The sequence below is a fragment of the Strix uralensis genome, chromosome Z (assembly GCF_047716275.1).
Source record: "Strix uralensis isolate ZFMK-TIS-50842 chromosome Z, bStrUra1, whole genome shotgun sequence".
NCBI classification, from domain to species: domain Eukaryota; kingdom Metazoa; phylum Chordata; class Aves; order Strigiformes; family Strigidae; genus Strix; species Strix uralensis.
Genome location: NC_134012.1, coordinates 102,408,547 through 102,985,262, shown reverse-complemented (window position 1 = coordinate 102,985,262; position 576,716 = coordinate 102,408,547). Strand labels below are relative to the sequence as shown.

The 576,716-nt window shown below is 45.3% G+C and overlaps 9 protein-coding genes and 4 long non-coding RNA genes across 52 annotated transcripts; 4 read left to right on the top strand and 9 right to left on the bottom strand.

Moving 5' to 3' along the window:
• Window positions 1–55,233: 55,233 nt before the first annotated feature.
• RAX (retina and anterior neural fold homeobox) lies at window positions 55,234–57,303 on the bottom strand. Of its 2 annotated transcripts, none has more exons than XM_074855684.1 (3): window positions 57,009–57,303; window positions 56,683–56,915; window positions 55,234–55,984 (listed from the first exon to the last, which is right to left on the bottom strand). In XM_074855684.1, the coding sequence occupies exons 1-3, from the start codon at window positions 57,274–57,276 to the stop codon at window positions 55,532–55,534; spliced, it is 954 nt and encodes a 317-aa protein (XP_074711785.1). In that variant the 5' UTR covers window positions 57,277–57,303; the 3' UTR covers window positions 55,234–55,531. The 2 variants fall into 2 exon arrangements, with proteins under 2 accessions (XP_074711785.1, XP_074711786.1); XM_074855685.1 differs by having other exon boundaries at window positions 56,695–56,915.
• Window positions 57,304–63,314: 6,011 nt separating this feature from the next.
• CPLX4 (complexin 4) lies at window positions 63,315–84,977 on the bottom strand. The gene is made up of 4 exons (XM_074857145.1): window positions 84,824–84,977; window positions 80,675–80,874; window positions 77,582–77,669; window positions 63,315–65,098 (listed from the first exon to the last, which is right to left on the bottom strand). Exons 1-4 carry the CDS (start codon window positions 84,908–84,910, stop codon window positions 64,871–64,873), a joined length of 603 nt encoding a protein of 200 aa, XP_074713246.1. The 5' UTR covers window positions 84,911–84,977; the 3' UTR covers window positions 63,315–64,870.
• Window positions 80,744–107,761, bottom strand: LMAN1 (lectin, mannose binding 1). Of its 4 annotated transcripts, none has more exons than XM_074857143.1 (14): window positions 107,490–107,761; window positions 105,924–106,078; window positions 105,727–105,834; window positions 102,479–102,540; window positions 101,656–101,755; window positions 97,653–97,776; window positions 97,222–97,280; window positions 96,484–96,616; window positions 94,645–94,838; window positions 94,453–94,523; window positions 90,562–90,715; window positions 89,699–89,820; window positions 88,041–88,109; window positions 80,744–80,874 (listed from the first exon to the last, which is right to left on the bottom strand). In XM_074857143.1, the coding sequence occupies exons 1-13, from the start codon at window positions 107,701–107,703 to the stop codon at window positions 88,073–88,075; spliced, it is 1,533 nt and encodes a 510-aa protein (XP_074713244.1). In that variant the 5' UTR covers window positions 107,704–107,761; the 3' UTR covers window positions 80,744–80,874; window positions 88,041–88,072. The 4 variants fall into 4 exon arrangements, with proteins under 4 accessions (XP_074713244.1, XP_074713245.1, XP_074713243.1 ...); XM_074857144.1 differs by lacking the exon at window positions 80,744–80,874 and adding an exon at window positions 85,106–85,716 and having other exon boundaries at window positions 88,058–88,109; XM_074857142.1 differs by lacking the exon at window positions 80,744–80,874 and adding an exon at window positions 85,106–85,716 and having other exon boundaries at window positions 107,490–107,760.
• LOC141938375 (uncharacterized) lies at window positions 107,148–137,695 on the top strand. 4 transcript variants are annotated; one of them, XR_012627245.1, is made up of 8 exons: window positions 107,981–108,354; window positions 108,430–108,591; window positions 110,277–110,423; window positions 112,716–113,581; window positions 124,809–124,879; window positions 125,396–125,486; window positions 134,185–134,229; window positions 134,320–137,695. It is a non-coding gene; the product is annotated as an uncharacterized LOC141938375 (long non-coding RNA). The 4 variants fall into 4 exon arrangements; XR_012627246.1 differs by lacking the exon at window positions 110,277–110,423; XR_012627247.1 differs by lacking the exons at window positions 107,981–108,354; window positions 110,277–110,423; window positions 112,716–113,581 and adding an exon at window positions 107,148–107,425.
• Window positions 136,079–140,919, bottom strand: GRP (gastrin releasing peptide). Its single transcript, XM_074857148.1, has 3 exons — window positions 140,772–140,919; window positions 139,529–139,779; window positions 136,079–136,300 (listed from the first exon to the last, which is right to left on the bottom strand). Exons 1-3 carry the CDS (start codon window positions 140,917–140,919, stop codon window positions 136,247–136,249), a joined length of 453 nt encoding a protein of 150 aa, XP_074713249.1. The 3' UTR covers window positions 136,079–136,246.
• An 11,167-nt stretch (window positions 140,920–152,086) lies between these two features.
• Window positions 152,087–158,165, bottom strand: SEC11C (SEC11 homolog C, signal peptidase complex subunit). 2 transcript variants are annotated; one of them, XM_074855534.1, is made up of 6 exons: window positions 157,932–158,165; window positions 156,554–156,663; window positions 155,614–155,763; window positions 153,356–153,475; window positions 152,715–152,772; window positions 152,087–152,287 (listed from the first exon to the last, which is right to left on the bottom strand). In XM_074855534.1, the coding sequence occupies exons 1-6, from the start codon at window positions 157,971–157,973 to the stop codon at window positions 152,234–152,236; spliced, it is 534 nt and encodes a 177-aa protein (XP_074711635.1). In that variant the 5' UTR covers window positions 157,974–158,165; the 3' UTR covers window positions 152,087–152,233. The 2 variants fall into 2 exon arrangements, with proteins under 2 accessions (XP_074711635.1, XP_074711636.1); XM_074855535.1 differs by lacking the exon at window positions 157,932–158,165 and adding an exon at window positions 157,567–157,728.
• Window positions 158,166–176,410: 18,245 nt separating this feature from the next.
• ZNF532 (zinc finger protein 532) lies at window positions 176,411–225,812 on the bottom strand. 11 transcript variants are annotated; one of them, XM_074855549.1, is made up of 11 exons: window positions 225,714–225,811; window positions 224,990–225,122; window positions 223,255–223,364; window positions 208,391–210,750; window positions 202,027–202,208; window positions 198,980–199,156; window positions 190,961–191,123; window positions 187,009–187,287; window positions 182,346–182,458; window positions 180,503–180,650; window positions 176,411–178,740 (listed from the first exon to the last, which is right to left on the bottom strand). In XM_074855549.1, the coding sequence occupies exons 4-11, from the start codon at window positions 210,728–210,730 to the stop codon at window positions 178,246–178,248; spliced, it is 3,897 nt and encodes a 1,298-aa protein (XP_074711650.1). In that variant the 5' UTR covers window positions 210,731–210,750; window positions 223,255–223,364; window positions 224,990–225,122; window positions 225,714–225,811; the 3' UTR covers window positions 176,411–178,245. The 11 variants fall into 11 exon arrangements, with proteins under 11 accessions (XP_074711650.1, XP_074711651.1, XP_074711655.1 ...); XM_074855550.1 differs by lacking the exon at window positions 225,714–225,811 and adding an exon at window positions 223,816–224,020 and having other exon boundaries at window positions 224,990–225,230; XM_074855554.1 differs by lacking the exons at window positions 223,255–223,364; window positions 225,714–225,811 and adding an exon at window positions 223,816–224,020 and having other exon boundaries at window positions 224,990–225,230.
• Window positions 225,813–248,282: 22,470 nt separating this feature from the next.
• MALT1 (MALT1 paracaspase) lies at window positions 248,283–282,019 on the bottom strand. Of its 7 annotated transcripts, none has more exons than XM_074856204.1 (17): window positions 281,833–282,019; window positions 280,082–280,248; window positions 274,710–274,831; window positions 273,435–273,585; window positions 269,790–269,968; window positions 269,107–269,203; window positions 268,347–268,379; window positions 266,611–266,637; window positions 265,447–265,482; window positions 263,469–263,672; window positions 258,676–258,853; window positions 257,251–257,325; window positions 256,054–256,181; window positions 254,916–255,065; window positions 253,318–253,475; window positions 252,301–252,426; window positions 248,283–251,541 (listed from the first exon to the last, which is right to left on the bottom strand). In XM_074856204.1, exons 1-17 carry the CDS (start codon window positions 281,991–281,993, stop codon window positions 251,077–251,079), a joined length of 2,457 nt encoding a protein of 818 aa, XP_074712305.1. In that variant the 5' UTR covers window positions 281,994–282,019; the 3' UTR covers window positions 248,283–251,076. The 7 variants fall into 7 exon arrangements, with proteins under 7 accessions (XP_074712305.1, XP_074712306.1, XP_074712307.1 ...); XM_074856205.1 differs by having other exon boundaries at window positions 265,447–265,479; XM_074856206.1 differs by having other exon boundaries at window positions 266,611–266,634.
• Window positions 282,020–284,459: 2,440 nt separating this feature from the next.
• ALPK2 (alpha kinase 2) lies at window positions 284,460–384,216 on the top strand. Of its 9 annotated transcripts, none has more exons than XM_074856993.1 (13): window positions 284,460–284,677; window positions 293,997–295,716; window positions 305,265–308,124; window positions 310,705–310,852; window positions 313,717–313,844; window positions 313,952–313,987; window positions 316,139–316,413; window positions 316,537–316,625; window positions 320,185–320,402; window positions 322,237–322,285; window positions 370,819–370,969; window positions 371,051–371,123; window positions 383,448–384,216. In XM_074856993.1, the coding sequence occupies exons 2-12, from the start codon at window positions 294,223–294,225 to the stop codon at window positions 371,078–371,080; spliced, it is 5,478 nt and encodes a 1,825-aa protein (XP_074713094.1). In that variant the 5' UTR covers window positions 284,460–284,677; window positions 293,997–294,222; the 3' UTR covers window positions 371,081–371,123; window positions 383,448–384,216. The 9 variants fall into 9 exon arrangements, 8 of the variants coding, with proteins under 8 accessions (XP_074713094.1, XP_074713095.1, XP_074713096.1 ...); XM_074856994.1 differs by having other exon boundaries at window positions 383,445–384,216; XM_074856995.1 differs by lacking the exon at window positions 383,448–384,216 and adding an exon at window positions 371,727–371,941 and having other exon boundaries at window positions 371,051–371,105.
• LOC141938328 (uncharacterized) lies at window positions 338,097–342,484 on the bottom strand. Its single transcript, XR_012627205.1, has 2 exons — window positions 342,307–342,484; window positions 338,097–338,330 (listed from the first exon to the last, which is right to left on the bottom strand). It is a non-coding gene; the product is annotated as an uncharacterized LOC141938328 (long non-coding RNA).
• Window positions 366,878–542,559, bottom strand: NEDD4L (NEDD4 like E3 ubiquitin protein ligase). Of its 7 annotated transcripts, none has more exons than XM_074857003.1 (31): window positions 542,378–542,559; window positions 503,363–503,436; window positions 466,663–466,744; window positions 460,969–461,007; window positions 458,202–458,255; window positions 418,377–418,427; window positions 415,997–416,058; window positions 415,791–415,893; window positions 414,747–414,913; window positions 413,630–413,762; window positions 412,347–412,523; window positions 408,399–408,473; window positions 406,380–406,439; window positions 400,251–400,382; window positions 399,653–399,772; window positions 397,039–397,236; window positions 395,655–395,732; window positions 393,612–393,666; window positions 388,990–389,048; window positions 386,542–386,607; window positions 384,957–385,186; window positions 383,178–383,299; window positions 382,361–382,431; window positions 380,301–380,396; window positions 376,829–376,902; window positions 374,360–374,420; window positions 373,893–373,952; window positions 373,252–373,359; window positions 372,535–372,631; window positions 371,958–372,030; window positions 366,878–370,692 (listed from the first exon to the last, which is right to left on the bottom strand). In XM_074857003.1, exons 1-31 carry the CDS (start codon window positions 542,423–542,425, stop codon window positions 370,590–370,592), a joined length of 2,928 nt encoding a protein of 975 aa, XP_074713104.1. In that variant the 5' UTR covers window positions 542,426–542,559; the 3' UTR covers window positions 366,878–370,589. The 7 variants fall into 7 exon arrangements, with proteins under 7 accessions (XP_074713104.1, XP_074713106.1, XP_074713099.1 ...); XM_074857005.1 differs by lacking the exon at window positions 542,378–542,559 and adding an exon at window positions 508,239–508,386; XM_074856998.1 differs by lacking the exons at window positions 503,363–503,436; window positions 542,378–542,559 and adding exons at window positions 453,559–454,784; window positions 457,971–458,095 and having other exon boundaries at window positions 466,663–466,740.
• On the top strand, window positions 445,077–447,237 carry LOC141938073 (uncharacterized). 2 transcript variants are annotated; one of them, XR_012627152.1, is made up of 3 exons: window positions 445,077–445,184; window positions 446,010–446,383; window positions 446,933–447,237. It is a non-coding gene; the product is annotated as an uncharacterized LOC141938073 (long non-coding RNA). The 2 variants fall into 2 exon arrangements; XR_012627151.1 differs by having other exon boundaries at window positions 446,885–447,237.
• LOC141938329 (uncharacterized) lies at window positions 542,344–546,646 on the top strand. Its single transcript, XR_012627206.1, has 2 exons — window positions 542,344–542,464; window positions 543,871–546,646. It is a non-coding gene; the product is annotated as an uncharacterized LOC141938329 (long non-coding RNA).
• Window positions 546,647–576,716: the final 30,070 nt, after the last annotated feature.

Here is a 576,716-nt window from a genome sequence, read left to right as displayed (position 1 = left end):
GGTGCTCCCCCAGGGCACATCCACAGCCCCGTGCCTCGGCACGAAAATCTCTGGAGAGCTGTCAGACTTAGTCTGAACGAGGCAGATCAACAGAACCTTCCATTCGCTGATGATCAACCCCACGGAGCACCCACCAGCTCTTGGCACCTCAAAGGCCTGACAAAACACAAAGGAATGCTGGGCCTTCACCTTGGCAGAAAAACAGGAATCCATGTAGGGGACTGGGAGAAAAGGAGAAGAGGAGAGGGACGGGGAGACAGGCAGGGGAATGGATAGAGGGATTTAGGGGGCCTGTGAGGAGTGTTTGGGGGCCAGTAGGAGCTTTTGAGGAAGGGGTTGGGAGAGTCTGGGGGCTGCTGGCAGCTTTTGGGCAGCAGCTGGGCAGCCTGGGGCAGACTTCAGGGGTATTTGGGACCTGCAAGACCACTGCAGATCCATTGCAAGAAGCAGGGAAAATGACAGTACAGCGAGGCCTGTGCTGGTCTGAGAGACGCCCTCTCAGACTGTCCCTTCAAACCACCCAACCACGCAACCCTGTGCCAGCATGACCACTGAGCCCTAAAAACCCTGACCAGTGCAAAATTACCTTCTCCTCTTCTTCAGGAGCGCTGTGGCCGGAGTAAAGCAGCAGGCACTCGGGATGGCCTTGAAGCCTGGGGCAACTTCCTCACGCCTATCGTAGCTCACAGCCCTGGATGTGACAGTTGTGACTCCAGAACTGCAGAACAGTTTGAGGTGGGAAGGGAACTCTTGCAGGTCATCTGGTCCAACCACGCCCTGGAACTAAAAAGTGGCAACAGCGAACAAAAGAGGGGACAATTTAAAAAGAGAGGGCATTAAGGAAGGAGAAGAACTCATTAAAAAGATATTGAAGGGAAAAAGAACATTTTAAAAGCAATAGGCATTGGTGAAACAAAGGAAAAAATTATGACACAGGGACAGCAAACTACAACGGAGATATAGAAAGAAAATTTTAAAAGTGACAGCACTAAGGAAACACAAAATAGGGACAGTGAACTAAAAGACGTAGAATGAAAATTTAAAAAGTGAGGGCACTAAGCGCAGTGATGGAAGATGAAAAAAGGAGGGAGAGGCAGGACAAAAGCGCAGAGAGAAATAAGAAAAGGGAGCAGTAGGACAAGAGAGAGAAAGTGAGAGAGGAAGGGGGAGCAGGACAGAAGAATAAAGGAGAGGAGAGGGAAGGGGGGGGGGCATGGGAAAGAGAGAGGTCCAGGAGAGGGGCAGGAAGGGACCGGGATGCACAAGACAGGTGACAGGGCCCCGAAGGCCTAGGACTCACCGCAGCTCTCACGCTCAGCACTGCCGGGAGAATTTGACAGGTCCGACACTTCTTTCTCCTTCCTTCCTCCTGCCCCTCTTCTTCTGAAACTCCCATCGCTTAGCTGTCCTCCCCCTAAAAGAATACGCGGGTGTCTCTCAGCTCTTACAAGACCAGGCTCTGACACACACAGCCTCGCTCGCTCGCGCGCTACGCGGCCATACCGCGCTTGGGGTGACGCATGCAGACCCTGGGTGCGCGCTGGCGGCCTGGCCCGCTGCGGGCTGTGAAGAGAGCTCCTTCCTCACCCAGAGGGGCAGGCTCGCTCACCCTGTGCCGTGAGCAGCGCAAGGCCAGGCACAGACACCCCACGCCAGCCCGAGGCGGGCGCAGTCAACGGCATCCCCAGGGCAGGGACGGGCCAGCACGGCCTCTGGAAGAGGGAAAGAGGCAGCACTGACCGGTATTGCCGTAGGTCACCCCGGCCGGAGCCCCACCTTCCACAGGGGCTTCTGCAGATGCCCCGAGGGCCAGCCTGCTGCCCTCACCACAGGGCTTGGCGGTGGCCTGGGGCTACGGGACAGGCGTCAGGGCAGGTGCTGCAGCTCGAGGCAGCTGCACCGGGCGAGCGGGGCCAGAGCCGGCTCAGGGGGAGCTCTGGCGAGTTGCGGAGGCGCCCGGCGACTGCCCCTCTTCCCCTCTACCAGCTCTCGGGGAACCGCCCGGGGCTGCCCCGGCCCGCCTCGCCTCCAGCGGAACGGGACCCTGTCGCAGCGGCGGGGTGAAGCTTCCTGTCCCGCCCCCGCCGGGCGGCCGGCGGGCAGCAGACCCCCCGCCCCGCCGCTGCCCTCGGTCCTCACCCGCCGCCAGCGATCTCGCCCCTCCAGCCGCCATATTGCAGCGGCAGCACCGGGCCGCCACCGCGCACGCGCTCCCGGGGCACGGGCACCCCGGTCCTCGGGGAGCCGCGGGCAGCCCGCGGGAAACCGCACGAACCCGCCACAAAACCGCCCCTCGCGCTGCGCCGCGGGGCCGCGCCGGTAGCGATGACTGTGCCGTGCCGCGCGCGCCCGGGAGCGACGCAGCTGCCGGGCAGCCGAGTGCGCGAAAACTGCAGCTCCCGGCGTGCCCCGGGGAGACAACATGGCCGACCGGAAGCCCCGGTCAGTGACTGCAGCGCCCGCCACGCGCCACAGGCGGCCGTGCCGCCCCCCCGACCCTGCGGGGCTTCTGCCGCCGGTCCCGCCGCACCGCGCCGCACCCACCGTCGCGGCTTTCCCCGGCAGCCGCCAGGCGACCGACCGCGCGGCCCCGCTCCCCTTCTCTCTGCTGCTCCCTCGGCTGCACCGGCTCCTCCTCCAGCACCGCCCCGGACAGGGAGGGGCCGCTGCCCGCAGCCTCACTGCCCGCCCCGGGGGCTCCTCCAGCCCGGCCCACGCTCCCCCGCCCCCGCGGTAACTATAGCGACCGGCACCGGCATTAACCGCGGCCGCGGGCAAGTGCAAAGCGCCCGGCAGCGATTCCCCCCGGGAGGCTCACCCTGCTGTACACACCGCGGGGCTCACACCGGGCTGCTCGGGGGTTCCGTCTCCAAAGCGGCACACGCGGAATTAAGCGACAAGTTCCAATCGCCAAGAACTGACGCTCAATACCGTCTAACGGAAGCGCTCATCAACTTCCCGAGACTTCCATCTCCAGCTCTGGTGTCCATCCTTAGCACAGGTCAAATTCGCTGTACAAACAGATCAATACGGCTCTTCCCCCCACAGCTGTAAGGACACAAACCAGAGATATTCCTTGTGTACAACCTGGATGAACCAAGGTTTCAGCAGCATTGCAGGTGCGATTCGTTAACTGCATCTTAAAGTGAATTCCCAAGGCCCCTCAGCACCAACGCCCCAGCCCAGGAGGTGTTTCCTTTACCCTTGTGTCAGGGACCCAGGGTTCCACTCCTCCCAGTTTCACAGCAGCGCTCGCGGTGAGCAACACTCGATGGGGTCCCTTCCGCTGTTCTTCACGGGGATCGTCCTTCCCCGTCCGTAGGCAGACATGATCTCTGGCACACAAAGAGTGTGCCGGGAAATCAAGGGCTACGGGTGCTCTTAAAAGGGCGTATTTGTGGATGGAACCCAACACCTTACCTGGTTCATACCCTTTCCCCTACGAGATGCAAGTGTTGGGGCCTCCCTGTCAGACTGACGTTAGAAGGTTTGCCGTGCAGACTTTCACACGGGCTTATCCTTCCTCTAGTTCTAGGAGTCACTCTAATCCTCAGCAGGGCAAGTGGCAAAGCTTCAACCCATTTTCCTTGGACTTCCTGGCATAATTTAGCAATTTGTCCGTTTAGTGTTTGATTCATTCTTTCTACCTGTCCACGGGATTGGGGCCCCCAGGGGGTGTGTCAGTTCCACCCCATCCCTAGTATTTTGCTCATATTCTTGACAACCTCAGCTATAAAATGCGGACCTCTGTCAGAGGACATGCCTAAAGGAACCCCAAACCCTGGAATAATTTCTTTTAGTAAACGCTTTGTTACCTCTTTTGCCTTGTTGGTTTGACATGGGAAAGCTTCGGGCCAACCAGAGAAGGCATCCACCAGTACCATCCGACCGCTGCTGCTGCTCCCACACGTGTTTCTTCACGGGTTTTAGTTGTTGACTTTTTCACGTTTTCAGGAGTCACTACGCATTGCCCGTGTGGGGTGGTCTACCACCCCCCACCGTGCTTTTGTGTTTTAGTAACTCAGCCAATTGATTTTCTTTCTCTTTAGACCTCGGGGGTTCTACTTGTATTTCCCTTGATGGAATTAGAACACCAGGAGCACTGAGCGCCACTGGTTTTGCAGCTTCATCTGCCCTCCAACTTCCTTGGATTACATCCGCATTTCCTCTCTGATGTGCTTTACAATGTATCGCGGTGACTCCTTCGGCTTCTGTACTGCTTCCAGCAAGTTTAAAATCCCTGCTCCGTGCTTTATAGGTGTGCCGCTAGCAGATCAAAGTCCTCATTCTTTCCAAATTGCGCCATGGGCACGAACAACCCCAAAAGCACATTTAGAGTCTGTATAGACACTGACTCTTTTTCCTTTGGCTAATTCCAAAGCCCTGGTTGAGGCAATTATTTCAGCCTTTTGTGCAGAGGTATTTGGAGGCGATGCTTTAGCTTCCCAGTCCTCAGTGAGTGTCACCACGGCACAACCAGCCTTTCTTATCCCCTTCACAACGCAACTGCTTCCGTCAGTACATACAGTCCCTCAGCTGGAGTTTGGAGGGGAGCATCTCTCGGGTCTGGTCTGCTGGCACACGCCTGTTCAATCACTTGTAAACAATCGCGGTTAGAGTCATTTTTCCTCTCTGTCGGCATTAAAGATGCAGGATTTAGTACCGTACTTTTTTCTAAGGTGATGTCGTCTTGCTCCAATAACAGGGCTTGATACTGTAACAAACGACTCGGCGCAAGCCAATAACGTCCTTTGTGTTCCCGTGCAGTCAGTACGGCATGAGGGACGTGCATTGTTGTCTTCTGCACCAGAGTTGATTTTCTGGCTTCTTGCATAACGAGAACAGCAGCTGGGACTGCCCGCAGACAGCCCGGCCATCCTGAACTCACCTGAGCTAATTGTTTAGAGAAATAAGTCACAGGTCTTTGCCAATCTCCGAAGAGCTGAGTTAGAACTCCCAACGCTACGTGACCCTTTTCATGAACAATGCAAAGAGTTTAGTCAGAGTGGGTAGTCCTAAAGCTGGAGCTTTCATTAAAGTCTGGTTAATACCATCAAAAACTTCCTGTGTTCTGGAGTCCATTCTAGTAGCTCCTCAGGACCCTTCGTTGCCTCATACAAGGTTTTGCTAAGAGGCCGAAATTCGGAATCCGCAGGCGACACTATCCGGCCATTCCTAAAAATCCTCTCAGCTCGCTTTTAGATTGAGGGGGCGGGGGGGGGCATTCTGCAAACGGCTTCTTTTCTGTCATTGCCCAGTTTTTGTGGGAAAATCTCAAACCCAGGACAGGTTACAGTCTGTCTGGTGACTTGTACTTCCCTTCTGACTCTCGGTACCCAGCCATTCCCAGAAAATTCAGGAGGCTGATGGTCTTTTCTTTACAAGTCTCAACAGTACCTGCCCCCAATAAGACATCACCAACACGCTGAAGAAGGGTTGCTTGATTCTCCTTACCTGGCCCCTGCTCCAGCTTCTTAGCCAGGGTTGATCCAAAAATGGTCGGGCTGTTTTTAAATCCTTGGGGTAACACCGTCCAGCAAAGTTGGGTTCTTTTTCCAGTCAACGGACCTTCCCATTCAAGAGCAAAAATCTGCTGACTGTTTTCTTCCAAAGGTATACAAAAGAAGACATCCTTTAAGTCTAAAACAGAAAAGTAGCCATTTGATTCTGTTATTGTTAACAACGGATATGGATTAGGAGCTGCCGGGTGGATGTCCACCACCAGTGATGGATTGCTTTTAAATCTTGAGCCAGTCTATATCCTGGATCATGCAGTTTTTTCACTAGAAGGATAGGGGTATTTTATTCAGACTGACACTCTCATAGAAGTCTATATTTAATAAAAATGATCACTATTGGCTCCAAGCCTCTCCTGGCTTCCATACTAATAGGATATTGTTTCTTTCTTACCGGCCAAACTCCTGGTTTTAATTCAGCTTTTACCGGTTCCACATTCTTTGCTTCTCCAGGTTTCTCAGATGCCCATACAAAGGGAGCAACTGCATTCTTCATTTCCTCAGGGACGTTCCCACATTCTTCTTCTTTATTGTTCAACTCTGTATGTAACAAACATATTTGCACCTGCCAAGCATTAGTTTTGGGAAAATGAACTTCTCTAAAACTTCACGCATTACTGCTCTTCCTCCAATTCCACATTTCAAAGGTTTCAAAAAAGGTCTGACCCCTGTCTTTCCCGTGACCCCAACAACAGACACATTACATTTACTTTGAGGCTCCTTACAAGTATTTGTGACTGAATATTTTGCTCCTGTCTCTACTAGAAAACCAGAAGTTTTATTCCCCAGCTTTACTGGAACCGGGGGTCAGCTGGGGAGTCCTCCTTCCCTGCCCCCCTCGGTCCCCATCACTCAGATTCGGTTCCCATCGTAAGCAACTCAGCTTCAGGAGGGGTTTCCGGGGCTGACCGGCTTTTATTTTTCAGACACTCATTTTTCCAGCGTCCTTGCTCCCTACAAAAGGCACACCGATTCATTCCTGGGGGTACTTGTCGCTGTAGAGTCGGACAAAGCGACACACACACACACTCACATGGGTGAACAAGCAGCTAGGTTTTTTATTACTAAAAGCATGCATTTTTATATATTTCAGGTACCAGAGTGTTACAGTATAACTGGTCAAAAAGTTGTTTTTAACATTCTTGTTGGATAACCTTTATCAGTTTCCTCCCTGCTTGCTTCATCCTGCTATGTAGTCAGCAGCTCCTTGAAAGCTATTTGCTTTAAGCAAAGCTTCCTTATCTCAGGGGTACACTGGAACCTTGTCAAGGTCAAACTCTTCTTCAATGAGGTTATCGGCAGACCAGCTGCCTTCCCCGACAGTACTGACTGTCTGATCGCATTTCCACGTCCTACTCCTCTACCTACTGCCCTACCTCTTCTTCCTTGCCCCCTGGGATATCCTCTACCTCAAGTTGAAATTTGGGCATTAGCAAGGGCGGCTGCCAAAACTGCAGCTTTCTGGTTTCTGTCCTTTAATTTGTCCTTCCCCATTACCTTTTTCTCTTCCACTTCTTGACCGCTATCAACTTGGTGTGCAATCTCCATTAGCTGAAAGAGAGTCGTTCCAGTAAGTCCATCCACCTTCTGTCACTTTTGCCTAATGTCTGAGGCTGATTGCCCTACAAACAAAGTAGCCAACACCACCGTGTCGCCCTCATTCTCTGGCTCCAAATTAGTCCCTTTGCTGGCCGCCTCGCATAGCCTTTTGCAGAAGGCTGAGGGGTCTTCTGATTTTCTTTGAATTACTTGAGTTAATTTGGCAAGGTTTGTTGGCCGAGTAATTCCATTTTTAATTCCACAGAACGTTAATTATCATCAGCTTTCCCTCATCTTTACTGGGGTCCCCATTAGGTTCCCGGGTGACCATAAAAGGTGCCCAACCATCCCTTGCATTTATCCTCCCATTCTCTGCCTCGGCTTTCGCTAATGCCCTTCTCTTTTCTTCCAGGGTTAACAAGCTATTCAATAAAATTTGCATGTCCAGCCAATCTGGATTGTGATTTTCAATAATCATTCTAAAAGAACAATACATTTTGTCTGGGTTTTCTCTACATGATCCAGCGGACTCCTTCCAGTTCATTACATCAGAAGTAGTAAAAGGTACCTTGACAAATACCAGTTTCCCCCTGTACTCACAGCCTGTCAAAGAGGAGCTAATAGTGGAGGGTTTCACTGTGTTCAGGTCCTCTCTGCTATAGGCCTAAAACTGTCACCTCCTCCACCATTATTTTCCCCACTCTCCGGAGCCACCAGCATTTGGACATCCTCCTCTTCATCACTCAATTTTAAACACCTTTTCCTAACGCCACCTGCAGAACAACAACGGGACTCTGTATCTATATCTTCCATCATCATCACGGCATTAGAATCAGAATCCAAAAGTTTACATTTCTTTCAAGTTTCATGATCGTTTCTCAAAGTAAAGAAGAAATCAACAGAAGGTACCTCACCTCATTTGTCGTCGACAAACAACATTAATTGCAAAATAGTATTGTATTTCAATGACCCCTTCTTGGGCCATTTTTCCCATCTCCCAACTTAGCCAGTGGCCACCATTTAGTGCAATGTTCAATTAGCCATTCCCCTGTTAATGGATCTCTTCCATATTGTCCCCAATAGTTTACAACACCCCCGAGAGGAGAACAAGGAGACATTTTAAATGGCTGAGCTCCCATATTTTTACCCAAAAAGCCCATTCTGACCCACCACTTCACGTATCCTCCAGTCGTCACTGTCAAATGTAGATGAATTTACCTATTTTACCAACAATCCCCCCTTAAGAGCACGCGCAACCTTAAATCAAACAGTATCTCTTTTACCGAGCGTGGCGGCGTCGCGTCGCGTCCCCACTCTGCTCGGGGAGAGCACTCACGGGGTCCCCGATCAGGAGGTCGCCGTGTGCTGGCAGCCAGAGAGCGGGGTCTCCCCGCCAAGAGTCAGCCAGTCGCTCCGGGCAGGGCGTTACAGCCGTCCCAGCTGGGTCGCCAAAAACCTGTTCTCCCAAAAGAGGATTCGTGCCCAGCGTGCAATGAACCCATCTGAACCCGCTCAGGAGACAGAGCGTATTTATTCAGGCCTGGCTGCTTGGGGGACTTTTCCACAAATCACGTACACCCACAGCAAGTTCTCATGCTTCTTTTACACACAAAAAACAGAGGTTGGTGCTTTTCCAAACACGCCCATCAGATATTGATTGCGAGTGATTAACATGCATTGATAAAATGGCTCACGTAATGCTTCTGCGAATACACGTGCTCAGGGAAAGGGTCTTAACCTGGGCAGAGGTTTCAGTCTTATAAGGAAGGCAGTTCCCTGTCAGGACACTCAAAAGTTGTTTCATTGTCAAGTTAATTAATTGATTCGTCCGTTTGCCAGGTTGTCAAATAACTCATCCTCAAAAGTGCAGACAGAAAAAGAAAAGGGAGCAGCAGGACGAGAAAAAGTGAGAGAGGAAGGGGGAGCAGGACAGAAGAATAGAAAGGAGAGGTAAAGGGAAGCAAACAAAAAAAAAAAAATCACAGAATGGGGAAAGAGAGGGGCAGGAAGGGACTGGGACAGATAAGGGGGGCGACAGGGTCCCGGGGGCCTGGGACTCACCGCAGCTCTCGGCACTGCCGGGAGAATTGGACAGGTCAGACGCTGCTTTCTCCTTCCTCCCTCCTGCCCCTCCTCTTCTTCTGAAACTCCACCGCCCGCTGTGCTCCGCCTGAAGGAATACATACGGGCACGAACGCGGCGGCGCCAGTCCGTGTGAGCGAGTTCCGGGCTGCAGTACCCGCGAGTGGCCACCGGGTGGCAGCAACGTGCAGGAACGCGGCGGGGCCAGGGCGGACGCAACGCCGGGGGCGGGGCCAGGGCGGACGCAACGCCGGGGGCGGGGCCAGGGCGGACGCAACGCCGGGGGCGGGGCCAGGGCGGACGCAACGCCGGGGGCGGGGCCAGGGCGGACGCAACGCCGGGGGCGGGGCCAGGGCGGACGCAACGCCGGGGGCGGGGCCAGGGCGGACGCAACGCCGGGGGCGGGGCCAGGGCGGACGCAACGCCGGGGGCGGGGCCAGGGCGGACGCAACGCCGGGGGCGGGGCCAGGGCGGACGCAACGCCGGGGGCGGGGCCAGGGCGGACGCAACGCCGGGGGCGGGGCCAGGGCGGACGCAACGCCGGGGGCGGGGCCAGGGCGGACGCAACGCCGGGGGCGGGGCCAGGGCGGACGCAACGCCGGGGGCGGGGCCAGGGCGGACGCAACGCCGGGGGCGGGGCCAGGGCGGACGCAACGCCGGGGGCGGGGCCAGGGCGGACGCAACGCCGGGGGCGGGGCCAGGGCGGACGCAACGCCGGGGGCGGGGCCAGGGCGGACGCAACGCCGGGGGCGGGGCCAGGGCGGACGCAACGCCGGGGGCGGGGCCAGGGCGGACGCAACGCCGGGGGCGGGGCCAGGGCGGACGCAACGCCGGGGGCGGGGCCAGGGCGGACGCAACGCCGGGGGCGGGGCCAGGGCGGACGCAACGCCGGGGGCGGGGCCAGGGCGGACGCAACGCCGGGGGCGGGGCCAGGGCGGACGCAACGCCGGGGGCGGGGCCAGGGCGGACGCAACGCCGGGGGCGGGGCCAGGGCGGACGCAACGCCGGGGGCGGGGCCAGGGCGGACGCAACGCCGGGGGCGGGGCCAGGGCGGACGCAACGCCGGGGGCGGGGCCAGGGCGGACGCAACGCCGGGGGCGGGGCCAGGGCGGACGCAACGCCGGGGGCGGGGCCAGGGCGGACGCAACGCCGGGGGCGGGGCCAGGGCGGACGCAACGCCGGGGGCGGGGCCAGGGCGGACGCAACGCCGGGGGCGGGGCCAGGGCGGACGCAACGCCGGGGGCGGGGCCAGGGCGGACGCAACGCCGGGGGCGGGGCCAGGGCGGACGCAACGCCGGGGGCGGGGCCAGGGCGGACGCAACGCCGGGGGCGGGGCCAGGGCGGACGCAACGCCGGGGGCGGGGCCAGGGCGGACGCAACGCCGGGGGCGGGGCCAGGGCGGACGCAACGCCGGGGGCGGGGCCAGGGCGGACGCAACGCCGGGGGCGGGGCCAGGGCGGACGCAACGCCGGGGGCGGGGCCAGGGCGGACGCAACGCCGGGGGCGGGGCCAGGGCGGACGCAACGCCGGGGGCGGGGCCAGGGCGGACGCAACGCCGGGGGCGGGGCCAGGGCGGACGCAACGCCGGGGGCGGGGCCAGGGCGGACGCAACGCCGGGGGCGGGGCCAGGGCGGACGCAACGCCGGGGGCGGGGCCAGGGCGGACGCAACGCCGGGGGCGGGGCCAGGGCGGACGCAACGCCGGGGGCGGGGCCAGGGCGGACGCAACGCCGGGGGCGGGGCCAGGGCGGACGCAACGCCGGGGGCGGGGCCAGGGCGGACGCAACGCCGGGGGCGGGGCCAGGGCGGACGCAACGCCGGGGGCGGGGCCAGGGCGGACGCAACGCCGGGGGCGGGGCCAGGGCGGACGCAACGCCGGGGGCGGGGCCAGGGCGGACGCAACGCCGGGGGCGGGGCCAGGGCGGACGCAACGCCGGGGGCGGGGCCAGGGCGGACGCAACGCCGGGGGCGGGGCCAGGGCGGACGCAACGCCGGGGGCGGGGCCAGGGCGGACGCAACGCCGGGGGCGGGGCCAGGGCGGACGCAACGCCGGGGGCGGGGCCAGGGCGGACGCAACGCCGGGGGCGGGGCCAGGGCGGACGCAACGCCGGGGGCGGGGCCAGGGCGGACGCAACGCCGGGGGCGGGGCCAGGGCGGACGCAACGCCGGGGGCGGGGCCAGGGCGGACGCAACGCCGGGGGCGGGGCCAGGGCGGACGCAACGCCGGGGGCGGGGCCAGGGCGGACGCAACGCCGGGGGCGGGGCCAGGGCGGACGCAACGCCGGGGGCGGGGCCAGGGCGGACGCAACGCCGGGGGCGGGGCCAGGGCGGACGCAACGCCGGGGGCGGGGCCAACCGCCGCTCACTGGGCCTGGGCGGATCCCGCCGGCCCCCCTGGAAGCGGCACCGAAACTCTCCCTGCAGCTGCGCTCCGGGGCCGTGTCTCAGCCAGGACCGGGCCGTGCTAAGCACCCGTGAGCGAGGCAGCTGCCTGGCAGCTGCCTGGCAGCCCCTGCAGCTCCTTGCAGGCGCTGGCACACACAGCATGGCCGCCTGCAGCCCAGCGCGGGCAAAGCGCCCATCCCAGCGTGCCCCAGGGAACCGACGGGGTGACCAGAGACCCCCCACACCAGGACTGCAGCTCCTGCTGGGTGGGGACAGGCAGCTTTCCCTACTGTCTGACCCTGCGGGGACACCATGGTTCACCCCTCCCAACCCCGCCAACGCACCGCGCAGCCCCGCCCCACGGTATCCCCGCCACCGGCTCTGGGCAGCCCCTGACACCGGCTCCAACACCGAGCAGTGTCGCCCCGCCGCTCCGTGCCACCCCGCAGGCACCACCATCCTCCCCACGAGCTCCTTCCCCAGGAGCTCCCAGTTGCTTGCACAGCTCCACTCACCTTCTCCCTCGGTGCAGCCACAGCCCAGCAACGCTCAGCCACTGCTCTGCTCCTCCCTGGGTTTACACCGACCCCTCCCAGGGCTTCCCCGCTTTCCACAGCAGCACCCGCCCCTCCACCTGGAGCAACCCCTTTACAGGGAGGGGCCATCAGCCTCATTGCCCACACCTGCGGCCCTCCAGCTCCAGCCCACAGCTGGAGGCCATCCCCTCACCCCCCCAAGAGAGATGGCGAAAGACAAAAAAGCTACAAAGAACAGGGCACAGAGGGAGGAAAAAGCAACAGCGATGGGGTGTCAGGACAGCAAACGACTGTCTTCTTCTGTCCGCACCGGGGGGGGGACCACGGGCACGGCCGTGCGCGGGCGCGGTACCCGCGCTGCAGTACCCGCGTGCGGCCACACGGTGGCAGCACAGAGCCGCTCCCCGGGCGGACAGGGCTCGCGTTCCCCGGCCCCGGCAGCGGACACTGCAGAGAGAATTTTCACCCCGGCGCAGCACAGCGGGTGCTGAAGGCAGGAGGGCACAGACGGAAAAGCTGCTTTGTGCCAGGGGGGCGGCCGCGATCACAGCGAACAGCACGGCCGAGCAGAGCCGGGGCCGGCGGCGGAGCTGCACAGCAGCGATGACACGCCGGGGACCCGCGGGCTCTGCGGGGCTGTTTGCACCTTTCCTCACCTCTGGGCTACCGCTGCTCTGCTCTCCTCCCTCGGCCTCCACACGAGGCTCCCTGGGCAGGGCCTGTCCCTTCGAGAGGAGACGCCGCACGAAGTTCCTCCCCAGCCTGCCCTCCAGCGCGCAGCGAGCCGTGCGGCAGGGAAAGCAGAGAGGCCCGTGGGGCTGGGAGATGTCCTCAGCAGGGACCGCAGAGCCCGGGAGGGTCCGTCTGTGCTCCGGGCAGCCGCGGAGCCCCGCGCTCCTTGCCACTCCCGCCAGCGAGCACTTTGCTGCCTGCAACACGCGATACTTGGTGGGCTGGAGGGGCTGTTCTGCCACTGGGTCAGGCGAGCAGCTCGGTGCCTTCGGCTGCCTGATTCACCTCCTTCAAACACGCACTTCAACCCTCGCCCCCGAGCAAGCAGCCGCCTGGAGCAGCGGCAGAACCGCTGCTGCCCAAAGGGGAGAGGAAGGACTTGGGCTAAAGCTCTCCAGGCTGCCTGTGTCCCACCCGCAGTCGATGGCCTCGGCAGCCCGGACACAGGGCAAAGCGACAGCCTAAGAAGGAACCCCAGGGTGTGGAGCAGCTACTGCAACAACCGTCCTTTCCCAGCCCAGCTGGGCAGAGGAAGGGGCAGGAGAAGGGCCGGCGGGTCCCTTCAGAGGCAGAACGGCTGCAGATTGTGCCGGGGCCGTTTCGCTCTTTCTCTGTGGCAGAGTTACGTCCCAGAGGTCGGCAGACGGGTCTGCGGGCACAGCGTGAGCGCTGCTGCTTACGGAGCAACAGGCACTAGAAAGCAGCAGTGAAGAACGAGGACGGCCCATCGGGATGGTGGCAATAACAAGGAGAGCCTGAAGCATCAGCCGGGCAGGGCTGGCAACTAACCCTGTGTCGTGGTTTGAGCCCAGCTGGACACTGAGCACCACACAACCGCTCACTCATGTTTTGCTGATCAGGGATATCAATTACACTCAGACACCAGAGTAAAAAGAGCAGGCGTATTTTACTAGAAATAACTAAATAATGTAACAGAATAATACAGAAAACATACAGTAAGAAAAGACAGAATAGTGCACTTAAACAAATAGGAAAATACAGGGTAATGCATCAAATCATTACTGCCTGAGAGAGAGAATAGTGATTAAGAAAGATCCATCACCACTTGCATACTTTACCATCATCCAGATCCGCAGTCGCTGGGGAGCCCCGGTTACAGCGAGGATTTGGAGAACCTTTCCCTGCAAGTGGGAAATCCTACGCGGTGCGTCCACCCATAGGTGAGGCTTCCAAAGTCGCTGTGAGCGGGCCCAGCCTTATATACTAGAGATCAGCAAGCCAGAATAGCTGACACCTTTGTTTTAAGCGGAAATATCTGGTTTTCATCTCACGTTAGGTTCCCCCCCAGAGCCTGGCCAGGGCTTAAGGGAGAAGCTAAGGGAGATTCCCTGCTTATCTAGTTGATTTATGAGCAAGGTCACAAGGCCAGACAACTGTTTCTGTGGCTCCATTATCTTGCTCACACATAAAGAAATATAAGGATACATTCAAGATAGACATGTTTTATGATGTTTAAGCTACATCTTCTATGCATATTTCACTAATGACTACATACAGAGTTAGCAGTTTCAGTTCAGGGCCTGTTGCTCAGGCTTCAGTACTCCCACCTTTTACATCAGGATAGGTGGTTTGTTATAACTTAGTATAATACCTATCAGCACAATGGTTATCAGTTATAAAATGTACAGGATTCATCTATAGGTCAACTCTGGCTTGGGCCTATTGTCCAAGCCTTAGCACTTCATTCGGTCCTTTGACCTATGGGTGAATCATGGCTCTCAAACCATCTCTATGGTTAGTGACATTAGTTTTCATTCATCAGTTGATGATGTTTTGTCAGGCATGTCCCGATCCAATATCAGGGAGGGTTCTTAAATGATCTTAGTAGTGATCTTAAGACACAAACGAGGTTAGATACCATGCAACCTTGTAAACTCTATTTCCTGTAACAAGCAATAATAGCGATAGGACAGAGGGAAGAAGAAAGAAAAAATCAGAATACCTAAGCAAGCAAACAGAAGAGATGCAGAAAAATCAGTTACCACCATGAATCCAGTGATGTCCTGTTGGTTCAGTCTCTCCTGAAATCTCATCTCTGAGCCCTGAGAGAGGAGTACGCAGTCTTTTTATTGTCCAAGTCCCCACAATTTCTCCAAAGAGTCCGCCCATTTCCACGGAGCTCATTGTCATACGTGCCGCTCCGTGTTCCTCCAGGTGCGCATGTCCAGGTGTTCACAGTGGTCGTGCTGGAGGGGGGGTGTCGGCCTGTGGTGTCTTCAGCTTCCGCACGCCTTCCTCACCCTGATTTCTTCTCCACCTGGCTCGTGCGCAAGCGCAGCTTGGCAGACACTGCCAAGGATGATGTTGTTCTGGCTTCAGGCAGATATAGTGGTTTCTTTGGGGACAATTCATCTCCTTCAGAGCGTACTCCTTCATGGCGACAGGATGTTGAGGCCAGGTAGTGGTAGTGGTGCAGCAGCAATGTCGAGGCAATACAGTCTCTCACACTGCCCCATGGCTTGACATTGCTGTCCTCGTGGTGGCACAAAGGATAGAGATATAAAGAGAGAGAGAAAGAAAGGACAGAAATAGCGTGCAACATGACAACTAACGATATTTCTGACTAACATATAACTAATAACATCTTTAACAGATATATAAATTTTCCATTAATAAACATGTAGCTAACAATATCTTTAACAAATACAAATATCTTCAGTTAACAAGCATATAGCTAACAACATCTCTAACAAACATGTCATGCTCAAAATTAACTAACTCTACAAAACCAAAACATTCTACAAACCGATTTTAAGGTTGCAAGGAATCAGTAGAAGAACACAACGGCAGTTTACATGATTGACATTCACAGGGACAAAAAAGTTGTATTATAAGAACAAATAAGAAAATGATTATCAAGGCTAAGGCTATAAAGTGAAGTGAAATTATTACTAACATATTATCCATTATTTTTCTATGGTTCTGGTAATATATCACTGAGTGTTTGTGGCTCTGGTAGCCCACGCAGTCTGTTGCCCTGGTCTGCCAAAGTTGGGGTCAGCATACGCAGCAGGAAAATGGCTTTCCACGCCCCTTTATCCTAAAGCGCATGTGTCATCTGGGCCTAGAAACTTCTATCCCAGATTTAAACAAAGGTAAATGAGCAATAACACTACAAATAACAAATAAAACAATATTAACACTGACAATGGTTAACAACATCCTAACCAAACATATAATAAAGGTAACAGTGACAATAACAATGTCAATTAACAATATTTTAACCAAACATATTTAACTAAAATGTGTCCCACGCTGCGTTTAATGGATGTACTCCTGGTCCTTGGGGACTGGGGGAAGAAGGTGGTTGTCTGCATGAACAAGTACAATTACAGGATGTTTTACATGGACACTTATAAGACCAACACATACATATAACAAGGGAAAATATTCTGGTTGTTGCTGTCAATTGTGGAGCTGAAGATGGTCTGGCTCGCTGGAGCTGGGGTCTGCCTTTGCAACAGGAAAATGGATTTCCATGCCCCCAGCCCAGAGTGCATGTGTGGTTTAGGTCTTGATACCTCCACCTCGCCTTCATGGGCCCAGTAATGACTTTTTAAAGCCCAGGCCCCATTAGCAAAGGGACCTTCCCCTGATTTGGTGTCTGTTGTTTGCTCATAATACTGGTAACAGAATGACTTAAACCCACAAATTCGTTTTCCTCCCATTCTTGGTTAATACTTAGGAAGCCGGTGCTTCCCCCAGAACCAAGGGAGAGGGGAACAGTCACCCAAAGCAATTTTTGCAATGATAGACAACACATCTTAGAAATATTAGTAAGACAATGAACATCAACACCGTATAAAAATTTAAATTCACGTAAGGATCCCCCATCGTGACTCAGGATATCTTTCTCCGGGGGGTTTACCTGCAAGAAAAAGGAAAGAAAAGCTTCTCGGTTCATTTTGAGAACCGGAAGTGGGTTATAATTAGAAAGATGGGATAATCCACCTTGTATTAATTTTGTGCCCCTTTCCATGAGCATCTTTGGCTTTCCAGGTGTACTTGTTTATTGGGGTATCCAATACCAATAGTACTGCTCCCACCATGGGGAGTTTGACTAAGACAGGTTGTCCTGGAAAATAAGATGGATTTCTGGTGTGGTCAGGGCCATGTGGGGCTGGCTTGATGCCCGCAATGCCACTGAATTCCCATAAACTTCACTGTCTCAGACGGTCCTTGGATTTTTGCCGAGTTAATTTCCCAACCCTTCTGTTTCATATGATCTACCACTAATTCAAGAACTTGTTGTATTTCCTCCTCATCATTTCCTTGAATCAAAATATCATCTATATAGTGGCTTAATTGTGTGTGAGGAGGCAGCTGTATTTTATCTAAGTGTTCAGCTACAATTCTATAACAGATAGTGGGGTTGTGCAACCATCCTTGTGAAAGCAAATGCTTTTCTGCAATTGGGATAGTAAAAAAAAAAAATAAAATAAAAAATGCACTAGTTAAATTTATTACAGCGTACCAAGTTCCTGGATGTTTCTGAACTTCTTCTATTAAAGTGACAGTGTCTGGCACAGCTGCTGCAAGCAGTGCAGTATGTTTGTTTACTTCTCTAAAATCCACTGTCATTCTCTAGGATCCATCACTTTTCTTGACAGGTCACACCGGACTGCCACCTCAAAACTTCTACATCTAATAAATTTCTAATTGTCTGTGATATCTCTTCATGTCCTCCCAGAATTCTATATTGCCTCATTGTAACTAACTTAGTTGCAGCCAGGATCTGCTCAGGAGGCATTTTTTTTTTTTTTTTTTTTTTTACTTTGCTGACCATAACAGGTCTGGTACTAATACAGGGTTTAACTCCAAATTGATACTGACTATCAGAAAGATTTAAAGTTAGTCTTTTTAGAATGTCTATATTGATTTTATATTCAGGAATGGGGACAATCATGACTGAATATAATAATTTTGGGAGGTTTCCTGTTTTCATTTCCATTTGTGTTTGTACAGTTTTAATTTATTTTTCTCCCAAACCTGTAATAATTACAGGTTGTCTTTTAGATTTCCTGGGATTCCCATATATTAAGGAGGCCTCTGCTCCAGCCTCAATTAGGGTATTTACAGTTTGTGGGGACTGGTTGTTCTAGATAAAAAACAAACAAACAACAACAAAAGAAAAAAAAAAAAAAAAAAAAAAACCCAAACCAAAACTTTAAGTTCTACATGGGGCCATCGGTCCTTCTGCACTCACTGCCCTGGAACTTGGCCATTAATTCATATGTGCTGATTATAATATTGATTCCCCTCCCTTGCCTCCTGCAAAGGGTACAAGTCAGAAAATGCTGCCCAATCCTCTTTCACCCCCGGAACCAGTGATCCACTCATGGGGGACCCTCCGTGGGCAGATGGAGGGTCCCGTTGAGGTTCGAGAAGGGGTGCCATAGGCTGAGTTGTCCCTGGATCCTTAGTTTTAGCACTCTGCACTCTCTTGCTAGGTTTATTCAGCCCTCTCTGTGTATATATTCGCCACGGCTCGTTAGTTGGAACACCATAAATTTTTTCATGAGACATGCTGTCTTTTAACAAAGCCGTAAACATTTCCGTACGAGAAATCCTGTTTTCACTGCCTTTAGGGCTGTCTTGAGTATCTCGATTTCCTGCACTCCCTCGGGGGCCCCACTCTTCAAGGTTACGTAACTGTTGCACTTTTTCTATTACTTTATCGAGGGGATCCCCCATTTCATTAATGCAAAGGGGCATAATTACATTTTTATATGCCAGTGGAACGGTTTGAATCACTCTGTTTCTCATAGTGACCAACAAAGGATGCCACATCATAAAGTCAGCGTCTCCTACAAAAATAGCTGCTTTCATCCCTTCCTCTTTCATTTGCTGTATACAATCTCGCAAAGTATACCACTGACGGTCAGATGCCAGCCAATCATTCTCTGTAGGATATTTGGTATTACATCCCAGAGCAGCCAGTGCTAACAAATTAATATCCTGAGTGTTGTTTTGAAATGCATCCTGCACAAAAGCATTTGAACTTAAAATCAAAAACCTTTTAGAATCTCCTGCGTTTAGGGTTACCCCTGCCACTCCCTCATCCTGCAAATGCACCATCCAAGAGAGCAAGGATTCCCCCGGTCTCTGCTTAAATCTTTCAATTATATCATTTACTTCATACTGTGTATGATCCTCTATCATATCCTTCCTCACAGCTTGACCACTATTAGGATCTCTACCAGGATCCCACTGCACACTCGCTTCTGCAATCACTGCATGAACTTTCTTACACTTTCTCCTTTTCCTATACTTATATTGTGCTACTCGCACGGCAGCTTTCTCTGCCACTGTCTGATAAGTATCCAGCTTATCAGCAAACAACTTATTCTGGCATTGCAACATCACTATTTGACTCTTCAAATCACATATCTGTCGCTCCATCTGGGAGCGCTCTAACAACAGCCTCTCTTTACTCTGGTGTTGTTTTCTACATGCAGTTAACAAAATCCACCCTCGTTTACTTGAATTTGTAGTTTCTTCTCCTTTTTCAATAGGTACCTTTTCATACAATTTAAAACATCCAATGGTCACTTTAAATAATGGCATTTTTGTCGGATCCCACTTCTGACACCAATTTATGTTTTGCTGATCAGGGATATCAATTACACTCAGACACCAGAGTAAAAAGAGCAGGCGTATTTTACTAGAAATAACTAAATAATGTAACAGAATAATACAGAAAACATACAGTAAGAAAAGACAGAATAGTGCACTTAAACAAATAGGAAAATACAGGGTAATGCATCAAATCATTACTGCCTGAGAGAGAGAATAGTGATTAAGAAAGATCCATCACCACTTGCATACTTTACCATCATCCAGATCCGCAGTCGCTGGGGAGCCCCGGTTACAGCGAGGATTTGGAGAACCTTTCCCTGCAAGTGGGAAATCCTACGCGGTGCGTCCACCCATAGGTGAGGCTTCCAAAGTCGCTGTGAGCGGGCCCAGCCTTATATACTAGAGATCAGCAAGCCAGAATAGCTGACACCTTTGTTTTAAGCGGAAATATCTGGTTTTCATCTCACGTTAGGTTCCCCCCCAGAGCCTGGCCAGGGCTTAAGGGAGAAGCTAAGGGAGATTCCCTGCTTATCTAGTTGATTTATGAGCAAGGTCACAAGGCCAGACAACTGTTTCTGTGGCTCCATTATCTTGCTCACACATAAAGAAATATAAGGATACATTCAAGATAGACATGTTTTATGATGTTTAAGCTACATCTTCTATGCATATTTCACTAATGACTACATACAGAGTTAGCAGTTTCAGTTCAGGGCCTGTTGCTCAGGCTTCAGTACTCCCACCTTTTACATCAGGATAGGTGGTTTGTTATAACTTAGTATAATACCTATCAGCACAATGGTTATCAGTTATAAAATGTACAGGATTCATCTATAGGTCAACTCTGGCTTGGGCCTATTGTCCAAGCCTTAGCACTTCAAGTCACACCCCCCACCAGCGGGACGGGGAGAGAACGGGAAGGGGAAAGTGAGAAAACTCGTGGGTTGAGATAGAAATAGTTTAATAAAAGAAAAAATCACCACCCACCCACCACACACCCACCTTGTGTAGGGGAGACAAACCTCATGTGGGGGGGAAACCTGGGGCGGACACGGCAGGGGGTCTGCGTGTGGGTAGAAGCGCGCGTGGGGGGACACGGGTGGGGATGACCCGCACCAGGGGGTCCACCCGGGATAACCCGCAGCAGATCACTCACCTGGGACAACCCCAAAGGATGATCCACTCCAGAGAACTGACCCACACCTCTTTTGCTGATTAGGGATATCAATTAAACTCAGACACCAGAGTGAAAAGAGCAGGCGTATTTTACTAGAAATAACTAAATAATGTAACAGAATAATACAGAAAACATACAGTAAGAAAAGACAGAATAGTGCACTCAAACAAATAGGAAAATACAGGGTAATGCATCAAATCATTACTACCTGAGAGAGAGGGAATAGCGATTAAGAAAGACCCATCACCACTCGCACCCGTTCCCACCATCCCCACCCACAGGCGCTGGGCAGCCCCGGTTACAGCGAGGATTTGCAGAGCCTGTCCCGGCGAGTGGGACGTCCTACGCGGTGCGTCCACCCGTAGGGGAGGCTTCCAAAGTCGCTGTGAGCGGGTCCAGCCTTATATACCCAAAAATCAGCAAGCCAGAATAGCTGGCACCTTTGATTTGAGCGGAAATATCTGGTTTCCATCTCACATTAGGTTCCCCCAGAGCCTGGCCAGGGCTCAGGGGAGAAGCTCAGGGAGTTTCCCTGCTTATCTAGTTGATTCCTGAGCAAGGTCACAAGGCCAGACAACTGTTTCTGTCGCCCTGTTATCTTGCTCACACACAAAGAAAGATGAGAATACATTAAAGATAGACATGTTTTATGATGTTTAAGATACACCTTCTATGCATATTTCACTAATGATTACATACTGAGTTAGCAGGTTTGGTTCAGGGCCTGTTGCTCAGGCTTCAATATTCCCACCTTTTACATCAGAATAGGTGATTCGCTATAACTCAGTGTAATAGCTATTAGCACAATGGTTATCAGCTATAAAATGTACAGGATTGATCTATAGGTCAACTCTGACTTGGGCCTACTGTCCAAGCCTTAGCACTTCAGCATCGGATAATCCACACCAGAGAACCCCCAGCAATGCCCCTCAAACAGCTGGCATCTCACCCCACATTTTCCCCAAATTGGGTCTCTGGGGTTTTTTTTGCTTTTCTGTAATACAAAAATTGAGGTTTTTTCTTCTCCAAAATATTCCATTTTGGGTTTTTTCAGCACTTCTCCACATCATCAAAATTGGTGATTTTTGGTTTTGTGTATGAAAACGGGGGGTTTTCTGCTCTCCAGCTGCACCAATCCAGGCAGGTTTGGCTTTCCCAGGAGCCCCAAATTGAATGGTTTTTTTCCCAAAAAACCTGGGTTTTTCTCCTCCCATTGCAGACCCAGAATCAGGGTGCTTGGGGTATTTTTGTGCCGTGGCAGCGACACAGGGCTGGCCCTGCTGTCAGGGGGTTAACGGCCACCAGGCAAACCTGGCCCAGGGGGACCTGTCGAGCCTCAGGAGATGCTGACAACACCACACCTGAAAAACAAAAACCCCAAATCCTATTCCGGCATCTTGAAAAACTGACATAGAAGAAAGTTCCATCAGAACAAGGGTCAGGACAGCAGTGGAGCTCGGGGAGGACTCTGTGTGAACAGGTCAGCTCCACGCACAACACACCCTGGCAAGGCCGGAGCGATTTCAACTCCTCAAATCACCAGCAAGGCCGATCGATACGATCCCGAGCACATCCTGCCCATAAAAGCAAACGCTCTTGCTGGTGTTGGAATGTCTCATCCCGTCCTTACAGCAGGGCTGCAGGGAGGGAACCCTGCGAGGCTGCAGGACGAGGTCGTACCGTCATCACCACCTACGGCTGAGGGATCTGCCGCGACCGCCGCGGCCCTTGTGCTGCCGCTGCTGCTGCCGCACATCCTGCTTGCTGGGTCAATAAAATCAGAAGTGTAAAACTTTAAAGACTAAAAAAATAAAGAATAAAGCTCAGTAAGTCACTCTATACTAAAAAGGCATGCATGTTCATACACATTCAATAAAAACACACTACAGAAGTATTTAATTTTCCTTTTGCGTTAATTGAACATGCGCAGCTGTGAATTGATGCCGTTCAATTTTCTATCTCCAAAACACACCGTTACAATTTGACTAGGGGGTGGGTTTTTTGGTGGTTACAGAACTAGGAGGGACCTCTGGCCAGCTGCACAGCCCAGGAGAGATGCTATTGAACTGCCAGGGAAACGCGCCATTGAAAGCGAGATAGAAATCAAGTAAATACTTCAGAGCCTCTGCCAAAACATCCAGGGAAAACACCTGTAACATTCAGTTCCCTCTCTTTTTAAACATCTAGAACAAATAGCTAACTGCTTCAGTACACCTAACAAACTGCATGCTATAGCTATTTGGCAGTTACCGCTTAAACAATAAAGTCAATTTGTCAACTACACAATTTTAACTTCTTTTTAAGAGTTTCATTTAGGATAAAAAAATCAGCAAGGCAGAAGATCCCTCCGATGGTTTTATCTGGGGGGGGAGGGGACCAAATGCTACCAAAAAGGACTGGCAGATTTACTAACGCTGTTGGCCGCGCTGAAGCATGCAGAGGAACATGTTTTTATGACATCTCAGCTGTTACAACTGAGAACCCAGACACCAGCGACGCCATCAACTTCAGGAAGCAGGAAGACATGCTGTGCTGGGGTTTTTGGAAGTAGAGTGACCTTTTTTTTTTTTTTTTTTTTTTTATAAGGAGAGTGAAAAGTCCTCTTGCTGACAACTACTGTCCAGCACATCATCTCTGGAGATCCGCTCTGATGGGAAGTTCATAAAATGCAACTTCTTTGAATGAGAAAGATTTCCATTTTGGAAGGTCTCTTTCCAGCTGAAGTGAAAACTACACACCATAGGTTAAGGAAAAAGGACATTACCGATGCAATAACTCACCAAGAACGCATCCGGACTCACTGTCGCTAGTTACAAGGCTGCTAACGCTTCTTGGGAAAGCCTGGAAAACACGTGGAAGTGGCGCTGACTTGTCCTGTTCCGTCCATGTCTCCTCTTTGACCTTGACTGCTTTTAGTACAGGTGCTAGGGTCTCAGTAAGGTTTTCAAGCGCTACTGCGAGATATTTTAAAAACTTATTTACTGAAAAAGCATCCAGCTTTTACCATGACAACAAAGTCTGTTTCTTCTGAACATCTGAACGCTGAGGAACAGGTTCTTTCCTCTTTTACTAAGAAATTATTTTCACAGTATTATTTACTAGTAAGCCCACAGAAACACAAGATTATGCTTTTGGGAAGAAAAAAATCAACAGAGGGAAGTCTTGCATAGGCGTAACATGCTCCAGAACAGACCTTACTTTTAGCATTTGTGTTAAAATGCTACATATAAAAAAAGATACAGAAGGAGCATTGGCACATTCTCAACGTTAACTTTAAAGTCCACACTACCAGTGCCTTGGGAAAAATGCAGACACATGTCCTAGACCTACCTTGTACTTGCAGACCGCTCTGGATTCCTTCCATCCCTCTTGTACTTTCATGGCACAAGAAAGGGTGACCACGGCGAAATGGTGGCAGTTGACATCCAGCTGACAGAGGAAAAAAACCTTTAGCATAAGGCTGGGTAGGAGTCTAAAGCTTCCTTTTTTGTGAAGGTTTGTGAAGACAGTACAACTGAGCAGAGGAAAAAAATATTTTGCATCATCTTTGGTACGGTTCTTGATTGAGGCCACTAGAGCTTTTGCAATTTTTAGACAACCGTGCATTTTTTTTGACTCACTGGCAGCTTTAGTTTCACTAGAACTCACCTTCCCAGATACCCGCAGGTGGCAGACACAGATATATCCACCTACCTGCTCTCAAGCCTTAGCCAAGACTTCCTCACCCTATACGCCCCAAGCTGAATATTTTTGTTAAAGACTGCAGCAACCCACCTGTCCCTGTGAACTGCCTCCCTGCAAAAAAGGGAATTATTTTTTCCATGCCCTTTCTCTAAACAGTCACGATCTTCTAAAACTGCAGCTGTGCCACCAAACCTGCTTAGGGCCCCTCCCAGCTTCCGACTGTCCTTAGATTTAACAGGCCCATGCTCTATACCATCTTCCGACAGCAGAAACACCTCACGCTCTCAGACCCGGAGCACAACCCCGCGGATGTCCGCACACACCTCACTGGTTTGATGAGGAGCCACCCAGCATCCCTGCGAGCACAGCTGCACGCGCCAGATTAATTTCACCTACACTGTGAGTTACTGATTGCAGTGAATGTCATTTCTGAAGCTTTAAACTGGAAACTCTACCTTGATACTTTGCCACAGTAGAAGTGATCTGTAACTAGAACTCTATGAAGATGCAGTATTGCAAAATGCAAACCCACAGCAGCAACAGCTTCAGAAACATTTAGACCAGGAACAAGGGAGAAAACAAAACATCTCACGCACAGGAAAGCAGCAGACAGTCTCTCCCAGGGGGAAAAAAATAAAATTGTGTTAGAGACTGAAAAAAATATGATTCATGAGGAGCGGTGGGGAAATTAACGGAAGCGAAGACCAACAGCAGCAACACGAAGTGAAATTTGGCTTTAATTCTGATCATGTACCCAAGCGACTTTCCAAGTCTGTACCTCAATCCTATGAATGACTAGTGCTGTTTTGGAAGGACAAACTTTTTTACGTAAAAGTCCTAGACTGAAGACTCCACTGAACAGAATGGGGATTGAGCCACACGGCAACATGCCAGCAACCACTCTAATTAAAAAAAAAAAAGTCACCTTTAAATATCAGTTTCCATCATGTTTCATTCATTACATTCCAGCTGGCACCTAGATGCTCACAAGCTCACTACAACGATGCCGTGTATTATTATCACAGATGCCAGTCCGTTCTCTCCCCTGAAAGGAAAACATTCGTAACTACCAAGGGACGAGTTCAGGAACAGTGCATGCTCCACTAACGGCAATTTTCCTTCAGCTTTTCTGCACTGGCAGCAAATTTTCCTTTTCTGTGGGTTTGATGTGGAGTATCTATCTGTAGTGCCCTTGAACTTGCCAATGTTTCTCCCTGCTCCCCCAGCCCCATACGTGTGATCACCTGAGCAGCGACTGCAATAATCCATCCAGGCTTTTCTTCACGTGACGCAGGAGGTGACACTGGGGAAAAAGGAGGCAAAAAATGAACCTGCTTGTCCCAGCCAGCCAGCGGTGAAAAGACAGGGGAGGACTCTGCCAGAGGAGCCGTGCGGGGCAGGGCTGGGCCGGGCGCCCGGGGAGCTCTGACCCCCTTTGCCAGGTACCGAGGAGACGCCGACACCTTGTGCTGCCGCCTCGCCCACGCCCCAGGAGAGCCGGGGGACCCCCACCTCCCTTCTGCCCTCGGGAACGGGACCGGCAGAGACCCTCCACGTGGGTTTGATCCCCGAGGGAAGAGGCCGGGCTCCCCGCTGGCAGCGGGACGACTCGGAGCTCCTTGCTGGGGACAGCCCTGCCTGCGCCTGGCCGCTCCTCAGCCGTGCCGGGGGGGGCCGTCGAGCCAAGGGGTGCTGCAGCTAGTTGACACCCCGGCTGAGTGCAGCTCCTGCTCCTCACAGCCACAGAGAATCGTGGCTCTGGCTAATGCCGGCTCCAGACAGCGGACACCCCGTCTCGTTCCGGCTCCTGCTGGCTACAGGTCTGGCTCGGTGACGCTTCAGCTCTGCTCTGAAACTCCGCTTGATTTCAGCTCTTTCTCCTCACAAGCTCCAGCTACCTACAACAACCTGGGCTTTGACAAGGCTGTAAATCAATCACTGTCAGAGCTTGAGTATTAGGAGTAAACATCCTCCTTGTACATTCTCTAAGTATTCATTACTTTGTATTATTAATCAGTTAATAACTCTTCTAAGCAGTGTACAAAGAAGAGCTGAACTCGAAGACGGCACGTAGGGTCTGAAAAGCGCATTTCTCCCCAGAGACCCCCTCAGACGCGGAGTTTGGCCTGGTGCACGCTGGCCTCCCAAGCTTCGGGGTCCCATGCCACCCTGATCCCCACCCCCTGCTTTCCCCCGCAGCCCCCAGGGCCCTCCCACACCCCTCCGCCTCTCACCTGCCTGCAAAACCGGCCAAACCGGCTTCTGCTTTTGGCCCCCAAACCAGCCGCATTACTGCCTGTTTCTGACCCCAAAAACCTGGCTACTGAGCCTCTTCTCAAGTCCCAAAAATGCACGACTTGACCTCTGTTTCTGAGCCCAAAGTCACACAACTCCGTCTGTTTCTGAGCCCCAAAACCAGCCACAGGACTCTGTTCTCAAGCCCCAGGAACACAAAACATTGTCTCCATTTCTGGCCCACAACACAGCTCACCCCGTCTGCTCTCTGGCCCCCTCCGCAGTCCCCACGGGCGATGCCGAAGGGTGGGGGGGAATGTAGCCACCCCACAGCCCTGCAGCCCCAGAGCCCGACCTGCGGCTTTGGGAAGCGCTTGGGAATTACAGAGGGCCCGGCCCCAGCTCTCTGCGGGGCAGCACCAGCACAGGCAGGGCACCGCTTCATTACTGCCAGTTCAGCTTTTCTTTCTCCAGCACCGTCAGCGCCGCATCCCAAACCTCCCAGGCTGAAGGACCCCCCTGGGGAGCCGTGCCCGGCCACGTCCCCTCCGAGCCCAGCGCAGCCCGGACCCTCTCCGGGGCCATTTTCCCACGGCCACGTTTCCCATTTTTCCCACGGGCTGACTCTCCCCTCGGTGCCCACTCACCCCCGTTTCCTGCACATTACAGCCCCCCGATGCGATCCCCAGGGGCAGAGGAGCCGCTTTCCCTGCCGAAGGAAACAAAGCTTTTCCTCTCGAGAGGCAGAAGTACCTTGGATCTTGTGTTCATCACCTTGGTGGATCAACATTGTCTCTTGTCTGGGTCAGGGCGGAGCCGTGGGAAGGGGCAGGTCACCCGCGAGGTGGGGAGGCGCAGGGCAGGGCCGGCGAGCTGCGGGGAAGGGGTGTCTGCGATAGAGGAGCGGAACCGGGGTCGGCTGCAGGCAGCCACGGTGCACCCCCGGTGCGCCCCCTCCCCCTTTTCATGGCTCCAGCCTCCCAGTCCACAGCTGTAGCTGCTCAGGAACAGGAACCATCATCAGCAGCCCCACCGGCAACAGCCAAGGCTACCAGGGGAGCAGAGTGGGCTCCAGCTCCCCAGAGCAGCTTGCCCAAGGAAAAGGGAGAAGCCCTGGGGTGCACAAAAAGGAAAAATGGTGAGTTTTAGGGGGAAAAGGACAAATTGACATCTATGGGGAGCAATGAAAACTGAAAAAACTCCGGAGGATGACAGCGCCAGTGGGTGACCGGGAGGCACGGCCAGCCAAAAGCAGAAGGCCCGGTGGAACTCACAATCCCTGTCTCCCAACACCACCCACACAAGCCCCAGCCCTCTGCCCCAGACACACCGCAGACACCTCAGGGTGCTGTAGGCAAGGTCAGGAGCAGCCCAGGGACCTCATGTAGCCCTGGGCGGGGGCCGACCACCTCCTGGGATAAGGGGAAATGCCACCAACAGCCCCGAGCATCCAGAAATCCACAGCAGCCCCGTGAACAGCGCGGGACGTCTCTGGGACCTCCCAGCGACCCAGAAAGGGTCTAAGAGACCTCGGGACCAGCTCCCGCTCGCTCACAAGCAATAGGTAGCCCCCCTCCCTTGGGTACTGTCCTCAGGCCCTTCTCACTGAAGGTGAAGGGACTGCAGGACCCACAGCCACCAGGGTTAAGAAGAAAGCGGCTCTTTGTTAATTAATGCACCTAACACCTGGGAGCGAGTCTTCCACCCGGCTCGGTGCCGGGATGCTCACCCTTCCCCAGCGACCCCTCCAGAGCCATTACCGGAGCAGGGTTCGTCAGTCTGGTGGGGAAGGGTCGGCTCCTGCTGCAGCCCTTGGTGCTGCCAGGCAGTGAGCGGCCGTGAGCCTCCCGCCCTGCTTCTTCCTTTGGGGACAGGATTCGGCTCTGGTCTTTGAGAGGAAGACGCCCGACCTCACCCGTTTGTTCCTCTGCCCTATCCCTCGACTAGGACTCTGCAGGAAACTTGCCCGGCTCTCAGGTCACTCGCCACCTCAGCGGTCCAACTCGGGGCATCGTGCCGGCCCAATATCAAACCCGAACCTCAGGTCAGAGCGCAGAGCCGAACGCCGGGCGCTCGGAAGGTTATTGTGGGGAGCCTAACCAGAAGACCATCGTACGATCCACGAGCCGGTGATCCATAAAGCAGTTAACCTGAGAAGCTGCAGGCCCGAGCCGGGCTACGCTGCATGCAAAGCTTCTCCTTCCAGCCTGGGTTGTGCTGTGCACATCCCTCGCTGACAAAATGAACTCGGCCGACCGTCACAAAGGAGCCCGCACGCAGCTCCCACTTTGCACTGCTGATCACAGCATCTGCACGTCTTCATCGTAAAGTGGAGCAGCAGGTCTTCCTGTGAACATCCTCTTGTCTGATGACAGAAATGATGAATAGAATTATTTTCTTCTAAGAAAATTCTGTAGAGCTCTAAAGACCAAGACGTCGGTGGAACCTCCCTACAGAGGGGATCTGCAGGGTACGCCATGCCTTCGCGGAAGGTCCCTCCGGTTCCGTGCAAATCAGAGTTCCCGGCGTCCAAAGGACACAGAACTATCCACACTAACCTCTTTTCCTTCTGCCACTCCGTTCAATCCATGGAATTTTAACCAATACCTCACGGAGTGTGAGCGCCTTTCTCTTTGGGATCAATAGCCCAAAGTTTATCAGCTCAGGATTTAGACCCATCTATTTAACAATAAGCCGTAAACCCTGAACTCCAGCTGAAAAACTGCACATCTCGGGAACCAAGACGGTCGCCGGGGCTTTACAACTTACGGCCGAGCTTAGATTTTAAAACCTATGCCCTGAGCAGTAAACATGTAAACAGTAAATCCTGACTGAGAAACACCCAGTCCCACAAAATTAACAGGTAAACCAGGACACCTCAGTGAGAAACCCTCAACAAGCAATTCTAAACAAAAAACTGCCCAAGAAAACCTCCAAACCCTCAGTTTTATGCAAGAAAAAACAAAGCACATGTGAGCAGGGCAACAGTAAAGAGAAGCCCAGAATTTCTGCCCACAGCTTAAAAACACTTCCCCTTCATTTGTGAATGCATTTGTGAATTTGTGAAAGCCCACCTCTGCTTCTTCACTGAGCACTGCCCTGGCCCTGCTCCCACAGAAGCAGCAGGCACACCATACCCATGGCACCTGTGTCTCCTCCAGACCATTCAGAAAGCAGCCTCTAAAACTCCAAGCCCTAGACAGACTAATGGCAAACAGACTAGAGCCAGGACAAGGAGAGAAGCAAGGTTTCACTCCACTTTCATAGGCTGCCTCACGCACACAAGTGGCTCAAGTCGCACAGACCCTGCAGGAAAGCCCCGGGACTCAACAGCGTGCCGGAGGGCCGAGGGAAGCGCAAGCTGCTGCTGCTGCAGAGAGGTGGGAGAGGAGCACAAGGAGGCTGATGCAAGGAAGAGACCTGTTTACATCAGGACAGATCCAACAGGCAATCGGCCTCTGTGCTGCTATCCCATTCACAAGTCAAGCCTCACCACGCGACAGCGCCGTCTGGGCACGGGCAGGCAAGAGGCACCGACAGCCTACGCGGAGGACGGCCTGCGCACCGATGGGGAGCGCAGACAGGAACAGCGACTCCCGACTACCCTGCCACGGGCACCTGTCCTCACACCCAAGCCCTTGGAGACTCCGATCTCTATCTTCCTGACCCCTTCCCCACGAGCACCGTCACTACCAACCGTACCCTGCCCGTAGCATCTCAGCCCGTTGGTGCTCCCCCAGGGCACATCCACAGCCCCGTGCCTCGGCACGAAAATCTCTGGAGAGCTGTCAGACTTAGTCTGAACGAGGCAGATCAACAGAACCTTCCATTCGCTGATGATCAACCCCACGGAGCACCCACCAGCTCTTGGCACCTCAAAGGCCTGACAAAACACAAAGGAATGCTGGGCCTTCACCTTGGCAGAAAAACAGGAATCCATGTAGGGGACTGGGAGAAAAGGAGAAGAGGAGAGGGACGGGGAGACAGGCAGGGGAATGGATAGAGGGATTTAGGGGGCCTGTGAGGAGTGTTTGGGGGCCAGTAGGAGCTTTTGAGGAAGGGGTTGGGAGAGTCTGGGGGCTGCTGGCAGCTTTTGGGCAGCAGCTGGGCAGCCTGGGGCAGACTTCAGGGGTATTTGGGACCTGCAAGACCACTGCAGATCCATTGCAAGAAGCAGGGAAAATGACAGTACAGCGAGGCCTGTGCTGGTCTGAGAGACGCCCTCTCAGACTGTCCCTTCAAACCACCCAACCACGCAACCCTGTGCCAGCATGACCACTGAGCCCTAAAAACCCTGACCAGTGCAAAATTACCTTCTCCTCTTCTTCAGGAGCGCTGTGGCCGGAGTAAAGCAGCAGGCACTCGGGATGGCCTTGAAGCCTGGGGCAACTTCCTCACGCCTATCGTAGCTCACAGCCCTGGATGTGACAGTTGTGACTCCAGAACTGCAGAACAGTTTGAGGTGGGAAGGGAACTCTTGCAGGTCATCTGGTCCAACCACGCCCTGGAACTAAAAAGTGGCAACAGCGAACAAAAGAGGGGACAATTTAAAAAGAGAGGGCATTAAGGAAGGAGAAGAACTCATTAAAAAGATATTGAAGGGAAAAAGAACATTTTAAAAGCAATAGGCATTGGTGAAACAAAGGAAAAAATTATGACACAGGGACAGCAAACTACAACGGAGATATAGAAAGAAAATTTTAAAAGTGACAGCACTAAGGAAACACAAAATAGGGACAGTGAACTAAAAGACGTAGAATGAAAATTTAAAAAGTGAGGGCACTAAGCGCAGTGATGGAAGATGAAAAAAGGAGGGAGAGGCAGGACAAAAGCGCAGAGAGAAATAAGAAAAGGGAGCAGTAGGACAAGAGAGAGAAAGTGAGAGAGGAAGGGGGAGCAGGACAGAAGAATAAAGGAGAGGAGAGGGAAGGGGGGGGGGCATGGGAAAGAGAGAGGTCCAGGAGAGGGGCAGGAAGGGACCGGGATGCACAAGACAGGTGACAGGGCCCCGAAGGCCTAGGACTCACCGCAGCTCTCACGCTCAGCACTGCCGGGAGAATTTGACAGGTCCGACACTTCTTTCTCCTTCCTTCCTCCTGCCCCTCTTCTTCTGAAACTCCCATCGCTTAGCTGTCCTCCCCCTAAAAGAATACGCGGGTGTCTCTCAGCTCTTACAAGACCAGGCTCTGACACACACAGCCTCGCTCGCTCGCGCGCTACGCGGCCATACCGCGCTTGGGGTGACGCATGCAGACCCTGGGTGCGCGCTGGCGGCCTGGCCCGCTGCGGGCTGTGAAGAGAGCTCCTTCCTCACCCAGAGGGGCAGGCTCGCTCACCCTGTGCCGTGAGCAGCGCAAGGCCAGGCACAGACACCCCACGCCAGCCCGAGGCGGGCGCAGTCAACGGCATCCCCAGGGCAGGGACGGGCCAGCACGGCCTCTGGAAGAGGGAAAGAGGCAGCACTGACCGGTATTGCCGTAGGTCACCCCGGCCGGAGCCCCACCTTCCACAGGGGCTTCTGCAGATGCCCCGAGGGCCAGCCTGCTGCCCTCACCACAGGGCTTGGCGGTGGCCTGGGGCTACGGGACAGGCGTCAGGGCAGGTGCTGCAGCTCGAGGCAGCTGCACCGGGCGAGCGGGGCCAGAGCCGGCTCAGGGGGAGCTCTGGCGAGTTGCGGAGGCGCCCGGCGACTGCCCCTCTTCCCCTCTACCAGCTCTCGGGGAACCGCCCGGGGCTGCCCCGGCCCGCCTCGCCTCCAGCGGAACGGGACCCTGTCGCAGCGGCGGGGTGAAGCTTCCTGTCCCGCCCCCGCCGGGCGGCCGGCGGGCAGCAGACCCCCCGCCCCGCCGCTGCCCTCGGTCCTCACCCGCCGCCAGCGATCTCGCCCCTCCAGCCGCCATATTGCAGCGGCAGCACCGGGCCGCCACCGCGCACGCGCTCCCGGGGCACGGGCACCCCGGTCCTCGGGGAGCCGCGGGCAGCCCGCGGGAAACCGCACGAACCCGCCACAAAACCGCCCCTCGCGCTGCGCCGCGGGGCCGCGCCGGTAGCGATGACTGTGCCGTGCCGCGCGCGCCCGGGAGCGACGCAGCTGCCGGGCAGCCGAGTGCGCGAAAACTGCAGCTCCCGGCGTGCCCCGGGGAGACAACATGGCCGACCGGAAGCCCCGGTCAGTGACTGCAGCGCCCGCCACGCGCCACAGGCGGCCGTGCCGCCCCCCCGACCCTGCGGGGCTTCTGCCGCCGGTCCCGCCGCACCGCGCCGCACCCACCGTCGCGGCTTTCCCCGGCAGCCGCCAGGCGACCGACCGCGCGGCCCCGCTCCCCTTCTCTCTGCTGCTCCCTCGGCTGCACCGGCTCCTCCTCCAGCACCGCCCCGGACAGGGAGGGGCCGCTGCCCGCAGCCTCACTGCCCGCCCCGGGGGCTCCTCCAGCCCGGCCCACGCTCCCCCGCCCCCGCGGTAACTATAGCGACCGGCACCGGCATTAACCGCGGCCGCGGGCAAGTGCAAAGCGCCCGGCAGCGATTCCCCCCGGGAGGCTCACCCTGCTGTACACACCGCGGGGCTCACACCGGGCTGCTCGGGGGTTCCGTCTCCAAAGCGGCACACGCGGAATTAAGCGACAAGTTCCAATCGCCAAGAACTGACGCTCAATACCGTCTAACGGAAGCGCTCATCAACTTCCCGAGACTTCCATCTCCAGCTCTGGTGTCCATCCTTAGCACAGGTCAAATTCGCTGTACAAACAGATCAATACGGCTCTTCCCCCCACAGCTGTAAGGACACAAACCAGAGATATTCCTTGTGTACAACCTGGATGAACCAAGGTTTCAGCAGCATTGCAGGTGCGATTCGTTAACTGCATCTTAAAGTGAATTCCCAAGGCCCCTCAGCACCAACGCCCCAGCCCAGGAGGTGTTTCCTTTACCCTTGTGTCAGGGACCCAGGGTTCCACTCCTCCCAGTTTCACAGCAGCGCTCGCGGTGAGCAACACTCGATGGGGTCCCTTCCGCTGTTCTTCACGGGGATCGTCCTTCCCCGTCCGTAGGCAGACATGATCTCTGGCACACAAAGAGTGTGCCGGGAAATCAAGGGCTACGGGTGCTCTTAAAAGGGCGTATTTGTGGATGGAACCCAACACCTTACCTGGTTCATACCCTTTCCCCTACGAGATGCAAGTGTTGGGGCCTCCCTGTCAGACTGACGTTAGAAGGTTTGCCGTGCAGACTTTCACACGGGCTTATCCTTCCTCTAGTTCTAGGAGTCACTCTAATCCTCAGCAGGGCAAGTGGCAAAGCTTCAACCCATTTTCCTTGGACTTCCTGGCATAATTTAGCAATTTGTCCGTTTAGTGTTTGATTCATTCTTTCTACCTGTCCACGGGATTGGGGCCCCCAGGGGGTGTGTCAGTTCCACCCCATCCCTAGTATTTTGCTCATATTCTTGACAACCTCAGCTATAAAATGCGGACCTCTGTCAGAGGACATGCCTAAAGGAACCCCAAACCCTGGAATAATTTCTTTTAGTAAACGCTTTGTTACCTCTTTTGCCTTGTTGGTTTGACATGGGAAAGCTTCGGGCCAACCAGAGAAGGCATCCACCAGTACCATCCGACCGCTGCTGCTGCTCCCACACGTGTTTCTTCACGGGTTTTAGTTGTTGACTTTTTCACGTTTTCAGGAGTCACTACGCATTGCCCGTGTGGGGTGGTCTACCACCCCCCACCGTGCTTTTGTGTTTTAGTAACTCAGCCAATTGATTTTCTTTCTCTTTAGACCTCGGGGGTTCTACTTGTATTTCCCTTGATGGAATTAGAACACCAGGAGCACTGAGCGCCACTGGTTTTGCAGCTTCATCTGCCCTCCAACTTCCTTGGATTACATCCGCATTTCCTCTCTGATGTGCTTTACAATGTATCGCGGTGACTCCTTCGGCTTCTGTACTGCTTCCAGCAAGTTTAAAATCCCTGCTCCGTGCTTTATAGGTGTGCCGCTAGCAGATCAAAGTCCTCATTCTTTCCAAATTGCGCCATGGGCACGAACAACCCCAAAAGCACATTTAGAGTCTGTATAGACACTGACTCTTTTTCCTTTGGCTAATTCCAAAGCCCTGGTTGAGGCAATTATTTCAGCCTTTTGTGCAGAGGTATTTGGAGGCGATGCTTTAGCTTCCCAGTCCTCAGTGAGTGTCACCACGGCACAACCAGCCTTTCTTATCCCCTTCACAACGCAACTGCTTCCGTCAGTACATACAGTCCCTCAGCTGGAGTTTGGAGGGGAGCATCTCTCGGGTCTGGTCTGCTGGCACACGCCTGTTCAATCACTTGTAAACAATCGCGGTTAGAGTCATTTTTCCTCTCTGTCGGCATTAAAGATGCAGGATTTAGTACCGTACTTTTTTCTAAGGTGATGTCGTCTTGCTCCAATAACAGGGCTTGATACTGTAACAAACGACTCGGCGCAAGCCAATAACGTCCTTTGTGTTCCCGTGCAGTCAGTACGGCATGAGGGACGTGCATTGTTGTCTTCTGCACCAGAGTTGATTTTCTGGCTTCTTGCATAACGAGAACAGCAGCTGGGACTGCCCGCAGACAGCCCGGCCATCCTGAACTCACCTGAGCTAATTGTTTAGAGAAATAAGTCACAGGTCTTTGCCAATCTCCGAAGAGCTGAGTTAGAACTCCCAACGCTACGTGACCCTTTTCATGAACAATGCAAAGAGTTTAGTCAGAGTGGGTAGTCCTAAAGCTGGAGCTTTCATTAAAGTCTGGTTAATACCATCAAAAACTTCCTGTGTTCTGGAGTCCATTCTAGTAGCTCCTCAGGACCCTTCGTTGCCTCATACAAGGTTTTGCTAAGAGGCCGAAATTCGGAATCCGCAGGCGACACTATCCGGCCATTCCTAAAAATCCTCTCAGCTCGCTTTTAGATTGAGGGGGCGGGGGGGGGCATTCTGCAAACGGCTTCTTTTCTGTCATTGCCCAGTTTTTGTGGGAAAATCTCAAACCCAGGACAGGTTACAGTCTGTCTGGTGACTTGTACTTCCCTTCTGACTCTCGGTACCCAGCCATTCCCAGAAAATTCAGGAGGCTGATGGTCTTTTCTTTACAAGTCTCAACAGTACCTGCCCCCAATAAGACATCACCAACACGCTGAAGAAGGGTTGCTTGATTCTCCTTACCTGGCCCCTGCTCCAGCTTCTTAGCCAGGGTTGATCCAAAAATGGTCGGGCTGTTTTTAAATCCTTGGGGTAACACCGTCCAGCAAAGTTGGGTTCTTTTTCCAGTCAACGGACCTTCCCATTCAAGAGCAAAAATCTGCTGACTGTTTTCTTCCAAAGGTATACAAAAGAAGACATCCTTTAAGTCTAAAACAGAAAAGTAGCCATTTGATTCTGTTATTGTTAACAACGGATATGGATTAGGAGCTGCCGGGTGGATGTCCACCACCAGTGATGGATTGCTTTTAAATCTTGAGCCAGTCTATATCCTGGATCATGCAGTTTTTTCACTAGAAGGATAGGGGTATTTTATTCAGACTGACACTCTCATAGAAGTCTATATTTAATAAAAATGATCACTATTGGCTCCAAGCCTCTCCTGGCTTCCATACTAATAGGATATTGTTTCTTTCTTACCGGCCAAACTCCTGGTTTTAATTCAGCTTTTACCGGTTCCACATTCTTTGCTTCTCCAGGTTTCTCAGATGCCCATACAAAGGGAGCAACTGCATTCTTCATTTCCTCAGGGACGTTCCCACATTCTTCTTCTTTATTGTTCAACTCTGTATGTAACAAACATATTTGCACCTGCCAAGCATTAGTTTTGGGAAAATGAACTTCTCTAAAACTTCACGCATTACTGCTCTTCCTCCAATTCCACATTTCAAAGGTTTCAAAAAAGGTCTGACCCCTGTCTTTCCCGTGACCCCAACAACAGACACATTACATTTACTTTGAGGCTCCTTACAAGTATTTGTGACTGAATATTTTGCTCCTGTCTCTACTAGAAAACCAGAAGTTTTATTCCCCAGCTTTACTGGAACCGGGGGTCAGCTGGGGAGTCCTCCTTCCCTGCCCCCCTCGGTCCCCATCACTCAGATTCGGTTCCCATCGTAAGCAACTCAGCTTCAGGAGGGGTTTCCGGGGCTGACCGGCTTTTATTTTTCAGACACTCATTTTTCCAGCGTCCTTGCTCCCTACAAAAGGCACACCGATTCATTCCTGGGGGTACTTGTCGCTGTAGAGTCGGACAAAGCGACACACACACACACTCACATGGGTGAACAAGCAGCTAGGTTTTTTATTACTAAAAGCATGCATTTTTATATATTTCAGGTACCAGAGTGTTACAGTATAACTGGTCAAAAAGTTGGTTTTAACATTCTTGTTGGATAACCTTTATCAGTTTCCTCCCTGCTTGCTTCATCCTGCTATGTAGTCAGCAGCTCCTTGAAAGCTATTTGCTTTAAGCAAAGCTTCCTTATCTCAGGGGTACACTGGAACCTTGTCAAGGTCAAACTCTTCTTCAATGAGGTTATCGGCAGACCAGCTGCCTTCCCCGACAGTACTGACTGTCTGATCGCATTTCCACGTCCTACTCCTCTACCTACTGCCCTACCTCTTCTTCCTTGCCCCCTGGGATATCCTCTACCTCAAGTTGAAATTTGGGCATTAGCAAGGGCGGCTGCCAAAACTGCAGCTTTCTGGTTTCTGTCCTTTAATTTGTCCTTCCCCATTACCTTTTTCTCTTCCACTTCTTGACCGCTATCAACTTGGTGTGCAATCTCCATTAGCTGAAAGAGAGTCGTTCCAGTAAGTCCATCCACCTTCTGTCACTTTTGCCTAATGTCTGAGGCTGATTGCCCTACAAACAAAGTAGCCAACACCACCGTGTCGCCCTCATTCTCTGGCTCCAAATTAGTCCCTTTGCTGGCCGCCTCGCATAGCCTTTTGCAGAAGGCTGAGGGGTCTTCTGATTTTCTTTGAATTACTTGAGTTAATTTGGCAAGGTTTGTTGGCCGAGTAATTCCATTTTTAATTCCACAGAACGTTAATTATCATCAGCTTTCCCTCATCTTTACTGGGGTCCCCATTAGGTTCCCGGGTGACCATAAAAGGTGCCCAACCATCCCTTGCATTTATCCTCCCATTCTCTGCCTCGGCTTTCGCTAATGCCCTTCTCTTTTCTTCCAGGGTTAACAAGCTATTCAATAAAATTTGCATGTCCAGCCAATCTGGATTGTGATTTTCAATAATCATTCTAAAAGAACAATACATTTTGTCTGGGTTTTCTCTACATGATCCAGCGGACTCCTTCCAGTTCATTACATCAGAAGTAGTAAAAGGTACCTTGACAAATACCAGTTTCCCCCTGTACTCACAGCCTGTCAAAGAGGAGCTAATAGTGGAGGGTTTCACTGTGTTCAGGTCCTCTCTGCTATAGGCCTAAAACTGTCACCTCCTCCACCATTATTTTCCCCACTCTCCGGAGCCACCAGCATTTGGACATCCTCCTCTTCATCACTCAATTTTAAACACCTTTTCCTAACGCCACCTGCAGAACAACAACGGGACTCTGTATCTATATCTTCCATCATCATCACGGCATTAGAATCAGAATCCAAAAGTTTACATTTCTTTCAAGTTTCATGATCGTTTCTCAAAGTAAAGAAGAAATCAACAGAAGGTACCTCACCTCATTTGTCGTCGACAAACAACATTAATTGCAAAATAGTATTGTATTTCAATGACCCCTTCTTGGGCCATTTTTCCCATCTCCCAACTTAGCCAGTGGCCACCATTTAGTGCAATGTTCAATTAGCCATTCCCCTGTTAATGGATCTCTTCCATATTGTCCCCAATAGTTTACAACACCCCCGAGAGGAGAACAAGGAGACATTTTAAATGGCTGAGCTCCCATATTTTTACCCAAAAAGCCCATTCTGACCCACCACTTCACGTATCCTCCAGTCGTCACTGTCAAATGTAGATGAATTTACCTATTTTACCAACAATCCCCCCTTAAGAGCACGCGCAACCTTAAATCAAACAGTATCTCTTTTACCGAGCGTGGCGGCGTCGCGTCGCGTCCCCACTCTGCTCGGGGAGAGCACTCACGGGGTCCCCGATCAGGAGGTCGCCGTGTGCTGGCAGCCAGAGAGCGGGGTCTCCCCGCCAAGAGTCAGCCAGTCGCTCCGGGCAGGGCGTTACAGCCGTCCCAGCTGGGTCGCCAAAAACCTGTTCTCCCAAAAGAGGATTCGTGCCCAGCGTGCAATGAACCCATCTGAACCCGCTCAGGAGACAGAGCGTATTTATTCAGGCCTGGCTGCTTGGGGGACTTTTCCACAAATCACGTACACCCACAGCAAGTTCTCATGCTTCTTTTACACACAAAAAACAGAGGTTGGTGCTTTTCCAAACACGCCCATCAGATATTGATTGCGAGTGATTAACATGCATTGATAAAATGGCTCACGTAATGCTTCTGCGAATACACGTGCTCAGGGAAAGGGTCTTAACCTGGGCAGAGGTTTCAGTCTTATAAGGAAGGCAGTTCCCTGTCAGGACACTCAAAAGTTGTTTCATTGTCAAGTTAATTAATTGATTCGTCCGTTTGCCAGGTTGTCAAATAACTCATCCTCAAAAGTGCAGACAGAAAAAGAAAAGGGAGCAGCAGGACGAGAAAAAGTGAGAGAGGAAGGGGGAGCAGGACAGAAGAATAGAAAGGAGAGGTAAAGGGAAGCAAACAAAAAAAAAAAAATCACAGAATGGGGAAAGAGAGGGGCAGGAAGGGACTGGGACAGATAAGGGGGGCGACAGGGTCCCGGGGGCCTGGGACTCACCGCAGCTCTCGGCACTGCCGGGAGAATTGGACAGGTCAGACGCTGCTTTCTCCTTCCTCCCTCCTGCCCCTCCTCTTCTTCTGAAACTCCACCGCCCGCTGTGCTCCGCCTGAAGGAATACATACGGGCACGAACGCGGCGGCGCCAGTCCGTGTGAGCGAGTTCCGGGCTGCAGTACCCGCGAGTGGCCACCGGGTGGCAGCAACGTGCAGGAACGCGGCGGGGCCAGGGCGGACGCAACGCCGGGGGCGGGGCCAGGGCGGACGCAACGCCGGGGGCGGGGCCAGGGCGGACGCAACGCCGGGGGCGGGGCCAGGGCGGACGCAACGCCGGGGGCGGGGCCAGGGCGGACGCAACGCCGGGGGCGGGGCCAGGGCGGACGCAACGCCGGGGGCGGGGCCAGGGCGGACGCAACGCCGGGGGCGGGGCCAGGGCGGACGCAACGCCGGGGGCGGGGCCAGGGCGGACGCAACGCCGGGGGCGGGGCCAGGGCGGACGCAACGCCGGGGGCGGGGCCAGGGCGGACGCAACGCCGGGGGCGGGGCCAGGGCGGACGCAACGCCGGGGGCGGGGCCAGGGCGGACGCAACGCCGGGGGCGGGGCCAGGGCGGACGCAACGCCGGGGGCGGGGCCAGGGCGGACGCAACGCCGGGGGCGGGGCCAGGGCGGACGCAACGCCGGGGGCGGGGCCAGGGCGGACGCAACGCCGGGGGCGGGGCCAGGGCGGACGCAACGCCGGGGGCGGGGCCAGGGCGGACGCAACGCCGGGGGCGGGGCCAGGGCGGACGCAACGCCGGGGGCGGGGCCAGGGCGGACGCAACGCCGGGGGCGGGGCCAGGGCGGACGCAACGCCGGGGGCGGGGCCAGGGCGGACGCAACGCCGGGGGCGGGGCCAGGGCGGACGCAACGCCGGGGGCGGGGCCAGGGCGGACGCAACGCCGGGGGCGGGGCCAGGGCGGACGCAACGCCGGGGGCGGGGCCAGGGCGGACGCAACGCCGGGGGCGGGGCCAGGGCGGACGCAACGCCGGGGGCGGGGCCAGGGCGGACGCAACGCCGGGGGCGGGGCCAGGGCGGACGCAACGCCGGGGGCGGGGCCAGGGCGGACGCAACGCCGGGGGCGGGGCCAGGGCGGACGCAACGCCGGGGGCGGGGCCAGGGCGGACGCAACGCCGGGGGCGGGGCCAGGGCGGACGCAACGCCGGGGGCGGGGCCAGGGCGGACGCAACGCCGGGGGCGGGGCCAGGGCGGACGCAACGCCGGGGGCGGGGCCAGGGCGGACGCAACGCCGGGGGCGGGGCCAGGGCGGACGCAACGCCGGGGGCGGGGCCAGGGCGGACGCAACGCCGGGGGCGGGGCCAGGGCGGACGCAACGCCGGGGGCGGGGCCAGGGCGGACGCAACGCCGGGGGCGGGGCCAGGGCGGACGCAACGCCGGGGGCGGGGCCAGGGCGGACGCAACGCCGGGGGCGGGGCCAGGGCGGACGCAACGCCGGGGGCGGGGCCAGGGCGGACGCAACGCCGGGGGCGGGGCCAGGGCGGACGCAACGCCGGGGGCGGGGCCAGGGCGGACGCAACGCCGGGGGCGGGGCCAGGGCGGACGCAACGCCGGGGGCGGGGCCAGGGCGGACGCAACGCCGGGGGCGGGGCCAGGGCGGACGCAACGCCGGGGGCGGGGCCAGGGCGGACGCAACGCCGGGGGCGGGGCCAGGGCGGACGCAACGCCGGGGGCGGGGCCAGGGCGGACGCAACGCCGGGGGCGGGGCCAGGGCGGACGCAACGCCGGGGGCGGGGCCAGGGCGGACGCAACGCCGGGGGCGGGGCCAGGGCGGACGCAACGCCGGGGGCGGGGCCAGGGCGGACGCAACGCCGGGGGCGGGGCCAGGGCGGACGCAACGCCGGGGGCGGGGCCAGGGCGGACGCAACGCCGGGGGCGGGGCCAGGGCGGACGCAACGCCGGGGGCGGGGCCAGGGCGGACGCAACGCCGGGGGCGGGGCCAGGGCGGACGCAACGCCGGGGGCGGGGCCAGGGCGGACGCAACGCCGGGGGCGGGGCCAGGGCGGACGCAACGCCGGGGGCGGGGCCAGGGCGGACGCAACGCCGGGGGCGGGGCCAGGGCGGACGCAACGCCGGGGGCGGGGCCAGGGCGGACGCAACGCCGGGGGCGGGGCCAGGGCGGACGCAACGCCGGGGGCGGGGCCAGGGCGGACGCAACGCCGGGGGCGGGGCCAGGGCGGACGCAACGCCGGGGGCGGGGCCAGGGCGGACGCAACGCCGGGGGCGGGGCCAGGGCGGACGCAACGCCGGGGGCGGGGCCAGGGCGGACGCAACGCCGGGGGCGGGGCCAGGGCGGACGCAACGCCGGGGGCGGGGCCAGGGCGGACGCAACGCCGGGGGCGGGGCCAGGGCGGACGCAACGCCGGGGGCGGGGCCAGGGCGGACGCAACGCCGGGGGCGGGGCCAGGGCGGACGCAACGCCGGGGGCGGGGCCAGGGCGGACGCAACGCCGGGGGCGGGGCCAGGGCGGACGCAACGCCGGGGGCGGGGCCAGGGCGGACGCAACGCCGGGGGCGGGGCCAGGGCGGACGCAACGCCGGGGGCGGGGCCAGGGCGGACGCAACGCCGGGGGCGGGGCCAGGGCGGACGCAACGCCGGGGGCGGGGCCAGGGCGGACGCAACGCCGGGGGCGGGGCCAGGGCGGACGCAACGCCGGGGGCGGGGCCAGGGCGGACGCAACGCCGGGGGCGGGGCCAGGGCGGACGCAACGCCGGGGGCGGGGCCAGGGCGGACGCAACGCCGGGGGCGGGGCCAGGGCGGACGCAACGCCGGGGGCGGGGCCAGGGCGGACGCAACGCCGGGGGCGGGGCCAGGGCGGACGCAACGCCGGGGGCGGGGCCAGGGCGGACGCAACGCCGGGGGCGGGGCCAGGGCGGACGCAACGCCGGGGGCGGGGCCAGGGCGGACGCAACGCCGGGGGCGGGGCCAGGGCGGACGCAACGCCGGGGGCGGGGCCAGGGCGGACGCAACGCCGGGGGCGGGGCCAGGGCGGACGCAACGCCGGGGGCGGGGCCAGGGCGGACGCAACGCCGGGGGCGGGGCCAGGGCGGACGCAACGCCGGGGGCGGGGCCAGGGCGGACGCAACGCCGGGGGCGGGGCCAGGGCGGACGCAACGCCGGGGGCGGGGCCAGGGCGGACGCAACGCCGGGGGCGGGGCCAGGGCGGACGCAACGCCGGGGGCGGGGCCAGGGCGGACGCAACGCCGGGGGCGGGGCCAGGGCGGACGCAACGCCGGGGGCGGGGCCAGGGCGGACGCAACGCCGGGGGCGGGGCCAGGGCGGACGCAACGCCGGGGGCGGGGCCAGGGCGGACGCAACGCCGGGGGCGGGGCCAGGGCGGACGCAACGCCGGGGGCGGGGCCAGGGCGGACGCAACGCCGGGGGCGGGGCCAGGGCGGACGCAACGCCGGGGGCGGGGCCAGGGCGGACGCAACGCCGGGGGCGGGGCCAGGGCGGACGCAACGCCGGGGGCGGGGCCAGGGCGGACGCAACGCCGGGGGCGGGGCCAGGGCGGACGCAACGCCGGGGGCGGGGCCAGGGCGGACGCAACGCCGGGGGCGGGGCCAGGGCGGACGCAACGCCGGGGGCGGGGCCAGGGCGGACGCAACGCCGGGGGCGGGGCCAGGGCGGACGCAACGCCGGGGGCGGGGCCAGGGCGGACGCAACGCCGGGGGCGGGGCCAGGGCGGACGCAACGCCGGGGGCGGGGCCAGGGCGGACGCAACGCCGGGGGCGGGGCCAGGGCGGACGCAACGCCGGGGGCGGGGCCAGGGCGGACGCAACGCCGGGGGCGGGGCCAGGGCGGACGCAACGCCGGGGGCGGGGCCAGGGCGGACGCAACGCCGGGGGCGGGGCCAGGGCGGACGCAACGCCGGGGGCGGGGCCAGGGCGGACGCAACGCCGGGGGCGGGGCCAGGGCGGACGCAACGCCGGGGGCGGGGCCAGGGCGGACGCAACGCCGGGGGCGGGGCCAGGGCGGACGCAACGCCGGGGGCGGGGCCAGGGCGGACGCAACGCCGGGGGCGGGGCCAGGGCGGACGCAACGCCGGGGGCGGGGCCAGGGCGGACGCAACGCCGGGGGCGGGGCCAGGGCGGACGCAACGCCGGGGGCGGGGCCAGGGCGGACGCAACGCCGGGGGCGGGGCCAGGGCGGACGCAACGCCGGGGGCGGGGCCAGGGCGGACGCAACGCCGGGGGCGGGGCCAGGGCGGACGCAACGCCGGGGGCGGGGCCAGGGCGGACGCAACGCCGGGGGCGGGGCCAGGGCGGACGCAACGCCGGGGGCGGGGCCAGGGCGGACGCAACGCCGGGGGCGGGGCCAGGGCGGACGCAACGCCGGGGGCGGGGCCAGGGCGGACGCAACGCCGGGGGCGGGGCCAGGGCGGACGCAACGCCGGGGGCGGGGCCAGGGCGGACGCAACGCCGGGGGCGGGGCCAGGGCGGACGCAACGCCGGGGGCGGGGCCAGGGCGGACGCAACGCCGGGGGCGGGGCCAGGGCGGACGCAACGCCGGGGGCGGGGCCAGGGCGGACGCAACGCCGGGGGCGGGGCCAGGGCGGACGCAACGCCGGGGGCGGGGCCAGGGCGGACGCAACGCCGGGGGCGGGGCCAGGGCGGACGCAACGCCGGGGGCGGGGCCAGGGCGGACGCAACGCCGGGGGCGGGGCCAGGGCGGACGCAACGCCGGGGGCGGGGCCAGGGCGGACGCAACGCCGGGGGCGGGGCCAGGGCGGACGCAACGCCGGGGGCGGGGCCAGGGCGGACGCAACGCCGGGGGCGGGGCCAGGGCGGACGCAACGCCGGGGGCGGGGCCAGGGCGGACGCAACGCCGGGGGCGGGGCCAGGGCGGACGCAACGCCGGGGGCGGGGCCAGGGCGGACGCAACGCCGGGGGCGGGGCCAGGGCGGACGCAACGCCGGGGGCGGGGCCAGGGCGGACGCAACGCCGGGGGCGGGGCCAGGGCGGACGCAACGCCGGGGGCGGGGCCAGGGCGGACGCAACGCCGGGGGCGGGGCCAGGGCGGACGCAACGCCGGGGGCGGGGCCAGGGCGGACGCAACGCCGGGGGCGGGGCCAGGGCGGACGCAACGCCGGGGGCGGGGCCAGGGCGGACGCAACGCCGGGGGCGGGGCCAGGGCGGACGCAACGCCGGGGGCGGGGCCAGGGCGGACGCAACGCCGGGGGCGGGGCCAGGGCGGACGCAACGCCGGGGGCGGGGCCAGGGCGGACGCAACGCCGGGGGCGGGGCCAGGGCGGACGCAACGCCGGGGGCGGGGCCAGGGCGGACGCAACGCCGGGGGCGGGGCCAGGGCGGACGCAACGCCGGGGGCGGGGCCAGGGCGGACGCAACGCCGGGGGCGGGGCCAGGGCGGACGCAACGCCGGGGGCGGGGCCAGGGCGGACGCAACGCCGGGGGCGGGGCCAGGGCGGACGCAACGCCGGGGGCGGGGCCAGGGCGGACGCAACGCCGGGGGCGGGGCCAGGGCGGACGCAACGCCGGGGGCGGGGCCAGGGCGGACGCAACGCCGGGGGCGGGGCCAGGGCGGACGCAACGCCGGGGGCGGGGCCAGGGCGGACGCAACGCCGGGGGCGGGGCCAGGGCGGACGCAACGCCGGGGGCGGGGCCAGGGCGGACGCAACGCCGGGGGCGGGGCCAGGGCGGACGCAACGCCGGGGGCGGGGCCAGGGCGGACGCAACGCCGGGGGCGGGGCCAGGGCGGACGCAACGCCGGGGGCGGGGCCAGGGCGGACGCAACGCCGGGGGCGGGGCCAGGGCGGACGCAACGCCGGGGGCGGGGCCAGGGCGGACGCAACGCCGGGGGCGGGGCCAGGGCGGACGCAACGCCGGGGGCGGGGCCAGGGCGGACGCAACGCCGGGGGCGGGGCCAGGGCGGACGCAACGCCGGGGGCGGGGCCAGGGCGGACGCAACGCCGGGGGCGGGGCCAGGGCGGACGCAACGCCGGGGGCGGGGCCAGGGCGGACGCAACGCCGGGGGCGGGGCCAGGGCGGACGCAACGCCGGGGGCGGGGCCAGGGCGGACGCAACGCCGGGGGCGGGGCCAGGGCGGACGCAACGCCGGGGGCGGGGCCAGGGCGGACGCAACGCCGGGGGCGGGGCCAGGGCGGACGCAACGCCGGGGGCGGGGCCAGGGCGGACGCAACGCCGGGGGCGGGGCCAGGGCGGACGCAACGCCGGGGGCGGGGCCAGGGCGGACGCAACGCCGGGGGCGGGGCCAGGGCGGACGCAACGCCGGGGGCGGGGCCAGGGCGGACGCAACGCCGGGGGCGGGGCCAGGGCGGACGCAACGCCGGGGGCGGGGCCAGGGCGGACGCAACGCCGGGGGCGGGGCCAGGGCGGACGCAACGCCGGGGGCGGGGCCAGGGCGGACGCAACGCCGGGGGCGGGGCCAGGGCGGACGCAACGCCGGGGGCGGGGCCAGGGCGGACGCAACGCCGGGGGCGGGGCCAGGGCGGACGCAACGCCGGGGGCGGGGCCAGGGCGGACGCAACGCCGGGGGCGGGGCCAGGGCGGACGCAACGCCGGGGGCGGGGCCAGGGCGGACGCAACGCCGGGGGCGGGGCCAGGGCGGACGCAACGCCGGGGGCGGGGCCAGGGCGGACGCAACGCCGGGGGCGGGGCCAGGGCGGACGCAACGCCGGGGGCGGGGCCAGGGCGGACGCAACGCCGGGGGCGGGGCCAGGGCGGACGCAACGCCGGGGGCGGGGCCAGGGCGGACGCAACGCCGGGGGCGGGGCCAGGGCGGACGCAACGCCGGGGGCGGGGCCAGGGCGGACGCAACGCCGGGGGCGGGGCCAGGGCGGACGCAACGCCGGGGGCGGGGCCAGGGCGGACGCAACGCCGGGGGCGGGGCCAGGGCGGACGCAACGCCGGGGGCGGGGCCAGGGCGGACGCAACGCCGGGGGCGGGGCCAGGGCGGACGCAACGCCGGGGGCGGGGCCAGGGCGGACGCAACGCCGGGGGCGGGGCCAGGGCGGACGCAACGCCGGGGGCGGGGCCAGGGCGGACGCAACGCCGGGGGCGGGGCCAGGGCGGACGCAACGCCGGGGGCGGGGCCAGGGCGGACGCAACGCCGGGGGCGGGGCCAGGGCGGACGCAACGCCGGGGGCGGGGCCAGGGCGGACGCAACGCCGGGGGCGGGGCCAGGGCGGACGCAACGCCGGGGGCGGGGCCAGGGCGGACGCAACGCCGGGGGCGGGGCCAGGGCGGACGCAACGCCGGGGGCGGGGCCAGGGCGGACGCAACGCCGGGGGCGGGGCCAGGGCGGACGCAACGCCGGGGGCGGGGCCAGGGCGGACGCAACGCCGGGGGCGGGGCCAACCGCCGCTCACTGGGCCAGGGCGGATCCCGCCGGCCCCCCTGGAAGCGGCACCGAAACTCTCCCTGCAGCTGCGCTCCGGGGCCGTGTCTCAGCCAGGACCGGGCCGTGCTAAGCACCCGTGAGCGAGGCAGCTGCCTGGCAGCTGCCTGGCAGCCCCTGCAGCTCCTTGCAGGCGCTGGCACACACAGCATGGCCGCCTGCAGCCCAGCGCGGGCAAAGCGCCCATCCCAGCGTGCCCCAGGGAACCGACGGGGTGACCAGAGACCCCCCACACCAGGACTGCAGCTCCTGCTGGGTGGGGACAGGCAGCTTTCCCTACTGTCTGACCCTGCGGGGACACCATGGTTCACCCCTCCCAACCCCGCCAACGCACCGCGCAGCCCCGCCCCACGGTATCCCCGCCACCGGCTCTGGGCAGCCCCTGACACCGGCTCCAACACCGAGCAGTGTCGCCCCGCCGCTCCGTGCCACCCCGCAGGCACCACCATCCTCCCCACGAGCTCCTTCCCCAGGAGCTCCCAGTTGCTTGCACAGCTCCACTCACCTTCTCCCTCGGTGCAGCCACAGCCCAGCAACGCTCAGCCACTGCTCTGCTCCTCCCTGGGTTTACACCGACCCCTCCCAGGGCTTCCCCGCTTTCAACAGCAGCACCCGCCCCTCCACCTGGAGCAACCCCTTTACAGGGAGGGGCCATCAGCCTCATTGCCCACACCTGCGGCCCTCCAGCTCCAGCCCACAGCTGGAGGCCATCCCCTCACCCCCCCAAGAGAGATGGCGAAAGACAAAAAAGCTACAAAGAACAGGGCACAGAGGGAGGAAAAAGCAACAGCGATGGGGTGTCAGGACAGCAAACGACTGTCTTCTTCTGTCCGCACCGGGGGGGGACCACGGGCACGGCCGTGCGCGGGCGCGGTACCCGCGCTGCAGTACCCGCGTGCGGCCACACGGTGGCAGCACAGAGCCGCTCCCCGGGCGGACAGGGCTCGCGTTCCCCGGCCCCGGCAGCGGACACTGCAGAGAGAATTTTCACCCCGGCGCAGCACAGCGGGTGCTGAAGGCAGGAGGGCACAGACGGAAAAGCTGCTTTGTGCCAGGGGGGCGGCCGCGATCACAGCGAACAGCACGGCCGAGCAGAGCCGGGGCCGGCGGCGGAGCTGCACAGCAGCGATGACACGCCGGGGACCCGCGGGCTCTGCGGGGCTGTTTGCACCTTTCCTCACCTCTGGGCTACCGCTGCTCTGCTCTCCTCCCTCGGCCTCCACACGAGGCTCCCTGGGCAGGGCCTGTCCCTTCGAGAGGAGACGCCGCACGAAGTTCCTCCCCAGCCTGCCCTCCAGCGCGCAGCGAGCCGTGCGGCAGGGAAAGCAGAGAGGCCCGTGGGGCTGGGAGATGTCCTCAGCAGGGACCGCAGAGCCCGGGAGGGTCCGTCTGTGCTCCGGGCAGCCGCGGAGCCCCGCGCTCCTTGCCACTCCCGCCAGCGAGCACTTTGCTGCCTGCAACACGCGATACTTGGTGGGCTGGAGGGGCTGTTCTGCCACTGGGTCAGGCGAGCAGCTCGGTGCCTTCGGCTGCCTGATTCACCTCCTTCAAACACGCACTTCAACCCTCGCCCCCGAGCAAGCAGCCGCCTGGAGCAGCGGCAGAACCGCTGCTGCCCAAAGGGGAGAGGAAGGACTTGGGCTAAAGCTCTCCAGGCTGCCTGTGTCCCACCCGCAGTCGATGGCCTCGGCAGCCCGGACACAGGGCAAAGCGACAGCCTAAGAAGGAACCCCAGGGTGTGGAGCAGCTACTGCAACAACCGTCCTTTCCCAGCCCAGCTGGGCAGAGGAAGGGGCAGGAGAAGGGCCGGCGGGTCCCTTCAGAGGCAGAACGGCTGCAGATTGTGCCGGGGCCGTTTCGCTCTTTCTCTGTGGCAGAGTTACGTCCCAGAGGTCGGCAGACGGGTCTGCGGGCACAGCGTGAGCGCTGCTGCTTACGGAGCAACAGGCACTAGAAAGCAGCAGTGAAGAACGAGGACGGCCCATCGGGATGGTGGCAATAACAAGGAGAGCCTGAAGCATCAGCCGGGCAGGGCTGGCAACTAACCCTGTGTCGTGGTTTGAGCCCAGCTGGACACTGAGCACCACACAACCGCTCACTCACACCCCCCACCAGCGGGACGGGGAGAGAACGGGAAGGGGAAAGTGAGAAAACTCGTGGGTTGAGATAGAAATAGTTTAATAAAAGAAAAAATCACCACCCACCCACCACACACCCACCTTGTGTAGGGGAGACAAACCTCATGTGGGGGGGAAACCTGGGGCGGACACGGCAGGGGGTCTGCGTGTGGGTAGAAGCGCGCGTGGGGGGACACGGGTGGGGATGACCCGCACCAGGGGGTCCACCCGGGATAACCCGCAGCAGATCACTCACCTGGGACAACCCCAAAGGATGATCCACTCCAGAGAACTGACCCACACCTCTTTTGCTGATTAGGGATATCAATTAAACTCAGACACCAGAGTGAAAAGAGCAGGCGTATTTTACTAGAAATAACTAAATAATGTAACAGAATAATACAGAAAACATACAGTAAGAAAAGACAGAATAGTGCACTCAAACAAATAGGAAAATACAGGGTAATGCATCAAATCATTACTACCTGAGAGAGAGGGAATAGCGATTAAGAAAGACCCATCACCACTCGCACCCGTTCCCACCATCCCCACCCACAGGCGCTGGGCAGCCCCGGTTACAGCGAGGATTTGCAGAGCCTGTCCCGGCGAGTGGGAAGTCCTACGTGGTGTGTCCACCCGTAGGGGAGGCTTCCCACGGGGAGCAGGGCCCCGCCGCCCCGGGAGCGAAGCCCGGCCCCAGCCAGGAGCAGCCGGAGGCGGAATGGACCTGTGCCTGCCCAGCCCCAAACCGCCCCGACGGCCCCGGGACAGCGCTTGGGCCAGGGCCGCTTCTGCCCCCCCAGCCCCAGGGGAACAGCGCCCAGAGCCCCCGCAGAGGCGCCGGCTACACGGCCCCGCACCCAGGACCCACCACGCCCGCGACCCCGCACCTGCCCCGCAGAGGCACTTGGGCAGTTGGCGTTAGCCTTTGCGTGGCCAGAGTCCCTGGAGTGACTATGTGCGCGTGTTGTATACCCAGGAAATAAAAAGAAGCCTGACCCAGAAGCCAAAGCACTGTCTGAAGACTCAGGAGACTTTGTGCAGACTCCAGGGGAGTGCTGAGCACAGGCAGCTACTGCTGTTGGCACCCTTGGCCTCCAGCGATCGGGGGCTCTCCTGCAGAGACAGTGTCATATGTGCCAGGCACTTGTGGATGGCTCACGCCACCCGAAGGGGTCTCAAATGGCACTAGAGGCATGAGGCAACTCAGTCTGAACTTGGGTGAGTCATGCTTCTCTGTGCCTCAGTTTCTCTGCATGTAAAATGGGATTCCCCTGGCCCACAGAGGCAGCATCAAATAAACTGGAGCAGCATGTTTATGACCGGTTCATGGTGAACTATGAAGCCATGAACTGTAGGTTTGCCTGCCGTACAAGCCGTCCTGGGTTTGTGTCACGCTGCAGCCAGTGGAGGCATTTGAACAAGAACAAGCTGCTGGTGAGCCAGGCTTCCCAAGGAGGCCTTTGTTTAAAAGCATTGCTTAAAACTAGCATCCCCTCATTGACAGAGGCCTGTCTTTTACTCCTGGCACCTGCCTCTTCACTGAGATGGAGTAGAAGGAGGCTTATATGACCTACCTGCGCTGGTCAGCAGCTGGAACACCATCCTCTTTGTTTACGCCAACACTCCCTTCTGTATCAGTGGCCAGAGCTTCAGTTCTTATCTCTTCTTGCCCCTACCCAAATTTCTGCTGCCTCCATTTAAACTCTCTCCCAAATGCCTTGCCTAGCTGACTTTAACCACATTTCTACACAGGACCAAACATTTCAGAGCTGATTCCACAGTTCTCAGTGGGGCAGAAATGTCATATGACGGAGGGATGACTGCCAAATGTCAGCCAATTTTCACATCATGCATTGGCAGAACACAGAGATGCTCAGAGAGAGGAGATGCAATATTCATTCTACCAGAAAAGCTGTTATCAGAGTGACCAGCGTCCTGCTCTAACCAGCTTTTTGTTCTGCTCTCTTCTGTTTGTTTTATTCCACCATTTTCTCCTATGATAGGATTTTGTAAATGGGTATGCCGTGGTTGACAAACTCCTGAAGGAAGCTGATAAAATCCCAAGGATGTAGCCAGGAGCTTTGAACAGATACTTGAGATTCTTCAGTAGTAAGTCACTAAATGTTCTTACTTGAAATCCCTCTCAGATGTGGCTGAGGCAGACGGAAAGAAGATCCTTCAACTCTCCATCTCGCCTGCAGACACTGACATGTCCTCAACAGAGGAAGGGAACAGTATTTCAACCCCAACAGCTCATAACAGAAATTTAAACTGTGACTGAGCTTTGTGCATTTTCACCTCACAGGGGCCGTGACCCATCAGGGCTGTGGAGCAGACACAACAGCCGGCCCACGGCTCAAGGGATGACAGCTTCTCCTGACCCCATCCAGCAGGGACTGAGGTCAGTCCTGGACAGAGAGCCAGTCTTGCTCCACTGGGAAGTGACTGAGCTGAGCTCCGTATCAAAACTCTCCTTGGCTTAAATAGGCCAGGTGTCTTCGCTAGTTTTCTTGAATACTGACAGGATTTTGAACAGGGGTGGGAAGGAAGAGAGATTAGAATACACTTTCTGCTGAGAAATGGTGCCATTAAGACTAAATTTCATGATGGCATTTTCCTCATAATTATTAATTCAGAGATCTTCAAAGCTCTTTATAGTAATTGTCTTCTGCATAGCTCCTGCTACTGACCTGTACAAAACTTTACACTTCTGCATGTTAAGCCTGGGATTTCCGGGCTGGGCAAAGACAGCCAGGCCTAATGGAAGGACTTCTCATGAAAAATAGTCTACCTCTCTGCATTTCACATCTTAATGAGAATCACCCAGGATTAACCTCATTTACCAGTGGAGACGTTGCTACAGACGAAGCAGATGCAGAGACAGTGATTTGATTTTACTTTTCCAGAACTTTGAAGCAAATGCAAAGTGGACAATTTAATGGTCTGCATAATATAAAGAAATGTATATCCATCCATCCATCCTCTCCCTGAGGAAAGACAGGAAGCTCAGACTGGTCATGCGGGATTTACCTGGGAATGACCTAGGCTTTCCACACAGCTAGAGTCCCAGCTCAGCCTGTTCACACAGTGAAATACAGCAGAGAAGGAAAGGGGAAAGCGCTCCTCAGCTTCTGACACCGGCTGCCCTCCCCAAGGCCTGTTCGACCACGGCGGAGTCCAGTTTGATTGGTAGCAGACACAGCTTGTCTTGCCCCCCATCCCCAGCAAGGTTTGCGTCGCCTCACTGGTCATTTGTCCTGTGTGGAGGTGCGGTACCCCCGGAAGCAGGGATCTGTGCCCACGGAACGGCAGCAAGGATTCATCTCCGGGTCACAATCCCTCCCAGGAGTCTCCTGGGGCAGCCCTTGCTGACACTGACTGCCCCAGATTCAGGACACTGAGCAAAGACCAAGTTACTCCCGGGAAAACTCTTAAGAAGTATTTACAGCTTCACTCGCCAAAGCCTACACACTTCCGTAAGTAGCTGCGACCACTGACAAACCCTGTCCTACAAGTCCACCTCTGCTGCAAGGTGGCATGCCACGGTTAGCATAACAACATTCCCTGCCTGCAGCTGTCTCATTGCAAAGCAGCAAATTTCTTAATATATTCACTGACAGTCTTCTACTGGTATTATTCTTCCTTAGAATGTCAGATGTTCCAAAGAAGTCAAATACAGACACTAAAAATACTGTCTTGCTAATACAGTTTAAGGAAAAGAAGAAATAGACCACTCGGAAAGGGCCAGGCTAATAGCCTTAGCAAAGTTAGAGTAAAGAAGTGGTTAAGGATCTAGATGATTTAATCCAGTTTTAAGAAAAGGTTTTACAGTGAGCAATTAGATGCTGTTTAAGGAATTAATCACTAATGGGTCATTAACTCTGACTGCTATTGTACAGTTAACAAGCCGAGGCAGGATTATTAGACTCAGCACCCAATTAAGAAGGAGAAGATATTTACAACAAAATGAACAAATGAGCTTTTAAAATGGAATGGGACAATTTGAAAGAAAGTGTAGGAACACAGAAAACTAGACAGGGTACAAGAAAGCTATGAGTTTGCATATATGCCTCTGTCCCTTTATTTGTTTGAAAAATATTTACCTGTCTGTGCCCACTTGTGCTTAGCTGGTTATTTATTTTTAGCAATAAACTCATAGCTTTCCTTGAAGGACATGACTGCACAGTTTATCCATTACAGGGTTCACATGTACAACGTATAACAAAAGACCTTAATACGTCAATAAAAGAACAATCACCATAGCGTGACACAATCTTTCATTTTTTGCTGGCAGGTGTTGGATCAGGAGCTTAATAAAAGTGAACAGGGGTCTTCAGCTGCTATTTCTGCTCCCCTGACATTGTGTTTTTACCTACTCTTAGCCTTCGACTACCTCAAGCATTGGTGCTGGTTACAGCACTGATCAAAACGTCAGGAGGCCCTTTCCAGTGGCTCTACAGGATACGGAAGGACTGGAGGCCACGGGGAGGGAGGGCTGTCGTGTCCAGCCGTGGAAGAGCACCGCTGAAATCCTGGGGCTTTGCTCGCTCGTCACGAGCAGTAAGCACAGGTAAGCGCTGTTGGACAACAGTTAGATGTGCTCACATGCAGGAGTGTTTTCAGCATCGCAGCCACAGCTGGACTGCAGCCAAGCAGTGACAAGTGGGATTGCTCCTGCCCCTGAGGAGGAAGAGTGTGCAGAGCCTGTGCAGCCATTTGTCAGCATGTGCCTGTTACTGACCCAGCCCAGGGTGTGCGGGCACCCCTCAAGCACATCGAGACACCCTTCCCCCGCAGCCACCAGAGGAGACGTGTCTTCCTGCAAGACCAGCATCCTTGGTGATGCAAAACTCACCTCTGAAAGTGCCGCTGGAGTAAGACCTCAGAACTGCAGAAACACAGGTTTTGTTCTCCCCCTCTGCCCCAGAAGTTTACTCAGGTCTCCTTACTAGAAGTTAGCAAAATACCTCTCCGGTCCCGACAGTGACAGCACTTTCTTCTCCTGCCAGCACAGCACTTCCTTGCAGAGTGCCAGGGAGGCTGGGCACCGCCACGGACGGACACACAGAGGCACGGACAGGTCCAGAGCCCAGCCGGAGGGTCTGGCTCGAGCAGGGCTACATCCCCCCCGAATTCAGCAGGGCCCAATCCCTGGGCCTCCCTGCACCCCACTGAACCAGCACAGCTCAGGAGAAGGAAGCCTGGGGGCCAGGCACAGCGTCTGCTCTGGTCCAGAGAGGCAGGTTGGATCTGCAGGGAGGCTGGGGAGAGAGGAAAAGGCATTTCAAAATAGAGGGATTCCTCTTATTATCTGTAAAAGAAGCTCTCCAGACAATAGATGGGGGCTGCTGTGGAGAACGCTGTTAAGGGATGTTTAGAAACTGCTGCCTAAGGTTAAAAAGCTCTCTGAAGAGAAGCTGAACAAAGCTGACATACTTGTTTCTGACAGGACTCTTAAAAGATACGCACAGATTGTGAAAATATAATTAGATGCCAGCCTTTGTCTGGCCACAACGAGTGGGAAATGGTGAAAGGAGAGGTCTCCCAGTCTGCATTGAATCATCCCTGGGACACAATGAGGGCGCTTGTGCATCCTTCTCTCTTCCCTAATGAGAAACGTTAATTGCCACAACCTCCAGAGTGTGTAGAGCACCCCGTGCCCAGTGGAGGAGAAGGGGTGTTTCATTACAGCTTCTCAGCCCCATTACAGGCAGTAACGGAGATAATGGAAAATAAAGATGCCGCAGTTTTAGTTTCGGCAGCTTGTGGATGGGCACTGGGTGGGCAGGGGAGCGAGGGCAGCCCAGCGCCGTGCCAGCATGCGGGGGCTGCACCGGGCAGGACGCAGGCAGCGGGACCCTGCTGACAGCTCCGGACACCCAGCCGGGCGTCTCTGTCCTGCCACGGGCAGCTGGGCTGGGGGGCACAGGGCCCTGCAGCACGACCGGTCCCCTCCTCTGCGGGGGCAGTGAGGGCTGGGGGGCTGGCACCCACCCTGGCGCGCTGGGGCAGGGGCGGGCAGATCCCAGCTGAACCCGGGGCTGCCCCAGAAGGCGGCTGTGGGAGCGCTGCGCCTGGCCCCCCCTGGCCGAGCGGGGGGCTCTGCATGCTCCCCACCTTGGGGCTGCAGCCCCCAGTGCTCACAGCCGGCTCGGGCAGAGTCCTCCTGCTGGAGGGGGGCCCACAGCCAGGCCCGTCCCAGCCCTGGGCGCGTCACAGTCCGGCCCGCGCAGCCCGTTGGGGTGCAGACGCCGTGCACAGCCTTCAGGCAAGCTGTGCCGTTTAACGGTGCAAAAGCAGAGAGCCCTCCCCAGGTAATGCAGGCCTCAGTTCTCAGCCACCTGACACAGCTCTTCGCCCTACTGCAGCTTTTATTGCAACTAAAGCGTCCAGCCAAGGAGGGAGAGCAAAAGAGATTTTTTTTTTCCTAAGCTATGATCAGACCCCTAATTCTGCAGGGCACGTAGAAAAGGGAATTAAAAGGACCACAGAATACAAAGCAAGCCAAGGTGTGGGGGAAAGGCTGGCGCAAGGGACAGCTCTCCCGTGCCTGGCCGTCCGGGGAGCCAGCGCAGGGCGAGGGCGTCCCTTGGGCGTCCCAGGATCAGTCTTCCCCGCGGGGGGGTTCCTCCCAGGTGCTGAAGAGGGAGTTCAGATCGTCTGCCAGGGTTTGCCGATGGACTGGATGTGCTCCTTGGCCTTCAGCCGCAAGGCGGCAATGCTGGTGTTGCGCGGGTCTGCCTCGTCCAAGGGGAACTTGTCCACAAAGGTGGCCCCGCACTGGTAAGGCGGCGGCGGCCCCATGGCCCCCAGGGGCTGCAGCGCGTGGGTCACGGCCGGAGAGTTCAGGAAGGGCGGTGGCGTGTAGCTGCCGGGCAGGCTCTGCGGCGAGGCCACGAAGCCGGGCAGGCTCTGCAGGGCTGTGCTGCTGGGCACCGGTGGGCTGAGCCAGGTCTCCAGGGGCAGGTTGCTGCTGAGAGGGCCCATGGGCGCTGCCTGCGGTGAGCGGTTGAAGGAGAGGATGGGTGAGTCCTGCAGCTTCATGGAGGTCACCTCCAGCTTCTCCTGCCGCCTCCACTTGGCCCGTCTGTTCTGAAACCACACCTGCAAGCACAGCCACGTGAGCCGGGCCACGGGACGGCACGGAAGGCAGAGGCTCTCCCCTGGGTGCAGCGGCACACACGAAGTGGAGCGAGGGAGACACGACATTGCAGTCGATGGCGTGCCGTGCCGAGCCGGGGCAGGAGCAGGTTCAGCGGCGCTTCCCCGCGGGCTCGGCCCCCCGCAGCCCCGCGCTCGGCGGGGAGCAGCACCGCAGACGCAGCGCAGCAAAAGCCCTGTGGCCGAGCTGGCCTGCCCTGACTGCCCACCCGCCCGGCCCGGCCACCCACTAGCCACCCGCTAGCCACCATGCTGGCGCACGGCGGCTTCGGCTGCCCCGGGCCGGGACACGCCAGACAAGGGGCAGTGGCCAGCGGCCAGCCTGAGCACAGGGGCCGCTCTGCGGCCACCAAAGGGAAGATGGCCCCGGGCTCTGTGGTGTCCCCGGGGCCGCTCAGCCACGCACCGGCCGGGGCCAGCGGTGCCGGGGCCGGGCTGGGCTCACGGGCCCGCGGGCGGGGGCAGCGGGGCCGTCCGCACACCGGGGTCAGGCTGCTCCGGCCACCGGGAGCGAGGGTCCAGGCCGGGCCGTGCCGGGAGCTCCCGGCGCCGGGAACGCAGGGCTGCGCCGGGCTGTGCGGGGGCTCCCGGCGCCGGGAGCGCGGCACCGGGCCGAGGCGGGCGCTGCCGTCGGGCGTTACCTGGACGCGGACCTCGGGGAGGTTGACCTTCATGGCGAGCTCCTCGCGGCTGTACACGTCGGGGTAGTGGGACTTCTCGAAGGCGCGCTCCAGCTCGTGGAGCTGGTAGGTGGTGAAGGTGGTGCGGTTCCGCCGGTGCTTCTTCTTGGGCTGCTCCTCCTCGTCCGACGGCTTCCCCTCGCCGCTGCTGCCGGCGGGCAGCTCGGGGCTGGCGCTGCCGGGGCAGAACGGCTCTGGAGGGGAAGGCAGGCGGGTCACCGGGAGGGCGATCCCCGAGGGCCCACCCGCCCGCTCGCCACCCGGCGCCTCTCGCCCGCCGCGCTCACCTTGGAAGCGCTCGGCGCGGCCCTGGGGCTCGGCCGGCGGCGGCTCTCCGGGCATCTTGGGGAGGCAGTGCCGGGGCCCCCGCCTGTCCCCCTCCTTGGCGCTGCCGTCGGGCGGGAAGGGGCCGAGCAGCCCGTCCTCTTTGGTGAACCCCAGGATGGCCTCGATACTGTGCAGCCTCGACGGGTTCCCCCCGGGGCTCCGCGCTGCCTGAGCCGACAGCGAGAACGCGCCCTCGGCCATGGCGAGCGGGGCGCCGGGGGGGTGCATGGGGGCCCCGGCACGGCGCTGCGCTCCCGGCCCCGGGGCGGGCAGCTCTGGCGCGGCGCGGCGCGGCCCGGCGGGCTGGGCTCCGCGGGGCGGGGGAGGAGTGCCGGGGGGCGGCGGGACAGAGGGAAGGCGAGGCCCCCGCGCCGCTCCGGCCCGGCGGGGGGGGGCGGGGGGGGGGGGGGGGGGGGGGGCAGGGCATCCCCGGGGCCCCGCGGCCGCCCCGCCCCGCCGGGCCCGGCCCCGGACGGACGGCGCCGGGCGATGCCATCCGGGGCCCTCGAGGCGGGGCGGGCCGGCCTCCCCCACCCCGGGGCGGGGGGGGCGCTGGCCCCGGGGCGGGCGACCTGCCGAGCCGCGCAGCCGGAGCCTCGGGCCGTCGGAAATCGCCGTGGGGCGGGCGGCTGCCGGAGCGCCGGGCTCGAGGGGACTGACCGGACCGGCGGGAGCCGCTCGGGAAGCGGGGGGGTCCCTGGGGGGGCTGGGGAGGGCCGGGAGCCCCGGAGGGGGGGGCCGGGGCGGAGGGCAGTGGGTGCCCGGTTCGGTCCCCTGCGCTGGGGGCTCTCGGGGCGACTTCCTCTCGCTTGACAGCCCCAGCCCGCATCTGTCCCAGGCGGTTCTGAAGCGCATCGGGTTCACGGGCAGCATCGCAAAAGAGGAGGTGGCCTTGCAAAAGGTGACGTGCAGGAGGACGCCGTGGCACCGTTCTGTGCCAGATGCATGGGGTAAAAAGTCGATGTTCTGGTCCCCTGTCCCGGCATCTGGCTGCCTTCAAAGCCGGGTTTACAGACCAGGTGAAAACGTGTGCGGGCTGTTGGCGAGAACAGGTGCTGGGGACGTGTGAAGGAGGTGGCTCTGCCTTCTGGCCTTCAGGAGTCAGGGACAGCACTAGGCAAGAGTTCTGAGGAAATTTTCCGATGTGTTGGTATAAGACAGTCCCTGTGAGAAGAGTTCTGTGACGCTGTCGTCCACGGCGTGCGTGGGGCCGCGAGGCCGGAGGGCAGGGCATGGTGGCGTGGGAGATCCACAAAACGCTTTGGGAAGTAAGGCAGAGAGCCAAATCCCACACCTTGCTTTGCACTTGGCCTGGGGAGGACATGGGCTCAGCACGGTACGAGCCAGGCAGTGGCACCACATCTCCTGCCTCCAGCACAGTCCTTTCTGCATCAGTATTTTTTCTGCTTTTCTCTTCCCGTCACTTGGTCAGTTTTTATGCTAGCACTCGCCGGGTGCTCTGAGACACCAGCCATCTTTTATCCCAGCTGGTTTCGGTGACAAACACAGTCACGTCCAGAGTGGGTTTCAGCCTGCAGTTAGCTTTGGTGATGCTTCTGTTTCAAGCCTGAGGAGAGTGTATGTGAATGAAAAACACCACTGCTGCTTCTTCTTCCAAATATATTAGCTAGTCTAACAAACGGTATGACCTGTCTCAACAAATCTTCATTTTTGTTTCTCCCCGCCCCGACAGGATGCATTTTGTGTAAATTTTTCCAGAGGAAAACAAAGATTGGCAGCGCTTGCCTCTGCCAGTGCCCACCCCTCTTTAAGGTTTACGGTCTGATGTCCCAAAGTTAATGCCTTTTAGAAGTGCTCAGCTTTTCCTGCTAGCTCCAGGTGAGGTTTGCCTTCACTGACTGCTTCTGGCGGGGGTGGGCTGCGGCCGAAAGAACTCAGCCATCCGTTGGCAAAGAGGGAAGAGGCCAACAGAAGAGACAAGAAAAGGTTAGTGTGGCTTTTGTGCACGATATGAAAAGCAAGTCAATACCATTGTAGGGGCATTGGAGGGTACTCAAAGCAATCAGCCAGGGTCCATTGTGTTCCTTTAATCTACATGTGTATTTCCCAAGAACTCTATTAGTGAAGATGAATGGACTGTGCAATGTCCCTAATTTCTTCTAATTTGGAGCTGGGGTTTTATGGCACTCACAACCAGCACAAAACATGCCTATCCCTCCAGAAGCCCTGGGCAAACTTGGGAATCATTTTTGCTTGTTGTAGCAAAAAAAGATATCAAGGTGAGAGGAAGGAGCAAAACCCATTTAGCCAGACTCTGGTCTGGCAGGAAGTGCCTCAAAGGGCACTGGGTCCTGGCACAGAGGCTGCTTTTAGGGCACCTGTCAAAATTGTCAAATACAGGGATAAGACTCAATTCTTTTTGCTGTTAATCACAGTGCTAATGTACGGCAAAAGATCTTCCACCCCCAGAGCAGGGTACGCATCCCACAGAGTACACAAGAGACCTTCGTTCTTGGCTCCTCTCTTCTCAGCAGTAGATTATTACAGGTGCATTTGCTGTATGGAACTGCATTTGTCCTGCAGCATCCTTCTCGCACAGGAGTGGACTTGACAAAAGAGGAATCAACTCCCTTGGTCACAGTCTGTAAAAACATGAAAAAACCCCACAAGCCTGTAGCAGAGCAGAGAGCAGCTCCAGATCTCTCTTGCCGTGCTTCAGGCACAGGCTGTGGTGCCCTGACACACACACACACGAGGCATCACGCTGCGCTGGCGAGGGAGGAAGTCTAACAGTTCCTCTGATAATCAGAAACTAACACGGAGAGTTTAGGATGGCAAAGAAAGGTAACAGTCTGAACATTTCCTTTTGGGTCTAATGGACTGGCTGTTAGCTAAATCCCCTGCTGCCACAGAGTCACCGGGGGTGTATGTCCTACTCGTATGAACGATACTGTGGTACATCACAGCTTCGCAAAGACCATTTACCTTTGGAAAGTTACAGGGGCAATCAGGATCAAATTTGAGAATATTCATTAGGGAATGAAAAAGGTGGGATTTGTTACTTGCCTTCCCAAAAGAAAGACCCCATTCCGTCGCTTTTTTTAGTTTTTTTCAATGTATTATTACAACCATTACTGCTGAAATTATGTTTGGAAGCTAACAAAAATTCTCAAGATGCACAACCTCTAGAGCACAGCTGCCTGCTCTGCCTCCTTCCCGAGCCTGCATAGCGAAGACTAAATGGGAATGGTTTTGATCCCACTGGTGCTGCAGAGACCTACGTATGGGACGTGCCTTCGCACCATGAAATCCACATCATAAAATGCCACAGATTCTTGCTTCCTTTCCTCCTGTCTTTTCTTTATGTCAAGCTGAAATAATTACTGCCTTGCAGAGCAGACATTTGAAGAAGTCACTCTGCAGGCGGGACATCGCTCTCCAGACCAGTGATGTGCAGCAGGGAGCCCCTCCCTGAAAGATAAACAGGACTTGTGAGGGCAGACAGCAAATCGACAAGGGGAGGGGGCAAGGAAAAGGGGGAGTGAAGAAAAGGGCGAAATATTCGCCCAGTGGGAACCTGCGTCCTGCTGCAGTTTGCAAACTCTGTATCATCCAACGGATTGTTAAAAGCTGAAAAAACTGGCTTTGCTTTTTTTCTCCCCAGAAGTTCCTAAGGGTGCAGTTTAAGAACCTTCTTGAAAGCACGCTGTGTGAGGAGGCTGCTGCCTCCTCCGTCACGGCATCACACATGCCTTGACAGTCACCTCCTGCTTTTTTTCTGGTGAGATTTCTTTTTCTGCCCCTGGGAGAGTCGGGTGTGTTTGTCCACCTCTTACCAGGCACCCCGTAGCCCGCAGGAACCCCGCAGAGCGCTGAGCCGGCCGCGCGCCCGAGCCCCCATGGACTGAGCTGCTGCCGGTGCTCAGCCCGGCCACGGGCTCTGCGTGAGCGGCGGCTGCTCCGGGAGCGGGACGGCCCTCGGCGGGGTGAGAGGCACGGGCCTGGGGCGAGGGCTCCGACACGGGGGCTCGCCGCGCTCAGCCACCCCTCCGGAGGGAAGGCGTGGACGTTCATGCTGTAGGGCTGCATTAATGCAATCCTTCTTTACTTGTTTTCCAATTAGCCTAATTGAATTCGGATTGCTTAAAAGCGGGCACTAGAGGCATTTATCTTGATGGGATGACAGCCGTGAGCTCCAGCGATCCTATTAACGATAAGAACCCAAATCCCAGGTGGGGTCCAGCCAGCGGTAGCTCCCATGTGACCTAACGCTTTAATCTGCTCCTCTGCTGTGCGGCGCACACACAGCACGCACACAGAGACACACACACAGACACAGACATGCACACCTACATGTACACACAACACGCACACACAGACGCACACACAGACATGCACACCTACATGTACACACAACACGCACACACAGACGCACACACAGACACACACAGACACACAGACACACACACAGACATGCACACACAACACACACACAGACGCACACACAGACATGCACACCTACATGTACACACAACACGCACACACAGACGCACATGCAGACACACACACCTACATGTATACACAACACGCACACACACACGCACACACACACCTACATGTACACACAACACGCACACACACACACAGACATGCACAAGTGGACCCTTGTACACGCGTGCCAGCACACACGCAGGTGCACACACACGCTGTGCCCTGGCCATCGTGACACCCCGCGTGGGGGCTCTCTGGGGGGTCTGTGGGAAGGGCGCTGGCCCCCCATGCGGCTGCGACCCATGGGCCCCACCGCTCCTGTGCACAGCCTGATGCCAGCCCCATGGCAGGGCCAGCCCTGGCCCCAGCGCCAGAGGGAAACTCAGGAGCTCAGAAAACAGCCCCTCCTGGGACGTGGCCCAGCTCTGCTGCTGCAGACAGAGGTTTTACGGCTCTGGCTCTAAGAGCGGAGCCCGAGGCAGCCGACTCCCCTCCCAGCAGCAGATGAGCACGGCTGCAGCCGCTGCCAGGGCTGGGGAGCATCTCGCACTGTGCATGGCAGGGCCCCCTCCCAGCCCCGCGTGCCTCTGCCAGCCCTGACATTTTTTTGGAATCGCATTAATCGCTTGTTTGGTGATTCTAACTGTACTTTCTTCTCTGACCCTTTAAACCATGAAAATGCTGATTCTATATGTGCTGACGAATTTAATTAGCTCCTTTAAACCACCAGCTGCTTTCAGTAAGATTTTCAGGATGTCCCAGGCACATTTTAATTCAAGGGTCAAAAGCCTTAGGCTTGTTTACTTTGGTATTTTATAGATAAGACAACTCAGTCTGTAAAGTAGCAGAACAGTATGGAGACACTTACCAGAGGGAAATGGATTGATCCTTACAAACCAAAGGCTGGTTGAGCTGAACTGGCGGCTATTTTAACTACTTTATGTAAAGGCCTCTTAAAAGAGCCCACTTGTCTTTCCGCATAGATAATTAAATTCTCTGGTGACATGCGAGAGAAGGAACCCAAGAGACAGAAATCGGATCAAAAGTCCTGGTGGTTTTAGGTGGAGTGTTTGAGATGGAGTGAGCACTGCCAGCTCCGGTGCTTGATGAACGCGCTGCAGAGAGCGATTCTCCGCTAGAGAAACGACCTGTTACGATACAGAGCCACTGACCCCGCTTGGAACAGACCAGGGCATCCTCTGGAAAAAGCAAGGAAGGTAAACTCGACAACTTCTGTGGGTTTTAAGAAAGAAGTGAGGAAGAAGAAAAGGTGTATTTTCTTGGGACTGACAGATAGGATGAACAGGTCCCGCTCTCTGAATGCGCCCAGGGAGTGACCAATGGAGGCAGTGAAGGTGTTTACAAGACCTGGTTTACGTTGCCAGGTACAAAGGCAGGCGTTTTTCCTGTACCTAGTACCAGGGACACCTGGCTGGCTGCTGCAACTCCCAGCGGATCCTCCCTGTTGGTGACGGGACCCTCCAGAAAGCTACTCCCTCCGATCACCCAGCTGCTCCCAGCAAGTCACGGTCAGTCACCGGGGTTGGCAGAGCCACCGCTGGAGGATGGAGGATGCAGCCCGGCCCAGGCAAAGGGGCTCAGTGGATTTCACATCTGGAGTGCATTGTAACTGTGCCTTTTGCACCTCACAGCCCAAGACCTGATGCCAGGATTAAGGAAGAAACAGTGAGAGGGAGGAGGGGAGCAGAGCAGAGCAAAAGAGTGAAAATACAGGAAAAGGAAGGAAGGAAGGACGGAAGGAAGGACGGAAGGACGGAAGGAAGGACGGAAGGAAGGACGGAAGGAAGGACAAACCATACTTAGTGCGTTTATTCATTTAAAATGAATATTTTTACTTGATTGGGTGGAATCAGAGAGAGAGAGAGAAAGAGACTTATAAACCTGTAGGAAGGTGCTACGTGTATTCATCTGCAAATTTTACTGACAGGGTAGCTTTTGGAGAACTTACCAAGTCCTTCATTTTACAGAGCATCTGAGCCCCTCGGGAGCAGCATTGTCTACACCATCCCTGTGCAAGGGCCGTACAGCTTTTGGGGGGTTATGGTGGTGATAACTGTTCTGGCTATGCAAGCGCAGAGACAGACTGATGCTTCTGTCTGCCCTAAGCACAGGGCTCTGCTCCCCGGGCCAGTGGCGATGACTGCTGTCGGCCCTTCATGGCTGCCCAGGCTGCATGGGGCTCCCGGGCCGGCAGCGCTGCGGGCCGCAGCAGCCATCCCTCGATCAGCCAGCTGCTGGGTGTGGGGCCGCGCTCCTCCCACCGTCAGCCATCAGCAGCTCCGCTTTTGGGGAGTGGGAGGCAACCAGGCCAGCACCTACTGAGGTCTTCCCCAGAAAAAAACTCTGAACAACAGCAAAGAAAACCTTGCTTGGTCCTGAATCTACAACCACTGAACCGGGCCCTGCCTGTCCCACAGACTCATCAGATTTAGCACTAGAGAAAGCCAAGAGTTTTCTCAGGGTTCAGGTGCCCTACCCTGGCATCATCTTCCAGGTGGGCCAGATTTACATATAGCCTTGTATGGAGGTAACTCCTGGAATCAATGTGGTGAGCTCATTTTAGCCTATGCAATTATCTGCTCATACCCCAAGCCTCAGAATTTGGCACACGTAGCAGCCAAGCAGAGGGACACTGCTGTCACTTGCCATTCGAGCTGCAAGATCGAGAAGCTGTGAAATTAAAGCAGCCTGGAGAAGTCTGCATTGCTGACGGACCATGGTTCGCTGAGAGCTGCCAAGACTTGGTTTTCTACAAGTTCCCACTCAGTTCTATATACGGTGACATTTTTGTCCCAAGCTGTAGACTTATATGCTTCACTTTTTGCCTTTTGCAGTATTTAATACAGAGATGGTCAAAACCATTTTTTAAAAAAGTTTTTGCAGAAAATGTCAACATTTGAGTACTGGGTTTGTTTCAAAAGGTTTGAAACAGACATGTTTTGATTAGAAATCTATGTCTTGATTTCTGAAAGCAGTTTTAAATAACCTATATGTTATGCATCAGAAGCACAATTTTGCTAAAAAATACATATTTAATAGCATACTGATCACTTTTTGAAAAAAAATGGAAAAAGGCACATTTTTTCTCCAATATTAGCTTTTTTGAAGTAATTTTTTTCCATGGGGAAAAATATTATGTTAAAAAGCAAGGACCAGTTCTAACTTCGCACTAAGCAGTCACAGCAGGTAAATTTTGACACCCCCCCTCGGGGTTTTAAAGTCTCTCTCTCTCACTTTTCTATATGTACATTTAATGCTATAGAGCTAAGTGCATTCCTCTGCGTGACCTCACTCTGCAGCCCCTGCGAGACAAGACTGAATTCCCAGCCCTTGGACAGTGGTGTCTCTTCTACATCACAGAACATTTCTGCTCAGCAGCCTGTTTGATTTCGGTGAAGGTGGCTTGTGCCTTTTCTTTGATCGCATCCATGTCCATATTCTGGATGTTCTGCAGCTGTGCCAGGATAGAGTCCTTGTCCTCTTCCTCCTCCTGGTCTTCTTCCACCATCTTCTGAAGGTCTTCTGGCAACCCCACATCATCTCCAGCCATCTGTATTTGATTCTCATCCAGTTCACTCTGATACAAAAAGCAGAAAATAAAAACAGTACATAAGAGTACATACTGCTGCTATTCCAGGATCTACCAATGAGTCTCTTTTTGTTCGTTTGTTTTAGGGAGAACCGAAAACATATGCACAGGTTTTTCAAAGTGAATCCAGCATACAAGTGCTGAGATTTTTCAGACAACGTCAATTACATTTCTTTGAAGAGTTTCAGCAGTGTCAGAACTGAAGCCCTCAGCGTCACTTGCCATTTTAGAAATCTTTGCTGTATGTGTTAACTGTGGTAACATGATGATACTGCAGGAAATCCACTACAAATTAGTTGTATCCAACAAATAATATGTGCTGCAATACACTGCCTAGACTGTCATCTGTTGTGCGATCTGGTCGATGAAGCAATAGCTTTAGAAAAACTGTGTGGGTACCGTTCCCCAAATCATTTGTTGGTGGGTAATTTTAGGTATCAGCACTAAACTTAAGCCTTCCTGAGGATGTATTAAACTTAGGGAAGAATTACTGGAAAAAAGGTCCCCATCTTCCCCAACCCACGCCTAAATTATATCTAGGTCTTTGGCTGGCCTCTGTGAGTCATGATGAGGAGCAGGGGCTGCCTGGCACATAACCAGAGCAGCGCTGCAGAGCTGGTAAGTGGGGTAATAGGAGGACTTAAACAACAAAAGAGAGGATGGAAGTTTGGTGTGAATCTGAGAAACCAGAAGGAGATGGGAGAAGGAACTGGTTAAGCAATTAAAAGGGTTGAGATGCAGTAAGTGCTGCACACACTTGCTTCCTGCCTGCCCGCTGAAATGCTCTAGCAGTGGGGCTATGTCAATTTTTCAAACAATGGCCATTTTGTTCACATTTTATGGTGGATTCTGATGGATCCAGAGCTCAGAAGAACAGGATATTTTGACACAGTTCACACATCAAAGATAAGCATTAATGCCTCATTACATCTTCAAAATGAAGCATGACAGCAGCAAAGGCCTGATATGAATAAGCAGCAATGCTGTCAGCAGGAGGTGTTTCTGCAAGTGAGAGGGGTCTTGGGTTTGCATGAATGAACGAATGCAAGAATGAATGGAGGGACATATATGAGCAATGTCTGTGTCATTTCAGGCCTTAGCAAGGACAGGCAGACGGGGATGCTTGACTGAATAGCCACTATTTACTGCTACATATAGCTGCACAGCTTTATGTTTGCAATAACTGTACTTCCCTTTAACCTGATTTCTCCCCATGATCATTACTACTATGTGGCTAAAATGGGCGAGGACGTCTCTTGACCCCTTTGGGTAAGGGTTGCTGCTCTCAGATCTGTGGGAGCTAGAAACAATATCCCAATTAGCCAAAGTGTTCTTTATTGATTGTGTAGCAGGAAAAGATGTGTTAAGCTTTTAATCAGCCAGTGCTAGCTAGTGGATGAGTTAGCTCTTTTGAAATTCTCCCAAGTAGCAGTAGATGATGATAAAAAAAGATACTGGGTTAATTACTGAGCAATAAAAGTACTAAGCAGACAATCCCACATGTTCTTTTCTTTAGAAGTATTTGTAAGTGAAGGCTTCATCACTGCACACTACTGTGTATGGTGTGGAGAGAGGCCCATACAGCGTACACAAAAGCCACTTTGGCCATGTGAACAATTGTTTGGCACATTCTTGCACCAAAGCCCCCTGTCCTACTGAAGTCTGAGATGTGATGCACACCACAGTTTGGGGGTTCAGAGAAGGACATATTCAGACATAGTCTAAAGCAGTACAATTCTGCCCAAGTCACCTGCCTCTACCCACTTGGCATTTAGCCTGCCTTTGAGCAGACCTAGTATGAGCTTCAGCAGGGCAGGGCTGCTCAACAACAAGCCAAGAAGCACATCAGATAGGTATGGCCTCTTATCTTCTAAAATTTGACAGATCTGATTCTGTTACTTTTATCTGAAATGGAAATGGAGGATTAAGTTTCTGATTTTACTTGTTGGGGTTTTTTTTAAAGTCTGGTGGAAATAAGGTAAAGCTTATTTTCTCACATGGAGAGACCAGAAGATTTTCCCACAGGATGTTCTTAAAGTCAGGCTAATGCTGCAAGTGTCCAAATATCCAGCAAGCCTGCAGGTCCAAGCACTCACTTCTGAAAGTCAAGACCAGAAGCGTGGTGCTGGAAACGCACGGTGTCTGTTGGCTTCAGACAGCAGCTCACAATCAGAGTGTGAGCAGGGTGTGCAGACCCCTTCTGTCCCAGCATGCGCACACATGGGACTGTTACTCACCCAAGGCCAGACATGGCTCGGACAACGAGAGCAGCACTACCCTGCATCAGAACACACCTGGGACCACAGAGAGCACCCAAGACAGGCAGATCTCATGGGCAGGACAGCTGGGGCCACGGGCTCGAACAAACACATACCGAAAGCCCCACTGGACCCTGGCAAACCTGCACTGCGCTGGACAGCCTCTCTCCTGATGACTTTCATCTCCACAGTTTCCAGGTCTCTGCAAGTGTTCAGCCACCCTTTTAGGATCTCTGAGAACACAGAAGCAACTGATTTACTATCCTAGTAAATTAAATATGCCTGGCACTAGTCTCCTGCCCCAAGGCCAGCTGGCCTGAAACAACCCACTGCGATGCTATTGAACTCTCTCACCCTACCAAACAGGGTGGTCCCATCTAACTGGCTCCTGGGAATGCCTGTCCTAACCCCCAGACTGGCCCTGGGAACTGCTTGGGAGAATGCCCAGGCCAAAACTGGGACAGGCACTACTCTGACAATTCAACAGCACAGGCAACAGAGTCCTAGTGCCCGGTAGTACTCTTTGACCCTGACGGTGCATCTGATGTAGTCAGTCAGATCCATTTGTTACAGGTGCAATATAATACAGAGTTCTTTACACATACATGATACACAGGTGTAAGCAGAAAACAGACAGTCTAAACATCTGTTTATATGAAGTCTGACTAAACAAAAGAGATCAAAGCTCACAGACTAATCCATAGGGGAGCCAAACTGTCTTCCAGCATCACTGCGTGATGTACTGCTTTCCTTATGTCTAACTTACCCTGTCATGAAATCTATCTATGCCTATGGGCAGAGATCCTTTGGTAGGTGAATCCAGCCCTGACGTGGTGATTGATCACCTATAACGCACCAGTTACATACAAAATCAGAGTTCACCATGCCTTGATCACCTATAACGCACCAGTTACATACAAAATCAAAGTTCACCATGCCTTGATCACCTATAACGCACCAGTTACATACAAAATCAAAGTTCACCATGCCTTGATCACCTATAACGCACCAGTTACATACAAAATCAAAGTTCACCATGCCTTGATCACCTATAACGCAGCAGTTACATACAAAATCAGAGTTCACCGTGCCTTGATCACCTATAACGCAGCAGTTACATACAAAATCAGAGTTCACCATGCCTTGATCACCTATAACACACCAGTTACACACAAAATCAGAGTTCATCATGCCTTGACCCAGGTGGGATTTGTGGTGAGCAACACGGCAGCCTCGTACTGACCTGTGCCACCCGACGGCTGCAGGTACCTCACAGGCAGGTTCAAGGAAGTTCGAGGTTGGAACCGCCAGCCTTCTCTCCTACAAACACAGTCTTGTGCCAGCCCTACACAGAGAGCACAGTCTGGAGCACAGGGAGGGTGTGTGGAGGCTGCATGACAGCCCAGCTCTCAGGGCCTTGCAGCACCGTCATGTCATTGCCCAAACTGGCCTCAGTGAGAACCCCCTTGCACCCGGGGCTCTGAAACCCCATTTTGGCTCATGCCAGGCCCCCATTAGGTCACAGCTGTGCCTGTGCCAAGCTGGTCCCCTGCTAAGCCTGGCTTGATGACTGGTTTCCCAGGATGGACCATGCTTTGCCTTCCTGGAGGATCCCTGGGCCATCCCTGGACCTGCCACCAGCCCCAGCTCCTCCCGCCTGCGGGACTGCGCCGGGGGCTGAGGGCTCTGCTTGTGCCGTGGTGCCCATCGCCCCGGCCTGCACCTTCTCAGGAAGCAATCCTGACATCCACACCATGATTCCATTTTTCCACATCCACACCATGATTCCATTTTTCCACAGTGGATCCACAGCTGTTTCACTCTGGCCTATCAAGAAAACATTTGGATCAGCAAAAGAGTTCTTCAAGCTTAGCAAGTACTTGTTTTCACATACTTACATAAAGCCTGTACACACTGAAGAGCTTCTCCCAAGACAAGTTTCTCTTTCTGCCTGGTCAATATGCATCCCCCGCAGCACAGCTAGAGCTTATGTAATGTTTTCACTGCATACAGTGAAAAATCCTTTAATTCTGGAACGGCACTATTCATTAAATCAAGTCTTAACAATATTGCCATCACAGCACAATAGAGCAAGAGCTGTTTGAGATTACATGACTACATGTCCCTTTCATGGCAAGAAGCGTTCCTTTTTAATGTCTTTAGCAGCACTTGTTATTGAAAAGACACCTGATTGCATCTGAATACTCCTTCCCTCTAAATATCAACGAACAAAAAACATCCTGCTATTCAGTAACTGAGAATCTTGTAGAGCAGACTAGGGGAAGGGATCCACCTGCTTGGAGCAGATGACACAGTCGTTTCCTGAGGTGCTATAAATTCTTGTATCACAACCCCCAACACTTGGACAGAAAAACGGCACTGATGTGACAATACCCTGAGAGAGAGCAGTGGCTTTAGAGGTGACACGGTGGACACACGTGCAGATCAGTGATGTGAAAGGGGTGGTGGGGCCCACGGGGGAGGCCGCCGTGCTGCAGCCTGTGTCTTTGGACAGGCTGGATGGGCCTGGGATCAGATGTTCCTCTCCTGCATCACAGGCACCATCACCTCAAGCCCCTGTGTTTAGACCTTGAAGTTAACTGGTTACTGGATCCCAGTTCAGGAAAAAGGCAGTAAGTGAATAAAAGAGTTTGGTGTGGGTTTTTTTAAATTAAAATATTTATGTATTTATATAATTTTTAAAGAATGTTTTGTATGAAGGTGATGAATTGAATACTCTGAAAGATGAAAAAGTTGTCCATGGATCAAATGTCTCATGGCTAAAAACATCTTTCTGATGACAAACCTAAGTTGACAATTGTGTTAATAGGATTAGGTTCATTAAGGGACTGCTTTCTCTTATAAATCTGGCTCAGATAACATGGAGCTTTAGATTTTGCACTGAAAAGGGGGCCCTGCTTAGTCTTGAATTTCATGCTTTCATTTACAATGTGTGCTAGTGATTGATACTGGTAATATTCCAGGTTTCTATCCCATACTAGACTACCTGAAAATACTTTCATTTTAAAAAATAATTAATGCATTATCACAGGTTTGAGAGCATTTTGCTGCCATGACGTTGTATCTTAGAGTTGAATTTTTTCGGAGACATAAAGTGCGCATGTAATAATTTCATTCTCTTCCCAATAAAACATATATCAGTCCTTTTCATAAGGGCTGATGAAAAGAAAACAGACCTTCAACCAAGAAATGCTACATAGGTAGACACAAATGCAGAAAAGCATATCCTGCAAAATTTAACTGCAACCACTGCAAATCAGCAAAGCTAAGGATATGCTTAACTTCTTTGCTAGCTTAGAGCTCCTGACCTACCTTGGAGGCAAGCCTTCTACCATTATTACTGAAATTTGGCCCCAAAGACCGCTTAGTGTATACCAAAGCTGAGATCCTGCTGGGGAGGGGGCAGATGGCCACTGCACGCTCTCGGGTGCTATGAGGTGTCAGCGTGCTCGTCGGGGTCAGCCAGGGGCGACCGTGGGGACCTGAACACCATCTCACAACTGGAGGAAGCACCACGGATTGCAGACTTACAGACTCAGAGAGAGACACCCAGCTCTACTGACTTTTAATTGACAGCTGGGCATATAAATGTCCTGAAGCCTTTGAAACTAGCCCTTCTTGTGATCTAAAGCTGGGGCCTGGCAGAATATGGGGCCTGGCAAATGCTGTTCAGTAGCTGGCTCAGCGTATGCCTCCGAAAGGAAAACAAAGACTAATGATATTTTACTACTCAGCTGCTAATTAAAATGCTGGTGTTTAGAGGTTTAGGCCTACAATCCAATCACCCACTTGAAATCTTGTACTTCATTTTTTGCATAATTAATCTTTCTGTAATTAAACTCATCCTCAGGATATGATCTTTCTCGTCACTATGCTGAACACCCTGAACAAAAGGTATATTGCAACTGATGAATACAGAAGAGCACAGTGGATAATCTGCCCTTCTGCGCCTACACACAACACTGGTCATGCACTAACCTATATCTGTTTTTCCAGGCATACTCCTTTCTCTTCCGGATGGATATTCTGTCCAGAGGAATCTGAAGACGTGGTGCATCTCTCTAGTCTTTCTGCTGTCAGGCTATAGCTGTGGGTGAGTGCCAGCAGCTCCCCAACACACCTACTGCAGGAACAACGTCAGCCTCACACACATGGAGCGGATCCTGGGCTTCCACCCAGCCCGGCGACCGCACGGACCTCGTGCTGCGCGCAGGCAACGCGCCCGGTCTGCCTGCTTCACCAGGGACTGCTACGGCAAGCTGAAAGAGCTCAGCACCTTCACTTCATCCCAGACAAGCAGGATGCATCACAGACGATCCGTGCTGCTTGCAGCTTGATAATGCCTGGAAACTAAATTAGACTACACAGTGCAGACACGGGTGTCGCTACAGAGCGACCTGCAGCCATAACAGCAACACCTCCAGGGAAAGAAAGAGAGATCAAAGGTCAAGTACAAGTCAGTGCGTGACCTTGATAACCGTCTGCAAAGGACGCAGGAGCTAATCATACTTCCACTTAAAGGGGTCATTTGAATGGGAAGCTACAGGTGTAGCAATACGCCTTCATTTTTGAAGATGCCAAACTGTGCCTTCAGATAATTTTAAAAGTCAGATGTCCTTACCAAGAGTTTGCTGAACTGAAATGAGTTGCTATACAGAATTGTATTCACTTCAAATTTGTTTATGAAAGCTTTGTTCAACATTGACACACTGGAAAGGCAGGCAGAAGTAGCTTAATTGAGGTTTCTCCACAGCATTTCTTCCCCCCAGTACCTGTCTCAAAACATTCTGCCGTACTTTTTTAAGACAGAACTTCTCTTTCTTGGAAAGTCAGTTAGCAACGTTTTGGTTGCAAAAACCTTGTTTTCAAAGTTAGAGAAAAATACAATTTTTATCCTGACTATGAATGAGGCCTACCTGACTGGTTAAATACAAATAGTATAATTTTATCTAAGTCACAAGATTGATTCACTTTTGAGCCAAATTGTAATTTGCCTTTAGGGTTCAAGCAAACGCTTGTTTTAAGAGTGGTGCAATTTTATGAACATGGCACTAGAGGGCCTCTGGCGGCTCAGGGTTAGAAACAGCATCAAACGAACACTGTAGAAAAAAATAGATGATTTACAATTTGTGTTTACATGATATAAGCACTTTCTAAGCCTAGGTAACTTTGTTAATTTTTAATCACTTGACTGCTGGGTCCTTCTGGCATTTCTGATGCTTTAGTGGGCAGAGATGGTTGCAAATGTTTAAGTATTTAATTGTGCTTGCCACAGAAAATGCATAAACACTCAATTCTATTGCTTGCAGGTTCTAAGATAGGTTTTTAAACTCCTCAGTCATATTTGCCTTCGATCCCAAGTCATGCCAGGTAATGGAATCTAACGAAACTGTGTTAGGGACTGTCAAGTAGTTTAACGACAGGGGTGATGGCACTCCAGCACTGAAGAGCATGCCCCAGCACAGACTCATTTAGGAGGTTAGATTTAGCACTAGATTCACAGGGCACTGAGGAAACTGCACAAAAAACCCTTCGCTGGCAAATGGTAGACCTTCTTAAAATGCACCCTCCACAAGGAACCCTTCACATCTGGCTCCTCCTGCCAAGCTGAAAGATTCTACTAGCCCAGGGCCAGAAGCACCACCAAAAGCCCCCAACAGGAAAGGGAACACGTGGAACCATGAAGCCCTCTGCTTGCAGACAGCCAAACATCATCATCATCCCCACAGACCTGGATGTAGACAGAAGTGATTGAATGAACCCCCCCTATTAATTTATTAATTTGAGGAAAAGGAAAAGTAATTACTGGAGGAGCTATCTCAAAAGGTTCAGTGCTGTGGGAGAAGGTAGCAGAGACGATGTATGTAGAGGTGGCTATAAAGTCAAAGATCAGTCCTTGAAGACAGTGGGAATATGTGATGGCTTTAAATAATCTGCTGGGAAAACCCAGCTTATTGGTGGACTCCTGAATTTGCTATCTGTGGACAAGACTCCAGAGAGATAGGTCAGGAAACCTCATAAATGTAATCTTGACCAACACTTGCACTCATCTTCTCAAATTCCTTCCAGATCAAGGATAAGAAAGGATGCAAATTATCTTTAATACCTTTGGACAGGTTAAATCCTTCCCACTCAGTTCAAGAAGGCAAGAACAAATCATTTGTGTGAGGAGGTCTAATATTGCTAGTTAGGTTTGATAGAAATTTTACACACAAAAACCTGTTTCTGTAGAAGAACATCAGTGTGATGTTTTACCACATCAAAATTTTGATATCAAAAATCTCCAACTATTTTAAAATAATACCTTTTTTTTCCTTCACAGTCACAATTGGAAATTTTGTTTCCAGGAAAGAACACCTTTACAAAGAGGAAGTTTGGGGGTTTTTTGTTTTTGGTTTTTTGTTTTGTGGGGTTTTTTGGTTTTGTTTTTGTTTTTTTTTTTTAACAGACTTGTTATAAACTTTTCATTGAAAATATTACAAATAGCTTGCCAAAAAAGTCCAAGAGAAAAAGTTGCTCCTTTTGAATCCCGCAAAATAGTACAATAAAAAGAAATGTTTGCAAAGCTCTTTTCCTCATCTTCAACTACCCCATTGGTAACTCTGGGCCATGGACTGGCTTTTATAGCACAACTTACTTCATCCAACTAGAACCAGTATTCAGATGAATGCTGAGCAGACAAAAACCTGCAGAAAGTTTTCAGGTAATGGATGGCCAGTGAAGAACACAGCCTAAATCAGCATAACAACATCCTCCAGATCACAGGGCCTATCCGTGCAGCTGTGCAACCCTGCATTTTTCTTCCTCACTTAAGGATAATGTAGGTGCTAGACGGTGTGACAGGTATTTCAGACACAGACAATCCCTTCACAACGCTTGTGCTTTTACAAAGCTAAAAATCACAAGACTTGACGGCTCCGGGGAAAACTTTTCCCTCAGTGTTTGAGTTGGGTCCTAACAAGGTAGGCACCTGCAGGCCTCAGTTGACTCTTGCTTCCCTGCTGTTTTCCCTGGTAATTTCTGTGACAGTAACCCTGGGCAATTATGAATGAAGTACACCAGGGCATTATTAATTTGTTAGCTGAGCATATTTCAAATGTGTTGAACTCCCTGTTGATAGTTAATTTCATTACTGCTGCTTAATTAATATAGACTAAAAAGTGGCATGGATAGTTCTCAACCTTGACTGGGGCCATCATCCCAGGATAGAAGGGTCTGGGAAATGCGAGCCATATACTGCTAGAATATTTTAATTACATGTATAATAATCAGACCTCTGTCTTCCTGGGCTCACACTCACAGGACCCTATAGACTCTAATTTCCTTGAAATCCCTTGGAGTCCAGCACCTGAATACCTGTGTAATTAGTTCTGTGCCACAGAGCAGGGACCCAGGCCTTTAGTTAAACATATCTCAGTTCATCCTGTTTGGAAGCTGGATGATACAAAAAAGGTCACCAAAACACAAAGTCCGTATCTTCATGTGACCGATGAACCAGCAAGCCCCAGGCTCTGCTGACTGCAGGAGATGGAATGAAAAACACAGAGAGCACAGATCAGACAGTTGTAACACTGTCTGCAGAGGGAAAAGCAACTGGACAACTCCAGATAACAGCCATTACTTCCAGGAGGCATTTGCTCAAACGACAAATTTTCAGCAAGTCAATGAAGTTGTATTTGACATGACTGTATCTGAAGGATATCTTAGTGAAGCTGGAAAAATAAATCTCTTTAGAAATCTTTTATAAGCAACGAAAGAGTGACCAGGATAAGAGCAGTTTAATAGCATACAAACCACCACTGGTCTAAGATTGGTTATTCCCAGGAGAACTCAACATGACCTTTTAACAACCTGTGAATGAGGAGCCTATGCAAACCTGAGTCTTCAAAGACTTTCCAGAAATAAGTTTTTTCACTGCCTATGTACAGACTCAAGTTCAGGGGTGGATACAACCCAGGTTCTAGCAGAGGGAAGGCTCTCACTGGTATCACAGGCCGTGGGAACACATGGTTTACTTGTCTGTGTCAGGGTGGAAGGAAGAAGCTCAAACTTTCCTCCTTTCCCAGTAAATCTACCAAGTCAACAACAGCCACTAGAAAGCCTGTGTCATGGTGCAAATAGTGCAGAGTAACACAGCATATTAGGCTAAACCAAAGAAACATGAGAGATCAGAACAGGAAGTCAATAAATGTTAGGCACATGCATAGTAGAATAATTCAGCTCAAGAAACAAAGATCCTGCTCTCTTCTCAGAAGGGCCTGAACCATATTTCACAATCTCTGGAACTATATGGATCTCTGGGAACTCTGTATAACTCTGCTTAAGACAGCATTGATTCTAGCAAAGACAGCCCTCCAACCTGCAGTTTCTTGCTCTCCAGGAGACTTTAGTGCCTCCCAGTGCATGTTTCATAGGTGTAGGGCTCTACAGCGCCTGGTGAACCAGGTCCAAAGTTGTAAGGCCACCAGATTCCCTGTCTGTTCACTCTCCCAACAGTAAGACTGAGATCACACTCTGATCTCTCCTGTTCTTTTGTCCCTCACCTGCAGCTTCCTGCACATCTTCCTGCATCTCTCCAGTTGAAGGCATCCAGGTTCAATGACCAGGGACCCTACCCAGAAATCCAGGGCCCTCCATGGCCACACTAAGTTCAGATTCAAGCTCCAGTTTGTGAGCACGGAATCAAAGACTGGGTTATTCTGACAATTCCAGCTACAGCGTTGGAAGACCCAGGGTCTTAGGGGTGGAATACATCTCACCTGACTTCAGCTGTCTGGTCTAAGGTAGCAACCTGGCCTCCCTCTGTGAGAGGCACACACTGCTGGAAGGTGACCCAACTTCACCTTAAACACTTATCTGAAAGTTTGGATAGATGAGGCTAGAAGTGCTGGTCTCTCTCCATCAATGACAGAGTCCTTAAACGACTTGCTTGGGCTAAGTACTAAATTTTTTAGCAGCTAAATTTAGATGAGATGGATTCTTTACCTTCCTCCATTTTAATTAATCACTCCACAACCATGTGTTGGAAAGCCATGGACAGACACAAAGCCTTTCAATTCCGTGGCCCAGAGCAGAATCTCAGATTTTAGGGACCCCCTAAATGCAAAGTAGTAAAAGCCCCAATACTAATTTGCACAAACAAGTCTTCAGTGACTTCTTCAAAATGAAAGGAAAATAATATTCAAGAGTTCACGGACCTTCCTTCACACCCTACCACAGTTTGTTTTCTTTAACAAGTTTTTTGGGAAATAATTTCTTCAACTTTTTGTTTTTAAAAAAACCCTAGAACTAATAATTTTCACCCTTATGATCAGTCATCCCTTCAGAGCATGCTAATAGATTTGAAAGGTTGGGCTGTCTGGTACAAGTCTTCTTTCTCTTCTCCCCATCATATAATTTTTGGCCATATATCTGCTAGCTGTTTTCAGTAGTTTTCCTTCATTTCCATTACAGAAGTCAGTTACTGATTTGTTGTTCCCTGTATATCTCTGGGAGCCTCTTTTTGAAAATGTGTTCATATTTCCCATCTTCTGATGTTAAATGACAGACTACATGCCTCAGTAAGTCTGGCAATTCCTAATTTTAAATCCTTTAGAATACTCGGGTAAATAGCCGCTGGCCCTGGTGTACTGCACACCATTTAACAACCTTGTCCGACAACACTAAGCTGAGAAAATTCCCCTGATTCACCCCCATAAAAGAGATTGTCACAGGGAAACCTACCTAGGGACCTTCACAGCGATCCTGCAGTCAAAATGGATGCAAAGATCCTGCTGCGGGCTAATCTTCCCTGATTCTGTTGCAGAACCCTTCTCAGGCTCTCGCTCCCTCAGCTCCCTTCAATTCCTTTCAATTAGCTTTATTTTTAACTGTTGCATGTTGCCAAGTTAAGAACGTACAATGTGAGACACAGTCAGACCAGATACTCAACTTGCCTAGTCACCTTTTCCAGATCTGACAGTGCAAAGAGGGACTGCAACAATCTTTCTGTTGGATTCATCTAGTGAACAGAGAAAAAAGGGTCTAAAAGGAGCAGTCACTAGGGAAAACCATGGTTCCAGTCTCCATTTCTGTACTGAGCTGCATGTGATGAAAATGAAGGCAATTTGCCATTTTCAGAATTTTGCACAGGTCGTCAATTTGCTTTAAAACTGGCCACTGAACTAGATGAGATCAAGAACTACAGGCTTACCTGAGGGAGTCTGTACTTTTCTCTCAGATGAACCCTCAGACAGGCTCGCTCTGCTTTTTTCTGTGCAAATGCTGCATCTCTTTCTATCCTGGAAATCAGAAAAGATGTTTCTTCAAGATACTAATAAAATATGGTCTTTTACACTGAGCCAGTTGCTCAGCTGCAAACAGCCACACGCAGGAGTTATTCCCAAAGTTATGTAACTTGTCCACAAAAGGAGCAATATTGATACATGGATGCTAAGGGGCCAGACTTCCTGCACCCCAAGCTTGTTCTCGGAACAGTTCCCTTGAGTCCTGTGAATAATGAAGGATAAGCCAACACTACTTGTCTGGAGTTTGTACCTGTACTAGTTGTTACTGCTCACTATAACAATGAACAATTCCAATAGGCAGAACAGAAGAGTTAGGCTTATTCTTTGCTTACTCTGCTGGGGCACTTACCGAGATGCGGCTGCCTGCCAATGCTCCTGTTCTACAACCACGACATTCTCACAGAATAACACCACACACACAAGGGCAGAACAGTCTTTCTGCGTCAGACCAGAAGTTTACCTATCCTAGAGTCCCACCTCCAACAGCAGACAGTAGTGGATTCTCAGAGAAAGAATTTAAGAGGAGGATAAGCATCCTGTATCAAAACTGCCCAGCTTCCAAAAAATCAGTGGTGTAGGGTACTGGAGCTGCAAATTGGCTCTACGTCCTTGTCTCTAATAGCCCTGGATGGCCTCTGTCACCTGTGAATTTTCCTGGTCTTTTCTGCATCCATTTATTGTTTCAGAACATCCTACAGCAATGAAATCCACAGATTCCCTGTGTGGAACAGTACTTCTTTTATCTGTGATCTCATAAAACACTTTAATTAGATTTAAGAACTGTTCAGCACAATTTTTAGTTAGACTATTTATGTATTTATTTGCAAAATGTGTCTCCTCAAAGATGTTTGGTAACATTTGATAACATTCACCTTCCCTGTCTTTTTTTTTTCCCTAGAAGCATTATCATGGAAATTCTATGGCAAAATTGATTTTGTTCCAGTATAGGTATTTTGTCATATAAAAGCTACTTGCAAGATGAAATGTTATTTTTCCTGTGCTTCCACAAATGAGTTTTTTTGTTTCTCTCTCAAAAAGTTTCACATTAAATGGAAGCCATCTTAAACTACTTTCAGTCATTGATGGGAAGACTGGAAAGAGATTTTTTTGAGCCCTTCTGGCATATTTTCCTTCTCTTTCTCCACCTCCCTCTTCTGTTGCCCACTCCTCCTCCAGAGGAGCCGTTAGCCGTAGCCGGTACGGGGCTGTGTTCCCACTACGCATCCCTTCAGATGTCCTGTGAGGCTGCGGGGCAGGAGGGGATTTTCTGCTCAGGCAGGTTTGAGCTTTTCACTTGTCCTGGCACCATGGGAAGACCTGGCAAAACTCCCTCAGCCAACCTCCCAGCATTGTCTGGGCCCTAGCGTCTGGCCTAATTTACACCTTTTTGTTCTGGAGGATCTAATTAATTCCCTGGAACATGGAGCTTTGGGGGAACAGGAAACAGGTGTAAGAGTAGTTGAACGACAGTCTAATGCCTGTGACATGCAGCACAAACTGGTGGTCAACTCTTGCTTAAACTCTTGTGGTGCTGGAAGAAGATTCTATGTGACCATGCTAGAGGTTGCCAGCACAAGCCACCTGTTTGTTCCTATTGCTGTTTCTCAGAAAAATGCATTTTTGTGTGTTTAGTCACCAAAAAAACCCCTCAAACCCGAGAAGAACCCAGAGCCAGGATGGTCACGCAAAGGCCAAACTCCACCTGAGTATGACTCCAGCAAGGCACTTCTCTGATCTGCACTCCCATACAGCTGAAAACTGGGTAAAATCCAGAGAGCCCTCAAACAGATGCTCTGCTTGTGACAAAAGGTTTCTGACACACGTTTACATAACCACACCGGTGTGCACTGTCCTATTTTTTTTCTCTTTGAAAGTACTTCAAACATTCCTACTATAGTTCCAAACTGTACTTTCAGAAGTACTCCTGCACCGATTCCTCAATACAGTTCAGCATTTAACAGACACATGCCACGCTTGAAAACATTACAGGAAAAATGCTTGGAAAAAGAATTATTTCTATTTCAGCAATCCTGTTTTGCTTCTCAGTCTTGAAGCATCTTCCCGCCAGCAGGTGGTTATTTCTCTTTTAAATATCCCTTGACAAAATGCATAGCAGAACATTCTGTATTTTATTGCAAACTAAGGGATACCTATTCAAGGTTTTATGATAGAAATGGCTGCCACTAAATACAGACCTGGATACCTCAAATTCTGTCAGTCATTAACCTTTCACCTATAATCATCTTACGAGAAGGATTTACACAACCATTATGTAATTGACCATTAGACGAACAGATGCATTTGAGATTTAAAAGTCAACCGTTTTATTTATAATTATGCATGATTTGAACTCCTATGTGTTAAGTCCTTTATTTTACTTGTTTTGATATTTAAACATAGCAAGTGGTAAAGATTATAATTAAAGACAAAATGAAATTGAAATTTAAATCAGAACTTTTCAGCTGAATACTATATTTTAGAAGAAATAACTGAAAATGCAACTACAAAAAATAACCATCTTAAAACTTTTCTCTAGATAAATGTCATCCAGTTTAACATGGCACTCATTACTTTTCCATGTCTGCCATAATAAATGTGGACAAAGAAAAGATCGTGTATTGAAAGCGTACTCCTCATGGACTTCTAGGAGAACAAATCATACACATTTTAGAATTAACTCCTGCACTACAAACAGCTTTGTACCTATGGAAAAATCTGACAGATAAAGTAACATCAGCTAGGAATGAATCCAGCATATCAAGGTGTGGAGATAGCAGGGAACTGTAGGAGAGAGGTGCAGGATGAGGGGGAGGAAGGGGGGAACATAATATTTTATCATTTCCAGTTGGGAACTTTTATTTCAGAAAGACTAGCAAAGATTTGTCTGCTTTAAAAAAAGGGAAGAGAGCTGAATGTTTGGCTTTGTCTTGGGTTATTTTTATCTGCACAGAGTTACCAAGAATCAGCCCTATACTGGTAATAAGGGAACAGGTACTCACTTCTCCTCAACCATTTGCTTTTGATATTCCTCATATTCCTCTCTGGTCATTCCTGCAGCTGCTGCTGGATCAGAAGGAGTGCTTTCTTCTTTGTTTTCTTCCCCTCCACCTCCAAGTCCCAAGTTCTTTACCTGGTTGCTCAACATACTTTTCATTAGAAAGGCCATCTTCTCAAGAAAAAAGGAGCTATAAGCAAGCAGCTACAAGAAAGCCAAAGCAAACCAAAAATGTTCTCAATACCAACAATTGTAAGCAAGAGAGTTTCTACAGTCACATCAGCTCTTCAAGGGCACAATGATAGTGAAACGTGAATGCCAAAACCAGTTTGTCAGCCATAATCTGGATTAAAGAGTGAACTCCTTAATATCTAGAGGCAGATGGTTCAGATTACTCAAAAAAAAAAATCATTAGACGCAGCTACCTACTGTTTGTATTAATACCTTAAGCTAATTGTGTACACACACACACAAATCAATTATGGTGTGCAACAGCATTTTGACTTCTTCCGTCTTGAAACTGTCACTTTCACAGAGATGGAACCATTCCCTGGAACACAACAGATCTGAATCAAAAACCTGGCTGACTAAATGACCACAGTAAAATTGTAAAATTTGGGCTACTGAGCAGAAAACCCTTTTGGATTTACACAACCAAATGAGATTTGAAAACTGGAATTCTTTATTAAGTGAAAAACCCAATCCTTTTTATCCATTTACATTTTATCACATTGGACAGAAAGTACACTGATTATTCTTCATCCACTTTTCATATGGTTAGTTTGTCTCACAGATGAATGGGGCATTATGGCAATCATTGCCTTTTTTTTTTTTTTCCAAGAAAGTAATCACAAAAAAAGCAAATCACATCTTCCTACTTTTCATTCCTTAGGGTATATTTCAACTCTTCCCCAGGCTTTCTCCATCTAGATCACCACTTTGACTGGTGCTGCACAGAATATACCTAGTGGTTTTAATCTTAACCGTCAGTAAAGGAGAAATGAATCTGACAGATTCTGTATGCTCTAATAGAGCCTTGATATCTTTTGTTTGAGGGTTGCTTGTGTAGGTTTTCATCTTTCAAACTTTTATTCATATCATTAGTCTCACCAGGTATACTCAGGTGAAGATTTGCAGGATCTGCTATCTAGATCACAGACTATTTTGGGAAAGAAAATCATCTGCTAGGTCTCAAAATTTCATGATTTTGGGTTTTAAGCATTTATCCTACTATGACTGACTGCATGCCTTAGTGAAACATTCTGTAATTCTGATTATCGAAATGGTTCTCCCAGCACTCTCATAATTTCACTGAGAGAGGGGAGGATTCCAGTTTGCCTAATGCCTTAATCTGTATTTGAGCCTTTCTAATTAAAGGAGACCTGTTACTATTAAAAAAAAAAAAAAAAAGGCAGGACGTTCTGTAATCCTGGATTATTAGTGATTAAACAAGAAACTTTAAATTTCTTTTTGAAAGAGAGTACCACTCAGAAGCATGAATTCCAAATCACAACAAAACCACTCCGATATACTACAAATACCTAGAAAGCATTTTTCTTAAATTAAAATTGATTTTTATAATCACTGTGCCCTTTCAGAACTATGCCAAAGTTGTAAGAATTTGTGGGAAGAATCAACTTTTTACATCTGACCAACTCTGACCTCGATTACCAAAACTGTATTTTACTTGCCCAAACGGCTAACAGAACTGAGATCACAGACACTGAATAGCTAATCCCGATTTAAGTAGAGAATGCTAAACTTGAGCATGCATTAGTCTTAAATTGAATGCATAAAATGAAATAAAGTTTGTTATCTGGCAAAATTTAAAACCTAAAAATCCAGCATTAAGTTTATACATAAGGTATCGCTGCTCCTACCTCAGGGAGTCACTTCAAAACGGGCCTGGCAATGTCAGTCTGACTTTGTTACGCCCAACAACTGCCCTGGCTCCGTTCGCTGCCTTCGAGGCATTCGAAGGGCAGAAGGGCTGACGGCATCCCCATTCCCCATCCTTCTGCATTTCAGAGAAGGCTGTGTTTGTTCAAAAGAGCTGACAACTCGCCAGCACTGCGGGCCAGCCGTGGCCGCGCGGGCAGGCTAACTCCAGCAGAACACAGCACACCTACGCCACTGCCCCACCACTGTGAGCTGTGCCAAATGCAAGTGCTGGCTGACTGTGCAAGGGTACTTTTATACCATTTTCCCCAGCCTGGAGACAAGCAGGGATGGTTCTAACCTGAAACCTTTTGCCTTCTGCTAAAACCAAGACCTCGCTCACTTTGCTGGTATTTGAGAAATCCTGCAAACAGGCCTAATCCTAGCATCTTTTTCAGGAGGAGAGTCTCTGGATGAGCACTCTGACTGCTGAGAAGTAGCGGCCACCCCATGAGCCAGAACAAGACCACAAGAGCCCCTCTCTTTTATGCAGCCAACTTTAAAAGGAAGAAATGAAAATAAAGTGCTATTTCTAGAAAATTGAGTTAAATACTACTTTAAGAGCATGGCCCTGAAAAGCCAATCCCTAGCTCCTAGACTACAGCTGGACTCACGTAAGGGACTTGCCCCCCACTGCTCAGAACGCAGTGGCTCTCAAGAGCAGGAGACACAAAGTCCTCAGTGAGGGGAGAAGGTGCTTCATCAGTTCAGGCATCTCTACAAACCACCTTCTGGCTAAAATAGATGCTTTTACAGAACTGACTGGAAGGAAAGAAAGCTGCAAACTGTCTTGAGAAGGGGTTCCTAAGAACCTGAGAGATCTTGCCCTCCAGGTCTTCAGAGAGGTCTCATGAACCTTCCTAACAGCAAAAGGCTCTCCAGTGTTAGATTCAAAATCAAAGACAACAAAAAGTGCTTTAAAAGATATTGGCCCTACTGGCACTGGAAACTGCTGAGAAACACAACAGAGAAGTGATGAAACTTTGGAAGACACTGCATAACTATCTAGCAAATTGCTCTCTTCATTGTGGGTTTAGATATCTATCACAAATCCCTGTACAGAAATAATGAATAAACAGTCAGACTGACAAGGAACCAATTGCTTACAGAGTACCTGAAGTATCGAGTTTTAAGCAGCTGCCTTGGCTGTCAACAAGGACCAGTACCTCCAGAATAATTCCCATTCCTGGCAGGTGCTTTCACTACTGCCTATATTGAAGTTACAAACCACTTACTGCTTTTTGTTGATTACAGGGATCACAAGCTTAATGAAAACATATGAACAGCTGCTAATTAAGTACTCATGTTGCCACTTCCTCTGCTTTAAAACAAGTCCTTTCCCTCTAGCTTAAGTAAAATCAAAACTAAACTAGTTCCTTTCTTATCTGATGGAGCTGGGCAATATGAAAAAAGCCCATGTTTCACACCCAAGGAATGCAGGCATCTCCAGCCCCACAACAGAATTCAGTCTTGCAACAGGTAAATCACAAAGAGCAAAATCTAGAAGCCTCATAGGGAGGCCCACACAGAAATGCCATAGACAGGCAAGCATCCCAACTCCCAGCCTTTTCCACATACTGTGTTCCCAAACACAGTCACAGCAGACAACTCCAACCATGTAATTCAGTAGTATCCAAGTGTTCTCTGAAAGGACCAAGACTCTCCCCCCACTTCATCCCTCTAAAAGGGGATGTCACCTTTTATGTAAGTTGGAACATCAGATCACTTGCAGAGAGAGAGAGAAATAAATATTCTAAGGTCTTCTCAGATTGAATAGATTCAATTAAAGATTCCTCTCCTCCACCTATTAGAGAAATTACTCCTGGCTGGGGGAAAATTATGGCCAGTGAAGGAATTCTTACTCTTCCTGTGGGAGGTTACCAGAGACAAACACAGTTTACTGAATAGAACAGTAAAAAAAAACAACCCCAAAACCAAGGAGACACAGACTGCCTTGTTTTGGGTAGGCATGTTGTTTCCCAACAAACAGGAGCAGAGCACCCAGCCTGGAGAATCTGAAGAAAGACCTTCAGAGATGTAAGCAATCTTCAACTCAGAAAAATGAGGTACTTTGTATACTCAAAGCAGCCAGCAAGCAACTTGATTTGCTGTTAAGAGACTTAGAAGTTGACATACTACTTCACATTTGACCCCAAATGTCTGATACTCAAGGCAAGTCTGATACTCTTAACACAAGCTTTTGAGCGAATCTTACTTTTAGGTTAGTCACTCCTGCATTAGACTGCAGCAGAGAGGAGATAATCCCTTCGCACAGAATGAACCAGGGCTGGATGCAGCACATCCTGCTAAGCAGGGGCAGCCATCTGTCCCAGCACAGGCCGAGCCTCGACCTCCGAGTGCCGTTAACTCTCCAGGGTCAGGCAGGACTGCACACGGATCTCAAAGTGTTCAAACTCTCTGAACAACAGAGGGCAAAGAATGCTTCAAATACACTTATTTGGATTTCATGCACATGCACCAAATTAAAAGAAAAAAGTTTACTAAAAATATGCATCTTTATTCAAACAAGGTTATCTCTGAACTCCAAGTGTCAATTTACATTAGTCAGAAACAAACATGAAAATGTCAGCTGTTTGAGTTTAAAAAAAACAGTAGACAGTCTTCAGTATTACAGGAATTGATGCACTGATAAATGTCAGATTTTCTTCACATAGGAAGTTAGGTAATTTACAAACCATATTGTGAATCTTACTTTTGAAGGATTCAGGTGTGACCATGTATTTGATATACTGACCAGTACGATGAGATTCTCTTGTCACTGCCAACTATTTGCTACTTATCATCCACACTCCAAATACAATTATTAAACTTGTTCTCCCCCGTATTGTCAAACTCAATTCCAAGGTATCTTCTCCTCCTAGTCCTGAAATCTTACTTAATAAGAATCAAACACAGTATCAGTGTTGAAAGAAACTTCTCGTAGCCAGCCATTACAGGAGGCTATATTGACTGACAAATATTTTTAAAGTCCAAATTTGTTGTTATCACCTCAAGAACAGACAGGATAAAATTTGAGCTGGGCAGCTGGGAGCTTTCCTTTGATCCATTGAGTGACGAGGCAATTATGGAAGTTCCAAGGAGAGATGACTGTGAAATGAAGCATGAAGTAAAGTTATCACTTTTCGGATGTTACGCTTTAGACCTTCTGCTCCCCAATACAAAAGTTTCCTAGTTGCACATGGGATGTGTCAGATCTATTAGCAGCATAAACACACAAGCTGAGCCTCACACCGAAGACATAATTGTAGGTTCAAGTTTTCCCCTAGACACCATCCCCAGCCTTCTCTTCTTTCTAAGACAAGACACAAAAGTATGGTCTGCTCCAGCTTTAAAACAAAGTTATGGTTGGGTAAATTCACAGTAACAAAATATACAGGCTTCCTCCAACTGCTACGCTAAGAGCTGTCCCTCATTATGCCAGATACATGCACCTACTTATCAAAACACAATTGCTAGCCTTTCTCCATAAAGGGTCTTGCAAACCCTGCCGTGAGAGAGGGAGTTCTGTTTAGGTGTCGCACTGATGAAGGCAGGCTTGCAATTGAAAGGAACGTCACTGTACATTTTCAGAACAATTCAAGAAAATATATTAAGTTTAGTTTGAAGGTCAGGGTTGTAATAGCTTAGACTCAAGGCACCTGTACGTATTTGCTGGTGTTGAAAGAACTGAATGGATAAATTCCTATGTGTTATTCTGGCTTATGTGAAAAGGTTTTTTTTCATTGATTTACCCTATTTATCTAGCAAGGTTAGCTTGAGGCAGTAGTTTCTCCAACTAGTACAGCAAAATCTTCTCAAATTTAGAAATGAATCTACAAAGCTATATCACTTACAGTATACTACATACTGTAGCTATGTAAATAGGTGTGTAGGCAGTGTAATTTTATTGGTACAGCACAGGCATCCACTTTTTGGACACTGTATTTTAAGTAACAAAATATATTGCATAGATTTATCATTTCTCCAAACTGACAGGCACAATACTGAAGTGTTCTTCATTACAGTGAATTTGGCAGCATGTGTTGCACTCCAAGGGAGTAGATTGTAGGAATGCATCAGTAGTACGCTAGATTCCAGATAATTTTGGCAGATTCAGACAAACAGATTAATAATTAAAAGTGAAATATCCTGATGCATTTGTGTATTTTATAGAATTTAAACAAAACAAACATAACTCCCTATTCTAACTCTACACACAACTCAAGGACAGAGTTACCACAGGTATGTAAACAAGGCAAAATGAATTCATTTCACATTCCTAATTTGGGCTGCTCTGTTTCTTTTCTGAAGCAAATGCTCACCTGATAAGCAGTATCAAAAACACATGTTCAGTCTCACACTTTTGATATTAAAGCAGGAATTGACATACAATACTGGTTCTACAATAGCTGCTGGATTAACAAACACGTCTGAAGCAACAGCTTGTAAGAAACAGGTTAACACTCAATACCTGTAGTTTAGAATACTTGCCATGTCAAGATTTAAATCAAAGCATCTGTATTTGATACATGAAAGACAAGACAGCTTTATAAAAGTAGAGACATATTCATATGCTAAACACATCCCTAATAAAATCAGATTAAGAGGTATAAAGCAATGATATCTTTGCTGAAAGAGTTCCACAAATCTCCAAACAAAATTACAGACTCGAAACTACAAAAAAGAAATCAGTCCCGTGATATACTTGAAAACTACTTTATCACGTTTTCTCTCACTGCCTAAAACCAAAACCCAAAATAAGGAGATAAGCCTTTATTTGCTGGTTCTGTACAGTTTGTTTTCTGTATCAGGTATCAACAGTCAGACTGTTAAAGGCCCGTCTTCATGTCCATATACTAAAAAGCGTTTGTATTTCGTGAAGTTAGAATTAACTAAATAATTATTAAACAGTTAAATCCAAGTGGTAAAGAAATGAAACATTTATAGTAAGTTTTTACCCTTCTCCCAAAATAGAGAAGAACAGTTGTTTGGGGTCTGTAACTGGGCTTTGTTTGTTGGGGATTTTGTGTGGGGGTGGGTTTTTTTGCTTGTTTTTTAAACTGGTATGTCAGGACACTTAGTGGCAAGCTTTCTGCACAAATCATCCATCTGCAATTCTCATTATGAACAACCACCAAACCTGGGTGTTTCAATTCCCTTCTCTGGAATATGAACAAAAGAGGAGGAATATGGCATTTGCCTTCCAGTATTTGAGAAAGTTAGCTGAGAACACAGACCTAGACAGGGGAAGACTGCAGACCCTATCTAGCATTTGCCTCACTGCTCCCCAGTCTGTTTTTAACTTTAACATTAACAGTTTAAATGAGAACTCATTTTCTTTAACAAAATTCAATAATTTACAATATTGAAGTATATCAAACACTAAAATTTCCCTCATTTACAGAAGTGTATCATTTTCTGTGCATACATACTGCTGTTATGTACGCACAAAAGGAACGGGTCATCAAAAGAACTTTTTGGCTGCTGCTTCTTGTTGACTCCTGAAAGAAAAAGCAGACAAGAATTCATTAAATACAGTATAAAGCTAGGTAACTGACTTAAATATTTCATTTAGTTGGGGATTAAGAGATTCCACTCCTTGTCAATAGAGTCTTAGGGAAATCAAATGTAAGTCATATCACAAAAACAAGATATAATTTTTTCTATTTACAGACACTGGTAGCATCACTGTAGTTCCAATTTTGCATCAGACACAGAAAGAAACAAAGCCTTCTAGACAGAAGCCAGAAACCGTGAAAGAACATATGAACTGATTTTTAAAATGCTTTAAAATTTTCTAAAGCTTCTCAGTACCTGATTGGCCTAAAGATCATCATAGAAAAGGAAACACATGCTACTAAGCAGTGAAAGAATTTACTTGAAATGGGATTTCCTTTTCCCTCGGGCACAGAACATATTTGTTTTCTTAGTGGATACAGATACTGTGGATCAACCACACACAGCTGCTAGAATTACAAGGGCACCAAAAAGAACTGGAGGGGACCAGCTCCTCATTTGTCTTGGAAGCCACCTTTCCAGTTGACGGCATAACATGACATACCTAAGAAACGCACTCTTCCACTTCGCAGAGAAGCGGACACAATAAAAGTTAGTGCTATCAGCAGCACTGGTCTTACATTAATACTAGTTACCCTTCCACAGAGGTAGCAAACAGCATTTTCCCTTTGAAGGGCAATGCTATTTTGGTCCCTACTCCTTATCCTGATTAGTGCGTGTGAGAAGCAGGAGGGAGGACTACCAAGGAAGTCAGTCCTTACTCTCAGTACATTTTCCTTTCCGCCAATGCAAATTTAATTTCAACATTATGACATTACAAGAAGGAGGAAGAGAACCGAGAAAACATCCCAATTAGTGGGGCTGGGGACAGGAGGGTGGCAGGAAGCCTGTACATTATCAGTATCCTATGTCGGAGAGTGATGAAGGGATACATATCGTAAAAAAAGATTGGATGAGTAGCTTGTAGGTACACACAGGAAAAAAAAAAAATCACATCAGATTTTGTTAAGATATTAATAAACCTTAGTTAGTCCAGCAAGGACCACAAGGATGGTGGTCAAGAGCTGAAGCACTTGGGTGGGAACTGGCCTTGTTCATCCTGGACAAAAGAATGCTTCAAGGCATCTAACAGCAGCTTTCTAATACCCACAGGATGTTATTGAGGAGACAGGGACAGTTTCTTCACAGAGACGCCCATTTTAAGACAGACACACAACAGTCAAATTGAAACAGGGCAGGTTCCCACTAAATGTACCGTGGGAGTGGGGGGAGAATAAAACAAACTTCATTATGATAATTAAGCATTTCCAATGGGGTCTATAACAGTGGTAAATTTTCCAGTCTTGGAGGATTTCAAGACATGACCGGTCTAAACACTAAGCACCCTGGTCTGAATTCACTGTCAACCCTGCTTTGAGCCAGAGGTTGAACTGGAAACCTCCCAAGGCCTCGTCCAATCTGAACGATTGCTTGTTTTAAAGAAGATTAACACAATCATACCATTGCAGTTGCATTTCCAGTCAGAAGTTCTAAAACCATTTGCCCTATTGTCTTTAAACATAAATATACTTACCTATACATGATATAACCAATGAATAACACTGTTTGCACTGCTACAAATATAAAGAAGTGCACTGTAGATAAGCACGATGGAAACGGTGGCAAGTCTGGACACTTTGATTTCTCACTAGATGGCTAAAAACCAAGAAAAACAGTATTTGAGAAGAGCAAACAAGACATGCCATCAAAAGACTGTTATATGTAAGAAACAAAACAAGGTCTTTGCAACATGACCTAAAAATCAGAACACAAGCAGAAAACAGACAGCAATGACACTACTCTGAAAAAATCATCATCTTAATCCCTGTCTCTTTCCCCTTTCACTTTTATGTTTCTTAGATAAACTGACTGATGTTAATTTGAGGGTTACAGGGGAAAGAATAAATCTTCCGGTAAATTAACCCAGAAATCAAGAACCTTCTCTGGGACTATAAATTAATTCAGCTTGATTGCTACCTAGCCTATAGTACGGTGCTCCTGAACGTGAACACAGACATCTTTCACACTTAGAGACCTTAAGCGGAGCCTGCCCGAGTTTCCTCTGATTAAAGGTCTCCCTTCTGTGCAGAAGCAATAATCTCCTCTGTATAGAGCTGTTAGGTAGAGGGACAAATACGAAAAAAAAAAGAACCCAGAAAACCTAATTGCTTGACCTTGTTTCAACAGGAAATTAGACTAAAAATCATGATCTTTGTTCAAAACTTCTCACCAAAACACAGATCATGCAGTTGGGTCAAGCCAGTGCAGTTTTAGCGAAGCAGCTTAATGAAGGATTAATTGCTCTGTAAATTGCATGCTGGCTCATCCTAGCTTTTCACTAACAGTCACATAAAGAAGTATTACAGTCATGCTTTACACTACCAGCACATAAGTTACCATATTTCGTTGTACTAAATGCTCAATGTCCCTCTTGACTACGTGAAGGTGCTCTTTGATGTCGTTGAAGTGCTGGGTTGTTTCATAGACTCCTGCAGCAGAGCCAGGATGTTGTGCTCCACTGATCAACCTCAGAGTATCAGCCATGGAATTTCTGAAACAAGACAAAGAACAAAACATCTTTCAGCACACAGCGGCTTTTCTATAAAAAGCAGTTATCCTGGACACCTTTTAGTCCATCATATTAGTTTGAAATACATAGTTGCCCCAAAAGGCAGAAAACATTTTTTCTAGCTTCCAATAATACCTATCAAGAAATAATTCCTTCAAACCACGATTTTTAATATTTAATTCTGCAGACAGTTTCAATTTGTACAGTGCACCATCTCCCAAAGTCATGCTGAAAACAAGATCTGGCAAATATTCTATTGCTAGACATCTGCTTTGCCTGACTAATGAAGTCTAAAACAAGTGTTTTATCAGAGGCTTTTGCCAAGGCTTTAGGATAAGCAGAGTTTAATGCAATCTTTGAAGAAAACCGAAAGCTGTTTGAAAAATAAATAAATAAGAGCAGTCATGTAAGAAATAAAAATAAAGCAGAGGCTTTAGGGATAAGAAAAGATTTAGATACATCCTTGTTTCATGATTATCATTTATACAAGAAACTCATTTCCCATATGCACTGTCATAATACTTAACATCATCTTCATGTGAATTAATTTTGCTTCTGTAGCAAATAAAATTAAATCCATAAAAAGTTGAGGTTCCATAACTAATTCTGTTTGAGGTAAACTAGTCAATGAGAGAAAAATACTTAATCTCTAATCAATATGTTTATATCATTTTCCCCTGCTGTGATGTCTCCTTCCAACTGCAAAGAGGATTATTCTACATCTAAAAAAAAATATTTATCATGTGAATGTTAATCTCTTCATTATTAACAGAATAAACAATCAAAATGTATGCATCTGGATTTCTTTTTAATTTACTTAAAACTTCACATTTTGTTCCGATGAGAGCTTACTTCGATGCCTTCCAGGTGCTGTCCTAACTCTTTGTACAGTGGTCAGCAATGTATCATAGAACGGCTGGGTTGGAAGGGACCTTTGGAGATCATCTGGTTCAACTCCCGGCTGTGGGCAGGGACACCTTTCACTACATCAGGTTGCCCAAAGCCCCGACCAACCTGGCCTTGAACACTTTCAATTTTAACTTCCACATAAGAAAAAACCAAAAACAAAACAAAAACCCTGGCTTGAATACTATTCCTTGAGTAAACTGGCAACAACAACATATAATCATATTTGTAAGTGTTATACAAAATTATATGACTGATTTTAAATGGCTCATATTCATTGTGAAAATGGCAAGTTAAGCATCGAAACTTAAATGTTTACAAATAATCGTCACAAAAATGTTGCCCATCTTTTAGCTTTGCATCATTTGCTCTTCATGCCATTAAAATTCAGAAAACACAGAACTGAAAATAATATTAAAAAAACAAGAGAAAAAACCAGTAACGTACGTATCAATTCAAAGGCACTATGACAACTCTCCAGACGTAAAAATTGCAAGCATAGATTTTTTTGCTGCATTAGCGTTACAGCAGCTTTCGCTCCATTGTAAGAACTATGCATCATGTTTAAACTACTTGAAGTAGCTACAAAGTCAAAGCCACACATTAATCTACACAATTATATCAAGTTGCAGACACACCACTTTAACAGAGACATATATACTTTTCTTCAAACTGAAGGCTATCAGATTTTCTTAAAAATACCACTTTGACACACAAATAAACTTAACATACTGGACTGCCAGTATCCTGCATACTTCCCACAGAACCCAAAAAAATTTCTTCTCACTTTCAGTAACAAAAAGACAATTCACCCTTTTGTGTCATCTTTGTAAAAGCTCAATCCCACTTCCAGCACACGTTAGAAGATCAATTACTTTCTACAGTTACATTTCCAGTGATTCCAGATAATGTACTGCACTTCAGGCCAGATGGAGTTAGCCATGATTTCTGCGAAATTCTCAACCCTTACCTCAATAAGCTCATTTTTAATATTGCAAAGTTACCAAAAGTAATTACCAAAAACCAGCTGTTTGCTTCTGTAAGCCACTGCGAACAAAACCAATCAAAGCAGCTCTCGCTTCTCTCATTCTACAGTTCTGGTTTGGAATTTATACACACAAAATGATGCAAAAACCCCCTCATCTCTCCTAACTTAAATTAGCAAATACATTACCCAGAAATTATTTTATATTTTTGTATTGTCATTGTATAGATTATTTCAAGTAAATTGATTAATGTTTACCTGTACTTTGAATTAGTGTTATAATAACCTATTTTAGAAGTAAGTTTTTCAGTGGAAGATGCTTTTCTTAAATAACCTATGCAAACCCTTGCCACCACCACAACCACTGTCTAACAAACGCTGACAGTAATTCTAGCTATCCACATCCATCATTGCTGGTCTTGCCCCACTATTTTCAGTGCTAGAACACAAGTGTGACACTCATTTTGTCCCTCCTAATTCTACCATCCCTACGTAATTAACAAAAATCTGCACACCCACCTTCCCCCAGACTTCCCCTGTTTGTTAAGCACAAAGTAACTTCCCTAAATAGACATGGTCTGTATCAAATTTAATTCACATTTACTTTTCCATGAACAATACCATGCTGATAGTTTCTATGAACATGCAAGATTCTTCTGTAAGCAGATGATTAAGAAATACATAAATCTTGACAAGAAAATTACTTAGACAGTAAGTCCTTTTCCTCTGGGATGACCAGCAATGCGGGCTGTTTATTTCTATCTATAAATAAAACATTTCTTTAATCTAAGAAAAATATTAAGATGATGTTACGCAAACTCATACCTAATAAGTAGTCACTGAAAGGGCAGACTGCCAATGTTAACAAGAAAATCTAATTTGCTTGCAAGGTATAAAGATTTGTCAAGAATATTAACATGAAAGCTTTCGTGGAAGAACAAGTGCAAAAATGGAAGCTTTCTAATCTTCATTCTACAAAAACCTGACCTACTTAGGTAAATCACAAGAGCTGCCCTTGAACTAACACAGGAAAAAACCCACAACTGTAGGAATGTTTTTTCTCCTTTTTTAAAATTGGTAACACTAACAGACTACTATGTAGCAATAATCAATATATGAGCTTTAGGCAGTCATAGCAAAATTAGGGAAAAAACCCAAAACCAAAAGATATGTCTAAATTGAAGGAGGAAGTGAACTCAAAAATAATCATTAGAAGAATAAGCAATACATCTCAACAACCCTTATTACATGCACAGACACTTTTAATTTGTACAGAACTACTCAGAATTACTTACGTGCCTTTACAGATGGTTTACACTAAACAAAACCTCAAATACAGCTCGTATACTATTATATATTTTATTCATACTACTATATAATAATAAACTCATATAATCATTATATCAGAAGTAGACTGAGCATACTGACAAGATACTCCAACACACCCTTTTTTGGGAGTGCACTAGCTATAAAATCGAAGGCATTTATGCTCATGTTGTTATGAATACTCCAAAAACAGAGCAACAAGTTTCCATGAGGTAGCAGGTTATCACATTAGCAGAAATTGATTGTTTTTAGAGGGACTGGACTTTCCAGTTGAAGTGGAATCTCATGATTAAAAAAAGGCAAATTAGGAGGCTTAGCCACCCTAGGGATGTGAACTTACTTTATTATAGAAATTAAATGTATGCAGAGAGTCATCACTAAGGAACTGACACAGAAATTTCAAGTTTGTCAATATTCTCCTACTGAAATAATAAACAGGATTTAAAAGGTGGAAAATAATATAGAAATCAAAACACAGCCTTAGTATTTAGAAAGCATTTACCTTATTTCATTTACTTGTCTAATGACTTCTTCTTGAGTTTTCACAACTGTCTCAATCTCTTGCTGGGAAAGCTGGCAGGGGAGAGGGTGAGTGGGGAAAAACAGATCAACATATCTTAGAAAAAGCACATCAATTACGCTGCTGAAATTAGGCTGAGCTACCAATCACAGTGGTTTGGGGTTTTTAATTTACCTGTCCTTGTTGACCTGGAAAACCAGCTCCTCTTTTAGCAATCTCATCTGTGACTGCGGAGACGTATCTCCTCTGCTCATCCAGAATCATGTCCAATTGCCTATTAAGCTGTTTGATTTCAAGGTGAATTCGATTCTGCCCCTCAAAAATTTGCCTCAGTTCACGATCACTTACAGTTTCAAAAAGATCATCCGCTGATAAGGAATAAAGCACAGGTAGTTCTTACATATATGCATTCCTCATAAGTTGCATTGTATCCTTTTTCTTGCACCCTTAAAACTTTCCACATGGATATACTTCCTTACCATAATTTGACATATCTGGTGTTTATTTATCGCCATTGCCATGGCAAAGGATACCCAAATGGGATCAGAACACTCAACAGAGATAACCACACATTCAAACCCAGAGTCCACCTTAAAAGTTCCTATTTCAATACTGGGGTAATGTGCAACATAAAATGGAAACAGGATGCTGTTATTCTGAGGAGGCAGATCTTTTTGCATAAGCTCATACTGTATTACCAAGTACCCTTTGGAAGAGATTTGCAAGTATTAAGTAACAGCTACTTTTTAGGAAAAGTAATCTTTAAAGAGCAGCCTGAAATAGAGAAGTGACTGCACATTTTGAGTGAGTTTCTCTGCAGCCTCAATGTCAGAAAGAAGAAAGTCCAAAAGACTGTGGCAAAAAGATTACTATTTTTTATCAATGGAAGTCGGGACAATATTTCAAAAACACAGATGAAGAAAAAATGGCACAGGACCTTTAGAACTGTCATAACTTATCACTGCACAAAAAAATATGGCAACCTGAAATTTCAGGTCTAGATGCCCAAAGTACATTCCTGTTATGTGTGTGGTCAAATATAACTTATTCAATCCACAAAACTAAGAAGTAACCACTTCCGTTATATATTCAAATAAGCAGATTATTTTCTGCCCAGCTCTAAAAAACAAAGAAACCTCCCACAACCCAACCCAAGCAAACAAACAAAACCCCCACCAATCAAAACCAAAGATTTTGGCTAAATACTCAAAAAAAGTGAGCGAGAGTCATTATTATAATTTTCCTAAATTAAATATCATTTAAAAAATCAGTGGAAAAATGCTGTTCAGTCTGAAATACCTTTAAACCAATGCTTGCTGAGAGCTGCAGACGTATGGTATCAATAGTGAAAAGGGCAATTCTCCCTTACCCAGCCAGTTTCTTATCAATAGCTTAAAATGCAAAATTTAAGGCCACAGTTTTTAAGAACATCAAGCTGGAAAGGTGGCTGTTAGCCAACCCAGACACCACCCCTGAATGCCAGCTAATGCTATGGCACTGAACCTGACAGAACTCAAGATGTGTCTAATACCAGGCAAGCATGAAAAAGCTTTTCCAAGTACACCCATGTTCCAGCACGTCCATGAGCCCATCTTTCATAACCATCCATAAAACAAGATGGGAAAAAAAGTTTGTTATGAATGTGCAGAAACAAACCAAGAAGATGACCTTTCATACACATTTTCAAATAACCAAAAAGGCCATGCTTCCTTAACCACCGCTTTACAGAGGGATGCGTGACCTCCTCTCCCTTCTACTGTTCCATACAGAGTCTCATCATTCCCATTATGTTTACGTTCGTTTGTTTTGTTCTCAGTCCAGGCATGACAAAAGGGACTTTATATTTCAGAAAACACTTTACAAACAAAAGACCAAAGATTCTTAAATAAAGTAAATAACATCAGTAAGAGCTTAGTAAGATCAGAGTATCAGATCCTCATTCTGAATATCCCAGAACGCAAATGTTTTCCTTGACAACTGGGAAAAAAAAAAAAACCCTCTCAAATAACTTGCCTGGCTGTCCTTGCACATCAGGATGGTCCTTTTGAAATTCTTCTTTCTTTTTATCCAATTCTTGTTGAAAGTGTTCAAACTCTTCTTGATACTTCTCTTTATCTTTTTGAGGAATTTCTGCATCTGGTATTGGCTTTAAAACATTATCAAAGAGGTGGGGGGAGAGATTTTTTCATGTTCTCCACCACTCCTATATAACTTTTTCTCCAGCAAGGCTGTTCAGATTTCAGATTTGAAGACATACCACAATTAGTGAAGCACATTAATATATGAAGTTGGAGTGAGAAACCACACATTCCTATGGAGACCCATAGCTTTTCCCCAATACATGCATACTTTCTGTGATTAAAAAGAAAGCAAGTTTTACAAGGATAGATGCTGTTTAGCAGTACAGAACTGTTCTAGAGATATAGGAAGTTGAAAGCAAGAACAGATTATTTGTCTACTTTCCAAACAAAGTGTACTACTTAGTTTGTTTTCTCTGCATGTTTTGATTTAACATCAGGATTTTTGTTGATTCAGTGTGCTTCAATTCTGGTCTTGAAAACATTAATTAAAGTATTACCAAAACATTACAGTATTAGTCTCATTTTTCTAAAACACATGACAGCACAGCTACATGCCAAAATCCTGAAACAGGGATGCCAAGAATGACTTCAGAGGAAATGCCATCATCTGGTGTTACACATAAAACATACACAGTAACATGTTTTACGAATTATGCATAAAGATGCTTACTACTTCCTTCCCAGGCTCTGTCAACTGGAAGGTCAGAAAAGACAGGACATCATGATCATCTGTATTCAACAAACAGAACAAAAAGCCACTGTTAATTGCTACTGCTACACATGACAAATCTTGGCACTTCCCAAGTCAGTCTTGCACTTGCAAAGGATCTTGAGGCAACAGTGTCCACACAAAGTCCTCTCAAGAGTTTATGCAGCGGGGAATGAGACCGTGCAACATCTCTGTTGGGGCAAACTGAAAGTCCTGCTCTAGCCAGGGAACACCTGAGCGTATCAGTAATTTGGGAATGGGAGAGGATTAATTACATCATCATGGTCAGAAATTGGTATAACGGATCAACACTAGCAGTAAAAAAAACCCCACCTCTCTTGCAAGCCCTGCAAGTCCCCACATCATTTGTCACAATTTTTAACATTTGCTACCTGCAAGTCCTCCTGTTGCTGCAGATATTCCAAAATATCCTTGTGATGGCAACACCATATCTTCCACTTTTGCACAAAATTCATAGTCTTCTTTATCCGGAGTAAAGCCATTGTTAATTAAAACCTGAAAGGATGAACACAATTTTTACCACATAAATCTATTTGTGTTAATTGCTTTGTCAGTTTACAGTAATGGTCACAAATACAACTTATCAGGTAATTCAGCAGCTGATAGTAGAAACCAAAACCTATTTATTTTCTGAAAGACATTTTTTTACGAAGAAAATGCATAAGCTTTCTATTTTAAAAAGGAAAAAAAGGCCTGGAACGACACTGACACACACGTACAAGGAACAGGACAGACTGGAAGCATTGGTCTGTTCCCAGAGCTATGATGCTACTGGCATCAGTGAGGCTTTGTGAAAGAAGTCCCACAGCTGGAGTGCTGGGATGGAGGACAGGAGAGGCAGCGCAGGCAAGGTGGCAGTGGAGAGGTGTGACTGTACGGCCCTTACAGTTAGAGGTGATGTGGTGGAGAGCCTCTGGGTGACGATTAGGGGGATGGAAAACAAAGCAGATGTTGCTGTGGGCATCCACGACTGATCACTCATCCAGGATGAGAGCACCTATGAGCTATTCTGTAAGCAATTAGGAGAAATCTCTGGATCAGCAGTCCTTGTCTCTATGGGAGATTTCAACCTCCCAGACATCAACTGGGAATGCCATACTGCTGTGACAAGCAAGTCTGGGAAATCCCTGAAGATGAATATAATTTCTCATCACAAGTACTCAGTGAGTCAACTAGGAAAGATGCCCCCCTAGACTTGTTTGTGAAGAGAGGCAGACTCATGGGAGGTGTGATGGTAGGTGGCTGCCTTGGCCACAGTGATCATGAGATGGTAGAGTTTAAAATATTCGGTGTAATGAGAAAAAAAAGTCAGCAGAGTTGCTACCCTGGATTTCAAGACAGCAAACTTTAAGATACCCAGAGAGCCAGTTAGCAGTGTCCCCTAAGAAACTGCTTTTGAGGGCTTGGGGTCCATGGAACCACTTTTTTTTTTTTTCTTTTTTTTCTTGTTAAGAACCATGCACAGGAGCAGGCAATCCCGCTGCATCAAAAGTCAGGCAAGTGGGGCAGGCAACCAGCTTGGCTGAACATGGAATCCTCTTGGAACTCAAGAGTAAAAAGAAATTGTATGATCTCTGGAAGCAAAGTCAGGCTTCGCAGGAAGATTACAGAGCCGTGGTTTGCATATGCAGGGAGAAGACACAAATGGCCAAAGCTCCACAAGGGTTGAAACTAGCCAGTGTTGTGTCAGACAACAAGAAAGGCTTTTTAAAGTATGTTAATAGCAAGAGGAGGTCCAAGGAAAACACTGGACCAATACTTGTTGAAGATGGCCACCTGACAAATAGGGATGAAGAAAAGATGGAGGCATTCAACTCTTTTTTTGCCTTAGTCTGTACTAATACTGATAGACCTTGGGCTGCCTGGTCCTCTGAGTTGGAGGACCATAGCTGGGGAAGCAGTGACTTTCCATTTGTGGACACAGAAACTGTAAGTGAGCAGCTGTATCAGCTGAATGTTTGTAAGTCCACAGAGCTGGATGGGATCCATCCCAGAGTACTGAAGGAGATGGCGGATGTTACAGCAGGAACCCTCTCAACCATCTACCAAAGGTCTTGGGAGTCTGGGGAGGTCCCCGCTGACTAGAAGCTAGCCATTGTTATTACAACTTACAAGGGCATGAGGAAAGATGTAGGAAACTACAGACCTGTTAGTCTAACCTCAGTGCCTGCAAAAATTATGGAGAAGATCATATTGAGTGCTATTGAAAGGCATCTAAGGAACAGTGCAATCATCAGGCACAGACAGGGCTCATGAAGGGAAAGGCCAGTCTAAGTAACCTGATATCCTACGACAAGATCATCCACCTAGTGTAGGAATGGAAGGTGGTGGATAGAGTTCTTCTGGATTTCAGTAAGGCTTTTGATACTGTCCCTCACAGAATCATTCTGGACAAGCCGTCCAGCTGCGAGATGAGCAGGTTCATGGTGCACTCGGTGAAGAACCGATGGACAGCAGGGCTCAACGTGCTGCAGTGAATGGGGCTACATCTGGCTGGCGACCCACCACCAGCGGTGCTCCTGAGGGCTCAACTCCAGGGCCAGGGCTGTTTGACATTTTTATCAATGATCTGGATGCAGGAGTTGAACGCACACTTCGTAAGTTTACTGAAGATACTGAACTGGGAAGTGCTGTTGACTCAAGGGACAAGAGGCCTTGCAGACAGATATAGATAGACTGGAGCATTGAGAAAGCATCAATGGCATGAAATTTAACAAGAACAAACGTTGGATTCTGCACCTGGGAGAGAGTGACACTGGGCACAAGTATATTTTAAAAAGGATGTTAAGGTACTTGAATGTGTACTGAAACGCAGAGAAAGGCAACAAATCTGGCGAGAGGGCTGGAAGGCATGTCCTGTTAGGAGTAGCTGAGGACTCTGGGTTTGTCTTGCTTGGAGAAAAGGAAGCTGAAGGGTGACCTTGTTGCTCTCCACAGCTTCCTGAGGAGGGCACGTGGAGAAGGAGGTGCTGAGCTCTCCTCCCTGGTATCCAGCGATAGGATGCATGGGAATAGTTCAAAGCTGTGCCTGGGTAGATTCAGACTGGACGAGAGGAAGCATTTCTTCACCCAGAGGTGGTCAAACCCTGGAACAGGCTTCCTGGAGAGGGGTCGCTGCCCCAGGCCTGTCGGTGTTTAAGAGGCAATTGGACAATGCCCTTAACAACAGGCTTTAACTTTTGGTCAGCCCCGGAGGGCTCAGGAGTTGGACCAGATGATTGTTTTAGGTCCCTTCCAAATTGAATTATTCTATTCTAAAACTGATCATGGCATAATAGCATCACCCCTGGTTCAAGAAACCCCTGACCAGTCTATCAAAAGTATACATCCCAATAACATTCTGGGTAACACAAATTTTTGGCCTGATCCCTTCCTGTTCTTAGGTTGATTCTAAGCTTAGAGAAATTCTCTCTTCCTCCACGGATGCATTTGCAGAACTGCTAAGGTTAGCAGCAACATCTGGGCCAAAGGAGTTCCTAGATAAGGCGTCAGGGATCGGGTACATTCAAGAAGAGAGAAGCCTTGGAGCCTGAAATTTGATTTTCGTTTAAGAGTAACATAGCTTTTACCATTACAACACAGTACAAGGTCCACCTTTTTAGGTGTATTCATGTTTACTTTTAGAGAAACTTTTACTACAAAATAACAGCTGTGTGTTTTATGGCTAATACCTATGAATAGCACCTTTTCAGAAGAAATCAGAAGCCAAGAAACACACACTTCATAGTTGCTGCAACCCAGCATCACAAGTATTTTTCTCTCCATATCTAGAAGGAATTCACAATCATCCGAATAGCATTTAAGTCTTGAAGACTCCCTTATACCAGGGATTTTCTATCTGCTTTAAAGCCCTACTATTTCTTGGAGGTGGGAAGCCTCAAGTAGCAAATTTAAATCTACTGTCAAAAAGCAAGCTTCAATTTTTTTAGTCACATTTCAAGAACCTCTTACAGTCGGCTACAAACCCCTCTGCAGCTCTCAGATCAGCTTGACAAATACCGTTCAAGTTAAGGAGCTGCTCAACCACTTGGAAGCTGAGGAACAGATGCTGGCTTTGGGACACCTCTACAGGCAAGTCAACAGCAACAGAAGGGTATGAGCACATGTGATGTCTTAGCATGACTGACTCCTCAGTAACATCAGAAAAACCAGCAATACTTGCCAAATTAGCTCAGAAAACTACAGATGCACTAATGTGGCTAAAAACTCGTCTAGCATTCGAACATACTGCACCTCTTTCCAACTTCTGCTACAGAGCTCAACATTTTCAAGAATACTGGAATTAACATATGGGGTCTTTGGGTTTTCACATAGTCACAACAATCTCACACTTAAAAAGCTGAGAAACATGAGTAATTATTTCAGAGTACTTACAGTCAGTGTTTTTTGATAGTACGTTATCTTTACTCGAACAGGATAGGGCTTGTTACGAAAGTCCCTCTGACAGGATGCCAATGCTTGCGTGGAACCATCACTATGCAAGAAGACAACTTGCATAAAACTATATCTTATGATTTATCAGCTAAGACAGAAAAGCATCAATGTATCACTAAGCAACATCATGGTAGTTTTTCAATATGCAAGTTTTTCAAAAGCTGTCCCACAACTGCACTGAGCTTCTCTGAAGTCTGGGATCAACAGTACTAGATGCTTTACACAGGACACAATATAGATAGAATGCAGTAATGGGGAGATCTGTTTGCTTCTAAGACATATTCCCACACCTGTGAACTGAGATGAAAATAAACTAGTAATAAACTAGTCTGGACTGCACCAACTAAGCTAGACACCTCTCTTCTCAGAGAATCCAAAATGTCAATTGTGCTGTTGACAATAAACAATCAGAAATCAAAATTAAACCAATTAATTTTAGTAACAGGCAATCAGCTTTCAGTTAGTCACTTCTGTCAGTTATTAGCTGTGTGTGGAAGATACCCATAAGCAATGAAATGTCTGTACCTCCATTTATCTGAGTTCACCCATCCCAAAGACATATGCCATTTAAATATCCATCAGTTACCAGTTTCTGTGCTGTTACTGCCAAAACAGTGTTTTAACAAATAGAAAAACTCAAATGTAAAGGAAACAAAAAAAGTTTCATATGAAAGAAACCTTTATAATGTTTCTTAAAGAGTTTCATGTAACACCTCATCATTTAAAAGCAAACATTCATCATTAACACTGAAAATAAACTTACTTCTGATGGTCATACAGAAGTTTTCCGTTGTTGCCTACAACAATCACTCCAGGATTGTTTTTCTAGAAAAAGAAATCACAAACAAATGGGATAGTTTAATTCAAAATGAAGCATAAGTAACATCACTGATAGCCCTTCTGTGATAAAGCGCCCGAAGTCACTACACTACAGATACACCACAGATGTTTTTATTCTTTCTGCACTTCAGGACTACATAACCAAAATGGCTGAGTAGCACTGTGTTATGCTGTGTGTTTTGCAACAGACTGCTACATTCTTTGCACAGTTAGGGGTGAAAAAACCACATAAATTAAGTTCCTGGATATACTACCAATTACCATAATTACCAATTAACATAACCAATTACTCGCAGATAGGAGAAATTTATACATAGTGAAGATACAGATCTTGAAACTAATACATGACTTAATACATCCATCTTTGGCCGCATAACACTGGGAAAAACATCCAGACGCTATGCTGCCAGCCTACTGACCTTGTCACAGTCATTGGAAAAACCTCAGGACCTATCTGTCAGAGACTAAACAAAGTCTGTTAAACACATCCCCAGTTATTTAAATTGCTAGAGGATGAGTACAAACTAAAATGATAATGGCAGAACAGATTTACAGTGCTATTCTGGTGCCTCCAGGAGTTTATGAAGTGAACTCCAGTTTTCACAACAGCACAAGTTACACCCTTCAACATTTCAATTCATCATCTCCTAAAGTGTACTGGTTTTGGCTAGGACAGAGTTAGGTTTCTTCACAGTATATTTTAGGGGGCTATGTTTTGGATTTATGATGAAAACAGTGTTGGTAACACAGTGACAGTTTTGGTCCACAAGGAGTTGTGAGGGGACAGCTGACCCCGACTGACCAAGGGATATCCCAGATCATATGGTGTCACACTCAGCAATAGCAGCTGGGAGGAGGGGAGGAAGGAGGGGGACATTCAGAGTGATGGCATTTGTCTTCCCAAGTTATCGTTATGAATGATGAAGCCCTGCTGTCCTGGAGACAGCTGAACACCTACCTGCCTGGCAATGGGAAGTAGTGTATTAATTCCTTGTTTTGTTTTACTTGAGCGTGCAGCTTTTGCTTTACCTATTAAACTGTCCTTATCTCAACCCACGATTTTTCTCATTTACCCTTCTGATTTTCTCCCCCATGCTATTACAGGGGAGGGAGGAAGCAGCTGTGTGGTGCTTAGCTGCCTACCAGGGTTAAACCATGACATAAAGGAATACACTGACCCGCTACACAGGTTGCCAGCTCTTAAGAAAAGAAAACAAGACTCATACTTCAAAAATTCAACAAATAATGTCCTTCTCAATTCACAGTGGTGGGGTAGGGCGGTCCTTTATCTTCAGAAAAACACTACAACCAAACTACGTTTCTTTTCCTTCATCACAGATTGTGACAACAGAATGGTAAACTGTTACAGAGGAATACACCAGTGTTTCTACTTCTCAGCAAGGGATTTGGTTAGCTAAATTGCTTCAACATCAGTATTACCTGCTCAGTACCACTGGAATACTTTCGTGTCACCTTCTTACTGCTTATTTCAGTTTAACAACAGTAATATTGAAATAGTTCAGAGCACACTTGCATATATTCTGCACAAAGTGTGTACAAACAGTTCCATTTCAAAGCATTCATGAATGCAAACCAAGTCTAATCTACTTTAGAGTACAGTAGATAGGTACTAATGGAAGTATTCAATGCTAACGGTGGATGGGCGGCCCAATTTCTGCTGGGGAACATGTCTGGACACAAGCACATACAAGAACTTCAAAAGTAGCAGAGAACCCAACATGCCAAGTAACTTCTGGTTTTTGCCTCCAAAGGTCACAGGAAAGATGTGCTATAAACTCTTGTGACATTTAGTGTGGTTCTTACAATTTCAGGTGTTCAGAGCTAGGAAACTGTATTTCTCTTTTTAAAAAGCTCTTGTCACTACTTCTACAGGGAAATAAAAATTCAACTCTAGTAGCGCCTAGAGCCTTAGAAGGAAGAGGAAAAAGGCTTTGCAGTTTTTAAACCAGCACCATACGCAGAGTGCTTTGAGTTGGCAGTACTAGATGGAGTCTACTTCTGGATGCCAACATACTAGGCTGAGGATCAGTTACAGCACCAACACACTGAAACAGCAACAAGAATTTCTCCATACTGGGACTGAAGAAAGTAACAGGTTGTCATTAAAAAAAGTCTTACAAACTCCAGTATTTTAAGACGTGTCAGACCAATACAGGCATGAGGAAGACTTTTGTTTTGACTAGAAGTGACACATCATCACTTTCTGAAAAAGGGTTTCACACCACACTGACTAAACTTATCATGATCAGCATCCCAGTGCTATCAAAGTTCTGGCAAACAGCGTTGTCCACATGCAATTTTTCGTAAATGGCATCTTCAGCCAGCTAAACTAACCAGTGTCCGTATTCATGCCAGAAGTCAGAAAAAAAAGGAAAAAAAAACCCTTAAAAATTGTTAGTAAGTTGAACAATACTCTAGTCTTGTCTTTGAAGATCAGAAACATAAATGTCACCTTCAGTCTTTCAATTTTTATATATGATTAAGTTTGCTGTAGATCAAAAGCCATCTGTAGGAAAAAAGCTTTTACACCCACAAAAATATATCTAAAACATCTAAAAGCAAGCCAAAGTAGTGCAGGAAAAGCCAAAAAAGCAAAGCCAACCTACTATGTATTGTTAAAGTTTCCCAGGATCATTCTGGACTGGAAAACTGGAAATTCAAAACAGCAACTGTCACCTCCATCTGCTACAGAATTTTTGCTGCTGAACTAAAGGCAGATTTGTTCCAAGAAAAAGAGCATCTCTGAAGACAGACATAGAAATTTGTGTTTCCAGAGTGTCATATTTTGGTACAACATGCCTCTTCCAAAGCACCCATCTTCAGACATATCAACATTTCAAACTGTGCATGGGCATTCCAAATTTCAGCTTGTATGTACGTCCACGGTATTCTCCCTCCAAACTTAACACTTGAACCAATGTTCAGTGGAGATTCATTACGTGTTATGCTTCAACTTTCAAGCTTAAAAAAAAAAAAGTGGGAGAAAGCAGTACAAATTCTATAAGGGAAACTTAACTATTTTAATTTATCCCTTTGAAGTGAAGGGGTAAGAGTAGGAAAATAACATTTTTTTTTTCCCGAAGTTATATGTACAAAACAGGCAGGAAATTAATTTATAATCTTTCCTAGAAGAGTTTGCTTCCAACTAACCTTTCCATCATTGTCAAAGGAATCAAAGAAAATTCCAACACCGTTCCATTTATCAGCTGCCCCGAAAACAGGACCTTCCAAGCCTTGCTCTTCTGTAAACCAGATTGCCTATTACAGAAAGTAAGTAAGAGTGGTAAGTCAAGATTCACTTTTTAAAGCATGTCTATTTGTTTTCAGTTAGATAAAATTCTTCATACCAATCCATCAGCTCCAATGCGGCCTCTTCCTGTAACTCGGAAGGTCACTTCGACTTCCCAATATTCAAATATTGACTTGTTTTTTGTCCACACTGACCCTCTTTGGCTTTTCAAAGATGTTGTTATACGAATCTGATCTGCACTTGGTATGGCATCTAGAAAGGAAAGGAACCAACACTGAATATATGAAAAAAGTATTGCAAGTGCTTAACTAGCCAATTAACAGATCTTCTAAACCCACAAAATTTTCTGGCCTACTCAACTAGAGAACAGTTTTCAAAATAAATTTTTAATGGAGTACTCAACCACTTGAGAGGGAGGAAAAAACCCCCAAACCCCCACGCTTTTACTTTCAACAACTCAATTACTACCGCTTTACACAAGACTTAATCCCCTTTCTTTTGGGACCACAATGTACAACTTAAATAGAACACTGGTCTTGCTGTTAAGATACGTATTAAATGATAATTTTTTTAAAAATCAGGATTGGCTTTTTGCTGTATCCCACATAACTTTTCACAAATCACAGATTTCTGTTCTGCTTTTTAAAAACAGATGTTTTAATCTTCTATTTAATAGTTTAAAAGGAGAGAGATTCATTCACTTATTGCTAAGTAACATTTATTTTTGTGATTATCTGCTTCAAAAGGCAGGAAAAAAGCTCATCTATAGACAGCTTCCTTCATGTCACGTGTAGCATAATGTCAAGAATCAAAAATTATCACTCACGAATTAACCAATATAAACTAAACACTGTCAAAAAAAAAAATCCCCACAGCAGAATTTACTACAGTGAAACTATACTAAGGTAGAACCTCATGTACAGTAAATATCAGTAAGGGGGGGGGCCTTACAGAAGACTATACACCTTTTTGAGTACAATCAAATCCTTAACCCATACTGCAGAGGATACATAAATTGCATAAACTACGCTCAATAAAGCCATATTTGCCAAGGTAAAATTTCCATTTCAAGCTTCTATATTATGAAATTCCCCAGGATTTCTAGCCATAGAGAGCACCGGCAGCCTGTCTCTGGCACACCACAGGCTCGAGGCCGACTTTCGCGCTGACCGAGTGACACATCATCACTCCACAAAGCGGGGTTTCGGACCTGAGCCACCTCCTCACAGCACGGAGCTACCACACCGTGAGAAAGGTCACAGGTAGCTCCGCACCGCACGTCGGAGGCGCCGGGGGGGCCGTGTTTCCATTTTACCTCTACCACAGGGTCTCCTCCGGGCCGCGGGAGCTACCTGGAAATCCGCAGGACACGGCCCCGCGGGCGCGGAGGACGCCGGGCCCTCCGGAGGGGGCGGGAGGCGCGGGGCCGAGTCCGGCTCCTCTCCCTCTCGGCTCCCACAAGGGCCTCGGTGGCCCCCCCGCCGCCTCGGCGGGCCCCGGAACCAGACGAGGCCGGGTGGTCCCGCCGGCCGCGGCCGCCTCCGCCGCGCCCCTCAGCCCCACGGCCGGCGGCCGCTCCCTCCCGCGCCTTTTCCTCGGGTAACGAGGGGGCAGGAAAATGGCGCGACCCGACCCCGCTCGCGCTCCGCCGCCCGGCACTTACTGCCCGTGTGCACCCAGAACGGCACCGTCCCATCCGCCTGCACCAGGTGCGGCCCCTTGAAGCTGTACTTGTACTCGAAGCGGCGGTGCGGCTGGGCGGCCGCCGCGCCCTCCGCCGCCGCCTGCCCAAGGGCCAGCGGCCAGCAGCCGGAGGCGAGCAGGACGCCGGTGAGGAGGGCCGCCGCCAGGCCGCCCCGCTGCGCGCGCGCCGCCATCTTGGCCCGTGCTGCGGGACGCCGGGCACAGCCAACAGGGCGCCGCCCGATTGGCCGAGCGCGGGGGCCGGGCAAAGGGCAGGGCGGCGGGGCTGGGCCGGGCCTAGGGCTGGGCCCGGGCCTGGGCTCGCCCCCAGCCCGTGGCCCAAGGGGGCGGTAGCACCCCCTCCCGCCCCGCCGGCGGGGGCCCCGGGCCGGAGGGGCGGGCCGGGGGGCGGTGGGAGGGGCCGCGTGTGGGTGGAGCGGGCCGGGCCGCGGCTCCGCCCCCTCCCGCGCGCCGCTCGGCGCTGTGGGGGCGCGCTGCGGGGCCCCGGGGTGGCGGGGCCCTGACACCGGGGGGGCCCGGGGGTCCCGCAGAGCCCGCGGCTGGGCCGCCGGGAGGCAGCGGGCCGGTGGCGGTTCCGGTAGCGGTTCCGAGCAGCCGCGGGTGCGCGGTGTGCCGCCGGGGCAGCGGCGCTGCCGAGGCCGTTCTCTGCCCCCTCAGGGGTGCCCGCCAGACCCCGCCGTGCCGCGGCTGTGGCGGCGCGCAGCGGGCCGGGGCCTTCCTCTCCGCTGGCAGCGGGGCCCGGCGACCCTCCGGCGGCCCTCGCGCTCCTCACTGCGGCCTCGTGCACGCTGCAGGCCAGTAACAGTCTGCAGAGTGTTTGAAGGGTAAATAACCTGTTCTTTTCCCTCAATATTATTTCCTGAGCAAAGATTCCACTTACACGGGCTCTGTCTGTTCAGTTTTAGAGTAGTCGAAGTCCTGCGCAAAATAACACCACCAACCTTCTTCCATGGAAGTCAGCAAAGGCAACGTTTGGTGACACCCTCGATTATGCGAGCTGACAGTGGTGAGAGTCGGTTAGTGATCCGGACACTGCTGCAGAGAGGGTCAGATTTATAAAGGTGAGAAATACAGATTTTTTTTGTCAGTGTGCAGCATCACAGAGCAGGGGCAGGTGTCAGCTTTGTATGACTGGAGCAGCAGTCCACTGACCAGAGTGTGCCCTTGTTAAATCCGTGACTGAACCAACAGAACTTACTTTTTCATTCTTAAATACTGTCTATCACTCTGTCTTACAGCTTCATTCCAGAAGAAAATAATTATCAGGAGTGTTTTTTTTCAGTTTCGTTCCACCTTTGTGTTTTGTTCTACCTTTTTCGTGTCCATTTGTTTCTGACATCCCTTCTGTTTCTCTTACCTAATCTGTGAGTATGAGCAATTTAAGAGTAAGTAGGTTCAGAGCCTGCTAAAGAGGAGGATGATCCTGAAGTCATTCAGGAGAGATTAAGTTCTTTTTTTTAAAATGGCACATATCTACTTCAGCATGGATGAAAATAAAACCTTACATATTCACTGGGAAAGGTACATTATCCTCCTCAGTTACACAAAGGATTAAGCAAATATATTGATCAGATGAGACGTGCAAGCAAAATATTTCTGAGATAAATTTTAGAAGAACTTATATAAGTATCTTGAGTATTCTTGGTAAGTTAATACTTGTTAATGTAGAGAAAGAAGTACTTGATGTTCATGTGTAGTGTCTTCCATCCAACTATATTCTAAACCTCTAAATAAGAATATATTTTGGCTTTTTAGAGTACATCTGTGGGAGATGTTAAGGGAATTGGGAGTCTCTTGGCAGCTAACTAGACACAGAAAACTCAGCTGTTTTTCTGTTCCTTAAAGATCTAGAAAATATTTTTTCAGGTAGAATTCTACAACAGTGGAGCAATATAGTATGCTGCAATTACTTCAGGAGGATAAAATGATGTAGGCATCAGAGATCCAAACAGAACAGCATGAAGCCCTATCCTGTCTACTTCATACATTTGGCAGTAATCTTGGAACTTATCATGCCAATAAAGTAACTGAACCACACCAAAAGAGACTAGAAAACCAAAAGCACTAGCCTTGAAACAAATCTCTCTCTTACGCACTCACCCACACATGTAAGCAGGTCTGAAATTCTGCCACGTAGAGGCACTAGCATAGAAGCAATACATGATTTACGAAAACAGACGCTGTACCGCGTAACTTTATGATGTTATAGTAAATTGTCTCAACTCATTAGTTGGTAAAATAGAACATTATGCAGTTACTTTTGCCTATATCACTCCTGCAATCATCTCGTCTGTCATTTGACTGGTTGTGCCCCTTTGTTTTATGTAATATTTCATGGTTGTTTCATAACTGTCACAGAGCTTACAGAACTCCAAAGTTGACAGCAGTCCACAGTGAAGGAGCAGGATTTCCTACATCCTCATACAGTGATTTCTTAATTACCTTAGTGTCAAAAAGGAGAACTCCACTCAGTTTGTATAACACTCTGTACTGAATGGCTCCTCTTCACCGCAGTAACTCTCAGTTCAGCTACTCGTTTCCCTCAGTTGAAGAAGAAAATGAAGTAATCAAACTGCATGAGCATATGTATATGTGCACATACAAACTCGCACATGTGTAAATATATATTTTAAACATACTTCAAAATACTTGATTTAAAAAGAGAGCAAATGACCAGTTTTCTTCATCTCTTCCCTTTGTGGCCCTTGCACTTACACGGATAAACTCTCGTCCCTCTTGGTGCCAGGGAGGTTTGGCCTGCACATGTGAACATGCGTGTAACTGTGTAACCATTCTGAGAAGCCCCGCAGCAGTGCAAACTGCATGAAGAGTCTTCATGAAAGCACATGTTGGTTGCAGCACCTGCTGTCAAGATCGCTGTGGTCTCACCGAGGTAACTCCATCTCAGAGGATGCAGTCTCTGCCAGAGGTACCTCTTGGCAGGCCAGTTCTGCAGGCGTGCGTTGCAGTTTGTACGATGGTCTGTTAACGTGGACCTGTTTATCATCGTACCGTCTGCAAAGGTACTGCACTCCCGATTTTTCTATAGAATGCACAATACCGTGCACAATTCATACCAGCACAAAGGGCTCCTACTAATGCATGAAAGCCATCTTTAGCAGCATAAATTATCAGTAAACTTACCAAAAGAGGTTTTTGCAGGTTAAAGTTGCACATACATGTGAAGCTGGGCCAGTGTAACCGTTAGCTGAGGTTAGTTGGGGTCTAATTTCTTGTGGTAGTCATGAGGTTCCCGCAATGAATGTGAAGGTCAGGCCCATGTTTCTGAACTGACCCTTCTCCAAAGGAAGAAGGAAGATGATTTCCTCGTTCCTAGTGTTATAGGGGGCTGGAAGGGAGGGGGCAGGTGAATGAACATCAATAATCCAGTTTTCCATCTCTGTAATTCCCCATACCTTGAATGTAGAGACTGAAGTAAGGGAAGGGTGGATATCTGAGGTTGATGTCTTGAAATGCTCCCTATGTTCTCAGGGAAATCAAAAGAGTTGGAAAAAAATATTCAAAATGCTTGGAAAGCCTCCTCCCACCCCCAAATGTCATAGGGCTCCCCAGTCCTGATAATAAGGTGTTTTTTTTCAGTGAAGATGAAATGTATGAAGTCTAACACTCTGAGGGAGGGAGAAAGGGTGTGTGCGTATTTGTGTGTGTGTGTGCTCACATGAAAACCTAGGTGGCTTTCAAGAATCTGGATGGCATCCAAAGATTTTATCATGGTTACAAGGCTGGATTGGCAATTGTGCATGAGGATTTTTAAAACCTCCTTTGAAAATGGAAACTCACTCCTTTAAAAGTCTTCTTTCCAGGCATGGAAAGCTGCCCTGCAATCCACTGTGACACACAGGAAAACATCCAGAGACTCCCAAATTATAGAAATTAGCAGCTGAGACAAGTTGTTTTGACTACATGAGCTCACTATAGGAAAGAAAAAATGTTTCCTATTTGTAAGAACTCTCTTGAATTCTGTCCTGAAGATTACACTTGAGTTCAAATACAGTAACAGGGAGGTGATGGTTCAGCAAAGAGAGAACAGAAAATGGCTTACTGGCCTGAAACCTATTTGGCTTAGCAGGGACTGACAGCTTTCTCTGTTTGAGAAGATATTTGCCACCCTCAGTCCAGTTACCAATGGATGGATGCTCACTCAGAAAAGCATATTCGTATTTGCTGGAAGTTTCAGCAGAAACACCAAAGAACACGTGAATATCTTCTTGCTTAGCTCTTGCTAATCTCTCACACATCTAGAATGCATCTTCATAGGATACTTCCTTGGGCAGGGATCCACTGGCAGGATGATACATTCTGTATAATCATAATGAATTAAATACTTTAACTGTCTCAGATCCTACCAAGCAATAGATGGTATTGTTCCTCTGTCATTATTCTTAGAAGAATGCCATCATATTTTCCAAAGGCCTCAGCAGGGAAGTCAAAGACCTTGTGGATATACAGTACCTATGAATCTGTCTCCAAGCCTCCAATGTGAGCATTTGGAAACACTAACAAGACCACGTTGGAAGGGGGCAGAGGAAAGAAAAGGGAGAAAACAAATGAGGCCACAGTGAAGTCTTTCTAAAAAGCATTGGGGGAACCGTTGCTTATCATGCTAATAAAATTCTGAGGTATCTTGTGTTGAATTTAGGAATTCTGAGCAGAAATGTGGGTGACAGTATCTGTGAAGTGTAAAATACAAATATGTCTTACACCAAATTCGCAGTACAACTGGTAGACTGCACTTACCTGACTAGTCTCTTCCCATCTTAATGGTTAGTCCGTGAGTTTTACGTATATCCATGAAGGCAAGCATTCGTATACAGACCCAAACTGGTGTATGTTCCACAATAGCTAGGGGCATGTGGAAACAGACTGTGGGCTTTGCATTGGCTGTGCTTAAATTTATGTGTAGTGAATTAAATGCTGTGTGGAAAGAAACTGTGACCAGCTAGGAGAAACCTGTAATTGCTAAACCGGACATTAGACTCCTGGTGAAAACGCTACATCGGTAATGATCTAGATGTTGACATCTCCAGAACAGAGAACCCAGGGATTCTTACCACAGACAGTAATGTTCAGAAGCATAAACTTTTGGAGGGCCTAAAGATGACAGCTGCTTGCTCCAGGACTGGTGTTTTTGCCAACCTCAAGCTGCCTTTCTCCTCCTTTTCAGTGACATCTGTATGGGAAAATGGATCTGCAAGGCCACAAGTGTGCTGCTGCTCAGTGGAGAGGCAGTATGCGTGTGAGATGGAAAAGAACCATTAAATCATGTTGTTCCAGTGAGCTCTGTGAAACTGAGGCATTCCAGTAGCTTACTGACACAGAGTGCTGCTCCCTGGAGACCTGCAAAAGAAAAGGTATTTCCGCAAGGCAATTGTGGCAAACAGCTGACCTGGCACATTCACCCAGATGCACAGCGTGAAGAGGAACCGCAAAGATAGGCACAGATAGACAGCACAGACAGCATTTGTCCGAAGGGTACATGTCTATTATCGTCAGATGGTGATTAAGGATCCTTCTCTGCTGGGGTTTTGCCTGCAGGACCGATGAGATTTCCTAGACAGGTTGCAAGCTTAACACAGACTATCTTAAAGGCAGCAAAGTAAACAGTACTGCATCCTCAGAGCAGCCTGAGATCCAGAGCATTTCCCAGAGCACATTGAGAGCTGAGAGATAAAGTACTGACACATCCATAGACTTATTTCCAGAAATATGACAGTGCCCCACATGTAAGGTAATAAGACAGTAATTATGGATTTAGATAACAGTATAAAACCAATGCAAAATTTACCTCATGTGTTCCGTCAAAAAAAGATGGAGGACATGCAAGCAACGTGTAAGTGCTGGTTTTGAACGAGTCGGTGCTGGTCTGCCAAGGTAGATGTATGCCCTGTCAACAGGGTACACAAGACAAGAGTGCCTCCCCTGGGAAAGTCGCCCTCAGAGCAGCTCTACAAACGAGATCGCGTGGCTAAGTCAAGCTTGGACTGAGGCAGAAGCGCTGAGGGCTGGGCCAGCCGCAGACAGTGAGGAGAGGTAAATGGCACTAGGGCACTAGTCCCATTTTTGGCTCTACTGAGGAGATACTTGAGCCTTGCCTGTGTTCTCCAACAGGGACACGAGGGGTTTTGGTTTTGGTTTTCTCTGACTCCATGCGATACCATTTTAGCCTTAGCACAGCTTTATAAAGCTGTTCACGTAAGCAAAAGACTCTCCTTTAAGTAATGGGCCACTGGAAACCATGGAGAGGAAAATCACTGGGCATTCTAGAGAGCATCACCTTTTCTTACAATTCCCATTTATCAAATCGGTGAAGGAAAGGTGTATTTTCAGAAATTGTAAGCAATATTTTGACAAACCAACCCGATTTCATCTCTACTCTGAGACATCTGGAAGGAATAATTTTTCTTTTTGACTGAAGAGTTTCTTAAAATGTGCCACAATTTTAAAGAGAAAATTAGTATTTTGACTCCTGTTACTATTTTCTTAATTTTCCCTCTTGCAGCCTTGAGGATTCTCCCTTCCTCCTCCTAGTCCAGAAATCTGTATATAAAGTATATTACTTAATTTCAATTACAATGTTAATTACAGAAGACAAGTGGTTACTGAATCTTGCACCATAATTAATCAACCTGATATTTACTTACTACATTGTTCATACTGGATTAAGCTGTAGCTGGACAAGCAGGGCAAGGAAAGTGAGTGACAGGAGCATTATCATGGCACACTGCCTCCCATTGGGAAAGTTCATCTTCCTTCTGAAAGAGACGCCTTCAGGGATCATGTAATTTGAATTCCCTGTGAATTTAGTGTCATCTTAGCTTGACCAGCTCTGGAAGAACATATTAACCTCCTCTTGTGATTTTCAGAAAACCATTCTAATTTAGCAAGTAATTAAGGGTCACATGTAGGATAAAGAGCTAGATAAGCTTGGATTACGCACAGGAAGCTTTGTTTCCAAGGCAACCGTAGCAGAGGGGGTGTTAATGCTGAGGTCAGTCAGTTAATGAACTGGGAATGGTTACTGGCTGCAAAATGTATTAGAACTGGGGAAATGAAACTAACAATTGCATTACCATTTAATGATTTGATGATAGAAAACAAATGCCTACAAAGCTAGTTATCGCTGAAAATACTGGAGACAAAGGTTACAGGCAGTGGCACCATTCTGCTAAGTGAGGTCACAAGAAGTCCAAAACAATGACGCTTGACAAACCTCATTCTTTTTTTAAGCTAAAATTACTTTAGTCATCATTCATGGATTTTATGGCTTCTCAGTGTGAAGCTGTCAATGTTTGCGTAAGCTGCCGTTGCTAACACGTGCACTCAGTGCTAGACGTTCGTTTCTTCCTGAGGTTAGTCCTGACAGAGGTTACTACCTGTGTAACACTATCAGGATGAAATCAGCCTGATGGATTTAGCACTCTGAAAAGCAAGACACTAGGCTTCCAGGAGCTCAGGATGTAACACAGTAGGCTCTGGGAAATAATCCTCGTGGAAGATTTGACAGAGCAAACACACAAACATCATGGACACGGCTAAAATGTCCAAGCAGCTCATACGTAGCAAACATAAGCAGATTTATTAAAACATGTTCATATTTTAAAAATTAAATCTTGCAGGGGGTTTGCTTTTGCTGCAAATCTCATAACCTTAATTTTGACGCTTTACAAACAGTGCGTAGGCTCGGTCTCCATCCACTCTCCCTGATAATCAGCAGGCTTTGACAAATAAAGGCTGTGCTCCCATAACTCCGTGACGACATGTTGCTGGCACCAGGAAGAGCTTCTTTGCTTTTCTTCCTGCTATGTTTAAAAACTCCCAGATGCACACCTCCAAACTGGGGCTCTACAATAGCAACTTTCAGAGCTAATCAAGGGAGGTGCAGCCCCCACCGACTCATCCAGAAGCCATACCTGATTTTTCAGGGACTTGAATTTATCTCTAAGATGTCTGACTAACCTGTAAGCCTGTGCAGCTTGCAGAGTTAGATGGAATTTTTTTATTTGTTTTCAATACTTACGACTAATCTGTCTCTGAAGGAAGCAATGACCCTATGTACAAACATGGCAGTAGACTCAGGGGAAGCAAGATATTTTTCACCTGGAGGTAATCAAAGCATTTCAAAACAGGATTTATGTGGAAAAAAACCATTGTATTGTCAAAACAGTATTTTTTTCAAGGTAATTTATTTCAGCTAGAGTTTGAATGATGGGAAGAATATTCTGACTTACTTCACTAGATGGCAAAACATCTTTTAGTGCTGTAACATTTCAAAATAGGATATTTTGACTTTTATGTCTTTCATTTTGATACAATATTATCCATATGTATAGGATTTTAATGTAATTTATTAACCAAAAGAACACTATAGAGATTCTGTATTTTTAGCTTTATAAAAACAAAGCAATTTTTTCTTTTCAATTTTAGAGTAATTTTCAGATTTCTGTCTTATTTAAAATGAATCCCCCTAATTTCAGAAATTTCTTTTCTCACCTGCTTTTATTCCTATGAAAATACACAAAGTTTCCAGTGGAAGAGGCTTTTTTAACAAGCAAATAAGTTAACATTCTCTCATGCAGGCATTGCATAATGTAAAAAAAAATTTGGGAATCCGATTATTGTGATATAAAGCAGCAGAACAGAAATATTATAGAGTACAAAGAGTAGGAATGACCCATTAGCTATTAAATGCTTTCTCAGTTCAGTTGTACCATACCTATCCCTTGTGATCTGTGAAAGAAAGAATTGCACAGGTGTTTTTCAAAGCTTTCTTTAAACCAGACATGCCTCTCTACTTTCTGCTACAACCAGATGACATCATGGGTTTTTTATGTACAGCTTTGGCATAAAAGCAGGCCATTTTGCATTAGACCACCTCTGCTTGCCCTGGGGGAATTTAGACCCTGTGCTCTCTCAAACATGCACAGTAGAACTTTCGACAGTGAAGTGAAGGTGAGCTGACAAGCTGTGATGACAGCTGTTTGGGACAGTTTGAGTCTGCAGTGAGTGTTACGTATACTGTTGCTCACAGAAAAGTGTGACCAAAGGATAGCACCGGAATGAGGGAAGATCTGGAAAACACTGTCAGGAAAGGCAGACTTCTTACATCAGCAGAGATCAGGTGGAAGAAAGGACAGCACAGCCATTCAAGCCTAAAACTTCTTGTTAAAACCCTCCAAAAAAACACTAACAACAAAAAACAGAAGGGAATTTACCTTCTGTGTCCACAGGCAGCTGGAAAAAAATGTAATGGCCTTAAATAATTAACGGGTTAAACAGCGGCAAGGAGAATTTATGCAAGATATTAGTGGACATTTTGCATTTGTTCCGACTGTCCCTGGAGAGAGTGCCGACAAGGCCAAAGCATCTCTGCACAAGCCATTTTAGGAGCAGCTTCTGTGCTGCCTGGTGCTGGGCAGGACAGATAATCTCTCAGAATTTCTTCTTTCCTTCCCACCTGCTTCCTGTGATAGCCGTTGCTCTGCTTTATTCTTCATATTTCACACTTCCAGGCTAAAGAACTCACAACAGTATTTAATTCCTCAAGTGTTTTTACCACTACAGTTAAAGGACTTGAGCAGTGTTGGAAGTAATAATTTGACTGCTTGTGAAAACACTGTACAGACCGGGACAAAGAACATAATTTTTCAGGTTATTTTGATTGCAAAGAATCAAAGGTAACTGTAAAAGTCTTAAGTAAATCAACAAAAAGTTCATCCAGAGCTTGGAAAACCCAACAGTCATGCTAGGTCCGTGGTTCCCCCAGTCTGGACTAACACCAGAGTTTCTAGAATGAAGTATCCTGTACAATGAGGCTGTTTTGTTTCAGGAAATATTCTGTGGCCCACCTCTGGGCTGTGAATCCTCTCCCACACATTGTTGTGGTGTGTGTTACTCTATTGCAGATGACTGCTGAGCAAGCCCAAGTAAAGCTTTCAGCTGTGCTAAAGATCGCTTGGAGGTTCTCTGCTATGAATTTATCTTGGTATGGAACAAATGAAAATAACCTGCCTGACTTAACAGAGCTTGGGCTGGAAAGTAATTTTGGTACCTGTCTTCTCTAAGTCATATTAGTGTACTGAGGCCGTCTTAGAATCTCAACACCACCAGAAAATTTAGGTATAAAGAAAACAGTTAGCTTAACCTGATTCAGTTCAGCATTTGATCTGGCAGATGTACCAGCCAAAATTTTACCAAGGGTAACAAATGAACCTTGGGATTAATTCAGACACTCCACAAATCAAGTGGTGGGAAATGCACAAACAGGTTATGGTGAAGCCTTGTAGCTTTCATGTAGGTATCAGTTATTATTCAGCAAGCTCTTGATTCTTAAATGATTGCAGCCTTCTTTTTTTCACTTTTCTTAAGGAAATACTGCTGATGCTGGCACTCCATAGTAAAGGAAGTAAATGCTTTTCACTGTGCAGACAGCTTTATGTTCATATTTGCTCCAGTTCCCAAAATAAGTATCAGATTAGTTAACCAAATGACATGAGTATGAAATAAAGGCAACGCACCTCCTTCTCAGCCACCAATTCGCGGATGCTGTCACAGATAAATTTTTTTCAGGAGACACAATTTGCTAATTATTATTCCCAGATCAAGTCTAAACCTTAGAAATAATGCATAGTCATCAATTAATGAAAGGCATTAGTCCTTTTACAGCGCACTTAGTTAAGAGGCTAGATTTCAAAAGGATGCATAAATTGGGTGTCTGAATCCACAAATATGAATAAATGAACTGCGGAGAGCTTAACATGTTTGGAAAATCAAATGACTTAGTCTAAATTTGGCCTGTAGAAGCCCCACAGTAGCAAGTACTATTTTGATAGTTTTAGCTTTCATAAATGTCCACTGGAAATTGGTGAGAATATCTCACCATGCAAGAATTCTTTTTGATCCCCAAGGGGCAAGCAGAGTGGGACAGCAGCTCATGGGATTCATCTCAGGGTACTGAAAGAGCTGTCCAATATCATCATGGGACCTCTCTCCATTGTTTTTCAATGGTCTTGGGACTCTGGAGAGGTCCCAGTCAACTGGAAGCTGGCAAATGTTGTCCCAGTTTTCAAGAAAGGAAAGAAGGAAAACCTTGGTAGTTACAGGCCTGTCAGTCTCACTTCAGTGCCTGGTAAAATTATGGAGAAGGTTATTCTGGAAGTTATGGAAAAACACTTGAAAGACAATGCAGTCATTGGTTGTAGCCAGCACAGGGTCACAAGGGGAAAGTCCTGCTTAACCAACTTAATTTCCTTTTATGACAAGGTCATCCATCTAGTTGACTAAGGGAAGCCAGTAGGTGTGTCGAGGGAGGTGATTGTCCCACTCTACACTGCACTGGTGCAGCCTCACCTCAAATACTGTGTGCAGTTTGGGGCACCTCAGTATAAGAAGGACATCAGACTAGCAGAGTGTGTCCAGAGGAGAGCGACCAAGATGGTGAAAGGTCTCGAGGGCCTTGAGATGAGAAGTGGCTGAGGTCACTTGGTTTGTTCAGCCTGGAGAGGAGAAGGCTGAGGGGTGCCCTCATCACAGCCTACAAGGGGGGCCACAGAGGGGGAGCTGCTGATCTCTCTCTGGTGCCAGCGATAGGATACAAGGGAATGGAATGAAGCTACGTCAAGGGATGTTCAGATTGGACATTGGGAAAAGGTTCTTCGCTGAGAGGGTGGTCACTGGAATAAGTTCCCCAGGGAAGTGGTCATGGCACCAAGCCTATCAGAGCTCAAGGAGCATCTGGATGATGCTCTTAGTCATATGGTTCTAGGTAGTCCTGCAAGGAGCAGGGAGTTGGACTCGATGATCCTCATGGGTCCCTTCCAACTTGAGATATTCTATGATTCATCCTCTGTCTCATACTTACCTCCTTTTATGCTTTACTCAGCTCTAGGGTTGCAGAGTGACAACATTCAGCCAGATCTTCCCTAATTTTATTGAGCATTTTAAAAACAGAACATCCTCACTTTCCTGTTCAGTGAGAGACCCCCTTCCTAGCACACCCTTCTGTGTCTCTGAATGGCTGTTTTTGAGTCAAACTTTATTAAAATGAACAATTGACCCATTCATGTTTACCTCAAGCAGGGATGAACTGAACGGATTTAAAAACATCTGAACCTCTTTGAACATTAGAAGTTGTCAAATTTAGAATCTTTTAAATCAAATGACCTGGAAGTGAACCATGAAAAACATGGAAGCATCCCTAGCTTTGAACTTTGGCTTCTCGAGTGCAGCCTGTGGGGGAACTGCTCATGTGATCCTCAGCACAGCGCAGCTTCAACTGCCCAGTTTTCTCGCTGCTACCTCTCTTCTGGCTAAGTGATGAATCCCTTTCACTTTTCAGATGTCTACCCCAGACTCTGAGCCTCGCCTCTGCTGCGCTTCTGTTCTCTCATTTGTTTTACCTCCACACCCTTTTTTTTGTTGTTTGCTTTCTCCCGGTATATTTATCTGCCTCCTGACAGTAGGCCCTCCCTCAGCTGCTGGACATGTTTTCAGATACTTCTCTAATGCAATACAAGTGCCAGTCTCAGTGGGGAGGACAATATAAGGAATGATCCTTAAAGCGTCAGCTGATGGGTGGAGAACCATCCAGATTGTTTTCAACACAAGCATGCACACTGCACACTTTTCCCCTTTGATTTCTACATGTGAGCAGGAAGGAGTTCCCAGTGACTTTGTTGCCTAAAGGCATAACTAGTCAGATGAAAGCCCCGTTCAATTTGGTTTTATCGAGAATAGATCTCTGAAATGGAAGAAATGTGCAGAATTCAGGGGAAAACAGACACTCACACACAGAGACACACTCACACCATCCTGGTCAACTGACTGGCCAGGTCCCAGGACCTAGGATGTCAGGGCTGCCACCACCAGAAAGCGCACAGCACAGCTGACTGGGCTGCCCCAGCCTCCCCTGTTACTGCACTGGGTCGCCACATGAGTCCCCACGAGAGGATTCGAGAGCCCCTTCCCAACTGGCCTTGGTCAGCCACACTGGTACACCCTGCCCCTGCTCAGGGCAGCCTGCTTGGACTCCAATTGCATTCAAAGCCCACATCTTCCATTTGCAGCTGATTCCCAGTGACCTTGGCTGTGTCTCCCTCATCTTTCTTCAGTCACATTGAAAGCTACAAATCTTGTTTCAGCCTAGATGGCAATTATTTCAGTGTGCGTTCACACAGTTCATATTTTTAGCATCCAGTATTACCTGAAGGATGGAGAGATTTCTTAGTTCTTTTGGCATTAAAAAAGAGGTCATGTGCCATTCCTAACATTGCACTTTGTTAGCTAGAATCATCTTAGTGAAGATAATGGTCCTTGCATCACAGGAGCCACTTCTCACCTTTCTCGTGAGATACTGCTTGCGTTTTCTGGAGTGCTGAGCTTGTGACTAGTGGTGCATGCAGTATCCCAGAGAATCAGATCCCTGAGCTGTCAAGTGCATTCCTCATGACTAGTATGCATGTTAGTTTCCAGTCATCACAAACCAAAGGCGTAGGCTCTAACAGCAGCGCCCTGCCTGATGCTGTGCTTTGGAAAAGGTAGTAGTGCACATGGGAGCACTTCATCTGCCTGAGATACAGCCCCAGTGGGCAGAGCCAGCAAGTACAAACAGCAGATAGAGCCTGCAAAGCGGGTGTCTTTTGCTTTGTGCACTTTACTCACAGTATGCCATTTCTTTTGCTCTCATCCATTTCAGGCAACCCAATTCATATGCCTTCCTTCAAAGCCAGTGAGTCTGGCTCACAGTATTACTGTTGCCATCAGTCCAGTAGCTTTTCCAGCTGCTCACTGTGCCTGTGGTGTCTGAGGCCACAGCACACTGCAGGCAGCTCGCAGGCCTGGCTCACTAACAGCCTCTGTCCTGCTCAACCTACACAGAGGAGGGGTTTGAAAGGACAGGAGTAAAAACCTGCCCACCCTTCCCTAGGAAGGATTCTTTCCAACGTTTGTGCCTCTTTGTTTCTTAAGAATAGGATCACCTTCACCTTCAGAAAATGAAGGTCATTCCTATTTGAATTGGTGCACAATTGGCCATGCTCATTAGGAAGGGAGGGGGCCTGGGAAGCATCTTTCCCCACAGCAGCAAGGCAAAAAGTAAACTGAGGAGGAAGTGGAAAGAGGGTATAACATGTTTAAGGATTACATCTTGGCATGCACAGCATGCAATTTCACAACTCATGTCACACTAGCTTGTGGTAAACCAGAAGCTATTAATCCCATGGGAAACAAAGGAAACCCGAGGGACTACCTCCTGCAAGCATTCTGTGAGAACACAGCAGGCCGCAGTGACGAGAGCACAGATCTCTGCGGGCACAGTCATACCTGCCTTGGAAAGCACATGAAGATTTTTCAAGTGCATGAATTGCAAAAGAAAAAAAGAATAAAAGATATTTGCTCAATTAGCCTTAAGGGATCCAACTTTTTTGTCAGCTCTGCATCTTTTGGGACTTCTTAAAGCAAGGAGCTTTGCTTTGTTGCCTATTTTATAGATGGATGGCTCTAGGAACACATGTTTAGAGGAATTAATTGTAACTTTGTTCACTAGGAAGTTTCTTTCTACCAGCCAGCAAGAAATCCCTCGTTTTCATGACAACCAAAAGAAAAGCAAGTGACCATGCATTAGAGTGAAAAGAATCCGGTTTAGAATGTGAATAGGGGTACAAATTACCAAGCATAAACACATACCCAAGTAACCGCTGTTTGCAAACTAATTAGTTTTTCTAACTGCATTACACACAGGCAAAAAAAGAAAAAAACAGAAGTGAGGAAAGGGGGGGCCCTGACTGCTTATCTCTCTTCAGCATAAATAGATCATCTGAGTTGTCTTAATAAAAGGTGCATTGTCTTCCTGAGATGACTGTAGGTTTTCTAGTTTCAGCTTCACTTTCCTCTTTTTGTCCAATATGAAACTGCTCAGCGGAGGACTTTTGAAGGATTTAGAGAATCACCTGGCGGTACTGAGCCCATGACAGAGAGGACAAACTTGTCATCATTGGGCAACCTCTCCCTGGAGTCCCAGAGGTATTACTTGTAAGAAATGCAGCCCTGCAGCTACTGAAAAACCATTCTGTGCCCACATGTCTGTGTAGACTATATATAAACATATTGAGAAAGGGCAGAAGACTGTGTTTAACATAGGCATTTGCAGTGTCCTTTTCAAAAAGCTTGCAGAATTATTTTTGTGTATTGCCAGGCAACATCAGCAATAGACCAGGTACTTTTTGTACTCTCCTTTAGGACTCAGAATACTTTAAGTAGCAGGGAACTTCAGAATTGGTCTAGAAATGCGGGAAGCAATATCAACCCACCTACAGAATATGCGTAAAATGCAGAGTACCTAATGGTACTCGAAACCTTTTTTTAGGAAATACATACAGGTATGGCAAAGCTGGATCCAGTTGTAATGGCAACAGGTTTAACACTATGTACCCTAATCACAGTACTTTGCATAAAGCTGGCAAAAAAAAAAAGGTAAAACCACACAAAGCATTTAAAAAAAAAATCTTTTTCTTTTCTTCATGGGGTTCAAATTATTGAGAGTATTCCTGTATCCGAGTTGTTATTGAAAACGTTGTCAAAGTTATTAATTACATACCCAAATTATATTAAGAATATTTTCAAAAGAAAAAAATTACCAGTTGCCCCTGTTCTCACAAAACTCAAATCCTCACAGCCACTCACCTAAGTTCAGTCATTTCCCTTCACATCTCTGTTTATGCCACCAGGAAGGCATGCCTACATATGTGTTCCTGTACACATTCGTATGGGGGGTTGGCTTAGGTTTGGTTGGGGTTTGGTTTTTCGAGGTTGGTTGGTTTTTTGGTTGGGTTTTTTTTTTTCCCTAAGCCCTCATTAACTCCACTCACGCTGTCTTACTCTGTTTGCCAGTGCTTAAGTAGTGCTTTTTTAAAAAAGCAACCAATTAGCACCTCATCAGCTTCAATTAGAGGAGACAAAAGCAGTGTAAAGATAACTCAATGAGAGGGGGTGGCACAACATCATGTAATCACTTAAGACAGCGGTGAGCATTCACTGTGCTGGCTGTGCCGGGCCTATTCACCTTTTTTTCTTCCCTCTGGATGCATTTAAGACCTTTTTTTTTTTTTCCCCCTTCTGCTGGGAAGCCGGGCCTCCCAGGAGTCTCAGAGTCTCTCATTCAGAGCTACCTGTTTACAGCTCACCGAACAGAAGGACCTAAACAATCCTATATTGTACGCCTAGTGCTTCCTTAAACTTAGGCCTCCACAATGGCATGTTTTCAGAAGCTGGGCAGAATAACTTAAAGGCTGGCTTTATACTCATTAAGTGTTCTGCTTGTACTGTCTTCTAATTACATGGCAGGGCAACAATGTATTTTTTTTTTCAATGGAGTTCTTTGGAGCAGTTAATTTGGTGCCTGTACTAAATGCCCCAAAACATTAATTAGTGTGGAAGGAACCCTAATTTCCTCAGCGGCTTTCCTCTCCATTTACTTCCCTTGTTTTCACATAGGCTTGGATGAGCCTCTATAATGAAATTACCTCATTAATGCCTTTATTCTTGCAGAGTAACTCATTCAAGATCTACCATTTAGTTTTAATTTAATGCTGTCAAAAGCAAAAGGTGCATTCATGTCTTTGATTAGTGCATTTTTTTCTCTCTAAAGAGTGGACAGATTTAAATTATTAAGATGGCAAGTAGTGAGTTATAATTGGATACAAGCAGCACTTCAGTGAATATTAAATGCTTTCAAAGCCTGGCCTATGTGGTCTGCTGACTATTAACTGTGTCCAATAAGTTATTTTGTGGGGTTTGAATTAACAGCACCTTAGCTACTGTGAAGCAAATTAAGTTTAATTTTGTTTATAAAAAACAGTGAAGTTGCGTTTATCAACATGACATTTAGTTGTAGCAGAGTTCAGTTTTCCCCATTATCCTATACTGACCTCATTGCTTGGTTAGTAACGCTAACACAGGGGCTCATCCTGTACTTCAGTCATGCAAAGTCTAGCTGGAGACTTGCCTACGTATGGCCAGTAGGATAAGGCCTTTTATTTCCAAGAACTACTGAGTTGTAAATATTGTCAAACAGAAACCACCTTAGCCACGTTTAACCGTACTGGTGATTTTCTTGCAGAGTACAGTGGCACAAAGTATGTCTGCTATTAATGGTGAAGGCACAGTTACAAGCTGGTTTGATACCTGCAACTGAGCAGGAAGGATTTAACATCTGATCCTTGATCTTTAATGCTCTCTCTTCTCCCTCCTTTCATTTACAACTCAGGTCACAAAATATCTGAGATGCATCGGAGAAACATGCAGGTCAGAAGACTTAAGCAACCTCTAGACTGCTTGGTATGTGTATATTATTGTTTATTGTGTGGCTGCAGTGCTACCAGAGGTCAAAAATCAGTCACATACATGGGGACAGGACTGCTGGAGGGTCTAGTGTAACCCTCAGCTCAAAGCAGGCGTAGTCACATCAGCTTGCTCACAGCCTTGCCCAGTTGTCCAGGGCCTTTAAGTTTTGAATGTCTCCAAGGATCGAGATCCGACGACCTCTCCGGGCTCCTGTTCCAGTGTGTAGCCACCTCCATAGTGGCGTTTTCCTTACATCATTATAAGGAAATTATTATGTTTTCAATGCAAGCATTAAATATCATATGACAATGTTTTTTCTCTCTAAAGAGTGGACAGATTTAACTTATAACTCTATTATAATCTATTACATATTATAAATATTTGATACACTCATTGCATATATTATACAATATAGAATTATATTAGTTATATTATTTAAATCATACACTATAATCGTATAAATTTATAAGAGTAAGCAGGTTACCTTTCTCTGGTTACCTTTCCCTACAGAGTACGTATATTCAGGTTTCGCCCTGCGTGGAGTGAGGATGTAGCTGGGATGGCTGTTGGTGGCTGAGGAAAGACAGAAGGGAAGTGACAGGTATGACCCTTGCACTGCCATGCAAGAATTTCCTTCTGCTGCCACCCTTTGCAGCACTTTGGGACCAGCTTGTTTGGCCTTTTGCTTCAGATGGTGCATCGACTACATCTGTACTCCAAACGAAACAGTGCCAGGACCTGCTTCTGCCCTGAGTCCGTGCAGTGCAGAATATCCCCATTACCTGGCTTCTAACTCCGGGTTTCCACTGGGTTTCACGTGAGGACTGTCTAGCCCTAAAACATGGAAGACGTGGGGTTTTTTTTGCATGTGTGCTTCTCCAGTTCTGTGTGCCTGAGACAGAGCAAGCACTGTAAGCTTAAAGAGTATGCATTGCTTTCTGTGCATTGTGGCCTTAGGGTGTATAACGTGGTTTGAAGCATAAAACCTGCAGAAGGCGGCTGCAAAAGGGTTCAGAGAACTGGTTTTGATACCGTCTCACCTGTCCTGTCCATTGTCAATGATCCTCCGCCTGTGCTATTGCTCTGTGGTGCACCAAAGCCCTCTCATAAATTGCTACTTATTGGGGCCAAAACTGCGCTAGCAGTTAGGCAGTGAGAGGGACTGGGGTTCAAAAGCTGAGCTAGCTGTCTGGCTTTGGCTTATTTTGCAGTGAGACCATGCCGTAAAGTCCTGTTCCTGTTCTAGGTCAGCTAAGAATATTGTGGGTGGCTTATGAAGAACTAGCTTAAGTCCAGTAATTCTGCAGATACTAAGTGTTTCTCTATGCCACATGAAGGCCCCTATCCAGGGAGTTTTTCAGTGTAATGTATATTGTCAAACCTGGGCTTCTCCTGACACCCATCAGCATTCTCCCCCAGCTCCCTATTAGTCCAGTGACTGAAACATATGATCAAGGAGTGATATAGCCAATGCAATTCTCTGCTCATCCCCAGGAAGCATGCGCCTTTCAAATCATCACACCATGTCTTTTCAGGAGAAAGGGGAAGGAATGGTTCTTGCTATCCACTTATTTCCCTCTGAAACATGACATTATGCAGAAGAAGTCAGAGAGCAGACAAGACCCTCAGTCTGGGAGCTAGAGCTGCGTTTGGTCTCTGCTCCAAGAACTGTCCCTGTATTTTATGCTTGTATGATTATTTAATAATACAGTGCTAGAAACAGAGACAAGGAACCAGGAATCCTCTCTCCAAGGTAGAGTGTCCTTGCTGCAGGATACCATGATCATAGGAGTCACCTAAAGAGCTCAGCCTCTGCTCCTTCTACACTGGGGAGTATCAGATATGGAGAGCAGCGAGGGAGCCTGTTCACCAAAAGAGCAAGCTGTACGTGGTGAGCTCAGGGGTAGAACTGAGTGGCTACAGATAGTGGCTCAGTGAAAAACTGGGCTTAGTCTGAGTGCTGATGGCAAGCCTTATTTGCCTCAGCCTGAAGACACTGCAGGACACGTAGATGTAACCTCTGATGAGTGCCTGCACCTATGCTCAGGAAGAAGGCTTAGGCAGATGGGAGGAAGCACTAAGTACAAGCAGCAAGAATGACAACCAAAAAACCACAAGGATCAACTGAAGTAACAGTTCAAACACATTTTTGTTCCTCAGTGAGTATGGAGTAAGAAGAAACAGGAGAATCTGGGTATATGGGACAGACATAAGGAGAGAAGCAAGGAGAAGGTGTAGGTAGGGTAAAAGGCCAGCAGAGCTCTTGGGCAGTGCGCTGGGCACAGGGGTCTCAGGGAAAGCTTGTGCTGCCGGAGAGAGGTGACAGCCAGCGGGGTCAGCCTGGCTCTGTCCTTGGTGGCCCAGAGCACCCTGTGGTGGCCCTCCCCACCTTGAGGGGACAGTGCAGGCAGAGCTCCACTGCCATGTTCAGCAGCAGTGACACACTCCTTGACAGCTGCTGCTTGCTCCCACCTTTGGGCATTAAACTGGTTGTGGGACTAGGCAATGAGTTAGGTTAAAAATGGCGGCCCCACCCACCCCTTTGTTGACAGGTTAATTTTAAGTTCCCTGTTGGAGTTCATTGCGCTGTCCTCCCCATCCATCTGCTGGCACTGCTGGGCAGGAGGAAGCAGAAAGAGCAGCAGAGATGAATGAGACAGGCTGAACGAACGTGTCAGCCATTGATGGAAATGCCAGTCTCTCCTTGAGTAGGGGACAGTTTAAAGCAACTTTAAGGAAGAACACACACCTGAGGAGCATGACTTTGCCATCCATTTATCAAGAAGGATTCTTAACAGAGGTGGTCAGTTGCAAACCAGAGAATTAACTACCCACTGATGAACGGTGACTGGTCAGAGCTCTTACACTGCAGCCTGAGTATTTGTTAAACGAGCTCATACAGATGAGACCGCAGTGCGAGAGTGCCCCCTTTTGCTCTCATGAGACTTTGAGATCTGTAAAGGGATCACACATAGAAGAAAGGCTTCACAGCATTGAAAGCTGACTTTCACAGTGGGAAAAGCAGCATTTAACAGGGGAGGCTGAGTTACAAAGCACTGATCCTGGAAGAACAGCGCAAGGATAATCAGGAGACCCATGCAACCATAGGGCAGAAGGGTAAGCGGGCAGAATCTCTTTCTGCATTACTCTGACCAGAAAAATGCCCGAAGTATATCAGCAGGCTCTAGGGTAATGCATCACTTGGGCATAGCAGAGTCCGAGATGAAAGATCTCTGTCACATCACATAAGAACACACGAAATAACCACCGGGTCTAAATGAAGCTAGGGACTGTGTCTGGTGGGACAACGGGCAGTGCTGCCTGTGGGAGCACACAGGCCTGGCCGCTCCCTACAGCCACATCCCCCCGTCTTCACCGTCCTCACCATCCTCCAGATTAAGGTGTCAGGGAGTGGAGAGGGCTGGCCGCTCCTTGGGGGAAGGCAGCAAGGAGCTGTAGGGAGTGAAGTGTAGGACAGTGGGGGTCTCATCACTGAGACATCCCATCACTGAGGTGGGTAATGGGAGTTAAATACAACACCAAATTTCTCTACAGTCCTCAGGAAAGAGGACAAAAATCAAACACTCAGAATGAATGAGTGATGTGTTTGTGTGCAGCCTGCGCTTCACTCTCGATCACAAGAATCATCTTACTTGGATACAATTACCTACCGCTTCTCTGCCTTCCACTTAGGCAATGCTCTTAAAGGCTTCAAAAGTCAGATCGAGTCCTACCCTGGCAGAACATTTCCCTCTGTCTGCTGGACCCCTGGACGTGATCTACGCTGCATACTGCATGTGGCCCCTGCACTGGTGAATTCCTTTGTATGACCTGGGGCTATGCAGAATACCTGGTCAAGTCTTTTACTCAGTTTGATCAAAAGATCCCTGACACAGCCAAGCATTTAGCTGAACAAGCATTTCACTATGAATAGCATAAATATTTGAATTCAAGTGTATGTCAACAGCAATCGATTGAAGCCTTCATAATGAAGGCCTGTGGGAACTAAGGGTGGATCAAAGAAGAAGGAAGAGATTCTTTGTAGGGCTCAGTTAGGGTATTAAGACAACACCGCTTCTTGTAAGCGGGTCAGTCATGTTCTGCACAGAACCAGCAGTGTGCAGACACTAGTATTCTGCTTAGCCCCTGCATCACAGTAACAGCAAGGTGGTTATGGTGAAAGCAGGCTGAAAATTCACACCACCTACTAAGAGGTGGTCACATAAAAGAATGTGGTCAGAACTGGTGGGCTGAGTGACTGCAGGAGAAGAAAGCTAGTGATTATTGCAATGCTTTGGTGGAAGGGGTTTCTGTTCCACTCAGGTCCGTGATTTATGTATTCGCATGTGAAATACAAGGGGGTTAATAGAAGCAGCAAGTAAAACCAGTCATTTGCCTAACAGACAGCAGCAGTGACGTTAGGGGAAACTAGTAAGCTATAGGGTGATAGTTCCTGTTTTGAAAATACTCGGTGCAGATTGTTTTTGAAGGTGTTCATCAGGGAGCCAGAGCAACATCAGTAAAGAAAAGAAAATGAGCATAGAAAAGGTACCTGATTAAGCTGTCACATGGGCTTATCACTTTGTGGTAAAAGAACTAAAAGGAACAAGGGATAAACAGTGTGAGAAAGGATCTTAACTGTAAAGTAAAAAAGGTAAATATATTTGTAGGAAGAGTACCTATCCCTCATGCATGCATAAGTTAAGCTTCAGTGATGGAAGAAGGCACATTTTTAACAAATTGTCTGCATAAATGTATCTGTCACTTAAGATGCCATTAGACAGCCGTCTGTTGGTGGTAGGAGATGAAGGTGTCCATTGCACTTCTGTTCCTGATACTGTTAGTTGAAACAATGACAGACACTGAAAAGGGCAAGATACAAGATCTACCTAACTGACAGCAGTTGCAGCCACCAAAGTTGTATTCAGCACTTTAACATGAGGGTGGCCCTCGTGCCCCAGAGCAGCGTGTTGAAGCAAGGCACAGTCATCTGTCCCTAACAGGGTGGTGGACCCCTCAGCCAAAGCTTATGGGCAAAGACCTCTCAGAAATAGCAAGTGCTTATCTATGCTTAGAAACTTAACCATGTTCACATATGTGTCCCTCAGTGACCAAGCCTGCCTTTCTGATCCCCAGCATTACTGACATTTTAGGACTGTAGCAAACACCCACAAGCATACATTTAAGTGGTTTAGCCAGTACAACAGCCTCAAATTTTCTCTCCTCCTCTGCTCATTTATCTTGGAAACACCACATGTAAGTCCCCACTTGTCTGCTTTCACCAGCACAACACTGGGTAAAAAGCCTCTGGGCAAAATGATAATCCCAGAGAGGCCAGTGCCTTTTGTGGCTTCAGGGCTGTGCCCAGCAGCACCAATCTCTAGCCTGGTTAAAGGCCTGGCAGTCCTTTCCACCCCTGGCTACAGGGTGGGGTGCAAATGGCAAACCTTCTGGGGGAGTCACAAACACATAGGTTAGTTCCCTGGTGTCAGTTGAACTGCTGCAGCTCCATGCCCCTGGGTCCAGCTAGTGATGGGGCTGGGCATCTGTTCCCAGGCACACACAAACACAACATACATATAAACATATATATATGTGCCAGCCACACAGATCAACATGGGCAGCAACATCCAGCACTCATCAAAATGTAAATGGCACTAACAGCCTCATCCTGTTCCTCTCTCTGGCTGATCAGGATGATGGCTCATTAGTAGGAAATATATCATAAGAAGGAGCTGAGTCCCTCCAGTAGCTGGGCAGACACTCATCCTGTCCTGTAGCTCAGCCCTGGCTCTCCAGGCTCCCCGCACTCACACACTGTCAGTCCGCCAGCAGCTGGCCTCAGTTTGCCCCGTGGCTGGTCTCTAGGTCTCAGGTCTCCCCAGCACCTGGGCACACGAGCCCCTGCGGCTCGCAGTCCCGCTCTGTGGCAACTGAGGCACAGACTCCCCACTGAAGTGCAGAAGGAGAGACGCTTTATTATTACAATGCTACATACTTATGCTCTCACATGCTCTTGCTACCTTAGCTCTTACTTCATGATAAGCAAGTCAGCAACTAGACAGTCATCAATCCTCTCTCCCAGAAACAGTTCCATACTTTCCCCATGTTGACTTATCTTTCTTCCAAGGCCTGCTTCTCCTGGCCGGTGCAGAGTTGGCACTTCTCCAAGCCACCACAGGACAGAACTCCTGTCTGGCTCACCAAGCAGAGGTTCCCCGAGCAGAACTCTCCACCTTATCAGTGCTTCCCTGAGCAGAGCTCTCCACCTTCACCCAGCTCCCCAGACAGAGCTCTCTGGCCAATGTCGATTTGGCTCTTAAATATTGAATCTCCCACAGCTGTGCAGGGCAGACAGGCCAATGCCGACTTGCCTCTTAATCATTTACCATTAACACATGATTTGACTCTTAACATATTGAATGTCCCACAGCTGCACAGAGCTGACACTCCCACACCGCTCCAGTGGCTGACACAGGTGCTGCTCTCACTGTGGATCTCTTGGGCAACAGCGCTCGGACACACAGGCTGTCCAGCAGCTGGCACTGGATTCTTGCTCTCCCTGCTTTCTTCCCACACAGAGACACAAACCCAGTGGACAAGTGTCTCGGTCCCTGTGATAGCCAGCTCCTTCAGGTCCCACACACATGTACCTGGCTCCCAAGCACTCGACCTACCCTGTCTGGCTTTGTATTTGTTAGTGACCACACACTGGCACACACACTCTCACTTGCTGCAGCTGTTGGCACAAGGTCCTTATGACCTGTGCTCTGACTCTGGTTGCTCTTTCAGGTCTCTCCAGTTGCTGGCACCACAGACACATGGGCCCCTGTGACCTGCAATATGACTTCAGCTGTGGGCACTCAAACCTACACACACAAAACCAGAGAACCTTTCATTCATGAAAATACCTAGAGGTGGAGTTTAATGAGAAGACAGGACAGCCTGTGCTGATCAGGTGCAGGGCATGGCCAGACAATCCTACTGACCAGCAACCTATTTGCATGCCACCAGCCCTTTTTATCCCCTTGTCCTATTTTCCCGTCCTTGATCTGCCCCAAACTGCTCTGACACCTCCCCACCTTTGTTTCTTCCAGTAAACATACCAGGGTACATCCTGTGCAGTCCCCAAATGCCTTTCCCTCACATCCATAGCAGGCCCCATATCCTTCGGCAGTACCCTTCCTCATTCTGCACAGTGACCCAGAAGCCTCTCACGGCTGCTCATTGTGGTGACATCGCACACCAGGGCTGGTGACTCTGGCAGGAGCCAGGGCAGGGGCTCTGTTTCTCTGACTGGGTCACTGGGCTCCTCACCTGCCATAGTGCCTCTGTGTGACTCTGCGTTTATGGAGACAAGCTTTTTATAACATAACCTAGCAGGGAACCACAGTTAAAGCTTTGGAAAAATGCTCTAAAACTAGAATTGTTCAGCGACCTTAGTAGTTCGATTCATTTGTGTGATAATCCTCTCAGAACCACCAACTTGAAGAGCGGCTGCTTGACCCATTTTGTTGGTTTCAGTCATGTTATTTTAAGGAAGAATGTACAGAAAGGGCCAAGTTTTGAGAGGGGAAAAACCTAAGTGCTACAAGTGACTGAAGTTGCTAAGGACTAAGCAATTTTTGGGTTAGGTATGCACAGATGAAGTTTTGGGTGGGAACAGAGCACAAACAATAGTAAAATACAAAAATGGAACCCAAGATTGCTCCCCATTCTGGGCCTGTGCACATGCTCCTGCTCTCGCAGGTGCAGCACTCTGGGGCTGTGGGGAGGCAGGCGCGCAAGCCTGACTGGAAGCAGGCTTTGGGTACAGGGTCCCTGGGTTGAGTTGGTGCAAGTTAGTGGGGAGAGAAGGCTGTGTGTTGGGCAGGGGTGGGGTGAGTGAGGCCGGAGCACGGCGAGGGCTGGTCTGGGCTGTCTGGGCTGGGGCAAGCATGGACCGAGGGGATAGTAAGGAAGATCTGAAGGAGTACAGGTTGTGAGCTCTTCATCCCCATCGAGGTCACTGCAGCCTCCTCTTCCAGGGTCCCCGAAGGGGCAACCATATACAGTACCCAAGATGCTGGTGAAGGGCTGGGGCCAGCGCAAGCGATGCCGGGAGAGGGCGTTTCCATAGAGTCTGGTGGTGGCTGAAGGCCACTTCTGATCAGCCACACTGAGCCCCATGGCATGCTGCACGGCCCCTTTGTTGTGCACCAGTTTGTATTTGGCTGTGCCCTGGAGCCTTCTGAACTCCTGAATTCATATTTTAGGTTCCTCCCAAGTCCTTCTGCGTGCCCTAAGGCCCCATGTTTGTCATACAGTATGCTACAATGCTTCCTCTTTAGCTTTCCTCCCATCCCAGAGTTTCACCAGTGCTTCTTTGGTGTGCCCTATGGTCATCCATTTTCCCTTCTGTGTGGCCGGGGGGTCCCTGGTGCATGGGGCCGGGGGGGGGTCCCTACCACCAGGGATATCCCAGGGAAGGTGACACGGAGGGGTCGGGGGGCCTGGGGCGCACAGCGACCAGCCCAGGAAGACCCACGCTAGGGCCAGGGAGGGGAGGGTGCGGTGCTGCAGTCGTGGGTGGCAGGAAGCTGGTGCACTGGCACCACGGGGCTGCCTGAGTGCTGGGGGTCCCTGTGGGGCAGCAGTGCCGGGGCAGCACCGGGGGGGAGGTCAGGGCCCTGCAAAAGGGCGACCCCAAGGAAAGTCCCGATGGGGGTCCCAATGGGGGTGGGGGTGTGTGTAGCTGGAGCCGTGCAGCTGCCTCGAGCTGTAGCACCTGCCCTCAAGCCTGTCCCGTAGCCCCAGGCCACCGCCAAGCCGTGTGGTGAGGGCAGCAGGCTGGCCCTCGGGGCGTCTGCAGAAGCCCCTGTGGAAGGTGGGGCTCTGGCCGGGGGTGACCTACGGCAATAACGGTCAGTGCTGCCTCTTTCCCTCTTCCAGAGGCCGTGCTGAGGCTGCGCTGGTCCATCCCTGCCCTGGGGATGCCGCTGACTGTGCCCGCCTCGGGCTGGCATGGGGTGTCTGTGCCTGGCCTTGCGCTGCTCATGGCACGGGGGCAAAAAGGGACAGGCAGAGCCCTTCTCGGCTGTGGACCGTGGACAGGAGCTGCCGCGGCTGGAGCTGGAGAGGGCAATATCTCAGCATGGGTCTTGTGCTTTGGTTCTTCCCGGGGCTGCACGTAGCCTCGGAGGGGAAGGCATGTGCCAGCGAGCAGCTGAGAGGGTGAAGTGACGGTCGTTCAGGTCGGCATCTAACAGAGAAGTGTTACACGGCAACTTCCGTCCAGCATTTGCCTCTTGGTTTTGCAGGTGCTGTGACTCCACCTTTGGGTTTGGAGGAGCAGTTAGTTGAAGGTGAGCTGGGGTGGTAGCGAGGAGGTTGGTGGGGCCGGTGACTTCTCGGAAGTGTGATGGTAATTTGTCTCTCGGTCTCTTTGGTACCAGAAGCCGCGATGGCTGTGACGTCCAGGCGTGAAATGAGCAGGTGAGCGGGACCTGCTGGAGCTTCTGCGGAGGGGCTGCAGGGAAGGTCAGCCCCGCGCCGGGCACTGCCGCCTGAGGGTATGCGGCGCTGGCTGAGCTGCTGCACACTTTGGGTGAGGTGGGCAATCTGCACGGCGCGGGACCTGAGAGCCTACCCTCCTCTCCGCCCCAGGAAGAGCTGCTTCTCCTGCTCTTCTGGGGATTCCTGCTTGTCTTTCTGAGCAGCTTCCTTCTGGGTGTCCTGGCAGAGCATTTAGGTACAGCTGTCCCCATCTGGCCTTGTGCTGAGCCAAAATCAAATCCCTTGATGGCAGAACCCAGACTGCACATGAGCTGTCTGACATGGCCTTTCCTCCGGGAGGGAAGAGGGCCTTGGAGGGAAGGGAGGGAGACTGGCACACCGCATGAGCAGGTGGATTTCTCCCAAGTGCTAAACCTAACTCCTGGCAAGGCTTTGCATTGTCTTTGGGCAAGGTGACAAACGGGGACAAAAAGAGAGAGACAAAATTGAAAAAGGTAAGCGTTTTTAAGTTATAAAAATCCCGGGACTGCAATTAAATACACTGGGTATTCCCTTTGACTGGCACAGGCTGGGATGTCCCCTGAGATAAATGAGATTTACCCAAATGAAGCATGCAGGTCGTCCCTAGCAGGCCAGTCGACACTGCAGAGCCTTTTTCCCCACAGTTTTGTCTGAGGACGTGCGGGGTTGGGTGCGAGGGCTGCAGAGCGCTCCTCGGGGCGTTAATTAGTCCCCCCGCGGTTCAGTGGGAGGGAACCAGCACCGATCCCCACGAGAGGCCGTGAAACGTGGAATCGGAGCTGCGTACCGGCGCGGGCGAGGGGTTAACGCGACACGACGTGCCGGTGCCGGGCCCGCTCGGCCCGACGGGCACCCAAGGGAGACGCGGGGTGAAGTTTGAACCCCGCCCCGCCCGGCCCCGCCCCTCGGCCCGCGCGCCCGTCCCTGGGCCGAGGGCGCCGCCTGCTGGCGCTGGGTCCGGCCCAGCCCCGCGGGGGTTTAAGCCGGGACGGAGGTTTATGGCCCCTGCGACGAGCCGGGTGTTCGACAGATGATTCGCGTTTGTGCGAAACCAGGCGTTTGACTGATTCATCTCTCCGCCCGCTCTGCGCCCCGGAGAATGGCCGAGGGCGGGAGGGGCCCCGAGGTCGCCTCGTCCAACGCCCTGCTCGCCCAGGAGCCTCCTCCACCTGCCCAGGACCGTCCCCAGGCTTCCGAATGTCTCCACGGATGGAGACTCCACCACCCCCCGGGCAGCCCGTGCCGGTGCTGGTCACCCTCGCAGTGACAACGCGCTCCCTGGTGTCCAGGGGCACCCGCCGGTCCTGCCGCGGGGTACCACTGGGGAGATGGGCTCCCCCTCGTCGGGCCGGGTCAGCTCCCCTCGCCTGGAAACAGGCACAGGCCAAGGGGCACTTCAAGAGCAGTCTTGGTGGAAAAGAAATCATTCTGTTGTTTCTTTGTTGCTAGCTGTGGCACAGTCAATTTCCATTTTATTAACTCAAAAGTATAAACTCAGCCTTTTTATTAGTACTATTTATTGCGAATGTTGAAATGTCATGTAGTTTCGAACTAAGAGATGAACTGATTAGATAGGTAAGTCATATAATTAATTGGAAGACCCTTCCGTGACAATTATATATATCAAAGCCATTCAAGTGAGAAAAATGCAACCTTGAAAATGAATGAAGTAGAGAGTTTAGTCATTGCTGAAACATACAAGAATATGTGTATTTAGATATTTTACACAAAGGAAATTTGTTTACAGAAAAGAGACCTTGCTGATTATCTGATACAATCAAGTGCTTGTGAAATATAGTCTCTTACGGAAAGTATTCCATTTCTTCGCTATTGAGAGGCCTTCCTTCAGCTCGGAGTGCTCTCTTTCATATTCACAACTTGAAGCAGATAGTCCATCATCTAATAAAAAGAGAAAATATTATTTATAGACCAGTCCTGAGAAAAATAATTCACTAAGTTAATAAGCCTAATACACATCTGCTCTGTGTATTCACCTAACACACACGTTCCTAATAATCTTTCCAAAACAGACCTAATTTGTCTTGGTTAGCATAATAACCAGCTGCCAAAGAATGAGGAAAGTCGTTCTCCCACATAATTCTGTCTGCCATCTCATTTATATAGTGTCTCATTAAGCGTTAAAAAGCCAAGTCATAGAAACAATTTGAAGCTTATTTTCCAACTTACTTTTACACTTAGGCCAACTTGCAGGAGAGATTTCCCTTCTGACCTTTAAATACTTTAACAGTAATTTATTCACAGAATAAAGAGCAGCCAAGATCTTCATTTGCCTGGTATTAACTGAAAACAGAAGAAAGTAACTCAGGTGCACCACCCTAAGCCTAATTCCCAGAACTATTATGCTCATCTCTTTGGCTTTTTTGACTATTTGTGCATTACAGCACTTTCTCTGCTCTAGATGAGTCTTTCAGACAGAATTTTTTTATTCTTGAGAAATGTACAGCACAGTCTGCGCATTAGTGGTGAACAGTGCACTGCATGAATTGGAGCTAATAAGCAAGACCCTGAATGGAGTTACCTGAAGTACACATCTGTATTTACTTCTGCAGCCTCCAGCTTTGGGGATTTCTGATCTTAAACTTAAAATTAAAATTTTAAATTAAATCAGCTAAATTTGAAAGAGTCCATGAAACAAATTCCTCCTAGTACCTATCCTCACAATGCAGCCTGTCTTCGCAACCCTGTGGGCACACAGAGACAGACTTTGCAAGTGCACGCTCAGCCTCGGAGAGTTGTAGCCCCCTCGCCGGCGATAGGGTCTTGGGACAGCTATTCCACCACCTGACAGTAGGGTTCACGATTTACCTTTTTTTGGTGACATTTCAGTACCCCAATCCAACAGCCCATTCCACAGTGAACAGTAACCCACTGTAAATACGGTGTCTGGTTCCTCCTAGAATTAGTTTCTGTTTCAAACTCAAACACAATATGGCTGGAAAAGTATTTAATGCCGAGTACAAACTTCTCATAGGCACTGCACTGTCATGGTCAGTTTACTCTACCCGGCCACCTTCCACCGGGGCAGGCAGCTCCATTCATCACTCCTGCACAGGGACACCTTCACGAGCTGTGACACAGTGGCACCTTAAACAAAGCTGTTGTCCACCCAAAGTTTGTGCAACGTGGAACCCCTCACATCCAGAAAAACCTACAGAATCAAAATTCAAAGGCCGTTTGTGCTCCTGTATCACTGCATACATGTATGACTGAATTTCATATGTATACCAGAATTCCACCTTTATAAATAAACCAGGCCTCCTTTACTAAAAATAATGATTCTCATTCTTTAAATGTTTAGGAAACTATTACAACCCTGAAAAAAGTAAAGCACATTCCTTTTGATCTTCAGGTTGTCTTCATCTGGAAGGCAGATCTCAAGAAGATACATAGCTTAACTTCCAGGTGCTGGGTTTTTACTTTCTGAAGCCAAAGGAAAAATAATACATCGTATCTTACCCAGACCGCATATAATCGGGTACTTGTGGCCAACAGTAGGAAAGCACAGGTTACGTACTACCTTCATGATTATGTTTTACTTCAAGATGGAGACAAAGTGACTGCTGAATGCTGGAAATCAAAGGTTCTATGGCAAAATGAGGTTCTGCAAGTTGTCCTATATTTTAGTCACATGAAAGACATGATTTTTTAACTAATCATTGGAGCAATCTGGATATTTAAGGCAATAATCTCATTATTCCACATATATGTTCAATGTCTGACCACAAAAATGTAGGTATTAATTTAGCATAAATGTATATACATATGGATATGATTCAACTTACCGGAGGCAACTTTCAGCCTTCATAAGTCTGATTTATTACCAGATACTTTTAGACACACTTTTAGACCTCTTTACATAGCATAATGGAATTTGTTCATCTGATCTGATTACAAAGCTGCACACTGCAGAGCTGAAGATGAAATAGTTTCTTTTTTAGATAGTATTAATCACACTTATTATAAGTATCATTGTCATAAAGCCATAGCCAGAAAGAAACCTAGGGACAGCATTCATACCAGTGGTGTAGGAGACTTAAATCACGGCTTAATTTAAGGGGTAAATTTTTACCCATATTCAAGTCAAAAACAAAGTACTCACTGACTTTGCACCAGAATTTCATGAGGGAGACTGGGCTGAAGTTAGCCCAGGAATATTAATTACATCATATTACCGTAGAATATGGGAAGGAAAAAATCTTCACATTAATGTCTTTAAGGGGGTGTATTAATCTTTTTATTCTATTTCAATGTCACCCAAAAGAATTCTGCAGCTACATCACCATTACTGTACCTGGAACATTACAAAGAAAGGGATTTTCTAGTGAATTCTGCAATTTACATTATGTCCTTTAGACCCTGATTACTTTCTGTAAAACCTGATTGATATCCTTCCAAGGGTATTTTGTAGGATTTTCCAAAAGAATTGGGGTGAACCTGTTCCAAAGTCTTGTGCTAATAACTACAAGGGAAGAGGAGGTGGGTCCCAGGCACACATTACAGCTTATCAGTAGCCACATACTCATTTTGCAAGACCCCGGATGACCACAGTAATGGCCAGCACCATCAGCCGGGGGACAAGACTTGCACGGGACAAAGACAAAGATGGGAGCAGAAGAACCTCTGGGCCCCAACTGCTCTCTCCACGGACGGGCAGCACCTCACAGCCAGACAGGTACGGGCAGCGGCACAGCAGCCAAGGGACACAGTTGGTGTCATGTGGCCTGATACACACCACCCTTCACCTGCCTCCTGCCCTCTACATCCACACCCGTTTTTCACACTGGCTTGGTTTTGCTGCGTTAATACAGAACTTGGTGCTGACGTGGTCATCTGAGCATGAAGAGCTAGAAACGAGAAGAATGAAACAACCGAGCAAACCTAACGGGAATACAGACTTAGTGCTTGCTGAGCTTATGCCCAGTAGCAAATTAATTCATAAAAAATACAATCTGTGGGTGGCAATCCATAATCAAGAGTCTTACTTTACTGAATGACCAGTGCACGAGATGCATTTCTGCTACTTTTCTGGACAATCCACAAGCTAGAGGAAGCTGTAAAACGCAATTTGAACATATGGAGTGCTTTTACAGGTTTTATCTTACTTACATCTTTCCAACTGCTATTGTCATCTGTCTCCCAGGTGTTCCTGGTGTACCAGGGAAGCCCGCCTTTTAAAAAGTGAGCACTTTTATTTTCATTCCCTTCCAGCAGCCGTAGCAAATATTTTGAGATTGCTTCCCACTGCAGATAGTCTTCCAGCTGCTTGATATTTTCAGGTAATGCCGAAAATGGTGTCTTGTTTTCTTCTTCATAAACATAGGGAAAATCTCCAGTGCTCTTTTTCCCCATTAAATGTCCTGTAACAACAATGACAGTAGCATGAACTTAACCAAAACAGGTATAGGTTTGATTGTTCAAACATCAGCTGAAGTTGTTACTGACTGTGTGGAGGGAAGGGAAGGGGTCAGATGATGTCAAAGTTGAAACACAACTGGGACTGGAGATTTTGTCACAGTGTCCCACACAATTACTGCCTCTGTCTCTCATGCTACGTTGTCAGAGAAAACGTTGCTGAGAGGGGGGCAGAGATGACCAAGCATTTTGCCTGGAGCTTGGGCGAGGGACCTGGTCAGATTTGCTGGAATAAGAAGCAGGTGGAGAAGCTGCAGGTTTTAGACTTCCCCTGCCTTGACACGGGATGCGGGAACCCGAGTTCCAGTGCCCTTCTGGGAGCTAAACTGGACGCACTTTTGACACTTCACTGTCACCGAAATGAAATCACAGTCGGCTTTTGGCTGCAAAGGAGGGAAGGGGAGAAGCCTCCTGCGGGCTGAGCGCCCCGGGCCCGGCGGGGGCCAGGGCTCCCCGAGGTGCGGCTGTGCCCTGGGGTGCCGGGGGCTGCTGGGTTCCCGCACCCCCGAGGGAAGGCAGGAGCACCATCAGCGAACAAACACGTCCAAGGTGGCGGAGAAAGCGGGGTTACCCCGCGCCCTCTGCCCCGCACAACCGCGGGGCGCAGCGGCGGAGGCCGGGGCTGGCCGGGACGCCGATGGCCTCCGCGGCAGAGCTGCTCCGCGCCCGCGGCTCCTCGGGGCAGCGCCGCCCGGTACCGGCGAGCGCCCGTCGGGGCGGGGGCGACGTTGCGGACAGCGCAGGCGGCCCGGGAAGCCCTCCCGGACGCCGGACTGTCGTGTGTGTCTCCCCCCATCCCGGCCGCGGCAGCCGAGCCGCTGTCCCCGGGGGCACGGGGAGCCGTCGGGGCGGCGCGGCGCCGGGCGGGGCGAGGCGCGGGCGGAGGGAGGGAGGGAGGGTCGGTCCGGGCGGGCTGCCGGGCGGAACGGAGACTTACCCACAGCCCAGTGGCTGCCGCGGGGGTAGATCTTGGTGAGCGCGGGGGAGCCGCCGGGCTGCAGCGGGGCCGCGCCGCCCTGAGCCGCCAGCAGCGCCAGCGCCAGCAGCGGCAGAGCGCCGGGCCGCCGCGGGCCGCCGCCGCCCATCGTGCCGGGGCCGGTGCCGCCGCCGCTGCCGGTGCCACCGACGGTGCCGCCGCCGCCGGTGTCGCCGAGCCGCCCTCCGCTGCGGGCCGGCTCCGGCTCCGGCTCCGTCTGGGCGAAGCGCTGCCGCCGCCGCCGCCGCCGCCCCCCATTTATACGACGCCGGGTCCGGGCGCGAGTGGAGCTCCCGCGCCTGACGCCTCCTCACGGGGCCGGGGCTGCGGCCGCCCCCGGCCCCCCGTGCCTCCGGCCTGCCTCCGGCGGGGGCGGGGGCCGCTGCCGGCAGCCCCGGCCCCCTCCCCCGCCCCCCCCCCCCCCCGCCCGCCTCCGCGCCCCGGCAAGGCTCCCGGCGGGGGGAGGCGAGCGGGTGCCGGCCGTGGGGCTCAGCCCCCGCCCCAGCCGCCGCCGCGGGAGCCCCTCGACGGGCTTCCCCGGGGGCCGCTGCCCCGCCGCTGCCCGCCCCGCTCGTCCCGTCCTGCCCCCCCCGCGCGGAGCCTGCGCGGGCCTATCCCGCCTTAACCCGTTTCTGTGCTGCCGCAGCCGGTCGGTCCCTGGGCGCTCCCTTTCGGCGAGGCCGGCCGGCGCTCCCTTGGGGTTATTTTCTCGGTTACATCCGAAAACCAGAAACTTCTGAGAAGTTTGTTTTCCCCTCCCTTCGGTGGGGCGGCCCGCGCGGCTGTGAGGGACCTCGGGACGGGGGGGTGGGATGCTGCTGGGGGTACCCGGCGTGACCCGCCAGCCCCGGGCAGGCACCGCCCGGGGGGTGATGGAACGGGACGGCCCCGTGCGGGAGCGGGGGGACACGGGGGGACACGGGGGGCTCCGGCAGAGGCAGAGGAGAGGCCGTGCGGGACGGTGTGTCCCTGGGTTCAGCTCCTCTGGGGGAGCGGGTTTCAGGCGGCCGTCACAGCCCGCCCCAGCTGCATCTCTGCTACAGGAACTATTCTTCTGAAGAACTTTCTGTGAAAAAGAATCTATCTTCTTTACCTGAAATTTTTCACGGAAGTGGTTTGCTGCTCTAGATTAAAATGATGAAACAGGTTAAAAATTTTTACAAGAGCTTATGGGGGGGGGAAAAAAGAAGCTCCAGCAGTTTTTAAGCAGGAGGAATGGCTGTAAAACGACCGAACTCAAAGGACCACATCACTTGAAACTCATTGAAATAGAAGATCTTGTGCAAAGAGTTTCTTTTAATTCCCAGTATCACATACATTTACTGTCACAGGTGACAGCAGTGTGACTCACAGATTTACAGGACTTTCTCCTTTGCTTGCACAGAGACCCTGTGAACTTTCCAGCACCTGGAACTGACCAACTCTCTGGTAGTAGTTAATGGATGAAAAGATTTCCATCCTGAAGAGGCAGTGCAGAGGAAAGGATGGATGAATCACTGAAGGAGACAACAGACGACGGTAAAGGCCATGAAGAAGTGAAAGGCTTAAATTCATGCTCAACCTCAGGCATGTAAGTAGTTTCACTGAAGTGAAGGTGGATGAGTAGCAGGGGGATATCGAGTCCTGACGCGCTGTTTGTCCCAGAGGAGAACAACAGAGACAGGGATGAAGTCATGTGGAACTGGCACAGTTTATGTGATGATTTTGCTGTCTAGAGAACTATGTCAGGAAGTGGGATATGCACTTAACAAAGCTGACTGTAAAGAACTTGCCAGATCCTTCAGCAAACCCTGCACGACTGGAACTGAACTATACTCCCTGGAAACTACCGTGGATGTGAATTAACATAATTACTGGGCAAACGATCGAGTAGAATCACTTTTGAAGTCAATTGTGTATCCTACTGTATGAGCTAAATTGTTCCCTTGTTTAGTCTTGGTTTAGTGCATCCTCTTTTACTGATTAATGTGATTCATTCTTTTATTTTGGTTATTAATTATGCATTCTTGTTTAATTTACAATAGTATTCTCATGCCTCAATCATGGGTGTTACTGTGCCGCCTGCAGTACAGCTACAGACCACATGTGCTCTGTGCTGACTGGCAGCAGATCACATACAATATTGCCATCCGTGGGAAATTCTAATTGTTCATCACAATTCAGGACAGGAAATTGAAAATTCAGGAAACTCTCCATTTTCAGAGAAAAAAAACCCAACAAAGCAAAATCTTTGGCTTTCCGAAGCCACAGCAGCTGTACTGAGAGGCCCCTGGCTGCCCTCGCCTCCCCAGGCTGGACCTACCCTTGTGCTGGGCCTCAGGCCTGGGCTGCGGCCACCTGCCCTCCCGGTGGCCTCCGGGACGGTGGTGCCCGAGCTCCGCACAGCGCCGCTCCCCGGCCCCTTGTTTCAGTCCCGGTAGCTCCAGAAGCCGCCGACATGGGTTCTGTCAGACCCGGCTCCACGGCGGCTGAGCAGGGGAAGCCGTCAGCAGGTCCCTGACATCACCGCGCTCGTCGGACTAACTCAGGATGCAGCTGTTCCCCAGTGCAACGTTCCGTACGGTGCTTTTGTTACTTTCAGCTGTTTCTGTTGGGTTTGCTCCTGCTGCTTTATGTGGGGCTTGTTGGGGGTTGACAACAAGGCAGTGCTGGAACCTTCTGGTCGGTAAGTTGTATACAGCTGCACCTAACACCTGTGCTGTTCGCAAGCTTCCCCTGGCAATGCCAAACATGAATTCTTACTCAGTTCCTTGTTGCCCAAGTCGTCCTCAGTCTCTTTCATCACAAACACTATGCAAACAAATAAACCTTTCTCATATTTTGTATATATACTCCATCCTCATGCATTTCGTGTGCTAAAGGCTGTGCCTTCACGTTAAATCTCATTTTGCACCGTCACGAGCTACATTAAGATCGTTCCTTACACACTCCCACTTTCATACCTTGTGTTAGGGACTTAGTGAAAGTTTGAATTAGTTTGCCCTTTAGGGGATTAAAGTTACAGTGGAAAGTACTGATTTAGAGAGTTGATCAAATCTGGGTTTGAATTTTCTTTTTATTTAGGATTAACTTTTTGAGTGGAGGGATATTTTTGCCAAGAAAAACACATTTTCAGGGTTTTGTCATAAAACACATACAAAAATCCATTTAACTCCTCCAAACAATCAAACTGGGTTATTTGAAGCGAACTGCCAACAAAAACTCAGTTTGAGGATTTTCCATTATTCTGGAAAAGAAAAACAATAATTTTCCCAAACTAAAGCAACACCACAGGCCTATTTATCTCTTTTAGCTTTACCTTTGCTTTTATATTGACAGCCTTTATGACAGCCCTCTTCTCTCTTCATTGAGTATGTTCAGTGGGAGTTTATTCTGTTTTCAAAAGAAACAGACCCTAGTAAGATCTTTAATCCCGTAATTTGCACATGTGCCTTGATTCATGCATATACAGAACTGACATCCACGGTCATGGACCTGAAATACTGAGCCCTCAGTGGGCTCCCAAACGTGTCTGGAGGAAGCGTTAGAGGCAGGCTTTATTTTTTCAAAGCAGCCTAGGCTGCACGACTTACGCTTTCCCCAAAATATATTGCATTATTTGTAATACGTGCTGGACACATCACAAGCTCTGCTTCACTTATTTGTAAGATACAGCTGGGGCTTTCTTCTGCCTGGTGAAATGCTTGCGTGGCTTTTGGGAACACAACGCCTATCAGCACATTCTTAGGACCTTCCTCACCCTCAGTTAATATGACTGGCAATCAGTTTTGCAACCAAAATTCATCACTGGGGTGAACTGACCCGCTCTTCCCCATCCTGCAGTGACAGAGCACGTGTGCAGCGGCCTGAAGAGAAGAATGTGATGCTGGACCGGTTGTACCCAAACTGCAGTGGAGACCCTGAGGGTTGGCAGGCAGCAAAGAAATCAGCATTTCTTATTCACTTGTTCATAAGGATAAAAAAGGTGATATGGATTGATTCTAATTCTTATCTAATTCTTATTTTTATTAACTTTCTCAGAAAAATGATAATTTGATATTATACAGAAATAATATACTGGACCCCCCACAACAGAAAAGGATCCAGGTACAATAAACACGTTATCAACTGTGAGTGACCGTGGAGACCTTTTTTTCTTAAAGAAGAAACCTGATAATGTAAATTTGCATTTGAACATCAAGAAACAGCTCTCTTCATTTTAAAATACCTATTTTTCATACATCCCATGGCAAAGTGAACTATTGTTGTGCTCCATGGCAGGAAAACATTAAGGGGTTTTAAATGCTATTACCACAATAACACTCCTTAATTTGCTTTCTTTACATTTTAGACAACTATGATTGTTCTATCAGCAAGGCAGATTTTATGGACATAAAAAGGGATAAAAGAAAAATGGTGTGCCTTTCATCGTTTTCTTTGTACTGATCCTGACGTTAGAGACAGCTATAATGTATGTACAGAGCAAACAGTGGTTTAAGCATATCACCAATGTAATAACAGGGCACGGTCACTGAGGAATACTTTGTAAATGTTGAAGATGCTGAACAGACTAATCTCCAGCACTTCAAACCTGTAGTCAGGGCAGGCATTCTGCAAATAGCCTGAAAATTGACTCTCTGCAGTAACAGTTCCCCGAAGAACTGAAGACATTTTTCAGAAAAGAGCTCCGTAACTTTACAGAGGCTGAACAATATGAAATAATGTAAATTTATTTAATAAGGCACAGTTTAAGGTATCTGATACTGTTTGTGCTGCATTTTAGGAAGTCCTAGACCTAGCCCGTTGAAGGAATTGCTTATTGCACATTTAGCGTATGTCAGTGTGCTGCATTAGCCATCACAATTTTTTTGTGATTTTTGTAGTGGAGGAGTTCAATATTTTGAGAATTCAAGTGGGAAGCATTTATGTTTCTGAATTCTCAGGAACTATTGCTGGCCAGACAGACAGTCCCAGCTGAGCCTTCCCAGAGAAGACAAAAGGATTCAAGCAACAGTGCTGCGCTTGTGGTCCCGGGGAGCACGGAGCGACGGGGATGCGAAGTGCAGGCACCGAGCCTGTGCCCTGCTGCCGGCACTGCAGGGCGGGGAGAGGTCACCTCAGAGAGCCGTGGACTCACAGAAAGGTTTGGGTGGGAAGGGACCTTCAAAGGTCCAGCCCCCCTGCAATGAGCAGGGACATCTCCAGCTAGATCTGGTTGCTCAAAGCCCCATCCAACCTGACCTTGAACCTTTACAGGAGTGGAGCATCTATGACTTCTCCAGGCAACCTGTTCCAGTGTCTCGCCACCTTCTTCATAAAATATTTCTTCCTCTAAACCTGCTCTCCTTCAGTTTAAAACCATTGACCCTTGTCCTGTCTCCACAGGCCCTGGTAAAAAAAAATCTCTCTAAATCTTTCTTATAAGCCCCCTTGAAATACTGAAAGGCCACAAGAAGTTCCCCCCAGAGCCTTCTCTTCTCCATCTGAACACCCCCATCTCCCTCACCCTTTCTCCACAGCAGAGCTGTTCCACCTCTCAGATCATTTTTGTGACTCTCCTCTGGACCCGCTCCAACAGGTCCACGTCTGCTTGCACTGGGGACCCCAGAGCCGGACACACGAGAGTGGAGCAGAGGGGGAGAATCCTCTCCCTGGAGCTGCTGGCCCCGCTGCTGCTGATGCAGCCCAGCCCACGCTGCAGACCGCTGGCCCACAGCGGTATCTCCAGCGCCCCGGTGCAGAATGTGCCTTGGGCTCGCTCAACCCATCAGACAACGTGCCCCAGGCTTGGGCCAGGGGTGTGAGCTCTTGGGGCTGCCAGGAGGGTTGGCACAGCTATGTGTGATACTTACACCTTCTCCCTTTCTTCTTCTCCAATTCTGAGCACTCACTGGAGGTGAGCTCTGTCCGGCTTTTGTGGGAGTGCAGCATGGCAGGGGCTGCTCCTCACCTGGGGTGAGAAGATCTGCCAATGTGTTAGTTTGCAACTAAATCTACAGAAAATAATCACCAAGGAAATTTGAAACTACAAGTTTTGTTTCCCAAATGTCAACTTTGCTGCTGATGCTGGATTTATAAACACCATGTGTTGGAGAAAAGAGAGCTGAGGAACTTGCATGACACAAGTCCAGAGAGCAAACAAACAGCAGGACAAGCGCAGGTGACAGAAAGGACAGGCATTAGCAAACCACAAAGCCCCAGACTCCCCCCACAAGAAGTGAAGCAGGAAAACAGGCCTGCACACGGCAGTGGGCAGAGAGGTCACTGTCCTTGAGGCAGGGAGGCACCGGGGCCAGCCCCAAGCCCCTGGGCCACCGTCAGTGCCCAGCACAGCCCCAGCCGAGCCGCAACCACGGGAAGGCAAGCCAAGGCTTCAGGCACCCCTGGGGCAGGGCCACACCGTGCCTCATTCCCAGAGAACAACAAAAACCACCTCCTCCTCCTCGTTAGCACCCCTGGACACAGGGGAAATGCAGCCCCCCTGCCCCCGGGGCTGGCAAAGGGCTGGCACACCAGCATCCCAGTGCCCAGGCCCTCTGCAGTCGGGTTTTTCACACACACCTCCGATTCCAGTTCTAGCAAAGGTGGGCATCAGCACTAGAAACCAATGTCCTCATGTGATCACCAAAGAAACAAAGCTTTGTCCGCAGCTGCTTTATTTGTAAAGCTCAAATCCAGAGATTCATATTTCAATCAGCTTCAACATTCAGGTGGTGATCATGCCCACGTCAGATTTCCATACACCTACATACACATACAGACTATATATAGCACATGTATATATAGTTTCTGCTGATAACATATTTACACACAAATGATAGAGAAGCAGAGTTGGTTCTCTATACAAAAGCAGCGTACTGGAGCATAAATGATGACAGAAGAGAGAGAATATACTTATTTAAGCCAAACTGTGTAGCAAAGAAACATACTAAATTTTTGCCATGTGGGTGGCTTACGTTTTGTTTCCCTTTGGCCCCCAAGATGTTCAAAGAAACACTGATAAAATCCAGGCACGCAGAGCAAAATGTCCTTTTCATCACTGTTGCCTGCTATCTTGATTAAACAGAGAGAGAAATTACTTGCCAAACAAGGCTTAACTGGAGTTACCTCTCCAGTTACTGCATGTACTCATCTTATCTCTACCAGCGCAGGCAGCTCCGCCGAACACCCGGCGGCCAGGGCTGACACCCCCAGCGAGCGGTGCTGGGGCTCCCCGCACCCCCCAGCCCGTGACCCCCCCAAACACCAGCGTGCCGAGGAGAGAGCAGTGGAGGAGACTGAACACGGGCAGTCCCCCACTCAGCCCCTTCCTGCGGGCACAAGCGTTGGCGCCGTCACGCCGAGGGTCCGTGCCGGTGGCCAGCCCTCGGTCACGGCTCCTGCACCCCACGACGACTGCGGCCCCCCCGGCACACGCTGCGGCCTGCGCCGCTCCGGGTGCACGGTGTGAAAAGGCAGCTGGCCCCAAGGGAAAAACAGACAGCTTCAACCAGTCTGAGCGGCTCCTACTCCTAACTGCTCAGGTAAAAATGTACTGCTTGTGCCTGATTTTCCTCAAAGAAAAAAAAAAAATAAAAATCACCCAGAGGCCTTGCTAGGATGGAGGCACTTGCTTTAAAATGCTCTTGTTTTTTCCAGTGACACAAGGCACAGTACTGCGCACCCGTAGCCAAGCTAGCTGTCCTTCCCAGGGGGTACCAATGTCTACGCAGCACGTGATCTGAGGTGAACCAGTTACCACAGCCTCAAGGATCTAGGGAGCACTCTGTCTCCAGTTAATAAGTCAGTAGATGCACCAATTATATCCTTGATCTGTCCTGACTTCAAAGGGAAGCTGCAGCCTAGAAGCAGAGCAGACAATTAAGAAGTTATAGTTGTAGAAAAGGGAAAGCACCTTGATGCATCAAATACGTAGGATCTTAACTCTCTTCTTTTTATTAGTCAGCCCCATCTGTAACCTGCCGAAACACACGCGCAAGCAGTTTGCCCCTTATCTCTGAAGAGTCTGTGTAAAATTCTGCTTGAAGCGCAAAGAGCAGCAATAGACATACATTTAATTTGGGACTGGCTTGTGCCCTTGCTGTAAATTATTTGAGAGGTGATAAACAGATGAATGGACTAGAACAGCGTAGTTCAGCTGGAAGGGACCTACAACAACCATCTGGTCCAACTCCTGAGCCCTCCGGGGCTGACCAAAAGTTAAAGCCTGTTGTTAAGGGCATTGTCCAATCACCTCTTAAACACCGACAGGCCTGGGGCAGCGACCCCCTCTCCAGGAAGCCTGTTCCAGGGTTTGACCACCTCTGGGTGAAGAAATGCTTCCTCTCGTCCAGTCTGAACCTCCCCAGCGCAGCTCTGAGCCCTTCCCAGGCGTCCTGTCCCTGGATCCCGGGGAGCAGAGCTCAGCACCCGCCTCTCCCTGTCCCCTCCCCAGGGAGCTGCAGAGAGCCCTGAGCTCAGCCTCAGCCCCTTCTCCCAGGCGAGACAAGCCCGGAGCCCTCAGCTGCTCCCCACACCAGATTTGTTCCCTTCACATTTGGACATTCACATCCTTAAATTTGAAACACAAAGGTACATGTGATAGTTGTGACAACCTAAGTCACTGTTCCCAAAGGCTAAACCCGTTCCTCCTCCTTTGCCTCCATCATTTCTGGTTTTTTTTTTTTCCTCACATGCTTTGCTGAGCCTGCCCAACCCACAAACCCAGCAGAGAACTAACTTCTCCCTGGGTTCACAAGTCACACTGGCTCCACCGAACACGAGAGCTTACACAAAAAGAGATACATGACCACCTTGTCTGCAGCAGGAGGATCATCTGGTCTCAGCAACCCAAGCTGATAGCTAAGCTCAGCCACAACATGTAGGGTCACCACCTTCAAGTTGCTTCACCAAGACTAGGAGGAAAATCGGGTAACATTCGGTTACAAAATCTATCAGCAAACTGCATTCTCTCCACTGCAAACTCCAGTAATATTTAGCAGACATTAAATCATTCAAGTATTGTACAGTGCAATTTAGAGCAGAAAGAAAACATTCTCCAGATACGCATTTCACCACCAAAGGTCATTTATCAGCCTAAGAACTAAAACATTCTGTGCTGTTATCTAGCAGAAGGGTTTATACCAGGTATTTAGATTCTGGGCAAAACTTTTGGCACTCCTTCCCTCCCTGACTTCTACTCTAAGGAAATTAATAAGCAGCACTAACTAGTTCATCAGAAATGGAAATTGTTGACTTAAATATCTCAGACAATTATGGGAATGAAATTCAAGAACAGAACCAAGAGCAACCCAATCCAGTTGTGGGTGAGTGGTCTCTAAGCATTCACAGGCAGCCGACCAAACCCTGAACAGAGCAGCCACCAGTCAGCAAACTCATGTATTTCTCCACAGAAAAGGTAGGCTCGCCAGTGATCAACAGAAGTACTATGAGACTTCTTTTAGAAATTATTATTAGATTCCTAAATCTGGAAAAAAAAAAAAGAAGTCTTACCCTACATAAGAATAGCTGTACCATATTTTAGTACCATGTTTTCAGCCCGTTTCTGGTCCTACTAGCTGAAAAAAACCTATTGTCTGTCACAAAGGAGAAGGCAGATTACTGATGTGGCTGGCCAAAGTCGCTCTGGTGGACGCAGTCAGCAGACTTCCACATGTCCAGCTAAAACCAGGAAGATAAACCAGGCCTGCGCTGACATCCCACATTTCACTAAATAGGCAACACTGACAACCGTATTTCGCTCCCCTGCGCGAGTCAATTCTGCAGGTTAAGATTTATCAAGAAGAGTTAAAACGAGACACAGGATATAATACCCAAGAAATACAACCTTTTTTTCTGAGCATGAACCCACATATTTAGATGTTATCCTTGCATCCTTTATTAACACATGTTTCCTCAACATAAGAATAAATTCTAATAATAATGGTCAAACTTGTCTTTTGGGTTATGCCCCAAACCCCCCTCTCAAAGTTAGAGCTGACTGATTGCATTGTGGTAGGTGGGCAGGAATAAATTCTGATTTGAGCAATACTGGAGGGGAAAAAAAAATATTAAAAACCAAAATCTTACTACACACACCGTCTCCAAAATTTTTTTAACTCTGATGGCACACTGACAGGAAGACTGCATTAAGGATACCTAAATTATTCTGACATGCCATTTGTTACACTCAATTTTATTTCTACACAATTTGACAGAAAATAAGTCAATTTTATAATTTTATAATCCAGTTTGTCAGGAAAACTGCTTAGTGGGACACAAAAGAAGTAATATGACTTGGAAAAATTCAGCAGTTGTCTGCCTTTCAGCGCTAGCTGTTACAACAGAAGAGGTGCCATTATTGGATAATAGTGTATTTTTGTAGTGGTAAGGGATTACTGAAGAAACAAAACTCCATAGGAAAAAAGCATCATGCTGTTCCTTATCAAAGCTACAAAACCAAAGCAAGCGAGGAAAACAAGTTCTGCTTTGTTGAAGGTACGACACTGACATTTGAAGCCAAGAAGAGAAAAATCCAGAATTTCATAAAAGACAGTTATCAGGTAAGTTTTAAAATGAAAAATCAATTTTATGTTTCACACTATTCAGGTATCATATGATAGAAGAGAACAACACATTCTCAAAACCAGAATATGAGTTACGTCTTACCCTTCTTTGTAGTATTATTTTTACTACTGTGCTATTCATTCAGTAATTTACAAGTGTAAATAAAGTCCCATAAAATCTTTTTGCTGGGTTTGTTTTATAGCTAGGAACATAAAGGCAGAACGGTTAACAGTCTGAATTCTAGAAACATACACAGTCCCTAAAAATCAGGCCTTCAGGTTTTTTGTCCCTACACCACAAAGGAGCAAGTTTCAAATTCAGGGAAAAAGCTCCAAGTTTCCATTTCTCTGTTCTTAAACAGAATGAAAGACCATTTCTTGTCTATTTTTGTCAGCCATATCTAGACAACTTTCTTTAGGTCTAAGTCTGACTAAAATCCTACAACTAACTACCTGTTCCAACTCATGTGTTGCATTCTTACAAATATGGATAAAACCAGTTTGTATGGTCATGAGAGGGCACTGGCAGACATCAGAAATAATCAAGCAAAAAACAAAGTAACACCACACAGGAAGAAGTGGGCTCAGATGCAGTATCAGTGAAGAAAAAACAACGCAGCATCTCAAGGAGTGCCGTAAGCTGCTTTAGCACATGACAGTCAGTGTCTTCCAAACAGGCAAAAGGCTAACTGAAAGCAGCATCCATTTGAGACAGTGAATACGCCATTACGTAACTAACCAACAGCCAAAAGCTTTACTCATTAATTGTACAGTTTATTTAGACGAGACAAAAGCTTACAGTTTTGTAACTGTATCCAGAAATGAAAACATCTGAAATATATTAGGTTTTTTCCCCCTGTATATTTAACTTTGCTCTTGGAAAAGTGACTTTTTTTTTTTTTAGGATTCACGTTTCAGCAGTACATATGCCCCCATTACTGCCAGAAGAGCATACTGCAAAAGAAAATAGAGAATAAAGACTGATTACAATTTCTCTTCACAGAAGCTCTGAAATTACAAATTGTTCAAAGTGTGCCCTCTCCAACATTACATCTTCTAGAGGAGTACACAATTACAGAGTTGCGTTCCTACAAAATTACAGGAATATTTTAATGTGATCATATTCATCATAAACAGGCATCACAACTGTATACACTTAACTTACAAAATTCCTATAAATTAAATGTTTCAAATTATTACAAATACTAAGTTCTACCGGAGAACAGACAAGCTAAAATAAACACGAAAGCAGCTCTTCTTACGTTAGGAACCAAACCACAGAAACAAAATTAACATGTATTCTTATATACAACATTCTTACTATCTTTACTTGCTATTTTACAGTTTTAAATTCAAGTATTCAAAATGTCTGTATACGTACCTTAAATTTTGGATAGTCATTCATTATTATCGTTACCATACCAACGTAAGGCAAAAATCTGGAATTGACAAAACAGATGAATGTAAAATTAACCCTCAAATATTACATGGAAATGTTTCAGTGTTACTCAGTCTTGAATATTTTCGTGTAAAACAATAATTTATGCCTGTCACTAACGCATATCTGAATGGGAAATATTTTTTTTTTCCTTAGATAAAAATTTAATCAAGTTATTTGAGAAAAATCTTATGAGATTTCATCTCAGCTGGGGAAGGGGACAAAGTCAAAAGCTCAAACCTTGCATAAAATTCCTGGGGAATGTGGAAATAATTTCCTAGTAATTTCTAGCAATTCAAAGGTTAAGTTGGTTATTTTTGTATTTACTGGTGTATTATTTATTAAATATGCCATTTTTAAAAAAAAAAAATAATTTTTACTCTCCACATCTGTGAGAGGACTACGAAAGCAACTTTTTCAGGTAAAGCAGGTTTTTTATTTACTATTTAAGAAATTTAAAAAATACGATACCAGATCTAGTTCATACCAACAAACTACAGTTCTGGTATTAAGTTCTGAACTGATTTAAGTTCTAAATTTTCTTTATTTAATTACAAAGAACATGGAAATGCTGCATTACTTACCCTCTTGCTCTTCCCACAACATCTTTCTTCTCTAACCAGTTCTGACCTTCTTTGTACAAGCCTCTGTCATCAACTTCATTATTATCACCTTTCGTCAGAAATTTGATGTTCCCATTTTCTCTAGAAGGCAACAAGGTGATCAACTAAACACCACTTAATTTAAAAACCTCAATTAACATCTACGAAGCACAATGAAGATGAAAAGTGCTACAAGATTAGATAACAATGTTTACTTCCAGTCCTGCTTATCTAACAAGCACCATTAAATCATTAACATTACAGACTTTACTGACAGAGTCAATAGATTTTAACAAAAAATGTTTTTTAAAACACTCCTAGATTGTCATTTGATGTAAGCAATTACACAGTGGGCATGAAAGGGATATCGTCCACCCAGAACAGGCACTAAACTTCCTCAACAAAAGCAGTATGTGCCTATCTGGGAAAAAACCATCCCAACCCTCTGCATTTTCAACAGAACAGAAATTTAACTCTGAAATACTGTATAATACTCCACTAAGAGGTCTTTTTTTCTTGTTTTTCCCCTTTTTTTACAACTTGTGAAATAAGATCCTGTGAAGTCATCACACAATTAGAGAATGAATTTAAATCACAAATTTCAGATGAGGTAGACCCTAAAAACCTTCCCTTAGGAAAGAAATTGGTATAATAATACAATGCTTCAGGCAATTTTCTTCTAAGTTCTATACACTTGCTTAACCCTTAGCAATCACATTTATGTCAAAACAAAGCTTTGTCCTTCTTTTGATGGAAATAAATAAAAACCCTCTAAAGTAGCTGCAAATCTGCATCAAACTCAGTATTTTGTCACTAACACTGCAAAACAGTTTGAGGTCACTCATTCGTTGTTAAATATAGGGAGTTCCAGGCAAAACCTTACTTATGTTTGGTATTTATTAATGTGGCAAATAAAAAACCAAACACATGTAACCAGTCTTGAAATAACATAATGCAGACAAAACATTATGTGGAGTTTTTAGGGGACTGTATGGAGAAATCCAGGCAGCAGCAGCACTTTGGCAAGCAGCACTGCCCGGCAGCCCGGCTGCTCCCCGGTGCCGGCCCCCAGGTCCTCGCCTCGCCCGGCCACTGAGCAGGCTCAGTCCTTTTTGGAGGGACAGAGGTTTAAAACCCTGAACACACCCAAATCATAACCTTTCCCTGCTGTTTCCAGTGAACAAAGTATCTCACTCTACCTTGTGAACATGGTATAATTTAGCCACTGCTGTTAGAAAACCTGCCACGTTTTGCTCCCTTTCCAGCGTTAGGCGTATGTGCAGGTGATACATGCAAGACTTCGGTTCAACACTACCATTTAAATAAAGTTATTAAATTTACAGTCTCCGAAATTATTTTTCTCAAGAAGCTGCTAATTACAAAGAATGATATCAAGAAAAGTTTTTATGAAGACAAATTAGGTGGTTTTTTTTAAAAAAAAGAGGTAATTCTTGGATATACATATTCGTTTCAAAAAAGCACTGCAAACCAGATATTACTCAGAAGATACACACATAACATTCATGGCCAGGACTTCCTGAGGTGCAAATATGTCAGTGCTTGCCACCTTCAGGTTAGCTTTTCATTGCACAGAATTAGAAACAGAATTGCCTCTCTTTTGTTTGAGAAGGAACTGTTTATCATACCAGGCATACACAATAAAGGTAAGAACAAGTAATCTACCTGTCGCTTTTCAGCATGAATTGTTGTTGGCATTGTGACTAACAGACACAGAAAGATTAAGAATCTCTTCTTTCATTCTGAGTCAAATCTCTTTTCTGGAAAACTTCAGTTAGCAAAGATCACATACTTGTCAGACTTCGTCTATAGTTCTGATTCTGAATCTTCACCTTCCTTCAGAGATTTGCTTTTAGAAGTAGCTATTTCTCATAACCAAAATCCCAATCTACAACAGTCAGTACAGGAGCGGACTCTGCTCCCATAACATATTGCTACTGCTGGCAAAAATAACGTGTGTAGCCTGTGTTACGGGACTCCTCTTTGGCACAGGTTTACCTACTTCAAACCCGAGCAACTCTGCTGAGGGATGGGAGTCAGGGTCTCAAGAAGTGTGCCACAGAACTGGGGACAAAAGCGGGGTCACATCCTAGAGATGAGTTTTATCTTACAGCATATCCTCACTTGCCTTTTTCATAGAATACTACCAAATTAAAATGTAATCGAAAGTCATGGTGAAGGAAACTATATTTAGAAACAAGGAAAATGCCAAGCTGCATTACTTTTCATGTATTTTGATTACTCTGTGAACTATTGGAATGTCTCTGCCTTCAACTTTAAAAACAACTATTTCACCAGCTCTGATTGGGTCATCGTGGAAATTTGTTAAGAACAACAGGTCTCCCCTGTGAAAAGCTGGTTCCATGCTGCCACTAGAAACAAAAAGAAAGAGAGAGTTTATTAGCATTATGGTAAATGAAAGAAAACCATGACAACAACATTTAATTCTTACCAATAAACTCACAATTTTAACCGAAATAAGTATCTTCGCCCATTCAGTTACACTACACAGACATTTAACACAACCCAAACCTCCCAAGTCCTGAGCTGAGCCAGCCTGTAGAACATTCCCTTACTGCCCCAGTGAAAGAAAAAAGGAAGCTGTATAGAAAAGGAACAGTATTGTAGCTATGGTAGAACAAAACGACCCATTCTGGTTAAGCAAACCAATCCATTAGTGACAAGCCAAAAAACGCTTCCCAGCACAACAGGAAATACTCATCTGCATAAAAAGACTTTAATTAACATGAGCAAGAGTTATGTTTACATCAGCAATTACTACTAGTGATCAGAAAATCCATGCCTTTTTTCAAAGCCCGCCATAGTATCTTTTGGTAACAACCTTTAAGGTAGGATTCCAGACCCCATAACTAGTAACACAAACAGAGAATTCCCATTAAAATACTGTTATTTACTGCATACATTCCTTGCAGACACACATTCAATTTCTGTAAGGCTGAATGTTCCATGAACTTCATGTATTTGGTCAGCACTCAGGGGCCTGCAGGACTGGCTCTTTATATACCAGAAGTAAGATACCACTGAGAGAAGCGACACACGTGTTTAATTCACTCACAAAAGGAGCTCTGCTATAATACAAATTTAAAATAAACATAGATATGGTAAAAAAAAAGAAATTAACAAACTTTAACACTGACTTACCTGAGCACCACAACAATTGGGCTTTCACTTCCAGTAATGACGATCAGCCCTTTCCATATCATAAGGGCAGAAGACACTATCATCGCAAAATTTAAGACTTGGTAATACAGCTATACGAAACAAGAAAATTGTTTTTAAAAGTTACTGTGTTGTATTTAGAAGCACAACATAGAATTTCAACCCCTACACACCACTGAATCCTGATCCGGGCATGTGGACTTCCATGCTAAAATCATATTCCAACAGAAGCCTCATGGAGCAGATTGCTGTCTCACAAACCCTAATGCAGCCTCAAGTTTTAACGCATCGTGTGCCTCAATCTTGGCTTATTACGCCTGGGCAATACTCCTACTTGTTGGTGCTAGAAGCTAGTGAACTCGCTAGCAAAGGCTTCTCAGGTATAGGAAGCTATATGGCAAATGATCAAGCCTATCTTGATCAGACGTCCCCGACACCTGCCTGAGCGCCTGAGTATTTAAAACACACGTAAGAAACACTGTAAGATCAGTAACACCACACTTCAAACAGTTATTTTTGTTTAAAAAGAGGAGCTGTGCAAGTAGAAGAGAGACGACATTTCCTGCTATTGTCAGACAGAAACTTCTTATGTAGAAAACCTTCTATTGATTTAACTAACTTTCTGCCCCAAATTCTACTGCTCTGCCAGCCCTTACAGCAGTACATACGCTTTCTTCACACTACTTCCTTTTTTTTTTTTTTTTTTCTTGAAAACATACGGACATACTCTGGTGGAAAACGACCCTGCCCATCTCTATTTATCATGGGACTCACTGACGTAAAATATGGAACCAGAAATTCCCAGACCATCATTCTAGTTTGAAAACACATATGCCAGGATTTTCACGTATATGGCCCACTTAACTGAGCACTGGTCAAGCTCCAAAGTGTGCCCTGCAGTCTTTTTTTTAGAAGTGATTGATAGATACTAAAACCCCCCCCCAAACTAAGGAATTTCACAGTCTGGAAATCGTAAGGTTTGTCACCAGCCTTACATTCTCCCAACCAGTTATTGGCATAATCACACAGTGAAGATGCAGACACCGATTTTGAACGACAAGAGTTGAAAAACGCCCACTCGCTCCTCGCGCTGCCCCTCCAGAGGCAGCCGGTTACCGACAGCACACGGTTTCTTCGCTTTCAACCCAAAACGTGAGGCCGGCCCAGGCGGCCTCCGCCTCCCGCCCCCCGGCTGCCTCTAGGCCCCGGGCCGCGCGGGGCAGGAGGGGAGCGCGGCGGCACCACCCGCTCCCGACGGGGCAGGGCCCGGCCGCTGGCGGACGCCCGGCTCTCCCCCGGGCGGCCCCCGCACCCCGGCCCCGGCCGCCACCGGGCGGCTCTGGCAACCCCCGGCCACTACCTGCCGCTTGTTCATGCGCCGCAGGTCCCCGAAGAGGTCCATGATGGCGCCGCCGGGAAGGGCCGCCCCAGCCGGCGGCGGGAAGCTACCGGCGCCCTCCCGGGCGGCTCCTGGGAGCGGCGGAAGAGGCTCACGGCCCGAACCTCAGCGCTAGCCGCAACTGCCGCCGGCCTGGGGAGCGGGGGCGCGGCAGAGGCTCTCCTCCCCGGGAGTTGTAGTCTCCCGCCTCCCGCCGCGCCGCCCACAGCCGCGCACCTCGGCGGTCACCCGGACTACAACTCCCGGCATGCACCGCGGCAAAGGGCCCTGAGGGCGAGGCCCCTCGCCTCCTGCCCCTGGGGGTGCCTGATTAATTTGCCGCCCGAGGGGGCGCTCGGTGGGCGCTGAGACCCCGCGATACGGCAGAACGAGCCGAACTGGTCCGCGGCGCGGCGGCACCGGCCTCCTGAGCCGCGTCCTTTGGGTCAGGCGGCAGCCGGGCAGCTCTCCCCGCGCGCGCGCTGCGTGTGCGCAGCTCATTGGCTGGTCGAGATCGGGCGGGAAGGGGCCGGGGCGGGGCCGCCGCGCTGAGGGCTGTGGCTGAGGGAGCGGCTTGGCCGCCGCGGCGGGGGTGAGCTCGTGGCTTCCCTGTCAGGGCCGGCTCACGTACCTGGGGTGGGATCTCCCTCAGAAGGCACCCAGAAAGCACCGGGAACGGCCTCTTGCCGCGCTAACGGTGGGAGGCATCAAGATCATCGTAATTGCAGCCCCTAACGTTCACCTCAGGATTTGTTCAGGGGCCGCTACACAGGCCTTGAAAAGAGAAAACCACAAAGTCCTAGAAAAAGTTATACTTTTATGTGACAGCAGCTCAGGCCTCGGTAAGATCCTTCATCTTCTCACCTAGTTATTCTTTCAGTGACACCAGTATTCCTTTACTTACTACACAGGAGTTCCTCTGAGTTTACAGTGTTTCAGGTTAGTTTTCTCCAATACCCTTTAAATACTCAAAAGTCTTATTGAAGTTGATTGTCTGTGTTAACCATACCCCAAAGGGTTGTGTGAGGAATTCTGACATACAAGGAGAGGCTGAGAGAGGTGAGGTTGTTCATCCTGGGGAAGAGAAGGCTCCAGCAGGATCTTACCAATGTATATAAATACCTGGTGGGACAGAGTGAACAAAGACTCATCTTGCTGGTACCCAGTGACAGGATGAGAGGCAATGGGCACAAATTGAAACACGGGAAATTCCATTTAAACATACAAAAAAAACTTATTTAGTGTGAGGGTGGTCCAACACTGGAACAGGTTGCTCAGAGAGTTTGTGGCGTCACCCTGGTGAGACTCAAAACGTGCCTGGACAGGGCCCTGGTTGTGGGGTGTGGGGAGAGCCCTCAGCAGCAGCACTGGAAAGGGTGCGTCAGGGCAGCTGTACCCTGCACTCCTGCGTCAGAAGGCCCAGATGGCCTTTGTCTACCTCAGCTTCGGCAGTATGCTGCAGCCGGAGCACGCTGCTTGGGATGGTTCTGTAGCTGGTGGTACACCTGGCTGCCTTGTGGGCTCAGCCCGAGTCATGCAGCTGTCCCTTCACACTGGAGGCTTCACCCCACAGCGTGGCTGATGTACATCCCTGGAGCCACAACAAAAGACCTTACACAATTTGTCATTATTCCTCCTCGAGCAGGTGTAGTATTCAGAAGTAATTACTAAGACAGACATGGAGAAGGAAAATACACAAGAGCAAACTCAAAGGTGGCTAAAAGATTTCTGAACTTTCTGTGTGTAATTAAGAGTCTAATTAAAAAGATGTGGAACAAAGGTATCTATTCTTTAAGAGTGAGATCTGCCCACTGAAATATTTGATAGATTTTTGCCCAGCAGAAGGTTTTCTGCAATGCCCCTGCGGTAGGTTTTCATACCATGCTACTTAGATTATTTTTTTAAAATAGAGGTTTTTCTCCTTTGTGTACAAATCTGCTTGCCAGGGTGGTTTGTTTTTTTTTTTTTTAAATGACAAAGATTAAAATGGTGATTGGGACAAAATATTCAGGAAGTAGAATCAATGTAAGGGAGACTAACAAATCACAGTCTCTTGTGGGTGACTGTAGTCCACAAAATCTGGAGCCACATCCTGGTTTTCGTGCATCTTCTATGACGTATTGCAGAGTTTACAGAGGTGTCCATAGATGACAGGGAAAAGGAACGATAAAGGTAATAGTTCAGTGAAGCTTTAGGAAAAATCCAAGTACCTGTCGGTTACCCTCTGCCCAGATACAAGTGTAAGCGTTGTAATTACAATAACAAGAGATCTTTGATTCTTCATTTGCTCCTCTGAGAGTAGCTAATTGATTCTTCATTTGCTCCTCTGAGAGTAGCTAATTGCTGATTCTCTTAAAAGAACTGTCTCACATGTTCTGTTTCAAATGAGTCTCGTCCTGATAAAAAAACTGTCAATTGCTTCTGCATTGTTGTTAGATGCTACTGTGATGATGATGATTTAGAACCGTATCTGCAAACCTTTTCAGTGCTAGCTAAATCCTGCTTTTCGGTGGCTGACTGCTCCCATAAATGCATTTCCCACATGTCTGATATTTATACAACTGGGAAATGATGATCACAAAACTACTGATTAAAATATGTAACACATAAGCTGCCCATTGTCTAATTACATTTCTCTCCCAGAAAATTGTGTCTTTCAAGTAAAAAAAGGCCAAATTCTCATTTACATCAGAAATAATCGTACCTGGAGTAAATCTAAAAACCTCACTTAATATACCACTAACTTACACTAGGGTAGCAGAACCGAGTTTAGACCAGTAACTCATAGACAATTATAAACAATCTGGCAATTAAATCTTTGTTAAATTTACTTTGCCATTGGAATGAAATCTTTATGTTATTTCTTGTGGTTATGGATGCTTTTCACTTTAGCTATTAAAAGATTTCATATTAATGCAGAGTATCATATTTGCCTTACCATAAAAAGAAATCACAACAAACCAGCTTTTGTTCTAAAATACTGTGTACCACACCCAAATTCCTAGTAAAGTAGAACAGATTTACTTTGCATTTATTTTTGTGTTTACATTTAACGGTAAATATTTGACACTTTTCTATATCCAGTTCTTCTAAGCAAGTTTATAACCTTGTGTGCAAATTTATTTTATGCTGGTTGTGTTGTTTGAAGTAGTTCGGGTTGGTTAGCAGTATCTCCTCCAATAAACTGTTTCAGAATGTTTTTCCTGGTTCAACAACTGAACAGTGCAGTACTGTGATGCGTGATTGTGACCTAGCTCTCCGTAAACGCACTCAGCAATGCTCAGATATTGCTACAACAGTATGAAAAATGTGCTGGACAGGTACAAGGGGGAATGGTGGGTGAGCCCTGGGCTGGCTGAGGCCTTGCTGTGTGCTCTTGTGGCTGCTGCAACCCAGAAGAGCTCACGGGACTTCTGAGGCTGTTGCAGGATTTCACTGATGCAAAGGAGACAGGAAGGCTTAGGATGCTATTGTGCTTCTCCATCTTCCTGCAAACATCCCTGCGTACAGTCTGGCTCTGGTTAAGAAGTCACGAAATGAATGGCTGAAAATAAATGGGTGAGTTTGCATCCTAGACTAGAGTGTCAACGCTGCAACACACAGAATGAAGGCAAGTGGCTGTGATAGGAGAATGATCCCTGAGTATTACTTGTAGGTAGTGCTTTAATTCCCAAAACATGCAGAAAATCATTCTTGCCTATTGTGAAGTAGGAATACATTCGTTCTGGAGCTGGAAGACAAGCCATTTAGCAGGGAAATGGCAGTATCTGAGAGAAAGTAAATGGCAAAGACTGGGCAGTGTTACAACAGGTCCTTGCAGTCATTCCTGATGGAGAGAATTAAAAGTGGAAGTTCAGATGATAAAAATCTGATTTTGTAACAAGTAGAGAGAGAAAGCGGAGCTAGTGTAAGGAGAATTTAGAAAAGCAAGAAGGCAGCTTTGTGTTGAGACCCAACAGGATTGTAGCTGCTTAGTTTTTTGTTCACAGAGATGCTACATTCTTTTGTCCAGGGCACAGACCCACACTTAATTCTGAGACCGTAGTATCTTTGCCTGTCAGTTTGCTATTGATCAGAGTTCCAAAGCTCAGAAAACACTTTTACTCACCCACTGTTCATGGTGAGTCAAGGGAAACATATTAAGCACATGCTTTCCTTCCTTTTCCACAGATGCTAGGTGGCTTTGTTATTTTACCATCTGAATGATTTAGATTATTAAAGGTTACATGTATTTTGAAATCTTCCCGTAGTCTGGATGTTTGACTTAAATATTTGTACAGTAGATCTTTTGGAGCTCTGCAGCTAGAAAAATATGCTAATTTTTTAGTACACAGAAGAATGTAGCTCTTGACATTCTGGCTGATTTGCCAGATCTTTGCAAACATCCAGGCATTAGTGCTACCTGTATATATAATATTTGGATTGCATCTCTTTGTTTTCAAAGAGATTGGTCATGGGCAAATAACTAGCACCTTGCACCTGAGCTGAAAAATGTAGGTTAATAGGGAAAGCCATAGAAGTCCATTTGCAGCCACTCAGAGTAAAGCACGGCAGAAATGCAGTAACTGACCTCCCCAGTGAGCAGGCTTTTTTTCCAAATACATTTGGAACTATTCTGCTTCCCATTCCTGTTGCTCAACAGGCTGTTAGAGCAGCCAGTAATGCACACTGTGCTGTCCAGAAGCAACAGGATGCCACTTACACCAACACCACACTCTCTTCTGCATTCTCTTGTCCTTGGAGCACTACGCTGCCCATACGAGGAGTTGCACCTGAGTGCAAGTAAGCGGGAAGCAGCCTCCTTTGCTCCGAAAGAAGTTTCTGCTGTATCTGCCAAGCAGCAGTGCTGAAAGGGAAAAGATGTGCCAGAGAAGGGAAGTATTTCAGAGGAAAGGGACTTGGGTGTTATAGATTAAAAGTAATTTAGTGGGAAATAACCACTTCTCAATTTTTAGTGATCAATAATAAATTTATTGGCAAGTGAGCAAAACAGCGCTGGGTGTGCCGGGAATCTCTGCTCTACCAGGACACACACCTGACCCGGCAGAACCGAGTCCCTTTATAGTGTAGGCTTCATCCATATTCATGATGGGCGTACCCTGAGGGGTCTGCAAAGTTGTAAACAAGTTTTCCCGGGCTTTTCTCAGGTTTTCGCGGGCTTTTCTCAGGTTTCGGCGGGCTTTTTTCAGGTTTCCGTCACAGAAGGGGGGATGACTCAGCACAAGTGTTTTTGTAGTGGCTTGAAGATGGGGGCCATTTTAGCTCCCTTCTAATAACTGATTTTAACAATAGAAACTATACACATATATCTTATTTCTTATTTACATAAGAGAATTACAAAACTTTTCGGCCACAACATAGTTTAGGTACAACGCAATTTGGTATTAACAGAACGTGGTTACAAGTATGAGCGGGTTAGAAGGGGGGGGGTGCTCGGCACAGAGCCCCCTCGAGACAGTTTACTGCCACCTGTCTCTGAGCAGAAACCTAAACGCTAATTTGGGGCCGCTCCGTGCCCCCTGCCCCAGCCCCAACCCCCCTGGGGCAGCTGGGTGCTCGGGACGGGCCCTCATGGCTGGGGAGGGGGCAGCTCTGCCCCCCCCCCCCCTCATGCTGGGCCAGGCTCCGCGACACTGCTCCAGGGCTCGGCTTGGGCACGCTGCTCAGGTCGGGCTGATGGCGCCCCAGGAACAAGCCCTCTCCCAGCTGGAGCCAGCAGCAGGAGTTCAGCTGCCCCCACCCCGAAGGCAACGGTGCCCCAGGGAGTTGGGGGGGTGGAGGTGGATGTCCTGACTACAACTTCTTTTTCCCTTTGAGATTTGAACAACAAATACCATATATGTTTTATTACATTGGGTATTCACTCAACACATCTCTTGGAACCCGTTGCTTTGGAAGCAACACTGGACCATGTGCACGCAGTAGATGACACTGTTCTTCACCTTCCTGCCACCCCCTGTTTGATTTTCTTTTGCCATGTCCATAAGCAGGATCATGACCCCAGTACCTCCTCCCATTACTTGTCCTTTGTTGCCAGAGGAACTATGCAGGACCAGGCGTCTCTGTCTTCAGATCGCATTACTCCACGTTTTCACCCAACGTTACACACCAGAGCAAAGCTGCAGGGGACTCCACACTAGACCCAGTGACTACTTCTCTTCAGTTTCTCAGAAAAATCAGTCTCTGAACTTTATACCATTCTCTGAGGCGCAGAGCTGAGCTGACAGTATGGGCTGGGATGCCCAGGTTACCCGGAGTGTAACCCTGACTCAGTTGCCTCCTTCCGCATGAAATCGTGTTTCTGACAAGCACAGGAACGCTAACAGCTCTCCCGAGCAGCCGGCAGGGAGTCTTACGTACCTCTTTCCTCCTTGTGTGGTTCACGTGTAGCTTCATTATCTTCAACACGTCAGCCTCATTCATTTTCACACGCATAATATCCACTGACGTGTTCTTCTGTGTGTGAAAAACAGTACAGGGGAATATGGCCCCAGGTACACACCTTTGCTTTTAAAAGTGATTTCTGAAGAAAGTTCAGTTGCTTCGGTTAGAGCACACAGTGAGTAGTCTCAGGCAATACTGCACATCTTGCCTTTGAAATCCCATTAAGGTTCCTTAAAATTGGGCCCCCAACAGGCAGGACTCTCAGAATGACCTGTCACCGTGGAAATGCAGGCCTTCATGTTTGGGGTTATTAATGGGCCTTTCTGGCTTAAGTCTCACTCTTCTGAGAGGCTTTTTTTTAAGCCACTGAAAAATTTAAGTGCAGAGTTTCCCTGGAGCTTGGTGAAGGCTCTGATTTATCTATTGTTTTCAGTGCATGCCCCCAAGGGGCATTCTTATTTTATCATTGTGTCTTGGTTTTGTATTACGTTCAAATTTATCTGCCCTTTATCTCAATAAAATTCCTTTCTTTGCTTTAAGGGTGTTAGGTGGACAGCAGGAGTTTTATAATTTAAACCATCTCAGCAAGGATTTCTTTGTTAATAGCCTTTGAGAACTCCTCTCCTCCCTCTTTTGGGGAGGGTTATGGAAAATGGCAACCCTCCCTGCAGAAGTGGCTCAGGAAGGGGCTGCCTACGGCTGCTCTGTCTGCAGCCCAGGAAGGGGTCTCCATGTTCTCGAAGCACCCTCAAAAGTGCTGTTTCCTCACCCAGAATCTGTTGAGAGCAGTGCAAATATCGAACGCCTTCTGGGGGTGATTCCCAGAGGGGTGTCTGGCGCCTGGCCTGAGGCTGAGATGGGTTTTGCCCTCAGCACGGTCGGACGGTGTTCCTGGTGCCCCCCTGACCCGCTGGCAGCAGCCCCTAACCTACAAGTATTTTCTGCAAGAGCAGGCCTGCCATTGTCCACAAGAAAGGGTTTTTTGTTTCATGTGGTCTCCAAACTTTTCTGATCACACACCCCTATCAGTAAAAATCTTTTGATCATGCACCCCCAATATCTGTATATTTATTTATAAATTACATAAATGTACTACTGTACTAATATATTATGTACATTATAAAACATACACAAAAAAAGATGATAAAGGTGAAATAAACATTATTTTTTAAAAAATATTTTATTTCATTTAATTTAATTTCATTTTTTAAATTTAATTTTTTATTTAATTTTATTTTTTAATGGTACAAGACATATTTTCTTCCTGCATCCCAGTGGGTGCGCACACCCCACTTTGGAGACTGCTGCTTGAGCGCATGCATGGCTTTTGTCTTGTGTGACTTCTCTCATTAATCTTACTGTCTGTTTTGGTAGCTGGCAAGGATCTATTCATAGGCAGTTTTCAGCGAGAATGTCACTTTGCATGGCTGTATTTCTAAATGTATGAGTCCACATTTTTAGTCTGCTCTGTAACCCAAAATCTGGATAGCTAATCAGATTACAGCTGAGTAGATTTGTTTCAGGTAATAGTTTATTTGTGAAAATAATTGCTTTTTCTGGGGGAAAAGGGGAAGGAGAGGGAGGGATCAAACTATCTGAACACTCAATTGAGTTTAGCAAATAATGTTCTCTTTTCCTTCCCCTTCCCCAAGGAACAGGAAAAAAAATCAGAAAAACTTGAAAAGATGTTTAGGCTTTTCCCAGTGAAAAAAAAGGTTAACTTTCAAAATTGCCCAACAATACACAAGGGGAAGGTAAAAACGTTTTTAACAAATTCTAACAAAAGGAAATATTTAATCCTTATCCAAGAACAATCTCTTGGTGAACTAAAAATGTGTGTAATATGTTAGGTTTGACTTTGTGCTCAGGGAGGGGAGAACACTGAGATGGCTTATGGGACTTTTTGTTTCTTTTTCCTATGAAAACTGGTACAGTTTTTGCATAAAACCAGCTTTGCTTGAATCTGAAATGCTCTTTGCATTTGTGAGTGGGGAGTGTCCATAAAGTTCAGCAGCCTCATCAGGAAGGTTTCACCCAGCCTTCCCTCCCAAAGATCTCAGCTCTAGTGACAGGCTTAATTGTCACTTAGGTGGTTCTCTGGCCTTGTCATGCTCTGTCTCAGCCCACAGGCACGGTCTCATGTGCATAATCAGGTTCTCAAAGCTGCATTACATCAACTGACAGTGCAGAAGCGATGCCCCAGCAGCAATACCGCTGTCTGCACCAGTAGCTGTCCTGCAGAACGCTTCTGCAAAATCTGCCTGTCCCTTCCACTGTCCCCGTGTCCCCAGCCGGACGCCCTCCCCGCCAGCGGCCGGCGGGCAGACAGAGGCACCGCATGGTGCCGGAGCTGTGGCTGCCAGAGCTCCAGTTCCGCCATCCTGTCCCCTCCCAGCACGGTATTTACAGGGGCCCCGATGCTGAGCCAAGAGTGGGTCTTCCAACAGCTGCAGGGCTCTGCGGTGCTCTCACGCGGTGCTCTTTGGGGCGGGAGGGGTGTTATAGGAGGCTGCTTGCTGATGGCCTTGGGCACTGTGTGCTTTTGCTGTGCGATGCAGTGCTTCTGTGTCGTGGCTGATGGGCTTATGGTCACAGCAAAACCGGATCCTGTTGACAATACCTGACACAGCTCTTCCTAAAGCTGCCTCATTTGTATCATTCAAGTTCATGACTTCTCTTTCTGTGGATCTGCCCTCCTTTGTAAGTGGGGAGCGACCCGTCTCCTCCTCTTAAGCCCTCTGAGCAGCCCCACAGCACCTGGGGTACGTACAGGACAACCCCACCGCTGTGCGGGAGCTGACCAGGAGGCACCGCTGCCGCCTCCTGCCTCTGCACTTCTGCTGCTGGCCTGGTGTTACCCCCGGGCTCTGGTGCTGGCCGTCTTTGGGGGTTACACCCCTTTACTGCTTCGTCTTGCCCTGCACGTGGTTGATGTTCTTCAGAAGGGCCAAGGGCAGCGACTGCCGGGATGGGACCCAAACGTCCCTGCCACCGGCCTGGCCTCCGTTTTGCCTCCCAGTGCCCACAGGCTGCTGCCAGGCAGCAGTCGGGGTGGGGGTGAGGCCAGGTATTTTGGGGACAGCAGTAGTTTTCAGCAGTATTCTGTGCCCCCCATCTTCCAGCGGCAGCAACTGTCATGCCAGTGCTCTCCTTCGTGCCCCTGCAGCTCCCACCTTTCCTGTGGCAGCTCACCTGCCCGGCGGCTCAGCCGGGAAGCAGTGCTGAGCTCTGCCTGTGCTGCTAGCCAGCCCACAGCCCCCCTGCCCTGTCCCCCCGGGCTGCAGCTCATGGTGAGGCATGACCATGTCTGCCCAAAGCACCCGCGCAGGTACAGCTCCAGGGGGTCCCTGCTGCTGCCTCTGACACGAGGAGGGACACTGAGAGCAGCACTGAATAACACACCAGTCATTTATTCGAGTGCAGGCTCAGATTACCACTTTTTATTAATCACAATAGTGATATCAATACCTGATGAATCTCCTGTGAAGCAGGAAAATGGATTGTCTTGGGGGTTTGTAGTAAGCATTACCAGTAAAGGTTAATGTTTCTTGGATGTTTTTGGCCATGCACACAGGCACTGATGTCGTTTGTGTAACAGGGATGTGGTGCGTGTCTGCTGTGAGGTGTTTGCTGCCGTCTCCCCCAGATCCCTGGGGTAACAGTAGGGGTGCAAGGAGACAGACCTGATCTGTGGTTAAATCAAGAGCTCTTCTACTGCTTTCTTGGCCTGTGGTCAGTTCACTTTTAGCACAACTGAACCTAACATGTTTAGAAAATGTCCTGACCTAAGTGAAACTGCTTCTGGAAGGGTCTGGGAGCTCTCATAAAGCCAGCTCCGTCAGCCTGAGATCAGGTGAGGTGAACACGGAAAGGCAGGGGTGAAGATGATAAGGGAGAGCAGGAACACCTTAAAAAATCTCTGTCTGCTTCCAGATTGAGGTATGACTGTTCCGAGAGCCACAGCTGGAGAGTTTAGAGGCTGACAGTAACTTCCCTTCTACAGAGGAAAGGTCATGTCTCTTCTGCATTTTACCAATACACTTTGATTCCTAAACAGTTCTGATTGTTTTTTTTTCTCAAACTTTATCTGCATCTCTTAATTTCTTGTCACCTCAGTGTCTTAACTGTTTATGGCTTTTCCATGATCCCTTCTCTCTTCTGTATTACCTGGGAAGATCAGCAGTGTTGCACCAGCAACTGAGCTGGCTGACAATGATACTCATTAACTATTTGCTATTTGCTTAACCTGCACTGAAGAACTGAGGCTAAAATGTTGCCTGTGAAAACAAAAAAGAAATTATATATGTGATGGCACTTGAAGGCCTCAATCATAGCACCATATAAGACAATCTGGCCCCCGATCACTGAGTTCAGTGGAGATGAATTTGGCCTCTGGCCACAGTCTGCTATTTGATGCTCATGCCTTGACTTTATGAGCATTTGGGAAGTGTTTGACATTACTTGAGCAGAGCACATAATGTGTGGGAAACGTCTCCGTGAGGTAAACTGTCCGGAGCAACGCTGGTGCTGCTTGATGAGGAGACGTTTCTCTGCGTATAAAGGGCTCTGCTCATTTTGCTAACAGCAACAGTATGTAAATGTAATGGCCAAGTGATATTCTGAGACAGTAACTCCTCCAATTACAGCCTGATTGCATTCATCAGGAACTGCTCTGCATTTTAACTGAGAAAGTGACAGTCACTTAAACCAGGAAATATTGTTGTACTTGACCTTCAATCTCAATCTGGCACGCAGAGCTATGGCAATGTTAGCCAAGTGGTGGAGGGACTCAGGGCGAGCAATACTTATAACGCAGTGCATCCATATCCCCACCATCATATTAGAGTCACTGAATACAAAATAGCAGAATTTGAGAATATGAAATAAATGAACTGGATAAAGGCTTCTGCCAAATCACATTAGGGGACATCTCTGTGAAGGATACAATGCTCAGATTATTTTGCTAATAGTCACATTACTGCTCCAAATACATTTTTTCCTTCAAAGTAGAAACCTGGGGGTCAGAGAAGAAAATTGTGGTGCCTCCTGTTCATTTTCCAGATGAATCTGGGTCATTTCCAGTGCCTTGCTTTACCAGGTCTTTTCAAAACACCCTACAGCAGTGGAGGAGAGCACGGTGCCTCAGCGCGTGGCTCTGCTCTCACCCCTGGCTGGCATCAGTCCTCCCGGCTGGTGTTTTCATGGAGGTGGGGGTCTCTGCACGTGTCAAGTTCTGCCAGGACTCAGCTGCCGACCCCAGTGACTGCATGGGCTGCAGCCACTGGCATCGAGGCAGCGCAGGGCTCAGGGACAGGGTGGGCATCGCCCGGTCCCTGCTGCGCTGTGCAGTGCCCAGGCACACCCGCAGGCTGTGGGGGCTGCTGCAAACAGTGTCCTCTGCCCGCCGAGCCACGGGCAGCCCGGGCGAAGCGCCAGCTGGGGCTCTGCAGGGTGGCGTTCTGCCCAGCAGTGATGGTGAGGGCTGCGCTCGGCCTGCGCTCGGCGTGTGCGCGGCTCACTGGAGGGCTTCCCGCGGCCTGGCATCTTCCGCAGTGCAGGGTGTCCCGTCGCGACAAGGTCACCCTGCCCTGTTGGCAGCCCACACAGTTCTCTCCTCACCGCTGAGCCGCATGGCAGGGTGTCTCACTGCGATGCCCTCAGACGGACTGTTTGGCCCCCAGGGAGGAAAGCTATCTTTTTTCCAGCTATGAAAGAAATAACATTAAAACCAGTTTTTGTACAGTCACTGTTGAGGAGAAAATACCATTTTTTTCCAAGGGAAGAAGTGCTTCTTCTTTCTTGCTCCTTCTGCATCCACCTCTGGCTACAGAGCCCAGTTTGTTTGCGAAGCCCAGGGATGTAGGTCGGGTACGCTTGTGTCTTCTGTGTTTGCCATGTTCTGTATTTATTTCTCTTTTCACTCCATTACCCACCCTTCATCCTTCCGGGAGCCTAGACAGATAACCTTTTAGTAATAATCTGAAATTCAAATACAAAGAATTGACTCCTGACCTGCCCTAATATTTGAGAAAGGTTTTAAAACAAAATAGGTTTTTCTGTGTCCCATTATTGGCCTGGCAGCTGCGTGTGCATGCTAGGTGTACTGAGAAAGGTAATATTAACAGAATGAAAAGGTCAGAGTTATATAAAAATCCCTTTAAAACTAAATAGGCCTGCCGTGATGAATCCCCCACAGATACACAGAGGTGAAGAACTGAGAACATTTGGGCCTTTGGCAGGTCAGGTTGTGCATCTGTAAATGTCCTCCAGAAATAAAAAAAACAGACAAGTCCAGAAGTACAGCGATTGTGGTCAGACAGATTCAACATCTGCTGTGCCTACTCCGCAAGAGGGCCAGCTGGCCAAGACAGGGCTAAATACCTCCCTCGGCAAGTCAGGACCAGCCCTACGAATACCAGGGGTACCACGGAGCCAAGTACTGTGGGCAGGGTGCAGGGGCAGGCGGTACGTAACCCATAAACAAAGAGGCAGATACACGTGGAGGTGTTCAAGGGGCTGCGCACTGGACAATACGTATGCATGCATTGAATTAGACATATTTCTAGCTGAGGTTAGTGGTACATCAAGGTGCATAGCCCCTGCCTGTACTGTTATCCTGTGGGGGCATGGAGTGCTAGACTGAAACAGTTGAGAACCCGTCCTGCACGGGACTGGTGAGGGTCTGGCATGGCTGTGGGGGGGGGAGAGAGGACAGACAGCCCAGGAGCGCAGGACAGGCACCTCCTTGCCGTTGGGTCGGGGCCATAGGGGCTGCAGAGGACCTCACAATGGGAAAATGACTTGCGGATCTCTGCTTGCAAGAAAAAGCTGCAGCTTGGGTAGGAAAGAATCTAAAGCCATCCTGCCCAGACCAGACCTGTCTAGTTTAAGCCCTGTCTCTAACACAGCCAAAACCACGAGATGCCTGGAAGAGGCTGTAAGGACAGGGAGCTCCCTAGCCAGAGGAGCGGTTTTTGTCTTTAAAGAGTCCTGAGTGGATCTTTCTTCCATGAATTTGTCTAATTACTTTTTGATTCATGTAAGCTTTTAGGATCTGTAACATCCCATTGCAGAGAGTTCCCCATTTAACTACATATTTAATGAAGAAGCACTTCTGAACCCTCTATTTCATTTGGATGCTCCCATTTCTCAACCCTGTTCCTCATTGCCGTGGCTTTAGTAACCTCTGGCATACCTGCTTGGGCCAGCCCTTACTCAGGCTGATGAGCCATACCCTGTTTTGACAGCACCCCTGCAGAAGTCCTTGTGGTATCTGTCCTTCCATGTGCCTATTCCGGGTCTGATCTGTCTTTGAGGTGCTGGTGGGGAATTCAAGCTGCATAAGCTACATTTCCTATTTGTTTTCATATTCCTGTCTTGCTAATCTGTTTGCTTTTTAAATCGCTACTATGTGTCAGACTGACAACTTCATAGCACTAGCAATTGTGACTCTAAGTCTTCTTCCTGATTAGTATGGCTGGTTTGGGGTCTGTCATTTGGTATGTAAACTCAGTCTCCTTTGATCACTTCTGAATCATGTTGCATTTTTCTGCATTGACTCTTCTCTGCCATTTTTTCACCTTTTTCAGTACTGCGATGTCCTTTTGCAGTGCTTTGCAGTCATTTTTCCTGCCTTGCATAGCTTAGTGTCATGAGCAACCTTGTGACTTGTGCCTCCCTTTTTCAGGCTGTTTATGAACAAGTACAGCCCTCAATCCAGACACCTCTGGCATTTATTCAAGACTGCCCTCCACAAACAAAAGTATCATCTCTTCAAGGTGTATGCAGACACAGCCCTTGTCACTGAGTGCTTTGCTTGCTTCTTGTATTCTTATGTCTAAATCAAGCCCTATTTCAGTTGAATGACAAAGCAGTGCCAGCAGCCCAACCAAACCTCCTTTGAGACCCTGTAGCTAAATTACACTTTGTGACACTGTATGTGTGAGGTTGAAAAGCAGGTTTCCACCTGCATGGAAGTCAAAGGCCTCTGACTTTAGACTAGTTACTAGACTAAATTAGTAGACTAGTTACCCCCCATATGGTAAGTGCTGCCAGACCCAATCCATCTCAAGATCGTGTTATCCCAGGTTCTTGCAGTGTGAACAGGGCAGACATCAGGTAATCTGGATTCTTGCACAGGTATTGATCTATCAAAATAAGAGATGAAGGAAGCCTTCCAAAATGTTTGTATTTCCTACAAATACATTTCTTAGCTTTGCTGAAACCTTTATATTCATCAATTTCTGTGGCAGAATAAGTTGCACTGTTTAACTGTGTGACAGAGTTAAAAAATAGGTCTTTTGTTAGTTTTGAATGTTCTGCTCCCTGTGGGACCTGGTTCCCCTTGTCACCTCGTGCTGAGTCCTCTGCCCCACCCACCACAGCTGTGCTTCAGCCTCTTACCGCCCTTTCCCCTGGGCTGCAGCCTTACCCATTGCTGTCTGCAGGCTGGTCCCTCTGGGCGCAGGCCCCGGGCAAGCTGGGCAACCAGAGAGAGAAACCCCCGCCCACCTGAATGTGCCATCCCCATTGCCTCTGCGCCATTCCACGGCACCGCGTGACGCAGAGGCCCAGCTAGAGCCACGGGGCCTGGGCGCTCCTCTCGGCAGCGGGCAGCCATCGCTGTGCCTCGCTCCCGCGGTCTGAATGCCCAGCGTCAGGCCCGGCAGGAGAGCTGCGCCGCGCTCGCCCCTCCGCCAAGCCCCACGGCCGCCGAGCCCCACAGCTGCTGCGCCAGCTTGCTGTCCTCACAGCAGAGCATTTTGCTTCCTGTGGGGTTGATTGCAGGGAACGAGGTGGCTCTGGATGACCTGCTGTCCCACTTCCCCTTTCTCATTGTTCCTTCCCACCGTTCTCACAGCCTTTCTCAAGCGCATTTTTGTTGCTGGTAAATTGAACGTTTTGGAAAGTGTCTTAGTATGGCCCCGTGCACAATGTGGAGGGCTGGCTCCATGCTGTCATTTTCTGTTACTTCCCCACTGATAAGCGAGTGCGTGTCCCCAGGAAGACGCATTCAAAACTTGCCCAAGTGGTTTGTGTTTTTGTTTTCCACGCGTACTACAGCCTCATTGCCTTGTTTCCGTGCTGTTTCCCAGAGACCCCACGTCTGCAGAGCCCTGCTGACAGGCGGCGTGACAGCCAGGCACTGCCCGCCTGCCCCGCCGCGCTGGCCCAACCGCGCACATGCCCCAGCATGGCACCTGGCCCCCGCCATGCCACAGCCAGCCCTCCCAACCCTCTTGGCAAAATGCCGTGAGCTCGCAGGTGCGTCCAAGCCTTGTCGTGCAGGGTCTGTGCTGACGGCTGTTTCTCTGGGACCGCACTGGGTGCCCACGCTCCAGGCAGCTGCATCTGACCAGGAGAGGTGGGACTGGCTGTGCTGCTGAGGAGCATGGCTCTGGTCACAGTCGCTCTTCCCCAACGGGTGGTTGCAGTCCTGATCAGGCAGTTTCTCTGTAGCTGGAGACTTGGGAAGAGGTCTCAGTGAGCTCCCTACCCTGCTGAAGAGCAGAAGGGATCGAATGGAAAGGCACACAACAGGAGAAGATGTCTATACATACACACACACATATATACCTGTCAGGCATTGCCTCCAGGGTCAGAAATCCCTGCCTTTGCACAGGGTGAATGCTACACATTAACCCCAGACCTGACACTAATGCTATGTTCCCTGAAGCCTTAATTAGTACTTCTGTTCTAATCTATGTGCAACATTATGTACCTCTGTGTTCAACCAAAAGAGTGGCTGAAAAACAGTGGAGGGTAAATGATCCCTTTCCGACCTCACAGAGAGGTTTTATGAGGTTTAATCCATTACTGTTAAATCCTCAGAGGAAGGAAGGTGTAGAAAGAGGGGTATTAATGTCATCAATGTAATTGACCATCAGTGTCACAACATTAATTAAAAGCAAACAATTCAAATGTCAGGTAAAAATATGTTTAAATATTTTCTTTATGGTTTACAAGAGGAGATAATTCCCCTAGTCATGCTGAGACTTTTGCCTTTTCACTGGTGTCTCACGTTGCTTTACAACGTGCTGTTCACTTCCCGGTCTCCAGGAAACCAGATTCCTGTTAGGAAGCCCTGACAGACTTGTAGCTCCACAGGCAGAGCGCCGATTGGGGGGTGCCCTGTCTTCCAGGGGTCCCCAGGCTGTTTGCAATGGCAAAGGAGGCTCAGTGCCTCCCTCGAGCGTGCTTGGGACTGGGAGGCTACGGCAGCGGTGGCCGCTGCATCGGCGATGGCCTCCCGGCTGGCCCAGCCCTGTTTGCTGCTTGGCTCTGACTGGTTTCCGTGGCAGAGCCTGGCAGCAGCTGGGGCTGGTGGTTTGGTTGCTGCAGAGGACCAGGTATGGCGAGGTGCCCTTGATGGGGGTCCTGCTGCATGCTCTGAAGGGGGTTTGCCTTCCTCTCGCTCCTGTCCTTCCTCCCATCCCCACATTTTGGGAGCCTCTCCAGAGAATTCCTAATTCAGGGCTTGCTCCCTGCTCCTGAGGGGAACACCCTGAACTCACAGCAAACCCACACCGAGCTGAACTTGCTTTAATTTGAACAGCAACTGTGAATGTCATGGCTCAGGCTGTGCCCCAGCAGAAGCCTTGGAAGCTTTTCAGGCTGCAGCTACTCCCTTTTCAGCCTGCACAGCCGAACAGCGGGATGGAAGAGGAGGGGAGGCTGCAGCTTCATTTCTTTTCATTCCCTTTACCGTGGCTCTCCAGCAGCATTCCTTGGGTTTCCAGTGTGCTGAAACCGTGCCCAGCTGCTTGCTGCTGCTTCTTTGGTATGCAAATGCACAGGAAACTTCTCTTACACTTTCCCTTCTCTGTGCTGTCCTCGTTGGCTATATTACACCATGCTGTCCCTTAAAATCCCTTCTGCTTGAAACACAAGCCTGCTGGCATTACTCCCTGCTCAGCCTCTCCTCCAGCAAACCAAAACCATCACTGACCCTGCTGGCAGCAGAGAGAGCGGGTGACTGGCCAGCCCCCGAATCAGTACAAAGTTAGTTCATTAATAAGGCACTACACTTCCAACATGCCTGTGTTGCATTTGAGGCCACCACTTGCTTTTGCTTTTCTGTCTGATAAGGACGCGTGTCCCCTGAGAGCTGGGTTTATGGGGAGATGAGGCCAGCACACTTAGGACCACGACAAACTTACACCGAGGCGTTGAGCAGCAAAGGAGCCACGATTTCTGAAAGGGTCAGCCAAATGAAATGTGAAACTGTCTTTTGCCCAAGATCAAGTAAAATAGCAATAAACAAACAGGTTGGTCATTACCAGGTAATCTCTGCTTGGAGGAGACCAGCTTCCATGCAGAAGAATCTCAAAAGGGAACCGGCGGAAGTACCACTCCTGGAATAATGCTTGGACACTGGAAAGCTCCCCTGGAAAGAGAAAAGTACCCAACAGGCCTTTTTTATTACTAGTACCTAGGAATCTTGAGTTACTCAGAAGATACAGAAGCCCCAGTATCTGGAGGAGCTGGAGGACTAGGCAAGAAATACTATGTGAGAGACATTGTAGTATTAATTGTCCCACTAAGTATCTTTTTTTTTCCACCCCAAGTCTGGTACTTGGAAAAAGCCAGAGTCCTCAGCAGAGCTCCTCCCTCCTTCACCCAGCTGAGTGCAGTTCTGTCTGCTAAAAGGAACCATTTACCTGGAGAAGTTACGCTGTCCTGCCGTACCCAAGCGTGCATAAGCTCCAACACAGAAATGTGTCTCGAGACCATGGGGCAGTTCAAGACCCACTATCCCTTAAACCTTTCAAGAGAGTTCCCCAATTAAAACTCAATAGAGCCTACTGCTGAGTAGCTGCGCTCCGCTCAAGCGAAAGGGACTCAGTGGAGTGCCGGGGGTGAAGGCAGTGTGGAGCCTGCACTGCACACGTCAGACCTGGGCAGTGGGCTGGGGCACCGAGGGCTTCACACCGTGCCCAACAGCTTTCAGATGACTTGTCAGTAACGTTTAGTGTTTTGCCTCTTGACAGCACCAACAACAACCTAAGTTACTGCTCTGCAGCATCCCTTGCAGGTGCAAGACAGTGAAAGGGGAAAATAAACAAAAGTATTAATAATGGCTGTGAAAATTTAACTTTTATTATCTGTTCACTGTATACAAAACACCATTCTGCATAGTGATAACTCATTTGTTGTACAGTTGACAGTGCACATCAACAAACAAGTGTTCAAGAGGTATACACTTAATGAAAGGGCAGTGATGGCCAGTGTACATTACGCACTAAGATCCTGCGACGCCAGCTGTATGTTTTAGGATGGAGAAGTACCTCATAACCACTCAGTAGGTGAGTAATATAAATGGGATAACAAGCATTTACCAACAAACCAAATTAAGAATGAGGATGGAGAGAGAAAGCTGAACTGATGTATCCGATACACAATTTCCAGAGTGATTAAGAAGTTTTACAGAGGTGGCTGAGAAGGATCCCTATTTTTTCAAACACTTCCATTTTTCAAACTTTTAAAATTTAATGATAAATAACAGAATCTCACAAATCTTTAGGGGCAAAATGCTCCACATTTATTTACATATGAAATGTGTTTAATACAGTTGTAATGGACATAGTGTATAGTAACATCTGACAGCAGCAAGACTTGTAAGGAACCAAACAATTAGTACTGTGTATCATGCACCTATCTATATATACACAATTTGTTTTAAAAAAAAGTACAAAATTTTTTTTAAGGGATACATACAAGGTATAAAATGCAAAACCAAACCAAAAATATAACTCTCACAGAGAACTATATATGAAAGGGACAGTATGGTACCTTTTTGTACTTTGTGAAAGCGTAACTAGTGATATTAGATACATGTTTGAAATGGCTGAACTAGCTTCGTACGGTCTGTGCTAAAGCTGAAAGCCCCCGTTATACGTACACAGGCTGGTGTGTTAGCTCCTCGACAGCTGGATGTAACACTGAGCACCAAGTACATTTGGCATTAGCATACAGAGCTGGGAAATACCAACCCCTGTAGCAAGGGTTAACTATTTTCTTTCAATAACCAGAAATTAAGGAAAATACATAATGCTGTGTACTCGCTTCTATATAATGTTTAATAAATTACATGACAAAAAACATCATCATTATAAACCTATTCCTCTAATTACATCTTATTTGTTAAATCCAGAGCAGCCCAGCCCTTTTGTAACAATTTGAGCTTTGATCACAAGCACCTGATGGCCTAAAAAAATCACTTCATGATACATAGAGTTGTGCAATTATACTTTTCAAAAGTACTTTATCATTCTAGGGGGTCTGCACCTGTTCTGGTGTTGCCACCTAAAACCAGCCCTGCATTTTACATATGCAGTGGTACTTTTTCTTCTTTTCTTTTTTTTTTTTTTTTTTTTAAATTTTGTATATATTTATAAAGAGAAAGTTTAAAAGCTTCCTTAGACATTTAGAAGCATGAGTTCTTAGAATTTAAAATCTCTTAAGCTTGCTTCCCCTCCCTACTCCCCTCCAAGCACTGCCTTCTGATGCACTTCCATTCACTAAACTCTCTTTCAGAAGCATTCAAATAAGAAACAGTTTAAGAGAACCCAAAGGAACTGCCCCAGCATTCAGAACTCTGTTTTAAAGCAACTTACTAGAAAAAAACAGAACAAAACAGAAAAACCCAAATTTTCCACTAGATACTGATACAAACACATAACAAAGAGTACAAAAGTTATTAGTTTAAATATATACAAACTCTTTTCAACTCAAATACTGCTTCAATGGTTTTGAGGGTATAGACAATGAGGTGAAGGGCACGCTTTTATGCAGAATATATTGCAACAGCCTGAACAGTACTGTTAACACTATTATACCTTGAACTTTCTGTAGCAAAAATGTCATTAGTATTCCAATGTGGAGAGAGATTTCTGCATCCCGAATAATCTGATCACTTTTCAGCTGAACTCATTCTTTTTGACTTAATGAAGGCCATGCCATGTGTTCTCATGTGAGTGTTTAAGGCCGCTTCAGTTTCAAAAGTCTTTGCACACACTTTGCATCTTCTGTCTGATGCCGTACTGTCAGAAGATTCATCCTCATGATTGGGTTTATTTTCTTGCTGATTATCCTCCCCAGACCCATTTTGTTTTGATACTGGCTGAGGCTCCTTCAGCTTATGTACAATGAAGAGGTGTCTGGAGAGCGACACGTGAGATGTGTAGCAGAGTCCACATTCCCTGCACTGGTACGAAGAGCCATCAGATTTATGCTGAGGAATATGTTCATGAAACTGGAGGAGATTTTCTGTTGTGAAGCCACAAACAGCACACTTGTGAACTTTAAAAACATTTATCTTTAGTTTCTTCAATGGCTGAGTGATTGCACCTCGTGGAGGCCGGAACTCCAGTACAGGTTCTTCCAATTTACGCTTTGGACTAGGAACCTAAAAAAAGCCAGAAATGGTACATCACGTGAGGTGAATACATGGTGCTTTTCATAACTATTGGTGACTTGCAAACTTCAAAAACCTTCCCTTGGTAGATTCCAGTACAACTTTGATAAATACAGTATTTGAAATAACACTAGCAAATATATATTGTACATGTTGGAAAACCAGGGGTTTTCTTTATTACAAATTGCACACAAAATCTGTCAGATCAGATAGAGCTACAGTATCTAATACACCGGATAAACTTGAATAAATATTTGCCAGTGTAACTGCATCCGAGTACACACACCAATGAGACCTCTGCTGCGTACAGGGTGTAGAGTATCAGTCGAGGAACTTTTCAAGTACTACCTTCTGGAACTCCATTTTAATTACTTAGTATTATTTCATGCCTGAAATTTGACTTGACAGATTATCTCCTGATCACTAGTAACCAAACTAACCTATTGCACATTTTTTAAAACTAATTAAACTGATCATTGTTTATATTCTCCTTGTCATTCTTCTGACATGAATATTCCTCAAGAATCCTCTGCATCCTATGTGGCTCAGATATGCTCCATGGTGTTTATGAGACAATGTACATAGCTGACATTTTCAACACTTAAATAAGCTAAACATATAAAGGACAACAGTACACTTTAAAAAACAGATGTCTCTGTCTCTGCTGTCAGCAGTGAAATTCTTTATCATATAGAGCCCCAAACATTTAAAAAATGCTGTTAATGTCTGCATGTAACAAGTCTTTGGACAGAGCTGTCACCTTATTTTTGCTTTCCTTCTAACACTCATCAATAGAAAAGTAGCATAGTTCAGCTGGAAGCGGCCTACAACAACCATCTGGTCCAACTCCTGAGCCCTCCGGGGCTGACCTAAAGTTAAAGCCTGTTGTTAAGGGCATTGTCCAATCACCTCTTAAACACCGACAGGCCTGGGGCAGCGACCCCCTCTCCAGGAAGCCTGTTCCAGGGTTTGACCACCTCTGGGTGAAGAAATGCTTCCTCTCGTCCAGTCTGAACCTCCCCAGCGCAGCTCTGAGCCCTTCCCAGGCGTCCTGTCCCTGGATCCCGGGGAGCAGAGCTCAGCACCCCCCTCTCCCCATCCCCTCCCCAGGGAGCTGCAGAGAGCCCTGAGCTCAGCCTCAGCCCCTTCTCCCAGGCGAGACAGGCCCGGAGCCCTCAGCCACTCCCCACAGCACCTGCCCTCCAGCCCCTCACCAGATTTGTTCCCTCCTCTGGACACACTCTAGGACCTTCACATCCTTTTTAAAATTGTGGGGCCCAGAACTGCACATAGTGCTCCAGGTGAAGCCACACCAATGCTGAACACAGTGGGAGATCCTCCTGCATTTTCATCATCAGATTGAAAGCAGTTTCACTGTAAAATTTGTATCGAATAAGCTCAAGGCTGGGTAGTTGAAAGAAGGTCACACTGCTTCTACGTAACCTGTAGCTTTTCTACAGCTATGAGAAGACTTGGTTGCAGAGGATTTGAAAGGTGCTTTTAAAGCAAATCACTAAGGAGTAAGTTATATTCTGCATCATTCAGTGATCAAACCAAACAGAAAGTCTTTCCAAAAACATGTTCTAGTTCAAGCATGACAGAATTTGTTGCAGGAAACTTTAAGACATTTTTTGGGCTCTACTTCACAGAAGATCAGACTTGTACAAAAATACCTGCGTCTATTTAAAGATCCTAAATGTATACCCACAAAAAATTCACTCTGAGTGACTGAATGAATCTTCTAAGTGATTACCTTCGTGTCTTCTTTCACTTCCCTTTCTTCCATATTGGTTGATTCAGTCATTTCTTTCACATCAGGGTCTTTAATGCCATGCATCAACTGAATATGTTTTTCCAACATCAACCGCTTGGTAAAAGTACGTCTTGAGTCTGGGCAGTGCCTACATAAACACAAAGCAGACGTGCACAGATTCAGGTGTCACACTTATCAAAAGTAGTACTCTGAGGAATACAAATAGGACTGGTAAATAAATCCAGACTAGAGTACAACCTATTGATGATAGCAACAACGCCTTTCCAACCATTATAAGAAAATGAGCATAATTACAAAATAAAACTAGAAATGTTTGAGCGATTTATATTCAGAGAAAACAAGAAGCTCTCTGAAGATAATATCCAAAATGGTACAAAGTGTGAGTCAGAATAAAACCTGGGAGCATCTGAGTTTTGTTTCTTAGACCTCCACTAACATCACCAAACTGTATATTCTATTAGACACTTTCCAAAGCTCTCCTTAATTTAAATTTCACAGGGAAAGCAATCACCTTCCACGCAGGATGAATGCTAGCTCCAGACAACACTTAATTCTGCATTCAAATCCAAATACTTTATCTCCTTGAACTAGTAATTCCTTCTCAGCTCTCTTTCCAAACCTCAAACTAACCAGCAGCACCACCTTGTCCTTCACAGTCTGCGCTCTGTTCTCCCGACAGAACCAGCTGCAGCACTGCTGAACCTCTCCTGTGCTTGTGGAAAGTGTCTTCCCCCTGAGCTCCGACCGTGTAACGTATCGTACAGGTGTCTGGGGAGGGATGGCCAAACAAGAACCGCAGGGGAGGAGTTCAACTGTAATACTCTCTGAGTCTTTCTCCTGAGGTTTTAATTTTTAAAATGCCGTTTCATTTAATTTTATTTAAAAAAAAGGAAAAAAGACAGTACTGTAGGCATTCTGAAACGAAAACAGAGAAATATGATAAGTTCTGCTCAAAGGGTGTGCAGAAAGAAACCTGGCATTTGCTACTTGTCATACCCCCAGAGAAATAGTGTCCAGGCTCACCAGCTCACCTAGGCTCAAGTACAAATTAAGGGTACACGAGGAACAATCTGATGTGTGGGTTGTGTCAGGCAACCAGGGCACAGGGAGCCGGGAGGTTATAAAGCACTTGTTGGAACGCCGTGCTGTGCCCAGCCGTCTCACGTGCCCACAGCAGGGCCCTCGTGCTTTCCGTAAGAAAGCCGAGATCACCCAGGGCAGGGCAGGATCTCAGCCAGAGAATGGCTGCTGCTGGCAGCTGCCTCTTCAGTACTGCCACCTCAGGTCCACAGCACACACACACATATGCATCTACCAGTGAAGAGATGCCACAGAAATGGTATTATGGATCCTCTCTGATTGACATGGCTTCTTCTTTTAAATAATGTATCGTCTCTCCAGCCTCTTAAACATCACGGAGGATTTTTAGACATTACACACTGTTTTCTGTAAGAGAAAGAATACTACAAATACTGACTTTTGTAGATTGGCACAGTGGGTTGTGTACATGAGACTCTATTTAAAACCAGGTTCACCTCTGTAAAACTATCAGCCACGCCAACTCTCAGCTCAGCTCAGTTCCGGATTTGCTTCCCAAAGCCCCCGAAAGCCAGCAGACTTTATGTCCGTGCATTCTCAGCAGCCTGCTGTGTTTCAGGCATGCAGGACAGCCCAAACAGTTTAGCCTGTCTATGTATCTAAATAACTGATTCATTTGAATGAACAGGACATTGGCTTTTATACAGTCTAGAAGATAAATTCAACTAACAAGGTTTTTTGTTGGTTTATATTCTGTTTCTAAATAAATAAAAGTAGAACTTACGAGCACGTATAAACCTTCCTAATGCCTTTGTGCTTGATACGATTGTGACGACATAAACTATGGGATGAACTGAAAGATTTGTCACATTGTCGACATGGATGTTTCTTCATTTGCTTTAAAAAAAGAAGAAAAAGACATTAGTTAAAAAAGCTCTGTAAAAATAATGCGTGTGTCAAACCTTTCGGTAACAGGAAAGAAACATCACTTACCATGTCTGGTACTCTACCTCCAAGTACACACCACTCCTACAGCAATGCTGCAGAAGTCAGAGGACCTGGGCCTCTTTCACAACAGTGTGGCCAGCATGAGTTACACACACATCTACCACCAGTTGTAAACTGGTGTCAGACTGTGGGTGAAGAGAATTTCTTCCTCCAGAGAAGCAAGGAAGATCAGTGAATTATTTCTGGATCAGTAAAGGCAGTACGGTGAGAGATTCGCTTTCACCATAAAGTAACCTCTCCCTTCCCTTCCCCAAACTGAGTCTGCAGTTGATCAGTCACCTGCCAGGAGGGGCGAAGGGCACCTAACAAGGGCCAAAGCCACAGACACCGACACCTAACGGTCAGAAAAGAGATGAAGAAACGAGAGGTGCGGCCCGATGCCAACCTGAGGGACATCTGTTTGGGGAATCCTGTGGGGTTTATATTACAGTTTAAGTGGACGGAGAAAGAAAAGGAAGGAAGCTGAGAAGGATGGAGTGGTCTCCATCTGTGTCACTCCAGCTGAACATGGCCACAGGAGCTGCAGTGTCTGAAGAAATATCTCCAGAACCAATGCACAATAACCCACATGGACATTTTAACATGACATAAGTCATTCTCTAGTGCCTAACATTAATCAACAATAATAATAAAAAGAATTCTCATTCCTAAATACTAAGAAGCTCAAGCTATACAGAAATGCTTAAGGAACTGAAGAACATCCTTCTTATGTTTGTGCTGAACTTCACGTTACATTCTCCCTAATGGCTACATTGTTCAGGAACAGCTACAGACGAGCCAGTGGGGATCTGCAGAGGTGATTTCATTACTGAAAATTATAATTTACTGCAAAGTTTGGAGTGAGTGGTGGAAGGTTTGTACACAGGAGAAAGCGATCTCTGGAACGGCTAAAGGAGTAAGAGCTGTTACAGTGAGATGCGACCTTTTGCTATCGAGACCAAAATCACATGGAGTGTGGGGGAAGGAAAGAAAAGCAGTTTTGAAAGGTCGTTCATGCAAATGTGAAGCAGCCCATTAGGAAACATGATATGGTAATTTTATTTGGGCTAGTCAACATTATGCTGTTAGAGATGCAATACTGTTCAACCTAGACTTCCTTTTCACGTTTAAAGGCCAATTAAAATAAAAGGAAATCAACATATTTTGCTCTTAAATTGTTAAAGGTGAAAACCTGACAGTGTGTACACACAGTATGTGCTCATTAATGCTAATGTACTAATCAATACATTTTGCAGTATGCTCATGACTGCAATGCTCTGGGAAGAATTTATAAAATAAACAAAATGCGAAGTTGTATTAGGGCTTCTGTGAAGAGCCAGCCCTGCCCCGTGCTGCACCACCACAGGCGCTCAGCCAAGGCAGCCCACGTGTCTCTGCCGAGGCCACTGCCCAGCGCAGCTGCAGCGAGCCCTTGGTCAGGGCAGCAGCAGCAGGACTGCGCTCAGCAGGGCCCTGTCCCTCCCGCGGCGCCGGGCGCTGCCTGCGGTGACCACCCCTGACACCACGCTCGCTCTACACTCCTTGGGAAGATTCTGGATAGAGACCTGGAGAGGATTTTGGATGCGTTAGTTTCTGTAATGGCAGCCAAAACCAACAGAACTAACACATTAGTTCTGTAATTAGGTGCAGCAGGACCTGCTATACAGCATCTCGTCTTTACAGGGAGAAAGAGGATGTTCAATTAGATGCACAGCACGTCGGAATTGGTAAAGCAATTCCTGCTTAGAAAACATCTGTCCTTTCACAGAAACACACCGGAGTCCTAGGAAGCTCCGCGCACGCCTACCCGGCCGAGTGCAGACATACGGGATCCAGTTTCCAGCCAGCAGTTGTACAGACTTGTTAGAACCACCCTTTAGGCTAGTAACATATAATTTTTTTTTTAAAACAGCACTTTTAAGGTCAGACAGAGTGTCACACCAAGGTGGCTACAAGTTTTCCTACCCTACAGCTGGCTTACCTTCAACCAGCTCAGGAAGAGGATACAGAAAATGTGAATCTGTCTGCCTGTGTAGACACTGCCCAGTAAGGTCTGGGAACTCCAGAATCTGTCCAGAGAGGATACACATGGCAGCACCTCTCCTATGAATACCTCTGAATAATCCAGCCTGGGATCAGCTAAGAAGGCTTACAGCTCCAGACTTTCACTCTGATCCTGCAAAAGCAGCAATTAGAAGTTTGAAACTAATTATCTTCAAATACCTTACATGACAATGGGCTTTGTGAATAGCTCATGAATTGCTTAATTAAAGCTTTTAACAAACATTCTGCATAGAACATTTTAGAGCATTTAACCCACACCTATCATTCTTCAGAAACACAGACTGTAAATTAACTCCATTATCTATTAGACCCAGATCACATGCTTGGTTATTTAATGCTCATTTCTAGTCTCTCTACAATAAGATGTATCCGTAAAAGTTCTGGTTTTGAGTATAGTCATTTTCATGGTAACAATTACTGAAAATTTCGAGAGATCTGGAAGGAACGTAGCAACTGGTCTTTATCACCCATTTCTGAAAGACATGGAGTTGTATCTCTATTCATTTAGGTATATATAGATGCGCCTCCTGTGTTATTCCAGGAACCACTTGGATAGGGATAAAAACCAGCACATAAATGTAAGCAGTGAACAGGTGTTTAGGCCAGTACTTGAGTGCAACAATTATCTAATATTTCATAACAAGGGCTGCTCTTGAGGTAACACTGCACGTTCTTATTAAAATCAGATCAAGATATATATTTAAAGCTAATATTGAGAAAGCATTATCAGTGTGTGATGAACCTTATTTGAGATGCCTGCTGCCCCTGCTGTGGATGTGATCAGACTGGGTACTGTTCTCTAGCTCACTCTGGAGTGACAGTTCCATAGGGAGGTTGCGTTGTTTTGCTTTAGGAATTGTATCAGCGTAAAATGCCTCTGGTCTTAAACTTATTTCTGTTTGCTGGTACAGCACTGATGAGTTAGTATTTGGGCTAACAGGCAAAACGGAGTGCACCAGCAGTTTACATGCTGCTGAAGAGACTGATTTTGACAGAAAATTAAGCTATGATTGCGTGAGTGTCACAGGATCAGAATCAAGCATTCAGGGCACAGGCTTGCCACAGTAACACATTTATGGAGTTTCCTTACATACGCTGCCTAGCAGAAGTGTCAGGCATACACCTGCTAGGCTTGAAGCTGAAGCAATTAACAGTTCCTTAGTGACTTCCATGGACAGAAATGCAAAAAGAGGCTTTTAAAGCAACTGGAGAAATCAAATGGAGACGGTGCGATTTCAGCTGCTTGTCTCCTTTGCATGCCCTCAAGCTGTAAAAGGAGAGCCAGGTAAAAGAAAATGTAGTTCTGTGAATCACAATCCTTTGGTGGGGTGTGTCTCATTCCAAGGGGGACTGGCAATGCAGCTACAGGACTCTGTATAGCAGGGAGGCTGAAAGAACGGAGTGGGAGTTATGGAAGACAAGGAGAAACATGGAAATAGTCTCCTGTCAGTCAGGCTCGGGTGCTATTTGCTTGAAGCTGTCATAAGAAAATTAGAGATGACACTCAGTAGTCTGGCATTTTCAGCTTTTCCATAAAATGTTTATAAACAGAATAAAATAATTTGCGCAACAGCTTTAGAGAAGCACGCGATCTGAATTCTCACACATAGACTTCTATGATTCTATGAAGGGACACAGAAACCTCTGGAAATGTGCTATCATTTATTATAGCCTATTAGCATCCTGAAAACTACAGATTTTCACTCAAGATGATTCTTCTCCACTTAGACAGAGGAAGCCTGTCACCCCTTCCAGCTGGCTCTCTCTGCAGGCAGCGCAGTGCTTCAGTTCAGTTCCCTGCCTCCCACTGAGGGAAGCTCCAGGCAGTTTCCAGGAGCACAGGGGCAGGGCAGGACCGGAGCGCGGGCGAGTGCTGCCGGAGCTCGCTGCGGCTTGTCTCACACACAGCGCTGAGGGTCCCGCTGAGCACCGCTTCACTGCGGAGCGACGCTCAGCCTCACGGGGCGTCTGCCTTGACCACGCGGTGCCCTTTGGCACTCGCTGCACCCACAGAACGAGACTCCTCCCTGAGCCTAACAGTTAATGAACTGGCAAGAGAGGGAACTGGGAAAGCACAAAGGAGGAACGAAGAACCTGGATCAGATTAGATGACTTGGACGAAATACTGGAACATCCCTCACTCTTTCCATCTTGAAGAAATTCTGGTACTGGATAAACAAGCCTACAATTAAGAGTGTGTGGACTTCCTCAGCAGAACTACATAGAGAATGACAAAAACTAAGCAGCCAAAGAGAGAAAGATGAAATACAAGAACAGAGGAGAATAACAATGGAACTTAAAGGAGTTATTTGCAAAAACACAACTGAATTTGGAAAAAAATTGCTTCACATTTCAGGTTTAAGTCACTTTTTTGTAACTGAATATTATTCATTTACCTTTCCGTGTTCTTTCCTCATGTGAGAGATGTAAACGTCTCTCTGAGTGAAGAGCCTATCACACTCCCAACACGTCCAGCCAGGATTAGCGACTTTTTTAGGCTCTGCTTTCTTTATGGGAGAAGGAGATTTCTTCTCCAACTTTTCTGTTCCGTTGACAGACTTTGCGTCCTCTTTGTTGTGACCAGCTGAGTTCTGAGTTGTGGGTTTAGTACTGAGAGGCAGATTTATCCCCAGGTTTGGTGGCCCCTCAACACTTTTCAAAGTTCCATGCATAGACTACAACAAAAGAGAAAAGAAGGTACAAAACTAACACAGACATATACAGCTGTATCGACAAAATGCAAAGACCTTCTGAACCAAGTCTTCATTTACTTCTTTGTCATACTATTATCAGACCACATTCTTAACTTAAAGAAACATGATTAAGTAAAGGCAAGGCCTAGCATAAAGAGAAACTGGCCAACAACACTAACGGACACCATCCATAGCTAAAGAGAAGTTTTCTTCAGTGTCTAGATAATTGCACAAAAAAAAAAGAAAAAAAGAGACTGTAGGTTAAGTTTAAATTGCTGTTTAATAGAGAGGAAAAAAGCGCTCAAGAAGTACATTACATTAAGTGTAATTTCTCACTTTACTTACCTATTAGTCGAGGATCCTCATTTCAAACTACATGATTAAATACGTCCCAGAAGGAAAGGTTTTTACTGACAAATTTTGACTTGGCACATTGGTAAACAAGACAAGAAAAGGCAACTCTGGAAGGATCAGGCAACTATATAGTTTAGGATATGTTACTATTTTATGCTGAGGCCAAGTTAAGCCCTGTCTCGCTCCAGGCTCAGGTCATGAGCACCCTAACCTAGGGGTGCAGTGCCAACAGCCCTCAGAATCCGAGGTGTGCAGGCTGATGGGGTCCCCCAGAGCAGGGGCAGCTGAGCTGTCTGATGAGCTGTTCTCAAGCACCCTGGAGCTCCCAGGCAGTGATCCTTCCTCACATTTATTTCTAGACTTTAAGTAAACAATCAGTAGGAAGGGAAGAACTCTTCCACCTCCCCCTTCCCCAGTTTCTGGAGCCAGTGTTGTACGCTGGTGCGAGACCTGAGCCTTCCAAGAAGACGACCAGTTCCGAAGTCCTGGGCGTCAGCTGCGTGTCTGAGTTTCACACATGAACACGGACACAGTAGGAGGCAGTCAGCCGGGTTGTGGGCCAACAGAGATGACTGCAGCCCAGACTGAACGTACCATTGCACATGGATCCACTGTCGAGGTCTCTCACATCTAAGACTTGCCCTTTACAATGACAGTGTCCTAATCATCTCATCTACTGACCTGTATTCTAACTCTCCTGCGCGTTATGTCCATCCCAATTGTAATTATTTGCCTGCAGGTAACCTCAGAAACAAAAAAACATTCAATACGTTCTTGATTCGGAGAATTTAAGAATACAAATCTGATACTCCAGTATAAGACTTCAGTATCAAGTTCTTTTGTAAATCATGTGGCTCTTGGGACTACCTGCTGGCTCTGCAGCAAATATCAACCTGATCAGTAGAACACGTTCTTCAAAAGAAGAGCCAGTAATTAAAAAACCTAAAATGTTATGAAATAGCAAAGCGCACAGGACCAACTGTCTGTCTCTAAGAATGAAGTTGTGTAGTAAAGGAGGTGGCTGCCTTTAGTATCCCATTAGTGCACCAGGACAAGGCGAAAGAAGCACAGGGTAGGGAGATGGAGGCTCCTACACTTTCAGGCAACTGAAGACTGACCTGGAAATTCTATCCTGGCTTAACTTGTCAGCATGTAAAATGTTAGTTCTCAACTTCCTAAATGTCCTTTAAATACAGTACTTGAAATTTAATTTCTTATTTGAAAATAAACACAAAGCACTGAAGCATAACATGGAGTCCCAGTGACCACAGCACGTATCACCAGCAGAACTGGGAGTGTTGCACCTCCAGTCCAGACCTTCACCCCTGTTAGAAATTCTCTTGTAGCGAGCCGTCACAGGAAAACGAGACATGCCTTTGCCAACAAGAAACATTCACATCTGCAGGAATTACTCTAGGTTATTTTTTGTAGCTTTGAATAACCTCCTCCTGAGCTCCCTTCTGTCCCTTTCTGTTCTGTTTTCATCCAGGTCTTCTCTGTCCTGATGGTTTATGTCTAGCCATACCAAACAATTACATTTTGTGCAGCTGGGCTGAGCTCTGCCCCTGTCTGGCACTCGCCCTCTCCCCTTCTGTTTTCATCTATACCTTGTTACTGTTTTTTTTCATTCTCCCTTAACTGAAGCCCAATTTATACTTTTCTGCTGCTGTCCCTACTACTATACACATGTCCTAAACGTAAAAGCACTAGTAGTTCTGATTAAAAGCAGCAATACTGTTACTGCACATGTATGTTCTAATCCTCTAATTTTATTCTCAAAATGATTTAATCATTTATAGTGAAACATGCTGAAAAAACCACTGGTTAAAGCATAAATACTGGCATGGAACACTATAAAGCCAAAAGAGATAAATAGTGCCCAAACAGTAAATAACTGAGAATAACTTTATAATGAGAGATGCTGAGCAACCCTGATTTATGTAAGAATAGCTTCTGGCGCTAACTACAGTTAGACCATGCTCCTAAAATAGTTGTCTTCAGGTCTTAAAGAAAAAGTTACATACAGATGTAACAATACTTTTACAATAATACCTGTGTACAAGAAAAACTAATTACATAGATAAGACATACACTGCAATATATGGAATTTGCCTATTTAGTTAAAAAAAAGCAGCAATATGGGTAGATCAAAGGATATAGAAAATAGGACTTTGCATTGCTGGGTGAGAAGACCATTAGGATATCTGACATAAATGTGAGACAATTCTTACAGTAAACATGAACCAGGTCAGAAACAAAGAAAATATCCAGTCCTTGTATTTCTGAATGTCTTAGGTCAGCCCTTCCCTATCTGCTCCTCAAGTTTAAGACTGGCTTTAAGACCAGCTGTGTTTTTCAAGACTTGTGACCTTGTTTTCAACACAACTTCAGAGGTTACTAATTCTGAGGTTACAAGTGCCACAGTTTAGACTAAAATGCAAAACAATGGTTTTAGCAGACAAGAAAGATGTCTGGTTTCCACTATTCTGTATACAAATTTGACTAAGTCTTATGTGTCACTGCAAGAGAAACCCACTGAATTAAGTGCTACCATTCTGGACTGTAAATAACTTCAACTGTTACCAGGCACCAGATGTTAACAAGGTACAAGAAATCCAGCACTGCTAACAGATTTGGTACATATAAAACAAGGTAACACTGTATATTTAAAATACACAGCTAACAAATTATAGCCAGAGGACTGCTGATTCTTAAAAACATGATTTGCAAGGATGACACTAAATCTTCTTCAATTACAGAACTTCAAGTTTTTTTTCAAAGCGTGCATGTGTTCATGTTTGTATGTAAACACACACACAAATAACCTCTACATCTATTCAAGAAACATACTGGTCCCTCCAGGTGAGTTCCGAACATCAAAGGTTTGATTTTATAACGTACTCAGCATTCTCAGACCTAACAACTGGAATAATACTTAGAATGCTGTAAATAAGGCTCAATACTTACTAGGATCGGACTAATTTACTTCACGATACCCATTGTTATTCTGATAAAATGACCTCTTGAATGCAGTGCACTGAGATATTCCTGGTATACCCAAATCAACATTCATAGAGAAAAACCGAGTTAGTGATTACACCACAGATACGCTGAAGACCATCAGAAATGCAACATTTTAACATTTGAGAACATCATTCACAGATTACTGTCTTGAAATTATTAACATCTCTCCTTTCAGCAGTCTTCTTGTTATTCTGTGCCTTTTTACAGTATTTTCTCACAGCATATATTGCATGACAAATGGTATCTATGAACGAAACAAGAGAAGATGCCTACACACCTTGATATGATCCATCATAAGCTGTTTCTGTGCATATAGAAGAGAACAGTCTGGACACTTGAAAACAGACACCTTCTGGTTTTCAATGTGCTGATCAAAGTGGCGATAGAGCAAAGGTTGTAGAGTAAACACAGTGTCACACATAGAGCATTTATATATTATTCTAAAAACAGAAGTACAATAAACAATGTCAGTCATGTTGATGATCTGTTTGCAAGAATCATGATGTTAACTTTTTTTCTCAGCAGAGATAAGATCTGACATGTTTAAGCAATCATTTCACACTGCCTGAAAAAAGTTAAATTCAAAACACCCTCCAATTTCGAAATATGGGAGCAGCAGAAAAAACAGAAAAAAAAATCATTAAAAAGTGCAAGCAAGAAGCCAGAGAACAACAGCATATGCCAGTTACATACATAACACCAACATCTGCTTAGGATACTCTGAAAGTTAAATGACTTTGGTCTCTGAACCCACATGGTAACTAAAGGACAATACACCTGTTCCAGGCTGTGAAAGCAGTACGGTTTAAGGGAGCGACTGAGTCAATCATAACTGGTAATATACTTCAAGATAAATTTACTTTTGGCCATGTATATGGCTTCGAATCTCCGGAATGCCAAGCCTAGGCTCTGTTACTGCTCGGAAGCTGAAACTTCACAGGATGGCATTTCCCAGTTTTGCAATGACAAGCCGTTAAGAATCTGTCTGTGGAAGCAGAGACGGCCCGAAAACCACAACTTCCTCTCTCAGAGCATCCACGACTTTTGAAATTAGCTACCTGCAGCTCCCACTCTGACAGAATTGTAACATTATGGTGCAGTAGCTGTGTGACTGGTGAAGCAATGCATCGATTCATATAATTTCAAAAGTGCTTTAGAAATAGATATACTAATTAACAAAGAACGAGATAAGTACCAGACACTAAAAGCACAGTCCCTGAAAATGAGTATGATAGGATTTTGTGATCCAGAATTTTGACTAAGAACATTATTAAGTAATCTGAAAATAGTTATATTTTTAGCAGATCCTTGTCAGCTGTCTGTCCAACAGACAAAAACCACAGGGAAACCAGAAACATAATCCTCTGGTCTAAATGCTGCAACAACTACTACGTGACAACAGTTTGAAGCTGGTTTCACTTTGCTGATGATTTTATAATGAAAACTATAGTTTAAATTGCATTCTAGGTAACTACTTACTTGATACTTTGCTGCTTGTTTTTGCTCTGTATGTGCGATTGTATTAAGAATGATTTCCCTGGCAACTAAAGGTGAGTAACAAGATCAGGCACTCAAACTGCAAGCCTGTAACGCACCTGTTTATAAATAGTAACTAGCTCTATTCTTTCAGAAACATCACACTTTTTCTCAACTTCGAAAATGAATGAAAAGAAATGACACATTAAATAAAAGTAACAAATAAATTCACCGTAGATCACCAGATGAGAGAGAACTCTAATCCATCAGCCATCAGCAGTGGTGGCACTTCAGACAAAGTTCAGCTAAACTAAAAGAAACCCAACCACAGGCACTTCCTCTGCGAAAGCAGCCTTCCTAATCCCATCAATTAGAGGTTGATCTCTGTCCTGCAGAAAGACTTTCCATTAACAAAACCCAAACCAACAAACCCTGCTTGCTAGAAGGCTGAATTTTCTCATTATTCACCTAAAAGTTCCAAGTCCTTTCAGCAACAGTACATTGTTCAAGAGCAATAAAGATCACTCTGCGCTGTGTTTTGTGGTGACGAGGACAGGGACGTTGCTTCAATGTCCAAGCCATTCAGTGAGTCCAAATAGTTGAAATAATGAAAAACAGTACATTCAATTAACATGCTAACTGTGAAAAATATTATTTTTGTGGTATATCAAGTAGTCCCAGTTTCTTACATATGCTAAGATGAATTTATTACTTACACAGCATCCTGAGGACCTACACTATTGTCCTGCTTTCTGTGGTGAACCCTCTGCACCGGCACACCCGACAGCTTCACCTGGTGAGGATGGAGCGTGGGGAAAGGGAAGTCCCTCCGCATCCTCTGACACTCCCCCCCCACTACTGTCCATAAAAGTTTCTTAAACATTATTCAAAACGAGTATCTTAGTTCATCATGTTATTACTGATCTACACTCCTTCAGAATCCTAACTTCTTGGGTAATTCCCATACGAGAGGTGTTCAAGAGATGCCAGAAACAGAAAATGCTTGATAATAATAGGTAAGAAAGAAATCCCAGGTTCCTAAAATGCAGTTTCGCCTCATGTACCTCAGATCAACATAAACCCATGGATCTCGCTCACAGTTTTAACGTGAGACAAGCCCGTGGCTGACCCCCGCCGCAGGTCAGCTGAACTGAGCACGGACAGGAACAAGGGAACGAGACCCTTCTGCAGGCCCACGCTCTGCGGGACGCGCTGCTGCAGCTGGGAGGGTGGGAAGAGCCAAAGGATTCCCCGTGCAGGGGATGATTTCCCCTGGCCGCAGCACGCAGGGCTGCCGAGCGCCTACGTACGCTCCATGTCTGGGTCCCATCTCAGCAGCGCAGCTAGAGACAACGTACAGCAGTGATTTATGTCAGCCCCCTTCACTCCACCCAAGGAAAAAACCAATTTCCTCAGAAAAGTACTTGCTGCAGTTCTGCAGCGAATCTGCTCGTAACACGGCAAGCTGGTATAACCACACACATTCCCTAATCCTGGGGCACCAAATATCCCTTCTGTCCCTTAGAACACTCACTGCCTTACATCTCCAGCAGCAGCTCTGCCCAGAAGCCAGGACGCATTAAGCCTGATGACTAACTAAGCAGGCAAACAAGCAGAGGCACAGGCCTAGAGCAGCCTGGTCCCTGGCAGGGTGATTCTCACCCCTCTGGGCTCTGCTCACAGACCACGGCCGCATCCAGGATCCCGCATTTTGGTGCCTGTTGCTGAGCAGCTGCCCCGATGGCTCGGTGTTAGAGATGTGAGTAAAGTCACATCATTCCAGGTTAGCAAGATGTAAACAAAGACCGGCGGAATTAAAAATAATTCTCTGATTATTTCATGATGTATACGTCTATTAGAACTGTATCTTGCAAATAAAATTAGACATGAGAAATTAGAAAACCTGCTTTATCATCTCTGGTGGAACTAGATAGCGATCTCATCTGGAATGATCTCAGGTCTGTACGATATACATTTATCATCACATGGTTACATAATGTAATCAAATAAACTATGATCTACTACATGCTTCAGATTCTTACTGTATCTAAAGTAAGGGACAGAAGGCCACAGAACCGCTGAGGCTGGAAGGGAGCTCTTGAGGTCACCTTGTCCAGCCCCTGCTCACGCAGGTTGCCCTCGCAGGCTGCCCAGACCATCTCCAGCCGGGTTCTGAACGGCTCCACAGCCTCTGGGCAGCCTGCTCCAGCGTCTGGCCGCCCTCGCAGGGAAGAAGTGACTCCTTGTGTTCAGGTGGAATTTCACATGTTTCAGTGTGTGCCCATTGCCTCTTGTCTTGTCTCTGGGCACCACTGAGCAGAGTCTGGCTGCCTCTCCTTTGTGCCTTCCCATCTGGTATTTATACACAACGACAAGGTCGCCCTGAGCTCCCTCCTCTCCAGGAGAACAGTCCCAGCTCCCTCAGCCTCTCTTCACACGAGAGACGCTCCAGTCCCCTCTTCATCTCAGGGTCCCTTTGCTGGACTTGTCCCTTCCCCAGCCCTAATGACCACGTTCCTGGGTACTGTGGCACTCGTGAGCACTGACAGGAGAAACTGAATCTGCTACAAAAATCCCTGACGTCCCTCTGAATTTATCACATACAAAAATTATATTTCTCTAAAAACACTAAGAGCTGAATATATATGTATTTTCTATGTAAGCTAAAAGACTTTACTCTGTTTTCACAGAAGCACAAGAACTATCTCATAGAGACCCAAACTTCAGGCAGGTCTCTGGGAAAGACTGTACTTGGTTAAATTCATACCAACATACCTAACAGTAGGAGCTGTGACTATACACCCTGCCAGGATTTCTTTCAGTCATATCAAAAGCATGATTTTCAATCCTCAACACATGCAGCTGAGCATGGTTTGTTTGATAACAGAAGTAGTCAGTATTTAACATGTAACAGCTGAAAACCCTGTCCCAAGCTTACAGGCAGTCAGGCTTAGTCAGGACGTGTTTACAACCACCTCAATTCGAGGAGACACTTGTGTAAGGGAGGCAGCTCCACTGCAGTCACGCCGCCCAGTGACTGCTCCTGCCCCCGGCACACACCAGGCACGGTGCACACACCTTCACTTTTCAAAAACCCGACTAACAAATTCACGTATTGTCTTAAAATAAATACAGATTATCTCACAGGAAAATATTTTCATATCACATAAAAGATGTTTAGCGTTTTGAAAGCTTCTGCACCTGAGTACGGTATTTCTCCTTCCTGTAATTTTTTTCTCTTAAAAAATGGCACTTGTGGGATAATATACTTTGTACCAATAGTACAGTATATATCAATAATCTGGCTTGATAAACAAGAATTTCTCCAATATCCAAACAGAGATCAGCCATGAAAAAAATCTTAGTGCCGCTCCTATGAAGTTACACTGTTTACTGAAAAAAAACCCCCATATAAGCTCTGGTTTCCCATAAAAACCATGTAGCATCCTAGGTACACTCCAGGAGAGAGCTTCACAAAGCCTAAAGACAAGACAGCCATCCATTTCCCTGTATTAAAATAATCCGATTTCATCCCACTGAGAACCACTGCACACAGACTTCATTTTTCATACACCAAACAGTTTGCTGTATCTGCTCTCAAACAACCATTTGTAATGTAATTGTACATGCCACGGTTCCAGTAACTGCCAGGGGCACAGAGTGAGCCCAGTTCCTGTAACCAGTAACGGGTCCCTCAGGACCAGCCTGCCCTCAGCCCATACAGGACCCTGCCACCGCCGCGTGCTGACACGCTGGGCCCCTCCTTCGGCTGCACCTCTGCGATGCCCAGAGGGACCCCGGACGGCAGCTCGACATCATCGGCCTCCCAGGGGAGGGCTGAAACTCATGTTCAGGGGTCAAGACACCTTTTACACACTCAAGGAAAACTCCAAGGCTTCACATGTCTGAACACAGAAGGCTATCATATCCTTCTTTTCATGTGTTTTAAATTTTTACTTCAGAAGAACAAAAATGTAACTGAGCTAGCGTAGCCATCTCTATAGTGTTATGCAACTACATTACATTCCTTTTTTTTGATAATGAACTTGATAGCTTTCCCAATGTACAGCAGTCACACGCAACAGAGATGCCAGGTAAAATGATACAGATAAACCAGCAGCAGTAAATTGGTCAAATGCGAATGTATTTCCTCAAACACAACAGCGCTTCTCAGCTGCACCCAGCGCTGGGCAGGCCACTCCTGGACCACTCTGTGGGGTTCTGCTCCCCACAACTGAAGACGTGGACAGACAGGAGAGGGCCCAAAGGAGGCCACGAAGGTGATCAGGGGGCTGGAGAACCTGCCCTACGGGAAAGGCTGAAGGAGTTGGGTCTCTTCTCCCTGGAGAAGGCTCGGGGAGCTCACCACAGCGCTCTGGTGCTCACAGGGCGGCTACAAAGGGGACGGAGGGTCCCTCCTCACAAGGAGCCAAGCGCTGAAGACAAGAGGCAACGGGTACAAGTTGTACCAGGAGAGGTTTCATCTTGATACAAGAAGGAAATTTTTTACAGTGAGAACAACCAGTCACTGGAACAACCTCCCCAGGGACATGGTGAGTCCCCGTCGCTGGGGGCTTTCAAGATGCCGTTGGACAGGGTGGGAGATAATCCCACCTTGGCTCCCTTTCCCACGAAAGGCTGGACCCGAAGATCTTTTGAGGTCCCGTCCAACCTGGGCGGGGCTGTGATTTTAACACAGATAAACCAGAATTTGAGTAATGTCACAAACATCTGATATCAACTTGACCAAGATATGTGAAATATCCTCAGAAACCAACTAACTTAAACAACAAAACCATTTCCAAAACCACTGCTGCTGAGTAGCAGAAATACACGTAGCTAATTCTGACAAAACCCACAGGTAATGATAGCTTGAAACAGACCTTATTAAATGGTGAAACAGCAGACAATGTGAGCATCTTGAGTGTTGGTGGCAACACCGTTCTACCTACAGATGCTTGCGAAATGGAAGCAAAGAACTCCAAACACTGCGAAGCCTGGGAAAATCCTACTAGTCGCTCTGCATGCATTTAAGACAGCATCTTGATCAAAGCTGGCAAATTTAAAGAAAACACCACTTCTTAAGAGGAGCACTGAACTATGGTTTCTATGATTTATTACAATACAACAGTACTTCACAAAATATTATTTTAGTCTTCTTATAATCAAAATAAATGAATAAAAGAATACAGTTATTAGCACATCTATATGGAAAGAAAACTAATGCAAAATACTAAATTCACGAAGCTGATCAGAAACAGTTCAGCAGATCCAAGCACAATTCAAGAAATCTGCACTTTTCATATGTGAAGTATCTTACACAAACGGTGATCTCAATCTTTTGATTTTCTCTAATGAAAATTATCGGAATCTGAAACAAGTTTTAGATTAAATGTTGGTATTTCAAAGCCTCTCACTGAAGATACCATCCTGAATTAAAACAAGGTATCATTTGTCACTGGGTGGAAATGTCTTAATTTGGTATCACACATAGTAAGTTTGTTGCCATTTTGCTTTAATGTAAGTTTAAACACCCTAAAGAATAAATCTCCTGTTAGTAAGTTAGAAGAAACAGTGATAAACCAAATTTGTCTGAAATCTGGTTATTACATTACATGGTATTTTGTTTCTCTCATCTACCTTCTATTTTCTTGAGTCTGCAAGTTGTTAAAAAGTCCTAGTGTTCTCTGTGCACTCCAGCGAAACCACACGGAGTTAAATACTTGAGTATTTACTCTCAGTTCTGCACTGGTACCAGCAGAGGAGGAAGGAGGCACAAGAAAAAGGTCTGCAACGAGAAGGCATCAGGCACCTGCAGCTCTCACTGGCTTCAGCGGAGGCCTGGAACGTTCAGTCCCGAAGCCAAGTTCCTAATCGCACCCTGTGTTTATGCACAACTTCCCCAGCCACAGAACGGAATCAGTTCTGCATTAATCCAGAAAAAAGAGATTACGTATCGGAAAAAAGCCTATAAACAGCTCTATGATGCATCTATTTTGATTTGGAGAGGCAAGGCTGGCACGTCTCACTTAATAACACACTGGAATTGCTCTGCTTGAGACACGACCAGCTTAGGGAAGCAAAAACCTAGCTCACCACTCCCAAAACCTACGGCTTTCATGAAGAAAAATCCAGCAGACAGAAAGAGGAGCACAGATCCTGCAGGAAGAACAGTGCCCGAGGAGCAAGCAGACGCCTGACCAGAACAGGGTACCACAGGCAGCTGTAGCCCACAACAATGGCCCAAGGTCAGCCCAGAGACAACTGCCACTTGTAAAACCAGCTCTCACAAGTACACACCCTGACCCCTGCCAACGGGTGACACCCAAAGAACCAACTTCCCAAATTCACCCAGGTGACCATCTGTGAGCATGTAACAGAAAAAAAAAAAAAAAAAAATTTCACATTTTCCCACCTTTTCAACCAGATGTTATGAAAATCACTGCATAAGCCCTGCTGAGTCTTTGCAGTTCTTTCTGGAATCACATTATCTTAATTCACATAAAAATGCAGATGAGCTAAGCAGATTAAAAAAGAACTAGCTGCCCGTCCCAATCACTCCTGTAATTACTGTATTACTCTCCTGTAGTGCGCAGTGTTTAAAGAACTGCTATTGCTGTGTTCATGGAAATTTAATCTTTGCCAAATCAACTGCCAGCTGAACTCATGGAAACATCGCATGAACTCCACAGGTCACCCCCAGGACGAGGAACTGCTGGTGGCACAGCACACGACTTTTCAGGTTACAAGCAGAGGACAGAATGCAATTTCACAAGTTATTAAAACGCAGGCAAGTGCAGTAGAAGATTATTTTGCTTACTTTGGTTCGCCTATCTTGATACCCGGGTGTTGTGTATAGGCATGGGAGTGTGTGCTGGGAGCAGATTTAAATGCCATGGGACAGATAGGACACTTGTAAAAGACTTCACAGTGACAACCTTGAATATGAGACTTGAGTGCCGCCACATCAGAGTATACAACATTGCAATGCACGCAGCTGCAAAAAGAGTGGAAAAGAGTCAGTTCAGCCTAGCCCAAAGCAGTACTGAACGAAATGGAATCAACACTGATTTTCAAGCAAGTGAGAGAGATAAACACATATATACAACGGAATAAAACTACGTTATTCTGTCAGTTTAAACAACCCAGTAAGAATCATAACAGAGATTTGCGCATCAGAAAGTAAGAAAAAAGAAATTTCCCAAATTTAATTTGAAAATCTAAGAGATACGAAGTCAGAACATGTTTTTATGGCATTACAACAAAACAGATAGGAGGGTCAACAGAGGAATGTTCTACTGATTGTAAAAAGAATGCTTAAGTCCTCTGCAACTTTGTAAAGAGATTTTACAAAATGCATTTTTATCACATGCAGTGGATTGTATAAGGTATGCCACAGCAATTTAGAACCTACCACCAAAATGGAAAACCAGTAAGGAAAACGTTGTCACCATTTCCCTTGTTTAGATTTAATGAAGACATACTGGTAACGAATTTTTGTGCACGTAATCAAATCAGCACTTGGATTTAAAAAAAAAAAAAAAAAAAAGAGTAATTTAAACTCAGAACAACTAAACCAAATCTCTACAATCAGATCAATTTATCAGATTGGAATTCTGAAAATATTTTTCAAAAACATACTTCTGCTGTGTCGAAAATTTGTGACCTTTCCGCATCTATTCTAAAATGAAATGATTAAAAAATGGAATATTAGTACATAAGAATTTCTAGACACAACAGTCCCTTTCAGTGCCATACACCTTCAGTACTAAATGCTACCAAGTCAGCCCAAGAACATACTGCAATAAGCAATCACAAAATAACCTGTCAAATGAACACATTTCTTATTGACCAGTATTTTGCAGTAAGTTTTACAATTTAAACACAGAAGGCCTCTACCTTTCCAAAATGTTAATTTCGGCTTCTTTCACGGTATTATTATTGTTGTCATATAAATGTCAAACCGTTTTTGATACTGTTTTAATGCCCTGATGATAGCAATAAAGCAGAAAATTACATTGCTTTCAAGAATCCTGTTTTCCTTTTAAAATTTATCACCTTTGAATTTTATGAGATGTCATCCTTTCTATTCTGAGCACTTAGTTTACATTCTTAATACTATTAATCAAGTTTGTATCTATCTAGTCTCTGCTTACCAAAGCATTTTCTAAAATAAATGGTCCTTGTCTTTTCTGGGTCTGGTATGATGTTCTCTGCTCATGCAGAGATCAACACTTGTTCATAGCGGTGCCAAGCAGGATCCCCTCATTATCAGATCTACTCCGACGGTGTCACCTCAAGAAAGCTGGGACACTTTTCTCGCCTGCCCATCCCATCCTGTCTGGACTCTGTTCCCCAGTGATGTGACAAACTAAATAATCCTCAGCATCCACCGTTGTATATTAAAACAGTTCTTAAGGAGCAAGCCTTCCTGTCTCAGACTGCTCTAACAGTTTTCCTGTTTCCAACTTGGAAGGATGTAGTTAAACTTAAGGTTGAAATTTTCAGCTGATTTAGTTCAGACAACTCGCCTAAACCGCTGAAATCAAACTGACCTCCCTCACAGAGGTCCTGTGGAAAGGCAAGACAGGTTATGCTGTTCCTCAAGCCAATGCACCACAGGGATAAGGAGATGCTGAGGGGCCTGAGATTAACTTTCCCAGACACTGCTTTTCTTTGCCCAGGTATTTTTGGTTGAGTCTCACCATATACAGAAATTCTGACTTAGTGTGACATGTTTATGATACATCTTGAAAAGTTTTTAGTTTAGATTCAGAGTGAAGGATTTATGAGTCTTCTGCTGTTGCTGGTGCAGGCCAGGAATCCCTGAAGATGATGCTGTGTCCAAACCCAAGCGACACAGACTAGAGGGGAGGGAAGTAGAGTGGAGGTAGCAGATGGAAGAAATGCAGGACGAGCCAGACTACTGCTTGGGAGAGAAGGATGAAAAAGAACCTAAAGAAACACAAACAGCTGGGAATTGTGTCAGGCTGTGGATTCAAGCTGAAAACAGACTGCCAGAGCAGCTGGCTTGATGCAGTACAAATGCTTTCCTCCCTTAGTGGAAGATTTCACAGCCATCCTCATAAATGAACTCGTGGCACCTAAGGGGGAAGAAGCTGCCTACCAGTAAGAGTTTAAATCACCCTTCTCCAGTCAGACAGGCTGAAGCAGAAATGTTTTAGGAGTGCTGAGCAAAGCTCAGCTGTATGGGTTGCTCTTCTGATCTCTTGCTGTGCTGCCTGCCATCCAGTGTGAGTAAAATTCTAAGACAAAACAATTTTCAAGCCTTTCAAAACTTAACATTTCCATGAAATACCTCTGATCCCCATTTTCTCAGTGAGTTGCCATTACAGGGAAACATAAGAATAAAAGGGAAGCTGAAGAGTAACAAAGAAGAACCAAAAGACCAGGCTGTTTGAATGGGAAAGGTAATTTTCAAGCGATGTAAAGCCGAGGAATCTTGACGTCCCACAGAAAAGAGAGCAACCAGAAAGGTGCGGTACGCCTCTCAGCATCTCAACAGTAAATTCTGGCAGTAAATACTGAAAACGACTGTTCTACCAGACAGAATTCAAAAGGTTTTTTTAGACCTTACAAACTGTGAAGTCCTGAGTCTGACATGTTATGGCTGGATGAGACTAGCTAATATTCTGATTTAATAACATACAAAAGTGGATGCCCAAAACAAAGCAGAATCCTAATGTGGTATTTATTCCAAAATTTGTAGTACTAATAGCATTGTTGCCATGACAACCTTAAACCCATGAAGCTGTATTCTACAAACAATGCTTATGAAAATGGAAAATTACTTTTAAAAGCATAAATTATACATAAATTGACAACAAAAGTAATCATTATACTGACCGAAAACCAACTCTTCGGGTATAATGCAGGCAGTTCTTAGTGACATGAGTCTGGAAGTGGACAGATCTGCAGATTGCTCCACATTCAGGACACGTGTATGGAGATTTATGCTGATGAATTCTCTGGTGTGATGCAAAACTGCACTGGTTAGGAAGCAGCATCTGGCAGATATTGCATGTCTTCTAAACGATAAACCAAAATAGATGAAACAAAAGGTTTGGTTCAGCTATACAAAACGTCTTGTGTCAAACACTGTAATATATCAAATAAAAGGTTAAATGTTATGACTGTGATGTGAACCAAAACGAGCAGGCAAGTACTAACTGCAGGCCCCGCTGACAAATCTTGTAGGACAGAGCTGGCAGATACTGGCAACCAGACATACTGGTGTTCTGGGCCATTCTGACACAACAAAGCTCTTCCATGTATCACTGACCATGGGAGATGCACGTTGGTTTGTATAAATTTTACTTAGGTGCCTCACAAGATTGCTTTGATAGTGCAAGGGGCCTAAGTACAGCTCAAGAATCAAACCTTATGGCTTTAATTCAGTGCACCACATAAAGTAGAAAAACCCAAACCCACCAAACACACTATCCTCACTTTCTTTGATCCTTGCTCCTGATAAATTCCTATGGTAATATCCATAATATCAATAAAATGGAATATTATCAGGCAGAAAGGGCACGGATAATTTCAATATATTTCTGAGGCTAGAACAGAACACCTGCATTGTATCAACATATTGTGCACCTGAGTAAAAACTAGGGATATGTAAAATATTTACAGAGCTTTTCTTTGCAGGGCAATCTTTCCACATGCAGGGGTAACTTACTAAACTATATGCCAAATCAGAAACACTGACATTCTTTGGGTGCTTTGTGCCATTTTTGAGATGACACAACCCAGCTGTAAACAGGCTTCACTTTTGCTCACAGTTGCTTTCCATCACTGGAGGGCACAAAGAGCCAAACCTGCAAAAGCAGTTACAGTCATACATCTCTAAAAACCTCCGAGCAGACAGCTCCAGTACGGAGCTGTGCGTGTTCAACTTTCATCATGGGAGCTGCTTCACCCACTTCAACAGAAACACTCATGGGCGCAAAGTCAAGCACAAATACAAGTCTTTGCAGAACAGGACTTTAACTCAACTTCTTAAGACTTTGCTTTGTAAGGCTTTTCAAATTATTATTTCTTATTACTTGGGACTTACGAATCTCACCAGTGACTTATGAAGATTTAAAAACAAAACCAAGACTCCTTCATGACACGGGTATTTTTTTAACATGAGATTTGCATATTTTTAAAAACGTTATCCCTTGCAAATGTAGTACGTGTACATTTTGCAAGAATATAGAACAAAACAAGATCTCCAGAGCTGCACTACAAATTATTTACTAACCTATAAGAAATAATGAAATAAATAATTAATAAATAATCCCTTTCCTCACGGTACAGTTTCTTACTAAAAAACAAGCGCTTCACAAAAAGTCACTCCTTCTTCCAATTTAGGTGACTCTCCTTTTAAAAAACAGTAAGATCCAGATCACGTAATAGCAGAATCAAAGCTACCATTGTAGAAGAAATAGTACAGTGTTACAAATAACCTTCACAGGAGTCTGACTTACTAGTATTAGCAACTATGCCAGTAAAAAAATAACCTGTTCCCATTTAATCAACAGGAGACAGACACTAACTCCAATGATGGAAGGAAAAAGCCTTCACAGTCACAGCAAAAAAGGATTTTTTTTTTCTAATAGAACACTGTTTAATAGCAAGGTCTAAAGCAACTTCTTAATTGCCTTAGCATTTTTACAGTAGTACTGATATTCTAACAACAAGTATATTTTTGTAGTTTTACATTCCATTTTCATTCTTTTTCCAAACCGGCTTAATCTAAATGCCTTTTTTGAGGGTGCATGCAAATACTCTGTTTCTTTTTTTCAAAACAGTAATTTTAGGTAGAAATGTTAACATGAAACATCTCGTGGTCACACACACAGAAGCAAGAGGTGTATTTTCATACAGTTCACTTTTAATGTTTACTCTGTGAACAAGGTGGCCTGATATGTTTGAACACAGTCTCCATCCAAACACAGTTCCCAAATGTCCTGACGACATCAAGATGGCAAAATGCAAAACATTAAAATAGAGGAAGTTAAGCAAAGAAAACCTACTGTTACTCAAATTCAGGTTCAGTATTAGCACTACTGCCAGCCTAAAATATCAGTAGATAGCACAGACACATTAGCTACCCTCGTGGAAGGCTTTCCTGGGGTTAACTGTCTGCAGGGATTCTGAACTACCACCCTGACTGCAGCCTTTGTGACACAGCAAGACTGAAACTGTGTTCAGACACATACAAATATTCACTTTGAAATGCCAAATATTTGTCCTCAATTGACCACACAGCTATGGCTGGGCCTCCAAACTGCACAGAACTGGTTTGGGATGTTAACTTTGTCTTCGGCTCAGGCTTAAAGGCAAAATCCTGACTAACCGTAACTCTACTTAAAATGTGCTTGCCACATTTACTTGGCTTCAGTACCATCCCTAAAATCTATCTTTTGCCTCTTATGTATTAATGAGCAGCCATATAAAACTGGAGATTCTGGAGTATTGTTTGATTACATAAGAAAACAGCAACAGAACTTCCTACTCCAGTAACAGAAACACAGGGAGTTCTCACAGTCCTTCCGAAGCCTTTCGTCTGCAGCCCTACAAAGGCAAACCGGGGTGCCGTGCCACGAAGAGCTCTCCAACATTCCAACCCCAGGTAAGCACATCTCCCCCAGTTTGCAACAAGCAGCCTGCAAGATTCATCTGTAATGCCAGGCTGACTCAAAATGCCAATAATGCTGTCTGTTAAGACCACTGGTTTGCTGTTTTGATGAGTACAGTAAAATGTTTAATTGTAACTGATTACAGTAGAACAAGAAGAATCTACTGTGAAATTCTGAAATTCAGCGTGTTTGCTTACCATTTTATTTTGGGCTTAAGGTGGTATTAACTTCCAGTTCTCTCATTCCAACCCATACCAAAATAAAACACAGTTTGTGAAAATCATCACCTGCCTGCATTTAAAGTCAAAGTTTCAGAAAAAAAAGGGTTAGAAGAAAAAATGGTGGAGGTGGAAAATAAAGATACACAAGAACTATGAGTATGAAGGGAAATGAGCTATGTAGTTTCCATGGGAGCTATACACTTACATCTGTAAATAAGACAAATATTAACATTAATAAGCACAGGTTTGCTACTTCCCCTCCACACCCCCCCAGTAAGTAGATGAAGGTTTCATTCAGCCAGGAAACTTGTCAGTGAGTGGTCCCTTTCCCTTTAACAGGAATATTAATGAAAGTAAAATATTACAGAAAGGTTAACAACTTTATAGGGAACATCTTTAATTGCTAGGGCTCTTTTTCTGTTCTTTATTTTAAAAGAAACATTCTAACTTCATAACAGGAGTTTAAGAAGAACAAGAAGTAACAGCTAGTTACTGCTTAGACTCATTGAGAACACAGAACAGTACACAATTTCCATTTCAAGAGCAATTAGGTGGGCACTAGAAAGAATAGTAAGCTGCAAATAATAACTTTTTTCCTACTATTTGTTTGCAAAAAACAAATGTTTATTTTTATTCTTGCTTCCTTCCTTCCAAAGTATCAATTTCATCTAACTCTCCTGTCTTCTTCCTCCCATAAAAATAGGTTTTACAACAAAAAGCCAGTGCTGACCACTAAAAAGGAAAACAGAAGTCAGAGAATTTCTCGTCCAAGCTTTTCAAGGGGTAACATATAATGAAAAAGTACCAAAATGTTTATTAATAAATGCCTATACAGAGTCTTTCTTCAGAAAACACTACCCTTGCAACAATGCTTGGGACAAAAAAAAACGGACAAAAAGATAACTTATCAAGAAAACAGGATGTATTGCTCTCACTAAAGCAACTATTCAGTTAAACAGTTTCTATGCCGGGCATTTCAGAAAAGCTGCAACACTGCAGTATGCAATAAAATGCAATGTGAAAAAAAACCAGCACAGAATTGAAAACTGCTGCTCGATATTTGAAAAGGACTAAGAAAAATATTTAATTAATTTTTAAGAGGATATTTCAACAAAGATTTAAAAGTATGCTTATTAAGACTGTTTTTTAAAAATGAACATGAAAATAGCTTCTTCTCCTCCAGTGCTTTGCAGCAAAAAGACTTTGTTTTTTGGTTTTGTTTGTTTGTTTTTTTTTTTTTAAACCCTGGAAATCCATGGCCTAATAAAGCAGGTATTAAGGCCTTGTTCATACATCAGCTCTTAAGAGAGCAAGTTTCCACCAAGAGACACGAACACACTGACTGGCAGTGGGCAAGGCCGGCTGCTTTCTGCACTTTCCTCATCAGCTCTCCTCCCTGAGGAGCAGCAGCTCCGTACCCACACTGATCTTTCCACCTAACTGCAGTTATATATTGACATTCTAGGAGTATCTCTGTTGCTTCCCCATAGTAAATCACCAGCATAGCCAGTATCTAATGGGACATGCAGGGAGAACAAACTCGGCAGCAACAGGGCAGAAGTGCCAGACAGAGGTGGCAGGAAAGGGCAAAAGGAGTTTCCACAAATCTGTTCAGTTTATCCGTCCATACAAAAAAAGGCCCCCACAGAAAGCGAGCGCATCACTTTGTCTTTGTTCTTCTCCACTTGTCTCATTTTATCCTTACCTCATCCTCCCAACCTATTCTCAGTACATCTGTCTGTCTCTCATCCACTTGCTTTATCTTGGTGCCTTCTTAATTGCTTGATTTTATAGTACCAAGAACAACAGGGTTTTCACAAGGACTACTCGATCTTAGCATACCAAATGATACCTAATGGACCTATTACGGAAAAAAAGATAAATCTAACACCAATAAGCACCAGCAAAGCAGTTAGCTAAAAACAATTACCAAGTATTAAGTAACGAGCTGGTGCAGAATACACTCATGGTCAGCCATTAGATACCGTTCAAAACTGCAGCAAGATCTAAGGATGAAATATGTTCTGCTAACTTCTGACAAAAAGCTTAAACTCACTTCAGGTAGACACGTCTGTAGTATCTTCTTGCAAACAAATTCACTCACATGGTATTTCACTGAATCCAGGCAATTTCAGCCTAGGTCTGCTAGCCAGTTAGTGAAGTAGGATCTGAGGCAGAGCCACGTGATCCACATCGTCAGGATGATCTCCACATTCAAATCTCTCCACATTACTATCTGTAGTGGTGGGCGCGGAGCAGCTGCTTCACGGCCACAGAAAAAGGTCTTAAGTTTCGCAGATTCTGACACGAACCTGTCTGCCCTTCTGTGACTAGTGGGCTTTTTCCTAACTGCAGGACTTAAAAACCTTTATCCTGTACACTGCTGTGCGACTCCCAGGAATATTCCTGGGGCATTCCTGTCTTGATCAGTCTGAGTGTGTTTGCAGGTTTTCAGCTTCCCACATAGCAAGAAGCTGGAACACCAAGCTCAACTGAATGCTTTGAAACACACCAGAATCCCTTTTAATTGGCACGCCCCAACAGAAATCTAACTGTATCATTTAATTAACTATCTTAACTCTTATAAGATTATAAAATACATCGCACACTGATTAATGTTAACTTTTATTGAATGACGTGTTTCTTTCAGATTAGGCCACATACATTAGTGAAGAATTTCAAAATGGTTTGTAAGTTTAACTCATTAGCAACCCTAAGAGGAAAGGAAAACCAACACAAATAAACAAATGGTCACACAGAAATGCATGCTAGTGAGCACCACTTTGCACTTGTTAAAGAGACCTGAAGAGAACAGCATGCATCTCCTTCCAGCAGGATCAGTGTGCCATTTATTCACTGCCTAGAGTCCCTGCAGGTAAGAGGAATGCCTAGCTTACTTATGGTGCTGTATGAAATTAATAAAAACTGAAGACAAACCAAGAATGAATCACTTAAAACCACCATTCAGATTGAATAGGCGGGCTGTTAATGAGGGTGCCAATTAAGTGGATTCCATAGGCTATTCAAATTCCAAAGCACAGAGAGAATCATTAAAAATTCTTAGTAAAGACCGTTATTAATTTCAGTATTATAATGTTCAGCTGTAAAAAAGCTAACGCTAAATTTTAGCAAAAATAGCGTAAATTTCAGACTTCTGGGCTAAAAAAATTCTAAGAAAACCCTTATTTTAAAAATGTTGACATTCACTATGTAAGTGCTTGCAAGGTTTTTTTGCTGTTGTTGTTTATGCTTTTAATCACGGAGGTTGAGGTAATTAACAGCTAAATGAAAGTAAACGCATATCCAAAGTCTCCTAGGCTTATAGGTGAAACATTGGAATTTAAACATATGATACTCTACTTGTCCACTTGTGTCTGCAGCCTGCTGGAAATGAGTTGCAAGAGATGTCTCATCTTGGAAAACTTCATTACACTCCAGACACTTTAGACTATGCCTACAGAGTTTCGACGGGTCTTCGTCCAGCGGCATAGCTGGGATGACGGGCGTGCTTGCCGGGGCCGATATTACTGTCCCAGTTAGGCCAGACTGGATCTTCGTCACGGCATGCGTGCCAGCTCCCGCGGGGCTCTGAAGCACCGGCGCAGCAGTATTGCTTGAAGGAGATGCTATCATTTGATCTGCTGGGACTGGTTTTAAAATCAGGTGTGAACACTGCATTACAACTCCCTTCTCCTTGTGTCCACGAGCGTGGGAAAGAAGGCTGCATTTATTGTAGAAAACTAAATTCTTTGTGCAATGATTACACGTCACTTCAATTCGCACGCTCCTCCTGTCGTAATGCTGGGTCAGGCTCTTCTCGAGAGCAAACGAGTCGCCACACTCCAGACACTTGTAACCTCGTGTTGGCAACGTTATTCCGGCATTGGCAGGGGGACTAAGGTTTGGGATGTAAACTGGTACGGGATTGACGCTGCTCAGCACCTTATTGAATGCTTCCACTACAGAACTTTGTAGAGATGACACCACCTGGACTCGAGACACTTTTTTCGAAGGCTGTGAGGCTGCTGCAGAAATTATTGCCTGCTTTATTTGTTGCTGAGGTTTCGTTAGCACTTGGCGGAGTTCAGAGGTGGTTTGAGCACCTTGAGGCAGAAGATTAAGGTTGGCAAGATGGACTGTCTTTGGCACGAGTTTAGCACTGGCAAGGCTCGATGCTGGCACCACAACAGTCTGCTGTTGTATGGCATTGGCAGCCTTGATGATGGCGCTGCTGGCACTCTGCACCGAAGCAGCAGATATTACAGTGGCTTTCACTGTAGTATTGTTAGCGAGCTTCAAATTAATAACCTGTGAACCTGCTGTTTTAACCGCTGAAACAGGGAGAAAGGCAGTAGCCACGGGTTTGATAGTGACCTGCTTTGGCGCAAGTTCTGCAGATCCAACTGCGTTGGTGACAACGGTGGACTGGAGAGGAGCTCTGGGAGGAGAGGAAAGGACAGCCGCAGAAGTTGGTGAGGACAGGAGAGATGTCATGGAAGTCACCATGGAAGCAGTCTGCTCCGGCTTCTTACCAGAGTCCAAGTCGACTTCTGGCAACACTCTAGTAACAGTTCTCTTGATCTCTCCGGAAGAAGTCTTGATGGTTTTTATGCGAACTTTAGGAATTGCTGGTGTCGACCCTGCAGGAGAAGACGGAGACCCTTTGCTACTGTTTTCGCTCGATACACTTCTGGGACTATCAGGTGGTTTGATAGATGGTTTTTTAGCACCATCAATGAGACTCTGAGATTCAGGTGATTTTTCTACAGCCCGGGGACTTTCACTCATGTCTTTTGGTAATGGAGAAGATTCTGCTGAATTAGACTGTAGATCTTTACTGGTATCCGTAGCTGCCTTCTTAGCACTCAGTGCTGCAATTGCCGCAATGCATGAAGAAAGCTTTGCTGATGACTTTGCTTTGGACTGTGTAATGCTGGCAAGATTTGTTTCGCTTTTTTCAGTACTCAGTTTTCCATCAAGTACCCTGTTTTCAAGAAGCTTCTCAGAATTGTCTTTTAGCAATTTGTCCTCTGTTTTTCGAGCTTTAAAAGGCTCATAGACACTTAAATTCATGGAGTTTGTCTCTGTCTCTCGTTTAGCAACTTTATTTTTATCTATACTACTTGAAACTGGGATTCCAGATTTAATTAAGTTCTCCCCTCCAAGTGCCTTTAGTTTGTCATATTCCTGCTGAGATACAGATCCTGCCAAGACATTTGCTCTGAAATTTGCACGTATCTCCTCTTTATCCGGCGGGTCATCTACCTCAATTTTCTCATCGTCATCAAATTCTTCAGCACTTGATATTGGGCTAAACTGGTTGAAAGCTGAATCCTTCAGTGTCGTCTCAGAAGCTGACCCATCATCTTTAAGTGACTTCCCTTCATCTTTACTGTAGCTATCCAGAGCTGATGACGTTAGAAAGCCATTATGCAAGCCATTGCCTGTGGAATGGTGGCCATCCTTGTCTACTCCTTCAGAAGAATCAATAGTACGCACGTTTTTCACAATGACACTCACACCAACATCAGATGATGACGGGGCGTGAGAGTCTTCATCTGCATGAGCATTTTGTTTGATGTGGCTTTCATGGTCATCATGTCCAGATTCAATAGCTGCTTTTGGATCAACCATGTCTGGTATGTCAAAGGCTGCAAGAAGGTCATCAAAATCTGGGGTCTTCATATCCCCCATGGTCATCTATTTGATTGCAAGCAAATCTGTAAAATAAACAGAAAGTCATCCTCTCAGAATTTTAAGCTCCAACAGCACAGTCTTACACAACATAAGTGTATGTTCATATATGCCATGCAGAAAGGTGTTCCTTCACTTCTGAAGTAATACTTGCAGATACTATACATTACAGAACAGTGTTCCAGTGCAAGTGCGCAGTCAAACCATGACACCAAGAGCTACAGAAATCAACTTCGCAGACTGTAACCTAGAGATTTCATTCTACACACAAATTTCTCTTCAGTGACTTTCTTCCTGCCCCCTCTCCTACACTCCCTCCTACCCTCTCCCACATACACTGTGATTACAGCAAGATACTTCAGACTTCCATAAAAACAACATGAGGCACTTGCAATTCCTCCTAACTCTAGATTTTCCTTGATGTTTGCATTATGAACCCAAGGAGCCTTCTCGAAGATGGTAACAAATGTGTTTCTACCAACAGTTTGAGACTGTTGCACTGTTTTCTATAAATTAAACTGCTTTATAAGAATTACGGGGTAAGTGTCCCAATGTTCACAATGCTGTCTTTCAGCAACTCTAAAGAAGGATCTGCTGTATCTACACTAATCCTGTCAGGTGTCTCACCTACTTTAAAGACCTTCCTTAACAGAGATTCTACAGCCTCCAATGTAATTTATTCTAGTCATTCACAGTTTTCACTCTTACACACTTCCTACTGCATAATCTGAATCTTTCTTGATGCAATCTGAATGAACTGCATGTGGTTCTGTTCACCTCTCCTCTCTGCAACAGCACTTTACTCTGAGACCATCGTCTCCCTTCAAACTTACCCTTTTTAGGCTAACCAACACCAGATCTTTAGGATTTTCTTTCGACTAACAGATAACATTTTCCAGATACTGCTCTTTTTGTTTGCCATTGGCCTCTGCTGTTGGGTTTTCTTCTTCCAACTCCCCAACATAACAGGTAACTCAAAACTGAAACTTTACAAACGCCATGGAAAAAGAAAAACTAACTTTGGGTGTGCTTTTAGATTTAAATCCCACTGTGACATTTGCCTTTTTCCACAAAGGTTTCAATAATATGCACAGGTGTGCAGGGGAATCACTTGTAGAGATCTACAAAAATCAGTTAAAGAAAGCACAGACAGACATTTTTTCATTCTCTTTCATTACCACGCACAGGTATGATTTGTGTTGTTGTGACAGAGCTGTTTTTAACGTAATTATCAGGCCCAAGTGAGTATTCAGCGTTAAAAGGTGTTACTGTCAGAAAGTGCCCATTTAGGAAGCATCCTGTCTGCCCTTCTGCTTTACATCGGCACTTAAAGGACTGGAAAACATTCTCATTTTATCACTCAACGTTCTGTCTCCAGTCTCAGCTAACACCGGCCACCAGAGCAACACAGTGTGACTGACCACACCAGTGCTCTCCGAGCTCCTGTTAGCTCAGGCGAGCAAGAAGCTGCACACCCCACGGCAGAAGGTCTGCTGGAAGCCACCTGCCAATGGAGACGCATCCAACAACTTCAGGAGCTCACTTCCTCCTCCTCTTAGCTCATTATCTTGAGCTCTGGAGGGAAACTACTTTCTGACTGTTGAATTCAGCTGTAATAATGCTAAGAAAAACTAATCAAAATGCATACATGTCTAAATACATATTTTTTATGCATATCATTATCAACACACGCAGCACTAACCGTTCCTCAGAAAGATGCAGTTTATTAAAATGGCATAATCCCTTTGCTTGACAAAAATCTGCAAGATTTATGTATTCGTGAACACTGGCTACCTGAAGTTATTATGGACTCTAAGAAAGGCAACTGAGGAAAATTTCCATTATCAAGGATAATGGAATACACACAGACATTTCATGTATTTTCAAACAAATATATAACAGTTTTGAAAATTGTTTACATGGTCCACTTCATGGTTTTGTGGCTTTGTCTAACTTATTAACTCCTTTTCATTGCACCAAGTCCTTCTGCAGAGCTGAACCCAGCATGTCATTCTCTATAAAATATGAATATACCATTGCAACTGATGAATTTGCTCTCTTAATTAATTCCTTTACTTAATGGAGACTATATAATAGCCTATCATGGTAAATGCTCATCATCAAGACTTCACTAGTTTTGTAAAGCATATGGTTATAATCTCTACTTATCAGACATAAGATTGTTTCATAATGCTGGTAATACTGGTTTTTACTTCATTATAAAATTTTAAAATCCCTTTATTCAAAAGCAAGTTTTTATTCAAAACCAAGAAAGACTAGACAAGTCACCAGTACAGCTCAACTCTCCTTCCTGTACCTAAGGAAGATGATTGCCACACTTACGCAGTGCTGCAGACCTGGACCTCAGTCTACCCTCTGCCTGAGGGATTTCAAGATCCTGTGAAGGGGCCACAATGGCAAAGGCAGTTATCTAATAAACGCAACAATACATACACACATAATACCAAAATTACAAAGAAAGTTTCTGTAAGATTTAAATGGAAAAGATTCCAGAGACCAAAGCGTATTGAATCCATGTAAAACCACACACATAAAGCCTTAATTGACATGTTTTTTCACGAATCAAGATACTAATTATTTGTACTCTGATTGTACATGTCCATAGGTGTCTTTTTACAGTTGTTACATGCACTCAGTAAGAACTAGAAAGTCTTCCTAGTATAAAACTTCCTCTAATTACATACACTGGATTTTAATTAACGTTTAGCAATAGTGTCGTGGTTTAACACCAGCCAGCAACTAAGCACCAACAGCCGCTTTGGTGGGATGGGGGACGAAATCGGAAGAGTAGAAGTGAACAACCTCACGGGTCGAGATAAAGACAGTTTAACAGGTAAAGCAACAGCAGATCCAAACAAGGAATTCATTCCCCCCTTCCCACGGCAGGCAGGTGCTCAGCCACCTCTGGGACAGCCGGGCTCCGTCACGTGTAGGGTGACTCGGGAAGACAAATGCCATCACTCCGGGCATCCCCCAGCTCTCTATGCTGAGCACGATGCCAGATGCCATACGCTCTGGGACATCCCCTGGGTCGGTCGGGGTCAGCTGTCCCGGCCATGTCCCCCCCCAGCTCCTTGTGCACCCCCAGCCCTCCGCTGGTGGGGTGGGTGAGGAGCAGAAAAGGCCCTGACACTGTGCAAGCACTGCTCAGCAGTGACAAAAACATCTCTGTATTACCAACACCGTTTTCAGCAGAAATCCAAAACACAGCCCCATACTAGCTCCTATGAAGAAAATTCACTCTATCCCAGCCAAGACCAGCACAAACAGCAAGGAATTAAGTAAAGACCCACTTACTCAGTATTTCATCCAAGTATGTTTAAGAGCAAAACTGCATAGCAGAGGAGATACATTTGTCATTCCTGACAAACTCAGTTCGGCTAACTCCAAAATGGGAAAACATCTCAACAGAATTCAGAGGTCTGGAGAGCTGCGACCATAAATTTACCCAATGACAGCACACTGTGTGAAGTTGCAACTGTCTTTCAAACGCATGCAGAAGGAACAACTCCCGTGCCCTACCAGAGCACGAGAACCAAACGGTTTCTTCTTACATGGGGGACCCAGAATTGCTGCTGCCCTTACGAAGAATCTCCCCCACTCTTCAAACCATTAAAGCAATCTAAGTTAAACAAAAAGGGACAGAAGATGACATGACCAGTCTTGATAAACAAGCAAGCTGGAACCTGGACATCTTATTCATCTCTTCCTCACTATCCTACTACATCTTTTTAAGATTCCATATATAAACTATGTTTCTGCCACAACTGCGAGGACTCTGAAGCCACAGTCTTCCCTTTTTTTCCTCCAAAAACCTTTCAGTAACTCCTTCCCTTTATCCAAGATCAAAATCAACTGACACCCTGGCTGCCAGACAAGCTGTTAGTATATTCCTTCTCTGGGCCAACATGATGCCTGCAAATACTTCAGAACAGGAAATGAGGCAAGTTCCTGGTTCCCTAGGAAATCGCCATTTTCCAGGAACTAGAATTTCTTTAATAACTGCTTTTAAACTGCTGAGAGCAAAGCTCAGTGTCTCCAAAGAGAGACACAAAGGTGTGAAAGCCCAGCATCAGAGGGCTGCCATTAAGATGATCTTCAGAACTGAACTGTGTCCACAAGGTATGTAATCAAGGATACATTCCTCAGACAGAACAAACAAAATCATATTTAAAGAAACAACCTGCAAGACCCTCACCTCCTCAAACATCTTTGTCCAAAGTAGAATTTTTTAAAAATTTTAGTTTCTAAACAGCAGAAACAAAATTCACCTCAAAACAGGGAAATGCTAACTTGAAGTATACATTATGAACAATGGATAGATAAATTAAACACCCCTAATTACATGGATACTTGTATAAAGAGTCAGTACCTAGATTTACTGACTCTGTCCAAAGTACTACTTCATTTCCAGCTGACAGTCTCCCTTTGTAACACTGCTTTTCCTTCCCATGGTCTAGTTCCATTTCCTGTCTCTCCACCTGGCTGTCCACTGACCCATACCAGGAGAACGCCAGGAAAAGCCTATCACTTCTGTTGTAAGATGGGCAACCTTTAGGGTGCTTGAACTGCTTGAGAAAAATTATTAAAGAAAATTAGTTTCTTTAAAAATTCTAGTGTTACTTTGCCTACCCGTTATTCAATGATAAAAGTAAGTAAAAAGGAAAGAATTCTGGATATGGCCAATGGGAATTACACAGCCAGAGAGCCACAGAGCAGTGAGGTGCAATGCTTCTGGGTTCTGCCTTTTTGATGGTGGGCGACAGGGCTTCTGGGAAGATACCATGGGTTTTAAAAACTGAAGACAGCAGGCTCTGAATATGCTTACTTCACCATTTCCATTAATCTCCTCGGTGACAACATCCACCCTTATTTGTACATCAGTATCTTGCTGAAATGCAAGGTGTGAATTAAGCTCTGGAGGATAAACCCAGACTGTCCGTGTTCATGCTTTGTTCAAAGCATGTGTGCATGACTTCCTACATTCTTCTTCCTTTGGAAACGCATCTCCTGAAGTAAGTGCTTTCTATGAACAGCGTGAAGAAAACAGCACAGGTTTTAGCCAAAGGAAGATACCCCTTGACCGTTCCACTGTCTCACTTTTCCCAGTTAGCCTTTTCACTCCAGTTCATCTGGTAACACATTACAGTGAAGCACTCGCTTGGGTAATTATGTCAAAACAAGAACGAGTCCGTGACAACTCTCTACTGACAGTGGAAGAAACAAGCAGGACAAGAATTTGATGCTACACCCAGGAGAAACAGTTAAATTCTTGTAAAAGTTTTTGGGCCTTCAAATCCTGGCTGTTAAGATGGAAAGCCCAAGGATGTATTCAAAGATTTTAAAAGGCTGATCCCCAGAAAAAGGGGGAAACATCTGCAAGATGCAGTGCGTCCTGGAGCTTCTGCCCTGTTATCAGGGACTCCCGAGACCATCCTGAAGTACTGCTTTCTCACAGCAACTACTCGTGTCAATGTGAGGAAGGCTCAGGTACGCAGTGACAGAAATATCAACCGAAGAAATACCAGGGCTTAGAAGGAAATAGCTGCTTCTGATGGATTAATAAAGGCAGTTTTGTTTTATTACATGGAATTTTTGTCACTCCTCCTCAAGCCCTGTATCCACACCCATGCCAGGTGGAGGGACTCTAGCCCTGTGAGGAAAACCAAACCAAACTACCCTTTCACATACTCTGCCAAGATAGGGGTGGAGCAGAGAAACACACAGCAGAAAACATTTTTTCTCGCTTTCTAAACATTATTTATCTTGTAGCTTGGGCTCTAGGACAGCTGCAGATGGGGCACAGTATTCTCTAAAAGAAAGGCCAAGCTGCCTTTAAACTGCTGCTGAAATTAAAAGGTACTTTTTGGTGTAAAGCCAAGCAACTGTAAACACTCAAACCAGACTCATTTCGGGGAAGTTCAACAGCCTAATAAAGACAAGAAAACAGAATCACCTGACAGCTCCCAGACAGGTCATATCTCCAAACTGCTCAAAACTCTGATTTTTGTCTGCCAGGTACAAGAACAACTTCAAGCTTTCCAGGCCTAGCAATGACAAATAATCCTCCTCCCTTTCCAATACTTTTCCAGTTCACATTCTCTACACATGAAAGCTTCTAACTATCCTTTCTGGACCACAAGCACCATCTTAAATGATCAATTTTTATTCTTTTATTTCATCATTAACCTTTAAAGAACTGACCAACTTTTCCTCCTTGATACTCACCCTCCTGCTCATCCAAATCTTCACTGCTCAACCAAAAGTCTAGTGACTCTGTGCAAACTGCTGTAATGGTCTGTACTAGCCCCCTCTTTTCTACCGTATTAAATTCCTACCCTTTGCCTTCAAATCCCACATAACTGTCTACACTTACAATATGTAACTCCATGTTTTTGTTCAAACAACTACTCAGTTCAAGCTTCCCTCAGCAGCAAGTCTGTTCATTATTTAAGGAAACAGGAAAAAACGCGACTTTATTTTTCATCTACTTAAGGAATTCAAGTTCTTGTGACTACATTCCTTTACCTTCCCTAAACTCTTCCTACAGCTTTTACCTCCACTCACACTATGTACAGTTGTGGACTGTTCACTCTTTAGGGCAGAGACCTTTTCTTTTGTATGTTCTTCAAAGACAATCAGCACTCTTTTCAGTACTGTGAAAACAAGAAGGTTGAGTCACCACTTTTCAGTGTCTAGCACGTGCTAATGTCTTGATCCTGGAAGAATACTTCTGGTATAACCATATATAACAATTATTCTGTTATAGTTAGACTGGTATAAATTACCAGTTAGACACACTATTCCAGAACAAAATTCTAATAATCTGGTGTAATTACTCCACTTCAAACACGAGTAATGATGCCTAAATAACACCATGCTCATTCTGGAACAAAATGCCTGAACAGGGAGTAGTACAAGCCTAACCAGCATAAAAGATTTTTTTTTTTTTTAAAAAAAAAGTTTCTGTATTGTTATGCCAAGAAATTTCATCAGGGAGAGAAGATTTAAGTGATTCAATCAGAATTACAGTAATACATATCCTAACATTAGGCAAACATCAGCCTAACACACAGGTTATGAGCAGTTCATTGGTTATTCAATATGTATCAGTAATTATGACTGACTAACACTTCTGATTATTTACTTTGAAAGTTGAGTATCTGAAAGAAAGACATAAGCAATATGCTAATACAACCACCAAACCTTCTTCAGGAAACGAGAACCACATCTCAAATCACAACTCGGTGTGGTTTGAAACACTCAGCAGGCAAGTAGGATACGCAAGAGGCCACTTTAACCACAATCAGCAATGTCTATCACATTCACATAAAATACAGGTTCCTTTTTCCTTATCAAGGTCCCATGACTTGTTACTGTTGCAAAACTCAGACAGATTCCTGCTTCCAGAAATACAACTTTCATAATAGGCACCATTTTGATTTCTTAGGATAATGGTCCTGTTTATCATCCATACTATCAACAGGGTCATGCCAGTCCTTATGTAAACATCTTTGTGAAGTATGGGGTGTTTTACAGTTAAAATTTATACCAAGCAATCTGCTATTTCAACTCTATACACTGTATCTATTTGCCTTTTTTTTTTTTTTAAAAAAAAGAGAAAAATCCGATTTGTCTCCATGCATGAGCCTCAAAGAGTAAGAGAAATCTGAATTTGCACTTCTGGTTTTCTAAGAGCATATTCTACCAATTTTCCTCCTCCCTCCTACCCCTCAAAAAAGCTTTGGAGGGTAAGTATTAGCCCAGTATTTCAAGTATTAAAATTTTTAGCTTTTTTTTTTTTTTCCCCCTCAATGCAGTAACCTTGCTGTTGACAGTTTCAGAAAAATGTTAAGATTTATTCTTTACTAGCCCAAAAAAGTTTTCAACAGGCATTTCACAGAATCTCAGAATAGCTGAGGCTGAAAGGGACCTCGGGAACTCCAACTCCTCTGCCCAAAGCAGGCTCGGCTACAGCAGGACCCTCAGGACACTGTCCAGCCAGGTTTTGAGTACTTCTCGAGATGGAGATCCCAAAACCTCTCAAGGCAGCGGGTTCCAGCATTTCACCACCCTCACAGTAAAAAAGATTTAAATCACTAACTAGCATCCAGACCTACTCACACTCACTTGCCTTGCCACCCACTTACGACAGTATCTAAATGCATTTTCAGAGCGCACCACCAACCAGAAGCCAGCTAGAGAGCATTATCAGATAGATCACTGCCCACCGGCTGCTGATCCAGAGCACCATCCCAGCTCACGCCATGGTCGGGTGGAGCATTTTGGGATCGGGGCAGGGAGTGAAGCTACCCAAAGCTCTGCTAGTGGCTGTGATTTATAAGGCTGTCCCTGCGGCCTCCTTCCACAGCGGACAACACCGGCTGACATTTGACTTTGATCTACTTCCACGTGAGCTGTACAACTAAGATGCTATAAACAAATTGGGATGCCGTAAGGAGGAAAAAAAATTGAATGCCAACCTTTCTCAACTATTAATCCAAAACATTGTTCAGTATCATACACAAAAGACAGTATTATTTTAGAAAAATTACTAAAGTATTTACCAAACGGTAAAAAAAATATTTAACAAACCCATTCCTCCACTCAGTCTTTCATTCATCTAGTTCTAGAATACCACAGAAGCCTGTTAATCCACACACTGGCTGCAGGCGTTGTTTTAAACTACCAAATGCTGAAAACAAACAAGCAATAAAACTACCAAAGTCAATGAATTACCAAGTGTATTCTGTTGATTTGAATAAAAGTGCAGTTTGTTTGTAATTGTTTACAATGTTTTTAACTTTTCAATTCAGGAGTGTCTTCCATACAAATTTTGGAGATCCAAAATCACATCCGCCAGGAATGAAAGCAATGGCAGCAAATCACATTTAGGATGGCAGAAGATGGAAGTGATAGAAAAGATCACAGAGATACCGAATGGCACTTGGACCACGTTCGTGGGGCGTTGCTATAACCTGGCGCAGCTACAGACCTACCCTGCGTGTGCACACACATTGTCTTCTCCTGGTAAACAAAATCATCTGGGAGTCCCAGAGGCCACGAGAATGATCCTTATCTCCACGCACAGAAGGCAGATGCAGTTGCAGCCAGATTAAAGCTTAAGAACTTTTGTTGCCTTGTTCGCTGTTAATTCATACAGGCACAACTTTGTCCAATGGATCCAGGTTTAGAGCCTTAGGAATGCAAGATCCCTGCAGAGGAGTCTCTTATTCAGTCTTTAATGCAAGGTAGGACAAAATGCTCTCTGTGCTTATGGCTCAGCTGAGTTTTGCAATTATGTTACCAAGCCACCTCAAACCCACAAGACAGCCCCAAAAGGAGCCCGAGTTGTTTTACAACCATAAGCATGTTACCGTTGTTTTCAAAACATATCCAACCCTGTAGCTGATTACAAAAGAGCAGGCAATTGCCTTTGTCCTCTTTCCTACTATATCCTGCATCTGATTATGGATCCTTCTTATCTGACCTGTTAAAAGATGAGCCCTTTTCCCCTGCAATAGGGGAAAGTAAAAACAGTTCTTGAGAATTTTTGTTTGTCTTCTCCAGCAAATTTCCACAAGGTTTTTTTAACAGCCAAGATAGAATTACTTGTAGTTTATGACTCCTCAAAAGCCTTATCTTGTAGTCCGACTCCTCCATTTTTGAATCTTCTTATTTTTTTGCAAAATGGATATCTCAGGTTCTCTTTGGGAAGGAAGAGAGGGGTTATCTTCTGAAGCCTGTTCACTTCCTCATCTCACACTACCACTGAACCACCTCCAACCACATGCGCGACTGGTTCAAAGTTCACCTCTATCAGCCTTTGGCTGGCAAAAAGAACAGGGATATTTCAGCACACGAGCAAGGTATCTCCTCTCCCACGCCATATGGAGCTCAGTGGACCATCTCTAGCTACAGCTGGCCAAATGAAAACTACCTGTATTCATCAAGAGATTCAGTTCAGGTTTTTAGCCTAGCAACTTCCCAAATTCCTCTAAAATGGAGATGAATTCACAAAAAGCAGGTAAATCCCCATACCATTCTTTGCACTCTACTTAAAAATGAATTATAAAAATGGCTTAATTTTGTACTTCTACATGTCAAATGGGCTGGGGCAGTAACATGTGAATAATTCCAATGTACAACAATCATGAATAAAATTTTGAGATTCCCAGTTTAATGTAAATTTGAATCACGTTCTAAATGACACTTGCTTCCTGCCTATGTCCTTTAATGTACTTTAAAGTGGATAGCAATTCTTGCTCAGAAACGGCATGAAGCAGCTGCCAACAGTCTCGGTGAGAGCACTCCAAGTTGGGCAGGGCCCGCCTGTGCAACACCAGCAACAAACAGGCCCTAAATCAAGTTTTGGGGTTTTTTAAAACATACATTCTCAGCGATCTGTATGCATATTTGTATTTTAACACACATTGACATTTCTAAGAAAACCAAAGTTATTTAATTCATTCAAAAGAGGCTTCTTGGAACTTGATAAATCATTACCCCTGTTCTCAAGATCAAATACCTGAGACAAGCCTCAATGTAAAATGAGATCACAACTGCTGATACAGAGGACCAGCCCTCCAACATTAAGCAGTGTTTTCTGCTGGAAAGCCAGCCTACATGCAAAATCAGAATCATCTGGTGAAGAGCATTTACAAATATTATTAGACTAAAAGAAATAAAACTCACCAAGAACACTGCAGACTCCAGCATCTATTCAGGTTTCTCATCTTACAGCCTACAAAAATCCCTGCAAATTCAAAACCTCCTTTGCTAAAAACAAAAATTCATAGTACAGATCGTGTTCAAAAATCCAAACAAAACAGATACATCGGATTTTGTGACAATTCAAGAACTTGCAATTTTAAAACTTCTTACTATTCTGGTCTAAAGAAAAAAAAAATCTAAAAGGTGCTCTCTTGTAACATATGAATTTTAGCTGACACTTGGAAAAGAACATGCATCAGCATCAGCAATAGCTACTATTCCTATCATGCAACAAGAATTCATGTTTGCAAGCATAATTTTCCTACAGATGTCTATAGTCAAATATAGAACCTCTGCATCCAACTTACGAAAAATAGGAACAGAAATCAGCACAGTGATCTGTCAGGCATTTTGCTCCACCAAACAAGCTATTTACTGCCCTATCAAATCTGAGAAACCACACATTGTAGCTACATTAAAACCCACAAAACCGTCATTTCAGGCTAAACATTGGCATGATATTTTCACTTTTCTACAATTAATATCTAAATACCTTACGTAATCTACTGCAGTCAGAAACAGAGGTTCTCTTGTATTGTCACTCTCTGATGCAGGCACCCTGCCTACCATCAGCCACCATACAACTTACCCAATATCCACAACCTCTCAAGGTTTTTAAGACTGTCTATTCTGCTGAGCACAGAGGAAAAAACACCCTAATTTCACACTAGAACAGAACATTTTCAATGTTTTGCCTCCATATTTATCTTGACTGTAGACTACCAAACCAGGTAACACAGTCAGGACTGGTCAGATTTTTTTAAAAAAATCATACTGGTTAAGATGCTAGGGTTGCTGATTTCCTGTTATAGGAAGTAACAGTTCTAGCACAAGAATCCCCAAGGCAAAATGTTTAGTGTTCCAATGTGTAAGCTCTAACAGCCTTTGTTCTTCCCTTTGCTATATTCATTACTGCTTTCTTATCTCTCCCCCTCTCCCGCTCTCTGAATCCTTCGGCTTTCACTGTAAGAATCAAATGCCAGCTCAAAATTTATTTTTTAGATGAGAGGGGGAAAAAAAAAAAATCCTATCCATTATCCCTTGCTTTGAGTCAAAAGTAGTCATCCCTCAGGAGCTGATGCACTGCCCATCCGGTTTCCTATTCTTATTTCATTACTGCACAATATTATAATTCATGCCACTAATAACCCACTGGAGCTCCATCAAACCCCTAAAATACATCTTTCCACTTGGCTGCTGCAAAATCCTCCCTGGGTTACAACAGTTTAAGAAACACCAGCCATACTATTTATTCTACATGTTTTTTTCTGTGTAGGCTACATTAAGTACATGTTTAACACTGAAGACCTTAATTCAGAAGCAAGTATCCGGTTACTCGGATATGGCCAAACAAGCAACCTTTAAATATTTAGGCAGCAAATTCTGAATGTGTAATGCTGTAATACAACACAGAACAGTTCACTGCCATGTGGTCCACAATTTACGATTGTCACTCAGAGGCCTATTCCGTATATCTACGCTGTGAAAAAATGTATATCTGGATATAAGATATTTCAATGAAAATACTGTATTTAGCCAAGGTATCAGTAAGTCTTTGCAAGTAATAGCTTTAATCCTATTAAAACTGGAGGACGTTAATAGCATTTCCCCAGTAACACTTAAACAATTGTCTCCTTACTAACGTGCCAAGTGTGCAGTCAGGAGCCAGATTTACTTTTCACATACAGGTACCTTCATGCTATTGTTATATTCACACCCCAAACACCACATCTCACCTTGTGAACCTTGACCTTTGAAAGATTTTTTTAGCCAATGCTCAGTTACTGCCACAGATGCATTACCTCTGCAAATATGAAAGGGTTAAAGGCAGCCCCAATCAATAGGCCTACAAGGAGAAAAAAAAAAAAAAAGGAAAACGAGTATGCCTTACAGCATCTTTGCAATGCTTTTATGCACAATTCTACAACAACATTGTTTCCTTTTGGCCTTACAGAAAGGCACAGCCTCCCCCCCCCCCCCCCCTTTAACATCTCCTAAAGAAGAAAACCACAAGACAGCACCCTGTAAATAAAACAGCATGCAAAGCAGCATTCTTCAGTCACAAGCATAACTACAATTACAAATCATTCAATCAATTTTATTCAGTTTAGTTTTAAAATAGACTGCATAACCAGTGTCCCACCCTTGCAAAGCAAAAATATTTTAATAAGGGTCATAAATCTCAGCTCTTGCCCATTCCTTAAGCATAAAAAGGCACGAAAAGCCAAAGTAATCTCAGTTACTGCAAATATGTACATTTACATACAGAATCCTTTATGACTATATTAGCCACATACCAGTGCTGTGTGTCTAAAGTGTGCATTCACATACTGTTTTGGGATGGTATCTTTCTGCAAGCTCCTCTGCTTTTGGCTGCCATGAAGGGAGGAAGCTATCCCACTGTAGTAGCTCAGTGACTGCATTGTGTTCAGGAGCTGATCTGCCTCAAACCAGTTCCAGCCGGTTCTGGTCACCCTACATAAAAAGCTATGGCAACCCTCGCTGAGTTGCCAACAAGTCCCTGAAAATCGCAGGGGCCGTTTCTGCTGGGGCGGCGGGGCCGGCGGCAGGGCTGCCCCCCGGCTCCCCTCGAGCCCGGCCCGCGCACCCCCGTGCTCCCCAGAGCCGCCCCACACGCTCCCTTCCTCTCCTCCCCCACTTACCTCCCACAACCTGGCTGAAAGCTGTGAGTGTGTGCGTGCCTGTCTGTAGCTAACAAAGAGACCGCAATAAAAATCCTCACAGGATCTCTCTTGCAGCACCAGGCAGGCTCGGCCACAGGCGGGGAGCCAGGCTGCTGACCCGGGGCGCTCCCCCCTCCGCTCCCCACGGCGGCCGCGGATCGGCGTCACCGCGGCCCCCTCATGCCCACGGCCCTGGGGCGGCCGCTGCGGGTCCCCTCCCGCCCGCCCTCCCCGCTCCCCGCTGCATCTGGGGCCGCGCGAGCGGCATTTTCTCTCCCCTGCACAGCGCTGCTACAAAGATCCCCACGCACGCACCTCCCTCCCCTCAAGAAATCCATTTCCGCAGCAGCGAGATGCCTGCAAAATAGTTCCTTTGCCCCCTCCTCGCAACACCCGACTTGGCTGCTGAGCTGTTGTTTTTTTTTTTTTTTTTTTTTAGCTATTCCGCTCTCCTGGAGGCACCGAGAGAAGAGAAGCCGCAGCCCCACGCCCGGCCGCCCCCCCACGCCCAGGGCTGCGGGGGAGGCCGGGGCGCAGCCTGCGAAGATGGCTGCTGGGCGCAGCCGCCTGCTCGGCCCCGCGGCTCCCGCCGGGGCGGCTCCTCGCCAAGGTCACGGCTCCCCGTGGGGCCGCGGCCCCTCCGGGGGAGGGCCCGCGCCCCCCCCGCCCCGCGGCAGCGCAGCGCCTCGCCCGCTCCCCCGCTCTCCTCGGCCGCCCGGGGCCTGCGGGGCCGATGCTCGCCCCGCACCCCGACGGTGCTCGCCCCGCTGCTGTCGTGGCTACTCACCCTCGCACTGGGACCACCAACAGCCTCCTATGTGCCGAGCCCCGTCCTCGCCGGGGTCTGCCGTGAGACGGGGGCTCCCCGGCCAGGCTGTGCCCCGAGCGAGGCCCCGCGGCTCTCCGGGCTGCACCTGTAACTGTTAGCAAAGGTCTCGGGCACAACCCTTCGCCCCCCCTTCCCCTGCGGAGAGAGCGCGGCTCTGGCACTCTCTCCCCAGCCCTCACCCCCACCCCGTGCTGGGGGAGAACCACCATCTTCTGCCGCTGCCTGCGCGCCGCCGGCCGCCCCGGCGCTCCCTCAGCCCGGGCTGCTCCCGCCTCGCCGGGCCGCCGCGGGCATCTCGCTGACGGGCCGCGGCCCCCTCCCCTCAGCGCCCCCCCGCCACCGCCCCGGGCCCGAGGTCGGCCCTACCCGAGCGGGCCCGGCCGAACCCGGCCCGGCGGGGGCCTCCTGGGGAGGGGAGGCCGCGGCAGGGAGGAGGCGGCGGGACGGCGACGTCCGAGCGACCCCCCTCTCCCCCCCCCACCCCACACACCCATACACACACACACACCCCGCCGAGCCGCCCGCGGGGCTCCGGGCAGCGGCCCGCGCCGAGCCGAGCCGAGCCGAGCAGGCCCCGCAGGCCGCTGCTGTGGCGGGGCCTGCGCGCGGCGAGGCGGGAGCCGGGCCGGGAGGACGGCGACCCCCCACCGCACGCCGAGTCAGCGCCCCCATGCAAACACACCTGCTGCGGGCCGGCCCGGCCCGGCTGCGGCTCCGGCCCCGGGCGGGCGGGCTAAGGGCGGCGCGGCCTGGCCGGGAGATGGTGGAACATAATGGCGGGGAGGCTCAGCCGGGACTGAGGAGAAGGTGGGGGTGGGGGTGCCTCGGCTTGCACAGATGGGGGAGACGCTCCCGTGTGATTCCGTGTGAAACGGCTCCCTGGAGTGTGCCGGGGGCGGGGAGGGCTGCGGGGCTGCCGCTGCCTCACAGCGCGGCGCGGGCAGGCGCCGGGGCCGGGCAGGTCGCGGCCTCCCGCAGCCCGGGGCGGGGGGGTGTGTGTGTGTGTGTGTGTGTGTGTGCGGGGGGGCGATGGCTCCCGGCGCTGCCGCCCAGCCCAGCCGCCCGAGGAGGCCCGGCCCGGAGCGGGGCCGTTCCGATCCCTGACCCCGGGCTGCGCCGCGGCCCCGCCGAAGGGCGCGGGGCCGGCCCGGAGCCGCGGTGCCCTACGGGGGGGGGGGGGTGGGGGCGCGCCGGGCCGGGCCGATTCCCCCGGGCCAGGAAGGCTTCTCCCTTCTCCCTTCTCCCGTCCCTCCCGGCGCACCGGGCCGCGCAGCGCCCCGGGGGCAGCGCCCTGGGAGAGGCCAAGGCGGGTCAGCGGGTGTGGGGGTGTGTACCTCCCGCCGCGCTCCATCACCCGCCCTTCGGTTCTGAGTCAACAAAGCACGAGAGCAATGACCGCTTACCGGCTCGGACGGGTCGCATGCTTCCCCAGCGTGGCCCCGCAGCATGGATCCTCGCGACGCCAGGCCAGGCCGCTGCTCCGGCCGCTGGTGCAGGTGTGATGGCGTGGCCACGGCGAGGGACACAGCACAGCTCCGCAGCGAGGGATGAGGGACACGGCCTGGTGAGGGACGCGGCACAGCTCCACGGCGAGAGATGAGGGACACGGCACGGTGAGGGACACGGCACAGCTCCATGGCGAGGGATGAGGGACACGGCACGGTGAGGGACGTGGCACAGCTCCATGGTGAGGGATGCCACACAGCTTCGTGGCCTGGCCCTCAGCAGGGCCACGCTGGCTGTCGCCTCCCTGGCCACACGCTTCGGGGACCTGAGCCATCTTAGCACGTGGCAACACTTAAAAAAGTCACAGCCTAGAACTTTGTCCTGTATCGATGCTGACGTACCTCACAGAAAAAGATTAATGTGAAATGATTAGGTCCTTCCTGGAGATAGAGTGGAGGTTTTGGCTATCACCTCTTGTGACAAGTTGCGTTTGGTAATAGGCTTTTGTTTGCTGTGAAGCAACCTGGCGTTAATGTCCCTGTTACACCTTTTAATATGAAATTTCCTCCGTTTCTGTCACAGAATAGCATATTGTACAAGCATCCAGCATGTTTTCTAGAATTTAAAGTTTCACATGTGAATCACTTTACTGGATCATATTAATGGCTTTAAACATGTAACACCGATCTCAAGTTCATGCTTGTAAGCTTGGTTTTTACAGACTATATAGATGATGGCTACACATTCTGGTTGCAATCATGGTGTTTTATCAACATCTCTGTTGGTAGGCAGCAAAGCCCCCAAGGCCACCTGCATTCGTACTGTGTGTGAAGACGCTGCTGAGGGGAGGCTGCGCCCACGGGGGCGATGGGGCAGGTCTGGCCCCGGCTGCTCGCACCCAGCAACGGGACTGCACCAGGTACGAACTCATACGTGTTCCGAGACAGCACCAACTGCTCCATGGCCATCTGTGGGAACTGGTGAGTCTGACAAGTCTATAGAATTTGAATATATTGATTTGGTAATTTATATGACAAATAAATGGATTTGTGTTCTGCACTAGTTTTAACGTTCAAGAAGGGCCGTGGAATTCAGCTCGCACCAGCCTAGGGCACATCCTGCAAGTGACTTGTAGAACGAGGCTGTAATATTTGTAACACCCTGTTTCTTCCCCATTAACTACTAAACTGATTTGATAAAGTGAAAACTACAGTCTGTTTTCTTACACTGCATTTCTGTGGTCGGCTTGCGTAATAGTATAAAGATGGCAGCTGCTACTACGGCTTTTGTATTAATATCTGAAATGTTAATTGATTTCACAGTTTATACATGGCATAAAGGTCCTGGTGCATGCTGTCTTTCAGACAGATTTACTTGTTTTCCTTCCAGCCAGGTGTCCGTGACATCCCCATAGCAGAAAAAGTCTGTCACCCTAAGTATTTGACTTTCAGAAAATAAAATGAAGAGAATTCTAAGTATCATTTACAAGCGGTGCCAGACTGAGAGCTCTTCTGCAATGGCTTTTTAGTTCAGACACAGGCAACTGCAATGCAAGTGTCCCTGCAGTGTTGCTTCTGCTCTGTGAGGCTTCGGTGGGTGTTTCAGCATGTTGACCTTACACCTTAGATCTCAGATTTAGGCCTCAAGTCACCTCAGGAGCACCGTGACTCTGCCGGTAAAGCTGTTTCGGTGAGCTGCTGCGGAGGCAACGGGTGGTTTGAAGTTACTCCAGCCCTTCCAGAGGTGGGAACTGGCATCCCTTGCTTTATCCTGTCACAGCAGCTGGGGCTGTGCCAGGACGTAACGTGAATTAGGAGAGTTTTGGTTCCCAACAGCTGCTGAATCTTCACCCTCAAAGTTTCCATCTGAAAATACTTCCTTACTGCGTTGCAGCCAGCCAGAAGCACCACGCCGTGGCCCCTGGCTGTGCGGGGAAGGAGGAGAGCCCGAGGGCAGCTGCAGAGGGACAGCGGGCTGGAAGGGCCCATGCTGCCAGCAGCGTGGTGCTCCGGCCGCACCCGAGAACCCGGATCACACCAGGACTGTGAGTGACCACAACAGGTCCCGTTGGCTCCCCCCAGATGCTGCCATACACCCATCAGAACCAGGGGCGGGAGAAATTCCTCTTTTCTAAGAAGATTCTGTTTTCTCCGCTGGCTTTGCAGTGGCTGGGACCAAAGCCCCTGACGCTGCCCTCGCGGTGCAGAGTCTCAGTCAGGACAAATGAAACCACCAGCGCATTCCTTCCGCTTTGACCCCAGAACGGTGCCGAGACGGGATCTCCCGGGATCTCCCGGCCACCTGCGCAGACAGAGCAGCGAGCTTTGCCGTGGGGCCGCACACTACCGATTTCCTTCTCCAGGAACGGAATCTTTAACCCCACCTCTCCTTTTCCCTGACGAAAGGCCTCCAGTACATCCCGCTATTACTTCTCAGCAGTCAGCAAGGAGTGCTGCCAAGTCAAAACATTTTCCCTTTGATGCTGCAGTGAATGCTGAACTTGTGTGCAATAATAACTTAATTATTTAACTTCTGAAGTATTTTAAGGCTCTTGAAATCCAGAACTCTAAAATGTGGTGTATCCATCCCACACTTTCTGTACAGGAATCAGTTTTAACTGTATCGAATATAAATAGCGACAAACACGGCTTTTGCACATTAAAAGTGTGCTGGGGCCAAAAATGATTTTGCAGGTGGACTGATACAATAAAAAATAAGGTCAATTTACAATTAATTTTTTTATGTCAGAATAAACAATGCCCTTTTTGTCCTCTCCCAGATTTGTTTGTTGTTTTTAATGAATAACAAAACATTTCCTTCCTGGGTAGCGAAACATTCTTAGCTTAAGCAAGAAGGGTAAGACACAGATTCCATATTTTCAATCCTAAATTTCTTTTTTAGACTAAAAGCTTTACAACTTCTGACAAAAAACTTAATACTATCTGTTACTTCAGTTGCTTTTTTAGGTTTTCACCTTAAAATTTCCTGTATCATATTATCCACGAGAGCAGAGCAGAAGCCTGCATTTCTTGTTTTAGAATAATTGTGTATTTCTTATTATCACTCTCTACAATGCAACAGTACTTTTCTTTAACCACTATATTTAAACATTCAGTATTGAAAAAAACCCAGCTTACAACTAAACTTCCCCTTTTTGAGATCCTCCTATTACTATTCGCTGGATATTTTCTTGGCAGAAAAAAATTCAATTTCCTTTCCTGCTTATTTAAATAAGTCTCCTACCATATTTTGGACTAAAAGCTCTAGGATTGCTTTTAGAAAGATGAGATTTATTATAGGAAAGGGATTTCATACGAGATAAGATGAAGGGCTTCATCTTATCTCGTATGAGATCTTATATTCTCTTAGGGAGAAATCTGTAACCAGACTCAAAATACATCTTAAGTACTACTGAGGTCAAGGAAAATTAAAATCTAGGATGATTTTGAATGGAAAATGCCTCTCATTCTAGTAAACGGACAAACATATGACAGACACACACAAACCTGCATCCACATCCACAGACTCTGAATTACAGATTTCTCTGTTAAGATAGCTTCTGGCCCAACAGCACGCTAAACCCTACATTTGTCACGCAACATGTTTATCGGAGCGCTGTAGCGCTGTGGCACCTGGCCATCTGGTAGACTCCAGAGCTCTGATTTATAGCCAAGACTCGACCCACAGGCAGTCGGGGGTGTTAAAATTCACCTCATATCTCACACTGGATGCCTGGATCTAATCTGCAGCTCACCAGACTCCACACACCCACCAGCTCGCCCTTGGGGGCTGCGTTACACCCTGTCTCGTGCCTGCGCCGTGGCACTGGTCCGCATCCGGGCCGGCTCTCACGTGGCCAGGGCGACAGCAGCATCGGAGCAGACCTCCTCCCCACTGCTCCGTGGTTATGTCATTCCTGGGATTTTGGGGAGTCAGGTTTGCTCCTCTGCAACCTCCACACCTTCATTTCCTACCTCCTACGACATGCTTGGCTGGAGGGATATTCTGGTAGATGGTGCTTTGCTTCTGTGCTTGGGATCCTGTGGGGAACAGAGCAAGGAGAGAAAGACACCAGACGCCACCACCAGCAGCGTGAGCGAGGCGCCAGTCGGGGTCCCTCCTGCCAAGCGCATGAGACCTATGGTGAAACCAGTTAATCCAGGTGAAACCAGTTAATCCAGGCCAGGCGTCAGGAGCGAGTGACCCCGCTGCTGCAAGGAAAGGTTTGCTGCGCCATGGAGGGCAAGTATAACCCATAAATATAAACAGATATGTTTATATATGCCCATGTATAGCATATACATATTTGAAAATGATGCTGAATTAGATTTATGGTCAGAAAGTGAGAAATCTGTTGAAACCCATTCTTAACTATAGAATTTTTTCTTCAAAGTTGAGCTGTCTTCCTTGGCCTTTTCTCCCTGTTATAACTGGCTCTGAAGACCATCCGTGTTTCAGAGCAACAAGAGGAAGAGGAGGAAGAGAAAAGGCGTAAGAAGTAGCTACAACCCAAGATAAATGGCCGTAGTCTCAGGGCAGGAAGAAATGTAAGAATATAACGTTAAGGCAGTGTCCGTGGGGCAGGCAGCGCTCAGATAATACCTGCTGCAGGACCAGTGCTTGTGCCCCCAGCAAACACTGCCCACAGCTACGGAACAACATCTCCACAACAGGCAATCTCCCCCGGATTTAAAGAATGTATTGGACAAAGGCTAATGGCTACCCAGAGAAGTTGCTAACTCTTGTTATCCATTTGCAGAAGAGAATCTCTAACTATGAAGTGAACGTTTGCAATGTCCAAAGAGCACAAGGAGTCAGAAACCCTAATAACTCTCAGGATGTTAAATGCTGGAAAGAACAGAATACAGTAATGTCTTGAACAATAAGAGACTGAGACTTTTAATCATCTGTAGAAGAGATGCTGAGTTTAGATATAATACAAAGCCAGGAGGATTTGACAAGGCTTAATAATTCTTTTTTTCTGTCTGTTAACAAACCAGAGCAAACTAATCATTATCCAAAGAAATCACAGTTAGTTAGCAAGGATTGTGGGCTTAAAATGGTTCTGTAAGTAAGGGAGTTACAGTCAAGACCTCAGCTCTTCCACACACACCAAGAGGTGTAAGCGTAACGCTGCACTGGAGAGTCGTGGCTCCCGTGCAGAGTGTCCCTGAACCGCCGCAGCCCTGGCAGCCGTGCAGGGCTTCCTGCCCCCGTGCAGAGGCAGTTAAACCTCCCAACGCCGTGGCCAGCCGACACGGCGCCAGCCCTCGTCCTGAGGCCTCAGCAAGGGCAGGGGCTGTGGCGGACGTGCTGCCGTGCCAGCGGCAGCAGCTCTGTCCCCGCTGCAGGGAGCCGCAGCTCTGGGCTGCAGCTGCTGCCCATATCCCAGAGCTGGTACACAGGCCATGTGCCTGCGACACTCGCTGGCTGGTTGTCTCCAAGCTACCAAGAGGTGGAACTGGTATTCGTGGCAGATGTGACTTGGCTGGCATTCTGGCTTGCATTATCCCTGCTTTCTGCACACCCCCAGCCTATTCTTAGAACCACAGAATCACAGGATGGTTTGGGTTGGAAGGGACCTTTAAAGATCACCTAGTTCCACTCCCCTGTCCTGGGCAGGGACACCTTCCACTAGCCCAGGTTGCCCAAAGCCCCGTCCAACCTGGCCTTGAACCCTTCCAGGGAGGGGGCAGACACAGCTTCTCTGCGCAACCTGTGCCAGGGCCTCACCACCCTCACACGGAAGAACTTCTTCCTTAGATCTAACCCAAACCTGCTCTCCTTCAGTTTAAAACCATTGACCCTAGTCCTGTCTCCACAGGCCCTGGTAAAAAAATCTCTCTAAATCTTTCTTATAAGCCCCCTTGAAATTCTTCTCCATCTGAACACCCCCATCTCCCTCACCCTTTCTCCACAGCAGAGCTGTTCCACCTCTCAGATCATTTTTGTGACTCTCCTCTGGACCCGCTCCAACAGGTCCACGTCTGCTTGCACTGGGGACCCCAGAGCCGGACACACGAGAGTGGAGCAGAGGGGGAGAATCCTCTCCCTGGAGCTGCTGGCCCCGCTGCTGCTGATGCAGCCCAGCACACGGCTAGCTTTCTGGGCTGCAAACGCACAGTGCCAGTCTTGTTTTGTTCTGCACTAAGATACCTTTAAACAAAGGAAATTGTTTATAGAATCTATACTAGCCACATAGAGGCCCCACTGAACTATTATTTGGTATATATGGGAATGCAACACACCATGTACTGCAGCAAAAGGAGCAGCGTAAGGGTGAAGTGGAAGGCGTGTGGGTGTGCGGGCAGGAGCTGCACGAGGGACAGCACACACCACATCAGAGCCATCTGCCCAGCAGGACGGAGGAGCACTGCAGGCAGCCAGACCTGGACCTGGGCTTTCCCAGCCATCATGGCACAAACTCAACCCTCCACCTGCATCACCAGCAAGTTACACAACAGCACCACATGCACACTGCAAAATGTAAGGCTAATGGGTTTTCCCATGAGCACTACGGTCTTTTCCGCTTACTAACACCTTCCGAATGCTGGGCCAGAAACCCCTCCGTCAGCTTTCTCTTCAAGCATTAGCCACCTGCGTGATTAACATCCAGTATAACACAGCTCATCAGCCTAGGACATTGAAAAATGTCTGGTTTGTTCCCTTAACGTGCCATATGCATGGGGTTTGTTCCTTCCTTCTCCTGATATTTATTCAAGTATACATTATTTCTGAATTATTCATCATACAGTATCTGATTAGACTGTGGCTGTGCTGGCTCCCACTGCTTAATGAATGAGCCATTAGCCTTTTGCAGATGGTGCTATCAACAGCTACTTGAATGCTGTATGTTCCCCTGCATTTACACAGCCCTGTGAGCACAAGGGTAGAGCTGAACCTAAACACTGGCCGGGAGATGATTTTTTTACTCTAACATCCGTTAAGTGTCATGTCATGTACACACTCCCTGGCTCACCCGCTGTTGGAGTCCGTGGGATGGCCTCATTAGGCAGGAGCAGCACCTCATTAGGCACCTGTAGGAGCTATAGGTGGAGTTTCCACAGGGCACCTTCTGATGCAGGATGCCTCTTCTCTCAAGGCTGGAATCCTACAAACCAGACAAGGAGAGGAAGTATTTTTCCAACACTTAAATTTTGTTTTAGGCAGTATCTAATACAATTTTCTTGGAATAGAAAATCTTTGTGTAGTTGAGTATATATCCTACCAAACTAGCCATTACATCACTCCAAGCAGTGAAGTAAAAGTAGATAAAAAGAAATTGCTAGCAGTTATGATCATTTATGTATACAGTGTCTTTCTACACCAACGTGTCCTGCGAGGTTTGGTCACTGCTGCCATCTCAGAGCCACGGCTCACCCGCGAGAGCACACAGACACCGTCTGGGCGCTCCAGATGGTTTCTAACTTCAGGAGAAAGAAGTGAAAGAAGACACAGCACTAGATAACCCAAGCAGTGGGCTGAGAGAGGCGTAACGGGCACAGCGCACCGTTGCTTTGGAAAGGTCTTGGACAGATGTTGAAGACTTTATCTATTGAGCTGGGGAACGCTGCACAGCTCATGGCGCCAACGAGCCTGGGAAATTCAACCCAGAACACAGAGCGCGCCCACGTACACCTGCTCGGTGGGGTTCCTGCTGGCATCCTCAGGGCCGGCTAGGCAGCCTGGCACGAAGGAATGGGGCACCAGGAGACGATTCCTTGCGGCGTGCAGCCACCCCCCATCACTGGCAGCGAGGAGAGTCTGCCTCTCCAGGAGAGTTCAGCCAGGCACCGGCACTGCTTCTACCTCTGCCCTTCCACAGCCCACCCAGTAAAACAGAATAAACACATCATAAAATAAGGATAAAGGGGAATCCAAAACATCCAGAGCTGGACTGGAGCAAGTCGTCAGAAGAACTAAGCTTAAGCTGCTAGCAGCCAATTAAGAAACCTTTGCAGCTGGAAGAAGCTCAATTAGGTGTAGCATTGTTTCCAGCAACAGCAATATTTCTGCTACTTTTCTTCTGTTTACCTCAGGAAACGCTTAGGGATGAGGATGTCGGCAGCAGTTTATGGATGAGGATGTCGGCAGCAGCTTAGCCTGTCTGTGGTTGCTGATTTTAAGCTGCCTGTGATGTTCTTCCTACAATTGAAGCAAAAATAAAAATAAAGGCAGCTTGCTGATTTGCAGCCAGCACAGCCTGGGAGTCTTTCAAGCAATCTCCGACTTTCAGTGCTGTTACTTGGTATCTCCTGCTGGAGGAAGGACATCTGATTCATCACCACCAAAGGCTACAGAAGATGAGTCAGAATTATAAAAATTCCATTTAGTTTGTGCAACAACACTGCTTTCTATACTGAAAACTTCCTTTTCTGCTGCCATAAAGATCCCTCCTGAACAAACCCCTAAATATGCGGAGATCAGCGAACTGTCACCCAAACTGGGGCTGGTTGCTCGTGCGACCTGTTTTTCAGTATTTGTGGGGTCTCAGCTGTGAGAGCTGCAGGGCTGCGAAAAGCTTCTTGGCAGAGAAGCGTATCAGGTTGTGTGGAAAACCTCCTGAGAGCACTGACAGACACCCAAACCCTGTGATGAGTCGAATCAAAAGCAGAAATAACTTTGATCAAAACTTTTTATAAGATACGGGAGACATGCATGCACAGTTTGCATTTGAGTATCAAACTCCGTGTATATTGATTTAAAACCCTGGATTAAATCCAGAATACTTAAAATGTTGGCAAGCTCATATTTATGTTAAACAGTTAATAATAATAAAAAAATAATCCCCCAAGCCCCTTACAAGCTTTGTTCTTGTAGACATCATTTTTCCTAGTGATCCTTTTAAGAAAATGTGATTTTACAAATGGCTAGGAGACATCTAAATTCCTCAAAATGCTGTACTGACTGTCAAGAGCTCCACTTAATTTACCACCTGTGGCACAGGTGCTATTATAACCATTTCCATTTTTTTTTCAAATTGCAAATATTGCTGCCTCTACGGTGATTCTCCCACTGAACAGCATTTAATAACAACTGAGCTGGCTCCTGTGATAAGAGTTGTCCAGGAAATAAGTCAGGAACAAATGGAGGCCAGAGAGTTTAAGCAACACCTACTTTTGTCCTGAGAATTACTGACAGCAGATTACAATGAAAAACTGACAGTCTCCCCACACAGTTGCCAGTTATGTCAATGGTGAACTCACTATTGAAAATAATTCACAGGTGCTGGTGTTACACATCATTTAGTGGTTCTGTTGCAGCCATTGAGCAGCCGGGCTGGCTCTGAGGGGGGCCCAGGGGTGTCCCCCGCCTCGAACGCCAGCAGCAGGGAGCCAGAGCAACCACCACTTCTGCCCTGCCCCAGCCTCGCCTGAAGAGTTTGCTGCAGCAGGAAGACGGGCCAGGGATCAGCCCTGTCCCCACACACGGTCCTGCCAAGCACTTTAGACTGTGTCAGAGTTCAGCGGACAATTACAAATAGAACAAGGCAAGTTTCTTTTTGTAAAAATTTCTGAGGAAAGTGAAATGTCTGTAGCCATCATCCAGAGGCACTTTAAGGAAAGTTGCAGGTTTGCAGAGCTAAACAACAGGAACCAATAGCACTAATAGCTTGTTGGCTTGTGTTCTTCCAGCACCAGCTCGAGCCCAAGGTCTACTGCGAACAGTCCTCTAGCTCAAGCTGCATCTCCTGTCCTTACCAGTTAACTTAAACCATTACTGGGCTTTGGCATTACCCACACATGCACACTCTATCCTAGATAACTGCATGGATTAGCATGGTGATACGGAGGGAAGCCCTTCTGTACTGGAAACACCTGCTCCCTGCCTGGTGAGCGCTCTACTACCCTACAAAAGTCTTAAAAATACCCAACAACCTAAAACACCGAAACTGTTTTAAACCACATCCGGGTTAGGAAACACTTCTGCTCGCATAACGCATCACCCTGCAGCGTACCACAGTGCTCATCGGATGTGCCCAGCACTGGAAACACCTCGCTGCCCTTTGACAACGCCAGCAGGAGCCGCAGGAGGATCAAGGGCGACAGAAGAGGGAGGGGACGAACCTGGGGAGCATCCAGCCCAAGCACAGGCCCACCCCGAGGGTCTCCATGTTCAGCAGCAGCCCATGCTCAGTTTTATAAGCCTTCTCTGAGACACACTGCCAGCCTCTGGTGGCTTTCCCCTCTTTCGTACAACAGGGCAGGTGGTGAGGATCTTTTGGTTTGTGTCACATAAAAGAACAGATACAGGACGGTTATCTCGCTGGAGGGGTCTCCCAGTGACAGAGCATTATTCCCTGTGGGACACGAGGTGGCTGGCAGCACACCTCCACCCCCAGCTGCTCGGGCCTGGTCACCTTCCCATAAAATTAGCATTTTTTTTCCATGCACGTGATGGCTAACCGTTATCTACCAGGAGGACATCCGTTGCTGTCACCGGTGACAATATGGGGGTCTGACTGCATCTGCTGCAGCCCTGATTAGATTGTGTTTAATGGCAGGCTGCTGCCGGAGATTACAAGCAGGTCGTGGGCACTGGCTCCTCCAGCATCTGCACGCATTGTCTGCGGGGCTAATCCACCATTTCAGACCTGGGGTATCTTGCCTCTTTGTCCCTTCACCTCTCAGAAACCTCTTGTCTCAGAAATCATGCTCCCACGCACCCGCTGCTCTCCCACCACCCGCCGCCTGCCTACACCACGGGCTCAGCACCTGTGGCTCTGTCCCACCCTGGGCCTTGTCGTGCGGCTACCGGCCTCTGCATTGCCTCCTTCTCCCCTGCCAGCACGTCCCGAGGTGGCGGGGGGCAGGCGGGGGATGCTGCCACCCTTGGGGCAGCAACCCTGAGGAAACTCTCAGAGGTTCTGGCTGCACAGAAAGACCTCATTTTCACAGTATTTCAGTAGAACTGAAGTTCCCAGAAACAGCGCTTACACAGCATAACCTTACTAGCCCAGTACTGGAAATCTGTGCCGCTACCCAGACTCCTGCCAGGAATGAGCCCCTTGCCCCACTCCCAGCCCTCCACGTCAGAGCAGTTCCAGTGGTGGAACTGAGCAACTGGAGAAAGAATTACAGCTTTACTGGTGTTAACCATGTGTTATCCTATATGTGTGTGTGTGTGCTTAGAGGAACACCAGAACCAGAGTATCTGTTACTGAATCTTGACGGAGCTGTCCCCAGCCTCAACAGGAACAATGGGCTCCCCAAACACGTATGCACATTGGAGGTCAGTCCTAAAAAGCCTCCTCTAGGACTAACTAACTACTAGAAATACTACCGTCAGGGAGAAGGGAAAAGTGGCATCAGGCTACAGCAACTTCTCTAGAGCGTCGTGGTGGAATTTGCGGCAGAGAATGGAGCTTCCTCCGGCACAGCCCTCACTGCAGGTCCCACTCTTGCAGCTGGTGGCACATGGCAGTTGCTGTGAGCCTGGTGAATACTCTGAAGGAAGTATGAAGCCAAAAAAACCCCCTGTTGAAATCATACTGAAAATTAAATAGTTGAATAAAAATGTAAGTGTGATATGAAAGCACACGGTATGAGGTAGCCTACTGAATTCCCACCCTAAAGGTTCAACTGTTTGTTATGCATCCAGTGTTTATTCTCACAGTAAAGGAAAGTTTTAAAAAAAATCAGGAGGAGTGTTTAGAGGTAGCTGTCAGGGTGCAGCAGGGTCGGGGCTGGCCACACCGGGGGTCTGAGCCAGGGAGGAGCTGCGGGGGGCCCCAGTGTGGGCAGTGCCCTCACCCACAGGCACAGTCCCACCGCTGACCCTGCCAGGCAGAGCCGGGGCTGGCAGCAGGGTCCGCTTCAGAGCCCCTTACAATTTTGGAAGATAATAACCTCAAAGTCTTATTTTTAGCATCATGTCCATTAAAGATGGGTAAAAATTATTCACTGAGTAAGTTACGGACTTGTGATAACAACAGAATGGTAAACAGCAAAGCTTGATCTAACCCCCTGCTTAGTCTGCCACACCTACAAGCCAGGCTCAAATGCCATGACACAATTTTTGCAGACAGAGAACCTGCACTGGCCCATTCTGAAAGCCCTTCAACTCCCCTCTGCAGGAACAATACAAACAGCTACACAAGCCCAACGTGCAGGAAACGGCTTGGCTTCAGGTAAGGCAAAAATTTACATTTTGCACTGCACGTGCACAAATAATAATCTAGGTAGCAAAGTCAACTGCTGAGCATCATCTCTCTGCTCACTACATTTTTTTATTACTTCTTCTCAGAGCTGTCCAAAAATGTCCATCTTACATAATTAAAACCAACTCCAGTGTGTGATACATCAAAATTCTAATTATACCTTTTGTACCTTATATATACCAGAATTTGAACATGTTCAGATCTGGCAGGCAGATGGAGTTTAACAGGAAATATTACATCAACAGATGCTACTACCTAGTTATCTTTGCTCAGTCTGGGAATAAATGGAGGGGTAAGGCAAGAAAACATGTTTTCTTATAGAGCCACCATCTGCTAATTTGAGAAGCTGCTGTCACTGATGACTCAGTATCACTTGTAAATGTAAAAATATTACTAATATAATTTCAAGACAGCTATTACAAGATATTAACTTCATTATAACTATTGACTGGCACCAAGACAATAGCAATAAGAAAATATTGTAACTAATGAGTCTAAAATGAAAATAACTTTAAATAGAATTAGTTGAGAAAGGGCAGTTATTTCTCTTGGGAACCTTTAGGTAACAGACATGGTTTTTATCCTGCTTTTCTATCATATTCTGTTAAGAAAGGGAAATGTTTGTGCTTGACATCAGACAGAGCTTTTCCAGTTGGGGAAACTTAAGAGTCTTCACACACACACACACAAAAAGAGAAAAGGCTTTTGTTTATCAGAGTTGATGAAGAACTGATTATTAGCTTGCCAGCAGCAGAGATGAAGAGTTACAGTTATTTGTTTTATAAAACCAAGATGATGGGAGACCACAAGTTATAAAGGTGTCCCAGCACACACGGGGCACCAGGGGCCTGCTGAGCATGTGGTTCACCTCATCAGGATTAGAAAAGGGAAAAAGAAGCTGATGACAACAACTGAGTGGAGGGTCAAAACCCTTCAGTCTTCACAGCCACTAAACAAGAGAAGATGACTCCACAGACCAGAAGGCTTGCACGATTTGAATTCTGTAGTTAATATACATATAAGCCACCAGTCAAAGATTTTGGCCTGGCAGCCAGAACATGTATTAGCTTTAAACAACTTTTCCTTCCCCTCACCCAGTGCACACTGAATACATGCACTGGTCTCCCCATATCATGGGCTGGATTTGATCTTGTTCCCTTGTTCAAGCAAAGTACCAGAAGACTGTTGCCGCTTTACAACCAAAGCAAAGATAAATTTATGTCCCAGGCAGTCACTACTCTACCAGCCACAAAGAACCAGGTGCACTTAAACAGCATGCTTGTGCATCTTTCAACTTCCCCAAAGAATGAGTATTGTCATATATATGAAAATCAGAGGCAGCCCTTAGACCCCTCAGAAGTTGTCAGATCAGTCTCTGCTGTCAAGCTGCACCAGCCAGTATGAAGAGAGATGGCCAAGCCCTCACTCTTCAGACTTTTTCAGCTCGGCGGTTTCTCTCAAGCACGCTTCATCTGCTGAGAGTACCTGCTGCCGTGCCTCCCCTCACTCCTCACCAACGGGATCTCCTGCATTCCAAGTGGCATGCCTACCAGCAGCATTAGGCCCAGCATTTCTTTTTTTTTTTAGCTTTTTTTTCTATTTTTACCTTTTCTGTTCACATCCCACTCTGTCATCTCTCTCTTGTGCCCTTGGCACTGCTCCCCACTGAGCCGCAGGCAGGGTCAGCTAGTCCAGCCTGGCTCATAAATGTACCTTGTAGAGAACGGGCAGTTTTTGGGAGGGACTGAGTCCCCCTGCAGCCTGCTGGGGGCAATGGGTGCTGAAAAACGTGGATTTAGCATCACAGCTGGCGAAGGGAAGGCCCTCACAGGACTGCAGTCCCGATCAGCAGCTGTACACTTCTGTTCACCCACTAGAGAGCGTGTGACTGCACAAAACCAACACAGCAACGAATTCAGTCGAATAAAAGACCGTATTTTTCCAGAGACATATTAACACTGTATGTCCTCCGAAAAGAAAGGGACTGTTACAACTTTGTAACCCAGAAACACCTCTTGTTTTGGAGGACGCCACGATCACCGGGGACATCTGGCCCTGTCTCGAGGGGACGCAGGGACCCTGACTCCCAGCCCTGGGCTCTTCCACCAGGACCTTGCTGACATTCTTACAGACGGTGGCAGAACACAGACCTCTGCTCAACGGCACTTACACCAGCAAACCTGGATGGAAAATTCTTGCTTTTTGATGTACACGTACACTATCAGAATCATGTCACAATTGGCTCTATGAGGTAAATTCTATTACATGACTCAATTTTGGGGATCAAAATCTGGAGGCGTAGTTTTGCAATACAGTGAAAGAGAGACTGGTATTTTAAGCTAACATGTAGCAGTATTTGCTTTATATACCATGTAGGGTACCTCTACCTGTTTGCATTTGTTTTGTAGACACATTTAAATGTCAAATACTCCTAAGAATGATGGGCTATTAAATTATACAGACACAGCATAAAACAAGTCTCTTTAAAAGCTTATTTAAAAGAAGTGTGTAAGGCAAAAGGAAAAGCATTTGGGTTAATTTCTCTGCAAAGTGGTTGCAGCGGCATTAATTGCCACGTGTGGGCCACTTCCAGTGCTTCTGGTCTCTGAGCCCCAGGGTTGAGGGAGCGGGGCAGATGCTTCTTGATGCTGTTCTGTATTCTATCCTGCCTGCTGGAACGCTGCTTGTGGACTCTGAGCTGTACAAACAGGTCAGTTCGGATTAATAGTCACTTCATATGGCTAAGAGCAACGTGAAGTGGCAATGCAGAAGCAAGCAGCTCTCCAAAGACCGTTTCCTGGCCTCTGCCTTGCAAGCTGTAGGAGAGAGCAGAGCTGCAGGCCACAGTCCAAAAGCTTTCTTTTGTAAAGTGCTGCAGTTTCAAAATATTTGTTAAGGGAACAAAAGCATCTCCTTACTTTACATCTCCAGACAGAGAGGACACTGTAGCACACCGTACCATTACTTAACACAGCAGTAAGCAAGTCAAACGCCCATTCCTGTCCCTTCCACAGCCCAGGCACCCCGGGCACTGAGCTAAACCCAGCACAGCAACTCACTGCCGAGTACAACCTCGGTGGGCAGCTCCTCAGGCCCCAGCTGCACCAGCCTCCTTGCAGGCAGGGGGTCTTCTCAGAGAACTGGAATCAGACTTTTTGTTCAACCTGAACTATTCTCTCCCTCTCCAGAAATTTGCTTTTGGGTTGAAGATATTAATGACTATTTTTCATCATGAGCTGTATGTTTTTTGGCAGAACATAGCTGTAGGCAGAAACATCTTTTTGATAGAAAAGCTTCTTGCTAAATGTTTTTTTTATACTAGCTCTTGTCTTCATCATAAATAACTTCAGAACCAGCAAAGTAACCAGTCTCAACCTCAGTAATACGTTCTGAATCTGACCGATTTATGGGTATTGCTTCAGGGAGTGTTTTAATAGTAATAACTTTCTCGCATGAGACCCGAAATAAAAACTGTGCATGCCAAGTAGAATTTACACTCTAGAAATATCTTTTTGAGAATGAATAAGCTCACAAACAGTTGTAAAGTTGAATGGAAGCCAAAACCTCAAGAAATTCAGCTTAGAAACACCAGTCCAAAGCTAGAAGCCAAGCTTGGAGGGCCACCACTGAAGGGAAACTTACAGATCCACAGAAATTTCAGACCTTAATTTACTGTAGATTATCTAGTGCTGAAGATATGAGCTGAATATGTCCAAATCAAAAGCAATGGACATCTGATTATCTATTATCTTTACATAAAGCAGCACTACAGTTGAGAGAGGACACCAAAGTATAAGGTGCAGATGAGCTGCAACCTCCTCCATCCATCCGTGAGCCAAAGTTTAGTGAATATACCTACTTCAGTCAAGGAAGACCATAAGCCAACCAACTTCTTCAGCCAAAGCTTATACAAGCAAGTCTTGTGGAAAAAGGAGCACTCTAAGTGCCATTTACTGTGAAACTGAATGGCAGAGTTTAATGTTAACATTAGACACCAAACAGAGTAGGAAGGTTTGTAACTATTCATTAACTGCAGAGCAGCGTAGATAAAACTCTGTCTCCAAGTCACCGTAGAAGAAGGGGTGGCACTGCCAAACGTTCACCCATCCACCAGAAGCAGAAGATGACATACAGACTCTCAAGCAGGTACCTGGATGCAGTCCCTGCAACGCGAGCCCGGTGTGCTGGACTCAAAGAGTTATGGCTGGAGAAAGAACATCCAAAAGAACTTGGAAACTCACTGGATAAACAGATCACCTAAAGATGTCCTGGGGCTTCTCAAAAGAAACAGTGCCGGTGCTTGCTGAATGGATGAACGCTCAGGCAGCAGTAACCAACGTAGGTGCACAGACGTGGACTGGAAAAGGGTATCAACTGAAAACCAGTCCACGATGGAAAGGAGGATATGAGTTCCGTATTTGTTTGCAGTACGCTTCTGATACTCTACAACTCATATTACATTCTCCATGCTTTTTTTTAAGAGAAAATATTGCACTGTGTTAAGGACCATTTAAAACAATGAAAATCATATATATATGTCCACATATATATCTCTCCCATATATATACGTGCACATAAACTTCATATTTTTAAATAAACGCAGTATGCAGTAACTAAGTTATAATGAAAAAAAATTTCTTAGTTTTAAAATCAAACTTATTAACAGAGTTCTTCAGAAAGCATCCTTAGAATTTATGGCTTTAGGTGGCACTAGGAGATTTAATTTATCACTTTGGCTCATCAGGTAAAAGAGTTCATGGCTTAATTAGCTCTGTGCACTCGAACAAGTATCTATTTCACTCATGTTCCTCTGTTAATCGTGCAATTCTGCAGGCATTTTTCTCCCGCTGTGTTTGACAAAGCTAGATGCCAGCAAGGGGGCGAGTTCTAGCACTTGCAATTTTTGTGCCTCTGAAGTCCTTTATTACCTGACAGTATTTACAGTGGGAAAGTATTAAGTACCTGTTTCTCCACCACTCCGAAAGCTGCCTCTGGAAAGGCCCGGGGGGGCACGGGGGGCTGGCTGGGACTTGCTGATCTCAGCCTAAGGTCAGAGCAGCTTCCAGAGGAGAGGCAGGAGCAGAGATGTCAAGGAGCGGCTGCTGGCGCAGGTCCGAGTTCATCACCAGCTTTATGCCAGCTGCGTGTTGCCACCGTTTCTGAAGGGCTACAGAAACACAGAGTTTTTGCTGTCTTTTCCATACTTTATACAGTACAACATAGTTTAACATGGGTTTCACTGACATTTATAAACTACTTCTGTTGGGCCCACAGTTGTCTCATCTGACCTCACAGGAACAAGAAACACTCCTCAGAAAAGAAGAACCAAACAAAATGTATTGCACACAGCTAGCAAATGGTTTGCTTCCACATATCCCACCAGAGGAGAGCGTGTTTTAACACGAGGGGGCTGCGGTGTTATAACCAGGATTATGCCAGTGAAGACAGCATGACAGAAATAAGCAGGGAGTTTCCCACTGTAATGTGTAACAAGTCCTACCTCCAATTTATGTGCTGCAAAACCCACTCCACCTTTCACCAGCAAATCACTTCTGTGATTACAACATCATCAAACAGCAGCAGTTCTCCACCTGCCAGGACAGGTAAATGGCTTGGCATGAAACTCTCCTATTTTCTGATTAAAACGAACCCATTATTTCCACTAAAAGCAGAGCTGATGATCTAATGGGTGTTTCAAATAAAATGTTTTCTTGGCAGCTGCAACATTGAAACAGTCTGCAGCAGTTTTCTGCGTATCACTAAGGCATAAAGCAAAACCTACAAAACTGAGGATCAGCAGGTCTGTATTTTATAGCTACTCTGTATTCCTTGAAAGACTTACAGACCAAAAAAATATCCAATTTAGTACATTCTGACAATCTCAAAGCAGTCCTTAAATATTTCTGGCCCAATCCTCAGTTGGTCCTGCGAGGCAGGTATCATGGGTACTACCAGCATTCAGCGGAAGGGAAAAGAAAGGAAAAAACTGACAGGCATGAAGAAGACAGGACGTGAACAGAGAAGAGTCCTGGGAGCACTTTAAATAAGCCCAGCACTGAAAACCAGCCCATTCCAAGGGGAATGAACCTGAGCAGTGCCAGCTCTGCCGCAGCAGGGCAGACAGGCTGCTCTGGTCTCCAGGCTGCCCACCTCCACAGGGTAAGCTGTGCTTGTCCTACCATGCATGCCCAGCAGACAGCCTCTTACAGGGTGTCAGAAAGCAGAGCTGCTCCACCTTGAGAAAGGTGAAATAAATCCTAACCACCACATTAAGTCATACAAGAGCCCAGGAAACATCTGAGAGCTGTTTGATCTTATGTATAGGGAAATCATTTGCATAACAGGTCAAAGTCTTTTCATACTAATTTCAATTGACTTTGAAAAATGAAAGCAGGGTGCTTGCACATGACTGAAATGGTTCTATGTAAAGAACGGATGGGCAAGTCCTAGTTACCTCCTCCTGCATCCGCTGCAGATGCAGGTGCGGAGGCCGGTCGCTGTGGTAACACCCACCCCCACAGATCCTGGCCTCGTGCTCGCTCTGCGTGGCAACAACAAGGATGGGAGACAGCATTTTTTCTATTAGCTATTAAAATAAGCCTGGTATGACTAAATTGCAGTAGTGGTACCTCAGAAATCAAATAACTGCTTAATTTCCACAATATGGAGCTGTTCTTACTCCATTCCTAGACTACTGCAATTACTAAACTGAAAGGATGATCAAACTTTAAAAAAAAAAAACCCCACAACAACCCAACCCCCAAAATTCTCAACCCCTCTTCCCACACCTGACAGCCTAAACCTATCTCCAATTCACAGCAAACACCTTGGACCTCAAAATGCCATGCTCCAAAAAGTGAGGAGACCTTACTCTGCCCGAATTAAAATTCTGTGCAAGGAGTAATACTGAAATGTAACACTGAAGTGTAATGACACTTACCGTAATCAGGAATATATGTCAAATAAACATACCCCTGAAGCCTAACATATGTGAGAGCTGCCAAAGCTATTAATTAGCTGTCAGAATGAGGAAAAGTAGTTGATGCATGAACAAAAGTAATAACTACAGAGACAGCAAAACCAGCCTTGAAAACTCTTAGTGAAAACTTACAGAGTGCAGATGGTCTTCTGCAGCCAAAGAGACCATGTAAGGACTCTCAAGATCACAGGCTGTTTTACTGAGGAGGTAGCTACAGAGCTTTATGTAGATATGGAAGCTAAATTCACTCCTGCCATTTCTGTGGAAGATACTTCTCCAGTCCAGTATGAACAGTGACCGAACTGCAAGAGGAAATGGCTCGAGCAAGTCAAAAGCCAGTGCCATTCAAATACCCCCTGCTGTTCAAATATCTGCATTTTGAGAGAAATAACAATGTCTCATCCTGGGCACAGAAAACATGAAAAACTCCATAGGTCAATGCACTACATGAACTAGACTGAGCATGAAAATTCTACCCATGAGTATCTGGCTATCCTCTTCTTACAATCTCAAAATTAGGTACAAAGTTCACTGGTTTCCGTAACCTCTGGTGTTAAATAGTGCAATCCAGCAACACCACCTCTACCACAAGAAGGTTTCAGATCTCAGCTGTGCCAAAAATCACATCAGAGAATGACGCCAGTTAATGCTTCTTACTCAGGGTCAACCTGACTTCCAAAACGACATTCTGGCTCTTGATGCTTTCACGATGTAACAGCTGTTCTGACGTTCCCCCAGGGTGTGACAAATGGTTAACAGTGCACTGGGACAGACTCACACAGAACCGTGAAATCCCTCCTCCTAAACCTACTGACAGCATCACGATTTTAGAGCGGTATTCAGGAAACACCTCAAGAGAGAAATCGTCTGCCCTATGGAACTTGTACAAAGCGGAGAAGACAGAAAACAACGAGGACTGGCAGAGAAGGATGCTCATACAGGACAACACGAATGTCTTACTGCTTGTAACGGGGTGGATCTCCCTCGGTGGTTTGCCACAGTGCAGAAACACACAAGGATGCTCATCCAACGCCTGCAGCAGTTGGTGCCATGTTACGTCCCAGATCGGAAGAGAGCACAGCCAGCCCAGTCAAAGGCCAAGGTCATGAAATTCAAAATGCCAACCAACCATCAATTTTGGAGAGCTCTTTCTTTACAAGCCTCTCACGCTCCTCTATTCCTGTCACTTGCTAGAAATAAGATCACACTCAGAAGTTTAATGCTGCATTAACAATAGCTTCTTGTATTTCAATTACCCCACCTTACTGCAGTGTGGGAGGGAAAATGGAAGACGTGTATTGGCCTTTCTGAAGCATACGAACTCTTCATTTGCCAGAGAAGCCTGACCTTACTTAATTACCTTAAAACCCTTCTTCCAAACCTATTCAACATCCAAAACCAAATAACAAACACGTAAGTTACACAAAACCCTACAGCTATAAAGCAGAACAGCAGAGTAACTTAGCCTAGCAGATACTTCAAGCAAAAAATAAATATTATCCCCAAACAATTGCACTTCAGGAAAAAAAAACCCCAAGGCTTCAGTTTAGAAAGGGCATCACGAGCCAAAGAGAGCTTTAACAAACGCCTAGGTTTAGTCACATATTTTAATCCCAGTGATTTCACTGGGATTTAAGTGTTGGCTTAATTTATGCATGCTGAACTTTTAAAGTGCTTTACTGGATATGGGCCAAAGGAAATGGATGCCTCTTGCAGCCTGCCCTTAAGAACCAGAATATTTCACCATTAACACCAATGACTAAAACAGTTAAAGCAGTTCCTAAAGGCAGCAATGCAGTAAGAAAATGCCTCTCCATCACCATTCCCTTTTTAAGGGGGGCTTGAATGATAAAAGTTTTCCTCCACAGACCCTACTGCCAGAGGTAGAGTTCTGTCAGACAATTGGCACAGGTCCTTCTCCAATCCCTACAGTTCTGCGATGTTCTCTGCCATGTCCATGTAAAGTTACATTTCAAGCATCTTGGGTATAGATTCTCAAAGGTTCATCAGTTCCTAACTAGGCTGACAAAATCTGCGTACCATCGGGCCACGTACTAAACCTGAGAACTAATGAATGTGTTGGAGCTCTCTAGTAGCAGAAAATTCAGGGAGCACTGACCCGGTATTCCACTGTAAGGCACCAGCGGGCTGCCCATGGTTAGTTTTAAATCACACCAGGAAACAGCTACTCTCACACCAGCACTGCTGCTCCTGGCAGCCCTTCCCATGCCACGGAGGAGTGCACCTGCAAACAGACAAGCAAATACAGTCAGTGAGGCCCCTGCCTGTCTCTGGACAACTTCTATGGTTTAATAATTGAGTTCTTTCTCCATCCACATTTCCCAGGGTAACCGACAACCTACCACTGAAACTTGTTTGGTTATCTTTGTGAGGCAATGGAGAAGGACCACTTGGGTTTAGCCAGCAGTACCACTGGGATATCAGAAGGTAGAAGGCATACAAACTTACAAAAAAAAAAAATCTTTGAAGAAACCTGTACAGGTCCAGGATGCAGATATATGTTTAACTTGAGCTCGTGATTTAGATCTCCCCTTCTCTTTTGTTAAGGATTTTTTTTATTATATGCTTTGTTTTAATAAAGTTTTGGGCTTTCTAAACTGTGAGGAGCAGAACAATATAGCAACCACATATGCATAGATACAGCGTTTTGTGGAGAACAATAAAGAACACTTTATTACACAGTAAGAAACAGAAAAAGCTTTTATACAAATTAAGGAAACTGTAACAAAGTATTAGCTAAATATTACAGTACTAGACCATGTCTCAAGCTGTAATTTTTGATTTATAAGTCAATTGCACAGGATAGTTAATGCATGGGTACATCTCATTCACCAATAAATATTTCATTATTTAATACCCTCCAGGAGAAAGGAGAAAATCAGAACTCAAGCTCATTTGCAGATTACTTCAAGCATGGCTGTCATTCTGGAAATAACTACATTAATAGCCATGTACATACATCCACCTTTCAGCACAGATGAATTTGAAGATCAACAGATCTAGTCAATGATGCATTAACATTCCCATCTGAAACTTGTTATGACCACGTACAGCACCTCCCTCAGCGTCCAGCCGACATGTTGTAAGACTACCAGACCCCACCAGAAGGCAGCATTCTCAATTAAGATTTAAACCGGTTAGTCCACCACATCAGTGAGATTCAGTTATTTTATTTTTTGCTACCTACTCAATTAAAAGCGCTACGGTAATTTCTTTAAAGTAAAACACTATTTCATGATGGGGATCTTTATTAAAGTCATACTGATTATCAGTATTGCCAGGGCAGGAGAGGCTACTACCCATATCTGAAAACTCCTTTGAATTTTAATTACCTCACACCCCAATACTTTCATGCTTTCAAACCAGCAATACTGTTAAAGAGCTAATAAAACATCAGTGTTGTCACACTCGTCTGCAGATACACACTGGCAAGTCACAGATTCTTCAGTATTTTGAAACAAACCCAAACATTAAAAAAACCTAATGTGTCTTTTTTGACCAAACTATTCAACCTGAATATGCCAAACAGTTTGGTGAGCAAAACCACAGACCAATACATTCCGCATCATGTAAAAATCCTGGCAGCTAGCCCAAGCTAGGTCTATCTGTTCCCTTTGTCCAACGAAGCAATGAAGCAGCAGCTGAACGTAGCTCATTTGCCTTTCAGCAGAGGATCAACGTGTCTTCTGAAGGTGCCTGTGCCTCTCTCCATCCGTGAGGTTCTGGGGTTCGGAGGCTGAAGGGCATCTCGTCTGCAGAGAGGTGAGCTCCACGGCTGAGCCCCAGACCAAACGCACAGGCGTCGGGCTAGATAGCAAGTGCCAGGGCATGATGTGAAGCAAGTGTCCCTCACCTTCGGCAGGCTGCGTTTAAAGTTGCTTTATCTTTTATAAGCTTGTGGATGCTGGAAGCTTTATCTTGGATTTTCAGAGTTTTAGGGTAGACTTTTAGAATTTTTATGTGAATGAATATTCAGCCTGGAAAACAACTGAGTAGGGTTTGTTTTGTTTTTTAAAATCACCACAGAAAAGCAACGGCTGGTGTCCAGGAGCACCATCCTTGTACTTCAGCCTGAAGAACCCCAAAATTTTCACTCATCTTGCCCATTCATTTTTAGTCTTCTGCAGGTCTTACTGCGTGACTACCTATACAATACTTTGCTTGCTATGAACAGGCACTTTTTCCTCATGTTTCCATTTAGTGTTCTTCCAGAACATGAAGAGACCATCTTTCCAGAATCAGATCAGCAAAAATCTTAAGTGTGTTACAGCAGAGAAAGATTTCCTTAGGAACAGTCCACCACAGTATGAATCTGTGACTCTGCTCCCTCTGATGATTTGCAGCTCTCTTAAAAAAACCAATAAAGAATAAAAAAAGCAATAATATTAAGTTTACTAGCTCAGTTCAGGTTTTGTTTTCCTTGCACAGCTCTTCATCCACCTGTCAGTTGCTGCCAGACACTAGACATCTGATCATGAGAGGAGAATGTGGTCAAAACTGGCTGTTAGCTACATCCAAGGGACTGGAATGTTAGTAACTGAGCCCAATACATACGTGGGGAAGGAAAGAAACTGAAGCTTGAAGGAGACACATTCTTAACACTGGAATACCAACACAGTATCTTCACTTCTGTAAAAGCTCCCTCTTTACTCAGTTCGTTTAGGTTATGTGTCATCTTATAGGAGGCTGTTACAATGTATATAAACACACAAAACCTCATTTTAATGCAGTATGTAAAAAGAAATCCCTGGATATTGAACAACTGAAATTGAAAGACGGAAGACAGAAAGGTGTATTCATCACTTTGGGGCTAACAGATTTTTAAATATCATGTTAAATCATAGAGGACATGGAAATTCATTTTTCTGCTTAATTCTGTCAACATTTTTTCCTCTGACAGCTATACATGTTTATCTTGGTTTTGTGAAGGATGAGCAATTCCTCTCTGAAAACAGAAGATTTATGACAAATACATTTACAGTAGATCTTATAACTCCAGTAGGTGCTGGAGAAGCAGCTGGGAAGATCAAAGGCTTTGCTGTCTCAAGAGAAACTTCGACACCAGAGCCAGGTTTTTATGCATTCATCCCCTAACAGAGACTGGCAGCTTCCTCCCAGAAACACAGCATTGCCTCTGTTCGTTGGCTGCTTGACTGCCAGAGAATGGAATAAGAAACTCTGAGGATTTTAGGTTTTTCCCTGTATCAAATGTCAAACGGTAGGAGAAAAAAAAAAATCATGCCTTTTTCATTCCTAAATCTATCAGTTCAGTTTCACCTCTTTGGATCTGAAAAATTTTCATCATAACCTCATACCACCTCTAGACTCTCCAATCAATCCCTTTGTCCTGAAGGCTCCAAACTCCTGAAGATGGAAAAGCAGTGTGGGAGGTCCCCTCTACCAGAGATGGTACTCTGCTCTGTTCTGAATAAATCACAGCTACTGCTGCTCAGAGAATCTGAGGTGGTCCGAGAGAAGGAATTCCAGTTCAACAGTATCATCAGTGGTCTCCACTGGTATATTACTCTTTTCCACTGGGAATGAGTAATTTCGTACTTCATGTCGTGAAGCTAATATTCTTGAAGTCCCATTGCAGGAACACGCCTCTGGTTGTCTGATCCTGTTTGAGCAAACGTGGTTTGGATGGTAAACATCCGGACAGGAATTTGGTGGGCAATGACTAGGGACGTAGTATTTATTTGCCACGGGACTTGATTCTATTTGATTATGAAAAGGATTATCAGTCATGCAACAAGTCTGGAGACAGCTGTTATTTTTGAATCCATGATGAAGGCCTAATTTGGCAATAAGGGGCTTCCCAACATTGACTTCCTTCCTTTCATCCATTGTATCTTCTATTCCTGGATACTCATAGTGCAAGCAAACAGTGAAGATTAAGTGTTCCTGCAAAAGAGAGGGGGGAAGAAGAAGAAAAGTTACACTTCCTCCCCAAATAAACAATACATGAAACAAAAAGGCACAGTCTACTGGAGAAGGAGACTAACCTTTTCAGGAGCTAAAGACATATATCAGGCAAGACTTGGTTACTGAGGACCTCTTTGGTTAACACTTGCTCACCTAACAGTCTTTACTTCTAGAAGCACTTGTATGACATCAGCTGACAAAGCACTGAAGAAGAGACACCAAGTGATGTCCAGCACAGATGTTCATGACACAAAGACTGAGATGGACTGAACAGAGCCACAGTATGGTGACGTGAGAACCTTTCAAAAACTGCATGCCTGAGAGCACAGGTCGGAATGGAAGGAGATGATACACCACATTTTCATCTCCTGCTAATGACTTTGCAACATGCAGCTGTGCTTCAGGTCAATTCTTCTTGTACTAGAGCATAGGAACATCGCCACAGCATGCAATAAATGACCTTCACAAAAATAATCATCTTGTCAAAGTTCAGTAGTGGCTTAGAAAATACAAAGTGCCTTGCATGACGGTATCAGGATTGCATATGCATTGATTTCCTGGCTTTTATTTTTCAGCTAAAAACCTAAAATCACTAAATTGTGCTATTAGCCATTTTTTCCCTCCAAAGAACGTGTTACTTATTATGCAGACAATACACAGCTACCTCAACAGAACTGCAAAGCAACCTGATTAATTTAAATTATCCGAACAAACTTGTGAGGAATAATATATATTAACCCTTAGTTTTTGCAGTGAGCTGAGCCTGGTGTAGAGGCAGTGTTTGGGAAGGTCCTTTGATACTAAATAGCTTCCGGTTTCCTCAGGAGTTCCTTTATTGGCCTCTTTAGGATCCACATCCAGGTCCTGTTGCAAGAAAGAAATGAGAACTTAATCGAAGGTACAGAATTTGTAGATCATAAAATAGTTAGCAGTATTTCTTTTTATAAAGTTAGCATTTTCTTCTTAAAAAGAAAGAAAACACCAACCTTGGACTACTTGCAAAAGCTGCTGAAACCACTGTTAATCACAGGCAGAAGGGGTTACATTTGAACAGGTTACCCTCTTTTGCCGACAGTTCCTGTCAAACTTGCTCTGCTTGCTTCAGGGTTGCTTTTTTTTAACCTAACTTCTACTATGAAGTACAGCACTATAACACTAATTCTGTGGGCTAAAAATACATCTATTTATTATGCACATTAACGCAAATATTTTATTCATGAAGCATCAGAAGTGTCCTGTTTGTTCTGTCTACAAAGGTTTTCTGCCCCATGTCCTCTTTCATAGACATCAAAAAAGAAGTTTTTTTGCCCCAAGGGACTTTCTGTTTTACTCTTATCCTTCACTTTACTGTGATCAGCCAAGTAACATCAATGAAACTGGACAGGATCACCCAGGTGCAAAGAACTGTACAACTAAAGCCTAAAGAAACCTTGTCCTGCAAGGTGGATGTCCTGTATGAGCTGAGGTGTCCTCAGCTCACATAGGACCTACTGACATTTAACTTCTTTAATTAAATATAACAAATACTTGATATTAGACAATGAAAAACAAAGGAGACTTTGAAAAAGATGACCTGAGATTAATTTTAATGGTTTTTTAATACATATTAAAAATATGCATTAAAAAAAATTGAGCACCTGATTTCAACAGATTAGAGCCATTTTATTACAAAAGATGCAGTCTGACATGGACAGAACAGACAATTTTCAACTTCAGTGGAGGGGAATCACCAAGACACCAACAGGAAGCACTTACGAGTGCGAAGTCTGTAACGTAGGCTCTGCAAACTACTATTTCAGGTGGCTTCTTTACTATTCGCGTGTAGATTATCATGACGTTGGAAAACTCAGCTGCAAACCCCAACTGAATCTGAACACCACATTTGAATTCAAGATACATACTTTCTGGAAGCTCTGCAAATAAATAATACATCATTACATTCCAAATAAAACTTAGCATATGTATTTTCTATTTTTTTAAATCTTGTTTTTAAATCCAAAAGTTTTAAAAGGTACAGACCTCTTCCTCCTACCCTCCTCCTATCTATCACGTACAGATTTACAGTGAAGCAAACCAGGTCAGAAGCTAACCAGGCAGCAACACTACTAGTATCACACGTAACTGGCAGACACTGACAAGAGAGCTGACTCAACCTCTGCTTCGCAGGTTTTGTTCCACTGTGTGCAACCAGCAAGAAAACATTTATTGTAACCAGGATATAGCTTCCTAACCCAAGAATCTGTTTACATATCTGTAATCAAACCAGTGAGTTTAATATGGTCTATATCCAATATAGACACACAGCTGTAGCATTATAAGAACCTTTGAATGAGACAGCAGAACAAGTTTCAGGTTCATTGTTTTCCTTTCACATTCACAAAGCCCAGCACATAGCTTTTTTCTTCTGTATATTTTGGTTCTTTCTCAGTCCATAGGAATATATCTGAAAGTGCTCAAGGGTCAGTGACATCAATCTGTGCCTGTACACTTTGTATTGATTTTTCTACTCCCACTGGAAGTGGATTATTTAACATTTATCATAGACATACCTTTATACAAATATAAAGGTTATTCCCTTCCCAAATTCCAAACACATTCTCTTCTATGCATGGCTTAAAACAAATAAACCATAAAATAACATTATGTCTTTATAATTTTTGTTTTGCATTTCAATCATTTAACAAACAAGAATTAAGGGCTTGATTCCACAAATAAAAATCTACACCTGTGAAAAAAGTCTGCCTACATGACTAGTTGTCTTAAAAATGCCACCCCTGACTCTCTGCCCAATCTGACAAAGAAATTTTAAGATGTACTCCAACACGTTTAGGTGAAAAAGATAAAAAGGTCTTAAACACCACTGCCCTTCTTAAAATAAGTCTAGAAAGCCTGGCAGTGACCTCACCCTTATTTTAGTTTTCTCAGTTGCATACATTGAAAACTCCTTTTCATCATGCTCTTCTACCATACAGTTCACCTGGCCACCTCAGGTGATGACTTTAGACTGACATTAATGATGTCTTAGAAGTATCATTGTTAGACACAGACTACTGGGAGATTTTCGCAGAAGACAGATATCATATAAGCCTCCCCTACAGTGTCTGAGTGGTCTTAAACATACTTACTCATCCTGAGTTCTGCACATCACCTTGTTCATTACAATCTCACGTAGAGGTAAACTCCACTAAAATTTCCAAGATCTGAACATACTAATGAAAACACAGACATGAATTTGAATTTCTTCCATTTCCATTCAATATCACAACTCACAGACTAGATATTATTAAGGAAGTACATCCTCTGATTTTTGCCATCGCGCCGGTAGGATCATCTAAAAGTAGTCTGTACTGTACCGTGAGCTTTGGCCCACTGCAGGTTCCGTGCCAGAGACTCTGCAGAAGATACGGTTTGTTGAACGGGATCAGTTAATGCCCTTTTCTCAGACAAACTGCTGCGGATCTCCAGAGCTTGCTTGCCTTTGGTAAGGTGACACTTGCCCATATCTAAAAATAAGATGCATAGAGTTTCTTTCAAAATCAATGCTGCTGAAATTCTAACTAAATTAAGTACATCACTGCAATGCTGTGCGGTTGCCATGGTTATGTCAGTGTCAGCATACCCATAAAAACTTGTAGTTTTAGAAGTATTCATTGCTCAGCTATTCATTCACTTAAGGCTAAAACAGCACGCCAGAGGCCTGCAGAGAATCTTGTTGGCAGCAGAACTTTACTGTGCATTTAGGATCCTCTTGGATTTTTTTTCTGCTTTTTGGATCCCTGTCAAAAAACAGACTGGGCAAAATTCTGAGACCTGTAGTTGCACCAAGTACACTGGAAACCGCAGCAGAACTTGGCTGATTACTTATTTTACCTATCAATAACAGTCTTACACAGACAGCTCTTTGTTAATGGCTGTATCTATTCTGTATTTTGAGCAAACGCTTGCACAGAAGCAATACATTTTCCCTCAACAATTTTCACTTTAGCACTTCTCCCATGAATTATAAAAGACAATTACTAAATCAGGCATATTGCAACAGTGGATTGCCCTTTATAAGGCACTTACACCCTTTGATAGAGAGCAAATAATTATCATCACTATAGCACTCTGAGGTAGGTAGGACTCAGTTAATTGTTTAAATGGACGTGGGAATGACTGGACTACCACTAGCAGCTGACACAAGAGTAATTTTTGTGGATCGACAACTCAAAGCTCCATGCAGAAACACACAGAATGAATAAGGTTCACTAAAAAGGAAAGTATTAAATTGATCATTATTAAAGAAGCTCAAATTCCTTTAGAATATCATGTCCTTCGTTAATGTGCTGCCCAGTAGCACCTGCCTCTTGACGAAAGCTGCTATTTTAACAAAATGCAACAAGAAAGAGCTTAAAGTTGTTTAACACATTCACCATAAGAACAATGTTCAAGCAAAGAAGTTTTTAGCAATGCAGGCTGAGAAGACTGCTAGTGCAGTAAGCTGGAGTTCACCTTCTGCAACCTCATCAAGCAGAACAGTAATCTTCTTGTCTTCTAACAAACGGTCCTTCAAGAACTTCATGAAGATTCCATTGGCCAATCCCGACTGCTGAATCTCAAAAGCTTCTGCTCCTTGGCACCTATGAGATCACCAATATCAGACAAGGAAAAAACACTGAAACATCTGCATGATTAAGATCCACATGAGGACAAAAGGAGTAAAGTTATGCTGGGATGGGGGAAAGAAACCCTACAATTTGAAAACCAGGTTGTGTCTAAAGCCAAGCTGCTCTTCATGTTCATTTGCAAGCAACTCATCCCGGCAAGATTTCACTTACAATCAAGCCACAGACCAGGGCTCATGTCAAACTGTTTATATGAGGAGCTTAAATTTCTCATAGAAGGTGTCATTAAAGCTCTTGACTACTTCAACAGCTTTTGCACTTGACTTGAAAACTGACAGAGAGAGGTTATTTAGCTTTCTGCTTAAGTAACCTCTTCAAACAGTTTCAATTGCAGTGGTAACTTTATTCTTTACACCTAGAATAAGAAACACAGGGGCCAATCTATATGTTACTCCTCCAATAATTCATTCATTTATATTTCTAACATTTTTTTTTCTAGAAATTTAACTTGCATTACCAGAAGAGACACATGACTGAAGAGAGTGCAGCACATAAGTTATAGTTCATCAACTGCTCCACAGCACGTGACCTTCTGTACAAGCTCACAGTGCAGTAAGTATTTAGGAACACAGGACATAACTCTCCTTTCCCCATCAGCACAAAGAAACAGAACATTATGGGTCTGAGGGTAAAATCTGCTTTCTTCATCTTTTTTTTTTCATCTCTAAAATAATACTTAGATGAGTAGAGCACTCCTACAAGTAACCACTGGAAAGAGATCAGGAACACTGTCCAGCAGTTTCTGGTTTGCTGAATGCAGTCCCCTCACTGCCGTTACCCTGTACCTGACTGCGAACATTAAATACTGGGAATCATCACATATGCACAACCACAGTCAATTAGACTGTGGAATGATTCAAATAGCAAAGTAGAAAAGATAGTTTGAGGACACAGATATGGATATAAACTGCTGGTCCTTTAACACCACAGTTAGTATTTTTCTGTAAAAGGTTAGCTATACAATCTCAGTGGTCACTTCTGGCTTCAAAACCTCTGTGGCACAGCAGGTGAAAAATTTCCTTACGTTGCATATCCAAAAACGATGTTGGCTGTAACCTTCAGAGCATCCAAGATAAGAATTGTGTCATCATATTCATTTCTGCAATAAATGGAAACACAAAAAAGTTCAACAATAACTTGAGGACTAATAACTGTAACAAACTTTACAGCTGTTCAAAACATCAAAACAGAATAGTTCAGAAACAGTAATTTTTTTCTCTTGTACAATTCTGGAATGAACACTGACTGCTAAAAGACAAAAATCAGCATCACCAACAGTCTTCATGAGGACACTGTAAAGACACAGTCAGGTATCATGCATTACCCAGATGAGGGGATGCTATATTAACCAATATAGAGCCTGGCTACAATCGCTTCAAAAATAATTTCTGATAACTAGCCATTTTAGATTATAACAAAAATGATATGGGTTTTGGTTTTTTCTTCCAAAACATGGTGTCTGCATAGTTAACATGAGGCTTATGTAGCCGTATTTTCTATTTGGACAGCAGATTGTGAAGCTGAATTGGGTCACTGGCATTTCATTAACAGTGAAGTTCAGAGGCTCTACAAACACTAAAGCACTAGCAATTTTCTATTATGAAACATTCCTCAGAGACCAATTTTCAGAAGTGCTGACTGAAGAGCTGATTTCAAGTGCAAGTTCAGTCGGGCATAGTAGTGTCTTAACATGGAAATAAAACAGTACTTTGTTTAGAAAAATACGATATACCAGTTGATTTTTAAGCTCTAAATAAAGATACAACATCCTCAGCATAAAAGCAGTCCACAAAATCCATGCCTCTGAAGGGTTCTAAAATGAGCCCTTCAGTCAAATTAACATGTCTTTGATCATATGGATTCTGCTTCCCCCCCATAATGATGAAGATGGTTAATGATGCAAGGGGAAAGGGTAATTTTTCTTCTTTAAGATGCATAATTTCACTTTTATCTAGTAAGACTGATGTTTTATAACTTTTAAACAACCACCAAAAAAAAAAAAAAGGTCATTGAAATCAAGAGGCAAATATCTACCCATGGAAACAGAAAGTCTGATCACCAGCTTCACATTTCCATCCAAGGCTGAAGGCAAAGTAAGTCTATGAATGAATCTTACTGACTTTAAAAGCACTCGGGTGCAGGCTGTGAATTCTCAGAACCACAAACTTTCAAGTTCAGTGAATTCTCAGCCTAGACTAAAGATTTCTCCTCAGCATGAAGTCTGGCTTTCCTCAAGATCCCTTGCTATTCTCTCAAAGTGGCTGTTGAGTTCTATTTGTTCATTTTTAAAATAGGCTCAGTTTTAATCTGTTGCTGTAGTGAATTAGCTGAACTTCACAGTTGATTCCCAAAACTACACTCATTATACCCTCTCCCTCTATCGTGAAGCAAAAACATCCCTCTACCATCTAGTGTCAGTTCTCACTGTTCATGAATTATGAGATTATACCTTTTCCGACACATATCCAGTAGGAATACATTAAGTCCTGTCTCTTTTTCCTGCATTAGTTTGAGGATGTTCTGCACACACAGACAGTTTGCAGACCGGTAGGGATTTGGAGCATCAATAGGAACCATGAAACTGTTTCCATAGTTTTCGTAGCCATGGCCAGCGTAGTACAACAAACCTGAGAGTTCAAAACACATGTGACTGAAAACACAGTTCAAGAGCACAGTGGAACATTTCTACAAATTTTAGCATGGTCAAAACCCTCATGCGCTATGTCCACTCTACATGTCTGTGGGAGATTAAGATCATTCAAGCTACTCCAAGCAGGTTTTTTAATATCAATATGCCTCTGTTAATACAGGAAGGAAGGGTAGCTAGGGGGAACCACATTAACGTCAACTTCCCACCACACAGGCACAACAATAAAAAAATCACCCATGCAATAGAATCAATTAGATATTTGCATCAAACACACAAAGTTAAATACTCTTAAAATGCTTTGAGTTAAGACCTCTAACAGAAATAATCTGTTATGTATGATATAACACTCACAGACACGAGCAAGGAAATGTGCCAGCTGTAAAACATCTTCTCCACATGTGCAATTACAAAGCTTTGAGTAGCAGTGAGTCACTGCAGATTTTAGAGATAGAAAAAATAACGCTGAACAGTTTGGATGGATTTTTTTTTTAAATGAGATTCTGTCATCCTTGAAATTATTCTCCTTCAATTTTTGGTTTTTTTTACTTATTAATCATTGGCAATTTTAAAAGTACTTTAACTAAAGAAAAAAATAGAGAAAAACCTCGCTTGCACTATGAGAGCATTTTGCAAGCTTTTAGTTTTGCTGTTTCTTCTGTACAGTCAGTTTCTCCATTTGATGTTGTCATTTTTGCAGGGAAGGATAATAAATATTTTAACAGAGGGGGGAAAAAAAAAAAAAAGATTATTCCGTGACCATGTTCGGTAGGACACCAGAGCACATTCCCATTACCAAAGTACCAACAAATCCTTTGTAGTTGATTGCATCTACATCTCTTTACAGTTACAGGCTCACATCTCTTGTGGGTCTACTACGCAAACAAATTCTTTGCATGCTTACCTAGACACAAAAGATTATCCTACAATCATCTCCCTCATGTGTAGACACAAGTGTCTACATTATTTTAAGATTTAAAATCTTCAATAAAGCACGCAATAGTTTTGTATAAAGAACACATATAATGGAATTAAAAAAAGCTTTTCTTAATCCTGAAAAATGAACTGCAACCTAGGGCTTAGATTTTACTTATATGAATAAAAACGTCAAATACTGGAGTCATACCAATTTGCAGTAAGAGTGGATGATCTTGGCATTAATAACCTCCACTGCCATAAAATGCAGTTACCAGAAGTTTGTATGATTAAATGGAGTTTTCCTACTGTCTGTTCCCAGCACTGGTTTTCCTTATCTATGGCAAGTTCCATCTTTTAAAAATAATTTTTATTTATCTATACAAAGTAGTCTATGGGTCACATCTTCAATTAGTCTCTATAGCGCTGCAGCTGAATAAAAGTGAACAGAAATATGACAATTTATGCCAACTGGAGATATGTTCTTCTGTCATATTCTTACTAAAAAGTAGCTGTGAAATTTGTGTCACTACAAAACTTGAATTTTCAGAAAAGACAAAGTAAGCCTTACCCTAACATACTAAAATGCACTACACTGAAATCAGCTTGTGTAGGTAGGTATGCTAGATGTTTTTACCTTTTCAGTACAGATAGCTACAACAAATGAAAATACTTCCCTCGCACAGCCCTGCACTTTTTGTAAAGGAATACCAAGATGTAACTATAGCCCTTCAAATCAAGCCTTCAGTTCTATTTTACTTGTAAGCTCTCAAGTCATTAACAACTATGCCAAGACCTTGCAAACTGCTCCATTCAATCAACAGTGCTTAATTTCTTTTTATGGGAAACACGCACAGTCTAGATAAGCAGCCAGCAAGTGCATACAAGGTAAACTCCAGGATGCAAGGTTTCACTTAAACAGAGCCTGATGGTAATTCATCTGCCAGAGTCTTGGAAAATGGCAACAACTTTATTAAATTAGAAGTTAGATCTCTAAAGGGCACCGAATTTAAAGGGTATGATTAAAAACCTAAACAAGTAAAGGTACTATTTGGGTATTTATAAGATGCCAATGGTTACCTGAGACCAGGTAGTTTCAAGAGAGATAAAAATTAAATGCCAAGTGCATGACTCCATGTCAGGACCTAAGTTAAAAGGAAATTCGTAAATTTGATTTCCAGAGTTTGGATCTGGACCTAAATCAAGGCTATATTTGAGATTTTATATATATACATCTATCTATATATATATGAGTGTATGTTAGATAAGTAACTGGACTAAAGGAAACAAGCCTCTAATGTAAAGCACAGTTTATCAGAGTATTTCCTCAATGAATAGAAATCTCAGAAATGCCCACTACATTTCTTTTATATCTTTGGCAGTTGACTGTGCTATGCTTATTTGATGTGTACCTGCAACAGTTAATAGGTTGAGCTAAAGATCAGAAATAAATCTCTGCCTTCCCAGCATAAGCAGAGTAAACATGTTTGGAGAGCCTCATTAGACACTTTGACACAACAATTTTAAGTAGGCTCAAGTTCCTCACAGACGTCAGCATTTAAGTGATATCTGCCTCTCTCTCTTACCTTCTCTCTCTCTCTTTTTTTTAAAAAGAAAACAGCCTAACTACTTTTAGCCTTTAAAACATATGGGTCTATGCTTTTACCCTTTGTGGAATACAGTGTTAACGGCACCCCACATTTAGAACAACATGAACTAAGATATTAGAGGAGACCATCATCATCAGTTTTTTGCTCTTAAGGAACAGTATCTGAATGCCACTTTCCTGGCAGCGAGCAAGAACTACACAATGTCATATTAAGCATCACGGATGTGTGTAACAAGGACTAAACAGAAGTAGCCACTCTGCCTCTTCTATTTGGAGCTATGCCCAGTAAAAATGCAACAAATCATTATCTATTTGTGTACTGACAGCACCTTTTACATGCTTTAAGCCATTAATAGCCACTATCCAGAAAGAACACCATTTAAACTGAAGTAGTTATTGCCAAACACTACTGAAAGAATGCTCTGCTTACCTTTCAGAAAATACAACTGCAAAAATATGCTTTCTAAGAGCTTTCATATGGTGCTGGTGAGAATCTCATTAAAGCCTCTGAGTACTTTACTTTCTAAATTCGTGTCAACAATTACAGAAAAAAATTGTGAAGGTGCAAGAATATAAAAGCTCACTCAAATGCATAAGCATGTCTATTTCCCAGGGAACAAAAAAAGAAAACTGCTATCAGAACTCTGCTAAACTTTACTGCCATAATTAGTCTTCATGTCATGCAAGTTTTGGCTCTGACATAAATGCCCAAATGTCAGATCAGCCAGTTCTGCACAGACAGAGCATCAGGTAACACACCATTAGATAAAGTCATGCTAAGAAATAATCTGACCTTGTGTTCCAAAAGAGAATCAATGTTTTCTCAGGTGGGCATCACTATAGAAATTCTGCAATTTAAATAGGACAACAGGCAGAACTTTTTGGTCTCTGTCCTAAATAATTTCTGGAGTTGTTTATGCAATCTTAGCTTTTAGAAAAATGACAAAAATAGTGGCAGTCAGCAGCAAACTCCTCAAAGCCCACAGAATAACTTGTCTTACATGCCAAGCCAGGTCATTCTAGGCCTTTTCCATGCAAGACATGAAGGTTTTTGCTCTGTGCATCATTTCCACCATGCTCTCCCCCCTCCAGCTAGCAGAGCCACCAGTTCTGCCTTGTGCTTCGTCCCTCAAAATCAAGTTTATGCAAGACAAGGAATCCCGGTACATGAGTAATCATCTAAGAATCAATGCACATCAGTAGTAGCAACGCATACCAACCAGACCCCATTGGTTAGTTGTTATCCCAGGAAAAGACACCTCCTGTGCAGCATGTGGAGGAAAGCTTAAAATTATTATTAATATTCTATTACAGGTATCTTATAAATGGATATGTGACTCAAATAACAAAAACTTAGAGGAAAATAAAAAAGAGAACTGTGTTAAACACACATCTTCTAGTATGCATACTTTGCTTAAGTTGTCCTCTGATCACTGAGACACTGCAGTACAGTCATTAAAGTGTTGCTGCAACTGAGGTGAAAGCCCTGGATTTTTTGTAGGGCGTTATTTTTAAGTCTGAAGAGTTTAAGGAAAAAAAAAAAAAAGATTGCTGCCCAAGACTCCATGTAGTCTTGTATACTGCAGTTACAGTTTTCAACTACTCCGCTACTAGCTCGTTTCCATCATGCACCAATACAGGCAACACAACAGACTATTCTTGCTCTCTCTTAAAAGGCTACTACAAACTACTACTAATGACTTCTTCGTACAAATGCGCATCTTCTGTGGAGCGTGTTCTCAAATGTGCTGTACAGATGCAGCAGCTTTTAGCAAACACATCAGTACTATCAAACAAAAATCTGCACTGCAGTTTTCGGTGCAGTTAAAGAAAAAAGTTGAAACATTTTATCTGCTCTAAGAATAAAGAAACAATAACATTTTAACCGAAGTCATAGGATATGCTGCTGGGTGTTTTTAACTTACTTTTCCCATTCTACATACATGCTATTTACCATGAAGTTTGTTTTGCTGTCACATATAGTGCACTGGCAGAGGTATATACCAGATGTTTGTGTCCTCGATACATCACAAAACTTACCTACTTCAGAAGGGATATCACATGTTCTTACCATATACTCCTTTGTCCAGGAGAAGTAAAAATTCATCCACAGCATTTCGCATCTCGGACTCAGTAAGATCCAGCAAAGAAACAACTTTGAAATCCATCTGTCTTAGCAAATTTGTCAATTCATAGACATCTACCATCGGAGCCTTGAGTTGGGGGTGATTCCAGTAGCTCATATTTCCTATTAACAGAGCCACCTTGTCTGTTGCTGCAAAGACAGAGGAAAAAAAACCCATCATGTTCATACATTTCATGAGTTCGATACCTTTAAATTTAATTTCTTCCAAAGTGAAAATAGCATCCAATCTCACTTCAGGCACAATATTTTACATGATTTTCAAAGTCATCCTACATCAACAATACAGCTCAACTCTCTTCTCATCCAAAAAACCGTTTCAGCAGGGTCTGACAGTCAAGATACCTGAGCTCTGATGCATCTCAGACTGGATAATCAGTCAAGAAGTGAGTCACTAACACCATCTCCCATTTCTTTCATTTTTCAGAAAGTACAGACAACTATGAAATTCCCCCATGCAAGAGGAAATTTAATAAACATGAAAATTCTTATGCCAAGTTGCCAAAGATATGGCCAGTATACTTCCCCAAAACCCTCAAATTTTCTTATGCTTCTTAAAAAGCAAACAAAACTCCACCACACACAAAAGACCACTTTCACATCTCCATCTCCCATGTCCCATCTCTCTAAAAACCACAGTACATTTAGGGGGAAACTTTTATGGGTCAGAAGTAAAGTCTTTTTTCTGTTCATTGAGGTTTCTTTTTACTATTGCTCTGCTTAAAAACAATTATACAAAGATATGACAAATTTACAAAATTCAGAGAGAAGTCTACTGATATTCTCATAGTTTGAGATATGTTCATTTTGATTTTAATAAAGCCCAAAGTAATTCTGTCATAGGTAAACAAAGCAGCAACAAAAGCGGAAAAAAGTCACATTAACAGAAACACTTTAGAGACCACTAGCCGGATTTTTACCCCAAAACTGCACACTAAATTACAGAAAGGCATTTACTCAAATCAAGGCATTTCCTCCCTGGTTTGTTACTTCTCTCCAACAGGAATTATTGTGCCACAGCTCTGATGGCAAATGAGGTCACGTGAACACCCCAAACCTGCTTCAGAGTTAGTAACCCCACACTGCTAGACCCAGAAGAGAATCTCTGTTCGTAGCCTCGATGTCTAACATTTCTCTTCCTTCAGACAAGAGGTTTTCAACATTTTTGCAGCTGGAAAACCTCCAGTCTTGAACAGTGTAAACTATTTCGAACAGCAGAGACTGAGCACAGTAGCATACTGTTACTGAAAAACACTTTTCAGGACTGAGGAGCACTTACACTCCCTCTCACACTGATGAACCTGGAAGAGTGGTAGAATTTTGATAGAGGCCAGCAAAACAAGACAACATGCCTGACCACAGCCAAGTCTACCAGGCAAATTTAAGAACGTGATTAAAAAGCCCCAGCAACAATTCTTCATAGCACACATATGCCATCCATCTATCTTTGTGAGCTTCAGCTCAGGCCCAAAGCATCCGCAGACTGTGCACAGGAAGAGCTGAGCTTGCAGGGGCAGCACACCCTTAGCAGACAGACTACCAATCCTTTTTATCACATCATCGCAATACCGCTATCCCTGACTGTCAAAGTATTCAAAGTAATGGAGTAACACACTGGTGAAGGCTGTGGCCAGAGGAATCTGAAACAGTAAACTGAAACAGATGAGACGTTGTAGATGCTCCACTGAGTCACTAAAAATACTGGTGCCCTCACCACAGTTTACTGAAAGGGCATGCAAGCATTATAAAGGACTATAAAAATACACAGAAGTCTCCCTCCCTGCAGTGATTTGATGCAGTACGGTTATTTCCCTAGCAGTGGCAGAAGAAGCAATATTCAGAAGCAGCAAAATCTATTTCCTAGATATGAAATACATATGTTCTTTACAGCTACAGAACTACTTACCAACAGGTCTATGATTTGATTGTTCTTGTAGGTCTGCTTGAAACAGATGAAAAGAGGAGGTCGTCAGTAACTACAGCCACAGCTGCCAGTGTCAGAACATGAACTGCGTGTCCCATACAGCCATAGTCTACTGGTACTGCTTTGCCTAATACGTTACTAGTTCAAGACAAAAAAAAGTGTTCTCTTTTTGGTTTGGTGGGGTTTTGGGGTGTTCTGCTGTTGTTTACCCAGTTTCTTTCATCCTCTTCCAGCAAACATAGCCTAATAGGATATGAATAGCTAGTTCTATAAGTTAAGAAATAATAGATGCCCCCAGTATAATTTTGAATCTCACAAACTGCACATCTGCATTTTCAGAAACATCCAGAACAGTTCATCCTCTCCAAATGAAATGCAGACATGCAAGACGGGGAATGCTTGCAGGAATGACCATCTGTATGTGAAAATTCTTTTATTTTGTACTTCACTGAGGGACGGTAGAGCCAAGAGGAACGGGTAAGCAACACGTCAGCGGTACGCTTTGGGTAACGTTACATCTCATGACAGTACCACTTCAGTGACTAAAACTAAGTCTTGGCAAAAGAAACATATCTTTGGGGTCTAAGCCGGGAAATTATATTACCTTTGTGAATTGAGATTTTGGGAACACTATATCAGGGATAATCCCTTATGGAGCACTACTCCAGATCTACGTTTCTATAACAGACATCAATCAGGCCTCAAATCACATCAGCTCACTCCAACATAAATTTAAGAAATATACCATTCAACATATCATGGGTGACAGCCAGACACCTTACATCTTTTTCACCTTAATCATCTAAAAAGCAGCAACATACTAAAACTTAAGAGTCCAAAGAAGCCACAAACAAGAAAACAGAAGACAATTCCTTCTGTATTTGTATAAGTATACGTGCGGTACAAGAGACCAGCTTTGTGGGACTTTACAAAGATAATAACAACTCTATGATTTACTATATTCAAGTTAATTTATTGGAACCAGAAAGCTGTGCTGCTCTTAACATTGTATCTGCCCCTATTAAATCCCCAGTTATAAACACATCCAAATAATGTAAACTATATATTGTAACCTAACTGGACCTCAGTGATTTGCAACACAAAACGAACATGTGAAACTAAAGTTTTTCAAAATTTATCACTTACCTGATTTTTGAAGATCACTTAAATCTTCTGTGAAGAAATACACCAATAAAATCATAGTTTAAACAAGAAGCAAAAATATTTTTTATTAATAAAAATATAATTGTCATACCATTACTAATAGAAGTAGAACGTTAGAAAACAAATGACCTTTCTAAAATACTTTTGGCTTTGCATTTCTGTAAATCTAACCTTTCGTATGTTTATTCCACATGCAAAGAAGAGAAAATCCTACATCAATATGCTAAGCTATGCTAGACACAGCATTATAGCAGAGTAGATCTCAAAACTAAGAGAGAAACACATACTATGCCTCAATCCCCCAGGCATGCAAGCAGCTTGAACGAATAAGGAACCAGATATCAGAATCACCCATTTGAAAAACAGATGTTCAAAGGACTGCTGAAAAAGCAACATCCTGAGCAAGAGATCTTACTACGTAAAGCCGTGTGAATTCAGGACTTCAGATACAATTTTCAAACATTCTAAGCTACCGCAGGTTTCACCTATTTATTCTGAGAATACTGGAAACTATGGAAAAGAAAAATAATAATCTGAAGCCCCAGAGGCCTGGTAGAGCAGGCCTGCTCCACACAGTGAAGCCACAAAAGCAGGGTCACCTGCCCACGTGGGAGAGTGCAGTGCCCCGGGGCGACGCTGCTGTGGGCGTTTGTGTGGCTCAGCAGCAGAACAGTGCTGCAGCCGAGCAAACTGCGGGCTGGGGGTAGACCCCCTCCTGCTCCAGAGGGCAGCTGGATTACAGGTAGGTAGGCCGTTTCTGCAGAGCACTGCATCAGGCAATGCAAACACCCCCAGCCCAGGAAAGACACGAAGGCTCAGAGAGCCTATCGGTCTTGGCAGCTGTGCCATGGAAGCGGCTGGCACCAAAACGTGTGTCACTTGTACGTTCCAGGGAGTGACAGCACACGGTCCCCTCATTGTTAAGCCTTTAATAAAAGGGCTAAAGGGGAACATCAGCTCTGGTTGAACTCTGAACAAGAAATGATGCAGAGCAGTTTAATTCCAAGAAAATTCTATGATTCTGTGAAAAAACAGGGTAGAGCACCATTTATTGGTCTTGGCAAATGCCTTTTCTTTTTTTCTATTGTAGGTAGGTAAGCTGGGGTGGGGCACTGCTGTAAGCAGCCTTACATCTCTACATTTGATCCCCTATGATGTAAATATTACAGACTTTGAGATGCTCAATAACCAAGGGATGGTATCAACATTAAAGGTCACAATACACTTCTTCCTCCTCATTGCAGCACTGCAAAGGAGAGCAGAAATCGTCCTAATAAGGCTGCTGGAAACAGCTCCTGCAGACACAGGGCTGACAGTGGAACCAGCTCCACTCGGCTCTCCAAGGTCACCCAGGTTCCTAAACACCTGCAGCTTTTCTTGAAAGGATGTTGCCTCCTCAGCTCAGCCAAAGAAATCTCAAGATCTCTACATTTTACCAGAAACTGTGAGCACAGGACACAAAAACAGTGCAAAAATCAAACAACTTTGAACACTACAGAAGAAGAAAGCAGCTCAGTTTTTCTCCCATGTGCTCTAGATCATGGTATCATGGCAAAGAAGAGAGAAGCACATGCAGAAGGAACGCTGCACCACACACCGGTGTTTTAAAACAGACTGAAGCTCTTAACCCACACATGCTTTTCAGCAACACACTTAGCAATCCGTCATGCCAGTCATTAATTTTTAAAAATTGATTCACAACTAAAGATTTACTTTACCTTCTGTGCACTCCACTGCCATAGCTTTCCTTCCTTGTGTTTTAAGGGGGGGAAAAAAATTGGAAGACAATTGCTCTCAGTTATGAGAGTTAGCACACAAAGCGGAAGACAAAGGTCACTTCCAAGCTTCTCAGCAATCTGGCTCATTTTACAGCAGTATAAATCAGCACTGACCACAGCACTGTATAGTAATTATTACTAAAACTCAGGAGTACTAAACTAGAATATTTCTTAGGATAGGAAAGAATTTTTTATATGAATTACACAATAGTATTCCCAGATCGATCTGGAAGCTACACAAACAGATCTTCTCCTCTTTAGCCTACTGCAAATACATGCACACACACTAAACTGTTATATTAATTTATTCTCCTTGTTATGAATAATCCCACCTGTCCCGATTGCTGAAGGACTCAGTGTAACACAGTTCATACCACCAACAAGGGTTAAACTGTTTTTTTATTTGTCAAAAACCAAAGAAATCAGCTTGCAACCTGCTGACAAGCCATGTATATGTTAGCAACGCCAAAAAGTGGTAGCATTTCTATGCTGGTTACCATAAAAACCCAAAGCACTTTATAACTGACAAAGCTCTAAAATTCCATTTGCTGCAAGCGAGCACAATTATTTTAACACATGAATAAACTAAATATATAGAATATATGCTTGGCTTAATACTGAAAGCTTCAAAAATAAATTCTAATGATAGAGAAGAAACTGATAAATCAGCTGACCTGTACCAAACAGGAAAACTCCTTACCTATAACGACTTCTATCTTCTTGCTGTCTTGATCTTCCCAGTCATTGAACACGTGACACCAGTATGTTCCTTGATGTTCCACATCCACATAGGTTACCTACACAAGCATCATCACCGTCATCCCCCAGACCCCAACACAATACTTCTATCAGTTTCATTTAAGCCCACACACAAGAAAGAGTAAACACTAAAAGCAAAGCCTAAACAAACCCAAAAGCTGCTGATACTCTCATTCTTCAGTAAGCTGGACAGCACGTGTGTTCTAGAAACGCTTTCAAGAATTGAAGAATGCAAATCCACCTCGCAGGCTCAAGGTGCATTAAGCAGTGAATGCAACAGCTTGCACAAATCAGAGCGCCTTGCAGTGCAAGATAGAGAAACCATCACTTTTACTGATACTTAATCTTTGTTATGTCAATATGTCACACCAATCCAAAATATACTACAGCTTTACCTCCCGTGACTACCACCTGAAACATGTTCAGGATTAAAATTATGCACCTGGGAGTCTCAGAACAGTATGGGCAAGCGAGTAACACAACAGGAGAACAACTTAGAGGGAGCACTTCCATAAGGGGTTATCAAGGCTGTGAATAAGTTATTTTCCTCAAGGAAGCTTTATGTGTTAAATTAAAGGTGGTTGCACATTAGTCCCCCAAGGTTGGCACTTTGCAGTAACTTACCATGTAGACATTTTTGCTCCCATTTGCCAAGGGAAATCCATTTCTGAACCACTGGTAATGAGGAACTGGGTTTCCAACAGCTCCACATTCTAGTACCAAAGCATCCCCCACTGTCAGGTTTTGTGGCTGAGGCTGAACACAAATGCGCAACTTGTTTTCAGGCAAACCAGCGAAGCTCCCTTAAAAAAAAAACCAAAAGGGTGAAGAAAAAAAAAAGGAAGGGTGAGACAATCTAACTGCATATAGACTAGTAAGAATTGACAACATATGGCTACATCTTCCTGTAACTACAACAGACTGTTTTAATAGCAATGAAATTAAGTTATTTGTCCTTTAAGACCATGCTAGCAACAGCTTTCCAGTTCTTTGGTTGAAAAGTAAAAAGGAATGCACATTAAATATACCCCCGAAGTAACAACAAAGAAAAAAAAGCAAAGCCCTCTTTGCATTATTTATTCCTACCTGTAGGATTATAAAGGCTCCAGAGAAATGAGCAAGTACAAAGAAGGGTGGCTATTGAAGGATGGACTGAAGATCCAACTTGTGTGCAAGTGTGTACACAGGAAGAATTTAAAACTTAGAATCTTAGTTTTAGCATATCCTCATTGCTCTCATTCTAAACTGAGCATCAAACCTTACAGTAAATACACTAAAAAAAGCCCAAAGCTAAAAATGCTTAAGAAGCATCAGCCACTGACACATAGAAATGTTTTTGGGAAAGAGACCTATTCAGAAAACCCTAAATGCAGTAAAGACTTGTCCAGCTGATGTAATGTAAGTTTCTACATACGATAAAATATATTGAAACAAAGTGTTGGAATTCATTTTTGAAACATCTACTACACGCACACACACGAGTGCTCCACTGGCAAGGTTTCTGACCTCTGCGTACTGAGCAGTTTGATGAACTGACACACACTACCGCAAGCCCAGACCTACCAGTAAAGGCCACACCAGTGACCTTTCATCTCTGCTGGCAGGTCACTCGTAGGCACCATTCACACTCTTAGACTAAGAGTAAGATGAAAAGGAGCTGCTGCTGTAGTCCAATTAAACAGGCTTAGTCTTTAAGACAAGGAACACAAAAGTTGCAGATAGTGAAAGAGAACCTGAGATTGAAAGGTAAGATGGTTCCTCTCTCCAGTGGGACCCCTGACCTGCCATCTCATTTCCAGGCCCTTGCCAGTGCACCCTGTTGTACCGCTCACAGAATACACTAATAAGCCTGTACCAGTATCTTCTGAAATTGTGCCTGGCTGCCTCACTGATCACAAGCTCACAAGACAGCTATGAAAGACAGCTTTTACAGAGTGGAGGATGGTTGAGCTCTCATCAAACAGAAAGCAATGAAAAGAGACGAAGCAGGAAATATCTGAAAAAATAAAGCAACCAAGGGAGCTGGTAAAGGAAAAGAAAACAAAAAAAGACAGCAGTTGAAATGGAAGATTTCATACCTAGTCAACATTTGCAGAAATGGTACTGTCAGTGTCATCTAGTTCAACTGAAACACCAGTAATCCCAGGCCAAACGTTAGAGGAGGTGGAAGGTTCATTCAGTGCATACACCACACACCCCTTTTAGGTTTCTTTGTAAGGACCCTAAGAGGGAAAGTTACAGGAAGGAGCAATCCATCCTGCCCCTCAACCTTTTACCCTTCACCAAGACCTAAACACACTAAAATGCACTTCTGTTATGGTTCCTGGTTGGTCAAGAGTCATGGAACATAAAGGAAGTCACTATTCTGTGGATACCCACTGCCCTTCAGCCACCAAAACTTCTGCCACAAGTGTGAAACAATATACTGCTGTTTTTGTCAGACTTTTTTTTTTTAGTCATTACAAGGTTATTCATCTCAGCTTCCTGATGCAACCAGCGAGATCTGAAACTTCACATTTATAACTGAATCGAACTTGAAGCAAAAGCAAAGGAAAAGCAGAAGAAATCATTGCTTAGATAAGGGACTGAGAATATGATTGAGATTAAGATGTAAAAAGGTCACTTCAAATGACACTGCAATAGCTTTTGATCTTTTACTGGAAGATTGGTTCTTTCTTTTCCTGACATGAATAATTGTTCTACGTGGGATGCAAGTGGAAAACACCTTTGACTCGTGACATAAGACAAAATAACTACTCTTCACAGTCTGAAGAAAGTGCAGTTGACTTCTATCTCACTCATCTTTGGGCCGATAGCAAGCAAGTCCAGGATATTTAGTTAGAAAGTTTATAAAGGGTAGACTCAGTGCATGAGTCAATGCCTATTTAATGCAACTGACTGTTCTGGAAAAAAAAAAACCAACAAAAAACCCTATACACACCAGAAAACAAAGACACCACTCTAGCAACCTCAGGAAGTTGGAAATAAATGCACAGTATTAACAAACTAGATCCAAGAAGTAAATTTCCAAGATTTTCTTTACGTTCTACTAACAAATCCCAGTACCAGCTGGACACTCTTGAGCAGACAGCTATTTACTCTTATTTGCTTTCTGCTGTTATTCCATTCTCCTTGTGCTTCCTCCACATCCATACTTTCATCATATATGCTGCAGCTGGAGATCAGCCCATCGCTGCAGATGAGGTATCTTCAAGCCAGTGCCACAAGTTCCTACGGCCCTACAGTGGCACAGCGGAATGACTACGCCTTTTCTTATGCAGGTAACACACTTGACTGTTCACTGACCATTTAGAAAACCCATGAAGATGCAATTCACACCAAAGAGACTCAGTTTAACTCATGTGTTTCTTCCTCTCATAGGTTTATTTCTTTAAATGTTGGCATGCCTTCACTATTATTTGGGTTGGTTATATGAAGTTGAAAAGATGGCATTAGCAAACATATGTTCTGCCACAGACACATCCACGGAGCCCTAGCCTCCCTCTCTTTTCCCCAGGTGTTCTGGCAAAGAAAGAATGTGCTGGGCTTTGACCAGTTTATCTTTCCTGACAGGTACACATCTAAGATTGTGATAGCCTACTGTGATCTGAAAGAGTGACTGGCAGGGAGATCTATCACTTCGGTGCCTGCCAGACCTTATTCCAGCCCTCAGACCCATTTCCTCAGAGTGCAGTGAACCCTCTTTCCATTCCACAGTATCGAGGTTTTCTAAAGTGTCCAGGCCTCCAGGACGCATGCACTCTTTTGTAGTTTACTGTTTTGACCTTCTGGGTAAGGCATGACTTCTTTCTAGGAAGGCAGAGAACCTCATTAGATTCTCCTCTACCCAAATACCTTTCTTCTCAGATGGGCAGCACACAGATGAAGGGGAAACAAACAGTCCTGAATATAAGGCCAGAGCCCACGGGGCAGATATTCAGAATAGACTGTGTGTGTCCAGTCACTAGCAAGTTACCACAAGAGGTAAACAGATAAACAAGGGAGTTAAAGAACTGCTTTTCTGGTCCAAGAATCCTCTAAGAATTAAAAGGAGCTGACACTGTCTATGTTTTCCATCTATCTATATTTACCCACCACTGTGGAACTTCATTCCTCCTCTCCTTTTGTGACCAGCACAAGAGCCCAAAAATTGGAAGCTGCATTTTCAATCAGCCCTCTTTCACAGCTGTGCAAGACAGCAACGGGGACCCAAGTTCCTCTCACAAGTGGAAAGACAGACTTTCAGAAGACAACATTTTTGCCACTCACCATGAGATGTACCCTGGAGATCGCAAACTTCAAGTCGTGCCCACCGACTGAACACGAATGAAGATTCACTGTTCACTCGACAGATGTAAAAGCCAGAATCGTTTACACTCACTGGATTCAAAACCAGCTCTGGAGAATTACCATGGGGAACCTGAATTACAGGTGAACCAAGAAATACTTAAATTTAGATTGATTTAATCTAAACCAGCACCAAACATTAGAATATTTATTTCCATGTCTGTAACACTATCCTCAATTCCGTCACTTATTGAAACTTTTGGATGAGAAAGTCTTGTTCTACATATTTAGTAGCTCAGAGACAGGCTTTCTTCCAAGAATAATTCATATGCCTCTATTTAAGACAACTCTGAGCTTTTAAGCCAGTTGAAAAACTCTTCTTGAAATTAATAATTTCTACCTTTCCCCACAAATAACTCTGAATAATTTCTTAAGCACTACTCCAACCAGCATGTGTGTTACATTCAGCTCTAGTCTTAAAATATATTCAACTACAACCAGGAAACTGTAACATTCTTCCACAGAAAAATAATTTTTTACTACATCTATATTTTAACTGTAATGAGCAGGACATGACTATAATCATATTTTTTAAGCCTTGTTTTGGATGATCTAGATAAACTTTTAGAAAGGTGTAGGAAATGAGTTAAAAATTTCAGTCCCAACAGCAATTTAAAATACCATGAACTTACCGCATTTCTAAAAATACTACCTACGATAAAATAACATTAAGAAAAAAATGCATTCATCTTGTAGAAAGATAACCAGGACCAGAAATCTGGGCCTACGTGCTGCCATTCAGACTCCAGAGATACCAGCTCACAGGCATTCCAGTATTTTACTGGAGACGTCTGTGCCACCACTGAGTTCAGGCCTTCAACCCTTCATTCTTAGGAAACCAGTTTCCATCCGTCTGAGACCAACAGCGACTGGCATTTGTCCCAGTGTGGCAGTTTCTCCGTGGCTTGGGTCAAAACTTCTTGGTAGGCTGAGAGACAACTAAACCTACGGTTTCCCTACTGCCGTGTTCCAAGATTAGCCTCCAAGGGTAAAGTGGTCTGAATATAAGGAACCACCTTATTGTTTCAGCACATTGATAGGGTCATTATGCAGCATTTTTTAAACTTCTAGTTTTATTATATAGTAATCTTCTCTCATGTAAAGAAGAGCAACAGTCTTAAAAAAAAAAGTATCATCCAAAATCACTACCTATTATTTCACCATTTAAAAAAACCTATATTCTGTATCAACTATTACCTCTTTTTCCTGCTTGAACCACTGGTAACGCACAAATGGGTGTCCTGTTGCCCAACAACACAGCTTGACGACCTGACCAGAGAGCACTGCTTGAGAGTCTGGCTGTACAACGATCTTTATACCTTTAAAAAGGAATTTACACATAGGAAAGTTATTAAGAAATACAATTCTACAACTTAAATTGTCTTTTGAGAAAAGAAAGTTTGTCATTATATATACCTGAAACTAATTTGTTTGTACTGTGTATACATGCAGTTCCAATTAGTTATATGACTTCAAGACATCCGAAATTGTCTTCCATTACACAAAATCCATGCTCAAACTGATCAGTACTCTACAGAGTTTATTGAGGATTTAAAGGAGATAATTCAGGTATTTTTATTTTAGGATATTTCAATCCCTCTTGCTCTCTACTCACTAAAGCAAGTATTTCCAATGGCATCACAGATTCCTTTTGGGAAAAGTATTGACAGTTTTAAGAGTTTGTTCACTCCCACCAATTTATCTGAGTTATTAATCTTCAGATTAAGATTAGGCACAGCCTGAGGGATGGATCAAAACAGTAAGGGTTAGTTTAACTACAATATAGTGCATTTTTCTACTATTTCTCATGCAACCTTATTAGCTGAAACACTGGTTACAGCTTTATGCCTTCACCTCCTGTAGAACACAGGGCTGGGGTTGTCTTTTGCCAATATGCAAGGTAAAATTTTCCACTTCAAATTTTAACTGCCAGAGAATAGCATGAGTGAAATTCTGACACCGGTCTGGTATGATCCAGTTATTTTCTTAACCTAGACCATTCCAGAGATCCTGTTACAGCACGACCCCAAAACCAGATCCACTGGTATAACCAAGGTCAGCAGAAGAAGAGGGGTGTGTGTGGGAAGCCAACCGCAGAACAGAAAGTTTAACCTCACGCTGCTGTCAAAAAACAGACGGACCTACGACCAAGGTGTTCAGCAACACTGACCTGATAAGCCATCAAAAAAATAATTCGTTTGAAGCATTATTTACTATGGATGGTAAAATGCATTTGACAGCCCCAGTGGGACCACAAGCAATACTACTCATGACTACTTGGTACGATACTGGTGCTGTGGGTGACCACAAGCAATACTACACATTAATGACTAGTTGGTACAATATGAGTGTTGTGGGTTAACCCTGGTGGGCAGATGAGTACCACACAGTCCCCTACCCCCAGTGGGATGGGGGAAGAGGGAATGGAAGAGTAAAAACAATAAACTTGGAGGTAAAAATAAAACGAACCAAAAAATAATAATAATTAATAGGTGAAGGATGAGTGGAAGAATAGGGAAGAAAACAAAACAAGTGACACAAAGGCAATCACTCACCACCTCCCATGGATGGACCAAAGCCCAGCCAGTTCCTAAGCAAAAGATGGCGAGGCCCTTCAAAACTCCCCCTTTTCCCTTTTATTGCCAAGCATCAGGTTATATGGAATATCTCTTTGGTTAGTTCAGGTCATCTGCCTGACTGTGTCCCCTCCCAGCCTACTGCACACCCCCAAAATATGCACTGGGTGGGGGCAGAGCAAGAAACAGAGAAAGGTCTGATGCTGTGCAAACACTGCTCGGCAAAAGCTAGAACACTGCTGTGTTATCAGTACTGATTCGGCCCAAAAGCTAAAGTAGAGCATGATATGAGCTGCTACGAAGAAATTCATTCTATTCTAGCTAGGCCCAGTAAAACTAGTTACAGAAAAAGCACAGAAATAGTGAACGGTATAGAAGCACTTCATCACCATGTCATTACTCTCAGAAATGAACAATCAGATTAAAAAAATATAAATTTTTAGTATTTTGTGAGTCAGTCTGATTTCTCTGTTATGGGACAAAGTATTTCCTCCTTTATAGTTTAATGAAAACATGTTGCAGAAGCTGGAAGTGCAGTCTGGTACAGAAGCACTATTCCAGATTGCTGGGGGAATAATCTTACAGAATAGTATGGAGTAAATGAGAAGCTGTGCAAAAAAATAGCTGCAAAGAGATTGCAAATATCCTGGTATAAGACTCAAGATTATCAATTGCTCCAAGCCTTCTTATTACACTCTGTCAGAGTTTTCTTTTTGTCTGCTTTCTTTCCCCTCATGTTTAACAAGTTTAGCTGCACATGAGAGCATTTTCCTAACAGAGAATGTTTGAGGAAAGAAACCAGAACAATTTGATCAACAGGCTGAAACCTCAGCAGAAACCCATGTGGTCAACAGACTGAAATAGCGATTATATGACATTTGGAAATCACATTAATCTGTCCAGCAGGGACGTGGGCTATATTAACTTCCTCCACACACAACCTTATAGTTGATCACGCAGGCAACTACTCCAGAGTAGCTACTGGACTTGAAAATTCCCTGCCTTCCTTTCTCTAAAATAACTTCCCTCTGTTCCCTAGCCCTGAAGATCACTACCTCAGTTCCTCATTTAACACCTCCTCCCCTGTTTTTCATAGTTAAAGGAAGTGTATTAAGTACAGTTTTCAAGAATCACAATCATCTAACATTAACCGAGACAAACAGGAATTATATTATTTCAGTTTAAAGAACAAAAAAATTAAGACTTGCTCTTTCCAAAGACCTTCACTTTTTTTTTTTAAATCTCTCCTGATTCGCATCACTAACATCTCTTAAGAAAGTAGTTGAGAAAAACAAATTCTCTGAAAGATTAGTATTTTTCACTCCTTGGAAGCATTACAAACACAACATCTGATTCATAATTTCTTCACAGTTTCATTTATTTTCCGGAAATTCATTCAGCACTATACAGTTACTTCCTGCAAGCATCACAGAATTTAATGGTTCAAAAAGAAAATCTTCTGGCTCAATTTTCTGAATGATTACAAAGATACACAAATGCTTCTTCAAATTTCATTGGAAAACGCAAAGCTTGAGTTTTACCACTGAGGATGGCAAACCGACACTTAGGGTTACCAGACTTTGAAACACGCAGCGCAAACTAAGTACTCATGATCTTAACTATAATCCAACTGTTACATTCTTAGCTTACACACTGGCAAACATTTTCAGTAATTTCTGGAAACCCGGCCTCAATTACTCACATTCAGACTGAAGTGCCTAAACTGCTGCAGTAAGAGACCTGTCTGCAGAGGAAAACCACCTCTTCACTCCCGTTTCAATCACCACAACTCAGTGAGGTTGCACAAGGACTAGACTGTAAGACCACAAATTGCATCTTAAGCCTTGTTTCCTTCTTAGCCTGGGAGAAAGCTCTTCGAGTTTCATTCATTTCCAGCAAGTTCACAACATGACCATATAAAAAAAGGGAAGGGACAGAGAGGTGACCCAAGGAACAAGATGCCTAGGATTTCTCACTACCGAAAAGGAGATGTTTTACAGTTATTATTACTACCAATTTGTGTCTTTATAGGAAGATCTATGGAGTTAATCCAATGTGACAGGCAAGTCTCTCAGCACAAACAAGTCTATGATCCTCAGAGGGATCCTTTGTGTTGCTGCAAACAAAGCGATGTCCCACCTCATAACAATACATCTCTGCCGTAAAGGTAGGTGGTATCACTGCCAAAATAGACCACGAAGCAGCATGGAAACTGTACACTCACTAACAGGCTCACAAAGGTTCGTGTCTTTTTAACTGCATCATCTAAGCTGGTAGAAAACAGTCTAACAAACCAGTGTGACAGCTACAGAGGTCCTACATTAAACAATCCCATTCCTAAAGGAACTTGTGCAACGCTTAAGCCTTTTTTGGTGTATTAGAACAAATGGGCAGTTACAAATTTGTACTTTTGACTTCAAACATCAACCACCTCTGAACATTTAAATAAACTCACCGCAAATATCAAAGCCTACTGCTTCTTTTTAAATCGTTTAAAATTCTTATTGACCTAAGCTTTCTTCAAATACCCTTTGCTTTGATTTCTCAGTTTCTGCAGGGGTACCCAGTCCTCCTTAGAGGAGGCTGAATCCATTCTATCACAGATCATACTGTTCTGCAAGAGATTCATTCACAACAAGACCACCTCTGCAGTTCCAAGGGGTCTTGACAAAAGTCTACTTATTGGCTTGCTCCCCTCAACACATTCCCCGATACCACTATCTCACAATTCTGCTATGTAGCAAGTTCCTGTTTTATCCAGGATTTAGTCTTTGTTACATTTTCCGAATGTAACTTGACTGACAGCCACACAAAAATCCTCAATCCAATGGTGGTAATACTTGAGATGATCACAGACCAAGCAAGCGCAACATTTTAGCTCAGTGCAGGCACTCTGTGGTACCAATGTGAACCAGGACCACTCTTGTTTTCATTATTCCCTCAGCAACCACCGTATGGAGAATAATAAAAAGAAGTAATAGTGCAGGAGAGCGTAGTACTGCCTGTGCCTCCATCCCAACTCTTGCCCCATGAGTGCAAGCCACTCTCACTGATGTAACACCAACACCCCTCTCCCCACCAAGCCTACAGTGCCACACTTCAGCTGGACTAATCTACCATGTACCTCAATCACACCTCATTCAACATGCTACGGGAAGCAACAGCCTTAACTAGATGAAACAGCTGCAAAGCATTACTATAATTTACTTGAAAAATTCCAAGGTTGTCTTAACAATGGTTCTCAGCCCACAGCTTCTTTTCTCATACCATCCAAAGAACAGGACAGCTGTCAGTGTGGAAAGGGGCTCACTAGCCTCATTTCCACTTCCTACTCTTGAGGAGAAGCTTTTGTAACTTCCTAGTAGGCTGAACTTCATCACATCTTTCAGGAGGAGGACATAAAAAAGAGCCCTGGTTTTATACTACAGCAAGAAGTACTGGGTCTACATGGTTTTACCTATGCATTCCCTTGTGTTGCCCTACTTCCTAGGCTTTTTGTGAAGAAGCAAGCTGAATGGGTTAGTAGAGAATAATCTAGTTATATCTTAAGGTAGTCTGTTTTTCTGTCCAATTAGCAAGTTGGACTGCATCCCATATGCACCAGAACCGGCACTAATTGGACCCTTTCCCTTCAATTAGGGTAAACTGTGAAATGCAGTTAATGAAACCTGCAGCCCGAACAGATGGCTGGCAACACTACTTGTCATTCTAACTCAACCATTTCGGTTCTATAAGCACCTCCCGAAGGCACAGTCTGACACGGAACCCAAGTCAGCAGAGAAATGACAGCACCTGCCATATCCATGCAGCCAAGTCTACAACACTGCGTTCAGCCGGTTTATCTACTTGCCTTACTTTTAATCTCAGAATACATGAATACCAATTACTAGAATTGAAACACTAAAGATGTTTTTACTTACTGCAGAACACAAATACTTCAGTGTTTCCAGTGTAAAACAGACAGTCGCAGTGAAAGCACAAACCAGAACTGACCTGAATGGCTGAGACACTGGAGAGCCTCTGTGTGCTCCAGGGCCTGCAAGAACTCCACGAGCTCCACCACAGTGCAGCCACGATCCCCCAGCAGCTTCAGAAGACTCCAGCTGGGACTTCCCTCTGGCTCCAGCACTTTGAGGGAACACTGTTCTAAATCCAGAGGGCTACAAAATAATGAGAAACACATGGCACAGACCTTCTTAGTGCTTGAGGGTCCTCAGAAAGGAGCAGAGTTAAAAATCACTTGTAGACAAAAAGATTAAAAAAAGAGAGATGGGATTTGGGCATATCTGCAGTATTTCCTTCAAGTTTCAGGGGTTCAGAAGTTACACAGCGACACCTCCACATGCAGAAAGTGGTATTAGCAAGTTGCATGCTACCAAATAAGAAATGTTTGTACCTAACAATTCTGGCCAAATACATCAAGAAATCTTCTCATTTTCACTTTCTAAAGTCTCAGCAGAACAACAAGTCCAGCACCTTTCATTTTCTTGTGCCTAATTCAGCAGCGGTAAAGAGTGAGTCAGACTAACTTGAAAGTCCAGGAAGACTTTGATTTTCAGTGTAGTTGTTGAAACAAGTGACTGCTGGAGCTTAACCAATACACACATCTACTGCCACAATGCAGTTAACTGCTCCAGTAAGTTCATCTCCAGCTATAACCATGCAGAGTTTTAAGTTCTGGTGTGAAGCCTTCAAGCACTTTCAATCACAACAGATTATTGTCTGTGTTATTTTAAGGAAATTAATACATCTACAGAAAGGGAATTCAAGTTTATGTATTCCCACTGAAAAGATTCATCACTATTTCTTTCATTAAATCACACTGCCATGCAACCTGGACGTGAGGTATTTTCACTTATCACGTAGACTTTCATAGTATTTTACTGGATAATACAGAGAAACAAACCTAGCAACAGGCCCTACAGAGACGTGATGTTCTGGTCCTCATTCTCTATCTCCCTATATTAATAAATACAGTCATAATAGAGCAAGGACACAGCTTCATAATGTACTGCAAGTGCTGCACTTGGAAGGCCTCATTTTTTTGAGATACTACCCTCTAAACAAAATCTTGAAAAGCCACAGGAAGTAAAATGATCAGGAAGCGATCTAGAGAGCGTGACCTAGGCAGAAAGAGTTGAAGAAAATGAATGTGTTTACCCTAATATAGACAAGAGGAGCTACAGGGAAGGGCCACCAAACATTCCCCGCGCTCCCGGCCCCGGGCGAGCAGCGGGCTGCGCTCCCGCCGAGGTGCAAGGGGCCACCTTCCACCCCCACAGCCGGCAAAGCAAAACCCACGCTACTCGCACCCTGCTGCTTCTTGCTGGAAGTCCTCGGTGGGACTAAGCCAACCTCCCCGAGAGACGGGCTGCGCGTTCCCAGCGCGGGGCTGCGGCCGGGGAATGCTCCCTCCTCCGCACCAACGCGGTGGGGGTTCGCGGGGAGGGACGGCCCGGCCGCGTCGGCGGGAAGCTCCGGAGCCCGGCAGAAGCGGCAGCAGAACAGCTGCAGCTCTCGGCCGCTGCCCTTCGCCCGAGCGCGAACTCGTGAAGGGGCTGGTCACCCACGGCGAACCCACACCGGCTCCATCCCCGCCGCCGACTGCGGGACCGACACCCCTCGCCGCCGCGTCCCTCACCGTGCCGGGGTGCGACCCTGGGGCCGGCGCGTCCCCCTCCCTCCACCTCGCGGTGGCACCACGGCCTCGGCCATTGCTCGCCCCACAGGCCGCCGTCACTCACCTCAGCCGGACCCTGCCGCGGCTCCCCGCCCGCTGCGCCAGGTCCCGCCAGCCCTTGCCGGGCGCCGCCCGGTCCAGCAGCTCGCTGAGCCTGCGGAGCAGCGGCTCAGCCAGCCGGCTGAGGGGCAGCCCCCCCGGCGCGCTCCGCACCGGCTCCGACATCGCCCCTCTCCTGCCCGCCCGGCGGCTGCCAGCCGCGGCCCGACCGGGGCGGTGCTCCCGCCCGGAAGGACGCGCCGGGCGCAGCCGCACGGTGTGGCGGGGCACGGTGCAGCGCGGCCCGGTGCGGCGGAGCTCGCCTGCGGCGCAGCTTCCCGCCCTTCCCCTGAGGGGACCTTCGCCCGCGCGCACCTTCCCGCCCTTGCCCTGAGGGGACCCTCGCCCGCGCGCACCTTCCCGCCCTTGCCCTGAGGGGACCCTCGCCCGCGCGCACCTTCCCGCCCTTGCCCTGAGGGGACCCTCGCCCGCGCGCACCTTCCCGCCCTTGCCCTGAGGGGACCCTCGCCCGCGCGCACCTTCCCGCCCTTGCCCTGAGGGGACCCTCGCCCGCGCGCACCTTCCCGCCCTTGCCCTGAGGGGACCCTCGCCCGCGCGCACCTTCCCGCCCTTGCCCTGAGGGGACCCTCGCCCGCGCGCACCTTCCCGCCCTTGCCCTGAGGGGACCCTCGCCCGCGCGCACCTTCCCGCCCTTGCCCTGAGGGGACCCTCGCCCGCGCGCACCTTCCCGCCCTTGCCCTGAGGGGACCCTCGCCCGCGCGCACCTTCCCGCCCTTGCCCTGAGGGGACCCTCGCCATGTCCGCGCCTGAGAGGCCCGTGGTCCTTCAGGAGGGGCGGGTGCTCCTTCCCCCTCGGCCCTGGAGCAAGCGCTGCTGATGGTGTGAGGGAACCGCTCAGGGGTTTGTTCCTCCCGCTCGGACGCGGAGAAGTTGAGTGCCGGGCTTTGAGGGTGAGAGCTGCTGCCAGGGAGGCAGCTAGCACTGCCAAGGCCAGACACGGCCAGGGAGCCCGGAGCGACTCTGCAGGCGGTGGTCTCACATTGAGGAGAAACAGCTTTATCTAACCACAGCCAAGGACACCTCTGACACATACTTACCCCCGCAGTCTGCTGCCAGTTCCCAGATGAGTGCGTGCCCAGCTTAAGGGTGAGATGCCTTACTTGTCTTAGCAAGGGAGAGGGGGTAGGCTCGGGGAGAGTCTCCCAAAGAGAAACACCTCCATGACTGCTGCTGAGGGACAGGTGAGCGTGGCCATGACCTAAGGGAAAGTCTCATCTCTCTGGAAGTACACTTGCTCAAAGTGGACTGAAAGTGCCTTAGAAAGTAGCTTTGCTAACACCCTAAATCAGTGTTCAAGCATTCAAATGTAGATGCCCGTATTTCTGAGGTCTTTTTGACGGCAAGCTTGCCTTGCCTTCCCAGCGAGCAAGCTGGAAATCAAGCGATTGCAGTAGCAGAGCATCAAGACCAAACTAGTAAGCGCTGCTGTTCGGTAGCATCTGCCGTTTGTGGGCTGCATTACACGAGTCAAAACAGGCCTTACACCCCTACCTGCAGAGCAGATGACAACATAGCATCTCTCCTGACTTCTGCAGAGTTCAGACTCTCTGACAAACAAGCCATTTAGTTAAACTTCAAGAAATTGCGTGGAGTGGCTTTTTCCTGTGTCATTAACCAATAGTTTATTTCTCCTAATTTAGGTGCAAAACCAATCTGCATGGCAAAGTGGATACAGGTGAGGCAGTGAATTTGAATTCCTGATGACTTAGTTATCCACAGCTGTGTATGACTGAGCTGCTGGAAAATCAGGCAGGTGCCTTTTATGGCCTGTGCTTGCTGGCTGTCTGCCTACAATGTTAAACAATTAAATTACCTCAGGTTGAATATGGTTTTAAATCCTGGGCTCTTATTTCTTTGGGGATTGACTATTGGCTGTTATATAAAACATGTATCCCCCTGCTGCTGTTCCTGAGTGAGGGTGGTGGTAGGTGCTATATTTATGTGGAACACACCTGTTTCCTATTTCAGCCTAGTTAGAACTGGGAGCAAGAAGTACTTAGTATGGCAGTATCTCATAACCAGTTTTAGCTGTGCTTTCTGCAAAATGCTTAAGAAAAAACTTGGCTCAGAGCTTGCTTTTCAGCTTTTTCTAGATCCCTTGAGCCTGTAGCAGTTTATGCAATTTATTCAAGTTCCTCTTGTGTGAGACTTGGCTTCTTAGGTAATAGGAGTGGAAATACTTTCTTACTTCAGGATTCATTTGTTTGCCTTTGAGGAATGTGAACCCTTAGGTTAATTTTTATGTAGTGATTGTTAAAAGCTCACTGTTTGCTGTTGTTTCCTCAACCTACTTGTTAGGGATTTCAGATTTTCTCACGTTGAACAGAACTTTTGTGTGCTTGACTTTCAAACAAGTAAGAAATTGCCAACATGCCTAGCGAAGCAGTTAAGCAGCCTTAAGCACGTGCTTTAAAAAATAACCCGGTGCTTTATTATGAAAAGCTAAGGCCAACACTTCCTCTCTCTCAGGGCCTGAGGAAATTCCTATGGACTTCTATGGAAGTAGGATGTACCCTCTCACCACTGCCAGCTGCCTCTCGCTCTGTCTGGCTGAGGTTTTCCCAGGAAGAGCCATCTGCTGCATGTAATGAAATAGTCTCTCTTAAAAGTCAAACTGTTCTGTGATCAGACTTGCTATACTAAGGTCACACTAGCAAAACAACACTGAAGCTTTCAGTTAGCTTCTCAGCTTTGAAACAACATGCACAAATTAAATGTCTTTTGTTTTGCAACACAGAGTCAAACCACAGGCCTGACCCCTTCTAGAACTTGAAGAAAGAGCACATGAGGTAAGTGCGCATTTATGGTTTGAAAGTCAAATTGTTTATACTTTTAAAATTACTTGTCTACTTCTTTCTTCTGTGTGCAAATAGAATGCATATCATAAAAGTTAAATAAACAAAGAAGAGCAAGTTATTCTTAATGCACTACATGAATATAGTGGTTTATACTGTTACTGAATAGGAAATACGATTTGTGATTTGCTTCTGCTAGTACTTTTTGCTCATCTTCATAGATTTTTTTTTTTTAAACATGTTGCATTTAGAATTCTGCTAAATGTTTCTGAAATTACACTTTGGTACTATTTCCACTGAGTTTTAGCAAGACAACCAAAATTGCAAAAATCGTATGAAAGCAAGCTTCCTTCTCTAAAGAATATGTAAGTGGTACTAGGTATCCTGAAATACGCGTTTTAGTCTGTCTAAATATATATTGCATGGCCTAATACTTGTTAGGTAAAAATTTCCTCCATTCCTGAGAAAAAATCTGGTCGCTTGGTAGCATGTAGATGATTATAAGGCTGCATGAATTGCTGTGTCAGATGCTTGACAAATGTTAAAAATAGATTAAGACATACCAGTGTGAAGAGTTGTGCTGTGATTACTTATTTTAATTAGTCTATATTAAGGTCTTTGTTAGAGACACGCAGAGCCAGTCATTTATTCTTCTTGCATTTAGCCAGTGAGTTATAGCTGTGGTGTTTTCTCTAGATTGCAGTGCTGTTTACAACGGGTAGTACACTAATATAAAAGTTGTTAAAAAGCCTTGGATGCTGGAAGCTGAAGAAACACAATGTATCACAGTGTATTTGGCAAGGACATATTTTTCAGACGGCTGCTTTTTGAACAGCTAAAACTTCACTGATGTTTTCCTTATGCAAACCTTGTTAATATAATAGGTATATAGTAATTGGTTTAGATAATACAGTGTTTTGCTAGCTTGATTTCTGACATTACACGCTCTTTGACAAGAATGCTGCTTTAAATGTTTGATTTGATTGCAGTGTCTTGAAGGATTTACAGAAGAATAGTATGGTTATAGTTATTGTTTGTGTTCCAGCATTAGGGATTTCAGGCAGAACTACTGAGAGATACAGAAACAAATAGGAAATTCAGTCACTGTAAATCCTTGCATGCATGGGTTCTCACTGCTCTTACTCCATCAAATGGTAGACTCTGTAGTGAGCAAACGGCTGTATAAATGCTCTAGCCCTGCTGTGAATAGAGTTCACAAAGTTATAACTGAATTCTAGAATTCCAGTTTCTGTTGTCTTGGAGACTGTAACTTTTACAAGGAAACAACATTTAAGAATGTAGGCATGATCACAACGCTTCAGGAAAATGTGTTATGGCTGTCTGGCACTATCACTTTGGAAAGCTTGTATAGACTAGGAGTAGAGGAAAGTGGATCAGAAATTTCATGTGGAGATTGGTTCTATCAGTACTGATGGATGCATGGAAGAAAAAAGATTCACAGAAACATGCAACTTCTAAAAGAAAATTTTTATTAAAAGCTTTGATTTCTGTTCAAGTGTAAAAAGAAAACATGAAAATAACCATTTAAATATGGCAAAACACTCATGGCAACCTTTTTGAAAAAAAAGTTGTGTGTTTCTATTCGTAAATATAAATTGTGTGTATTTCCATACAGGGAATATAGTACCTCATTTAAGAAATCAATTGTTTGTAATGTCCATCATTGCATAACAGGAAAAGCCTATGCTTTGTTTTGTTTTGAAAGAAGAAAAATGCTAAACTTACAGAATTTGCTACAAAAGAAAAAATTTCTGTTGAGAAATGCCCTGTATGAGGAAATGAAAAAATGTGTGTATTCCCAAACCAGGTGTCAGGCTGGGAAGGGGAGTGGGCTGGTGATTTCTTAGAGGAACATTGCAGCTATACAAACCATATGCAGACTCTTTGTAAGAAAGATAAGACCTATTTGAGAAACGTTTCTGGGGAGAATGGAAGGGGAATTAGCATTAACCTTGGAACATAACTGCATTTAAGCAGGACACTAAGGTTTCAGGGATGGCTGGATGACAGGACGTGTGTTATACGTACGGTGCCATAGTGGGTCATTCTGGAAAGGATCTGTGAGGTTATTTGAGTGATTAGGCCCATGACGGCTTTGCATCTCTGCAAACCAAGAGTCAGAGTCATAAAAATGCAAGCTTTTTAGCAGGAATATTTCATTTTAAGCTACATTTGCTTCTGCAAGTTATTTGCTATGCAAGCCATTGCAGTAAATGTTATTCTTTCAGTTCCATATACGTATGCTGGGAATTGCTGGGGCTTTCTGTCTGTGGTATGTGGCTTTTCATGCCTAACCATAAACAGTACAGTCATATTTATTGACAGAAATGCATATAAAGTCCTGTTTTCCTGAGCACTGTAGAAGTCAATAATCACCTACACAAGCCTTCTTGTGGCCAGCACTTCACCCCAAACTTTCCCCTTTGTGTCTAGACTAAATCACCTTTGTGTTCCTCAGTGCAGCCTCAGTATTTGATGGTGCAGAGCGAGGCTGCAGCAGGACTCTGGGATCTCCCCTGTCCTTGGGTTTCCTGTCTGTGCCGAAGGCAGCGTAAGGGAGGAGTAGTGTGTGTGCAGCGGTCAGTCCAGTGTGGTGGCACCGCGAGGCCAGGGCACGGACACAGACCCAGGCGGTGGCAAGTTCTGCCTGGTCCCACCTTTTAGACACTGCCCCTTTTAGCTTTTTCTTGGCATCGCGTGGTTAGTGGAGATTCCTTTCTGCTTTTTTTGTTGTTTCTGTTCTGCTTTTGCTCCTTTCTGTCCCTTTAATCAGTACAATATTTATAACATCCTGCTGTCCATACCAGCTAGCTTTCTGGTTGGATCTGCACAGTATATGATCATTTATGTTCATCATAAAGAAAAGCTTTGTGGTTATTAGTGTTTTGGAGATAGATTTTTCATCTTAAATGAAGTCTGATTATATCCACCAGCTTTCTTTGTGGTTAAGCTACCTGCTAATATAACATCTCTATAAAGGGATGCATGCAAATGTATACAGTATGCCCAGGCAAGTGGAGAGGAGAAGGAGCTCTTGATAAATCTAAAGTTTAGTAGGATAGTCTAGGGGTTAAGAATTGTTTTTCAAAAGGGCAAATCCAGATCCCAGTGTTTGACCTATGGAGTGGAAGCAATAGTAGGAAATTCTGCTGGCATTTGTGGATGTTGTTGTCTCAGACCAAGTATCTCCAAATAAACAACAAAGCACGTAAGGGAATTACTCCACTGACTTTCTGAACAAGATCAGTCTGATGGAGAAGTGTTAACAGGATAGGTGAGCAGACCGCATTATGCATGCAGCCGCATCCTCCTCATATACGTATACACACGTACAAAGGAGAAGGATTGTGCTTTTTCTATGTAGATTTGTGCGTAGAAGTTCCATGAAAGTTAATCCTTGACCAGTTAAGCAAGAGGGATCTGTTTTGTGTGATTTTGTGTGGCCCCCAAAGTGTGGACAGTGGCAGATAAGTTACTGAAGACATGGTCTGTGTGACTGAAGGCTATTACAAACGCGCTATTTATGTAGCTACCCATTTTTCTTGTGTTTTCAGGTATCCCGGACCCAGTGTCAACTTGGTCTAAAGAGACCAAAATATCAGTTGATAGAAGGGTATTTCTTAATATGAAACACAGGGGGATTATCAGTTCCGTTCCTCCTGTGTGTGTAGTTAAGATAACCCTTTGTGTGGGCTGATGCAGGTTCTTCTTTCCCACTCCTCTGCACCACTGTGGGTGTGAAGTGGGTCATTTGCAGAAGGTGTACAGCCATACAGGGGTGTTTATGCACTGGTGTGGAGCTTTTAACAACATACCTAGACAATGCTTTGGTTGTCAAAGCAGTACTGTACCAGGTTTAGGCACAGATGCGGTGCCCATTGTGCCAGGCAGCGTGTGAATACACAGGATGGTCCCTGATGCAAAGGCTTGTGTGGTGCTGATAAGGAGAGAGACAATACCTGGGCGTAGACTGGCAGGTCCTGTGAGAGGCGGGAGGAGCAAGTGCCCCCGAAAGATAGGAGGAGTAAATCCTGTGAGTAAGGGCGTGGGCTGAGCAGGACTGTACAGAGAACCGAGATTACGTGACGAACAGATAGTAAATAGAGAAAAAAGCTTCAGAGAGGTAGGAAACAGAATTTTTTCTGCTGACTCTACAGGACATGAACCTCACAGAAAGACACAAATTCCCTCCTGGACTTGTAAAATACATAAACTTTCTGTAGAAATAACTTCTTTTGTAAGCAATTTTACATTCACAGAAGATTTCCATTTTGGCTATAGCTAAATAAAGTAGAGGAAAAATGTGAGGCAAGAGAGCAAAAGGCCGCTTTGTAAGCTTAATTAAATTTGTTAAAAATTTTTTTTACTGACACTAGGATTAAGTCTACAGTTCCTTCTGAAATCATTAGAAGTGGCTTTGGGTCCAAAACGACCTGCAAAATGGCTATTACTAAAAATTAAACATCATTTAAACATTGTTCCTTCCATGTTAAAGTGTAATTTTTAAAAAATGTTTTGGTCTCAGTTGGAATAAATGATCAAATATTGAACATTTTTGATATTAAAAACCAAGGTTCAGATTGGGAAAGATGTTGGCATTTTAATGAAAATAAGTTTGAACAATCAAAATTTTTATTTAGAATTGGAATTTCAGACAAGTTTTTCACTATGAATAAGTTTCTCAAAACCACTATGGAATGACAAACTATGAATTTTAACTAAAAAAGCTTTTTTTTTCCTGAAAATTTACTTGAATTTGTTTTATTATATATTTTCCTTAGAGAAATGTTGAGTGATTATTTTGGCTATTTTGATGCTTTTTCCAGCCATTATTTTACATAATATTATTTGAAACTGATCATTTTTCATGAATAGTTTGATTATTTCCTGCCATAAAAGGATTTTGGTGAGGCATCTAAAAATGTCTTTCCTGCTATTGCTGCCTTGTTAATCTGACTGCTCCAGGTTTTCATCAATTCTATATTTCTCCTAAATAGTATCCACCACAGTTCTCAGGTTGCCGTTTCCATGCTGCTGCCAGCTTTGTTTCCCTTATCCTTAGTTTGTAGGGCACTGAGCTTCAGCAACATCTGACCCTGGGGTGTGTGTGCGGTTTTCTTCATGGGAGTAGAGACAGACCTGGGAGGCGGGTGGAGGAAGGAGAAAAGGGAAGCCAGCGTGTCCAGGGATAGCAAAGGGGGAATTCAAATTGTACCTGCTCAGCAGTGGTGGTTTGTGACCGAGGAGTGATCTGGCATGGAGGGCAAGAAGGCCCAACTGCTGAAGGGGTGAAGCTGGCTGGAAGCAGGAATGGCAGAGCCCAGACTGCTCCCTGAAAGGGGTTGGAGTTTCCCTGGGTGGTGAGATAACCAACAGCCGCAGGGTTGTCCTGTAGCCCTCCCGCGGTGCGCGCTGGGAGCCCCCTCTGGGCAGCAGAGTGGGACTGGGGCTGGACCCGGACCCACGGCTGGGTGAAGGTGCCCAGACAGCCGCTGGAGAGATCGCTGCGGGTGCAGGGTACATCAGCAATGGGCTTGTCATGATCTCTGCAGGCTCCTTGCAGAGCCGCTTATGGCGGTAGGACTCTGCCTAATGCATTGTTCATTCATTTTAACTTTTTTTTATTTAAGCACAAACATGTTTTATTCGCCTTAAGGGTTACCATAAAAATTCCCCAACAATTTCTATGGTTCTGATCAGTAAGAGATGGAAAATACATTTACAGATCCTTAGAGAACCAAACTAGGCATCTTTCTTACATTTCCTGCTAAAACCTGCTGGTGTTCATTTCTCCTCCATGGCTCTGCTCCACTGTCCTCCTGTCATTAGCTAGAACCTGATTCAGCCAGGAGCATTGTTGGTTTCCAGAGCAAGACTTGAGACAAGCAGTGAGAACACCCTTATACATTTAAATGTTCTCTTGTCATCTTTTCACCAAATGTTCAAAACCCAGTTTATTAGGAATTGAACTTATTTTCAGGTTACAAGTCAACAGCTGATGGTAAATTGTCATGATCCCATTCATCTTTCCTCAGTGAACTTCATCATGCATCTTCTGTCACAAGTTTTCTCAAGGGGCTGAGAGGGTGTTATACTAACAGTTCTCTTCTGAATTTCTATCTAAATTCAATAAGTTAAATTATGGTTTTATCTAATATCTTCTATTTTCTCCCCAGATTTTAAAATAATAATGTCTCTTTATCTTGGGTGAAAACCAGCATTTATTGCAGTTTTCCTCATGGGACATTATTTTGCTTTAATTTCTATTGTTGGATCTGACAGAATGCATGGCAATCTAATCTAATTTTCATATTGAGAAATCTGACAGTTCTTTTCCCCTCGATGTCAAAATGCAGCTGAACTAAGATAATGATAACTGTATAGTACAATTGCTTTAGTAAAGAGTATTCATGAGTTCAATCTGCATTAAAAAAATGTTGCCAAGGCTCTTTTGAGCTGGGAAAATTACCATGCTTTTAAAATAACTTATACCCTCCAAAAAAGAGGAAAGAGGCATCTGGTCTTCTGAAAAGCAAAGATTAAAGCAGATTTGAAAGAATGCAACAGGGAACATTAGGCAAATACATATTTAAGAGGAGATGGGTGAATGCTGGGGGGTAATTCCATGGCACTGTAATAAAATGGATGAGGAAAAGATTAATCTCTACTGCCTTTTTTTTTTCTGTTAAATATTTATGTTTCTTAGAGTTGAAATGGAAAGCAAAACGTGATCAGCAATCTGAAAGGCTGAAGATAATGGGATACGGTGTCTTTTTTCTCCAGGCTCTTGCTGCACACAGGGTCTAGATTGTAGTTCAAAGTCCTGCACGAAGCAAGTGTGGAATATTGGCCCAGGGCCGGTTGACAGGTGTCTGCATTATTTAAAACCACTATAATAGGCAGTAATTGTCCTCCTCTTGTCCTCTTCAGCAGGGAAGCCCATATTGTGATGGGTTTGAACTAGACTGCTTCTCGTGCTCAGAGGTGGTAGTCTGAGGAAGCCTGCACAGCAGCCTCCTGCCCTGTACCTCCAGTGTGGATGATCACAGAATGGTTTGGGTGGGAAGGGACCTTTAAAGGTCCTCTAGTCCAACCCCTGCCATGAGCAGGGACACTTTCAACTAGACCAGGTTGCTCAGAGCCCCGTCCAACCTGACCTTGAATGTTTCCAGGGAGGGGGCATCTACCACCTCTCTGGGCAACCTGTGCCAGTGTTTCACCACCTACATCGTAAAAAAAAATGCCTTTCTTATATCAGTCTAAATCTACCCTCTTTTAGTTTAAAACCATTACCCCTTGTCCTATTGCAACAGGCCCTACTAAAAAGTAACCGGAAAGCTTCTGTCTGTCAGCAACACTGTATGCAGCAGCGCGTGCTTCCCCCTCTTCGCTTCATGCTGCAGAGCATCTCTAGCCAAGCCACTGCGACCAGGTTGCTTTGCACTACTTGTTTTGTCATCTTCTGTGTCCCCTCTCCTGTCCTCTGCCCTCTCCTCTCCTGGCCCAGTGCTGACCCATGTTGCCCAGGTTGCCTGTTAGGTGGTGTCAGAGCCAGCAGCCTCACAACAAGGTTGCTGCAGCTCCATGCCCGCATGTCCAACCAGTGTGGCTGAGCACATGTGCTCACTAGGCACATACATGCATGTATACAGCACACGTATATGTTGTATGCTGGGAGCAGGTGCTGGTCTGGCTGCCCCGTCTGCTGTTGTTCGTCTGCGCTCCTTTGTGTGCGTGGAGTCCAACTGCTTGTTGTGACACGTAACGTTGTCCCTGCTAGTGTTCTTCCTGTTAACCACCTTCTCTTCCTGCTTTTTTGTCTCCCAGGTAGCTCTCTGGAAAAGGTGCCAGTGGCAGGGTTTGCCCGAAGGAAATGAAAATACACCTAGCTGCTTTGTGCTCCTTATGTGGGAGGCAGATTCCAAGCAAGCCACGGCAGCCCCTTGCTATTTAGCCATTAAGCTCTAATCTAGCTCCCACATATTCTCTTACTGATTTTGATCAGTGCCTGCGGTGGACTGTGACAGGAAGCTGGGTGCTGACAGGTCCAGTGGCTGCTCTGCTGGTGGCCCTGCAGAGAGCAGATGGAGTGCTGTAAAGTGCTTGAAAGGGCGTCAGGAAAGGCTGCTGTGCCGGGGTGCTAGGGCTGGTGGCCTTGCAGCCAGGAGAGAGACATTAGCTAAAAAGGTCACGATGGGAGAAGCAGAGAGAAGGAGACGAATGAATAGAGGTGTCTTTAAATTGCCTCATCGGGGTAGCAGGATGGCAAGAGAGTTCTTCCTGCTGTTCTTCATGTCATACCAGTTCTGTGAATAAGAATAGGTCACTGTTTTTCAGAGCTTTTAGTCTGGCATCCTCCATGAGATCAAATTTACCTGACGCCCGGTTCTGTTACACTGCTTTCACTGATGATGGGTCCCTGGGTCGCGGGCGAGTCCTGCCGTGATCACTGTGGGTACCCTGTGGTGAAGAATGACCTAGAGTGCCTCTAGTAGTATACAAAAACATCTCGGGTATCTAAAATCCTAAGATTTGGGAATGCTTAGGAAAATTTTTTTACAAGGAGAGAGAGATGATTCCATATTTCTTTGGATTCAGCTAATGGAAGGCTTTTTGTTGTATTTCACTTTGTTTTTATGTAAATTCTGCGTTACCACAGCATGTTGCTGCTTTACAGTTGTTTCAAAGTAAGACTCAACATGAACAGGAGGTTGAAGCTAACCAGCCTCGGTTCATTGTTCTCTCACCACAGAAATTACAAACATAAAGCCAAAGTACAATAGAATTGCTTTAAACAGAATAAGCACTATAAAATCTAGCTAGACATCGTTCCAGGTATTTCCACAAACAGATTTGGGAATTTATGTCCCTATGATACCAGTTCAAGGAATAGGCTGCTCTTGTGCCATGTGACTACTAAAACAGCAGATACGTGGTACCTGGGGAAGTCATGCACATGTGAAAATTTACATTGTCTGCAGATTACTGTTTGCATTTGGAAATATCTACATGATGTGTGCTAAAGCCTCTGTTGTGCAGCTACATGTACGTGCAGGCATGCTTAAGAATTTGGTTTTGTAGCACAGATCACTGGACAGTTATGGTGGGCTGCAGTTAAGTGTCATTGCACAGATAACTGGGTTATAGTTGCTGCTTTAATGTTTGATCTAGATTTTTAAATAATGAATTTTTTTAAAAAAAATGCTTGCAACTATGTGTCAATTGACCACCTTTTAGAAAATATATATACCCATTTTAGCAGTAATTTAAAACAGGTTTCTTTTATTTGCAGGTGCGCAGAGCAAGATCTGCACTTTATTGAGCAGTACCTGGAAACAGTTTGACAGCTAGAATGACCTGCTGTTCAAGTTTTGTTGAACTGGAATCATATGCGAAACCCAAAATTTCCCCAGAATTCCTTCTTGACCTAAATGACAACATGGGAGACTTCAGGGTAAAATGAGCAGAACAAGGAACATTTTGCACAACACAGGAGTTAGCCCTGTAAGTGTGGCCCCATGTTGATTTCACCAGATTCTGACTCTTCAGAAATCAGTGGTTTACTGCTTGAGAAGCTCAGAAAAGCAGAAGTATTGTCCCCATTTGAGAAATCCCACAGACACTTGCCTAACACGGAAGACAACATGGATGTAACAAATGTATTTAAAACCCAGGAGATTTCCTGCCTCAGGGATTTGTCAGAGCATGGTGATCGCCTAATTAATTTTAACAGTATGGTGAGCGTCGCTGCTGGCAAAGCAGAGGAGTGCTGCAGCAGACAGATGCATTCCCGCCCTACAAATGCACTCACTCATCACACCGACAACTGTTGCCTTAACACGGAAGACTCTGTATCTGGCCAGTCTCTGGCTGACGTCCAGGCATGTAAAAAGACTGGGCTCGGTAGACCTCTTACAATGGACACCCTGTTCAGTGAGCAGGCAGATACTCCCATAGTAAATCACAGTTATTTTGTGAAAGATGATTCTGAAAATTCTGCCGCTATTCCTGAGATTTATGCAGACAAAATTCCAAGTGTAAGTGATGACTTTTCTGATGATGACCTAGAGTATTTTCAGTGTTCAGATGTGCTGACAGTGCATGAAAATGAAATCTGGCAAAAGAAATTACAGTTTTTATTAGAAAGTGATGATGAAGATGATTTAAAACTGAGTAAGGATTGTGATGGGTGTGCTTACTTCCTCACTGAAATGCCTTGTCTGTTCCAAGTGTCAGATAACACTATGCCTATGGATACCACCATTGGCTTCTGTGGTTATCACTCAAAATTCAAAGGAGTAAATGTAAGGAGAGACCCCTCTACGTACAGCCAGTCAACTCTGCAGACGGAGATGACTCTCACTGTTGGACACCACCGGGGTAAAAGTACCAGTCTGAGAGACAAAGAAAAGTATAAAGTGCCTGTTGCATCTGCAGCCATTGAAAATGACAATCCCAGAACTGAGGAAGAAAATAATGGAAGTGGCCACTCAGCTGCAGGTTTCTCAACTGACACATCAAAGAACAAGAATAATCTGCATGCCAAGGCGGACCCCTCTACTCGTGGCATAGGTGCTCCTTTGACAAATCAGGCTTCAGAAACAATGACAGAAAACAGCACGGACAAGGACTCGCTGGGTGAAAGCTCATTGCTGCTAGAGGAGGAGGGAAGAAATTTGCCGGAGGAAAATGCAAGGCATGCTGTCTGTACCTTAACAGAAAGTCTAAGAAGAAACCTTTTAAAGTTCTTAAACCCTAAAGAGCTTTGCAGATATGTAAGTAATATAGGACAATCTTTTCAGACTGCAGCAGAGGTTAAGGAATCCAGTGCTCCTTTTCCCAGTCAGGAAGGTGTCATTTCAGCACAAATCCCCGAGGAGCCAGAAAGCCTGCAAATGCAGGCTGGTTTGTGTCATACAGAAGAGGCAGAGAAAGACTGTCATTGGGAAAGGAAAAGGGCTTGGGGCCTGTCTGAGCAATATCAGATGCCAAATGAAAATATCTCGCCCAGGGTAAGTAAAGTGTTTATCATTTAATAGAAAGAACTGCTCTACTGATTTTATTCCTGTTTGTCAAAAAATAATGTAAAATTGAAATTACTCTGACAGATACTATTCATGTACTTCTGAATGACAGCTACGGCTGGGAAGGAAATCTGGTTTTGAAAAAGGCCCAGATAAACCAGAAGCTGTTCTAATTATAGAGTGAGACTGATAATACTAAGAGGCACTAATGGGACTCTGGACAGCTGGATAGGGAAATCTGATATGTAGGCTATTGCACAGGTCTTATCAAAGTAATGTTTCTTTCAACCCAGAAAGTTTCTCAAATACCTACTGTGAGAAGAGAATGTTTTGATTTACTTTCTTTTCAGTTTATACTCAACAAAATTGTCATGCACTTATGGTGCTGGAAATCTAAAACAAATCAACAGGGATTTGCTCTGAATTTATAACAAGGAGGGAAACTTAATCCAGAGAGTTCATGTTACAGAGGTGAATGGAGCTTTTATTTTTAAAAATAAAACAATAAAAGTGTCAGATATTCCAGTTGAAATATAAAAAAACAGTTAAAGATAAAAACCCCAAAGTGACACTCTCCGTGTACTCGCATGTTTTATGTTGTTGGTAGGGGAAGTCAGCATAGTTGTACAGATTGATATGATGCTCCACTGGTTTTCGTAACTGGGAGAATTGGATCGTATTTTTTGTTTTGCACAGTAAAGACTCAAGATGTATAAATACATATGTATGAGTATTAAATCATGAATAATCTTATCACTGACTTTACTGATTTGAAGGTGTGCAGCTAATTGCACAGAAAAAAAACCATTTATGACAAACACAAGCTTTTTCCAGTTCCGCATGCTTTTCTTCATCTATATTATTTAGGCAAAAATGTCTCCCAGTTCTGGGTAGTAGACTCTCTTTAATCTCACCACCAGGGTGTCTTAAGCAGTCAAAAATCACTGAATTCTTCTGCCTGAAAAACATCCATAGGTTTCTCTGTTTTTATAGTACATAAAATTCCAATCACATTGTAGCAGCACATAATGTTCTTATGATGGGGAATGCCACCCCATTGAAATTAATCTGCCATGGATTGCAAGACGTTGTTTCATTCTTTCCAAGTGCAGCACAATAGTTTAAATCCCAGAAGCCTCTTAGCAAAGAGCAGCTGTTCTGCTCCTGTAAGTGCCAGGGCCAAATTTCAGGTTGGCTAGTCAGACTCTACCTGTAGTCAGTGAGCATTTCTTCTGTTCGTGTGTCCATGACCAAAGCTTTACATTGGATGAAAGTTAAGTAGGAAAGAAGTATTGGTGTATACAAAAGAGCTAGAGATGAGCACAAACCAAACCCCTGGTTTTAAACACGCATGAATGAAGATGAAATTTAGATGTAGGTTCAAAATTATGTGGTCTTGAAAATGAGCCAAACAACAGCATCCTATCTGGAAACTATAGCACAAGGAGAATGTGGGCAGCTTCTCACAGCTCTCCTACAGTAAAGCCAGAGTCTCCTCAGCAATCCGCTTGTGTAACCTAAGGAAGGCAAGAAAGAATCAACCTCCTGTGGCTGCACCCAGGTTTATGTGAAGTGCACTGTGGTATGAGCTGGAGCCCAGCGTTTGAGACAACTCTGCCTGGAGCAAGGCAGGGGGTTGGAAAAAAACCACAGCTGACCGCTTTGGAAGAGTGTTGCATTTTCCCTCTCCGTGTGGTGAATCAGGCCTGCTGAGAGGTACGTAGCAGCCACAGAACCGCAGCACTAATTACCGAAGGATTTACACTTCCCCTTAGTGCCAAGTTGCCTCTAACTGGAACGACCTCTGCAGGCCGTCTTGTACGGCAGCTGCTGTGCTGGGTGACTTCTCCTGCTGTGGGATGGTCAAGGTGGGAGGCTCCTGGCTCCTCTCATGACCCCATGGTTTAGCCCCAGGTGAAATTCTTTATGTAATGCTTCAAAGCAGCTTAATTAGTAATAGGTGCTGAGAGCCAACTGTGCCAGCTGTATGATATTACAGCTGGGAGGCTTCCAGTTTGCAGCGTGTCATTCCAGTGCTGGTCTCTGTTCAGCGTGCAGCCAGCAGCCTCAGCACAGGGTGTGGCATTGCTCCTGAGTTGCGGAGCCCATGTCTCTGGCCTGCTGAATGCCAGCAGTATTGGTGAGTCCTGCTGGAACTGGCTGGTTCAGGGGGATTCCAGGGCATAAAGGAAATACTTTATGTTTATGCTGATACCCCAGAAAGAGTGGCCTGTGGTGTTTGTGTATTTCTAAAGCATTTTTTTTCCTGCTGATTAGGTCTACTGTTCATCCTGCCATTATTTTCTTTTCACTCATATCAGAACAGCCTGTTCTCATAAAATTTGAGATACTTGGTTTGACCTTCCTGACAAAGTTACGTCACTTCTAGATAATTTAAAATTTTACTGTACTAAAAGGAGAGAAGGAGAACTGACAGAGAACTTCCAAGTAATCGGGTAATCTGGTTGTGCACAAAAAGTATTTTGTCTAGCACATAATACCTTGGCTTTGTTAGGTTCCAGGTTAGCCAACATGGCAAGGACTGCACAGGGCCACGAAGCTGTTCATCTGCTGGGCTACTGGCCCTGTTCAGCCTGTGAGGGTGGTGGCTCCCTGCTGTTGTGTGTAGTGTGCTAGAAGTTGCCACAGGTGACAGAGAGCTGTGATTTAGAGCATTCCCCTAGTTGTGTGCACTGCACTCCAGCGCTGTCACGAAGGAGAGGGTGTGTGCTGGGAGCAATGTGCAGAAAGAGGTGGGAAAGGGTGGAAAGGTGTGAGGGGAGGGAGGAGCTGGGTTACACAACAAAGGAAGAGCCAACCTTTGAAAGGGTGTCAGAACAGTTATGTCAGGTTAACTCTGCCCATGAGGAGTTAGATTGAAACCCAGCAAATGGTTTCACATAGGCCAGTAAACAGCTGTTGGATGGGAGCTGGTTTCATGGCTGGCTCTGAATGCAAAGTGAGTGAGGACTTCTGTTCAAAACCAGTAATGGGTAAGAATTGCTGTGCATGCCCAACACATCCTTTTCAATCAGCTTATAGTTGTTTCATGTTTCATTCAGATGTTTTTGAAGTATACCTTTGCATCTTGTCTCATTTGAGTGAATAGTTGCTGGAAAAAAGGAAGACTTTCTGGCTATCTGAGCTCAAAACCTAGTCAGTTATGGGTTTTTTGAGATCTGTATTCTTGCTCCCTCTTGGTGCAATTTGTCACCACTCACAGTTCTTTTGCTGGAATTTTGAAAAAAGGGTTTGCCTGAATCTGTTTCCTATGACGGAGGAAGCTGAGATCCAAACCTCCTCCAGCTTTGGACCTTAGCAGAAATTAGGACTCTAATTTCTCAAAGTTGTTCACTTCATTGGAAAGTTTTGCACTCTGTAAAATACTGAAGTAGTCCTTGTGTGCAGAATAACTCTCTGTCAAGCGGTTAGCATGCTTTGTTTAAGAGTATTATATTCATACTGTGTGCCACTGACCCACCGGGAGAGACTGAGAGGCTACACTTCGTCTTTCTAACAGGCTAGAGTGGTTGGTGCATTCTCTTGAAAAGGTGGTCTTGCCTCATCAGACTTTTGCTCTGCGTCTGGCTGAGACGGGAGCTGCACGTTCCCAGGGCACGGTGCGGGCCTGAGCAGTGCGCAAGGGGCAGGAGCTCTGCATCGGCGCAGGGAGAGGAGGCCTAGTCTGAGAGGCTCGGGCTCACGCAGGCTGTGGCACCAACCCTTCTCGTTCAGTAGGATCCACGCTGGGGTTGGCAGGTAACATCCCGTTTTGTCACCTGTGTTGTAGTTAGCTCTAGTCTTTCCTGGGGGACCTGCAGAAAACCATCCCTTGGAAAATCCTTACGACTTCAGAGCACGGACCCATGACAGCTGCGCACGGTCAGCCTGTTGCTCTGTGTCGTCAAAGGCAGAGAACTCGCTTTCTGTCCTTTGAAATACTCTAGTGCTTAACTTCCTCTTCTTCTGCCTCTTCAGCAGGAGTAGCAGAATGTGCCTGTCAGTAAACATCTGCAGGATAAAATATAGCTCATGTCTTGTTTCACCTGTCTAAAGCAGTTGAAATAACTACAGGTGCTGAGTTATTTTAGCTAATACAAGGCAGGTGTGCCATTTAAAGCAGAGTGTTATTTCAGGAAAGAGGTGTTTGAGTGGCATTGCACAAAACAGGGAAGGAGAAAGACCCACTAAAGTATTGCTGGAGAACAGTGTAAATTAAAAGCAGTTCCAACCATGGTGGATTTGAAAGAGCTCTGATCCTGAGGCAGTGATACGCTTACTGTCTGTATTCTAGGGATGGTTTGTTACACTCCCATTTGTACAGAGGGATAGAAAAGTAACGTGGAGGCTTTATTTACAGGGGAGAATTACCTTGCTAAACTACTTCCTCTTAAAAAACAGTGAGAAACCATGAGATAGAATTAATCATCTCATTTCAGAGATTAACTTCTTTTAATAACAGAGATGGTTCACCTACGGAGGGAGTTTATTTGCATGTGAATGTGACAATTTGTCACTCGGTTCAGAAACAAACTTTGTCACATTGGGTGAAGATGGTCCATTTCTCAGGTATGGCAAAGGGAGCAGAGAACAGCAGCTCACTCAGATTATACTGCGAAGATTCTTGTGATGCTCCGAGGTGCCTTTAAAAAAATCATGTGGAAAAGGGTCGTTTTAACTCCAGTTTATACATTTTTATCACACAGCAGTAAGGTGATTTAGCTGCCTGTTCTTTGCTTTATCACAGCCTCATGTATTTGGCTTTCTTTAATGTTTTGTCATGTTCTGAAGATCCCAGCTTTACATTTATTTAGGAGATAGTTATGATGTGTCAGTTTTGTTGTCAAGAAATACTTGTAAGTAAAGACAGTGCCAATATCATTATCGACTCTAGCTAATAACATAGAGTTTCTGCAGAGAAGAAGTAGACTTTTTAAAATTTAGCCTTAATTCTAAATCAAAGCACTTGTACTGGTGTTTCTGTTTAACCTTCACTCTATCAAAATATTTTGTCTGGAATTATATCATTTATTCTTTTAGTAAGTTTTATATTACTTTTATATAACAAGTAACTGCTGTCTTTGACTTTGGGTCACTTTCAACCCAGGCACAAGTCTGGAACCAGAGTACCTGTAGGATTGTGTCCTGTTGATGCAGTTCTATATGTTGAAGCACAGCTGATCTATACATTTCTTAGAATGCCCCCCAAGTATTTGCTATTGCTTGTTAATTCAGTGTTATTTAAAGCCGGTCACTGAACAGCACACAGCCTGCCAAGCTTAAGAGCCAGTCAGATCCAGAAAGGATCTCTTACCTTCAGAGAAGCTGTCATTCCTACCAGAGGGGATCCACTGCAACTCAGAAAAACAAGAGTGAATATGGGATACTGAGTGCAAATACCAAACCAAGAGGTAGGGTGCAAGGCAACTAGACAATGTAAATGGATCTCTCTTTATTGCTACAAGACAGTCAGTGGTTTTCAGAGCCAGAGCTTTGTTTTCAGAAAATCGTATTTTTGATCTAGTGCTGATTTAAACTTCTGCATAGCTTGCATAGTTACTCAGCACTCTACAAGCACAGTATGGCAGTAAAGCCATTAAAAGAAACCATAAAAAATGTAACAGGTTGGCCACTAAGTTGGATGATATAGTGGATTGAATAGGGGACCTCCAGATCTGAAAATGAACCAGCCCAGCTTGGGCTGAAGGGACAGATCAGTTTTACTGTAACATTTGAGGCCACAGATTGAGTGCTGTTCCTTGATTCTTGGTGACGTGGAGACTTAAAACATTCAAAAGGTGTTTCAAGAGGTGACTTGAAACATTCTGGGGGAAGCTCACTTCACCTGTAAAATGTTTTGCAGGCTTGTAGGTCACCGGTTTGGTCATCTGTGTGTCTAGATATGCAGAGACTGTCAGAGGAAAATGACCTGCTATCAGATTGCCATGAAGAAGTAGAATCCTTTTAAATTTCTTCTTTTTCTCCATGTTCTCCCCAATTTCCTTCTGTAACTCAGAGGTGACAGAAGTGGTTGCTTTACTCCCTGTGGTCCTTCTTTGCTTTTTATTTAATTGTTCCAGTCAGGCTTTGGAACACAATGGTTCTTGTTAGCAGAGCAAAAAAAACCAAGGAAGGGTCCTCCTTAGATTGCGATTTTACAATAGATTAAAAAGCAAACTCTGGTTTTGAAGTGGCTGCTTCCATTTTCCTTTTACATAGCTCTTATGTAGCTGACTTACCTGCTTATCCCTGCTTTATTCACAATAACCATGGCTTTATAACGAAAGCATATGGACTGTGTATTTCATGTATGAGCTTAAATACAGAACCATGATTTCATCCTTCTGTCGTCAAGCACCAGGCAGTTTGTTACACATGCACAAATTAAAATCGCTTGTTCTACTGCATTCACATAATTAAATTCTCTAGTTTGTTACAATTCTTTTGTCACCCTTGAAGTCAAGCAGACCGTCAGGTAATTGAAGCAGTTGTTAAAACGTGTGGCATTAAACCCCAGCAATCTTCTGTGAGAACAGGGATCAAAAAACAAATCGAGTTGAATAGTTCTAGGACTGTGTTAGCTGAAATAAATCTAATCTAAGAAAATACCAAAGTTAAAGCCAGCAAGGTTTCCTAAAACATATTTACAGTGTTTGGATATAAGTACTTTCAAACAAAAATAACGTGGAGCTGATTATCACATACCCTGGGAGCACGTATCCCTGTTAAATATCAATTAAAAAAATTAATAAATGTGCCACTGTGAGGCTTCAAATTGCATTCTGCTTTCAGACCTACTTTTGTCAAACGAAAGGCAAGGCACTCCATTACAAGCCCTCTTTTATCATTGTATTTATTTTCCAGCCATCCAAATGTGTGTCTAGACAGTGCTGCATGTCTGTAAATGCTTGAGACAGACAGATGCCAACATGGACAGACACACAGATTAGGTAGATAAAAGGGTTCTTGAAATAATCAGCCCACTTTCCAGTGGGCATGAGAGCTGTCTGTTTTCAGGTTCATACCAACAGCAGGTAGGGACTGATTGATCATGTGTCTAACACACTGAGCAAGAATTCCACAGGTTTTAGTAAAAGCTGTGATTGAGGCTGCTGTGGCTGTAAGGAATAGGAAATTGAACTCTGCTTTCCAGATGTTTGGGGGGAAAGTGGAAGTGGCAGGAGGAGTGCTAGGCTCAGAGCAAATGCTCAGAACCGACTGAGAACTGGAAGAACTGACTGTAGAGACACATCCGGGCTCACATCCCCCTGGGCGAGGGAGAAGGCGTATGTCTGAACTCAGACCTGCAGAGCAGACTTGGGCAGGAGAGCGAGGCACTGGGAAGCAGAGGGGACTGCAGTGGTGGAGTTGTGGCTCCTAGGCTCAGGGTTTCTGGGTAAGTATGCACTGGCCAAGGGGTTTTGAAGACAGAGTAGTGGCAACTGCATGGTCCTTGGGGTGCGAACAGCAGTTAAAGTCACTGACAGAAAATTTCTATATCTCTTCCTTCCCCATTGTCCACAGCATGTAGTCAGCTCCACATCCTACTCAAGCTGAATGGAGAAACAGAAAGGATGAAAGGAGTTACAGCTGAAGTGGGTGGCTTTTGCAGCAAAGGAAAGCATTATTTACTACAGCCGGTAATCCTTTACCATGAACTTACGGAAACTAAGAACCTAGTGTCTGAGCAGCCCCTGCCTCTACTGAGCACACAGCAACTCATGGGAAATCCTTCATTACATATCCTTCACCAAGTAACAACACCTGCTGCTTTTCAGAATTGCTTCTCTGAATTGTGCCTGCCAGCAGTCACTGCACATTTCCAGCTCTGCTGTAACCCAGAGCACTTGCCCGTTATGTGTCATAGTTGTTAACTTCAGCCATCCAGCACAGCACTGCAAGTTTACAAATAACTATGGATGGAACTGGCACTCATGAGGGGAAAAAAGCCAACCCCAGACAGTTATGAAGTTGAGTTTGTGGCTGGATAAAAGCAAAAAAAATGAAAAATGTCTGGAAATATTGGTGGATTTTAAACTCGGTCTGATGTTTTTTAACATTGCTTTATTTCTGCTGGGAGTCAGTGCAAAGCTTCAGACAACCACTAGAAAGATATATGGTCAAATATACAAACTAGTTCATGAGGTCCATGTTGGTATATCCTGTTAAGGGCTATTGAAAAGTATTTTTTTTTTTTCCCCCCAAAGGTTGACTGTTAAACTGCTCTCTACTTTAACAGATTGTTCTGGAAAGTGAATGGTAACCAGAAGCATAAAGCATAGGTTGTTTGGGAAACAATGTATTTTTGTCTAGTAAAAAATTGTAGGCTTCTCCATATATGATTTGCTATGGGTGAAACATGCTCACCAGCTCCATGGAACTGATTTAGAGCTGAAGAGAACTAGAGAAAATCCTGGAGAACAAAAGCTTAGCAGGGACTCTGGAACAAGAATTTAAGAATGAAAGTTCAGTTTTGAGGGGAATGGTGAACAGTTTAACACATTTTGTATGCCAGGCAGGTGGCAGCACTTTTTTCATCCCATGCAAGCCCAAACATCAGTCAGTTGTTCTCTTTAATAAGGTCTGCACTCTTTGCATAAATTAAGTTCAGTTTGGCTTAGTTTAATTGAGGAATGGATTGTTTCTACATAAAGTGACAATTTGGAATATTTTGATATAGAAGAATAAAGGACATGCAGGAGGAATATGGATTATTATTTCCCACCTCAGTATTCCCAGTGGTACCCTGAGGTTGCAATGCATGTCCCATCAGTAGAGGAGGGCTGAACATGCTTTAATGTTGAGCAATTCATTACCCCCTGGACAGAGGCAAGATCTGGGATGATCTCTGACACTCTCTTGAAGCAGGACTTGTCACCTCAAGGGGTCAGAGGTAATCAAAGACAAATTTTGAAGATGGCTTAAAACTGACCCAGAGGTGTTAATTTCTTGGTAGGAGCCTTGTTCTGAAGTACGTAGCACAGCAGACTTGGGGTTCAGTCTCTGAAACTTTTCAAGACTGATACATAGTAAGAAAGCATCTTTGTGAAACTTCAGATACCAATGCCCATGATGGAAGCAAAGGGGGAGGCAAGCTCCTAAAAAACTGGTCTGGGTAGTTCCAGAAACTCATCAGTTTGCATTATGTAATAATTACCTAAGTATGGTGGGACACTCTGCTCTGACTGTTAGCAAATGGCATAGATAGATCTTTTATTTTGGTTTGGTTTATTTTATCTGTTTTTATCTAGCTGGACTGTATCAGTCATTGATCTTCATCTTGATTATGTTTTATATTTCTCAGCATTTGGATCCTGATCTGAAACTCAACAGGGTTCAAGGCTGTTAAGACCCAGGAGTTTGGTTTCAGTCCATTAGGTTGATAGCTACAAGTCAGAAACCTGACTCTTGACAAACATTAAAAATAATTTTTTTTTTAAAAATTAGGTACATTTCAAGCCAGGACTCTAGTTCAGGCCTGTGTCAAGCAGCTATTCTAATTTTTAATGACATTTCTCTCTTTTTCTTCTTTGTAGAATCAAGGTGCTAATCTTAAAATCTTTACCCAGAATTGTGAGAGACTATGTGTGGAGCCCAATATAGAAAAGAAAGGCATCTTCGTGACTTGTGAGAGTGCACAAACCATCCATCCCACTTCAGAAATGCTCTGTACTGAAAAGACATTACAAGCAAAAAATGCACATTCGCAGATCTATTCTCAACACCATGTGCCTTGTGACAAGAGAGAAAGTTGTCACCAACAAGTCTTCTGTGAACAAGGTATTAGTAATGGCAACAAAGCAAAGAATGATGTTTCACCTTCTCCTTTATGGCACACAGACTCTGTTCCTGATAAACAAGAATGTTTATGTGCTGTTCTCTCTTCTGCAAAGCTATGTGACGAGCCAAGGGAGGGAGAGCAGAGGTACAGTTTTGACTCACACGATAGCAGCAGCACAGATGCTCTCTGCAGTCTGTCATGTGATGAATCTCTGTTTGAAGCTAATCCCAAGTCAGTCCTGGAATCTGGAGAACCTGGGTGCAAAGGAGATGCTGGTATATCTGCAGTGCATGACAAGCTGTGGAAACTTCTTCATGAAGATGACTCAGACTATCAAATCCCATTTGAAAACCGGGGGGTCACAAGCCTAGAAATCAGGCCAACAGATATCAAAGTCACAGAACTGAATGTTGTACAGGAGACCTGTTCTGATCATCTTTTGCCAATAAATGTGATGAAAGAGCAGGAACCTATTACACAGCCAGCTAGTGGACAAAGAACAGAGAAAGAAAACTGCCGTGTCTCTAATATCCTAATTAAAACAGATGAAGTGTGTAGCAGTGCATCCGTAGGAAACATCCATCTTCCACAAGTGGTAGAAACAGATGGTATATGTCTAGATTCTAGCACTGGAAATAAAACGGAAGCACCATCCATTCATGTTTCAGCAAATAGTATCATCTTAAATACAGGGGAGTGCTTGGAGCAGAAGCCAAATCAAGTGTTAACTGACAGTAATGGATCCATTCAAAGGACTGTGGCTTGGGCAGGAAAGCTAACCATTAATAATGCTTCCCACACACATGAGGCAGATTCTCCACGAAGATTGAAAAATGCTTACAGTGGTAATTTAGCACATGACAAAGAAAACCCAGCTTATGTGTCATATAAGTCGCATGGGACAATTGGACAATTACTTCATGCTGGGCACAACCTATCCTTGATAAATGACTCTGTAACTGGTAAAGGGTGTCATTTTAGAGACCCAGCAAGCAAAGAGCTGGCTTATTTCCCTGAAGAGAAGGATATCTTCCCCAGTGAAAATACCAACCAGCTTACACATGAAGAACAGTCTTCTGTTAACACCATACATAAAAGTTCTGAAGAGAATTTACATGAAAAAGGAAATCACTCAGACTTGAACGAACAAAATTACACTAATTCTGACAGTTATCATCTTTCAAAAAATAATGACTGTCAAGATTTTCAAGTTGCTTCTAATGCACAGAAATACAGTTATGTCATGCGATTGCCTAATTTGATTAAGACTCCTGAAACCATCACACGTAAGAATCTACCCCGAAATGTAGACCGACTGACAGGAAAAGAAAAACAAGAAGTGGCATTCACTGTCTCTTCTGGGGATCCATTTTCAAGAGATTTTTATATAGAAGTGCCCAGATATGAACCATGTAAAACAGGAGAAGAACAGAGAGAGATTTGCATTGGTGATGAACAAAGGGCTGAAACTTCCTGTGACTCAGGAGTTAGTCATGTTTCAGAGAGTCAGACTGCAGTTTCCCCTCATAATACATCAGAACAACATGTATTTTTTGTAGACAGCACCTTCAAGTCTGATGAAGAGTTAAAAACTGAGTCTTCAAAAAATCACACTTACGCACCTGGAAGTGTAACATCAGTTAGCACCCTGCTGCTTAGAAAAGCTCAGAATGAGTACCGCAGCATAGCAGATGAGGATTATAGAAAGATCAGTGATCAGTTAGGTATCCAACAATTGTCTGTAAGAGGAACAAAGTTACCGGTAAGCCAGACAGAGGGCCTTCGTACCAGGATATCGGCAGTGGAGCGTTCTGGCCCAGGAAGTCAAGTAAAAACTCAGTCCATGCAAACTGCAGTCAAAGTAGATGAAAACTTGAGTGCGCTGGAAACTTTCTGCAAAGCATTGCAGGATCAGTCCCATAGGATACCTGAAGAAAACAAGGAGAAAGCAGTCTTGTGTGAAAGTAAACAAGAGATTCAAAGAGCTGTTGAATGTAACCCGGGTGAAGCTGAAACAAAGTCTCCTTTGCACACTTTAATTAGCTCCAGGGCTCGGGGACAGTTCATGAATATTGGCACTAAGCAGTCCTGTCCTGGCTTGATCTCTTCCAGCAAGCTAACCCAGGTTGCTAATTCAGTTAAGTCTACTGAGTATGATAAAGATGGAGAAGTCATGACATCAGAGGATGTAGTAAGTGGTTTAGTTAATTTGCCACCAGCTGATTCAGGGAACAACCAGTATTTTCAAGAGCACCCACCCTGCAGCAGAACTCGGCCATTCTCTTCAGCATTGACCACGTATGATCCACTCCCAGTCAATGCGGAAGGGCTAAGAAATCAAGAAGGGTCAAAACCCTACCAGGCATCCCCAACTGTTGCTGAGCCTGAGCCCATCAAATGTAAACAAGACATAGCAAAGAGTGGGCATCTAGCTGCTGGAGCTAAGAAGAAATTGCCACCAGCAACACTGTCAAAAAAACCCCGACTAGAGGAGAGAGGAAATGTCAACAAGGATCCTAGCTCTGTTAAAAAGTGTGTGAAGAGTGAGGCAGGCATGATTCATAAAGAAGATAGAAAAGAGCAAAGGAAACTAATTTTGAAAAAGGATAGCAAAGGTAAGAGAAAACTGAGTTTCATTTATGTCCTTTCCCATCGTTCTGGCTACAGTATGAAATTAAAATTCGTTGAACACAGTGCAAGCCTCCTTTAGTCTAAACCACATCAGCTAAAGGTGTTCTGCCCTCACTGATTTTAATTTCCAGTTCTGTGAACTTACTAACTAGTGCTGTGCCCATGTCACAGAGCTGAACCCTCCCTAACATCCTTTTGCTAGCTGGAAAAATATATTAAATTTATGAACTTTTTAACCTGTTTGAAATAGTTACTTCTTCATTTGTCCCTTTGAGTAACTTTTCAGGAATGTACAGCATAATGGTACCACCTAACTGCACACAGTATAGCAACTGCAAGCCCAGTACTTGCATGTCGTTATGTTCCCACAGGGCTGTGGTCCCAGTTACACTTCTACACTGTGGCTCCCAAGTGCAATTACCCTCTCTTGGTTGCCAAATGGTTTTATGACTAGCCAAGTATTACTGTTAGTCGTAGGGTGCCACTGATAGACATAATGTTTTGCAGTCTTCTCTGATGACTGATGGCTGGTCCTGCATTCCTTTATACCACTGTAGGCCATAAATGACACTGCTGAAATTAGCAATATTAAACTGACAGAGAGAACATATACTTAAAATGAGATTCAGGTTACTTGCCAGAGTCTCCAGGGGGTTGCTAACAGGTAAAACAAAATGCAGACAGGAGCAGCAATAGTGTAACAGCTAGACAGGTGAGGTATTTGTGGTTTCTATGGATACTTTGCAAACACCAAAGTCATATTTTTACGTTTTGACATTGCATTTCATGTTCACATCAGAAAATAATTTCATAGATCAGAGCAAGACTGAACAGGTAAGCTACACAACTATGAAGGTCTGCAGAGATTCTAATTACAGTGTGGTCTGGTGAAGTTGTACTTTTCCAATCATATCTTAAAAAAACCCAAACTTTTCTCTGTTCAAAGATGTGTCCTTTGCCAGAAAACCAAGTGTGTGGGAGGAGAGACACGTTCTTTCAGAGCAGAGCAAGCAAACTGCAATTACTGAGAAATGCCTGATCTTTTTCCATGTACCGGAGACTGTGCTTGAAGAATGTTTTATAGGCTTGCATCAGATAAGACTGAATTTTCTTAACCCACTTCTGATCTGCTTCAGTCTAGACTGAAATGAATGTCTGTTTGTACTTGAGAGACTTGTGTGCACCTTTGCCCAGCATTATGGGGAGGGTGGTATGGTTAGTCTGGAATATACTCAGTGTTCTCTTTCGTATCATTTTTCACCTGCAGGAGGGATGACTTTGTGGTTAGGGCAGGGAATCTGGAGCTGTTAGTTCTATTTACAGTTCTGTCACATACTGTCTGTGTCATTTTAGCCCTGATTCAGCAAGGTTCTTAGGCCTAAGGACTTAAGTGACTGCAAGTTAAACATAGCAGTGAATTTCAGGTGCCTGACCCTTCGAGTTGGATCCAGCATTCCTTTGGTGTTAGGTGGGGAAAGTTAAGACTGCAGGAACGGGATCCCCGAGGGAGATGTGTCATGCCAGCTCATTCAGAGTGCAGCAGCTCAGAATTAACACAGTAGGACACATAATATCTTGCATTTTACATCCCCTACATCAAGCAGGGATGTCTCACTTGAGTGCAGGGATGTGTCATGATCCCAAAACCTTTCCCTACGTCTGTGCTGATTCCCTTTCTTTCCAAGTACCCCCCATCCTCCCACTCACACCATGCCCACGTGCAAAGATGCTGGGGCGTTCTGTGAGCCAACAGCGAGTCTTAGCAGAGAACCAGCTTATCAGGGCCTTCCCCAGACTGGGCAGAGGGCTCTCCTTCTGTAAGCTGAGATGGTCAGTGTTTAGCAAAAGAACCATGCCCTATGGCTGGAAAGGTAGGGACTTTCTTTAGAGGTGGGAAATTAAACCAGTGAAACTGAAGAGGGAAGCAAAAGCCACTGACATTACCAGATGCAAATATCTAACCACTGGTGTGGGTTCCTCCCTCCAGCTGTGTTTTAAAGGAAATGGTGCCACCACTGCACCTTGCAAAGCGTCTCATCCTGGCAGTGTGTGTTTGGTACGTTCCAGGCACACCTTGGAGACTGAGATCTCTGGGACTTAAAAGTCTTTTCTCTCAAAGGCTGTGATCAGTTAAAAAATCTACTAGTTACAAATATTCAGTTAATACGCATTCTCATTGTGTAACCATATGGCGTGCTCTACCTTTGTGTTGTCTTTCTGCTGATAAAACCAGCTGGTCCTTTAGTCACAGAGAACGTGTTTTGATTGAGAAATTATTTTATGTCGATGCCTTTTCAGGCTAGAACTTCCCTTGGGTCCTAGTCCATAAATTCAAAATGTTTTTGCATTGAAAACATTTCCATTGACTCTGTGGGGCACTGAATCAGTCTTTTGAAACCTCTGTATTTTAAAGCCTTGGCTTCTACATCAGAAGAAGTCATAATTATTTACCAGTGTTGTCAGATTCATATTCTTAACATCTGCAGATCATTCTGGGATTCCTTTAAAATGCCAAACCAATATAATTATCTTCTAATCTTGAACTGTGGCTCTTCTGTTTCAAGCTCCCAAGCTGCTGAAGGAAATCCAAGCAGAGTTGTTCCCTGACTGCTCTGGAAATATTAAGCTGTGCTGTCAGTTCGGTGACATTCATGGTGACTCCACCATTACATGGACTAAAGATTCCAAGTTACTAGCTCGACTGCAGAGAAGGTGAGTGGATATTTCTGAAGGACTGGTAGTTTCTGCGTAGCTTTTGGGAAGATATGCCAGTACATACTCTTGTACCTGTTAAGAGGTTTAGTATGATAGGTGCAAAAATTACATTCAAGCAGGGTAATTAAGAAGCATATCTTCATGCAGTGCATTGATACTGGTCGTAGCTTGCATTCCATCACCAGTAATTCCTCTCAGCCTGTTCATAACCAGTCTCATCCAACTTTCAAGTACTGTAAAAGATCAAATGAAGTTTGAACCTCAGCACCCAGCCAAGCAGCATAAACATGCTTGGTTAGTATGTGAGAGGCTGTCTGTCCTTGCGTGGTGGAAGTGAATTGCTGAAACCACTAACATGCAATGTAGAGCTCGACATGATTATTCTGCGGTATCGATACAGGCTGGGGGTTGAGAGCAGGCCTGCAGAGAAAGACTGGGGGTACTGGTGGACAAAAAACCGGATGTGAGCTGGCACTGTGCGCTTGCAGCCCAGAAAGCCAACCGTGTGCTGGGCTGCATCAGCAGCAGCGTGGCCAGCAGCTCCAGGGAGGGGATTCTCCCCCTCTGCTCCACTCTCGTGTGTCCGGCTCTGGGGTCCCCAGTGCAAGCAGACGTGGACCTGTTGGAGCGGGTCCAGAGGAGAGTCACAAAAATGATCTGAGAGGTGGAACAGCTCTGCTGTGGAGAAAGGGTGAGGGAGATGGGGGTGTTCAGATGGAGAAGAGAAGGCTCTGGGTGGAACTTCTTGTGGCCTTTCAGTATTTCAAGGGGGCTTATAAGAAAGATTTAGAGATATTTTTTTTTTACCAGGGTCTGTGGAGACAGGACAAGGGTCAATGGTTTTAAACTGAAGGAGAGCAGGTTTAGCTTAGATCTAAGGAAGAAATTCTTCCCTGTGAGGGTGGTGAGGCTCTGGCACAGGTTGCCCAGAGAAGCTGTGGCTGCCCCCTCCCTGGAAGGGGTACAAGGCCAGGTTGGACGGGGCTTTGGGCAACCTGGGCTAGTGGAAGGTGTCCCTGCCCAGGGCAGGGGGTGGGACTGGATGGGCTTTGAAGGTTCCTTACACCCCAAACCAGTCTGTGAGTCTGTGATTCTACTTTGAACTTCATATTTGGTATTGAATGGAACTTGAAGCTGATAGGATTAAACAATGGGAATTGTATTTAATGAAGAACGATCTCTCCCCTCAACCCAGCCCATTAACCTGGCTCAGGGTGACTCGAGGCGGTGCAATGAGAAGGGTGGGAGTAAAAGCTTTTTAAGGCCTTTATCAGGATCTTTTCCAGCTTTTCTTAAAACTCCATTTTTATTAAAGGAGTTATTTTCTTCCATGGAGTAATGACATTCTTATCACGTGGCTCTTAAAAGCTGTTTACAATGTTTCAAAAATACAAAATGAACATTACCCAACACAAAAAAAGAAAAGATGTTTCCATCAGAATGCATAATTCTGCGAAAACAAAGTTTTGTAGGAATGCATCTCCTCAGATGTTCTTTTAAGTGGAGAGAAGAGGTTGCACGGGTTGGTTAAACTTCCCATGTTCTGATTCTTGTTGTTTTTACTATACAGATTTTGATTATTGTATTACAGTGTCCATTTTAATATTATTACATATCCTTATCTGCTAAATAATTTTGCAGTGTTTTAACAAATAAACAGTGCAGACATATCAAATTTATCAGTTTTTGCAGTGATATCAAGTAAAATATGATGACATAAAATATTTGAATTTTATCTTCATGGGATAAATATATTTCAAAATGTTGGCAATAGAGATATGTAACATGGATTTAGAGTAGGAGAGATTCCTGGTTAGTTTTACTTCAAAAATGTTCAGTGGAAATCTTCCTTCCCTTCCATCACAATCAAAATCTAATTGTTTCGTGTGTACCCAAGCACTGTTACTTCTTTTGGAAATATACATCAATCTACAGAAATACATAATCTGGGCTGTTCAGTACTTTTTAGATTTTACTTTCAGTAGGGGGTGATTACAGGAAATTAGGCAACAAATTGTTGCATTTTTATTACCTGTTTAGACATGGAAACATGCGTATTGAAAAATACTCTAGTAATAATAATATATGCTAAGTAATTTAATTTTAAAACTGTTGTGGGATAAAATCCATTCTCCAGTGTGCCAAAACGTCATGACACTTCATGCTGCCAGCAAAGCTGTGCACACCTTTTGCTGATTCACTTCACAAAAGCTTTAAAGCACAATAGGCAGGTCTCCAAATCCTGCATAGGTTATCTGGTTTGCTGAGAAATACTTCCATGGACATCCACTGTGGTACCTGTGGAAACCTTCATAGCCCAAGAGGACTTCTCACCCAGGCACAGCACTGTTTCAGTGGGGTTTTATTGCTTCCAGAGCCAGCTGGGCTCTGCCAGTGCTGGGACTGCACTCACGTGTCACTGTGCCCCTGCTGATGGCGCCCGTGATCTGCCGGTGAAGTTGTGTCCGCAGACATCAGGGGGCAAATATCGAGCTTGGGAGAGGAACGGAGAAGGCTGAGTGAGGGGTCAATACTGAGGAACAGCATACAATATTTGGGCTTTCATACTTTATAATTTGGCTATAATACTGATAGGAATATTAGAATGCCTTTTGGTGTGATTTAATTATTTTTGGATTTGATTGTTCTCAGAATGGAGTAGGATCATCTATTGTGAAACACATAATAGGCTGAATTCATCTAAGCAGGGTGAAATAAAATATGTTGTCTACTTGCATCATATTTGAATCAGTCTTTCAGTGAGGGACAGAAATTCCAGGGACAGGAGGAGAGATATATGGAATAATCAGGAAAGATCTTCTAAAAACATTAATGTGGAAAATTAACCTATTCTGTTCCAGTGCTCAGGATGACTCTCCTGTCTCTTTGGCAATAGCTAAAGCCAGTAACAAAGACCAGGGAATGTACTATTGCTGCTTGAATAATACGTATGGAAAGGTGACTGCAGAGTTTAATCTGACTTCTGAAGGTAAAACCCAGTTTATAATTTTGATTAATAATAATGGCAGTTTCCACTGATCCAACACCCCCCCCCCCCCCCACACACACAAAATCTGTTTCTTTGTTCCCTTGTAGTATTGGAACATCTCTCAAGTTTTCAGAATTGTGAAGGTAAGTACACAGGTCTGCTTGAATGTGTGCTCAAATGTTTGTTCTGTCTGATTTCCAAATAGAACAAAGGATGGAAAAATATAACCAGACTGAGCCATTTTGACAGTTATCCCATGGGAAACTCTGGGAATCCACTGAAGCCGTTGAATCAGTACTGCATTTTCGCTAGCTGCCTTTCCCTTTTTGCACTCACCTTTGCTGTACCATCAAAGATAAAATTTGCGGGAGTTTTGTAGGTGAAATTCCCTCCTGTAGGAGGAATGGTTTGTGCAGGGGGTGGAGTACCCACCATGACAAACTATTGGTTTGCAGTGGACCGTGTGGCTTCTCGTTAGCACGATGCAGTAGCAGTTCACAGCCAGAGCAGTGAGGAGTAGCACCGCGTCGCGTCACGCGGAGGCACAGGCACGCACACCGCACTGGAGGCGCTTTTGGCAGAGAACCTTGCAGTGGGGGTTGAACACGTGGTCTTTGCGAGTCACCTGCTATGTAACTTTACTCCAAGAGAAGGACGGGCATGAGGATTTGGAATGCTTTCCCCGTATGTTAACTTGTGTTTATTCACACTCGGCCTATGTCTTGCTGTGCTGCAGCTAAAGATAGACAGTGCGCTGCAAATTAGTTTATCATTTCTGAACACACTACTAATAGAGTTCTTCATTTGGCCAATTGATTTTTCTTTCTAGAAGAATAAAATGAAACATTTAGTTCCTTGTTAAAATAAAGACAGGACTTTTCATGTAACAGCATTGTATAACTTCTGATCAACAAAGAGAGAATTTTAGTGGCATTAAGGAGCCTTCTAATTCTAGCTTTATACGTGCACTGTTCCCTCTGTGCTTCCACGAGAGGCGATAGCGTACTGAATCTAAACCAGAGGTAACTGCAAAGGGGAGCCTGAAGGCCTTTGTTCCTGTGAACTATACACCTTTTGTTCTCCTATTTATCTTTTTCACTGATGTTCCTTGAAATGTTATGATTAGAGAGACTTGAAGTGCAGTTAGATTTTTTTTTTTTTAGTTTCAGTGCTTAACCGTAACCACTTTTTTTTTCCTTATATTTTTTTCCCCGTTTTTATTTCAGTGATCACTTAAAAGGGTGAAATCCATAATCCTCTTTGATTTCAGCCATAACAAACTTAGGCCCACATTCTTATGCTACTAGTACCTTCAAAATCCACAGGTGGGGGGATAAGAGAAATACGATTGTAGCAATTTCTCCTGAATATAAAGATCACTAAAACTGATGTATTTGCTTTTTGATTGAAACTGATACGGTCATTTATAGAAATATGCTTCTTATTCAAAATCCGTGGTGAAATATAAATCATGTTATTTTCTTCTACCTTTGCCAATAAACCTGTTTTTAAGCTGGTGCTTGCCAGATGGAAAAGAAACACTCTACCATGCCCGTCTGCAGCACTGGAGCTGACGCAGTGAATGTGGTTGGTAGGAAAGGCATGTTTCCACAACGGTCATATTGGATAAGGACCGAGACCTCTTTCAGCCAGGAGCCCCTATGAATTTGTTGGCGGAATCTTTCCCTGAAAGCATTCCTAGCTGAAAGCTAAAACAAGCTCTGGGTGTACCAGCAACTTCTGGCTTTTCTGAAAAGGCCGGCTAGTTTCAGAAGAACGTGCTCTCAACACACTGGGCACAGAACTGTGGTCTACTTTTAAATTCATATCTCCATACACTGCTGCACTTCAGCTTTATTACTGTCTCTGCCTTCCCAAAAAAGTAGGGTTGGCAGGATCTCTGTATCCCCTTAGTGCCTCTTTAGTTCTCAGTCAGCTTGACTGACTTCACGTTCATTTGAAGCTCCAGTTTACATCTTCCCTAATAGTTTTAAAACTGGCTTTTGTGATCTTTACTTATATTTTTTGTTTGCTATGTTCTGTTTTCTTTCCTTATGAACCTGAACCGCCACCCTTCTCCATGCTGGCTTTAGACGGTACAGGCAACAAGCTACATTTAGAGGAGCAGGGTCCCAACCCCGTATTAACACAAGTTAGGCCATGTATTCTGCTTCCACTGACCATTTTCTTTAATACTCTCTATTATAGAGAGATGTGTTTGTTCTCCTGTGTCCGTCCTCTCCCCTGTGACTGCAGAAGGATGTTGTATAGAACAAAGTGGTGTTGTGTTTTAGGTGTGGAAGAAATTGAGTTCATGCAGCTCATGTTCAGAGAAGATTTCATCAGTGACAGCTATTTTGGTGGGAACCTGCACGGAATAATAGCTACGGAAGAGCTCCACTTTGGAGAGGGCATGCACCGGAAAGCCTTCCGGAGTAAAGTGATGCGAGGCCTCGTGCCGGTGTTCAGCCCCGGCCACCCCTGTGTTCTCAAAGTGCACAACGCTATCACCTATGGGACCAAGAGTAAGGACGATCTCATTCAGAAGAACTACAAACTAGCCCTGCAGGTGAGCTGCCCCTGTCCTTTGTCAGCAAGAATTGTAGGGAAAAGCTGTCTTGCAAATATTCAAACAGGTGATCTGTTAAATGTTTTGAGTAATATTCTATAGGCATATCTGTTTGTAATATAGGAATGCTACGTCCAAAATACTGCAAGAGAGTATGCGAAGATATATGCAGCTGAAGCTGAACCCTTGGAAGGCTTTGGGGAAGTACCAGAGTGAGTATATCTATATATATATCTATCTATATCTATGTGCACATACACCTGTCTGTATATATGTATTGTCCTGTGCCACAGCTGCCCGCTGGCTGTTGTTAACTGTAATGACTAAAGAAGAAAGAGGAATCCCAAGAACAGTGTTACAGCTGGAGTCATTACCTAAATTGTACTGAGTACCCAGGTGGTGAGAGAGATTCCATTCCCATTAGAGAAGGATAATGAATAAAGATAGTAAATAGCAGGCAAAAGGCATGATTTTGATATAAATTTAGAGGAAATTATTCATGTTAGTGAAATAATACCAGTAGGTGATACTACTAGTATCATCTGGCAACAGCAGTAGGGGATAAGTCAGGCCTTCCAATTTCCCATTAAAAATGATTTCTTGAGAGAAATCCTGATCATCCTGAAGTTGGTATGAAGTCACTCTTTAGGCAGGTTTTCTATGTATAGAGAGTCTTAAGCCAGAAAGCTCAACTCTGATTCTAGGTTTTCCGAAAGAATGCTCTACTTAATTTCAGAAGTTTTCCATTTCCCAAATATATGTACATCAGACTAATAGCTAAATAAAGGTTTGCCTCTGCCTCTGAGGCTGGAAAGTGGCACCTTGAGGATTTGGTAACGGATCTTTTTCAAAGGACTTGCTGTTCCAGTGTCAGGCTACTGCAGAGTTGAATTTGCAATGGATATTTGAAATTCCATCTGCCTTGCTTCAAGGCTAAGACCTATGTGCCTGACAATAGGTTAAATCTCCATCTCCAGTCAGGTGACACAAGATCTGCTCATCTGCACTGATTCCCTGGAGAAAAGGACCACTTAAAACACAGCCTCTGGAATGATTCCTTAAAGCAATCTTTTCAGGATTAGAAACGGTGATGGAGATGGCTGTGAAATCTTTTAGGGAAAATATTTGTGCAAGTCAGCTTCTTTTCTGGAAATATATTGCTCTTGGCAAAATTAGTGTGTGAGAGATTTCTCTAGGCATGGGATATAACCTCTAGTTTTGATATGAGAGAGCGAGCATGTACCCTATCAAAACTGAAGTCTGGTGCAAATAATAGGCACATGGAAGGTTCAGATCTGGTGCTTTATTCTAAATAATTGGCTGGAAGACAGCAGATAGGAGCAAAAAGAGATCATGTGCATATGCTTTTGGTTTGCTTTTTAATTGGAAAATTTTAAGGCTAGATTCCTTTTTTCTAGCCAGCCCTTGTCAGACCATACTTGTATTTAAAAGAGCGTATATTCCTTGCAACATTTTAGAAGATAAATAGAGAAATGTTGTCCGCCTGTCACCAAAACGGGATAAAAACTTATCAACACCAATGGGATGTAGATAAGCAGACGCTCCTTTATTAACAGTCGGGTGCGCAGGGGAGTGTCTCACCAACAGTGCACACCTAACTGGTGTAGCGTGCTGATTATATAGGATACAGTCATACATATTAATCAAGTTCTCATACATAAACATGTTAACTCCCATAACTCATTTTCTTATTCCCACCTCTTTCCGGTCACGCGCGCTTGAGTCCTGGAATGAGTTTGGGGGCTGCTTTTGCGACCACCATGGACTACTGACCTAAAAGAAAGACCGTCCAATGCCCTTGACCCAAGGATTTTTGGCTCACATTGCAATTTTAACATGCTTTGAGGCCCTTTCACAATGTAACTTCTAGAACACCTGGTCTACAGGGCAATAAATCTTCCTTACTGAACAGTCTAACAATGGCACCTCATCAGGAGTCTTATTCTTTGTATAGAAATCTGGTTAATGATTATCTCTAGTCTACATGGTTTCAGCCTGGGACTTTAAAAAAGAACCTTGTAGCAGCATAACTGGTTATATAGTTACTCTAAATCATTCCAAATCATCAAAAATCATTAAAATCAGCTCCAATTAATAACACATCAGTAACTCAGGTTCTCCAGAGTTAGCTCTAAAGCTACAGCCTTAGCCTGTCTATGCATGTCTGACTGTAAGAGCAAGCTGAGGAAATGACAGAGGAAGCACTGCCCTGTAACAGTCAGTGGCCTGGCAGCTGGACAGTTATAAAAGGGCAGGAGGGGGATAGAGAGAGACTTGGTGCTCTTGAGGTTACTTACGATAATTCCACAATGAAGTAGTACTAACATTTCTATTAACCAGTGACTCATTTTCCTTTGTGTGCAGTGATAGGAAACTATGGAGCCTTCTATACTAACAAAAGCTGTTCACCTTAATGATACTGGTAGAGTTCAGCTGATATCATACCTTGAGCAAGTAGGTTAGAACTAGACAAGTGCCTAGAGTTGCAGTGATTGTTCCTTAGAAAGAAATGAACTACTGGTATAAAGGCCATTTGTACCAGTTTAACTGCATGTGCTGTAACGATAAGGATAAAATATCACAACAACCCATAAATTAATGATGTCAGTAAAGCTTGATCGTGGACTAGGACTGGAAGACTTACACAGAAGTGCTCTGGTTATATGTGGTTCTCCGTCCCATGACTAATTCTTCTAGACCTCCTTTCAGTGTCTATAGAGCACGTGCGTACGTTCACAGTTCTGCCATTTCCAGAATGCAGTACAAATAATGTCTGGAAGGAACTATACCCCCCTCTGGCAGTGTTGCTCTAAGAGATAAGACTGTTGATAAGAAAGCAAGTAACTAGAAACCTGTTCTGTGGTGACAGTCATTTCTCCCATTTGTTCACTCTTTCTCTCTGGGAAGACCATGAAACCCCAAGTGAAATTTTATTCGATATTGGATGTGAGGTTTTGGCATGGTGCATCTTTAGACATAAATGGACCTAGCCTGGATTCCCACAGAACTTTGTAAATCTTTCTGGCTAAACTAGCTCAATTTCTAAATGAATAAAATAAGACAAATGTTTTCAAGTTTACAATTTCCTGAAAACTTTATACAGAAGTAGCTGAAGTTTTCTGACCTGGATCCAAACTTTGTCAAAGTCCCAGAATCTTCAGATTCTAGATTTTCACTCTAGCCAAGTTGTCTTGAGCATCTGATGATCTTTCCAGAGACTTTCTTGCTTCCTCTTACTTCTTGGTAAAGTAGTTGCTTTGTATTTTCATTCTCAAAAGTGTTTGCCAATTCTGGATGTGTCAGGTTTTAGAAGTCTAGTCTGAGAAATCCTCCCTTTAGGCTGGTCTTGGGCAAAGCTCTTTCTGGAGTGGATCAAATTTGCAGGTGCTTAACACCCCACAAAGACTGAATTATGCATCAGTCAGCCCCAGCATCTAAAGCAGTGATACTGCCAAATAAGCAAGCACCCTGTATTGTGCAGAGTTTAGGTATGTAGTAGGACAACATTAGAAAGCATGCTGTGAAAAAATTTACATCTGTGTAAATAATACAAAGAAATAAGCACATAAAGGATGATGCGATTATGTTCTCTACCTAGAAGATCCCAGTCTTATCCAGATGTCTCCTGGCTTGGTTTAGACTTGGTAGCTGTTCATTCTCTCTCTGAGTTCACTGGCCACTTTGACTGTTTCTTGCTCCTCCATTGACAGAACTCTCTGGATTTTATTATCTTTTATCCCTTGATTTCAGGATCATTCCTATTTTTCTTGTTCATCGCCCTGCTAATAACATCCCCTATGCAACAGTGGAGGAGGAGCTGGTTGGGGAATTTGTGAAGTACTCTGTCAAGGATGGCAAGGAAGTAAATTTCCTGCGAAGAGACTCAGAGGCTGGCCAGAAGTGTTGCACCTTCCAGCACTGGGTGTATGAGAAGACCAACGGGAGCTTGCTTGTCACAGATCTGCAAGGTGAGTTATCTGAGTGGGGGCATTAAAATGGCTTTCCCATGGTACAGGCTGGTGACTGCTCAGAGTCAATTCCCATAACTGCAGAACTCCCAGACAGTTATTTCTGAGCAATGTTATTCTTGGCTTTCTGTGCCCTGTTGGCAACGCTGAATGTGCTCCTTCCATAACCTTGTAACGGGCAGAGTCTCCAGATGCTGACACTACCCTGGCCCTGTGCCTGTCTTGTACAGCACCTCGTGTAGATCAGAATAAAAAAGAGTTAGGATATTTTATTTTCTAGCCTCTCTTAAGTGCACTGTATTCATTTGTGTGTGTGTTATCCTAGGGAACAGAAAGACATTAATTGCCTACTGTGGCAGCAGGGGCTAACATCTATTAACCTATGCTTTATTATGATGTTTATCTAATCAGCAGAGAAAGTGAATTTTTGCCTCACTTATGTCCTTTTAAGAAGACAGTTTGGAAAGAAAAAACAAATCTTACATTCCTAATGGAGAGTAGTTCTTCCACATGTCCCGTTAATAAATCAGGACACTCCATATGAGTCAAGACTGGCTTACTGTCTCACCTCCCAGAGGTTAATGAAATATCTTCTGAGTTAAAGACTTCAGTTGTTAATAACATCCTAGTACTCCACTTTTTCTTGTATTTAACTATTTACCAACAATCTCTCAACAGTAAGAGTGCTCCACAGTCAGGTCCTGTCTAGGTTTGAAGAAACATGTTCCTTCAAAAAAAGAATAATTGTGAAGAAATGCCCTCCTTGCATTTATGAAATGCTGCCCTTAGGCTGCTATGGGTGTGACAGCTCCTGACTGCTGAAATGCTGGGCCTGTACCCAACACAGTACTCACAGATGTGTTTGAAACAGAGACAGACAGACCCTTCTTAAAGAAAACCAAAAAGAGTGGAATCTTAGAAAATATCCCATATTCTTTAACAAGAGAAGGCAGGAAAATTGGCAACAAGACATCTAAATGAGACCCCTGAAGTAATTTAAAGGGAGAAAAATGAATGAGGTCCTAGCCTGAGGGGAGCACAACAGCAGAAACGGTATCTGAGCCTCTATCATGATTGCTGCCACAAAGGACAACATACCTGCTGCTGTGGAAGAGAAACATCCTTCCTCTCTGATCATCTTCTCATTTGAGTACCTAGGCTGCATTTTCCAGGCATAACAGTTGAGATTTTGGGGGTATTCTCCAAGGAAAATGGCCCTGAGACTCTCACTTTCCTGAACAGAAAAAATTGCATGCTGCAGGACTGGATTTTGCCTATAAACAAGTCAACAAAGGGACAGGTTAAAAAACCCAGGTTTTTTAACTTTGGATCTCTCACTCAAAAAGTAGCAATAAGGCTGATTGACCTATTGCTATTTGATTAGCAAAGCAAATCTACAATTCCTACTGATAAACATTGTAGTCCAGGTCTGCAAAGCATCAAAACCACAAAACCTGTAAATAAATATACACATATGCAGGTGCATAAGCAAAGATTTTGTATGTTCCTTAAAATGCAGATATCAAAGTGTAGCCCCTCCTTTCCCCACTGGCTGTCTAGCACAGGAAACAAGTTATGCTCTGTTTATCCCCTTGCTGTCTGTAAAATGCTGGTGTGAGACTGGCTTCTAGAAACTGCTAGTGACACAGAGCACAAACATCCTATTTTTAATTGGGTTACTTTAAAATGTTTTGAAAAAATGGTGACAAATAATTAAAATTAAAACCATGAATCAATAAGATTTAACGCCTCTATGTATGGTGCTTTTGAATCTGAAGATACTCCTAGAAACTCTAGTGTAACATAAGCTTTCTATTTCCTTGATGCCTTGTAGGTGTAGGAATGAAGTTAACTGACGTTGGCATAGCAACACTGGCCAAAGGGTGAGTGAAAAATTATTTCTCAACAGCATGGTTTTGCTTTACACATCAGTCTCTTCACAGTGTAAATATGTTGGGGGAGAGTGCACTGGAAATTTATTCTTGCTTTAACTTTGGAAAAAACCAATCCTTATCTGACTCTTTTAACTTCTTTTTGTCCATATTTATGGGAACCTGCCTGTAAAGGAAACACATTTATTTTGCTCTGAAAGGATGAGGCTACACTGTAGATTGGGCTTTGCTTTTGCTTCATGCCTCCCTTAGAACAGGCTTATTCAGAGGACATTTCATGAGTGAAATCAAGGTCTCCAGTGACTTACAAGTAAGCAAGGCCCTTTGCATGGCGCTGCGTCAGCTAGCAGAAGGTAGGGCTGAGGATGCAGGGCCGGCACTGGCTCCAGCCTGGGGTGCAGTGGAAGACCTGGTGTTGTGCTGTCCCGAGGGTCTGACCACAGAGGAGACGCCTCGAAGCCAGCCTGCTGTTGGGGCTGGAACTGCTGCTGGGCTCGCGCTCACCAGCACCTGCCCCAGCAAATGCCCGTACGGGCCCTTACCCTTACCCAGCCCCGCTGCTGGGCCCTGCTGCCAGCACCCGGGCAAGCCTGCTCCCCTCTCCACAGCTCTGTGGGCACTGCGGAAGGAGAAGCCCTGAAAGGGGCCAGAGGTTGCGTTGCCCTTTTTGAAAGGAATTTGAGGGGATGGTGCAGGGACTGCATGAGAGAACGCAGCTGAAATCCCTCCTGCAGCCAGCAAAAGTGCCAAAGCTTTAGAAATATGCATTTGACACAAGCTTTTATAAAGACTGTTTTCTTAGTTTAGAACTCTGTGAGTTTTTCTTCCTATAGCAGGCAGTGACCATAATAAGCTTTTCTTGAGCCCCTGTTCTTGTCAGCTGCATGGCTGGAGGGAAAATGTCTGTTCAGCTTTGTATAGGCCACTTATCTGATAAAAAAGGAAATGTGGTAAGAGATTTGATGGTATCTCTTTCTCTTCTCCTCTCAGAAGCAGTTATTCTGACCTATAACAAAAGATCTGTTCAGAATATTTAAAGAGGCCTGTTTCCTAGTAGTATTGCAATGGTTTCAGGTCTTTTGGGGAGACTTAAACATGTGTGTAAAGATATAGGCCTTTAATGTTCTAACTTTATTCCACTTCTCTTAAGTTTCTCTTAATTAAAGCTTCTAATTATACCACAGGCCAAAAGAGCCATTGATAGGAATAGTAGTGCAGGCAGCCATTCAAATCAGCTGGCTGCTGGGCAGGGAAAGGGGCTGGGGGTACCTGCCTGGGACCACTGCTTTAAATTCATATCTGCTGTGAGAAACTGGCAGGAAAAAGCAGATCCGATTGTATGTATTCAGTCTTTATACTAAACTGGAGCTTGTCTATCTACCTGTGGTACAGGGAAAAAACCTCACTGTATCTTTTAAATTATTAAAAATTTGACCTCAGGATATTCTGGGAAGATCCTGAACATTTGCAGGTTGGCATCCATTCAGAATTTACACTGATTTATTCTTTTAGCTGTGGATCCAAAGTTAAATCAGTTGAAATGAAGTTGCATCATCCTGTTATAAAACAAAGAAGTCATAAAAATTTTATTTAGGTGACACTGTTCTCTGGCATCAGAAGATTTATAGAAATGCTTTAAGGGATGCTGTTGTCCAGCTCACTATGGGAAATTACTCCTATAGAAGCACACGTTGGACTAGGGAAGAGGAAGGTGAAGTGACAAAAATGAATATGCAATGTAAGCTGTAGTAAGGATCACCTCAGTCATATATAAGGGAATATCATTTCCCTTCATGAACAACCTCCCAAGAATGTTGAGTATCATTTTGTTTGCCATTTAGCTAATGATGTTGCTACAGGAGAACAGATTTTTCCTCATCCTGTATTTTTCTTTTGGGCTGCCTTCCCAGAAGGGACACCTCTGCATCAGTAGCTGCTGTTTGATTTTTTTTTAATTCTCTGAGCAGAAATGCATGGGGAAAACAAACAAGTACACAGAATTCATCTGTACTGCTGGCTATTGCCGCTTTTGGTAGCGTGCAGCCGTGCTGGTGAGAGGTTGTCTGTCTCACGTGTTGGGGAGAATGTACGTAGTCCTACTTAACTAAAAAAATATAGTATGCTACTGGTAGGATTTTAACTGTATTGTTAGAGAAGATACAAAGCAGATTTTTTGGTATAATTGCCTATAAGAATTGTTAGTTTCCTCAACCACTCCTTGCAGAGGTAATGACCTCACTGACCACAGACAGGTTCTCTGCTTCCAATTCTTCTAAGCCTGGGACAATCACATCAAGGCAAACCAAAAATACCCTTGGGAAGTGCTTCTGTGATCCTTGATGAATGGATGAACATTCGTGTTGTTTGTGATTGGAATGTAAATTAAATACAATTGTAATTTCACTCTAAGATTAAACTTGTGATCGTGGTTAAAAAAAAAAAACTGAAAAAAAATCCATCTCCCCCACCCCTGCCATGCTCATGGTACAGTCAAGCTTTCAAATAATCTAATGTCATAGTGCAAACTGTTAGTGATGAATTTGCAAAAGCCAATATAGCAACAGTTATGAATTATTCATGGACATTATTTATCCCCCAGTGTTTCTTGTAAACTAAGCAGAATAAACAGCATATATTAAACTTTTGTACCTATATTCAGCATCGCTCATTGCTGTTAATGATTTTTTTGGGAGGCCCAGACTCATGTTCCAAGTCTGAAAAAATATTTCTGGATGAGCACTTATGTATCCTTTTACCTTCATCTTTGCCCTCCTTTCTGTAGAGGCTGTGGAGAGATTGATGTCTTCAACAATTAACACTCTTCAAAGTAATTCTGATCTTTTATCCTTCCTGCATCTGGTTTACCTGTGAATTGGAAACCAGACGAACCCAAAGCAAAGGGTCATTTACTCAATGTGCTGAAGTAGCTGCAATACAGTTTCTGTCAGCAGAGGGCGAAGCCCAACTAGAAACTGAAAAGCCTGGAAAGTATTTTTAATGTAGCCACTGGGGTGCACCAGAGTCAGGAGATCAATCCTTTAAATAAGATAATTCGTAGAGTCTTTGGCGAACGTAAACAAATGCAACACAGTGGCTGGTTTCTAAGTGCAAACAGCGAGCCCGTTGAGAAGCTGTGCACAAGTGCCCAGGTATTTATCCAAGAATGGTAAACGCAAAGATGAAGGAATCAGGAACACAGTGACCCATGGTCATGATGATTAATAGGAGAGGTGTTTGCCAAATGTGGATCTGAAAGTCTGTCTGGTTTCAGGGCAGTGATAAATTTAGTTTTACTCAACGTGGCAATAAGAGGCATTGGGGAGTTTAAGCCTGGGGACAAATCCAACATTCCCCCTTCAGATTTAAGGAAGATTTGGTTTGGGTCAACCCCCAGCTGTCAAGTTGGGGAGATGGAATTCTGTCCAGGTTTTATTTATCAGTCATCTAGTCAGTGAATTAATAGCTCATGCTGAGCAAAATAAAATTTTTAAAGGCTGATGGCCAGTTTGGTGTTGCCGAACACAAAACCTGTGAGAACAATACGGACTGTGCAGATTAGAAGCCATTGGGTAATGGAGCCCTTCCCCCCGTTACACGGACAGCGAGCTGTAACAGAGCGGAAGGGTTGGAGTGAAGCTCGTAGGCCCTGCCAGGTTACAGCAGGGCTGTGGCCGTTAGGTCTGTCCAGAAGAAAGGCTGCAGCCTGGGAGCACAGAGCGGGGCTGGGTGGGAGCAGTGTCTAACAAACAGCCAACAGCTGGGAGCGCTCCGATGTGAAACTTCGGTCCCACAGCTGTAGATGAGTTTTCCTATGGCCCGCTCTAAGTCCAGGGCTGTCTGCACACTGTGGAGCCAAACTAGGCTCACTCGTGCCTCTCAGCTTCCAGAATGGACACGGAGTATTCCCATAGCCACAAGATCAACTGCAAACCTGTTATTTAAGAGAAGGGAAATGAGGATGGCTTGATTTAGGGGCAAAGCTAGTAAAATTAAAATTAATCATGTTTTTAATATAAATGTTCTGTCTCTTGTTCACAAGATATTTATGCTCTTTTACTGCAAATATTTCTGGCGTATGTTGAATTCCAAAGCTAAAGTTAGTTAGCAGATCATTCAATTGTCATTTAAAGTGTCTCTTACTCATGGTATCATCTGAGCAAATGCTACTGTTTCTGGTCTTTGTTTAGATGTTCCCTCAAAGACATACAGGAAGTGACAAATACCAAATACAGATAGGAAAGCCATTTAGACTTCTATTTACTTCATGAGAAAAGTGGATTTTTGAAGAAATTTTCTTTAGCTGTAACAAAATGGCTACCTAGGAAAAGAAGAGAGCAAGAGAAAGAGTGTGTGGTCATTTTGCAGTCACAAATTGAAATAGTCAGCATTCAGTGCAGTGAAACTTCTCACCTAATTGATAGCCCTGGAGGTTACTTATCCTTAATGTTTCTGCCAGAACACACCTACACAAAGTGCAGGAGAAACGAAGCCTCTCAGTCAGTCCTGCAGCAGCAGTGGAGAATTTCAGATACCAGAGGAAGCAGATGCTACCCAGAGGCTGCCGGCCCAGAGCCTCTTCACCTCCTGTTGCACAGCTGCTGCAGCACCCAGCAGTGACACCCCAGGACACCAGAAGGTGCTCGAACAGCAGCTGCTCTTGCCACTGGCACTCACTAGAAAGACCCAACAGTTAATTGGATATTCACGATAATAAAAACATTTTGGTCGAAGTTATTGCTGGCAGTGCATTGCTCTGCTTTAACTAGTCTCTAGAGTCAGGATCAGTGCTTGATACAAAGAGACTTTCTTGCTGAGCACAGGCACATTTGCCTGTGGAACTCACGTTCTGCTGATGTGTCTGGAGTAGACACCACTTGGCTATACTAAAGGAGCTCAAGTACAAAGTCTCAAGTCTGTTTTTAATCCAGAGGATCGCGAGAGCAGTTCATTATCTTGCTGAGCTCCAGGGTGTAGTCCTGGAGTAACAATGGCACTCCTCTTAAACTTCCTTTGGGTAAACAAGCACAGAGCTTGAGAGGAGAGGAAAAAAATTCTTAGCCCTTTGAGGTTCATCTGGCTGTGTGGCTTCTCTCGAGCAGGGCAGGCTTACTACCTGTTTAACTTAGAGGGTAGACTTCTCTGGTGTGAACAGCTTCACATGACAAGTAATAGTAAAATACATTCAGAGCTTTATTTCATTGAAATATGTATTTAACATCCAAAAACTCTGACTTCAGAGAAGAACCTGAAAATAAAATATTGTTATGAGAAGACAAAAGGACTCCTAAACACTTATGATGAGAAAGTTGAACTCCAAAATAGTTTTTCTTATTGAAGTTAACCACCAGCAATAACTTAATTCCCTAGAAGATTAAGGTCTGCTGTTCACCTTACAATTATCAGCAAAGTCTTTATCATCATGGCTGGCACAGCTTGTCTGAAATCTTTTGGGATCCGTCCTCCATGGGTAGGCAATTGTGACAGCGTTTAAAAGCAGCAGCAAAATGTATAGATGATTCTTTTGGCTGTAAGGGGCACTGCCAATGTACATTACCATTTTGGCATGTGCCAGAATATGCAATAAATATTACTAGAGAAACTTTCAGATTTGCCTTATCTACCAAAGAGATTTCTTTCCCCCTAGAGCAGAATTACTGATGCTAGGAAAGCAGTCAGCCTGAGGTTTCTGCTTTTCTGTTTCTTCTCTGTAGAGGAACACTAGAGATGCAAAACAGGACAGTTAGATGTAAGTGGGGGCAGATGGGTATGTGTTTTGCCTTCTCCCCGGCTTTACTAGCCCGCTGAAGAAGGGCAGGTAGCAGTGGGAGCTGTGGTGGTGGCTCGGGAACTGCGAAGGCTGGGTGAGATGGGATGCTCAGGAACGCTCCTGACCTCCCTCTTCCCCGAGAGGCTTGGCTCCTTCAGAGCCTGCAGTCAAGCCTGGGGGAGGGAGGAGCGTAGCACAGAGGTTACATACGTGTTTGGAGGAAAACAGCTTCTGGTTCTGACAGCACCTCGTGCAGCACGCTTGTCTCTTCATGGTGGTCAAAAGGACTATTTATGGAGAATGTTGTACAGTGGATTTCATTCATATATTACTGAGACAAAGTTAGCCAGCAGGTAATTATATTCCCAACTGAATGAAATGAAAAATAGTAGCCAGGACACAGACCACAGAACTATCCCTCTTTAACCCGTTTCCTGCTTCTGTCACTACGGGTTTCCTTCGCTTCTCAATGGCTCAGTTTGATTTGCTGTGACTGAGTTAGTGCTTCTCAAAACAGCATGCTGGAAGAGACTTGCTTAATGTTTTCAAGCTGCTTATGAGTCGACAGTCATACTCTGCCTCCCTGTGCTGAAAATGAATCTTGAAATTCCATTTGGCTCTTTTTTTTTTCTTTGTTACTACAGATACAAAGGTTTTAAAGGCAACTGCTCGATTTCCTTCATTGAGCAGTTCAGAGCCCTCCACCAGTGCAATAAGTACTGTGAGATGCTGGGGCTGAAATCTCTGCGAACCACTCATCAAAAACAGAGGAAAGCAACATCCATGAAAAGCAAAAATCTACCAAACTCATCGACTATAAAGAAAACAGTGCCTAAGAAAGCGAGAGAACCTAGAGACTTCATTTCTTCGGAGCACTGAGTGGCCCTGTCCCATCTTGTGGAAACTCCTCTGGAGGATGTGTAGCAGTGACAGGCACCAGTGACCTGGCGGGGGATAACTTGAGTCTTTTGCCTTGTGATGTTATTTTGAAGTCATCGATTCTGTGGTCTTGGTACCTGACATTTAACACCAGGGCAAGGTTTTGAAGACAAACTAAGCCATCTGCCTGGATTATTTTACAACCCTTCTATATATTGGTATCTGCACATTTTGAGTCTTGGACGTTGAGCATGCCACAGGTCACTGGAGAACATCTCCCCTTCTACGTGCCTGTGACCCCATGGGTTCAGCTGCTACATAAACATCAATATATTTAAGATGCCACTTAGTAGAAGTTTTGCACAGTATTGTTGCTCAGGCTGCTATAGAAAAAATTGTTTTCTTTCCCAGATTTTTGCATATTGTAATCCTACTATAATCCTATTCTTGTATTTTTTTTCTCCCACTTACATGTCTTTTAATACAAGACAAAGCCATTCATGATCGGACATATCTGTTTTCTGCCCCCCCCCCCCCCCCCCCCCCCCATTAACTAGTACCTTTAAGGTCCTCACAAAGTGATGTCATCAGCTTAAAGATGGGGAACTTGTGTGATTCTCCACAGAATTCCTTGCTTTCCATGCAAGCTTCCTTGAATCTACGGTTAACCCCATGGCACGGCACTGTTGTGCTCGCACTGATCGTCTTGTAGGGTAGTTTGGAGCCTTCTACCATCTGAAATAAACCCTTACACACAGAGAGTATTTCAGTACCTTGCAGCATTTTCCACTAGAATGAGTACGATGACTTTTCTGGGTAGCACGGAGTTGTTTTTTGAAGGAACATGACCAGTACCCTGGGCCCATACCTGTCAGCTAAAGAGTCACGATTTATCCAAAATGCCTAGGCAGGGCCAGAGTCGAAAAAATATACTGCGCTGCATTAAACTTAAGTGTAGCTTACGTGGAGATTTAGAGCCAGAGGAGGGAATGATGCATGTCAGAGGACTGCAACAAGTTTGCTGTAGGTGGCAGTTGAAAACCCAGCCTGCAGTGCCTCACACAGGATAGAGACACTGAACATTGTCAGGCTTCTTACCCTGTGTGATTACTAAAGAACAGGTGGTGCCAGAAACCAGCACCTGTGGGTAAGAGTCCCATCAGTGCTGAGGAAGAGAAAAGTGATTTCAGGTAGTTTCTGCTTTGTATTGATAAGCAGCGGATGCCAAATAAGAGATAAACTGTTGGGGACTGGCTGGCACGAAGGACAGAAACTCATCTGGCTGCAATGTAGATGTAACATCTAGGCTTGTCATCCTGGGCTCCCTTGATGGTTAATGGAGGTCTTCTCAATGGAATTCAGAGCAAAGTGCAGGTCATCTGAAAAACAAACATTTGAAATAGGTCAGATTAACTGTGTCAAAAAAGTGCCTGTGTCTCTCTGTTGAGGAAAAAGGAAGCAGTGTCAGACAGAAACCTGCATTTAAATTTCTACTGTTACATGAGATTAAGTTTTCCAGAGTTCTGAAGCATTTGAGTTTTTGATAGTTTTCTGCTAACTTCGGTGGAGGAGACCAATTGCAAAGTGATACTGCAGAAATTAAGATGGTATTGTAGTCCGCGTAAAATTAAATGTATGAAAGACTATTTGAAAGATGAGTTTTTAAATGGAAAATGCCAAAAAGATGAAAACACTAAGTATGACTGAAATCTGAGTCAAAACATTGAGAATGACGCCTTGACAAAACAATTACAACTTACTGAGGATGGGAAGCCATTCATTTCAAAATAAAGGTGAATGACAGTGCTGTGCTGCTGCTGAGAATCTGAAGTATCACAAGAGGATGGAGGCAGACAAGTACCCAGAGCAGGTGTTTTGAAGGAAAGGGAGATGTGGCAGATGGTCTTACTGATACCAGCTGTGCCGCAGGGAAGAGCCCCACTGTCCTGGTGTCTCAGGAACCAGGAACCAGTCTGAGTTTACCCACCTCTCTCTCAGGTAGCGGAAGTTGGTCTGTGTGAGCGCGGGACAGCGCGCGGGGCCGGGCAGCGCACCTTGCGCTGGGGCCTGGTGTAGCCATTGAACATGACCTCCCTCACGCGCTGCTGTAAATAACGGTGGACTAGATGATCTTCTAGGTCTTTTCCAACCTAGATGATTCTGTGATTCTAAATAGAGAGGGTTCCCTCGGGGGTTACTGCCTGACCCAGACACTGCCCGTGTGCCCGGGTATGCTTGCAGCCCTCCCTCGCTTTACCGCAGGTTCTCCCTAGCTGTGCCCTGCCTTTCTAAAGTGGACACTGCTGGTTGCTCAAGAAACACCGAGTATGACAGTGGTGTGTAGCATCTTTGCGAAGGAAATTTGCTCCTGTTTCCCTTCTCAAGCGTTCTGCTTCCTGATATTTCTGATCTCTAAGAGCGTATTGGGAAACCAATGCTCCCCCCCACCAACATCAGAGAACCAGTTTTGTTGGTATTTCATCACCTTACTGCATTTTCCTGGTGTGTTCAGTACTGATGACAATACTGTTGTTGTCTGGAAAGATAGAGGTCTTGATCCTGCAAGTGACTAAGCTCGGATGTTCTTGGAGCACCCATCTGTGACCACAGTCCCACTGCTGCAGTTGTTTGCAGAACTGAGTGATAACTTTCTTCCTTATTCATTAATCAAAAACTTGGAGAAAATGTTGTTTGCACCTGTTGGCCAAAATAAGCACAGAAGAAACCGTAGGTCTGAATGAGGATGTTTGTGCTCCATGTGTCCGTGGAACGCAATACAGCGAGCAATACAGGAGGCTTTGTGTTGCCTCCTAAAGAAAAGGTGATGACATCCTTGTCCTCTGGCAGTGAGCATAAGTGAATCTTTTAGAATGTTCTCCTCTCCGGGGAACTGTCCTCCAAGCCCACTGATGGAGCATTAATTAAGAACTCAGGCCACATTCTGGTTTTATTTCTGTTTTGATGGATTTTATATTTTTCATTCATCTTTCAACTAGACTTGACATCTGTACTCAAAAGCTAATTTTCATCTTCTTATTATTGATCTCACAGGGTAAATGTGTACACTGAGCATTTTATAAAATCAAACCATCATATTTGGATTAAATAGACATACACCCCACTAAAATGGATGCTTTTCCACTGCTCAGGAGTTTATGGAACGTATCTTGTTTGTTAATAGATATATTAGATTGCTGATGTATTACAACACTGTGTGAGTCACAATTGCTGAATTTCTGTCAGTGGAAAGTCTAACTGATATAATAGGAAAACCTGGCAACACAGTGGTTTAAAGCAGTTATTTTTCTGTAATAGAACAAAAGCTTCAATTATAATAATGTCACGTGATCCTGTTAAAATTCAGTCATTGCCCTTGAGTTCAGCTACATGTGCAATTACATTGAAATAATTATACATTAATAGCTACCAAAAGTAGAAAATGCTTGACTGATTACCTCCGGTTAAAGCCATTTTGACAAGTTTTAAAACCTTGCTCTGTCGTGGTACTCAGATGATTGCTCTTCACCGTATCTAAGGGAAGTAGAGAATTGAGTCTTTGCCTTTTATTTGTTTCCTTGGTGCCCCGTCCTCTTTCACACTTGCTGAGCTCCGTTCCGCCCTCCCGTCTGTCTCGTTTGACAGGCAGGCACTCTGTGGCAGGAATACCTTGTCTATGCAGGCCCCCTCAATTCCTTACTGACGTTTCTGGGTCACAATATAGAGTTTAAAATTTAGATAGTCTGACGGTGACGCAGAGAAAGCTCCAGAGTGCATAACAAAAAATGATGGGAAATGATGATTAACAGACTGTTTGTCTGCCCATGTCTAAATTTTCATGTCAGATTTTTAAAAAAAGTATTCTGCTAATAATTGCTGTTCTTTGAAGACTGATAACTAGCCATCTTAGTCTTGCTGTTACAGAAAATACATACCCTGTATCAGGAAGTATTTCCTGGCTATCTGAAAAAGAATGAAAGCTGAGTGCATCTAAACTCAACTTTTACAAAGGTCTACACCAAGAAGTCAGGCAGGGAAAGGGAAGTTTGGTCCTGTTTATGTCCACTGGCTTCAATGGCAGAAGAAGAGTCACCTAGTGTAGAACTGTGGTTTTACCTTGGTGTGCCTGTGTTAGCAATGTGCATCAGCTGGATGTCTGCCAAATCAGAAGCAGTGAAGTAGTAATTATCAGTAGGGTAAACAGTGTTCTCATTGGGCTCTAGATTTAATGGGCCACTGAGATGAATGGGAGAAACAGCTCCCTGTTTTACAGGCAGTGTTTTAATCTGAGCCAAAGTCTGCTTTTTGCCTTTCACGTAAGGCAACCAAAGCATGGGTTTTGTGAGCAGGTCAAATAAACATGTATTCTAATCTCAGCAGAGACGTCAGCAAAGCAGAAACTGGAACCGATTTTTTAAAGGAGCAGCTAGAGGTTAATTCTTGCTGTTAGCAGTTGTGTTATTATATTAATAAATATTCCTAAGCACACACAGAACGAATGAATTGCACTGTGTCCTGAGAGCAATTTTAAAATGTTACGCTTTTCAGAGGGCACCGCTGTAGTTTAGGCTGAAGCACCTAATGCATTGTGGTTTAAATTCTATTACACAGACTAACAAGGATAAAACACTCAAGAATGGAGTCAATAAAGCTTCTACAGGATGTTTCTTCTTGTTCAGAAGTAATTAATCACATGAATGGCCTATAGGTATTGGGGTTTTAGATGTATGTGTCCCTGAGATAAACTGATCTTTTTACCCAGTCTCTCACAGTGTTTAAGTGCTTTAAAACACATCTGAGCTCCAGTGGTAACGTTTTTCAAAAACACCCAAGGCATTTCAGTGTCTAAGTCCAAATCCACAAAATACTAGACACATAACTCTTAAGTTGATCTTTTTTCCAAAAAGTAATCCTTAGAAACTTCTTGCTCAGTGGAAACTGGCCTCCTCAGTTGCTGTTGAAATGGAGCCTGGAGTACATTTGAAAATGTCACCTGAAAGTTCAGAAGTGTTCAGTGGTAGCAGCGAGTGAACCGGAGTAGACTGTCCTCCACGGATTCAGGAAGACAGCTTGCACTTCTGAAAACCAGTGTGCAGGTGCTGGGGATCAGCTGTAGACCCTGGTTCCAGCTTTAGACCTTAAATAGCAATCTCACCCACAGGAGAAAGTCAGCGTGCATAGACAACAGTCAGCCTGGTCCTGAAATATGGGGAGAGATGTCTGGAGTGCAGAAGAAGTTGCTCTAAAACTGGGAAATTGAGAAACTTTTAAGCAAAACATCTGCAGCATTTTTTACCTGTGCGGGAAGATTGATTCTTGCCACAGAAGTTAGATTATTCTTCATTTCAAGTTTCCAAATGAAAAAAGCCAGAGTGCTGCGTTTCAGGATTTGAGTCTACGCCTGCCTAGCCCCGGATGCAGGGCCGATGGCAGCGCTGTGATACGTGCTCCCCGTCCTCGTGCATACACCTGCTTCACAAGCTGCTCAGCCCCAGCTCTCCAGAAGACGCACCTTCACAAGGCAGCTGGTGTATTTCAGATGCTGTGCCTTGAATATTTACCACTTCAAGGAGATGGAAGATGGAGGAGCCCATCAGGAAACAGGCAGTATGTTTCCCAATCCATTCCTTATACCACACAGCAAGAGAAAATTTTATGCAATTTTCAGAGGGCACCGCTGTAGTTTAGGCTGAACTTTTCAGTATAACTCCTGCAGCTTAACCTCACATAGCCTAACAGTGAACTGCAGGGATGCACCTCCATTATGCCTTAATTTCTTCTTTTTTTTTTTTTCTCTTCAAGAAATTTTAGCATATCTAATACTTGTGTGGGTGTTGTAAAGGTCATGTTGCTCTACAATAAAAGCCTCAGGAAATAACGTTTAATTTTTAAGTTTTAAGAGCACAGCAGTAAGAAAGTAATAGGGACAGAGAATTAATCTACACTGCTGTCCTACCACAGAGTGCCAAGGGAAGGCTAGGAACTGTTTGCCTACATGGATGTTTGAGTATTTTAAATGGGTTTCCTTTAATAACATGAGAAATGGAAGCTGGGGAGCCTGTACTGCCACTCCACCACTGGAGTGCCAGCAGTGGTGATTCATGCTTTGCATCTCTGAAAGAATGGATGATGTGGAATAAGCTGTGATGACACTGCAGATTGTAGAGCTAGTCCGAAATGACAGATGAAATCTCCAGCTCTTTCTGTCCATCTGGTACAGATACTGTGCTTGGGCAAGCAGCACATGAGGCTTACTGAGTGGGAGGAGAGAAACGGCGTAAGATGTTCCTTGAATAAGAAAAATCGCAGTGCCAGTAATCAGGAGAAGGGCAAGCAGGACTGGTGTGGGCTCCCTAGAAAGCACTGCAGGCATGGTGAGGGAGGGAAGGGACCTAATTTCTTTCTCAATCAAAGGTTGAGAAGAAAAGTAGCTGCTGCAAAAACATTACACAGAGTGCCTTGCAGACAAGGTTGCTTTTGCTTTCCTCCTGCAAAGCCAGAGAAAAGAGAAAGGAATTCCAGCTCTCTTGCCCACCCCCGCCCCCCAACTCACCTGCACAAAGATTCCCACAGCCAGAAGCTTGTTCTTAGCAAAGACCTTTTGAAAAATAAGCCATAATTATCTGCTGCTCTGCTGATTTCACTGTGAGTCTGCCATAAAATACTGTGGGTGTGAAATTACCGTGATTTGCTGAGCCTTGGACAGCGGGAGCATTTTGGCTTTGGGAGCCTTTCTGTTGCTGCTGGGTTCTGGCTGTGTTTATGGATGGCTGAGGTTGCTTGTTCTGCAGCGGCAGCAGAGCAGTGTCCCTCGTTACTGTTAACGCTGAAGTGGTCTTACAGGTGGTCTGTGCCAGACGTTTTGGATCTGGTCCACAACATCAGTCTTTCCAATTCATTTATCTGCTCCTTTCAGACAAAGGATAGGGCCCAACCTTATGCTTCTGGGCAGCCCAGCCCTCACCTTTCCCTTTCCACCCTTTTCACAAAGAACCTGCAGTCCTTTTAATACAGCTAAAAGCTCACCCCCTGAGTCGTGCTGATGTTCCCCCAAACACACACTAGATATGCATTTGGTCTGGTGGTAGGGCAGCACGGGGGATCAGGTGATGGGAGCTGCTGGTTCGCTGTGGCTAATTTGTGTCAGGTGCATGGCAGCATGGTGTCACAGCTGCAGCTGGGTGATGGGACAGGTCCCTATCGAGTGACCTAACAGGGGTGGGCTTGTCAGCAGGACCCAGCAGAGAGCCTTCGCGGCACACACCAAAAGGCTGGTACTGCTGCCACAGAAATGGGTTTGAATGAGCTCTCTGTGTGCTGTAGGAAACATCCGAAGAGAGGAATCCGTTCATGCTTTATCTGGTAGCTGAGATTAAGATTTATTGTTCCTGAAAGCAAAACTGGACCAGGGAAGAGGAGGCCAAGGGGTGCAATATATACTGGAAGGATGCTGTCAGGGAAGTGGGACAGCAGTGGGTAAGCATCTGGCACAAGTCTTTCAAAAGAGACTTTATGTCCCTCGGAACGATGTCAAAGGGGCCAGAACACAGGCGGTGTTCTCCTCTATCCTCCCGGATGGAGACGGGGGCTCGAGAAAAAGGAGGCGGATTGACCAGGTGAAGGAGCGGCTGCGGAGCTGGGGCCGTGCCCAAGGTCTTGGCTTCCCGGGCCACGTGCTTTGTCCCTGCGTTCACATGTCCGCTGTCGTGCTCCTGCCTCTCCTCCACCTCCTTTAGCATTGCCCCTGCGCCCTCCCCTTCCCCATCACTGTGCCTGATGTTTATTTGGGACAGCAGGGTTGGAAGAGGGAAAAAAAGCAACAAAAAGTCTTTCTTACTCCCGTAGGTAGTAAGCTTTATCTTCCTTTTGCAAGAGTTGTTCTGCACTAATTTATCAGGAGGCTACTGGATTTCTCTCCATTCAGTCACCTGTTATTGCTGTATCAGATACCTGCACAGAGGGGCAGTGCAGGTTTTCAGAACAGATGGTCACAAAAGAAAATTGTGAATGCAAAGAGTGATTGGGATATGGAGAGGGTTTAGGAAACCTATTCTGGGTTCCTCTGCGAAGGCCTGTTGTGTTACTAGAATTTCACGTGCTGAGAATTCTTTTAAAAATATCTAGACTGGAACTCGGTTTTAATATTCAACATTGTAGTTCTTCCATTAATGTCCAGCAGTACATATTGCTAATGACTGTTCCATGGCAATAACTCATGGAAGAAAAGGTTTAGGGAATAAAATTAAGTAACTCATTCAAGCTGTTCTGTTGGGAAATCGGTTGCAAATGGAAACACACAGTATAATCTATAAATGATAAATTTCACATATTCACCTCTGCTCTCTTCCAGCAGCACTCTACACATCACAGCCCTAGAAAGCTTCCTGTTCATTAGGTGTGCCTGGTTACTGAGCGCTAGAAGTCAGAGGAAAAGTGGAGTTTGGAACATGCTGATGAATATTAACGTTACCACTCCCATTGCAAACCAGAGCACAACATTCTGTGAGCCTAAATCTTGGATTATTCGATGGGATTTAGGCTTCTCAGTGCAGTGTTGGTGCCTGACTTTCGTTAAGCCCTTTGAAAGTTTCCACAGATGATTCCTATTCTTTACAATATTTTTCAGAGAATTCCTATGAGGAAACTGTGACCATTCCCAAACCAGTAGGTTTAGAATATGTCAATGGACTTGAGTGTGGTGCTCAAATTGTACATACAGTTGTGATGTGGAAGGGAACACAGCTGAAAGCATTTGAATAAATAAAGGTTAGAGGTAATAGCTTTTTATCAAAATTTTGGAAAGTGTCCTGTTTGAAAAATGTCATGAACATCTCAGTCAGTTAATGTTCCAAACGTATGTTTTAATTTGGTGCCAAAATAAGAGCCAGCAGTTTCACTACGTCAGCTAATTGGCTTCACTATTCTATTGTCCTGGTCAATTCAACAGGAAAAAGAAAATCCCAAGCTGGTCTTTTTTTTCAGAGGTAATCACCACCCCATTGATTGCAATGAAATCCACATTCCTCATGATGACATCGTAACAGTGATTCCTAAAGGGGACTCGTGTGCTTTGCAATGGGAATGTGGAAGTGCATGTAGCAGAGTGTGTATTGCCCACGTGTGATGGTGCTTTTGCTTATAGAAGAAAGAGCAGAGTCATTGTGACATACACGTAGAAAGGTTATTTATTCCTCAGCATGGCGGGAAAACATACTGCTACAGTTCTGAATTGATGTCTTGTCTACCAGTAGCTATTTAGTGTGATAATGGCGTTTGATAGACTGGACACAAACACCATTGTCACACTCCACAGCTCTGGCAGGAGCAGATCATTAGTCCACGGAAGGCGTAATATATACACGTTGCAGGCTGCAGCACGGGGGCTTCAGAGACCTGCAAAACACAGAGAAAAGACCATGTTTACACCTATTTATACATGGTACATCAGGATTCTCACCAAGGAAGTGGGAGACAGTGGGGTTCCATATTTCTCTGAGGTATTTTGTCTAAGCTAGCTGTAGTAATCTAAAACCTAGGTAGCTTTAAGCGTGTTTTACAGGCGAAGGAGATGGACAGGCACCTTGAGAAAGTAACTGGTCCTGTCTTAAGAGACAAATTAATGAAGGGAGGGATGAAGCATTCTCTGCAAGGACTTGTTTCTTCCTCTTATGGATGGTGACAGCTCAGAGTAAGCATCTGACTTTTATAAAGCCATGTTAGATCTGAGGAATCACGATGCTAAAGATTATATTTGTTTTCCATATACTTGTTTTTACCAGCATTTTAGAGCCAGCCCACTTAGAATACACCGGGTTGGTCTGTACTCATAGTCCCACTTCAGCTATTTTATTCAATGCCGGTTCTTGTATGGTGTGTTAACACCCACGCGACACTGAATTAAGCAGTGAACTAACATGCACGTGACTGTGGTGGTTCATTTCTTCCCAGGACAGTTTTTTTGGTTTAATAGGACAGAGACTGTTTCTGTATTTGTTTAGCCTGCAAGTCTAATAACACTTCTGCACATCCTCAGTGAGTATAAAAAGTCCTGTAAAACATCCTGTTTGTCAGGAGTGGAGTAAGAGCACAGAAACAGTGACTGAGGGTCACATGAGGCATGGTGATTTGTAAAGCCATGGAAATTCATTTATGTGTCATCATCCCATCTGAATACTGCAGAGAAGCAGAGAAAACAGAGAAGGAGGAGCACAGGGAAGGGAGGAGATTAGAAACCAGAGCTTGGGTGAATAGTAGTGCCTTTGTATCTTACTCTTCCATGTATCTACTTTTTCCTCAGTCTATAAAGACTGTCAACTAGCGTGATCATCTGTGCAAGATCACGTTGGATATTAACTGGAAGAAACACTGACCTGTGCAGGTAGAGTGTAGCTCTGTGAAAGTGCAAGCCAGCTAGTCAATGTTCATTAGCAGGAATAACAAAATAATAACTAATCAATCATTGTAATGAAGTCTGCTAACTTAAAGAAGTGGGAAAAAAAAGTAAAAGAAGAGACAGACCACAGAGTGGAATTCCTTTATTCCCATGGAATTGGTAAAAATCTTTCAAGGAGAGCAGAGTACATTAAACATTAGTGTTCCATTTTGCATGAATTTGGGTAGATTTTGTGTGTGCCGAGTACTGAAATGTTTTTTATACTACTAAAAACTTGAATTTTCTGACTCAAAAAAGAATGCTGTATGGACTGGTTAGACTAAGCACCATGGGAGGGGATGGAGTTGTGGTTTTGTGCCAGGAGATGAGGGTGGAACGTCTTGCTATAATGCTTTTAAACTATCCTTCTCAGGGTTTTTTAAGCTCAGTAAATGCATTCCTAGTTTTACAGGTTCAGGAGCATTTGCCACCCATATGTAATAAAACCAGACTCTCCAACAGTCTTCTGGCTCTGGTTGCCTTTTAGCAAAAGACCGTTAAGCAAGTTGAAGCATTCAAAAGACAGACTCAGATCCTCTGAGAACTCCTCCATGGGCTTAGCCTTCCTGTCAATCTCATCCTTTACATCTCTCCTGACTCACTGCCCTGGTGATGTGTCACTCCCACACGTTAATAGCCTTAACGCTTCTGCTTTATTCCCAGTCTGCTGTCCGCTCCCATCATGCCTTCCAGCTGAGAAACGAGGGAGGGAGGCACAAATCTCTATCGTCAGCTGTTTGTAAAATCTAAACCTTTGAGGTACGTATGCTGAATGTGGTACAGCTGGGGAGGAAAACCACAGTTCTGTACTCGGGGAGACCAAGCGGTCGCCATTGTCAGTGCCATCTTTTGTCAGTCGGAGCGGCAGTCCCCAGCGTGAATCGGGGCACGCTGCGACTGGGGGGAAGTGCAGCCCCGCGTGCCCAGAGTCAGCGATCGCGTGTGGGCAGCTCCTGTGAGCTCTGCTGGGGCCTGCGGGGAGCAGGCGAGGCTCTGTGAAGGAAACCACTCAGGAAAGAATCTGCTCTCCGGATGAGATGCAGGTTGAGGGCTACTGCAGAAACAGCAGCCCTGGTTTCGGACAGGGGAAGGAGCTGTCACAGGAAGGGATAAAGGATGAGGGCCTGGGGCTCCCAAATGCAGATGGTCATAGGAAGGGAAATTTAGCTCGCTCTGTCTGCAGCAGCAGAAGTGCCAGCAGAGAGGAGACACCAGCGCAGAGCGACGAGCTGGCTGCCGACAGGTACTGAGTACACCTGAACCGCCAGTGTACTCTGCACAGCGTAGCAGGTATTTCCGCTCCAATCCTTACTGTTTGATTCAACTTTGTGTCTTTTCTGGGTCTTTTTCTTAAATGTAATCTAGTTCAAGCAGTGTTGATCAGTTAGTGCAGACTCATTAGGGCTCTGGACCGGTTTAACTACCGATTTGCAGGTACATCTAATGAAACCTCAGTGATGGCATGAGCGTGCAGTACGAGCTGAGTTCTGAGTGGCCCTTGGCTGCTAAACAGCAGAGAAATGAACCTTTGCTGGCTGCTTACCAGGTCAACTGCTTTGTTTCTCAAACATGATTATTACAATTGCTCTGTCATTCCCATCCTTGTCAAGGAAGCAAGCCTATAAATGCTTGGGCAGGGCTGAAACTCCTGCAAGTGCTTTTTCTCCTTCAGTGATTCTGCATTGTAAGTCTCTAGCTGCTGCAGGGAGAGGGAGTTGTGCATCTGAAGGCATGCACAGAGCTGCAGGCAGATCTGCAGACCCACGGGTCAGGCCACTGTGCAATCACAGCTACGAAGGAAACATCTCTAAAAGAAGGAAGGGAGCTGCCGCACAGCTGGTGCATCAAAACGGCCCCGAGTCCTTTGAATTAATGATGGCAAATACACGGTCACGCCCAGAACACGGTCTGTCTAGTCAGGATGCGCCTCGCAGTTGTAGCCCTGATGTCCATGAGGCTGTTTTTACTAAATGTGCCTGTGCTCTAGCTGGTGATAGTGAGAACTGAATGCCAAAGGAACAGAAGTACTGCTCATTGCTGTCTAATTCATCACAGCGTTAGTGGTTTCTCCCCTTACCTTTCCTCATACACATTTTACTCAGCTTTCTCTCTGCAGCAGAGAAGAAAGGTCAGGCAAGATCCTACTCTAATTAAGCTCTGTGATGAAAAGTCCGACAGTCACTGGCAGATACAGAGCCCTGGCAGAAGTGCCTCTAGACTTGACTGTGAAACGTGTATGACAGTAGATAGCTAGGCAAATGATGCAGCTGCAAGCAGACAGTTTGATGGTTCCACAGCTACGTGGAAGCTTCCAGCAATTCAACAGGAATATTTCCAAGGCAAAAGATAATGAAAGAAAGAGAAATGGCCACTAGTTTTTGGTACTGCAATGGAGAAAATAACCTGAAGCAACGGGAACGTTACAGGTCAGTACAGGGAGAAAGCAAAGCATAAACATAAGAGAAAAAAAAATCCACTTTTTTCTTCTCTTCTGCTAGACATTTGTATAAAGAATATTATTGGAATGTTACAGTTGAGAAGATCATTGTGAAAAACAATAGGGTTTTTCAAGAAGTATCTTGATGGATCACAGAACCTGTCCTTTTTCTATATCCAGGCTTATGGAAGCATTCCTGTAACTCTGGTGAAGTCTAACCACACTTGCTGTCAGCTTCCCCATCACCTCCTTTTTTTTTTAAACAATAAACATTTCTGGTGTGTTTCCCACTGACACTAATAAAAGCCTAATCTCTTTAAAAGTACAGGCAGAGATCACTATGTACAAGACATTAAATCCTGTTAAATTACACAGACAGGCCACAGGCATTTGTGGATAGTTTGATATGCTGAAGTGCTTAGTATTCAAAATTCAACTGCACTATTTTATTTTTGTTAATACATTTTAGCATTTCCTTTTCCTCAGAGGAAGGCACTTACCATCTGACACAACTGCCAAATGATCCTCTGGTGTGTTGTCAGGGCTTGTCAGAACTGAGATTCTCTTGCGTGACATTTTGCTGAGTATCACTGTATCTTTGGAGGTCTTGGTTTTCTTTTACGAGTTCCCAGCAGTGGTCAGCTGTTGAAAGCCTCTGTTTCCAGTGGACTCCTTTCCCTCGCCCTTTATGGGATCCTGAGGTTTTAAAGTAAACAATTCATTCTCTTTCTGATAAGTCATATTAATATATTGATCAGGGGGAGGGAGATGGCCCTTACTGCACAGAGCCAGAGTCACCTTTACTCAAACAGACTAAGGAATGGGAAAAAAACTCTGAAATGTCAATTTTTTCTGTCCCTTCAGAGAGAGCATATGTGGGTAAGGAAAAATGCAAAATACAGGTTTTTTTGAGCTGCCTGTTTTGCTTAATCCTGAGATGAAGAGTGTTTACTCTGTCTTCATATTAATTGCTTACTTCTGCCAGCAAGACTGATTTCATCCATTCCTCAGATCTTACTGTTCACTGCTGGGTTTTACCCATCTTTTTAAAATTTCAAAATTTTGATTTACTGTCTTTTCTGCATAGGAATTTTCAGAACTCTCAGAGATCCTGTCACATTTTTAATGGGTTTTACTTTCCAGCACACCTATGAGATAGGGGAAAAAGTCTGAATTCAGTGGAGCCTAACTGAACACCGATGGCAAACCCAGGAATTACACATTTCAGGACCTTATCCAGATAATACCATTGCATAAACCTCCTGAATTTAGGACATGATGAATTTCACATTTTTTGTGAAGGATAGTATGGGATTTGAACCTGAGATTTCTCTAAACATAAAGTCACACCTTCAGTATGATAACCTTCTTGATAGTTAACTAATTAGTATTTCATTGCTTACTTCCATTACCATGCTTCTATTTCATTGTAACAGTCTTAAGTAATAGTAATTTTTTTTTTTTTTAAAAAAGCAAAGTTTTCAATATAATACTTCACAAAAGTGAGGAACCAGGTCACTTTACTGGTTTTGGCGGGGTGTGTCCATCCAGCAGCAGAAAGCCACTGCGAAATCACCTCTGGAAAAAAGTCTGTGTCTTGCACTCTCCTTGCTTTCCAGCTTTAGTGTAACTAGACCTCTGACAGGACACAAATATAGCTCCTGTCCTCATTAACCCACCTTCCCTCGCCACCGCCGGGGCGAGATGGAACGGGCAGTATGGATGAGCAGTACATACCAGCAGTAAGAATCAGAGCTCCCCTTTTGTGAGAAGGGTCCTGCACAGAACAGATTCAAACGCTTAATAATGCAACATCATGGGATGGAAAAAAACCTGAACTGCAAAGCCACTAGAACACCCTCACCTTCACCAGTTTATGCCCTTTCTCCTTTAGGCTGTCATGTATTTGGACTGCAAATTTGTCACGGCAAGAACTATCTCCTGCTGTTTCCTAAAATGCTGTTTTCTAATCACAGTGTAGCTCCAGTCTCAGATACACCACTAATACAAATAATAATGTCAGCAGTCATGAATAAAAGAAGGTGCTGAACTGTGCTGTCTGGGCAATAATGGAGCTGTCTTTATAGGTTCTTAGCAGTCTTATCACTGCAGATACAGCTCAAGAATAGTTTTTTCCCCTTATGAAAAACTCCAGAATTTATAAATCTCGGGGATGTAATGACACATTTTTTATAACCTTGTTTGTAAAAGCAATGTTAGTTGCCTAACGTAGATGATCCAACTGCTTCACTCTACCCTCTTTCAGTTTTGTTAAAGATTTTAATTAGCACAAAGCAAAATTAATAATGCTAACAAGTAACATTTAGTAAGGAAGTAAAGGATTAAATGAGACAGGAAAAGAAAAAGAGCACATGCCTGAGTTTTAGCTTTCATATGCTGTTCTGTGTGACAGGGTATTGGAGAAACATAGTGAAATTAAGAGGTTTGTAACAACACGGTCCTACTCACTTGTTTTTAGCTTAAAAGTGCCAGTAATCTGTGATACCTAACTTCAGGTGCTGTACAAGGAGGGAGACCATGGCTATGTGTCAGCCACTTGGATGCACTGATACAGTCTCATTTTTTACCCTTAAAAAGACCTTAACAGGAAGATGACTGGGGAAAATCTGGAGTGAACCACTATCTGATCACTAAACATCAGACAAAACCAGGATCTGTTGAAGCCAAAAGAAACATTTCTGCAAACTTCTGCCAGATCGGGATAGCATCTACAGCATTATATGGCTCTATATTCTTTGTGTGTGCAGACATCTTGTGTCGTGGGGCCCGACTGTGCCGTGACTGTTCCTGCTAATAGACTTCCTGGCATATTAGGAAGAATATACCCCCAGTTACAGCTATTTTCTTTGTTGAGAGTCCGGGTGGTTAGGGCTTTTCAGTGCTGCTCTCAACCTTTGTGTTACCTTCTGCCCTTGATCTATTTAGAAAACCCTCCTGAAGCAGGGACTGCTTTTCAGTTGGTGTTGATACTGCTTGGTTTTTGGTGAAAGTCTCTCATCTGTGTACATGCACACAGTATAAAGATGACAGAATTACTAGTAGTAGTAGTTCATAGTCTGTCCATAATAGTAGAACAAAGTTTGGGGAAAATATTTATTTTAAAATTACCTGTACAGTTATACCAGAATTCTGTGTGCAAACTCCACATGCCATTCTGAAAATATGGATGTGCATTTTAAGTCTACAGAAGGTATCTGACAATTTGCTTAATCATAAAAAGAGGGCAAAAGACCTCAAATTAAAAAAAAACCCAAAATGACACATGTTGTCCAAAAACAGCAGGGAAAGACAAAAATGTGCTACTTTTTTATCACAGAGGAAACACCACTTACTTGATATTTCTGGGAAAAAAGCTGTTTTCCTCGAAATGGCAATCTACAATTGTGAGTGAAGTACTGCCCACTACACATGGAAGCACTGGTGAGAGTCTGAAACAGCATTGCAACATTCATTACTGCTGCTGACTGGTTTGGGTCCAATTCTTTGAAATTAAATGCCAAATTATTTGGAAATTCCTGAAAAAAAAAAGGAACTGGTTTGTTGAAATGTTACTACAGGTGACACAAGGACAAATAATGCAATACACATTGCACATTCATCTGAGGGCCAAATTCTTCCCTTGAAAATATGTAGATATGACCCCAAGCAAAATTATCTGAAGTTCAATCTAACTTTGAAGTTGGCACTGCTCAGAGCAGAGGCCTGAGTCCTATGACCCAGAAAGGTCCCTTCCAACCTAAAGTATTCTGTGATTCTATTTTATGTGCACAGCTCCTTGCTTACTAAGGTCTCACTATACAAAGGACAAAATTTGATCCATACAGGAATTCTTCCCTATAATTTTTCTTGTATAAACTGTGGAGGATACAAAGAGTGAAATAGAAATCTGAGGAACTGAGTCTTTTCTGTGTGGAAAGAGTAAAAGAACAACTCCAAAAGTGAAGGAATAATAACTTACAACAGGGGCAAAAATCAGGCTATGTTAGGAAGTTTTTCACACTGGGAAGATTTAACAAACAGTAAGAAGCTATGGTTTGGCTCTGCAAAGCCTTAATTATGAAATTCTTCAATTAAAAACAACTGTTTTGGCAAAAAAGGGGTTAAATAGTCTGTGCATGAAGATTTCACTAGTGTATTAGGAGACTCGTTTTACTCTGGTTTGAAATTATATGGGCCTACAAGGGTTTGTGAGTGGTATAAATCCTTTTAAGAATAAACCTTCTTTTCAGCTGGTTAGTTTTGATCATAAATACATGTTCAACAAAGCTTGTTTAGAAAACCTGTTTGAAAGGGCTTAAAACCACAGTTACTTTGTTTAGTTAGAGTAGGTTTCAAAAGCCAATTTCACCATTCAGTTCAAACTGAAGACTTTCAAATCAGGGTTCATTTACGTGACCTGACCTGAAAAAGGCTTCCCTGAATCAGTTCTCATTCTTTTTTTCCCTTTCCACTTAAAATCAGAATAGTGTGAACTTTATATGAAAAGAAAAATAACACAGAGAAGGATCATGGTGCGGATGTAGAGTAAGTGGGGAGAAGCCAGTGGATTGGGAAGAGCTTTCTCTTCCTCACTTGGATGGCCTAAGACCTCATGTTATCCAGCTCATTTATCATAAACCTCAGGTTAAAGTCAGTTGCATTTTTGAGGGAGATGGGAAACTAGACCCTCAGTTGAGGAGGGAGTTAGAGCAAAAGATTCTTATCTGAAAAATCTGATGCTATAAGGTACAGAGTTTTAAAGAGGAACTACTGAGGCACCAGTCCAGGGAGACACCAAGTCTTCTGTCCTCCGGAACCCTGATATTTAATGATTTTCCTCCCCTAGATTCCAGCCACAGAACTGTTCCATTAATGGCCATTCATGTATGAGAACTTGAGTTGTATCTTTAGGGCTTTACTCCAGCTCTATCTTAATGAGCATATAATCAATACTCGTAAACTTATTTAGGGTTGGCTATTTCATCTATGGAAAAATCCTGTTACAGTTCACCAGCTGTGTGCATGGCTTACTTGGTTTGAAACTTCCAGACAAATCTGGGTCAAAGATTTAGGCCAGATCCTTTTATGGAGAAAACTGACACATGTCCAACAGTGTAACTGAATTTATTCCTTTGCTATGACCTATTAATTTCAGTGAATCTATGCTGATTTATATCAATTTAGGATATGACCATATAATTGTTGAGATGAAATTTCTACAGGAATTCTTGGGCTCAAAGTGGGCAAAGCTGGTGTTTATCTGTTTATCCCAGATTACTACAGTATTCAGGGGGCATCAACCTTCACAAGCTTTCAAGGAAGCACATTCACCAGCGCTAATACCACAATCTAATAGACAGAAGTAAGGCATATGTAGTGCTAGGACAGCTTAGATCACCGAAAGGAAAATGTTGTGACCCTTGTAAGTCAATGGCTAGTGGTTAAAGATTACCTGTTCTGGTCATTCTGACTACTAGATAGAGAAAGATTAACTCAGAGCAGTATAAAGTAGAGCAAAGGTATTTAACCTGGAAACCATGATCTCTTCTGATTTCTACCAGGACTCAGTAAACGAAATTGATTTGAGTTTCCCAATCATCAAACTCATTACATCAGTTCTAGATCATCCTGGCATTCCCCATAATGAGTCACCATCTGACACATCTGATGCAAAGAATGCAAATTGAGGATTATCTTCAGATTAAGGGTGTAAAATCTGACTAACAATGTACCATCCATGAAATCTGTTTCCCCAGCAAAACGGTTGTGGATACAGTTTAAGCAATTTCAATGTAAGCAGATGGCTAACAGATAAAATTTATGTTTATTTACCTGTCCCTAAGGGGGAACTCCCCACCCCCAAGAAAACTGCTCCCTCTGCAAACACTGTTGTTTGGCTCCTTGGCTGTAAATCTTCCGCCCAGGTCAGCTGTACTGCTTCCATTAGCCTGAGAAATTAACTGTCCAGCAGCAGTTATCAAAGGCACAGAACTTCCTTTTTCCTGTCAACCAACCGCTGCAGCCTACACATTTCAGGCAAAGCATTAAATAAATCACAAACCACAGCAAAATAAACTACCTAGTAATGGACATTTACAAAGAACATAAGATTTCTGTAACTTCCCTTCCTTCCTCTGTTTTACCAGGAGGTCAGTAGCTGCCCTCTCCCCGTACAGCCGGCTCTGAGCACTGAGTGGCCTGGCCATAAACCTGCCCTGCATTACACACAGTATTTTTCTGAATTTGGGTCAGTGAATATCAGTTCACTATGCTGCTGTATAGCAATTTCTTTTTGTCTGGCAGCCATTAAACGCTTGGAATTTAGGCAATATGCCATAAATGGTTCTCTGGTCAGAGAGACACGTATCACAACCTCTCTCTTGTCTGTGACTTCAATCTCTCCATACCTTGTTAGGTACTGACATGCACACATGTGATACAGAAAGGTTAGTCTCAGAACGGTAAATAAAGGCTAGTCATTTCAAAACTATTGCCCTAAATCATTTTGGATTCAGGAATCACCATAGTCAATCAAACCTTTGCTCAGCAGTGGCCTGTGCCACCTGCCTCAGGAAAGACAAACCCCATTCAGCATTTGCTACCTTCTCTGGTCTCTGGATTAGTTTAATACCTTACTAAATTCTGCTCATATGTATTCAGGTATCTGCACGGAGCTCTGCAGTCAGCACAGCTGTCCAGAGCTTCACCTGCAGGTTTCCTCAGCAGCAGCCATGATGCATCAGGACACAGAGTCATTTGAGGGGAGCAGCCACCACCTTGTCTTTAACGCCACGGGAGCTGCACATAGAGCAGAGCTGACAAAGCTGATGGAGATGAGGATAGGCAACTTCATTCTTTTTTTTGTATTTGCAAGTAGAAGAACTGTTTCAGTCCCCTACTCAGAACTTAGGGGAGCCTTCAGTGGCCTGAAAACCGTTAATCACTGGTGTAATGAGCTCAGCCCCGCCATCCCCTTCCCGCCTCCGGCGCTGCCTGAGGGGGCGGGCGGGGCGGGGCGGGGCCCAGCCGCGGGCGGCAGAACCTTCTGGAAGGCGCTGGGCTGAGGGTGGGGGTCTCGGCTGAGGGGACACCGGTGTGGGGTTTGAGTGTGGCCGGTCCCTCTGGGTGCCCGAGGGTGTGGTGCTGCTGCCGGAGGCAGGGCTGTGGCGGTAGAGCCGTCCTGGCCAGCCTGGCACAGCCCCTGAAACCAAACTGCCCCTTTCTGAAGGAAAGGTCGGGCTGCCCGTGGGTTTGGTGAACTCCGCTCCACAGCCAGCGCTGACGCAGGTAGTGAAGAGACTGTGGGAGAGACCGTTAGAAGTAGGGTAGAAAGGGTGCTTGGTACCTTTTGCGTGCTGCACTCAGCTATAATTAATCGTTATTTTAACTTCTCAGTCCCTGGTGAAGTCCATTGTGGATGTCAGCAGTCACAGTGTGCATTCCCCCTGCCTTTTCTTGTGCTTCAGGTGAAATCTTTCAGCTTACACAGTTAAAAAGGATTCAGTATAGACTTCCACACACTTTCTACTCTTTTGATAAAAATTGAAGATGCAAAAATCGGTTTGACCTCTTGAAAAGTCATGAAGACAGTGTTTTTATAATTCCCTGTTGACACTTTAACCTATCCTTCCTCTGCCAGCTTGACCTGGCTCTGGTGTGACTGGAAAAAGAACTCCCTACAGCTGGGCTTTATACTAAAAGTGCATAAAGTAAAACTAAGAAGGAGCCAAGATAAGGCAGGGTTTGGTTTTTGTGTTTTGTTTTGTTTTTTTTTTTTCCCCCTCTCTATATTCCTCTGCACCTATTCCCCCAATTAAACAGAAAAATAATGTAGCTATAGCATGAATGTTTTGGAGACAGAGTGATGACAAAGCAAAAAACCCAAGTGTTTATGTGACATTGCAGACACTTTCCTTACTAAATGTAAACTTTACACAGATGTCATATTTAGTCTAATCAGATCATTTACTAACTCATTTACTATCCTATGCAGCATGAAATTGAATTTCACATGGTTATTCTAGTCCTGAATATCACAGCTCTGCTGAACTGAAGTAATATTCACAAAATCCTGATTTCAAGACCTCAGAAAATGAATCTGCTGTTTCTTTTTCTAGTCTGTCTCTATGCATAATGGCCGTTCCTCTAAACAGAATGTGTCTCTAGGCAGGGTATAGGCTTCTCAGGTGCAGCTGGTCTTTATTTGCTTAGATTAGCACAGGCGCTGAGCATGAGGCATCGTAAGTTCTCTTTGTGTGTTAAAAGATATTTCTACAGTGAAAAGAGGATTAAAGCAGGGAGAAAAGGAAGGTAGCTGGTCCTGTAAGAGTTGTAGAGCTCTCTCCTTCTTTCAACTAAAAGTTTATTTGTTAAATTGGTAACTGGAGAATACTATGGAAAGGATTTTCTTTCAGTGGGCAGAAGCTGGTTTTCAGCTGGAAGCTTGAATGGCTTTAGCATTTGTCAGCTGGCCAGTGGTAACTATGAGCAGTTCACATGTTGCTGGTAACTTGCACATAGAAACAGTGGGTGAGTGAAACACGGAGCTTGAGCTCAAGATAAAAGTAGGTAGTAGCGATTCCTGGCCTACACTCAGAATCGCAATATTATTTAACAAAAATATTGAAAGAAGAATTATTAATCTGCTTTACAGGCTATAGAAACAGGGTTGAGAGTTACACAGGTGCTTAGACTAAACAGGAAATTAGCACATCTTCATTAAGATCAGGTGTGAGGGTGGCTCAGGCACCTTCCCAGAGACTACTGAGTCTCTAAAGTGATACTTGGTGTGGCTAGGTCTTCAGAATAGTCTCTGTTAAATCAGAGAAGCTTTCCTACTGTACTTGGTATTAAACTTACTGGATAGTAACAGCTCTGGAGTTCCTGAGACTGCTCTTCTGGACTGAATCAGCTGGAACGAGTAAGCTTTCAACTGACAAGTAAGTAGACTTTTAATCTTTGATTGTAATGGGATGACTCTGAGGTTCCAGTCCTCAGCAATTAAAGCAGGAGGTGGTGTTCCTTGGCATGTGTTAGATTTGATGCCCTTTATAGAATGGATATCTATGGGAAATGAGTTGGATCAGAAGTAAATCACCAGAAAATTTGTGCCCCGCCCCATCTTTATGTTACCTCTGAGGTTGGAATAAAAAAAGTGTGTGTTTAATGGAATCTGAGCTGGCTTTGTGTTTCGGCCTCTGGATGGCCTGGGTAGGTGTGACAGTGTCTGGGTCCCTACCACTGCTGTGGGTTTTGTGTTCTGAAGGGGAGGAAGGCTTTCTGGGTGAGGTCATTTGTGACAGCCTAACAGGGCCTTTTCAAAATGAGCTCTTGGAAACCGGAGGGTTTGCAGTCTGCTAATTAAGCAGTGTGGCACAGAGCTCCCAAAAGTATTTTGCTGAGGTGTAATCCCAAAGATGGTGTTGATGGACTGGGCTAAGGCATTCATGTCCCAGCAACTTAGAAGGTCTAGGCCTTACTAATACCCATTTGATGTTTACACTAGCATGAGCATTGATAGATGAACTTAACTGTGTGTGAAACAGGAATATTGATGCTGGAGCCCCAGTGGCTGAGACAAGAGGTCATCTTTGCCCTTGTTTGCGAGTCCTCCTTGCCTCCTTTTGTTGAAAGGTGGGAGGATAGCTCCAGAGTGCCAGATCTCATGCAGGTGTCAAGGGATTGTCAGTCAAAATGTGGTCTGGTGTGTCGTGAAGCTGAGGAGGAGGCGGCTTGATTTAGATGAGTTTTGGTGAGGTGCTATTGCAGCCCAGGTGGTGTTTGGAGGCTGGTATTTAGGGGTGTGGCAGAGCAGATTCGTTACGAGGGGCAGCTTGGAGCCCTGAGTGATGTTGTGCTAACCTGTGCATCATGAGTTGTGTCTGGTGTAGCAGTTAACCTCGTGGGGTGGTTACCCTGTCCAGTGTGCAATGCCTGTGTAAATGCTTTTCTGGGGTAGTGCCCCACAGCTCTGGAATTGTTTTACTTTTTTAAAGTGAGTATTCTCAACAAAGCTTCAGGGCATGCTTTTGCTGGTGTTTGAGAATAAAATTCTATACCTCACCATGAAATACCTGCCATGAAAACAAAAAAATTCAGTAATATGGTTGTTCCTTGTGCACATTCTTATAGTACACAGTTAAGATGTGACACTCTGCAAATGTGGGCTTGTTTTCAGAAGGACCTTGAGCTTGGTGTAAAGAGTTTCTCAGTGTCTCATTGGGTGGGGAGGGGAGTTAAGTGATTGAATGCATGAGCTCTGTAAGAAAAACACCTGGCTCTTCTAAGCTATTAGGAGTTGGGTGCAAATAATAGGAATTAGCTGCCTGTGTAATCACATACCAGTTCAGATCACCGGAGCTTTAAATGCCATGACCTCACTAGTTTTCCAGGTTATATGATGTTGTGCTCAGAATACAGTTAAAAGAAAAATGAATTTGAGACTTCCTTTTTTCTGTGCTTCACTTCTTAATATCTCATGGTGTGTATTCAGTTCTTAATATCTCATTGCGTGTGAAGATGAGCTTTTTTTTAAAGGGGAAAGAAGTCGGGGAGAAAGGATTCTGTTTAGTTTGCAACAAATGCCCGCTTTAAATATCTATGTCTTGAAAACACTGTTATTTGGAGATGCTGCTGAGATGTTTCAGTATTTTTTTTGGTATCTGCTGTATTAGCCTATAACAGCCCCTATAGGGATTATATTTCATAGCCACTGTATAGCCCCCATAATGCAGTACGACACCGCTCTTTTACTGACTCATTGATAACATCTTGCTGTAGTTTCTCAGAACACAAAGCATATATCTAGGCTACAATGTTCTCTACATCACAGGAACTTTTAAAAATATATGTTTAGTCTCAGAGGACTTGTCTTCAGCTGAAGAAGCCTGAATTTTCTAGGGTTTTTTATTTTGAAAGCTAAAACTTCCTACTGACACTAAAATAAAACAACACTTTCCAACCTCTTGTTACTTTTCTGTTGTATTGGAAATCAATTCAACACATGCAATTCTTGTTTTAGTAATCTCAGTGAAATAATTTTTATTTTTATTAAATAGAAGGTAGGTTTGAGTTGATATAAAGATCAAGTAAAAATTAGTTATTTTCATGTCCAAGTGAAGATTCTTAAACTATGCAATTTGCAGTCATTTCAACATTATTTACTTTCAAGGCTTATTCAGGGGTTTGGAGATTATTCTCTCTGCTTACCAAATTTATGCTTGCAGGATAAATTTCTGTATGAAATGAAATTTAGAACTCACCTGTTGTTCCTAGAATACTCTTGAAAACTTGTTTTTTCTTCTGAGAAGGTTTATTATGACTGGAAAAAGCAGAACACCACATACACAAATCTTAATCTTTATCCCCAGTGCAAAGTGGGTTATTTCCTCCAGATTTTAGCTGATGTTTTTTCAACTTACATTAGAACGCTATCCTACTGCCTGTGTCATGCAGCTGCCCCTAGCACTGTGTGGTAGGAATGGCTCCGTACAAAGGTGGCATTTCTATCTGTTGTGCCAAAGCCAGGGTGCAAGTGCTGCTCTGGGGGCAGAACAGACCCTTTCCGTGCAGTCTGGCTTTGTTAAAGATTACTTGGTCTGAAACGGCAAGCGCAAGCCCTCTCTTAGGTTCGGTGACTGCTGTGGGGAGTACTTCTCTAGGACTTGTCAGTCTGGGCTGTTGTGTGCCCTTGTGATAGGGCTTCACTTCTGAGGGTGGCATTTGGCAAGGTCTGTTCTCTAGAAGAATTCATTGCAGTTTCAGCACTTGTTTGGTCACTTGGAGCCCGTTCTGCTGTTACGGCTGTAGAGGCTGTTGGGTCTTACAAGCAGAGTGCTGTCCTTTGGTGCCTCTGGGATAAAAGAGGTTGTAACTGTGATACTTGGACACTCTCTGCAGGCTGACAGTGTGCTAAACTGAGGTACACGCTAACACTGCGTGGTCACTGATGTGGAGAGGAACATACATTTTAATGTTGTGAAATATGCCTTCTGGTGGGGAAAATGCACATGCGTTTCCAGTGTGACTGATGAATTGAGGTATGGTATTCTCATGGATAGCTTGTTGGAGCTATTTCACGTACGTGAACTTGAGAATGTTAAATATTAATCATTCTTATCAGCCCTGTGAGCAGTAAGCCAGTACTCTGTTTTAACTTCAGGTAAATGAACAAACGCTCTGGGGTGATTCATGAAACTAAGTGGCTTGTGTAGCAAGATTCAGTTTGTTTCACAATTCTTAAATGCTAGTGGAACATAAAGTCCCATTTTAATTTAGGATTGGCGAGTAACTCAACCAGACACAAGTACCATACTGCTGTGACAAGCAAGTCTGGGAAATTCCTGAAGTTCGTTGAAGATAATTTCTAGTCTCAAGTACTCAGTGAGCCAGCTAGGAAAGATGCCCTCCTACACTTACTGTTTGTGAGTAGAGGAGGGCTTGTGGGAGGTGTGATGGTAGGTGGCTGCCTTGGCCACAGTGATCATGAAATGGTAGAGATTAAAATTTTTGGTGTAATGAGAAAGAAGGTCATCAGAGTTGCTACCCTGGATTTCAAGAGAGCAGACTTTAAGCTACCCAGGCAGCCAGTTAGCAGTGTCCCCTGAGAAACTGCTTTTGAAGGCTTTGGGGTCCATGAGGGTTGGTCAGTTTTTAAGAACCACTTTTTTTAAATAACTTTGCACAGGAGCAGGCAGTCCCATTGTGTTGGAAGTCAAGTAATAGGGGCAGATGACCAGCGTGGCTGAGCAGGGAGTCTTCTTGGATGATCTCTGGAAGCTCAGTCAGGCTTTGTAGGAAGATTACAGAGCTGCAGTTTGCCGGCAGTGTTCCTGAGGGCTCGATTCTAGGGCCAGTGCTGTTCGACACTTATCAGTGGTCTGGATGCAGGAGTTGAATGCACCATTAGGGTGTTTGCTGATGATACTAAACTGGGAGGTGCTGTTGACTCTCTCAAGGGACAAGAGGCCTTGCAGAGGGATCTAGATAGGTTGGAGCATTGGGCAATCATCAGCGTCATGAAATTAAACAAGTTCAAATGCCAGATTCTGCGCAGGGGACAGAGTAATGCCAGAGACAAGTATAAACTGGGAGGGGAGTGGTTGGGGAGCAGCCCTGCAGAGAGGGCTCTGGGGGTGCTGGGGGGCAGCAGCTCAGCAGGAGCCAGCAGCGTTTCCTGGCACCGGGAGGGCAAACAGCATCCTGGGGGCATCCAACCCAGCACGGCCAGTGGCCAAGAGTGGCAGTTATCCTGCTGTATTTAGTGTTGGTGTGGCCTCACCTGGAGCACTATGTGCAGTTCTGGGCCCCACAATTTTGAAAAGGATGTGAAGGTCCTAGAGTGTGTCCAGAGGAGGGAACAAATCTGGTGAGGGGCTGGAGGGCAGGTGCTGTGGGGAGCAGCTGAGGGCTCCGGGCCTGTCTCGCCTGGGAGAAGGGGCTGAGGCTGAGCTCAGGGCTCTCTGCAGCTCCCTGGGGAGGGGATGGGGAGAGGGGGGTGCTGAGCTCTGCTCCCTGGGATCCAGGGACAGGACGCCTGGGAAGGGCTCAGAGCTGCGCTGGGGAGGTTCAGACTGGACGAGAGGAAGTATTTCTTCACCCAGAGGTGGTCAAACCCTGGAAAAGGCTTCCTGGAGAGGGGGTCGCTGCCCCAGGCCTGTCGGTGTTTAAGAGGCGATTGGACAATGCCCTTAACAACAGGCTTTAACTTTAGGTCAGCCCCGGAGGGCTCAGGAGTTGGACCAGATGGTTGTTGTAGGTTCCCTCCAGCTGAAATATTCTTTTCCAAAAGGTGTGTGCACAAGCTACCTTGATTCTATATAGTAATATGTATTAAGTGAAAGTAAGAAAAAAATGGGATGATCTATGTTGAATTGGTGTGATAATGTGATCTTGAGAAAACAAGCTATGCCCAGAATGGCACTGAAAAATCCAAGCAGGGTTAGTTACCTCTCTTCTAGCCATGTCTGATTTCTTCCTTTTGAAGCACTGAGAAAATAGCATCACTGGTATGGTATCACTCGTGGTAGGAGTACTGAGCATTAGCTGTGTGGGAAGATCATATGATTTTAGGATGATTCAGGCTGGAAGGGCTGTCAGGAAGACTCTAGCCCAGCCTCCTGCACCAAACAGCTGTAGTGTCAGACTAAGCTGGTCAGGGCTTTATCCAGTTGGATCTTGAAATCTACCCCAGATGGAGACCTCACAGGCTCCGAGCAACCTGTTCTCAGCTTGAGCAGATGTAATCCTGTAGGTCAGCTGCGTAACTACCAGATACCAGACAAAATAACATTAAACTACTGCTCTTTGACCTGAAATACTCCTTGGGAAATTGGTAACGCTGTTGCCTGGTTTTGGACCTACATGCAGAACATCAGTTTGTTCTTTCAACTGTTGTATGTCAGACCATGTCAGGTGAGCTGTGTTGTCAAAGAGCAACCTGCTCAAATCAAGGGACGCTTAGCAGGAGCGGAGATGTCTGTTCTGGAAGTGTGCAAGAAGTAATGGGCAGTGGCTAAAGGGCCAGGGTGACCAGGAGTTGCGTGCTTTGTTCCACAGGATTATCAGTTTTGTGGGCGGGTAGCACTGGCCAGTGTGTTCTCCTGTTTGCTGATGAACAAAACAGAACATTTGAAGTGTGTGCCGTGAAAATGATTGTTTCTTCCTTAAGGTTTTTGCAGTCTCAGTGAAAGATAAATGAGAAATTGATGAAGCAGCACAAGGAAACAATAAGAACTGGCATTCTCTTGAGTACACTGGCAGCCTATCTGCCATGGTGTGTTGTGGGTTTTTGTATTTTTATTTTATTCTAAGTGGGTGGGTTTTTTATTTGTGTAGCTTCATGAAGAAAGAGACAATACAGAGGATTTTGAAGGTTACTAATACATCAGTACTCTCTAAAACCAAGTATCTGTTCTATCAGATGTGGAAGAATGGAAGCACTTCATGAAAAATGGAGCTAGCAGGTGCTGGTTCCCTTTCCAAGTGGTAGGCAGCGCTGCCGTGTCAGTGTTGACTGAGAGCGGGTAGCTAGTGTGAGGCAGGGCCGCAGAGGCTTTGAGAAGAGGAAGAGCTTGAGCAGGTTTACAAAGAGTAAGATAATGTCATCAAAGCAGTAGGTGAGGAATAGTTGAAACAACATTTAACTTTTTTCTTTTCTTGATTTTAAATCTTAAGCCTGCTGTTTAGGTCATTCCTTGGCACGATTACAGTGAGGGTAGTGATACTGCTTGCTAGGGGCCGCAGAAGAGGATAACTCAAATGGCAGAATCGTTAGCAAAAGCTGATTAAAAAGAAGATCAGAGGTAGTAATTAGGATATCGCACACTCAGTTTTCTGAAGTTACTTTGAGGCTTATTTCAAAATCTGAGGAATATTGACTGCGAAGCGAGTTATTTGTATTTTGACAGTTAATGACTTAAAAGATGTTAGGAGGGGAAAAAATTCTACTCTTAAAACTTTTCTCAGATCTATCTGAGACCGTGTTACATGCCCGCAATAGCAAAGTAGTCTAGAGGACAGCCTGTCTCGTTTGCAGGACAGACTGTGAAGACTTTCAAACTTGCATGATTTGTTATTTGTAAAATTGCAAGAGGGGGGTGTGTGAATGTCTTGGGCTGTCCAAACCTCTTTCTCACACCCACCTGCACCGCTGTGGTTTACAGTGGTTCTGTGGGAGTACCAGGTGCTGCAGAAGGGTGTGGGGTTGTAACAGGGGAGTGCCAGGGCTCCGAGGGAGCGACCGGAGGCTCCCTGTCCTAATGCCTCTGCGGCAGGATCTGGCTGCACTACAGCAGAGCGTGTTGGGTGTGAGGAGAGTTGGAACCAACTGTTGTGACCTTGGCTGTGATAGAAATTGGTGAATATTTTGAGAAAACCACATGGCAGCACCACTGGCAGAAGCATTCCTGACAATTTCCATGGGGCCTGCATTTCACTCAGTGTGTACTATTGCAGCAGACAGTTATTGTAGGAATTAAAGGATTTTGCTGTAAAGCGTAAAGGTGAATGACTCTGTTACAAGGAGCATGGGATACAGTTATCGCAAAGTCAGGCAGTGTCAACCACAGGTTTGCAAGAACTGGCCCCAAAGAGTGAGGTTTTCTTCAAAGGAAATTTTTCTGAAATATGCATCATTTGGCAAAATATTTCAACTCAACTGCCACTTTCAAACCTGAAAAAGCTTCTATTTAATTTATAATTACATTTTTATTTAACTCTTGAAAGCTGGCATGAATTTGCAGTTTGACTTAAAAGATGTTGCTTTTTAAGTTTTGTTTAAAATTATTATACTTTTTGTTCTATTAGCATTAAGTTTTGGGGTTTTTTTAATTCAGCTTTCAGATGCTATGGTTGGGAGCAGGAGAACAGGAGGAAACAGCACAGACCAGCGAAGGGTACTATGTATTCTTGTTTGAGTTCTCTGATCCAGCATCTATTGAAGTGATGTAAATTGGAAGCGATGGGTATTAAGTCCTTAATTTTTAATAAAAGTCAACATTCTCTCTCAGTTTCCTTAATTCAGCTATTTTAAGGACAGATTTTTCAGTTCAGAGGACCTCATGTCCCTTGCATGACCATTTTAACAAGCTAATTTGATTGGCCTGTTAAAACTGGTGGTGTGACAGTTTAAAGACTTTTTAAATCTTGTTAGCTATACCTCATGAGTGAGTGTACGTACCTAGTTTATGTCCTGTCTGACAGACTGTAATAAAGTGTAGAAGTTAGTGCAAAAAAAGGAATTATGATAGTGGGAAAGAATTGGAATGCTTTTGTGTGGAAGAAACTACGCATCCCAAATCTGAAGGATGCCATGGCCTTCAGAGAAGGGAAATCTGCTTGATAAGGGGCTTCTTGCATTTGCAAGAAATCTAGCAGATTCTTAAAGAACTGAAGCTGACAAGGTGAAAGGGCAAGTCTTCGTATAACCAAATATCAACCTATGGGAGAGAAAAGAAAATGGAGGCAATAGTTGTCAGTTTGGTCTCTAGGAGTTTCTCAAGGATCTATAGTGGGCTTTTCAGTGTGTTTTAGGATAGGATTCACATTTCACAATGTGAAGGGTTTTGCTGAATCCCTGGCTTGAGTTTTTTTTGGGTGTTGTTACCCTCCTGCCCCCCATTTTGGTCTGCCAATAGAAACTGATAGCCAAGAACAAACAAGCTACTCGGTAGATGACCAGATGAACTGACTGTTTGGTCGTTGGACTCCTGTCCTTCAGGATATGGACAGATGTGCTCAAACAAAGCTATTTAAACAGATGCCAGTGGCACAGATAAAAGGTGGTATGGATATATATGTGTATATATACATTAGCCTTAGAAGCAATAAAGAAAAAAGGAATGAAGAAAGGCTTTTTTTATTAGTGACTGTCCAACAGGAAAACCTGATAATTCTTTCTGCAGATTAATTTAGTGACAGTCAAATGAATCTCAATTTTCTCCATTAAATGCCACTCTTGCTGGTATTCCGTTGTTGTTAGATATTGTTAATTTTTAAAATGTTTTGGATTTTCTCAGGTAACCCTTATTTGTGCATGCAGTAGGTGTAGAGAGACCTCTGACTCCCCTGGAGATTGTGGTTGTTTCCCTAGCAGCTTGATGTGGACTGCTACTTATGCTAGCAGTCTGACTAGTTCTTCCTTCATTCCCCAACACTGTCTTATGGTGCCTGGTTTCTTTTTCTGGGCAAACGATGCTTGGGTCCATACCAGAGTATTTCTGTATTAGTTGCTCAGAGTATTTCCATATTAGTTGCTGTAGATTAAACTGTCATTTAGTACAAAATGTAAGAAACTGTTGCTTCCTAAACTGTGGTGAATATAACCACCCCCTGAAGTGCTTTGAACTGCTTCTGTTCTTTTTTTTGGAGTTTAGGTATTAGTGCTAGGCTTGGTTTTGATAGTTATTTGTCCTGTGAACAAAGGAGAAGAGTAAGGGATGCAGTATGCTCAGACTTTGTGAACAAGAGCTAAAAGAAGTTTAGGAGTGGATATAGCACAGTTTCTTCATCCCTTTCTTTTCCTGTAGAGCCAGGTGAAAGCTGTGTAAGGTAATGTTAAGAAAATGGATCTTTGGAGTGAAGTTGGAATGAAGTTGGTGTTGCTCAGAGCCAAGTCTGATTCTGTATTTACTGCTCCCTGCAACTACTGGGGGTGAAAAATTATGCTTTTATCACCAGAAATGGGCAAAAACAACCCCCTGAGGTTCTTGTACTGATAAAAGACTGTTTGCCATACAACAGGTAATTTTGTAGTAAAGCTAAGCAGAAATTGAGATGATGATGATGATGACCTTCACAAATCTATGATTGTATATGGTAGAGTTACCACTGTATATTGGGTATGTATCACCAAACCTTATTTCAGGGATTTGATGTGCTCTGTGAATGCTTCAGGGGCCAGAAATTTGGTAACTGGATCTGATCTGAGTTTTCTGGCTCCTGCATTCAAGGCCTGAGAGAGGCTAGACACAAAAGCAACTGTTAAAAATCCTAAGGAGGAGGGGTCTCCTTGGGAAGCAGGGGTATATTTTCATTTAAATTGGAGATGAAGCAAAATCTTGCTTCCAGGAATCCACATTGAGGGAGATTGACATTTTGGTCGAACTTCTGGTTTAGAAGAACTGATGCTGGCTTTCTTCAGTGTTTGTCTCTACTCTTAGGTCCTGATTAATTTCTCTGTGTTCTAAAAGCCACTGAAGGGACTACAATGCTGGTGACAGTTCACCATAAAAGATTTCCTTGGCAAACAGTACATCAGCATCTCCATTGTTCTGAGAATTCAGAGCCCAAAAAATCTGAAGATAGTTGCATTTTTTTTTTATATCTTACTAGAGTTCTTAACCAGTTCTTTATGCCAGTGTGCTGCCAAGCTGTTGTTAACAGCAGGTAAGAGCCTTTGCCCCTGTGCTTCAGCTGTTCTGGTTCGTGTTCTTCTGGTTCAGTGCCACTGCCCACGTGTAGGCCAGAGAGCATTTGTCAAATCTAGGTTGTTTCTGAGGAACACTTTGATTTGTCTGGGGCTGCTTCCTTATGTAACGCTGCCTGCCTTTCTGTCTTGAGGACTAATTCTCCCTGAATATTGGGTGATTTGCAAACTCTTTTATTAGGGTTGGTACTGCTGTTACAAAGAAAAGGCGAAAAGGAGTGACAAGGGAGATGTTTCCTTCCTTGCTATCAAATAACAAAGTCCTTTATAAAAAGGGGCAAAAAAGAATTTGTGATTTGGACTGCATGCTCCTATTTTTTTTTTTTTTTTTTTTTTTTTAAATAAAAAACCAGCGCTGGGGGCACAATTGGGAAATAGAATCCAAGATGCGCATGTTGAGATCATGTGTAATCACAATTTCTATTTACATTAGTATTAAATAATCAGAGGCAGTGAACCATCTGCATGCTTGATTAGGAAGCAGAAGTGTTTAAAACTTGGCAATTTTCTTAAAAGCTGTTGTTCACAGAAGTAAAGCACTGGAGCAAGGGAAGATACTGGTATGGTAGAGAAAATGTCAGTTGTGGGAACGAGTAGCCCTCAATTCCTTGAACTCTAGATGTACTGCCATCTAGAAATTCCTACACTTGCACAAAATATTAATCTCTAGCTGCTTCAAAGTGGGTTTTTTGTTTTGTTCTGTGTCAAGAAACCCTTAAAACTAAAGATGTGTTCTGTATCAGCATATGGAAATATTTAGAGGTACAGCAGAGAAGTGTCTGTACACTGCATGCGACTAATATTTGCCAAGTATTGATCTAGCCCCCATCTCTGTTATCCTTTAACTTTAGTCCAAGGTTCAAAGTTTACCTTTTGTTTAAAAACTGATTTCACAGGGAGGTCGTGTCCTCTAGCTAATCCAGTAGTGATAGAGGTCTGTAAAATGAAAATTGAGTTTGCCACAGCTTGGAGGAGATCTCTGAAGGCCAGACAGAACACCTCTATGCCGTAGAGACGTGTGGATATCCACACACAGAGCAGTACACAGTGAGCCTGAAGGAGTGACAAAATGGAGTAATTAGTCCAAATTAGCTGAACAAGGAGGAGCCTCATGTTTGTCCCACGTGTTTCTGCACATAGGCAGCAAAAATGACATTGTGGTTGTAACTTGTGCAATTGCATCTCTGTTACCTTAAGCTGGCAAGATTGAATAGAAAAATACTGGAAACCAGAGTACAAATGTGACTTTCTGATCTTTGCACATGTTACTGGGTAACCTGTGCCAGGGCCTCACCACCCTCCTTGTAAAACATGTCTTCCTTATGTCCAATCTAAACCTGCCCACCTTCAGTTTAAAACTGTTACCCCCCTGTCCTATCCCTACACCCTGATCAAGAGTCCCTCCCCCCTTTCCTGTAGCCCCTTTCAGCACTGGGAGGCCACTCTAAGGTCCCCCTGGAGCCTTCTCTTCTCCAGCTGAACACCCCCATCTCCCTCACCCTTTCTCCACAGCAGAGCTGTTCCACCTCTCAGATCATTTTTGTGACTCTGCTCTGGACCCGCTCCAACAGGTCCACGTCTGCTTGCACTGGGGACCCCAGAGCTGGACGCAGTGCTCTGGGTGGGGTCTCACCAGATTGAGCCGAGGGGGAGAATCATCTCCTTGGATGAAAGGATAATGTCCATTTTATCAGGCCTGAGCATCTAAAAGCTAGGCAAAGATTAAATCTAAACTTGCATGGTTAACCTGGTTACGCTCCCTGTGAATGTATATCATTCCTTATTTTATATTCCCAGTCTTATTCCTGGGACCTAACCCAGAAACCAGGCTTCCTTGGTTTCAGCAAAGTCAATGGCTGTTGACTGAACAGCACCACACATCATCCAGGGATTTCTTTGCAAAGTCTTCAGCTTCCCGAGCGCTCAGACCTGCAAACCCGCTGTGCGTCTGTCTCCCGTTCACATGTGGGTAACTGGATCACAGGAGGAGCTGGGTACCCGCACGGCCCTGCTGGATCTGGCCTCAGCCAGTGGAAAATCCAGCTGCTAGCAAGGTGGCTATTGCCGTCCTCTTTGCTTTCATAGTGTAACTTGCTGCAAATAGTAGATGTTTCAACCAGCTGCTAGGTTATTAGCCAAAATATTGTGGCAAATTATTAGAATGCTTAAATTTGAAAATATTTGAATTTGAAAAAATAAAATACAGACATAAAATTTTAAGGTGATTGCACTGTTATTTACGCTACTGAGAGAATTATCAGAGATGAAAATGTACTGAAATTTAAAGTCAAAACCTTTTATTAACAAGGTTAAAATATGACAGTCAGGGTAAAAGATAATAGATTTAGAAGAGTGTATATTTGTAATGAATGTATCTTAAGTTTATACTGAATTGCACTTTAAACTTAAGAGTCTAATCTGTCAAGTTAATGAAACACCCACAGCAAATGGCAGAAATGTGGGGAGAAAATAGCGGATGCATTTGAGCAAGAATAAATTGAATTTGAACAAGGCTCTCAATCTAAAGCTGGGGAAAATAGTCAGTGGTAATCATCAAGAGATTATTTATCTTTGATCCTTGTATTGGAGATGTGTGAAACGGGAGCGTTTCCTGTTGGGTTGCCATAGCGAACCTGGGGTGCCTTTCTTGTGATATTATGTAGGCATGTAAATGACAGTGGGTTTTATGTGGAGTCAGCCTTGGAATCAAAGAAAGACACAAAATTCAGCTTGTCATTCAGTTGGATTTAAAATACTAAGGTTGCTGAAGCAGAGAGGAGGTTGGCTCTGAGAAGAGGGTATGGGACAGATTTTTAAAAGGCATTTCAGTCTTTTGCGATTGCCAGTAGGTTTTCAATGCCCAAATACTCATTAGATATAGCGAAGTCTTCAACAACAACTGTAATTCTCGCATGCACAATTGCTCTGCTGTGTTATCCCTACTTAATATACCTGATGAATTTCTGGGCTTAGCATATCCTAGCTGCAGGGTGTCTCGGCTCTGTGGAGTGGGTGAAGTTGAGCCAGGCACAAGGCACAGAGCTGATGCTTCAGTGGCGGCGGGTGCCTGGTGCTGCTTTTGTCTCTAGCTACACCCTGGAAGTTGTTCTGCACCAGAATTGCAGTAGGCAGGTTCAAGCGTTACCAGAAGTTCTTTGCCAGCCTGCAGGGCTGATGGACTTGCTGTTCAGGTTGTCGCTGGTGACACAGATATGACTGTACTTCTTGCTGGCTTTATCTCCCCTTGGCTGGGTCCTGCGCCGCTGTCAGGACTGGTTTCCACGTGAGGGAACCAGCTCCAGTGGCTGTTCGTGTCAGGCTTTCCTGAGGGACGCTGTGTGAGGCCCAGGCACGTGTTGGGACCTGTGCTGGCACCCGCAGCAGTTTGCTGGGGTGTTGCTCTGAGCCTTCCTGCTGGGAAGCCGTGGCAAGCGGAGGAAACCAGAGACCTCCCCACTGCGCACGCAGAGACGGCAAGAGGTGTCTGGGGAACCCGGGGATGGACAGATAAAAGATAAGAGGTGTCGGGTTCAAAACAAAGGGAGGAACCATCACGGACACTGTGCTCAAGCAGCTGTAAATACTAGACTTTCCCATGACACCAGAAACTATTTATTTAAAAGATATATCTGAATTCTATGGTTATTCATGTGCAAAGAAGAGGAAGGCATCACCGCTGTAGCAGGTCCTTGAGCTGCACATCAGTCACGTTTGGGAGTGCATTTGCTCGAAGCGCTGCTATTTGCCCTACTCTTAAGCTGCTTTGGCGGAATTTGCAAAACAGATACTTGTCCAGCTGGACCTTTGTTTTGATCCGATATGGTGGTTTTTATTAATGACAGCAAGCTTAAAAAGGAAAAGGAATTAATTTGGATAGTGTAGGGTTTTTCCCGTGACAGGGTGGGAAGCAACCAAGTTTCAGGGCTGGAAATATGAACGTGTTCACTGCTAATACAGTTACTGCAGCGTCTCCTACGGGTGACTGCGGAGTATTGTTGATACATAGGAATTGATTTGGGGTTTGAATATATTGACATGTTTGGGGCTTTTTATTTGCTTGTTTCTCAAGGGCAACAAAACCTTAGTAGCCATATACAAATGGCATGCAGTAAGGATTTGTACAGACATTCTTCAACTACTTAGAACATTATCTTGCCACAATTCATTTTTCATTCCAATTAGAAACACACATGGAATTCCTGTGGCTTTGTTTTGTTTTGTTTTTTTTTTGTTTTTTTTTTTTTGAAACCTACTGGATGTAGCTATGCCAAAACATTAATAAACACTTAGGTATCACTGGAAGAGATGTGTTTGGTTTTAGACCTCTGTTGTGAAGAGTGCTGGTTAATGCTGTGTTTCAGCATTACAGAGCTGTCACTTTACAGTACAAAGATGTTTGCTCATGTAAATGAGTATATGAATGATACAGCTGAGTTAGTTCAGCATGAGGGAGGCCATGATATTAGCTGCGAAATGTGTCGCCTGGCTGCCTGGGAGGAGAAGATAGAGATAGGCACAAATAGAGTTTAAACAAGACAAATGAGTTGCTGCTCTGTGTTGTTGATGTAGCTGAACAGTAGAGAGACTGGTGCATTAATTAATAAGGCAGAGTAAGTAATGCTGCCATTGCAAGTAGGTGATGTGCCACAACATCACACATGTGCCCAGAGCTAACGTGGTTACAAACCCGAGTTAACAGGCTGAGGCACCTGGGGTTGGGTGGCTTTAAGAGGTCATGTGGCAGCACTGGGGAGCTCCTGGTGACAGGATTCGTATGGGCTAGCCAGTCTATTGAAAGTTGAACAGTATTCCTGATGGGGGCGGTTTCTGGGTTGTGTGAAGGGATTTTTTTTTTTACCTCCTTGCCTTGGCCACCCTTGTTCCTCTGCCAGTTCCTGGACTCCTGGGTACTTGCTTAAGTGGGTGGTGGTGTGTGTCTTTTTTTACCCTTTTTTTTTTTTCTTCCTTTTTTCACTTTCTTCAGCAAATTGCAGCTGAAGGTAGCTGCAAGAGTCTGTTATGTGACTCTGGATGTGTATTAGCAGAAGTCAGATCAGAGTTGTGTGTAGACTCTGCTTCCTGTGAAGCTCAAAAGCTGGGAGACAATTTGTTACCTACTCATTCTGCGTTTAAGACTAACAGATAGTTCAGTCCATCTGCAACTCTCTTAAGCACTGATACTAGCTGAGGAGGAATGTACTGTATTCCTGAAGTGAGCTGTTAAGTCAGAAATATGATTTGTGGCAGTTGGTTGGGTTTTTTGGTTAGGTTTGGGTTTTTTCATGGGGGTTTGTTGGTGATATGTTTTTGTGTTGGTTGGTTGGGTTTTTAAGTTAGGCGTTTGTAGTGATTAACAGAAAAGGCAACATTAGTTCCACTGCTGTTAATAAGTTGTTCTTAGTACTACAGCATCAGAATTGTAACGCTGAAAATCAAAACTTTTACTAATGTGTAGACCTGCGTTGTTAAACTGAACTTTGAGTTTGTTGCAAGCAGGGAGTATTTTGTTTGTAGTACTGACGTTACTGTGGGCTGCAGGAAATTCTGCTGTAAACAGGAAATATGCAATAAAAATGATAGAATGTTCATGCTTATTTTGGGTATGGCTTAAGCAGGAAAAGTTGTGAGCGAGCTGCTTGGTGTGGTCACTGCAGAATTGGTTAATTCAGGAACAGAACTCATGGAAGTCTGGAGTATTGCAGTTCTTGTAGTGGAAATGATGATGGAAGGGAGGAGATGTGCAATTTTTGTATTTTATCTAATGACACTTCTTTAGAGAACACTGCATAATTGCTAACCTTGTATTAATTAATTGTTCAAATCTTATAGAGAAAAGTTACCTTGAATCGTGCCTTCTGCAGGTGCTCTCGGGCTTATTCTGCTGAAAGCGTGATACATGTTACTGTTTCATGAAAGTGGTGAGGATCATGGGGAAAACTTGGGAACCACTTTTACAGAATCTGGAATATGTGTATGGTGTGTTTAATCACTTAAAACCAAATCAGGTACTGATGTGACTGCACATGGGCTCCCCCAACCACACCTGGGTTGTTAAAGCCTTCCTGCAAATTGTGATCTTACAAGAGTATTTTTTTTTATTAACAGAACAAAGCTTCAGTGGACAAAAATGTATTTGAAGTATAAAATGCTGTAGCTTCCATAATTCTTTATTAAATATTTAATTAAGTTGCATCATTTCATTACAACTTCATTTTGTCACATTGCGCTTTTGCTGTCAGGAAAACAAACTACAGTTTCTTTCACTGCTCCTCAGAAAATAAATGGAAAAATGACTTTTGTCCATAAACAAATCGTTTCCCCACAGTGTATCAAATCCAACCACAGTTTAAAGCTGTATTAAGTGTGAAAATGAGCATTACTTATAAGTAGTAGTTTTAAAACCAACGTTAAGGTAGTTTAGCATAATTTTGATTAGCCACCTAGTATGAGGTGATCTTACAAAAGAAAATATTATTAGACAGTGTGAATTTAATCTGGAATGTTTGACACTTTTACATGCTTGGAAGTATTAGTAATCTCAGTTTTAAATTTGATTTAAAGGTTATGTTCACAAACACAGAACATAGCTGCATTGTTTTCTGGAGTTTTCCACTGGAGTTTTGAGACTCGTAACCTGTTCACTGTTGTGTGGTTGTGACAAACGGACCGTGGAGCCGGATGGCTTGCCAGCCTCTCTCAGTCCAGTAGAACTGATTAAAGTGTAAAACGTAACACGTGTGCCATTGTTGGTGGGTGCGTACTGTGTATATCTTTACAGTGATGTATTACAAAATTAAGGAAAAAAAAAAAAAAAGCAAGGTCTATGAAAATACCCTAGCAAAGGACAGAACCCCAGGGTGTAAGCGGAGGGTGAGCATGGACAAGCAGACGGCCGGCAGTGTGCATCGGTGGAGGTGGGGCTGCCCATGGTTTGCACTGGTGGTGATGGGATCTCACAGGGTGCTGTGACAGACCCGAGGGGTGTGGAACGCTAACGGGGTTAGAGTCCAGTTCTAGGAGTTTCCCATGTGTTATTCTTAGTGCAACATCGGAACAGATGGGTGAACTTGGAGGGATTTTTCTTTGTAATTTTATGTGCAAAAGGAAAAGCTTTTATTAAAAAGGAAATTAATGGACACTTTAAGATGTCCAATCTGGTGATCCACTTTTTTTCTACTATATAGTGGTATTTAGCCCTTGCAATCACCTCTATTTTTAACTCTTAAAAGCATGGCCTGACTCTCCTGCTTGTCCTTCCTGGTGTTGACAATTCCTGGCCCTTTAATGTCACATAAAATGCCTCAGGCAGAGCGGGAGCAGCGGGCTGAAGGCTGCAGCTGTGGTTAGGGGTGTGACAGGGCTGAGCACTTGGCTGTGGAGCGGTGACAGCGACTCCCTCTAATTAATTCATTAGCACATGCCAGGCTAGTGCAGCACTTGGCTCCTCTTGCTCGCAATTCACAGGTCAGCATGAAAGTCAGACATAAGATAAAACTTGTGCTAGCAGAGTTGGTTGGGTTTCTTTTGTTACTTTTGGACTGGAAGATAAGCAGCAGCAATTTCCATCAGGCATGTGTGCAAGGAGGAGAGAACATGTTCAGTGTACAGCAAGGCAGGGCTGTGAGCCTGTGTGGGAACAGCAGGTGACAGCTGTTCACATTGTGACTGAAATCTTCACCTTAAGGCTTCTCAAGAGCAAACAAGTGATGGTTTAGGTACCACCTTTATGATCACCATTTATTAACCAAAGTAGCTGAAGAGAACCTTTTAAAATGCTGTTGGGCCACGTTGTAGGGAACAGGCTGCACTGTCAGTGTATGAGTGGTACACGCTACGAGTGGTAGCGTTAGCTGCTTTGTGGTCTAGGTGTTTCAAGTAAGTAAATGACACGTAGCTACCTCTTTTCCTAGAAAGATCCCTACAAATGTTGCTCCAGGAGGACCCTTCCCTCAGGGAGTCTGTGTAGGTCCAGCACAGGTGGGCAGTGGGGAGACCTGGGTTTGCCTCACACTCTTCACCTTCCCCCAGCTGGATGCTCAGCACCGTGTTTATCTGCTCAGGTGCAGTCTGCTCTCTCCTTAAATGGGAAGAGTCAGAAAGGAATGTCAGGAAAGATATTTGATAGAAAGTGACTCTTAACCTGTGTTCAAATAATAAAATAACCTTCCTCATGCATCATTAGGTGTTCAACCCTTTTGCTAGCACATGACTGTGTTTGAAGGTTTTTAGCATCAAGGCTTCGTTCCAGGAGCCTCCTGAGCAACCTGTCAGTGGAGGAAGGTTTCTGCAGTGCGGCAGCACGCTCTGACACAGGCTCTGTGCGCTGGGGGGCTGAAAGAGCTGTTGGTGAGGAGGTGAACTCCGGGCTTGGCATGTGGAGTCATCTTCCTTCCTAAGGGTTAAATAGGTTCTGGGGGAAAAAGCCGACCTAGGGGTAAGTGTGTGGGCAGAACTTAGAAAAGCGCAGGTTCAGCACCCTCACACCTCCTCTAGCAGTGCTGTCACCAGTTAACCTCCGTGGATCAAATACAAATCTTTCACTTTTAATCTGTCACAAAAGAGATGCAACTCAGACATTATAGTTTAAGCATGCAACATGTCATAGGTAACAAAAGCGATTAGATAGCAGTGTATATTAAATAAATCTTTGTGATTAAGTAAAAAATAAATCACAAAAACAATTGCTGAGGAACATGTCTGCAGGCTCAGCTCTACATCTGTTGTTTTTTTCCTTTTATACATCAGCAGCAGCCAAATTCACAACTGATAGATATTGCACCAGAAAGACATGTGCAGTGAGAAGGAATATAATCACATTAAGGTTTATGATAAAAAACAGATATGACTTCCATGTGTTACATAAAGTGCCTTTAGAGTTGGTGCAGTTAGAAACAAACAAAAACCCCATTGTTATTTCGGTATCATTAGCAAATGCATACAGCTGGGAGACACACCAGATCCGTTTTCCATAGCGCCAAATCACACAGTGCCAGGTTTCATTCAGAATGCCTCCCTTGCAGACAGGAAAGAGGAAAGGATCAGAAAAGAATCACTATACAAAGATAATGACAGGGTTAAGCATATTTTCCTAAAGTGATTAATGCCAACCCTACCCCAAAACGCTTTATAGTACATGTAGGTATTACCAATAATGAGGCAATTTCTTTATTGAACATGAGATTTGGCATGCTATGTTATGATTCTCCCTTGACTCGTAACTATTCTAATATTTATACAAAAATGCAACATCCAGTCCATACTTCTGGATACAGAAAAATATTTATGTGCTCAATGGAAAGAGTTGCTCTCGATACACAGCCCATGTAGAGAAAATTTCCAGCGTAGCTTTCTCCTACTTTCTTAATGGTTTGGGAACACAAGGCTCAAAATGTGCTTTGAAAAAATGACACTGGCATCAAGTCTGGTATGAAATTAAGAAAAATGCTCATTTTTCCAAGTATATGATATTTAATTGTAATGAAATAAAATCTGAAAATGTCTAAATCGATTAAAAAGTAAACATGAGTTGTAATACTATACCTGTAAAATGATTAATTCCATTCATTGTCATTAGAAATTATGTAAAATATTTATTAAGGGCTTTGCCTACAGAGGCACGACATAAATAGAGTAAGTCCTGCTGAAATGTGATCCAAGTCTGTGTTCAGCGGTGGGTGATCTGCTGTGGAGGAGCCACCCGCAGACGGCAGCCCAGCGTCGGGACGTGGCAACTGCGCTGTGGTGGGCTCTGCCCCGAGCCAGCGCTGGGCAACTGTTCTGCCACACTCGCTCCCAGTCCGTCAGGCAGAGGCGAAAGTGCAAGCAGAACGTGCTTGGAGGGGGGAGAAAGTCAACGTTTTAATCCACTCCTTCAAATCCTTGAGCGTTTTCAACTGCCATAAGGAGCTTCTCTCGCAAATCTTCAAAAGATTCATAAAGAGGTAAGTCTAGGCGATTAAAGCTGAAATTTAGAAGGGAAAGACTTGTTTAATAACCCATTGCAAAACACACATAATTTTGTAAAGAAGTAGAAAAGGTTAAATTATTGGGGGGCCCTAACAGAGAAAATATCTTATTGCCCAAACAGGCAATCTGCACAGCGTCCGAGACCGGCCCTGCGCAGCCCAACGCCCCTTCGCAGAGACAACTGCGCTGCCTCTCTCCAGAGCTGGAGTGGGAATGGGCCAGAAACCACCGAGGAAAGGAGAAAAGCCAGCAGACACCACCCCCACCCTCCGGTATTTAGCTGATTGAAAACATGTCCTCTTTGTCAAAAGGCTGGTTCCCTAAGGCTCAGCAGAGATGTTCTGAATCCACAGGACAGACCCTCTGGGGGAAAAGAAGAATAAACATCCAAAAGAAGGTCTTGAAAAGGTCCGTAAAATCAAACAGGTAATTGAAATGTAAAGAGGAGGAGCTGATTGTGAAACGTGTTTAGGGTTTTGTTGTTGTGCATGTGGGGTCTTTAAAATTAAACTTCTTACTCTGTAGAATGATTATTTTTATGGAAAGATGATCATTCTGTACTAATGTTCTAAAAATTAGTTTTCCTACACAGCACAGTTTAGTTACCTTAAAGCCATCTTCTTCATACACAACAGAGCAAGACAAGATTTGTACTGAATGCTTTCAACATGTGCAAATTCTATAAATTAGGACTAAATTAAGTAATTCAGTTTATGACCTCACATTTTTAGTGAATTGTCCAGCAATTTATGGCCTTTAGCATGGCTTTCTATGGCTATGTTTTGTTACGTCAGACTTTCTGTAGTTTGTTATACCCACTTACTAGGATGAGGAAAAACAAAATCGTGGAAAATGATGGTGAGAGCAGTTACTAGAAGAAAAGCCCTGAGGTGAGAGGGTCACTTGGAATACAATAAAATAGCATTAAAAAGTCTTTATCAGAAAGGCTACAGTGGAAAGAGTTTATCTTGGATTCCTTTGGCTGCATTTATGGCAGAACACCTACACCTGCTCCCTCCATTCCTGCAGCCTTTCACGTGTCCATGGGGAGGCAAAACAAGCGGCATTTAGAAACAGAAGCAATGACGCAGCCCCGGGGTCCAGCCCTGCCAGCGCCCGACTCTGCTCACCCACTGCCTTGAGAGGAGGGCGTATGAGCAGAGCTAGAACACCTCGGAGAGGAGCGCCGGTTCCCCCTCGCTGCAGTACATTCTGTACCTGATTGATGTACAGACGGGATAGGTATAATTAATAACTTACCATGTGTGAGCTCGGGGCAGTTTATCAGGACTTCCCCATTGCTCTATTGTAAACAGCTGAGGACCATTTGAACCTGAAAATGAAAATTGCATGAAATGTAAACTGCTGGACACTACAGAGATTACTTAAATAGTATTTTTAACACTAAATGTTTGCATAAATTGTAAGCTAGATTTTTAAACAAAATACCTGGTACAAACCCTCTTAACTAAAACTAAAGCAAACAGGAGTGTGTTATTTATTTCCAGGAGCAGTCAGCTTGTCAAGTTTCTCTGACTACCTTTGTGTAGAGCCTGTGTAATGCAAAAGAACTAAACTCAGACATAAACATTTTAAAATTGAAGTGCTGGGTTAAACACCCATTCTCCTCTTCTCCATGGAACTTGAAGGTTACTCTGTGGACAGTGTCTACATAACGCCCAGGGTGTCTAACGCTTCGCTCCGCCTCCACGTGCCCCCCCCAGTTCTCCAGTGCTATTGGCACCCAGGAGAACTCTTGGCTGTGACTAAACGTCAGTGGTGTTCAGCGAGGGCCTGTCCAGCCGCTCTGGCAGCGCGCAGCCCACGGGAAGCTCACCGTAAAGTTCAGCAAATCCATTCATAGGCACGCGTGACGTCCCTGTCACAAACTGCAGCAATCGAATCCGTTTCTCAGCATCCATCAGTAGAACGGCCTGTTGACAGACAGACAGACACAGTCACCGTCCCTTCACCGCCACAGTTAAACACAAAGGTGGGGGTCAGGTCACCCCCAGCGGGTGTGCTGCAATGGGAAATACACCATGGGGAGAGTGCAGAAAAGGCCGGAAGGTGAAATGGAGGTTCGCAGAGAACAGGATCAGTGTTGCACTACAGCAGGGCCTCAGCCGAGCCTCTGGGATGGGCACAAGTATGTGGTCTTCATGTAACCCACCCCCAGGCAGGAAAACGGTATAGGAAACCAAGTTTGAAGTGCATACACAAAGCTGCAAAAAGTACAGGAATCTAAGAAAAACAGACACCCCTTCGGAAAATCTACGGCTATTATGGGAAAAAGTAATTTAGGAGTTTTTCTGGGGACATACACTTGTCACAAAAGTATTCTACTTCACAAATATTGCAGGACACTTCAGGTAAAACCAAAGATCTGACTTTCTCTCTTGGGTCTATTTCTAGTCTGGAGGAGTACCCCAGCCACCATTTCCAACAGACACATTGGGCATGAAGAAAGATTTCATAACAGCCTCCAGAGAACAGTACAGCAGCTGTCACTCTTAGGAACAGGCAGAGAAGCCAACTGTGGTAGAAGTCTTACCTTCCAGAACCACTGGATCACAGGGTGGTTTGGGCAGTAACCGTTTTTGTAGATTGTGTGTTGTCTCCAGTCATTAACGTCAACATCGCCAAGGCCACACATCAGTAACTACAGGTAGAAGTAAATTGTTACAGTGTTAATTGGGTGGTATTGTGTTACCCTGTACACTCTGTCAGAAAAACAAGGTTACACTTCTCCTCTTTGACCGTTTAAACAGCAAAGCAGTGCAGATATAAATGCAAACATAAAGGAGAGTTCAAGGTTCTCTCCAGAACTCTCAAAGAATATTTCACTTCACTGGAGAAACACCCTCACTGTGATGTACGTGTGCACCTGTTGTGGTATTTTGCTCAAAATAGGGCTGGTACAGGCGTAGGGCATGAATTCTGCAAGCTACATACATGCCTTTATATGCACATACTCAACCACCTCACTGAATAACAATTTTTTGTGTTTTTATAGGATCAATATATTTATTAATTAGGGGGAAAAAAATTCATTTCCCACTATTAACAAAACATCCTTGTCTACAAATTCACTCAGGATGAGTAAGTGACTTAGGATGAGCCTAGAACGTAACACATCTTTCTGTGATGAGCATCACTGATCTGTTGTCTCCAGACATCAATTATCAAACTCACCTCTAGTTCATTTTCATCAAAAATCTTAATCAGATCAATAGGGAGAAGTTCTGTGAATCCCTAAAAGAAAGCAAAGAAAAGTTAAAATTCTCATACTGTGTAAAATTAAGTTTTTATCTAACATGCTTTGGCTTCAGGGAACCCAAGTAAACGATGGAGGACAAAGAAGGGTTTTGCAAATGAAATACACAGTTGCTGAAGTACGAGTCCCTAATTTAAAAGATTCATCACTAAATTATTTCAAGCTCAGTTAGTTTAAGCTTGAAAGAGAATTACCTTATTCTCATAAGGGAAAGATTATACATTCTTACACAAGGTAAAACAGGGGAATCGTAAGCCATAAGCATTCCAGAACTGGTGTGGTTACGCAAAGCTCCCTACTCCCTTAACACCGACGCTGAGTATAGAACTCTGCATTAAAAAAAAAGTTACTCAAGGGGGAAAAAAAAGCAGCTGAAGAGCCTTACCTCCAAGAAGGCATTCATCTGCTTCTGAACTCTGTTTACAAACCTCCACTGGATGACCAGGCTACAAACAAAGCCACAGACACACACATTACAAAACTGCAAACTAAGCCTTCTGAGATTTTAGCAACCATAATAGTTTCATTTTCTTATTTGCAGCTCCAGCCACCTCCCAGCCACACTCTGATGTTAAGGAAATTGAGCAGCTTTTTGTTAATTGCACAAATTTATCTTGTATGACTGATAGAAAAAAACCCCTATACAAGTATTTTCACTTTCCATGCAACACAAACTCTCCACACACACTTGCATGTTTTATAGCTATGACTTTTCTACATCACCGAGAATTTTTTAACGTAACACTGTCATGTCATCTCTGTGAACCTTTTGGAGATTAACTCCAGGATGAACACGGCAAAAAGGCTTCCCTGAGGACTGAAACCACCAACAAACCCTGTGCTCTGCTTGCTTTCTAAATGGGGCTGATACTGTATTATGAGCTACCTCAGTGCTAGACGTTTTATTCTTCTGGAGCTGAGTGATTAACAATTCCCAAAGTCTACAGAATTTGAGGATAGACATGTAACAGTCCACCTATAAATAAATAAATGAATAAAACCTGCAGCATCAAAGGAAAAGGCTTGTACTGCAATGCCAACCATTGCAGCACAAACACCTCCCAGGTTCTAGAACAGTGCTTTAGAAATCCCTTTCCTACTGAAGCATGCTTCATTCTTAATTTGCATGAATATAGCAATTATATTTTTTTCTCCCCTTTGAAGAGGCCCTAATTAAAAATGCCAGCAAGTATAGTTGAATTTATTATTCTACATTCTGGTAGGCAGAAGAACTGAGGGAGCTTAAACGTAGTTTATAATTTGGCCAATTTTTGATAGCAACGCTGGTGCTGCAGCGCAGGCTCTGCTCTGTGTAACCGCGGGGAAGGGGGCGATGGCCTCACCGGGGGGCGCCTTCTGGCTCCTTTCAACTGTGGTGCTTTCAGCCAGACTTTGGAGAAGCACGTTTCCTGCGTGCGGATTTCAAAAAATCAAGCAGCTAATTTAATTTACTCTATTTTTGTTCGTCTGTTGGCCAATGTTACATAAATTGAATTTTCAAAGGCAGCATTACAGCACTGGATACTTCATTTGATGGCTACTAGAAAACTCCTGGTGGGATTTTCTCATAATGCTTCAAGAAATAACATTGATTTTTAAGTAGCAGCTCTTTAGTCAGTTTATCTATTTTCCTCCTTTTCTGCAAGTATTACATAATAAAATAATGCAAACAAACCACCAGATTTTCTATTAGACAACACTTCTGCATTATCTACATGTCCCCTAAGCACTACGTGTGCACGAGAATGCATCATTTGGGTGTTAGGACACAAAGGCAAAACCAAACAGAGGTGGTTTGCATCTTTGTTTGTTTTGTTTTTTCTTAAAGTATAACAACTAGACTGGTTCTCTCATAATGGAGTTCTGGGGACAAATATTTGAAAAAATTTAAGTTGCATTAATCATTTCCAAATGAGAGCATCCAAGTGTTGACTCTGGGGTTACAAAAATACTGTGACTAGCCACAAAAGAATTATCTAGATGTAAACCTGACTCAGTTCTGAATTTTGGCCCACACGTTTTCAGAGCCTTTAGTTTCTGCACTATGATGGGGATAAAAAGAGTTCATGATGTCTAGTATTTTGCACCTGAAAACAACAGACACCTGAAAAATTAAAGAGCTGGCAGTGCAAATGTATTACACCAAGTAATGAAAAAAAATCATAAAAGCAGAAATTTTGTATTGTTCCACCATTACAGCCAAATCACGGTAACACAACACTGCAAATGAGATTAACAAGCAAGTACAAAGTTCTCCTTAGAGGAATGCTTAAACATTTCCAGAGTTCCTGAGTTCTTCCTTAAGACCACAACGGCAAGCAAATACGAACTTAATAAATTATACAGACATCCTATTTTTAGTCTTTTTTCTCGATCTGGTTTAGTGTTCAGGTCTGCACCCATCTGCATTCTGTGACCTAGCAGTTCATCAGGAAAAACTGCAAACCCTAGAGTGAAATTCATCACCGCCTCAGAGATCTGCCCCCGGAGCTGGTTACCCCACGGCCGTCTACTTTAACATGACGAGTGTCACATCCATTTTCTTTTCAGATGTCTGTCACTCAGAGCAATCCCACCCCTTCTAGAACCTTCCTCGTGCCTACCCATCAAGAAAATACTTTCCTACTACATCACAGACTCCCCTGATTACTGTAATTGATAGAACAGTAAAGGTTAAAATTCAGACTTTCTAAGGATTAGAGTGTGAACAACGTCAACAATAAGATTTCCTTTGAAAAGGATCTCTGATGATCTGCTGTTGTACAAACTCTAGTAATGGCTGCAGGGTAAATTCTAAGACAAGTACAACTGTGCTTTCTTACACTCAGGATAAATTCCATAAATGTATACTTACTCAATGTACTCCCTTTTGTTCTCATTTGTTACCATGATTTCTGACCCGTTCGGCTTCAGGTCAACTTGATATGTCTGTATTTCAAACAAAAAGAAACAAAACACACCACAGGACGTTATTTCAGGACACATTTCTCACAAAATCCGCTCTCCTTGAGCAGCATTTTACAAGTAGTATCAGAAAATCATTATGCTATAATAGCTAATGAGACATCGAAACATCCCGTGTTTAAAGATGGCATCATTAGGAACAAATTATCAAAATAATGATTATAATCATTAGCAAGTGAGCAAACCATTCCAAAGCAAACCTTCAGTCCTGAACAGCAGGTTCATTTGGGTAAAGCAAACATACATTCCATTTTAATATGGGTAGAAAAAAGTTGTGATTTTTCAAAATGCTTGAAAAATAACGGTTACTTAAAAACCACAGGGAAACTAATAAAAAGGCCAAAAGAGTAAGGGAGAGAAACAACTTACAGAAACGGTCGAGAACAGATTTGCTAAGGATGGTGTCACCATGGAGTGTAAGACTGAAAACACCCAATTCGTTACGCTTCACAAGGAACTACAGCAAGTCCAGATAATGTGTTGATTTCTGCAGACAGCGATTTACCAGTAGGAATTCACAGAATTAACGCTGGGCTAAAAGTTGGCAGCTTTTACCAGCGAGTGCCCCCCCACTGCCACCAAACGGTACGCGCCGTGGCTGTGGCTACGAAGCACATTTCTCTGACTGCAGACCCTGGTGTTTGCCTACGGCACAGGCACGAGCCTGGATTAACTGATTGTGAAGCGTGTGTGCTTGGGCGTGCTCTTCACGGGCGGGAGAGGAGGGAGGTCAAGTGTTCTGCTGCGTGCAAGTTGTTACTCTGTGCCAGTCAGCTTGCTCCATCACCTCAAAAGCCTGGTGTCAGGGGGAGCAACAAAGGCGTGACTGCGCACCCACGTTCACAGTGGTTAAAGCTGTTACTGATCTTTAACAATTAAATCAGATCTTGAGTAACAGTAAGACAGTAAATTCATTAGCTAAGAAGTGGAGCTGTTCAAGGAGGAGGCTGGAGAGCTCTTTCCAGGACAGGATTAACACTGAATGCTTCAACAAGGAGAAAAACAGTACAAGAGGTCTGTTGGAATAAATGTACCCGTTACTGTATAGAAAAAAAACCCGATGACTGTACTGTTAAGGAAAAGTAATTCACAGGGAACCTACACACCTCTGAAACACTGGTTTATTCGTTCCATAAAGCCCAGAGACGACAGTCCGGGCCTAGTAAGGAAAAGGTTTGCTCTACTGTCAAACAGGGCAGGGCGACTAAGGTCCCAGACACGGCAGCACAAACAGGCTGCCCGGGGCTGGTCTCTTCCTGCCCGCCACAAGATGCACTGCTTCAAGAAATGAGAAATGGTATTCCAGAGCCATTAAGAACTCAGGAGAAATACAGACCTTTCCTTTCTCTGCTTTCTGAAGACAGCTCTCCATCCTTCACATGTTGGAAATATCTGCTGTGTGTTTCTTACTGACTTGTGAGAACTACCAAACCCATATTTTTGGTTATTAAATATTAAGGGCAATAAGAAGATAAGATTTATTAGAGGTTTTTGTTTTTCTCTAAGTCTAGAAGAGGTTTTGGTGATAAATGAAGTATAAATCAATTCCGAAGCTATGGCGGCACAAGCATCTCCCTCTTCCACCCAGTGCCCTGTGGAAGCGCTGTCATCTCCCACTCGGCTTCCCAAGGGCACTTTTATGAAGCTTCAGTAATAAACCAAGTGCCGGCAGCGAGTCTGGGTTCCTCGACCTCTGGTAGTCCCCGGAGCGCTGGCAGTGGCCAGTGGCACACGGCACAGCCAGTACCTGCCCTAACCCCGGACTGCTGGAAAGCTGCTGCGGGTGTTTCCGTCCCGAGCTGGGTAAATTCCTCCTCCCTACAGCACACCCTGCCCTCGCCCTGCTGAGCTTATTTGGGCTTTTGATAAAATCTGTCATGCCAGTTCTGCATCTCACCAGCAGTATGATGGAAACAACATTATCTTCTTCTGGAATCAGATGCATCTATTGTAAATTAAACAAAATTCAATCGTGGTGGCAGTGCCAGAACCAGCTATTTGAGGTATTAAAGAGTCAGGAGAAGAGCAGAAAGCATCTCCGAGTAAGCTGATGTATGATTTGAGTCAGCCAGCAGAAGGGAGAGCTGGCAGTAAAAGGCTCTGAATAATGTGAAGCTAAACCGTTACAGAAGAGAAGAGAATGGAAATTACAACAAACAACCCAGCGTACTGCAGAAACTTTTCACCCTGTGTCTTTAATGTTTTCCCTAATTCTCCATCAAACCGGTAACCTTATGTGGCTTCAGGAACAAAGTAATAGCACTGAGAAGTGGATCAGAATGTTCTTGACAGCACATTGTGGGCATGTTTTGAAATTTTGAAGTCAGTGTTTAAAGAAGGCACCAAGGTTGACAATACCAGTGGTATGTGGAGCCAAGATATCTAGGTCTAAGAGTTAAACAAAGTGAAGACACTAAAAAAGGTCATAAAAGCCTATAAGCAAATTAATTTAAGAGACACAGGTAGGCGTTGTAAAGTCCCAACACTGCACAAACCCAGTATGTTTTAGTCACTGTGTGTACACACGCATTACAACAGGTTCAGCTCCACAGATTATAAATAAATAAAAAATCCCCAGCCATGGTAGGCAAGTAAGTTTCAAGCTCATGTAAACAAATCCATGGTGTATTTGCTTTTAAGTCCTCAAATTAAATTTAACACATCTGTACACGACATTTATCTGCACCCAAGTTCTTTCCATCCAGAAGCTGACAGATCTCTGGGTTTGTTTCATGGGGTTCTCTGTAAAGACCAACTGTCAATCCAAGGCAGACTGTACCCCGAGCTGTTGTTACAGCTTCTACTGATAAAATGAGTTACGATTTTGGATGATTCTCACCTACTTCTCAATTGTTAAAAACATTATCTAACAGTTTTCATTTGTAACAGAGAGAGCTATCCAGAGACTGCAAACCTTTTTAAACAGGCGTGCTGCCTTTTGCTGCGCCGTCTGCCTGCATTACATACAAGACACTATAAACAAAGCACCTCACTGGTGGTAACTCTACCGCTTACTTTACCCTGTGAGAACACCTTCAGCCTCCAGAACCCCAAACAGTCCCCGGCTGAGACTGGTTTCTAAGATGGACTGTGTAACACCTTTACTACCCCTCACTGCAAGCACGGCTTTTCACAGACATGCCGCATCGCTCACCCACCAGACCATCGTGTCCTTCCCTGGTCCTCAGACAGTTCAGGGACAAAGGGAGGGTGAATAATCATAGTCCACCTATATTGATCACTGACGTTCAACAGTCCTGATCAAGTTCACAACCAGGAGATGCTGCTTGGTATTTAATTACTTTTTGGCAATAACCAGTAATAAGATGGAAACACAGACTTTTCTGAAAACCTTTACATACCTGTCCAAAGTTTTCCTCATCTATGCAGAACATGAGATCCAACTCTGTGGGGTCATTTTCCAGGATCCACTTCAAAGAGTTGTAGTATTCACTATCCTACAGCAGATTATAATTAAAGAAAGTTTGAAAATGTGAACGTTAGATGTATAGTTTACCTTTAAATTGAACAAATAAAAACATCTAAAATGAACTCCAAAGGGATGGGAAAGGTAAGAACTCATTTACTTGCACAGCTACTGTAAAGCAGGGGAAGATGGATTACTTTATTCATATGTACGTATCTTAGATGCTGTACTTTTAGGTTAATGTAACTTTTCTTAATGGATTTGTGATCACATTATTATATAACACAATACATTGCCTCTACAAAGCTATTAGATAAAGATGTATATAGCGGTGTGAAATAACTGGTTGGAAAATGTCTTCTTGATAAAACTATACATTCTTTTCAACCCAATTTATATACCACTTCATTACGTCAATAATACAATAACTGAGTGCACTGTTGCTGTTAAAAGCCTTGAAGCTTGCTGAATAGAAGACCCTCTGATTTCCTAAAAGGGCTGTGTCTTCATCATGTGTTAGGTTCATAACTAAAGACTGACCCAAGAAAAAAAGAAAGAAAACCACAAAAGAGTACGTGTGACTATCATTAAATATTTCCAAGCAAGAGAGCCAAAGAAATTAATTTCAAAATAAAGTTAAAACATTATTTACTCATGTATGCTTCAAGAGAAGAATGACCCGCCCAAATTTGGTGCCTAGGAGATAGTTGGAGCTGGAGAAGAAATTAAGCAGTTGAACCAGCATTTATGTCAGTAACTGACAATCTGTAAAAGTCTAAAACATCAAAAAGAATAAACCACGTTTTGTTCTTACACCACATACACTTCTGACAAGACCCAGGACAGCTACTGCAGAGCGAAGAACAAAGGAAAAAGTTTCCCAACTACTTGTGGGAATACAAAGGCCTGATCTTCCTTCGAAGAGCCTTTGGGATAAGTCTCTCCTGAGCTTGGTTTTAAGCTTGTACTTGAACCCCAGCCACCTCATCTCCTGCTGCTGCACCTCTGTGCTGGGCCTGTGAGCCAACGGACTCGGCTGCTGAGAGTCTTGGGCAAGCGCAGGGCGGGGGCGGCCACAGCCCGGCCCTGCCCACAGGGGCAGCGCGAGGTGGAACCGCTCCGCATCCGCATCCTGGGCGAGGGAGGAGGGCGCAGGGAAGGGGAAAAGCAACAGCTCCACTGCCCGCAGCCGGGAGAGCTGGACAGACCTCACAGGGACAGACCCGAGTGTCATCCTGGCAAGCTAACGGAAACCATTCCCAGTTCCCTGCGTACGGATCTGCAACACACCGTGCTTCAACACCGGCACGCCGCGCGTCTGCAGGGCGCATCTGCGGGCACCCGTCGGTTCACAGTACAAACTTAGAGATTACTAACTTGTAAACAGTTTGTTTTTCTCCTGGGGAGTGCCAAACAAGAAGTACTTGATTGCAATTGATGTTGAAGGTGTGAAAGTAGAGGAGGTGCAGGCAACAAAACCAAAAGGGGTATAAGGGCGTTAAGCCGTGCCGCACTCGTTCAGCGTGTGTCGGAGAAGAACGTTTATCCCTTGGCAGCCCTTTCTCCTTCCAGCACCGTGGGCAGCTTCCCGCGTTGCCAGGTCAGAACTAAGCCCCTGCACCCCCCTCCCTGCCCCAGAGCGTGACAGGCAGCTGGAGGGCTTGTGGTGGTGCTGCCTGTATGGGGGGGAGAAGGCCGACCCAGAGGAAAATCTGACAGTGTCATCAGACACCTGCTGCTGCCTTTCCTACCGGCCCGTTCATGTCTCCTCTCCCTTGCCCCCCTCTCCTCACTGTTAGCTCACTGGTTCTGAAACCACTCTCCTAGCAGGGAAGGTTTATTAAAAACGTAGTACGGATCTTTCTGAAGTTGTTCCAGCTATGACCTTGTGTCTTCCATCAGGCACTTTACTGGAATTGTTGGCTCTTACCAATTTCCCCAGAGGAAAAAACCCACATAATTGCTAATGCTGGTACAGTTTAAATGTTACCTTACCACTGACTCCATGTCCTTCAGAGTGATTGGCTTCCCCAGCATCATCTTGTAAAAAGGTCTGATGAAGAAGCCTAAAAGAGAGGAAGTGTTACCTCCACTGTTCTGCACCTCCAGCTCACCCAGAGACAGAGACAGGACTGCTCACGGATAACACACCGCGGTATTTCCTACTGTGCCGGCAAGTAAGAAACCTCCTGAAAGAGGTTTATCACAAGAATTATGCCATTAAACAACATAACATAAATGGCAGACAGACACAAAAGATGTGGAACTGAGCTCAAGATGCTCTAATCCATTTAAAATTGCCATTCTTCTTGCAAAGGAGAAGCCACAAAAACAGGACAGTGAGATTCCTCTTCTAACGTGCTGCACTAGCATTCAGTAACCTTTGATCCTTGCTTGCTTATTGTGGGATTTCAAAGTCTGGCAGAAATCAGATTTTGTCATTAAATCGTTCAGTAATAATTTTACAGATCACAGCAACTGACACCCACACAAACTGCTTTGGCTGCAGGTTTGCATGGAATTGGCTGATTTAAATTTAGTGGTTTTCCTTTAGGGATAGTGATTATTTAGCAATGCTGATCCTGTAGTTTTAACACGAGTGGAGAAAGGAGCAAAACTTTATATTAAACATATTTGTTGAGTAAGACACTATAATTCTTGAATCACCATTCACATCAGGAATGCAATTTCCAATAGTTCCATTACTTTCTCTCAGACTTTGCACTCTAAAGCATATGAATTATTGAAGTGATTTATTTCATTTAATAAGAATCCAGAAACAGTAGCACAGCCATGCAGTGCAATAACTCACCATCCAGCAGCTTCCCGTGATACACTGCCAGACCAGCAACCCGACCAATAAACGTGAAATACGACAGATGATCTTCGTTACAAAGACCTGAATTAGGATTAATCTGAAGTGTATAGTTGTCCCTTTTTTGGGGAAAGAAAAAAAATATCTAAATAACCAAGTCTTTAAATAACCAGATATTCAGATATGTTAATAAATAATTTGAGCTTAGGGCCATTTCCTGTTCATTTCTGCAAGAGTGTAATACTGTAATTTATCCGTTCTCAGCAGAAGTATCTGGCAGTTGGCGTAGGCTGACCTCACCGAATCGGTGCTGCCGTGGCCGTAAGCGTTACTTGCCACAGGGAACGAAAACTCCTGCTCGGGGTGTAACGGGATTCCACCCGTGGCGAGTGCCAGAGGGCTGTGCTGACCTCTTCAAAGGAGGAAAGCCTGGCAGCACTGAAAACGGTAAGATTTTGCCATCAGCTTCAGTGGAATGAGAATTTCAGCTAAGCTATCTCTTCGGCCTTCTTGCTGTGCTTCATTTTTCACTCCTTCCAGCCAAATTTTAGGCTTAAAATTTTAGTATTCTCTTTCTCAGTAGCTGCTTTTAGTTTTTGAAATATCTGAAGGTCCTGAAGAGGAATTAAGCAGAGGCCCATGGTCCGACTGCCCCAGGATAAAGAACATTTCCTTAACTAGCACCTTAAGCTGCACACACTAGAGAACATCTCTGCAATGCCCTTAACCTCCCAGATACTGCAAAAAGCCGTCAGAGGAATAAGAACTTTTCACTGGGTAACAAAGCATTAAGAGTCGTGTGAAAGTGTCTGTCACAATACGACATGAGTGTAAAAGCAGCATCTTTAATTTGCAGTATATTCTTAATCTGTGAAGAAAGATACAGGGGTTTGAAGTAGAATTTTTTTTTCTTACTTCTTAAAATAACTATTTAGATTTCTGAACCTAAAATGAAGTAACATATTTAAAATGTCTACAGTGACCTACCTCCCTCACCAGATGTGTATCCACACAGGCATTCTGTGCTAGTCAGCCTTGTGTCTCCCTTCAACAGCAGAACGTGTCTCTTCTGAGACACAAACGTGAGAAAAAACTCCCATTGTGGAGTCTTTGCTCATCTACTTACAGGCTGTTCAACACTTACTAGAGAAAGGAGTGAGCTTTATATATGGACATAAAACCATCAAAAGTACTGCCTGCAGTGAAGAAATCCATCCTCACTATAGCCAAGCACACGACGTGGAATTACAGACAGTGTATTAAAACAAATCTGCTTTAAGCAAGAGACTTGCTCTCTCATTTACACTAATGGATTGCTCAAAGATTTTAAAATTGGACAAAATCGCATTTAAATTTATGTAAGGCCACTGCTGTGTAACTACTGAAATGTAAATGAGAAGCTGTTTTATGAGCTAATTATACAGGAGCACTAGAATTCGGGATGGCAGGTGTTTTACAGTGTCGTGGGAGGGCACAAAGAGAGTCTTTTGTCTGACATCGCTCCTTTCACGATTACTAGCCTCAAAAATTGCAGTTTTGCCGCAAGCAAGGCAACACTGAATATTGTCTTAATAATGGAAACATTTTATGAGATTTCGGTGACAATTTGAAAGGTTCTCTGAAAAGCAAGTACGAAATGATAGTACAGAACAGAGGGTTTGACTGGTAAGAGCGTAACTGCTGCCCCATGAAGGGTGACCCCTTCCGGGTAACTATGCCTTGTGCAAAATCTAACGTATGTCCCTAACAAATGGAAATAGTTTAACGGACACTTACGTTGCTGAATATTCAAAGAGACCATAGTAAGGGTTAAACATCTCCTTGGACAAGAGAAAAAACCATTCTCTGGCCACACCTCCATAGTCAAGTCCTTTTTCTGACTCAAATTCAATCCAGAGCCTGGCTTTTAGTACATCAGGTCTCTTCACAGACATGATTCTTCTGTAGGACTCCTCAAAAATATTATTTCTGTGTAGTTTCATCTCAAATCTGTTCGGTATATCAGCCTATGTGAAAGAAGATTATATTATACTTGTTAGTCTCAGTAAATAAGTCTTCAGGCAAATGACTGACTGGTGGTAACAACTAAATGACAGATCAGATATCTGATATATAAAGTTTCCCCTTATTTTTGTTTTCCAGTGCTCTCTAAGCCTACAGGTTGATAGCATATGGTGAACTAGGTGAGGTCCAGTATGGTAGTTCAGAGATTTCTATATTTGACAAAACAATGAAAACAACAAGAAAAGTAACAAACCACAAAAAAAAAAAAAAAGTGAGAAAATGATTGATACTACTATGGTCTGTTTTAAGGGCTTTTTAGCTTAAAATGGTAACAAATACACAAGATTTGTGCAACCGCTTTACTCACGTATCTGTAAAGGCCAGAACAGTTCCACAACAAGAACACCTACAGTACCCTACACACAGCAGAACCGAGTCGCACAGCTGTTAACAAACAGCCAGGCAATTGTTTTAGAAGTTCTGTCTAAACAGGAGGGAGCACACGCCCATTATGATTTAGCCCAGGGAGCTAAATTCAGAAGAGACAGAAGAGAACCGAGGTGAGAATTTGTAGAAAGACAACTGGATGAACAGATACACAGCCACGTGTAGTTTTCCTGATAAAATCGACTTCAAACAACTGTTTCAGAAGGTTTGCTTTTTCCTGACAACTGAGGTGCTCATTGTGTGCAATCACCAGCCAAACTCGGGGTGAAAATTCGAGCTGCTGTCAATAAACAGGTGAAGACATTGGCAAGTCCCTCTTCGAATTACAGCTGGTGTTGCCAAGGCTGTTTACTGTTAATTACGAGTCAGTATCCCACACAAGCTTGGACTCGGTGCTCTCTCACATTAAAGATGTTACTGGAAATACTTTTTTCCCAGAACAAGAACACTAGAAGCTTGTGCCAGATCCAGCCCAACTGTGGGCTCTGCTCTGCCAACTCATTCCAGCGCTGCCCTTCGCAGCCCACGGCTGAGGATGAAGAAGTATCAATCCTCAAGCCTATTTTCAACCTAAAGCTTGTAAACGTACCCACTAGTCTCAGTTGCAGTGGGAGATGGTGAAGGACTACTACTTCCTTGCTGCCTCGTCACTCTGATTTTGCATTCATACAGGAAAACGTGAGTCTTAAAGATTTGTAAATGTTTTTCTTGAGAAATCAATCAAATTCAAACTTTTCTTCATTTTTCTGGTTCCTACATAACTGCTTTAGGAGCAGCACAATCAAGAAGAATTGGCAGGTGTGTCACAGCAAGATACAGCACCGCTCGGTAGCTGTGCTCGGGACAAGCTGTTGTTTCTCCCAGACACAGCATAATTGATCCCAACACAAAGCAGCACATTTCTACTCACGGGTTTCTTTAACTTCTTCCGGAAATAGTCATATTTCTGTTTGAACTCCCTGGAATATGGAACTGCCTATCAGAGAGAGAATCATAAACACCGTTTATTCCAGCTATTTAGCAGTTTGCTATTCCAACGTTATTTAAAGACATCCTATCTACGCGTGTATGCCACAGGTTCATCTAATAAAATCCACCATGCACGAAGTACATAGAGCAGCTAAAATTTTCTCATTTCTCAGTGTGTAATTTGAGCTAAAAGGTATGAAAATTTTCGACCCAGTTCTTCTGTTTATCAGCTACTTACCCTCATTTTTTTTTCTTCTTTTAGGAACAGAAAAGAGCAAAAACAATTTTTAACACAGACAAAAAAATATGGAATGTATTGCTGCTATCCATGTGTCTCATCAGGAAATAAAGAGCATGCCATATGATACTGAATTTTAAAAATGCCTGGTGTTAGCACAGAGTGTGGATTTGCACGGCTGAAAGCACTAAGCATTGTTAGGTGCTACTCAAAAGACACAAACCTCACAGAATTTTGAAAATGAACCTAAGAACACGTGCAGGGGCTCCAGTAAAGCTCTGACATCAACAACAGTCCCTGTTTGCTCTCCAAAAAGCACAGGACACAGCATGTACCTACACAGCGTAGTCAGCTAGGCAGGGGAACATCCATGGCTAGAAATCATCTGTTCAGCCCATGTGAATGAATCTAATCCTTAATAGTTATCAAACTATATCAAAACTAGTATGAAAACATACACATTCAGAATGTCTTTAATCCAGCATCTGAAAGCGTTTCATAAACAAATTAACATTCTTTTGAACAAAGCACAAGTCCCTGGGTAATATTTATCTGAATACTCACTCAGTGCAGCTGCCTGTGAGTTAGACTGCATTTCTAAGTAACAGCAGCATAAGAGAACAATCTTACAAGTTAAAAGAAGTCACAATTAAGGTTGGTAGGATTACATTAATCAACAGAGTTGGAAATTGGTGTCTGGCCTGTGTAAACATCCCTTAACAAATGCCACGGGTCTCTGAAATATTTATGTGGATTTCCAGATACCTGGAAGGCCTCTGGGGATGATTCCAGGCATGCACAAGTCAAGGTTCAACAAAGGTTCTTGGAGTTTTGAAAGACGTTTCTATTTTATCTGTGCTGCTCCCTCCTGCCAACACGCGGAGCGAGGGGAATGCCACGCCTGCCGTTACTCCGCTCGCCGCCCCCTCGGCGGTCGGTCAGAGCACGGTGGGTGCTCTTCTGTGCTGCTGCTGGTCCCCACCAGACCCCTCTGCCTCCGCCCTGGCCGAGCCACACACCAACGCTCAGGACGGCTGAGCCTCGCAAGGTGCCCAGCGGTGCCGCTCGCTAACGCGCCGGAGCGTGTTGGCTGCCCAGGAGTGCGGGTAAAAGCCACCCCTACCCCGACCCCTGCAACCTGCCTCACTCAGCCTTCAGGTGGAACAGCCCTGAAGAGCTGAATTAGACTAATGAACAGCAATAGGCTGGAAGAGTGCAAAAGATTTTATACTGTTTGTTCCATACTAAGTCATTTATAGTATCAGGAAGTGTGGAGAAAGAAAAAAATCAGAATATGTTACACTTACATTATTTTAGATGTAACTGATTTAAAAATCACATTTTCCCCCCAATTCATCTGTTTGGATGTCAAAAGCAAGCTAAAGATACCACTCTGCTACTTTTGTCCTGGACTTTCGTCATCACAATAAGCAGCAAATACAACAGTAACAAGCATGCTGAAATCTTAAGTTTTGTACTTTCAGCCAGGGATCACATCAGTAATGGATCTTTCAGAAACCACATTCATCGTCATCGCTTAGTGTGGAAACCTTCGGGGTACAGGAGGAGGAGAGTGGAACAGATGAGACATGATGGGTTTCTGGGCGTTTCAGCACGTGAAACACCATTCAGACTATTTAGCTTGCAGCTTCCGAACGGACGGGGCTTCACTCACAAGTAACACAATATAAAATACTGAAATCAGCCCAAGAAGTCCGTGTCAGGATTCCCTTGCCGGGAAAGCCTCAGCACCCTCGCACCCGGAGCCGCTGTCTGAGCTGGGAACGGCGAGCACAGCGTCGCAGGGCCAGACGTGCCGGGGGTTCCCAGTTAGCCCAGCGCGGCTGGAAGCGTCCCCAGGGCGCTCGGGCCGTCGCATGCCAGGGCAAGGCGTCGGGCTGGGGCTCGCTGGCGGGCTGGCACACGATGGCAGCCCCCTGGCCCCTGCAGACCCACAGAAGCTGGCCCTGACCCCCGTGTCCGTCGGGAAGAGGCCAGGCGAGGCAGGGGTGCTGCTCCCTGCCTGTTCGTTGGGCAGAGTTCCGCCTGACCCGGGAACAGGCACGACCTGCTGCTGGGCGATGCCTCGTGCCTACCCCACACATACGTGAGTCACCGCATTTCTTGGAAAAAAACCATAGCAGTACTTACTGGACCAGTAATTGCTGGATTCTGCAGTCTGGGGTCTTCCCACTGGGTAATTTTATTATCTGTAAATAACAAAAGAAATTACACCATTACTCCTCTGTTACCACACTGTGAATTTATGCTGTTTTTTTCTCCCTACAACTGTTTTCCCTACCATTTCCACAACTTAGTATTTCAGGGTTAGAAAAGGCTGCATTCACCCATCTACATCAAAACCCCATCACACTGTTTAGTTGAAAACATTCAAAAATGCAGAACTACAACAGAATCCAGTGTATTTTGTATTTACACTGCTTTTGTTTCAGCATCTGTAGTAGTAAACATGTTCTGCTTGAACATGGTCTTGGATTCAACTTGTATTAGAAATACACAGACTTCATGCCTGAAAGCTAAAGGAACCCAAAAACCTTGTCAAATGACAGGCTAAGTTTACTTTTTTGAAATTTTGCATAAAGATAGCCAAAATGTAATACTTAAGACAGTCGGTATTTAAATTTGGAGGGAATAACATCTCTTAAAAAACCCGTCCTAGACACTGATTTAATGAAAAGTTTATAGGACCATTGAGGAAGGCAAAATTATACAAGTATGGTATAAGAGATCGTTCAGTTGTGACCAAAGGAGGTTTTGGCTGTAACGCGACAGAATCCCGTTCTTTGCATCTACAGTTTTTAAGAGCACCAGGAGGGTGGTTATACAGGTAAGGTTATACAGGACCACGGTCAAACTTTCCCTGCCTCCACACAACTGCTCCTCACAAGATTCTGAACACAACAGAATCACAACAAAATGATGATGTTGCAACAATAAGACAATGCTCCAAAAACCAAACCAGGGGCCACCTGCAATGGCAAGGTTTAAATCATCCATTTCCTGCACTGAGAGGGCAGCAGTAACACTATGTGTGTGTTACGTACGCTGCTTTGATTTAGGAACTGCGTGTTAAGGTCGTAGTCCAGAATTTAAGTTTTGAAATTGCTCAGTTTGGGAATAAACACACTAAGTTTCAAGAAAATTGTTTTTATGGCTACTGTAGGTAAAAGCAAAAAACCAAACCCACTTCTATTAAAACACAAGTATTTTCCATGTTTCTACAGTTGGAAGAGACCCGTAAGTTTTGAGCATCCCAAGCTAGTTTTAAAATGGACTGGGATTTGGAAGGTGACATTCATTAAATGTTAACTGAAAAAAATTCAAAAGATCACAAACACATTTCAAGAAATTTATCAGTTAATTTAATATTAAAGTACTATTTTATTTCCCTCTAAACATTAAGTCTATTTAGTGCTTATGGAAGTTATGGAGGAAGCCACAGGAGGTCCGCAGACCAGAGCCTGCCATAAAGGCGTGATGCCTAACCTGGCCCTTTTCATCTTGCTTCAACCTCTTCAGTCACATTTCCTTCTAAAAAGTTTACTGGTTTTCTACCAATTTGTTTCTTATACCTACTTGAAACCAAAAGCCACAAATCCTGGTGGCAATTTTCTATGAAATCAAAGAGAATAGAACTGGAAATGACTGCAAGTTTGTCAGTTCTTTCTTATTGCCCTACGTGCTTAAGAGTGTACAATGTTCCTGACAAATTTTTGTCTATTTTTTTTTCGGAGTACTGCAGAGACAGGGACTTCATATGATAAATGCTGTGCCAGGGCTTAAATGCCCCAACTAATAATAAGGGTCTAATGTAAACTGCTCTACGTGGGATTGTAGCTCAAGACTCTGTCTTGTCCAAAGTGGATGTGGATAACAAATTCCTTCCTTTTGCAGCACGTTTTCAAAAATCTACCATCTCTCTCTTGTCTTTGCACAAATACAACACTCTGTCTTTCCTCACAAAGCGGGCTCTAGGCCCTTTGAGGATTCCCTCCTCTCCATTTTCTCTGGTCCCTTCCAAGTGGGAGCTGTATCCCTGGAGCCTGGGACCCCGTGCTAGAGACAGTCACCATGGCCAAGACATCAGCAGTGCTGATCAGATTAGGAGGATTACTGCAGGTCTTAAGACACTCCTGCTGATACATCACAGGATGAGTTGACTCATGTCCAGTTGATAATATTTCTAATGCCCTTTTCAACCAAAATTCTGCTAATTATTCCCATTCTGAGAACTATTTTGCAATTCTTATTAAAGAGTGTCTTACTTCACACTACAGCAGCAACTTGCCGGACTCATTCTGACTTCTCATCCCGTTCCAGTGAGCACCTCTCACCTCTCTTACGCTGCTGTTTCCTGCTGAACTAACGACATTCCCCCTAATTCATTGTTCGAATCACTAATGAATATATTGAAGAATGGGGGATCCAAGACAGACTTTGAGGGGAACCCATTTAATATATCCACCCCTCTGTCACCGACCCACTGCCAACTGTTCTGAATATGGCTGGAAAAACTTTGTGTTTTCCTTCATGATACCTTCCAACAGGTAAATTGTATTTTCCTGTAAGGCTCCTAGGAGATGCAGAAGGACATGCATACTACAATGAATATTTTATTCACAGATGGTAAATAATGTTGACTTAGCTAGCTAAGGACCAGTCATGGAGAACTGGAGACTCTATTTTTGTTAAAAGATTGAGTGCTGCAGAAATTAGAACTGTTTACAGTTAAAATCTAAAAAGATTATATTTTCAGGCTACTATGTTACAAGTAATATCTAAATTCGTTTAACAGTACTTCACCTTACTAGTTTAATGGCACGCTTAACAGCAGGTAGCATTGCCCCACAAGACGAGGTTTCTGTGCTGGTTGCATTGGACTTTTTTACAGTTTCTCTCAGGGATGAGAAAAACATTTCAAAAATAGGACAACAGTATGGGCTAATTATGCAGAAGGATTACAAAATGTATCTGGGGACAGGACATTAATAGTCACTGAATCTGTCAACACTTTCAACATTTATATTGTATTCTAATAAAGAAACTGGCTTCATTTGTTACATCTTAACTAATGGCTTTAGCAGAGAACAGCTGAAAGGGTGGCCAGTTGATCATGGCAATGGGCTACTGAGACTTGTGTATTCAATGTGAGCAGGGCTGGCCACAGCCACGACTGACTCCAGTGTGTGCTCCCAAGCCAGCCGCGGTCCTGCCGCTGGGCTCAGCCGTCCCTGAGCACCGACGCTGCTGCCGAGGCGGCTCCGGCCAAAGTCCGGCGCACCCAGCGCCGCGGGCAGCCAGGCCCCGAGGGCCGAGCGCGGCGTCGCCCCGCGGAGCTGCAGCACCCCTGGCACCCCTCCGCTCCCCAGCCCACCCGCCGGGGTGGTGGCGGGGCACCAGAGTGAGACCGCGAGGGTGTTTGCTGCAGACTGGCAGCAGCATCAACAAACCCTCTGAACTTCTGTAGAAACTGCTACGTGGAAAGCTAAAACAGCTCGGACCGAAAGAGGGACTAGGAGAGATTTCAGATGCAAATACATTTAGTCTTACAACTATTATAAATTCTTTGGCCAATTCTAATTAACATACGACTTTAACATTCCATTTGCTTTTAGAGACTAACACGTACTTAAGTAGATTTAGGATACTGAAAATTTAAAACTTTTTGAAGGAGGTTGGGAGGCTCAACAGTTATACAGCTATTTTAAATAAAACAGTTTTATTCTGTGAATCTCCAGTGGCAGCAGTTTAGAATGATTTGCCATATTTAAGTTTCCAGATAGCTGTTGGGAAAAACAATTACGGAAGGTATAGAAATCAGTAACTCTGTACGGAGGTTTGAAAGAGATTAACCTTGTGCTTGACAAGCACGTTATTTCTAATTTTCATTTAAAACTATTTACACAATTTCAAAATTTGTATTATTGGAAAAACGTAATACTGTCAAATATGTATAATAGTTTAAGAGTTTAATTCTTTAAGTTTTGCATAGCAAATGTACCCTCTTCTAATGGTTTGGTGAGTTATCTATTTCTGTGAAGATTATGCCATCAGTAGAAATAGCTCATTATAAAATCCAGCTGAAGTCTTAAAAAAAAAAAAAAAGAAGAAACAGCCCAACCTTTCTGGGCTGCTTTGTTTTCAAACAACAACAAAAACTCACACAGTAGTTCTGAAATGCTGTAATAAGACAAGTCTACAATGAAACATCACTTACACTAGAACTTCACTAACAGAACTGAATAATATTAATGGGCTGGGTGCAGTTTAACATGCTATAAATAGGAAATAAGATCAGAATCAGCACTGCCACAAGACCTTCTTTAAAGGAGAGGAAAGAGTACTTATCAGTGCTAATTTCTCCACTGCCTACGTGTGGAGTTGTGGCTATATGATCTTTTCTCATCTTATTTTCTATTCCTAGTGTATATTTTAATTTATTAAGTGCAGATAAGCCATGGGATCATCAACAACACCGACAACGAATCCAAAATATCAACAAGAACAAAAGAAACCACAAAGAAGAAATGTTAATGCTTCACAAATCAGAGAGGGACAAAGCTTGATGAACCAATTAAAAGCAAGCTTCCAGTGAATATACAGTACCGTAGGAGGGCACTAAGTCTCTGGTATCAATGTCTCCACATATCAACACCTGGCTTCCTAAATGAAGAGTAAAATTATAAAGCTTTCACTTCAATAGTTATGACCTCCCTTTGTCTATTTGCTGCAGTACCTGAGTGCTTACTTACTATGGTCTATATAAAACGTTCTTCCGTCCAAATGTATTCTTTCCTCCCAACCAGGCTGGAATTGGGAAATAAAAAGAGAGAAAATAAGTGAAATACTACCACTCTCGCAGAGCTCGAAGCAGTACATTATCCACGCCTACTTAAACTGTCTGACAGATTCCAGTGAAGTAGAAAACACAAAATGATCACAGATGCGCTATGTCAAGGCCAAAAATCTAGGAAGAGTCAAAGAACTGGCTATTGATACAGGTAACTGTATCCAATACAGTAAATATTTTTTTAAAGCTTCGACTTGGAAACTTCTTGCATCAGGGTTTATACCCATTTCCTACTACAAGGAAACGATCTCAAGGAACAGACTGTCCATCACTGGTGAGGTTTGAGAGTTTCTGCTTCTCCTTCCGAAAACACATGTGGGTTATTTTCTGTCAATACGTAAGCCAGGATCTCAGTGCAGTGGGAGGAGACTAACCTAGTCCTCAACTCTTCCCTTTCTACCCATTCCCTTTTCTCATCTTCGAAATGGTTGTAGCACAGAAAGGAGAGTAAATGGCACATTGTTAGTATGTGCACTGCTGTCCACTTTAGCACTCACTCCACCTGTATGCTCTCCATGAGCTTCAGACTTCCATAAAATATAGATAAGAAATGATTCTATTTCAGTCTTGTTTGAGAAACTCGTTACATTCTGTAGTCATTCTTACCTCACTCAAAAAATGGATTAACTGAGTTTAAATTTGTTACTAATTATGTATTTCCAGTGATATATGTCAGGCTATCCTGATATCACTGCATGTTTTGCCTCTTGCAATTAACATTAGAAATTGTCAGCTGGCCCTTCAGTTGCTCCCATGCAGTGCCTCCTATCTAAGCAGTGTGTCCTCAGAGATTAATGTGTGCTCAGTGTGTCTGAAGACTTGCAAACGAACAGCTACTTCCACGGCTGTTGTCTTGAAGACAAATGGCATCACTGCTGCGTTACAACCAGGAAACGCGTCGTAAGAAATATGTTCCACTGCACATAGTTGGTGATCTAATCTGTGGTTCAATACGCTGGGCCTGACAAGTGGCCTGCCTTGATTTAAATACGAGGCAAAACTTTGCTAATCGAGCCAAGGACAGTGAGATTTGTTTTGGAGGAGGATGCCTGATCATAGGTGGTGACAGAGACGGCCGCCCCTCACCACAGGTAGCATTTGTCACCACTCCTGCCCAAAACCAGCACTTGTTATTCAAATGGTTTAAAACTAATTTAGTCTGCCCTGCAGGGTGGGCCAGCAGCCCCTTCTGCTGGCACAGCCGTTTGCAGACGGCTTGTCCCTAACACGTGCTGAAGCATTGAGGGTGCTGGTGACAACCAGTGGCTTGTTGTCACTAAGGTTTCCAGTGTTGCAAGTACCATTTCAATGGCAATTTCTCAAAAGTACACATCATTTATATGAGGCAATGAGCTGAATTAACACTACGCCATAAAAATCAGCACCTTAGAAAAAGTGTTAGCTTTCATAGACTCTGCCATGAAGGATGCAGTTTTTTAAAAACAAAGCAAAGCTCAGTATTTGGCATGGCTATAAATCAATATTATACTTTGGTTACAAGTATAATAAATTCTGATGTTAAAATGATAATTTTCTCTGCAGAATATGTTAGTTTAATTAAACATCAAAATTTATTTAGATTTCTGAATGCCAATATATGCTGGTACACTGATAAGAGCTTGCTTTGAACAATCTGCTCCGATTTTTCCTAAAGCAACAGGCAATTATCTAAAAGCACATAGTCAAGAGATAAAACCAAGGTAAGTTTCTTCAAAGCTCAAGCTTCAGATAAGCCAAGAAACGTGAAATCATTTCAGAAATACAATGGGCTGGCTTCGAAGAGCCCTGACTCACAGATCACAATAAAGCTGTGTCCATGTATTTTAACATCTTCCGGACAGTGCTGACAGCAACGTGTGTGCCCACAGAGAATACATGACTGCAGTACCAGCTCAGCCCACAGAAGATAGCACATATATATTAACACACACACGCTATCACTTACAGGAAGAGGGCCCAAATCATTAGGGTTCAAAGATGCTTTTGATCTCAGATGCACTGGAAATTTCAGTCGTGGATCCTCCTGTAACAGAAATACAGAACTGTAAACCCACAGATCAAGTTAGATCTACACACCAAGTGAAACACAGAATTGTCTGGAAAAGAAATCTTCCCACATTACAGTTATTCTGTTATTCTCATTTTTTGAGAATAAACCAAAACATGTAAAAGTGATAGAACATTTAGTATTTGGATGTGTCACATACTTTAGTAGGATTCATATACCGAAAGGATTTTTAAAATGTTAATAGTTAGGGTGATGTAAGACTCTGCTTCCATTAAGTGTGCTATATCCAAAGACGTGCTGCAAAAAATACAGCCATGTTCTTCGGAAGGCATGCACTCCCATAAGCAGCATTTAGGTACATATGCACATTTTTGGCTCTTCAAAATGTAAGAGAAATAAGCCATCCTATCACTAAAAGGCTCAAAAAGGATGAAATGAGCTCCTTACATTTTTATTAGTGCACAGGAATTATGACATCAATGTCCAAATGAGGCAAAAAGGAGCAAGTAAAATAGGTCATGGAAGACAAATCTAGACAAAAAATGCTTGAGATTTCCACACACGTAATTCACCCACATGCACCTGGGACCACTGTTAAGAACCAGCATTAAAAATATGTCACGTAACTAGTGGTCACTGGGAATCTGAATGATGCTTAACAAATTAAAGTGCAACTCCTATTTCAAGGGTGATGTGGAATGCTGGGTTGTCTTTGACATTTTTTCCTGGTGTAATCTTAGTTTTTCAATTTATTGACCAAAATTGCAGCATTGTTGAAAAATGGATCCTTATGATGTAAAACAAGTAATCAAATGGATTCCATTAACTGAAGATGATGAACGTACGTTACGTTAATAAAAAAGCAGAGCCAGTCACAGTGAAAGACAGTACAATTACGGACAGTCTCATGTTAAACAGCCACCCCAACCTCCATGGCGCTGTGCGCCTCCGAAACCCAGACGGGGGGAATCTGAAGGACAGCACTTGTGTGCAATGATTTGTCAAGTATAAAAAGGTCAAATACAAAATGCGAAACACCGTGGCATGGTGTATGATGTAGAAACGCACTGAAGTCTAAGGGGCTGTGAACAAACAGGTTTCCCTCCTGCAAGCGCAGCCCCGGCAGTGCTACAGTAACTCCACGGGGTCAGCCACTGGCTGCAGGCAGGAGCCCGCCAGAGTCCTCCTGGGCTGCACGGGAAGTTGGGCTGACAAACCTCCCCTTAAAGACAAGGCCAATCCCACAGTGGAACGGGGGTATATGAGCAGGAAAACAAAACCAGGAACATGTACAAGATTGGTTATCTAGCATGTCTCTTACCCACGTGGTAGTTTTAGTGTTGTGGTCGATGAAGAAGGGCCTGCCGTTGGGTGCTATCCGCATCTCCCAGCCGGGGGGAAGGAAGCTCTGTGCAACTTTGTGTTGTGGTTTAGGTGAGTTGTACGGTGAGGGCTGCGGAGACTGCGGGTTGGAAAGGGTGTCCTTCACTGCTCTGCGCACCGGGGAGTCCTTGATACCCTGACGGAATGAAAGGGAGTAAGATTTGTCAAGTGTCACTCAATACTGTAAACACGAATAAAACTTGGCTTCACAGCAAGTAGCTTTTCATTCCATACAATTAATACTAGAATTAAGCGCCAGGACTGATTTCCTAGAACCTATTTAGCCAGATTCTGTTCCTTACAACATACTGAGCTTTTTGCTCCGAAGGACACAGTGTTTTATCACTTCCCTCTGCAATGATAACGTCCACAGTATTTACATTTGATTATATATTTTACTGCAGCTGCCCTGTACATGTCAGTATTTCATTTTACAAAGGAAAAAATAAAAGCACTGCTTCACACTTCATGGTGCGACATCCCTCACTTTACAACAAAAGAGTATCCTAAATGTGAGGCCATGTTATCTACTTTTTGATGATTTTCTCAACTCAACTTCAGACAAAACAGTTAAATATGAACTTAAAACAAGTTCCTAAAAATAAATGGAGGTTTGCAGTTACAGATTTTGGAAAATTTTTTTAACAAAATAAATTATCACAGCCTCAAAACTGCTTTGCTGATCAATGACTGTTGGTTAAAAACAGAAGTTACACGAGGTGGGTTTTTTAAAATGTCACTGGGAAACTGCAGGTTTATATACCTAAACAGCTTGAGCAATCTGATCCAGATTTACTCACCTTTGAAAATACAGACTGTCAGAACCAAAGACTTAAAAACAAGACTTAAGTGCTATGTTTAAACCTTGTTTGCATTTGTACTTTTCAGTTACTTTGCAAAAACACGCTCTCATTAGCTGATATGTGATAACAGATTGTTTTCTCCTTGTTTTACTAATTACTAAGATTCAGTAAATCTATGCATGCTCATGTTGACAATTCTCTAATTTAGCCCACAGTTAATTTTTTGAGCATTACATTAGAAAACAAGCCACCAACATGGATATTTACAAAATTATTCTAGCCTTATTTGTGGCTTGTTTTGAGCTGCATTTGGATGAAAAATGCAGTTAAACTGCAATGTTTGAAAATAACATTTAAAATATCTTGCATTAAAAGCTTTCCATATGTCTTGTACACAAAATTGAACATTTTACAATAAAGTAACTAATTAAACAAGAGAAGTAACTTCTAAAAAGTTGAACTATTTTTTTCTCGTGGCTGTATCCTTTTAAGATTTTAATATTATTAAATCTACACCTTTTTTTAAAAAAAAAAATTAGTTCAGAGGGGGGTATGAGAAGTTTGTGCTCTTCAGCACCCTTGTGGTTTCTGAGCATTGACAAACTACCCACCAATCTGATTAGCTGAATATTCTGAAATGAAGAGAACACTGGTTTTGTAGCTGCGGAACAGGTTATCGCCCTTAAAAGCTCGCTCAAATCTCAGATGCTCAGTCAGTGACTTCCACCAGCTCAACTGTTTGAAATGTCAGTAGGGACAGGAATGTCCTTAATGTTTTAGTTTAAGATATTCAGAATCTTTTATTTAAATTACAGTAGATTTGATCTTCAAAATTAACAATGGCAAGGCTAGTTATTAGTTCATTGTTAAAAGGTTTATCTGAATTACGTATGGGTAATTTATATTAAATATCAACTATAATCACCTCACTACAATCTGTCCAACAATCCTACGTTTGTTTAACAACTTGCACAACAGTCTGAATACATTTCAGTATAAAGAACAAACAAGAATGATGCATAAAATGAACTAAATGTTACAATCTTCACTTGATTGTTGGCCAACTTTTGCAGGGGCAAAGGGGACACAAGTAGGAAGAGACAGTGAGAGAGAAGGACAAATAACGTGCTGTACTTTAAGTTTGAAGAAATTTTTAAGAATTTATTCTCCTCAACACAGCCATGTTTAACTGACTGAAGAGTTTTAATCACCCTTTCAGAAGTAAAACACATTGTCTTTGATTGCATAAGAAGTCACTGAAGTTATTTAGACATGTTGCAGTGAGCATCACTCAACAGTATTCTGAACTAAAGATACTTAAAAGAAATTAAACATCCTTTTGAAAGACAAGGAATACAAAACGCAATCGGTATCTTGGCTCAGAGATTTTCCAAACTCAATTGCATGTATTATTTTCAAAGTTATCAGCATCAAAATACATGTTCCAACTTAAAAAAATACTTCTGATTTTATACACTCACAGCACTTGAAGGGCGTTGCAATAAGGTTCGTGTCAGACACGCACACAGGTTACGTTTTAGCTGACCAAACCAAACCATCATATATAAATACATCACTCGATGACCACGAAAGTTAAGTAATACTATTGGAAAACAGCCATCTATTAGGGCAAAATCAGCAATTGGGAAAAGTGGCTGCTGATAACTAAAAAGGAAATAAAAATTTCTAAGGCACCAAAGAACGGGAAGTCAGAGAGAAGCGATCCTTCTCGGTAGCAGCGCTTCTCACCTCCAGTGGAGCAGATAAAGTGACGGTGGGTGAGCTGAGGCTGCGAGGCCGTCTTATCTGGGGTTCACTTAAATGGTTGCTGCTGTTTGCTGTCGACCCGACCATACCATCTTCTGCAAGCTGTTTCAAAGCAAAACCAAGAGAGCAAATTGTCAGAAACACAGTTCATCTAGAATTAGGACACTAAAATTATGTAATTATTTATTATTACTATGGAATATTAAATATACTTGCTTAAAGATCAAGCATTTGATTCCATTGGAAGGGCAAATAATGTATGGTACTATTAATAGATCAACACAACTTTCAAATGCAGTCCTAAGAGTGCATCTGCCTCCTTTTATTAGTTGAGATGTACCTCTCTGTAAAATCTTTCCATTGTAGCAATCAACTTAAACTGTACCTTAACATAGTTTAAAGAAGTAACAAAAAAATCCCAATCATTGCCATTTTTTATAATTATCCTGAGCTGTCATGACAATGCTTAGGATATTTTTTTTAAATTTCAGAGTTCTGAGGAGCTGCTTCAACTGAAATGATACTCAGTACATGCAACATGTTTGCTACCTAAATGAAGCATTACAACAGACCTTCGTACCTGCATAATGGGCCGTGTCCATGTTGTGGTTCGATTGTTGTGATTGACGTAGTAAGTACGGCCCTTTGCATCCTTCCTTTCTTCCCAGCCCGAAGGTAAGCCTGGTGTAGTATGTACATAGGCCACCGAAGGCTGTTCAAGCAAGAAATTACTGTATTGTTATTTTATAATAGCTAAAAAAAAAAAAATTCATAAATCTGTTGTTTAAAAAAAGGAACTTGTTAACTTACAACAGTCTTAAACACAACAAATATACAGAAAAATACAGTTTCTGGTTTCATTTAATACAAGCTCTTCTTCATGTACCTTTGAGTCAAATTTTCTCACAACAGATCTCTCTCTTCACTTTTGCACTTTTGTGTAATTTGTAGATTATGCACAATGACAAAAAAGGAATTCTGTGTTTTAATGATTTTTCCATAGAAAGGTGGATGTTTTTCCTTTTATTAGCATGGATACCTAAGAACTGAAGTAACCATGCAGTCAAGACTTCGCAAGTTCTGTTCTTTTCTTCACCAGAGGGTGTCTTCAATCAGTTGCAAGAAACTACTCTGGGTTTAAAACCTGAAGTTTAACCGTTTTGTTATAGTTACAAATGTTGCATACAGGGTTAGGTGCCCTGAAAATACAATATACAGCCCAAATTGGAGCCCCAACTTTAGTGGGAAAAGATTTTTTTTTTTACTAAAAGTTCCACAAGAAAGACAATGCTGTAACAAAAATATACAGATAATGATAACCTGCCAAAGGCATGAATTGCCATTAAACAAGTTATGTCACTATTCAACACAGCAATTACGTCATTTTGTGTTGCTGATGCTGTCTTGTGTGAGGAAAATATTCAGTGCTTAAACCAATTGGGTATTTTTTCTGGGTCATACAGAGGGGGAAAAAAAGCATCGTAGCACAAACAGCAAAGCTTCTTGAGGAAAAATAGCCTAGAGAGAATTTTTAACACTGACCCTGTCTGCATCTGCATCTGCATTTTAGAAGGGGAGGATGCCCTGGGAGTTGCAGTTCTAGACCATGCACTCTACATAACTCCACTGGTTATGAACCCTAGCCTCCTTCTAGTACGGGTCTCCTCTTCAGACATCACTTGCTAGGAACAGGTATGCTGCCTCAGGACAGGCGTTTTTCTCAAGTAACTGATGTAAATACTAAGAGCTAGAGAGATACAGGAATTTCTGTCATTCACAGCAGATAGACGCAAACTGCTAAACTCTGCAGGACAGGATCTGTGCTCTCTAATGAAGCCCGTGCATTAATTATTGCATCAAAGACTTGGCACGTGCAAGGTGCTTTTCAGTATCTACGTCTAGCTCCTTGGTTCAATATGCATTTAATTATTAGTTTAATCACATTAAAATATACATTCATACATTAATTATCAGGAGACTATAATGCTAGAGATTGCTTCACTCTTTCAAATATCTGCCCTCACAGCAGAAGGGTGATGAAACCTACAGGTCTTCATCACGTGACAGAGTAAAAAACAGTGCTTGAACTGCACTGTTTTACCAATTTGTGCAGTGCTTTAATTCATCATCAGTAACGTTAATTCCTTTGGAAACGGGCAGCTTTGCAGTGCTAAGAAAACAAACTGAATCGGAGTCTGCTTTTAGCATGGCTTCCCCTGAACAGGCTGTAGCAATGTACATGGCACTTCTCTTATGGTGTAAAACGTTAATTTACTGGTTCTTTAAGAATTCCAGGTGTAAATGCTGATGGGTAGAACTGCAAACCAGCACAGCAGACAGAAAGGCCAGACTTGAACTGCTGAGCTTAGTGTGCGTGTTGCACCCGAACATCGCATTTTCTACGAGGATGCAAGTTCTAGAGCGGACGTACTAGTTAACGCCAGCGAACGCGGAGGAAGAAATGGTTCTGACATCTGAGCTAGAGGAGGGACTCGTATCAACGTCCAATGTGCAGAAAGCAGCTCTGGCTGCTGCCCCTTCCACCCCAACACCTGCTGCTCACAAGGACACTTATGAACTCTTCTCAGACTGCTTGGAAAAGAGGAGACTTTTTTACAAGGCCTTTCCTGAAAGAAGCAGGATGCTGCATTTAAAACACGGCTTAAAGAAAGACTGACAGTAAAACCAAATGTCTGACACCAGACAGTGACTGGGCACACCAAGGGAAGGCGGCCAAGAAACACATGGACGCTCTGAGCTGCCCTTTGCTCTAAAGGCCGTATTACCCCAGTGCTCGTTAATCCAATCCACCTTGCAGAGCACTGCAGATTTAAGTCTGGGTCTTTTTTTGCCAAATTTTAAAAAAATCACTACCAACTGCATTATGGCTGAGAGTATAAGAAATACCTGTAGCCACTTACAGCATCCACAGGATGAACACCAAATTAATTGGTAAAACTTAGATGGGTAAAAGTATGACTCCAGTTTCCAGTTCAGTACCTGCAATCCATCCACTAATACCTTAGACTCTAAAAGTTTTGTTTTTCCTTATTTTACTACTTAAGATTCCTCAGTGCAAGTATTCTGCATTTTATTACAAATTATATTTTCTTTTCCTAAAGTATCCGTGCTCTGAGTTACTCTGCAGACTCACTAGGGTGCGGCAAGTACTAAGCCACAACTAAGGCTACTTGGACAGCGGCCTCTGTCTCCAGGTCTGTAGCTGTATTCTCCACACCAACTACACCAAACAAGTTACTCCTTCCACATCCTTATAAACAGTGATTTGTGTTTTACCATCATTCCATTTAAAAATATATATACAGTGCAAAATTACTAGCCAAAGATGGAAGATGTGAATTACATTGCACAGCAGGATCTGATAACTCTCTTTAGGCCTCTGAAGGCTCCTGCTGAAACAGAGGATACATTCTTTTCCTACAGTCTGCATCCTCTGCTCCAGCAAAGTAATTAACTGTAATTCTTGTTCTTGCTTCATATTCTTAAGACCTCTTTCCCAGGACTTTTGCTTAAGTCGGTGTATTTGCTTTTTAAGAGAAGAGCGTATTTGACCCAGTGAGCTGGAGAACTGCCTGGATAATCAAGGGAAATGAGAAAAGATCCTGAGTGGGTCAGAAAGTTGACATACTACAATAGGAAACAGAAAACAGAGGAACACAGATGAGGAAACTAAGTAATATCCATTGAAACAAACTATGAGACTGATTTCTTTCTTTCCCCAATAGTCAAGTGCTGGAAAGACTGTGCTGTGTTGTTCACAGAGCTGCAGGCAGGAAGGAGACTACCTCTGCCAGGACTGTTCTAATGGCTTCCAAACTGTTAATCAGTGGTCAGTAAGGCCACAGTAAGTGGTCTGGAAACACTCCACAGACAAGGTTTTAGTTAAAAATGAGATAATTAAGGTATCTGATACTCTGGGAGGGCTGACCGATTCACTGATTTTCTGGGCCAGGGGATGACTGCTACATGTTCTTACGTGTTTGCTCTATTCAGGCTATTGTCTACAGTACAGAGTAAACAAAAGGTCTGGATAAATCAGGGATTTTAAATTAAAAAATTGAATCATTTAATTGTAATAATACACAATCTATTTACTGTACGATGGCATGCTGCAAAATATCAGCTTTGACTGTGAGGATACAGGAACACAAGATGCTCTAGTTTACGCCACCTGATTTTTCCTTTCTCTTTAACACTCTATCTACCAAAATAAATTCAGCTATCACCAGCCTTTCTCCTTACCATTCACTGTGGGTTAACGCAATCTGCAAAACAGAGTTTGCCCTTCAATCTCCTTTCCATGTAAAAGATATTCTACCACACAGAGTAGGAACTTGGGAGATTTATCAAGAGCCTTTTACCCCAAAACTGAACACTTTTTAGCAACTGTCTTCAGTAAATAGTGGGGGGAAAAAGAAGTGTTATGGTTACGGACCAAACGTCATGAGAATGGAGATGCTGGGACACACGATGCATTAACTTATGTTTTGCTCAGACTAGTTTTACAATGTACCCTTCACAGAGGAGCGGTAAACGTCCTTGGGGATTTAAAAAAAAAGATCCTGAAAAGCAATGTGGTTAATAACCACAGATAGATTTCACCCAACATGTACTTTCTCTACAGTCAGCAACACCTACTTCATTACACACGCTCGAGTGCCAGATCTACTCATCTTCTGTCACTGATCAATATGAAAGGTCAGCCACGCTATCTCTAGGGCGGGTGGAACATTTTTACACTTACACAGAATATTTAGTGTATCAATTTCTTATGAGCTATCGAAATGTTTAGACTTGGACCCGAAGGGGGAAAATTCAGGCATGGTTAGTTTGCATGAGCATGTCCTTTAGGAGCCTCCCCCCGGCCCCAGAGCTGGCCAGGACAAGCCACAAACCCACACAGACTGTTCCCTACTTTGGTCCCGCTGCAGAAGGGTCGGGTGGGGCCGGCTCTCCCCCAGGCCAGCAGCAAGCAGGGATGTGCCACTCCTGGGTTGAGCTGCTGCTCGCCAAGGGGCTCTGCCCGCAGCGCCCTGGCCACCGGGCTGGCGAGCCCAGCAGGGCCCCGCTCCCTCGCCTGGCTGCGGGCCCGGTTCGGCGGACAGCCGGGCTGCGCAGGGGCTGCTCCTGCAGCGCTCCTATCACCGCCCAGCCAGGAGGGCGGCGCACTCTGTGCTCTTCCTGACCCCACGGAGCACCCACAGAGGGGCATGGGCCCTTCTCCAGGCACCGCAGCAGCATTATCCCCTGCAGCCTGTGCCGGGCGGGCGCCCAGTGCGCCCGCGGAACCGGGCTTCTGCACGGCTGGCGCCTCCACGGGCCCCGGCCCAGCCAGGGGCTCTGCAGGGACCCTGAAAGCAGAGCTCAAGTGCCCCAGAAACTCCTGCTATTGACAGCTCGTACGTCTACAAACTTGAGGTGCCTAAAGCAGAGAGAGAACGGCAAGCTTTGGAGATGATGCTCTGGATTGAAATGCATGAATCCTGTTTAAGTCCCAAGTCCCCTCTAGATCAGGGCTTCAGAGTATAAGTGCACGCTGAATGAAGTGGGGGGAGGGTCCCAGGAGTAGCTGCAATATAATAAGGTAAAACATCTGTGATACAGCTGTATTAGTTATGAGTCAGTGACGTTTGAAATCAGTCATCTGCAGAATAATATTAATATTTTGCTCTAAAAAGTATAATCAAGATGCTCTGCCAACAAGACCTTTGCATTGCAGTTCAATATAGCACACGTTTTTCTAATGATTAACAAATCAAGCAGGTTTTGCAAAGACACAAAAAAAATTGCTATTTGCAGGAACACAATACAAGTATGCTCCTCTAAGATGCAAAACCAGTAAATATAGACAGCATTACAGAATGAAGCATCGACACCCAAATTAAGACCTGACATTACCACACATAAATAGAAAACATACCCAAATTTAAATTATATTTCTCTCCCCGAAATGATCTAGCAGCACACATATACATAAAAGCTATTTATGATAGCTACTGTAAAATGATTTCCATGAGATAACTTGCTTCAGACTGACATTTAATCAGGTTAGAAAAGAATGAGATGTTTCTGACAAAGCCCAGTATAAATTAAAACCACTTTCCTTGTATTACACCTTCAGGAAAGCACTTCCAGTATTTTACTGGATCATCAAAGTAAAACTTCAGCCTTAGACCGCTGAACAACTACTGGAAAATGAAAACTGGCATTACTTAAGACCGTTAAGAGCTATATGATGTATCACTGTACCTCCATGGTTCTCAAATTAACGTCAGCTTTAAGAATTAATTAGTCTAATGGAGAGTAAGGGAAGACAGATGCAGGCTAAAACCACAGCTACGTGTATACTGATTTGATGTCTCTAATCCCTGATTCTTTCATTATCAGTTTTTAAAGAATTAGGTATTGTATCTTTCATTTTTTAGAAGCCTATGGCATTTCCTTAGTGCATAGCTGTGTTAAAACTCAGTGACATATCCACATCATTAGAACATGCTCGTGTTTGAGTGAAACTGCAGTGTTTTGAGACATTTTGAGAAAATTTTAAACAGCAACAAATATAACTATTGATTCAGTGGATGTATTTCATTCAACACACTGCTGCTTTGTCAAAAAAAGTTCCTTATTGTACAAGACCTAAATCTACCCATTTTATTTAGAGATAATGCTTGATAAAGAGTATTATTACCGTTGGTTCCTCACCACCTGTGACAGTTGAAGAACGAGCTCTCCTAGATGGACCACTCTGCTGTTAAATGATAATTAATGTTACAGATAAGTATATTGAGTGATGAAGGTCACAGATTACTGTCACATCTTTAGGAGTAAGGAATTACAGACACTCAGATTTATTAAAAGACAGCAATTAGATGGAAATAATGTTTAAGATAATAGCAAAAAACCTGAGTCATCAATCACTGATAACCAAGTCAGAATCTCATATAAAAAACACGAAGGGAACTAATTTCAAGAGTTCTTGTATCCAATTCTTTATGTTCAGTATTGCTAACAATAATAATAAGAACATTTATCCTCAATGTAACATATTCCCCAACCCCCCAATGAATTTTGCATGTTCTACACATAAACATGGAATTTAAAACCAAAATGGATAAGTTCTGGTCATCAGTGAGTGCGCAGAAGTCAGACGAAAGATGGAACTGATACTGTGAATTGTCAGTAAGGATTAATACAGCCAAGAGCAGCACTGTATTTAGAAAGAAAGTATGTATTTAGTTGCTAGAAGATAAGTTATGATTAGCTCAGTAAGGATTAAATATGGTTAAGATGAGGTAACAGCCTTGTTTTAGCGCAGTGCTTTCAGTTCTGCTGTTTTGAACATCTGCTAATGAAATGAGCGTTCTAAAATAATAAAGTGAAAGCCATATCACCAATCCCAACCTGACTACACCAGATAAAGACACTCAGACTCCATCAAGTGATAAGAAACCCGGACTCCATAAAGTGCTATTAAAGAAAGAAGCAGAACACCTCTGGAGCAGACTGCGTCCAGAGTCAACTTTGTCTGGTAGAGAGGGAGGACAGTGAAGGCAGAGACGTACTGGAAACCACCCCACTGTCTACCCAGAGGAGAAAGCAGAGGGATGGATAATCCTTCAGAAGCAGTTCTTTGAGCAACAGCTATTACATGCATCTGTAGGCAGCAAATGCAGATACACTAAACTGCTACAGCATGTGAAAAAATTAAACGGAGAGAAAAACAGTATGGTTATTGTAAATGTCTGCCCAACAGCAACAGAAAGAACAAGCAAAGGAGAGACATCAGCTTTAACAACAAACTTATTGATATATGCTATTTACTCAATATTTCCATAAAAAAGATACACAAATTTGCTATTTGTAGATACATATGTAATGTATTTCTAATAAAAAATTGGTAAAAAATAATCCTGGAAGAAAAGTATAATTTTAAAAAATATCTGAAGAGTTTCATTCAAAAGCTTGTCTCGGGCAATCCTATTTTAAGTAGTCTCTCTACAGCCTGCCACCTTTGCAACCCTCGTACCACAAAATACGTAGAACTTTCTATCAATTAGACCAAAGGTATGTGTGCTTATCACGTGAAAGAGAATCTTTTTACAAAACACCTTTGTATCTTTTCCTGTTTGAAGAATCTACTTAAATAAAATGGCAGAAGTTGCTAACCTAAATCACTCCGATTAAAAAACAACAGATGCAGTGCTGTTCCGTTCTATCATAGGAGGACTATCACAGAAAGGCTCCTTTTAACTACAACGAGGTAAAACACCAAACCCTTTTAATGTTATAGATCTATATATCCCAAGTAAAATCAATTTATGGGACACAAAAATATACCTGCCAGGAGAGTCCTGTGCTGCAAATACAGATGGTGCTACTGCCCTCTCCTACCCCAGCTGAAAACACCCGGTGGAGGATTCTCTCTCTCCACTGAGCACACACCCCGAGCGCAGGGAAGTGCTACGTTAGATAACTCAGGTTAGTGCCACTGCGCTCGCAGCCTCAGGACATTCTTCTCTCACATGAATGTCCTCATTTTAGTTGCTGACCATGATGATACTAATTTGGTATCCATTACTATTTGGGATAGTCATATGCCCATACTGGTTACTGATCTGTATCTGACCACAACTGACCTAAGAAAAGATATTCAGAATCAGACAATGTTCAAACAAAAAGGAAGAAATAGAAGTTAGCTTTGGTTTACCAAGGATAATTGAGACTGTTCTGCAACTGCGTCTGTTACACTGCAAGATCTTAATCTTGAAGAAGGATCTCTTTGCTGGAAAAAAAAAGAAAGAAAGATGTCTTTAAGCTAAAGTGTCTTAAAACATGGGGTTTTATTCAGTACGTTTACTTTTCTCCCATTTAATCCAAACCCCCAAAAAATATTATTTATGTTGCGGTGTTTTAATAATTCTGCGTAAGTTTTAATACTTCTACAGACATATGGCAAGCAATGAAAAATCTTAATTCTCAGTATTTGATCCTGGACTGTTTCAGCTTAACTGCAAAAAGAATATAGCCAATTACGATACAGATTACTAATGTTTTACAGCTACAAATCTCTTTATAACAAAATCTCCTGTAAACAATTAGTATCTACTTCTATTTCACCAGGGAGTGGTACATACAATTTCTCTGTTGACAGTTACCCTTCATATATGCTATGAAAAAAAAGGGCTCATTCATTTTTCTAAAGGAGAAATGTCAACACAAATTCCAATAGAAAAAAGATGGAAAAAAATCTGAGCGATTAAGCTAAGAACATTGATTCTTAGACAAAAATTGAGCAGATGATACTTCTCTTAAAACCAGACATTGCAATGAAAACTGTAGCTGCGATACAGCTCTTCAGGAAGTGAATGCTCCACCTTGGTTTTCATTACTTCACCGTGACATTCACGGGTGGCAGGCATTACTGACAAAAATCAGGCATTAAAAAAAAAATCCAAAATCAAATACTATGGATGAGACCTCAAAGTCTTAAATATTTACTTAAAAATTTAGAGTATTTCTTTCAAAAAAAATTGTCTTAATTTTCCTCTTTGTCTTCTAGCTTTTGAACTTCCCAACACATATCCTACACGATCATGAATTAGAAACAAAAAAGCCCCACAAAAAGCAGATATGCTAGCATGTCTGCTTGCTACTAAAATGTAATTCCTCACAAACCTGTGAGATTTATCACAAATAAGGCGATAGAGCACAGTGGTGTCAAGTGACTGAATTCCAGCCCATATGGGACAGGCTCAGATTATAAAGGGACAGCACCTGAGAAGGATCAATAATTACATTTTCCACTTGCTGCAACACTGGTTTTGGGACTCGCAGCCATAGACGATTCTTCACATCCCAAAATTACAAGAGCTCCAGAGATACTCTCAGGTTTTACTTCTTGGTAACAAACAAGATATTTGCTATCGAATTTAAAAACGTTTCAGAAGGAACTAATGTGCCACGCTAATATTTATATTTAAGAAGGAACTAATATTCTGCCTACATTGGTTAGCAACCATTGCCCTGCAGGATCAATACCTGGTCTACAACATAAGAAATACATCAATATTACAGTAATTCTGAAATATCCCCATAGCTGGTACCAAGAGATTTAGAAGGCATTAAGCATGGCATCAGCAATCATTTTTTGTTACTCTCATGAAAAATCCCATATAATGAAAAGAAAATATACAAATACTGTAGTCATGAGGGCTGGCAACAAAGCAAGCCATGAACAGAGTATTTCTGTTGGAAGGGACATACAAGGATCGATCATCTAGTCCAACGGCCTGACCAGTATTCAATAAAACACAGTATTCTATAAAATCAATCAGCATGTAAATAGCATTTCACTTTAAATGACTTTTCTGACACAGCTTTTCTGTGGCATTTGATTGAGGTAAATTCCATGTACAGAAAGCAGCCTTGGGTAATTCCTAAACTTATTACTTTGCATAATTGGTACCTTATGAATGCACTAATAAATGAGCAAATGACCTACAGCCCATTTATAACTGCTCCCATGGGCACCCTGATGTACCACTGAAAGACAACGAAGCAACACCGTGAGGGAAACTATTTGACAGGTGTATCAGAAACTCCAACTCTTACTTGAAAACATCAGTCCTAAGAGCACATTCTGTTAAAAAAAAAAAAAAAATCAGTGTTTTTAAAAAAAAAAATATAGAAGATGTAATTACACCTTGCTTCTATGTTATGCTAAAGATTAATGTGAAAGTATTTGTCTGTCAAATGGACTGACCAGCAAGTCTGAAGTGTTTTCTGGCATTACACTTGAGAAGTGACAAAATCCTTGAACACACACACCCAGACACAGTCACTCCTCAGCTATCTGCTGGCGATTTGGCTGTGTTGCAGGTTAACTGTGTGTGGCCGGAGAGGCACAGGAGCTGTCTCTGTGTAAAACAATCAAAGGTCAGGCTGGAAATACCAGGCATGCTGGTGGGCAAACCTGGACGGGCTTCTAGTTCCAGCCCCCAGCCTGCAGATCTGTGTCGGCCTTAGGCAAAGGCAGTTCAGAGCTGGCGGGTTCGGGGAAAACCCTGGATCCAAGCTTCCTCCCTGCGAAGCCATGAGGCTGATCCCGCAGGCCTTTGGGAAGCGGGACCAAGAGGAAGCGTCACGTGGACCCAGCTGAGCGCAGGGCTCACAGCCTGGGTTCAGCTCCAAGTGCCACGCTCCTGGCCAAGCTCGGGGATGGATGTCCCTGGGGTCTGCTCGCCAACCTCCCAGCTGGGCAGATTCACCGCCCGTGCCCAGGGAACAGCTCAGACCCAAGTGCTGGATCAGGGCAGCGAGTGCCGCCGCGGCCAGAGCGGTGGGCAGCACAGCCCAGAGCCCTGAGTGGCCTCCACAGCCACGCCAGGGCGTGGATATCCTGACGTGGATAACACACAGTAACAGACATTTTAAACGCTTTGGCAATTTCTTACTTTGCAAGTGCGGTCTGATTAAAATTTTTATTGCACTGAAAAGCAAGATGCTGTCACTTAATGGCTCCTAAGAGCTAGTCTGTATAGGAATATAATTATTGAATTATTTAATTAAGAGAACTTTGCAGCTATACCATTTATTTATTATTGTTAATGTAAAAAAAAAGTAGGCCCTGCTCTTGCCATTGAAACGGTTTGGTTAACCTCCTGCCCTCCAAGCAAACATCTACTAAAATCTGCAGTTACCTGCAAAAGCCCAAGTGACACTCTATGCATATGGTTAGCCAGCAGAGCTGTCATTTGCTAACTAACCTCCAGATAACATTCAAATCATTCTAAGACACCTACTGCACAGGTTTCTTTGTGAAAAACTTGCACCTAATCAAGATTCTATTCAATCAGAACAAGAGTAAATATGATACTTCTCTCTTGAATTGCAAATGTACCTTGATGGCATATACCAAGGATAAAAAAAAAGAATAAATCACAGAATGATGTTCTGTTTAATACTCACAACTGTTTTCTTAACCAAAGAGACATAAGACATTCCCCCCCCTTACAAGTTTATTATCCTTATTTTTTGTGGTTTCATCAGTCTGACAAAGTAATGATTAACACAAATATAGAGAACGTTCTTTGGTTTTACCTCAAGTAAACTCTTATGGTGAGAGACAAATTTTTTCCAAACTAGCCATTTACAAACTTGTGGAGGATTTGACCACAACTACCTACTTTCAATTCTAATCCTTTACTACTCTTGTAGCAGTTGATCCAGGAAACTATGAGGGGTTTATAAAATCCTAATGTAAGAAACCACATGCTTTAAGAAAAACTATCATGTTGTAAAATGGGTTGTGGTTCAAAAAGCGTTAGCAAATTTTTCTCTTTCCTTTGGAAATTACTAGCTTGATACTCTGGTATTACATACTTTGTTTCACTGAAGGTCTAACAGTAGTGGAATCTGAAGTTAAACTCACACAGAAGAAAACATTACATCTGAACTGAGGAATTCTGTTGTTCAAGGCAGTTTGCTCTGTGGTGAAATTACGATGCATTTTTTGGAAGGTAATTTTTAACTGTATGCTCAGGCCTTCCTGAGCCCAGCAATTACAACCCATCCGTGTAACGGATTCAAATTCTGTCAAACTAGGGGAAGAGTACAGCAATAGAGGCTGAGAGAGAGAGAGCAGCATGTCACGTACAATCAAAGAACTGATTTGTTCCCCATTGGAATCAGGAGTGACCTGCAGTCGCCTGCTCAGTTCCTCAGACAGCTCCTGAGGACTGGTTCGGGACACTGGAGATGCAGGAGGAGGTGGCAGCGACAAGCTTAAGGAATCTCCACTCGCACTTGCTTCCTCTGAAATGGTTTCCCAAGGCTAACAAAAGAGAAGAAACTACATTAAGGATTTACAAAGACAGACCAAGTCTGTCAGACCTCACTGGGACAAACACAGGTGTGATAACCAGCTTTAACATTTAACATAACAAACCAATCCCTACAAGACACCAACAAGCATTCTACTCTGTGTGAAGCAGTCACAGGGAAAAGCAGTTTTCATGCTGACTTCAAAGTGCTCTTCATGTTGATGACGACACAATGCTTTATGATTCAGCACGGAAAATTATGTAGATGGAAAGCTGCATAAAAAAGAGCTCTCGCTAAATAAATTCCATCTGAAATTTTGTTCAAAATGTAGCTAATTCTGCATTCTAACTAAAAACTTGTAAGAAACAACTGTTAATTTTAATTTAGAATAAAATGCATAATAGAAAGCACTCATTAGTATCTGCAAATCAAATATTAACAGGTGACAAGTGCAACAGTAGTTTCAGCAAGCTATTTGTTGCTCTGAATAACATTTAGTGAACCAAAACTAACTTTCACAAAGAATTTTGTCTGTGATTCACATAATAAAATATTCCTTAAAGTTGAATGGGATTAGAGCTTTACACAAACTCTCACTTAGGCCTACAAATATCTACCAAATTTAATTTATTTAGTCTACCTATAAAGTAAACAAACACTCACCCTGATTAATAAGATCTCAAAATTCTAGCTAAAACCAAGTATTTTGGGGAAAAAACCCAACAGCAGCTTCTCTTTCCTCTAAATCACAACACTAAAGAAAACTGAAGTACACGGCAGTCTGCTTCCCTTCTTTTTACAACTTAGTCCACTGTTACTCAAAGCAAAATATTGAAAGTGTTTCTATCAACATATATGTAACAAGCGATGCCTGAAATTATACCTGTTTCTCCCACCATTTGCATAGTATTTAATATTGTGCAGACATTATCAGGCACCCACAAATGCAGGAGACCTTGGAAGTATAGCTCTGTTTAGGATCTTTGTGTCACTGGTATTTTACACTAAGGCAATTTCTACAGACACCATGTAAAAACATTGTTATGTATGTTGTATAGTAATTAGCTTACAAATGAGAAGTTTAGTCAACTTCTTACAGCCAAGACCTTTCCATACCTCAGGAATGTCTCCACTCTCCATAGGTTCGGGTTCCAAATCTTCACTGATGTGTCTCCGAGAGCGGAACCGCCTGTGGGCTGCTTCTTGGTTTATCTGTCTGATGTTGTTATCTGAATCAGATCCCACATCACTGCATAGCAGGGAAATGAAAGCATGTGAAGGAGAAAAGAACAAGGAAATAAAGAATGTTGAACTAAAACACCTACTTTGTCCATTGCTTTCAAAACCTCATTAAAGTTTTTGATTATAAAAAATCATTATTGCATATGTCAGGTTTCACAAACAGGAGACCGTTTAATCCCTCAATCAAAGTAAATAAAACTGGCAGCACTTCACAAATGTCGGAGAATCGTAGAATCCCAGGTTGGAAGGGACCTCAAGGATCACCTGGTCCAACCCTTCTTGGCAAAAGCCCGGTCTAGGCAAAGTGGCCCAGGCCCCTGTCCAGCTGAGTCTTGAAGTGTCCAGTGTTGGGGAATCCCCCACTTCCCTGGGGAGATCATTGCAGCGGCTGACTGCTCTTAGTGTGAGGAATTTTCCTCTTGTGTCCAACTGGAATCTCCCCAGGAGTAATAACCTGAGAGAGTTGACGTTTTTTCCTTACCTTTTCAACAGGCTCTATAGAAGAAAGTAATTTATTCCTGTTAAATTACTTGCTGAAAAATTCCACATCTGTCTCCCAGTGTTCTAAGGTACATTGTTAATGCACTGACTTCCCTTCCACCCCTTCACATTTCCTACAATTTCCCAGAATACCTATCTGGATATGCAATTTGCTGGGGGTGGGGAAGTCTCTTTCATTCTTTAAAAAAAAAAAGTTTCCTTTTTAACTATAGATATCTAGACTTTTGTTCTCAATTTACTAGCATATCTGTGAAAATTTTTCCATGAATAAAGTATAATTTCAGATACACAGCACAGCACCAAAGGCACAATTAATCTGTTACCAGAAAGAACAGTGTGCCTTTATATCCTGCTTCGTGAAAGTCTTGCTGAAGACTTTTTCCAGCCTTGAATTTGTAAATTCAGAATGGTTGTTTATTGGAAAAAAATCCCTGCCCTTACTGATAACTTTGCACAGATCCACAAAACGCTGCACTACACTGCCACTTACATTAAACTCGGTCGATGCCACTGAGTAGTCCTGTTGTTGTGGTTGACATAGTAAGTCCGCCCCAGGTTGTCCACCTTTTCTTCCCATCCAGGAGGCAGTGGAGGAGGTGGCAACTCCTCCTGACGTTGAGATGCAGAGTCATTGGAATCAACCACATCCCATCCATGCTTAGAAACAAAGAAAAAAAAAGAATTTTAAAATTTTAAAGTTCAAGAGAAGTTATTTCATTGTTGCTTGCATAGGTGCAGATTCTGAAAATTATTCCAAAGAGAAGTTCAAAATTACTGAAATGTAAACCATATGAAATAGAATAAACTCCGTGGTTACAGTGACACAAAAGGTGAAATCCCACCAGTCTATTACAAGAGGGATTCCAAATGTATTTGGGAATTGGCCGCGTGTTCTGGTGGTGCCTAGGTGCAGATTCCCAGGCAAGGAGCCGGAGAGAACCAGCTGCCACCTCCTGAACTCAGAGACGTATGGCCGGGGCCGAGGGCCCTGCTCCCAAGTCACAAGTGACTGGGGTAAGGCCAGCACGGGCTGACATTCACTGACAGCCCTAGTGGCAGCTGATTCTTAACAGGGATGATGGCTGGTAAGAGTGCTGAGAAGTCTTTAAACCTGCTGTGCTTGCATGAGCTTTATTCTCTGCAAAGTCAACGCTGCCAAGGAAATAAAGAAGAATGTTATAACACCTATTTTGAAATGGCCTCTGAAGAAGAGGTAGCTAACACAGACCATTATGTTTAGAAATTACTTGCAGAGACCTTTTGAATTCTTCTACTTGGCATGACTTCTACTTGCTCACAAACTGAGTCAGACTTTAGAATTCATTGTGGCAGCTGAAATACTCTGAAATACTTGAAATGGTTGCAAAAACACGAGGTTACAGTTTAAAAAAAAGAAAAAAAAGCTGGAGAGGGGAAGGAGACTAAGCTGCTACTAGCACTGCTGCCAGGGGCTTATCTTTCAAGGTACAACTTTCTCTACAATTATAGTTGAATCTCTACTCATTTGACTGCTTCCACAAGCATTCAGCCTTACCTCAGATTCATCCCTTTGATCACTGTTTTCCTCCTCTTGGCCACCATTTTTAGGCATATATGCCATCTTCAGTCTCAAGAAACCCTTTACACGAGATTTGTGGCTAGAAGACAAGGAGGTGCATTTCATTCAACAACCTTTAAATAGTTACAAGTAACAAACCTTGAAGTAAGAAATGTTTTAAAATACAAACGTCCCCCCCTCACCTTCTTGGTCTGAGAAGGAAATCCTTAAATGTGTATGGCCTTTCCATGGTTGGGTCTTCAGTCTATAAGCATTTAAGAAAATGGCAAATTAAAGGGCTTGCCCACAAGAACAGAGACATACAAGAAACAATGACATCACAGGTGCAGCAGAGGTGCTAGAGAAGACGTTTGACTCCCGGAGTGGCAGCAGGCAGAGCTCCACCAGCGTGTTCCCACACACGCTGCAGAACCAGCCACTAGATGCCACTGCAAATACCAGGGATGGGCTGGCCCAAGTCTCTGTAAGGTACACAGCAGTCACCAGCCAGAAAACGGTGGAAAAGACCAATAAACAAACCCCTTCCAACTTCTTCCAGTCACCCAACAGCAGTGTCAGAAAAGCCTGCATCTATTCCAAAGCAGTAGTTTTTCTGCACATTAGAAAGCAATGAAATAAAACTCCTCAGCTGGCTTTTACTTCAAAGCTGTTGAGACTTGCAGGAAGAATTAAGACACTGAAATCCTTTGTGCTGTACATGAGTAATATTATCAGCCTGACAGATGACATCTTCTGATTTCCATTTAACTGTAAGTTTCATAAAGCCTTAAATCTTGACAACTTTCTATTACATGAGAATTTCAGCTTTCTTATCAAGTAAGTTACATCCTTCATGTCTGCGAAAATACGGATACTATAGGTACAAAACTAGGAATTTAGAAATGACACGGGAAGTAAGAGACTCAGAAATCCATGCACATACTTCACCTGCTGATTGTTTGGGGTACTTTAATCGATTGTACAATTTGAGCTGACAAAATTGGAAGCATGAACTGTCTTACACTGAAATTATTCACACTCCAGTAAGACCAGAGATTTAGCACCTTAGATTAACACCAAACTTTCTCAAAATGAGCACAAAGTTAGTGGATACTTCTCAAAACATTGCGCTCGCCTGCCATCCACTAAAACAACGGTAGCGTATCTGTAAAGCTGTAAATCCCTTCCCAGCACTCGCCCTACACATAGCAATACTTTGAGTCCAGTGCTTTAACCAAACCTTTCCAAACACAGAATAATCTAACTCCTGGACCATTATTCATTAAAAGCTTTGTTGTCAGTTGTATTTCGAGGTCAACAAATAAGAACTTAAAAGTCAATCCTAAGGCTTTGCCTGTCTGTATAAAACAAATTGAGGTACCTGTACGGTGATATGTTTGGTGTTTCAGAAAAAACCTGTAAATAAATGACTCTAAAAGCAGGTGTTAACCCAAGTATTTAAACTCTAACTTTTAAAAAAATAGAAGAAAACCTTCCAAATACCAGCATTTCCAAGTTGACTCATATTACTTTGCATATTTAAGCTGTTTAAAACTGGGAAAATATCCAAAATACATACTTTGCTATCACACAGGAAGGGCCATCGGAACCTACATGCCTCTTAAAGAGAAAATCTATTTACAGGTGTACAGACATTAAAAGGTACAGGTATGCATGTTAAAAGCTATAATGTATGCTCTGACAATATTACAGCTTGTGTAATTATTAGTAGCAACAATGTCTAATGTCAGTGTCTAATGAATGTTGTTGTATGTGCTATGGCACTCATTACTATCTTCATTATTACTTAGGAGTCCTTCAAATAAGTTTACTTTCAATCAATAATAAACCCAATAATTTTACTGAAATTTGCTACGAAGATCAGCAATTTTGTAACATTTTCAGAAGAACTGAATTTTTGTAACATCTTAAGATCCTGTGATGCTGGTTCAGCAGTTTCTCTGGTTTCAGTCTACAGCTCTTGGCTTTACAAGGCTTGAAGTAATATCAAAACGCACTATCCACTGTCCCAGACAGAACTGCTATCCCATAACCTTAATAGCACATTATTTAGACAGAAAATCAGATAGATAAATAGGACCCCAAAAAAATTTTTTTTTCATGTTTTAACAAAAGTTCAGGAAGAAATGGAGTTTGGTACGGGAGAATACAACTGTTTCACCCATAAGGGAAAATCATGAAAAGGAAGGGACAATAAGCACCAACGGTAAGGTGAGAAGCAACCAGTCTACTGGCCACGTGTCATTCATGAATCGACTCTAAAAAGGATTTTAAGAAAGAATCCGGATGAGAAGTGAATCCTGGATATTGAGAAATTTGACAGATACCAGAGAACAACTGTCCTCCCTGTCCCTGCAAAGGGAACCGTTTCTCCCAATTCCTGGGCATGGTGGGGCTTTGTTGTCCATAACGTTTGTCTTTAAGCCTCTGATGCTCTGCTGGGAATGCCTGCTTTAAGAAAATTTAACTGACTACTTAGGGAAATAAATTCTGTGTAACATCAGGGTCTTTCACATCTGGTGATGACAAAAAAGAGCACACTGAGACAGAAGCACTGCTTACCGGGAGGTGACTAAGTGGCACATCCACTTGACCCAGGAAGTCGTCTCTAGTCTGTCAAAGAGGAAAAAAAGGCAGGAAAAGGAGTAATTTTACATCAGAAAAGCAAAAAATGATAAACATCAATCCAGTCATAATGAAGCAAAAATAAAGATGGTTGAGTACCATTATTTTAGCAATTACTGGTTTCTACCCCTTTACTGTTGCACATTATTTGTTGTTATAATTTACCTATTTCAGAGGATTTCCTGTGAGTCCAAAATGGCTTCTTACCCCACAGTGTCTATGTTAAGTACTGACGAAAATCGGTTTCCTCTGACAACCTATGCATAGTTAAAAACCAAAGTAATAATCTACTCTTTCCATGAATTAGTCTCCACGTGCATTAAAAAGCAGAGTGAAATTACTGAACATTTCAATGACATAGTGAATGTGTCAAACCTTGGTGACTACTTTTTTTTTTTCTTTCTTTTAAGGAAAACCTCATACGCACATCTGACAGGGAAGGGAGGGGACCCCGACACCCAAACAGTGAAGATAGAACTACATGAATTGTAAACATTTTTCCCCAAAATAAAGATTTGTTTTATCACTTTAACAAACAGAAATGAAAATATTAGAACTTTTTTGGTTTTTTTACAGAATGCTGTTCCATTAATTCAGAACGCTTACTCTGTGGGGAAGTGACACATCCTTCTAACCAGCCTCTGAGTCATCCTGTAGTTCCCACTCGAAGACCTGACCCTTCATACGCCGCTTCAAGCCACGCATGTGGATGGGGTTACACCAACACCTGGGCCACACAGCGCCATCACAAATTCACTTATGCACAGTTAAGTCCATACAGAAGCGATAAACAACTACTTTTCTGCACGTTCTTCGCTATCTGTTCAGTCACCACCTTCTCTCTGAGTGAACAAGCCAAAGGCACCATCTCCCATGGAGGTAACCACCCCAAAGCTGACAGAGGGCCCTGGTCTCCATCTAACTACTGGTTAGATGGGTAACTACTTTACTACTGGGTATTTGAACCATTATTCCTAACTCCACCAACTATACTCCACACCCATTTTACAACCATGAAGACAGGATAAAGAAAGCCCTTCAAGCGCTGGAAGTTCAAAGATCGATCTGATCTTTACAAGACTCAGTGATTTTTAAAGATGCTCAGACTGGACGGCAGGCAGTGTCCTAATCACCCACTCACACCTACCACTTTGAGGAGCATAAAAATTCTCACAAGGTATCTCAGTGCATTGCTAGCAATCCACTTACAAGGACAGAAGAAAAGGAACATGAAGTGTTAGCAGAGGTGGACAACTAAGGATAAACTTTGAGAGGGAAAATGGGTGCTGTTACCACTCACTTTACAGCTCAATAAAGCCTAGAAAGTAATAGCTCTCATTAATTTTCTTATTAAACAATAATGTCTGTTCAATCTGTATATTCAGTTACACTAGATACAACATTTCTAGCTGAAAGTATTTGCGTACTGAATGAGTTGTGATTGTTTTAAATAAATTATAACTTTAAAGCACTGCTCAGGTGTTATCTTTATTACTTAAGAGACACCTCAAAACTACTTCAGCATTTAACTATTTTTATGATTAACATAAAAATGTTAATGTCACCTGAAGAGCAGAGTTGCCGTGGTACCTTAAATTGTCAATTAGTCTAAATCTCAGGGGCAATTTTTCCTTAAAAAGAGGCTGTTACTGTCCATCCAACTTCAACACATCCCTGTGCAAATCAAAAATGCAGGCCATCTCCCTGTTTGAATTGCATACACGTGGATCAGTTGATCTTCCCTGCTGGTAAATAACAGAGAGCAACCCAGAAATAAAATCAATAAAAAGCACAGACAGTACGGTCGGGCACTGCACGGAGAGATTCCTTTCTGTCTTTTAGCACCACACTGCCTAAAAATGCCACACGTCTGAGTACTTCTGGTGTTATAAAGTACTCCGAAATGTGACAGAGTGCTCACACACTGAAAATGAATCAAGTCACACGCTCCCACCGAAATACAGCCCATAACGAGCCCAAGGTCACAAGCTGCAGCGCAGTGGCCTGTGATACCAGGCCCAGGTGGTCTCAAGTGCTGTGAATAGGAGTCGTGGTGACTGGACCAACACCACTCTGAAGCAGCTGTGCAGACACCAGGTAAATATTCCAATGTCTGCTGTATGAAGAGCTCACTCTGACAGATCTCCATCGACCCGTTTACACTGCACCTGACTGGAGGTGCACAGCACCGCCTCGCACAGGGCCTAAGCAGGGTGTCTCCAGAGCCTGAGGAGGCTGCCCGTGCAGCAGTGACATGGACATGCTGAGGGTCAGCTCTGCAGCTAAGCTAATCGACTCACCGATTACAGTCACCATTTGCTCGTTTATAACAGCAATTCACTGTTCTAGTGACTCGGATTAAGATTCCTTCCTTCCTGTGACAAAAAGCCATTAAAAACATGGCAGAAAGCCCAACAACTCAGAGACTCCACAAAACCACTGAGGAGCCCCAGGTGATTTCTTGTGGAAGGGAGAGGCTGTGGGCAGACAGTCCTGAGCCCCCCTTTGTGCAACCAGATCTCCAGAGGAATCAGGAGCTTCTGTGCCCTGTGGAAGTGACGGCTGCATCACGGGGCTCCGGGGGTCAGTTCTCTGACCCCTCACCCAGAGGAGCCATCTCCTGCTCTGCATCCCTCAGAGTTACCCCAACGCCCACGCTCAGGGCTGTGAAAGCTCTCCTGAGGCCAACACAGGGTCCTCAACGAGAGAGGGATATAGCAGGGGCGTCACGCTGCTGTTTCTACACTCTGAATTCCCAGCAGTGCTTATTATGTCTTTCACAAACCATCCGCAATTGAGGAAACCTTTCATCTTCCAATAATTTTGGCCTGAAATGTGCCAACTCTGAAACAAGTTGTCTAAAATGCAGATGTTTTTTCATAAATCAAAAATACACAGGCAGCTCTAAAATGCAGGGTAAGGTGGTGCTGTGGCCGTATGGACAGCTGTCCTGAGGAGACCGACCCAAAAGCACCCCACGGACACAGCGAGGCCTGGGCCGCATCTGCTCGTCTCTCCTGGGCAGACGAGGCTGGCATGGGCTGGGGCGGCAGAACTAGAGAACCCCGCCGTGTGGAGGCCGAGCACTAAGCTCTGCCCAAGGAGCCTGGGCCGTGTCTGCCCGGCTCCCGGGCTGTGGCAGGGGCAGGAGAGGAGTGGGGCAACAGGGAGGCACCGGACAGTAACCCCAGGGAGTGCCAACAGCCTGTGTCACAGGGAGAAAGGCGCCAAGGGCACCGAGCCACTGGAGCCCGCAGTGGTGTGCTGTGGGAGCAGGAGCAGAGCCCGGCAGGGTGCAGGCCACAGAGCCCCAGCAGAACCGCCATGGCGGGCACAGGTCCTGTCCCCGAGCCCACGGCCGAGGGTCCCCGAGCCCACGGCCGCCCTCTCCCATCCCGTCCCGCAGAGTGGCCGCAGGCAGGGGGGTCACACAGAGACCTCCGATGAGAAACCGCCACCTGCTCAAACACCCAGGTTTTATTAACACATGAAATCTAATATTTATGGTGGTTCTGTTCTTGCAGCCACTCCATCACAAATTCCCCTATAAGCATGATATGTGTCAGATAACCATAAGTTAATAAAACATAGCAATGAAGCAGAAAACTGATTCTTGTAGCTTATTAAGAGTTCGAACAACGAAGGGAATACTTTCCTAAAGATTTTTAAAAGCCTATTTAATTGAATACAAATATGTTTCCAAAGTTATAGACACATACATAAATAAAAGATAAATCCCTTTAAAATTAATTTATTTTGAAGACATACTTAAACCATGTATTGACAATCCTACACTTATCAATCAGTTTAGTGTCTTGCCTAAACATGCCTAGCATTTTGATCTAGATTGGAAATGTTATATTCAACAAAGGAAAGAAATTTTGGCAACAGATGAGGTATAAAGTACTTAAATAGCATATATGTGTTTGCTTTGTGAGCGGGTAACTGCTCGATGTATACTTGGTATTCATTAATAAGATAGGAATTTTCAAAATAAAGCCTACTGCATTCTTCAAAAATCAACTGTCTGTCAGGGAAAACAATTTCTCCCAGATACTGTTTATGATACCAGATATCAGCCCTAGTGATTCCCAAATAACCTGCTGCTTATTTATAACCCTGCTATGCACAGAATTCCAGGAAGTGCATACTGCTGCTCCAAAGCCAAGTTTACATATTTCTCATAGCAGAGCATTAAGTTTAATATTAAAATTCATATTTTATATGATATCATCATAAGAATTCTGTTTCTACTACAAAGACAGCATGAAGTCCCGTGATCCCCAAAGCATGGACACACACTGCTGTGCTATATGCCCGTGGAACAATGCAAAAAGAGTACCTGCACCAAGGAGCCTGTTTTTTTTCCAAATTTAAATAAAAAATAGCTAATAGATTTTTCATTACAGAATTTTGACTATTAATCTTCCTAACAACTACTGGAAAAGCCTGGTAGCATGCACTGCTTTTAGAGAATTAACATTTATCTCCCTTAGTACTGGCAAACACCAAGTACCTTCCACCTCCTGCTTCAATAGTTACTCAAGTATCAAGGTCAGAAGAGAATATATACCTATTCCTAGATCTGTTCTCACAGTTTTTAGTTCAAAAACCCCACAACTCATGGACACGGAATATTTCCAGGTTGGTTACAAACAGAACTGTGACCAGACCCGGATGCAGTTTCAGCATGTATGTGGGGAAGGGGCTCCTCCCTCTGCGCCTCAGATGGGGAGGAAGCCCACCATGGGCTGGTGCGGATGGAGGGGACAGAGACCAATCTACCAGGTTCCCTCGGGGTATTTCTCAGCGACACACACAGGTGACTTGCATGCAAGTGCCAAGCCTGACATCAGATATATTCTCTAAGTACACCACAGATTTATCTGATTTTAACATATCTAGAAATCGTGAGAACTGCTGCACCTACACTGAATATCCAATTTTATCTGGTATTTCCAGATGCTCTGTGGCCTGGCTGTGGCTACAGCCACAATGGTAAACCGGGCTTTAAGAACTGTGCAAATTCCAGACTGATGTTAAAAGTCTTCACTTCTACCCAGACCAAGTTTTTAGGAGTAAACTCAGCCTTAAAAGCAGCTGAACCAACAAAATCTGCTTGTCTGTAGTTTAGAGTGGAACTGGAAAATCTTTAGCTCTAGCCTGGCTCTGCCAGTGAGCTGCAGTGACAGTTTAAAAAAATTACTTCCTCAGCTACCCCTAGCATGAATATGGTCATCTTCACCAGTACTGAGGTTCTTGTAAAACTGAATCTTTATGCAACATTTGACTATACACATTCGTTTATAAGAAAAATTTTTGGGGGGTAGGGGTTAGTATATTCATGTTTAGCATTTCAGGACATTTTTGTGCAGTGAAAATAATTTTGTCTTGTAGGCCTCCACATTTCTAATATTTAGGCATTCTCATTGTGGGGTTTCCCGCTTCCAGAAAAGGCACCTCATAAGCCACATGAACCTTTTTCCTTCTACACCATGTATTGAATTTCCAGTCCCTTATTTTTCACGGTTCTCATTACAACATCTGTTTCAAGAACCTTTTTCTCACCAAAATAAAAAGTGCTATCTGACCCACAAACTCGCCTGTTCAGTTGCATATTGCACTGGTAATTCCTGCTCAAGCCTGATCTTTCCCCCCACCCCCAAGATAGAGAGGAATCCCCTCTTTACACGAAAGACACAGGGTGCAGATGCTTATCAACCTACAATTTGAAACAGATTTTACTGATCAGAATTACTGAACTATTTTTCAGAGCTGTTGGGTAGGCAATAATGCTTATATGTATCATTATAACCTTTATTTTATATGGGTCATTATGTAACATATGAAGGCAAGCAGTTATTTAATATTTTAAAGCAGTAAACAGAAGGAAAAGTTCGTTCACTGGAGAGAGCCTGCAGCTGCCAGCAGAATCTCTACTGCCAGTTTTACTGTTCCAGGTTTATGAGAAAAACCTAATGACCAGCTGGAGTTGTCAGAAACAGTCACTCTCAACACATGGCTTCCTCCTCAGAACGCGGGCAGCGCCCACGGCGCGGGATGCCCACGGCGCGGGATGCCCGGAGCCATGCTGCCCTCGCCGGGACTGCCCGGCTGTGGGATCCCTGCGGGACCGCGGCGGAGGGGCTGTCACCCACGTTTGTGTGAACCCTCGAGGCAAGGCCCTGCACCACTTCCAAAGCTGGGGAGGAGCACAGAGGCACCGTCACACCGCCAGGCCCTGCGCAGACGCCATTCTTCTCTCAGTACTTCCCCTGGACCTGGCCTCTGCGCGCCAGCCCACAGGAAAGCCCACGGCCAGGAGGGTAGAGCCATGTCTTGGATGCTTTGAACAGTCTTGCTGCAAATCCTCAGGCAAAGCATAACAAAAGCTATCCCAAAATTCCCCATTTAGTCTTTAACACAGCAGAGCAATTTTAAAAAGTTACACCATCCTCTGTTCCAAACGACCACTTGCCAGAAAGGCTTTGTTTGGTTGGTTTAGTACATTTACTTCTGAAGAGAACAAAATCGGTACAAAGATGAACCAATCTGCTTGGTAAAGAAAAGATGCCCAGAAAGTTTTACTTTATTTTGCATGCCACTTCACAAACTGACAAGTATTCCTCACCATCCATTTTAATTTGGAATTAAAGGAGGACAAAAGCCTACTTCAGAATAATGATATTTGAAAGTAACAAAAAAGCTCATGACTATTTGAATTAGTAAATGAGCATTATTTTTTAAATCTGGTTTTTATTCAGTTTTACAAAGGATGTAAAATCTCATTACTTCAGATACTGTCCTATTTTACTGCTAGCTATCTCAAAGTGAAAGGTAATCACTTCTATTTTTTGGCAGACACATAAATACATCCTCTTTATTTAGCAAACCCAAATCTGTCCAACCATCTAGTTTATTTACGTGTTAATCTTGTAGAAAAGCAGTACTAATGCAAGAATCCTTTCATTTCTCTTCCGTGTGCTCAAACACATCAGGCGTGTTAGGCATTCTGTACACTGAATTTTCCTGACTCTGAGTTACCCACTACATCAATGCAAACATTGCAAGGAAACCTGGTTGCTATCACCGAATCCCAAGTGTAGACAAAATCTCAGATATCCAGGAAATAACAATGGGAAAAAGGATGCTTAACCTGTTGAGGTTCATGGAACCCATCCAGCACAATACATTTGTTTTAAGCAACGTCCAACGTAAGTAAAATAAAGGGAGACAGTCCTGCTTCAATACTCAAATGCACCAATCCTATATTAAAATATAATCTAATGTTAAATGTTTTCAGCTCAATCTGTAAATTAAACCGATCACGGAATACCATTCACCTCAAAAAACAATACCAAAAATTGAGTAGTCAAGCAGCTGCTGAAATGGTCAGGGGCAAATTTAATAAAACACCATACAAGAACCACTCAACACAGGCCCTCAAAGTTCCCAGAAGTCCCAAGCAGAAAAAAATTAACCACCCATTCTAGCCCAAACCTCACAAAAATCCAACTGCAAACCCCAAAAGGTTGCACACAGGTATGCCACCCCACTGCACGAAGGACTGAAGTTGCACGGGGAGAGCAAACAGAAGGAAGTATTTTGCTCTCAACTGCTCAGCCTATCTCAGACCGCCAGTACAGACAGTAGTAGAAGCTTAGAAAAACCAGCAATTAAAGAATGATTCACTTCTTCCTTGATGCCTTCTACTCCCTCCCAAAAACCATCAGGAAACTTCAAGGTCAGCAGATTGCTTCCTCTTAGGCACAGCCCACACAGACTCTGCGCTAAGGAACCACTACTCTGGACTTTACACTTGCATACTCATAATTACTTTTCACTTCCAAAAGGAAGTAAGTCTCAGAATTAGGGACTGTTGTTGGGAGCAGTAGGAGGGGCAAGGTTCAGGCACCTCATTTTCCTTTTAATTTAGAAGGGTGATACAGAAAAGGAGGCATATGCAATTGAGGAGGGTAAGGACAAGTAGCAGAAGTAGTAACTGCTGGAAGAAAAAAAGATACTAGTTTAAAGTAGATTTAGAACAGAGTAAATGTATGTATAATTTTACTATGTAGTAAAGTTTGTCTGTGTTTTACCTATGGTAACATTAAAGATCAAGATCAGAAGAGACCTATCACTAAAGGCAATGGCACAAGAAAGCACTTCATTACTATTAAGTGTTACCAGTAGGCAGTGACTTAAAAAGCTTTAAAAAACAACAGAACTACTTTAAAATTCTAACTTGTGCCAAACAACTTACAATGTGAAACAACTGTTCAGCATGTGAGATTATATGACAAGGTGACACTCGCAGGCCAAATGCATGTAAAAATTAGTCTGCAACTTGATACATATCCAAGCTGCAAAGCCAGTAAGAAAAGCCTGGGATAAAGTTACACTGCCCTAAAAGCCCTTAGTCTAGCAAAAAGTACTGAAAGGAAAGCATCCCTCAACATCTAGGTACAAACCATAAACATTTAGTTGAAACTTAGGATGGTATACATGCACTTCAATTTTACTCTGTACTGACACAAAATGTGAGTCCCACTTAAAAAGTATGAATAAAGCACTGTATTGATCTTAATTTCATTTAAGTGTGTTGTCTGCCAGAAGACAAAGTGCTATCATTAACAGTTAAGCTGTTATAGACCCTTAATAACTGACAGCTATTTTTTAACAAAATTAGAGAATAATCTCAAATTCAGAAAGACAATGCTTCAAGAAGGGTTCTAATAAGCTTCCAAGAATAAGACACATACTAATTTGTCTGAAAAAAAGGGTCACACACAGAAGGCAGCTCTTAGGAGAAGGAAATCCCACATAAAACTGGAACACTACTCAGTATGTATGGGATTCTAGATAAGCACCTATCAGTGAAAGTCCTCCTCCCCTTATATTTGCTTATAAGACACATTCTTGCAGGAGCACCTGCTTATTTCAATTCTGGAATAAAAGACAAATATTACCTCAGATGTATTTGTATTTAATCTTAATTCTTTAAGTATGCCTAAATACAGTATTCATTAGAAGATAAAACAGGTTATTATGGTAACCGTTCTAAAGTAAGACAAGATCTGAGTAATAACTGAGCACATATGAGTAACTACTACAGGCAGCTTAAGGTCACTTAGCTTTATTCCAGTCTAAATAGAAATTAGAAGTTCAGAAAATCACAAGGGTACAAACCAGGTCAGTCAGGACTTTCACCAAAAGGTTCACGAACGATGTGAAGGATCTGCAGGAGTGGGCAGATCTTGCAGGTCACAGCTGGTTGCCACAGTACTGACAACAGGCACTAAGCTTTTTAGCTAGATGTATAAATATCTGACGGGGGGAGTAAAGAAGATTAAGCCAGACTCGGCAGCTCCCAGCGACAGGACAAGCAGCAATAGGCAGAAACTGAAACACAGGAAATTCCGTTTAAACAGAGGAAACTTCTTTACTGTGAGACTGGTCAAACACTGGAACGGCCGCTTAAAGGCCCTGTGGATTTTCCATCACTGGAGATACTCAGAACCCAGCAGGACGAGGCCCCGAGCAACCCGCTCTGTTTGATTTGGGCAGGGGGGGGGACTAGACAATCACCAGAGCTCCCTTCCAGCTTCACCCATTTGGTGATTTTGTGACTACAAAGTAGAAAAAATCCTCTTTTTACATGCCTTGAGTTTGGGTAAGATGGTATGGTCATGTGTGACCAGCCACAGCACGCGACTGCAGCTCTCTCCCAGGCCCCATGCTCATGCAGAGGCTTCCAGCTCCACACGCTCAAGACCGACTTCAACCTGCCGAACTTAAGTATGTCAGCAAACTCCAGCAGAGAATTTCCCTGTTAGCGGTTTTTAAATACACTTTCCCGCTGAATTTTCCAGTTTATGTTTTTATTTTCGTCTTGCATCTTCACAATTCACCGATATTTCCACAGAAGGTCTGGGAGCGGCCGAACGGTAACCTGACACAGCATCATAGAACCACCCCTGCAGGTATCTACAAGACGTGTAGATGTGGCACTTGGGGACATGGTTTAGTGGTGGACTTGGCAGTGCTGGGTTAATGGCTGGAATCGAGGGTCTTAAAGGTCCTTTTCAACCTAAATGATTCCATGATATATCTTAGAGGAACTTGAAAAGCACACTCCTACCACAGGCAATTCTCCCAAGCAAAGACGTCAACGCTGCAGTGTAGTACTAGATCCAACTGGTGAGCTCCTGTGTTGCATCTTCTGATCACCAAGAGGCAATTCCATCATTGACAACTGTCTAGCTAGCCCTGGGTCTTGTACTTTTGAAAACCTTCCTGGTTCTAAAACCAGAACACTATAACAGGTTAAAACTGATCACAAGGAACACAGCACAAACTTCTGGAAGTGCCTGAAAATTTTACATTGTCCAAACAGCAGTGAAAAAAACCATTTTGACTATGCAGCAAAACTTGATAAATTTGTATTTAATTATGCCAAATGCACAACTCACTTCTGCATATCTTAAGACTTCATTTCCATGTCAATTAATTCACGTCAGCGACACGACTCTCAACAGCCAGGACACTGCGAGTGGTTTACAAGCTATCACCTGAGATGCAGTACCTCAAACACCTACACGTTGTTATGGTATCAGTGCAGACACACGACTGTGAAACAGTGTGACTCAGTACTCAGCAGATATTATAAATAGCCTATCAACAGCTGCATCCAGTCATTTACTAAGTAAACAGAAGAAAATAATTTAGATAAAGGATTGACTGATGTGAGAGTTCCAATCCATGCAATGAAATTCGCATCTACAGTCATTACAATTAGCATTTAGTGACAAAAACAGATCAAGTCATCCCTGATCGCATGCTTGCTGCTTGTTTCCTCCCTGGCACTGCAGTATCTTGCACCTCCCATTGCACTTGCATGAACTAGATCAAGAAATTAAGCTGCTTTAAAGACAGAACATTAATTGCCTGATCTAGTTCGCTAAGTGACTCTACTAATGATTTCACTGGTATAACTGAGGATGGATGGGTGGGTGGGTGGATGGTGCAGCACAGAGGCAGGAGCCAGGGCAGGAGGGGTAGGACAGACCTGTGCTGGGAACACATCTGTGATCGTTCCCATCACAGGACTGGGATCACAGTCTGTCTGGGATAAGATATGTTGCCAGAAAACATTCCCATTGTGTGAAAACGTGCTGTTGATCACCTTGGCCTGGAACCAGCAACACCTGCAAACCACGGCGTGGTGTCTCATCAGCATCTGTAGGTGAAACTGAGGGACTGGACAGAGAGACAGGGAAGATGCAAAAAGAAAAAAATTTAAAAGATACAACAGGATCTGTATTGCTGTATGTTGACACCCCCCTGTGATGTGGAGATGAGTCCTATCAGCCATGGTTATCAACAAACCTCTGTGGGATTTCAGAGGTGTTTTGGTTCCCTGGCCAAATACCAGACTGGGTAATAACACTCCACCCACCTACGATTCCCTTGGCATTTTCAGTTGATCATGATGTTCCCAGCTTCCTGACCTAAAAATTGTTGTGTACTATTTCTGTGCACTGTTTAAACAGATGCCACATTCCAACCCAGATATTGCTTGATTCCAGAGCTGGGTGACACTATCCCTACAGTAAATTTTACTGTGTTTTTTAATGCCTGCAGCTTCTGATTGAAGTAAAAGACTCAAAGCTCACAGTCTTCTCAGACTGCAGGCGCCCTGCACCATGTTTCAGCACACAACTACATGCCTACGTTATTAGGGCCTGGACTATCCAGGGCTGATGGCAGAAACAGCCTGATGAGGTTCAGAGCCCACCTTATATTTAAATTTATTCTAAATAAATTAAATCTGTGTTATTTCCAAACTTTTCAAATCACTGAAATACTAGTGGGTAATCCTTAATGTGACAGAAATGGGGGTGCGAAGGACACCCACGCACACGTGATTTGGTGGCTCTGGATCAGAACGTAGGTACTGTGCGGGCAGGGATGGGATGGACGCACTTTCAGGGTCAAGGGATGAGAAGGGGTGCGCGATATTCAACTGCTCCGAGATCCCCCTCTGGCAGCAGCGCTCATCGCCAGCGTACGGGCTGGAGGCGAACGCGTGGGGAGGCTGCAGAACTGTGTGTGCACACTTGTGCACTGCACTCATCGACTCCGACCGGGCTGTGCTGGGGGCATGTGAGCGCGAGACCTCCAAGCTGCAAACCAGCTAGATAATAACAAATACAAGATGTTTGGTATTATACACTCGGATCTTGTGTCCTGTGGGTGCCTAAGGGTCAAATCTTTATTTTCTGTTGTTTAGCTCCTCATCTTTCCTTCACGCCTAACGGCAGGAGCTCCTGGCGCTGGAGAGAGAGAAGTCACCCAGCGCAATCCACCCTGTCACCTAACCAAACACGGCCGAGGGGCTGTTATCATTACCGGACAATTTTAACCCTGGCAGCCTTCCTCACAAAGAACGATCAGCATGTCAGCGTAAATCATCCCCTCAAGGTGCAGAAGTACACGAGGCTTTGGGGACCCAGCTTTAAGCTGATGTTTTCCAAAAGCCGAAAGCTAATGACACAGTTTAAGCTGGGAGAACCTGGCAAAACAAGCCAACCTGGCAAAGAAAAACACGAGACTGTATGGAGGTGGTTACCACCACATTCAGCAGCCAAATTGTGAGAATACAAAGTGTAAAATTAAGCACGAATCAAGCAAATTTTACTTATGTATTACTTAAGCCCTGCACTTGAGATATGATGTACCATCACTGCCAAGTGCCAGGGAAACCCTTCCAAGAGTTTTAAAGACTCAGTTACACAGCAGCAAATTTGCACAACATAAATACAATAGAGCTGCACATACCAAAAAGCAATATACCAGGCCAAGAGCAGAAAATACCTGCTGCCTTTACATAAAACTACATGAAATCACACGTTTTACCTTGATAGAGAGCTCTTTAATTAGAAAGCACAGAAACACAGCTCAGTGATGTAACAACGTAGCAAATTCCTGCTTTTGTTACTTTATGAACAAAGCCAGCATTCATTTTACAAGAGCAATTATTCTAACAGAGGAAGCCATTGTTGCATTAAAAATATTTTTACAGATAACACAAAAAAAATCAATCATTTTGTCCTCCTCAACAGAGGAACGTGTTTAAAGAAAACAACAGAAGAAATGACAAACTGAGACACGTACTTTCCCTCCTCCCCACAGAAACAATCAGATGTCCAGTTTCCTTAATTTGTCTCTCAACTGCTAGAGCCCTTAGATTTCTGATAAGGTAGCTGAATGGGGAGAACACTGAACTCTACTTTTATTGAAGGCTTTAAAAATGAAAGGGACCCCAAAAAAACAAAAGAGGATTTCTGTTCATATTAAGTATTTTTTAATTATTTTTTGAAAACTAACAGCAAAATATGATTAATTGAAAGAAAGCACATTCATCTTTAACTGTTTTTTGACTATAACCTTAAAATGTTAATTAGCCATCGCAGATGTCTTTCCATACCTAAGGCATACCGGCTCCCTGATCTCATTCACATGAATAAAGCTACATAGTTAATTTTATTATATTCACTTATCCTTTGATGAAAGGAATACCAAAATTAAATTCTTAGTTGGCAAGTTTCAGTAATTTTTCTTTCTTCTTACTAACTGAACTGCAACAAACCTCTTTTCATTTACATCAACTTAAAGGAAGTCTGTCAGTTCCCAGTGTAATCTCCTCTCCTTTCTTAAGTAGAGTGTTTTCAGCAGTACTTCCATTTTTCATTTGATAATAATGGCAATTTATTATACTTTTGCAGTTAATCTATGCAACCTGGCCACAAAGATTTTTACTAATCTGTTCTTAATCAAAAATGTTCTAAGCAATTAAGGTTAAAATCTGAGCTGAAATTAAACACAGTTATCACTTCAGAGTAATATGTGAGAAAACAAAAAGTTACTCTCCCCAGAATTTGCCCAAGTTTAACTGAATAATCTGACTTAAAAATACATTAATTCAAAGATTACTTCTGTGGCAATACCTGAGATCATTATTATCCCAGTGTATTTCAAACACAGTCACCTAGATTTGTAAGACGGAACCTTAAACTCTGGTTTCAATTAAGGAGGCAATCTCACACGCCAGTCTAATTAGCTAACTTTAACTGTACTTGTGGTCTCTCTTTCCTTCCACAATCATGATAAAAATAGCTTAAAATAAAAAACTGCCACTGATTCTGTATTTTAGACCAAATGAAACACTTTCTTCCTTGTAAAATTGTTCCTGTACCAATCTTTTATTATAATTGCATTATTACAAAAGTAAGGCTGAGGTTTTCGCATACACAATTCATGCTTTATTTCTGTACTTAAGACATGACAAAGTAGGAAGCAAAAGCAAGAGGAAGAATAGCTAACACTAAAATGATCAGATTAGAAATCATTAGAACTAATTATAGTTCATTACTACTGGAATTAATTAGAACTTTTATGTAAGAGGTGACATTTTTAATTGTATTCCAAATACTGAGAAAATAGATAAATACTCATAAAATTAAACTTAGAGTCCTTAAACGCACCACCAACACGGAGCAGCAGTTCTACCAGTCCTTTCCAAGGGCTTTCGCTCTCGGGAGGGCATCGCGCTGGGCCGTGTTTGTCTCCTGCCCAACGCTGCCTTCACAGGCAGCTATTTCAGTAGCGCCCCAGGGACACCCTGCCCGTTTCCAGCCTCTCCACACACACAGATCCCTTACTAACGTCCTCTCCAGACCTCACAAATCTGACCACCTTATCTGCATTAGGTATGAGGTCACTGAAAAGGTGTTATTAGCACCTGGTCTCTGAAAGCAGCCCGCACTGGGCTCCACTCTTCCCTGCAAGCTCCAAACCGCAATCGTTGGGCTTCATATGCCAGACTGAGAGGAGGCAGAAGGGTAAAACAGGCAGCGACGACTCAAAACGTTTAACTGACTAAAACCTTTTTTTAGCCCCTAGAATACTGCTGCACATCAGAAAGAATGTATTCTCATTTAGCCAGATCTATCACATCAAGACTTTTACTTTAAGACTGGAAACCCTCCAGTACCATTTCCATCCTTGAGGGGCAGTTAACGATCAGCCACTGCACAACCGGTTCCCAGGGTATTACGTACACTCGTGCATGCTTGCTCAAGACAACTGATCCCTGACAAGATAAAAGCGTGTAACATGCAGACGGAGGCCCTTCATGAATCAAACTAGAAATAAAAGACGTACATTTAAGTTGCAATTTCAGAGACAAGGCAGTAGTGCTCCAAAATTGTCACAGCTGAGTGAAAAAAGGCCTTTTCTTAGCAACCATGGACAACCACGACAACTGGACCCTTACTTAAACGGATTAAGCGAGCTGCAGTACATAAGCATAAATTATTTAGATTCCAAAATATTTCTCTTGCATTGCCACTGCTTATTTAAACATACTAAAAAACACTGGGCACCTATGCCAAGATCTGATGCATTCCTGAAACATGAGTAACATCCAAAAAAACTCTGGTCAATGCCAGGGAAAGACAGACTGTTAAAGATTTATTCCGTTCATTACGACAAAATGGCTTCCTATTTAGATCCCTATTATAATTAAATGTATGACACACAGCAGTCTGTTTCCACCACTCCTATTTCCTCCCTCTAACAGGGTAACAGTTATAAAAGGCTGTATCTGTGACGTATGGCAAGAGTGAATAACTGCTATTATTAGGATTACTGCATTATGAACAGTCTCTGAAAAGATGAGAATCCATTTTTCTTTAGATTTTGAACAGACCAAATGGGGAGTAAGTAAAAGAGTAGCTTTGGCAGGAGGGGGGGAGTTGATGCCTGAGAGATCCTTAACACAGGCCTGAGTTGTGAGAGGATTTGGAAAATAGGAACAGAATCAATGTGCCTAAGTGAAAGAACAGGTACAAAATCTAGAACAAAGTAAATGTGTTAGGACAGTTTCTGTCCTTTGCTCCATAAGAAATAAGGAATTACTGACCAAAAATCTCAGAACAGAACTGAAGTAATCTTCTCTGAAGAACAGTGAGACACAGTGAGATGACAATGAAGTGGACTACAGACTCACAGGGTGATAATCAAGCAAGCACCAAGTTCAGCTGAAGAAGAGAAGGCTCCGGGGAGACCTTACAGCAGCCTCCCAGTGCTGAAAGGGGCTACAGGAAAGGGGGGAGGGACTCTTGATCAGGGATAGGACAAGGGAGAATGGTTTTAAACTTACAGAGGGCAGATTTAGATTAGACCTAAGAAAGAAATTCTTCCCTGTGAGGGTGGTGAGGCCCTGGCACAGGTCGCCCAGAGAAGCTGTGGCTGCCCCCTCCCTGGAAGGGTTCAAGGCCAGGTTGGACGGGGCTCTGGGCAACCTGGGCTAGTGGAAGGTGTCCCTGCCCAGGGCAGGGGGGTGGCACTGGATGGTCTTTAAGGTTCCTTCCAGCCCAAGCTAGTCTGGGTTTCTATGACAATGCTGAGAATTTTATAGACTCGATGATAGAAACTCATCTGTAACTGCAAAATGGAAGACAAAAATATGGCAAAAACGTGAACCCTTACCAGTAAGTTCCTACAGCCTATTTATGTACTGATTGCAGTCACTCCTACCAGCTTTTGTTTTGTTTATACCCGTCTCTCTTCCTGAAGGAAATGCCTCTAAGTTTCTCATGGTAAACTTAGAAGTTTTCACCAACAAGAGTTCAACTGGACAACCACCAGCTGTATTATGGAATATGCTTAACCCATTAGTGACTTTTAGCTGTAATATTTTTTTTTAATCTGAGTTTCCATGGTTGAAAAAAAGATGGGACAAATGTCTCTCCATCTTTCAGCATTAGAAGAAGCCACTAACGCAGAAGGAACAGTAAGAGCTGTAAGCTGGTGGGGCAATTTTGCACAGTGTCTGCTCTATGACGTAACAGAAAAACCTGATCTCTCCCAATCTCTGTCAATAATTTCAGCACCTGATGCCAAAAGAACATTCCCATAATAGTTAGCTGCTAAGGGGAGCAGCACAGAGCTAGGGACATCTCTAACTTGTCCAGACCAGTTCATCTGTTCAAAAATCACCAGACTGCACATAAAGGTATCATATTCTGATAGTTAATTTGCAAAACTGTGTGACAGTGTAAGCCAATCTTAACCTGTCTGTTACACACTGGTTTTGTCACATTTATGAAACGGGCAGCACTAAGAGCAGTTTTCCAAAGAACTCTTGCTGAAACCCTTTTTTCTTGAAGGGTTACATGAAGTAACTTCAAGTTACACAAAGTATAATCTTGCATATATACCTGATGACTGTATTTTAAATCAAGGTATCTATATATTTCAGCAGCACTAGGACATGATGCTATAACCCACTTTGTGCAAGTCCTATCTTTTCAGTTTCACTGGGACATGAAAGCATTGCAAGCAGTCAAAATTTCAGAGCCATCCACCAGCTGGAGGCCAGTCAATAGTGGCACACCCCAGGCGCTAACACTGGGTTCTCCAGCGTTTAACATCTTAACTAGGGACCCAGATGATGGGAGAGAGCACACTCTCAGCAGGTTTGCAGATGATGCAGAACTAGGCAGAGCAGCTGACAGGCCAGGCGGATGTGCGGCCCTTCAGAGGCCCTGGGCAGCCGGGAGGAACAGGCACAAAGGAGTCTTGTGAAGCTCAAGGGGAAATGTCAAGTCCTGACCTGGGGAGAAGTGCCCCACTATTCCCCAGGAAAGGCTGGAAAGCTGCCCTGTGGAGAAGGGCCTGGGGTGCTGGCGGACACCAGGCTGGCCACGGGCCACCAACACGCCCTCACGGCCACCAGCCTCCCGGGAGCACTGCCAGCATGTCGAGGGAGGGGATCCCTCCCCTCTGCACTGAGTCCTCAAGCCTTCCTCACCTGAGTTACAGAGTCAGGAAGCAACGGAAGAAAGCAACGTTCTCTCTTGATGTCAGGTTTGGAAAATGCTGCTTCTCAAAACAGCAAAGAAACGTTCGCTTTATGAAGCAGAAGTACAGAGAGCACATGCAGTGCTCCAGCACACGGTACAGAACACAAACACGTGCACATCTCTTAACAGCTGAGGAATTACTAGAGTTCCAAAAGCATACTGCTCAGACTTAGAGGCCTCTCCAAGAACAGTTCACTAAACTGTGCTTGAAATTCTTGGGTGTTTTAGGACATGAAGCATCAAGCACTGAGGAAGGTATCTTGGCAATTTCCCATTATTCTTCCCATTAATACTCTTAATGCTCTAAAAATTTTTACTGAGCACCCCAATACTTTTTGCCCTCAAAGCTGCATGCCTGCTGTCTTTATAAAGCTACATCTGTATTGCCACTGGTAGGGGAAATGGAGGCAAAAGCAGTTTTCATATTGTGAATATGTCTGAGACTGCACAGAAGAATTCACTAAGGAATCACCATCCCTCATATCTAACAGAGTAAACCTTATACAAATTCTATGTTGTTGTGTATAGAAAGGTACAGAATTTAGAAAACAATGATATTCAAAGTTGAAACATTTTAGATGAGAGGCTAACTTGGTAAAGTCAGAGAGCAAAATGAAGCCAGGTTTACAACAGGAGGATTGTTCCAAGGAAGAGAAGCTGGTGGCTGGCTCTCCAAAGTACAGACAGCTGCACTTTACTACTTGGAACTTTCACAGAGGCCCAAAAATTCTTCATTTGCTCAGACTCATATTTAGCATTGCTTCTTGCCTGGGAGAGGGCAGACCCTGGGGAGGACACACAGAAGCGTACTACAGCACAGGGTATTTGTGAACTGACACACAACCTACCCACAGCTACTGGTCTCATATAACTGGTAACATACGTGGGGTATGACCTTGAAATTCCAAGTTTATAGCATAGAAAAATGATGATAAATCAATGCAGGGTGGGACACACAAAACACCAACCACCTTTTTCGTGACCATGTGAAGAAAATGACTGAACAGTTACAATACTGCACAAAAACTTGTGAAATACAGCAAAATGGAGTGTATCAGATCCCATCCTTGTGGGATCCAGTGCAGTCCAATTAAGGGGCAGAGAAACACACTTTTTCTTGCAGACTAGCAAAGATCTAAAAAGACTGAGAACCTAGGTTGAGTTTTGTTCTGGCTGACTTGGACCTCCAACACAGAAGGGCAGCTGCCTTCAGCTCCCTCTGTCAGCGAAGAAGTGCAGTTCAGTCAGATTAACAGATTTTTAGACCTACCCAGACCTCTAAAGATGACGGACCAAAGCCTCCAATAACTGCATTTCTCAGTCAGCTGGGTGCTTAAAGTCAGCTGCCATAAATGCAGGCCCTTGCGCTCCCAACACATGAATTCTGCTATCTTCCCCACAGAAGTGTCTATTTTATTTAAACTCACTCCTTGTGTATTAGCAAACACGTATTCTACTTCCTTTCAGAATTATTCACTGTGAAGTGCTGCTGCTCACATAGCTTACCTTCAAAAACCAGTAACTCACAAAACTATAGCAAATGGATTTCTGAAGTGAAGTACAACTGTAGCTGGGAACTATTCTTGCTAATACTGGTAAGCAAGGGCGGTAGGCTTGGGAAACTCCGCTATGGTGTACAATATTAAGTAGATGAAAAAGAATATAATTAGCTGGCAAATTGCTCATTAATATTGCCTTGTGTTGCAGACACATTCAAATGACACAGACCTTTTATTGCCTCCATTAGCATTTCTTCTTTTCTCCCCTTCACTAGTCTACTCACCCTACCCTTTTTCTTTTGTTCAAAGAGATGTCCTACTTTTTCTGTTTCTCCACCAACAGCAGTTCAGCCTTTTATTCAGACTCCTGGATTTCACTATACATCTGTCATGACCAATTTTTCTATGTATGGGCTTTCTTGGCAAAAGCAATTAATACAGCCCTCAGAAAAGCCAAGTACTCTAAGAGTATAAATGCACTAGTGTGCTAGGGGGGTTTCTATTCCTTCTAAAGCTGTTCCAGTGCTCACTACCTATCCTGGACAACTGCAGCAACTGAGATTCGAGAGATGCAAGAGCTCAAGATGCAGAATGCACGCAACTCTTGCAACCACACCAAAAGATTAGCAACAGGATAGCAGAAAAAGTTAAAAATGGACATCACCTTCTCTTAAAATGTTAACTTTTGCCTCCTGCTGCTTCTTGAAGGCGGCAGCTGAGAAGTATGACAGTGATCTTTTCCCATGTTGTCTTGACTGTACAGTAAGATTTGACGGGGAAATCATTAGTAGGTTTAGAGCCTGTTGGAATGCAGCTGCCTTTGAAAAATTGTTAGGACTGTGGCTTCTATGGGAATTGAACATGGACAAAACTGAAAAAATCCAGAAGTCATAATTTCTTGCTCATAAATTGGTCAAAAATGGAACTGCAATTTTAATAGAGCACTCAGAAAATAGAGGGATTAGTGGTGCATCACTTCCATAAGGCATAACGTATATATATTCTGCATGCACATGCATGAAGCAAGCAAACCGGTGTACTTTGTAAATTTTCTAACTACCAATTCTTCTCTCTGCAGCTCTTCTTCCACAATTTCTAGTCAAATTTACTGGCTTTCTCCATCTAAATTAGAGTAATTTTCAGGCAAAGAACTCTGCAGCAAAGAACTGTTTAAACAGTGCAAAAAATTTCTTGAAGAACAATCATCTCTTTAGTCATCCATCACACACATCATTACACTGATGCAATATTCCTTTATTACTGAGTGCTATTCCTGGATTCCTTTTCCTCAGTATATACACTGCCATACGAATTGCAAAGCAGCAGTAAAATATGACAAAACATGACTCAAGGCAAAATGAAAGTCCCCAATTTTCCATTCAGCAGACGCACTGATTTCTGCTATTTCATACTCTCCTTGCCCATGCTACACCCTTGGGCACAAGCCACTGTAAACAGTTCCAGGCAGGCTGAAAGACCAGTAATCCCCACAGTGCTTTGAAATTCACTGTAACTTGACCACATAACACAAGGTACTCAAATGACCAGAGACAGTTTTTGAAAGCCACTAAATGTTTATCTGACCCCTTGTGAACTCTTAATAAAATACTTGGCTGTATGGGCAGACAAACAGCAACTAACATTTATACAAGCTACAGTTCCCACTGAGAGCCTGTCGGTTATGTCCTGCTACCAGAATTACAGCTCCTTCACCTCAAAGCTGAAGTCTCTCTTACTCTGGAGAAGCTGAAGGTGCATCTTTATCAGCAACATTCTAGAAAACTGCAATTTAAGCCAGCCTCAGTAAGAATGTAGGGTCAAGCTTCTGTTTAGTAAATACACGCTAGAGTCCAGCAGTACTTTGAAAATTCTGTTCTTACTAAACAATGTGCGAGTGTCCCATACATTGCTGAAGAGGGAAGGGAGCAGAGGTCACATTAAGCACCTTCCCCAGGTATTCAGCTCTATTATATTAGGACCCATCGACACGCTTATCTTGGACCGTGCTGCAGTACTCGTGGCCGATGGAAGAATTGTAGACTGAGGTTCAAGAAAAGAGAACCATGAATAAAGAAAAAAGAAGTCATGAAAGTATCAGGAGGCAGAGAAATGAGATAGCAGTGACAGAACCAGAGAAAACATGCTGACATCTGCTCAGATGAAATTTTCCAAAGGTACTAAGCACATTCTTTCAACCCTCTAATCCGAGTAGCACTTATGTTCAGGAAGGCATTAGATTTGGCAATATCCGACATCATGTTTTTGCTTTAATGATTTTCCTCATGTTAAGGAAAAAAAAACAAAAGGCATTGCAAGAATTCTAAACGCCAAGTTTATCTGACACAAGAATGTCCTATACCTGTTATTTATTAGGACACTGAGGGGACACATGGCTGACCAGAGAGAAACAGGAAACCAGCTCATGTTGAGGCCACCAAAATGCTGAATAGCGGACAGTTAACTGGTCATCTTAATTTCGTTACCTGAATGATCATTTACACCAATACACGTTCAGCCACTTTTTTTCTTGCTGAGGCAAAGAACTTTGAGAGCTGATAAATTTTAAAGGTTAGAAATAACACACGTGTTCATAACAGAAAGAATAGCCAAGACTGTGTCGGCTTCCTGGACTTTGGCATTTCCAGCTGTGGAACAGGCACGCGCACGCTTCCCTGCAAGGCCTGGCTCGGCAGCCCCGTGTCAGCGGGGACTACATCTGGCACAGGGGAAGAAGGCCGTGTCTTAGTTTATACTTTGGATTGTTTGACGAACTATGCTATTACCAGACTGCTCCTCAGAAGTGATCTTTCAGAGAGTTCCCAAGCTGGTACAAAAACCACCCCTCCAAACAATCTAACTCTCACCCTCGAGCTTGTGCCTTACAGCAGGAAACCAGAGCCACGCCCATTTTAACTATTCATTTGATCAATGATTTTTTCCTCTAATGTAACCTGTTTCTGATGGAATTTAGAAGCTTATGAAAATTCAACTTAGAATAATGTGAATTTTTGTTTAATTCTTTAAGAAAAGTATAGTTACTAGTTTATGTAGATCAGTCAGTAATATTTACTGCAAAGTCTTTATGGTGGGTAATTAATTTAAATTTCAGTCATAAAAAAACAGTAGGGTAACTGGTAATATTATCTCACATGGTGAAAAATAAAGAACATAGGGGAAAAACCTTGAAAAGTTTTTTTTTCATGTTGTGCACATTTTTTTAAAATCAGCTCCCAGTTGTTTGTATCCTGAAATTCTGCACCATGAGTTGCTCTTTCTGTATTCTAAATTTGCTTAGAACAAAAAGCAGGAAAACCAGAACTCCAGAAATATTTGCTGCAAATGTTTGGTCGGAAATGCTAATCCCCGTAAAATTCGGGAACACAACAACAAAAGGCAAGGAGGAGTTCCCTCCAACTCCAAGCTCACAGAACCTCGCCGGGAGGAGACCGCAGCACAAGGGAAACGCACACATCAGCTCCATGGAGAATGGAGCTGGCGCTGCAAACTGACCACTCCAAATTCCTTTCCCCCTCCTCTTCCCACATCTGTTTGGGCTGGCACCCGGCACAGGAGATCAACTGATGTCACCTGCCCAGTCCAGCACTGCTGGAACTCACTGCTCGGGACAAAACCAAACGCGGAAAGCAGGCAGACAGCTCAGCAGCTTGGGGACAGGAGAGGCGGTTTATGTGGACCTGCTGCCTGAAACCACAGCGTGAACTCGCCAGGGAACGTTCCCCCCACCCGCAACTGCTGCTCCATCACCTCCCAGACTCCCAGCTCCTGCTGCTCATGAACAGGATCAGCGCAGCGAGCGGTGGGTCACGGAACCAATAGATCAGTAAAAAATGCTGATCATAACAGATGCAAAAAGAATCACATGTTTTGAAATCACAGGCAGGCTCCCAGGGACGAGCACGTTCTGCAGATACCCTGAGAGCCCGGCTCCCCAGAGCAAAGGTGGGCGTTGTTCTGCCTAACGCCTTCCAGCAGACGTACCTTGTCGCATTCCCCGCGGTTAGAAAGTTCAACTGCCTTCTCTGTTTCCATGTGCTCTTAGCTTCATGACACAGGAACTATTTAAGGTAAGATCATACTCCGTAACTCCAAATAAGTGATAAATTAGATGGGTATTGTAGTAACACCCAGTCTTTAGTATCAGGAAAAGTTAGGCAGGATTGATAAATTTCAAAGATATCAGGTCCTACTGTGGGATGAAGATGCATCTAGTTAATAGAAAATTAAAATATTTTACATTTTTATGTACAGATACACTCTGCAAAGTTGGGCAGTTGGTTAATTGTCCAAATTCACAGTATTTACAAGTCTATATAGGGAGAACCACCAGATTCTGTACAGAAACCCTTCTCCACACGCTTTTTATTTCTCCTAACAGAAAACTAAATATCAAAAAACTAGCACAATGCAATGCCAATTCCCTAAGCCAAAGCCACCACAAGGTTTACTGTGGGGATGGCAACAGTAAGACAGTTTCGGTTCCACTTCTCTCATTAAATATGAAGCAGGTAAGGTTTGCTTTAACTCTAGCTGTTTGCATTAGGGCGGATGTTGCAAGGCCAAAAAGATATTAAAAATGGTGACATCAGAGAAAACCCAATCTATTAAGAGCAGTTTCCCACATCTAAACAGTTGCTGTACGGTTTTCCCATGCTCAACTACTGTATCATTACCCACAAAGCCCACATCTGCAAAGAACAAAAAAAAAAAACCACTTCACTTAAGATCAGATCTTTTAATAGAGTAAATGAAAAACATAACAGATCTCAAATAATGTCACCACAAATTAATTGATTTCTGAAAACCCCTTTGGTTTTGGCTTTAAGCACCAAATTGTAGCAGCTTTTTTTGCATTTCATACTTCATGTATTACTGCAAACTTTCAGAAGTTATTAGTGCACAGCCTCACTTCCAAGAGAGGTAATCGTTTGAAAACGGAAATATAATTTATTTCATTATGAAATTTTTATGTCCAGAATTGACTCACAAAAGCACATTTAGGTTCTGGATTACATCCAAACTGATAATTATGTTTTAAACTACTTCCATTGTAATTCTTGATATTCCTTATTTTCCTCGTTCTGTTTTAGGGCTGTACATGTGACTGCACACAACTGACTGGAGAGCAAAAGGGCAGCAATACCAGGAACAAGGAGAGAGACTGACTATTCAGTGCACATAGGTTGGGATGAAAGTAATCACAGAGTTGGTATCAGATCTGTTTTCCAAAATTCAGAATCAGAAGATTAGTCTTAAAACAAAATGTCTATTTTTGAGGTCCTTACTGAACCATAATACCATTCCTCCTGGAATCAGGAGAAAAATCTTCCACATATTTCTGAATGTAAATTAATAAAACAAGCAAATATTTAAGTACATCAATATGTCACTGTCAAAGAAACAGCAAAGTCTGCCTTTTCAAAGGTGTATCAGCCTGTGTAATGCCAGGAAAACGCAGGCAGATTTAAATGCCTCCTTCAAAACAGTTTTTCTTCCCTGATGGTTGCTACGCAAATAGAAGCAACCTTTTATTGAGAGTACAGATTGTCCTTTTAGATGAAAAACTGTCTTCAGCACATTTCCTTCATTCAGTAGCATTCATTTACTGAATCTTTCCTACAAAGTATGTTCAGAGAAAGCTCAATTTACAGTTCAGAGTGGTTTTGGTTTTTTCCCCTTTTTCCCCCCAGAGCTTAATGATAGCACTTTATCTTGGGCAGGAGACAAAGCAGACAATCTGCAGTATGTTGCCAAAACAGGAACAAAGCAAAATAAGATTTTACTTTAAAGTATGTGAGAATTTAAAACTCTTCCAATGACTCAGAAAGACTGATAATCGCAGAAGTTGACAGGCATAATCCTGAGGACTGGAGGACCTGCTACCACTTTTGAAGATGTTAGAAATTTCTGTGTGCTCATCTGTCAGCAGGGAACAGACTGAAATATATGGTACGCTGAGACCTACAGACTCGTTGCTGAGCAAAGAAATTCTGCAGCGTAGCTCTGTCGACCGGCGAGCTTTCCCAGTGGCAACCAGATAATGCTGTGCTTGGAAGGTGCATTGTTCTGGCAAAGCTTGTATCTGTCCCCGCTCTGGCTCCCCTCCTCCTGTCTGAAAGGGTTGTTTGTTTGCCGCTGTGCCCCAAACAGGACTTTGGCTGGCACTGCTGCGCTGCCGTTGCAGTTTGGGATTTTGTCCCACGCTCCAGCAGACACGTGTTTACGCGCAGAGTAACGTTTGAGTGTGGATGTACCTATGGTGAAGATGACCTCTGAGCAGTCAGTCTGAGCAGCTTCGCTACCTCAGAAGAGCTGATTATTAAGCTGAAGCCTTTGGAATGACTATGGCTAAATGTAAGAACAGAGCAGTGAAAGGAAGTTCATGAGGGCAGCTTCAACCATACTGAAGTCGATGGCAGAATTCCCAACAGGTTCAGATTGGTCAAGGTTCAGCCATATACCTTCAAATCCTACAAACCAAAATCTTATATTGCTGTCTGAGTCTGCATGAAGGCCCCGAGTTGGACCTCGTGGAAGATCAGGCACAGACAGCTTTGCTATCTTCACTGAACATTTTAGTTCACAGCAGTTATGCTCAGTCCTTCACAGGAAGCAATCCCTACCCCTCTTTCACCCAGCTAGTTTCTCGTTTCTATTTGGCAGGTTTTATCTCAGCCTGCAGGGAACAGAAGCCTGTTCCTCTGACTCACTCCACAGCGCAGCCGAGAGCGAGTCACACGGCAGCGCAAAGCGCTCCGACTTCAGAAAGGACCTTTCGCAAGACTGGAAGTGAATCGGGAAAGCTGATAATGTCACAAGTACTGTAAACTATATAAATAAACGAAATCTTTCAGAGTTACGCCGTAGCTTGATTCGTGCGCCTGGTAGAGTATCTCTTGCAATCCTATGCCTTAAAGCATCAATATTAAAAAAAACCCTTCATGAATCAGTGTAGGGCTAGAAATCCATCTTATGGATTGCTGAACTCTGGGAGGCTGAGTGTGAGTAAACACGCTGCTACATACCTGCAAGCTGCATCACCAAATATACCGCAGCGTTTCCCAACAAGAATAGTTCACTTGTGGTTCTAATAATTCAGTGTGCTGGCAAGCACTCTCTGATAGAGTTTCTAAAAATACTGAAGTGTTAGTAACACGGCAGCTACAGCAGCCTCCGCTGACAGACCTTTGGAGAGAGCACAAGACTCGGTGTGTACGTTGAAGGAGACTCTGCTCAACTTTTCAACAATAAAGTTTAGTTCCACTTCCATGGAATTTGAAGAAAATAAATGTCTTGTGGTAATATGAGACTGAATATAAAACCATGCTTGAAACAGATTTCAAATAACTAAATGGTTAGGATATTTGTAATTTAAAGTCTTTACACTGAGTACTAAAAGATTAAAGTATTACTGCTAAAATGCACAAAACTTGTATTAGTTTTTCACTATCAAGGACATGTGCAAAATATAATGGATAAAATTCTTAGCTTTGATAATAATGCTTTAAATCATATTTAGCAACATAAATATTTTAAATAACTGTGATTTAACATAATCCCTTAAATAATAATGCTAATTCCACATCTTGATATGCTGTGGGTTTTATTTACAGGATGTGGAGTAGAAATAATTTTAAGAGCAGAAAAAAATTTATTTTTGTTTTTTAAAAATTACATACACTCTTTTAAGCACTTACTTAAGGTAAAACTTAGGCTATAACTTTCCCCAGGAGGATTATTATCAGTCTCTAATGTCTTCTTTGAAAGGATTTTCACTGTTTGATGATTACATTCCTTTTTAAAGTAGCTTATTTTCAATAATAAAAGCATGTAAATACCAGAGTTTTATGCTTGTGTTTTTCTAAATACCATACTCCAGAGTTTTATGCTCCAGCAATCTGTTGAATACTAAAGTTAACGCTGAATATGTAGGCTCCTGTTGCCTTATTTATTATAAACAGTGATTGTATATTATTCTTTGCCATTAAAAAAACCTCTTAAGTCTTCAACAACTAACTGAAAAGTAGGTCAGTCAGGTCAGAAATTTACAGCTGAATCTCTCTTTTACTGAAGATAAAAATCCGACCATACCACAAAGTTTATATTCTCTTATTCTTTTCTAGAATACGTAAGATACAGCCTGGAAATGTCAGTCACCCGAGAGGTTCTTCCTTGCGACCCAGGCTGAAGGGGAAGATGAAGCCCTGTACCAGAGCAACTGAACCGCTCTGAACTTACCCCACAGTATACAGTGCAGTATGGATTTTATTTGCACAACTCATCTAGTCAGAAGAAAAATTTTTTTTTTTTTTACTTTCACTTCCAACACACTGTACCCCCTTGCCTCCAAGGCTTGAGGAGTCAGCACACGACAGACCTGTAAGCCGGAATGGCATTCTGGTAGTGATAATGCCTGGGACTTTAACTCCAGAATTAGCTTTTCCCACATATATAAGACACAGATACTATAATATCAGAGGATTTAAATAGAGCGAAGGTGAGTTTTTCCCTTTTTATTTATTTGTTATTTTGAGACAAAACCTGCATGGTCATACTGCTGATTTTATTAACCTATTTTGCTGACTTCTGGAAGCTACCAATGCCATCCTATTAGATGAAAAAACAGATAAAAGCACCAGATTTTAGAGAAATGTATGCAGTAATACATTTTACACTGAGATTTAACATAGAAACTAAGTAAACAGGATGGATTTGGATTAGCTTTTTGAACTAGAACAGGCATAAAACATGCACATTCCTAAATTCTTCATTACTTGACAGCTTTTCTCAAATAGGAAAACAGCTGAATAGGACAAAAAAGCAATCCAGACTCTGTATCTGGTTTATTATCTGTAATTTTCTATACCAAAGCTGCTCTGGCTGGCACCTTCAGCGTTAAGACTGTGTCAGCATTTCCATTATAAACTGAAGGCCTTATAAACTCAGCTTTCAAGAGATCACTGTGTACTGAAACTCAGCATACAATTTTTCCATGCAGGAGCAAATAGTTTATTACTGCTGTTAAAAAAAGTGATGTTATTTCCAGCACTTCTGCTTGAAGTTTCTTTACAGAAGAATACCAAAAGATACAGCTTTCAGGAAGAAAAACGCCTGACAACGAAGTCTAATAAAATTCAGAATCATTTCCCAGGGAAATTTGAGACTGTGTAGGGATAAAGACAGCACTGCCAATTCTTGACTGCCTGAAAACCTGACTGACAATTGTGGATGGATTTCTTGATTCTGCAAGCTGATCTACACTGCTTGCAGTGTGCTGTTTGTCCTCCACTTACAGGAGAAAAAACCCCCAACAACTCAAATCCATGAAAAATAAAAGAAAAAAACCCCAAATCAGCCTGCCCCTTGGTACTTTCCTTCTTGTAGACTAGCTTCTGCTCTATACGTTTGAACATGACAGCCTGCCCCTTCCAGGATGGGAAGATCTTTTACAAACAGATGTGCAAGCTGGTGTAAAGGCTCATTAAGGAGGGGGCCAGGTGACTCTGGGGGTGGGGGGCAGTTACACACGAAGGCAAGGCCCAAAGGGGGCTGTAACCTACAGCAGAGCCCTGAACAGAAAAGGGTGAAAAAGAAGGTTATCTCTGGGCACAGCCTGTTGTGGTCGGGGAGATCTTTCTTTCAGTGCAACCTAGAGGTAGGTTTGTTGAGCAGAGAGGAGGGAACAAGAACTGACTTTGTCCTTGACAGAAAACCTAAAAAGACTCGAGGGATGGAATTCATCACCTCTACCTGCAGATGTCAACCAAGTCCTTATCTGCACAGAACAGAGGCTTTCCAGATAGCCATCTGCACTCCTTGTATAGCAAGCGGAGAGACGGGAAATTCATAGCACTGTTCATTTGAGCTATTTTAAACATCTAGCTAAGGGCAACATGAATTATGTTCTAGAAACGCCTGTTAGAGCCCAGGCAGCAAGCCCTGAAGGAGGTCTCCAAACTTAGACATGTGCAATGTACAGATAAAGTCGCCGAGCAGCATCAGGCCTGGGCAGCGCCGGCAGAGAAATCGGGCTGTTAGAGCAGTGCCCGAGCGCGGGCGGCTGTACCGATTCAGCTGCCCTGGCAAGAGACACTTGCTTCTGACACGGCTTTTGCCTGGTTTAGAAGACCTCCACGTTTTCAAGAACATGCTCCTGGTATAACGAAGGCTAGCAAATAAACTGTTAACGATTTGACTCTCCTTGTTTTGTACCACTCTGCACGTCAGACCTTAACAGAGTGACTGCTGGTCCCAGCATACTTCATCATCCACATGAGAACAGGACAGGCAGCTAAACAGTGGGAGACAAGTTCCTTCAGAACAGGATTTCTCCCATTTTTGTCTGTGTGTTCTCTGGACTTCTCAGACACTTCGTCTTGGTTCAGAAATTATAAGGGAAACAATTAAATTTCTTTTCCAATCCAAAAGCACCACCATTTCCCATACCAACTCAAGGCCTAAAGAAGTATCAGCCTGGGGCTAGTTAAAGATGATGAATGATGTTAAATCAAGTGCTGAATACTGTGTCAGTGACAGGCTGGGGAGTGCCCACAGGAGTGGGCAAGAAGGGAAACACTCAAAGAGAAAATTAAGACTGCATTAACTAACCTGAAACAATTAACTCTGGCAATGGTTATCGGGGGGGGGGGGGGGGGGGAGGAAATCTCCTTTCACTTCACTTCATCTTTAAAGATTTCCAACAGTTTTTCTTGTGCTGATCAGCAATACCTAAACCATCTCATCTGGCATCTCAACGCCATCTCAGGAAAGAGACTTGAAGACTTTGCCATAGTTTACACTGAAACATTGAAGGATTTTTATTTTTTTTAACAAAATGGATCGGTCTATGTATGAAAGTAAAAAACCAGAAAATTCAATGCAGAATTGAATTTCACACTAACAAGAACGTCTCTTATTTTGCAAATGACATCAGTGAAAGCTCAGAACGTTATTCCTCCACTGCCCTTTCTAACTGTCATGTAGTGGTACGTGCTTTATCAATGACGGCTGCGCACGGGGCAAGTACAGACAATTGCTACTTGTTCATTAGGGCTAGGTCGGCTCGCAGGGTGGAACTGCTTCTTTTCCAACCCACTGGATCCAAGACAGACTAGAAATTTGAAACAAATGGATAGGGAAAGTAAATACTATGTAGAAATACAGCCTAAAGATGTGGCCAACAGAAGCTCCTCTACAAATTCAACATCTTCAAAGGATTGCAAACAATGAAGTTTATTTCACTTTTCTTTCACTTCTTGCAGCCATTAAAAAAATCCTATCCCAAGACTTCTGTATCATAGACTGTGCAAATATTAGAGCATGGTGTGTCGAGAGCTTTTGACCAAAACCAGGATAACAGTAAATGCCAATCTATAAGGCAAGTTAACTGGCATTTTTTCCCTTCTATGTGGTAATATATGATGTAGTATGTCACGATCACATCCCTTTTCTGGCAAATTGCTGTCAATGTACACAGCTGATGGGTCAGTTATTCTGAACATAAGTTCCTATATATCTGATACTAATTCACAGTCCAATTAAGGCAGAAATATTGTAGTAGGGTTTCACTATGCAAGGAGGGTCTGTAGAGTGTTGAATTCTTTAGACATACATTTCCAATTCTAGATAGATCAGCACTGTGCATCTTTCACATACACAATTCAACTTTAGATACTATTCTAGTAGCGCTGTTGAACACTAGAAAATTTTCACCAGCAGTTCCTCTACATCAATCAGCAATCTCATTGACCTGCCTTCTCTTACCCACAAATAAAGAATCCCCAATACAATTAAACAAATTCGACTCATAGCTCTCCTAGTGCAATATAAAAGAGAATGATTCAAGGTTTTAAACTTGCCTAGTAGTAGCAATTTTCTGAGTGGATTACTGTGTAATCTTTGCAAAGTTTTGCCCTCATAAAAATCTATTCCAAATCGCAGGAAGTCACTAAGGTAAGAAGGGGTTACTAGCAACCTTTCTACACTGAAGAGGTATCACTGAAATGAAGAAAGTGGCGACTGGAACAAAAGAACTAAGAGGAGCATTCCCCCCCTCTAGAAAACATAAACTGTCAAAATCCATTGTGCTCTATGTCATAATATAATGATGCATTAAAATGCAGTATTATATGATTCTGAATAAGAGTTAAGATTTTTCCTCATCTGCACTGCAGTCATGTAATTGTGAGTTGCTAATTACTAATTTTTAGAAGGATTCCAGTAAACAACTCTGCCTTTCCCCTACACAGTTTTATTAACTGTAGCTGACTCTGCTCTAGGGGGTAAAAATTATTCCTGATCAAACACAAAGCTCCCTGCTGACACATCTGAAGCCCACTGCCAGGCAGAGGTCTCCCTTGAAAGCACTTCATTAAAGCAATGGAACAAAAATTGAGGGTATCAACAGAAGCATGAAGTTTTGCATGATGTATGAAAAAGGGCAGAGGAAGGCAGGGAAGCGGATGTTCCAGCCTTTGGGAGAGGCAGCAGCAGAGGAGCAGCAGTTCTAGTTCCCTAATTCCACTGACTTCCATGTTCTTCAGATTAATTTTTTAACCCCTTCCCACAGAGTCCCTAGGAAAGCCATCACATTCACTGCATGTGTTCTCCTGGCCCTGCTTCCACTTTCACGTAAAGCAAATTTTGCCCAGCAGTGTCCCAGCGGGAGTTTAGGCGAGCAATGGCTGGTTTGCCCCGCAGCACCAGCCCGAACGAGGCACATGTCTTAGGCACCCACATTCAAGCCTTACGGGCACTGTGCAACACAGAGTATTTGGCCCTCTGTGGCTGCTGAACTGCCTTTATCCTAGCTTGCTCCTCTTGGTTGACATGCCTCAATCCCAGCTGGTATCTTAGGAGCATGAGTAGATTCTCTGTACTTTCACAACAATATTTATTCTAAAATTATTTCTAAGAAAGGAAGATAAAAGCTGAGTTTGAGAAGTGCAGACTTGCAGAGTTGAGAGTTGCCGCTTCTGTTTGTTAATGAATTCAATACTACTACTACAACATTTTGTTAGGGCACTCTGTATTTTTATCACTACAAAGATGCCTTTGTCAGGACTCTACAACAGTTGTCCAATACATGAGATTTTTGAAGTGTTTCCCACAAATACAGCTATGCACTCACAGACCCCGAATTACAAACAATGTATTCGTTATACGCTGTGATACATTCACACACTTATCAGCAGCCTATTGCATTACATGTAAAATATAGGAGTCAAAAGAATTTGTAACAAGCCTTCCAAATAAAATCTTCCACAATCGTACATAAGCTCATACTTTACTTAATATTTTATAATGACTTGTAATGAAATACATCCTGCTTGCCCCAAACCGCTTCTATCTAAAACAGAAGATATTTGAAAGGTCATAAACACTTGGTAGCAGTAGGACTGCAGACGCCCGCTTGAATGTTTTCACTCAAGATAAATAAGGCTGTAGCAGCTGCTGCTTACAGCCCCGGGCCCATGCCCTATATCAATCAAATACACACAAACTTGTTTCACTGGAAGAGTCTAGAATAATTTATTTTTTTTTACACTAACAACTATAAAACATGGCAACTTCTCCCCTCAGCTTAATAGAACAAATAGTTCAGGCACACCCTTACTTCGCAGCATAAGTTCTCCAAACAAACTTCTGTGGGATAGATTAAAAATGGCACCTTACTAAAGAATGTTTTATATGTGGACAAAATAAAGCAAAACTTTTACCAAAATGCTTTCATTCCCCACACTTCCTATGGCATCTTGCCCAGCCAATCACCTCTACCCACAATATTTCTGGGCTTACTACAAATATTGAGAGAACACCACAAAAAAAGTCTTAAGTTTCAATTAATTCTTTAGTTTTGAAACTTTTTGCACTAAAGAATGCCAGTCCTGGACTGAGTGCCTCTGTGACTGCCACGCTTCATGGCTGACTAAATTGATTTCACATGGTAACTAAAACTAAGAGCACTCAGAAACAAATTTCATAATTCTGCTCTGGAAACACTGAAGTATGTCTTTGGTATGTGACTCAGTACTAGAGTGAAGATCAAAGAAGAGACTTTGGGGGGTCGATCCTTTAGGAAAAGGAGAGCTACTGCAGAGACACCGGGGCACATCTCCCTGCAGGTCGCACAGATCTGTAAACCTCTGATGCTTTTGTACTAGGTTTGATACTAAAGCCACTTACACGATTGGTTACGGTGGTTCTCCATGAACAGCTATTATTGGAAAGGAACAAGGGATAATAAATAGGAAAGGGAAAAATCAGACATACTTTTTTTTCCATTTCATTTTTAGTATGAGATTTAGATCCGTTTTAGTATGAGAACACTTAACATACTGCACTGCATATATGAAAGTCAAATGAAGAGAAAAATCAGTGAAGTCTCTGCATTCCAGATTTTCCTGCTGAAACCTTCTCAGGCTGGCAGCACAGATACTATATGCTCCTTCACAGAATTGCCAGCTGATAGAGACTGAGATAAAACCTAGACTGGCAAGGGACCTATTTTTTTTTTTATTTTACTTTTTAAAAATAAAAGCTTAGGGATACTTTGTGATTTTCTACTCTATCTACGGAAGAGCAAAAAGAAGGTTATACAGGAATAACTTGGAGACTATCAGCTTTTTCACAGGCAAGCTGCAGAGTCATCCTATGGCCCTGCTGCAGCGAGCAGCTGTCTCTCTGTGCTACATTTCACTGAACGAAAGCACAGGAGAAGGAGAACACACAAGCAACGAAGACCAGAATCTCTTCTAGTGAATCTGTTTTCACAGCTGGAGACAGAGTGCTTACTATTCTATATACAGCATCACTGAGCTCAGGAACTCAAGTGGGCAGTGTTAAATTGCACAGGAAAGCAATTTAAGCAAATGACTAATCTAAACCCTTAAGTTTCATTCCTACTTTGGTCTTTTAAAAAGTGGCTTAAAAACATAAAACATCAATCCTCTCCCATTATAACAAAGAAAAACCAGAAGATTAATTCTGTCATCTTAAAGCAAAATCAAGGCAAATACAAACAAAACAGCTCACTAAGTTGTGCCAAGCCACTTGTACAGTTGTTTGACAGGACTTGTGGCACACAAAAAGCAGGACATGTTTTTTATTTCCACAAGGAAAAAAAAAAAACAAACCACACACCACCAAGAAAGAATTCCCCGCCCCCCCCCCAATTTCTTGGTACCTCATCTAAATCAGTATCTTGACTGGAATTATTGTAAGTTTTCTCTAGTCTTAGCAACTATTGCATTACAATACACATTTTAAAATGTGTAGAGGTACACAGATGTGTACATTATACTTAGAAGGTGTTGAAGTATTTGTTTCTATAAACAGAGAGCATGAAGAATTCTTCATGCAGCAAGGTCTCAGCCAGCTAAATTAACACAAACACTTACTTTGCCATTTGAATGTTCTGATTTTTAAAAGTCTTTCCAGCTGATGTAACACTGAATTAAGAAACGTGTGACATTAGGAGCTCAAAATATTACACTGGATGTAATCATAACTGAGAGCAAAGTTACGTTAGATTAGAAATAGAGCTGATTCGTGGCTTGCTCCAGAGAAATGCAGAACATTCTAGCACTAACAGTGGAAGTGCTTCAGTCACCTCAAGCCTCTGTATGGCAATTCAGTGTTTTGCTAGCAAAGCACACGCGGCATCATACTTACTGCGGTGCTGGCTGCTGTGGGACCAGGGCTGCTGCCACCCTCTTCACCAACCACCTGATTTTGTTCTTCAGGGCCACGGGTGACAAGAATTCTGAAGTGCTGCTGCCTCGTGTTTTGATCTGGTCTGATTTTAAACAAGCATCCCTGCCCTTGAGGAATCCGCTCTACTGAATCGCTTCTAGATATTTCTGACCCATTCCTGCCATTTCCATGCGGTTCTGAACTCAATCCATCATCTGTGGGGCCAATTTCCTCCGCTGGTGGCTGGACAGGGTAGGACGTACTCCTTTCTAGCCGTATCCGAGGATACCTGACCAATCGGTCCCCTTTTGTTCCAGTAAAGCCAAAGTTATACTCGCCTCCTGCACCCACACCACTTGTCTGCGGCTGCTGTAACTGGAGCACAAAGAACTTTTTCCCTGAATTTGCTGACATATCTGGCACATGTTGCAAAGACCAACGCCGAGGTTCAGGGGTGGGAGTGTCATTCTGCGCCTCGGTACCAAAGGGCAGTAGGGTAACCTGAGGCACGTCTGCACTTGAAGCCCGATGCTGAATCCTCACACCACACATGTTTAAACCTGAAGCTGCTTCATTTGCGTCATCTTCTTGGGTAGTTGATGGAGCATCCTCACTCTGGTTATTAGAAGGAATGGCACAAAATATTCTGTGATTACAGGAAACAGTTCCATTAATCTGTTGCCCTAACTCTTCTGTCATCCTGGGTGGAGAATTTCCAGGAGCCACCTCTGGACTGCTTGGAGAACAAGAATGGTTTTCAACAGGGGACGCGTAATGTTCCCTGGAGTCTGAGAATTTACAAGGAAGTGTCTCCTCCGGAGACTCCAGGGTTGCACACTCGTCCGCGCAGCCGTTTGCAGCTTTGCGCTGGAGAGAGATCTGCATCGAGGAGCTTCTCGTTGGACGCGCATCGATGCTGTTCAGCAGCTGAGGGATAAACATGGATGTACTCCTCTTTAAGGAGCCCTCTTCTTGCAAATCACTGCCACCACCCAAATCTGCTCCATGTCGGGAGAAAGCGTGAGGACTGTTTCTTCTTGGCAAAGTGTGGAATGCCATGAAAAAGTCATCTTCTCTCTCCCGGTCGAGGATCTCCGATTCGGGGGCTGTGTTGCTTCGCCCAGAGCCAAAATGAAACCGCAGCCGGTGGGCCATGGTTTTACAGAGAGAAGAAAAGGAGAGGGAGAACAGCAACAATTCAGGCACTGCCAGAAGTTAAAAACCAAAGACATAAACTCCAAGAAAAAGTGTCCCATCTGCCAAACTGTTAGCACTGCAGCCCTGATAGCGACAGATAGCAGAAATAGCCCAAGTGGCAAGCAGCATTCCAGGCATGATTGGGTAAGAGCAATCAGCGCTCCTACACACGGTGACATAGGGTAGGATGGTGGGAGTCACGTGGCCCGGTTCCCCCTCTCCAATGTAAGCTAGTGGGGGTTTTGTTGTTTTTTTTTTTTTTTAATGCCAGCAAGAGCCTGAAACAGCACCTTCACAGCTGCTCCTTTTCCATCAGAGAGGAGCGGCCCCAGCGGGAGAGCTCTCACAGCTGACTAAGGCAGCGAGCACACTCGGCACCGCTATAAATCTAAACCACATCATATTCACAGGCACATTTGTACAAAGCACGCGCACAAAAATTTAACTACAACAAAACCACTTCAGTTTAGCATTAAAAGTTTAAGTCAACTCCACATGCAAATGAGAAAAATTACTTCAAGCTTAACATTTCGGTGTATGTTACAGCATTAGGCTATCATGGCAGAACATGAATAAATATAGCACGGTTATGCTTTCAATTTTAACTGTGCTCTTAACATGATTAAGTAACAAACTTCTTGCCTTTAAAAAGCCACAACTGTTACATTGTCCCTACAAATGCAATATAACTTAAGTACCCTGCACAGTCCCTTTTAATAATTAAAAATTACAAGAAACAAAACAATCGTACATATGGCAAAGATTTCTCACGCAATAAAACCAGCAGAAATGTGCAAGATGGCAGCAAAGTTTCTTTTTCAGTTTTACCGGGCAGTAACGACGAGGGAAAACCAGAGACGGGCGTTGCATGTCGTTTTGTACCAATTTGTCTTAAAACACCGTACAGAAACTCTGCCCATTGCTGGCCAGCCTCCAGTGAGAAAGTTAGCAATATTACCATGAGTGTGATCGCCAGCACGGAATACAGTTACGCTCTCCAAGAGCCAAAAGAACTCAGAAGAAGAACAGACAGAAAGGATACACCAAAACGTAAAACACACACCCTAAATAAGCTCTGCTAGAAGGCAGAAACTCAGTGGTCTGAGGATACTCACATTTGAAGTGTGCTCACAATAGCACATAGGAGAAAAGAAACCCTGTTTAGCAAGAAGTGTAGCTTCATTTCAACACACGGACATTTGTTCCCTAGGAGAACTTAAAAGTGTAGGTTTTGTCAACAGCTCTGAGAATTTGTAGGTGGAGGGTTGGTACTCTATCCAGACATTTAAACCTCTGTTTGCAAGCAGCTTGTTTCCAGAAGACATAAAATGACCAATCACAAGAGAAATGGAAGCTTAAAACGATAAAAGTGCCAACAGACAGCACAATCGCCTATTGTTTTGAGTGGACTATGAGCCAACAAGAAGAAAAACATGAATAGCTTCTACACAGCAACAGTACTGTAGACTGACCTTGGGGAAGCACAGGTGTTGCTATTATTTTATCTTATTTTTCAGATAAAACATATTATCCAAGGACACAGTCTCTCTTTGCACGAAAGATGAAGCTTGCATCACATATTCTCTATTTTGATTGGGGGATAGAAAGGAAAGGGTGTACTGCCAAGACAGATGATTTGGAAACATGAAGAAGAAACAAAGTTCTTGTGATAAAAATCATGGAAGTATTGGTAATTAGTACTTCAGAGTACAGCCAAAATAATCAGTTCGATGTCTCCTCATCCGTAAGCATAACCTGATGGAAACATGTGGCTCAAAACCCCCATTATTTGCTTTGTCAGTGGCTCAGGACAACTTCTCAAAGGAGAGCCACAGCTCCTAAATGCCGGGGTGCTGCCTTTTCAAGTTACGAGCCCAAGGGCAGACTGTCTACAGAAGTCAGACCACAGAAAGAACAACCAGAAAACAGTTCAACAACAAAGAAGCACTGAAACTGTCGGTATAAGGCCAGTACTGCATACAGAAACTGGAAAATCTGAAGCAATACCGAAAATGAGTATGCCAAACCTGGCATTTCTCAGCTGTCACTGTGTATAGATTTTTTTTTCTGAACTGCCACTCCGTTCCCATCACCCAGGGATGTCCCCACACACGCCACTGCACTCTGCAGGCCCGAGCAACGGCTTTTCCCCAGCCCTGTCCTCTCCCCCGCCAGCGAGGTGCACGGCAGCGTGGTCCTGAGCCCGGGCTCACGCGCTCTGCTCACAGGATTTCTGCCTCAGCACAGTTTGTGTCAGCTGGCAACAGGACCTTAAAGCTGGGAAGAACTGACTGATGATCTCCTTTAAGTTTAAAAGGTATAGGACAGTTTTAGTCATGCAGGTGGTCATTATGATCATTATATGCCAATAAATAATTCACAGTCAGCCCACTCTGAATACACACTGTCACAGATTTGCTTCCTCCTCAAGGGAGACAGAATCATTTGGCTGTAAGTCCTCTTTTTCCCCAGATTACAGCTTGTATGTTTCTCTTTGCTCTGTATTTCATAGGAGGACAGAGGAAAAGAACATATTTTTGAAGACAGATGCTTCCATACTGTGTGGTTTTTTTAATAAAAGGATCTTCACAACACTGATCCTAATCATAAAGCACCCAAGTTTAGTAGAGGTTGCACTGCACCCAACCAAGAAAGCGTTAATACCCGACCTCATAAACAAAGAGATGGTGTTACAATTTCCAAAAGACAAACCCCCAGAGAGTCATTCGCCCCAGTATGCCACCGCACTGGCAAACTTAACCTGGTTCCTCCAGAACGACAGCATCGCTCACTCCAGGTATGTCTGTATGCACACCTTATCTACTTAATCACAACAAAAGCAAGAAGCAGTAAGATGTTGGAAGACTCCTCTGGAAGAGCTACTGCATCAGACAAATTAAATTCAAGACTAAAACCACTAACAATATGCTGGGCATTATGAGGCAGAGAACTTAAAACATAACAGAGAGCCTTATTTTGCCATTACCTTAAACCTTCATACACACATCTCTCGAGTACAAGGGGCAGCTCTGGTAACTGCATCCCAAAAAAGGATGCCAAAGTATTAAAACATACAGGGAAGAGATATTAAAATGATGCGGGGATGGGCAGCTGCTTTTTAAGTGACTAGAAAGGTTGGGACTTTATTGGTTTGCAGTGGAGAAGCTTAAGGAAGAATACGAAGAGGTTCTCACCATCAGAATACTGGGTTAATGAGGACCATTTTGGCGTGACCCAGCAGGGTGGCACTACTGTGTTTAATGCTATTAGTTCCAAACACGGATGCTTTTTATGCTCATATCTGCACTTCTTACCACACCTACTTAAACAAGAGGTAAAAATACACCTTTAAGATGTGCTCTATTTTCATCAGCTGTGTTACACAGCCTGGTGATTAGTAAAACACCATCAAGACAAGCACTCACCAATCTGTTTTCATCAAACACTTCAAACAGGAGACGATGATTGGTTGGGTTGACCTATGAAAAAATTCAAATAATGTCACTTTAGGTTCATTAGCTTGATGATAACAATATATGGGTACTACTTCATACAGTGATTAATCCAAGGCAAACAGAACAGAACTAACAGGTTTTATGTAAATCTAATTTTACTTGAACTGGAGCACTAGAACACTTTGTTTCTAAACTCTACTGCAACTAGAAACAGCCTAGCAGTTACCATTAAAAGCTCTCATTTACTGTGCTGAGTGCGCTTTGTGCGCTCCTCTTCCTACAGGAAGCTCTGGTGAGGAAAGGCTGCACGCAGCCACAGGGCCCGAGGAATTCGGAGAGGACATCCCTGGGCAAGCGTGGCCTCTTCTCCCTCCTGTCACCCCCAGGCTGTGCCGCAGTCAGGAGGGCTTCGGCTGCCTGGAGCGCAGCAGCAAAGTTAACCTGCTCTCAAGGAGGGCAGCCTGGCCCAAGCGACACGCTCTGTGTTTTGGGAACAGGGCCCAGGCCAGACAGACTATCAGGGCTCCCAAATATTTTTTGTTCTACAGCTGCAAAGCTCAACTGAACTGTAGGGAGCAAGAGTTTTACTGCATTTCTGTCAGAATTTCACAATCATCTCTATTTTGGACTGTCCGTCGCTCACCACTGCATGTTTATCACACACGCCTGTGGAAAACCCAACAGAAGTCTCTCCAACACTTGAAAACAGCAAATACACCTCCAGATAATTATTTACATTGCAGTAAATTTAACCAGAAAGACTGCTGACATTTAAAAGGAAAAAACAAACAAACAAAGAACTCTGGCAGGAAGACAAAACAGACACTATTAAGCAAGAAAAGAGTTCTATAGTATTTGATCCACTTGATATATTTTTTCAGAAAAACTTCGTAAGCCAGGTTACTATGTCCAACTTCTTTAATTAAGAAGACTTAGAAATAATATTCCACAATGGACTGATCATTCTGTGGGGGTGGTGATGGACTTCCCAGTTTTGAGAAAATCATAGAACTGTGACACACTAAAAAGGGTATGCATTACTTTATATATTCACATTATTGTTTAGGATTTTCAAGATGTTTTAACAGAGTTTCTATGATCTATACCTGTAGTGTAAGCAACACAAATTGTGTCAGTTTTGCATATTCTCTTTTCCTGGAGCAAGTAAATTATTAGAAAGGCTACCTTGAATATCATCTGTTAAAATTATAAACACAAACGTTATGTAACAAGCTTGCTTAATCCTAAGTAAATTTCACTTCAAAACACACACATTTGTGCCTTACAGTCTGCCTTCAGCATGCTCATGAGACCACCACTCAAAGATGGGCTGCAGTCAGGACCAGATCTGGGGGAGCTTGATCAAGAGTCTGTAACTTCCCTCCCGTTCCCCCTCCTGGGCAGGGTCAGGGTGGTGACCTCTCGACTTCACGTGTCCTCTGTGCTGATGGCAAAGGCATGTGAACGCTTCACCGTAAAACGCTCTCTTACTAGGGCAATGACTTCCTAGTAAAACGGCACTATTAAAAACTCTTTTACAGGCAGGTAGATTACATTAGCCCATGGTAGAGCCACCTCTACAATAAACATCAAAAAAAATAGCAATGAAAATAGAAAACCTTAGGCCCAGTCATAATTTAGTGCCAAGACAGTTCCTATGGACTCTGCACAACTTTAAAAAGTGTAAGGCCATATTTTCCCCTCCGAGTACATTATAAAAATCAAAATATTTCATTAGATAAAGATGATTTTAGATACATATTACCCAGCTGCAAAACCTAGAAAAGCTATTTGGTACATGTTTAAAGAGAAAAACTCCACTTAAACCTCAAAAAGTGTATTAACAATTATATTGGCGGGAGCCATCTATCAAAAAGATCCTGTTAGCAAGACAGCCAATTCCTAGGATTCTATAAACAACGTCCAATACGATATCTATTTTTAACAATCTACAATGACATCTTTTCTCAAGCAGCTGTTTAAGATTAAATGTTAAAAACCACTGAAATTCTACCTAACCTTCTTTTGTGAAAGCTACAGCTGCACTAAAATTAAGTCATTCTTCTTTGGAAAAATATTTTCAGCAGCTAAACAACAAAGTTGTTATCGCCCTTCTCATTTATATTATGTTGGGTTTAAGAATCACTAACCCCTCCTTTACCACTTTCAAATATTTAAAATTTTTCTGATAAAAATTAGTTTTAGCTATAACTTGGTTTTCATTTTAAGCAAGATCTATAAAGATTAAAATGAAACTAAAAAAGCGTATTTGACCTTTTTAGCAAGTAACAAAGGCCAAAAGAAATGAATTTTTCTGTTTTCCTTCTCTACATTTGTATTTCGCTATTTTTTGCCACAATAATTTAAATTTCATAGCTCTTGGAAATAACTCTGATTATTTGCCACTGCATTAATATTTTAAAACCAGAGCAAACCTGCACTGCTAAAAATACATTTTGAAGTAAAAAAGAATTTTTTGTCAGATGAATTAACTCAAAACTTACTCTAAACAAAATCTCAAATTGTGAAACAGTCCATTTCGACTTAACCTTATGCCAATTTCTGCTGATCATTCCCCATCACTATAGAAACTGAAGAGCAATTATCTCAGGACAAGCATTTTTTATCATAAACATATAAACAACAAATAAAAAAGAAGTTTCTTCCCAAGCTTTTAAAATGCCATGTGATTACTTGTACATGTTATAATAATGATTGCAAGTAAAGGGAAACTTACTCTAAAATAAAATTCTTCGTTCCATTTTGGATTCAGTGTCTGTAAAAGAAATAAACATTTACATAATAAAATTTCTTGAGGTTTGCCATTTTGCAGTCATCGAAATGTGCATGCAAGTAACAATATTCTACAACAAAAGAAGAAAAAAGCATGTGATAAAAAATTAAAAGTGGCAATATTTTTATTTCAATTTTTTTAATGGCATCAAATTATTTAGAAATTCTCTACTGAGTAAACCAAACGTGGGAGCATATTTGAGTCAGATGATCCTAAAATAGATGTTAAGTATAAATAGGATTCTAGAAGTAAAAGGCAACTCACTGAAAACCTACTGAAATAAAACCTGAAGACATTTCATTCTCAAGATTCATTTAAACCCAGATGAAAAAAAAAAAAAGGTATTTTTTAAACACAAGGACAACTTTAGAGCTACAAAAATAAGGACAGATCTACACTGTAAATTAAACAGAAAAGTAAAAAAAAAAAAGAAAAGGTTACTTCCTTTGAATAGGGATGATACTCTTCCTAATCTCCCCAAAGCCTGTGAAGGTTTTAATTTTGTTTTAATAACCTGAATAAAATGTACAGAATAAAATATGCATATAGGTTGCAATCTCAAGGGAGCTCAATCATTAAATAATAAATTGATAAAAAAAGAGATCAGAACTACAAACATTAATAATTTGGACAATTCAAATTTGGATAAGTTTAAAAACAAGTATGAGATGTCCAGTGGTTTTGTTTTCCTGCCAAATCATTCCCTCATTCTCCCACATAGCAGAGATTTACCAGAAGAGCTGACAGTAAAAATTGGCTCTACACCCACCAAAACTTTGTTATAGCAGAGCAGGAGAATCTTGGCTGTTTATCTTAACTCCTTGATATAGTTAAAATAGATTTATCACGTCCAGGACACAGTGGCTGAGTACGGCGCGTTTCTTACAAAATGGAAATGCAGGAGTGGCACTGGCGCTCAGCAGGCACCCACCCACCCCTATGATCCCACCCTGCTGACAGCCGTACATCCTCCTGCCAGCTTTACACTGGGGCCAAATCTCAACCCAACATACAGCGGACTACTACTGAAATCAAATACTGGAATCTGAAAACCCTGTTCTAGAAAATTTAGGGGGGGGGGGGGGGGGGGGAAAGGAGGACAAAAGGAAATAGTATTAAAAAAGATCAAACTCTCAACCTCTGTAGCCAGCTATGCAGGTGGTTAACAGTTGTACTCTCAGTTTCACCTGCTTACCCTAAACAATCTTATGACAGAGCACAAAAATATTTCGTGAAAAAAAAGACCATTGTAAAGGGAAGATGAAAAGAATAAAATGAGTGTAGGTGAAGGGCAGGGATAGGGGTTGGAGGCAGAGAGAAACTTTCGGCTTTTTTTGCCTTAAGGAGCTTAAAAGTATTCAGTCAAAAAAATGAAGTAATGAGAAAAAAGTTACTTTAAAAATACTTATATTCATCAAATGCAGCTGTTACCAGCAAGAGAGGCTCCATGTAATTTAACAAACGAAGCATGGTCTTGTACTAAATTTGAGGGCACTAATATCCATCAGTAATGCATTAATTTTAAATGCTGCTTAACCACAAATACAAATTTCAGGAAATACTTGATGCATTAGGCAGCACAATTTTTGGTAAATGACCTGGTAACGGGCAGAAATTTCTTCCACCTTTACAAGTCAAACAATTAGTAGGTCAAGTCAGAAAGTACAAAGGCTGGAATCCTAGCAAAGGAGAAGAACTTGTAACAAAAGGCTCCAGAAATAAATGCATGAATAACTTCAGAAAGGGTATTAGCAGGGAAACGACAACAAAAAGACTCATCAGCAAAAAGAGCTACGTCCTAAAAAGGGCAAGTACTGTACAGATAAAGAACTGCCAAGAGTCAAGCTGAGTGAGATCTTCCACAGGATATCAGAACAAACACCAAGGTTTTTTAACCATATAAATAAAGTGAGAACACAGAAAAAGAACTGATGCTACTAAGCAATGAAGTTCAATGGGAAGACTAAGCATACTCAGATACAGGAAATTACGTTTAACATCACATCTGGGAAAGGCAGAATAACTAAGAGGGATCTGTCCGAAGGCAGACGTTGTCACATCTGGTATAGAGTGAAGCCCTCAGAGCGCAGCACAGTCAGATTGAGGAAACTGGATCATCTTCATCCAGGCTTCTGAAAGAACTGACACACGAAATCCCAGGCCTCGTAGCAGGAATTTAAAGAACATACTAAGCATCCTACAAGATCGTAAGACAGCAAACAGCAAATACAGCTTTTTCTGGGGCAGAAAGAAGAAGAGAGTGTTTCTAGCAGGCCACTCAAAACACAGCCCCAAAAGGAAACACAAGGCATTGATCAAATTTTACAGTTGGAATAGCTAAATGTATGGAGGGAGGTAAATCAAAACAAAAAGCCTCAGAAATTCAACATAGCTAGATCATGCCAAATGAATCTGAAAATTTTTCTGATGACTATTTTTTCCAAGTAAGGAAGCAATGTGCATTTAATCCCTTTGGCTGTAACTAAGCACCTCCTAAGCCTGCGTCCCGCTGTACAGCAGGATACATGTCAGACAAGTGCACAGGTAATGTAAAAGGAGAAGAAAAAGAGGAAACTGCAGTCCCTTTGTGTTCTGGAAGGCACTCCTGCAAGGCAGTGCCACGCTGGAAGTTACCCTTTAAACTGAGGAAGACAAAAATGAGTAGAAAAATAAGAACCTAGTGAAGGGTTAGGTGCTGTCATATTAAAAGTCACAGAGCTGAAGGAGATAACTGGCAGTGTCTTCCAGAATCACTCCTGAGACTGATTTTGCTCAATATTTTTTCATTAATGACTTTAACTCAAAAATCAAGATATACTAATGATGTTTGCTATTTATGAAATAAACAGATTGCAAATTGCATAGGAAGGATACTGCTTTGAGGGCAGATGTCTTGAGATGAAATTTAACAATTCAAACCAGAAGTGACTAACTAGAACTTTCCCAAGGATTAGTTAATATTATGGAAATGACTGAGAAAGTCCAGGCTTTAAGTGACAGTTACAAGAGACACTGAAAAAAGGCAGATGCAATTCCAGGAGTACATCATCATCATCATCATCATCATCTCATCCTCAGCCCCTGCAAAGTTGGGTTGTTGTGCAAAGATCCATGAGTTTAGCTCTTGATACAATCAATACAATACTTTCATATCTTTACTACTTTTTTTTTTTTTTTTTAAATTTATGGTGGTCTTCTCAAAAGCTTTCTTATTCTCCTTTCACGCAGACCCAAATCTGGTAGGTATTGCCTCAGAGCAGCAGTGATGTGACAACCTTATTTCCACTCTAAGGCTCTCATTTCAACCTCTCCTAACTTCTGCACTATAGCCATTGCATTTCATGTGTGCTGGAGCCTAATATGCTGTGTCTTTAGTAGTCATGCTGTCATACCAGCAACATCTTTTCAATTAAGGACTATGCTATTCTAGTAAGAATTTTTAAATTAATTTTAAAAAGAAATCAGAAATTGAATAAAACTCTGGATGTGATCACCATTCTTTCTTAAGAAGCAAGGGGAAAAAGAATGAAGTCCTAGATCCATGCCATGCTTCCTATCTCCTCTCCGCTCATTTCACAGGCTTACGACAACAGATTTCTCTCAAAAGCCGAAGGATCCTTGTACCTTCATGACCTGCCTCATATCCTCTCTGCTATCATCTTAGTCACAAAGACACAGAACAGCTGAGGATCTCCAGAGGTCCCTTCCAACAGCTACACTCATATTACCTCACACCGAAATTCTTCCGTTTCATTGAAGCCAAAGGTGAAAGATGAAAATCTCCCTCCCATCCTCCAGCATCTGCCAGTTAACAGAAGGTACCACACTACTTTACGACAATAAATAAGCAGTACAAGAACTGGACTAGACAGTTATTTTTCAGTAAGCCATTACTTTTCAGGAATCCTGAAGCACGTATTTTGCAGACAAGCCCATGAAAGTGATTGCATAGACTGTATGGTGTGACTCTTCAAACGTCTCTGACTTCCACCGAGCTCTCTCCAGATGAAATGAGTTGCCCGTTTAGGAGCTGCTAAAGTCTGAGCCCATATTGCTACTGATCCAAAACTACTACACTGGTCCAAATTATTTTTTAAATAAGAAAATAAAACTTCACCTACACTCACTTTATTCATCTACCCTTTACAACGCAAGAAAGATTCATCAGTACACAGGCGCAGGGGTACCGATTTATTAGTTTCTCATGAATATTGCTGTTCCATAGTGCGCCAGTCAAAGCCAATCTTGCACTTCAGCAAGAACATGTTAGTTAAGGTTAGACCAGAATGATAATAGCCAGGTATTTTCCAACAGCCTGAAAAGGACCTCTCAAGCCTAAGCATTTCCATTTACACGATTTCAAGAACAGGACTTGATTCCATGCAACTACATCCCAGGAAACGGCAGAACGAGAAGCAGAGTCTCTAAAAACCAAGATATGCACATGGTAAGAAAGCCTCCTGCATACTTGGATGGAATTGGCGGTTAATCTATTTAAGGAAACAAAAAAGGCCATGGCCCAGGCTGTTACTGTAGCAACCAACTAGGTACCCCTTTTTGGAGAAGTTAACATTTCTCTCACAAATTTTAATGTCTAAAAACTTTACATAAAATTAAGCTAGATGGGCTATAACGAACGTCTTTCAAAGGATACCATGAACGTGAAAATGCTATTATGAAACAAGTGTCAATGGTTAACCAGGAAATCTTTTCAAAATTACTTTTACTTTCCAACATCAAACATGCCCTGGGTCCTGTGAAAAGTTAAGTTCTGCCTGAATCTTCCATGCTTCCAGGATATCACAGCAGTTTTCTCATGACACCTAATGCTGTCATTTCAGAACAACAACATTCTATTCAATAACAAAATTTTCCTCACTATTCTGTTTTGCCATATTGATTTCAATTGAGTCACTGTTGATTCTAAATATCTTCATAAAAATGACAACTCATTATTTTCTCCCTTACTTTTCATTCATGTTATGACTGTTTTTCTTCTGCCATCACTACCAGTAAATTTTAAAAAATTGACAAACAAAAACCCCAAACAACTTTTAAATTCTTAGGGCCCTGGTAATGACAAACATCCCCAGGTGGAATTTTTGTTTGTGTGGAACAAAATTAAGAAAATAAAATTTAATTTTGGTTCTAATTAAAAATGAAAGCCTTTTCAGTGTATTTCTAGGCTATTCTTATGTGTATCTTCTGTCATTTGGCTATTTCAAATTCCCATATTAGGAAAATATTTTGAAAATGGAAATTCTGAAAGGAAACATTAAATGATTGTTTTTGCTAAAAGTCAAATAAATTATAATTAAAGCAGAGTTTTAGGTCTTTGTTTCAGCTATGTCTTTCATTAAAATATGACTTTGATAAAAGAAACAGTGAACAAGGTAATGAGATCTGATAAGACAAGCTTTAGAGAATACCATGCAACACATCAGATCCTGTCAACAGATCATGCACACTGAAGATGCATGCACTTTTTTCTTATTTTCATTTGAAAAAAAAAAAGCATTATTCAGTTGCTATACATAGATGCAACAATTTAAATAAGCGTTGCATTATGTCACAGAATTGTGTTCCAGTATACTTAATCTTTCCAAACCAACAGAATAATAAAGAGCATATACATACCTTTTTAATAGTTTTTGTCTGAACAAGAGCAAGTTCTCTGTTCTCATCTGCTACATACAAGGAAAGTTTCACATACGGGTCACTGCAAAAGAAGGTATCATGTTTAATGGGAATAGAATTGTACAGTCAAATATAATTCCAATATAAATTTGTCATTTGATTGCGTAACAATAGCAGCTCTAAACTTCTAGTGAAAGTGTTTTCAGTGAAACCTAGGGACTGTATTAAGCTACTGAAACATTTAAAATAGGTGTTTGAATATGCTCAATTAAATACTGACCATAGCATTAAAGATAATTTAACTTGCAGCTTTGTCCCATTGCTATGAACAAGAACCACTTGCTTGCACACAGCTTCTGCTCAGGAGCATGCACGTGGCAGTGCATTAAAATGAGTCAAGAAAAGATTGGAGCCATGGCTTTTAGAAGAGACTCAATGGCACTAGCCATTTGAGGCTGACAGGAAAGGGAACAGGAATTATCCTGAGGAACTCTTCTGGACCCACACTAGCAGTGGTGACACCAGCACAGCCCTTCTGTCCATCTGACAGTCCTGCCCAGAGCCCGAGCTCTCCTGCCAGCCCCGCAGGTCTCCTCCTCGCCGGCTGGCGCTCACTGCAAACAGACACTGGTACACTCGTGTCACAGGCAGTCACAGCTGTGGGTCCCCCTGCACGCTGCCATGGACCCACTCCCCACCCGGCACCTCGCACCGACCCCGCGCCTCCTGCTCACCGATGACCCAGCTTGGGGCACACTAGTGAACGCCACATGGACTCTCCCGCACACACCAGCTCCAGGGGATAGAGACACTCACACTCTGCCCCTAGACTGTGACCAGCAGCCCCCTCCAGCCGCTGAGCCCATCCTCTGCCCCCTGGGTGACCTTAACAAAGAAGGTGCTCCCACATTCCACACACACTTCCCTACTGAACAGCACACCCACCCTGCTCCAGCTTTTCAGGCCCTTCTTGTTACCAGGTCACTGAAGATCAAACACTATCATAAAGGTTTGCACAAATGCTTCAGCCTCCATTAAAATACAATTTCCACAGTCAATGAAGCAGAGTGAACATTAAATTTGCAAGTATGGGGCACTATAACCACTACCTGGAGCTCCACGGAGCAGTAAGTAGAACCACCACTAGAGCTCTTTTCCATTAGTTTATGGGAAAGTCTCATCCACTGTGCCACAACCAGCCAGCACCGACAAACCTGGTCTCAGATCTCCCCCCCAGACCCTGCTCCCTCTTCTCAGAAGGAGAAGGAAGTAGAGATATGCCAGAGACCATACGGCTCACTGTCAGACAACTTTCAGATCCAAAACATGCCACTAAAGGAGGTCACTGCTTTCACCCTAACTCCAGCTGCTTATCGCTCTGGCTGTGCTGCAGGTTTCTACCCTCCAAATCTGTGTTTTCTGAATTTCTTCCAGCAGGGAGACAGTAGCTACTAGAAAGGGGCGATGTGGAGGAAGGCTCCATGACAGCAGTATGAGACGACGGTCTGCTAGATCCTTCCCAGTACCAGCAGAAGAATCCTACATCTGGTGGGAGGTCTGAACAGTAAAAGGCCCCACAGGATCTGAAGAAGGGAACCTTGCATGCACAGCAACCTTAAGTAGACTAGTGTGGTTTCCACAGTACAAATAACACATTCGATTATAACCTTTCTTTTATGGAATAAACTAGCATGGCCACAAAAATGATCCTAGATCTGGAAGAGCTCTCCTGTGAAGAAGGGCTGGGAGAGTTAGGGGTGTTCAGCCCGGAGGAGAGGCAGCTTCACAGAGGACTTGTTGCGGCCTTTCAATATTTAAAGAGGGGCTACAAAAAGATGGAGAAAGACTTTTTACCAGGGCCTATGGTGACATGACAAGGGGCAAAAATAGTTTTAAACTGAAGGAGAGTAGGTTTAGATTGGACATAACGAGGAAATTCTTCCCTGTGAGGGTGGTGAGGCCCTGGCACAGGTTGCCCAGAGAAGCTGTGGCTGCCCCCTCCCTGGAAGGGTTCAAGGCCAGGTTGGACGGGGCTCTGGGCAACCTGAGCTAGTGGAAGGTGTCCCTGCCCAGGGCAGGGGGTGGCACTGGATGGTCTTTAAGCTCTCTTCCAACCCAAAACAGTCTGTGATTCTATTTTGAAAAGACACAACTGGGAGAAAAAACATCCTGCAGAAGCAGACTAACTCCAGACAGGTATCATGTCAGGAGGCGGAATGGAAGCAGTGCCTCTGCCTGGAGAGAGGAAATGGGTGGAAGCGTAGGACCAGGACACTGAACTGCTCCGATGCCTCCCTTTCAGGGTTGCAGCACAGTCAACTGGAGGCCAATCTAAGGCTTCCTGAAGGAAGGATGAACAACAGACATTCAGATTACCAGCTGATTCATTCAGAGATTCACTCTCAAATAAGTTTCTCTGATATTTTTTACATTTAAAATACAATTCTGTGACAGTATCACTACAGAATAATCAGCAGTTGAGTGTTCATTATACTAGATGCTTAATTTACTTGGAAAATAAAATACCACAGTAAGATGAAAATAAAGAACAAACAAGACATCATGTTGGATTGATTATTTATACCAATAGATGCACATGAATGCATCTACTTAAACTGCAATTAAATTCAGCATTAAGCACCAAAGTTTGAAAGAAAACAAAGCATCATTGTGATTAAAAAGAAATCCTGACACTACTTTGAATTGCTTAATGTACTGTGCTGCCTAATATTTACTGGCAAAATAGCCCATTACAAGAAGCAGCAGACCCCAGATATTCACTGAAGCCTGCAGCGTGAGGGAGGAATCAAACAGAGCCTTTCTGACATAAGCCAACACGAAGAAAGAAGTTTGTATGGAAGAAGGATTAAAAGGCAAAATTAAGGACCTTCGAGGGCTGTGAAATGAAAGTCTTAACCCCAGCCATCACTGCACAACATTAAGAAACTAAGACTGACTGCCAACATTTGAATCCACAGAAACCTTCAGGCATGTTTGTGGATCTCACGTGCAAGTTCTTCTGCAGGTCTGGCCCTTGGTCTTAATTCAACGCTTAGACACTTAAGTCGATGTGCAAGAACGTAGTTTTGCCTTCAGTTTTAGCAGGCCTAAGCCTGCCGCTGCTGAAGAAGTTAGCCCATCCTCCTCTTCACCTTTGGCCACGTGTTCCTGCACCAGTGCTGGTCAATCAGATTAGACAGCTGATGTGACTGAAAAAAACCACTACAGAAATAACAACAGTAATAATTACAAACTAAGAGTTTTCAGATATGAAAGGTCCCAGAAGATGGGGAGGAAAAGAAATGCACAGCTGGGACAAGGGAGGGGTAGGACCTCACTTACAACGGAAGCATGGACTCAGTTTAAGCCAATTGCAAAACCTCACACAGTTACTTCTGGACTCGAAGCCTAGGAAATATTATTTTGATAGCAGTTTTACTGCACAGGACATTGACAGTCACACGTAAAACTGAAACAAAAATATCATATGGGTATAGGTGGATCTACATCTAAACACAACACTACTAGCTATGCACACCTGAAAAACGTGAAGGTTCGGAAACAAAACACACTCTACTGCTAAACAGGTGGCAGAAACACCCTCCCAGTTTTAAGTTATCAATCCATATTTGGGCAATGCTGTTTTCATGAGCCCTTAGAAATACTAGAATTTTTTAATCTTAAAATATCCTGTATGAATCTTCTGTCTACAGAAAATGAAGAAGGTGGCAACAGATTTTTTTTTTAAAAAAAGAGAATAATTAAGTTTATTGCAAGTTTCAGTAAGAAAATTTTGCCTTTACTGAACATACTATTGACATCTCTGCCTGCTCTGAAGTGGGACAGACTGAGTCAGACTAAGCTGCACCAGCAAAGTTCTCCTAAATGTGAGGTGGGAATTTACCCAAGCGATTAGATATCTGAGACTGTTTACTTCCATGCATCCATTCACTTAAGATGAACACAGAGCTGGACAGGTACTATAAACCAATGCAAGTTCCTTAAGGTCCCTTCCAACCCAAACCAGTCTGAGGTTCTATGACATTACAATGTCATCTGAATGTTTTGTAAAGTCTACCATCCAACCTACTGTCAACAAATTAAACACTGCAAATAAATACAAAACAGCACTTAAGGACATCTTTAAGCCACCTGAAATGCACTGCCAGCTTTTCTGGTTTTAGCTTTCTGAATAGCAAGGAGCATTTAAAAAGAAAACTGCTAAATAGAACGTAAGGAAACAAGTAAAGAGGAAAAGAAACAAGACCTGAGATTAACCGCTACAGTTTCTTACCCAGAAGCTGTTGCTGATGTGGTTTGATGACAGCTTATAGGAAAAGTTGTTTAAGTCACATTATCTGCTTTACATACTGCTAAATTCAGCATTTCATTCACAACTCTGGAAGCTGCAGCTGCCTAAACAAATCCGACAGTTGGTAGTTTTTTTCCGTGCTCTGAACTCATGATCTGTCCTAAACAGCTCTGAAACTTCATGTGAAAGCTCAAGAAACTGAGGATCAGAGCTCATTCAGCAACAGTGGCAGAGGCAGCATCTCATTCACAGATTGTAGCTTCCAGGCCAGTTTCCTAAAAGAATTTAGTTATCTAAAGAATAAGCACCACACACACAACTTCTGTTCACATCATCAGAAAGTAAGAGGACATGAGTATCAGATACTACAGAACAGAACACTGAAATTGTAACAGTTTTCTTCTCCACTTGGAATTAGCTGTAAATAAGAAATATCCTTGAACTCTATTAGGCTGCTTCTCTCACCACATCACACTAACCCAGCAAAAGCTTACAGGAAATCATCTGATTTTTCTTCATTAAGATGCAGTATCATGGTGATCACACGGAGTCACGGCAAGGGCTAAAACCAGACATACTTCCAAACCCATGAATCTGGGTATCTTCTGCATCCAGATAAAACACCGATTGAAACTTCTTTTCAAGCCCCATACACACTAGTTCTTAGATTAAAAGATATTACCGAAGTAACACGCTCAAGGAAGCATTTTAGTCAATCCCCTTGAGCTACATCTTTGTTTGGAGAAAGCTGTGTTGTTATATTGGTCAATTCAGAGGAAGGTCTCAGGGAAAATAAGACAGTCTGTTATAGCTTACAGGTTTCAGCCAATTCCACTGGGGACAGGGCTCTATCACATCTAATTTCAGTGAAGTTAATATCTAAATTAAATTGAAATACAGCAAAAAAAATTGTTTCTAACTTAGCAGATCTTTAAAAAATAATTTTAAAAAATCACCTGAAGGGTATATTAAAAGCAATTAGCAATGGTTATCCCCACCCTAGAAAGTGCCTGTTACCAACCACTCGCCAGTCAGAACAGATCTGCCAAGCAGAATTCCGAATCCATAACCATACTCTGTCTCACACGGTTTTACCATAGGACTCTCAGTATCTACAGATAATCGATCAGGTTTACAAGACCAGGAACCGACCTGTAGCAGCCTTAACCTTCCCATCCAGTGCAAGCTACAAGGAGCACCAGTGCGCTGAGCACCAGTGAACGCACAGCTGGGTGGGGAGAGGACTGGATGCAGATCCGGTCAGCGTGAAGGGCAGCGAGGGCACAGCCATCATGTGTGATACCTCACAGAGAAGGAAATGGGCACACAAATTACTGAAGACATTGGAGTGGTTGGAAAATGCTGTTAATACTACCAGGGAAGGTGGAAAGGGGAAGATTGGTAGATGCACTTGACACCCTAGAGCACCATAAAAGAATATGCTTGTTACTGAAAAGTTGTTTACCCAACACTGAAAATGAACACGCAGATTCAACCAAAACGAAGTCAAACGAAAACCCAAGAGGGTATACACACATCTCTTTCCCCAGTGAAGAAGTCTACTTTGCTCTACAATTTCAGCTTATCTATTCAGTTCTGGATATACCTGGATGGTGCATCTATTTGAGACACAAACACGCATGAATACTCCTCCCCATGCCCCTCCCTCCCCAAATGCTGGGATCCTCCAAACCCAAGATCACAGAACAAAGCAGCACTCGGGGTACTATTCAACCAAAACCTGGCAATGCTAGGGAGGAAGATGACTGTGAGCTGGATTAAGCAATAACCAGGGGATTATGAAAAGTATTTTGACAAGTAGTCAACTTGAAAACAAGTGTAATGGAAGCACGGTATTTTGTATTTTTTTAAGCAGTGCGGACAAAGAGGGGGGAACAAAGCAGCAGCCAACACCTGGTTTGAGACTGCCAGAAGCTGCCCCACTGGCATCAGCACAGTGCAGGGCACCCTCCAGGCGGCCACCACGGGTACCAGGCAGTCGAGTGACCGCCCCGGCGTGGGGGTGCGTGTGCGTGCACATGCCGTGAGCCAGCCGATGACAGGGGACAGCCTGGGGGCACCTACAGCTACGGAAGCTGCATCTCCAACAAGAGGTGGTTTAGACCCCAAAATCCACATGCTCCCAGGGGCCAGGGGTTGCTTCTAACCCACACAGCAAGAGGGGCTGCAGGGCTGCCCGCGAGAGGTTAGAACGCTGGGGGATTGCGTGGGGACAGGCGACCACTCACACTCGGTGAGCCTCTAGTAGTACTGCAAACTGGTGTGACCACACCGCGGACCCTGCCCTGAGAACTAGCTTGGGCTGGAGACCTTCTAAGGTCCCTTCCATGAATTTCTTCATGGCCCTATGATTATATTCAAGGAAAAATATTAGGACTCATTGATTCCAGAGTCAGTTTTTAAGAACACACACTCCATCAGCTTCCTACATGGCTCCTACCATCGCTACCACCACTGTTCAGAGCTCTCTGTACCTGCTGTGTTTCAACAGAAGTTGAAGTTCACAACCTCCTTGTTCCAAATGTAAAGTTTCAAATCACACTGTAAGCAGCTCATTAATTTAGATCATGTTCTATACAGAATAGTTAAAACACCTAAAGAATGGTCAAAACATACAAAAAAATATTGTTGAATAGTCTGAGTAATCATGCTGCAACTTATTCCTTAATCCAGTAAATTAACTCCATTTAAAAAAAAAAAAAAAAAAAATCTTTTTTCCCCCCCTCCCGCTTCCGGTTTTGGTGCCACTCCCCAGTTTCCAAAGACTTTTGATTACATTTGGCTCCTCTGCAGTGCATGTTTCAGCAAGCCAACCATGCAACGTTGTGATCATTCTTCAACAAATTTCTTAAGTAACATGACAGAGTTTCCAACAGTCCTAAATATAATTAGGCAATTCTTTACATTGCAGTTACATAAACTCTCAGTGACTAGAATACATCTGACTAATATTAAACTTCTGAGTTGGAAAGTCTATAAATAAAACACACAGTAAAGCTCTTAAGAAACTTGTAACTTAGAATCAGGCTCAGATTGCAACAACTAAACAAACTATCTAATTTTTAAGTGCCACTAATCCAGCAGCTCCAGATGAAATACATGGGTTTGTGTGTCCCCAGGAAGAAAAGCCTCGCTCGTCTGAAACGGCTGCAGAATTAGAGCTCTGTTAGCGGAGCAAGGACATTAAGACAGCCTTATAGGATCAACATTAATCTTCCCAAAAGGGTTGCAGAAAATGAGAGAAGACCATCAAAAGTAGTTTATATTATAATCTGCCTTTTCATCCTGACTCACCCAATTCCTTTGTTAAAAACTAAATTCAGGTGAAAGATGCACAATATTTTAAACATTCACCAAACAATACTTTTCTATTCTTGTTGAAAAAATACTCAGTGATGTATCTTGTTAAGTTTCTAAATAATTCCGCATTTGTTGTATAACAGAACCATTATGAGCACGCACTTATGCATTCAGTTCCAATGGGAAAGGACAAAAGCATTCATTCCACTACCTTTAACCGTTCCACGTGTTTTGATGTGTAAAAATCTTAAATCTACTCCCTGCCAATTATCTCCTCCTGGCATTAGAATATGTTCAACCAGAAAAAGTCAGAACTGACTCAAACTCTTAATTAACATTAAAATAAGCCTTCCATTTAAGAAAACAAATGTACACCCCAAAAAAAAACCCCAAACCACAAAACACCCACCACAAGCTTTTGTTGCATAACGGATTCTCAGTCCAAGAACCCCCCCGATTTCTCTTTTCTACGGCTATCTGCGTTGACGAAGCAAGTGCTTGTGCTCCTCGGCCAGGGAACCCCGAGGAGGCCCAGCAGAGCGCTCAGCACCACGCGCACTCGGCGCTCGCCCCACCGTCGCTATCGCTGTGGCTGGCAGCGGCTCCTGGCCGTGTCGGCACACGGGCACAGGCGCCTCGCGGCCCCGGGAGCCCACCTGCACGGTACCCCCAGCTCCAGGCCCGGCCTGCTGCGGTCTTCTGCAGGGAACCGAGGCGGGGTGACCCCTCCAAGAGGTCCCGCAGCAGGGCTGGCTGAGCCGCTCCCACCTCCGCTCCCTCACTGCTGAAGGTCCCTTCTCACCGCGCTCGGGGGAACCAGGGGTCTGGCTCACCCCCTACACGTGCCTGCAGGACCCAGCCATTCAGCCGGTGCCCCACAAGCTGCTCAGCTGTCACCACCACCGGGGAACAACTGCCGCAGGGCCGGACAGAGCGCTGGGGCTGGCAACCCCTCCAACCTCACCACCACAAACTGCGTGCCAACAACCTCAGAGAAGGCCTGTCCCCGCACAGCCAGCATGTCAACTGCCACAGAGCTTCCCGAGCTTCCCGGGCCCTGAGACACTCCAGCCCCCAGGGCACTCCTGGCCCAGCTCCTGGCCAGTCACAGCTGACGCCTGAGCCCCTGAGCCCCGGCCACCCTACAGCACCCAGTGTCTGAGCAACACGGCGACACGGAGGAAAACCACACTGACCCTATCAGGGACAGCCCACTGACTGGGGTGCTGAGACAGGATTTTGTAACTTGTACCTTCAAAGCCTGCATTACCTCTGAGTTCTTGCATGACCTTTAGCAAACCTCTTTCTCGCTGGGCTTCTCAGCGTCGGTAGCATTTGGTCACAAAGAGATGTATGCAGCTAGGTGGAATTCAACAGGGTGTCAAGCAAAACCCAACCAACTGTCAGTCCTAGTAAAATGCAGAGTCTGGTTTCTGATCTCTACAGCTGCCACACATACTAGACATCATGCAGTACCCACAGGTTTCCTCAAATACCATGAATACATACAGCCACACCAGGCCTCAGTCAGTGAGAACAACGTGTGCCTAACACTGACATGTACATTAATACCTGCAGAATGATGCTGGTCTCTGATTAATAAGAAATCTCACCCCATACGTGTCTGTCATCTGCTCTGCAACACAACAGAAGTTCCCGAGATCAACACATCTACTAGGAAAAATTAAACAAGCTACAAAGTAAAGTAACAGTCCAGCTGAGACTTCTTGGAGAGCAGGCATGGTAAACGCATTGAGCAAACTGGTGAAGAAATCAAAGAATGGGAAAAGAATGAAAGAAGCAGATCCACAATTAAGAATATAACTACAGTAGCAAACCAAAACATATAAAAGGTCTCCTGGAGAACAGACACTAAACATCAAAGGAGTAGTAAAAGCACTGAAGGAAGTCTACAATGGCTAATTGTGCCCTGAAGTTCCATCTAAAAGTATTTTACATGAACATGGCATCTTTGCAAGGTAAAACTGGTACCAACATGGAAGATTTATTAAGACAAAACCACGAATATCAGTAAAATTGAGGAAAAGAGCATGAGATTCAAAAATCACCGGAAAAACTATCAGCCAATTGGAATGAAATACACACAAAGGCAAGAGGAAATCCCAGATTCCTGTCCAAGGGCAGTATTTGTAGAGGTGTTAAAGAAAGGAAATCCTGATGATCCAGGTCACAGAAGACACTACGAGACACCTGCTGAGAGTACTCAGAAAAAACAACAAACCAACTAGATTAGAGGGAACTTTGGGGCACAGAAAGCAGACTCAGAGCAGTCTTAAGTTGCATTTGGCAGATATTTTCACCCTGAAATTCATGGACTAAAAGGGAGGGAGGCAGGGGTTTAAAATGAAGTATTGTTTTCTTGACTTTTATAAGGCAGACACATTTATTCCTGAAGAAAGCATTATAAAAAACTCCATATGGCACTCCTGGTAACCACAATTACAAGTGATGTATGAATACTTTCATTGTGCTCTAAAAATAAGTTTAAATAAAGCAACTCATTCCACAGTTCCTTGTGAGCATCAGTCTCTGACTTGAATCACTGCTGATTTGCATCAGGTTTTAAAACTGAACACTGGAGAAACTTAAGAGCACAACACTGCAGGAGCAGAATTAAGCCCTTCAGTTCATGTAGATGACATCAGGTATCTGACATACGTTTGAACTAATAGTTTTGCAGTTTCCTTGGAAAACTTGCTGTAGAGGTGGCTTTGAGAAAAAGTACTGGTTTTGTCTTGGGAAGAGGGTAAAAGATTAAATGAAGAAATGTAGCAAAATAATAAAGTAGAAAACTTTACTGGTATGAATTTCTACACCAGTGTCAAAATGCAATCTTAATGAAACCTGCAACACGACAAATTGCCAAAGTCACGGACTTCTAGAAGGCTGTTGAAAGCTGTTAATGTAGTTAATTCCCAACTGTGTTCTAGCAGAATCACTGTAGTGACAGAAAGTGGGTACAGAAAATGAAAGCACAGTCTGGAGCGTGGGGACAGTAGAGCCGGCAGCTCTTCAGAGCCAGCCCCGCAGCTGGTTCTACAGTGCCCAGCACTCAGATGGGAGGATCACAACCCGGGGACACCAGCAGAGAAGGGGCAGGGTGGCAGATCAGAGGATCACAACCCGGGGACACCAGCAGAGAAGGGGCAGGGTGGCAGATCAGAGGATCACAACCCGGGGACACCAGCAGAGAAGGGGCAGGGTGGCAGATCAGAGGATCACAACCCGGGGACACCAGCAGAGAAGGGGCAGGGTGGCAGAGAGAGGCACCAGTGAGAGCCAGGTCACTGTGACCAAGAGGCTGTCTGCGGAAGAGACGACCCGACTGTAACTGCAGGACATAAATAAACCTACAGTTAACAGAACAAAGAGTAACGTTATAAGACCCTCTTGATCTGTGAAGGTATTTCTTGATGAAAGAGAAGCTATTTTTATAATGAAGATAGAGTGGGGAGGGGGTGAGGTACGTAGAAGCTTCTTCCACCCGCTCCAGGGCTCCTTCTTTCCACATACTGCTGCAGAATTACAGCAAAAAAGCCAATCTCAGGTGCATTCACAACAAAATGCAACAACATAATAAGAGGGGGGTGAAAAAAAACCCAGGTGCAGTGAAGGAGCTAGGCACAGCTATACTCACAGTCTGAAAGGTTACAGTTTCTAACGCTTTAAATTTCTTATACTTGACAATGTCATCACCCACTAATATCAGAAGTCAGCAGATATATTCAGTATGTGTTATGAGGCATTCAAAGGACTAAGCAGGGCTTTAAAGTCAGATTTTTGTCAAGAGAAACAAGCCCGGTCATTATCATACTGGTGACTGGAGATGAATGGGAGTTGATTTCTTGAACACCTATCTGTAATATTCCTCTTTACAAAATCCCAAAATGATTAAAAACAATAATCTCGTCTATCCCTACATGATCAGCCAAAACCTACAGAGAATGTCAGTGCCTGCTCAGATCAGCAGAACTCTGAAGCTGATAACAGTTCTTTGGAGAATAAACTAGAATCCTAAGAAAATGATGTTAATAAGAAAGGTTATGTTAATCATAATCACAAGTTAGTGCGAAGAGTTTGGCAGAGCAACTGCCATTAAAAAAAAAAATCTGAGCACTTAAGAAATCCTTTTCCTGACCTTCTGAAATCCCTCAGACATTCAGAATTATCCATTTGCCATGGTTTTGCCAACTCTCAGTATTTGGTATTTTCTTAAAGCTCAAGCAATTATAGATACATAATTATCATCTTTCACTTGAACCTCAGCTTGAAAAGGCGACCTTCCAGTTCTTCTTGTGGAGGACAACAGAAAGCACTGATGACTTTAAAACTCTAAAAATAATTTTAAAAAAACAAACCAAAAAAACCCAAACAACCCCCCCCCCCGATCAGCATCCTTTAAAAACCATGTTAGTTCAGAGTACTGTGAAATTGGGCCCACGAATAGTCTTCCTATTTGTTCACTTGAATCTGGAATTGCATTTGCTGTGTATTCTTGAAACAGCTTTGAAAGCAAGTCTCAAAACATCTTTTGCCAGTGACCCAATCTATTATTTATTTATTTTAATCTACAAAAGAAGGGGGTGGAGAGCACAGGCATATGTGAACGAACAATGAAACTACTAAGCCCTACACTGCTCTATTTTTATTTAAAAGCTGAAACCACCTCCCCAAGTATAAAATTTAGCATCACTTGTTATGCAAGTGCGTGCATGCCAAGTTTGTCACATGAAGACAAACTTCGTATTTCAAAACAGCTTTATTGTTTCAAAGGAAACAAGTCTTGCACGAGATGATAATTTTGCTTCTGTAAGAAATGCAGGCGCACTCCCATCGTGTTACCCCCTTCCCGCCTCTGTTCCACATACATGAAAGGAACTCATCAACGGCTCATGTGATTCTGCCTAGAGAAATACTAACACACTCTCACATGAACACACAGAAGGCTTTTTCTTGAAGCAACATCTAAATTCAACTTTTTCCATGGTTTTGATGGGACTTCTACTTGGCTATGGATCAATTTTCACTCAACACCTTTTCCCACCCACCCAACCCATCAAACCTACCTGCCCAGTGATGGGGGAATATAATAAAATCCTTCTTGAACCCCTTAAGGCCTGTGCCTCCCTCTAATCCCAAGTAAAGTTGAATGTTTTAACATTCCCCAAAGTAACTAACTGAGATTTATGTCAAGTACATTTGTAGACGTCAGGTCATCATCTTCCCAGGTAACTGGGAAGGCTGAGGGCTCCGGGCTTGTCTCATCTGGGAGAAGGGGCTGAGGCTGAGCTCAGGGCTCTCTGCAGCTCCCTGGGGAGGGGATGGGGAGAGGGGGGTGCTGAGCTCTGCTCCCCGGGATCCAGGGACAGGACGCCTGGGAAGGGCTCAGAGCTGCGCTGGGGAGGTTCAGACTGGACGAGAGGAAGCATTTCTTCACCCAGAGGTGGTCAAACCCTGGAACAGGCTTCCTGGAGAGGGGGTCGCTGCCCCAGGCCTGTCGGTGTTTAAGAGGCAATTGGACAATGCCCTTAACAACAGGCTTTAACTTTAGGTCAGCCCCAGAGGGCTCAGGAGTTGGACCAGATGGTTGTTGTAGGTCCCTTCCAGCTGAACTACGCCGTTCTATTCCATCGCCATGACTCCTTCATGTCCAGGTCTAACAATCTACATGCAGAAGACTGATCTGTTTGTGCTGTTTAGTTTTGAACTCTGAGACTTGTCAAAGGACTCGTTCACATCACACTGCAGAAAGAAGGAAGCAGCAGCATCCTACCCCCGTGCAGCCCTAAGCCAGCCTCCCTCTGCTGCTGCAGAGAGCAGTCACTGCAACCTGGCTTTCCCCGCTTAACTGTAACTGTGGCAGGCCAGGACAGACAGAATCCAGTGCTTTAACTTAACCTCTGCGAAATTTGAAGGAAGGAGAATAAGCAGAATGCGTTTGAAATCGCTGCTGTCTTACACTATTGCGCTGAGGTTTGAGAAAGCTCTACAAAGTTTGCCAGTGCTTATCTCCCCTTAAGGGGAACAACAGAAGCACATCAGCCTGCCACTTGCCAGGCAGGACAGATTAAATAAGAGAAATAAAATCTATCGGTACAGGGAAAGGGACACCAGCGCAATTAAACCTGCCAGAACTCACTCATCAGATTTATTTTTTTTTTAAATAAAAAAATTATGTTACCCCAGTCTTAAAGTGGGTAATATTTATTCTCATCAGGATATTGTAAAGATTAGAAAATGCCAGCACTAGCACAATTCGTTAAGATGCACAAAAAAATCCTCTCAGTTACTCAAGACCAAGCAAAGTCTAGGCTTCATTTCGCGCTGAGATCTGTGCCTCACGAGCCGCACGTCCTGAACTGCCAGGCGTGCCTGCTGGGGAGGCACAGTCAAGCTCGGTGTCGGCTGAAGGCCGCTGCACTCTTCCCCAGACCTGCTCTGCTAAACTGGGGGTATCACCCGAGACAGCTGTCTGTCCCAAGAAAGGGCTCGGTATTTCAAAGCCTTTGCCATATCAGACTTGCAGTGCGAAGAGCCGTGCTCCCCGTTCGGTACAGCACCCAGAGCCGCCCCTGTGCCACCCTCACAGAAGTCGATGTGCGAAGGTGCCAGAACCAGCTCTGCCCACGGCAGCTTAGCACTTCAGAGGAACCACCTCACTCCAACCAGACACTCGGGTAGGTCTGCAGGCTGCGGTCCCTATGTCCCATTACAGATGGGCTTTCACAGCCACTATGTCTTCGAAAAACATAACACAACTCAGATCAGTAAAATATACCATCTTCAACAATATTCATCTCAGTGAACCTCCATGAAATCATGGGAGCCCCATGAACAGCAGTTAACATCAGGGCTGAAGCAGATCACACTTGGCAAGAAGTTCCCTGAGCTTGGGAATGTTTTACAGAATCATTTAAACACACTCAGAGACAACTGTGTGTGCATGCACTTAGTGGAGCTTAAAAAGTGATCAATAATTTTAAAAAATCCCTCTGTTTTGCTTGGTGATTTTTTAGATTCAAAGAGATTATGGTAACAAAGCCCAGAATACACCTTAAATAAGTTTAGAATAATAATGAGATATTTCTAACAAAGTTTTGTGAAAAGTAGTAAAAACAGTGTTAAAAGGCAGAATATCTCTTAAAGTTGCTATCGTTTTTATCCCAATAACCATTTTCCCTGGTGAATTTCCCCACTCCTGCCACTGTAAAAAGGCAGAAGTACAATGAAAACACACAGAAATTAACTACAAGGAATGCTTCAGAGCACATCTGCATTTACTCACTGGCTTTTATTTTAGCATGAGCCTTCTGGGGTTCATCGTCCTGTCTGTACAATATAAAATCCATTAAGAGTTGTTCTAAGAGAGAAATAAGATTTTGCTCTCACTGTCACTCAAGTCTCATGTACTGTGACTAAAGCAAAGCATGAAGTGACTAACCGCAGTAGGATAAAGGAACTGCTGCTTTCAGGAAGAAAATAAAACCTTACCTGATCCTTCACTGAAAAGCCAAACTTGCAATCCACTGTGTCTAAGCATCCTAAGATCTCACCTCTCCATGCTAAATCCCAGAGACATTTTACAGGCCGCACATTTTCCTTGTAGTTTCTTATTTTCCAAAGGAAGGCTCATACCTCATCTGGCACCACAAGAAATTTAGCAAGACTTTATTCAAAGAGCTGCTAGAGATAATGACTCACATCATAGACAGCTGCAAAGAAGTGCTTGTGGGTGAAAAAGGGAGTTAAAAATTGTATATCAAACTCCACCTACAGTGTCTCCACCTTCCTAGGTTGTTCCTTTAAAATGCTATGTTCTAATAAAGACTAACAAGACCAGATTCCTTTCACATTTTTCCTGCACTGAAAAACCCAGAGCACAAAGAAAAGCTCAGTTTTCTAAACATGTCTCGGAAAAAAAAAAATAAAGCTTTTGATCTTATAAAAAAGATGGAAGTAAACATATGGTTTGCTGTTTTGGTTTTTTTTCCTTGAGGCCATTCTCTGTGATTGAAAGGCAAAGGTAAATGAATGCTCTAGCAGAGAATCTGTGTTCATCAGCCCCTTGATCTGAGCCCTTCCTATGCTGTTTCACACACCCAAAATATCTTAAGAAGTTCTAAAATCCAGCAGGAAAATAAAAAAGAAAAAAAGAAAATTGAATGACACCTGCTTTTGGAACAGAAAGGTTCGACACAGGAATTCCTGGCAGCATCCCTACCCATGAACACCACGGGCACCGGCTGTGTTCAGGAACAGGCTTATCCAGCTTGACACAAACAGACAAGAGGCACCACCATTTCAGGGACACTTCAAAGGACCTAGCCCAGCGCTGCTGCTAGAAGCTGACTCACCCCACCACTTGCTCCTGTCCCTGAGCTATTCCCTCTTCTGTCAACAAACACCTCGCAGCAGAGATGGAACACGCAGGGCAACAGACTTGGGTCAAACTTGGGTTAAGCCTTCCTTCCTGCACTCCAGGCTGTCACGAACCCCAACTGGGTCCTTCACCCAGTTCACTGCAAAGCTCCGAACCGCTCGAGCCGATTGGCAGAAGGTGGAATGAGCAGCTGAGGCAGAGGACGGGCCTTGTCCTCGCCACGCAATGCCCAGGCCTGGTCAGGCTTTCAGACTGAAGTGCTTTGGTCTCAGCCTGGGGTCCCACTGCTGCCTCCCCTTTGCAGCGGATGGGACAAGGCAACCTGTCCCACAGGACCAAACCAAAGATGATTGTAGCTATTTTTGCCAGGTTTTCCATGCAGCAAAGGGAAGAGTGGTATGAGCAAGACTCTGGCAGTACGCAGGTGCCAACTGCCACCTCGTCCCCCAAAAGCCTGGCTCACCGCCAAGGCCATTGGCCCACCCCCCAGCCACAGATCACAGGAGCCCCCTGCATCCCCGCTGCTGCAAGCACATGGATCCCAGATGGGGGCAGATTGGTACCTGACAGAAGCAAAAGGTAGAAAGCAAAGGAAACGTGTAATCAGTCTGTGGAATTCACTGTGGTTAGGGAATTAGCCAGGTTCAAAAGGGACCAAGTTGGTCGTGTGCATAGTAAGAGTAATCAGCTAATTACATCAAAAACTTTGGAATCCTCTTGCCTGAAGTCTGATGTTAATCTTTAGTTACTGAGGTAAAAGCGAAACTTAGAGAAGCACATTATTTTCTTGCTAATAGAGGTTGAATTAGCTGGTAGAGATCACTGCAAAGGCCAGACTTCCAACAACCTCAGATTAAAAAATCCTGAATTCAGATTTAAAAGGAAAGTTAACTCAGGACAGTCTGCTAAGTATGAGGTTTTCAGTGCCAAATAAGGAGGTAGCTATCTTATCTAAATATACGCAGGGACCCTTATTCTGCAGCATGCCACTAGGAAATAAATAATACCCTCACAGGCAGGGAGGAAGGTTATTTCTCTGACTATTTCATCCCCTTCTCATATGAAGCCTTTACCAAGAGCAAACAGGTTTCACAGCAATTCCTCCTCTATTTCAGCACCCTTCAAACCCACCCCACAGCCTGGGAAACAGTATCATAAAGAGCACCAAGAAACAAGAAAGAAAACTGACACTGAAAATCCCTTATTCCTGGGATGCTACCAGTCCCATTTCAGCACAGCACACAGCTGCTGTTGGTGAGCCTCACTGATGTCTTCCAGAGAGAACATCTTTTGTTTTATGCAGATGGCAACAACACAAAATTTGCCACTGAAGAAAGCTTCTGCGAAGGCCCCAAAGCACACCATGTGTTACTGGGAATGGGGAACAGTAACCAGACCAGAAAAGTGATAGGCCGCCACGCATCCTCCGATGTCTCAAAGTGCAAAGTGCTGTCACATGGTTACAACTGGACAGACACATTTGCCACCTTCCTTCCTCAATGCATCTGTAATCCCAAGGCCAAGAGATTTACAGGCAGCTCAACCACCATAACCCACAGTGCTAGAGCGGACCTAAGGGACAAGCGACGCGCTGTGCTGGAGCTCACATCCTGACTGGTGCTTGCCAGGTCAGCCGAGATCGCTACCACCATCTGCCTTAAAAGCAACAGAAACTGAGCAGTTCTACTGACTTCCAAGAAGAGAGAGGTCTGATAGTCTCTCTCACATAAATATCTACCTTAAGTCTTATGGATAACGAAGTCAGATGAAACAGGTAAATGAAGACCCCCTCACCTAATATAATTTATCATTAGGAAGCTACATGGCAGATCCCAAATAGCTCTAACTTCCGCTGGGACAGCTTAGAACACCAAACTCTTTAAATTTGTGTCTCTGAAACCACGTACCTCATGCCAAGTGCAACAGAAACAACTGTATTTCACACTGTGTTATCCTCAGTGTTAACAAAATAACCTGAACAAGTGTCAGTGATAAAAGCAAATATATCACTAAAGCCAGTGATGTTATCTCCATTTCCAGTAACTAAAGACTGGATCTTCAGCTATTTCAAAAAAACCCCACATACGGATTGTCTCAGAATTCAATGTAAATTCCTAACCAGAAATCTGTATTTTATCAGTACCAACTTGAAAGAGTGATGTCTTGTCATAACCAGCCACAGTTCGTACAGAATCGACTCAAATGCAAGAGGCAGGCAAAATAAAGGAACCAAAACATCATTCAGTAACTTCCACCCTCACTTCGGTACCTTCAGCTCTTCGGGGCTGTGCCAGGTGTATCAGAACTGCTACTCAGGCCTGTTCTTTGTCAGCCGCACCGCGCCGTCACTACAGTGAGTGTCCTGCTCTCCCATTTATGGGGACACTTCCAGCACGGAACAGTCGGCCTTAACACAAGTGAATCTACACATCGACAACCAGCAGTGCTCTCACAGATCCTCTGTCCTTAGACTGTTCTGTTACTTTCCCCTTAACCACTCCCAGCTGATGCAAATATATTTTTGGTTAAAAAACCAAAACAAAAAGCAATTATTTTCCATCCACGGCATGGTCCTCTGCCTACAACAGTCTCAGTGAAAAGATAAACAGTGCTGAAACTGTTAAGTCAGACTGGATACACCATTCCTCTGTGTTAAACAAAACACAACATTATTCTGCAGAAGCGTGGTGTAAGCTGAATCTTTAGCATGTAAAGTAAGATAAAACATTCAAGACAATCAGTGAAGACAAACTACTAGTAAGTTGGGGGTGATCAAGTGCAGCATGCTGAGTACTAGGACAAATAACAAGAATACAGCAAAGTATGAAGAATTAATTATTCACATTGTACAACACATAACAATACCTTTTCAATACTGACTTTCAGCAGCCACAGTGGACATAGATGGAGACATAAACTAAGAAGTCACAAAATAAATTACATTTCTGTTATGTTTAAAGTTTAAGGAAAGCAGCAGAATTGCTATTTCTCCCAAGTACAGAAGACAGCAAGTTCTGTACAAAAGCACTGCCATTAAGAGACTTGGACCCACTGACCTCTATGACAGGAGGGGAGCTTGACAGCAAGGGTTGGGTTTAATGAACTAATTCCCCAGCGATTATTGTGTCAACAATTGAATGAAAAATGCCAGTTATGCAAACACCTTATAGAAGGCAACTGGCTGCTGCTGTTCGCAAGGAGCAGCAGCCACTGACGCCCCAGAGACCAGGCAGTGACATGCAGCCACATCAGCCACAGACACATCTAAATGGCACACGCTCTGGTACAGGCCATAGACCTTCAAAGTCGTCAGTAGGTAGAAGGACAAAACTGTTAAACACCACCAACATTATTCAATCAGCCTTTCCTGCCTCGGCTGATAGGTAAATGTCTAATTCCGTTGTTTCTCCTTGAAATATCCAATTTCATCATTTTCTTTCCTACGTGAAAATTGAAAAGGCTGTGATCTCCAGGGTCAGTGTGCTCTCTTAGCCACTACCCTTGGCAAGCCTGTCTTTAATGCTACTGGAGGATGTGGCAACACAACTATGTAAAAGTCTCCACCCACCAGGAAAGGAGATGCATATCATGTACTTATTGCCCAGAAAAAAAGTTTCATTTATTACTCCTAAGAAATGCTGCATTAGTCTTCGGACAACTGTATAAGGTAAGCCTGAACTTCTATATGTCTAAGCAGCCTCTTCCCAAGGGCTTTCTCCCAGAAACACAGGAGACATATACTTTTGAACAGAACTTATCCCTGACCTGAAGGAAGATTTTTTTTTTTTCCCATCTCCTGGTGCAGACATGGCTACAGCTTCAAGACAGCATGCATGTGCTATCTACAAGATAGTTTCTAAGACTGCAGTTTAATTAGATTTTCTACCTCTAGGGTGGACAGGAACCGTAAGTTGACAAAAGTTCCCAGAAACCAATGTTTGTGGGTACCACAAGAAGTCCACTTAATTAAAAAGGAATTATTACTAAGCAACAGAGAGTACAACACCACACCAGTGAAAATAAGGATAACCCAGCCCAGCAGCATCTCGATGAGGACTGTCCTTTCCTCAGACCCACACCTCAGACCCGCCTCGCTTTCCAGAGCCTCCTCAGCCTCCGCAAGCAGCAGCCGGCTCCAACCCTACACAAAGCCGCGTTTCCAGCGCGGTGCAAGGCCCAAGCTGAACGCAGCACAGGCTCTGATGGCACCTGGCACCCAGTAACTGACACCGTCAATATAAATGAGAAATTCCTGAGGCAGATGAGCAACTCATTCAGTCTCCAGACGCGCCTACTTGCACCCGAGGGCCAGGCAAGACCCCCCCACCGCCGCTCCTCCCACAGCCACACACATCTGGCAGACCAGAGCTCCCGAGACCACCTGTTTTCACCACAGCTCTTCGCCTTTTGTTACAAAAATACATCAAAACCAGTATTAAACGTGTTACTACGTTCACGAAGCAGTTAAAAAAAGGGCCAAGCTGCCCATGCAACCTTCGTGCGCGGCCACGCACGCCTTTGCCTCCCACAGTTCCAACTTCTGCCCCTTTGCGTGCAACACGTGCCCACGGTTTTTATTTCATCCCAGTTTATTTTACTCAGTGTTTAGCCTTGTACTTAAGACTGAATGATTAATTTCCTCACAGACTTTCCTCAGGCTCTGGTTTCCAGGGTACTGGGCTATTTCACAAGCATTAATCCTGTCCCCCCAACACCCATGGAAACTGAGGGTTGGCCTTTTTCCACATTTTACAACTAGCTATCCAAGACACAAACAAAAACACAAAACCAACCTCCATATGGTGATTTTCTGTGCTGCTGCTCCGACCTTGATGTCTGCAGGGCTCTTTCTCTCACTTTTTCCCTCACTCCTCTGCCTGCCCAGCGGTTTTACCCCTTCTCAGAGGCGCTTTCCCAGAGGTGCCTCAGCTGTCGCTGAGGGGCTCAGCCGTGCCCTGCGCTGAGGCGCTGCAGAACTGGCGGGAACCGGCTGGAACCAGCCGGAACTGGCCCAGGGCAGCCCCAGCTCCCCTCACAGCACCTGGACATGGACACCCAATGTGCCGCCACACTTAAAATCCGGGTTTTCAGAGTCCTTGGTATTCCACGGCATTTTCTGACTATATTCCTGTCACTTTTGCGGGCAGATGTAAGCTGTTTCTGTACTCCAAGCCACACAGATATGAACTGCAGTTTGCATCAGCTCTGACACGTGTCAGACGACATCACGAGCTGACTCTGTCAACTAAACTCAACAAAAAATGGTCTTCTCCCCCACCTACCATCCAAAACAGCACCAGATCACTCTCTGCTGGGTCAGTGAACCAAAGTGTCTCAAGCGTGTGGCCCCACAAGTGCTCGGGGCAGGAACTGTCAGGGGCTGGCGTGCCGGGGCCCGCGGTGCGCAGGGGGGAGTGGGCAGAGCCTGTGGCTGTTTCCGAGACAGAGAGCTGCAGGGTGGAGGCACATTTTCACTCCTCACCACCATCCTGCATTTGGCTGCAGTTACATCTGCAGAATACGTATAAAATTTACAGGGTTAAGTGAACCTGTGCCATTAGAGGAGCCAACAGGACCATGCTTCAGGATGTTAAGGAAAGTCACAGCTTTCATCAAACGTCTTCACCCAGCTGAGAACGAAGAGATCCCACCCACAGCCTGTCCCAGTGGTTATCATCACATCACCCCCCAACACCTTCCCACATGCACCGCTGTCAGGTCCACTCCTGTCCCCAGGCCCGAGCCTGCTCCCGCCCGCAGGAGCAGCCTGAGCTGCCCTGAGAGCACAGCAAGCCTGCCAACGGCGGTCACGCACAGGCGGTTTGCCTGCCGGGTCCGCAGGAGTAAGAGCCTTCACCAAGGGAGCAGAGGCAATGTCAGGAGAGGTAAACCTCTTCAGCTGGTACCACACTAATGGCACTCAAAACACCCATTCTCCACGGCCACATTAGGATGGCAGTTACAGGATGAACTAAGTGAAATCTTGAACGCACAAGGCACCTTTAGAAACACAAATGCACTCAACGGCAACATTTTGTATGCTACAACAGGAGGAAAAAACAAATCAAGAAAAGTCTTCCTTACTTTAGAGATGATAGGAAATTTGCCATGAGTCACCACCTGAGATAAGTTCTTCGTTACAAAGATGGCTGTCATTTGTTTATTAAAATAGATTTAAGAAAAGCTGTGTGTACTGGGGTTAGTGGCTGCCTGTCAGAGCTCAGCAGCTACATCTGCAAAAGAGAAGGGAGCTGCTTTCAAATAAGGCAAAGGGAGGCTTCAGACATGAATTACTAAAGAAAACAGCTTCAAGAACACTAATCAAAAACCACTGAGAGGGGAAGGTCAGTTTTGTTCTTGTGGGCTATGATTGGTTGTTGCAATGAGGTTTTGATGAGATGGACCATCACGCTCTCCATCTTACCAAACTGCTCCTTCCAGCAAAGGAGGTACCAGGGAAGATGGCGGCAGCGCTAAGATGAGTGGTTTCCCCATAGGACAGCTTCACATCAGTCTACAGTGTCCCACTCAGTAAACATTGACACATCTCGGACATGCAACTAACTGCTAAAATTAAGAACTGATCTTTTAAAATGGTTCGTTTTCCAACTCCGGTCACATGGGTTGACATTATCTCTCAAATGTAGGACTCCTGAATAAGCCCCAGTCCTCTTCTGATTTCCACTCTCTGTAGATCCTAATAAAATTTGCACAAATTTATGAAACGTTCACATGCAACACAGCATGTTAAAAGCCACAGTTTGCTGAGTTAATAATGGGCATTGGGTACAGAAATAACTGACTGAGCAGCATTTTAATTGCACCAGGTAGAAGAGAACATCCAAAGTATGAGGCAGAGAAAGGAGAATGACGCCCTGTCACTCCAAACCTGCTGTAACACAACCACACTTACAGTCACTGCAGAAACCTCTGGCTATCTGCTCAAGGAACTCATGAGGAAAAGGACCTGGGGGTCCTGGTGGACACCAAGCTGACCATGAGCCAGCAACGTGCCCTTGCCACAGAGAAGGCTCACAGCGTCCTGGGCTGCAGCGGGCAGAGCGCTGCCAGCGGGTCGAGGGAGGTGATCCTTCTCTGCTCAGCACTGGTGAGGCCACGTCTAGAGTACCTGTCCAGTGCTACGGAGACATGGATGTACCAGAGAGAGCCCAGCAAAGGGCCACAAAGATGCCTCATAGAAGGGCAGAGATCTGGGGCTGTTCAGCTGGAGAAGAGAAGGCTCAGGGGGACCTTATCCATGTGTATACAAATACCTGATGGGAAGGGATGAGGGAGCCAGCTCAGCGGTGCCCAGAGACAGGACAAGAGGCAATGGGCACAAACTGAAACGTGTGAAATTCCATCTGAACACAAGAAATCTCTTCTTTACCGTGAGGGTGGTCAAACACTGGGCCAGGCTGTCCAGAGGCTGCCGAGTCTCCGTCTCTGTCCATACCACCCCCAGGCTGCAGGCAATCCTGGGCAGCCTGTCCTGGCTGGCTCTGCGTGAGCGGGGCTTGGACCGGAGTCTGCCAGAGACTCCTCCACCCCAAGTGTTCTGTGGCTCTGGAATAACACCCAACAGAAAGGTTTAGTGGCCTCTCATGTCAGAGAACTCAATTTCGCACCTCAGAGTCGAGAAACATCTCGCAGCACTGTTAGAAACTCTAATTTTAAGAGAAATGCATCCCTGTTTTCAGGAACCCTCTTCAATGACAAAGCCACTAACTACAGGATCAAACTATCAAACTAGAATCAGCTACTGAAAACCAACCTTGGCCTTGGGCTTCTATTTCAAAACACAAGTTAGGAGAAACAAACTTTTAAATGAACATCTCAAGCTATAAGAAAATTCTTAAAATCCAGATGTGCTGAAAGTTATGGATTAGATCTGTGCTCATTTCTAAAGTATGCAAGTACTTGTAATAAAGATATACAAGATATTAAATGTTACCAGAGTAACATTTTTCTCTTCTGACAATCTGTAAACAATAGTAGAAATATCACAGCCTTAAAAAAAAAAAGGTTATGTTTAATTGCATTATATTATTTACTGATCTATTTCTGCATCAATTTATTCACATTCATTCTCAATTGAGTGTTATATATTTAGTCACAAAATAATAGTTCTAGAACAGCACTTCCATCTATCTACTTCAAAGCCCTTTACAAAGGAGCCCAAAATTGCAATCCTCTTCATACTGTTTGGAAGAGTAAGGAACAGAAAAGGAGAGCCAGACCTCACTCACCCACCCAGGGTCTTTTGCTACACAGCTGAAAATTTAGCACTACATTTCCTGATAGGTATTATTGAAATATCTTCTAATGTACCTTCTATTTGTAAAACAGTCCAAGGACATTATTTTATTTACTGCTCAGAACAAGAACACCAGCATATTGGTTTTCTATAGCCCAGAAAACAGTAATCTGGTAGAACTGCCACTTCATAGAAACATGATTGACATCAAACCCAGGATAGCTTTACTTTAGCTATGGTAAGGAAAAGGAAACAGGATTTTTCTCATAATTTTGCTTCACCCCCTCCTTAGGTATGACTGTTACACCCAGTCACAAAGGCTACACGTAGGCACGCACTTGCACGCTCTTTGCAGTTCTAATAAGTCTGCTAAAAAAGGGAATCAAAAGTGACGTCGGCCGCCCTGTCCCTAACTCACCCGACAACGATTTCACAGCAAAGCCCTAATACAGAAAGACTGACTGTTTCTTGGCAGTGAGTCCAAAATAAAGCTTTGGGCTAAGAGCGCACATCCCTCTCATCCCTGCAGTAGTGGAACAGTATTTATGGAGCAATAATACACGACTGCCCGGGGGGTACATGGAACAAACCAGGCTTTAAAGCAAGATGGAGCGGGAGCCGCGCAGTCACACGGGCAATGACCGTGCAGGCTCACCAAGGGTCTGAAACAGCATCCTCACCCGGGCTAACGGAAGCCCGTGAACTCAGAGCAGCACTCTGGGGACCCAGCAGCCAGTCTGGTCCCGTCAGACCCCTGGAGCAGCGAGCGGGTTCTTCAGCAGGGCTCTGCTCTTGCCAAAAAGGCAAGTCCACCCCCAGCCTGCCTGCTGTGGGCACGCTCTGCCCCAGCCCGCTCTGCGCCCAGAGGGCAAGCCAAGGGCTGGCTTCTGCAGCCCAACACCGCGGGTGCCAGCCCAGGAGTCTTCTGAGACAGAAACTGAGAAATGAGGAGTGACAGCACTTTGGTTAAATTTGCATTAAAAAATTCAATTTAGAGGGCTAATCCACAATTTATTACCTCCTAAAACATGGACAGAGAAGTAGCTGAGTGGATGCTTTTCCTTCTCTCAGGTAGCATTGGCAGGCATGAAACAATAAATTGCATGCCACTATATTCAAGCTCCTTGAGATACTATTTTTTAAATTATTCCAGAAATGGAGCTCACAAGTCAGGACAGGCTGAGATGCATCTATATCCTGCTTTTTATGCCCACAAAGAGTAACTGGGATACATGAAACTTTCTGAATAAACTCACCTGGACTGAAATCTATCCTCTGCAAATATTAAACCTGCATCAGTATTTCCATCAGCGGAAGCGAGGAGGGAAACTCGGTTCTTTAGCTCACTGATAATGATGAACACATGTTAAATCTCATCTTTTAATGCACAGCAGGAGCACTTACAGCAATAGAAACTATATTGGCCAGCAGCACAATTACAAAAAAAAAAATTTGAACAGATCTAACTACCAAGTTATACCTGCTCCAGTTACTCACAGAAAAGTCGAGAAAAAACCGCTAGTGCTACAGCAGTTATTTTCGGAAGTGTCTGCATTCCTCTCTACTTTCTGCTCTCCACGCTCGCCTACACTGCAATGGCTCACGCCGCCCGTGGCTTTCTCCGATCTCCAGCCCAGCAGCTCCCCGGCCCCCAGCCAAACGAGCACCACAGAGCCCGGCTGCCCCCGGCCCCACGCCCCGCCTCCAGAGCTGGGGAGAAGGCATTCGCCCCCTCGCCGCAGCGTGGGCATGGGGCAGCAACCACCCCGCCAAGGGGCACCCGCAGGTGTGGGGACATGCTGGCCAGCGGCATCGCAGAGGGTCCCGGATTGACCATTTGAGGAGAACGCCTCGAGAGACGGTGGCTGCCGTTCACCAGGAACACCCACAGCTGCAGCCACACCAGTCCCGCACGCAGCTGATGGAGGAGGTCCCCGACGTGCTCATCTCCAGCCAAACCATCGCCCTGAACCGACGCGGGGTCCACTCGCTCTTCTCCCAGAAAGCGGATCAATGCCATCAGGGCATGGCAAGGGGGAAACAGGACCACAGCAGCCGCTGCTGAAGTCAGGTTAAGCTGCCAAGAGTATGCACCTACTGGCAAGAGCCAGCCTCCTCGACAGCGAGAGCAGTCGCTGTTTCATCGCCTCGGCGCGTGCTGCGATCACCAAGTCCTGAACTCCCCAGCACCGGCCACACACACACACCTGGTGCTGTAATTCAGAGCAACACCGACCTGCGCCGGAAGGGCTGGGTTTTGGGAGAGATGCTTCTAGCAACTGCTTTAGTTTTGACATGGTTGTGTAGCGTCAGAATCTCCTCACATCTTACATCAATAAAAAAAGAACTGCTGTGCTACCAAGATGTGCAAGCTTTCTCAGGGCAAAAAGCACTGTTTGCAGCCCTTGTATTCCCTATCTCACTGCTCTTACTGTCCAGAAAACTTGGACCATATTCTTAACCATAAATTACGATTTTAAATGCATATTTAATTTTACCAACTAGGCAAAGGTTTGGACAACTGCAAGAGAGGCAAGTAGGCAGCTGGGACAACAGGTAAAGCTGCAGGAAGAGAGTGCTGCCTGGGCCCCCGCACCACCTGGGTTTGCTGCCATCCCCCCCGGGACGTCCACGCCAGCGCTGCCCGAGCTGGCAGCCCCCAGCATGGCTCACACCACCACCCCGGGCCCGCCCTCAGCTGCCACCACCTGCCCCCAGCTCCCAGCACTCGCATTGGTCTCAGAGTTCATGACAAGTTACCACACCGTATTGTCACTCAAGGAAACACCCCTCAAAATTGGTTTTGTTTTTCACTTAATTATTTGTTCAATTTTAACTTCTGTAAAGCAAAAAAATTGCTGTGGTGTCTTTAAATGTGCAAAAATTTCACATACTGGACAAACACAGAACAGAAAGATGGTCCATGACCCTGAGAGGGGACAACCCAAGCGTGAGATGTGATACAACAGAAACAGGCGGGTGAATCCACGGAAACAACAAACAGCACCGGACAGCATGAAGGGACGCGTATCGGCTCGGGGCCCTTCGGCTGTTAGCTAGGCATTTGCAAGCTTCACCGCCAAAACAGAGCTCTATGATGAGCGACACAGCTGACATGCAGTAAGCAAAGCCTTGTTTAAAAATTTAGTGGATTATTGAGAGCTCACGGAGCAAGCACTGACAGTAGCTGACCGCCTCAGACGACGGAGAGCAGTAGTTTCAAAGCAAGCAGGGTGACATGGTCAAAGCGGCACGCTCAGGAAATTGGTTGGTTTGTTGTAGAAGGACCAATGTGCAGTAATCCAAGGGAGAAAAAAAGGATGTGGAAATAATTGGGACGTGTGGTGGTGAGAGGCAAGGAGGGCTCCAACTTACTCATTTACACTGAAGAAATCTGCAGCCTTCAAAGGCTGGACACAGGGTCACAACTGCTGCAGGCACGTGGCACAGGCAGCCACGCTGCTGGGAACACAGAAAAGTGCACAGCACGGGGCTCCAGTCCCAGGAAGAGAGCAGGAGGTTTAGGTATGTTTGAGCTGAAGGTCAGACATCCGTGAGAGATCTGAGCCAAAATCACGGCACGTATATTGGGCAAGAGAGCCATGACCCACACCGACGTTTAGACTCCCATGTTGTCAGCACAAACGTGGCTGAATTTGTAACTGCAGGAGGGAAAATTAGTATGAGAAAAGGGAAAAGTTCAGGAAACTGCTGTGCCTAGAAACAGATTCTTGTGTTTCACCAGCTGGCAGGAACAGACTGAATTCATAGCTCTATACACAAAAAATAAGTTATTTGGCAGGAATACCACTTCCTAGCCGTGACCCCAGGCTTGTGGCCTGCTTGCTGCCTTCCTGTCAAACTTCACCCAGCTCTCTGTTTCTCAGGGCCTCCTTCACACCTCAGGGAAGTGGAGGGAAGACTCCCTCAGAAAAGGGCAGGATGGGAAATAAAGTCACAGAGCCCTCAGCTGGTCATTCACGTTTCAGAGCAAAATGCCCAGAAAGGTCAGTCAGCATACTGAGCGGCTGAGTAAGGCACTGCCTTTTTCAAACAATGAGGAACATTTTAAATTTTTATACCTGTACACAGAAACTTTTCTACTGAGCAATTATGTGATGAAAGTTATTTTTCACTATGACATTATAAACTTCAGGAATTATTACTATGTCCTCTTGCTCATCAGCAAGACTGCATACTTGAACAAGCGGTATTTCTCCATATATACCCAGTGCCTCCTGGACAACATAATTTGTATAACCGGGTAAAACCCTGCTGGTTTTGGTGAAAAACATGAAAGCCTCATTTCCTCGAAATCGTGGTAAAAGCTGAGGAAATTCTCTGGTGCCCTCTGGTGCCAGCTACCAAAAGCAAACCAGACTGAGGAGGCCGGCTCCGTGCACGCACCCGGCATGTGTGCCCACCCCGCATGGAAACGAAGCCACTGCCCCACGGAATCAACCTACTGATACACCTTATGCCCACACCTGGCAGCCTAATCCTTCATTTCACCCACCTGTATGAGGCAAAATCGACATTAAGGTTTCATACATAAAAATACCTATTACCCAACGTGTCTGAGATTGCGCGCCCAGAGCTCCTGGCTCGCTCCGCCTTCACCCACGGCCCCTCCGGGCAGGTCCAGGTCGCCGTCCCCCGGTCGCACCGTGGGACCAGAGGGCAAACCCAGTCACGGAGTGAACAGCCACGACTGGGTACGGTCACGCTCCGGCGCAGGGTGAGGGGAAGCAGATAGGAACTCCAGCTTGTCATTCTCATGAAACAGACGGCAGCGCCTCAACCCTCCTTCAGCACCACCGCTGACCAGGCCTTGAGAAAAACTGCTGAGCCAGAGCCAAGGGGCTGCCCAGGGCTACCCCATGGTGGCTGTTTGGGCACACGTCCTGCACAGCTCAGGAGAAGCCTGACAAGGCAAGTAAGTACAAGGGGACGTGTCGAGCAGCAGGAGCGAGGAGGACAGAGACGGCTCTGGCTCCTGCAATCAGCGAGGTTATCTACAGCACATGCTGAGGAGGTGCTGCCACTGACAACTCCTGCTGTCGGAGAGCCACCACCCCTGCCTATGGTTGGCCCATTTCTCCTCCTTCCCAGGCAGGCCTGCCCACCTGCCTTAGACACAGCACCCAGCAAGTTCACCTCAACATTTGCCCAAGGCTGCTCTGAGGGCCCTGCAGTTTTGATTTAAGCATACTGATTTAACGGGTGAAGCACAAGCTGTGTGTGCTAGCTGAAGTTAAGCAGTGCAGCTGCCACCTTGTCGGAGATACTGCTTTCTTCAGGATATCCTCACCATCTAGTATTTTACTGCCAGCCTCTGAACATTTTTTTTTTTTTTTCCTTTCCCCCTCCTTTGCCTTCCAAAGTACAACTCTGTTTAGATCTAATGAAGCTCTCAATTAGTGTACTGGTTTCTTTCCTTTCCCCTTACTCTGTAAATAACATGTTCATTTCTACTATACTAGAAAAACTTTCATTTTTTTGTTGCAACTCGAGCTATCATTTACAATATATTGCCAGCAAACTCCCCCCCTCCAATGCAATACTACAACTAACAGCCATGTGTTGAATCATTCATCATTTAAAAAAACCTAAAGACAGTGGTGATAGGAACTCGTCATGGTTTCATCCCAACGCCTACTAGAGCACTCATTCACGTACGCAAGAATAGAGTCTTATTTGATTCTTATTTTTGTTGAAGTACCGTAACGCATCAAGATTTTCTGGTGAAATTCAACTTGGACTGGCTGGTGCTCCCCTGAAACACAGCAAGTGCACGGCAAATGAGAAAACTAAATAGCTACAGTGTGCACAAAGCAGAGGCAGAGAGCAAACACTTCTACTGAGCAATGGCATTGCACAGAACTCAAACAGGTACAGGTTTGTACTGCTTTGAATATTCCATTTCTCAAAGCTTTAAACAAGCATAGAAGAGGTTTTCTAGACACCCCCCCAAACTAGAAAAAAGAAAAAAAAAAAGACAGTATGAACTCTATCCTACTTGAGCAACTGCCATGTGGTCAAGCAGCTTTGTTGAATCCGGCCGCTTGTGAGGTTTGCAACAGGGAACCCTGCAGCTTTGCCCCCCCTCAGGACCCCCGTGACGGGCCGTACGCAGCACGTTCACTGCAGCAGGTGCCGTTCTGCACTACTGAGACACTGCTCCAAAATTACTTCCATGAATCCAGCTCATGCAACATTTTACTGCAGAAGATTTTTGGCTAACGGCCGACGTCAAAATCTATTTTGTTATGCCCACCACAAAAAAATAACTTAAGAGTTTAAGTTTTGTCTGTTTTTACAGACAGTAAATAATTTTAAAGAAAACAGAAGTTCTAGATAAAAGCCCTTCCTTGTTGAGCCGTGCATTAAGCAGCCAGCAGTGTGAGCATTCCTGCTCCCTCCGATAGCACTTGTGAAACGCTGAAGAGGCAATTCATTAGGAGCCAGATTATTTTTAAAAATTGGTTAATTTTTGAGAGCAACTTATTTCAATTAATTTGTCTGTGCTTGACAAAGGAGGTATCAGTACAAGGAGGAGAACAGGCTGGTTTTAGAACCCAGTTCCAAAGTAGCACACTCGCTAGGGGGGATAGTTCCAGGGGTATAGCTGTCACCAGAATATTTTTAGTTAAAGCAGGATATACTGTAACTGGAACTGGACCAGCAATAGTGGTAGTGGACTAGCTAAAGAACAGCTAAAAGGTAAACACCTGCTGTGGTTGTCACCTGCAAGGCCTATTCGCCGTCACACCTGCTCTCCCTCCACTGCCAGTCCACAGGAACAGAACACCTATGAATTAAAGAATTCAGCCACATCTCCAGCAGCCTTGTTCTCACCGGGGCCACACACTATGATTTAATACCACCAGAAGCCTGGGGCCTGCATGACCCAGCACGAACACCGCTACCGCTAAATCACTGATCTCAGACACAGGAAATCGGGACAGAAAAAGGCTGGCACCTTGGCTGTGCCTTTCAGGCTGCAGGCTTTTCAGAAAAGAGCAGGTAAAAGCAATAAACCCAGAGGCAACCCATAATAAGGTATCATATCATTAGATGTCTTAATGAAAAACATCCGTAATTTTAAATGAAAAACACTTTACCTTTTCTCAACTTCCAGACAGCAACAATTTCCATTTACTTCATGATTTAGAAGGCAAAAGCAGCAACTAAGGAATTCCATCAGACATACCCTTTTAAGGTATACACACAATCCTTCCCTTCTTGCTTTCCAAAACTCTTAGTTCAATAAGAACACACCACAGTGTCTTATTTCACACAACCAGTAATAACCAGAAGACATTTTCCTCTCGTTTATGTGTTCACCTTTACCACTTGGGAGTGCAACCGTGTGTCTGCAGAGGAACTGTATTGACAAGGAGTGCTGCCACGGCGCCAAACAGCCCAGCAGCCAGCCCAGTGCTACCTTCAGAAGTGATGTACTTCACTTCTTGATATTTTGTAAAAGTGGGGAAAAAGCAATCAAAACCCCAAGTCCCCACTGGACGTACCTTCAGGGAAAGGTATTAACTTGTGCACTGACACAGACCGCGCTCAGCAAATAGACCAGGGCACTAGAGAAGCACTTCTGCCGAGCTTTCAGTAACGTACCGGTCCTCAGGAGAGCAAATGTCATTTTATGTTCCAAGATTCTCTAGGCAGCAACTGCATTTGCGTGCGGTGACTTGCATGGTGCAGCCTCAGCCATGATGATACTCATAGCATCAGTCTTGATATGTGAGTAAAAACACAATAGTAATAAATAATAAAAATTGTGCAGTATGTTGCATGACTAAGATTAATTACATTGTAATTTGCATTACTTAATTACATGGAAGAATACAAATACTAGCCGAATTCATTAAGACATTACATTTAAGAAGTTGAGAGGGAACTAAAAGGAAATAAATGTAAAATAATACCGAATATATTAGAATACAGTATATGTCAGGTGGTAAATATATGTGCCGATGCACTAGATGGCAACAAGATTGTAATGTGCCTTTCAGAGTTAAGCCCCAAAACTAACACTAAATTCACAACATTCCAGTTTGCAATATCTATTAGCCATCAGCAAGTACATATCAAAGACCTGTCATTTTACAGGGCAAAATGTAAAACAGGTTATTAAAAAAACACTTATACCTACACTGACTAGCCACTTACATCCACCTCAACTAAAACTACGTAGATGAAATTCATCACATTTAACCATCACCTCCGGTTGCTCATAGCTACTATTTCATTCCACATCCTAGTATTCTTTGTGTCACTAATCACAATTCTATATATTCCTCAACTCATACATCTATCATTAGTTACTATCAACATGATTTCATAAGCCAAAAAGAACTTCAAAAAAGCAAAATTGAAAGCATTGAGTCTTCTTTCTTATTTCAGTCTTCAGAAGAAAAATGCTAGTGTCTCCAGTGCTCTACGCTGGTAAGAGACTTTCCTCGGATTTAATCAGGCAAGAACTGGCTTTCAGACCCTGCAAGCCTACAGGCAGTGTTTTATAATGGTGAGGTTGATGAAAAATGCTAAGAAAACCCACTGAGATGCAGAGCACAATGCATGCCCTGTAGTTAATCTTTCACAGTTACATGGTGAAGTTACTGCTCTGCCCCAGCATTAAGCCCCACACGGCTCTAGCTAAGAGGCACATCAGCTGCTGGAGCCCTAACTTTGCAATTCTAACATGTTTTCAAACGACTTTAGATTAACTCATTCCAAGGTGTGTAACCATCCCAAATATTTAGCAGTCACTTCACCCACTTTCTCCCAAAAAAGGCATTACAAAGATCAGGAATTTGTCCTCAATGCTGGATTTAATTTCTGAAGAGAGACAAAGACCCCACGTGTTTGTCCAGAACGGAGAAGTGCCGGTTAGGAACGACACGCAGAGTCCTCACGTGCCACAGCACGCGGGGGGCCACGAGTGTGTTAAACTCCTCAGGCCGTGCCCGTGTGTCTTTGGGTGCCGACACCTTCTTTCCTCTTTCTCTGACAGCAACAAACACACAATGCAGCCCCGTAAGTCAACCCTACCCAAACCTATCAATCCCAAGGCATTTTCCTCTGCTCTCAGATGTTTATTTTTCAAAGCAGGGCCTATTTCCCTGCACATTTCCAAAGACAGAGCCCACCTATCGTGCAGAGCTGCCCGAGCGCTTCACTCCCGTGCCCGGCTCACGCCGTCCTTGCCGCCGCACACCTGCTGCCCCAGTGGCACTTGCCATGCGGGAGGGATGGTGGCCCAGCAGGACGCCACAGCGCCGGGCTGCTCTCCACCCGCACGTCCCCTGGGCAGGCGGGAAAGGACCCTCTCCCCAGCAGCCCAGGGATATCCCACCCTGACCCCGCAGCCTAAAACAACAGGAACAGGGGAAGCGGGAAGATGTAAGAGGCGACCTTCTGTCCCAGACACGGAGGGGACACTCAGGAGTGAAAGCGTGGCACTCAGCTGTCCCTTCTTTCCCCAGCAGCACTGCTGGCTGCGCCAAGGGGGGTGCTGCACCCACCGAGACGACCCTTGGCACGGCCAACTTGGTTATTTCATCCTTCATCACCTCTGCTGACAGCGGTGTTGGTCACCGCGCACCGCCCCGCAGCCAGCACCTGCTGCCTTTACGGAGTCAAACCATTCAGCCCATGGCTGTGTGTGAAAAGTCACACTGTCACAAAAATCAACTCGAAAGAGATTTGTGATCTCGTGGAAATTATTTACAGGAGAGTGAAACGACAGAGTGTCAGGGTCTACACCCACACCATGAGAAGGAGACACACACAGACAGGATTAGTTACTGCTGTTTTTTAGGGATCCGGAACACACACTACACAGTAAAAAGCTGTGTACAGTTCTAACACCCATAAATTCTCCTTATCCTCTTGCTTAGGTCAAACACTACATGCTTCTCCTCCACCGCCCCAAATGAGAATTTAATCATCTAGTCATGCTGCTCCTCATCAGAGCTGTTAGTGGCATAGTTACTACACAACGGACTCTCAACAGCCATGTCAGAGTGATACTATCTATAGCAACTTAAATCGTACTTAAGATTCAAGCACCATGAAATGCTAGTATCTCAGCAAGGTATGCAAGGCCCCTAAAACAAACAAAAAAATTAAATTGGCACTTTAGCCAAAGAAGAAAACTTTCTGAAAGCTTGCCAACACAGCAACACAAGCACTTCACTGAGCTTATAATATAGGATGGTGTCAGCCTGAACTTCTACTAAAGAACTGTTTAAAACAAAGTTAAAAACATTAGTTGGGAATATGTTTTTAACTCTGTGGTTTTATGGAAATTCTACTGACTTGAGACCAATTTATTTAAATATTTAAGGGCCACATCAATAGAACTCAGTTCAAATTTCACTTAGTTTTAATTTCATGCATTTTGAAAGATAAAAGATCTTTTTTACAATTTATCGATTCCTAAGCAAATTTAGCAGTTCCTTGGAACACGGCATCTTAAATATTTGCAAAAGTTCTGTGAGAAGTATGGCTGAAAGAGATACTACAATGCCAGGGATTCAGCACAAAGTTTCCAGTGTATCCTTTAATGAATCAAATGAACAGAAGAGTCCCGCTTCTCAGATTACCTCTGCGAATTTGCCACAGCACTTCAATATTTATATAAAGTTCATCTTAATGAGCAGATTCAATATTCCAACGACTAGCTTTGCTTTTCTTAAAAGAAGGGGTAAAATTTAAAGATCTGAAAATAATGCAGAAACAAAACCCAGCCAATTAAATATATCAAGTACATCAAAAAGCTGCAATTGTATGAAAAGGCCAAATTAAACAAGATCTAGAAAAAGCAAAGCTAGCACATAAATATGGCGATTTGAGCGTTAGTATTTGCAACAGAAACTTGGTTTTCTCTGTACCTCAGCCCCATCCCTTTAGAACCCGCTCCTCCTCTCTTTCATTTCGGCCCCCGCCGGCCCAGCTACCTGCCAGCTGCTGCTTTTGCTGCTTATGGCCACCACCAAAAGCTGTTCTTCAACATAGCAAATTTGGGGAAAGAAAATCAAAAAGCTTTGTCTTACCATATTCTGCCCGCAGCTACCAAAGAAACATTTGTTGCAAATTTCACCAAAAAAAATAAAGTTGATTAAACTTTTGATTGCTACTTTCGTGTAGTCCCAAGCTAGATACGCAAGCTAATGAACATTTGTAAGCATCACTGAAGAAATACAGGGAAATCCACAGACAGGCTCATTTATACATTAAGAAATTAGTCATTTCAATAAAAGCTAAACTGGATACCACCGATTTCAAACTGGCAAAAAACTTCTAAGTAGACTGGAGCATTTGCAGTAAAGAATTTTCTCACACTTAGGCTTGAGATAGCAAGAACATCAAACATGAATTAACCTTCAGAAAAAAAAAAATTTAACACTTTCTGGTTCATTTTGGCTTCAGAACCAGCTCCTCCCCCAATTGCTACCTGATTTGATTCTTTAAGTCCTTGCACAGCAAGCCTAGACTTGGCAAAAAGCTATTCCTACACCTGTGACTAATTCTTTCAAAACAAAAGACTTGAGAACATACAAAGTGGCTGTACCTGTATCTTTCCATTAGACCATTTAAAACCAGTTTTCTTGTTTAACAATTGTAACTTTGGCCAAAGACCAGTGCAAACGATGGTCTGTTCGCCCCATCTTTTGATGCCCAGATGAACAGGGAAGCAATCACACAAAGACCAAATCTTCTCTCTTCCCTCTCAGGTCCCCAGTTTAACATTCAAGGTGGTTCAAGGCTCAACTGGAATGAAAGCCTGGACTTGCTCCAGCCTAACAGAAACGCACTAAGCCAGCACAGTTCACTCTGAACCCTTTCCTACATTAGTACTTCGTGCTAGCCTCCTCGTGGCACGGGCTGAACAGGAGAAAATGCTCTGATTGCCTTTCTCTGGAACAGGTGCCACCCTTCGGAACTGCAGCAGTGGCACTCGGACAATTCGCAGGCTGGCTACCAAGCCAGACTCCCGGCGCCTGGCCCAGCAGGGAAAGCAGAGCTTCACAAAACCAGACAGAGAGAGGTGCTGCTGGCTTTGGGTCCTTCCTGCATTACATGGGGCATAGGTGGGGACAGCTGGAGTCGTGCTCAGCAGGGCCAAACCCGGCCCAAGGCTGAGCCGCTCCTCGCAGAGCTACGGCAGACGGTGAACTCGGAACGGCTCCCTACGGCGGGAGAGGGCGTGAACGGCCACGGCTCTGATTAACGGCTTTCTTGCCAACACACAGCCCGTAATTTGCATTGGTTGTAATCAAGTAACAGGAACTCTCGGCACGTTTATGAGCAATCAATTACAGAGCGCCCTCGCTCTGCTAAGTTTATTCTGTTTATACACATAAAACAGCCAATGCAGAACACCCACCTGGCTCCGAAGATGTCTTTTTTCGCTAGATCAATGCCAGAAACCACCTTTACCCTGAGGATACGAGACTCCTCCTGTCAATAAAAAAGAAAACAGGTTTAATGTTTATTCTGTAATTAATTTTGAAGATCAGCAGTTAATAAGAGCTTAAGCTGTGAATGATCTCTCAGCCTTCAGAGAGCAGGAGTCTGCTAGGAGTAAGTAAAACCAGAATAAGAGTAGATAACAGTAATTATGTCATAGTAATAATAATGTAAAAATAATAGTAATAAAAGTCGAAGACAATTTGCTGAACCGGGCCATTTCAAATCCTCCATGATCCGTACTCTACAGAAATTCATTCTGCTTAGACTCTGAAGCTGTTTCTTCAAACACAAGAGAAAATATTCGTAACATTTTTGCCCAATAATGCTAATATCTCTTGGTCAGAGAGATGTCTGTGGTTTAAAAAAAAAAAGGTGCAAGGTTAAAAATAAATCCTTCAAATTACATTTTTCAAACCTGTCTCACCGCCTTGGTGTATACAGAACCGTAACAAATTTCAGTGACGCATGGCAGTTTCTGAAGATGCCTATCAGACATCCACCTGATGCTCAGTTTACTGCTCCCATACGTTAAGCTCCTGAGGAGCACTGGTATAAACAGTATTTTTTACTTTATTTTTTTCACCCTGTTTGACCAGTTTATTTTTGCTACATAAAGAGGCCACCAAAACAAAATCTGGAAAGGATCCTACAGGAACAGGTTCTGCAGTCACCTGTATCAGTTCTCCCTTTCTCTCCTCTGATAAGCCTTCCAGAACTGCAAGATACAAGATTCAATTACAGTAACTTGAGACTCTGTTCCTTGAAGCTTGTTCAGAAAACAATAACATTTCCCCACAGGTTTATCCTGGCATGACCATACTACACCGAGTCTATTTGCTTTAGATAGCTAAGAGCGAGACACGGATTTGTTAGCTGTATCGGAGATTTTGGAGATTATTAGGAAGGTCAGAAACACCCCCGAAGCCCAGCCGAGCCTGTCCAGTCTAATACCATTCCTCTGGAAGGAGTCGGAAACAGATCACTGCAGAGAAAGAAAAACAAAAGTCTCACTGAACCTGTCTGCAGGGCGAGTTTCATCCTGGCACACACCCTGTGTAGTAACCGTGCTGCATTAAAAACTTGAGGATTTAAATCCTTTCTGAAAATTGGTCTGTGGGTATTCTTTCCAGCAGCACTTAACACCGTCCAAAGTGGTTTCTAATTAAGCAGACGGGATTCCTTCCAAAAGAGCCTAAAGCTCACCAGAGGTGAACAAAACAGTATGGGAAAAAGAACAATTCAATGGGCTTACGTTAGTGGACACTGAATTTAGTTTTCATATGTCAACTTTTTTCAATTTGTTAATGTCAATACAACATGCCTGGTCTTTTAGAGCGGTTTTAATAGACAAAAGGCAAAGAACTTGCAAATTGTGATCAAGAAAATTCCTTTATTAAGAGGAGACCACACAGGAAAAAAAAAGTCAGAAATGCAGACTATTCTGACCTTACTGAAGGAGAACTGGAGGATAAGAAGCTGTAATACCAAGCAGAGAGGGATTTCTGACGGTTACTATATTATCAATGCTACTCAGATTTCCTCACACAAAGTCCAAGATCAAGTTTGCTAGAGTGGCATCTTATTTCTGCACTAAAATCATCTCTGCCTATTAACTGAATCAAAAAAATAGTATTTAAAAAACAAACCACAGAGCAGGAGGAAGTCCAGGTCCTGGAGGATCCCTAGTTCAGACATAGAAGATGATGCTCTAGACTATAAACTGATAGATTCTCAAAAACGTATTTGAAGTTTCACTTCCTAATTTGAGCACACCAGAAGATATGACCCTGCTCCCCTGCATGCAGGCTCTCAGCCTCTGCTAAATATTCCATTTTACCAAGCAGAAACAGTGCTTTTGCAAATATTTGTCCAAATTTCCATATGCATGAAATACATGCAATATTTTAAGAAATAATTAAAACACCTCAATTAGTAACAAAGCCTCACCTAACTACCCTCAAATTTTTTCCTTCTGACAGTAAGATACTTACTCTGATAACACCTATTGTATACAAGGAGCAAAGTGAATCTTGGATGGTGGAAAATTCTTCTGCAGAGCATGACATTTGATCTATAGCACTCTGAACCCTATGAGTAGCTGTTCAGACAGCTTGTCTGTAAAATAATCCTCTCGTAATGCACTGAACTTCTCTTATCTGTATCATTTTGTCTAAAAGCATTCACACAAGCAGCATAACGCCACAGGTGCATTCCTGTGCACGCACATGCATAAAAAGCACAATAAAAGAGTATTACAGCTCCTGCGACTACCCAAACCCCTCAGCGATACAGATGAGGAGTTCCCAAACTGAGCTTGCTCAGGCATCCCCACGGGCAGCGGTGGGTTCCAGCAGCAGCTCCCACCTCCCCAGGCCGTGCCCCGGCCGACACCTCGGATTTGTATCCCTCTGCTCTCTGCCTCCTGGGCTGGGAACGCTGCCTGGGGGGAACGGCAACACCGAGGGGCTGAAAAAAAATTAAGGGCTTTGTATTCTTATGCTTGCTCTTTCCGTCCCAATTTCTTTATTTATCTCCAAGTACACTGTGTCTAGGTAGAGAGAGGAGTTAAATTTTCACAGCAAGAGAGGTAATCTCACCTCATTGTCCACCAAAAATCTGATAAAGGATTGCTTGGCTAGGCATAGCAGAGACTCCAAACAGCATCAATTACCTGACACAGGTTTCCACCCACCCTGCTCTGCAAAGGCTGTACAAGGAAAGAAAAATCAGGATTTTGGTTGGTTTTTCCTGTATACCCAGGGCACAATGACAGAGAGCAGCCAAGATCACTAAGTGTAGAAGAATTCTGAGTGAGAAGACCGAGGATCCAAACCCCAAATAAAGCGATCCCTTCCCAGCTTTGAGCCTGAGCTAATCTTTAGTTAAGCAGCACTTATACTTGTTGAGATTAAGGACGTGTTTACACATACATTTCTTTCAGTGGGAAGTGCCAACTCAAACAGCTCTCCCCTCCTGTTTATTCCATTCCCACCAAGGTTCTTCTGAACCTCGGTCAACACCTGGAGCCGGGGGAGCCCACAAACGGCCCATCAACAGAAGCCATGGGGAGAGGAGGAAGAACAGACAGCCAGAGATAAAGGGCAGGTCGAGGGGCCGCTTAAAAGCCAGCACAGCTACGCAAAGATAGAGGCGGCACCAAGACCAGAAATTTGAGGCTTCACTCTACAGCACTCATTAATATCCAGCTGATCTTAGGAAATGCTGACTTGCCTTTTTTTTCTACTCCAAATAACTAGATTTCTGGGATGGGGAAGTCCCCATGTACAAGCACAGAGAATGTCTTCCCCGAGTTCTGTGTCACCTGGACACATCCTCCAGATTAAATAAGGACTAAAAAAGCCAAAGACTTGACCGTCACTCCAGAATTAGCTACCTATAGATTAAGACTGCTTGTCAGTAGGGCTAATGCCTCTCGTCAGCCTCGGGCTGTTGCTCACGCTCTGCACCTGAGTTCAGCAATCCAGCACAGCCCAGTCCAGGGCCACCTGTAAGCACCTGCAGGCCCCGACCGACCAGGTCCTGCAAAGCTGAGCTTGGTGGGCAGGCAAACCCCGGGCACGAGCAGAGAAGGGGCTAAGGAAACCCATCGGGAGGATGATGAAGGAGAAGCGGTGTGCTGCAGAGCTGTGGTTCCTGGGGGGATCCCACGCCTGGGAGAGGGGGTCTGCAGCGAGGCCGAAGGGTACGTGGAGGGACACATGGCTGGAGTCCTCATAGGCAGAACTAGTAACAGAACACAGAGCAGCCTAACGGGGCTGATCAGAAGAGAGGCAGGCACGAGCACAACTCTGCGGGGCCTTGGGTCAGGGAACTGGGCACACAAACTGTGGGAGCAAAGCTCCTCGGGAGGGACACACACGGTTTTACTGTCGCCCAGCGTGCTGACCTGAGACCAGCCAATCCAGCCAGGAGTGGGAAGGGGGGCCTGCTCCAACACACCCCCGCTGAACCACCACACATACCCTTCCTCAGGCATCAAAGAGACACTGGATAGGTCCCTCACCACAGCATGATGATTTTTCTGTTGGACTTGAAAAAAGCACTTGCTTAATTAGCCCATGCACATCCTAAAAATGAAACAGATGCCACAAGACCATACCGTAATCATGAGTTCTTTACAGATCAATGGCTTTAGGTATCACATGAACTGACATGCCGCTGAGCAGAAAGACAACCTTAAACTGTCTGGACAACAACCTCATACACACAAATCCAGCAGAGCACAACTTATGGGCAGGTAAATATCCTGACTGTAAGTCTTTCGTGAGTAATCAATCACCTGACAGATTCTCACAGAGCAGTTTTCCCAACACAAACTTGCATTTTCTGGCAGCTGTATCTAACATCCCTTTGAGCCCCTGGAGTGAAGAGGCAATCGCTTACCAGCGCCCAAGGTGGTCAGGCTCAGGACACCTCCGGGGGAAACCCCTTCCCTGTGCACCCAAGCAGCCAGCGCCCCCCTCACCTAACACCTCCCATCCTTCCAGCAGCAGCCACATCCCCTCCTTGCAGCACCCCGGGGGCGGGAACACGCCGGTGGCGTACAGTAAGGGAGGGCAAGGCTGGGGAGGCTGAGGCTACCTGACAGAAACACCGTCCTTACTGCGGGACTTCAGCTGTGCAGAAGTCACCTGCTGCTCGAGCTGCCCTTCCCAGATGGACACTGAACTCTGCCATTTTTGTACTCCACTGAATCCTGTTCATTTTGAAGGGCACATATCCTAAGCTTCATTTTGAAATACACCGTTTGAAAAAGCAGCTAATCTCACCCCGCAGAGGAATTTTTCTATCGTTTTGAAGCCCTGCCTGGAAGGGTCTCGTGGAGACGCCAGGCTGCGGCTGCCAGGCCCGGGCCGTGCTCCTCCTCCACCGCAGCTCTGACCCCAAAATCGCCTTCCTCTCTCGCTCCGCTCCTTCAGCTCCAACACAGAACACCTCTTGGCATTTAAAACTGCATTGTTCAGAGGGCTTTGATCAAAAAATGTTGCAGCACTGCTACTAGAAACCCAAAGCCGTGCGTGCACACCGGGATGGCCGCTGCTGGGTGGCTGTTAGCGGTGAAGCGATGAAACGCTCACATTTATGAAGCCTCGCTCGTCAAAGTTATTTATGCCTCCTCTCCCTCTGTCCTCGCCCCTCCAACCCTGACCTACCTCACCCACTGCAGCAAGGGTGCCGTAAAGTGCCCGGTTAGGTATTAATGTTGAGTTCCACTGCTAACCACATTCATACTTACTTCTGCTTTGTCCAATGATTAACATCAAGTTTATGTATTCTTGCCTCCCTGAAAAATGTCAGAGGTTACAGAGTTTTCTCCTCTGCTGAAGGATAACCTTTATACAGGTTGTGTTTTCTCATCTGTAGTTCACATTGCCATTTCAGAAGGCTTAGCTAATTTAGGTGGAACCAAGCTATGAAACTGAAAGCCAATCATGCAGCAAAAACCATACGTGACCAACAATGAACAAACCCCAATTCACCTCAGAAAACAGGTAAGGGAATACAGATGCATTTATGGATTCAGGAGGCTTCTGTATGTATATTTATGTGTATGATCCACATTTTTTAACTCATTTTTAAAAGAACACCACATTCACTTCCTCCAAGTGCTCTGAAAAGCAGAGTCATTTCTAATGCCTATTAAAGCATTCCACATAAAGCAAACTTACTAAAAATTCCTCCTGCCCTTGGATGAATAAAAACCCTGGAGCTGGGAAGTTTAGGTAAGAGTTACTCTAGGGAAGAGTTATGGCAGCAACACGGAAAGAACGTGGGCCCTGAGCTGTGTGCTTCTTCCCCACTGGTGAGGATGTAACGCCACCCCTCAGCCTCAGCCCTCCGAAGAATAATCCAGGAGAGGTGGTTTAGTCCACACCAGCTAAACCAAAACCGGTGTGCAATAAAAACCAACCCGAAAAACTTTTGGAATACGCATCTGTGTGTTCTAACTACACATAAAAAGAAATGCACAGCAATCCCCAGTCCAGCATCAGAAGGAAAGCTGGAGATGTCAACTTCCTACAGGACAGAAAATCCCGTGATGCATTTAGTGTACGCGTTAAGAGAACGGCACTGAAATAACAATCGATACGGGTATAAAATTAGAAGCTTGGCTTTTTTAAGCGAACAGACGAGTGTGAAAGGCGCAACGTTTGGATCAATGAAACCAATATTTGAACAGATGCCATGCAGAGCAGAGAAGATTAAACATTTAACGTGTTCCTCCACAACTACCTCACAAAAGGCGTATAAACCCATCCCTAAGTCAAATCCCTCAAGACGGACAAATCTGCTTTCGTATTTTCCGAGTCGCAGCGAAGCCCAGCCAGCCTTGGCCGCACTTGCGCCGGGAGCCAGCAGCCGGCCATCGCCCGAGCAGCAGGAGCGCGCCCAGACCCTGTCGGGGGCTTCACGCCGGCGCCAGAAGCGGAACTTACCGAGCGCTGCCCAACTGCCCCGGCGCCAGACACCCAGCCGAGCGCGGGCCGCGAGGCACCGCCGCCGCTCACGGCCGGCCAACGCGGAAGTGCCGCTGACGGAGGCAATAAATGGCCATCACCAAGGCAACGAGGTGAAAGGACAGCAATCTAGGATTTCACCTGAAGAAAGCTGAACCGTGGCGGGGGAGTGTTGGTTTGGTTTTGTTTTGGGTTTTTTTTTTTCTTCTCTCTGTGTAGAGACATTTTTGATTTCAAACCAAGATAGGCATCAGCGAGGTAAATTTCCACTGACTGGAAGGAGAGAAACCAGATCGCACTGGAAAGTTACCTGCGCTCAGAGACTCTGTGAATCTGGTTTCATCTGCTGAGCACCTCGTCTCTATTTTTATTTTACCTGAAAGTTTGCAAAACATAACAAAATGGAAAAGACAACAGATCTTTAACTCGGTGTTTTGGTTACAAAACACATCAGAATGGAAAAGACAAGAACTCTTTAACCCAATGTTTTAACTGTTGACACTTTTGTTATCCTGAATGAAAAAACACACACAGAGCCCCTGGTGTGCTGGACATCATAAAAACATACAGTCACCCAAACAAACTGCTCTTAATTCTCCAAATTATTGTGAAAAATCAACTACGATTTGCATTGTCAAAAGGAAACAGAGTATTTGTCATCTACTTAAAAAAAGGGGTAGAAGTGTTTTCTAGAGCCAGCCTAACAACGTGAGGCTACTCCTAAACCTTTCAGCAGTTGAAAATGCGGAAGACAAGTTAGACTGAAGAAGAGTCATGCTGATTCTTACTTTGATTTATGGGTGGATTAAATCACCCCCCATTACGGCCGAGTGAAAGGAACCGTACTCTAGGAAGCTACTCCACATCAGCACATCACAGAGTCACCAGCCAGATCACCCTCTGTTCCCACACGCAGCCGCCCACCTCGCATCACATAGCGCCAGGGCCACCCAGGAGGGGACCCACGGCCTCTTGGGAGTGAGAGCGGCCCCCTCACGAACCCCCTCACCGCGCGTGGGCAGGCGAGATCCGGCGCTCACCCCTCTCCCGCCATCGCCCAGCCCCTCCGATCCCTGCTCGAGAACGGCCCCGCCCCAGAAACGCTCCACTTCCACATTAACATCTCTGCCTACGTGTAAAGGCAACACAACCCAACAGCAACCACAGTTTGGAGGAAAGGCTGTGAGCCAAGCGAGGAGTCAGCGGACACATGGGGTACCGCTACCCTCGCTGTCTCCCAGCAGTGCGGGCAGCTGGAGCGGGAAGGAGTCGCTTTGCTTTCTGGAGACATGGGGAGAAGAGAGGCACCCAAAGGGAACAGCTCCACCTCGGGGGGCATCACAGGGAGTTTCTGAAGGCCACAACAACGTAAGTCTCAGTATAACTCTTGTGGTATCTTAATAATCTTGACATTTTTCAGTGGCAATTTTGCAAAGAGCCTTTGATAAGATCTCAGTTCTGCAATGAAAACAAGAACATGCACTATGGGTATGAACAACATCTCCACTCTCCTCTGCAAAGTTCACCACAGGAAAAAACTTAGAGTAAAGGTCACTACATTACAACCACCTGGCTCAAGCACGGAAATTAAAATCTCATTTCAGGTGGCTTCCTCACAAGCAACCCGGGAACCCAGTTCAGATCTTCCTCCCTTCAAGTGTCCATCACATTCCCCCTCACAAAGTCTGAGACTGAAACAAATTGTGCCTTTTCTTCCCTGCAGAATTCTCAACTCTCACTGCATGATGCAACATATTTAAAAAAAAAAAAAATATCTTGTCTAAAGCAGATCTCAAAATCTGAGCAACCAAACCCAGCAGCTTTTGGAGGGAAGAATGCCGTGCAGTTTGGATCAGAAGGGCCCTGCCGGCCTCACGCAGCCGGTCAGTCGGCAGAGCACGGCACTCGCAGTGCTCGGGGGCACGTCTCCGGCCGAGGCGAGGACTTCCTGCACGGCACGGCAGCAAAACCCGACACAGACCCAAGTTCTGAGGACGCCAGAACTCTGCTGCTGAGCAAAACCTGACTTCTCATCTTCACGCAGCAATGCCCGGAGTCGAGGGGGACCAGCTCTTTTGAACACCAGACCAAGCATGTACTGGTTGGTGTGCTGGAGCAGGGGGAGGTGGCGTTGGGGGCACACTGCCCCCATGGGCGAGGCCGAAGGGCTGGCAGAAGAATCGAAGGGTTTAAGTTCACAGGATGGTTGTACAAAGCCAAGATCCCCCAGTGTAGCCACAGGCCATGTCAGGCTTTGCTTAAAAGGCTCCAATTACCCCACAATGCTACAAAATGCACTGAATTACCTTTTGCTGAATATCTTACTAATAGACACCAGAACCACCACATCACCAGATAAAGCAAACACCAGTACGCATTAAGAGAACTGCACAGGTCTCCAAACTGTGGGAATCTTTACCTCACACAACAGAAATATATTAAACGTTTTACAACAATGATTCAAGTCCTACTTCTAGGACTTCAGACCTCTAGGAAGAGGCACCGTATTCATGTTTTCCTTGGCTAGACTGACGCAGCCGGGGGAAAAAACCGCCAGGCAAAATTTCAGAAAGGCACAGTTTGTCTTAGAGGGACAGTACCACAATGCTGCTCTTGCATGTGGACAAAACAGCGCACACAAGTGAAGTGATCAAGTGAAAAACACGCTTATCGGGAGCAGTGTATGGAGATCAAAGGCACACGCGCATCAGCAACAGGACTCGGAGCTCCCGGTCCAACGCTGAAAGCACGCTACCAAGAAACAGGCTCAGATCACAGTACTGGCCTCATGAAAAATCTGCTTACAAGATATTCTTACTGCATGTTTTAAAAAAAGTATTCCAGGTGAATTGCCATCTATTTTTATAAAAACCAGTTGAACTCCATGCAGCCAGATATACGTGAGCAATTTTAGCAAGCACATAGAACCAGGTCACCTGTGGTCTGTAGAAATACCTAAGAGAATCCAAGAGAACTTTAAATTAATGGACTTGCTGTACTGCACAGGACTTTATTCTCCTTATTTAACATTTAGACCTATTTATATCACTCACTACAGGAATTCATCTAACCGACACGTTGTTTTCTGCACAACCTAATTCATTAAACTCTCCAGCAGTCTCACGCAGGCTGTGCACAGATGTCTTCTAGATCCAGCTGCGCCAGCACAGAAAAAAATTCTTATCCAACAGGATGACACATGCCAATCAAATTAAGTGAGGTTAGTTCCATGAGTCTTGCTGGACAGCCTCGAGCTCCCCAGCGCTCAGAGACAGCACCTCTACCAAGGGGGCTGTGACTGCTCACTGCTTGCCCTTCGCTCGCCTCTGCTCCAGGCTGACTCAGCAGGTACTCGGCTCTCCACCTGAGCAGGCAGACACTGGTCTAAATACCTACTCCTGTCGCTCATACTACACGGAGGACTACCCCCGAGGAGCCTGCAACAGCAACAAGTCTGCCAAAAAACCCACAACCATCGCTCCTATCTGCTTAATTTAGCAAAATCCTGTGGCAAGTATGTCAAAGGAAAAAAGTGTAGCATGAGAAAGGAGGGTATGTTTGCTGAATCATCTGTATACATCATAAATTTATGGTACAGGAAATTCTCTTTATGAAAAAAACCTCAAACTGCTTTTTCCTGGACAAGCCAAGAGAAATACTTAATCTTTGGTGGTAGCAAAGAACAGGAAAAGCGTTTGTTACATGTTGCTGTTAAAAATATGAACAAAGCTTTGACTAGGAGTTACTGGTGCATTCGCAGAAGTCTGTGACCTGGAAGTGACTCTCCTATACAGACTTAGTTTTCAAGGAAAAAGAGGAAAAAAACCCAAACAAACAAAACCAAAAAACAAACCAAAACCAAACAAAACCAAACCCACCCAACCCCGTTCTAGCTAGCACCAAGACCATCTGCATCCAAACTGAAAATTTAATGCAGGTTTAAACAGAAAATTCAAAAAGGAAAAATCTGACAGTAACTTCTTTTCCTTCCCTTAGGGGTACAGAAACTCAGCTGATTTGTTAAAACCTCAAGCTTTTATTTAAGCAAGTATCTAACTTCCTGGCATGCAAAAATAGCCCTTCAAGTATGAACTACCATCAAATAAAGGAATGGTGTTTTCACATGCAGGATGATTACATTACACTGGCCCCGACATCGTAAAACCTTTGCCAGTCAGAGAGTGAAACAAGGCCAGCTGGTTTAATTTCAGATATTCATTATCCTCGGGTCAGTGTCTGGACAGATCTATTACTTTCCAGCACACAGAAGAGAGTGGTACTTCAAAACTTATTAGTCAAAAGAGAAACACAAAAAAATCCAATTCCCCAGTGAATGTCTAACAGCTTTGCCCAATAACGAAGCATGGTCTACATTCCCAATTAAGAGCCTGCAGTAAGAAGTCACAGAAGGGCACAATGGACTTGTTTTGAAAGCGTCTTTTCTAGCAGGACAGGGAGGTTTTTACCTTTTGCTAAGCCAACCTCTGATACAGTTGATTTTTTTAAAAAAAACCCACTAAACATCCTGAAGTGCTGTTTTTTGATATGATGAAAACCACCAGGCCCTTAAAATCCAAACTTTTTAAAAGTGAAAAATCATGAATTACACTTAATACAATCCTCTTTGTTTTTCCTATGCAAAATGCCACACAGATCCAGGTGTCAGTGTATTTTAGGCTACCCGTTCTCATAAAACCCCAGTGATTTATCAAAGGCCTCCGTGAGGCCTCGTGCAGCCCAGGAGCCCACCGGCCGCCTCTCCTGGCTCGTCCTCAACACGCGGCCCACCAGGACCCAGAGAACCTTCTCTACAGAGCTGCTCTCCAGCTGGTCGGGCCCTGGAGCACAGGGTCACCCCTGCCCAGGTGCAGGACGCGCGTTGCCCTTTGCTGAACTCCACGAGGTTCCTGCTAGTCCCTGTCTCCAGCTTGTCCAGGTCCCTCTGAACAGCCACACAACCCTCTGGTGCATCAACCTCTCCTCCCAGTTTGTATCACCTCCACCTCAAAGTTTGTGGATAAACAGCAAACTAGACTGGGACACAAAGCGGAAGGCAGTGTTTTCAGATTTAAATAATAATACTACTACAAATGACAAGTTAGAGATGATTTAGAAACAGATAAAAGCAGAATTCCCAGCAAAACAGCCTCAAAGCAATTGTGGTTAGGAACCAGGCAGGTAGGAGAACAGGTTTACAACTACTGTGGTTAAGAATCAGGCAGGTAGGAAAACATTAAGCTCAGGTTTTATTTGTAGGCAATGACATGTGCAGGGCTCCAAGGAGAACTACGCTGGCCTGCTGGACAAAGGGCAACTTCTATCTGCATGCAGCCAGAAGCTGTTCTGAAAAATGGCAGCTCTTGCTACTGCTAGGAACGCTCACCCGGGGAGCTGGAGCTGAGCTTCCAGCATCACCCAGGATGGCACCAGGTCCAAAGTACTTCCTAGTAACTCTACTGTTAATCATTTAAATGGAATCTGAACATTCACAATATCACCACACCACTACAACCGCTACTGTTCTGAGAATCAAAACCACACTGAAGTTCACCAGACTGGTGAACATAGCAAGATTTATTTATTGCAAACCATCCAGGGAAAACCACATAGTAATAAGGTCTGCTTAAGCCTTCACAAATATCCCTGGGTTTACGTCCAGAAAAAAACGCACAAACTCTTAGCATGATTCTTTTGTAATTAGCTATTGTACACTGGAATGACCGTCCTGGGACGTACCCAACAAACTCCTAGAGTATCTTAAGACTCTTTTAAATAAGGCCAGATGGAGCGAGTGTTACGAACCCTCTGCGTGCAGGGCAGAGCCAGGGGATGCCCTGAGCAGCGCTGCATCATCGCAAGCCATCAGGTCCTAATCCTAACTAGGACAACTGTGATTTCACTGCTGTTTCACGGCCTTTTTGCAGGTCAAGGCAGGCACCTGTTCACCCACCACCTGTCTGACGGGGTGATTTCCTATGCATACAGGAATATGTCATTATATATACAAAAATCCAAGGAACTATACACACCTCTATGCTTACACATGGGTATCTTGCTTTCCATGACCAAAATTTTAATTATCTTTGGCATTTGACCAGACTTAAGACTCACACACTTTGTTTGCAAGACAAACCCAACAACAAACTAACAGTTTGGAAATGGGAATGTTGTTTTACCAGTCAAGAGGAGATCATTGATGTGCTTACAAAACGCATTACAATTTTGTTAGCCGCTTAGTGGCAGGTTTTGGTTTGGTTTGTATGGGTTTGATATGCTGTTGGTTTGGGGTCTTTTTACATTCACTGGGACTTAGGATCATGATCCTGCATTTCAACAGCTCCTAAGATCAGGCTTATATATAGTTTTTCACAGTGGACGGCAGTATGAGAAGAGAATCTCTGAAAGATGCTCTTCCCTCATGGAGGAAATCAATCCACTTTCTGATGATCACTCATTCCTCTTCTGCAAAAGGAGGAAGATGTTCAGTAGAACAAAACTTGAACTCACCTATGTTTCTGCGAAGGCAATACAACCCTAATACAACCAATGCACACATCCACACCCCCCCCCCCCCCCCCAAATTCAGCAGCAATATTAGTTTGATTAATGATATTCTGAAATACTTGCAGGAGCAGGAGAGCTTTGACCTGAGCCCTGTGCCTGCTGCAGCAGACCAGAACGTCGCTGGGAGCAACCAGGCAGAGCTCAGCGATCAGAGACCTCGTTCCACGCAGAGCCACGCCTGAGCCAGCCAGCCGTGACTCAGGGACCCCCACCCGCTCGGTGCTCAGCAGACCAGCACCCGCTTCCTCATTGCAGCTGCTCACGCTGGCCAGCAATTAACACCGCTGACCTAACGAGGAGCCCTGCCCTCAGCTGCACGTGTGGCATTACGCAGGCTTGGGCACTTGCATCGCACACAGGCTCATGCCAAGCAACCTTTGGACGCAGCACAATTAAAAAGACCAGGCAGATGTGTGTATGGGCTGGTGAGAAGTGTGCAGCTCCTGGTGGAAAGGGATTAAATGTCCTCATTTAGAGCATGGTACGAGAGCATTTCATCAGAAACTCATCTGAGAGTCATAACCAGTGCTGGAGATCCAGACATTTCATGAAAAGGAGGACTAAAGCTCAGATTAATGTATTTCAAGCAACTTCCTTAAGATCCTCTCCAAGAGCCAACAGTTAGTTTTAGAAGTTCCTAAGAATGGACTATTCAACAGCTAAGCAGAAAAAGTCAAACGTCGTAAGAAAATGATGCCCTTTTAACTCACATTATGTTCATTATCAACCTGTATTTTATCCCTGCCATTTTACACGCTTCGAAAAGCAACTTTAAAGATTCTACCATTTCATTGAACCACATTGAAAACAAGCCTTCAGTAACATCTTTCCCAACACGGCACAAGGGACAGGCTGCTGACAGCGCACCGTCCGCGAGGACCCAGCCCGTGTGCTGCAAACCAGACAAGAGCTAAGTGTGGCGGCGTGCCCCCCGCCCCCAACCCGACCTCTATTCCCCGTCACCCTGCCCAAGTGATAACCACCAGTGGGGTCGCAGGGGACTCGGGGGATAGCCAGGGGCTAACCTGAGCAGTACCCACCTAACCACGGCGCTCGGCAATGTCCCACTCCAGCCCCCTCTGAAAGAAACTAGCATCTGTACAACTCTAAGCCAAGTATCTCGCTCCAGAAATAGTGGACAGCCCGGGGCCCGCTGAGCTCTCCTGCACGGCAGCGGGCTGCACGCCAGCATCTCCCCGCAAGCAGGGACACCTCGCAAGGTTACTCCTCGAGGCTGAGAAAGTCCTTGCTGCAACAGATTCTTTCTAAGTGACTCATAGGATTTAAAATTTTAGCATGCTAAGTGGTATAAAGGATTGATTGTGCACATGTAATCCTTTAGACATAAACCACTGTCCAAGTCTGGGACTAAGTCTGGATCCAGCCGCATCTAAACTCCCTTCTGAGAAGGAGCTCAGAAGGCAGGGGGGTCCTTTCTGAACCTCGTGACTCAACGGGAGGGTCTCCCTGACAGTCCTGTCTGACCCTGTCCTCTCTCCAGTAAATCATCAAGTGTACTTTGCCATCGAATCTTGTTAAACCAGTCACATTTACTAACAAACTTTGTTGAATTGCTGTTTTCATACACATATTCTGATAGATGAAATATCAAGATATCGATGTTTCAGAGAAGCAACTGTTTCCTGTGCATGCAGGGCAGTCTAGACACCATTGGTTTAAAGCTCATTTTATGAAAATTCTCTTATCTTCTTTCTTTATACTCTGAGGACTTTGACAGCTGTGACTGACAAAGCCAGTGTTGACTATTATCATGTCACAGATTAATATTCACACTTCCTTAGTGATAAGGCTGGGAAGTGGCTGTGGATAACTAAAAAACCTGGTATCTTACTGGTTTATGCACAGAAAATGTACATTCACAAGTGTGGTGCTGGTTATCAGCTTAGCTTTTTTTTTTTTTTAAGACAGGTAAATCTCAAATACCTACTAAACTTTTTGTCATTTTTGAAAGGCTGATTATGCATACAAAACATACAAGAGAAGATCCGTATCAAATAGGGGCGGTTTAGTTGTATTCATTCCAGTAGCCCAATTAGTTGCCAACTGATCGCACAAGCCTGTTTATGTAACCACAATCTATATTCTTGTCAGACATGTAATGATTTTAGACCATAAACAGTCAGCTTTATCGTGGCTGCACTGTTTAATGACATAACATGCATTCAATAAAAATGTAATCCAACAATAAACAGTGATCAGAGGCTCATTTCTAACCCAGATAACTGCAGCGACCCAGCGTATCACACACCTGCAGCCCAAAACTGCACCACTGGCTGCCTCACCTGGGGAATGACCTGGGGGGCTGCTGAGGAACAGGGCGAGGAATTTCTTAAATGGGCTTTGCTGGAAAAAGCAGGAAAACTACACTGTTTTTTTAAAAATAGTTTCATTTGTCTCCTCTATTCAAACCAGAGATCAAGTATGATTGTAACGTGAATAATTACAGCTTCCAATCATGAAGTATTAATGCTAAATTATTACATTTACTGCAATACATCCCAATGCATTCAGCAGTGGTAGCTTTAGGCATACTAATAGAACAGTACCACAGAAGATTACTGGTTAACTAACAACATGGTAAATTGTGGGTATAACGTGATGTATTCCTATTCATCCTGATTCGAGCCGTGGAGGAAAAATAAGCAAATATGTCAAAAAGCAATATGCACTAACAGACCCAAAATACATATCTGAAAGCAATTTTAGGAAGATTAGCAAACATTGCTGGCACTAAAACTTATTCTACAATTTCAGTGCTCAGTGTATTAATTTACTACAAAAAGACCTTGTTTGAAACTTGGTTCATAGCAAGCCTGAAAAACTGCAAAAGTAAAAAGGATGAAATACAGGCTGTAATCCCAAAATTTGATCAGAAACTGGATTCATGCATTTTGGAGAGCTTCACCAATTTCTCTGGTGTTCTGTGACTGGAGTCTATCAGATATTCTCCAGATTTTCCTGGCTAAATGAAAGCATTATACTAAATCAGGTGAATGCAAAGCATCTGTATACACACGCGTCTATGTGTTGCCTGAAAGAAAATTATTTTAATTACTGTATATTTTACAAAAACAGAAAGGAGATAATTTGTTTTCTAGGGCGGAGAGAGAAGAAAGTCTGCAGGAGTCTGATGATTAACATAGTCAAATAAAACACTCATAAGAACTCTAACAAAGAATAAGAAATTTTCAAAGAGGTCTGTTTGGCAATACAGGAGACTGGGAATTCACCCCGCAATCGCACCACCAACACCACCCACAGGAATTGCACACATCACGTGAAGGAAAGTCAGTGCAACCAGAACATCTGTCCAGAAGATGCTCTGGCAGTGTCCTGCAGGGGCGACGCAGGACAGCCCAGACAGACGCTCCGCTTCCCTCTGCGGCCCGGCACAGCGGGGTCTCGGGTGCCTTCCCCTGGGGAGGGACACGGCCCTTCCACACGCTCGGCCAGCAGCTGTCGGTCCTGGCCTTTCCAACACAGACCTGCAACATGCTGCTCGGCGCGAGGACGCGTGGCAGAGATAAGCCTTTGCCAGAGGGAAGAGCTGGTTACACTGCAATGACTTTGGGACATCAGAAACCACGTCACCAGCAGCTCAACAGCCCACTGAATGTCTGACCTGAGCCAGTGCTTCGTTACTGTTTCAGAAAGACTGGGGGGAAAAATAAATGTATTTACTCATGTCAGAGGGTGCCCTGGGCACAGGGTGCCCTGGGCACAGGGTGCTGGAGGTAGAAGCAGCAGGAGAGGCTGAGGGAGGTGGGTTTGTCCAGCCTGGAGGAGAGAGGGCGAAGGGGCTGAAGCTCTGCCCACCTGAGAGCCCGCCACGGGGATGACCCAGAGCCTCCACCACAGCCCTGCGGCACAGGGCCAGGAAGTGACCACCACAAGCTGAAACAAGGGAAATCCAGCCTAAATAAAAGGACACGTTTTGCACATCCCTGGGCGGTTAAGGACTGGGATGGGGCCCAGACGCTGTGGAGCCCTCACCAGTGGAGGCTGGTGACCCTGGATGGGGGACAGCCCCACACAACCTGCTCTGACGCTGCCCAGCGTAGAGCCGGGGCTGGGCCGGAGGGTCTCCGGGCGCCCCTTCCCGCACTGCCACAGGGCTCGCTGCCCTCCACTGGCCCCATCTGGCAGCAACTCCTGCAGAGGGTCTGCGCCACAGCCTGCAGAGTCCAGCACCAGGAGATCTTCTAACAGACTGCTTCAAGATCACATGCAGCAGCATCAACTCCAAATTCCTACCAAACACAGGCATGCAGAGGAAGGTGGCCCAGACAGAGGTTTCTGCTCTCTGGGAGGCCTCTCGGAGAGCCAGGAGCTGCTGCATGGCAATGCTGCAGAGCCCCTCAGCTACATCTGAGCACCGCTCAGCACCTACCTGTCCCCATGAGACACAAGCACCCAGCAGCCTTGGGACAGCAGCGTTCCGAGCCCAGCCCTATCCCCTGTGCAGCCAGGCCACAGGGACAGGTCACGTCCCCGCCTCGGGCCTCGGCTTCCCTGGTGGTGCAGCGAGAGGGAGGAGAGTTGCACGGCGCATCGCTCCAGCGGGGCTGGGGGCCCAGCCCACCGTGATAGAGAGCCCGAGACACTGAAGGCCTGATGGCTGAAGGACTTTCAGCCTGTACTTTTCACCTATTCGTCACTTTTTTAACCATCCTCATAGCTCCACTGCAGTAGACCAGCTCAGAGCAGAAGTCAGGAATGTCAGTTTTCAGAGAAAGGCTCCATTTTCTGACACAATTTGTTTTGTTGTATGAATCATCCTATTATCCAACCAGAAATTAAATTAGATCTTCCAACTCTCAACTGAAGTTAATAATTAATGTTACTGTGCGAGTTTCCAGCCTTCCCTGGTGAAGAAACTTTCAAACACATTAACATTTCAATGAGTGCCACTGTCAGTCAACCCTGCAGTTCACTCCTTTGGCCTCTCTTCTCCACCTTGATCAAGTTTCTTTTGTAAAAAAAAAAATTATCAAGTCATATCCTCCAGCAGTACCTCTCTTCCCCTTAAGGCAAACCCGACTGTAAGCTCTGCTCCCCAAGGATCTCTAGTTTGGGGGGATGAATCACTCTGGTTGCAGTCTCTGCCCGATGAGGGGAGGACAGACCAACCGCTCAAACCAGTGCCTGAGCCCAGCTGATGGGGAAGGGACCCGCTCTCACCATAAACGCCTGGTGCCCAGGCCTCTGTGTCCTGGTTGTATTCTTGCCATTTCCAACACACGTGCACGCTGTGTCCCACCTCCTTCTCCGTCCCTTTCCTTCCTACTTGCTTTAAGAAACATAGCAGCCCTTTGACAAAGATTTGACTTTTTTTTTGTTTGCAAAGAGTATTTGTCATTTAAATGTATATCTAGGGCTAGAAAGCCCTCACAGTTGAAAACTATGGTGTCTCCTGAAAGAATGAGAAAACTGTGCCGTGTCCAACTGGGGCCTAGATTGACGAGGTTTGGGAAGTTAAGCAGTGAGCAAACACAGACCCCCCTGGATGGAGGGACAGCAAATCCCACAATGCAAGCCAACAGTTTCCTTCTCCTGTGTCCACTGACATACAAGGAGGGTATGTTATGACCAGCCAAACACGTGCACAAAACTTAAGGTATTGTGAAAAATAGCTGTAGTTTTAAGAATAGATTAACAAGAACATGACCAATGCAGGAGACTAAGTAATGCCAAAGGCACACCTGAGTTAATATACACAGTCAGTCCGAATAATCAATTTCGGCAAGTTCCTCACTTGCAAATCAAGAGGATTGGGTAAAAAACACATTACTACTGCTTGGAGGCAAAATACTTGTTAAACAGTTAAATTTTCTACTGTGTTTTTTTAAGATTAAGTTATCCAGCTGCAGAGCTGTGTCAGCATTCATTTGTCCATATCATCTTTAGCCTGGGTTAGCAGCCTTTATTTTCAGCGTGCAGACTGGTGAGCAGCCAGAACGCGCCGGTAGCTGTATTTGTACCACGGAAATGCTGTTAATACCCAAGGCATTTTTTTTCCTTTCATGAAATATGCTCATCTTTTTCACGCTGTACAAGAAGAAACCCATATAAATAAAAGGAAAAAAGAAATACAGCGATACTGAACTTTTGTTTTATATAAGTAATTTCTGCACACATATTGAGGGTGGAAGGCTTGGGTTTGGGCTGGTTTTTTTCTTTTGGGGGGTGAGGTTTGGTGTGTTGTTTGCTTTGTTGTTTTTTTTAAATTGTATTAATTGCTCATAGGAAACTCCTCAAGAATTTGTGAAATCCTGTAAATAAATGGATTGTTGCTGGACAAAGCTCAGAGGTTAGCTCAGTCCCTTGTTCCCAAAATGGTACTTGACACTGACTAGACTAAGAAACACTCATTAAAATATTCAACACTCATTATCCCAAACAAAGGATGGACTCTGTGTTCTGCCAGGCATTCTGGATGCAAAGCGCGGCTCCGAACAAAAGCCACATTCAGAACCGATGTATTGCAGAAGATCTGCAATAAGGTCAGTCATTCATCATCTGGGAGCAGGACCTCATCCCAGAGCAGCACAGATGCGTGTTCCTGGAGGACGCAGAAAGGGAAGGGAGCAGAGGGCACGGCAGCACCAAGTGCCTTGGCCAAGTCAGGAGGCAACTGAACAGCCTCTACCTCATGTGCTGCGGTGCGAGCAACGCCATGCGGGGTCGGTAACAAGCAGGTAGAACAGCGATTTCTTCACCACAACTGGTTGCAGTCCCAGGATTACACAACCAGTATAAAGTTTAAGATTCAGAGTTTCATAATAGTTTCCCTTGCTGTATCTAACTCAGCAGCCTGTGATTACAAACACAAGCCATTTACATAACTATTAACATCTTAGCTCATCATTTTAGACATAAGAGTTTTAGATTGATTTTGAGCCTAGTCCTGAAGCGTAAGACAACATCTGTCCCTGGAACAGCAGAAGCCCCCCAGTGAAGCAGCATGGGGATCCAACACACAGCTGTCTGTGCAGGATGTGCTGCTGACATCGTGAAGTCCTTTACTTTTAGAGAGCTCAGTCAAGAACATCAAGGACAGGATTTTTTTTCCAAGACAACAAATGAGTATTACAGTGAATGAATAACAGTGATGAAAAGCTCTCGGGATAACACAAATTAACAGAAGTCTGAAGAACAAAGTCCGTTTCCTCCAGGCAGGTTTAAATGAAGTTATGTTCCCTTTCAGAAATAACAAGGCCATCTACAGAAAGTCCAATTTTGCTTCTAAATGATTACTGTGGCTGCATGAAGAGAAGGGAGAAAAGCAGCTAGGAGCTGCTGCAGATACCAAAATCCAGCTGCACACAGAATTGCCCCCTTCAACAGGCACTGCTTCTGTGTACGTTGGAGTTTCAAAACAATATATAGCCTCAGGTATTTTATGTGATGTTATTCGGCCTATACACAATTTCGTATTGCAGTTGCTTACAGTGAATATAGCAAAATCCGCCCAGATGAGGTAGCAGCTCCAGCAAATGAAACTGCTGGTAAGGAACTTATGACACTGAGAAAAGTGCTAAATCGGTCAGCAAAAAGTCAAGTGAAGCTGACAGGCACCAGCAGGGTCAGGAGGCAAACAAAATAGAACCATCCCTTCCTCATCTCTTCTCTCCCCAAAGGAACCCCAAAACTCAGGGAGTGCTAGTGTGCAACACCAAGGTAAGCTATTTTGTTTGTCAAGACTTCAGACAGTGTTAAATCACCAGACACAAAATAAGAACGAGGGTGGCTCTCCTGATATTTATTTGGCAAGCAGAAAGTTTGGTGCAAAAAGGGAAAACCCAAACTTCCCAGAACAGTGATACAATCCAGGTAACTTCCCTACCCTGCTGAATACCACCCAGACAACAGAAGTCGTCTCCAAAGCAACAGCACTCTTGCGGGCTCATACAGAGGGTTTAGGGAGAACCAGCCCAGCATACAGAAACCACACCACGAAAGCAAAGTCTTCTGGGCTCTCCTCCTCTCCCACATTCCACAGGGGACATCAGCGAGTGCTGAGCACTCACTTAAAAACACCTTCTCTGCAAGCCAAGAGGACTCCAGTAAACAACAGGCACAACTCAAGCAATCTCCAAGGAAGTTCAGTTGAGGAAAGTACCTGAATATTTTGTCAAACTCCTGGCTTTTTCATCAAACCCCCACAAAGCAGCATGAAGAAACGTAGTTGAAGTTGTGTTTTGCAGGTAACATTTCAAAGGACAAATTAACTTTGAACAGTGAGAACAAGAAAAGACTTGGCATTTTACCCTGTGTGTTCATTCACAGAAGAGTCCCATCGATGAATCTGCTAAAGCAATATAGAGGGACTGGGTCTTCTAAAATGAAAGCGACTGAAGCACAATATTCTTTTCCCAAGAGATCAAATAGACTTTCAGGCCCTAAGCTAACCTACACAGATAGCAACAATTTACAAGCAAAAAGGAAGCTTTAACACATCAAAGACAGAAAAAAGGACTCAGACACAGTAGACTCTGAGTGACCAAACTGTACATATCGGATCAAGCCTGACTGCAACTACTCGCAGAGGGCACCCGCCCCCTCCCCTCCACCACCACGTGCTCTCAATACCTTCCTCACATCTGACCCACCACTCCTACAGACCCGGAGTAAGTCTGGTCAGCAGGTCGATTTGACAGAAAACCAGCCCAACAGAAGCGATTCATTTCCTGCCAGCTCAGTTCACTGACCTGACTAGGCTTGCTGCTCTTGGTCGCTATGGCCGATGGCAAGGAGGGGGTCAATCAATTCAGTGTGACCCTACACTGCCATAACTTCATCCTTCTGCTTCTTCGTGGGAAGCTGTAGTATACAAATTCTTACTCTACACAGAAGGGGAAGAAAACAGTTTGAAAGGTTTGCTGAATACAACATAAACAAGTGTTTTGTGAATAGAGAGTTTCACTTGTTCACAAAGATCCCACGCTGCATCAGAGACCCAGGGGAAGGAGGAGGTGGCAGTGATGCAGAGCCATCCTCGCCGCTGGTGGCTCTCAGGTCCACAGCAGTAATTCCTAACCCAGGGAATCAGCCTGGCGTCCAGGACTACCCCTCTGCTGAACCTGGGCATGCTTGCCACCACAGGCTGTGGAGGCACCAGGGAAGTCCCAGCCCTGGGCAGAGAAAAGGCAGTAGCTCCTGTGGCACAAATCACAGCCCGTTTCGTCAAGCAAGGCTTCGCCTCCAGGGGAAATCTGGAAGTCGCTGGCCTAGAGACACAGACTGCCAAGTAACAGCTCTATGAAGCAGGTATCATTCAGAGAGGTATTTTATTCTCTATTCCTAAGCATTTTCATAGCAAGCTAAAAAAACCACCACAAAACTTTGGTACCTAGTCAAACTGGTGAACTCCGAGTGATGCTGCAGGGAATGACAGAACGAGGAGGCTGGGGAAAACACTGCTAGAGGAAAAGTACAAGATCCTCCCATGTAACAAGCAACTGCCAAGGAATGGGAAGATGACTAAACCAGAAAAAAAGTCATAGCACAATAGGTAGCTTGCCAAAGATACAACACAGTAATGAGAGCAAGAAATTAACATTAATCACGAAGCCTTCAACCTTTTGCAACAACTTTGTCTCATTTTATTTTGATCATCTCAGAGGAAGAAGCACGGCTGCTTTTCAGCTCAGTAATTTTCCAACTAGACCATACTCCAGCAGCTCGGCCAGAACTACCACTGACTTGTAAGTCAGCTGAAATAAATGAAGAATCTCATGAGTAGTCTTTTCCACTACTTAATTTGCTACTGTCTTCTGATGGGAATACCTAAATGTTTCTGCACCCACAAGCAGTGAAGTGCTATCTCCTCACAACATTTTCAGTTCTCAAATAGTGATACAGCCATTCTGTTCTTGCCTCATCCAGCCTTCCCTAAAACCTACAAGTGAGGTCAGAAAACTGTGAAAGATAACAGATAACTGTGCTGTGCTCTCACATATCTCCTGCCTTTAATGCACCTTTCAGGTATTGAAAGCATTTATGGAATGGGGGGGTGGAACCTCTCCTTTAAAAAAACTTTCTCTGCCTCCATTTACCAACAACCACGTCTCTCCATTTGAGTGGAAGACTCAATTGTTCAAAGAGAAAAATCTCTTTAGTGTCAGTAAAGGGACAAGTACATTTCAGCCTAAGCTACATAAGACTAAGGACTTACATGACATTAATGGCCAGTTCAACAGCAAAGAAGGGCTACAACCTTTTCTGAAAGGCCCGATGAATACCCCCTTTATCTAAGGAGACAGAATAAGCACAGATTGCAACCAGAGATCAGGCGTGAACTCCAAAGGTCAAGAACTGCACCTGCCCGCACACACCGATCCTTAGCAGCACAGACCAGGTACCCCTACTCCTCAAGCCCCCATTCATAACTCTATTTAACACCCATCCCCAGTGACGTGGAGCAGAACAGCGCAACCCTCTGGTTTCACAGGTAACACAAACGAGACCATGACATCTGGCTGGAAGAAAGACAGAAAGTGTCTCAAAATGCAAAAAGCTGGTGCTAGGCGAACAGATGACTTCGGTGAATGCCAGGGCAAGAAAAGTTCAGGAAGTCCTGATATGAGCTGTGGATGGCTTTTTCCACACAGAGGCCCTGGCTTTCCAGAGATATCGCACCTACAGGGAACACAACAGAACACACACAGCACACGTTCCTCCCAACCGGCTCTTCCCCACGCGATCTGTCCTTACCAACGGCAGCGGGGGCTGCTGCCGAGACGGGGCGAGGGAGAGGGTCCCGGCCTGCCCCCGGCTGCCCACCCCCACGAGAGGGGCCGGCAGAGGCCCCTCGGAAAGCAAAGCCAGCCCAGGACACACCTGCAGACCATCTGCCCTCCTGACAGGAGCAACCTCGGGTCAGAGCTCCAGCAGCACTGGCCTGGTGCCGGGCAGCAGCAGCACAACAGCCCCGACGTCCGCCGGCCCTGGCGTGCGATTCCGGGCTGCTGGACGTCAGCTGCAACGCTGCTGAACCCCTGATAAACATCAGGATGCCAGGCGTGAAACCACCGAAACCAGCCGGTGGGAAAATTCAGGTTTCCACAGCAACGCAGGCAATGACACACGGTGCTTCAGCAGTGCATTCCTGCGTTATCAAACACCATCGGCATGTGTATTCCAGCCTGCAGCTACACCGGCTGGAGGACCCTCATCTCATTTTCCAAACGCTGCAGTCCGGGCGTTGGAACACAGAGCCTCAGCTGCCAACAAACCAAAGGTGGTCGCAGCGCTTAACGATATCCCTCACCAGCTCCAGGCTGCGGCAGGCATTGCTCCGCTCACCTTCGAGCTCCCTCTCGCACGGGTTAATGGCTTTGCTTCTTGGGCAAGTTTTAGGGATTTGAAACAAGAACCCCTCGCTGGGTACAGACGAGTGAGGACATAGAGCACGCGGCAGCAAAGCCCGCTCGCTGCCAGCTGTGCAGCACAGAACACACCGGCACGGGTTACGGTTACCCGCGCTGAATTACGTCCAGTGGTCTCTCGCTGGAGTGAAACGAAGAAAAACAAATGCAGTCACGAGTAGTTCAGAACAGAAGTGACCAGACTTAAAATAAAATCAGACTCCATGACAGTAGCACAACGGATTAAAGGTAAATATTCATAGCATCAGCAGGATGAGAGAACACAAGTTTTTGCTAAATCAATTCAAGCAAGTGTTGGAGGCATTTCTGTAACAACGTCAATCAAAACAGTAACTGGAGTCATGACTGAAATGCTTTAAAATATGCACCAGTTCCAACCCAAATTTCAGACAATATTCTAAGGAAAAAAAGTGACACAAGGCACATGATAACCAGAAGATCTCCACAAGACTTGAAAATACATTAGCTACAAACTTCGCTGATCGTTAAACACTTAGGAAGGACCAGTGGCTTCCAAAAAGGGCTCTCCCAGGACCCTGCACTAGGAGCACACAGGCACACAAGTGACCTTGCAGGTAATCCACACCCAGTGCTGGCCAGGTTTACAACGTTTGACTTTCAAACTACAATAGAAACGACAACAAAAGCAAGACCTGACCACTGGACAGTCCTTGCTGCACCCACCTCTTCCCTTCCTGGGGTTCAGAAAAAGCACAGCCACCACCCTTGCGGGTGCAGGCAGGCCTTAAACTGAGCTAGGTATAAATCAAATCACATCCTCAAATGAGGGGAGAAAAACGCCAGAGCTTCTTTATCATGCTAGTTAGACCACAGAAGGATAATCTTTTCTGAATAAAAAAGGCCAACAGGACAGCACCACCAGGATAATCCCCTTTGTAAAAAAGTAAAAATTTAAAAAATGCATCTACTGTTACCTTAAAAAAAAACCCATAAAAAACCAGGGATTCATTTCAGTTAACTGCCCATTATTTCTACTAAATGCTGTTTTGAAATTCTGCTGGCCCCCACGTTTCTGTCTGGTTTCCAGAGCTCCACTCCTCCCTTACTGGCGGGCTGGTTGTGCCCATTCCTGTCTCTGCCCACTCCCGGGGGCTGACGCAGCACTACCTGGAGTCCCAACACGCTGCCGGAGCTCGCCAGCTCGCTTGTGTGGGTACACAGCCAGCTAGATGGGGAAGCCCAACAAATCAAACAAAAGCCTCCACTTATTCCTTGAGCAAATGGTCACTGGGCAAAGGAGATGCCTTTTTAGACGGAGCTTTAACAGCTGTTCTGTCAGAAAAGCACTCAAAAAAATAAACAATTGATTAGCCCAAAGCTGCCTCCTAATCAGTAGGGTAAAACAAGGCACACAACACGAATCTAGAATAAAATGAACTCTGAAAAGGGGAAAAACCATGCTCTGAAAAACTATACATCTGTTAAGAGTACTTCAGCAGCCCCGGAGACCTGAGCATCACTGAATAATTTGGATTGGGAGGGACATCTCTAGCCAAAGCTCCTGCTCCTAGAGGGTCAACACCAACTTCAGACCAGCTGGCCTGGGGCTCCCTCCCACTTGGGTCTTCAGAAGCGACACCTCAACCCCCCGCCCCAGCACTGAGCAGTCCTACCAACTGAGGAACAGATGCACAGATACAACAGCAGGTAAAACATTATGGGCTTACTAAAGGCAGCACCGCACAAAGTCAACAGAGCATATTCCTTTGAGGAGCTGAAAAAAACCCTGCTGCATAAAGTATACGCTGTAGCTCTTACTCATCAAGGCTCCAGTGAAGTGACAATGACACAGCAAAGACGACTGGTAGTTAAACAGCCGGTTGTGGTCACAGCCAGAAAGAAGCCTGTGAGGAAGGAGAAACACCTGTGGTACCCCCAAGCTGCTCCAGTTGTTAACGAGAATGCTCCTGGACTGGTCTCCTACAAGCCTCTTACCAAGCATTGCTGTTAGAAGAGGATTTGCACCAGAACTGTGGGCGAGAACTAGCACAAGATCTGGCCAAGGAGATGACAACGGCGTAGAAGCAGCCCTCCTGCTGGGTACGACCAGGAGGTTCGGAGGCAGGGAGGCACTACCAGCAGAGGAGACGGGAGAAAAGACTCATCCTACTTCCTGTGCTATCTACTAAGGCTCTGCTCAGACAGGGAGTAGCAGTGAGTCACTGCGGAGGACACTGTCAGGCCACAGGTGTGTCAGAGGACTGTTGAGAGCAGCCTCTCCTGCAAGGGAGAACAACACCGCCAGCTCCTTCGCAGGAGGAACTACAGCGAGAAGTGTCTCCCCAGGCCAAGGCTGCCAGAGCAGGCGGCCTTCACCCACAATCCTGGCAGAACTTGCATGGGAATTTTCAGCATTGTGTTTGTTATCTCCTACCTGGCCTTCAGGAGTTAAGTTTTTTCTGTAGACACTGAAAATGAGGAATAAAATATTAAGTGACAAGACTTGACTAGACAGAACTGAAACAAAACAAATAGACAGCAAGGATGAAAATACAGATCCTTCTTCTGCCCATCCAGCCACACGCCCCCACTGCTGATCCGAGACAACTGCAGGACTGTCTGACTGCACAGCAGGCAAACGTAACCCACTGGAACAGCAGAAAGCTATCCTGGCCTAAACCATGATTTATTTTTAATCCTTTTTGGCTAAACTGTATTGATTTAGCTTGCTAGCAGAAGAGTGCCAGCACAAACGGCAGGGAGGGATCACAGCTGGAACTAAGGAAGGGTAAGGGGAAAGCAAAGCCAGCCACCCTCCCCACTTAAGCTGCAACAAGACGTTAATTTAGTTCCTCTGATGTACGAAAAATAAACCATCTCTTAAGAGCAACCACTTCCATCACAGTTGGTGAACGTCTCCTAACCCTAAGGAAAATGCTACTATTCAGGCAAGTAACTTGATGAGATTCAAAACGTTTCCCCAAGTTTGGATAAGTAACTGTACCTCCACAATGCTGGTGCCTGGTTTAAATATATTTGTAGCCATTAAAAATGGTAAAACTCCCTACTCAGTCCAATGCAATGTATAGTACTGACGTACTACAAACACAATATTTAATTTTTAGCATTCCGATAATAAAAATTATAAATAATTGGAACACCACCCCAGAAGTTCTAGATACTTAGTACTCCGAGTGTGTCAAAGCCTACCAAATGCCACTACAGGCCCCCCCGAAGCATAATGCCTGAGGATACGGAACTTCAGCAGGGAAGCAGCTCCCCCACCACGGCACACACCTTCCCAGGCACTCAGCTCCCTGTCCTCCTGAGTCTGCTTCCTCGGGGAGCACGGGGAAGTTCACCATCTCCCCGAGTGCCTATCTACTGATCCAGCTGTGTGTTAACTTCAGCACTAAGACTGCACTTTAAAAAAGAGAGGTGGAAAAAACCAACCCACATACAAACATAGCCAGGGAGGTGAGCCCAGTAATACCGAGACCTTAAACAATGACAACATTACCACAGCTATAAAATGAAATTGCAGATAGGCCATTCACGTATTCCGTGCAATCTGCAGCTATCACTGCAAGCAAGACTTGTCCAAGCCAGAGTATTTCCAAGTCCTTTTGGCTCAACAGTTATAACTGATGGCTAAGCCAAGATTTTATAATACATATAACATCATCTTACTAAGAACAGAGGTTAAGCAAGCAAGTACATTGCTGCTTGCTCCTTCCAAAGCAGCAATCCTGTTGCTTTGTTAATGAGGCTAAATCAGCATAAGCAGAAAGCACAGACGGTGGCTTTGTCCACACACCATGTGTCCCTCTCACCTCTCCCATCACCACAAACGTCATGACAGGCAAACTCAAGAAACCTTTATTTTCGAGGGAGTTCATCCATTTAACATTTCCAGAAGGCTACAGATGAGCAGTCTTTAGACAAACTTACCTCAGATTTCATCAGGGTCAGGATTCTAGCCAAAGCTTTGGATTCAGGAGACCCAGAGATCCAACTTAACAGCTCACAGCCACTGAACAGCAGACATCCTGCCCTCCTTCCTCACACCCACCCTGCACCACCACCCCCACTCCTGCCATGCACCTCTGACTCCGAGCAGCTCTCTGGCAGCTACCAGCATTCAACAGCCCAGCAAAGAGGCAGGCCAGCTGCTAATTAGCAATTTATCCTGGCTCACGGAAGGTTCCAGGATGCATGAGAGAAAGCAGGACCCGCCTTTCAGCAGTGCACATCCACCTGATTGGTATCAGCTGTGGGAGAAGCCCTCACCTCACACCTGCAGCCTGGCCTCCACCCTCCATCGAGGGGGCAAACCCAGCCCCCCAATGCTGAGCCCCCTCACACCAACGACTTGCAGGTGGCAGCAGGATGAGCATCAGCTGAGGATGAACACACTCAGCTGTGCCTGTCCACACACCCAGCAGCAGGAAACCCGGGTGATGAGGGAGCCACAGCCCAGCATATTGCACTGAACCCCTAAATCCAGATTTCAGTTCATTTTAATAAACTGGGCTAATGGGCCCCTTACAGGAGCAGCCAACTCAGCTTCACTTCCAGATGCCTGGGCCACCTCCACCACCGATGGCCTCAGCCTGGCCTCCCTCCATCCCACTGCCACACCTGACACTTCTCTTCCACACCAGAACCTGGGGAGACTTGATCCTCCTCCACCGGGCACGGAGATACCACACTGGGACCACTCGGTCACCTCCCCTCCACCAACTCCTCAACACAGCCAGAATGAGCATTTCTAACACCTTCACACTTTGCCATTTGACGGTTGTGCGAGGACTGAGAAGCTTTAAAAATAATTTTGAATTTAGTAGCATATCTGAGTGACACTGTGATTTACTAGACACACAACGTCAGCGAGATCTGAGATGACAATCTCTGTGACCCTACGAGGCCACACATCGAAACCTTTGCAAGAGGTGCACCACACACCTCAAAGCTTTGAGGCTTTCTGAACAGTTGGGCAATGACAGCAGCTTTCCAGGATCCCCACATAAAACTGCCAAACAGATCCCGCTCTGCTTCATGGACAACGGGGTGGCAGCCCTGGGGAGCCTGTCTGCTCACCCGGCTCCAGAGCAGAGCCAGCTCACCCAGCGAGTCCCACCGCAATGCTGCTGGCGTCTGGGAGCCAGTCCAGAACAGGCCGCAGCTTTCGTGGCCGTGGTGGCACAAGCTGGCTATTATGGAGCCAGACGATCTACTGGCCCTTCCCAATTTAGGTTCTAGAGACCTGTATTACCTAAGGAAGTACGCAGATAAATATGAAAAACCAGAAGGACACAGAAGACATCCTTTAACTCATAGGTGTAGTTATACCCCGACTATAAGGAAACACTAAAGAGAAAAAGATATGGGGAAAAACCTGGCAACAAAATGGTATTACCTCCTAGCTTCCACGGACTTAAGGCTCAAGGACCTTCCAGAGACTGAAGCTGTATCTCTCAATTCAAACCAAGGAAATGAGGCAATCTGTTCATAACAGAAAGTCAGCCTTTCATTTTCATTCAGGTTTTTTTTTTTTTTATTACTATTACTTCTTTTTGGACACAGCAGAATCAGGATCTGATGACCACAAGACTATGGTTTCCATTACACATTGGCCAGAACACCTTACCACTAGCTGGCTGTAAGGAGGGCTGGCAAAAACTTATAAAATCAGCCAAGAATTTTTTTTTTTTAATAAATGGTCATTTATTAAGGTTGTTCAAACAAACAGACAAAGAAGTTTTAGTGAAATGTCTCTGCTTTCATTTATCAGAAAAAATGAAGCAAGATTTCATACAAACACACCAAAAGCTAAGAAGAAAAAAGCGTGGCTGGTGTTCAGCAGAAAAGAAATACTGAGAATGTGAAGCCATGTCTCTAGTGTAATTTCTCAATGATTAAAAAGTTAAATACTTTTGTTGACTTATTTCAAGAGTTGACGACAGTTTACATAAGCTGCTCCACAGCATGAAGGAGACCTGATACTCTCTCTCAGAGAAACTGGATAAATACATCGAGGAGGACTGCAAACAGAGCACAAAACCAAAAAAATTCCTTTGGCTCTCCTCCCTTCAACACATCCCAGAAAACTTCTTCCTTGCTATTAGTTAATCTTCCAGAACACTTCGTTCTTGGAAGACAAAATGCTTCTTCATCCTCCAAAGACCTTAAACACAACCACAACCCACCCACAGACGCAGGGGGAACAGAAGAACGAAGAACCATTTGAGCGGCGATGACCTTACATGTGCACGGACACCAGGCGAGGCTCAGGGAGCAGCGTGCTCGAGAGCTCCCGGACACCAGCCGAGGCTCCTGGACACCAGCCGAGGCTCCCGGAGCAGCGTGCTCGAGGGCTCACGTCCAGTCTCACTGGGAAGAGGCCAGAAGCAGAGAATTCTTCCCCACTGCACCAGTTACCAGATCGAAGGTTGATGAGGAAGTCATCCCAGGACACCTTCTCCTGAGACTTACTCATCACTGCCATCTCTCCAAAATCCTGCCACAGACCAGTGTGATCATCTACACAAAGATGCTTAAAAAGAGTAAAACTCTGAACTGCTTTCAATTAAAAACAAACACGGAAAAGCACAGATTATATGAACATACTTCCCTCCTCAAGCCAGGATTACTCAAAACTAGGAACTGCCAAAGGAAAGAGGACAAGATTGTGCACCATTCTGAACAATTCTGCTCTTCTCCAGCAGATAACTACATTAAAAAAAGAAAACCTGTCTTGAGTTGGCATGACACCAACAAAACAACACTAATCCATGCAGTTAGGCACAAAAATAAGGTACTATAGCTTAAACGCAAAGCACAACTCATTCATGGAGTTATTCCTCATATCCTGACAGTGTCCTCAGAATTGTAGATATTTCCTTTGATTACAGGCAAGGTTCCTAATTCCTAGAAATCAGGATTCTGACAAATATCTACATCCTGCCAGTGCACAGGAATTAAGGTTAAAAGAATGGAGGGAGGAAAAAATGAGCAATTACAAATATACACATCGAGTTTGTTGCCCAGTCAAGACATCATCTGGAAGACAGACATTTCATAATACATTTCCAGGATCAAGTTCTCAGATTTGGTTTGGGGAGGTTAGATGGGGTGTTATCTATTTTAACTGCAGCTAGCTTCCAGGTCCGTGCAATTTAACCACATCTCCTACTTTAAAATTAATTACTAGCAAATTGCTCCCTCTTTGCAGAAAACTATCCGTTTCCTAAGGTTTTGTTTTAATTCCTTCTTTATGGGAGGGGAGAGGAAAAGAGGGAGGGAGCAGTGGAAGGGAGCGCTCCAGCATTAAGATCCCGGCAGTTTAAGAACCCCACGCTGGAAAAAGCTGGCATGACAGCAGGTTAAGTACTTCTGAAAGCTACAGTTCTAGTCCCTGCTGAAGGTAAATAAAACCCCTGGCAGGTTTTAGTAATGAAATGGCTGCAGCTCACGTCCCCAGCTGAGCTGAGCATGCCAGCAGTAAAACCACATTCCTTTCTCCCCGTGCGCAGGTCGGAGAAGTCACCCAACCTGCCACTGCATTCCTACCCAGCTTACCGAAAATAACAGTGTTTACAAGATTACACTTCATTTCTTTCTAAAAGGGGACAGAGCTGCCTAGTAGCATTTCTTTCACTGCTACAGTAAAACTCTCTTATTCAACACAATTAAACATTTAAGAGGAAGTAGCAGTGAAAGCAAAAGATGAAGAAATTTAGGAAAGTTAATGAGATTTTCTCTGTTCACCGACACCAAAATTTACAAAACTAACTAAAACTACTCCTGCACATCAATACTGCATCTACGACTTTTTATTGACTGAAGCTGTTGGATAACCCATCCCTCACGGCTATGAAAAGGCCTGGCAGTTTCCAGCTCACTCAGAAAAGCCCCAGTTTCTATGTGTTTAATTAAGCAAGAGGTCTTGGCCCCATATAATCCTCCAGGACTAAGAGGTTGTCGATTTAGCCTGATTCAGCTGAAATCAGTTAGCTGCCAAACAGGCTGCATCTACATCAGATCTTGCGACACAGGCAGACAGCTGCCACACAGAGCCCCCATGGCACATGCCTCGTCTGGGCTTCACGCAGCATCACCCACAAGTACAACACGGATACAGGTAATAGCACCGAGTCCCGCAATCTCTGATGTGGCCTCCGGATCTTAGAGCACCTGTGGAGATGGTTTATCTTGCATAGCGAGCCGTATTTGGTTTAGAAAGGATGAGTATTTTGTAACCCCTTGAACCTCTCAGTGTCTGAAGAGGCAGCTCCAACCTAGAAGCTGCAGTGGTGCACTCTTTCTTCCCAGAACACCCTAGGACAGTCATTTTACTCCCTTCTGAAAAGAAAGCTCATTTTGCGCTCGTGGTTATCATCACCCTTGGTTATATTTTCAACACAGAAACACGCAGACCCTGTCAGAGACTCATTAGAGCCGACTCCCGGCGCCTGCAGAAGGCTTCGCTCCACAGGCCTGAGGCTCACAGTCCATGTTTACTTCCCGGGAAGATGGTGTCTGTGCAGAAACGGGGAGAACCTCGCCTTTCCATTCCCCATCACACAGTGCCCTCCAACGGCCAACCCAGGGCACGGGTGGTGGAAACGCCAACCCCAGCGAGCCCCCTCCCACCGGCAGCTCCATCCCCGGGGTGGGCAAAGAACCCACGGGCTGTGCAGGAGAGCAGGGGCGGCGAGACGCAGCTGGATGTAAAACCAACGTTTCTTCGCTCCCTCAGATCTGCATTTTAGTGCAAACCACCTTGAATGTCTTCACATTAATTTTACATTAAAACTAGAATTTACTTAGTGTCAGTAACAGTGGCCAAAATGGGCTGGTAACTCATTAAAAGCAGGTTTAAAATGCAAGTTTTCATGAAAACCCATTGACCTACTGAGAACCACAGCCTATTCATTTTGTTATTATGCCACAACAAGTAGATATGCAAGCCCTTTCATTTATGAAATGCTTCCTTATCTGGACTTTTTAAATCATCATTTAAAGTTTTACATGCTGTCCCTGGGAAGCCAATGCACTTAGAATCCATAAAACCAATTTGGGTTGGGTTGGTTTTTTTTTTCCATTTAAAAAGTCAATAAAAAAGTTATCATTCTGAATTGCTTATTCCTAAGACACTGTGTCACTGCTGTGACCAAGGGAGGCCCCTGCTCGCACTCTGATGGAAGAGCGATGCTTTTATATAACCAGAGCAGAAACAACAGGCCTCTCTTTTTTAAAGAGTCTGCTCGCAGCGTTGTTCTCGGAAGGTGTATCTTCTCAGGAACCCGAGGGGGCTTTTCTAGATAAAAGCCTCCTGCTCCAGGTAGGCTGATCTGGAGTGAATGAAGCCGGACGATGCACCCAGACCCACGCAATGAGGGGGGGACACAGGTTCCGAGCCCCCTCCAGGCGCCGGCCCTGGGCTGGGAACGCCTCGGCTGGCTGCACAGCTGCCGTGCACGAGCAGGGTGAGCAGCAAGAGACTTTTACCATCGAGGCAGCGTATCAGGAAACATTGCCTTCAATAGAATTCAACCACCTAGAACAGACGTTCCCCCCCAACTCACCATCAGGCTTATTTCAAAAATTTATGGTTTGCTTGAAAGGCAAAATAGAAAAATCCAACAGTGAACTCTACTGTGTCACCGCTTTGTCACTGAGTCAAGCAGGGGAGGAAACATTGAAGGCTTTTTCCTCAGTAATAAATCCAGCTAATCAGTAAGCAGTGTGATAACATGTTCCTTCCAAAGCCTTGGTAGCCCCATGTCATGGACCCCACCAAAACACCCAGCTGAACTTCATTAACATGACATTCAAGTAGAGGGAAAGAGACACCCACCAGGGAGATCCCTCCAGAGCCACAAATCCATCAGGAACACGAAAGCCAACTTCCCACGTGCCTCATCTTGAAACAGTTTGCCCAGAGAGCTTCTCCGCTGTATTGCAGCCATATTCCCTGTCACCTCAGGGCCCAAGCCGCACTTCACCATGACAGCACTGTGGCAAGTCTTATTTTTATCCTTTACCCTGAGGTTGGGCAAGATAAGCCTACGCTTTACAGAGGTTCATCCCATCCACAGGTACCGTTGCCGTCATACCTGAAAACTGTTTTCGCTTGTATTTACCAGAATTGTGTCATTAAAAGCAGAGTGCCCCAGAGGCTCCTGAGGTCTTGGAATCCTTCATGATTCATTCCTTACACACAATGCTTTGCCCCATACAGTACACAAGAACTAAGATGAGAAAAAGAGGCTAAGCTGCAGTGCCTACCTCCAGAACTATTTTTTTTAAGGCATATGTAATTATATCTCATGTATCAAAGTATTTTCATGAACATAAGCTCCTTTTTGACAATTTCCAATGCATGACAAAATGTCATCTCAGTAGGAAGCTTGTAATTTCAGTTTATTCAGTCACAAGTCACAGAAGTTGAATAGAACTTGAAAAGAGAAGAATGCTGGAATTAGAGAGAGCAGTTTCATAAATGAACCTCTTTTTTGCCTATATTTTAAAATATAAAAAGATACCCTTTCTTCAAAGATCTTTTTCTGAAGACACATTATTTAGTCAACCAAATGAGATACAAAAAGCTGCAAGTTTTTCTTCTACCTAAGCACACTGAGAAAGGGGAAGGGAATACTTGTGGAACCTTCCATTTTGTTTGGGCCATGTTCAATTCAATGACTCTCAAGAAACCCAAACTGAAACAAATGAGGGGAGTACTTCTCTAAGGGAACGTATTATTTCCTTTCTTCTTATGGGGGGAGAGGGGGCAGGGAATAAAGACAACTAAAAAGTAAATTAAGTTTATGAGATTAAGCCAGTAATTCCTAAAAATCAACGTTCCTGACGTATTCAACGGTTCAGGAACAACTCCTCAAACAAAGGATCACTGAAAGCTGGGGAATCGCTTATGGCACCTGGGCTGGTGCTTCTGGTTTCGCCCCCCTTCTCCCCGCAAGGCCGGCACTGAGGACCCGTCACTGTTAACAGCAGCAGCATTTCACAGACACAGTCTCACAACCCAAGCGTGTGCCACAGAGACACAGCTTGGGTTAGGAGGAGGAGGGCTCTACACAGGAACAAAACCATTTTCAGCTACGAAGGGGTGTAAGTTTTTTAATCTACTGGCATTTAAAGACTGCATGAGAGCACCTAAGCTTCCAATAGCCTATGTAAACATGATTTCATAGAATCACAGCCTGGCTGAGGTTGGCAGGGACCTCTGGAGGTCATCTGCCCCCCCCCCCCCCCCCCCCCCAACGCGAGCTAGAGCCGGCAGCCCGGGACCATCTCCAGATGGCTTCCGAACAGCGCCAGGGACCGAGACTCCACCACCCCGCTGGGCAACCGGGGCCACTCCTGAAGTCACCCTCACAGTGGAAAACTCATAGGAAGCAAACCTGACTTACAGCAGTAAATCTGATTTAGAGCTAATAGATTAATCTCAAATTTTGTATAGTTCACATTTACAAAGAGGCAGATTTATCAAAACAACATTTGAAGAAAAACACAGTCTGACAGTGGCTAAATGCGATGGTTGGCTTGTCATCTGTGACTCAGTAAGCCCCGAAACTACCGAGTGTCTTAACGCCTATCAGAGTATTTGAACAAAATAAGAACAGATGTCCATATTGAAGGTATCCACTGAGAATTATAGCTATTTACAGAGATTAATGTAGGCACAAACTCTGCAAACACTTAAGCATATGCTTCATTTAAGACATGAAGCAGGCCTACTGACATGTTCATCTACTGTGCAAGCAGAAGTTAAGCCTGTGCTTAATTATTTGTAAGAGATACTGCTATTTTTATGGGAAGCCATTAAGCAAGTCTAGCTTACATTTAAACGACTACTTTTTGCAGTCAGGAAATGCGCTTGAACTGGTAGTCCTACATCAGGCCTACTTAAAACCCTACATAAAGCAGTATACAACAGAACTGCAAAACTGTACTGCAAACCGAGGTAGGAACAAGGAAAAACTAACGGCCGCGTATGTGATTCAGCCTCTCAAGACTAGCAAAGAGATTTTGCTTTTCAAAACAAAAAGGCAAGTCCAAGCCAACACTAATGGGAAGCCATTACCACAGAAGCTAGCGTGCCATGAAGCTGTAAACATACCTGCCTCCCTCAACCTCTTCAGATTCACCTTTAATGAAGCTTACACATCCAGCCGCCTTCCTGAGGGATTCTCCTCCTGCAGCACTCTCCTTCGCCCATACGTTGACCACAGACCCCACAAGAGTTTGGGCTGCTGGCGCATTGAAACTACTGCCCATCGGGCTGGGTAATACCGCCTGCGCTCCCCTCCTCACCCCAGCCCTTCTTCCTCTTTCTTCCACCTACTTCCATTTGCGGTCTCCTGTTGTATTTTTCAGATTATCACTGCTCTGCGAAGCGTCCAGCGCCGTCAGGGTCGGCAACGATCCAGATGACAAAGAACCGGTCCGTTGTTCCTCCCAGGTAGGGTGGTTGCAGTCACCACTGCATCTGTGATGTGGGACCACCGTGGGTAACGCGGAGAGACCAGAGACTTGCCTTCCCAAGCAGTTCTTTTTCAAACCGCCTGGTTTCACCTCGGGAGGCCAGCCACAGACGTCTCTTCCTACTCGGACGGCCATGCCCACCCTTCGGCGGGCCAGGGCGCCAGCCCGCGCTGGGGACACGAGCCCCGCTGCAGCAACGGCCCTCGCCCAGCCGCCGCACTCCTCCATCCAGTGGATTCCGCCGTGTACTCGTTTTCCTTAACATTCTGTGCAAGCACCAGCACACGTCGAGGAAGCGGGCAGGGACAAAAGATAGCGGCGAGTACGCATGCCACAAAAAGAGCAGCAGCCAGACTCCAGCGTTCCGCTCTCAGCCACCATTCGGGGCATGGCAGGGCGGCTCACGGGTTTCCCTTTTCTGCACAGATCCCCCTTGCTAACACCCCCGAGTCCGTGAAGGTGTGTCACCGCCGCCCAGCAAGCGCCCTGGGGTGCCCGCACTGGGACAGCGGGCCCCGCCAGCCTGGCTCTTTCTTCAGCCCAGAGAGGTCCCCGGGCACTGGGAGCGGGACAGATCCCCACCGAGGGCTCAGCACCGGCCCCAGCAGAGAGAGCAGCCCGGGGACTGCTGCCAGCCGGGCTCCTCCGCACGGGAAGGCTTAGGAAAACAACCAGGGAGGAACAGCTTCCCTCCGATTTTGTGCTCGCCGTGGTACGCGCCCAAGGCTCTTGCAGTGCGCTTCCTTCTCCCCTACCTTCACACTCATCCAGTACATTTAAACCAGACTGCGCTCACCGCTTCACAAATCGACAAAAGATGAACCACCCACCCCCCTCTTTATAAAAACACCCACTCCAGCCAAAGAACCTCTGTTCCAAATAGAATTAAACAGCACAAGTCATCTAGATTTGGTGCCATTCAAATATAATAGGTAATAAAATTGTCTGGCAACTTCCACAGTCAGATTTTTTTATGCCAGTTTCTTCTATACCACAAAAAAAAGTGACAGACGGCCCTTCATGTTGAGTCCCGTGAAACCAGACATAGTATTGTTGTAATTATTATTATTATTCACTCCTGTAAAAATACAACCTGGGCAAGCCATATGCCCGATACTAGCAGTCGATGCGCTGAAATCACAGAACAGTAACACAGCTTCGCCCTTTTCCGACGCTTTATTACACTGCTTACTAAGAAAAAGGAGTGCCTGGCCAAGGCGGGGAAATAATAGGGGCATTAGCTCCGATTTCTAACATTCAGGGCAGATGAAGCGGACTGCTCCGCTCATGCATATTTAAGGCGTTCGCACCGCATCTGGCTCTGCAGGAGCCGTCCCCCGGCAGAGCCACAACACGGGCACTACTTGTCACCAGTCCGACCCAGCTTCGCCAGCCCCATCTGCGTGTGACACCCGCTCCCGGCACAGGGCGGGCCCGGGCCCCCCCGCCCGCCCCGGGGACACCGGCCGAGCCCCTTCACCGGGCCGGGCGGGCGAAGCAGCGGCTCGGTCGCCAGCCCCGGCTCTTTGTTCGCCACCAGCCCCCCCCCCCCCCCCCCAAGCCCCGCCGCACAGCGCCCGGGCCCGCCCGCGGACACGGGGGGGGGGTGCAGCCGCTCCCCCGGTCACCGCAGGCGGCCGCCCCCGCCGGGGGCTCCCCGGGACAGGGCACCCCACGGACCCGCCGCCACGTCCCGTTCCCCCCCGGCCCCCCGCACCCGCGGGTGGCGCCGGGCGGGGGCGCGGAGCCCCGCGGAGCCCCACGGGGCGGGGCGGGCTCTCCCGGGCGCCCTCCCGGACCGACCCTCGACCTTCGCCCGGCCGGCGGGGGCTGCTGCCGGGGCCGGCTTCGCGCCGCCCCCCCCCCTCCGCCGCGGCGGCTAATGGCGCTGGGGGGCGGCCGGGCGAGGGGCGCCGGTCCCCCGGCGGCGGCGGCGGGGGGGGGCTCCCAGGGACACACATGGCGCCGCCCACGGCCCCGTCCACCCGCGGGGCCCCGACCCACCTCGTCCTCGGAGAGCCCGTACACCGGCTCCACCGCCGCGGTCGCCATGGAGCCGTTGCGCGGGGCGTCCCGCTCGGCCCGGCCCAGGTGAGGAGCCGCCGCCTCCGCCTCCGCCCGCCGCTGCTCCTCGCCCGCGGGCGGCGGAAGGCGGCCGCCGGGAGCCGAGCGCCGGCGGGAAGGGGCCGGGGGCGGCGCTGCCCGGGGGCGGCGCTGGGGCCCGCCCGCGCTGCCGCCAGCTGAGGCTCAGCGCGGCCGCAGGAGCGCGCCCTGGCCGCGGCGGGGAGCCCCGGGGGCGGCTGACCGGGGGCGGGGAGCCCCGCCGGGCCGGGCCGATCCGCTGGGGGGGTGCGGGGACGGGGACGGGGGGGGCGGCGGCGGCGGAGCGGCACAAAGCGCGGGGGGCGGGGCCTCCTCCCCCTCAGCCGCCGCCGCCCCGCCCCGCCCTTCCCCCAGCGCGCGCAGGGCGCCCCCCGGCGGGCGGGAGCGGCGCCGCCGGGGCTGCGGGGCGGGAAGGGGGCGGTGGCCGCTCCCTGAGGGGACCCGCGTGCGGCCGCCATTGCCCGGCCCCGCGGAGGGCGGCCGCCGCCCGCCTGCGTCCCGTCCCCGGTGCCCCGGAGGGGCCGGGCTGTGCCCCCCCGCCCGCAGCGCTGTGGGGAGGCGGCAGCTCCCCGGGGACGGGGGCCCTGCCGCGGCCCGGCCCGTGATCGGCGCTGCGGTGGGGGGGGGCCGTCATCGCTGCTCGAAAACGGGTCGTCCCGGGGCGGCGGTGAAACCGAGTAGAAGTTTGTTAACGAAAAAGTAAATACAATAACCCGAGCGACCGCGCTCCGGCTTCCCGGGCCCTCACCGCCTCCTCCCCCCGCCTCAGCCCAGGCACCGGAACCGGGGGCGGCTCTGAGGAGGGGACGGGCCCCGGGGAAGGGCAGCGGGGGGGTAAAACGCGCGTTTCGGCGGATTTTTGCCGTTTGTCCTCATCCTGCGGGGACACGCGGCTGTGGGGTGGGCAGGGCGGGAGCTGCGCTGGGGCCGGGGGGGACACAGACACCCCGTGGGGGGCTGGCGGTGCCACAGCCCTGCCCCCAGGGCGAGTGCTCGCAGACACAGGTTTTGGGGGGGGTTTAGCTAAATCCCAGCCCCCCCGGGTCAGCAAGGGGAGCGAAAGCTGCCCGCAGATCTCTTTAGCAGTCATTATCATTATTCGGCGCGGCTTTTCCATCACTTGGCGTCGTGTTTTTTGAGGAAACAAAATATTCTGGGCATTTGGACCGAGGTTATTTCTGGGCAAAATCAAGTCACACTTCAGTTCTAAATTACTTCCTTATTTGATTTCTGCTCCTTCCTTAATTGGCTGGCGTCCCCTCCCCGGCCATGCCCCACCCTACGCTAATCATTTATTATCAGTTATCTTTTGGCAATACGATAGCACTTCAGTAGAGGCTAACGAGCTACAGTTTACGTGAAGGCTGTTCTCAAACCCATTTATGCTTTTACAGGGCAACAACCGATTTCTACCACATTTAAGAGCGCAATGTGTTAATAAAGCCATGTGGGGCCAATGAAGAACCTCCTGTCACCGCACCCCAAGACATGGCCGCCCTTGACACTTCGGGATTGCGCAGCAGCCCTCGCTGGCTTTAGCTTTAGCCTTAGTCTTGGCTTTAGCTTTAGCCTTAGCCTTGGCTTTAGCTTTAGCTTCACGGGCCTGGCGCAGGGCTCGCGGCACAGTCTGGCTCAGTAACCTGCACGGGAACCAGCAGCGGTTTGCGTGAGCGCATCAGGCCCTGAGCTGTGGCAGCACAGAAACTCATCTCGTCTCCTGTTACCCGTGTCTCCAGCGAGGCACTGGGGACGTCCAGGAGGAGGAATACGGGAAAGAACAGGGGGACAGCAGCCCCCGCAGCCGGCCTGTCACCGACAGAAAACGGTCATGATGGCCCGGGAACTGTTTTCCTCTTACTGTGTTTTTACAGCAAAGGGTAAATTGGCCACTAACAAAAAAAACCCATCGCTAGAGGAGCTTTGTCATAGAGGTATGTCTGCCTGACAGACATCCCAGCCTCTGTATTTTCAGATATCATCTTACATGTGTTTTCTGCTCCCGAGAGCCGAGGGGAAAGGGAAATAGGAGATCCCTTTTTCTGGAGAGATTCCACAAGCAGTCCATAAGCCAGAAAGTGTTTTTCCAGCCTGTACGAAAGCTCTTTCTAGGGAGGGAAGGATCTGACCTCTGCCCAGGCAGCAGAGCACAAGAGCTAAAACGGCAAGCTGCTGAAGTGCAGCCGGCGGAGGCATTAGCCTTTGTACTCACACCAATGTCTCCTGGTCATAAACCTCATGCGATGCAGTTAACACCGGCACGTCTCGGCAGGGTCTCCCCCAGCACCGCGCGCTGCAACCGCTTCTGTTCCCCTGCCTCGGGGGACCTGTCCCGGCGTCCCCTCGGATGGCCAGCTCCACAGGAGCGCCTGGGCACCGGGCTCATTCAGCGCTTCTCCTGTCAAGATAAATTCAGTTTTATTGCTCTTTCTCCTGAGCTCAGCGATCACTCTCAAATCTGGATCTAGCTTTTCCCCATGCTTTTCCATCACCTGCTTCGACAGCTCAACAGAAGCAGCTCCACCACTTCTCATCCCCTGGATGCTGCAGAAAGTCAGGATTCTGACATCATTCCCCTCCCCAAGGGTCCTTCTCTTCAGTCACCTCTGTCTTGCTTTAAGCCTTCGTATTACAGCTTCAGAGCTCTGAGCAGCACGAGCCACTTCAGGCTTTTTCTTCTGTGCCACTTTGCCATGATACAAGCCCCGGCTCATCTCCGGGGATCTGACCACAAGGCAGAGGTAAACTGCGTCCCAGTCTGAAGGGCTAGCTCTGGGAAATTCAGGTGGTACTCAGTTACCTCAAACTGTATGATTTCAGGAGTCCTTAAAATACTTTTTTCAGCAGTTGGTTTCCTAAACTCATCTCAGTCATTGCGAACCAGTATCTTCACGTGTCAGCAGCTGAGACCATGAGCAGGAAACTTAGGAACCCGGCATGGATGATCAGGAACGTTTGTATTTCTGTAGTACAGAAAGAAAAGGAAACAGGTGACTGGAATTCAATGACTGTATTAATTGGCCTGTAATCTGAACACCGTAAAGCTGGTGATACACGGAAATCTCCAAATCCAGATCCCTTCTGCAACACGTGACCACAAAGGGTGAGCCCTGGATGTGTGCGCCGCCAGGCCATCTCTGGGCCTCCTAAACCACAGCCGTGGGTTTTTACTTCCACATTACAGCCTCTACCCTGTTGTTTTTGTAAAATCAGATAGCACTCCCGTCAACAGGTTCCACCCAAGGGAGAAACAGGTATGTAAATAAGCTGGAGGAAAGGATCTCTGATGACAGAGCAGAAAATTAGTACTCTCTGCCACTAACGCATCAACCCTATTGGATTGTAAAGCTTTAGTATCAAATCCGTGATGGAGATTACTTGTTTATTTGCTCATGAATGTGACATGCATAATTCCTCTTCAGAATTGTATTTAGAATAATAGATGGCCCCAGAGAGATGTAATTCATTTGAGAACGCTGACATCATCTAGGTGCAGCTCAGATGATTTATAACTGGCCTCTTTATATAACAGAGGCCCATTAATTATTTAAAATTTTCGGAGAAAAGATGGATTAAATATATATTATGGATGGTAATTGTCAGCTGAAGATTAAGCGTCATGCGAGTGTGTGGGACGGGATGCAGCCGGGAGGGAGGAGGACGTGGCACTCCCTGGCAGGTCTGTGTGGGCAGGTGGGAGGGGAGGAGTCCCTGCACCCGCCTTCACCCTGCCTGCGGCAGAGCTGGGCCTCGGGCCCTCCAGCAGCAGCCCCGGAGCCAAAGCGGGCGCAGAGTCCAGCCAGCCGCCAGCTCCGGGCTGGGGCTGTGGGGTGGGATCCCTCCTAACTCTTTTAACCTCGTCTGCCTAACAGCAGACGCTACTCCTATTCGTATAAACGCCTAATCCTGCCCTAAATCTCTCCAGCCACTTCCTCAGCAACGTCCTCCAGCAGCAATGTGCCCTGGGCTGACTACACAGATTAATAAAAAAATCTCATCCCTTTAATGTAGGCACACGCTTGCCGCCCATTCCCTGCTCATACTAAATAGCTGAATAATGCCAGTGCGTACTTCTCTGGAGAAAAAGTACTTTATCTGCTTTCCTGCATGGACCCACAGTCCATTGGCTTTTCATTCTCTCATATGGCAAATAAAATTCATAAAAATACCTGAGCACGTGCCCATCTTTAGCCTCCAATCAGTTCTCTTTGGAGGAGATTTGCTCAGGAAGTTGTCACCACTAATGTGATTTTTTTCCCCTTGGTATTACAGTGTAAATGCTCAAACATCCTCCAAGTACAACAGGGATTTTTTTTTTTCTGCTTCTCAATGCCAAGTGACAGACTATATTTCACAAAAAAATGTCCTTTAGGATCAGAACTATCAGCCTCTGGACAAGCTTGAACTAGCAGGGTAGTTTCGTGCAATCCAGCAGTCCACTCTTGGATGACAGACAGGGTCTGCTGAGCAGATAAAAACATAAATAGCATTTTATGTTCTTGTCAGGCACCAGTGTCCATCACGGGAAAATAAGCTGGTAAACAGGAAAACTTTTCACTTTGCGTTCAGTATATTCTTACAACCCTACTCATGGAGTTCACTCTATCCCAGTGTACTAGACCTCTCCCAAGAAATCTCAAGTATATTTTAAATCTCTTCCTCAGAGTATGTGTGAAAGATTAAGAGGAATGAGATCAGAAACGCTCATTTCCCAAGGAACACACTTGCTCCCTGTCTCTTTCAATTCCTTTTTTTCTGTATACTCTGAACCGAAGTTTTGTAATACACTTTTTTCTCTGCATTGCACCATCAACATTCATTTTTGTATCAGATATATATTTTTGTTTCATTTTTAGCTCAGATTGAAGTATAATACTGTCCTCTAACTTTTGTACTAATTTTGGTCTTATCCCTTCCCAGGTAATTTTTCTATTTTTCCCACAATGACTCGATGATACCTGATATCACAGTCTATGAGCTATGAACTCCTCCAGTGTGGGAAAGCTTATAGCCCCATTGCACTTGAAAGGAATTATTTCCAATTACTATTATTACAACTACAAGTTACAGTTTTACTATTTTTTTTTAGCTTTTAGGTTTTTTATTAATGAGAAGACATTTCCGGGAGGTTCATGACATATTCTGCGATTTTCAAATACTTGTATCAGATTTAATGAAGTAAGCAGATTTTACTTTTCAATTGCTTCAGCTCTGCCTTTTACTGCTGCTTGTTTCTATAGTTCCATTTTTATGGACACAAGGACCAAATTCATCTGACCTAGTCACTCTGGGATCCTTTTATCCTCAACAGAGAGAATCAGGAGCTTTTGAAATGCAATTCATCTCATCATCCTGAAGCAGACATCTGAAAAAAGTCAAATGAATGTTACCATGAAAGTGCCTCTTTCCCTCTATTGAGTGTACGAAGCCCAAGGCAATGAGCTCCCACAAAGGCATCCCCCTCGCAGGCGTCCAGCTGCAGGTGGGGATGGGATTGTCATTCACAGGCAGCCTAGATTCACCTGACCCAATTTTCATAATTTTTAACAACTAAATGCAATAGTTTAAGAATGCATTTCCCTTCAACGTGTGGAAATTTACATATGGAGTAGGAGTATTTTAACTCCACTTCTTCCCAAGTGAAAAGCAACCCACCTAGTACCTGAGCAAGCCTTCAGGCAGAGAAGAGCTGAGGCAGAGCGTAAAGCCCTTTACTGCCGTCAGTGCCTGCTGGACAACGCTCACTTCTTGGCATTGAGATTGTGTCACATTAGCAGGCACCAAGGAAATGCACTTGACAGAAAACCCTTCCCTCGAACGAAGCGGTTGCCAAAACTCCTTGGCCACAGTTCAGCCAAACACTTACGTGCTTTGCTAAACCGAAATGGATGGCGTGTGCTTAAGATGAAGCACTTGCTGTTAGTTCTTTGCTACATCAGGGCCCCTAAGATCAACTCCTATATTTTTTTACAGTAACTTGGAAATATTTCACAAACTATTCTGTATCAATTGCATGTTAGAAGAAGTTAAAACAACACATCTCCTATTAGTAATCCGATCAGGTTCATGATAATGAACAACATAGAAAGCACTCAAAAGATGTTCCAAGCTCTGCCAGTTGTGCTGCCAGTACACCTAGAAAACGTGTGGCAGCACCGCAGCAAGTCCACATCAGTGTCATACAGAAAATAATTCCTCAAACTTCCAAATTTCAGGAGGCTATGTTGCTGTAAGAGCTCGTCCTGAAGCGGTACTCAGCAAAGTAACCCAAGGCTGAATGCGGGGCTCCCTGCCTCGGCTCGCGCTTCCAGAGGGCGTGTGACGCCGTGTTGGCACGTCGCGGACACTGCAGCTGCTTAAATCAGAGCAGGGGAATAACAGTAACCACAGGGAAGTTCTGCCTGTGTGGTCTGTCACACAGCAGCTCCTCTGCGGACGCAGCCAAGGCGCTCGGCCCAGCCGTGACCTCACCAGTGTGATAACGTCTTCCCCGGCCTCAGCCCGTCCTTCACTCCTGGTGTTTCCACAGGGAATGTGGAAGGAACACCGGGTGCCACGGCCCAGACTCGCAGGCGATGGGGGCTTGGGCACAGCCAGGCCGGGCTCTCAGGCTGACATACCACAGCCACGGCGACAATGCGGGGTTGGAGCACACGGTGGGGCTGAGACGATACGGGGGCAAGCTGGAGCACGGGAAAGCCTGATTACCTACGGAAAGAAGTTTGCACCATGCAGGTGGGTGAGCTGGAAGAGACTGCCCAGACAGGCTGGAGTCCATCCTTAGAGATATTCCAAATCTGACCAGACAAGGCCCCAGGCAACATGGCACACGTGCTGCAGCAGCAGTCTGCAGTGCCCGGTCCCACCGCGCCTCGCGGGGCCTGTCACAGAGGAGCTCCCGGGGGCTGTGTGGCACCTGTGCACGGAGCTGCCATGAAAACATTAAGTCCTGCCTTCTTGCTGAGTCATGCAACAGAATCTGTTAGTGTTACTTTCAGGAGAGAGGTAGGAGAAAATTGGGAGGGAAAAAAGAAAAAGAGAAGCATTAGCCAAGGGAGCTAATTGAATATCTCAATACAAATGTTACAGGAGTCCTCTTTGGGGCCCTTAGCAAGCTTGTTGGCACAGACCTTTAGTGACTGCTTCGCCATTTTCCTAGAAATACCACGCATACATGATACAAAAATGTTACCTGAACATTGCTGTGTATTTAACAGCAAAACTTCAGTAATGATGAATAAACCAAAAGCCCAGTGAACAGGCTGAAACACTGCAAAAGTGTTGCCATTCCCACTGTTTGCAGCCACTATGCACTGCAAAAGCTTAGCTATTTCCATTATTTGTAGCCGTTATTTGTTTTCCTGCTGGACTTAACTGTACCAGCTGTTACTCAAATACTGGGAGACACTACTTAGAAGGTCACTGTAACATGCCAATATATAGACTTTACACTGCAAATCCCTGGTACTTTTAATCATCCACTGACAGCAGACACAAAGAAAATCTAAATAAACCATGATCTTCACAAATACAGATGGTTTGGATTTTATAGAATTGGCTTGAACAGATTAAGAGCCACAACCTAAGCAGCAAATGCTCTTTAGGAAATCAGATGGATGCCTCACTGGCTTACCAAACAGCATTATGATAATAAACTGCTGCCAGAGTCCGCCCCAGATGACGTGCTGTTCTGGTTACTGGGAGCTGGGAATGGTCTGGCAGCACAGCAGAGGCCAGACCGGCCGCCGGCCATGGAGGACTCCTCCCGCCCTGCCTGTCCCGGCTGCACCGCACCATGCTGGCCACTAGCCCACCGAGCCCACAGCAGGCCCCAGCCCGCGAGCAAGCATCCCCTCTCCCGCGGGGCTGAGGGGCCGTGCCCCTGCCCTGCGCCACCCACTCCCGCTCTCCCTTGGGTCACCGCAGCAGCCCCGTGGGCAGCGCCAGGCCACGGGGCCATCGCCCCTATGACAGCACCTCGTTCCTTACGTGAGCGATCAGACTATTTTTAAACAAGTGGTGTTAGGGCTGAGGCATCGAGCGACAACTGTGGAACGGATTGACTACCCGGCCTCGTTAGACACAAACCACAGATCGTCTGGCGTGAAAATAGGGCAAACTGTGCTCTCCCTCTCGCGGCTGCAACGTCGTTAGATGTTGTGTACGACAACAGTAGTTAAAAACCACGCAGACGAGACCGCGCTTCATTTGATGGGGAACTAGCTGTGTGTTGATTTTTGTAATTCCTTGGTCTTTTAAATGATTATTGCTCTCCAGTGATTTCAAATGGGATTTTTTAAATGTTCTGTTCACAATGTATCACTAGTTCCATTGAGCTTAACAAGTCGTAAAAGTAATAACAGAAAGTTACAGATTTTATCCTGCCGTCTTTTGAGTCCTTCGTTTACAATAGAATTTCATTACTTCCACAGAGGAGAAAATAAATCTACATCATACTGAGCTGAGAGAAGGCTGTTTACAGACACACTTCAACATAGTTCAATATTTAATGCTGTTACGGAACAATCTTCTGCTCAAAAAAAAGACTCTTCTCACAGTAAGACTCATCAACAGTGAAAATTTTTCTCTTTTTTTTCTGGTAAAATTTCATAAGAAATGTTAACATTTTATCAGGATTATGTCTGAATGACAACATTGCATCTATATTGTCAGTATTTATCTTAAAGCATTATTGAAATGTCTAGGGGCTGAATAATGTTCTGAACACAGAATACTGGTTCTGAACGTAAAAGATAAACGATTCAAAAACATGTTAGTATTTTGAAATTGAAATTGAAAATGTCATAGAAAACTCATCAAAGCTATAAACCAAGTTGAATCAAACTCCCACAAAACATAAATAGCTTTTAATATTTTATTATTGTTATTTTCTCAATTCTGTTCTTTTCTGGTTTGATGACTTTATGAGGATGAAACAGTAATCCCCTGGCCTGTACCGAGATACCCTTTTGAAAAGGGTTCTGGTACAGTCTGGTGGAAACGCCCAGGGAAACACCTCAAAAGACAGAAACCTTCTTGCTGCCTGGACTGGGCTGAGTGTCCTCAAATTACGGTAATTGTGGGTCAACCAGGTAAAAATCCCACACTAGAATTTCCTCTAGCTGCATGTCATTAAGTACAAAATAGCTTTAGGCAATATGAACTGATATGTTAAAGTACGAAATAGCTTTAGGCAACATAAACCGAGGCTTCAGAGTGGGCACTTCTTAAGCCAACCCATTTCATGAGTATCATCCCCTGAATGCGAAGGGTGCATTACTCTTACCTTTGTGCTAGGCTTTGCTGGCTCTAAAGTCAGTGGAATTTTTCTGTCTCCAGTGGCGGAAGGGTCTGGCCTGACTTCTGGCTAGGTTAATTGTTATTCCATTTCCAGTAACGATATAATACTTCAGGCATGAGCAAGATGCTTGCCCCTCCTTTAACAGGATTTTAGTGTGTTGTAACTTCCCTGTGGTTTTGAACATTCTGGGTGTTTGTCAGACAGGCACAGGCAGAAAGCGCCAATACGTTTGACAGAAAGAGCTGCTTTCACAACTTCCTACCCCATGTCAGCAGCAGTGCAAACTAACCAAAACAATCGCCAAAGAAAGATGAATCATTTTCTTTCTTGCCTCAAGATGCAGCACAATGCCGGTGAGTGCCAGCGCCAACGAAGGGGATGCTGTAGGGGAGGGAAGCCGGGCCGACACCTCCCGCAGCAGCACCAGCGCAGAGCTGGAGCCGCAGCGCCCAACCCAACCGCGCCCAGCCCCGGCATCAGCAGCTTCTTCAGGGCTGACAGGAAGATGGATTAAACACAGGTTTAAGGAAAACAAGGCAGAGAACATTCAGATTTACACAAAAAGTGTGTCTTCTTGAGAAGGGGGCTTTGCTGTTTTGTTTTTAAGAATGATTTTTAGGTACATCTAAATGCTCCTAGTTAGGACCTGAACTTACAAACACTGAAGGCCATGAAGCCAGTTTTGTATTTAGGATCACTCCCCCATGGACAGTCCTTTCCTCTTACAACAAGGAATAGAATATATAATCTAATTTTGATTATTGTGCTGTGCAGTTCTGTGCATTTATTTCTAAAGGAGTGGGTTGAAAATGCATGACTCCAATGTTTCCTGAAACAGTATTTCTCAGAAGTAGCAGTTTTTTTACCTTCACAGCAAATTTCAAAATTCTCTCTTTCTTTGTAAAGTTGAGCCAATAGCAAAATTAACATTAAATAAATTGATAGAAGGTCTGTACTAAACTATTCATAGTTTACAGGAAAGGAAAAAAAAACCCACATTTTTTGGATATTTTAAGAAGAGTCTTAATAGAATTGTATGACATGATCTGTGAGGTGTGGTACCACAAAGGCTTTAAAAAGTGGCTGCTAATTATTCTTAAAGGTCTTTGATGTAGTCAGTGGCCTGTTTTTTGGATGATACAGGAAATCTTTACAGTTTCCTGTCTTTCGTGGCATGTCAGTTTTCCAGTCAGTGGGGTAACTTGATCGGTTGGGTGAATGGAGGATACAGGTCCCCAGCGAGCAGTGTCAGGCTGGCAGAAGGCCCCAAGCTGATGAGAGACAGAGTACCGCTGTCAGGCTGCAGAGGCTTTTCTTCCTTCTCGGTAATTAAGCTGAGAATGTCTTACCTTGCTTAGTTCATGAGAAATGCAAATATCGTGAGATTTGTTATGCAAACAGTTTCTTTCGCTTGGATTTCACGTTCTGTCTGTGCTTAGTAAATCTTGGTTTTGTTCAGATAACTGTGGTACTGATAATCCCAGTCAGACATCCCTGGGGAGAAAAAAAAAAGGAAGGGAAAAAAAAAAAGAAACCTGAAACCTTTATGGAAAAGTGACGAAAAGTAAAGTTTCTGAAATGTTCACGTGCTGTTGGGCTCACTCAGCGATGCAGGAGTCTCATCTCCGTGTGCCACTGCCCAGGTGAGGGAGAGCATCCGGCGGACCACGAGATGGGATCTGATGACAGGCTTGCACCCAGAAACTTTTAACAGATTCATGAGAAACACAGTTGTTACCAACGAGTCATGCTCACGCTGGCTGCAGCACTGCCTGACCCAGGGCTGTCGCCTCCATCCCCGTGGCACCTCCAGAGCGATGCCGCCCCCGTCACACCAGCCAGGGATGCTGCCCGTGGCACATCCACCCCGCCGTCTTCACGAACCCTCTACCTGCGGGTCACCCCTTGCGGGGGAAAACCCCAAGCCCCTAAGACTGGTGTAATTGATGTTCAGGCTCATCTAGTTTGGTGTCCTGTCTCCGCCAGTGGCCAGCACACAAGCAAGCCAAGCACGCAGTGACACTTCTGCTGCATAACCTCCCAGCTGCCAGCAGCGTGCAGCTCAAAGGCTGCCTCAACCAGAGCCTGTAATGTTGTAGTTTGTAGACTTTGGTAGGTTTTCCTTCTCTGAACTGGTCAAAATCCTTTTTGAAACTATGTATGTTTTTGACATTATCCTGGAATAACAAATTCCAAAATACTGTGGGAAAAATTACTTTTGTTTGCTCCTCCATAATTTTAATTATTTAATTTTATTTCTCCTGTTTCTTATATTATGGTTAATAGGGAGTAATTATCTGTTCAGCGTCTCCAGAGATTTACGCTTTTAGTGGCTCATAATTCCCTCTTTCAGTTCCTTTCTAGGCTGCAGACCTGTAGCACACCCAGTCCCTCTTTGCACTCGAGCTTTTCTTAATCTTTGCTCATCTCTGTGGCCCTATCACACCTCTTGCTGACTGTGACATCTTTTCTAGCCTTTAGTCTCTAAGATTTGGGGAGCTGAAGGCTGGATGTAATCACGGTGAGGGCACGAAGGGATGGCGACTGTAGCGTTTTAGTGTATTCTGCTCAGTTTGCTATTTCCTTCCCAGTGACTCTGAAGCAGCCCGCTTGGGAGGGTCTGGTTTGGTTTGGTTTGACAGCCACAGGGGATGTAGCTGATGCTTCCACAAACCTACCTACAGCAATGTTTAGAACCTGAATTAGTAGGGCAGAACATAGCACTGAATTTTTGTGTTGGGGTTGGCTCTCTGTGTTACTTTGCATTTATCCATATTAAATATCATCTTCTCGTACTAATGCCCGCTCAGTAGCATGAAATTATGCAGCTCTTCTCAGCTGGCTTTTTTTTAAAATAATCTCTAATAATTTAAAAATCACCAGTAAAACTTTTCACTTCATGATCTTTAACAAATTATATACGAGCATAGCTAACATTAGGTTGCAGCACAGATCCCTAAGAAACTCTGCTTGTCACCTTTCTGCACTGCAAAAACTGATTGTCCTGTCTCTGTAATCAATTACTGGCTCATGCAAGGAGCCTCCTTTTTCACCTATGGCCACCTTGAAAGTTTTCATAAAACCCAGCAGTGTCAGGCAGATCGCTCCTGTCCACATGCTCGGTCACTTTTTCACGATGATGTAGCAGACATACGAAGGCACCTTCCCACTCCAGACACTGCTGACTCTTCCCTGCTATTTTATATCGCCCGTGGGTTACCCATGTTACCATTTCCACCAATTTGTCTACAAAGTTGGCCCTGTTGGAGGGTGGTTCCCCCCTGGAGCCCTTTCAGAACTGCTGGAACTGTTGTCACCCCACTCCTCTCCAGAAACAGAACTTCGGCAAATCCTGACAAGGTCTGTGCAGGCGCTGAGGCCCCAGCAGCCTGCTGCTCTCTGCTCTAAGGGCTTTGCTCCAGAGCCTCTCGTGCCCCCCGAGAGCCTTCCAGCAGAGCTCTCCCCGAGGTGGGGGCTGCCAGCGCCAGCACTGCCCCGAGCTCTCTGCGAGCGGGCACCGAGGGCAAGGTTTCAGGCAGCTTTACTGCCAGACCTCATCCTGGAGAACTCCCTTTACGTGTTGGTCATCAAGGGATGCTGCAAGGTTTCCTGCTTTCTGGTGTGTTTGGGACACATGTATGAGCTTTTGTACCTCAGTCTTGTCCCGATTGTCTTACTATGATTTTGTATTTAACTTAACAAACCTATGCTTTTCTCTCCTTTCCTCAGTTGGGCACAACCTAAAATTTGGAAGATACATCCTTTTACTTAAGAAGTTCGTTATTTATTCAGGCTTCTTTGCTCTTTTCAAAGGTTCTTTCAAATAAGAAATATACCCTTAAATTCTAATACAGTCTTTTTTTAAATAATATCCACCCTGCCTGCATGCAGTCTGCCTCTCTGACTCTTCTTTTTAATTATTTTTTCTACCAGCTTTTTTAGTTTTGTGTAGTTCTTCAATCAGAAAGTCCTACAATGGATCTCTTTCTGCAGCTATAAGGGTATTTGGTCTAAGTATGTTGGGTCACTGTGTGACCTTTAGAGTGACCTTTAAAAACATCCAAAAAACATTTCAGCATTTTTGGTTCTAAGCAGTGCTGGCTTGGGTCTTGACTTAAAAATAAGAAGACGCTCCTCTTCTCCAGTCTGTCCATACACAGCCAATGCAAGGATTCGTGTGTTAGATTCTGGGACATTTTTATTTCTCTTTAAGGTATCATGTATGATTTTTTAGGCTAAGATATGGACAATGTCATCAACTGTGTACTCAATTACCATGCTGAATGCCTTATAAGACTGAAAAAAGATCAGAAGATGTTGTTTGATGCTATTGCCCTTCTAGTAGTCAGCCTGGAGCTCAGTTATCTCTCTTTTTGAATTTCCACACGAAAGGCTTTTCTCCTCCTAACACAGACAGCTAGTTTTTACATTTTTAGCTGCAGAGGATCCACAGCCTGGTTTAGGAAATAGGTGGAAGAAGCAACTCACTAGATAAGCCCCCTAATCTTCCAGTATCTGCTGCAGGCAGGAGGGCACGTCTATCCCCATGCGGGAAGGGACTCGGGAACAGAGGACACGCTAATGACTGTCCACATGCATCATTTCTGCCTAGCTACACCACAGGGGCGCAGCACTGGCCAAAACCTTCACAAAAGAACACGCCAGATTTCTGTGAATGACTGCCATATGCCCACTAACAATCCAGCTTCAAGTTTCATAGTAACAGCAGGCTTTTTTCTTATCAATTTCCTTTTATTTTCCATCAGAGTACAGCACGCAGGCAGGTGACCCATTCATTACGATCAAGCACTGAGAAATGGCACGTCTGCTTCTGCCATTTAAACAGCCAAGCCACAAGTGGTGGCAAACGTTATGTTCAGCGTGGATCTAGATAAAGTCCTGGGGGCCAGCACACGGTTAAAGACTGAACATACACCACGCTCAAGCCAGTGTTTATTTAAAAACTCTGCTGGTCTCCTGCATTTTATGGCAAATGCGTAACTTGTATATTGGGAGAGAGTTATTCAGCTGCTGTGATAATCTTGCCCAAAAGTCATTATTTTCCATTGTCGTGCCTTAACAGGCTGTGCCTCAAGGCTGTGATTTTGTGCAACCATGTTCTGTCGTCCCTTGTGTTATTAATAGATTTTGTAGGACACCTGCCTTTTTAATCCCCCCTGTCCCCTTTTTCTCTTGCTATAGCACAGCCTCTTTTACCCCTCCCAGCCCATTAGGCCAGTGCTCCTAGGTTGGCTGTTTGGGAACAAGAGCACTGACGAGCACAGTCCTGTGTCAACAAGCCTGCTATAAAAGGGACTTCTGGCTGAAGATTTGGTACTTACAGCATTAGAAGGCTGCCCTACTAAATATGTCTTTTCTTAGCACACACGTCCTACTAAAGCTGGTGTACCACCTTGAGAACTGGCACAATGCCGCCCCAACACATGGCCGTGGTGGTACACTCTGTAAAAGCTTGAAATATGTTTGCCGAGGGTAGAATTCCAAGCCCAGGATACTGCAATGATATATTTGGCTGGCGTACCCGCAGTAAAAATCCCAACCCAATGTTTTCAATGTTCACTAACCTCCAGCACTCCATTTCAGGCATCTCATGTCTGGTTACCAAAGATAGGAAGACTTCAGCAATTTGCCTCACCTCAGTGTCCCTGAGCAGCATTTCTGTCGATGCAGAAAAGGTGAGCAGTAGCTCCCTTTCCCTCCCCGTGCTGGAGCTAGTCTGCAACACTTGGGACAATATACATGAGCTATCTGCAGTGAAAGTTGCCTCTCACTGTTGAGAATTCAACAATAAACAACGTTTATACAACCAGCTCTGAGCTCTGGCCAGCTGGAAGGAGGGAAGGAAGGAAGGAAGGAAGGAAGGAAGGAAGGAAGGAAGGAAGGAAGGAAGGAAGGAAGGAAGGAAGGAAGGAAGGAAGGAAGGAAGGAAGGAAGGAAGGAAGGAAGGAAGGAAGGAAGGAAGGAGGGAAGGAAGGAAGGAGGGAAGGAAGGAAGGAAGGAGGGAAGGAAGGAAGGAAGGAAGGAAGGAAGGAAGGAAGGAAGGAAGGAAGGAAGGAAGGAAGGAAGGAAGGAAGGAAGGAAGGAAGGAAGGAAGGAAGGAAGGAAGGAAGGAAGGAAGGAAGGAAGGAAGGAAGGAAGGAAGAGAGGGGTCAGCTCGAGTTCTAGAGCCCTGCCCATGGGAAGAGGGACACATAAATTTCGGTTTCAGAAGTTTCCAGACTATTGCTCATTCTCTACAGGATTATCAGTGAGGAAATTTGCACTATTTGAACTTGAGCAATGGTATAAAATGTTGTGTTGTAGGTGGGAAGCTCTGGGAAGGAGCTAAATCTAAATCGCCTCTCCTCTACCATTCCTGCCCCAAACAGTATCAGCAAAACCACCCCACCCGTCCCATTTGAATTCCAGATCAGGCATGCATATCGCTGGGTTTAGGGTGGAGATCTCTCCCTGTATTTGGGGTTTCGTAACATCAGTGTTTGTGTTGCACATGACAATTACTTCTCCTGTGTGTCTGTAGGCTACTGAATGGCTTCTCCCATCTAAATGCAAAGTGGCAGCGCAGTGGCTTTGGAGAGGTTTATCCGAGTTACGACAAGTCCTTCTCCCACACCTGAGAGGTTTTAGAAGCAGAAGGGCAGCTTTTTCTCTAGATTAATTTATTCTTTGGCTTCTAGATTGCACAGCGTGTCCTCATGGTTTTTGCTCCCACCACTACCCAGGTCAAGGGACGAGGCCAAGGTGCGCTGCAGCGACTTTTCATCCCCCAGGCTCGGGTCTCCTCCCTATGGCAGGCCCTGAGCGCCAGCGCGGGCCTGGGTCCTGTCCTGCAGGGAGCTGGGAGACAGGCTGTGGCGCACACCCGGAGCCCTCAGGCTGGTCTAACCAGTAAAGGTGCCTGCACCAGAGGGTTTTCCTGCCACACATCAGCCCTAGGACAAACACCCAGCCAGAGCAGAAGAATAACACTTCCACCAAAGTAAACAGAGCAATGGTAGTTTGTACCAGGTGCTAATTTGGCCCATGGCGTCACTGCTCGGCATACCCATGCTCACATGCCATAGGACAGCATGTGAACACGTGAATACCAGAGGGTCACGCACCTATTACAATTTATTTTTTGTACACTGTTCTGCATTACTCTTTGAAATCACAGAAGCTGCTGTCGGAGGAATCATTACCCTCAGCATATCACAGGTGCTACAATTTTCACCCTACTTTCACTACTTTTCAGTCTCCAGCTATGATGATGGTATTGCCTGGCCAGCATGGACAGGGGCTCCTCTAAACAGCAGAGAAGTGTGACAGCAGTCCCCCTAAAAATTCAGATTGGAGATGTGTACCACCACAAGATGGTAAGTTGCAAAGAGCAAAAAGGGAGTGAAGAAGACCGAGAGCTTAGTGTCCACCCCTGCACGTGGCATTGCTTGTTATCTAAGTGATAGGTAAGCTGGCTGCAAGTGAGAGAACATGAACAGATTATCCTAAGAGTTGGTAACTTTTGTTTCCAATCTTTTGAATTATTATATTGCCTTTAGTAATTATTTCCCTGATGTGGTTTCCAGCTACATTTTTGTGTACAAACTGCACTTGCTTTGAACTCTCTGGGGTATTTTGGACTGGCCTTGGCTATCTCAGCAGAGAGAGGGTGGTGATTCCCTGCTGTGCCGCTGGCTCCGGGATCCTGCCTCCCCACTGCTGCTATTAGGAGGGCCTGCATTCCATTTACATCCCACACAGATCTTCTGGCATCTTATTTCCACTGCTCTAAATCACTTGTGTGATAAACTCAAAACTAAGGTGTCAGGCAATGTTATTTATGCTAATCCTATACCCTTTGCTCTTTTGCCTTATTCCTGAAGGGCTTTATCTTGTCTCCATCAGTAATGATTATTGCCTGCATTTCAGAAGGGCCCATTAGGCTGAGGTGGAGAGATGCCACACAGCAGTGGGAGACTGCCAGCACACCCCTGCCCCGCACCATCACACCCAGCCCATGCTCTTCTTAAAGCAGACCAGACCTACAGCGCTGAGCCAAGGCTCCTAAACCCTTCCAGGCATTACACACATACGCATCTGCTTTGTCTTTCTTATTTCTTTCATTATGTTAAAATAAACTAGCATTAAGAGCAACTCACAAAGGAGAGGGACGCTTAAAAATTCTACTTTACAATTACACTGACATGAAAGCTAAATACACTCACTCATGTGCTGTTACATGAGATCCTATTGACATAACTCAGGAGATTCAAATATATTTTAGTATCTGATATTTTTTCCTGAATCAAAATCAATTCAACTGGCTTTTACAAGCTATTTACAACCACTGAAATTCTTGATTTTAAGAGCTTTTTTATAGCAGAAGAGCCCCTTACTACCGGGTGGTTCGGTTTATCGCTAACAGCAACTGAAGAGGTGTGAGGGATCCGTGCACAGACCCTTGGAGAATAAGGGTGCTTCTGTGCAGAGCGGCCGGTAGCAGCGCGCCAGCTCGCTTACACCAAGCGGTGTTTGTAATCGCAGAGCACACAGACGCGTGTTCAACACTCCCCACGTGAACAAAGGCCCACTACACCTGCTCTGCCAAGGAAGTGACGTGACCTGCATCGCGATGATGAAGCCAGAAGGAGCTGCAATCAAACTGCTGCGAAGGGCACCAGCAGGGAAGTCCTGGTCAAGAGCCGCCAGGCAAACGGCCTGGTGGTGGAACAGGGACTGGCTGAAGGGATTGGCACCTAATCACTGCCTGGAGGGCAAAGCCACTATCGTTTACAAACGCTCCTGACTGGGCTGTTCACTCCTGTGGTACCAGGTTTTGTTTGTGCTCACACTGAGCTCCACTATTTCTATGAAAAGTCCAGGTTAGGTCAATACAAATATTCAGGGAGTCATGTATAACTTGAGTTATCTGATGGGATTTTCTGCAAGCCTTGTGTACCCTTATCTGATTTCTCATCTTATGCTGTAGGTGTTACAGATCCAGTAATCAGAAATATTACAGCTATTTCCATCCACTCTTTTGATGAGCTGTTTACGATTGCCTCTGACCAAACTGCAATTTTGCACGTACGTGCACACACACACACACTCCATTTTAAGACCATTCCATTAACCCATTAGAAATGCTGTTTCCTACTTCATTAGCGCAGGCAGTCCACTAAGGAATGTAGCATGTATTGGTACTTCTGTGAGAATGTAGAGATTGATGGGGAAAATCATTAAAGATGATGCTAGGAAAGACTAATTAGATAATCCAACCCTCCTCCTCGTGTATGTCAGTTTCTATTAATAATGAGATACATTATTAGTGCTATTCCTACTTTTTTAATGTCATCTTTATAGGCGAGAATTTGTTTGCTTACCTCAAATTCAGACGGCCTCAGGCATTTGCTGCTAATAGAATTCAAGGCAGGTCAGTCGAAATGGATCTCTCCCACAATCTTTTGTATTCTCACGGCAGAGTCACAGCCCCACCTGATCATGCCTGAAGTTTCAGGAGGAGCAGCAGTGATCCCCAAAACACGACCTTTTAGACCCTTTAAAATGTGACAAACATACAATTAATAACAGGCAAATTACTTCAAGGGGATATGTCAAGAAATTTCAGCCCCGCCACTATTTTTGCTGTCATAAAGGGAGCGGTTTGGTTTCCCTCTCTTGACAGTAGCAATGACCTTTACCATTTCTGTGCCTTCATTTTGTGTATGTAAATTAAGACAAGACTAACAGAGCCTCTGGAGCATTTCCAAGGCGCATGGAGGTCTTCAGGTGAAAAGCCTGAGATAGAAATGCAAATCTTTCTTAGTGTCCCCTACAGTTCCTAATGTTTGGTTTTCCACCTCATGGAGAAACCAGACTTTTCTCTGTCTTCTGTCTCGGCCATCTAAGACCGACCCCCACACCTCTTACAGCAGTTCTGGGATTTGTACCTTTAGCTGCTGCCTGTAGAGAGGTCAATGATCTGAGAAGGCCTGAGGACTTCATTCAGATTTCACACTGGAGTAAACAGGAACTAGTAAAAGGATTGCTTTTTTTAAACAAAGGACTCTTCCCTCAAAGCCGTTATCTGCCCGGCCTCCCAGTGGTGCTGGCTGGGAGCAGTCCAGGAATCTCAGGAAAGCCAACATCCTTCACCTCATTTCCAGCAAAAGCCGCAGCAGCACTGACAAACTCATGCTCAGGTGTGCTCTGCTGGAAACACCCTGCTCCAAAACAAGGTTCCAAGCATATTAATACAGGGCTAGGAAGATTTGGAATAAAGTGACCTTTTGTGGTTTCCTCCTGATAATGTCCCCAAATAAACTCTTACAGAAAGTACCTGTTCTGGAATAAAACATGCTGCATTAAAAGCAGCACAATTATCCTTATGTTCTTATGTTGGGTTTTTGTTGGTTTTTTTTGTGAAACCAAGGGGTTTAGCCATCTCCTAGCTGTAGCAAAGCAGTTTTGTAAGGAGCAAGTCACCTGCCCTCTCTATTGTGTGTCTGCAGAAAGCCAGCCTGGAGAGCCTGGCGACCCTCTGGCACAGAAAATAACAGCATCACTCTGAAAGGGGCAGAAGATCAGGCTCCAGCCCTGCAAAGTGATTGTCGGGACAGGGCATAAATCCCATCAGCTCAAGCAGAGGCATTTAGATATTAGTGTTTAATGAGCTGTTTGCTTCCATTTAGTTTCGTATTGCTTTTAAGAATTTCTGTGCATTCAGCCAAAGAAAATTGTAATAAAACAATTTATTAAATGAACTTCTCAATCTTAAAACATGGGAATACTGTAGCAATGAATACTGCAGCAATAATATTTTAGGATGTAAAAGAAACTTGTAAGTATTTCGATAGAATTTTCATTAGTGTGATTACAGTATGAAAATTAATCAGTCATCTGTGCATTAGAAGAATTATCTGTATAAACAGTTCATTTGGAGGCTGAGGAAACTGGGATGCATACCACGAAATCAATGACGTGTAAAGCAGATCTGAAATATTTCCCGTCTGTTTTCTCACACTGTTTGTCTAACTTAAACTCAAGCTGCAAATGCATTTGGGCATTATCAATAGCAGCAGCAGTAAATGCAGTCTGTATGTCTGTCTCTCTGTGAGATTACAGCAAAAACCCGTACGAATGAGTGTGGGGCTGGGCCGGCGTACAGCACTACGCCCGTGCTGCAGCGGGGGTACCCTGGCCGGCAGCGCAGCCCCCCAGCCGCTTGCTCGCTCCTCCCCAGGATGGGGGAGAGTCAGAGGGGTAAAAGTGCAAAAAGGGTGGGTTGAGATAGAGGCACTTGAACAGGTAAAGCACAAGCACAGCAAAAGGCGGAATTCCTCCTCTCCGTCCCATGGCAGGTGGGCGCTCGGCCACCCCTGGACAGCCGGGCTCCCCCGCACCTAACGGCCACTGGGGAAGGCAAAGGCCACCGCTCCCAGCGGCCCGCCCTCCTCCTTCCCCAGCTTTGGCTGCGGGCGTGGGGCCGTGGGGCATCCCCCAGCCCGTGGGGCCAGCTGTCCCGGCGGGTGCCCCCAGCCCCTCGCACCCCCAGCCCGCTCGCCGGTGGGGCAGGGGAGGAGTGGACGAGACCTTGACGCCGCGCGAGCGCTGCTCAGCAATCGCTGAACCAGCCCTGCGGTACCAACGTCTGCTGCGGAAAAATACCCTTCCCCTGAGACTGGGGATGAAGATGGTTGGACAGAAGCAGGAGCTCTCTTCAAAACACAGACTCAGAACCCTCTAATAATTAATTAAACGTACTTTTTTTTTTTAGTATCCTTTATAAAGACCTGCCACAAAAACATTTGATTCCATATTTAACTAATAGTATGCATGTTGCTACAAGGCTCCACACCCTTTTCAATATTAGATTACATTTGGAATTTAATTATGGAATGCATTTTCACAATCCAAATGATTTGTTGTTTTATTCAGCTTTTCCATGTTATAAGGTACAACCAGTTTTGATACACTGCTAATTTGGATGTATCTGCCTGAAAATTGTTTTACTTCAGCTTCATCTTTCACAAGGAACATATTCTGACACCAGGATGATACTTGTGCTCAGTAGTTTAATTCCAGGGTTTGTAGGCTGGTTTCTCAATAAAGAAGAAACGTGAGCTGCAGACATGAGGTATCCTCTAAATAGACTTTTCATGTACCATAAGCAGAAGGCAACTGCACCGATTCCTTGTTCCAAGAGAGCAACTGCACTTTAGGAGCCTTAATTGGAGATGGACCTCAGGGATTACTCACCAGCTCCTTTTCCAGGAGCTGCCATCTCTAAACAGTCTCACAGAACAGCAAGTTTTCTCAACCCCCAGCGTTTTGTGCACATGAGAAATAAGGAATTTAGGAGTCCGTGTCACAGGGCTATCTGCTGATAGCTGTCGTAACAGCCACTGTTACCGACTGTAAGTATATCTGTAAGGCTGACAAAAGACATCTAGATGTCTTGCTTCTTAGGATTAACATTACAAGAGAGTTCTGGCATGGGAATAAAAGCTAAGAAAATCCACAGACCAAAGTACTCATGGAAGCACTCGGTGCAAATCCTTCAAGGAGCTCAGAAAGGCTCTTCACACTTGGCTGTAACGTCCACATCGGACCCTCAGCCAAGCATCCTGCCAGCTAGACAGCCCCAGCACCAGACGAGGGAAGAAGAGGGAACAAATGAAGGAGAGAAGAGGAAAATGAGATGAAGGGATTAGTTAGAGGAAAACTGGGAGGAGTGTAGTGAGCAAAAGGGTGAGTAGGAGGAAAATAAATCTGAGATGTAGGCGGGTGAGAGGTACATAAAGCCATGAAGATGATACCAGATTACAGAGTCGTGAGTCAAACACTGAAGCATGAAACAAGTCTACAAAGGGTATCCCAGATTCTTCTAATTCACACAGAAACTTCTGCAAATAACACTCTCTGCCAGAGATATGTTACGCAAAATCAATATTCATCTTTGTGGGTTAAGTAATGTTTAAGGAGTGAGTCACATAGCTGATGCATGTATGTGAGTCTGAGTGGTCACATAGGTTCAAAATGTGCACGAAATACAATAAAGGAAAAGGGCGGGATTAAATATTGTGCAAAACATTAAAACTGAAATTATTTTGGAAGGTCTCACCCTGAAAAAGGAGGAATTTGCACGGGTCATACTTACGTGCCAGATCAGTCTGGTTTTTCAGGATCTTGCCACTGTCCCACAGGTCTAACACTTCACTGAAATCAACTCTCCGGAATATAGAATTACTTTCCTCCGGACTTGTTTTTGCCTCCCCAGTAGTTTGGTATTTGTGTACCTCAGAGCAGCGATGTCTTTCTCCTAAACATGCGTGCAACACAGGGAATAACAGAAATGATCTCTTTTAAAACGAAGGTCACGCATACAGACACAGCCCAGGAGGGCCGGGCAGGGCCGTGGGGATGGGGTGGGCCAAGACCAGGCTGGGATGTCAGCCCATGGAAAAACAAGCTCTTCGCAGCAAACAGAGCCAAGTTAGGCTCTGAAGAGGAATCAGTTCAATCCACCCAACCTCTGAATTACACTTGTGGACATGTCTTTCTTAATCAACCATGCAGGGAGTTAAGACATTTAACTTGGCAAACAAAAAATGGCCAAAACCAGATTATGTGAAACCTGTGATGTTTTCTCTTGATTTAAAACCTTGTCTACATTTAATATTTATTTATGTAAGTTTACACTTCTTTATAGCATCTCCTAAACTTATGGGCCTCACGGACAGTAGTCAACTCAATTTTCTTTTGAGACCACCAAATGCTCTTATCAGTAAAGACCCTTTTTATGTTCCGTGTTTATGTGGGCTATTGGTCTCTAGCTAACCATGGTCTCACAGACCACCACCGCCTGCAAACCAGAGCATTTCAAAACGCAATCCTGTAATAAATACAGTGGGGGACTACTCCAGCATTCCTAAGCTGCTAAGAAAATCACTGAATTTTTAGACAAATACAGATTTTGGTAGAGGGAAATCTGACTTCCTTTGTTAGGTGCTTTAGTGGGTATTTCACTTCTTGTTTCAGAATATTGCCTCCATAGATATTAAAGTAATTCAGGATTTCATTCCATATTTCTATTTTCCCAATATCCTTCCTCAGAGCCGCAGAGCCATGGAGGACTCATTAATAACTAAGCACTTTTGAAATGGGAATTAATTTGCCTAACCTGTAAACCTCTTGTGTTGGCCACTCAATCCTTGACATGACAACGTGCAGCATCAAAGCAGCAGCTTCTTGCTGGCAGCGGAAGCGGCCGGGTCTGTTGCAGCAGCATTAGCCGTATCAACTGCGACTGTACGCCTCCAGGTAACTTCTGCTTGGTCCTCATGCATTGGAGGTGGTGTCCCTGCTGACTGTGTGTATGCAGCTCAGGAAACGTTCTATCCATCCTGCAAAGAAAAGAGTAGAAGTGCTGCAAATTCTTGCCAGTATCTCCTGGCAAGTATTCCTTCAGTGTTACTGGAGCGCATCCATTATTTTAGCTGAAAATAAAACCGAGATTATAATCAAGCCTACTAAAATAATAAGCTATGTAAGTTTAAAGAAATACCGTAGCTGCAAGGGTGTTGTGAGGAAGTTGAGTGTTTGGCAGCCACAGAACCTGTGCCCAGCGTCCCACAGCCGCAGCCGGAAGGAGCGGCAGAGCGATGCTGCCGGCCCAACGCGGGCCAGGCCTGGAGGAAGGGCTGGGAGGGTGGGAGCAGAGCTAGAGGACAGGTCTGTGCCTGAGCAGCTACAAGAACGGGCTGCAAAGCCAAACACCTTTGATGTGGCTCCCAGGAAAGAGAGCAGAGGTGGCAGAAGCACAGCTCACAAGGGGCGATTTCAGACAGGCCACTTGGCTAAACCACATCAGCTCCATCACACCTTGCCGAGAAGCTGTTGCACAGACTAATCCCTCTGCTTCTCCTTCTCTTCGTAAACATTTGGGAATGGCTTTGAGACAAGTCAGGACTTTCTGCCTGATCAGATCTTGGCAGAGCAGCGAGGTATTTCGCTCAAGGACTGCACCACCCAGCTCTCCGCTTCCAAGAACGGTAACAGGGGCTCCCTCTGCAAGCGTTTTCCACTAGTTCAGAACAAAACAAAACAAAACTACAAGGTACCTTTTGATGAATAAAACATCTTCCATCATTTTTACTTATTCATGCTGCTCTAGGTATTTATGCTGCTAGCCTGGAACATAACATTTCCAGTGGAAAACTGGGGAAAAAGTTTCTGCAGCTCAGAACTACCCTGAAAGCCTTGCAGGGTTTTATGTAAATACTTTGAGACTGGATTTGAATGGCCTCTTCTCCTCCACAGATTCAGTTAGTAAGTACAGGATAGTGAGGTATAGTAAAGGATGATTACAAAAGGAAGTGCTGCCCCCAATTCTTCAGAATTTGCAGTCAGGGTACTTCACCAGAAAGGTGAGGTCTGCTCTTCAGACTGCAGCTTTACCACCACACAACCCCTGCCGGTCTCCCTAGGAAATGTTCACACATGCAGAGAGCGCTCAGATGTGCACGTGAGGGCAGAGGAGCGTGCAGAGAGGTGAGTGGATATGTAAAGACATTGTGTCCCACACACCAAAACATCTCTGCAGGACAGTGGAACACTACGATCCACTGATGAACAAGGTCTTGACCAGTGCGTGGAATTACCACCTATTTGAGTTTGGTGGTATAAGCGGGAAGCTTCATTATGAAATCGTAAGCTGTGGAGAATGATAAACAAGCTTAGCCCAGCTTTTGTTGCTTTGCTAGGAGGAGCTGAACTTTAGTTTGTGCAGCCAATTGGGAACCCCAGACACCCCAGCCAGGGCGCTGGTAAGACCTAACGCAAGACACGTATGAACTGACTCAGGGCCTGGGTTCAGAGCATCGGCGCCTGTTCTGGACTCCACCACAGCCGACACCCGGGGTAAAGCCTTTGCTTCCTTTCACCACCAAGGGCACAGGAAAAATGCAAAAGCTGAGCACAGCTGAGACAACAAACTTCGCAGTTCTTATGAAATGAGACAAAGTATTAGAAGCACTGTGTCCTTAACTGTTCAATTCCTATCCTCGAGTCCTGTTAGCACTCCCCGTGGTACAAATGTTAATGCACTAAACCCATAAACCCAGCAGAACTAAGAGTAGCACTCCTCTGGTGTTTTCAAAGATGCAACATTGCATGCTGCAGAAGAGATGGGTGTCAGCGCTGTCTGAAAAGGAGTTCATGACTTGGGATGTTGATCTTTCCGGATGAAATTCAGTCCTGACTGGCTAAACATCACGTGGAGACTGTTCTCCTGGCGTTTCTGTATTCATCTCCATCTGGTGTGCTTGGAAGAAGAGCCAGAAGAAGGCAGTGAGTGATACCTCTTTTTGCCAGAAGACCCTCCGGGTAGCAGATAATGCCAACGGCAGGACATGATCTTCAGGGAGGGGATCACACATCTCGTTGACTCAAACAACCCTTCTCTGACACTGAAAGATCTGTCAATAGATCTTCATCAGCAAGGGAGACTGCAAATCCATTAGAAATATTAAGTCTTAAGCTACCTAAGGTTCAGCAGGTTTGCATTTCCATACCAGAGAAACATTTTTTGCTTGTCTGTTTTTTAAATTCTGAACACAGTCTTTTCTGCTGACGCTTCCGGGGATGGTAACATCTGGCAGAGGGAACCTGGGGACAGGACGTCTCAATCCACTGAAGTCAGGCTCTTCAGAGCTTCTCTGCCAAGACAATAATCTGCAGTAATTCTGAGAGCAAGGTGGTTGCCATTTACATGCCGCCAAAAGAACAGAAAACAGTAAGATATACATGAAATGTTTGTGCTGTTATTTCCTGACTGTTTATTTCCAGTGACTCGCAGCTCCGAGGCTTTCCAGCAGCATGGTGGGGTCGCCAGCTGGCCAGCATCGCTGTGCAAGTGGAGCCTTAACTGAGAATTCCAGTTTCTGGGAAAGAAACACACAACCTGGGAGGACTCTGTCAGGCAATACGCTGTCTGCAGGCAACGTGAATCAGCCAGTGCCAACCAGAACCTAAACTTGTTGTTTCTCTGAGGATACAGGGCGAACACTACAGGGAACCGATTCTCAGCCTACCCAAGCAAGAGCCAGGAATAATTCTCCAAAGATGTGTTAAATTATTCTAGAATAAGTCTTATAATGTGACATTTGTGTAAGCTTTTGCAACTAATTTTCTTGCTGAGTGGGAGGAGGGTTAGCAGAGGAAGAAAAAAGACATTAGTTAAGGTATTGAGTCTCCTGTGTTGTCAAAAACTTAAGTATGCGTAACTCTGTAAAACATGTTACTTCTAAATACCATCCCCCAGCAAGCAGCCCAGATGATGGGCTGTACACCAGAGACAGTCTGGTTTAGCTAAGCAGCAGCAATAGCTGAAATAATTAAAATAAATCTGCCTTGAAAGCAAGCTAAGTCAATAGCTGCTAACTCACCAAATCTAATAATTACATGCTTCCTCCTGTGAAACTTGGAATAAAAGGGTCTATTTCCAAGACACTGTATTTAAGCAAATCAACAAAAAGAGAATGCATGTTTATGTGGGTGCACACATCTAATATAAATATATTATTGAATATTTTTTCATCCAAATAGCAGCACTTTTAGAGAAGCTGCAAAATTTAATGCAGATGTGTCTACATTAAATTGCTGACATTTTAATAGAACACCACACATAAAGCATAAATCACATTTATCAGCAATCCAGTGCTTAGGCATTTCTACTTTGCTTACTTTGGAAGTTTAATCAAATGAATGCTATCAACCTCTAACATCATAAATCAGCCATTTTAAGAAGTAATGGAGGCTTAAAGCAGTATGAGTGAATGAATTTCTAGTCACCTCATGCTTCTCTGCATATTAATTTTAAGTCTTGAATTTACTCCAAATGCCTATCAGAAAAGAAAAAAATCAAAGGGGGGTAGTTTTCCCATGTAGATGTCTGACAATAATGAATTCTCATTTATTACAGCACTAAATACATGATTATCTCTGCTTTGCAGTTCAAGAGCACCCTGAAAAATTCCAGTGTTAAGAGAGAACATAAAAATGAGCCAGCTGTAGAAGATGGCACGCTGCAGCGCTGCGTACACAGGCTCCAACACCACCTTCAACACTTGGGAAAACGGTGACGAGCCCAGACGTTATAGTCCAAGTCCTTCTAGTTCTAAAGGGAGGGGCCAAGAGTCCTAGCAGTGAGTAGAGCACCCCAAGGTCCCAGCTATTATTAGTGTAGCTGGTTGGCAAGCACAACCTCTCCCTCCCCTCATTCTGTTTGAATCCAATCTTTCCCACAGCTCAGAGAACCGAACAGGAGCTCTGCTGTGTGATTTCTTTGATGGGATACCTTCCCCTTCAAGCCATGTCTACAGGGAACAGCACTTTAACTTCCATAAAGCACCTTTCTGTAGAGACGTGGTACACAAAAAGAGGAAAAAGACCAAAATAATTTCTTTTCACTGTGTATGAAGTTTAGTCAATCACGTCAGTACTTCCCGTCTTGCTGTATTTTAGCAAAGACTCAACAGATTTTTTGACTGCAGTTACAGGGATGCAAACTTGCCATTGCCACTCGAAATCCTGCCTCACCTGAACGCACGTGCTCGGCTGGATAACTGCTGAACAGCACAAAGCCCCGCGGGAAGGTGCCCACTGCCCTGCTGACTCTCCCTGTATGTGCATGTGTTAGTTATGCACAAAGAGCAGTACCCACAAAAAATGATATGCAGTCTGCAGAAGAACCACAGAAGCTCTAAGACAGGAAAAGAAGAAGGATGCCGTGACAAGTTTTTTAGAAAGACTATATGTGGCCACTTCATTGTAACGCCTCTAAACTATATATAGGGACGGCTGTTGATACAAGCCCACTCATGAAAACGTTACATAAAGTGACTCTTGAGAGGTTGCTAAAAGCAGCAACTTCCCTTAAAAACAAACAAACTGATTCACTTTCACATGGCATGTCTCTGGTAAGACACAGTGCTGGGTATCCTCCTTACAAACTATTTTTGAAATAGGAAAAAGAAAAAAAAATCACATAACCTATTATTACTTTCATGTCTTAGAACTGTGGTAGCCTGTCCAGACACGCCAGACCGCGTGGCAGGAGAGCAATTGCAGGGTACGAGTCCATGACATAACAATCCATTAGGAGCCTCTGGATGCATAGCCTGCAGCACCACGATTTGTCCTTGGTGCTCTTCCACTTTCTTCTTCGTAATTGCATTCAATGCCTGCCAGAGTGTGCGGCAGCATTTCAGTCACTGAAATTACTTTACTAGGACGTATCTCTTGGAATTGCTTTAAAGATTATTTAAAGTTTGTACAACACACTGAATTTGTAAGTAATATTATTGCTTTAATACCTTTCTCCTGGAGGATTCCACTGTTGCAGTGAATTTCACAGAATTATTGCTGGAATTGCCTGGCAGACTAGTTTCTCCCATCTTTCTAGCAGGAGTACACTAATAACCAGTGTACACTATCTGGGGTAACAGTCCGAAGTGACCCTGCACAAAGGACTCTGTGAATAATGTTATAGTCATTTCTGATCATCGAAGCGCCTCCAAAAGTAGCCGCAGGGAAGCACAAGACGGATTCCCTTTGTAAGCTCCATAAAATAACAGCAGATTTTTGTTGCCGCTTCAGTCAAGCCAACACACATTACCTTCCCTCAGAAAGCATGAAAGCAGTAAATTACCCAAAATGCGCACAGTTTTGTGCATCCAACAATGCAAGTCACAAAATCAATAATATACAAAAACAATTGCTCAGAGATGAACAATGAAATACATGATGTGTGAGCTAAACAAGAATAATGCTCCCTTCAGGAAAGACGCAGCAGAATCACAAAAGACAGCTTGCTGTACAGATTGCTGAAGTGACAGTCAGAAAATACTGAATTTTGATTTGTGGAAACACAGACTGACAGGGAGAAAAAAATAGAAAAAAATCCAAAAAAGGCAGACATCCTAAGTGTACTCTGATGGTAAAATTTCAGTTTTCAAAAGGGTTCAGAGACTAGTTCTGTAAGAAAATCTAAGGCCTAAGGTAAAAGCTGAAGTCCGTAACACAAGACTCCCGTATTGACATCTCCTCCGTTTCTAACCCAGCGACACCAGCAGCAGCACTCACTCAAGGCAGGGGCCACGCAGCCACGCGTGCGGCATGCTCCAGGCGTGCCTGCACAGAAGGCAAGTGCTGGTGAATCTGTAAGCAAAGCTCAATTCCCCACTGAAACGCTAAACGGGAGCCTGAGTAGGAATGAAGTGCCTAAACACCCACGTGGCTCCAGGACTAAATGATATCAGCTCTTCTGGGGAAAAAAAAAGAAATTACCTTCCACAAAAGCTGTATCAGGTACGGAATTATGAACCTGCCTGATAAAACCCACAAAGGTCCAAAGTGGGTCCCACCACGGGGTGGGAGTAACCGTGTCTGCCTGTCTCCGGAGCGGTCTGACGCTGGCGCGGGGCAGCCCCGGCTTTGCACAATCCTCTGGCCTGGCACCCTGTCAGACTCAAACCCTAATGGTGGTCACTGGCAAATTCCCCAGTTCAGAAAGGAAATATGATGAAAACAGGCACAGAAATCGGGTCACTTGCTTTTCAGCTCCTTGGTCTTATCCAAGAGTCCTTCATTTCCAAATATTTCTGTGAGAGCGTGAGTATATTCTACTATTCTGAGTTTATCACTGAAAGCAACATAATTTGTCATTTCACAGACTTCAGTAAGTCACAAAGCACCGCAACAGCTGAACGTGTCTGAGATTTATACAAACTGTGCAGGACTTCCATTCCCTTCTGCTTCCAGAACTTACCTGAATGGACAGTAAATGTATCTAATGCTTTAAAAGCATGACTTTAAAACTTCACTGTCAAAATTCTCAGAAGTGAGCAACGAAAGCAGCCGACTGAGCTGTGGATACTTTGCCCGAGCCTGTCCTTGGGCAGATGGAACCTCCGGCGGTTCGGTACCTGTCCCTGAGAAGTCTGGCTGCTTCCAAGTGTCTTAAAATCGAGCTCATAAAAAACTTAAAGCCCAGTAACAACTATTTCCCAAAGCTACTTAACAGGACAACAGGATCACACTGCAAAGCCGGTTCCAGGGGGCCACGGTTTGACACCTCATCTCCCAGCCATCCCACTCCCTCCAGGACACTCAGGACACGAGCCTTTGATGGAGCGGGGGTGCCGCCCCCCCCCGCCCCGTCCCTGACCGCCCTCCCACTCCCTTGCGGCGGGGACCCCCTGCGGGCAGCCCCGGGGGGAGACCGGGACCCCCCCCGGACCCCCCGGACCCCCGGCGGCGCGCGGCGGTGACGGCAGCACCGCGGGTATGGCGTCCCCGTGTGGCGGCGGGAGGGCGGGACGGGGGGGGACACGGGGGGGGACACACGGACACACACGGACACACACACGGGGGGACACACGGGGACGCCACGCTGCGCTTTGCGGGGCTCACATCTCCCCACCCTGCTGGAAACCGCCGAACTGCATGGATTCATATGTAGTTACAATCTGCTGAGCCTTCTCTTTTTTCTTTTTCCTAAAAACCCTTCATTTTAGGAAGAGTATTACATAAAATGCACAGAAACAAGTGGGTTTGAATGATAGGTTTCTTTCTCTGTGTAAAAATCGCCTATTGATCTATTCTTTGTACTTGTGGCTTATGAAAATAAATCTCAAATGTTTTGTATAGTTTTTGGAGGTAAGATTGAACGTTATTTGCTTTTAAAATCACCTTCTCATTTATTCTTTGTATTTGAGGCTTATGAAATCTCAAATGTTTTGTATAGTTTTTGGAGGTAAGATTGAACGTTACTTGCTTTAAAAATTGCCTACTCATTTATTCTTTGTATTTGTGGCTTATGAAAATAAATCTCAAATATTTTGTATAGTTTTTGGAGGTAAGATTGAGCATTGTTTGCTTTAAAAGCCAACAATACACCATAGATTTAGAAAACAGATGGAGTCAAGGGTTCCTTCTGTACCTGTCAGAAACATCAAGCCCTGGTTTTACAACTAGATCACTTGGGGAAAAAGTTGCTCTCCTCATGTGAAACCTCACTAGCTTGCTTGACTGCAAAGAGGTTTTTTTCACAGAAACGGGGACTTCTGTAAAATCCCACGGTTGATGGATCACAGTCAGAAAAGGGGATGTATAGGAAACAACATGTTTTGAATCGCTGGAACTGGAAATGGATTTTGTTCTCTGCAGTGGATACAGTTAGGAGTTGAGCTCTCCCGCAAAGCTGCTCTACTACAGGTTCTCCTACAGTCTCCCGCCGCCGAGTCCTCAGGTATGTCACCTCGCAGGAGCTGGCCTCGCCGCGGGCGCCCGAGGAAGGAGCTGAGGACACGCGGGCCCGGCTCAGGCACTGGGGTCTCCCACAGCCCCGCGGACGGTGCTCACCAGCAAAAAAACGCATCTCTGGGTGTCCCCTGAGCTATCCCAGCCCAGAACACTGGTGAGTCAAACGCGAGCCCGGCGCAGCGGGAGGCAGTTCAGAGCCAGCCCTGCATGCAGAGATCTGTGCGTCGTCGGATTGGAACCCTTTGGTGCTCGGCTCCTGCCAGCAGAGCGGGAAAACGCATTCTGATACCGTTATTGAGGGTCCCATGAGAACTTCAACTAATAAACACACCGAATACACGTAAATAAATCAATTAATGACTTGATAAGAAAATTAATTTCCATTAACAAATAAGCAACAGCTACAAGTCTATTAATGAAGCACGATCCTTCTATTTTTGTAGAATGCAGGGACCAAACTTCTTCCACATCTCCTCGACTACGCCATGAAAATCGCATGAGGATTTCTTTATGTATAAGCAGGATATGGGAGAACACCCTCTAAAACAGGGACTAATGAGGCGTGCTCTAAGCGGAGTTTAGCAGGCAGTCCATCTCTGTGGAGCTGAGCCGCGCTCCCCCCAACACGGCTAAGTGCCACCCCCGTGAGAGCAGGCGCAAAGCGTCAGGCAGGAACCATCCCCAGGCGGAGGTGACCCGTGTGAGGGGACCCCTGTGACAGACGCACCGGCCGCCTGCCAGCACGCAAAGGTCAGCAGCACCCGCTGCCGTGCTTTGCCAGATTACCCGCTCCTGCCTTCTAAGGGACCGCTGAAAAAAGCCTCTTTGCTCACCCTGTTAATGACACTTTCATTTCAACAGTATCAACCTTGGGGGGGGGGAAACCAAACCAAAACACCCTTGCACAATTTAAGACTATTCTGTTAGCAGAATTTTTAGGTTCTGGCCCAAAATGAAGCCACTGCTTTTCTTGATGTTAATGCCTAATAATCCATCTGAAATCACATCACTATGTGACAAGACACGATGGCATGGGTGTTCTTATGCCCTGAGAATTCTCTCTAGAGCTCTCTCTACTATTGATTTGTCAGTTCCTTCACTTTTAAATATTGACTTTAGGATATTGAATCTTCCAAAGCTGAAGCAGTCAAAGACCTGGACTCAGCCTCTTTGACACTGAAACAGGGCTCTAACCTAGGAAGACCTCTAATCTATCAATTTTGTCTGAAAGCTTTTAATTTAAATGGTGAAAAAAAGCAAAAAGACGACAAAAAATCATAAATATTACAAAAGCCTCGTTTCCAACTTTAGGTCTAAGTAACAAATGGTTAAACATTGCCTACCTGCCGCTTCAATCCACCAAGCTATTAACTAATGCAACCTGCAGTGAGGAGGAGGACCAAAGTAGTTCTATGCAACAAACATATAGTGTAGGGAGACAGACTACTCTGGGGTTCTCAAACCTGTCTTCAGATCTGAAAGAGAACCAGCAAACACCAAACTAAGTACGGGTTAAGAACACTCACTCTCCATCTGATTTATGATTTACACAGTTCAGTGGAATTGTAAATTGTACCAAGCTGCATGTAGCCTGCAGTCTTCTGTCTCTCTTTCGGAGCTGAGGAAGGGCTTACGCACCCCAAAAGCTGAATGTTCTTCAGATACAGAAGCTGCTATTGAAAGAAGATACTACCTCTCTGTGCAAGCCTTCCTCTTCCTTATAGCCTTCCTGTTAGAGCCATAAAGTTACCATTAATACAGGATGGATAAAATTATATTTTTCACAACTGCATCACTTAGGAGGGTCTGGTGCTCACTCGTGGCATTGTGAAGTGTGCCTTGTGATTCAGCTTGAATCTCTGCCATGCTGGATGTAAGCCATTTGGAAAACACGAGCCAAGAGCAGAAATTTCTTAAGTCAAGTTATCAGAGCAGGCCTGAGTCAAAAAAAACCCAAACAGACCCAAACCCATGCATTTTGCATGTAATTGTTGCATACATAAAAACTTGTCTTTCCATGAAGCTTTTATGAAGAATGGTTACAGTGAATAAAAATTCACCTTTGAAAAAATACTACAGCTTTCATCTACATCAAGAATACTTTAAATCAGGATATTTTAAATCAATTTAGATGAACCTTTAAGAACACTGAAAAAAAAACCCTAACCTGTCCAAAGCTGCCCATGAAATTGCAACATAAAGTTAACTGTGAATCTAGAAATCCTATAATTATACATTTTCAAAACAGGCAGACCTTTCACACATTTTAACCAACACAGAAACACATATTTTAGCATACAGTGTTGTCACAATTTGTTTTCTCTCTACAAACTATCCAAGTTCTAGCTTCCACCCTTCCCTCAAATTAGTAATTTTCAAAATTAACATCTAAATTACTGTTGCTTCCACATTAGCAAAAAGATCTGGAGAACTTTTTTTCCCATTTGGCTCAATTGGTAGAGAAAGGGATGGAAAGACGATCAGGGAGAAGACTCTTTTTCTAGCACAGCCTGTGAATCAGAGAGGCTTCAAACTGCAAATCTGACAGGCTTCGAGCCGCTCTGCCGGAGGCACCCTGAGCCCTGTGGGGACACCGTCCCGCCTGGGGCCCCACGG

Coding starts and splice junctions, on each gene's coding strand:
- SEC11C (XM_074855534.1), bottom strand. CDS start 157,973: ATGGACCTCTTCGGGGACCTGCGGCGCATGAACAAGCGGCAG. Junction 155,764..156,553: donor CCAATTGTTGTGGTGCTCAG/GTAAGTCAGTGT, acceptor TTTTGTTTCTAG/TGGCAGCATGGAACCAGCTT. Junction 153,476..155,613: donor GTAATCAAAATACATGAAAA/GTAATGCAGCTT, acceptor GTTGCCTTCTAG/AGAAAATGGGAACATCAAAT.
- LMAN1 (XM_074857143.1), bottom strand. CDS start 107,703: ATGGCGGCGCGCGCGCAGCGGGGCGGCCTGGCGGCGGCCCTCCTCACC. Junction 101,756..102,478: donor CTTCTGTATGACCATCAGAA/GTAAGTTTATTT, acceptor CTTCTTGCATAG/TGATGGTTCCACGCAAGCAT. Junction 90,716..94,452: donor AGACAAGTAAATGAAATAAG/GTAAATGCTTTC, acceptor GTCTTGTTTCAG/AAATTCCATGGCTGATACTC.
- MALT1 (XM_074856204.1), bottom strand. CDS start 281,993: ATGTCGGAGCCGGTGCGGAGCGCGCCGGGGGGGCTGCCCCTCAGCCGG. Junction 257,326..258,675: donor CTGGATATGTGTCGGAAAAG/GTATAATCTCAT, acceptor CATTTATTGCAG/AAATGAATATGATGACACAA. Junction 252,427..253,317: donor ACGTTACAGACTTCGCACTC/GTAAGTGCTTCC, acceptor TTCTTGCAACAG/GACCTGGATGTGGATCCTAA.
- CPLX4 (XM_074857145.1), bottom strand. CDS start 84,910: ATGTGCTGCATCCAGCCCTGGTTCATTCTGTGCGAAGGGATTATCTCC. Junction 80,875..84,823: donor CAGGAGTGACTAACCTAAAA/GTAAGATTCGCT, acceptor GCTTTCTTGTAG/CTGCTTGCTTATAGCTCCTT. Junction 77,670..80,674: donor AAGCAAATGGTTGAGGAGAA/GTGAGTACCTGT, acceptor TCTGATTTCCAG/GATAGAAAGAGATGCAGCAT.
- GRP (XM_074857148.1), bottom strand. CDS start 140,919: ATGGGCGGCGGCGGCCCGCGGCGGCCCGGCGCTCTGCCGCTGCTGGCG. Junction 139,780..140,771: donor CGGCAGCCACTGGGCTGTGG/GTAAGTCTCCGT, acceptor TTGTTGTTACAG/GACATTTAATGGGGAAAAAG. Junction 136,301..139,528: donor ACAATAGCAGTTGGAAAGAT/GTAAGTAAGATA, acceptor TCTTTTTATTAG/ATGATGGACTATCTGCTTCA.
- ALPK2 (XM_074856989.1), top strand. CDS start 294,223: ATGTTGATTTCACCAGATTCTGACTCTTCAGAAATCAGTGGTTTACTG. Junction 295,717..305,264: donor ATGAAAATATCTCGCCCAGG/GTAAGTAAAGTG, acceptor TCTTCTTTGTAG/AATCAAGGTGCTAATCTTAA. Junction 310,853..313,716: donor CTAGCTCGACTGCAGAGAAG/GTGAGTGGATAT, acceptor ATTCTGTTCCAG/TGCTCAGGATGACTCTCCTG.
- RAX (XM_074855684.1), bottom strand. CDS start 57,276: ATGCACCCCCCCGGCGCCCCGCTCGCCATGGCCGAGGGCGCGTTCTCG. Junction 56,916..57,008: donor CCGCGCCGAGCGCTTCCAAG/GTGAGCGCGGCG, acceptor CTTCCCCTCCAG/AGCCGTTCTGCCCCGGCAGC. Junction 55,985..56,682: donor TCCCCGAGGTCCGCGTCCAG/GTAACGCCCGAC, acceptor CTGTGCTTGCAG/GTGTGGTTTCAGAACAGACG.
- ZNF532 (XM_074855556.1), bottom strand. CDS start 210,730: ATGACCATGGGGGATATGAAGACCCCAGATTTTGATGACCTTCTTGCA. Junction 187,288..190,960: donor TTATGATGGATCATATCAAG/GTGTGTAGGCAT, acceptor CTTTTGTTGTAG/TCTATGCATGGAACTTTGAA. Junction 180,651..182,345: donor AGGAAGGTTTATACGTGCTC/GTAAGTTCTACT, acceptor GTGTTTATGTAG/GCACTGCCCAGACTCAAGAC.
- NEDD4L (XM_074856998.1), bottom strand. Junction 399,773..400,250: donor GGACACGGCCCATTATGCAG/GTACGAAGGTCT, acceptor GCTTTGAAACAG/CTTGCAGAAGATGGTATGGT. Junction 386,608..388,989: donor ATCCAGCAATTACTGGTCCA/GTAAGTACTGCT, acceptor TCTCTCTGATAG/GCAGTTCCATATTCCAGGGA.